This window comes from Diabrotica virgifera, chromosome 4, assembly GCF_917563875.1.
Source record: "Diabrotica virgifera virgifera chromosome 4, PGI_DIABVI_V3a".
NCBI lineage: Eukaryota > Metazoa > Arthropoda > Insecta > Coleoptera > Chrysomelidae > Diabrotica > Diabrotica virgifera.
In genome coordinates, this window is record NC_065446.1 from 219,401,181 (window position 1) to 219,977,896 (window position 576,716).

A 576,716-nucleotide genomic window follows, 5' to 3' on the forward strand; every position below is an offset into this window, starting at 1 on the left:
TCATCTGGCAATTAAACTGGTCTTTACTCCTTCGAGTAACTAGGTCCATTTTCTGTTGGAATTTACCAGCTGAACAGACGGGGTCGTGAATTGTAAGTTTTTTGAATTCCCTCTTGTCTTCTTCGCTTCAGCATCCATTTGGCTTGCAAATTTTAGAAGCCTTGGAGGTGTTACCAAGGAAATGGACCAATAAGTTTTAGATTTAAAAATCTTTTAGTAATATTTTCTAAATATTATTAATAATGCTATTAGGATCGAAAACTTCATCTTAAAATACATGGTATTTAGCCGTTTGGCCCATCAAGATTCACGGTTATATGTTGATGGTAATATAATTCAAAGAGTACCCAGTTTTAAATATCTTGGTTGCCATATTACTGAACAACTAGATCCAGATAAAGAGATCAAATGTAGAATCGAGATAGCCCGCACGACATTTTTAAAAATGAGGTCATTCTTTCGTAATGATAACTTGCAACTTCAACTTCGAAAGAGCATGATTAAATTTTACATTTGGTCAGTCCTCTTGTATGGTGTCGAAGCATGGACATTAAAAATATCCACCATTAATCGTTTAGAGGCCTTTAAAATGTGGCTGCACAGACGTATACTGAAAATACCATGGACGGCTATGCTGGCAAATATGGCAGTCCTTAAGAGATCAAATGCTGCCCGCGAGCTGCTTGATAACAGCAAATATAGAAAAATGGCCTATTTTAAACACGTAGTAAGGGGAGACCGGTATAATATTCTTCAACTTATTATGATGGTAAAATCAAAGGACGCAGAAGAATTGGTAGAAAGCAGGCCCCTTGGTTGAAGAATACCCGAGAGTGGACAGGAATAAAGAAAGCAGAACACCTATTTAGAATAGCTCGAGACAGAGACAGTTTCGCCATGTTAATCGCCAACGTCAAGGAGACTGATAGGGCACGTTAAGAAGAAGAAGAAGGATGATATTTTGCAAGGATAAACTGACGTAATGTTGGAATAATGAGAAAATAATAGAATGTTTGATATTACGTACTAATTCATCTTGTAGAATTGTAAATTTTTGCATACACTGTGCGTTGTAGACAATGAAAAGACAAATTTTAAAAAATGACAACATTGCACTACGATATTTCTGTCACGACGCCATAGGATATTTTTACTTGACCTTCGATTCAATAGGCCTTTGTACTATGTGACAAGAGCAAGCGCAGCCGCCATGCTGAAACTTCTTTAGTATTTTTATCTTAATTACATTTACGTACACAGGTACTTTAAGGTCTCATGGCGCAACTTTTTTAAAACTAGTATCAGAAACTGATTGCACTCGCAACCATTTTGCCATCTCAGCAGAGTAAAAGCGAGGGGATTCACACATGAGACGATCCACCTGAAACTGGTTTTCAACCGTTATTTTAAAACAGTTGCGTCGAGGACGCTGGACCTAACATGCTTGTTTACAAAGAACAGTACCAAAACATGGCTGATACTGGCGCATGCGCACAAAAACAAATTGGCCTATTGGTACAGTTTACAGTGAATATAGTGTCCTAATTCCCAAATTTTATATTGTTCATTTTTAGACCAGGACGGATCTGTTTTAAGGTGGATGTGTGAGGTGGCATTCGGATTTTTGCAGATAAAGTTAGGTGACAACTTCAATAATTATAATTGACTTATGCTCCTTCTCAGATATGCCCGGAACATTAATAAAAAAATTTAAATATTTAAAAATTTCGAAAAATATCGATTGTTTTCTACTTTCATTGCATACAACTTTAAAACGATTCATTTTGGGACAAAGTTGTAGGGAAAGAAAATAAAGATAATTGAATTTTGTATAACATACGACTGGTTTAAAATGTCTTAAATTATTACCCTTTCTGCAAAATAGCAATAAATGGAAAATAAGGGGGCAAAAAAGACTGTTTTTATTCAGTGTTTTTCAATCACTTTGGTTGCACTTAGAACCTTCCTAATTGACTTATATTGGCTGTAAGAAAATTCTTACAGAATACTTAAACCGTCCACCAAAGTTCATTAAATTCGACCTAATAGATTTTGCATAATAATTTTGCAATCTAAATTTTTTTAAAAAAGTTCAAATTTTTTAAAAACTTTCTGAACAAAAAATAGACCATTTAGAAGTTTGCTATTTTTTTACATATAAAGAGGTTCTCTACCTATCTAATACACTTTACAGAATTAAAATCGGATTATTTAAGAGGCCTCAGCACTGTTTTAAAGTTATAAACAATATTTTGGCTTATAAACAAATACATTGAGGACGTCTGAGTTGGAATAAATTCATTTTCTTGAGATTGGGAGACTCTGGAGATAAATCCCGAAACAGATCGATTTTTATTTTTAAATTACAATTTTTTGGCATAAATATCATACTAGTGACGTCATCCATCTGGGTGTGATGACGTAATCTAAATATTGGAACTAATTTAATTCAAAACTTTTTTTTAATTCAAACCCTGTATAAATAGTTATGTTAATGTTTATATTAGTGAATACAAAATTAAATAGCCTTTCGATTGAGCTATCACACGGTACCTATTCTCATTTATAAAAATCATCGATTACGTCATCACGCTCAGATGGATGACGTCACTAGTATGATATATATTATACCAAAAATTAAAATTTAAAAATAAAAATCGACCTGTTTCGGGATTTATCTCCAGAGACGCCTATTCTCGAGAAAATGAATTTATGCCAATTCAAACGTTCTTACTGTATTTGTTTATAAGCCAAAAAATTGTTTATAACTTTAAAACAGTGCTGAGGCCGCTTAAATAATCCGATTTCATTTCTGTAAAGTGTATTAGATAGGTAGAGAACTTCTTTATATGTAAAAAAATAACAAACTTCTAAATGGTCTACTTTTTCTTCAGAAAGCTTTTAAAAAATTTGAACTTAAAAAAATTAGATTGCAAAATTATTCTGCAAAATCTATCAGGTCGATTTTAATGAAATTTGGTGAACGATTTAAGTATGTTGTAAGAATTTTCTAAGCAAATGACGAAAGTTCTAAGTGCAACCAAAGTGGTTGAAAAACATTGAATTGAACAGGCTTATTTTGCCCCCTTATTTTGTATTTATTGCTATTTTGAAGAAAGGATAATAATTTAAGACATTTTTAACCAGTCGTTTATCATACAAAATTCAATTATCTTTATTTTATTTCCCTACGACTTTGTTCCAAAATGAATCGTTTTAAAGTTATAAGCAAAGAAAGTAGAAAAGAATCGATAAATACTTTAATTTTTTTAATGTCCGTCCCGGGCATATTTGAGAAGGAGAATAAGTCAATTATTATTGTTGAAGTTGTTATCTAACTTTATCTGCAAAAATTCGAATGCCACCTCGCACATCCAAAAATAGAACTTTTTTCACAGATCCGCCCTGGTCTATATATCATAGAACTAATTCAACAATTAACTTACCTATTAATTATGAACATATCTGTTAGAATTAATATCATTTCTTATTTACGATAGTCTAAGACCTCTTGTAAGTGACACCGGCGCGGTTTTTGCCTGGTGCAAAACAGTGTATGTGTCCATGCCTATTATGCATATTCATACATGAATATGCCAAATCATTGTATTATTTCTATTAGAACATCAATGATTGTATATTGGATACAAGATTAAATTGAATACATATATATTTTGAAGGTAGATTGCTCAACTTTTCAGGGATAGTTCAAATTTTTCGGAAAAAGCATTAAAGGTAATTTTTAACTATAAAAAATATGGAAGCGCTCAGGTCATTCTACCATTTCTGCCTTTTCTTAGGTAACAATTACTTAAATAAGTAGTCAATTTTTTTATTTACTTAATTACTCTATGTATAAATGCTACCATGCAGACATCACACATATTGTTTCGAGAAAGTGCACGAAAGCAGCATTTTCAAATGGAAAGGTTTAAAATAATTTCATACTAAAAATATTAGAGAGTTGAAGTACATATTTGACGTTACAATACTGTAATTTTTTATTTAGCTTAAATGCCTCGACAGCTAATGGCCAGTAGCATGGTACTGTTGATTTCGCAATCAGATAGTGTAATGTGTAGTGCGTGTTGACTAAATGTCTTGTTATTTAGTAAAGTCGACTTCATTGTCTTTACAAAGAGACGCTAATTGTAACCCAACATCTGCGGTGAGTACCGTTCCCACAAGGATAGAAACTATTTTCATTTATTAATTCTTAATAGTCAGATCTATAAAGCTAAGATAGATCTGACTAAGGCCTTCGATTGTGTAAAATTGGAAGATGCCCAACAAGATGATAAGGATAATTAACGACATTAAAACGAAGAACAAAACCAGAATAAAAGTCGAGAATGAACTAACATCGGAAGTAGAAATCAACTCGGGAATCAGAAAAGGGGATAGCTCGAGCCCATTGCTTTTTAATTTAGTCATGGACAAAATCATAGAAAACATTAAAGGTACTGGAAAAGGATATAAGATGGCGGAAAAGCAAATAAAAATCCTCTCTTATGCTGACGACGCAATCTTAATCTCCGATAACGAAGATAACCTACAGCGAATGGCACAAACTTTCAATACAATGGCGAAGAACTACAACATGAAAATATCAACAGCTAAGACAAAATCCCTGGTAGTGTCAAGGGAACCCGTAAGATGCAAATTAGTCATTAACAACGAACTAATTGAACAAGTTTTGAGATTCCAATATCTGGGAGTCGAAATATGTAGTCATGGAGATGTTAAAGAGAGCGTCCGAAAGCAAGCAAATAAAGCCAATTACGTGTCAGGATGTCTGAGGGATGTCATCTGGAGAAACAAAGATATGAGGCTGGAAGCGAAAGTACGCATATACAAATCATGTGTAAGACCGATCATGACGCACGCGATAGAAACGAGATGTGACACAGCAGAAACCAAGAGGATACTGAGAACATTGAGGTCAATAACTGGGAAAACACTGAGAGATAGAATACCAAACGACAGAATAAGAGATATCTGTAACATACAAGATATAGTACGGTGGGGAAGACAGAGACGACGAGAGTGGAATCAGCATGTGCCGAGAATGGACAGCGAGAGAATAGTCCGTATAGCCAGTGATTCGAAGCCAACAGGCAAGAGACCAATAGGAAGGCCCTTTAAAAGGTGGCGAGATAGCTGGCAGTCAACATCACAGCTACGAATACAAGCTCAAAATAGGTTAAGGACAGGCCAAGATAAATCTGAAAATTCTCGTGGAACCACTTTCTAGTAACATCCTTAATTTCTGCCTTTTACAATTATTTATAAGGCAAGGAGACGACGAATAAAAGAGATGAAAAGGACTCTACAATATGCAGTCACATTCCGTCTACTCGTCAACGAAAGTTAATTCCGTGTACTCAAAATATGAGTAAATTGAAATATTAAAAACGGCTTGTTTCATTTCGGTTCAGGTATTTTCAGATTTATTGTTTAGATCTGGGACTTCCCATTTCTCTCTAATAGATGTCGCTACCGCTATAGCGTCTGATGCACAGAATGGACAGCCTAAGTCTGACGTCACAAATGTCACAAAATTGGGAGGAGCTTATATTGACTCCCAAACAATTTTGTTTGTAGCGTTAAATGGTCATAAGGAATTTTTCATTTATGTGCTTTGTGTGGCAAAATAAGACTTCATTTAGGTATTTCGTTAAAGAAACGTGTTAATTAAGAGATTTTTATTCGTTTTTGCTCAGGTGGTTTTTATTCCTTAGTGGTTGAAAATAAACATAACCTCAAAACTGTTTACGTTCTAATCATTGCATTAAATTAACTCACCTGGGCAAAAACGAATAAAAGTCTCTTAATTGACACGTTTCTTTAACTAAATACCTAAATGAAAAGTCTTATTTTGTCACACAAACCACGTAAACAATAAATTAAAAATTCCTTATGAGTGTTTAACATTATAAACAAAATTGTTTGGAGTCAAATATAAGCTCCTCCCAATTTTGTGACGTCAAGACTTAGAATGTCCATTGTTTTCGGTGTAAATAACGGATAACGGTCTATTTCAACACAGGCATCAAGAGAGTTATCGCAAATGTCCTGGGGGCGGGGCTTAACGTTATTACAGTTATTATGACAACCGATTTTTGGGATTAAAATGTAACCTAGAAATTAATGTTGAGGAATACTGTAATTGTTTTTTATTGAAAAATGAATTTGGATAATGAGCAGGTTGACATGCATTTTAATTTTAATGATTTAACCAACAATAAATATAAATAATCAGTATAAAAATAATATAAAATATCTGAATAACTAATAACCTAACCACAAAAAGTAGTCTATTGTAGACAAAATAAGAACGCAACGTGTTTCTCAACATAGGAAACAAGATGATTCACAGTTTTTAGTTTATAAAATTTGTATTCTGTAAATTATTTTTATGTTTTATCCCAAATGTCATTTTAGCGTTAACGTTATTACCGTCCGTTATCCGGTATTAGCGTAACATTCCCTCTGCGCTTGCGTACATGTCAAAATAGTGTATTCCGCTATTAACGTGCCATAAAAATGCCTTTGCGATATCTCTCTCTATTGTCTTAATCGTAACAACGTTATTAAAAAGTAATAAATATCAGTGATTTTTATTAAGTAATTAACTTGGAAAAAATACATAATAGGTATTGGAAAAAGTAATCAAGATTAATCTTTCAAAACAATACGGTGGATTTGTGTGCACAAAGTAAAATTTTATGTAGATTCGACACTGCTGCCACTTTTAGCTTTTAAAATATTTAAAAATTTGATTTGAAAAATTTAATCTAATCTAACTTAAACCTAACCAATTATAATCTAAAACTGCTAAAAAACCAGTAATTTTTTTGTTGAAAGTAAATAAGAATAAAATGTTTTAACCTAACAACTTAACCAAACCCAACATAACCTAAACCTGCTAATGACGTAGTAATTTTTTGTTAAAATTATTTTAGAATAAAATGTTATAATATTTAATTAATAATTTGTTTTCATAAGAAAACATTTTGTATAACTAACTTTGTTAATCGATGATTGTAAAAAATCGTAAAATAAAAAAAAATATATAAATAATAAAATTACTTTATTCAATTTTAAAAATATTATTTAAAAGTACAGAAAACACGGTATGAAGCTTTGCACTAGTCTCAGTATCGTCTACTGTATCACTTTGCGTACAGTGATAAATAAACATAGATTTAAACATTTTTGATGGGTAGCTCTGTTAGAGAGCAGACTCAGTAAAACACATGTTTAATTTAAATAAAAATATATTCTTATAACCCAACAAAATAAAATAAAAATAACATTTAATCCTCAGCAAAGGTTTGTATAAGGCCCACGGGCGGCTATCTGAAAATAAAAATAAATATAATTAATAGATGTGACAAATACGACTCTTTGTCAATACATTCACACACATCAACATAGGACAGGTAATTGGTACGAGGATGAAGATGCGAGCGGCCGTTCAATACATGGTTGGAGAATAACGGGAGAGCGATTTATCAATTCTAAATCGCTACACGGTGTGGCTTTTAACACAATACGTTAAAAGCCGGTTGGCCTCCAGGCAATATCTGTTGGCCAGTTGAGTCTTCAGATTAGTTCTCCATAGACTATTCTTGTGTGTCCAAAATACGAAAAAAGGTCCAGAGGCCTCCATTTCTTTTTTCCAATTCAAGATTTCTTACACAAGTGTACAACACTAAGTTTATTTGAGCTAAAACTAGTGGAAGGTAGGAATTTTTGTGTTGTACGTTTTCGACCATGAATCTGTTAAAATATTCTCAAGCTGAGCGAATGGACTGCAGTATAGAATAATAGAGAAAACGATGTTACTTACGAAACTTGTTTTGTATTGCGAATAGTTTCAATACGAATATAGGCAATATATTTTTCGGATTTTTTTTTTAATTTCGGGAATAATCTCGTGTTACTGCAAGAAACTTCGATTCGTTGCTTTCGCACGATTACTTGTTTAGTTTGGTCTAACTTTAACTCTCTATTTCCTGTTGAATAATTGCTACTATTTAATTTTATTTCTGAATAATTTTAATTATTAGTTGAAGCAGTATGTAATGCTTATTAACGTCTTTACTCAAATGGATGCTTCAATTTAATTTTTTTGGTTTGAAATTGTTTTGAATGTTTTGTATAGCGAATTATAAATGTTATAACGATTATCAAGGAAGCTAAACTAACGGGAATCCACCAGATAATATAACTTCGATAAATTTACTGCAAATCATTTTTCAATATTTTAAATCGTCAAGATATGGGATTTTTCCCCATAAACGAAATATTTCTGCAGATGTATAGATGTTTGTCCAATACCATGGAACTTATATCGAAAAATAAAATATTGGTTAATATGTTTATTGCATTATTCGTATTGGTTTGGATTTATGTATATTTAAAAATATCAAACAAAATGTCTTCCCTTGAGATCTGTTCCAACAAAAATAAATTACCTTGGTCGGATTACGATTAGTTTAGCTTCTGATATGGAAAGTAAAAGTATTATAAAGACAGTTAAGCAAATAGAATAGAAATACATTACTGTTTTTGCTACAGACTCAAGTAAAATTTGCATAATCGTTTATTTTTGTGTAGTTGATAAGCAAAAACTTAGATCGTAAGTGTTTTTATAAATGTGTTGAACGAATGAATGTTTTTTTCTGCAATTTTTGACTTTTACATACATGTGACTTAATGTTATCATTATAATGTCCATAATTGTTCGCTGTACAATGGACTGCTTCAGCTAAAAAATGGACCTTGTAACATATGATTTTTATATCATGCCAGTTGTTGCTCAGTTTCTTTAAGTTAAAAAAATAGATTTACCAACTGTTTTGATATCTTCGATACACCAGTTCCAAACAAGTCTGAGTTTTAGTGATTTGGAGTTAAGTATCAGAAAGTGCTTCAATAACCAATAATTACGAGTTCCAACGGGTAACAACTCTACAATAACGTTCTGTGAAGATGTCGCACATATATTTTGTCATAAAACGGTAATTATTGCAGTTCCAAAGTGTAACAATTCGAGTTATTATTATGTTTTCTCGTAGTTAATGTTTTTTGGCTTGTTATCCTCTGGTACTGGTGTATTGAATTCTTGATATTCCTCCATCGTCGTACTTTTGTTTAAGGTAAATTCGAGTCACAAAACTCTTAGATCAAACAAGCTTAGAGGTAATTCTAAGTGGAACCCAATTATAGCACCACAAACTCAATCAAGCAGCATATCATTATTGCCCACTATTAACATTCCGCTGCTCGGGCCTTTGTTTCACACGAAGGTGCTCGCGTAGTATCTTTCATATACGTAATATAATCTCTAAAAATCGTAACTACTTTTGCAATTTTTACAAAACATAGCAAAATAAAAACACTTTTGTTAAAATTATCGCCTAAGGCTCATTTCGCACCAAGCGAGTCCAATCGAATCAAGTCCAGTCAAATCTTGTCAGTCATTAACTTTCACACTGAATGCGTCTTGTGGAGTCAACAGTGTAGAGACACATGTGGTTAAAATGGATGTAGTTGTTCAAACAGTAATATTACGTCGCCTTCGAAGAAAGAGAATGAGACAACGAGTAAAGCTGTTTTGGGTTCATTCCATAAATACTAGATCTGTTTTTGATTCATTCAGTCATATGTTTCCCGATTTACTACGCAGATAGCAATATAAACTTGTTTCAAACTTGCAACAAGTTTGATACATCAAACATGAAAGCTTGCTGCAGGTTTGCCATGGGAACTTTGCAAAGTTGCAGCAAGTTTAAATCAAACTTGCTAGTTACAGTGTGACAAACTTGCATGAAGTTTGTTTTTTCAAACTTGATACAAACTTGATACAGTACGTAAATCGTTCAGCTGGACATAGGGAGCATACATTGTATATATTTAGATACATAAATACATACATTGTATTATATTGAGATACTTGTGGCAACTGAGCTCTCTCGATGACAATATGGTTATTAACATTCAGGGGCGTTAACCTCAAAATTCACAACTCATTTCGACTGACACAAATAAACGTCAAAGTATGACAATGTAGTAGCTGAATATTTTTGGCCTAAGAGAATGAGAAAACTGTTTAGTTTTGAAATTACCTTTTAAAAAAATATTTTAAACATTATTAACTCATTAATCATAAACTTTGTTTTTGATTTATTTATGGATGAAAGCCTTGCTTCAAAAGGCACTCATTCTATTCGTTCTAACAGCTCTATTGCACCAAAAGCTCATACTCGAACAGAAGCTTCAACTAACACAGGTTAGCGCAGTTGCCACAATTCGCTCCATGTATATTCTCTATGTCCAGCTGAACGATTTACGTACTGTATAATAAACTTGCTGAAGGTTTGTTTTTGTTTTCTTGCATGCAGTTTGTTTTTTTAAACTTGATACAAACTTGCTTAAGGTTTGTTTTGACATACTAGCCACAATTTGAATAAAACAATGTGAATAAAAAATACAATACCATTTTATATAACTAATTATTCAGTAATTACTCAACTAAAATACAATCTATTGTCTAAAATTATTTTGGAACTTACATTAAACCCGCTAGCTTGAGATTCCGATGCTCAGTTTTGTCTATCAGCTCTGAAATAAATAAAAGAAATAATTGTTATAAACTCTTGCCGTGTGAACAGAATTAATATTTGCTATTAAAAGAGATAAAAAGATATTAAAGTAACAATTTTACAATAAAACCTAAAACTTATTTATATATAATATATTATAAATATAATTTATTTTAGATAGTATGTATGTAAATACAGCCAGAAGCTACGAAAAACATAAAAAAACTTACCTCAATTTCACCAAAGCAAAAAGAATACCGATCTATACCTAATCACCACAAGCAGGTGGGTCTATGAAAAACTGAAGAAAAGAAGCTTCAGCTTAGTAATTAAAGTAATAGTCTCGGAGAATTGTACGGTAAATGTTGTAAAAAACTCAAAGAAAAATATCAACATAGGATATTACTAGGACATAACCACAAATTATCACCGCTTGACAGGGCAGGTTACTTTTCCCGTGTTTCCAGCTGTCGAGTAAGCTTTTTCCCTCAACGTACCTTAAAAATTCCCACTTTTATGATGATAAAATTCCCTCCTATGCTCCTATTTAAAAAATCTGTGAAAATATGTTGAATTATTTTCAAATATTTTGATTTATTTTAAATATTTTACAATTTGGACTGGATCAAAGATTCCCTTATAAGTTTACTTTTCCCCTTTTATGTTGAAAATTCTCGCAAAAAGGGAAATTTACCTCCGGTGGCAACACTTTCGTTTTCGTGGGCGTGACAACGAACCCGAACCGACCGTAACGTGTAAGTCAACCAAATAGATGGCACGCGTGACGTGGCTTTGCAACTGTAAGCTTGCAGCAAAGTTGCTACAAACTTGAATCATCATCTTTGTCATAACAATATTGCAGCAAAATTGCCTCGTCATATTTGACGCAGCAATTTAAAATCAAAGAAGAATCAAACTTGCCACAAGTTTACATGCTATCTGGGTAGATGATCCTAAAAAGTTTCACAACTATTTTCATTTAAGAAATGCTATATTTGAAAGAATTAAATTAATATAATCTTGATTTCGATGTTTCGGGTTTTTGGGATTATAAATTTCATCATTCTCCCGAACTAACAATATCAGTTTTACAATATCGATTTTTAAACGTGAACACCGTGCAGTGACTGAACAAGACTGATGTAAAAATTCGACCTGTCAAATCATGAAGAATCTTGACTCGACTCGACTGGATGTGATTGGTTCAGTGTGAAACCAAACAAACTCATTTTCTTTAATTTCGTATTAACCCAGCTGGATGAATCTTCCAGCGTGTAACTGGATTGGACGTGACTGGACTGGACTCGCTTGATGCGAAATGAGCCTAATGTTTATATTAATCCAGATTCTAGTTATTCTTATTTTACAATAATTCATCGTCGCAACCTGGCAAAGGCTGTTCTCATTTTTAGGGACAGTTATGAGTGTTTACTTTATTGCTTTTTAAAACATGTCCCACCAAGATCGATACACTTTTGCATACGTTCAAACCAATTGGTAAAGCAGTTATAGTCCAAGAGGCAGCGCTGAAAAATCTCTTTGAATTTACTAAAGGTAGATTTTTCAGTTGATTACTGTGATTGTGTAGAGAAACATACTGCGGTCGGTCAAGCGAAACGTAGAACAGGGGTTACTGAGAGGGTATCAAAGTTGCTTTCCTACGAAGGTAATTAAATCCATTTACTAAGACTGAAAATCAGTACACACATTCTAAATTGAATATAAATAAAAGTTATTATAGTCGGTCAGCTGTATGACGAGACAGAGCCGGTCGGTCGGCCCCAGTGAATGTACAGGGTTATTCACTATATTTTGACCCCCTTGTAAACTGCTTTATTTGCAGAATTAGAAAAAATGTAAAATACAAAAGTTATTCGATTTTTAAATTATGATTTTTTGACATATATATCGTACTAGTGACGTCATCCATTTGGGCGTGATGACGTAATCGACTATTTTTTTAAATGGGAATAGGGGTCGAGTGCTAGCTCATTTAAAAGATTATTCAATTCCCTATTCAGAAATATAAACAGTAACATGGTTAATTATACAGGGTATCCAAAAAAATGTTTTAATTAAATTAATTGTTTAATTAATGATTCAAAAAATTTTTGGACATCCTGTATAAATAATGATCTTAATGTTTATAGTACTGTATAGATAATTGAATAACCTTTCAAATGAGCTAGCACACGACCCCTATTATCATTAAAAAAAAATAGTCGATTACGCCATCACGCCCAGATGGATGACGTCACTAGTACGATATATATATGTCAAAAAATCATAATTAAAAAATCGAATAACTTTTGTATTTTACATTTTTTTCTAATTCTGTAAATAAAGCAGTTTACAAGGGGGTCAAAATATAGTGAATAACCCTGTACATTCATTGGGGCCGACCGACCGGCTCTGTCCCGTCATACAGCTGACCGACTATAATAACTTTTATTTATATTCAATTTAGAATGTGTGACTGATTTTCAGCCTTAGTAAATGGATTTAATTACCTTCGTAGGAAAGCAACTTTGATACCCTCTCAGTAACCCCCCTTCTACGTTTCGCTTGACCGACCGCAATATGTTTCTCTACACAATCACAGTAATCCACTGTGAAAAATTTAGCTTTAGTAAATTCAAAGAGATTTTTCAGCGCTGGCTCTCCGTCTATTATTCCAATCTTCATTTGACACCTTCAAAATCGCTGTTTTAAAGGCATCGATGGCTTCTTCTGACGACTGGAATCGCTGCCCACGCATTGAATTCTTGTTCTTTGGCAACGTGAAAAAGTAGTTGGGACTTAGGTCGGGGCTATACGGTGGATGGTTTAACAATTCGATGTTTTGAAGCTTCAAAAAATATTGTCTTTTGGGCAGTGTGAGCACTTTCATTCTCCTGATATAGGATGATTCGCCGTTGTGTGTTGCTTTGTCGAAGTTTCGCGATAACTTCTGGTAAACAAACAGTTATATGCACATTTTTTATATACAAATGTATTGTTTTTTATAGTTTCTTTGATTGCTTCGTTGCACATTAAACGTGGAATCAATCTCACAAGTTTGCTCAATGTTCCATAAATAAAGTTCAATAAAAATTAAACATATCAATGTAATCAACCTAATCAATTTACCAAACCACTCTATTTGTTATTTATTTTTAGTTGAATCAGTCCTATCATAGACTCAAATTACAAATAAGGCCCATTATTAGAGTTTTTGATCTCATTTTTTCAATGAATGTGTACATACGTTTTTTAAATAATAGTATCCTTCAAAATTTCGCGTCGTATTGGTTTTAAATGTAACAACCCATAGTCCATTCACTCACGGTAAAATATTGCAAAATCCTCCTAATTTTAAAGAACCTCTTAGATTGACATGAAATGTGGTATACACATAGCTAACATATCTAAGAAAAAAAGTGATATTGTGCCGATTTTTGTGCTTTTGCTCTGGGGTAAGTACCACTCTCTCTCGGGGGTGAAATTGGATAAACTTTTGTTCTATCGTTTTTTTCACTAAGTCAATACTTTTCGAGTTATTTGCGAGTGAATATGTTCATTAATTCATAAATAAATAACTCAAAAAGTAAATATTTTATCGAAAACAATATTCTTAGCAAAAATCTAGTTTATAAAAAAATGAAAAAAAAAAAAAAATTGTGTATGGATGAAATCTGTAGACCCAGTAAAAGCAGAGTTGTAGCTAATGAAAAGTAGGTTCTTATTCGTCAAATTCTAAATCGAATATTTCAACGTGAAATAACCAAAAAATGAAGCACTTTTTAGGGATAACTTTTCACAACTTTTTTAAAGTGTTTAAATAAGTATTAATTAGTCAGTGTATTCACTTCAGAACTTATGTTGAACTTATGTTTTTTCGGCCCCACCCCCAGAGCAAAAGCATACATCGGCACAATATCACTTATTTTCTTTAACATGTTAGCTTTGTGTATGCCAAATGTCATGTCAATGCAAGCGTTCTTTAAAATCCGGAGCAAAAACCTTGAGTAAATGGACTACTATCCTAAGAGTTCCAAAAGAGGTTTTTGAGATATATAGAAATATCAGAAATCTATTTTATTAAATATTTCTCAGAGACTTAGTTCCATTATTTTTATAGATAATTGTAAAAACCAATTTGATACGAATAATTACAGAAATTCTTGCATCGTTACTTTTTTTACATTATTCAAGATATTTTTTGCAAAATATCAGGAAATCATTGTGCCTTGGAACTTCTAGATGTCGTATGATTTTTGTCAAAATTTCTGACTAGGATCTATTAAAACACATTTTAAAATAACTATGCAAGAATTTCGAAAAATGAATATTTATTATAACGTTTGCGAAAATACAGGAATTTTAATAAGATATTTCCAGCTGGAGCTATATTTCGTGCTCCGCTGTAAGCATCAAAATTACTGGTATGTTGATTCAGAATGATGTTAATAATAAACTATTTAAAATACAAGACAGCTTATGTTTCATTTCGAATTAGAGATGATCAATCATCCCCTTATGTACGTTTCACTCTTTCCAGAGATCTTCAGATGGGCTATATAATCTGCTCTGGAGCAGATCATCATACGTTGTCTTTTATTTTCTCAGTTTACTCATATTGTGAGTACATGGAACCATGTTTCGTTGGAATTTTTACTAAACGAATGGAAGGAAGGGGACTGCATATTGTAGAGTCCCTTTCATATTCTTTATTCGTCGATTGCTTGCCTTATAAAAAGTAGAAGGCAGAGATTAAGGTTGTACCCAGAAATTGGTTCCACGGTAGAGGTCTTCAGATTTGACACTTCTTACTTACTTACTTAGTCCTAAGCCTTTCTACCTTTAGGTGTAAGGCTGGTGGAGTTAAGTTTGGCATTGTAGTCTCCATGCTTTCCGATCTTGCGTTAGGTTTCTTGCACTTTCCAATGTCAATCCCTTCTTCTCGACTTCTTTCCTGATTTCATCTACCCACATAACTCTTGGTCTTCCTCTTTTGTTTTTCCCCTGCACTCTCGTTTCGAACACTCGTTTTGTAAGCCTTTCGTTCGACATTCTACACACATGCCCGAACCATCTAAGTTGTCCCTCCACTATTTTTTCATTGATTGGTTCTAGTTTTAGGTTTTGTCTAATTGTTTCATTTCGTATTTTGTCTGTTCTCTTTCTGTTTGCTATTTTCCTCAGGAACCTCATTTCCATAGCATTGACTCTGGAATTTTGTCTCCCCGTCAATGTCCATGTCTCGCTGCTATACATGATTGTTGGTCTAACTATTGATTTAACGACTGCCGTTTTTACTTTCTCCGGTATCTCTTTTTTCCCCAAAAATGTTGTTTTCATAGCGTTAAATAAGCTTCCTCTTCGTCCCATTCTCTCGTTTATTTCCATGTCTTGTTTACCATTTGATTCGATTATTACTCCTAGGTATTTAAAATATTCCACTTGCTCTAGTTGTTTCCCGTCTAATTCTAGTGCGTGTGTCTTCCTCGTATTTGAAATTATCATTGTTTTTGTTTTTTCTGTATTAATTTTCTTATTTATGTTTGATAGTTCTTCTTCTAGGATTTCAAGATTGTTCTGTAAGTCTTCTCCGTTTTCTGCTACAAATACCGTGTCGTCTGCAAATAGTAGCTCCGATAGTTAAGTCCGTTTCTTTTGACAGTATCCTAATGTTAGTTTTCTCATTCTTGTCTTGGCTTTCTTTATCGCTTCATCCAGTACCACTGAGAATAGCAGTGGACTCAGCACGCATCTCTGTTTGACGCCTTGACTTGTAGTAAATTCTCTGGATTCCTCGTTATTGGTTCTTACTGTATTTGTATTATTCTTGTACATATCCTTTATTACTTTTATTATGTGTCTGTCGACTCCCCTTTCTTTTAGTGTCTTCCATACGTCCTTTCTTCGGATTCTGTCAAACGCCTTTTCCGGGTCAATGAAGCACATATGTATCTCTCTGTTCTTCTTGATTACCTTCTCACTTGACTTAATGTGAATATTAGGTCTTGCGTGCTTCTGTCCTTCCTGAATCCACACTGTGTCTCTTCCATAGTTGTTTCTATTTGGGTTTTTATTCTTGTCTCTATTATTCTTGCGAATACCTTCCCAGGGATACTTGATATGGTGATACCTCGGTAATTATTACAGTTTCTCTTGTCTCCCTTTTTGTGTATTGGTAATATAATGTCTTTCTTCCAGTCCTTTGGTAATTCTGCTCTATTTATGATATCATTCATTAGTTCTTTCTTGCTATCCATTCCCTCTGTCCCCATGAATTTTATCATTTCCGGGGTGATATGATCCTTGCCTGGTGCTTTGCCCAATTTTACTCTTTCTATTGCTTTCTCTAATTCCTCTCTTGTTATGGATTCCACTTGTTGTTCTTCATTCCTTTCTTGTATCTCCCCTATGTTGTCCGTGTCTGCATGAGTTAGCTCTTTGAAATGTTCTCTCCATCTTTCCATTTTTTTTTCGTTTAGTACGTTTCCATTCTTGTCTTTTATATTCAGCATCGTGTGGTCTTTCTTTTGTCTGAGTTGTTTTAATGCGCCGTAGAAGAGTTTTTGGTTCTCCCTATAATTTTTTGTCATGTTTTGAGACTTCTTATTTCGTAATAAACTGTTTCTTTGATAGCATATAATACAAAAAATCAATCTGAGAATATTTTTTACAAAATTGGTATATAATATGTTACCACCTTCACATCGTTTAATGCTGTAGCAGTCGTCAAACTGTATAGACTTGTTTCACATAATATTTGTGTTTTATAACTGTTACAAGTATAGACAAGGGCGTGGATGTGAGAGGTGGCGTTCGGATTTTTGCAGAAAAATTTATTAATAACTTAAGTAAAAACAATTGACTTCTCTTCCCCAACTTATCTTCCTCAACATAACAAAAAAAATTAACATTAATAAACAAAATTAAAAATTACAAAAAACAGTTTTTTTTTCTACTTTTCTTGTTTATAACTTTAAAACGAGTCATTTTGGAGCAAAATCGAAACAAAATAAAATAAATATAATTGAATTTTCTATGAGATACGACTGGTTAAAAACGTTTTAATTTAAAACTCTTTTTGCAAAATAGCTGCAAATACGAAAAAGGGGGAGGATACAATTATTTTCTTATGCAATGTTTTTCAACCACTTAGGACCTTCATTATTCGCCTAGAAAATCTTTATAACATAGTAAAACAGTTCACGAAACATTAAAATCGATTTAATATATTTCGATTTTTTTTAATTGAAATTTTTTTAAATCTTTTGCAACAAAAGCTAGACCAAATAGACGTTTACAATTTTTTTGCGTGTAAAAAAACACTCTACCTATCTAAATTACTTTATAAAATTGAAATCGGACTATTTGGGCGGCCTCAGGAATGTTTTAAAGTTATAAACAATTTTTTGGCTTATAAACAAATAGAATATCTCAGACTTTGAAAAAAAAAGATTAGATTAAATTAAGTTCAGAAGACGGCGTTGGCAAAACTCGACGAAAAATTTCTTTTAAAATAAAAATACAGTAGGAGAGCGTTCAAGTATTACGTAACGGTATTTCGCGTAACGAAGCATATTGGTTATAACCAGGAAAAATTAAATCGTAGAATATGTATGTACCTTTACCTGTTTTTAGCGCTGTAATGGCTATAAATAAATACCCCAACTGACTGTGTCGACACATCTGTGTTGTTATCGAGGATAGTGCTGTAATAAAATCCACCGCCTAATAAACCCCTTCCTGTTCTGTTTATCTATCGACCGATATTGGATATTGTAATAAAATTTACAATTTATGATGGCGAAACCTTATTGTTGAGGAAACAATATTTAGCATCTTATATTGCTCCGAATGGCTTCACTATAGGAAGTTAATGTTTTAGAAAACTATATATTCATATGTATGCACAATATTATTGTTGTCTGATATAACGAGATCCGCTTATAACGAGGTAATTAGTCCGCCATTTCAGTTCTCGTTATAGAGGGAGTCTACTGTAGTTGAATTGCGAGGATTGACTCCAGAGATACAACAACCATTTGCGACGAAGTTATAAACAATAGAATGGTAATATTTGAACGATTATCTTTTTCTTTTCGTCCTCTTTCTTCATCTAAATTTTCATATCTTCATGATAAAATAAAATAAAAACGATCGGTATTGTGCGTGAAAAATAGCAAAAAAAACTATGTCGAAGAAAATTGAATTTAAAAGTTCAAAATCGGTATACCTACGTAAAAAAAATCCATTAGAGCAATATTCTTATAAATTTTTTAATTGTTAAATAATTACAACAGAATAAAACCCCATTTTATATTTTCCCATGTTGCAGACTTAAAAAAACTGACCACAAGTGTATCTTTTAACGCTCTAAATACAAATATTGTCGTTAAAAAGCTGTATAGTTATTTAAACAATCTTTGGTTAAACAAATTAAAATTCTTTGTTAATAATTTTTCTACCGGACGCGACGGCGCGGACTGCACGGTTTCAGCGGCTTTGATTTCGCTCCAGAACAATATGTCATCTTTGTTTAATTTCCTTGATGAAGTAATGACTATTTAATTAAACAAAGATTGTTTAAATAATTATACAGCTTTCAAATTAAAATATTTGCATTTAGAGCGTTAGAAGGTACAGTTGGTACGATTTTCTAAAACACAGTCTGCAACATGGGAAAAATATGTAGTTTTATTTTGTTATAAATATAGCTATTTGTATAACAAGGGAGTAAAGTGCTACTTTTCTCCCGAGAATGAAGTTTACTGCCCGACGCGTAGCGGAGCACTTTACTCCCATGTTATACATATGGTTTTTCCACCTTTCTCAAATTAATAACAAGTCATTTTTCATTTTTACTTAATTTGTTTATGTAACTAACCAACAAAATTTATTAAAACTAAAACTAACAAGTAGGTACGATATAACTGTCAACTGTCAAATATAAGTCAAATTATTAATGTAAACATTGTTAAATCAAAATAACAATTTACTGTTTTTTACCATTCTGCAAAATACAAGGTGTTTTATAAATAAACGTTAAAATGTATAGATACTTACGTAATAGAAAATAGATATTGTACAGGGCGTCAATAAGTTATATTTCATGAACGAAATACCATGACGTCACTTTTACTTTTCCTCCCTAGGGAGGAAAAGTACAACTTTGCTCCCTACAATCAGGTCCGGAAAAGTATACTGTCGGTAGAGGTAGGTGGAAAAATAATTTACTCGTCTTGCTGTACTATATAAGAGACAGAAGATAAATTACTCAATCGTGTTGAGACTTGGTCTTAAGAATGCGATATTTGCACGATTAGTTTATTATTTTTTAAACAGTCTGCATAGGCAACAGTAACAACAGGTCGTCAGTGCCTTTAGTTGCGGAATATGTATATTTTAGACAGTATTTTTGTTTTGATTATCATCATTTTGAATCATCTACTAAACTATATTTTAGTCGTAATATTTTTTGTAAATTTGATTCTACTCAACATTCTTGGATTTCGCACACATTATACCATATCGGAGTAATTTGATAGCTAGCAGCATTTTTAATCCACATCAATTTTTATCTTAGATAATATTGATAATATGATTCTTGACTATTTAATTTTTTAAAATTTTCATATACACTTATAATCGTAGTTAATTTTAAGTAGTTAGGTACGTATAACGTAAATTAATCGGTGTTTGTCAAGGGACAATGCACACACTTCAACAAGATTCCGAGATAAAACCACATAAGGCTTCTTGGTTTTATGTGGTCATGGGTTGTGAAAGCAATAGGCTAGAATATCTGTACAAAATGGTATTGTTAAACTCTACTTATACAAATTAAATTAATAATCTAAATATTGTTAAAACTTTTCTTGATCATGCGTTGTTAAAGATTCTTAATTTTAGTAGATTACCTTGTGACGGGTCATTCTATCAAAGAAAACAGTCCACCTCATATTTGGCAGTATATATTAGATTTCAAGGAAATAACGAAATGGGTCGATTTTTGATCCAAGGTGGACACATTTTTACAGTACATACATCTGTCACTTGTCAACCCCCTCTCTTCCACTTTCATTACTCCTTATTTTTAAATAGGGAATAGGGGCGTATGCTAGCTCATTTAAAAGGTTATTTAATTATCTATTCAGTAATATAATTATTATTATTTATTAAGTTCAACATTCCGTGAAGGCCTAGGGCTGAAAGATTTAATTTTTCCTTACAATTACTATTACATAATATTATATATAATGCTATATCCTATACTACTATAATATATACAATATTACATTTGTTTATATACATAAAACACTTAATACTACACTTAACATTCCTTATAGTCTTTCCATACATTTCTTCACCACTTCCTTCCATTCTTTTCTGTCCAAAGCTTTTTCTTTCCAGTTTACAATATTACTTTTTTTTAAGTCTTCATATACGCTGTCCTTCCATCTCCTTCTTGGTCTTCCTATTTAACATAATTATTTATACAGGGTGTGCAAGAAAAAAATATTTTAATTAAATTAATTGACACAAAAAGAAGAATCTATGTAATTTATTTAATTCAAAATACATTCTACTGCTGTCACGAAACAGAAAAAAATGTTTTTTTGCTTTTCGCTTAATTTCAATGTTCAAGCTACCACTCATCTGCCTCTTGGTAGGTTAAATATTGAATTTAATCGAAAACAATATTTATTTGTCAAATAAACATTTCTCTGTTTTCTGATAGTAGTAGAATGTATTTTGAGTTAAATAAATTGCACACATTCTTCCTTTTTTGTCAATTAATTTAATTCAAAATAATTTTTCTTGGACACCCTGTATAAATAATTATGTCAATGTTAATATTACTGAATAGCGAATTGAATAATCTTTCAAATGAAGTAGCACACTACCCCTATTCTCTATTTAAAAATAGGGGGTGGGGGAAATGGAAGGGTGGGGGTTGACAAATGACAGATGTATGTACCGTAAAAGTGTGTCCCCCTTATATCAAAAATCGACCTGTTTCTTCATTTCCTTAAAATCTAATACATACTGCCAAATATCGAGGTGGACTGTTTTCTTTGGCCCACTCTGTATATTCAAATAAAGAACAAACAAAATAAAATGTACTTCTATATAATACGTAAAATAAAAAGACGAATCCTCTTAAGTAAAAAACTGACTGAGGTCCTGGACGCTGATGCTGATGAACGTAAATGTTGACAGCGTTAAGATGGGTAGGATGAAGGATGATGGATGATCTTTAGTCAATACCCAAAGACCGGGGAACGGAGGATCAATACTTAGCCAAGATGTGGTGCGATACTAATGCACTTTGATTCCAGTAAAGATTGCTAATAATTCTTAGGTCATAGGTGTTTATTCCAACATTTGTTAATATCTTTATTGGCTTTATGGTAATCAATGACTTAAAATAATTACAAGTTATTTTAAAATTTCACCCTGTATTATTCGTTGAGAGCATAAATATTACAGTTTGTTGGTTTCAGCTTATTAAAACGAGCCTTCAACAATATAAAATAAAATAAATATAAAAATTAGCCTTTAATTATATATACAATCGTGCTAAGTGTCACGTTAAAAACAGTTTTATCAAAAGTGCTAGACTTACACGCGTCATATTCACAATAGGTTACAAATTAGTTTTTGTAAAAATTATTTCACAGTTTATTATAAAAACTCCGTCATATACAACGAAACCCTTGCCCAAAATGCTTTTCTGTAGTTAAGACTAAGACTAATTAACTTGAATTAGTGTTCTAAATATTCAATACAAAGAGATTTTCTTGTTGTTGAGTGTGTTGTGTCCTTTAGTGGAATATGATTTACATTTTACACTTTACTGTTTCTATATACTTATATGAATATGTATCGTAACTTCTTCGGATATAATCGTAACCGTTTATTTTTCTTTAATTGTTAAGGTTGTATGTATTAGTTAATCATAAATCCGAACAAGAAGATATTAAATAAATGGTATATATTAGTTTATTCAGCGTACTGGTATAGTAGTCCACGCATTTTTATTTATTACGATATTTATTTAAAGGGATTGACAGGCAGTTGAAGTCAGGACCAAACATTGCTAAAACAATTTAAATCAACTTTTAATAAATAGTAGTCAATGTTTTTGAAGATAGAAACGCAATATGTGCAACAATATTTGGATGTACATAACACTACGCTAAAATAAAGTTCCCATGATTTGTAAAAGCTGCAATCTTTTGTACCACACAATAGTTTGATTTTATCCGTGAAAAGTGAGTGTATGTAAAAATGATATAGATGGCTTAATTATACAGTGATGAGTGCGCTAATAACCGGCAAACTAACGGAAAACATAATACGTTGTGAAAGAAACAGAAATCAAACTAGTAGAGGTGGGAAATTATTAAGAGACCTATAAATTTACATTATAGTGATGGTTTTCACCTTTAGACGTACCGGAGAAGTTTGGCAACTGCCACTGTGACAGGAGAATTTTATAAAATTCTCCTGTGACAGTTTGAATCCGATACGTCTAAAGGTGAGAAACTATCAATATAATGTAAATTTATAGGTTTCTATTGATAATTTTCCACCTCTAATTTCGTTCGTTGCAATCTGTGACTGTACGCCAGGGTTTGTCCTGGTTGGGTCAGAGAGAGCAGCATATGTGCCTCCTGATGAGAGACTAAAAAATTTCGAAACCGGTAGAGGTGCTTGCTGCACTCTTTGATTGAACTGGAATAATGATGCAGCTGTAGTTTCGTGTTGCAACGAAATTGAAAATGGTTATTAATTTTTAATTACTAAAAAGTCATGCAAAGTGCAAGTATAGAGAAATGTCTCTAATATGTAAGAAGACAGCATAGAAATTAAACATATCTCGTTTATTGAGATTCTTTAAATTGTCCGAGGGTTTGTTTTTAATATTCTTGATTATTTTCTTAGTCTGGATCTACCTTAAAAGCTCTAAAGTCATTTACTTGTGAGTCAAAGTTGGTTTAGGACTGTAAACAAACCCTCAAGAAGTTGGCGGAACGCAACTAAGTAACTTTGATGTGGGTGCCAGGTCACAAGGGAATTGTAGGAAATGAGGAAGCTGATCGCCTCGCAAAAGATGGGGCTAATACCCCATTCCAAAGTCCAGAATCCTTCTGTGGACCTGGTGCTCTGGACCTGGGAACTCGATCAACAACAATTATGTTGGTCTAACAGACCAGGACAAAGGCAAGCAAAAAGGTTCATACAAGTATCGTCTACTGCAACAAACGGCCTTCTCTAAATGAGTAAAAAAGATATAAAAATGGTCACTGGCCTTCTCACTGGCCACTGTCCTATCATCTCAAGAAAATGGGTAAATCAGATAGTCACAACTGTCGTTTCTGTGACAACGAAAAAGAAACGGCAGAACATATACTATGCAACTGCGTAGCACTGTTCTGCAAATTACTAAAATTCTTAGAAGAGCTCAGTCTAGTGCCCGCTGATTAAAAAAAAGTGCCAGCTTTTGTATTGGTATTGATTGATTAATTTATATTTACTGGCCTCTTTTTACCGACTATTGGAGCTTTATTTTCCGCCGTACAACTTCTTGGCTTAAAAACCTACGCCAATGGTTTGGGAAAACTAGCACTGAACTATTTCATGCGGCTGTAAATAAGCCAGTGATTGTTAATATGCTGGGTAACATGAGAGCCAACGATCGGCAAGCGGTCTCGGCACCTTAAGAAGAAGAAGGAGCTTTATTTGGGTACTTTCAGGGAAATTTATATAACTTAACTAGTATATCAAAATGTCATTGAAACAGTTTACACACCGTAGAAAGATCTACATTAATTTTAAAATTTGGTCTGTACGATAGAGTTCATAAATTAAACTATGCAAATTGACTAATTTTCAAGTGGTTCTGGCTATTATCTAACTTCTTACTAAATAAACCGATATACGGAATACACTAATATATACTAAAATTTTATATCCGTTTTCTGGAGTTTTTTAGCAGTTTTTGTTTTACTGTTATTAAGGTGTACATCATATTTCTTTGATTCAATTCACAAGAGAGAAATAAGGGCTGATTATAAAAATGTGTATAAAATAGAACATGCCGTAAAAGACTTGATGTTAAAAACAAATTGTGTTATTATTTTAACAGTGTAATGTTACTAACAAACAACCTTTACCTTTTTGGCTTTTGTAACTTTTAGCAATGTATAATTTTTTAAGGATTATTATTTCACTAATATATTTTGTCATAGTGTCTCCCACCATGTCTTTTTCAATTTTTATGAAGTACTGCTTTGTCCAGAACTCGATTTTCGTTTAACCTTGGTCATTCTTGTTAACAAATTGAACGTGATCTGGAATATCTTAACGTCTGACTCTCATTTTGACACCAAAAAGAGCCACAATGATATATAAGACAGTGAGCACGCTAATAATCGGTAAAATAACGCAAAAGACGGAAACCATATTAAGTTGTAAGATTAAAAGTAGATGAAACTAGTAGAGGTGGAAAATTTAGCGATAGAAACCTATAACTTTACATTATATTGATTGTTCCCCACCTTTAGACGTATTGGACGAGTTTGGCAACTAACTACCACTGTGATAGTGACAATTTTAGTTGACATACTCCTCTGATACATCTAAAGATGAGAAACAGTCAATATAATGTAAATTTATGGGTTTCTATCGCTAAATTTTCCACCTCTACTAGTTTCATCTCTTTTTATCTTACCTGCGCTATTTTGCCAGTTATTAGCACGCTCATCACAGTATATTCATGTTTATTTAATCTATTGCTGTGGCTCATCTCATATATGGAAGCAGAGAATCTTACCAGTGGCGTGCTGGAACTTTTCAAACGGCCCGGTGATTTTATAGAAAAGCGGCCCGGTGATTTTATAGAAAAGCGTCCTCTCATCCTTATTTTACCTTCTATTGTGAGGATGTTTTCTTCATTACTTATAAAATCAAAAAAACAAAAATATAAAGTATTTTTAAATCAAACACAAAACTTTGAATTCAATGATTTTTTAATATGCTATATTTTTTTATTTTAAGAATAGGCAATCTTACAAATAATAAATGACATGTAGGTCCACCGCTAGAGGGCGTGATTGAATAAAAAAAATTAAAAAATCAAAATTTTACAAAAATTTACCTAATGAAAGGGAACTGGAAATCCAATCATCGTATTTTTCATAAAATTCTGCACATATTTGATTTCGGCAGTTTAAGTCTACCTTTGCAAATAAGAGGTGGGGGTGAGTGGGAAACTTTTTATGAAAAAATGGTTGTAAGTCAGGTTCTGCTAAATCGAATTTTGCATACTCGGTCTTGTTGAAAACAGCTCTTTTTCGTCAATGTAAGCGTCTTATTTTCGAAATAGCCTAATATGTATTATGCCAGCAAGGAGGAGTTTATTAATTATTTTCAGAGATCTAGTTTTCTTTGGAAAATATTAAATACAAGTATGCATTTTTAATCTCGTATTACAAAATCAGACCAAATTAGCAACATAATACCGAAAACCGCATGTTGATACCTTTTTTCTATCTCGAGATATCTTAAGAAATGTGTAAATTTTAAACAGTTGATGGGTAATAATTTGAACATTTAGGCAGTCACTAAGACTAAGTAAGTAGTTGCTTTTATTTCTTTGTTATATTTTATAGTGTTTGTCTTATTGTTGTTCTAATTAATTATATACATTTACATCTGGAAAATGTTTATTTGTTTTTTCCATAGCACACTACTTTTCCTTAACCTCGTTTACCTGTGACAGTAACAGTTATGTTTAAAATTTACACATTTCTTAAGATATCTCGAGATAGAAAAAAGGTATCAACATGCGGTTTTCGGTATTATGTTACTAATTTGGTCTGATTTTGTAATACGAGATTAAAAATGCATACTTTTATTTAATATTTTCCAAAGAAAACTAGATTTCAGAAAATAATTAAATAACACCTCCTTGCTGGCATAATACTTATTAGACTATTTCGAAAATAAGACGCTTACATTGACGAAAAAGAGCTGTTTTCAACAAGACCAAGTATGCAAAATTCGATTTAGCAGAACCGGACTTACAGCCATTTTTTCATAAGAAGTTTCCCACTCACCCCCACCTCTTATTTGCCAAGGTAGACTTAAACTTGCGAAATCAAATATGTGCAGAATTTTATGAAAAATACGATGCTTGGATTTCCAGTGCCCTTTCATTAGGTAAATTTTGTAAAATTTTATTTTTTAATTTTTGATATTCAATTACGCCCTCTAGCGGTGGACCGACAATTATGAAAATCATTTCCAGGCTTTTCCCGAGGCAACTTTTGTTATAAATATTTTTTTCTCAAAGCTGTACTATAAACGGTTCCTGAGATATGGCCGAGAGCCATTCTTATTGGGACACCCGGTACATCACATGAACTTTTCAGAGCAGTCGTCTCTAAAGTTCGAATAGCTATGATGATTGTCGACCTCCGTCGCGGAGATGGATCATGAAGAAGAAGATAAGCTAAAGGATTTCGTATCGTTTTCCTCTAAAAATATGCCCTAGATATGGTGTGTCTTATCGAAATAGTTTCAAATAATTCACTAACGGCATTTGCTCTATTTGACACTGCTTCGGTGGTCTGTGTCGCTGTTCAGCATATTCAGATCACCCTCCGTTACGGAAGAATGATTTCTTCTTCTTTCTCATAATTCTTAGTGCCCTTCAGGGCGTCGGATTGTCGGATGGAAGAATGATTTCATGATTAGAAATCGGTTATTTAAATTTAGATTGGCTATTCATGACTATTACAAATTTAATAATTGTCTTTCTTGTTTTGACTTCGTCTTTTTTGACTGAATTGCGAGTACTACTCAGTTACTAAAAACGCATCAATATTTCCAAAGAAAATAAAAAGGGAGTTCAAAGGAAACTCTATACTCATATTTTACTAGTTACTCTACATGTTTGGAAGAAAAGTGAACCCATTTATGTATTTTTGTTACATAAACACCTTTCATAGCTATTTCCGTTCATTACTTTAGCGAAATAGCTTTGGCCCTAAACAGTTAATTTAAACAGGACACTGTAGAATGGTCACTTTTCTAAAAAATAAGAAGACAATTTTTTCAAACTGTTTAAGGATTGAGTATATATGACAAAGTATCAAACTTAAGCTTTTTGCTTAATAATTCATATATTTTCAGATCAGTTATTCTCCAATTAAGTAGGTTAATATTAGTGTTAGAAAAGCCAAAAAGTTTAAACATGCTTTATTCATGTACTTTTTTGTCAACAGTCACTGGAATCCCAGTTTTATTGTGTACTATATTCCATTTCTGAAGAAAAATCTATTTAATGGTTAGGTACTAAAAAGCTTCATGAATGTACTGATGAAATTTAAAACAATTTGGGGTTTTTTGTATCTTATCCACATTCTTGCTAAGGTACTTCGTCAAATTTTTCATTGGGCTTTTGGTAAATGGTTTGAGGGAAGAAGTCACTATTCGATTTGCGTTATGTATACTTACATGCTTTATCTTGATATAAAATTTTTACAACAAATGATGAACCGATGAGTTAGCCATTACGAGAAAAAATTATCGTATCAACCAAACTTTTGTTCTCCTCCAACCTCATCTGCTCTTTCTACCTTCTAGATGTAGCATTGAGTTTTATTTCACTAATTATTTTATACTAATTTTTGGTTTCAAATATAAAGCTTGTCAATGGAAACATGTTAAAAAATCCAAAACCAATGTTTAATATAAAATTATAAGGTAGGTGTTATATACAACACAAAAGAGGAAGGCCGAAAATAAGCTGGAGGGAGGGAATTGAAAAAGAACTAGAAGAAAGAGAAATCCCTCCAGGTCTATGGTTAAACAGAGAATAATGGCGGTTAGAAGTCGAAAGGTGTTGGAAGACGCTGAAAACCGATAGTAGTACCTAGTAGTAATACAGCAGACATCAGTTAAAAATACAATTATCATACATTTTTGGCGAAGTGTCAAATTTATACAGTCAAGGAGTCTGGATTTTCCCACTCAGTATTTTCAAGTTTGATATTTGTCTTACTTTAGTTATGAGAATTTGATAGACAAAAAGAATAGCAAGAAAAATCTTTATTAAAGAAGGTTATGCAATCTCTACGGTAATCAAACCAACAATTTTACATTTAGGAGTAGAAAGACTAAACGGTACACTCCTTTACTCTATGGCAGCTTTCTAACCTATTAACTGCCTCCAAGAAGATCGATCTTTACCAACTGTTCGTCTTCTTCAGACTTTCAGTCCCCTCAGATATTGTTCAACCCCATCTAACCAGCCCATACCGGGTCTTACTGGATGTGTTCTGCCTCTTGAAATTTTTTATCGCATGCTCTTGTCATTACTATATAACCTGCCCATGTAAGTCAAGCTTTCTTTGTTACTTAAAGAGGTAACCTCATTCTTCATGCGGTACTCTACTTACTGTTCTGCCTGTTATATAACAAACATAGCTGTGATGATCGAGCATCAGCGAAATATCTGTAAGGACTGGAATTAACGAAATGTAATTCCATTAAGGGAAGCATCTTCCAACAGAGAAGTACTGATCCTCCAGGCCAGTGGATGATATGAACATAAACCCATAAAACATGCTTGTTACGAAAGACAAATAATTTGTTTTTAGAATTATTCTAAAGTGTAAATAAGTAAATAGTGACTGATAAAAATTAACCTATGGAGTGTTTAGATGTTTATATCGCAGAAACAAGAAGATATTTTTTTGTTATTATTTGAAAATAAGAAATGTACGCCTGGGCATTTGTTTTTAATGTGGTAGCTAAAAGATGCTGCATGGATATGAATGAATATGTGCATGTTTGTTACGTTGATTTTGAAAAAGTATTTGACAAAGTAAAACATGAAAAATTTGTCCAAATTCTAAAGGCAAAAAACATAGACAGAACGGGGCTTATGGATGTATTATTAGAGAATTCCTTTTTGAAAAAGCTTTACTATCTGAAAGTGAAGCAATAATAATTAACGGAAGAACTATTAACAACATAAGATATGCAAAAGACACCGTGATTATGGCAAGCTCCGCTGAAAAACTCCAACTATACTAGACAAGCCAAGCAGTTTCTGTGAAAAATATGGACTAAAAATGAATATAAAAAACTAAAAATATGATAATAACAAAGAAAACAAATAATATACAAACAAACATACATTTAGATGAAGGTGTACCGATAGAAAGAGTTGATGAAAACAATTTTCTGTAATAAATACCTTAGATTAGAACTGAGAGTAAGAGCTCTGAGAATTTACGTGTTTTCGATATTACAATATGGACTTGAAGCAAGAATACATAAATAAAATACAGTCATTTGGAATGTGGTGTTACCGAAGGATGCTTAGAATAGCATGGACACAAAAGAAAACGAACAATAGGCAAAGATACGAAATAATAAACACAATACAAATAAGAAAGTTACAATATCTGGGACACGTAATAAAGGGCCAGCGATATGAAATTCTAAGATTAATAAGACAGGAAAAGATAAGAGGAGATGTGGAATGAAGGAGAATGTCATGGTTCAAACATTTGAAGAACTGGTTTAAAAGTTTCAGAGCAACGGTAGATAGAGCAAATATAGTGAGGATAATATTTATCCTGCGGTTGGGAAGCTGAACTTAAGGAAGAAGATTATGCATTTCAAATTCTTGAAAACAAAACATACATTAAATGGTTTTTATGCGCTTTTAATAGATTCTTTTCAAAAAATGTTTCAACAAAGCGAAAACATAAATCTTTCATTTGAGTCTTTCATGAAGCCTTTACGTTTAAAACTGTATATAATCATATATCGTCTTGTAAAAATATAAATATATATTAATTTGAGCAGCACTAGATTATAAATGTATAAATTACATCTTCATAGTAGTAGTTTAAAAGAGTCCAAGTGAATAAATATACTAAAATAATATGTAATATTTTCAGTGAGAATGGGAATATAGAATCTATAATAGCTGTAATTTTAATGATCGTAACATATTTTTACACAACTGTTTCTGTATAAAATATTGTAGTAATCGCTATATTATAGATTCATTTAATATTTACGGTAGCAGCTCTGGTTAATTCTATTCCCTTCTTCAATTATCATTTTCTATATCAATTGGTTTTTGTACAGATTTTCAACACACTATAAATATTACCTTGCTGTTAAATTTGTCTTTATACTTAAAAGTGCAAGTGAGTTGTAATAAAAACTAAACAGTAATTTCAAATTGTTTTTTTATGCCCTGCAATATCACAACTGAAAGATGTGAAAGATGGCAAAGCTCCTGAAACTGACGATGCATATGCTGAAGTCATAAAACTATTTAACACCGACGGTACTCGACGCCCAACAAAAATATTTAATTATATTTAACCGGAGTAATACCAAGAACATGGCTGAAGTCGACCTTTATTGCTTTACCAAAGAAAACCAAATCCGTATCTTGCAGTGATTTCCGGACTATTAGTCCTGTCGCCAGGGGGGGTACAACGGCCTCCTGTATTCAGATGGACTTACCCAAGTTTTTTTTATGTATTTTGACCTGTAGAGCACGAATTTTTTGGGTAACAGTTGATCCGGATGTCGATAAGATTGTTATAAACCAAGAAGTTGAAGAATCACATAACAGCGATTTCTCGCAAAACCAAACATTTTTTTGTATTTTTTGGGCCATTCTAACCAAAAAATGTTCCTACAAATTTTTTCGTAGGATACATAGTTTTCGAGATAAACGCGGTTGAACTTTCAAAAAATCGAAAAATTGCAATTTTTGAACGCGAATAACTTTTGATTAAAAAATAAAATAGCAATTCTGCTTACCGCATTTGAAAGTTCAAGTCAAATTATATCGGTTTTAATTATTTGTATTGCTAAAAATTTATTATTTTATTGTTAAAAAAAGCTATAAACACCTAGTGCTTGAGTGATGTTTTCAATGATTTCTCATTTAAAATCGAACGAGTAGGTAGAAGAGGTAAAAGTGCAAGCGGGGCTATTTCTACGTAGCATGCATTAAAACGCATGTATTAGGCACGGGAAACACTATGTGTTTATAGCTTTTTTTAACAATCAAAAAATAAATTTTTAGCAATGCAAATATTCAAAACAGATATAATTTGACTCAAACTTTTAAAGGCGGTAAGCAGAATTGCTATTTTATTTTTTATTCAAAGGTTATTCGGGTTCAAAAATTGCAATTTTTCGATTTTTTGAAAGTTCAACCGCGTTTATCTCGAAAACTATGTATCCTACGAAAAAACTTGTAGGAACATTTCTTGGTTAGAATGACCCAAAAAATACAAAAAAATGTTTTGTTTTGCGAGAAATCGCTGTTATGTAATTCCTCAACTTCTTTGTTTATAACAATCTTATCGACATCCGGATCAACTGTTACCCAAAAAATTCGTGTTCTACGGGCCAAAATACATAAAAAAACTTGGGTAAGTCCATCTGAATTAAGAAGGCCGTTGTACCCGCCCTGACGACAGGACTATTCGCGGTGTGCAAGTACTTGGAAGGGGAAACGAGAAACGACCCTGCGCGAGTCGCGGAGAAATATTGCAACTATCTTAAATAATTCATATTGTCAATTGAAATTGTCAAATTGACGTATATTTCATACCTTCTGTCAATGAAGCAGAAAAATTATATATTGCTCCACAATATTGATATGATATGCAATTATTATATAAAGGTAAATTTAATTAATTGTATTTTGCTTGCAGTACTGCATTTTAATAACTAATTTTATTTACTACATACAATTGTTGATGTTTTCATAACATAACCTGAATTTTATTTTTTCTTCTTATTATTTTTTTGGACTATGGCCTTGACAATTATCCAGTAACCAGGACTAATATAATTGGCCAATATAATTAAAAGTGCGAATAATAGTACAGAGCGTAGAAATAGGGGTCGCTTTGCCGAACTTGCACGGTCCCAATATCAGCTCATAGTCCGGAAAGGATATACTGACATATATATATATAGACGATATATATAGACTGCGAAGAAAAAATCATTCGCACACAGTTTGGTTTTCGGAATGCAGTGGGTATTAGAGAGTCTCTCTTTGGTATATAAGTGCAATTTCAACTATGTAGAGACGTAAATTGTGTTATTTATAGCTGATGGAGATATTAAATGAAAATGAAAAAGTTAAAAGAAGAGAACGAGGAACTCAGAAAAGAAAATGAAGATATAAAAGTAGAATTAACACAAATAAAACAGAATATGGAATGAATCGATAAAGAAAAAAGAATCAGAAATGTAATAAAAATAGGAGAATCCCACTATCTCATCCAACTATATAATGGTGAAGACAAGCAAACAGTCATGGAATACAAATATAAACTAAAAAACATAAGAAATCAAAAAATCTTCCTAAACAATGACATGACGAAACAAGAGAGGAAAATACAAAAACAGCTCCGAGAACTAGCTAAAGACGCAAAAGAAAAGGGAAAAGAAGTAAAAATGGGTTACAATAAAGTTACAATAAATGGGGAGGAGTGGAGATGGAATAGAGTAAACGAAAAAAAGAAAAATCTGTTCCAAAAAACTAAGGAAACAACAAACGAGGGATAGTAAAGACGATGACAACAACGCAAAGACAACGGAATGGAATTTGGATAAAGAAAAACATATAGAAGGAAAGGATAATCAACAAGAAAATGAACAAAAGAAAAAAGACATTGAAAAAACAGCTTGCACGAATGACGTGGAAATGAAACAAGGACAAGACGTAAAAACTAGAATAAACGAAAATAACAACTTGAAAATTGGTACATGGAATTTAACATCACTTAGAGGAAAGGAATGCGAATTAGAGCAAGAAATGGAAGAATTTAAAATGCAAATTCTAGGTATTAGCGAAACAAAGAAATGTGGAAGGGGAAAAGAAAAAATATCAGAAAATTACACGATGTATTACTCCGGGGTAGACAAAGAAATTAGAGCGAAAGAAGGAGTAGGCATAGTAGTCACAGAGACAATAGAAAAAAGAGTATCAGATTTCAAACCTATATTGTCGATAATAATATATATAAAAATAGAAATGGAAGAGGAATGGTACATAGTGCAAATATATGCACCAACAGAAGGAACGGAAGAAGAAAAAATGGAAGATTTCTACAATGAACTACAGAATACCCTAGATGAGATAAGAGAAAAATGTGAAAGAGTAGTGTTAATGGGAGATCGGAACGCAAGGATAGGGAAAGATGAAAACAAAGGACTTGGGTGCATGGGAAGACATGGTGAAGAGATACTAAACAGAAATGGAATTAAAATGATCAGATTCTGACAGACAAATGACCTATTAATAGGAAACTCGTTTACACAGCAAATACTACAAGATAAATATACATTTGCAGCAGAAAGCAGAGATGCAAAAAGCATAATAGATTACGTAGTCTACACGCAAGAAATGAAACAAAATATAAAACAAGTCTGGACAGAACAGAGAGCAGAGATCGGAACTGATCACAGACTGATAATGGCAGATATGACATGGAGAAAACCGGTACAACAAGAATACAGCGGAATAGCCATAAAAAAGCTAAAATATGAGCATAAGAAAAGGAGATATCAAGAAGAAACTGATAAGGAGTTCAAAATGGAGGAGAGAAAGAAAATAGAAATGGATATGGAGGAAAAATGGGAAAAATTTAAAGAGATAATAATGAAGAAAGCAGAAGAGATATATGCGGAAATCTAACAGTCAGAAAATTAAACAAAAAGACGGAATGGTGGAATGCAGATATACATGCAGGAAGAAGTGAGGAAAAAGAAAAAGGCATGAAGGCCCTTCATGGAAAAAATACAATAGTACAAGAGAGGAACAAGATAAAAAAGAATACCAAAAACACAGAAACACAGTGAAAGAACTAGTTAGAAAAGGAAAGAAAGAGAGTTGGAAGAAGTTCGGTGAATCACTAAGCCAAAATTACAGAGACAACAACAGATGCTTCTGGAATAAAGTAAGGAGCCTAAGAGGAAAAAAAAAGAAAAAAACTCAGAGGAGTAAAAGACAAACACAACAAACTTAAGACAAATACAACAGAGATACTAGAGGTATGGAGAGAATATTACGAAGAGAAATATATGGGCGAAGAAAGTGAAGAAATAGAGACAGAGGAGACCATAGATCAGACAGCAGCAGACGAATACCAAATGGAAGAAATAAGTACAGAAGAATTGGAAGAAGCGATAAGTAGAATAAAAATAGGAAAAGCGAGCGGAGTAGATAAAATTGATCCCGAAATGATAAAATGGATAGGGAAAGAAGGAAAGAAGTGGTTGCTGGAAATAATGAGAGAAACATGGAGAACAAACAAAATGCCGAGAGAATGGGAAGAAAACTTACTGATAACAATTCACAAGAAAAGAGAAGAATCTACCTGTGGAAACTATAGAAATATATGCCTCTCATCAGTAGTGTTCAAGCTCTATACGAGAATAATAGAAAGAATATTAAGAACAGAGTTAGAAGAAAAACTTGAAGACGAACAAACAGCATTCAGAGCCAAAAAGCAAACAGTAGACAACATAAGCATACTACGAAATATAATAGAAAAAAATAATGATCGGGGAACAAACATATATATGACCTTCATAGACCTTAAAGCAGCGTTCGACTCAGTAGACCGGAAAGTATTGTGGAATACTATAGAGGAGCTGGGAATAACGAGGCAACTATTAAAGATAATTAAAAGTACATCAAATGTACTGCATGTCAAAAATGGCTAAGCTATTCAAATGTCATGATTTATGAATACCCGTAAAAATCAGGTTACTTACTACAATGTTATATCTTTCCTATTGGGACCGTGAAAGTTCGGAAAAGCGACATCTCTGGTTTCATAGCTCGGCAATATTTTTCGCACTTTTAATTATATTGGCCAATCACATTGGTCCTGGTTACCCAGCTAACAGTGTTCGTATATGTGACGTCAAACAAACGTCAACATTTTGGGAGAAGTTACGTCAAATTTTACCTAAAATATACGTATAAAAGTCACAGCGATGTTACGTAACAGTTTAACGTTATTTCTACGTACCCTTTTCAACGTCACAAAAACGTCACTTTCTAGTTGAATTTTCGGTACAGTGGAACCTCGATAAATCGGATTCATCGGGACCGCGGCCGATCCGGGTTAGCCGGAAAATATGGTAAAAATTAGTAAAATGCATATACATAAATAATAAACAAATACACATTATAATTGCAAAAACATGAAATACATATGCAGAGTTCAGCTTAATTACGTACAGTTGTATATAGTATTATTTATTTCTTGGTAAAAAACTCAGTCAAAGTGAAAAAATGTTTGTTTTGTCTGCTGAAAATCGGTCCGGGTTATCGGGGTTCCACTGTATAAATAATTTATAAAAAGGACTTAAAATTATTGTGTAAATAAAACCACATACTTACATCCCACATAACAATTTCATGTTCTTAGTAGATTCATAGAACATACTTTTTAGAAAAAGTATATACTTAGAATATGCGTAATTACCATTGCGAATGTGCAGAGCATATGCTGAGTATATGCTACATTACAGTACTTAAACGTTCTATGTATATGCTTAGAATGTACTACCGCACTTCTTTTCAGTATGTACCAAGAATATACTTTTTAGAAGGTTCTAAGGAGGTGCTATAAACCTTCTATTTATATACTTAGAATGTACTGTCGCACAAATTTTTAGTATATGGGAAGAATATTCCAAGGAAGTGCTATATACCTTCTAGTTATATTCTTAGAATGTACTATCGCACATATTTTTAGTATATGGGAAGAATATTCCAAGGAAGTGCTATATACCTTCTAGTTATATACTTAGAATGTACTATCGCACATATTTTAGTATATGGGAAGAATATTCCAAGGAAGTGCTATATACCTTCTATGTATATACTTAGAATGTACTATCGCACATATTTTTAGTATATGGGAAGGATATTCCAAGGATGTGCTATATTTTTTAGAAGTATGTTTTCAACATCACCCAATATCATCCTAGGTTCTACTAATATATTAAATTTACATATTCTAATTGCATATGAGAATGCGTAGTTATTACATTCTACAATATTACGTAAAAAGTAAGTATAAAATATATAAACTTTAGTTAGTTATATAGGTACCTATGTATAATAAATATTATATGGGTAAGTAGCCTATATATAAAATATAAGTAATATATTTAGTTATTATGTTTACAGTAAAAGTGTTTGCAGTAAAAGTGTTTATAACGAAGTTTAAAACTGGTGACAGCGGTGAAATAAAAAATATTTAGTGATTGTTAAAAGTGAATACAAGATCTATTGAATTTATATAACAAATAATTTTGGACCTATTATACCGGGTGTCCACTTATATTTTCCTCCATTTTAACTGCCTATAACTTCTAAACGGCTCAAGATAAAAATATGCGGTTTTCGCTGAAATGTTTTATTTTAGTAAAAGTTTTGTCTGAATGGATTGAATTTTTTATATCGCTTTAAAATACGAAAAAAATGGCGGATTTTTGAAAGAAACGTTGTTGACTTTTTTTAATGAAACACCCAGTATATTTTTTTGTAAATTGAAAGAAAGGTTATTCACCTATCCAGCGATATAAAGTTTTTCAAAATCGGTTGTCAAATCACTGAGTAATTAATTTTTAAAATGAGAGGTGCAACGTGGATATCACATAACTAAGCAAAATGATATTATGTTATGTGATTTCCACATTGCATCTCTTATTTTAAAAATTAACTGCTCAGTCATTTGACAACCGATTTTTAAAAATTTTATATCGCTGGATAGATAAATTACCGTTTTTTCAAGTTTTTAGGTAAATGACCATTTTTATGTCGCTTTTAAATAAAAATGGCGGATTTTTGAACAACAAAAACGTTGTTGACTTTTTTATTAAAACACCCAGTATATTTTTTTGTAACTTGAAAAAACGGTCATTTACCTATCCAGCGATATAAGTTTTTTAAAATCGGTTGTCAAATCACAGAGCAATTAATTTTTAAAATGAGAGATGCAGTGTGGAAATCACAACATAATATCATTTTTACTTAGTTATGCTTCGTCTAATTTACTTACCGTTGCACGTCATCCGCGTCATAGCCTGTGACGTCACATAATACCAACACGAAATATTTAGGCGGTAGGTGTGTTCTTTTTTAGAATCATTTTGCCGAGTCACTGGAATAACAGCCACTAGACATTTTATTATATACGCGTAGAAATAATATTTGAAGATTTCTATTAATGTTAACCTAAAGAAATACACAATAATATGTTTCATTTAATTTGTATAAATGGATTATAAAGCGTTTTTATGAATCACATTTGTTCGGAACACACTGAAACTGTAATCGAACGAAGGTGACATTTTACAATAAATTGGTAACATTTATTTGACAGTTGCGGTGATGACACTTCATATTTGTTTATATTCTTTACTATAAGTATTTGTTTTATTAAGATTATAACTTTATTACTTTAATGTAAGATTATAACTTAATTCTTGTTCTCTGCTTCTTAAGTTTTTATTTATTTACATTGAATATTAATTTGTTTTGTTGTATGATCAACGTTTACAATAATTATGTGATCTATTTGATTTAAAATGGATTCAGGATTTTTTTATACTTTGGCAACTGTGTCAACTTAGATCTCTGGCGTAGATCATAGAGTTATATATTAGCATAGAGAGAGTGTCATTAAGAGCGAAGTGACGACTCCATCTTTTTTATTTGGATTAGTGCTGTTTCACTCTTACGCATAGTAAAGCTGCGACAGTTGTCCTCCCCTTCCGTACCTAACTCACGCTTAATGTCATCTTAGTTTCTCGATACAATGTGTTAGAAAGAGATGCCGCAAACCAGTCCATGAGATCTTGTCGCCAGGAAGCGCGGAAGGTAGGCTCACTCTATGTTAATATATACCTCTATGGCGTAGATAATGACGTGCAACGTTAAGTAAATTAGACGGACTGTATGTGATATCCACTTTGCACCTCTCATTTTAAAAATTAATTACTCAGCGATTTGACAACCGATTTTGAAAAACTTTTTATCGCTAGATAGGTGAATGACCTTTCTTTTAATTTTCAAAGAAATATACTGGGTGTTCCATTCAAAAAAGTCAACAACGTTTTTTTCAAAAATCCGCCATCTTTTTTTCGTATTTGAAAGCGATATAAAAAATTCAATTCATTCAGACAAAACTTTTAGCGAAACTTTAAAACATTTCAGCGAAAACCACATATTTCTATCTTGAGCCGTTTAGAATTTATAGGCAGTTAAAATGTTAAAAAATGTTGTTTTATTAGTTTTACACGTAAAATAATCAAATACAGTCTTCATAATATGTCATTGATAATCAACCACTTAAATATGTTACTACTGTCAAAGACTTGGGAATCATATTTGATAAGAAATTAACTTTTATAAATCATATTAATTCAATAGCTGTAAAGAGTAGAAAAATGCTTGGTTTTGTGCTAAGAAATTGCCAATACTTTTCAGTTCATACTGTCAGGGTTGTTTATTGTTGTTTGGTCAGATCAATTTGGAATACTGTTCAATAATTTGGTCTCCTTATTTTCAAAATCACATGATTTATTTGGAAAGAGTACAACATAGATTCTTAAGAGTGTGTGCTTTTAAATGTGGAATTACTATAGCTAATCATAATTACATGGAGATTGAGCAACACATTTCATTGACTCCACTAAGCATCCGTAGAGATAGATTTTCACTAATATTCTTATTTAAGTTGGTTAATGGTCTGTTAGATTGTCCTAATTTCTTAGAATATGTTACTTTCCACATACCACGTCGTGATTTAAGGCAACAACCAACTTTTCGAATTCCCTTTTATAGAAAAACTTATGGTGTGAATAATCCTCTTGACAGATGCATGTCTTTGGCCAATAATCTGCATATTGACTTATTTAAATACAGTTTGAACCAACTAAAGAGGTACCTATCTTGTATTACATAGTATTAGGTTTGTTTTAAATGTTTTTGTTTTAATAGTTTAAAATTATTATTTTTATAATAACCTATGTACTAGTTATCTCAATGATCTAGATTCATTAAGTCTGATACAATTATAATTACTTTGAATTTTTTTAACTTGGATATACCTAGTTATAAGACCTAACCTGTCTTAAAAATTTAACTTATGTTTTTGTACTGTTAATGGGGGTTTCCCGTAAATAAATAAAAAATGGGGGAAAATATAAGTGGACACCCGGTATAATAATTATGGAGTTTAGAATTTTAGGAAAAATATAGACAAAATTAATTTTGTTTTATAATCCTATTTGGACGCGCGTATGTGTCACCGGAGTTCTTCTTCTTCTTCTCTTCATTTGAATGGCCTTAGCTGCCAGGGCTATCCGGCCAGGATCCGTGAATATAGACTTGAATATTCAAGAGCCGTACCTGAGGTACATCTGGGCTTAAGCTCATAGCTCCTGAATCTGAAATATTAAGAGATAAAAAAAAACTTTGTAATTGTTTATAAGTTCCATAACTAAAGTTCTACTATTAATGGTCTAGTTCTAGTACTACCACGCAAAACCGCACTAAGCACAAAGCACATGCATTGCAAGCAAGCATAAAGTCATAAAGTTTTTAAGCAAGCTACACACGGAGTCATTGTTGATGTTAAAAACTTTTGCACTGCGATTAATGTCTTTGAGTTTAAATTTTTAAACAACACATCAGTTAATGTCGGATCACCTTCTAGTTCCCTTCTAAGCAACTGGGACTCTCTTTGGAACCTAGTACATTCCAATAAAACATGTTGTAAAGTTCCTACACTGCCACATAACACTGGTTTGAATTCACTACCTTCAATCTAAATAAATGTACAGGAACACTACAATGTCCACTTCTCATACGACACATTTGTGTGATTATACCTCTCCCCAGGTTGGGAAATTTTGTAAACCATGCCTTTTTATATGGAACTGTAACTTGTGAGCAATAAGTAATTCCTTTTGCCTGTCCTATTTGTTGGAATCGATTTTCCCAACCGATCCATAGGTTTTCTTTATATTTAATTTGAAAATCTTTAAAGGAGGCCTTTGGTTCTTCACTAATGGGCAGCTTTCTTCCAAGATTCGCAAGATGGTCAGCTCTATCATTCCCAATAATTCCAGTGTGACTTGGAATCCATGCAAATTTAATTTCTCTATGTTGTTCATCAAATTCACATAGTTTTTGTTTTAGTTGGAGAGTTTGTGAGTCTATTGCCGCCTTGTAGCTTGATCTTGTCATTTTTTCTAGAGCACTCTTAGAATCACTACAGATGAGACACTTTGTAAAATTATTCTGTTGGATTAACTCTAATGCTTTTTTAATGGCAAATACTTCTGCTGAGCAAACTGAATTAGCGGAGGGTAATCTTGCTGTTAACTGTGTTCTCTCGTTAAGGTATATCCCAATACCTACATTACCTTGTTTATCTTTGGATCCATCTGTGAAAATAAGTTTATATTCCGACCAGTTATTGAGGTACCATTCCATAAACTTGGTTTGGTTATTTGCTTCTTTGCCCATATTGACAGTTTCATAAGCCATAGGAGAAATCTGAATATTAAGTGGAAAGGAGTGACAAGGAAATAAGGAGCTATGTGCTACCTCATGAATTTCATGTAAAGTATTCTGGAAAGCAGCCAGTATTGGTGGGAAATATTTTCTTCTCCAAAAACTAAAGTAACCCAGAAAGACATTGTGAAATTGCTCAATTGAGGCATATATTGGGTTGTCATAGGCTACTACTTTTAAAATGAATTTAGATGCTAGCCATATTCTTCTGAGATCTAACGGTGTTTCTCCACACTCTGACAAAATTATATGAACTGGAGAAGACCTCATAAATCCCCCCACCACTCTAAGAGCTCTATACTGAACCTTATCCAATTTTGCAAGTAGAGAACGTGCACAACCTCCCAGAAAAATGGATCCATAGTCAAGATGTGATCTAATGTATGCCTTATATAGAGTGAGTAAAGTTGCAGGATGTGCTCCCCACCAAGTTCGACACAAACAACGAATAATATTGACTCCACTGGAAGCCCTCAATGCCATCTTTTCAATTTGACTTCTCCAAGAAAGGGAACTATCTAGAATAACTCCCAAATGAGAAACTTCTTGTTTCCAATCTAAACGTGTAGTCCTGTCGCCAGGGGGGGTACAACGGCCTCGTTAATTCAGATGGACTTACTCAAGTTTTTTTTATGTATTTTGACCCGTAGAACACGAATTTTTTGGGTAACAGTTGATCCGGATGTCGATAAGATTGTTATAGACCAAGAACTTGAGGAATCAAATAACAGCGATTTTTGGCAAAACAAAACACTATTTTGTATTTTTTGGGCCATTTTAAGTAAAAAATATTTCTACAAGTTTTTTCGTAGGATGCACAGTTTTCGAGATAAACGCGGTTGAACTTTAAAAAAATCGAAAAATTGCAATTTTTGAACCCGAATAACTTTTGATTAAAAAATAAAATAGCAAGTCTGCTTACCGCATTTAAAAGTTTAAGTCAAATTATATCGGTTTTGATTATTTCCATTGGTAAAAATTTATTTTTTTATTGTTTAACAAAGCTATAAACACGTAGGGTTTCCCGTGCTTTTACATGTGTTTTAACGCATGTAACGTAGAAATAGTCTTGATTGCACTAGTACCTATTCTACCTACTCGTTCGATTTTAAATGAGAAATCATAGAAACATCACTCACGCACTAGTTGTTTGTAGCTTTGTTTAACAATAACACAATAAATTTTTAGCAATGCAAATAATCAAAACCGACATAATTTGACTTGAACTTTCAAAGGCGCTAAGCAGAATTGCTATTTTATTTTTTAATCAAAAGTTATTCGGGTTTAAAAATTGCAGTTTTTCGATTTTTTGAAAGTTCAACCGCGTTTATCTCGAAAACTGCGCATCCTACTAAAAAACTTGTAGAAATATTTTTTGCTTAAAATGACCCAAAAAAGACAAAATATTGTTTTGTTTTGCCAAAAATCGCTGTTATTTGATTCCTCAAGTTCTTGGTCTATAACAATCTTATCGACATCCGGATCAACTGTTACCCAAAAAATTCGTGTTCTACGGGTCAAAATACATAAAAAAACTTGGGTAAGTCCATCTGAATTAACGAGGCCGTTGTACCCCCCCTGGCGACAGGACTAGTGTGTTATTCACTGATATTAGTAAATTCGGAATATTATTCCTATTTCTATCAAAAAAAATTGCTTGACTCTTGCTAGATGACAGACACATTCCCATATCATGAAGTTTATTAGAAATATTTTCTACTGTACCATTCAATTTTTCCACAACATCCAACCAGCTGTTGCCGGAGCAATAGAGGGCAACATCGTCTGCATACTGAGTAATTAGAACATCCTCTGGCACACAAAATGAAATTATATTGATGACAATATTAAATAGTACTGGACTCAAAGGGGAACCCTGAGGAAGGCCCACATTGGTAGTTCTTGGTCCTAGCAGATTTAAGGAAATAGGATCACGAACAGACACCAAACGATTAGTCAATAAATGTTTAACCAATTCAATAAGTAACCATGGCAAATTGAGATCTCCCAAAGCGTCCAATAATTGGATGATTGACACTTTATCATATGCAGAAGAAATGTCTAACATAACAGCAGCTGCTGGTTTCCTTTTTGAGATATTCATTGAGATTTCATTAACCAGATGAATTATGTTTTCAGACACCCCTCTACCTTTACGAAAGCCAGTCTGGAAAGGCGATAGGATCATAAAATGTTCTACATACCAATCTAACCTTATTTTTATCATGTTCTCTAAAAGTTTACTAACACACGATGATAAAACGATTGGTCTCCAGCCCGAAAGACAATTTATATTTTTATTGGGTTTGGGAATTAAACACACTGTTTGTGATTTCCATTGAGTGGGAATATGCATTCCCTCCTTTAAACATAAATTGAAAAATTTTAACAGGAACTTGATTGCTGACTCTGGAAGATGTTGCAACATAGAAAATGTTATACCATCCTGGCCCGGCACAGTATCCTTTCGTTCAACCAAAACCAATGAAAGTTCGTTTAAAGTGAAGAGTTCACACTCGATAGTATTAGATTTCACTGGGTGAGACGCAATGTCCTCAAATACAGGTGGAGTCAATGAACAAAGCATTTCCTCACCTAACGATGAATTACTAGGAGTTCTAACTGAGGCTTTAGTGAAAGCCTTATGGAAACTTCTCACTTTTCTCCACATTACTGATATTGGAGTATCAGGTGAAATTGTGGAACAAAACACAACAAATGATTTTTTCTTTTTGGATTTAAGTTCTTTTTTACAATGTGTCCTAATTTTTTTAAAATTAATGAAGTTTTCTAAAGAAGGTACCTGTTTGAACTTCTTGACTGCCTCCCTCTTTGATTTAATTAAAACTGAACACTCTTCATCCCACCAAGGTAATTGTGGTTTATGGAATCTAACACGCTTTTTCTTAGGGATGAACCTGTTTGCTGCGTCTAATATTAGGTTTTGAAAATCTGTGTAAGACTCATTAGGGATGTTGTTAATGTTAGACTCAATATATTGGTTGAATTGTTCCCAATTGGCTTTTTTCACATTAAAGATACTGCGATCTTGAAGAGGGTCATTTCCTTGGGGACTATTTCTATCCTGCCCGTAACACACTACAAAAGGAAAGTGATCACTTGCTCCTATCTCTGGAAAAACTTCCCAGAGGCAGTCCACAGCCAAACCTGGAGATGCTATAGCTACGTCAGGGACACTGTTTGAGTCAGGCGGTGAGATTCTTGTCGCCTCACCCGTATTGAGAAAACACAAGTTATCCTCCTCCAAAAGATCTGCAAGACGATTGCCGTTCGGATTGTTAGATGATGAACCCCATAAAGAATGTTGGCAATTCAAGTCACCTATGAAGAAAAACGGTTTATCACACATTTGAACCAATTCTCTAAAGATCTCCTTACGAAAACGAACATCTGGTGTCTTATACGATCCTATAATAAAAATTTTTTCAAATTTGATAATGATAGCCTGCCATTTTTCAGGCAAGTGAATATGTGAAATGTCTATCCTATCAGCTGCCAGAGACTGATGAATAAGTACAGCTATTCCACCCCATCCATCAATCCTATCATCCCTATAGCAGTAAAAATTGGGAATATGCAAGTGCTGTGAAAATTTCAGATGTGTTTCATTTAGAAGAATGATATTAACATCATATTCGTTAAGAAACACCATTAGATCTTGCTTATTGTTAAAGAAACCATTAATATTCCAATGCAAAATATTAAATATCATAACTATATATATAATTTGTTACTATTATTATTTTTTTTTATTTTTAATATAAAAAATAATATATTATATTATCTGTAAGAAATAAATGAAAATTCAGTCAACACTACTTTTACTAAAATTAGATGTATTATGTGACTCATCAAAACCTGCAAAATCCATATTATTATCAGAGGTTAAATCAACGTTTTTTAAAAATACACTATCCTGAGAATGTACACGATTGCTTGTTAATGAGAGTGCAAAACTTGGGCCTTGTGATCCCGTATACTTTTGTGAATCATTTAATTTGTTTAAAATCGGTAATCTAGGTAAATTTCTGCTTAGATCCTCATTTAATAGAGCTTTATGCGCCTCTTTGTCATAACTAATGTCTTTAAGAATTACTTTATTTTTCCTTTTAACTGGGACCACATGACTTTGACTCTGGAAATGGGGAGTGGAGGATGGGGATTTTTGAAGTGCTTGAGTAAATGCTCTGGGTGAGCTGGATAGTAAAGAAGGAAAATCCCTACTTCTCCTCTGAAACATTCTCGAATTCTCTGGCTTTTCCTTAATTGGGGGAAACAGCTTGGCAGCTTCAAAAAAGGTGAGATCTTGGAAGACCATTACTTCATTTATCTTTTTCTGTCTTTCGAATTCTTTGCAAATTTTATTTGTGGCAAGGTGATCAAGATCGCAGTATAGGCATTTTGGTACAGAAACTGTGCAGCTTTGTACTGTATGTTCATCGGAACATTTCGGGCATCTTGCTTTTCCCCTGCACTGTCTTTGTGAGTGCCCAAATCTTAGGCATTTGAAGCATTGCTGTACAGGAGGGATGTATGGATCTACTGTTACCAAGTTTGAATATATGATTATTTCTTTAGGGGGAGTTCTTACGTCAAAGAGTAGTTGTACAGTTCCTGTTGGAATGTATGTAACGGTCCCACTGCTATCTAAAACTCTTCTGTTAAGTCTTCTGGCCGATATAATTTTCACGTTTTTTTGTAATTTACTGTCGTTAACTATGTTTTCCATTGAAATATTTATACTTACATCTCTAATAATACCCCTTGATGTTAGCATTTTTTGAGGTATATAAGCAAGAAATCCTTTCTCAAGGATTTCTGTACTATTTAGTACCATATTTGCCTGTTTGGAGGTGTTAAAAATTACTCCAATTCTATTCATGCCTTTTCTACTAATTTCTTTAATTCCAGTCGTACCCATTGTATGAAATACTTTCCCAATATCCATAGGATGGATATTTCCTGCTTTTCCCTTGTCACTCTCTATCATAATAAGGAATGGGCCGAAGTCAGTGTCCTTGTATTCAACTTTTCTTCTACTAATATTTTCAATCCTAGATGATAAGTTATTAACTTCTGTTAACATGATCTGATCGTTTTGGAATTTATTTTTTAAAGCACAGAGTTCTTTTTCTATTAAATTAATGTTATTTTTATGTCTCGGGGCTAGCATGTGTATGGAATTTAAAAAATTTTGCGAGTTCAATGAAAGCAAAGCATAGATCCCGCCCCCTTTGTCAGGGGGGCCGGGAGAGTTAGTGTCCATCTCCTAAGCCAGCCTCTACTCTACTATACTACTGCTACTATGATTATATAAAGGCAAAACTTACAGAAAAGTCCTTAGTATTTCTAATTCACTACTAACGTATTATCCCGTTTTAACTTTTAAATTAACTACTAAATTAATGTTCAAACACTAACTAACTATATCTACAGTATAATTACTTAATTTATAACAATTTTAACGCGATGATTTAAGATTTTTCCACCTCAAATCGGTTTTCAAACTAAAACCACCAAAAAAAAAAAATCAACCTAAATGTTAAATTGCTGGTTGTCCGTCACCGGAGTTGAAAGGGTTAATAATTAATTCACAAGTGACAGTTATAATTTTGGTGGGAGCGTTTTTGGCAGTTTAAAGTTTGGCGAGAGCGCGAGTTTAATTTTTAAAAATTTGACTAATACTATCTAGATGCCGCCACTAACGTCTGTGTATTACTAATTGCATAGCTGCCAGGAACTTCTAAATGTCATTTATTAGTGTTCTGACATGGTTCTGTCACTGTCACATTATTAGATAAATGATAAATAAAAATACCAACATTCTTCAGAATTTAACCAGTTTTATTTTAATATATTTTAAGGCGATTTAGATTTTATTGAGTATACAAATATAATGGCATCATTGAAACCAAGAAATTCTAACGGCAAAATATTACTGGATCAGCTAACCAAAGAGTATTTTATTAAAAATATTCTTTGGGCTAGAGAAGCCCAAGGAGAAAGTGTTGAAAACTTCGAATTTAATAAAGATCGCTGCCGAGTTTTATCGCCTAACGAAAATATTAAGGATAAATCAAAAGGAATTCTATACTGGATGTATCGAGATTGCCGCGTCCAGGATAATTGGGCTTTGATTTTTGCTCAAAGATTAGCTATAAAGAAGAAGTTACCACTACATGTTTGTTATAGCCTTAAAGACGCACATGAACAATATCCAACACAAAGACATTTCAATTTTTTTATTGAAGGTAAGTGTTACATTAATTTAATTTTGTAAATAAATCAATGGTTGCATTCAGGAGACGAAAAAATGAGGGAACAGTTCCCGATGGAGCGGTAACAGTTGTGTTTCGTCTTGTGAGCGCTCCGCTCCCTAAATTCGTGACAGCTTCAGGGCCGGATTTAAGAGGGGCAGCTGCCCGGGGCCCCCATAAAGTGCCAAACGTAAAAAATCAGCACATTATTTACATAGAATAATTTTTGTCAACCAATGAGCTGTCATATTTTGTTACATGGAAGGTTTCACTCCTGTTAAAAGGCTTTTCATATATTTGCCAAATCATGGTCATACAGCAGAAGATATATTTAATTCTCTAATGACATTCTTGCAAAAACATGATATTGATTTGAAAAACTGCAGAGGTCAGTCCTACTACAACGCATCAGTTATTAGTGAAAAATACAATGGTGTTCAGGTTAAAATTAGAGAACATAATATTTTGGCGTTATGGATTCCATGTGCCACCCACTCTCTAAATTTAGTTGCAAAAGCGGCAGCTAAGCTTTGTCCTGCTGCCATAGCATTTTTTGATGTCTTAGAACAGCGGTTTCCAACGTTTTTTTAGCTTGAGGCACACTAACTTAAAAACTGGTTCAGCCACGGCACACTTGGGTAAATAATCTCTATAATGATAGTGAGTATAATCCAATTTTGTGGCACATATATAATAACTAATGTGGCACAAATAACTACAGTGTATAATGAACTATAAAGTTGGGTCTTTAAGCAAAAGCAACACCGACCGTGGCAGAAATATTATTGTTGCTAAAAGAGTAACTAATACTACGATATGGTCATCTAGAAGTGATCCCGCAAAAGCGCTATTTAAAGATTATAATCAGAAGGGGCATTATCCAAAATTTCAGAAGACGATGAGCAACAATTTAAAACTCGTAGCGATGCAAATGGTTTGTGTAATCGAATGTGTTTACCAGAAAGAGGAATATTTGCAATATTTTGGAATGAAATCTTAGGAGGACAAACAACACGAGTCATATTCTCCAAGATCCAAATATTGGTCTTAACCCTCGTAAGGCGGTGCTTAGATTCTTACGTAAAAAAAGGTGCGGGGTGCATTTGCACCCGGTCTGTATATCCATTTTTTTATATGTGAACGTCGGGAAAATTGATTTGAAAGATAATTAGGACTTGCTTATTATTATTTTTATTTATTAAATAGACAGGATCACCTCATTACAGCATTATATTTTTAACATTATATTTTTAATCTAATTCATCTTATAACTACTTACTTTAAAATACATTACTTACAAAGAATTCTAGAGTTTACTATAAATCATGGTTTTAAATTGATTTAAACTTAAATTAAAAGGATATATATCACAGTGACCATTTAAAAACCTTAAGGCCCTATCAAATGGATTATTGCAGGCATAATTGGTAGCATGAAAGTTTATATGAAAAAGTTCAAAAGATCTTAGTCTATGCTGTGGAATATTGAAGCTTATTTTACTTAAAAGTTCTGGACATTGAATTAAATTATTTAATTTATAAATAAATATTTGATTGGTACTCACCGGAGGGACCGCAGACGTTCGGATACAATTAGCGTCTCTTTGCAAATACAATGACGTCGACTTTGCAAAGTAACAAGACACTTACTCAACACACACACTACACATTACACCTGAGTTAGTGATAAGTTATACAATTACGTGGCTAAAGGTTCTAGTTCTAAAGTGTTGTTAGATTTAATCTATCTAAAATTACTTTTTTGTCTATATTTGCAACTGGAATTCCCATTTTGTAACCGCAATACCTAAGAAACTTATTCTGAACTTTCTCAATAGAATTGATATACTGGTCATACATAGGAGACCAGACTAGCATGCTATATTCTAGTTGAGAGCGTACAAGAGAACAATATACAACTTTCATTACATCAATTGGGAACTCACTACAGTTTCTTAATGTAAATCCAAGAAGTTTAAGCTCTTGTTCACAATGGATGTAACCATAAGATGAACGTAAACCGTTATCATTTCATAAACTGTGACTTGTACATAATCTTATGCAGCGTTGACAATAGACTTAAATTTTACGTAACAAGACAAGAACAAGACAGGTATTTTGATTGTCAAATGTCAAAACGTTATTTATGGGTTATGGGTTGATGTAAATAAATGAATACCTACATGTTTTTTTTTTAATTTGTGTGCATTTAACAAAAATATGGATACATTTGGTTTGACTTGCTTACCATTTTATTGTTAAGGAAGATTTAAAAAACAAATAAACCAAAAAGAAAAAAAAGGAGAGTTTATTAGGCTTATGAATGAAATGAGGTTGTATGATGCAGAGTGGTTTTTTACTTATACAAGGATTTTTATATAGGTACATTTTTAAAATGTTTATCACCTTTACTATATTATAAGAAGGGCTTTGAATGCACAAGCTGAATTAAAAGTTCAATATCCACGTTCTCCATTTCATTTAATTTGGCAATTTAATTTATTACCAAAACGCGAGATAAACATATCTATGGGGTAAACAAAACAAACCATAAGTAAACTGACTGACAGAATCCACCTGTTTGAATTGTCAAACTCAATTGATCACCAACATTAAAATACAAAAAATACTACAGTTGTCCTTAAAATTCACGTAATTCGAACATAAAGTTGAAACAATCTCAACTTTATGTAATCCTTATGTTTAAACGTAAGACAACCATAACCATAAATTTTATGTTTACCCATTGTGAATACTTACATTTGATTTCTACATGTTCAACTTTATGAATTAAATTATGTTTTACATCCATTGTGAACAAGCGCTAAGACCTTTCAATGTAATCTGTGAAATATGGTCATTGAAATTAATGCTTTCATTAAAAGTGATGCCCAGGTCTCTAACTTGATTTTTATAACTTAAGTTAACATTATTCATAAGATAGTTTGAGTCATATGGTGTATTCCCCCTAAAAAAACTGATATAATAGCATTTATCGATATTTAATGTAAGATTATTCTGTATACTCCAGTCCCATAACCTGTCAATATCCTTTTGCAATATATGTATGTCAGCTACAGATTTTATACATCTATATAACTTTAAGTCATCTGCAAAAAGTAAAACTGACGATTCAAGGTTATCAGAAATATCATTTATAAAGAGATTAAATAGTAATCGTGAACAGTGGCCTCCTTGGGGGACACCTGATAAAACCTCAAATGATTCAGATAGGAAATTAAATAGTTTCACCCTTTGTTTTCGATCCTTTAAAAAACTTGATATCCATTCTATGACCTCCTTAGTAAATCCTAAATTTAGGAGTTTTGCAAGCAAAATGTCGAAATTGACTCTGTCGAAGGCCTTGGAGAAGTCAGTGTAGACTGAGTCTACTTGTTCCTTCCTCTCCAACGCCTCCAACAGATCCATTTCATACACTGCCAAGTTAGTAATAGTGGATTTCCCAGCTGCAAACCCATGTTGAATGATAAATAATAATAATTCTTTACATTGCCAATATAGTTGATTGTATACTATTTTATCGAATAACTTTGGTATTGATGATTGCTTAGAGATACTCCGATAATTTTTTACATTATTTTTGTCACCAGCTTTAAAAATAGGTGATACATAGCTTTCTTTCCATCTAGCAGGGAAGGAACATGTGAGCAAAAATAAGTTAAACAATAGATATATTGGTTTGAATATTGTAAATGAACAACGTTTCAAGAAATAATTTGGAATACTATCTGGTCCCGTTGAAAAAGAGTTTCTGAGTTGACATATACCATCATAAATATCAGAGATTTTAATAGTATACAAAGAAATATCTGCACTTGAACATGAGTCCGCTTTGGGCAATCGGCATGTGGATGAATCATATACACTAGCAAAATATTCGGCAAACAAGTTAGCTATGTTTTGGGCATTATCTGCCGTTTGGTTATCAAGGTACATGTGATTTGGAATATTGTTTGATTTTTTTTATCATTAATATATCTCCAGAAATGTGCTGGATTATATTTTAGGTTGTTACCAACAGTTTTGATATAATTAGAGTGACATTTTTAAGTTTCTACTTTACATTTACATCCAAATCAGAAAATATCAAGTAATCTGTTTCAGACTTTGTTTGTAAATATTTTTTGTGACTAGTTTTCTTTGAAATTATTAAATTTTTTAAATATGGGGAAAACCATTTTGGAAAGTTAGAGCTTTTAATGAGTTTTCTTGGAATAAATTGATTAAAGACAACATGTAGAGTTTCATAAAACTTTTGTACAGCAGACTCAATATCTAATTCATAAAATAAGTTGTCCCAATTAATACTGCCAAATAATCATTTATCGCTATATAATTTCCATCTCTGAAGTCAAAATAGTATTCTTCATATGTTAGGTTAATTTTAGTAGTACATAAATAGCCCAGTAAATGAACGGGAAATTCGGCGATACCGTGTAATTTTCAGGGTCAACTCCGAATTGCATGAAAATTTGGATTTAGGTTATACTTACCCTCCACTTCAAAGTTGAAATTGTGCCGTTGGTTGCTTTTACTTGGGGGGTGACAGTCACCCCTTGTAGGGGGTGAAAAAACATACGTTCAAGATAAGACAGGAAATGGATAAATTGACTAATTTTCAGCAACTTTTGTTCTATAGAGTTTTTTACGTAAGTCAATACTTTTCGAGTTATTTGCCATTGAAAATGTTGATTTTTCGACAAAAAAACTACGTTTTCAGACTGTTTTTCGAAAATAACTCAAAAAGTAAATATTTTATCGAAAAAAATATCCTTAGCAAAAGTGTAGCTTATAAAAAACCCAAAAAATGGTGTATCAGTAAAGTCTATCAATCAAATAAAAACAAAGAGCTTATGTAAAATACGTTCCTATTCGTCTAATTCCAAATCGAATATTTCAAGGTGAAATCACCGAAAAATTAAGCACTTTTCGGGAAAAACCCATTTAAACTTTTTTAAAGTGTTTATAAAAAGCTTTGTTTTAATTGTTAACAAAAGTTTTAGCATTAAAAATAAGTGAGTTACGCTCAAAATAAAGTTGGCCCTCTTTTTTTTTGTAAAAAAATCATGAAAATCTCGCCGTGTTTAGCTCCCCAAATGAAATTAATCGCTACCGCTTTACAAACAATTTACTTACCTATCTATTTTTTATATGGTCTGTCAGTCTCACCGGTTTAAAGTGTTTATTTTTGAAAGGGTTATAATTGAGAAAGCTTGAATGGGCCACTAATCACGAGTGTATGCAAATTTTGAACAGCCATATCTTAACCAATTTTTTTCTTACGGAAAAACAAAATGAAACTAGCATATTTATAATAGCAAAACCTACATTTTTTTACTCTTTAAGATTTTTCTTATCACTAATACTTTTTAAGTTATTTTGAAAAAATGAAATTTTTCAAAAATTTTTAGAATTTTTTTTTTACTATAAAACCAAATGTTTTCAAAAATAAGCACTTTAAACCAATCAAACTTACAGATCATATGAACAATACACATACAGTTAAAATAGATGGTAAAGCCAAACGATTAATTTCATTTAGGGTGCTAAATAGAGGGAGGTTTTCACGATTTTTTTTACCAAAAAAAGGGGCCAGCTTTTTTTTCAGTGTAACTCGTTTATTTTTGATGCTGTAAACTTTTGTAAAAAACAAATAATAAGCTTTTTTTCGATACTTTAAAAATGTTAATAAGGTTTTCCCGAAAAACGCTTCTTTCTTCGGTGATTTCGCGTTGAATTATTCGATTTGGAATTAGACGAATAAGAACGTATTTTTCATGAGCTACAACTTTGCTTCTACTCAATTTGTAGACTTTACTGGTACACCATTTTTTTCCTTTTTTTATAGGCTACACTTTTGCCAAAAATATTTTTTTCGATAAAATATTTACTTTTATGAGTTATTTGGGAAAAACGGTCTGAAAACGTAGTTTTTTTGTAGAAAAATCAACATTTTAAATCGCGAATAACTCGAAAAGTATTGACTAACGTAAAAAACTTTATAGAACAAAAGGTGCTTAAAATAAGTCAATTTATCCATTTCCGGTCTTATTTTAAACACGCTTTTTTCACCCCCGAGAAGGGGTAAATGTCACCCCCAAGTAAAAGCAACCAACGGCACAAATTCAACTTTGAAGTGGAGGGTAAGTAGAACCTAAATCCAAATTTTCATGCAATTCGGAGTTGCCCCTGGAAATTACACTCCAAAACGGTCATTTATTGGGTTTTTTTTTTTGAAAAATGGCTTTGGCAGAGCCAATTTATTGGGCTAAAAAGATCAAATGTGTAAGCTATATGATTATTATGAAAAGGCATTAGAAGGTCTGCAGCTGGTTCTCCTTTCACTTCAGATATGTTTGTAAACATTAAATCTAAATATGTACCCCTATCATTTGCATGTATGTATTACTTTTTGAAAAAAATTATAAAAAGAAAATTATACCATGAAAGATAATTTTACAAAGTACTCATTTCTTCTTAAAAAAAAATTATTATCGTTGCAAGACAAACACATGAAATTTTTCACAGAGTGAGCAACACAAAGTTTTTACACTTCTTCTTCTTCTTTCTCATAATCCTTAGTGCCCTTCAGGTCATCGGATGTCGGGTTCCGCCTTTCATCCATTTCTTCCAATCACTTCTATTGGTGGCCAGGTTCTTCATATCCCTCATCTTTCACCTATATCCTGGATCTGGTCCATTCATGTCTTCCTCGGCCTTCCCTTTTTTCTTTTGTTTCCCATTTTGGCTTCATGTACCTTCTTTGTAAGTCTTTTTTGCTCCATTTGTTGTTTGTGTCCAAACCAGCTTAATTGTTTGTTTTCGATCTTCCTCATTATCGGTTCTTGTTCCAGCTCTCTTCTTATATCTTCATTCTGAATCTATCAAATTTCGTAACTACGGCTATTCTTCTCATGTATTTCATCTCGATCGTGTTTATCATTGATTCATGTTTCTTTTGCACAATCCATGTTTCCGCCCCATATATCATTATTGGATTTACTATGCAAATACGGATACCGTCATCTCCGAAATAGTTCAAATGTCCTGATATTTTTATGCTATCGGGTTTAGTTGACTTGATATGGATATTTCTGTTTCCACAACTTCGATTTGCTGGGAGAATGTTACCATTAAAATCGAATTGTTCAGGGGATCTACACTGTTCAAATGATTCAGCCATTTTAAGAAAGTAAATTCTACAACTATCTATAATCTATAGTATAAAATCAATAACAAAAAGTTACATTTAAAAAGTTCACTACGTACTAAAAACATACAAAATATACCAAAATTCAACAATACCAATATACAGGGTGTAACAAAAATACAGGTCATAAATCAAATCACATATTCTGGGACCAAAAATAGTTCGATTGAACCTAACTTACCTTAGTACAAATATGCACACAAACAAAGTTGCAGCCCTTTGAAGTTTCAAGATAAAAATCGATTTTTTCCGATATATCGAAAACTATTAGAGATTTTTTAATGAAAATGGACACGTGGGATTCTTATGGCAGGAGCATTATAAAAATAAATTATAGTTAAATTTGTGCACCCCATAAAAATTTTACGGGGGTTTTGTTCCCTTAAACCCCCCAAACTTTTTTGTACGTTCCAATTAAATTATTATTGTGGTACCATTAGTTAAACACATTGTTTTTAAAACTTTTTTGGCTCTTAGTATTTTTTCGATAAACCAGTTTTAATCGAGATGCGGCTTCTTTTTTAATATGTTTACATAAAATTTTTATGGGGGTTCTGTGCCTTTAAACCCCCCAATTGTTTGTGTACGTTCCAAAGAAACTATTATTGCGGTACCATTAGTTAAACAGAATGTTTCTAAAACTTTTTTGCCTCTAGTATTTTTCCGATGAGGCACGTTTTATCGAGATGTGGCTTCTTTTCTAATATGGTTCAAAATATACCTCAAACTGTAATTTATAAAAAAAATTTCATATTATTAGCGGGTCTCTACAATCGTACGTAACAGTATACAAATATGTGGTGGATTTGAAAAATATTCAAAATATCTCGATAAAAACTAGCTTTTCCAAAAAGTACTAAGAGACAAAAAAGTTTTAAAAACATTGTGTTTACCTAATGGCACCACAATAATGATTTAATTAGAACGTACAAAAAAGTTTGGGAGGTTTAAGGGAACAAAACCCACATAAAATTTTTATGGGGTGCACAAATTTAACTAAAATTTCTTTTTAAAATAATCCTTCCATAAGAATGCCACGTGTCCATTTTCATTAAAAAATCTCTAATAGTTTGCGATATATAGGAAAAATCGATTTTTATCTTGTAACTCCAAAAGACCGTAACTTTTTTTGTGTGCATATATTGTTGTGATCTGCTTTCTATTACTTTTATTTTAATTGAGTATTTATTTACTTAATTATTAAATTGACACAAATCATACATAAACAATTAATAAAAATTCTCAGGGTGCCTTTTTGTCATAAAAATTAACTAAAATTATCTTAGGTTATACTTATCCTTTCTCGTGGCTTCAGTATCTCTTAGTTGATCCTTATCGGATAAAATAGGAAAAGGAAATAAATAGAAAAATCATAAATAAGCACATACAAATACCTTTATTATCAAAAGCAATGCTCTGAAAATCTATCAATTAAATCCTGTGGGCATAATTGTCCAAATGAAACTTTTACCATATAATTAATCTAATTTAAACAAATATTTATCGCTTTGTTCCTGATACCATTTATAAAATAAACTAAACAAAACAAATTTAGGTATTTGCAAAACTACTTATACTTCCTATTAAATTATTGAAATGTTGGAACCTTAATTCATATGCTTTTACGCAAATATTTTAACTTCTGATTATAAGGAACATCTATCACATAAGTTATTGACTGACCTTTTTGATTCACACACAATGATGCCTCCTCTTGACCCAAACAGCTCTTCGTTGTTGATTATGTTAGGCTACCAATCAAAGCCCTCTCCGTTCTCAGCATCAATCCAGCAGCATACCAGCAACTATTTCTCCAAAACACAAGCCAGGTCTGCTGGCTTTTGACCAGTACTCGTTCAATAAACTCCAAAACTCTCTTCTCTCTTTCAATAATAATCTCCTGAGACCCAAGTATCTTTTTTTACTTGGTGTCACAAATCATTTTAATAACGATAATTCTTGTAACTTACTCTCTTGGACTTTACAGAATCAAAGAGGTATTTTTTCTCGATTTGATTTGTCTCTCGTTCCACTTTTCAGCTACTCTCCACTAACAAACAAAACCACTAGTACTTGCTTCTGAAACTCTACGCGAAAACTTTCGACTGCCCTTCTCGGATGCCCGCAACACAATAATCTTTCCTTTCCAAACTGTCATTCAAAACCTCTCTTTCCCCCTTCCAAATTGCCAAGACAATCAGAAACATTTCTCTTTTCCATTCGAAAAACCCAACCATTCTTTCAAACAATACTTCTACTCAAACTAATCACTTTTCGGAAATTATACAAAGATTCTTGTGTTTAAACAAACAGACTTAAAATTCCAAATCGCTCTACCTTTATTTTTCTAAAAACTAATAATTACAACTACCTGTGGATTTTACCTTCTCGTAACAAACAATCCTTTTAAATTATAATCCGAAATAAATTGTCATTTCACTTCACTGTATTTACAAATGTCTTTAAGTCTTCAGGGAAAAACTCATTAAAGAAACCCACTGCGTAAAAGCTACCTTCTACTAAATAGTTACAAATCAATATACAGGGTGTATCAAATTTATGTGCCCGCGTTATAATTAAAAATTTAAATTTTTACTCTATCTTTGATTGATAAAGTGATACATAATAATATGTACTAAGGTAAGTTAGGTTCAATCGAACTATTTTTGGTCCCAGAATATGTCATTTAATTTATGACCTGTATTTTTGTTACACCCTGTATATATCACAAAACAAGAGATCTGTTTAACCGAGTTAAAGTTATATTGATAAATAAATGAAGTTGAAATCATTATTAAGAATCTAAAAAACTACAACTGTCCTGGAAGTGATTCTATAACAGCGGAAATGTTAAAATATGGAGGAGCACAGCTGACAAACAAAATACACAAATTACTAAAAAAACATATGGGAAACGGAAGAACTACCAATGGAATGGAAGCAAGCAGTGATATGTCCTCTTTATAAAAAGGGGGATAAAGCAGAATGTCAAAATTAAGGGATGTGGCACTATTAATACTAGTAGCAACTTAAGTTGTAGTTACAGTCCGTAAATGCTCAAGCATGTTAAAAACCTGTTAACAGCACTGATGGTAAAACTTTTTAGTTAAAAAACATTCTGTGATGTAGCACTTTAAGAGGATGGGTACGTATTTTCGGCTGCAATGCTATTCAAATGGGGATTCATTTTTTTCGAATCCTGAGAAAACTAATAAGTATTTTTGAAAAATTTAAACGCAGAATGAAAGATTACGTTATTGCCGAGGGCCGAAAGTCCCTCAATACTTCTATAATGTTTATTTCAATAAGTTACAGGGGTGAAAAACTAAGAGAAAATGTAGTGTGATTTTTAATTTCAAATATCTCATTCAAAAGAAACTTTATTTATTCTAAGGGACTTTCGGCCTTCGATAATAATTAATTTAGTCTTTCATTCTGCTTTTAAATTTTTTAAAAACATTTATTAGTTTCTTCAGGATTCGAAAAAAATGGACACCATGTCCGTGGTGATATTTTCCAAATCGAACATTCGCTATCTTTGTCCTACAACGCACTGAGTCAAATAGAATATGATGACAGTGTATATATACAGTGTATATATATCAAATATTTTAAATATTTGACATGGCACCGGGAATATTTTGAGTTGTTGGTTAAATAATATTGATTATTTCATTCATAGGAGATTCTGACCAATAGAAAGCTACAGAAATCTAAATTAAATTGATAATTTTTGATAATTTCCCGTCGTCAAGTATATTACGTCAGATGCCCTTCGTTGCTACGAAAAAATACATTCAGTGACATTAATGACAATTAATGTTTTAAAAATTATAAAAGTGATGACTTTTAACCGTAAAATATTTATAACAACTGTGTGTTTAATTGTACTAATTTGTACTTATATAAATAAATTACAATAAAATTTTGGTTTTGAACAGTTTTATTCATGAAATAATCACAACAAATTGCACTCGATCTCTAAAATTAATATAGAATTTTTGCCCTCGTGACACTTTTGACAAAATTAAAACTGTCAAAGTGTCACTCGGGAAAAATTCAATAATTTTAGAGCTCTTGTGCAATTACTACTGATAATGTATTTGATAAATAATTGATTTAAGACGTGAACTTAACATAAAGTAATTTATTGTTTGTTATTTATGGAAGATCCAAGCAGACATCAGGATTATATTCTGTGATCCAAGTATTTTGTTGTTAAAGATTTTCAAAATAATTGTAAGCGTTCCATAGTAACAATATATTATTAAAAAATCACTTTAACACTTTTCCTGTTTTCTCGATTGAGTATTAGTTTTTGTTGTACATATAAATTATTACAATCACTGAATACATAGTTAGTGAAAAAATTATCACATTTATTAACTGAATTAATCATTTGCAATTATACAAATAACAGTTATCCAAGAACATTCAAAAGCCATTCTAATTAGTAATGTTTACATATCCATCACTGTGTGAATTTTACTACACATAATTTGCCGTGTAAAGACAGGAAAAGTAGGGATAGCCGTAAAATATTTGCGAATTATGTACCCATGGCCTTAAGGGATTTTAAATAAAATATACCTTTTATAAAGGATTTTACTAATTTTTTCCATATATTTATGTGATTCGATGGCTCTATATTAATTGATTTTTTTAGGTTTAAAGTTTGTTCAAAAAGAATTTCAACAACTGAATATTGGATTTCATCTATTGAATGTGTCACCAAAGGAATTAGCAAAATTAATTGCTAGCAATGACATAGGGGGAGTTGTGTGTGATTTTAGTCCTCTTAGACACCCAAAAAAGCTCCAAACTGAATTGTTAAAGAGTCTACATAATGAAATACCAGTAGTACAAGTAAGGTTTTATGTATAGAAATTAGACACAATTTGATTTATATTTGTACAATGAAATACATACTCCAAAAGATTAGTGCCATTCACCATTGGCGTGCATACGGGTAATATGACCCGTATGCATGCCAATGGTGAAAATAAAATTCTTAATTGTATGTCAAAAAATGCGCAATAACTACCTCTTACCTATGTGTAATAAACCTTTGCGTGTGGAAGCGCTAGAACCTCCCTTAGAACTCAGAAGGCAATTTTTATCTGAAAAGTTTATTCTAAAATCCTATATAAAAGATCCAATATTAAGTAAGAAAATTTCTGCATCAAACTACTTCGATTTAACAATACAATATTGGTCTAAAAAAACCTCTCCCTCCTTATGTTCAGCATTTCGTAATACTTGCAATATTAGCCATATTATTAAAAAGCCACCTCAACCGGATTTCTTTCAGGCTTTAGAAACATCAATAATTCTAATTCCCTCATATTCTGAACTTCACACACTTAGCAAAACTACCCTTAATGATTATACTGCAAAATACCCTAATCACCTACAAATATATACCGATGCTTCAAAACAAAGTGATGGTGTGGGCTGTGCTTTTTATATACCATCACTAGATGTCAAAGAAAAATTTAAAATGAATTCCAATACATCAATATTTTCAGCAGAAACCATAGCTATCATAAAAGCTTGCCAATACGCCGAAAATAAAAATCTAAAACAAATAAACATATCCGACTCATTATCAGTTTTAAATTTTTTTTTTTTTTTGCTTGGACTTTAGTCATTCAGCCAGTCTCAATCAAAAGTAAATGTTTTAAAGATATTGCCAATTAGTGAAACATGGTTATCATAATAATGTTACACTTTTTTACTTCTTATTTACCTACTTATTACAGCTAATGTACATACTATGTTAATAAATATTATGAATATATTATACTACTTAATGTTTATCAAGAACACCATAGTGTATACATTTTACAAATAAAAATATTAATGTTAATATTAAAATAAATGCATTATTTTTTGTATTTTTTTACTTTTCTTTTTGTTTTGTTTTTTGTTTTTTTTTCTTTTGTCACTACGATAAGATGTCAACCCGGTTCAACCCCTCGGAAGTTTAAATCCTCTTAGTGATTTTTTTTCTTTAAATTTTTTTTTATTTTTTTTTGTATTTTTTTTTGTTTTTAGATTATTTTAGATAGTAGTTTTTTTTAATTAATTTAATCATTTTTTAAATTTTTTTTGTTTCATTTTTTTTATTTTTTTTTTAATATTTTTTTTAAACATATTTTACAAATACTTAGAACTAATTACAATATTTTACTATCCGACAAGAAAGATACCAAACAGTCAAAAATTTTCTTTTTATTCAGTGACAGAATAAAGAGAATATTTACAGGGAGTGGGATGTTCTGGTCTATAATTCTTTTAATTAGGTGATTGGTTAGGTGTTTATGCTTCTTGCATTCAAAAAATATGTGGTTCAAGTCACTTTTAACCTCACATTCTTGGCAAATATTTGAATCTAATATGTTTATTTTAAATAAATGTGCAGGATAACATGCATGTCCAAATCTAATTCTACTGATGGTGGATATGTATTTGCGAGGGAGGGTGAAATTCTTATACCAAGGTTTTTCCGGAATAATCGGTTGTATCAAACTGTATTGTGTTGTTGATATGTTACAGTACCTTTCCCAGTGTGTTTTCTAGTTATTCATCTGTTCAGTTCTTAAACAAGCAAAAGCATCTAGAATGCAGGGCTGATATTTGGTTACTGTTCTATGGATGAGGGAATTTTTAGCTAATTGGTCTACATGTTCATTATGTGTAAGTCCTGAATGTGCTTTGATCCACATAAGTTGTATTTTTTGGGTGTGTTTATTAATTTCAAATAAGATTTTTTTTATTAAGAAAATGTATGGATTAGAAGTACTACAAGGTAGTTGAGGTGTTTGAATAGCAGTGAGCACAGATAATGAATCAGATAAAATTACTGCAGAATTATAGCATACTAACTTGAAATAAATTAAAGCCTTATATACCGCCGCAGCCTCGGCAGTAAAAATGGAGAAATTTGAGGGCAGTTTAAACATTTTTTCTATAAATTTATCTGGAATATAAAAGGCACAACCAGTACCATTTGAACTTTTGGATGCATCTGTATAAATACAAACAGATTTTGACCAGTTTGTAAGGTAGTTGTTTAAAACAATACTGTTTAATAAAGAGTGCTCATGATAACTATTAAAAATTCTGTTAACGTAAATCCCTACATGAAATAATTGAAGATACTATTATCTAATCTAACAACTATGCAGTGTAATATAGTATTCACGGGGATTAAAGCTCATATTGGACTCGAAAATAATGAAAAAGTAGATCAGTAGGCAAAAGACAGCATTTTCAGTGGCGAGGAAACATTGAATGATATTGGACTTCAAGAATGTATAACCATAAGTAAAACCAGATTACATGATAACTGGAAACTTCAATGGAATCAATACTGTATAAATTGTCCGACCATGTATACTCTTTTACATCCGAAAATCCCGACAGATTATTGGCATTAAAATTTAGATTTTTCAAGACACGATATGGTTATTATCTCTCGACTAAAATTTGGCCATGCCTGTTATCCCGCACATCTATATAAAATCAATATAAAACAGTCGGATTTGTGCGAAAATTGCAATACAATAAGTGACTTGGATCATATATTTTTTGCATGTGACAAATATGTGACAAAAAGAAATTTGTTGAATATGCAGCTATTGCAAGAAAACGTTTATCCCCCATATAATCTAATGAACTTAATAGCTTTGAACAAACCGTCAATCTTTAGGATTCTTCTAAATTATGTTAAGTCGTTTAAATTGAAACTTTAGATTATAAAATTAGTCGTGTAAATTAATAATACCCCGTATCCCTACTTAGTATGTGGTTAGTCACCCTGAACGATCTGGATGCGAAAAGTTTTTTTCTCTTACCTACCCTGGATTGTTTTTGTAATGGATTCGTTGCTGGCTAAATGGGCGCAGTTCCCAAAGGCCATAAAAGAAAATAAAAAAAAACTACCTCTTAAAACACACCAAATTTCATTTGCTTATCTCAGCCAGCTTTATAACCGGACATATGTTTATAAAGCAAACTGTCATTTCTTTTTCATGCAGAATTACCCCTAAAGTTTGTCGCGTTTATTTAGAAACACCCTGTACTGATGAAGAACATGGCTAGTTGTTAAAGTACCTAACTTTTTTATTATCCAACAAAAGTGAATGAATTTTTATACAGAATGTTAAGAAAACCTGAGGCTATAGTTGGGTTTTAATTTCAGTATTTTGTAAGTGCTAGAGTATTCCACAGGGTGTGGTGAACTTCAAGAAAAAACACAATTTGATTGACATCCGGTATACAGTGACAATCTAGCAACAATTTTACTACAGCGATATTGTTAACACGTTAAGCGACAGACACAATATTGAAAAATTGCCCTTCCCCAATGCCAATGCATGTCGTCATAGCAATTTCGTCAATACACAGCGGTCCCAAGGGACCTCCATTGTGTATGAGGAACTTCCTACATCGGTCCCTAGGGCTGCCATGGCGCTTAACGTGTTAAAGAATAAGGCTATAACATAGTGTTGCCCAAAATTGGTCTTGGTCTTGCAGTCTTGGTCTTGTTCTTGCGTTTTAGCAAAACCAAGACCAAGACCGCCTTATTTTAGCAAGACCAAGACCAAGACTGACCGTGCAAGACTTGAGCAAGAACAAGACTAAGCCTGCGAGACTCTTGCGTCTTGCAGTTTGAGTGTCGTTTTATGGAATAATACAGGGTGTAACAAAAATACAGGTCATAAATTTAATCACATATTCTGGGACCAAAAATAGTTCGATTGAACCTAACTTACCTTAGTACAAATGTGTACATAAAAAAAGTTACAGCCCTTTGAAGTTACAAGATGAAAATCGATTTTTTCCAATATATCGAAAACTATTGGAGATTTTTTATTGAAAATGAACATGTGGCATTCTTAGGGCAGTATTATTTTAAGAAAAAATTATAGTGAAATTTAGACAACCCATAAAAATTTTATAGGGGTTTGGTTCCTTTAAACCCCCCCAAACTTTTGTGTACGTTTCAATTTGATTATAATTGTAGTACCATTAGTTAAACACAATGCTTTAAAAACTTCTTTGTCTCTTGGTACTTTTTCGAAAAGTCAGTATTTGTCGAGACATTTTGCATATTATTTGTCAAATCCACCACATATTTGTATATGGCCACATATATGTTATGTTCATCTTTGATATAGTCCTGTCGCCAGGGGGGGTACAACGGCCTCGTTAATTCAGATGGACTTACTCAAGTTTTTTTTATGTATTTTGACCCGTAGAACACGAATTTTTTGGGTAACAGTTGATCCGGATGTCGATAAGATTGTTATAGACCAAGAACTTGAGGAATCAAATAACAGCGATTTTTGGCAAAACAAAACAATATTTTGTATTTTTTGGGCCATTTTAAGTAAAAAATATTTCTACAAGTTTTTTCGTAGGATGCACAGTTTTCGAGATAAACGCGGTTGAACTTTAAAAAAATCGAAAAATTTCAATTTTTGAACCCGAATAACTTTTGATTAAAAAATAAAATAGCAAGTCTGCTTACCGCATTTGAAAGTTTAAGTCAAATTATATCGGTTTTGATTATTTGCATTGGTAAAAATTTATTTTTTTATTGTTTAACAAAGCTATAAACACGTAGGGTTTCCCGTGCTTTTACATGCGTTTTAACGCATGTAACGTAGAAATAGTCTTGATTGCACTAGTACCTATTCTACCTACTCGTTCGATTTTAAATGAGAAATCATAGAAACATCACTCACGCACTAGTTGTTTGTAGCTTTGTTTAGCAATAACACAATAAATTTTTAGCAATGCAAATAATCAAAACCGACATAATTTGACTTGAACTTTCAAAGGCGCTAAGCAGAATTGCTATTTTATTTTTTAATCAAAAGTTATTCGGGTTTAAAAATTGCAGTTTTTCGATTTTTTGAAAGTTCAACCGCGTTTATCTCGAAAACTGTGCATCCTACTAAAAAACTTGTAGAAATATTGTTTGCTTAAAATGACCCAAAAAATACAAAATATTGTTTTGTTTTGCCAAAAATCGCTGTTATTTGATTCCTCAAGTTCTTGGTCTATAACAATCTTATCGACATCCGGATCAACTGTTACCCAAAAAATTCGTGTTCTACGGGTCAAAATACATAAAAAAAATTTGGGTAAGTCCATCTGAATTAACGAGGCCGTTGTACCCCCCCTGGCGACAGGACTAATATGGCTAAGTACGATTATGGAGACTTGATAATAATAGGAACATTTATTTATGATTTACATTCTTAGGTATATTTTGAACCATATTAAAAAAGAAGTCACATCTCGATAAAATATGCCTTATCGAAAAAATACAAAGAAGCAAAAAAGTTTTAAAAACACTGTGTTTAACTAATGGTATCGCAGTAATAGTTTAATTGGAACGTACACAACCATTTGGGAGGTTTAAAGGAACAAAACCCCCATAAAATCTCTACGTAAACATATTAGAAAAGAAGCCGCAACTCGATAAAAACTGTCTTGTCGAAAAAATACTAAGAATCAAAAAAGTTTTAAAAATATTGAATTTAACTAATAGTATCACAATAATAATTTAATTGGAACGTACACAAAAGTTTGGATGGGTTTAAGGGAATAAAATCCCCATAACATTTTTATGGGGTGCACAGATTTCACTATAATTTTTCTTTAAGATATTCCTGCCATAAAAATGCCACATGCCCATTTTCAATAAAAAATCTCTAATAGTTTTCGATATATTGGAAAAAATCGATTTTCATTTTGTAACTTCAAAGGGCTGTAACTTTTTTTATATGCATATTTGTACTAAGGTAAGTTAGGTTCATTAGAACTATTTTTGGTCCTAGAATAGGTGATTTAATTTATAACCTGTATTTTTGTTACACCCTGTATATTAGTTCGGGTATATGCTTAGAGACTATGAGATACAAAAAAATATGTAACAAAAATTTGAAAAATTGAATTTATCCGCATTATGAACAATACGATGAACATACATACCGAATTAAAAATATGAACACTTATTTGTTGGATACGTACTCAGAGGTCATAATAAATTATTATACAATGTAAAAATAAAATATTTCATTCTTTCCTAATATCAGACGACGCCTTCGCTCCGAAATTAATTACAATTGAGCAATTGTCTAGATTTTGAGAATAGCAACCTTTCATAAAATAATCTTCTTGTGTTGTGTGTATAATAATATCGCATTGAAACTTTTAAAGAAGTATGTCGCCTATAAGGTGATAAAAATATAATACGAATACCATATCCACTGTTACGGACAACCACTCAATTGTTTTTCCTTATTCATATCGTAAAGACTAAACATCCTACTGATAAACTGTTTGCAGGGTGTGCAATTAAATATTAGATCAATCGGCCAAACAAAATTTTTTGCTGAAAAAGCACTAGATAAGATAATGCCTGGCTTCCCTGTATAGTCCATTCGCGCACGGTAAAATGTTACAAAACCTTCAAATTTCAAAAAAGAGATATTTATTATTATATAAAAAGAGATATTGGCCGATGTGTGATTTTGCCATTGTTTTTTTATTGTTAATGAAGAACTTATGCGAGGATGGGCGATCGGGCTGCATTAAAAACCAAAAAACAATGTTTTTTAAAATGAAATAAACAAATTACTTATCGACAACTGATAAATAAAGTTTAAACTTCAGTTTAAGCACATCGAGATTTCTAAAATAATATTTTTTACTTATGTTTTTGAGCCTTGAAAATCTTCATTTTTCAATTTTTTTCAGTTTTAAATTGTTTATAACTCGGAAACGAATAACTTTAGACAAAAACTACAAAAGACCTTTTTTGTTCCATATGATTCAAAGAACCTAAAATAAGTCTGCCAGGGCTGAAACAATTGATTTTTATAATTTGTTTAATTTTTTTTTAAATTAAAATAGAAATAGCTCAGAAATTACGGCATTTCGGTATAGGAAATATTACATGAAAATTAATTAGTAGTTATTATGGTTCAAAATGCAAAAATATACAGGGTGTTCTATTCGAAATACGAAAGTTCATTATATTTTCAAAAAAACGCAAGATCTGGCAACAATCTGTAATTACCACTATAATATCGTCCGCATTAGAAGACCTTTACCCACCAAATTCTATAAAAAACGTTCAAGTCGTTTCCGAGATATTTGAGGCGTTCCATTCATAAAACTCACTCTGTATAAATGTTATATAATTAAACTGCGTGTATTACTTTGTATTAATTCTTGTTAAAAAAAAGTCAATCTTAAAATTTTCAACTAATAGCAAACAAAAATTATCAACTAATAATAGTGTCAAAGCTATTGCGTACTGTGCTGTAATTTAATTTGTATTTTTTTTTATTTTTTATTTGAATAAATGGCAAATTGTAGAACTCTTTTATTCCATTTCATTTCATATACCTAATGTGAGAGTCCATCAATCCCTTTCTAGACAGATAATGTTCTTTAAAATACAGTCAAGTTTATGTCATTTGCTTGTTTTTTTTTGTGTTTTCACCATGTTTTAGCACATGTCAGGTTATTAAATGCAAACGTTTATTAAGAAACAGACTGACTCCTGTGGGACATGGTAGATAGCCCAGTTAGTTAGAGTATAGGCAGGGATAGTTTAGATCGTGGGTTCAAACCCACCTAATGTGAGTTGTTTATTAATAAATAGCAATGTGCTAGTGGGTAACTGCGAGACTTGCAAGACTCTTGCTGCAAGACCAAGACCAAGACTGGGAGTGCAATACCAAGACCAAGACCAGGTGTAGTGGTGCAAGACCAAGACCAAGACTGTCCAAGTCTCGTCTTGGTCTTGCATTTGGGCAACACTACATAACATATTAAAAAAAAAAACACTAAAATCGGACAACAGGTTTAGGAAATTCGAGACATCAAAAATTACCCATTTTTAAGGTGGTGCGTTAATTTCTTGGAGTAGTGTATAATCCATTCCTTTCTTTTCAATCTGTAAGTTTTATATGCAATTTTACTATATGATGTTTCTGGAAGTATCAATATATTTTTTTATATTTCTAGGTAGATGCCCATAATATTGTACCTGTATGGATCGCATCAGACAAACAGGAGGGCATGGCTAAATTTCTGCGTCCTAAAATATCAAAAAATCTAGATGAATATCTCACGGGATTCCCAAATATATCTAAACACAAATATTCAGGAAAACTAAATTTACAAAATGAAATTGAACTTGACCAGGCTGTAAACTACTACACTCCAAAGTACGATGTACCTGAAATAAAATGGGGCGATGGTCCAGGTCCTGAAGCAGGGCTTACTATGTTACGTAAATTTATCGTAGAGAATTTAAGAGAATATGGAAATACAAGCAATGATCCGTCCAAAGATAATACTTCAAAGCTATCTCCATGGATCAATTTTGGTAAATATTAAAAATGAATAAACATTTGCAATTTCGTTGCAACCCGAAACTGCAGTCGTATTGTATTTCTAGTTCAATCAGAGAGAGTACAGCAAGCATCTGTACCGGTTTCAGGGCTTCTTAGCCCCTTATCAGGAGGTACATATGCTCTTCTCTCTGACTAAAACAGGATAATACTCCGCGTGCAGTCGCGGATTGCAACGAACGAAATGGTAGGGATGCCATAGCGACATCTGCAAGAACACTTTAAAATTTTCAATCTAATAGCCCATAAAATGACATTTAAAATACCATTTTATATCCTACCAGATTAAAAACAATGGAAAACCTTGTCTGGTTACACCATCCGAGGCTTCTAAAAATGCAAGGCATACGGATTCTGAGACTCTAGGAAGATGAGGGAATTTTACAATTTATAATTGAATGGGTTAAAACCAAAGTGGTGTAAGTCATATTTTTGAAATGATGTAAGCCTTGCTTTATAATCTTAATATACAGGGTGAGTCGCCTCTAACGGGACGGAAGATTACAGCGAAATGGTAAAAGATTTGAAAAAATTTTTAAATTAGTAGTTTGTAAGTTGATAAAATCTACATTTTAAAATTATTTTGAAATATACAGGGTGTCCCAATAAATGGCGGCGTATCAAAGTTATATTTTTTCTTATGGAATACCCTGTATTTTATTGCATTTTTTAATTGTCCGCAAAAAATAAGGTATAGTTTCATAAGGCTTCCCTATACCTATGTACAGAGTGTTCTGAGTTATGGTGACTTTTCTAAAAATGTAAGGTTTTAAAAGAAGGCTTATTCTCAAGTTATTTAAGAAACTATGAAAAAAATACTTTTACATCTAAATAATTGGATATTGATTGAATGTATTCCATGATTAATTATTACAGAATTATTTACAGGGTGTTCAACATTTACAGTTTCATTATTGGATTATTCAATGTGCCATATGATGCTTATTTTAATTAGAACACCTTGTATATTAAAACACCATTATACTAAACGGAGTCACCTCTTTCGAATGGTATATGGATGTCCTATACCTAAGTCTAATAGTGTTTGCGTAATTTACAATTATTTAAATTCTTAATCTGTAAATCGAGTTTAAAACAAAAGATGTATCTCATTGTATGACATCGTCATTTTATGACAGTACGGTCTGGTAATTATCAAAAATATAAACATTCGTGTATGATATTCAAATTTAATTGTTTCTAAAAATGAATAATCACGTTATCTACGAAAGAGTAGACATGGTACTTTGCATTGGGGAGTGTTTGCAAAATTGTATCTTACCTTCTTAAGTTTACGCTCAAAAGTATCCTGATAGAAGACACCCCAAAAAGGACGATTTTGAGAGATTTCAATAGATTCCGTGCTACTGGTAATGTTATATACGGAAATTAATGTATACGGAAAGTTAAATAAAAATAAACCAGTTATTTGTGATGACGTCAAGGAACTTGATGTCCTGCTTTCTGTTACGGAAAACCCAAATACTAGTAAAGAAAAAATTTCGGGTGAATTGTAAATCAGTCAAACGACTGTTAGAATACTTAAGAGAAACCACTATTATCCGTATAAAACTCAACTACACCAGTATTAGACCAAACAGGACTATGATAAATATTTAACTTATCGTTTATGGACTTTAGACTTTAGATCCTGATTTTTTTAATGTATTGTATACAGACCAATATACCTACTTTTCATAACAATGGTCTAGTAAATAGACATAATTTTCATTTCATTATGATACAGTAAACAAACATTTATTTCGTACAGTTTAAAATCGAGAGTGACTATAAATATTATTTTTAAAATCAATTTACCGTTTCAGAAAATTGTAAATTACGCAAAAACTATGACTTCTAGTTATAGAACATCCCTATACCATTCGAAAGAGGAACATGTGCTTAGTACAATAATTTATTAATATACATGGTGTTTTATTTAAAATGAGCATCATATTATGACACATTAAATAATCCAATAATGAAACTGTAAATTTTGAAGACCCTGTTAATAAATGTGTAATAATCAATCATGGAATACATTAATTATAAAATAATTACCAGACCGTACTGTCATAAGGTGACAATGTAATACAATGCCATTAATTAACTACATCTTTTGTTTTAAAATCGATTTACACATTAAGAATTTAAATAATTGTAAATTACGCAAAAACTATGAGACCTAGGTATAGGATATCCATATACCATTCGAAAGAGGTAAAATTGTTTAGTATAATAATTTATTAATATACATGGTGTTCCGTTTAAAATAAGAATCATATAACACATTAAATAATCCAATAATGAAACTGTAAATTTTGAACACCCTGTAAATAAATGTGTAATAATTAATCATGAAATACATTCAACCAATATCCAAATATTTAAATCTAAAAGTAATTTTTTTATAATTTCTTAAATAACTTGAGAATAAGTCTTCTTTTAAAACCTTACATTTTAAGAAAAGTCACCATAACTCAGAACACTCTGTACATAGGTATAGGGAAGCCTTATGAAACTCTACCTTATTTTTTGCGGACAATTAAAAAATGCAATAAAATATAGGGTCTTCCATAAGAAAAAATATAACTTTGATACGCCGCCATTTATTGGGACACCCTGTATATTTAAAAATAATTTTAAAATGTAGATTTTATCAACTTACAAACTACTAATTTAAATTTTTTTTCAAATCTTTTACCATTTCGCTGTAATCTTCCGTCCCGTTAGTGGTGACTCACCCTGTATAGAACTCTTCAAAGAAAAAGTGGTGTAAGTTTTTACTGTAATATTTACTATATTACTGTAAATACTTACACCAATTTTCCTGATGAAAAGAGGTCTATTTATCAAGGTTATAAAGCAATACTTATATCATTTCACAAAAATGACTTACACCACTTTGGCTTTAATACCATCAATTCACATCCCATCTGCTCAGGCGATAAATTTTCAGCGAGAATGGTTCCCTTCGTACTCCAAATACATTGGGTTGTTTAAAAATGCTTTTTTAAACAACCTAAAAAAGTTATAATGAGTTTTCCCCAAAAAGTGCTTAATTTTTGGTTATTTCACGTTAAAATATTTGATTTGGAATTTGACGAATATGAACCTATTTTTCATTAGCTATAACTCTACTTCTACTAGGTCCAAATATCTAATACATATACCATATACCATATTTTTCACTTTTTTACAGGCTATATTATTGCAAAGAATAATTTTTTGGACAAAATACTTACTTTTTGAGTTATTTTTGAAAACCGTCTAAAAACGTGGTTACAGTGGAACCTCGATAACTCGGATTAATCGGGACCGCGACCGATCCGGGTTATCGAAATTCCGAGATAGCCGGAGAATATGGTAAAAATTAATAAAATACGGTATACTTACAGATAAACTCCGTTAGAATTGAAATAACATGAAATATATTTATAAATATGCACAGTACCTACTCATTAAAATTACTAAAAAAAACACCAAACCCAAACGTAAGCAAATGGAAGCGAACAATACAAGACATACAATACTAAAGACCATTGTTTATAAAAGAATTTTTTAAATAGTCTTTCCTAAACAATGCTAACAGTTTGAAATAAAAAGGAATAGATACTACAGACAGGTGGCTGTTGTTTCTGCGGCGTGTGCTATGAGTCATTTTTTATATCGTATAGTTCAAATTACACACATAAGTACACATTATCACTCAAATATTATATTACATACATTTTTATTGTTGAAAGGTTTGTCTGATAATTAACTATTTTGATTGGAAATAAGCCACAATTAAATTGAAAAATACAAAATATTGAAAATCAAAATGTTTATCTGATGAAAATCGGTCCGGGTTAGCCGGACTTCCGGGTTATCGGGGGCCGACTTATCGGGGTTCCACTGTATTTTGTTGAAAAATGAACATATTCACTCGCAAATAACTCGAAAAGTATTGACTTGGTGAAAAAACTCTATAAAACGAAAGTTGCTTAGAATTAGTCAGTTTATCGAATTCCGGACTTATTTTGGACGTATATTTTTTCACTCCCGAAAAGGGGTGAAATTACCTCCAGGGAAAAAGGACACATCGGCACACTATCACTTTTTTTTTGGCTTGTTAGCTATGTGTATGCTAACAATCCAAGCGATTTTTTAAAATTTAGAGGTGTTCCAAAATTTTACCAATAAAGAACGTACTAAAACTAGAGATCGTCAAAACGAGATCATTTGACTGGAAAGGATTAGTACCGGCAGCAATAGTAGAATAGTTTAGAAAAATATATGAAAAACACGTGGTGGTGAACAATGAACAATACTTTCTGACGCTGGCGCTGGTACGCGAATACTATTGATTTTACAGGAAAAAATTTTTTCTAGTTTAATTTTGTACATAAATGTTTTTTTTCGTAAAATGCGTCGGAAAGCAAATATTTCCAAAAATCTGTTATTAGACGCCATTTTTTGAAATTCAAAAAGGAGCATACCTAAATCCACAAAATAACCAATTTTCAAAACTACCGGAAAATTTTCCAGGTAACCCCCTTTTTTTCGACCAAATGGCTGAATTATTTGTAGTGGTAATAAGAGGTGTATTCTGGATATTTTCTGTAATTTTGACTCTTCATCTTATTCATAATCAAACTTCTGAGAATTTGCGGTAAAAATTTAAATCATGACATGAGAATTATTCCACAAAGTATAAAGGTCGGCCCTCACTTATCCGGAACAACACGGAATGGAACGGACCATCGGCATTTTAATATGTATCTTCGTGTATTCAGATCAAAATCATCAATCAAAAATCATTCAGATCAAATCAAAGTCGAAGGACCACATACGGAATCCACGGAATACTTATACAGGAAAAGAATATCAGAGAAGATTGCTGAGAATGGAATATTAGAAAACGATAACATCGATGGAAGCTGGCAAAATCTCAAAGATAACATAATTAACGCTGCAACAGAATCACTTGGAGAGAGAAAAGTAACGAATACTCACATATTAAAGAAGAAAACCCCGTGGTTTAGAGATGAAGTTAAGATAAAATGCGAAGAAAAGAAGAAAGCCTTTTTACAATACAGAACGAAACAAACACAACAGGCATACAACCACTACAAACGAATCAGAAACGAAACGAATACTTTAGTGAGATAAATAAAAAGGGAGCACTGGCAGAGTTTCTCAAAACAGATGGAACACGACTTCTACGGAACACAAAAAGAAGTATGGAGAATGATCAGAGGGCAAAGAAAGGAGATGAACGAATTAATAAAAGCGAAACACATTCAGAAGGAAACATGGACAGACTACTTCCGATCTCTATTTGCTAAAGGCGACGATAATGAACAACCAACACCTGAAATTACAACAAACGAAGAAATAAATATCGAGGAGGGAGAGGTAAAGGAAGCATTAAGAAAATTAAAAAATAGAAAATCTCCAGGAGAGTACAGAATATCGAACGAACTCCTAAAATACGGAGGACAAGATCTAACTAAACAACTATTAAAACTAATACAAAAAATAATAGAACAAAACAGAATACCACAAGAATGGAGATCGAGCATCCTAATACCTCTCTTCAAAAAAGGAGACAAATGGGATCCGGAGAATTACAGAGGAATTAACTTATTAAACACAACATTAAAATTAACAACCAAAGTGATAACAAACAAATTGAATGAAATTATAACATTAGCAGAAGAACAACAAGGTTTTAGGTCGGGAAGGTCATGCACTGACGCTATATTTATAACGAGGCAAGTTCAAGAGAAATCGTTGGAATACAACAAACCGGCATATTTATGTTTCGTGGACCTTAAGAAAGCATTTGACAGGGTTATATTAAAAGACGTTATCCATTTGTTATACTCGAGAGAGGTACCTCTAGGAATAATTAAAACGATCGAAAACATCTACCAGAACAACACAATAAAAGTAAAAGTGGACGATGAATTAACTGACCCAATTGAAGCCGGCAATGGGATAAGACAGGGGGATTCCTTGAGTCCTTTATTGTGTTCAACCTAGGAAATAATAAAAAAAGTAAGAACTAAAAAAGGATACCAAATGGGAGAAAAACAACTTAAAATAATCTGCTATGCGGACGATGCAATACTAATCTCGCAAAGTGAAGATGATTTACAACGTATCCTGCACCAATTCAACATAATCGCCAGAAAATTACATGTTAATTTCCTCACAAAAGACGAAATGCATGGTTATAACAGCAGATCCAATAAGATGTAAATTGGAGTTGGAAGGTCAGATAATAGAACAAGTGATGAAGTTTAAATACCTAGGTATCACACTATCTAGCTACGGAAGGCTCGAAACAGAAGTGGAAGATCAAGTGAATAGAGCAAACAGAGCGCAGGTTGCCTGAATGACACAATATGGAGAAATAAAAATATAGGAAAAGAAATGAAAGGCAGAATTTACAAAACAGTCATCAGATCAATAATGACACGCGGCAGAAACACGACCCGACACAGAGAGGACAAAACGATTGCTCGAAACAGCGGAGATGAAAACCCTTCGAAAAATCGATGGTAAGACTCTATGGGACAGAGCTAGAAGTACAGATATACGACGGAGATGCAAGGTGGATAACATTAATAACTAGGTAAGAAACAGAAGAATCGAATGGAATGACCACATAAGCCGAATGACAAGAAAGAGAGTAGTAAGGACAGCGAGAGACGGTTCCCTAATAGGAAGACGATCAATGGGAAGACCACGAAAACGATGGAACGATAGCTTACTAGAGACGCATTACAAAAACAGACAGAGTCATGGCTATACAAAAAGGAGTAGAAGAAGAAGAAGTGTATTCAGATGACAGCGCCTACTTAACTGAAGGGCCTACTTAATTCCTACAGAATCGTAGCACACCGATTCACATCGAAATGCGCCGTTATCTCGGAAGGGAATATTTTCGCCGTTGGAGTGTGGTGTAGTCTAGCGATCCGGTACGTAGTGAATAGTGTGCGCTTCCACAACGGAACGAATCGAAAATATTGACGAGGGTAGTCCTCAAGGGCTGTATAATATATATATTAATGTAACCAGTAATATATTTTTAGGACAAATAAGTGCCCAAAGATGTGCCTTAGAAGTAAAGAGTGTTAGTTCACTTTTCAAGGAACAATGTGATAAGTATTTAGAAGAGCTTATAGTACGAAGGGAGCTGACGGATAACTTTTGTTATTATAACAGCAACTACGACAATCTAAATGGAGCCGCTAAATGGGCCCAAGAAACGTTGAAAGTACATAGGTAAGAATTTTAATTATTAAATTATTAATATTAGGATGATGCTTGATTTATCCCCGATTTATGCAAAAATATTAAGAGGAAACAGTAGCGATCAACAGGTAGCAGTAAACGCGGTCCAAGATTGCGGCTGTAATTTTGAATATTTTGTCGAGATATTTGGCACACATATTCGTAATATAATAAACAATGGCGGTACAGAGCCCAATTTGAGAAATATATTATAATGTGGAAATTATTCTGTAATTAAATACAATATTAAAAAAAGGAGCCTGTACCGCCATTAAGGAGAACAAAAAAATACACTTTCTTCAAATAAACTTTTTTATCCCATGCCTAGATTTTGTGTCATTTTGGACCTACTAAAATTTTTTATTTCTAACAAGAAATCGAACATATTATAACTAATAACTAATTTGGCAACATAGAGAAATTGTCACTGTCATTTTGACAAACCGGCGTCAGATTTTCTCTTATCTGTTCTGTTATCTTTATCAATATCTGTTCAGTGCAGTAGTGAATTTTAAGAATTCGGCATTGTTGTTGCATAGGAAAGTAGTGTTTTATAGTTAAGTTATTATATTTTTGTGTAATAGAACTAAGTTGTTGGCCTATTTGAAAAAATAGATTATTGTTAATTGCGAGTTTTAGTTATATGTAGATAGGTAAGTATATTTTACGTAAAAATATTTCGAATTCTAATGCGAGTATATAAAGATTTAGGAGGATTTTTTATTCTAAAAATATTATCAATAGTTTAACAAAATGGGAAAAGTAAATCAAACGAAAAATAAAGTGAAACCGTCCAAGAAAAAGTACATTAAAAACCGTGCCAAAATTATGCGAAAATCGAAATTTGTTTCGCTTCACAACGAAAAATGATTATTTATTATTGTTTTATTATTAGATATTTCATGCAAATATCTATCTTAACATAAAATTTTCACCCATTTTGGTTTATTTTTATAAATATTTATTTACTAATATAAAATCGTTTTCTATTACTTCCATTTAGCTCGACTATGATATTGTCAAAATATTAATCTTAGATAATGTCAAAGATTACCATGTTTGATAATGTTGCCAAGGTTTATGATACTATGTCCCGAAGTTATATTTTGTTGCTACCTGTTGATCGCTACTGTTGGCTCTTAATTAGTTTTATCACCATGCGTAAAATGCTTTGAAACCCAAAACCTTCCATCCGTCTAAGATTGAGAATGTTAAAATTTGTATGTTTTTATTTACTTATTGCTTTATTTTTATTTAATTTATTTTAGTTAATGTTTTTAAACTGATGATTAAGTAGTAAGCCGTTATGGTGTACTACACCAAATACTATAGACTATAATACATCCAATTCCCACAGAAAACTGGCAGCACGTTGCCACTAGCGCCTCTTCCGACTCGAGTTGATAACTACGTTTTCTCAACGTAAACATACAAATTTCATTTTTGAATAAATAGCTAATCTTGGTAAAGCATGTTTGTATTTTAAAAGTACTTAAATTTATGGCTTTAAACACTAAACTTAAAATTATGCAATGGAACGCTAGATCAGCTGTTGCAAATAAAAACAGCCTACTCAATTTTCTCTCTAAAGAAGATGTTGATATTGTTCTTTTAAGTGAAACCTGGTTAAAAAATAATGTTGTATATAATTTTAAAGGTTATAATATTGTTCGTCAAGATAGTACAGACGATTTTGCTGGTGTCGCTGTTTTGGTAAAAACAGGTATCCCTTTTGAAATCTTAAAATTAAATAAAAACTTCAATAAAGAGCTGCTTGCCTGTGGTATTAAAATTAATTACGATCATACTCACTTGAGTTTTCTCTCTGTATATAGATGTCCAAAAACCAAAACCAGAATAGAAGATTGCATTATTGGGGGTGATATGAATGCCCACTATGCGCTCTGGGGATCATCAAAAAATGATAATATTGGTGATCAAATTGTAGAGACCCTACAGGATCTTGATGTCTTATAAAATAGGTTCGGTAAAATGGATTCTCTGCAAATACCTAGGAAGGCAACAAAATTAACTAAAAAGTGTATTACTTTGCCCCATTCACTCCGATGAGAGGGTGTTTAGCTGCAATTTATTTTTACAAGAAGGCTAACCCAAGACTGTATTGAAAATTTATTTTGTATTTTTGGAGCTAAGGGTTTTAATAATAATACACCTGATAGTAAGAAATTTAGGTGTAACTTAACGTTGTGTCTAGGTACACGCTAACGTGTACGCAAATAAAAAAGTTTGGTACACGCGAAACGTCATTAAGTCAGTGACGTCACTATTTTTTTGCATACACGCTAACTTGAGAATACCGCGAGTGTCAGAGTGAGGCTTAGAATTTGTCTAATCGCGTTGTGTTTACATTTTAATATTGATTAGTAAAGAGATTTCTTTATTTTTATTTGTTTAGTGTTTGTTTTTAAATTAATTATGGAGTGAGGACAATAATTATCTTTTAATGATTTTAACAAAATTTTAAAACATTATGAAAAAGATAAGAGACAAAAAATCGTGATTAAGGGTAGCAGAAGTATTAAGATAAAATATGCAGGGCGATTGATTAGTGTGATCAGTAGATCCGCTATAGTAATAGATAGCAATAAAAGTTAGTAATAAAAATTGTAGCAAACTTTGAGCTTCATATTACAAAATTAGTTAGAATGTTACAGGGCGTTCGATAACATAGTGGCAGACCAAAGTTATGTTTTTTTTAAATGGAACACCCTAAATTTTAGTTTATGTTCGAAATCTTCTTAACGTTCCCATCACAAAAATATAAAGGATTATTATGTTATACACGGTATTTACAAAGTTATAACCAATTTTCTATGAAAATCGTAACAAGTGTAACTCCCTGTATAAATAGAAATAAACATAACATTATATACTGGTATCATTAACTTACGTATAAAAATTATTTTAACAGTATTTTGTACATGTCATGTCAACTAAATATTTATTTTGCTAACCTGAATATATCTTTTATATTATACACATTGATTTATTACAATTAAGTTTGAAACATCTGAATAGTTCTGCTTCCCTCCCCCTTCCTTTAATAACAAATATTTTTCTATCAAACAAATAAACTAAACATATCAAAATAGCGTGTACCAAAATATACAGTCACTGCGCACGCTAAATAATGACGTCACTGGCTTGATGAAGTTTAATTCGCGTGTACCTAAATAACTTTTTTATTTGCGTACACGTTAGCGTTTACCTAGACACAGCGGTAACTTAAAGGGAGCTTCAGATAAAATTAATGATATATTTAAAAGGTATTTTCATAATTATATACAAGGGAGTGTTGAAAATGTTAATATTCATTCATTCATTAAGCATCACAATCCCTAGGGATTATAGCTAACGCCATGGCGTTTAAGATCCTATTCTTTGGTGAGGTGGATTAGTCCTCTGTCTTTTTATAGCTTGCTGTGTGTCTTTGCTGTTCTCATGACTTTTTTCCATTTCTTCATGTCCTTGCACTGAACTTTCCAGTCTTTCACATTCATTGCTCTTATGTCTTCTTCTACATCATCCAGCCATCTTCTTCTGGGCCTTCCTCTACGCCTGGGCCATAGTGGTGTCCAGTTAGTTATCCTTCTCAACATATCTGATTGTGGGCGTCTCTGTATATGTCCTATCCATTCTAAGCGAAGCGATTTTATGTATCTGACTATGTTTTCTCTCTTTAATTCTTCTTCAATTTCGGCATTTGTTTTCATTCGTATTTCTCCCTCTCTTGTTACATTGTGGCCCAGTATTGTTCTTTCTTTCAAATTTCAGAAGACTATCTTCTTCTTTCTTGTTAATCGTTGTTGTTTCCATCCCATATGTAACAACAGGTCTTATTAAGGTCTTATATAGGTTCATCTTGGTTCTCTTGCTCAGGGTCTTGCTTCTCAGCAGATTTCTATTCATTCCATATGCTTTTTTGCCTTTCAGAATTCTTTCCTCTGTTCTCTCTTTTCCAGTTTTCCCTATTGTTGCTCCCAGGTAGCTAAAGGTGGATACAGTTTTAAATTTATGGTTTTGTGTTATTAGATATTTCTGATTTGTTGTGTCGTTCTTCCCTAGCGTCATGTATTTTGTTTTGTGCTGGTTTATCTGTAGCCCTATTCTCCTCGCTTCCTTATCTAATTTTTCAACGGCTTTTATAAGTGTCATCTTCGTCTTCGCTATTATGACTAGATAGTCTGCATATGCTACTAGTTGAAGTTGATCTGTAATAATGTTTTTGTTTGCAAAGTTTGTCCTCCTTATTATTACTTCCAACATCAGGTTAAATAGTGTCGGTGAGATAGAGTCATCTTGTTTGACGCCTTAGTTTATATTGATTTCGTTAGAAGTTGTGGTGGTGTTCTTTAGACTCTCTGTTAGCAGATGTCTTAATTTTTCTGGGATTCCAAGATTCTCTAGCTCCTCACATTATTTTCAGTCGATTAATAGTGTCAAAAGCGCTTTTAAAATCTATGAATATTAGGTGTATTTCTCTGTTGTATTCTCTCGATTTTTGGATTATTTGCTCCACTGTATGTATGGAGTTAATTGTCGATCTTCCCGGTCTGAACCCGTTTTGGTATTCTCGTAATATTCGTTCAGCGCATACTTTAAGTCTCATGTTTATGATGTTTGCTAGAATTTTATATGCGGTGTTCAATAAAGTTATTGCTCTGTAATTCTCGCACTCCTCCCTATCTCCTTTTTTTATATATAGGTAATATTATACCTCTGTTCCACTCATCTGGTATTCTGTTTTGTGTTTCTGTTTTGTTTCTGGTTAATGTTAATGTTAAATATAAATTAAAATTAAAATGTTTCTTACAAAAAACTTTCCAAAATGTATGTACAAATTGTCACAAAACTTTTATAGATAAATATTTTAATCTTTTAATAAAAGCGTATGTAAATAAAATTAACGATAGTAAAATGGAAAAATTATGTAAATTAAAAAGTAACAGCATTAAAAGCATCCGTTATGGTTTGCAACTTTTAGAAGCCTCGGAGGTGTAACCAGAGAAGGTTCCAATTGTTTTCAATCTGGTGGGATGTAGAGTAATATTTTTGGTGTTATTTTATGTGCTATTAGATTGAAAACTTAGTCTTTTGCTAGCAGTTGACGCTAGGGCATCCCTGCCATTTCGTTCGTTGCAATCCGTAACTGCACGCCGAGGTTTGTCCTGGTTGGGTCAGAGAGAGCAGCATATGTGCCTCCTGATGAGAGATTAATAAGTTTCGAAACCGGTAGAGGTGCTTGCTGCACTCTCTGATTGAACTAGAATATGATGCGGCTGTAGTTTCGTGTTGCAACGAGATTGAAAATGGTTATTCATTTTTGATAAAAAGTAACAATATAAAATTAAAGAAAATAGCTCACAACTAAATTTGTATTTTGATTTAATCGTATAATAATACCTTTATTTTAAATGCATAGTTTGTGGTTACCAACTCATACCACTAGATGGCGCTATTTTGTTTGCTGCCACAAAATTAATGGGAAATGTCAAGAGTTGTACGTATTATAGTCTATAGTATTTGACTACACTGTCATGTAGAAACCACTTTTGTTGACGTATATTAAGTGAAACCTCTTCTACTCATACCGGTTACTGATTCGCAATAAAATCTAACTACATATCACTATTTCAGTTATCTTTTTTACACGGTCACCATCAACACCACTCCACATATTTAGTGATTATTTTGTTTGGCGTGTTACTAGTGATATATGTAGATTACTTTTGTTAAATAGCAGTGAAAGGTCTGCCTATTAATAAAACCGTTTGCATTTGCTAAAGGTGACGATAATAAACCCAACACCCGAAGTGATGACAAACGAAGAGGTAAACATCGAAGAGGGAGAGGTAAAGGAAACATCAAGTAAATTAAAAAATAAAAAATCACTAGGAGAAGAGAGAATATCGAATGATCTAAAGTACGGATGTCAAAATCTGGCTAAACAACTATTAAAACTAATAAAAAAAAAATAATAAAACAAAACAGAATACACAAGAATAGAGATCAAGCATCCTAATACCTCTCTTCAAAAAGGGAGGCAAATCGGACTCGGAGAATTACAGAGGAATTAGTTTAATACTCATAACACTAAAGTTAATAACCTAAGTGGTAACAAACAAGCCGAATGAAATTATAACATTAGCAGAAGAACAAGGTTATAGGTCGGAAAGATCATGCAACGAAACTATATATTTATAATGAGGTAAGTTTAAGAGAAATCATTAGAATACAACAAACCTGCATATTTATTTGGTGGACTTTAAGAGGGCATTTGATAAGTTCAAATTAAAGGACTTTACCCATTTATTGCAGCAAGAGGAATAATTAAAACTATCGAAAATATCTATCGAAGGAACACTGGGAGAGCTTCTCAAAACAGATGGAACACGACTTCTACGGAACACACAAGGAAATATGGAGAATGATCAGAGGACAAACAAAAGAGATGAACGAACTAATAAAAACAAAACACATTCAGAATGAAACTTGGGCAGACTATTTTCAATCTCTGTTCGCTAAAGATAACGATAACGAACCACCAACACCTGAAGTGACAACAAACGAAGGAAATTAAAAAATAGAAAATCACTAGGCGAGGACAGAATATCGAATGAACTCCTAAAGTACGGAGGACAAGATCTGACCAAACAACTATTAAAACTAATCCAAAAAATAATAGAACAAAACAGAATACCACAAATAGAGATCAAGCATTCTAATACCTCTCTTCAAAAAGGGAGAAACATCGGACCCGGAGAATTACAGAGGAATTAATTTATTAACACAACACTAAAATTAACGACCAAAGTGATAACAAACAAACTGAATAAAATTATAACATTAGCAGAAGAACAACAAGGTTTTAGGTCGGGAAGATCATGCACCGACGCTATACAGGGTGTTTGGTAAAGAATGGGCCATAGCTTAACCTTAGATTCCTGAGGTTAAAATAGGTAGATTTAAGCTAACTTACCTTAGTACAAAAGTTGATAATAACCGTAATACAGGGTGTCAAAGTTAAACTTTTATTTTATTTATTTTTGAATATTTCCTGACAGGCATTTGACAACAACACGAAATTTGGTAAGTGGTGCTAGTACTGTATACCCTACTAAATTATGTTAAACAAACGTTTCTGGCTACTACCAGAGGCGTACGACGGGGGAACGTGAATGGTTGACCCTTCCCAAATTCTACGCCACTGGCGGAATTGCTATTTTAGTGCAATTTTTTGATTCTCCAATACTTTCTATGTAAATAATATACTCTTCATTCGTAACGATAAAGCCATTAGTTTTCGAGATATTTGAAGCTAAAAACGAAGGAGGATAATACATTAATCAATAGAAGTGTGCCTTTTCATTTTTAACTTCAAATATCTCGAAAACTAATGACTTTATAGTTACGAATGAAGAGTATATTATTTACATAGAAACTATTTCAGAATCTAAAAATTATGATAAAATAGCCGTTTTATCAGTGGCGTAGAATTTGGGAAGGGTCAACCATTCACTTTCCCCTGTCGTACGCCTCTGGTAGTAGCCAGAAACGATAATTTAACATAATTTAGTAGGGTGTACAGTGTCTATACTTTCTGCCAAGTATGACATGGATATGTCAAATTATTTTAAAGTATTCTTTTTTTTAATAATTTATTCTTTATTTAAAACTTTAAGAACTATGTGTGCCCGGTACTATAAAACTATTTGACATATCCTTATGATACTTGACAGAAAATGTAGGTACTGTACATCCCTCTAAATTATGTTAAATAATCGTTTCTGGCTACTACCAGAGGCGTACGACAGGGGAAAGTGAATGGTTGACCCTTCCCAAATTCTACTCCACTGATGAAACTGCTATTTTAGCATAACTTTTAGATTCTCCAATACTTTCTATGCAAATAATATACTCTTCATTCGTAATGATAAAGTCATTAGGTTTCGAGATATTTGAAGTTAAAAATGAAAAGGCACACTTATTTTGATTAATGTATTATGCTTTTTAGCTTCAAATATCTCGAAAACTAATGGCTCTATCGTTACGAATGAAGAGTATGTTATTTACATAAAAAGTATTGGAAAATCAAAAAAATTCACTAAAATAGCAATTCTACCAGTGGCGTAGAATTTGGGAAGGGTCAACCATTCACGCTCCCCCCTTGTACGCCTCTGGTAGTAGCCAGAAACTTTTGTTTAACATAATTTAGTAGGGTGAACAGTACCAGCACCACTTACCAAATTTCGTGTTGTTGTCCCATGCCTGTCAGAAAATATTCAAAAATAAATAAAATACAAGTTTAACTTTGACGCCCTGTATTTCGGTTATTATCAACTTTTGTACTAAGGTAAGTTAGCTTAAATCGACCTATTTTAACCTCAGGAATCTAAGGTTAAGCTATGGCCCATTCTTTACCAAACACCCTGTATTTATAATGAGGCAGATTCAAGAAAAATCGTTAGAATACAACAAACCGGCATACTTATGTTTCGTGGACCTTAAGAGGGCATTTGACAGGTTCAAATTAAAGGACGTTATCCATTTATTGTACGCAAGAGAGGTACCTCTAGAAATAATTAAAACGATCGAAAATATCTACCAGAACAACACAATAAAAGTAAAAGTAGATAAAGAACTAACGGACCCAATTGAAGCTGGCAATGGGATAATACAGGTAGATTCCTTGAGTCTTGAGTCCTCTATTGTTCAACCTGATCATGGACGAAATAATAAAAAAAGTAAGAACAAAAAAAGGATACCAAATGGGAGAAAAACAACTTAAAAGAATCTGCTATGCAGACTACGCAATACTAATCCTCAAAGTGAAGATGATTTACAACGTATGTTGCACGAATTTAATATAACCGCTAGAAAATTTAACATGTTAATTTCCCCAAAAAAGACTAAATGCACGGTTATAACAGCAGATCTAATAAGGTGTAAATTAGAGCTGGAGGATCAAATAATAGAACAAGTCATGGAGTTTAAATATTTAGGTATCACACTCTCTAGCTACGGAAAGCTCGACACAGAAGTGGAAGATCAGGTGAATAAAGCAAATAGAGCCGCAGGTTACCTGAATGAAACAATATGGAGAAATAAAAACATAGGAAAAGAAGTGAAAGGCAAAATTTACAAAAGTCATCAGACCAATAATGACATACGCAGCAGAAACACGATCTGATACAGAAAGGACAAAAAGAATGCTAGAAACAGCAGAGATGAAAACACTGCGAAAAATCGATGGTAAGACACTGTGGGATAGAGCTAGAAGTGCAGATATACGGAGATGCAAGGTGGGCAACATTAATAATTGGGCGAAAAACAGAAGAGTAGAATGGAATGACCACGTAAGCAGAATGACAACAAATAGAGTAAGTAGTAAGGACGGCGAGAGACGGTTCCCCAATAGGAAGACGATTAGTGGGAAGACCACGAAAAAGATAGAACGACAACTTACTGGAAGCACATTGAAAAACAGACAGAGTCATGTCTACATAAAAAGAAGAAGAAGAAGAAAATATCTAGCAGAACAACACAACAAAAGTAAAAGTAGAAGAACTAACTGAGGCAATGGTATAAAACGAAGGATTCCCTTCGTTATATACCATCGAAAAGTAAAAACTATAAAAGGATACCAAATAGGAGAAAAAACAACTTAAAATAATCTGCTACGCGGACAATGCAATACTAACCTCTCAAAGTGAAGATAATTTACAACGTATTCTGCACCAATTTAATTTAATTGTCAGAAAGTTTAATATGTTCTCACTATTTGCTTATACGTCCTTGTATTGAAATTAATGTCTTTCATATGCTGCGTTTACTCACGCAATATGAGTACTAGAAATCAGTTCGTTATGGGTTTTTGCCTTGAAAGTTGATACTTTATGAAATGCAATTTTTCAATTCCCTATGTCAATTCATTTATCGTTTGTTTACTTTGCAAATTATAGAAAGCACAGATTTGTCATTTTTCTGAATTGATTTCAAACGTAAGAAATATTTGGGTCTCTAATGTTTAAAAAAAAATTAATTAAATCCAACTTTTTATTTACCCCCTCTGTGGCTCAGTGGTAAGAGCGCCTAACCTTTGGATCGAAAGTTCCGAATGGTAGTGAGTTCGAATCCCACCAGGGTCAGGAATTTTTTCATTTATTATAAATTAATAAATGAAAATAGTTTCTGTCCTTGTGGGATCGTTACTCACCAGAGGGACCGCAGACGTTCGGATACAATTAGCGTCTCTTTGCAAAGGCAATGACGTCGACTTTGCAAAGTAACAAGACACTTACTCAACACACACACTACACATTACACCTGAGTTAGTGATAAGTTATACAATTACGTGGCTAAAGGTTCTAGTTCTAAACCAAGGCCAGAATCAGAGAAAAAAAAAACTTTTTCTTTCTCAACCTCTATACAGTGATGAGCGCGATAATATCCGGCAAAATAACGCAAAAGATGGAAAACATAATACATTGTGAAGTAAACAGAGATGAAACTAGTAGAGGTGGAAATTATCGATATAAACGTATATATTAACGTTACATTACATAATTTCCCACCTTTAACGTATCGGAGGAGTACGACAACTGTCACTGTGACAGGAGAATGTTATAAAATAATCCTGTGACAGACGTCTAAAGGTGGGAAACTATGTAAAGTAATGATAATTTATACGTTTATATCGATAATTTTTACCTCTACTAGTTTCATCTCTTTTTATTTCACAACTTAATATGTTTTCCATCTTTTGCGTTATTTTGCCGGTTATTAGCGCGCTCATCACTGTATACAGTTTTTTTATACTTTAGTAAGGACAAAAGAACTTGGACATATACAAGAAAACAGCTCGAAAACGCTGAGACACACGATGAAATGTGGAACGCTGCACAGTTACAAGCCCACCAAGAGGGTAAAATTCATGGATATATGCGCATGTATTGGTGCAAGAAAATTTTAGAATGGACCGAATCCCCTGAACAAGCCATCGAATATGGATTATGGCTTAATGACACATTTTGTCTAGATGGGACTGACCCTAACGGATATGTAGGTGAGAATATTTGTTATTATGCAACTAAACGTTAAGAAACCATCATTATTAAATGGAACTTCTTCTTCAAGTGCCATATCCGCGACGGAGATCGGCAATCGTCATAGCTATTCGGACTTTGGAAACGGCTGCTCTGAAAAGTTCATTTGATGTACATCCGTACCATTCTCTCAGGTTGCGCAGCCACGAGATTCTGCATCTCCCTCTGCTTCTTTTTCCTTAAATCTTTCCCTGCATAATCAATTGGGGCAAGTTGTATCTCTCTTCATAGTAATTTTCTTCATTTGATGGTATTTAAGATTTCCATTTCGTTATTCATCTTTCTCAGGACCTCTGTTTGTGACGTGTTCTGTCCACGATATTTTCAGAATTTTTCTTTACACCCACATAAGCTTATAACGAAAGGTTGTATCTCGCTCCACCTGAAATACGTCCGAGATATTTAAATTTTCTGGTTTTGATTGTAATTAAGACTTCCATTTCTTTATTCATCTTTCTCAGAACCTCTTTGTTTGTGACGGTTTCTGTCCATGATATTTTCAGAATTCTTCTATACACCCACAATTCGAATGATTCCAGTTTTTTCATTGATGCCGCATTCAAGGTTTCGTTTACGCTTCCATTCCGTAAAACATAGTCGAGAAAACGTAGCACCTAGCAAACCTTACTCTTAACTCTAACTTCAGATCTCTTGTGAAGTGGATTTTTCTAATTTTGTTAAAATTCGCTCTAGCCTTTTCTATTCTAATTTTAATTTCCTGGAATAAATTTTCTAAAGTAAATTTTTTAATAAAGTTTTTTTTAAATTATTTTAATTGTAATTCAACTATTACTTTGTTGCTATCGTTGTCCAATACCAAATATTCAGAATTAATATCCGATATTGAACAGTATATTTTTATTACCCCGTACATCACATGAACCAATTTTTTATTGTATATTTACATGTGCGGGTCTCTAATTTAGTATATTCAAATGGGAAATAAGCCACAATTTTACCTAAAAATGTTTTTATTAACGTTTCGACGCCCAAGTCGGGTGTCTTTGTCAAAATACAAAATAATACTAAATAAACGAAAATGTTGTTGCTTAGTAAAAAATTCTTCTAATAATTTATTTAATCTGACTCATTTATATCGGCAATGCAGGCATGTATTATACATTTTAAAGTAGACGACTTTAAAATGATATTGCCAATATTGATGAGTTGCGTTCCTGGGACGACTTTACTAAAAGATAGTTCATTCGATTACATGAAATTCTCAACTCAAGAATATCCGTCTTAATAAAAGTCGTCCCAGGAACGCAACTCATCAATATTGGCAATATCATTTTAAAGTCGTCTACTTTAAAATGTATAATACATGCCTGCATTGCCGATATAAATGAGTCAGATTAAATAAATTATTAGAAGAATTTTTTACTAAGCAACAACATTTTCGTTTATTTAGTATTATTTTGTATTTTGACAACGACACCCAACTTGGGCGTCGAAACGTTAATAAAATCATTTTTAGGTAAAATTGTGGCTTATTTCCCATTTGAATATACTTGATTATAAAAATGCCACAAGAAAATAGCTTCAGAACAACATCTCTAATTTAGTTCACGAATTGTAAATTGTAAACAATAATTCGGGCAATTGCATATTTAATTTGATGATCTAATATATTTCTTTGTTCTCAATATTTTGTAAACATACTCAGCGCGTGGCCTGACACCAATACTGGTGCCACCGCTGAGAAAGAATATACATTTTAGAATCATTCTCAAGAATCACTTCAACCAGGCCAGAGGTGCCTTTAACTTAATTCATACATTCAATATGCAGAGCCGTAAGTACGATGTTGGGGGCCCCGGCGCAAAAGTGATCTGGGGGCCCCTACCGGGGGGTGTGGTGGGTTTATCCCCCAGCGGAAGGGGGGATAACTAACCTCTTGATAACGTATTTTAATGCATTCCATGACTGAAGTTTCTTGTACTTATTTACATATTGCTATTTTATTTGACAAACACAAAACAATTTAGAAATCACCTTATTTTAAGCTAAATAATTTTGCGAGTACCATCATTATATCATCTTTTCTGTTTTAATTGTTATACCCCGATGACAGACGCGTTATATTGCCTACAAGTAGTATACAGCGATCACAAACCTACAGTGTAGCCGAACAATGTAAAAGGCAATTTGCCTTTTTACAAATATGTTATTATCAAAAAATTTCTATGATTAATTTTAAAATTAAATTACCATTTTAATTTTATTAGTTTGAAATCTTTTGAGACACAGAGTGAAACATAGTTTAACATACACTCTATTAATTATATACCACGTATTACACTTTAAAGCTTTATTCAGTATGTTTAGAAGTGCTATAAATAAAGATGGGAACTAGAAGAAAACAAAAATCAGCAAGGTTTGAACAATCGATTCAAATGATGAAATCACGACAAGAAGAGAATAAATTATAAACAGAAAGACAAGAAAATGCTTTATAGAGACAAACAAGTCAAATACAAGCAATGAAAGAAGAAAATAAACGGTTTTATTACGCCGAAATAACTAATTTCCTAAGTAATAATTTAAATTTTTATGTTGGGTCTCGGGACCCCAGCTTAGCTCAGGTCTCAGGGGCCCATGTTCTGTTCCAATTGCATTTTAGTCGAAAAGACTAACTTCCCTAGTTAAAAATTAAAACTTTATATTGAGATCTATTGTGCCCCTGTAAGTTCTTTTTAAAATTGTGTCATTTGAAAATATTTCGTTGGGATCGGCTTTTAAAATACATATTTTTATTTTCCTCGTTAAAGTATATGCACGGCCAACCAAAAGGAGGCCCATGCGGGTCCCCTTTGGCCGGGGGCCCCGTGGCACTGCCCCGGTTGCTCCAATGGTAGTTACGGCCCTGTCAATATGTAGCATCAAATAGAGTCTTCAACTAAATCGCGTACAAGCCATATCAGTACTCAACGTTCTCCCGGGGTAACTTCCCTAGTGTCGGTATTTATAAATAAATTATCTAAGTGCTATTGGTGTTTCAATCAACTGAAGAGCATCCTCCACTGAGCTCCGAAGATTAGACAATCGTTGTTTTTTTTTAATTGTATTGGATTTAATGTTAAAAAAAGTTAAAGTCCTTTGTATATATGTTTTAATAAACTATTGTCGAAATTACAGGTGTGATGTGGTCAATATGTGGAATACACGATCAAGGCTGGAAGGAACGAGAAATTTTCGGAAAAATTCGCTACATGGTTGATTACAGTTTAAGAAGAAAATTTAACATGGATGCGTATTGCGCTAGATATGGACGGAAAATACTGACAGATTCAAAAAGGAAAAGGGATGCAAGTAGTGGCAGTGATGACAAAAAAGGAAAAAACAAGAAAAAAGCGCGTTAATAGGAAATATTAGTTAAACTTAAATTACTGTGTTGATTTCATGGCTTTAAGATACTTAATTTTAACAAAATCAATGGGAAAATCCCAGTAGCTGGCTGTATACCATAATTAAAAATCATACAGAACAAGTAAAATCTTCGTTTGTACAATGGTATAAAAAGTTTATTGAAAAACTATTAAAAAGTCATCAAAAAGGATTCATCTTCAGTTCGTTCTGCTTAGTAGATGAAACTAGCAACCTTATAAAATAGGTGACAATAGGTTGAAAATCTGATGTTAGTAGCGACTCTTAAGTCGATGTTAAAAGATAAATTTAGTGCTCAAAGGGCAACATGATTCACTGCTCGATAAGAACGTGTGGTTCTTGCCAGTTCAATGGACACAGACCAACCATTGAACTGTCATTTAAGTCCATTGAACTGGCAAGAACCCCACGTTCTTATCGAGCAGTGAATCATGTTGCCCTTTGAGCACTAAATTTATCTTTTAACATCGGCTTAGAGTCGCTACTAACATCAGATTTTCAACATGTAAATCATATTTCTCGATGTCACCTATTTTATAAGGTTGTTAGTTTCATCTACTAAGCAGAACGCACTGAAGATGATCTGATCTAGATCGAAAACGTTTTGCGAATCCTTTTGGATGACTTTTTAATAGTTTTTCAATAAACTTTTTATACCATTGTACAAACGAAGTTTTTACTTGTTCCGTATGATACTTAATTTTAAGTTGTAAAGATGTGATATTTTAAATTATGTACAAATTGGCTTTTATAGACGAACTATTTTAAATTACCCTCGTTATTTTCGACTGAATTCTTTATTTGTTAAAATTACTTAAAGGTGATTCGCATTTTACGAAACGTAAACGTCCCGTCACGGACCGGCAACGTCCCGTCAAAATATTGTTTCAAAGAAACGTGAGAGCGGGACGTCCCGTAACGCTGCCGACATATGAGAACATCGTGGCTTAAAATACACTATAGAATATTTTGACGGGACGTTGCCGGTCCGTGACGGGACGTTGACGTTCAGTAAAATGCGAATCGACCTTTACTTTAAATTTTTATGTATTACGTTCATAGACATAATAAGAATAGACTAGGTATAGTAGGCTAAATAGTGTAACGTGGAGCAGTCGGTAGGTGGTCTATTTATCTCTCTTTTTTGCGCGATCCCACGCATGTGACAGATAAAGATGGAAATCCACGAGGAAGAATTTCCTGTTGCTGGCTGTATACCATTAATTACAAGTAAAATTTAATAAAAAAATTTTTGTCTTGGTAAAAAGCCCCTATAGGGCTACAAACATAGAAACAAAACGTTTTCGCTCTGTAACAAGAGTATCATCAGTGTTACAAGAACATGGTGAGCCAACCAAAAAATACAAAAGTCAAAGCCTTTCAAAAACAGACTAAAAGGCTCATATAGATGCAAACATGTCAAAATCCAAATGATGGATATAGTTCCTATGGCTTCGGCCCTAAGGCAACATATGACTCCCACACGTGGTAAGTGGGTCAATAGGTAACAATTAGGTCATTATGTTACAAGCGGGTCAGTTGCCTGTCACCTCTTGTAACATAATGACCTAATTGTTACCTATTGACCCACTTACCACGTGTGGGAGTCATATGTTGCCCTAGGGCCGTAGCCATAGGAATTACATCCATCCTTTGGATTTTGACATGTTTTTGAAAGGCTTTGTATTTTTTGGTTGGCTCACCATGTTCTTGTAACACTGATGATGCTCTTGTTACAGAGCGAAAACGTTTTGTCTCTATGTTTGTAGCCCTATAATAGGGGCTTTTTAAACTAAGACAAAATTTTTTTTATTAAATTTTACAGATAAAGATGGCTAGACCAGTCAAAGTGAATATTAACCAATGGCGTCCTTGATATTGGCGTTACAACTCGATGCACAGGGCGGCCCATACCTTACCTTGTCTATTCTTATTATGTCTATGATTACGTTTTTTGTTACAGTAGGTTACAGCTGTTGATGTTACAAAACAATTTATCAATTTTTTTTTGCCACACTCTAGCCAGATTATTCAACACTTTAATGCACTCTATTTTGATGTCACCCAGTTTTCACACGAACTGTTTATCTCAGCTATAATCAGAAAATATTGTACACTCAAGTTGGACTTTTATTAAATAAATTTCACAGAAACTGAATTGTAACATTTTAGTTAAATTAGTTTTATTAGTAGACTTATAAATCATATTATACAGTGTGACCCATTTAGATTGGAAACACCTGTATAAAATTTAAAGTTGTTAACCGATTTTAACCAAATTTTTTTTAATGTCATGTAATAAAAGGTCTATTGCGGGACAAAATATGAAATATTTAGTTAAATTTTCAGGGCATTCTACGGTACTTTTTCTTCGTCGAAAATGAAGAATTTGTATTAGCGATTTTTTTATTAAAAAAATTTCTACGCCACTGGATTTAGAGTGGCTTCAAATAGCTATGACAAAAATTGCATTAAAATATATTTATTAATAACGAAGTTATGACAACTTAAAATTTTAAAACTCACTAAGCTACGAGTCAAAAAAGAACACCCTGTATCAACAGATAACCATAAAACTAATTATTTTTCAAATAATTTTAATAATAAACCACTACTAGACAAAAAAATGTTTAAAATAAATTTAAAATGAAATTTTTGTCATAGCTATTTGAAGCCACTCTAAATCCAGTGGCGTAGAAATTTTTTTAATAAAAAAATCGCTAATACAAACTCTCCATTTTCGACGAAGAAAAAGTATCTTGTTAATTATTAATATTAAAATTATTTGAAAAATAATTAGTTTTATGGTTATCTGTTGATACAGGGTGTTCTTTTTTGACTCGTAGCTTAGTGAGTTTTAAAATTTTAAGTTGTCATAACTTCGTTATTAATAAATATATTTTAATGAAATTTTTGTCATAGCTATTTGAAGCCACTCTAAATCCAGTGGCGTAGAAATTTTTTTAATAAAAAAATCGCTAATACAGATTCTCCATTTTCGACGAAGAAAAAGTATCGTAGAATGCCCTGAAAATTTAACTAAATATTTCATATTTTGTCCCCGCAATAGACCTTTTATTACATGACATTAAAAAAAATTTGGTTAAAATCGGTTAACAACTTCCAATTTTATAGAGGTGTTTCCAATCTAAATGGGTCACACTGTATAATATTAAGGTTTTATTTTTAATTTATTTGCAGTATTTTAACACTAACAGTAAAAACACAATAATTTATAACATTTTATTTACTTCACGCAGCAAATGTATTTATTAGACTAATCACTACAATTATGTCTCCCTTTTTTATATTTTGTTAACAACTCTTAGCCTAGATTCCAATAGAAATTTATTGATAATGTTTTTAAACACAATTGAACGTATGTATACTTATTATTTTATTAAAAATGTTTGTAACACTTTTTAAAACAGTTTTTTTATTTTTTTATTTGTTACAATCTATACAGGGTAGCGAGAAAGTATGGAAGCACGATCATTTCTCGGAAACCGCTAGAAAGATTTTGATACATTTTGGTGGGTAAGGATCTTCTAATACGGCCGATATTTTAGTGGTAATTAGATTATTGCCAAATCTTCCGTTTTTCTGAAAATATAATGAACTTTCTTATTTCAAATAGAACACCCTGTATATTTTTTGGGTTTTGACGTCCTTAAGAGATAGTGATTATTTTTCATGTGATATTTCCTACACCTAAATGTCATAATTTCGGAGTTTGGCTACATTTATTAAAAAAAAATTTAAACAAATTAAAAAAATAAATTTTTTTGGCCCGGGCAGACATTATTTTAGGTTCTTTGGATCATTGGGAACAAAAAAGATCTTTTGTAATTTTTCTCTAAAGTTAATCGTTTCCGAGTTATAAACAATTTAAACTGAAAAAAAAAAACGCAAAATATGACGATTTCTAGGTTCAAAAACACAAGTAAAAAATATTATTTTTGAAATCACGAAGTACCTAAATTCAAATTCAAGCCTTATTTTATCAGATACCCATAAGTAATTTGAACTTATTTCAGTTTAAAACACTGTTTTTTAGTTGTTAAATCACTCCGATCGCCCGTCCTCTCATATGTGCTTCATTAACAATTAAAAAATCAATGTTTTAGAATAAAACGTGTCAAAAATTCTTATAGGTAGCTAATAGAAGAAGGTTTGAGCTTGAATTTAAGTACTTTGTAATTTCAAAAATTATTTTTTTACTTGTGTTTTTAAACCTTGAAAATAGTCATTTTTGATTTTTTTTCAGTTTCAAATTGTTTATAACTGGGAAAACATTAACATTAGAGAAAAATTACAAAAGACCTTTTTTGTTACCAATGATCCAAAGAACCTAAAATTATTTGAAAGGTCTTCCGGGCCGAAAAAATTGATTTTTATATTTTGTTAAATAAAATTTTTTTTTTAGTAAATTAGTAACAATAACTCCGAAATTATGGCATTTAGGTATAGGGAATGTCACATGAAAAATAATTAGTATTTCTGACTTCAAAACGCAAAAAATAGGACCTCAAAACGCAAAAAATATATAGGATGTTTCATTAGAAATAAGAAAGTTCATTAGATTTCCAGAACAACGGAAGATTTGACAATAATGTAATTACCACTATGATATCGGCCGCATTAGAAGACCCTTATCCACCAAAACCTATAAAAATCGTTTTAGCGGTTTCCGATAAATTACCGTGTTTCCATACTTTCTCGCTACCCTGTATAATCTTTACACCGACGCAGATGTATACAGTATGGTCCAAATGAAAGGAATAAATTCGTTATTTCGTAAGCCAGCGACTTTAAGGAAAAATCCTGAACCAGGTCGATTTTTATTTTTAAATTATGATTTTCTGACATATATATCATACTAGTGACGTAATCCATCTGGGCTTGATGACGTAATCGATTATGTTTTTTTAAATGAGAATAGGGCTTCGTTTAATAGCTCATTTGAAAGGTTGTTCAATTCCCTATTCAGTAATATAAATATTAATACAATTATTTATGCAGTGTTTCAAAAACAAACTTTAAGGGGGGGGTATAGTATTTTTGATTATTTTTTTCGATTTTTTTTATTGGCTCATTTGATTGTAAATATTTTGAAGAGTATACCATTAAAATTTCAAATTAATCCGAGCAAAATTGACGGAGATATGGATATATACAAAAATTTTCTTAGTATTATAATGACAAAACTACATTTTTTTAAACGCGTTTTCTGAAAAACATGTTTTTTTGAGGCGGTGTACATCATAACTCAAAAAGTAATGCACCGATCTTTCTGAAATTTGGCACACTTATTTTTTAGATATTTTACTAGGTAGTGACGTCGAGTTTTTGCTTATTTTAATATTTTTTTTGTTTATATTACCATTTTTCTCTTTACCGAACACACTTTTTTTTGTTTTTTTTCTTTTTTCACTTTAAAGTTATACCATGAATTTAAAAATCAATATAATCATAAAAACTCGACGTCACTACCTCAAAAAACTCTTAAACTAAAATAATCTTTTTGGTTTGTATGTTTCAAATGATTCTGTCCGAAGATATGGTGTACACCGCAAATCACCTTCTTTTTTGGATCATCTACTTAAAAATGACGCCACTGCTTCATTTTTTAATATTTTTCAATAAAAATTTAACTGAATAATCTTCAAGTGTTGTTCTTTAAGATATCCTTTTACCCATTTAATTTAACCCTACCACTTTCAAGGGAAAACGTTTTAAAATTATGCAAAAAAACGTAGAATTAACTATACCCCCCCTTAAATTAAATTAATTGTTTAGAAACAAGAACCAGAAAAAATGTTTATCTGACAAATAAACATTGCTTTTCACTTAAATTAAATGTTCAAACTGCCAAGAGGCAAGTGTGTGGCAGCTTGAACATTGAATTTAAGGGAAAAACAACGTCTATTTGTAAAATAAACATGTTTTTTCTGTTTTCTGGCAGCAGTAAAATGTATTTTGATTTAAATAAATTATGTACATTCATTCTTCTTTTTGTGTCAATTAATTATTTTTTAAAAAAACTTTTTGGACATCCTGTATAAATAGTTATGTTAACGTTTATATTGCTGAATACATAATTGAATAATCTTTAAAACAAGCTTCACACGACCCCTATTCTCAAAAAAAATCATCGATTACGTCATCATGTTCAGATGGATGACGTCACTAGTATGATATATATGCCAAAAAATCATAATTTAAAAATAAAAATCGACCTGTTTCAGGATTTTTCGTCAAAGTCGCCGGCTTACGAAATAACGAATTTCGAACCACCATTGCTCTTCTTCGATTTATATCAAATCTCCTCAGGAACGCATGTGGTTATTCAGACTGAATATAAAAATAAAAATAAAAATAAAAATAAAAACATTTATTGCCATTTAATAATAACAGATTTTAATTTAATATATTTTAGTCTTCTTTCTTCTTAGATGTTCCGCGTAGCACCATCTCCTCTTGGTTGTCTCCTTGGTCGGTTCTTGATCCTGGTTGTGGGTGGCGTCCTCGTCTTCTTCTGTAGGCACTTTTTTCCGGCTAAGTGCCTACTTCCCTGGTTCGTCCTATTCTAATGGTTGATCGCCCAGTCGATTAGTCGGTGCTTTTCTCGAAACATCCTCTGGGCCTGGTTGTCTGCGAGGATGTTTCTGGTTTTCCTGAGCCTTCTTGTAGCCGTGTTGAAGAAGTGCCTGGTCCTGTTCACGGCAACTTCTCTCAATGGGGTGTACTGTAGTCGGTCCTTGATTGTTTCGTTGCTGATCCGGTCCTGCCATGTTGATCCCTCGATGAGTCGGTAGCATGATGTCTCTGTCCTTTCCAGTCTTCTCCAGTTGGTTTCGGCTGTGGAACTCCAGATTGGTGCGGCGTACAGCATCACTGGTCGTACGTACGCCTGGTATAGTTGTATTTTCTTCTTCCTGGTGAGTGGAGATGTCCTGTAAATGAAAGGTTGTATCAGTCTTTTTACCTGAGCTGCCCTGGATTTAATTTGCTTTGTATGCGCATGAAATGTCAGCCCTTTATCCAGGTGGACGCCTAGATATTTGATGGATGGGCTGGCCTGGATGATGTTGTCTCTCATTGTTAGTGGTGGAGCTGGTATGTTGTTCTTCGTGAAGATGGTGTATTGCGTCTTTTCCCTGTTGATCCTTATTTTCCATTTGTCCGTGAACTGGTGGATCCTTTCTAGGTGGTCTTCTAATCTTTCGATTATTCTCCCTTCGTCCTTTCCTGATGTATAAATGGCTGTATCATCCGCATACAAAGCAGTATTAGTTCTGGCGTCCGTTGGCATATCTGAAACGAAAATATTATATAAAGCTGGGGATAAAATGCTGCCTTGTGGCATCCCCTCCTGGACTTCTTGCATCCTAGACATCTTTCTGTCGGCTGAGACCTGAAATGTTCTATTACTAAGGTAATTGTTACAGATATTAGTAATATAATGAGGTAAACCAGCCCTGTTCATCTTGAAGATTAGTGCTTTTTTCCAGACTGTGTCGTAGGCTTTCTCGATGTCCAAGATGGCCATTGCTGTTTTGTTGTTCCTGTTGAACTGGATTTTGGTGTCGCTGACTACTCTGGCTAGTTGTAGTTCGCAGTTCCTTCCTTTTCGGAATCCAAATTGGTCGTCTTGGATTACTCTTCTTCTTTCTGCGTGCTTCATCAGTCGCTTGAAAATGATCTTCTCCAGTATCTTCCCCATTGGTTCCAGGAGGGATATTGGCCTGTAGCTTTCTGGTCGTCTTCCATCCTTCTTTGGCTTTAGGAGAGGTATCGTCTTTGCATGCTTCCAGTTGTTTGGGAAGTGGGCTTTTTGTAGGCAGAACCGGAAAATGTAGAACAGTTGGACCATCATCTTCCTTGGTAGTTCCTTGAGGACTATGTTGTGGATTCCTTCTTGGCCTGGAGCTCTGGAACCTTTGAGCTTCTTAATGATCTTGATGACTTCTTGTGGGTGTAGTTGGTCCTCATCTTCAAGTTGGAACTCGTCTCTTGCAACGATTCTTTCGTATTCTCTGTTGACTTGGCGGATGGTCCTTGGGTCCGACATGTCCCTGTTCTGTCCATGGATGGCTGCTAGCCTTCTAGCTATGGCGTCTACCTTTCCTTGGGCTTCGAAGTGGATTCCCTCTTCGTCTATGATCTGTGGCATCCTCTGTTTGCCTCTCTTCTTGGATTTGATCATCTTCCAAACGTTGCCGTGGTTTTCTTCTGCTTTTCGGATGAGGCTGTGCCATTTCGCTTCGTTGAGGGTGCTGAGTCGCTGTCTTATCTCCGTTGAGAGTTCGTCAGCATATGTCTTGTATTCTTCCCTCCTGGTTCTTTGGTAGGTTCGTCTGGCTCTGTTTCTGTCTTTGATGATGTCCTGAACTTCTGCTGGTACGACTATCCCTTTGTAGTTGGTCCTTTCCTTTGGGATGTGGTCTTCCATGGCTTGTTTGATCCTTCTGGTGATGTCTTCTACCGTTCCTTCTATGTCTTCCGTGGTTTCGAAGTCTCTCTTCATCTGGAATTGGTTGAGCTGTTGTCTGTAGTTGGTCCAGTTTGCTTCTTTCCATTTCCATCTTTCTTCTGGTTCTACTGTTGGGAGGTCCGCTGCTGTCGTCAGGGTTCCAGTGACTGGTTTGTGGTCCGAGCTGCATTCGTAGTGGGTCCTGGTGTCTTCTATAATGGCTTCCTTGGTGATGAAGAGGTCCAGGGTATTGTCTCGTTGTCCTCTGATTGGGTTTATTCTGGTTGGTTCATCTGGTGCGAAGATCATCCATTCTCTGTCTTCGCAATGTCTTAGTAGCGCCTCCCCTTGGCGGTTGGATTCTGGGCATCCCCATGCTGTGTGGTGGCAGTTGAAATCTCCGGCTAACACTACACTCTCTGCGGTATTCATTAAAGCAACTAATTCTCCAAGATCTGGTAACTCAATCTGACGTTTCCTATAGCAAGAGAAAATATTAGTATCACCTATTCTAACACCAACATTTTCTAAATTGTGAGATACAACCTCTACCTGATACCATACCAGGCTATTTCTGACGTAAATAGCTACTCCTCTGTCGGTGTGAGCGTCCCTCTTTCCAAATCCCTCGTAGTTGGTAATCCTAGGGAGCTGAGTTGTCGTCATGTAGTTCGTTTCTGACAGGCAGATGACATCTGGTTGGAGTCGGATGACCAATTCCCTCAATTCGTTGATCCTTAGCCTCAGGGATGCTATGTTGAACTGCAGTATCTTCAACTTCTTATGGGGCATTGTAGAGGGCTTCGTATTTGGCGAAGATGGTTCCTCGTGTCCTTAGGTCCGCGTGGCATCGTAGCTCATCCCTCATGGCGGTCAGCAACTGAATCATCCTGTCGTAGTCGACCATGTTGTCGATTTCGGCCCATAGATCGTTGATTTGGTCCATCTTGGATGGCTGGCTTCCTGGAGTCCTCGGTTGGTTCGTCCTTGGTAGGTTGAATGGCATCCTGGTCTGCTGTGGTTCACTTCTTGATGCCTGGGCATATGACATCCCTCCTGTGTATGTTCTGTGGACTGAGGGGTGGACTTGTCTTGGGGCCTGTGGCACTGGGATGCTCCTTTGGTTCCGCTTCACCTGAGAATCAAGAAATTCGATGTGCTTTGGGCACATCGAAAAATTACTGGTGTGGTTACCTCCACAATTGCAGCATACCACCGTGTTGACTACACCTTTGGGCATCGGGCAGTCTCTTGTTGCATGTCCTAGGGCGCACTTCATGCATCTAGGTGTCCTGAAGCAATTTCGGGCGCTATGTCCGAAATTTTGGCAGTTGTAGCACTGCGTGGCTCTGGCTGGTCTGCTGTATGAGTCCCATCTGACTCTCACGTTCTGCAGTCCTGTTATCTTCTTCACCTCTCTTATGTCCTGGTCCTTGGGCATCTGCAGTAGGTAGGATACTCCCGTACCTCCGTTCTTGGGCTTCATTGCTGTGACTGTGGCTTCTATTCCTTCAGCTTTCAGTTCTGCTTCCATCTCTCTGATGTTCATGTTGGGGGCTGCCCTCATGACCACTTTTTTCTTGATCTCTTCCCTCCTGGCGAAGGTGTGGTACGGTTCTTGTTTTTCCTTCAGTCCTTCCTGGAGCTTCTTAAAGTCATCTAGGTTGTATGTGTAGATCCTCGTAGTACGTCTGGCAGGTGCTATTTGGAAATTCTTGTGTCCTAGAATAGAAGAAACATTTGAAACAACGTTTTTAAACTCCCCTATGTTACCTTCTAGGATAACGGGCGGTATCCTTTCTTTTTTCTCCTCCTTTTTTGGGTCTTCGTTTCCGCTGTTCCGTTGGTCTGGTTTGGCCAACCTCTCGAATCTGTTGCTGGTCGTCACCGTCGATGTTCCTGCTAGTTGTTCATCAGGTTTCTGGGTCGTCCTGAGCTTCTTGGTTGGAACCTCGATCATCGGTGGTTCGTTGGTTGTGGTATCCATCTCGTTTCTATCCTCGCTGGCGTCCCTCTGTGCTCTCATTCTGTACGTATCTAGGCTGATTTTCCTTCTGTCCTGATTTGGTCTGCTGTTTTTCCTAAATGGCTGTTTGTGGACCTTGTTTGCTAACGTAGTCAACTTCGTGATGATTTTTTCTTTCACAATGGGATCTGAAACATTCCTTGTTTTTGGTTTAAATAATGAATTTTCGACGTTAGTCTTGAAAAAGACTAAAGAAGAAATATCTGAAACGGTTTTCACCGCTTCCACTGAATCTACACTCGTTTTTTCGTTATCTGACAGTGCAACTATCCGTCCGCCAAAAGACTTAGGAAAATTCCACTGCAAAATTCAAAAGTATACACGTCAAACGTGGAGGTTGCCCACCAAATTCTCAGAGTATACTCTCAAACTGAAATGAATTGCAATCTAATTTTGGTCGCTTTATTAATAAAACAGACCTGCGTACGCTAGTAGCGACCTCTATACGAAGCAACGAGAAGTCAAAGAAAAGGAGACTTCTCTTTGAGAGCGAAGGTGAACCACAAATTCAAAGCTTACTGGAAAAAGCGCAGAGAAGCCAAAAAGCAATTTATGGCGAGAGATGGTATTAAATTGAACAACTACAACAAAAACACGAGTTACACAATGTAATTAAAAAAAATTGCGGAATTAATAGGCAGAAATTACAAAAAAAAAACAGTGGAATATTGAAAAATAATAACAATCAGATCCTTATAGGAACTGAAGAAAAACTTAAGTCCAGGCAAGAGTATGTTATGAACCGGTGCCGCCCAAAATCCCGACACGCCAGAATCCCGACAGGCCAAAATCCCGACACGCCAGAATCCCGACATGCAACAATCCTCGCATAAGTAAAAATTCCTACTTTTGTTTAATACTTTTAATACAAAATACTTTTGTTTAGTAACAAAAAATAAAAAACAGATGACCATAAACAAAAAACAAGAAATAAATGTAATTATATGTTAAAAAGAAACTTATCAAACCTGTCTGGATTCTGGCCTGTCGGGATTCCGGCGTGTCGGGATTTTGGGGTAGACCCGTTATGAACATGTTTATCGACGAACGACCACAACTTTAACAAAGAAAAAAATACAGCATGCTGTCCTCTTACAGAATGATGACAAAGCCGTAGGACTTGATGAGGTACATGACGAAACTGTAAAGCTCCTGGTATATTAGGACAGTTTGAGGTCACGGTTCTTAGACGTTTACTACGGTTGCCTACTCCGACTGTGGTGGGGAGACTTGACTTGCGTGACAAGAGTACACAAGCCTATTTTTGAATTAAAAAAAAATGTTAAAATTTCATTACAGGCTGTAGTGTGGCCAAATTTATTACCTATTATTTAAATTCTTACAAGAAATTATACAAGTAGGTAATTCTAATTCACAAAATCCTAGCTGACTTCTAAGGATGGTATGTATTCAATAATTAATCCAGTATTGATGGAAATTCAGTATAAGCGACAAATTTTTAGTGTAGAATGGAGATTGAAGTCCAAGATTTCCATACATCTTCATGGCCGGTCCTGATTATTTTAAGTACCAAACTACCCAAATATCAACAGTTTTTCATAATTAGGTATTATAATCCACTAAACATCTTTATTTCACAACTATCTTTACTATTTTCCATACATAAAAGACATAAAAATACCGATTAATCATATTACGATTCTATTTACTGTACTCTCGTGACATAATTGCGGTCTTAATGTTCATTGGTTAGTCGAAATAGGCAACCGTAGTAAATGCTCTGAGTAAGAACCGTGGTTTTACTTGGGTTTGAGGTTAGGCCTGTTGACAGATTTGTTCAACATTTGTCGATATCAACTTGACGGAACTGTTGAACAGCAGGACTGTGAAACAGCTGTCATTCATTAAATACCTGGGACTGTGACCTGGACACCGAACACTGGCTCACCTGGGTGTTCGGTAACCTGGGTGCACTAATAAATAGTGGTACCGATTCAACGGAAGAGGTCCATCAAGACATTTGTCGGAACAAAAAACATCTTCATCAATCGGGACTCAGATATGAGACTTCGAATCCGAATGCTGCGCAGTTATGTATTCTCAATTCTTCTCTACGAATGTGACAGCTTATAGACTAACTTACTTTAACCTTTCACTAGAAAAACGCATCAACACATGAACACAACCAAAACACACGGCATGTTGGAAACAACAGAAGTGAGAAGAATTGCCGGAAATACTCTAGCTGAGTGATCCAATAAAGAGTAAAAAGATCAGAACAAAATGTAATGTACAGGGTATAAACGAGTGGACACTAAAGAGAAAAAAAGAAAAGTGGAACAATCACATCAGTAAAATGGGGGATACAAGAGTTGTTAAAATAGCAAGGGACAAAAAACTAGTTGCAATCGACCGTTCAAGATGTGAGGTAGCTGAACTTCAGGGCGTGTCCAACGGTCCAACTCATGTGAGGAGTCAAATAGTGCCCGGTGCTATATCTAGGAGTGTTTAAAACATCTATGTTATTTAAAACAACTGATGTCAATGTTTCCATTACTGTAACATTTTAAAGATTCTTTACCCATACAGGGTGTTTGGTAAAGAATGGGCCATAGCTTAACCTCAGGTTCCTGAGGTTAAAATATGCCGATTTAAGCTAACTTACCTTAGTACAAAGTTTATAATAACCGAGATACAGGGTGTCAAAGTTAAACTTTTTTTTTTATTTATTATTGAATATTTCCTGACAGGTATGAGATAACAACATGAAATTTGGTATGTGGGGTTTTTTTGGGTCGAGAAAACTAAATTCCCTAAAAATGATGTATTGCACAGAGGGCGCCACATACGCCTTTCAGCACTCATTTATTACGTTCAATTTTTTTTATCCCTCACTCTGTATAATTTTGACATTAAAATTTTTATTCTCCTATTAGTTTTACTTAAAAAAGGTATACTTTTTCATCTCCCTAAACTCAACCGTTTTCGAGATATAAACGCATTTTAAATCTGCGATACACCATCATTTTTAGCATAGTATCATTGCAGTTACACCCGAAAAATAACTTAAAACCATAATAATTGTGCCAGTTCTCAAATTTATGTCATTGCATCGCAAATTCCATTTGAAGAAATTTGCGATACATTTTTGGATAATTTTATGGTTTTAAGTTATTTTTCGGGTGTAACTACAATGATATTATGCTAAAAATGATGCTGTATCGCAGATTTAAAATGCGTTTATCTCGAAAACGGTTGAGTTTAGGGAGATAAAAGAAGTATACCTTTTTTAAGTAAAACTAATAGGATAATAAAAATTTTACTGTCAAAATTATACAGAGTGAGGGATAAAAAAAATTGAACGTAATAAATGAGTGCTGAAAGGCGTATGTGGCGCCCTCTGGGTAGTACATAATTTTTGGTAGGGAATTTAGTTTTCTCGACCCAAAAAACTCCCACATACCAAATTTCATGTTGTTATCTCATACCTGTCAGGAAATATTCAATAATAAATAAAAAAAAGTTTAACTTGGACACCCTGTATCTCGGTTATTATGAACTTTATACTAAGGTAAGTTAGCTTAAATCGGCCTATTTTAACCTCAGGAACCTGAGGTTAAGCTATGGCCCATTCTTTACCAAACACCCTGTATATTTTCAATTTTGGTGGCTTAGCATGTGAACATTCTGTTCAGCACTGATGATGATCTGTATTAGATCGAAAACGTTCTGCATAAGTGACGTGGCCCTTTAAGGAAATTTTTAATAAATTATATACCTTTTATAAAGGATTTTAATTAACAAAATTTTTTGGTAGAAGAAGTATCGGCCGACCGCGCAAGCGATGAAGTGACAATATCCGCCAATGATGAAGCAAAATTACTTGGCGTTTATTAACTAAGTACTTTGATCTTTGATAGACCATGGTAACACCTATTTGCAACTGATCCGTTTTCTATTTCCTTTTCTTCACTAAAGGAATTAATAACACGCCAGTCAATGACAAAATACAGGCTACATGCCTTTTGTAGAATACTAAAAAGCGTTTGACTTCTTTAAACACTAGACAACTATTGAAGAATTAGACAATTCGTGCATATTATGTATACTTTCACTCCTCGGTCACTTCACGATTAAAAAAAATCCTGCTGGATTTATTAAGTTGTGGCTGAAAGCTCACTATGTCAAGATATTCAACAAACGTCAATAAAAAAGAGAAGATTAAGTCAACGTATATAATCTTGGCGCCAAATTTTGACACTTGCATAATTGTTTATTGGTCTTTCTTCCACATTGTGAAATTTGTTTAGTGTTTTTTAATGTTTTTATAAACAGGCTTTTATTAAACAATAAATTTTGAAACGTATTACAGAATGAGTACTCTCCCTTCTTCGCCTAGCTTCAAGCAGTACAGGTGAGCAAAGCTGTATAAAATATACAAACTATTTTGTCTTTTCTTTGATGAATTACTTTTCAGATCTATTAATTTTATTAATTTGTTTATTTATTTCATATTTATGCTACTAAAGAAATGATAATTTCCTATTTATGGTTACGGTACATCGAAATTTCCTATTTGTTTTATAATAAATTCCAAGGGTGTCCATCCCTTCGAAAATTAATTATTTTTATACCTATTGCCTTTACCTCTAAGTTATTACTTTCCGAATTTCTGTAAATTAGTGTATTAACTGATATATTATTAATTATATTGCTAATAGTACATAGTTCGAAGAATTTATTTATTGTAAGCAATTTTTTATTTAGTATTCTAACATTTCTTGATTGATTTACATTATAAATATTATGTCACCCCCATGCAGTAGCCATACCAATATGGATTTGGAATTTTGTTAACAGCAAACGCAAAAATAATGGTCTACCAAACACTATGTTTCTTGGAAACACAGTGCTTAATAATGGTGCGGATATCGTTAATAATTTTGCGCAATGCTTTCAAAATATTTACAGAGCAAATGATGATGATTTAATACAGCCCACCTTAGAATATGAAAAAACAGTGAGTCTAAATTCTTGTAATGTATCTATTGAAATCATATTTGAAAAATTTGCCAATTTAGACATTTTTAAAGGCTCTGGACCAGATGGAATTCCACCCATACTATTAAAAAAATGTAGATGTACTTTAACCCGTCCCTTATATTTTCTGTTTTCTCATTCACTTGATTCAGGTATTTGTCCAAGTTTGTGGAAATCTAGTTTTATTGTTCCTATTCATAAATCAGGTGACAGGAGTAATATAGCTAACTACAGACCAATAAGCATTCTTTCTTCTATTCCTAAGATTCTAGAGACGATAATATGCGACTCTATTAAAACACCTTTATGCAGTGTACTAATTGCAATGGTTTTCTTTCAGATAGATCAACTTCTACAAATCTTTTACTTTTCATGCAATACATATCTGATGCTTTCGAAAGGAGACTACAGGTGGATGCTATTTATACAGATTTCTCCAAAGCATTTGACACTGTGAATCATAAATTGTTGTGTAACAAGCTTAAAGCTATTGGATTTACAGGCAATCTGTATAACTGGTTATGTAGTTACCTAACTAGCAGAACACAACTTGTTAAAATTAAACACTTTCAATCTAGTGAAATTTCCGTAACATCTGGTGTTCCACAAGGAATCCACTTAGGGCCTTTCCTTTTTAATATATTTGTTAATGACATTAAATCTCAAATTAACTCTAAATTTCTGCTATTTGCTGATGATTTAAAAATCTATAGAATTATCGAATCTGTCTCAGATTGTGAAAAACTTCAAAATGATATTAACAAAATTATGGCATGGTGCAATTGGAATGAAATGAGCATTAATGTTGGAAAATGTCACTTTATTAGTTTCTGTAGAAGAATTAACAACCTCTTGTATAATTACAAATTAGCTGAAGAACCACTGAAGGCTGTATCAACTGTAAGAGATCTAGGTGTTCAATTAGATTCCAAACTAAATTTTTGCGCTCATTTTGATTATGTGAATAACCAGGCATTTAAAATGTTAGGCTTCATTATTAGAACTTCTAGATGTTTGCATAACATTAATTCCATCAGACTGATTTATTTTTCCCTAGTTAGATCTGTTCTTGAGTATTGCTCAGTTGTTTGGTCACCCACTTATGAAGTCCATATAGCCAAGCTTGAAAAAGTCCAAAATAAATTCATTAGGTACTTAAGTTTTAAATTACACAAACCTTTAAGTGACCATTCCTACTCAGAAATTAGAAATAAATTAAACCTTCCTAGGCTATCTTCCAGACTGATGTATGCTGATGTTTTGTTTCTTCATAAACTACTGAATTCAAAAATTAATTGCAGTGATCTATTGTCTCTAATTGACTTTAATGTTCCCTCTAGAGTTACTAGAACATCCCAAAATTTTTCAATTAAATTTCATCGCTGCAACTTTGGTAGGCATTCTCCGCTGAGTAGAATCATTCTAAATGGAAATAGAATAGACCTTGATTTGTTGCTGTGCGCTTCGGAAAATGTTTGTAGACAGTGTTTTAAAAAAATGTTTTAATCTTACGTGATTTATATTTGTTATTTACTTTGTATTATTTTAATATTTGTTTTTTCTATATAGCTGCATCACCAATTTTTGTCATACATATTTACTATATCTCTATATTTATTGTATCACTAGATAATTATAATATTTTGTGTATATTTTAAATTTTGTGGTATCCCGTTAATAAATAAATAAAAAAAGATTAACACCCTGGCTCCTTTGACTCTATCTTAACACACTGGCAAAGGTTCTCGACGGGACATATAATGCCACATAACACACTCAACATAGGTATATAAACATCTCTAAAGGCAGCCAAGGTGTTAAAGGAGAAAGGAGCAAAATGCAAAATTTTGATGCTTGTCAAAATTTTCAGTGTACATATTTTAAATGTATTCATTTTTTTCGAATCCTGAGAAAACTAATAAGTACATATTTTTGAAAAATTTAAACGCAGAATGAAAGATCACTTTATTAGCGAGGGCCGAAAGTCCCTTAGAATAAATAAAAGGTTTCTTCTGAATGAGATATTTGAAATTAAAAATCACACTAAATTTTCTCTTAGTTTTTCACCCCTGTAACTTATTAAAATAAACATAGAAGTTTTCAGAGACTTTCGGCTCTCAGTAATAACATAATCTTTCATATTGCGTTTAAATTTTTCAAACATACTTATTAGTTTTCTCAGGATTCGAAAAAAAATGATTCCCATTTAAATAGCATTGAAGCCGACAATGTGTACCGATCCCCTTAAGAGTAAATTTTGATTTTCAGATAAACGCCTTTAAAATTATAATTATCGATAGTTAGATTTTTTCATTGCTTATGTGGGAAGTGATTGTTGGGTTTAATCCACACTTCATTCTTCTTATACTGGTGTTAAGTTTGGAAATGTTTACTTTATTGTGTATTCCAGTAATATTGTGTATTTTAAAAATACATGCTACAACTCAAAAGGTTTTAATTTATGAATCCATTAACGGTCAAATTATTTTTTTTTATTTATTTTTTTATTATTCATTTACGGACCGAAGTCCATTAGTACATGATACAATTAAAATGTCACACAAATTAGAAAAAATAAGATCTAGTAGGTACAAAATTGGTAAATACATAACAAACAACAATAAAAAAATAAAATTACTTATAAAAATTACTTAAAAGACAATAACAGTAATTGACAAATCATTTTGAAATTAGAACATTAAGTTAAATATAAATTTAATTGTGTGGAAAACGCAGTAAAGTCGTTCACAAAGAAATCAATATGCAGAGATAATGTGTTTGCTAATTTAATAGTTTTACAAAGATAGGAACTTGAACCATAGTTTGTGCGGTTAATGACTTCGTGGAAGGTGGTCACAGAACAGGTGGTTCTTGAAGGCAGCGGTTCTCAAACTTTTTTAGTCGCAGCACCCTTGTAGGGCTAAAAATATTTTGAGGCACACCAACCCTTGAAACGATTTGGGAAACGACAAAAAATGAAAAAAAAAATTCTGAGGCTCATCTGATTTCAATATATACTTTATTTCAGATTAATAAAATACAGTACATTTGATATTCAAATATCCTTACTTAATGTGATGAATGAAACTGTTTCGATGATGTTTTCATTATATCCTTTATAATTATGGGAATCTTTGTAAGTTTGATCCTCAAATCACTTGAAGTTTGCTTCTGTATTTGTTTTTAATGTAAGCATATGCGGAGAAAGAAGACTCACAGAGTTTTTTCACTGCAACCTTGCCAACAACATTATTTTTTGAATATACCTGCATCCAGAACTCTTCTTGGCTTCCTTCACGGTATTTGAGTTTTAATATGCTATCTTCGCTGATCTCAAGTAGATTTTGAAAAACTTCATTTGTCATTCCGACAGGTTTATTTTTTGGGTCGCACGAAAACAGGTCCATCATTCAGCTATATAAGTCATCTGAGTCAATGTCAGGAAAATAGTTTACAATACATACTTTCTTCGAAACCTTGCAAATGAGCAATAACAATTTCAAAGAATTTCGTTTGAGGATTCATTTCATTTGTTATAACAAATTCCTGTAATTGAGAGAAATTTGTGAGGTTCCTCTTTTTAACACATGCTTTGAAAAATGTTACTTTTTTACGCAAGGCTTTGATTTATCTAATTGTGCTCCTCCTTTGCATGGAAGCGAAGTGGTGGTTTTATTTATTAGTTCGAAGAGGTCTGGAAGGTATCCCAATTTTAGCAGCCAACATCTTTTAATTCTTGGATGAAATACTCCTCTGTAAATGTGATAATCAGTGGATCTTTTAGTTCAAATAGTCTTCCTAAAATTGTTCCACTCGATAGCCACCGGACCTCTGCGTGGAGCAAAAGATTGAAATGATTCATACCCATATCTTCAGCGGTGAGCTTTAAAAGGCGTGCTTGAAGCGGACGGCTCTTCACATGCAGCAAAATCAATGAGAATACACAAGTACAAAAATAGTCAACATATTTCGATTGGACAGTGGCGCAGCGGCCGGTTGTTCGACTTTTCGTAAATGTTCCATGTCACCCTTGGCAAATGCTTGAGGCACCCCAGGGTGCCGCGACACCCACTTTGAGAACCTCTGCTTGAAGGTACATGTAGACCAATCTTATTTAAGAGTGAGATACAGAATTTATGACTATGAATTAAGTTATATAAGAAGCAAAGATCTTTATGTTGACGACGACTCTGTAATGAGTAAGTCGAATAATTTGCAGTAAAGACTCATAACTTTGACCAGTGAGATGCATCTTATAAGCATAATAACTTAAGAATTTACGCTGAACTTGTTCGATTTTATTAATGTGACAGTTATATTGAGGTGACCAAACACATGATGCATAATCTAAATGTGGTCTAACCAAAGAACAATGAAGAAATTTTAAAGAACGACCAGTCGTAAAGTCATAACTGCATCTTTTAACAGAAGAGCATTTAAAGCTGCATTTTTTTCAATTTCAAAATTTACTCGTACCTCAGTAATCTTGTTCTTATTATTTATGTTAAATTAATTGGGCTATCAGAGCAACAGTGGCCTAAGCCCAAAAATGAAGTTTTGAGATAAATGCAATCTTTGCATTCGTATTTCCAGTAGGGGAAAGGCGGGCAAAACGGGGTAGCTGTCTAAAACAGGGTACCCCCTTTTTTTCAGTATCACTCGCTCCATCTATATGACGTTAATGAAATTATATTATAGACGCCTGTTTACGCCTTCTGTCATAAAGCAGTCATAATTAACTGCTAGTCGATTGTTGTGAAGACTACATGTGAGTTTTTAGTTAACCAAGTTATAATATCCGCCGAAAAATAATCCATCATTAGTATTACTAAAACAATTTATTATTTAATATCATTACTTCCGACTAACAGTGAATGTGTTCTAGAGTATTCCGTCGGCTTAGGGACACACAAACCTGAATGATATTATCATAGGAAGTTCGCCCTTACCTGAAATGTAGTTAGGTTTGTGTGTCCCTAAGCCGACGATTCGTTTGTCATTATGTTAAAAAATAAAAACTTGTAATAATTTAAACAGGTCATAATCTCAAAATCTGCTCTTTGGACAAAATGGGGTACCAACAGGTAGGGTAAAATGGGATACCTACCCTTTTTACCATACCTATTGATAGTCTTTACCCTTTTACCATACCAAGTAAGATAGCCGATGATCAAACCAAATCACAGACGAGTAAGAAATCGCAATTGAATAAAACTAAAAAAGTAGAGTCAGATTCAGAAGGTGAAGGTAGTGACACTGACTGGTTCTGCGGAAACTTTTATTCAAGTTCCACAGAAGGATGGATTAGCTGATCCAGTTGCCTTAAATGGGCTAAAAATTCATGTGCATGTGTAGAATATGAGGATGATGAAGTAGTACTTGTATGCGAATTTTGTCAATAGGCTTTTCTTGGTTTCAATTTGGTACCCCATTTTACCCTATACGACGGGCATAATGGGGCAATTTACATAAGTTTCTGTTTTTTCATATAATAAAAAAAACTGTGTTTTTTTTTTAAATTCAAATTATATTAATAAATAGTTACTACTATAACAATGATATTTGTCTTATTTTAAGACCTTAAAAGTTTTAGATTTTTTTAAATCCCAATTTAAACCTTAAGTACCCCATTTTGCCCGCCTTTCCCTATGTTTATGGGATGGCGCTATGGATTATGTAATTGTATCTAGCCAAATATAGAGGTAAGTGGTGTAGGTCCCTGTTATTCCAAAGATTTAATATTCTTCTTCTTTATTGATATATTAGTCTAAAAATGCTCAATTTGTTGCTCTGAGGGCCTCAATTTACATCTTTGCATTTTTGAATTATGAGGGTTATCATAATTGTAAGGACAATTGAGTTCAGGGTTCTTTACCCGTGCGTCATCATTTAAAGCATACAAAATAAGTTGGAAATTGACAGTAAGTAGCTACTGCTAATGCATGTCAAATTTAAGTTTTGCTTTAAAATTTTGGTGCAGAATTTGAAGTAGCTTAATAAATTCTTTTAACATCATTAGTGATTAATAACAATTTTATAAAAAAATTCAATATCATATTTTCCTTTTTGTCATTTCATTCACTTTGGCGGAAACTTAACACAACCATTACTTAAGTGTCACTTAACAAAACTTCCTTCACAAAATAAAAATACTCTTACCATAAAATTTCAAACTCCAATATAAAATTAATTGTGAAAAAAACTGTTTGTGTAGGGGAGAGTTGGACAAAACCGAGTACCAGTCCAAGAACTGTCGATATCTTGTGCTATGTTAGAGTAGCAAATGTTTGCTGCAGATAGAAATATTCTCAAATGACTTAAGTTTGATATACCAATGTCAATTTTTATAAATATTCTTAACTTTTTAATTTTTTTTATTTTTATGAAAATATTGCAAAATACCCGGTTTTGTCCAACCATTATGATAAAACCGTGTAGTAACTTAATTACCATGTAAATAGACTAATGGGCAGAAAATAAAATATTTATTGAAAGTATGTGAACAAAAATCGAAGATCTATGAACAGAAGTCACAAATAAAAACTTCATCTACATCATCATAGGTACTACAGACTTCATGAACCCATTTGGTGCGAGACACACATTTTATCAGTGGCGGTTACTCATAAGTGCACATGTGCACGTGAACCCCCAAAATTATTTTCACACCAACATTCATATATGTAATATTTATCATTCTATAAATAACATTTTAATCTAACTATACAGTAATTGAAATTCGAAATAACAGATCCAAGGAGTTTATAAGTATCTAATAGGTAACATTTACTTATTTTTATTCTATTTCAAAGGAGAAACTTCACGGATGCGAGGCCTTAGACAGAACCCCGCGTTCACCGCTCTCACAGTGGTTCCTATCCCGATGACTTTTCATACAACTCACCACCCACCCCGCTACCCGCTATAGCCCACAAGTTTAGATGGCCATTGGATCACAAGTTGGATGTGATCTTATGGCATGATCTTTGGTGTTTTCAACGTGCACGGCAGACGTATGTTTAAATTTTGCTTTCGTGAAGTTCGAATTTCGGAACTATATGAAGAATGGAAGGATTTGTCGACGTAAATGTTAGCGTGGAATATTTAAAATCAATTAAATTTTCTTCATTATATTTAGAAGAAAAATTAAAAATGCCGAAACCAAATTTGTTAATTAAGAATGTACCAAAGTGCAAACGTCGAGATTTGTGTAAAAACTTACAAATTGTGTAGGTGTGAAGCACATATTTGGAGAAGAGGAAGCATAATGAATTAAATAGAAGATACGATTTTAACTATTCAGTTGGAATTACAGATTGGAATTCTCCAATTATGTACTTGTTACGATGCCCGCGACAACTGCAGAAACAGAACGATGTCTCTCTGCATTGAAACGTATCAAAACTTTTCTTAGAATAGCTTTGGGCCAGGATTGATTAACTGCACTCGCAATGTTTTCAATAAAAAAAAAATGATTCAAGAAATTCCAAATTTTACTGAATTTGTTTGTGAATAACTTATCTAAAAAATAACAGGCGACTGGCTTTCGTTACAAAACTTGTTTGTAACATTTAAACACTAAATTATAATTTTAAGTCAATAAAATACATTATTTATTGTAATTTTTAATAAGGTCCTTTGATTTTTACAATTTGAAGACACTCAAACACCTTTACCTACGGAAATAGGGTCTCAAGGTCTTTTTATATGTTAACATTATGTGTGCACCCCCAATATTTTACACCAGGCGCCGCCACTGCATTTTATCCAGCCTTCCTTCATCATTTGCCTTAGAATTTGAAAATAGTTCATTGTAATGTAGACACGTATCGCCATTATTATCTTCTTTCTCCAAACTCTCAGAATCTGCAATCGGTAATTTCGGAACCAATTTTGTTTTTGGTGCGGCCCTTTTTACCACGTTTTTTCTTTTTTTGTCCAGTAAATTTAGTTTTAATTTTTTTACGACTGGAGTTTGTTTTTAATTTTTCCTACTAGCTTCTTCAACAGAAGAAGCGACATGTTATATTTAACTAAAAGGAAAAAAACCACTGCCGAAAGTGGAAGTAACAACACGTCTGATAAAATCGGGTACCCAGTTTTGTCGATTTTCGGACTACCCGATTTTGTCAAACTCGTAAACAAGACATTAAATTTTATTTAAATTTTTTAGTTATGAAATATTATTCAAATTTTTTGGCCAAATTAAAGGTGATATACTCAGGGCCGGACTGGCTCAAATAATAGGCGCCAACCCATATTATAAAAAAGGCGTCAGCCCAAATTCTAAAAAAGGCGCCAACCTAATATCTAAACAATGGCGTCAGACCTTCCTCTTTAGCTTTGATATCAAACTTTTTTGAAATCCTAATACGTGTAAAGTAAATCAATATCAATAATTTTAATTTAAATCCATAAAATAATTTACTATTTTTATTGAGAACAGTAAATTATATTAAGATTCCACAAAAATATAGCTTCAGTTTCCCAGTATCCGTTTTACTCTGCTACACTCTTTGATACTCTCTGAAGACTCCAAAACAATTTTCTAAAAGTGTGAGTAATTTTCACTTGCTACTACAAAAGAATCTATTGGTTCAAAAACATTTAACAAAAATCATGATGATTTGTGTTCAACAGAAGTCACCTTTTGAATTTTTTCAAATTTTTTACTAAATTCCATATAGCATAAGAGTAAACCTCGATAAAAAAATCCGCAACCACACACGGTGTCAGGCGATCCGTGCCTAAGTGGTGAATGGCCTAACGTCAGACGGTCGCAAACGGAGATCTCGGAGAACTGGTGAAACTCTTTTGTAATTCAAGTCTTTGCGTTGGCAAGGGCACACTGCCTCGCCAGACAGTATAATTCGCCCCTACTCGTGGGAACTATATGGATAAGTATTTCATCATGCAGGAAAAAGGAAAACAACAAAATGAAGGGATAATGGAGCGAGTCACCAGTGATGGTGCAGCTGGAACAAGCTATGAATGAGAATGAGATGATAAGGTGTTCATTGTAGTAAAGGGAACAAAGGGAAAGTACTCAGCGAAGAGGAAGGAGGAGACTATGATCTTCGGAAGAAAATCTGTTGGAGATCTCCAGTCAGGGGTAGTGACCTGAGCAAGACGGATCTTCCAGAGGAGACAACCTTGCAAAGGAGCTCCTCACTTGGGGAGAAAACACCTAGAGACTTAGAGAGAAGGAGGAGAGCTCGGACATAACGGCCATGGTAAGAGCAATGGAGAAACTTACCAGCGTTACAAATAATTTAGTGAAACTAATGTCTGACCAAACAAACATTAAGGTCGAGATCAAGAATGAGGTACAAAACCTTAAGAAGTCACCGAAGACATGGAGGCTACTTTCAGACAAGTTGCCCTCGGCAGCATTAAGAAACGAAATAGAATTGTGTAAAAAACCGGTGAGGAAAAAAACGAGTAGGGAGACTGTACGAGTGTCCACACAAATGGATTTCGACGAGTTCTTCCCCGAAAATCTTAGTGAAGGAGAGATAAAAATGATCGCAACGGTCCTGAACTCGGGGGAAAGGGTATTTGAAAAAATAAAGGACATAATAAAGTCGAATTGGAAGAGGATCACTATAAGGTCGCTAAACCGGGAAGAGGAAATAAACTTGCAGGCGACTTAGTAGTGGTAATGGAACATGGACTTTTCGGTGAGGAAGAAAGGTTCCACGAACTGATAAGGGAAAAACATGAACTGGAAATATGTTTTTGTCCAACTCTCCCTAATATAAAATACTTCAAAATCCAAAAATTTTACAAAAAAACAGCAAAAAATTCAACAGACCAACAGTCACAAAAGTAAACAAACCAGAAATGTCACAATATGTTAAAAATCTGAAAACATTCCTAAGCGTATTGTTTTGTACCTATCTCTTTTCAATATACTGAGTCTAAGTCTAGAGCGTCCATAAAATTAACATGTGTGTTTACTTAATAACAGGCGGTAGCTAGTTTGTCTTTAGTTTCATGCATGGAAGAGAATGGTGCTAGATAAAAAGTATGTGTTTTATCTCGCCAGGTATTAATGACGCACAGGTAAAGAACCCTGGACTCAAGTGTATGTACGAATGAGTTCAAAATAGTTATGATAATTCAAATTTTTGTTGGTAGTCTGGCTTTACAATTTTCTCCTTGATATTGTCTCTGCTTTTCACATTTTTCTATGAAGTGTCCTTTCCCATCTAATCTTACATCCATACAAACTTTAGATGATGATGTTCTAGTACTGTCTTCCTACTATACTTCATGTAGGTACTAAGAGTTACCTTTAGGTAGGGAACGGGGACAGATCAACGAAAGTCTAATAAAGTAATATTTGACTTATTGACTCATTTGTAAAGAAGGCACAGCACAATGTAAATGACATTGCCATGATCTAAATCACCTTGAAGTTTAAACATCCTATAATATTATCTGCAACAATGTAATATGTTAACAATTTTATAATATTTAAAGGGTTTTTACCCATATTCGCGGTGTGCAAGTACATACTTGGAAGGGAAACGAGAAACGACCGTGCGCGAGTCGTGGAGAAATATTGCAACTATCTTAAATAATCATATTGTCAATTGAAATTGTCAAATTGACGTATAGACTAAGAGCCGCTATAGGTGAAATTTCTTAATCATTTTAGGCACGATGGGACCCTATAACTTAAATAGTAGAACCTAAAAGAAAACATTTGAACACTGTGCCGTCACCTTTCAGTGGCACATGCATCGACAGTGGCGCATCAAACTTTCCACTTATGGACGGGATAAATAAATTAAAAGTTAACAGAACTTACTAACAGAATTAAATTTTTTTTATTTTTTTAAGTTCTATGTGATTAACACATAGGATTCATCGTGATTTTAACCCACCACCCCCTTCCCCCTGCCCCCACCATCAAAAACTTCATTTTTCGTTTTTATTTTTTTTTGGTGGGATGCAATCAATTTTAAAATTTCAAAAAATTCACACGCATAGTTGAGGCTTTTATAAAACATGCGTATTTTTTATAGACCCATAGGTTGTGTGTACATAACCTCAAAAAATTAAAAGAAATTTTTTTTTAAAAAAAGCGTGAACTTTTTTTGAGGAATAGCTGCAGGTCTAATTTTTTCTTAATCTTGTGTGTTTTATAAAACACTATATTTTTAATTTTTTTCAGATTTTTCCTTAAGTCTCTCCACCTTCAAAAATCCGAAAAACTGTTTTTTGGGGGGTTTTGGGGGATTTTCCCTATTTTATAGACTTCATAATATATCAAATCAATTTTGTTTTTATAGGTTATATGTAACTTGAAGTAACTGAGTTCTTTAGAATATTTAAAAATCAGAAAAACACGTTCAAACCCCCCAAAACCCCCTTAAAAAACAGTTTTTTGGATTTTTGAAGGTGACCAACGTTACAGAAAAATCTGAAAAAAATTAGGAATATAGTGTTTGATAAAATACACAAGACTAAGAAAAAATTAGATCTGCAGCTATCCCCAAAAAAAAGTTATATACTTTTTTTCAAAAAAAAAAAATTTTAAAATTTTTTTGAGGTTATGTACACTCAACCTACATGTCTATAAAAAATAGACGTGTTTTATAAAAGCCTTAACTATGCGTGTACATTTTTTGAAATTTTAAAATTGATTGCATCCCACCAAAAAAAAAAATAAAATCGAAAAATAAAGTTTTTGATGGTGGGGGCAGGGAGAAGGGGGTGGTGGGTTAAAATTACGATGAATCTTATGTCTTAATCACATAAAACTTAAAAAAAAAATGAAAAAAATTAAATTCTGGTAATTAGGGAGGGTATTTTTTAATTTATGTATCCCGTCCATAAGTGGAAAGTTTGATGCGCCACTGTAGACGCATGTGCCACTGAAAAGTGACGGCACAGTGCTCAAACGTTTTCTTTTAGATTCTACTATTTAAGTTATAGGGTCCCGTCGTGCCTAAAATGATTAAGAATTTTCACCTATAGCGGCTCTTAGTCTAGTAGTCTAGTATATTTCATACCTTCTGTCATTGAAGCAGAAAAATTATATATTGCTCCACAATATTGATATGATATGCAATTATTATATAAAGGTAAATTTAATTAATTGTATTTTGCTTGCAGTACTGCATTTTAATAACTAATTTTATTTACTACATACAATTGTTTACGTTTTGATAACATAACCTGAATTTTATTTTTTCTTACTTATTATTTTTTTGGGCTATGGCCTTGACAATTATCCAGTAACCAGTACTAATATAATTGGACAATAGAACTAAAAGTGCGAGTAAAGTTGCAGAGAGTAGAAATAGGGGTCGCTTTGCCGAACTTGCACGGTCCCAATACACTAAGCATCAAAATTAACGCACCACCTTAAAATTGGGACATTTTTAATGTCTCGTATTTCCTAAACCTATTGTCCGATTTGAGTAATTTTTTTAGTATAAATATTATAGCTATAGTCTTCAAGAATATCGATGTAATAATATTATTGCTAAACAGGTAAGTGTCATTGTATACCAGGTGTAACAATGATAGTGTGTTTTTTCCTCAAAGTTTGGAACACCCTGTGGAATATTCTAGCTACATAAAATATTGAAATTAAAACTCAACTGTAGCCTTAGGCTTTTTTAACATTTTGCTTTTCGATTCATTCGCTTATGTGGAAAAATAACAAAGTTTGGTACTTTAACAAATAACTATGTTATTCATCATTACAGGGTGATTCTAAGTAAGTGCGACAAACTTTAAGGGGTAATTCTGCATGAAAAAATAATGACCATTTGCTTCATAAACATATGTCCGCAAATGCTTCGTTTCCGAGATACGGGATGTTGAATTTTTTCTTACAAACTGACGATTTATTTATTGCTCTAAAGCCGGTTGAGATATGCAAATAAAATTTAATGGGTTTTAAAAGGTAGTTATTGCGCATTTTTTGACATACAATCAAGAATTTTTATTCACCATTGGCGTGCATATGGGTCATATTACCCGTATGCACGCCAATGGTAATAAAATTCTTAATTATATGCCAAAAAATGCGCAATAACTATATCTTAAAACCTACCAAATTTAATTTGCATATCTCCACCGGTTTTAGAGCAATAAATAAATCGTCAGTTTGTAAGAAAAATTCAACATCCCGTATCTCGGAAACGAATCATTTGCGGACATATGTTTATGAAGCAAACGGTCATTATTTTTCCATGCAGAATTACTCCTTTAAGTTTGTTACACTTATTTAGAAACACCCTGTATTGATGAAGAACGTTGCTAGTTGTTCAAGTACCTAACTTTTTTATTATCCAACACAAGCGAATGAAACAAAAAGCATAATGTTAAGAAAGCCTAAGGCTACAGTTGAATTTTAATTTCAATATTTTATATACGCCAGAATATTCCACAGGGTGTTCCAAACTTTGAAAAAAACCCACTATCATTGTTACACCCGGTATACAATGACATTTATCTGTTTAGCAACAATATTATTACATCGATATTCTTGAAGAATAAAGCTATAACATATTAAAAAAAAAAAAGAATGTGTGTGTACTTTGTACGCACGTAAGAAGTTATACTTCTATTATATGATTTAAACGAAATTAATATACTTTTTATTTATATTTTGTTTAAATATTAAACTAATTTATACTTACTACTTCTCAAACATTTTTATTAGAACAGTGCCAAAAATTAAAATAATAAAAGAATAAAACACACACAAACACATTAAACAAGCCACAAATGATGTCTGAACATTAATTGTCGAAAATTTTTTTAACTAAATACGTATTTTCTGAAAATACAATTATATAATAAATATACTTACAATCATAAAATGTATTAAAATAAAAACAAAAAATAAAGTTTCTATTGGGACTCGAACCAGCGCTGATAAGAGCGGTTGGTATTGGAATTCATTTGCCTTCTCCGCTTAGCCACGGACACTATGTGTCATTATTTACGAAGATCGACTAACTAAACGGATTAAACTTGTGATATACCCTATTCCACGAACATACGCCTGTTTTGGAATACTTCGACAACGAATATTTTACTGTGCAAAATAAGAAGAACAAAAGTAAATTGCAAATTACATTGTTGTTTATGGGAATAATTATTAGCTCCATTTACTTTCGTACTTCTTATGTTGCACAGTAAAATATTCGTTGTCGAAGTAATCCAAAAAAGGCGTATGTTCGTGGAATGGCCCATATTTTGTTTGAAAATTGATCAAATTATTTTAATTTTGAATTGAAATGATTTAGAATTGAAAAAATACAACAAAACATAGAGTAAAAAACAATATATTAGGTGAATATTGATAGAAATTTTGATGGTAATCAAATTATATAAATAAAAGTATTACATACTATTTATTTTGGCAGATCAAATAGGTAGGTTTATACCCATGATACATTAACAATTATTACGTACCTGTTGCTTTTAAAAACTATTTAAAAGTCACTACAATATTATAAACTTTTTTGTTTCTGTCCTCACAACAATAAAACTAATATATTATACATTTGTTTACCTTTACCTTTACCTCCAAACCACAGCTGCCATATCGGATAATTTTTGACATGTCATTTGAACATCCAATCAGAACAAAGTTATAATGCGCATGCGCCGGGCTGATAGGTTTTAACATATAAAAAAATCACCCTCTATCGCCGGTAAAGAAGTATAACTTCAAAAATAATACGTCACGTAATAATACGTCGCGTCACGTAAGGGTCGATTCTCACTATACCTCCCGTTTACTTTCAATACGCATGGCATTCCGTTTCCATAAAATATTATTAAATACAAATCATATAGTATATGCCCACTTTCCGTTACGTTTACCTACCATTCCCGAATCGTTGCGTTCAATATCGGCCACGTATTTTTCGGCGACGTCTCGGATACCCTATGGATAATGTGAATATTGCTATTACCTCGCGGTTCAGTCACGTATTTTTTTCTACGACAAGGTGTGACTTGTCGGGTAGAGTATGGATTGGGGAATACATAGCGGTTATGGATAGGGGGAATACATGGTGAGAAAAATTTGGACAATAAAAAATTTATAGAACTTGTCTGACATGACTTTTTAATTTTGAAAATAAAAAATACAGTGATAATACATTTAAAGACGGCAATATTTTGGGCGGCTGTTGCCAAGGAATTAAAATATTTTCTTCATCCAATATCTTCTTAAGCAATTCCGCTGGTTCATCGGCTGATTGATAACCTCTACGGAATATTGTCACTCCATTTTTTGCTTGTTCGGCCGATACTTCTATCGATTGGTGATTTATTTCTTGCTATTTTGACCACACGTGTCTCTCTATTCTGCTATGTCCATTCTGTTGTTCCATTCTTTTTTCTTCTATTTAGTGTCCATTCGTTTATACATCCTGGGATATATAGTCCTGAACATTTCAGGGACTACCTTCTTCGCTTTCCGGTGACACAATTATAATATGTCTGCTTGTTCCAACTGCGTCGCTTCACTAGAAACAAAGTTAGAGAACTATAGGTTCTTCCAAGTTGTGCGTTACCTTTTTCGCTTTCTGGTGACACAATAATTATAATATATCTGCTTGTTCCAACTCCATTGCTTCACCAGAAACGAAGTTAGCAAACTATAGGTTCTTCCAAGTTGTGCGTTACCTTTTTCTCTTTCCGGTGACACAATTATAATATATCTGCTTGTTCAAACTCCGTTGCTTCACCACAAGCGAAGTTAGAAAACTATAGGCTCCTCCAAGTTGTGCGTTACCTTTTTCGCTTTCTGGTGACCCAATTATAATATATCTGCTTGTTCCAACTCCGTTGCTTCACCACAAGCGAAGTTAGAAAACTATAGGCTCCTCCAAGTTGTGCGTTACCTTTTTCGCTTTCTGGTGACCCAATTATAATATAATATCTGCTTGTTTCAACTCCGTTGCTTCACCACAAGCGAAGTTAGAAAACTATAGGCTCCTCCAAGTTGTGCGTTACCTCTTTCGCTTTCTGGTGACTCAATTATAATATATCTGCTTGTTACAACTGCGTTGCTTCACCAGAAACGAAGATAGAAATCTATAGGTTCTTCCAAGTTGTGCGTTACCTTCTTCGCTTTCCGGTGACACAATTATAATATATTATTATCTGCTCGTTCCAACTGCGTTGCTTCACCAGAAACAAAGTTAAATTTTTAATTTATGCATGTTTTTTATATTGATAACGATTTCCGAAGTGAAAGTCGAAACGTCAAGTAAACTTGATTTCAAACTCGAATTGTGGCTTATGCCCAAATAAAATAGTAAATCTTATTTTGTATTTCTCACGCCGCGGAGCGCCGGTAAGAAAACAAATGTGAAATAACCTTTTTTTACATTGGTCCGCATGTATATTTTACATTTCTATTATTAAATTTTCTTCAGACCACATATTTCATCAAGCCGGAAAAAACACGTGTATTCGAATCAAAAATTTAGGGTAAAATGTTACCAAACCGGTACAAAATGTGTGGAATATTAAATGGAGAAAGTAAACGCGACGTCTAGTGAGAATGGTGGTTAAATTAATGGAAGGTGTATGGAACGTGTATGGGAAGTAAACGGAACGTATAGTGAGAATAGAATTTTAATGGGAGGTGTATGGAATGGTTATGGAAAGTAAACGGGAGGTATAGTGGGAATCGACCCTAATATTCATATCAGATCTTTTGTAGCTGGAATATTGTATGCACCACTCATTTTACGGCGTTTAGCGGTATTTTATTCTTGTTAAGATATACACAAAAAAATCTTCCAGGTCGTAGTATGCAAAAGTATTCATACAAGTCCAAACGATCATGTCAGAGATGAGAACTTCTCTTGGAGTCCTGCAGTCTCTCCAACTTTGAGTCATACATACTTAGTATCTATAGAGCTCTTTCCTTGCAGTCTCAGCGTGGGACTCACATACTTTGCCTATTCTGCTATAAGTCGTATTAAATTATGGTATGCTAAGTTTATATTCTAAAGTTTTATAATTTTTTATTCAATATAATAGTCCCGGTATGATGGTATATGCAATAGCCATTGACTTTGGCAGCCTAATCTTGCTTAGTCATTCTTACACCCCCTGTTGGATACCTAATTCAGTTGCTAGAAAATAAACTGAGGTTTCTATATTACTGGAGACTGAAGTCCTTACTTCTCTGTGTTGAAAACTCATGTAGAGGAAATGTAACGAAGGAGTTGAGCTTCTGAATAACATTAGTTCATGGATTTATACCTGCTTTCCTCGTGATATTATGGAGTAAAAGAAAAAATATAGAAGCTCTTGTACACATGGCCGATAAATTCCAGAAGTAGATCTATCCTTTATTGAAACCACAATACGCAATATAAGAAAATATGTTGCAAAAATCTATAATTTTTTTTATTAGTTTAATTTGATTTTTAATTTTTTACAGAAAAATTCGTTTTGGCAACGTCATATATTACGAGAATGATGTCATACTTTTTACTGATGTGGATGGTTCAGAAGTAGGAATTATTAATTATATATACGACTCAAATGACGAAAATTTACTCAATATAAGAAAATATGTATTTGCTAGAAAATTAAACAAGGTCTTTAAGAAACAGGGATTAGAATACGACAAACAGAATGAGGTGAGTTTTAAAAATAATTATATTAACCCTCCGTTAGTCGCGCGGTCTACGATCGTAGACCACTCTCCTTTAAGTGCTCAGTGGTCGCCAATTCCAGAAAACTGCACATACATACGCCCCCATCCCGCTTAGTAGCTGTTATTAATACTTCCAACTTACTCTTCAGTTTACTAAACGTCGCCGATCTGTTTGCATTATTTTTTTACCATTATTCAAAGAGCACTGGTCTACAACCGTAGACCGCGCGACTAAGCGCGTTCCAGTTTTTAGTTGTATACAGGGTGTTTCAAAAAAAGGTAACCCCGTCTCTAGGGTAGGTAAAAAACTGAAAAATAATTGGGGTTTGCTTAGTAAAAATTTTTGTTACGCCATCCGTTTTCAAGATACAGGGCGTTGAAGAAAAAAAATTTTACGCATTTTTGAAAATTGAAAAATTGAAACAAGGTTTAAAAACTCTAATTATTGTTGATTTATCGTCATAACAATCAATAAATGTCAGATTTCCATGGCACACTTGGAGAAAATAGAGGTATACCTATTAGAACTTTATCGTTACTACCAGCATCAATTATTACTTCATAATTTTCAAATCAAAATATTCCGAAAACGGTATACAGTATCGAGTTTTATCAAGAGTACCTTTTCCGTGTAAAATTGAAGGATGTTTAAGTTTACTTGAAATTTTGATTAATAATTATACTCTTAAAAAAGTTATATTGACTAATACTTAGTACAATCCGTGTAACTAGCGCCCTCTATGAGAATCAGATATAAAAACAAATTCATGGGATGAATCAGCTTCCAAAACATATTCATATAAAATTTCATTACAATGTTGCCAGTAGTTTCGGCAAAATCGTAAAAAATGCGTAAAATTTTTTTTTCTTCAACGCCCTGTATCTTGAAAACGGATGGCGTTACAAAAATTTTTTACTAAGCAAACCCCAATTATTTTTCAGTTTTTTACCTACCCTAGAGACGGGGTTACCTTTTTTCGAAACACCCTGTATATAAAGCTAATATGTAGCCTGCTGTGTATATAAAGCTAATAACATAAATGAAAATGTTTCAACTTAGTATGGGAATTAATCAAATCGCAAATTGTATTGACGATGTTGTATTTGTGCACGAATTTGCAATATGTCAACAAGAAGGGCATGCCAAAGATGTGATAAATTTGCATTCAAGGATCATTTTGGGGAGATTTGCACTGAATGTTTGACGGACTAAAATTGTGCCACTTTGACCATTTAATAGTTTTGTTCTTTTTGTACTTTTTAGTTGTGTTCTTTATTATTCATCCCTATTAGTCATTCTATAAGTTCAAAGATAAAAAATAATTGTTTTTTACTAAATTGAGCTTATTTTTGTGACCATTTTCATTTACTTGCGAATAAAGACCCAAAAAATCATGACCTCGTTTTTAATTTTACGAAAATTAATTTTTAAGGAAATAATGAAGCGGGTGCAATTTGAATTTCAAGCGAATTGACGCAACTGTTACTGTTTTCGGGTGCAATTTAGCGTTTCGTACTTTCGTGGACATGTTGGTAGATTAGATAAAAGTGAATCCCAAAAAGGTAATTTTTGTCGGTGGTTCTTTTACTAGCTAAATATGATCCTGTTTTGGCTAAATTAATCGATAAAAACAATAACTAAAAAAACAAATTACTTGGGCCCCCAAATACAAAACGAAGTTATAAATTTGCTGGCTTAAGAAACTGAAAACAAATTGATTAATTTAAAAAAAATTGTTTCTATTGAATAATTCTTGATACCACTCGAAACACGATCAGCTTAATTTTATTTTCCGGTATGTAACTTGCGATGAAAATAATTTATCTTCTAAAGCAGAAGTTGTTTAAAGTTTTTTGGGATTTATTCGCATGTTAGACCAAAGTGCAGAAGGTCTTGTAAATGAAATTTTAAAATTTATACAATCAAAGTACCTTTTCGTACACAACCTGAACCTAGTGTTGAATGATGCCGTTTCTGGTGTACAGGAGTTGGTTTTTTTAGGATATAATTAAAAGATTATGTTTTTTTTAGTGCAAGTATTAAAAGATAGTACTATTACTATGTACAGTTATATTAAAAAAAAAGGGTACAAGTATTAGAAAGGGAAGTTAACGTCATCCTATTTGTGTACAACCGGCTGGGATTTTTGGAGGTTATCAAATGTCATAAGTGATCAAAAATGCAACTCATAGACGTCAAAGACGTTTAATTTGATAGAAGGTTTAACGTTACGTACAATAAAAAATTAATATGCCTCGTCATTTAAGTGAGATTGAAAAGGCTCAAATAATTACGAAAATGGAAGAAGGATGGTCAATTCGTGCGCTAGCAAATTTCTATAATAGAAATTTGAAAACAATCTTCAGAATTAAGCAACGATGGGTCCAACAACAATCATTAAAAAGAAAAGTTGGTTCAGGGCGTTTCAAAGTATCCACTCCTCAACAAGATGCTGTTTTAGTTCAATTCTTAAGAGATAATCCATTTGCGACGTCGAAGGATTCAAGGATTCATACGGGATTTCCTGGTGCCCAACCTACTGTAAGCAGAAGGATAAATGAATCTGAATTAAAAAACCGACCAGCTGCTAAAAAACCATTAGTAACTGTTGAACATCGGCAAGCAAGAGTAATATTTGCACTAAACTATATTTACCGCAACCCACAATTTTGGAACAACGTCATTTTTACTGATGAAAAGACTTTTCAGTCGACCTATAACGGTCAAATCCGTGTTTATCGTCCAGCCAATACTAGGTTTGAAGAACGATATATTCACTCTCATAATAAATCAGGACGTTTTTCTGTAAATGTATGGGGTTGGATTAGTAAACATGGACCTGGTGTTTGTTGGCGATTAGAGGGAAGATTTACTGCCGACAATTACATTAACGTTTTGGAACACGTAATGCTCCCTTCTATTGAGCAATTGTATCCTAATAATACTTTTATATATCAACAAGATAATTGTTCAGTCCACACTGCCCATGCCGTAAGGAATTGGTTTCAAACGCAAAACCTGGAAATATTGCCATGGCCTGCGCACAGTCCAGATATAAATCCAATTGAAAACATTTGGGGCATAATTGTTAAAAAAATATATAAAAGAAATTTTATGCCACAAAATTCAGATCAATTGTGGGATACAATCTTAGAGTGCTGGGAAGATCTTGATCCAAATATGATATCTAATATAATTCAAAGTATGCCAAATAGACTAAATAAAGTTATAGAAGCAGACGGTTCTATCACCAAATACTAAATTCTATTTGTAACAGTCATTAAAATTATTCTTTAGATAATTGTTGAATAAATGGTTTCGTCTAATTAATGCTCAACTCCAATGATTTATATTTTTAATAACCTGTGACATTTGATAACCTCCAAAAATCCCAGCCGGTTTTACACAAATAGGATGACGTTAACTTCTCTTTCTAATACTTGTACCCTTTTTTTTTTGAATATAACTGTACTATTATGACTTTGGATCCATCGCGTTTGCCAACACTTAAAAGGTTATGTGAAACCCGGTGGTCATCCAGACATGATGCTGTCATCGCTTTGCGTCGAGCTTTCGGACAAGTAATGAAATCTTTAACGAAAATTTCATTGCTATCTAAAAAACGATGAAAAATTATAAGTTAATGCATTATTAGAGCATATGAATAATTTTGAATTTGTCGTTAACATTACTATTTAATCTAAAATACTTAACATTATTAATCTAACATCAACACTTTTGCAATCTTAAACGGCAGAGTTAACGGTCGCCCTCAACTTTTTGAAAAAACTCTTGATAATCTTCTAGAAATGAGAAATTCGTTTTCCGAAACTTTAGCAAAAGCAGTAGTAATAGCAGAATAGTGGGGTATTATACCGAAATTTAAAAATAAACGGATAAAACGTATAAAATAATTTTATCTACTCTATGCCATATTATGTATAAGTTTTTAGTTTGTAAAAACTGTCATTATAGATAGCAGTGCGTGAAGGGTTTAAAGTGTGCGTGAAGTAACAATGTATTTTAAATGGGATTTACTATTTCGCACACTTTCAAAGGGTTTTTTGGCACACTTTCATCAAATATCCTTAACTTACGCGTTGTCATGGTGATGACAATATGAGCAATAACTTACAACAAAATTTTTGACAGTTTTGTGGTTTGAAAGTAGTTAGGATTTTTAAATGTCGAAGTTCTAAAAATTGTAGAATAGAAATGAGTTCCAGTGACGAAGAGTTACAGTTTTTTTATTTGTTTATCGTAGATAAAATATTGTATGAAACTGTGCGTGAAGTACTTTCCTCCGTCGCTCCGTTGTCGCTCGTGCTCTAAAAATCGCGTGCGTTCGCAAAAAGCATACTTCACGAACTGTTTCATAAATAACTATTACGATGAGCTCAGCTGCGACGAAAAAATAACTTTTAGCAAAAAAAGTTTTGTAGTTAATGTTTTCAATGTAAATTTAGATATAATATTGCAACAACTTACTAATAGGTTTGTCGGATTAAGATACATGTATAATAGGTTTTCATGTCTATTCCCAAAAAATCTATTAACACTAACTAATGAAGACTTTTTAAAGAAAGGCCAAATATTGTCATTTACACATATTTTAGTAATTATACTGTTATTAGTTGTCGTTATATTTATAATGCGGGGCCCACAAAAATTGTCGCGGGGGGCCCCGCAATCTTCAGCTACGCCACTGATTTTACCACTGTCAAAATGAGAAAAGCCAAGGAACAAAACATATCTAATATCAAAGTACGGATATAAATAAACATGTTAATAACCATTAATTTGTTAATTTTGTCAAAATCCGGTATTATACGACAAAAAACTATTGGTCTACAATCGTAGACCGCGCGACTAAGCTCGTCAGCAATAACCGCGCGCCTAACGTAGGGTTAAATTAAATTGTTAATAGTTTGAAAAGTACACCTAGCCCTCTGCAGGAAACAGAGGTTTTAGTAATTGAGGTGTTCATATCGTTCAAAAATCTTATCAGTCACTTGGCCAGGTCAGAGTCACAAGAATATCTTATCTCTAAAAAGCAGAAAGATAAGTTAGCCACAATGTAAGTAGACATACATTGATGTGTACATCACGAGAGGGTTAAACAGCCAAGCTATGTTTTATTATATACCTACTATTTTATTCTGGAACAGTTAGTTTAAAGGATTAATTGCTCTTTTGTCATAATTTATTTAGTTTTTACTGTTGATTCAACACAACTCATTACAAATATTACAATATATCAGGAGCTTGGAGGAGTAAGGGCGAACCCGAAAAATGGTCATTTCAAAAACAGTCTCATCTTCCTCACATACTTTTAAAGAATGCGCCTGTATATTATAACAGCACGTTTCGCCCTTCATACTCCTAAGATTTCGTAAGCAATAATATACCAATCCATTTATGTCAGAAACTGAACTGCATAATTGTCTAGAAGAGTAAGGCTACGGCTCCACGGGCGAGAAATTGACGCTAGCAGTAGCCGTAAAACGAACTTAAGGTTCCGCGGAACGGAATAGGAATAGCCGAACTGTACCGAGTACAGGACTTGTGCGTAGTCGGTTCAGTTCGGCTATCCCTATTCCGTTCCGCGGAACCTTAAGTTCGTTTTACGGCTACTGCTAGCGTCAATTTCTCGCCCGTGGAGCCGTAGCCTTAGCCTAAAGGCGATCCCACAGGCTTTCGTTGCGTTTCCGTTCAAGATTTGCTCCTTCTCCTCTGTTAATGCGCCGGTGTTTCTGTTATTATGTAGCTTAGTAGCTTTAATTGGTGAAATACAGTGAGACACAGAAGACGAAGAAACCGTAGACGATGAAAATCAAATTGAATTCAATTGAAGCTTTCTTTGTGAATTTTATTAAAAACACTAGGGATGTTTATCTTTATAGACTAAAATGTATTAAACCTCTTTTTTAATTTCATAAAAATCTTGCAAAATCCTCTTAAATTTTTAAGATCTACCTGAAGGATTTCCATGCCCTAAGAAAAGATTTTCATAATAGTAGAGAAACTAAATTTGCATAAAGTTTATTGTATATTGTAATTTTTATTAGTACTTGGCCATAAACTTTCCGATTACAAAGGCACCTTTCAGTATTCTGTTCACTTCTGAGAAAATATTGTAGTGATGAGCCGATGTACCGATAGACGTGACACCAAAAATCATCTTTACAAAGTGAATATAAGGCGTCAATTAGAAGGATCAATGGAGGAAAACAGTTGCTGGGATGGGAATAATGATTGAAGAAAACTGCTTAACAACTTTGTTTTTTGCTGATTACCAAGTAATTCTTGCCAACGATGAACATGATATGGATTATATGCTAAGAAAGTTACAGATCGAATATGAAAAATGGGGCCTATGTACGAACATGGAGAAAACGGAATATTTGAGAATAGGAGAGGAAACAGAAGATCCGGAATTAGAGTTAAGAAATATAAGGAAATGTAAGGAATATAGATATTTAGGAAGCATAATATCAGAAGAAGGAACTACAAAAAGAGACATACAGCATAGGATACAGCAAGGAAAGAAAGCAACTCGTATTTTAGATGGTCTACTATGGTCTAACAAGGTGAAGCTGAACACAAAGTTAACAATCTACAGCACAATTGTGGAACCTATTATAAGTTATGGAGCAGAGTGTTGGCAACTCACAGGAAAGGAAAGAAAAAATATAGAAGTAGCGGAAATGGATTACTTACGTAGAGCATGCAGAGTATCTAGATTAGAACATGTACCAAATGAGGAAATAAGACGACGGACAAAGAGTTTATATTCCACGGTCGACCATATAGAAACAAAGAAATTGCTATGGTATGGTCATGTTATGAGGATGTCAGAGGAAAGATGGCCAAAAAGAGCATTAAATTACACACCCATAAATAGAAGAAGAAGAGGAAGGCCTACAGAAACATGGAAGAAAGGCATAGAACAGTCTATGGCAGATAGAGCTATTGACGAAAACGAATGGGTGGATAGAAAACGATGGCGAGCGAAATGTGGGATGCGGAGGAGACCGTAGGAACCCCACTACTTATATATAATTAGAAGGATTATTATAGTAATTTTACAAGTTAATACTTTATTATATCAATTTACTATTTCAGTTGGGAACAAGCCGTAAAATTAAAATACATAATAATTCCTAGGATTTACACGTTTTATTCGATTTTTTGTCGGCATTGTAATAATACAGATTATACGCCGTATCCCTCGGTAGACCGCACGCTATAGTAGAAATGCGACGTTAAACCGCATAATCTAGTAGCATCACTTGTTCGCCCTTACTATTCTAATTAACCTCGGTTTTCCCGAAACATCGTTTTTGCAGTTCGCTCTTACTCCTCCGAGCTCCTGATATAATATAATATACACTAATACACTGCGCGCCATGAAAAAGAGGCCACCTAGAATTTTATAAGAATTTTTCAATAACTTTAAGGTTATTCCATTTTATTTTTACAATTTAAACAATGCAGAAACACTTTTAGCGTCTCTTAGGCACCGACAAATGGTGCCGATAGGTCAATTAAGGGTAATAAGTTTGCAGAATTGATATCAGTTTTATGACTTCGGATAATGCACGAACGTGTTGTTTGTACCTTATTTTTCTTGGAATATGGCTATTTTGTTTTTCAAAAATCTTTCACTAGTGTACAGTTGTTCAAAGAGTAAACTTGTGCAATTAGTAAATTTAAAACTATGGCTGAGACATTGTTCAAATTGTTACTTTGATTGTTAATGGAATGAGTCAAATAGAAGTGGCCAGGCAGCTTGGAATCAGTCGTTGTATGGTCCAAAAAACTTACCAATGATTCGTTGAGACCGGATCTTACAAACAACGACCAGAATCAGGCCTGAGAAGAATTACGACGGCCAGAGAAGACCATTCTTTACAACGCACTTCTTTGCAAAATCGGTTCTTTACGGCGAAAGCAATCCAAAACCGTTTTCAAAATCTCACGAGAGGACATTAAGCACTTCTACCGTGAGAAGAAGGTTGAGGGAATTTGGTCTAAGGGCTCGCTGTCCAGCAACAGGACCTTTGTTAACAGCAGCACATCGACAACGCCGACTACAGTTTGGTAGAGACCACGAGCATTGGACGATAGAAGATTGGAAACATGTTTTGTTTAGTGATGAGTCCAGGATGGTTCTTTAAGGCTCAGATGGTCGCTACAAAACATTCAGAAGCCCTGGGGTATGAAAAACGATATGCTGTTTGTGTTTGACGACCATGTGTTGCTTTTGGATGAGGTTCGGTAATGTTTTGGGCAGGCATTTCATTCGAAGGCCGTACTGATCTCATATTTATTGATAGAGGAGCGTTGAAAGCTCCCCGATACATTACCGAAATTCTAGACGAACAAAAAAAGCTTTTGCTGGGTTTGTGGGCGAAAACTTTATTTTCATGCAAGACAACGCGCGGCCACACGTAGCCAGGATGGTAATGCAATACCTGGAAACCGTAGGTGTGCCTAAAATGAAATGGCCGGTTCAAAGTCCAGATTTGAACTCGATTGAACATGTTTGGGACCAACTCAAACGAAGGGTAAGAAACAGAATACCTGCTCCAATAAATCGTGAGCAACTTCGGTTGGCGCTCATGGAAGAACGGGAATCTTTTCTTCAAGACGACATCCAGAATTTGATCAGTTCAATGCCAAATCGAATGAGGAGTGTAATTCACAATAGAGGTGGTAATATACAGATAGTCACGACTTACTTACAAGAACTTACAAGAAAACAGAAAAAATGAACAATGTTAATTTCTTTTAATTTTCCAATAAAATCGTCATTTTGGAAGAAGTTATTTTTTTGACATTTGTTATTTAAGAAATAATTTGAATACTGCTTAGAATATATTTTTAATCATTACACAAACATCTTGTCCAGTCGGGTTAGACGAATAAGTCCTAACCTTGCTTTAGGAGCTGCCCCAAATTTTATTTTTCTAATCTTTACGTGGGGTCAATAGTAGTGTAAATTTAAAATCTCGACTGAATTCCGCCGTTGCGTTAGCCACCATCTTGATTTTAACCGAGAATCGTTTTTGCTCAATATCTCCGCCATTTTCAACTTTTCGACAAAAGTGAAAACTGAAATTGTCGAAAATGTGATTTTCTATCATTTTTATTTTTACAATTTTTTCGTGGCGTCGATATTTTCCGAGTTATGGCGGAAAATAGTGACAGTTTTACGACAAAAATGTTTCTTTACAAAAATAGAGAGAATTAAATTCTACACAATTTTAGCCTCTTTCATTTTTTTGCTAAAGTTAATATTCAAGGTAGTACATTTGCAGTAATGTCGCGAGCGTAAGACCTGATTGATTTTGTAGCAATTGTTTTTGTTCAATATCTACGCCATTTTAACTAAAATTGTTCCAAATATGATTTCCTACAATTTCTTTTTAACAATTTTTTTCATGCGGTTGATATTTTCCGAGTTAAGTGGGAAAATAGTAAAAACTGGTGGGGGGAGCATAATTACCGAGTTGAATCTTGTTTCCGAGCTGCCCCAAATTTTATAATTCTATCCTTTAGGGAAGATCAATAGTAGTGTAAATTTAAAATCTCGACTGAATTCCGCGGTTGCGTTAGCCGCCATATTGATTTTAAAGGAGAACCGTTGTTGCTTAATATCTCCGCCATTTTCAACTTTTTGACACAAACGGTACGAACTAAAATTGTTGGAAACGCAATTTCCTACAATTTCTTTTCCACAATTTTTTTATGCAATCAATATTCTAAGAGTTAAGGGGGAAAATAGTAGAAGCGGAGGGAAAGCATAATTATAGAATTGTCTCATTATTAACTTTACGACATAATTGTACATAAAAAAATAAAGAGAAGTATATTTTATACAATTTTTGAAACTTCCAATGAAACGCCAACCAGTGGCGTAGCGTGAGTGTCGGCCACCCGGGGCGGAATACAATTTTGCCGCCCTCTAATTTAGGTATATTAATTTATTGTATATTATACATTACATACATTAATTATAGAGAACTTTTCGGCGAGAACAGTCATCATTATTTTGCATTATACAGGTTGTATTTTAAATAAAACAGTTTATCTAAGTTTTACAATCCCGTTTATTAATACAAAAATTCTTTAACTTTAACCAATTAGATACAATGATATAACTTAGGTACCTATCACTTAAGATTAGGTACACCTTGACGATCGACAAAATTAAATAAAATCAATTTTTAATTAGAACTAGAACGATGCTCTAATGATATATTTTTATCTTTATTGAAAAGTAATATGAGTATTTGTTAGGATTAAAAACAAAACATCCGTCTTCAATTAAAAATTTATACGTCTACTTTTTTTTAAGAGCATTCTTTTATTGCACCATCAATGTCTATCCCATCACACACCTCTTGCTCAATAGACAATATAGTCAAATAAGTTAGTCTTAGAGTACTCATTGTCGATGTTAAATATTTTTTAATCAATTTAAATTTTGAAAAACTCTCACAGATGACATTGGCTGCGTTCACCAGAAATAATCGGTTTAAGTTTCAACTAAACAGCTGTGTTGCAGCGCTTTAAAACTACGTTTAGTCTCGTGAATGGTATTTTTCCGTTTGACACTTTCATAGTTGGTTTTTTTTGTGTTCCCACTTCTCACCTGTTCTATGAACCTAACCTAAAACGAGATTCGTTGTTTTTGTTGATTTATTATACTTATCGTTCAACGATAAATTGGACGTATCTTAAACAAATTTAATTCAAAAATGGATAATATACTACCTTTATTGATGTTTGATAATGGAACAAGAAATAATTTTTAGTGCTGCTGACTGTGCTGGACTTGGCAGAGCGGAACCATTCGATGACCCACCATAAATAAATAATAATTATCACGTAAATATGAATTATGTTGAAAATATTGTTCCTTAATACACAGATTTACAATTTCGTGAGCATATACAATTATGTATCTCCTAAGTTTCAATTACTTTATTATTAAAACCATTGTAAAATAAATATTTTCAAATAATCGCGCCATTACAATATATTTCTTAAACACGTTCAATATTGAAGCGATACAAATACTACGTTCAATAAAATGGCGACCGCTTCGTCAACACGTTGAAGTTTAGCCTAAATTGACATGACGTTCACCCGAAAAATCTTAAACAGTTTCAAAGCGCTGACGTAGCGCTGGTCTGGTGAACGCACCCATTGCTTATAGCAACTGTGAAAAATATTCGGAATATTATTAAAATATTGGGTAGATCTTCCAGCTTGGATTTAATTTAAATAATTCAAGTGAGTCTGCATTAATCAATTTCGTTGCCTGTAGCAGCAACGAAAGTCCGCAGCAACGAAAGTCCGCAGCAACGAAAGTCCGCAGTCGAAGTTTTTATAGCTTAAAACCCTGCTCGTCAATTTCGTCAGATGCGTAGTCTACATTTCTACATTCAGTGTTGTCTGGATCTAATAATATAGCCGACGTTAGATAAACATCCGTTAAATTCTGTAGCTGTTGAAAACGCTCACGAATTTTTACAATCTCTATCTAACGAAGGAAACAGCTTTCGTCTCAACTCATTTTCACAAGAAAAGTTAGCATCTCTAGTTCCGCCATCAAAAATATGCTTTTTTGTTATGCGCTTCCGAGGTGTTATGGAAATTCCAAGTTCTTCACACATATTTTTACATAACCTATAGCGCCAGTTGCCCATTCCTCTCTTTTCTCTGTCAATATCTTATGAGCGCACAATCTTATGTCAAGTCCGTTTGTTTGTAAATATTTTTGTGCATCATTCACTTCATGTAGCACCGGTTGCCACAGGCCCAAAAAACAAAGAAAGGAAAATGACTGCATCGAAACTAGTAAAGCACCTGCCTGCAACTGTCCTAGTGTTTAAGCTTTCACCTGCCTCTGTCAGTTTTTCCAAAATGACGAGAATGTCTTTGTAATGATGCCATTTCACATTTACGGTATCGCCTCTTGTACTCCACCGCATGTCTTGAATCCTTCTTTTGCCTGTAGCTGCTATCAGAACTTCCCAACGATGTGTCGATGAGGAAAAAAGAATAGCAACGTTCTAAAGTGTCGAAAAAAGTTGTGCTGATTGTTAGTCATAAACGGGAAATTCCCACAAGTCATATTGGGACCGTGCAAGTTCGGCAAAGCGACCTCTATTTCTACACTCTGTACTTTTAATTATATTGGCCAATTATATTAGTCCTGGTTGCTGGATAATTGTCAAGCTTATAGTCCAAAAAAATAATAAGAAGAAAAAATAAGATGCAGGTTATGTTATGCAAACGTAAACAATTGTATGTAGTAAATAAAATTAGTTATTAAAATGCAGTACTGCAAGCAAAATACAGTTAATTAAATTTACCTTTATATAATAATTGCATATCATATCAATATTGTGGAGCAATATATAATTTTTCTGCTTCAATGACAGAAGGTATGAAATATACGTCAATTTGACAATTTCAATTGACAATATGAATTATTTAAGATAGTTGCAATATTTCTCCGCGACTCGCGCACGGTCGTTTCTCGTTTCCCTTCCAAGTACTTGCACACCGCGAATAGACGTTGTTGCCAGTCGCTACAAAATATCATTCAAAGAAAAGGAATTCCCCGAATTCGTCACAAAATAAGTAATGAAAAATTCCGTGCTCCTTTCAATCGGTTCGAATTTGTAGTTGCGGTAAAAATATAAAATGGTTCAAATATTTACAAAATATTTTTATTATTTATTGTTAAATTTTGCCGCCCCCTAAAACGTGCCGCCCGGGGCGCACCGCCCCTGCCGCCCCCACTACGCTACGCCACTGACGCCAACCAAACTAAGTACATAAAATACATAAATAATAACTAACATGCATTAAGTTCACTTAATTTTATTATCTACCTGGTTTTATTGGTTGAATTAGTCTGTCGATAATTAAGTTTCATGTCAGCTAACATATTTTAATATTTCAACCTTTTTTTTTTTAATTTTGGACGAAAAATTGTAGTAAATCGTAATTGCAACAATTTCAGTCCTTATACTTTTTGTCGAAAAGTTGAAAATGGCGGAGATATTGAACAAAAATAATTGCTAAAAAATCAAACAGGTCTTACACTCACACCTTTACCGCATACGTCCTACCTTAAATATTGATTTTATCAAAAAAATTAAACAGATCAAAATTGTACCAAATTTAATTATTCTCTTCATTTTTGTATAGGTTCAAATTTGTTGTAAAACTTATAATAAACGAGATAATTCAATAAATCAATAATTATGCTCTAACTGTCACTATTTACCCCCCATAACTCGGAAAATATCGACCGCACAAAAAAATTATAATAAACGAAATTATAGAAAATCGAATTTTCAACAATTTCAGTTTCTACACTTTTTGCCGAAAAGTTGAAAATGGCGGCGGTGATATTGAGCGAAAACTGTTCGCGTTTAAAATCAAGATGGCGGCTAACGCAACAGTCAAATACAGTCGAGATTTTAAATTTATACTACTATTGAGCCCCCCTAAAGATTAGAAAAATAAAATTTGGGGCAGCTCGTAATGCAACGTCAAATGCTATCCCGACTGGGCTATCTATTGTTTGTTTTTTAACCAAGAGGAGTGATTCAAATTTACCGCGCCGTAATGCTTGTTTCTAATTGGTCCAACCACAGGTAAGTTTACTCTGTTATTAAATTTTGACACTAATGACATTTATCAAATTTTGTCACTTCTGTCATTTTATAGGTTAATTAAGTATATCGGCGATTTTTTGTGTTTTCTGGATTATTCCTTTAATTTTTAGATTTTTAGTCTACTTTTATATAAAAACAGTTGTTTTTAGAACTCTTTAGCGATGTGTTAGTATAATATAATATGTATGTATTATCATCGAAAGGTGATATGATCAACGAAAAAAGATGAATTTGGTAACTTTTCTAGTAACTTTCTTGGGTGTGAATCTGTCTTTTTAGTTTACTCCTCTTGGTTAAAAAATCAACATAATGACAATCAATTTCTAGTATGATTTAGTCCAGAAAGCCACTGCGCATCCGCTAGGAAAAATATTCTAATTCGGATTTTTTGCACAATCTTACTGAAAAAGGACTCCTTTTAACAAATTTGCATGTTGCCAGGACCAAAAGGTGGTCAAAAGTTTTTTTTGTGTTTTTTTTCTAAAATTATTTTTTTTGCATGGAAAAAAGTTTTTTTAGGGTTTTTTGGATCATTCCAAACAGAAAAGCTCTTTAGTGACTTTTCTCTAAAAATGATAGTTTTTGACATATAAGCGATTAAAAATTGAAAAATTGCAAAATCGGCCATTTTTAACCCTCAAAAACTAGGTGAAAAACTGAAAATTTGAATGTTGTTAAGGTAGGTAGATATTCTTTAAACATCGATTGATGAAATCCCGAAGAGTTTTTTGCAATACAGTGTTCAAAACTCCTTTGTTTTTTAATTGCTAATCAAGCGTGCGCGACACTATTTTCCACCAACAGTATGGTGCAAATGAAAGGAATAAATTCGTTATTTCGTAAACCGGCGACTTTAATGAAAAATCCCGAAACAGGTCGATTTTTATTTTTAAGTTATGATATTGTGGCATACATGGTATACTAGTGACGTCATCTGTCTGGGCGTGATGACGTAATCGATGATTTTTTTAGATGAAAATAGGGATCGTGTGGTAGCTCATTTGAAAGTTTCTTCAATTCTCTATTCAATAATGTAAATATTTACCTAATTATTTATACATTGTGTCCTTCTACTTCTTTTTTTGTCAAATAATTTAATTTAATAAAAATTTTTTGGACACCCTGTATAAATAATTATGTAAGTGTTTATATTACTTAATAGAGAATTGAAGAACCTTTCAAATGAGCTAGCACACGACCCCTATTCTCATTTAAAAAAATCATCGATTACGTCATCACGTCCAGATGGATGACGTCACTAGTATACCATATATGCCACAATATCATAACTTAAAAATAAAAATCGACCGGTTTCGGAATTTTTCCTTAAAGTCGCCGGTTTACGAAATAACGAATGTATTCTTTTCATTTGCACCATACTGTCGGTGGAAAATAGTGTCGCGCACGCTTGATTAGCAAATAAAAAACAAAGGAGTTCTGAATATTGTATTGCAAAAAACTCTTCTGGATTTCATCAATCGATGTTTAAAGAATATCTACCTACCTTGGCAACATTCAAATTTTCAGTTTTTCACCTAGTTTTTGAGGGTTAAAAATGGCCAATTTCGCAATTTTTCAATTTTTAATCGCTTATATGTCAAAAACTATCATTTTTAGAGAAAAGTCACTAAAGAGCTTTTCTGTTTGGAATGATCCATAAAACCTAAAAAAAACTTTTTTCCATGCAAAAAAAATAATTTTATGAAAAAAAACAAAAAAAAAAACGTTTAAAAATTTTTTGACCACCTTTTGGTCCTGGCAACATGCAAATTTGTTAAAAGGAGTCCTTTTTGAGTAAGATTGTGCAGAAAATCCGAATTAAAATATTTTTCCTAGCGGATGCGCAGTGGCTTTCTGGACTAATTCGTAAAAATTAAAAAATGCCAAAAATTTTATGTGGTCTCTTTTTAATGACGCGCAGTGTATAATATATACAAATAAGTAAATTTTTGTAATTAATTCTCTTTAATTATTTTTAGGTTGTTCAAGATTTAAGCCAGTGTTATGACATATCACTAAAACAAATTATAAGAAAGTGCACAATAGCTTTTCTTTGTCCGGAGGATAATGTATTTTATATCGACAAAAATCGGTTTGATACAACAGAATGTTATTCTTGTCGTTTTTCGATAAAAGGAAACCAACTTTTTCCTCTTTTTAGTGAATCAAATACTTCTTTATCCGATAATACATTATTCACTCCAACAACAAAGATATTAAGTGAGAACAATAACACACCTAACCAAACAATGACATTAAATAATAGTATCGAAGTCTGTTTTGACAACGAATACTATTCTCCTACACAACGCAACCTAGTGAAGAGAAATTTAAACAAATCTTTTGGAAATTCGCCATCGACAAAAAATGATTCAATACTAAATTATTCCATAGAATCATTATCAGACGACGATAATGACAGGTTGGTTCTCAAACTAAAAGTTTCCAAGAATACTCGAAGTCCAACAAAAAGAAATGCTATTCCAACTGAAAATACAGTTTCCAGTCCACCGAAAATTCGAAAATCTGGAAGAAGTACTACTAGGAAATCCTACGCTGATTATTTATCGCCAACCAAAATTAACAAGCGTTTTGGGTATCAAGACAAATCTTCAGATGATGAAGATTTTAAAACTACGAGAACCACTCCGAAACGCACACCAATTGTGAACAAAGAGAAACTCACGGTAATTTTTTTAATTAAACTTTTCAGTATATACAGGGTATGGCAGATAAACGGCCAATTAGAAATATCTCGAAAACTAAATGTAACTGAATCATAAAAAAGGGGTTTTGACTAGGGAGCTGTTTAATGAAAATATTTTCATCTATTTGCTACTCCCAGTTACACCGCAAGTAGCAAATAGATGAACATATTTTCATTAAACTTCATTCTCCAAAACCCCTTATCTACTGCACCCTGTATAAGCAGATGTGGTGACTCAAAAAAGGGGTATTTACTAAAGAATTTAAGCATTCTAATTTTTCTTTTCATATTAACGCAGTGCGGACCACAGTTATGGAATAAATTTTCGAGAATGGGTGATTTTGGAGACAAATCCTGAATCATGTCGATTTTTCTTTTTAAATTATGATTTTTTTGGTATAACTTTTGAAAGGTTATTCAATTTAGACCGGAAAGTATCGTCGCCCCCGCTAGCGAAATTATTCCGATTTGATTTTTTTGCACAAACTTACTCAAAAAGAGTAAGTAATCAACAGGTTCTATGGTCGTCTAGAAGAAACTGTTCGCGCTATTCCGAATCGTGAACTCGTCATAATTTTAGGAGATTTTAACGCCAAAGTGGGGTCATCTAATGAAAATATTGAAGGAGTGCTGGGCAAAAATGAACTGGGACAGAGAAATGAGAATGGCGACCGTCTAGTGATGTTCTGTGGAAACATCATCCACGGAGAATATACACATGGCGCAGCCCAGATGGACGAACAAGGAATCAAATAGACTACATCCTAATAAGATCAAGATGGAAGTCGTCGTCCATCAACTGTAAAACATATCCTGGCGCAGACTGTGGAAGCAATCATCAACTCCTGGTATTGAACGTTCGACTTCGTTTCAAAGTCCCCAAAAGAACACTTCAGAGAAAAGTCATGTCTCTAAGTCCATCAAAAATCAATGACTTCCAACAAAACCTAGAAGATGCTCTTTCTTTAGACCAAGTAGATAGTGACCCTGAGAGCATTTGGATCTATCTCAAAGATAAGGTAATCGAGGCTGCAAAAGACTGTGAGGCAGCGGTTTCCACTGGCCGTAAGCCATGGATATCCGATAATACGTGGACTGTGATTCAACGCAGAAAAGAACATAAAACTAGATACGGAACAAACGATGAATACAGAGCGTTATCGAGAGAAATCAGAAAACAGTGCCGCAAAGATAAAGCTGATTACATCTCTCAAATATGCAGAGAGATAGAGGAACATGGCTGTCGAAATGAACCGAGGGACTTATTCCAGAAGATCAAACTCCTTACCAGAGAATTTAAACCTCAAACGTGGTCTGTAATAGATAAGGAAGGTAATTTAAAGACCGATACTGATGAAATATTGGAAACATGGCGAAACTACTGTGGCGAGCTATATAAAAATAACGAGGTAACAGCAGAAAATCAGTGGCCTTCTGACTACCCTAGAGAACCTACTGTCTTACTCGCTAAAGTCAAAGATGCAATTAAATCACTAAAGAGAAATAAATCCCCAGGCATTGATTCAATACCATGTGAAATACTACAGTTACTTGGTGACAAAGGATTATATATCATCCATTCTATCTGTGTCGCTGTTTGGAATTCAGGAAAATGGCCATCTGATTGGTGTACCTCAATTTATATCCCACTACACAAAAAAGGAACTACTACCAGATGTGAAAACTACCGCACACTATCACTAATAACACATGCTAGTAAAATCTTGTTGCATATCATCAAAAACAGATTAAAAACCTATCTACATTACCAAATACCTCAGGAACAAGCGGGGTTTGTAAAGGGTAAAGGTACAAGGGAACAAATCCTGAACCTGAGACAACTCATTGAAAAGTCTAGAGAATTTCAAGTACCTATGATTATATGCTTCGTTGACTACCAAAAGGCATTTGATTGTGTAAGCTGGATAAATCTGTGGTCAATTTTAATAGCAATGGGCGCACCAATGCACCTGGTGACACTTATTAAAAATCTGTACCAGTCTAATATAGCGACAGTACGACTAGATCAGAAGTTCTCAAACCAATTCAAGACCGAGAGAGGTGTTAGACAAAGATGCGTGTTGTCACCTGACTTATTTAACATTTATGGTGAACATGTCATGAGGATGGTTTTAGAAGGATGGGCCGGTGGAGTAACAGTAGCTGGTAGAAAAATCTCCAATTTAAGATTTGCTGATGACACTACACTTATAGCAGCAAATGAGCAAGAAATGTTTGATCTGCGAACAGTTGAGTACGAAAGCAATAAAGTTGGTCTGAAAATCAATAAAGCTAAGACAAAAATAATGGTGGTCGACAGATTTGATACTATTCAACTGACTAACATATTACAGGAATACCAGATAGTAGTAAACACCTTTGTCTATCTCGGGTCTAGTATAACTAACGATGGTAACTGTGAAGCAGAAGTTCGGAGACGTATTGGTATGGCAAAAAATGCGATGAGTCGCCTAACTAAACTTTGGAAAGACAGATCTCTCTCTCAAAATATCAAGATGAGACTGGTGAATGCCCTTGTATTCTCAATATTTCTATACGGAGCAGAGGCTTGGACTCTTCGCGCATGCGAGCGCCAAAAAATTGATGCTTTTGAGATGTGGCGCTGGAGAAGAATGCTGCGCACACCTTGGACAGCTCATAGGACAAAATTTTCGACCACGCCATAGCGGCGTGGTCGAAAAATTGTGCAAATAATTTTTTTTAACAAATTCACAAAAATAATTTTTTCATTTCAAACAATTTTTTTTAGATAAATTGGGCCAGTCTGAACAAAAAAGATCTCTTGTCATTATTTTCTAAAATTAATTGTTGTCGAGTTATATGCGATTAAAAATTTGAAAAATGCGAAAATGGCCATTTTCAAGGTTTACTAACTCGATTAAAAATTATTATTATGATATTCAAAAAGTGACCAAATCAAGTTTCAAACCCCTTCTTCAAGGTCCTGAAGAGCTTTTTGTCAATATTTTATTATAAAGCTGTTATTTTTAATTATTAACAATTAGCGTATAGTCCACGATGTATCGTCGTCCCCGTTAGTGAAATTATTCCGATTCGATTTTTTTACACAAATTTACTCAAAAAGAGGTCCTTATAACATATCAACAGGGTGCCGGGCGGTGCCGTGGTCGAAAAATTGTTTAAACAATTTTTTTAAAACAAATTTACAAAAATAATTTTGTCACTTCGAACAAATTGTTTTTACATAATTTGGGACATTCTGAGCAAAAAAGGTCTCTTGTGATTTTTCTCTAAAATTGATTATTGTCGAGTTTATACGCGATTTAAAATTTGAAAAACGCGAAAATGGCCATATAACTTGACAACAATCAATATTAGAGAAAAATCACGAGACCTTTTTTGCTCAGAATAACCCAAATTATCTAAAAAAATCGTCCGCTATAAAAAAAATGTTTTTTTAAAATTTTTTTAAAAAAAATGTTTAAACAATTTTTCGACCGCGGCACCGCCCGGCACCCTGTGGATATGTTATAAGGACCTCTTTTTGAGTAAGTTTGTGCAAAAACATCGAATCGGAATAATTTCACTAACGGGGGCGACGATACATCATGGACTATAGCGCTAATTGTTAATAATTAAAAATAACAGCTTTGTAATAAAATAATGACAAAAATCTCTTCAGGACCTTGAAGAAGGGGTTTAAAACTTGATTTGGTCACTTTTTGAATTTCATAATAATAATTTTTAATCGAGTCTTGAAAATAGCCATTTTCTCATTTTTCAAATTTTTAATCGCATATAATTCGACAACAATCAATTTTAGAGAAAAATGACAAGAGACCTTTTTTGCTCACAATGACCCAACTTATCTAAAAAAATATCGTTCGAAATGAAAAAATTATTTTTGTGAATTTGTTAAAAAAAATTATTTACACAATTTTTCGACCACGGCACCGCCCGGCACCCTGTGGATATCTTATAAGGACCTCTTTTTGAGTAAGTTTGTGCAAAAAAATCGAATCGGAATAATTTCGCTATCGGGTGCGACGATACTGCCCGGTCTAATGTTCTATTCAGTAAAATAAATATTAAGATATTTATTTATACAGGGTGGCCAAAAAATATTTAATTTTTGAATTATATAAGTAATTTGTTTAATACAAAATACATTTTAATATTTTATAGAAAACAAAAAAATATGTGCATTTGACTACTTAAAATTTGTTTTTGGCTTTAATATTATATGTTCAAATTGCCTCGCACCTGCTTCTTAGTAGTAATTGAGTCGAGGATGACAATCTCCTCCAACGATATAGATAATTTTTGTGAGTTACATTATGAATTTCTAATCTTCACTAAGCATCAAAATTAACGCACCACCTTAAAAATGGGACATTTTTTATGTCTCGTATTTTCTAAACCTGTTGTCCGATTTTAGTGATTTTTTTAATATGTTATAGCTTTATTCTTCAAGAATATTGATGTAATAATACTGTTGCTAAACAGATAAGTGTCATTGTATACCGGGTGTAAGAATCAAACTGTGTTTTTTTCTCAATCACCCTGTGGACTATTCTAGAGTTTATAAAATACTGAAATTAAAAACCAACTATAGCCTCAGGTTTTCTTAACATTTTGCTTTGTGACTCATTCACTTTTGTTGGATAATAAAAAAGTTAGGTACTTTTACAACCAGCAACGTTCTTCATCAATACGGGGTGTTTCTAAATAAGTGCGACAAACTTTAAGGGGTAATCTGCATGAAAAAATAATGACCGTTTGCTTTATGCCGTAACATATGTCCGCAAATGCTTCGTTTCCGAGATACGGGATGTTGAATTTTCTCTTACAAACTGACGATTTAGTTATTGCTCTAAAACCGGTTGAGATATGCAAATGAAATTTGGTACGTTTTAAAAGGTAGTTATTGCGCATTATTTGACATACAATAAGAATTTTATATTCACCATTGGCATGCATCAGTGGCATGCATCAGGGACATCAAAAGTGTCCCATTTTTTTAAGGTGGTGCGTTAATTTTGATGCTTAGTGTAGTTTCGGTGTGTTTAGGGATTTTTCCTTATAGTCGTCGGATTACGAAATAACGAATTTATTCCTTACATTTGCACTATACGGTATGTACATAGGTATATATGAAATTAATAACTCTTTACTATTTTTAAGAGTATATCTTCTTCCAAAAGGAAAGTCAAACCTCCACAACATTATGCAGAGGAAAGTAAGTCTATGTATCAAAGAACACCTAGAGGTACACCGGCTAGAAAGAGTTTGAAGTTGTCAGTAGCAGAATCAAACAATTCTCCAACTAGAAGTTCACGAAGAAAGGCATTGCACTCTTCAAGCGAAGATGACAACTTAGGAGTAATTGGTACTTTAGAAAAGTAAGTACAATTTATGTATGTAATTTATATGTATGGTATGCTTGTTGCATTAAAAATAAATGAATATAGGTCAAGATCTATATTGCTGTTGATTTGTGTCAACAGGATACCCCGATCAAAAGATATCAAATTTTCACTGTTGAGTTGATACAAATCGTTCGCTCGCGTAACTGACATTCAACGCGTTTCTACACAAACAGTGCTAACAAATATTTTGGTCAAAATTATCTTTTTTTTATGTAATTATTATGTATTAAGTAAATTTGTTACATGTTTTTGGGCATGAAGAAGAGACTTCCAATGATGTCCAATGATGAATACTTCCCTTACTAACTCATTGTCATGGTGAATGGTACGCTCATTTTGTGACTCCGTGGCTCGATGGATTTCTTCTCTGATGAAAGGTATTAAGTCTTCGTGAAGTGTTTGATTAGTTACGTACGTCCACTATTGATCTTAGAACTTTAGACTGAAATCTTTGGATGATATTCAGTGATGTTGACTTTGCACAGCCCCAGAGGTGTAGTCCGTAGTACCAAATAGATTTGAGTATTGCTTTGTACAGAAGAATTTTGTTTTGGATGTTGAGTTTTGATCTGCGTCCAAGGACCCAATACATTTGCCGGAATTTCAAGTCTAGTTGTCTTCTTTTGGTCTGGATATGTTTCTTCCAAGTAAGACGTTGGTCAAGGTGGAGGCCAAGGTATTTAGCATCTGTTACTGTTGGTATTCGTTCATTTTCCATTCTTACAGGTGGGCATGTGTTGTGGCGGTTGGTAAACGTTATTTGAGATGATTTTGTTTTGTTTACTTTTGTTCGCCATTTTGTGTACCATTCACTGAGTATGTCCAGATTGTGTTGCAGGTCTTGTGGGGCTTGTATGTGATCTTCGTTTACAGCTAGTATAGCTACGTCATCAGCAAAGGAAGCGATCGTAGTATTATGAGACTCTGGTATATCGGCTGTGTAGTGTGAGAACAGCAGCGGCCCGAGAACACTACCTTGCGGAACTCCGGAGTTAATAGGACAGAGGCTGGATTGTTGGTCTTTGAATTTTACTGAGAAATATCTATTTGATAAGTAGGATTTGATTAGGAGGAAATAGTTACTAGATAGTGCTAGTTTTACTTTGTAAAGCAGACCTCTGTGCCAGACTTTGTCAAACGCTTGTGAGATATCTAGGAATACAGCGTTGCAGTATTTCTTTTCTTCGAGAGTTTTTGATATTTCATTTACTATTCGATGAACTTGTGTAGTAGAGTGATTTTCCCGAAAACCAAACTGATGTTCTGGTAGTAATGTTAGGAATTCATGATCTGCGTATATTCTTTGTAGCAGCAATCTTTCAAAAACTTTGCTAACGATTGGGAGTAGGATGATGGGTCGATAAGATGTTACTTCATTGGGCGCTTTGCCTGGCTTAAGGATCATTATGATTTCTGCAAATTTCCATATTTTTGGAAAGTATGATAAACTTAGCATGCGATTAAATATTACTGTTAGCATAATAATGGCATTACGAGGAAGTTGTTTTAGTACTTGTGCCTAGATTAAGTCATAACCTGGAGCCTTTCGTGAGTTAAGTTTAGTTATTTCTTGCTTGACTTCTATAGGAGTAAAACTTTTGATTGGAAGGGACATTTGACATGCCGCGCTAATTAGTTCATCCACTTCTACATCAGGGTCTGGTGGCTCGGTTTGAAATACACTAGTAAGATGTTCAGCAAAGACGTCCGCTTTTTCTTTGTTGGAACGAACCCATTCACCATATGGTATATGGAGGGGAGGAATAGTTGTGTATGGTTCTTTGAGCTTCTTAGTCGCCTTCCATAGCGTCTGATCATTTGCTGTAAGGTTTGTAATGTAATGTTCGAAGGTTTCGTTGTTTGCAGCTTTGATGGCTACTCCAAGTTGTCTACGTAGTCTATTGTATATATGTTGATCTATGTTGTTTCTAGATCTTTGCCAGTTTCTTCTCGCACGACGTTTTTCAGCAATGAGTTACCGAATGTTTAGGGGAACATTTATTGTATGTGTTGGTCTGCGTTCAATTCGTGGTGTAGATTGCCATGCCGCTTCTTGCACAAGGGTGGTGAAATATTGAGCTGCTGTATCTATATCGTGTGGAGATTTGATTCGTTAAAATTATCGCAGCTACATTTCTCGTTTGAAACATTTGAATCTGTACGGGGTACAGATAGTAAACGGATGTTTCCCTCCTCCTTCGATGGCGATTTTAGGGGAAGCCTGGGGGTAGGAGTGGCATTTTTGGAGTCCCAAAATTGACATTCTTAGCAAAATTCAGCTTGTTCGTGTGATTTTTAGAGGTAAAATGAAAAATAATCAGTATTTCTTAAGGACTTCAAGAGGCAAAGTAGAAGGATGTTCCTTTTGAAATAAGAGAAAGTTTATTAGATATTCAGAAAAACGGTAGATCTGACAACAATGTAAATACCACCATAATATCGGCCGCATTACAAGACCCGTACACTAGGGTGCATCGAAAAAATAAAAGTTGGAAATGTTATATCAAATAGCGTGAAAAAGTTGCTAGTGTTATTTTTCAGCATATTAGTATTTTTAATTTTTTTTCTAAGCGAATTTTCGCCCCCCCCCTAACGACCTTGAATTTTATTAAATATCTGATTTTATGAAAATTTCAATTTATATTATTTGGAATAAAATATGTGCTAACTCGATCTAATATCAATTAAAGAAAACTTAAAATGTCAATTACAAATTTAAACGATATTTAAAGTTTTATTTGTTTTTTCAGTCTCTCCATCCCTTTGAAATGCCCCGCTTCGTGAGTCCGTGCGTGTAATTTTCACTTATGTTTGGTGCGATGCCTTACTTTGTTATTATTGTTGTTTGTAAATTAAAATTTTTTAAAGTAGATAAACCAGGACCATGGGGAATAAAATCAAGATGTGGTGTGGGCCGCCCCACTTTTGGGCAACCACCAAATATACCTGAAAATGTTTTACCAAAATACAAACAAGCGATGAAGTTTTGTGGTTGCAAGAGGATAAAAAACTCAGCAAGAAAGAGCCAGAATTTTCTGGTATTGCCGAACAGGTTGCAATTAAATTGGAGGAAATATGGAAAAAGGCTTAATTCCAATAATTTAACATACATGAATTATTCAGCTTTTAAAATCCTATCATGACAAATATTATGAAACTTATGAAACCATTTAAAAACAGACAAAACAGTGAATTTTACAAAAATAAAATTCAATTCTTTAAGAACAAAAGTAAAACTACACGTTTCGATCTTGCAGCATGCAAATGTGACACTCTGATTAATTGTCTTTGTAGATCTCAAAAAGTGCCTCTGGATGAGCGCGAATTTCTATTAAATCAAAGAGGTCCAAGAAAAATGGTGATAAGCTCGATTGATAGGGAAAACAAAAACAAATATAATCAGAGAGAACAGCGGTAAAAGAAGAAAGTTACCGACGCAAAGAAACTTTAGCTCAAGTAAAAAACAGTACCAAGTTTTATGGTCAATCGATCGTGGAAGAACACATAACACTTGTGCATGAGCCAGGGTGCAAATATTTCGGATATGGGTATTCGCTGTTTGGTATATCAGAAAGTAGCAAATACGGCTATTACATGCGACGGAACAGTCGTAAATATTGGCGTTAAGGGTGATATAATACGGCTGTTAGAAGAAATGGTTTGTATGTCTGAGTTTGTGGAGCGCATTCGAGGGATGGATTTATAAAACTCGAATTGATTCCAGAAAAACTATGACTCACGTGAATGCTAAATCGGAAGACATCTTCGAATAGAATGCTTTTACCATATTTTTTTGTAATATTTATATACCTAATTTTGTACTTTGCTTTATATTTATTTTAGTATTAAGTTATAAAAAGAGTGTTTTAGTATACTTTTCTTTGGGGGGGGGGGGCAGAAAATATTTTTTTATTTCAACGCAATTTTACAAAAATACTAAATAGTGTGTTAGGCAACTTTTGTGAGCTATTACATTTTCGTTTCTAAATAAAAATTTTTTTCGTCTGTTAACATTTTCTCAAAATTTTTAATTGTCTTGGGGGGCAGAAGATATTTTCCAATTTAGAAAAAATTTTACCAAAATACTTAACAGTTGATTGGGCAACTTTTGTGAGGTATTACTTTTCCATCGCAAAAAAAATTGTTTTTTCGCCTTTTTCGATGCACCCTACCGTACACACCAAAATCTATAAAAATCGTGCCAGCCGTTTCCGAGATAATTGAGGCGTTCCATACTTAAAACTCACTCTGTATAGTTTAATATTATGTAGTAATTGATATTGTTATTTTTAATAATTTTCAGTGAGAATTTGAACGACTCCCTAAGGACAAACCTATTTAAAAGTGCATTGGTGAAGGCACCAAGAGACGAAAATAATAGAAATTTAATAAATGTTGCAGAATCAAGTGATTCAGAAACCGACGACAATGAGAATAATACGTAAGTACAAAATATGAAATATCAAAATTTCGTTATTCAAAATACTGTAGCTACAGTGCCAATACAGAGCTAACTACGAAAATCAATAACTAAACTTACGTGCATAGAAATCGGCCCACTTAAAAATTTGGTCATTTTTGATGTCTCGTATTTCCTAAACCTCTTGGCCGATTTAAGTGATTTTTTTAATATGTTATAGCTTGATTCTTTAACAAAATCGTTGTAATAATATTGTTGCTAAACAGGTAAATTTTTATTGTATACCGGGTGTACCAATCAAACCCTGGAAGATCACACCTATTTTTTTTAAATAAACCGCACACATGGGTATCAGATACCCAATGATTTTTTGTGAAGAAATAAGAAAAAAAGTAAATATTTTATGGTTTCCAGTGACTCTCTAATCACTATTGAATACATAAGAATAATTAAATCAAACATTTTATTTTCTGTCTCTTAATTGTAGTAACACAAAAGAAAAAATATTAAAAATACCTAAAAATAATTAACAAACATTTTCTAAAAAACTGGAAACATAATTCAAACTATTTTAATTTAATTTAACAACAAAATGGTCTTTCTAACTAAAATATAACACCTTTTGATTATAGAACTCATATTCTTTCTTAGCCAGGTATTTCAGTTTCACTCATTTTAGTGACTACATTCATAAGACAGTGTGGCCCTATGCTCCATGCATTATGCTTTATAGCAAGCTGAGTATGCACACTTTGTTTTTCCATCTTTGCCTTTGCAGAAATAACCTAGTTTGCTTTATTTTTGTGGGATGTTGTGTTGTTAGGTCATCAACTTGAACGCCCACTTGATCGCAAACCTCACACATGGGTGTTACATACCCTAGCCTGTATTCAATAAATTTTCGGGATTGGAAATATTGCTCAAATGAGACCGTAACTACACACCCGTCCTTGGCAGACTAGAGACTGAATTTACATAAAGCAGCATTACCATTGAAATGCAGCTGCGGAAGCTACATGCAGTTAAGTGTCGCGATGGGTATCTCACACCCAAGTATGAGCTTCCAGGGTTAAATTCTTAGTTGTGTGTCAAAAAATGTGCAATAATTACTTCTTAAAACCCATCAAATTTCATTTGCATATCTCAACCGGTTTTAGAGCAATAAATAAATCGTCAGTTTGTAAGAAAAAATTCAACATCCCGTTTCTCGGAAACGAAACATTTGCAAACATACGTTTATAAAGCAAACTGTCATTATTTTTTCATGCAGAATTACCCCTTAAAGTTTGTCGCACTTATTTAGAAACACCGTATATTGAAGAAGAACATGTCTAGTTGTTAAAGTACCCAACTTTTTTATTATCCAACATAAACGAATGAATCAAAAAGCAGAATGTTAAGAAAACCTGAGACTATAATTGGGTTTTAATTTCAGTATTTTATAAATGCTAGAATATTCCACAGGGTGATGCGAACTTTGAGAAAAAAACAAAGTTTGATTCGTACACCCGGTATACAATAAAAATTTACCTGTTTAGCAACAATATTATTACAGCGATATTGTTAAAGAATCAGGCTATAACATATTAAAAAATCACTTAAATCGGCTAAGAGGTTTAGGAAATACGAGACATCAAAAATGACCAAATTTTTAAGTGGGCCGATTTCTATGCACGTAAGTTTATGTTCTTATTTCACGAAATTTTCGGCCATTGTTCCACATCAAAATTTATATATTATCCATCGATACCTTTCAATTAATCAGAGGTGATTCTACTTATGACCATCATTAGCTTGACAGTGGGTTTTAGCTTGTTCTATGACTTTTCGCCATTCTAATCTGTTCCTTGGTTTGTTTTTCCTTTTTATAATCTTACCGTACCGTTTTCAGATCTTGTTCCACTTGTTCCATATACCTAAGATGAGCTTTCAATTTTTTTTACATTTGATCCGATTTTTCGTCCGTTATATCTGAAGTCCGTTAAATAGAGGTCCGTACTATTGAGGTTTTACTGTACTGTGTGATAGGCGTATTAGGATATTTTATATTAAATAAATTACATAATTCTTGTTGTGTTCTGGTTTTATTCCCAGATCCAACTACATACTACAGTTGAGCACGTAAAGGTTGGAATAAATTCATTTTTCATGAATGGGCGATTTTGGAAATAAATCCCGAAACAGGTCAATTTTTATTTTTAAATTACGACTTTTTGGCATATATATCATACTAGTGACGTCACACACCTGGACGTGATGACTTCATCGATGATTTTTTTAAATGAGATTAGGGGTCGTGTGATAGATCCTTTGAAAGGTAATTCAATTCTCTATTCAGTAATATAAACATTAACATAATTATTTATACAGGGTGTCATAAAAATTTTTTGAATTAAATTTATTGACAAAAAGAAGTATGTATGTAATTTATTTAATTCAAAATACATTTTTGAAAAATATTCACTGCTTTTCGCTTAAATTAAATGTTCAAACTGTCAAGAGGCAGGTGGGTGGCTGCTTTAATATTGAATTTAAGCAAAAAGCAATATTTATTTGTCAAATAAACATTTTTTCCTGTTTTCTGATAGCAGTAAAATGTATTTTGAATTAAACAAATTACACACATTCTTCTTTTTATGTCAATAAATTAAATTAAATTTTTTTTTTGGGCTTCCTATATAAATAATTATGTTATGTTTATATTACTGAATAGAGAATTGAATTACCTTTCAAAGGATCTATCACACGACCCCTATTCTTATTTAAAAGAATCATCGATGACGTCATCACATCTAGGTGGGTAACGTCACTAGTATGATATATATGCCAAAAAGTCGTAATTTAAAAATAAAAATTGATCTGTTTCGGGATTTATTTCCAAAATTGCCCATTCATGAAAAAATGAATTTATTCCAACCTTTACGTGCTCAATAATACCATTCATTTAAATCATTTAAAATTATAATGTATGGAAACCACTTATGGAATAAAATTATAAAAACGCTAGGATACGTCAACTTTTAAATTCAACTATGGATTATTTAAACATAAATTTGAATATACAGGGTGATTCACTCAAGTCTAGCATATTCCATTATCTCCTGTATATTTTTGTTTTTAGAAGCTGCTTGACAACCTCATCTCTCGTCTATTCTGAATAATGCAAGGTGAAATTTTGAAATTATGTATAATTTTCGTTAAGATATTAATCACATAAAACTTTGAAATTAATAATTCAGGAATCACACTTTAAATAACGGTATTATAATTTTTTTAAATATCTATCAATTTTTTAAACTAAGTAGGTATCAATATAGTGGGTTTTGTATTTAATGCTTTTTATTTAAAGACATTTTTAAATAATTTGAAAATTTGCGTATTTAAAACATTAATAAATACCTACTGCAGAAAACATACATGATTTATGAACATGTAGTTCCCTCTGCAACCTCTTAAATCCCATCTGTATCTTTTTATCTTTTGTTGTGGAGAAAGGTCCAGCTAATTATTGCAAACACATGTTTGCAAAAAACATGAGCGGAGCGTGAGGGTGCAACATATACAGTTCAGGGGTCTATGTAAAACATAAAAGAAATTCCGTAGTTTTTTTTTTCATTTAAGTTAAAAAAGAATGTTACGTAACGCGCTGTTCGAACCCCCCTCCCCCATGTAACGCGCTGTAACGTTTTACAAGACCCCCCCAAGCTGCGTTACGTAATACTTGAACGCCCCCTTGTGCTGGTATTTACACAGTGTGGTTTCTGGGATTTTTTCACTGTGCACTGTGCATTGGTGAATGCACTGGTTGAAACTGATTTGAAATTCAGGAAAATGTATTTGAATTTATAGGTCTCTCGCTATCGTCTTCTAAATTTATAACTTCATGCGTTTACTACCTACTATACTAGTAGTAAATAATTGAAGTTTCAATTTAGTATCTTTGGATTAAACATTAGACATCGTTTTCTAGTCCCTATTTCGTTTAGCATATGGAACTCTCGGCTGGACAAGCTGTTTTTACGAAGCACTGTAAATAAAAGTTAATAATGTTAATTTTATTTAGTCAAATATATAATCATTTTTTTCTTTTATTTTGTTTAGGAAAGACTTAAATAAATCGTTTACAAATACTTTGCGAGTAAACTTAAAAAAGTTAAATCTAAGCAACGAAGAAAATGTTAGCGGAAGCCAAGATGCCAGCGATGAGCTCAGGTAATTAGCTTACAGTAGATCCCAAACCCTTTTTTCAGTGCGTCACTAATTTTGACGTCTTATAGGATTTTAAGAATGTCGCAAGTCATTACATGACATTTTTGTTAAATCTGGCAGTTGTCAGAATATTTATATTTATATAAACATCAATGTTTATACAAATATTTGCCAGAATATTAATATTTAAAATATTTTACTGTAAAAATAAATAAATATAAAATCAAATTTTACTATACAATGTCCGAATATAGTAATGACATAAAATATTTTGATATTTATATCGCTGAAAAATACTAGCCTAGAATTATTTATATGGGAAATAAGCCACAATTAAAATGAAAAAAATAATTTTATTAACGTTTCGACGCCCAAATCGGGTGCCGTTGTCAAAATACTTTTTTTTTTAAAATTTAAATTTTTTTTTTTTTTTTTTTTTTTCATTTTAATTGTGGCTTATTTCCCATATAAATAATTAATCATAAAAATGCCACAAGGAAATAGCTTCAGAACAACTAGCCTAGAAATTACAATTGTCATTTTACTATATGATATTGTAAAAATACGTTCACGATCGATTACTTTTGTGTCAAATTATCTTTATTCGCTTCATTGATTGGTTATCTATTTAGAGTATTGAAATCGCCAATCAATTATACATCTATAAGTATAAGTCCGTTTTAATATGCAAATACCCGCCAAGGAATACATAATTTTCTAAGTTCAATGTATGATAATCACAGAGGTACGTTTTTTTTCAGTCACTTCCAACTGTAATGCGTTTAGTCCAGAAAGCAACTGCGCATCCGCTAGGAAAAATATTCTAATTCGGATTTTTTGCACAATCTTACTCAAAAAGGACTCCTTTTAACAAATTTGCATGTTGCCAGGACCAAAAGGTGGTCAAAATTTTTTTAAACGTTTTTCTTTGTTTTTTCCTAAAATTATTTTTTTTGCATGGATAAAAGTTTTTTTAGGTTTTTTGGATCATTCCAAACAGAAAAGGCCTGTAGTGACTTTTCTCTAAAAATGATAGTTTTTGACAAATAAGCGATTAAAAATTGAAAAATTGCGAAATCGGCCATTTTTTACCCTCAAAAACTATGTAAAAAACTGAAAATTTGAATGTTGCCAAGGTAGATAGATATTCTTTAAACATTGATTGATGAAATCCCGAAGGGTTTTTTGCAATATAATATTCAAAACTCCTTTGTTTTTTAATTGCTAATCAAGCGTGCGCGACACTATTTTCCACCGACAGTATGGTGCAAATGAAAGGAATAAATTCGTTATTTCGTAAACCGGCAACTTTAAGGAAAAATCCCGAAACAGGTCGATTTTTATTTTTAAGTTATGATATTGTGGTATATATGGTATACTAGTGACGTCATCCATCTGGACGTGATGACGTAATCGATGATTTTTTTAAATAAGAATAGGGGTCGTGTGCTAGCTCATTTCAAAGGTTCTTCAATTATCTATTCAGTAATATAAACATTTACATAATTATTTATACAGGGTGTCCAAAATTTTTTTATTAAATTAAATTATTTGACAAAAAAAGAAGTAGAAGGACACCCTGTATAAATAATTATGTAAATGTTTACATTACTGAATAGAGAATTGAAGAACCTTTCAAATGAGCTACCACACGACCCCTATTCTCATTTAAAAAAATCATCGATTACGTCATCACGCCCCGACGGATGACGTAACTATTATACCATATATGCCACAATATCATAACTTAAAAATAAAAATCGACCTGTTTCGAAATTTATCCTTAAAGTCGCCGGTTTACGAAATAACGAATTTATTCCTTTCATTTGCACCATACTGTCGGTGGAAAATAGTGTCGCGCACGCTTGATTAGCAATTAAAAAACAAAGGAGTTTTGAATATTGTATTGCAAAAAACTCTTCGGGATTTCATCAATCAATGTTTAAAGAATATCAACCTGCCTTGGCAACATTCAAATTTTCAGTTTTTCACATAGTTTTTGAGGGTTAAAAATGGCCGATTTCGCAATTTTTCAATTTTTAATCGCTTATTTGTCAAAAACTATCAACTTTAGAGAAAAGTCACTAAAGACCTTTTCTGTTTGGAATGATCCAAAAAATCTAAAAAAAACTTTTTTTCATGCAAAAAAAATAATTTTAGGAAAATAAAAAAAAAAACGTTTAAAAATTTTTGACCACCTTTTGGTTCTGGCAACATGCAAATTTGTTAAAAGGAGTCTTTTTTGAGTAAGATTGTGCAAAAAATCCGAATTAGAATATTTTTCCTAGCGGATGCGCAGTGGCTTTCTGGACTAGTTAGAAAGAATTCGATAATCTGTGACGCATTGAAAAAAGGGTTTGGGATGATCTGTTGTACTTCTTATTTGATGTGTCATTGGTCAATGTGTGAAAACGTTACATTTGACATTAGCTTATACGAGGTTTGATCATTAAGTTCCAGTACGTTTTAAATTACTCAATAATGGATTCATTATTTAGAGTTACTCAGCTTAAACTTTCCTATTTTCCGATGCTCAATTGCTTTAGTGTTGGCGAAGTTACAGCTCTTTTTGTAAAAGTTCTTTGCTTGTTTGACGTTTTTGATATATTATAATAGTTCTAACTAGATCGCTCGTCTATTATTAACCCCAAATTTTATTATTAACCTTTAAGCCCTTTAGGCTTAAATAATAAATCAATAATAGTGTAAATTTAAAATCGCGACTGAGTTCCTTCACCGCGTTAGGCGCCATCTTGAATTTAAAGAAGAGCAGTTTTTGCTCAATATCTAAAAAAAATTCAACTTTTCTACAAAAATGGTAAGGACTGAAATTATTGTAAATGTACATAAATAAAAATAGAAAGAATTCTATTTTATACAATTTTGGTCTCTTTCATTTTTTTTGCTCAAATCCCCTGGGCACTATGGTCTTACATTACAGTTTGTCTAACCTAGGAACAAGTTTGACAAAATGTACTTATATCTCAGGATTGAGGAGCGCTGTAGCCACAGCACAAATCTCACCGTATGATGAGTCAGTATTTTTAGTCTGGGCAGATTATCGCAGAATAGGTCATTGTTGGGAAAAGTTATTTACCAGCAATGTTATTGCTGGAATCGAATCTTATGATTGTATATATTAATAATAGAGGTATTCAAAGTCCGCAGATAGTGTGCTACTTTTTTTATAAACAAAATGGCGCCCGAAAATCGTGTTTTTTTTTTAATTTTTGCTCTATAACTCCAAAGATTTTAACTTTACACCAAAAACACCCAAATAAAAATTCACCGTAATTCAATTCTGCATAGAGACGTGTTTTCCCGATTTATTTCGACGAAAATTTTCCCCGGAAAATGAGGGTTTTTCCAACAAAATCTGTAATTTTCAACTAAATGTTTAGATAAGTAATTGTATATCAATAATTAAATAACATGGTAATATAAAAGCTCTTTTCGTATAGATTATAATTCCAGAAGCCGATGGAAATTGAATGAACAGTTTAGCAACAATTGAATTGTTAATTAAAAATTTACGGTCGCTATAATAACCACAATAATTATAAATTATAAATTATTATAATAATTATAAAGATGGCTCTACCCGAGTTACTTGGGAACAAAAAAAGAATGAAGAAAATTGCTCCATGGGAAGCCGAGAAAATGCATTTTTTTAACGTATACCGATTTTAAACTTTGAGATTACATTTTCTCCAACCTAATTTTTGATTGGAATTTTGCTATTTTTGTCAATTTTCACTCGTAATATCAATAGCTTTTATTATAATAATATATGAGTATTTTAAAGATATGAAAATTGGTGTGGAGAAACAGGACAAAAATAAGAAGGCGATGGTTCGAAAATTATGATCCTGTTGTTTATATCTTTGCCGTAAATGCCGGTCAACTTTGACCGGTTGTATCTTAGGAACCACTCAACACAATTAAACCTTTTTTTCTTTTAAAAGAAGCGTCCTGCGCCGTTTTTTTTCCCAATACCTTTTCATGATTTCATTTAATTTAATATTTCCCGAGATTTCTATTTGTTTATAAGCCACAAAATTGTTTATAATTTTAAAATATTCCTGAGGCCGCTTAAATAGTCCAATTTCAATTCTGTAAAGTACATTAGATAGGTACAGTGTCTTTTTATAAAAAAATCATAGTTATTCTTATGTATCAATTATTGTGGTTATTATAGCGACCGTAAATTTTTAATTAACAATTCAATTGTTGCTAAACTGTTCATTCAATTTCCATCGGCTTCTGGAATTATAATCTATACGAAAAGAGCTTTTATATTACCATGTTATTTAATTATTGATATACAATTACTTATCTAAAATTTTAGTTGAAAATTATATATTTTGTTGGAAAAACCCGAATTTTCCGGGGAAAATTTTCGTCGAAGTAAATCGGAAAAAACACGTCTCTATGCAGAATTTAATTACGGTGAATTTTTATTTGGGTGTTTTTGGTGTAAAGTTAAAATCTTTGGAGTTATAGAGCAAAAATTGAAAAAAACACGATTTTCGGGCGCCATTTTGTTTATAAAAAAAGTAGCACACTATCTGCGGACTTTGCATTCCTATATTATTAATATATACAATCATAAGATTCGATTCCAGCAATAAAATTGCTGGTAAATAATCCTTGTATTTTGCTAATTAGCCCAGAGTATTTATGTTTGTCCAAATGCGCATGCGCGTATGCGTTTATGTTTGTGAGCGTGTCATGTTCTATCAAATTTACAGTTAGTGACATAGTTCTCACTTTATTTACGGATTTTTTTGGTTGTACCTTATCCACACCTGTCCTTTGGTCCTATAGACCCGCCTGTAAAATTTTGAAATTGCAAAATAAAACCAACCATTGTAAAAGGTAGAATTAATTTTTTTATTTTACCAAATTTTAACGAAATATTCTTTGTTTTCTTTAGGAAAGACTTAAATAACAAGTCTGTTACCAATGTTTTGCGAGTGCATTTAATGAAGTTAAATGTCAGCAATGAAGACAATAGTTGTGGCCAAATTGACAGTGATGAGGCCAGGTAATGCACAAAACTTGTCGTATCACACTGCCTTAAAAATGCATGTTATCATAGCACAACATTAATCTTCTGCCATTGGCGTCTCTCAATGGAGACTAAATATCATCCCGGGTATTTTTATTTTATCCACTGCTGCTCTAAACGGTTATTCTTCCAATACTTATTTTAATTTTTCATTGTATTATATTTAATAATTCATATTTATTCTCAATCATCATATGGCCCAAGTTTCCTTGTTTTAATTATTTTTTATGTTCCTCTTCTATCAGAGACGAGATTTCTTTAATGCTATTCTAATTTTATTTACAACTATTTCTAAACAGTTCGTTTGTGGTGTAAACTCAAATCCAAACCGCCAAACCCAAATCTGCAATTTACACTTAATGTCATTCCGTTTTTATTAATGTGCCCATTGAGGCGATAGTGTCCTGTTAGGAGACCTACTGGACCAACGTCGGAAAAAAAGTATTTTAAGACAACTGGTTCTTTAATATATTATTCCCTATGCTTCCTCGAACACCGTACTGGCCATCTGGCTACTGATACAGGTTGCGTTCATTACTGCGCAGCACACTAATACAGGTAAATATATCGAATTTAAAATTATTGTAAGACGAAAAATTTTTTTGTCTATTAATTTTTAAACATTATTAGAAATATGAACTAAACTTACGTGCATAGAAATCGGCCCACTTAAAAATTTGGTCATTTTTGATGTCTCATATTTCCTAAACCTGTCGGCCGATTTAAGTGATTTTTTGAACGTGTTATAGCCTGATTCTTTAGAAATACCACTGGAATAATATTGTTGCTTAACAGGTAAATTTTCATTGTATACCGGGTGTACCAATCAAACTGTGTTTTTTTTATCAAAGTTCGCATCACCCTGTGGAATATTCTATCATTTATAAAATACTGAAATTAAAACCCAACTATAGCCTCAGGTTTTCTTAACATTATGTTTTTTGGTTCATTCGTTTATGTTGGGTAATAAAAAAGTTATGTACTTTTTTATTATTCATATAATTTTATATTCACCATTAGCGTGCATATGGGTAATAAGATTGGTCATATTACACGTATGCGCGCTAATAGTGAATATTAAATTCTTAATTGTATGTCAAAAAATGTGCAATAACTACGTCTTAAAAACCACCAAATTTTATTGGCATATCTCAACCGGTTTTAAAGCAATAAAATAAATCGTCAGTTTGTAAGAAAAAATTCAACATCCCGTATCTCGGAAACGAAACATTTGCGGACATACGTTTATAAAGCCAACTGTCATTATGTTTTCATGCAGAATTATCCCTTAAAGTTTCTCGCACTTATTTAGAAACACCGTGTATTCGCGGTGTGCAAGTACTTGGAAGGGATACGCGAAACGATCATGCGCGAATAGCGGAGAAATATTGCAACTTTCTTAAATAATTCATATTGTCAATTGAAATTGTCAAATTGACGTATATTTCATACCTTCTGTCATTCAAGCAGAAAAATTATATATTGCTCCACAATATTGATATGATATGCAATTATTATATAAAGGTAAATTTAATTAATTGTATTTTGCTTGCAATACTGCATTTTAATAACTAAATTTATTTACTACATACAATTGTTTACGTTTGACAAACACAACCTAAATCTTATTTTTTCTTCTTATTATTTTTTTGGACTATGGCCTTGACAATTATCCAGTAACCAGGACCATATGATTGGCCAATATAATTAAAAGTGCGAATAAAAGTTCAGAGCGTAGAAATAGGTGTCGCTTTTCCGAACTTGCACGGTCCCAATTGATGAAGAACATGTGTAGTTGTTAAAAGTACCTATTTTTTTTATTATCCAACATAAACGAATGAATAAAAAAACATCATGTTAAGAAAACCTGAGACTATAGTTGGGTTTTAATTTCAGTATTTTATAAATGCTAGAATATTCCACAGGGTGATGCGAACTTTGAGAAAAAAACACAGTTTGATTGGTACACCCGGTATACAATGAAAATTTACCTGTTTAGCAACAATATTATTCCAGTGGCATTTTTAAAGAATCTATAACATGTTCAAAAAAGAATGTGTGTGTACTTTGTACGCACGTAAGAAGTTATACTTCTATTATATGATTATATGATTATATGATTATAAACGAAATTAATATACTTTTTATTTATATTTTATTTAAATATTAAATTAATTTATACTTAATACTTCTCAAACATTTTTATTAAAACAGTGCCAAAAATTAAAATAATAAAAAAATAAAACACACACAAACACATTAAAAATGCCACAAATGATTTCTGAACATTAATTGTCGGAAAAATTTTTAACTAAATACGTATTTTCTGAAAATAAAATTATATAATAAATATACTTACAATCATAAAATGTATAAAAAAAATAAAAAAATAAAAGTTTCTATTGGGATTCGAACCAACTTACCACGCGGCTGGTATTTGCGTTGTATTGGGATTCACCCGCATTAAAACTGCACCACAGAGGCAGCTTGTCATTATGTGCGAAGATCGTCTAACTAATCAGATTAACCTTTTGACATTTTTAACTTATGTAAATCAAATTATTTTGATTTTGAATTGAAATGATTTAGAATTGAAAAAATACAACAAAACATAGGGTAAGAAGACAATATATTAGGTGAATATTGATATAAATTTTGATGGTAATCAAATTATGTAAAAAAAAGTATTACATACTACTTATGTATTTTGGTAGGTTCAAGGTAGGTATCGGAGCCCGTATAACGACTAATACATTTCGCAATCACTTGCGTCGTGCAAAGTGGCTATGTTCAAATATCATAACAAAATTTGATCAACTATTTATAAAACACTTACCAGTGAAAGATTCTTTAGCTTTGAATAAGCGAGATCTGCGGCACTCATACTAGGCACAGTTTGATGAGCTTTCACATTGGCATGCAACAATCATCTCTTCTATGTAAATAAGTCCAAAAATATAATATGAAAACTATTTAAAAAGGCAGTATAACCATTAACTAACTTTTTGTTTGTTGTTTCTCTTCCTACAAATTTTAAAACGCAACAAGCATACATTATAACCAAACACAGTCCCACAGCTGTGCCACAGCTGCCATATTGGATAATTTTTGTCATGTCATTTGAACATCCAATCAGAACAAAGTTATAATGCGCATGCGCCCGGTCGCTAGGTTTTCCCATATAAAATTTCACCGTCATTACGCCCGTAAAGAAGTATAACTTCAAAAATCACTTAAATCGACCAACAGGTTTAGGAAATATGAGACTTCAAAATTGACCAAATTTTTAAGTGGGCCGATTTCTATGCACGTAAGTTTATAATTGCCAGACATTTCTGCGGTTTAAAAAGTAATGACAAAAAAATTTTTCGTCCTAAAATAATTTAAATTCAATATACAGGGTGATTGATGATTGTGAAAGCTCAATAGATCTGCTATAGTAATAGATAGCAATAAAAGTTAATAACAAAAATTGTAGCCAACTTTCAGCTTCACATTACAAAATTAGTTAGAATGTTACAGGGTGTTCGATAACAGTGGCAGACCAAACTTATGTTTTTTTAAATGGAACACCCTATATTTTATTTTATATTCGAAATCCTCTTAACTTCCCTATCACAAAAATATAAAGGTTTGTTATGTTATATAGGGCTTTCACAAAGTTATAACCATTTTTTTTATGAAAATCGTAACAAGTTCAGCCCCCTGTATAAATAAAAATAAGCACAACAGTAATGGTTTATTGGTGCCATATTTTTTTGTTAGTTGTGAAAATTTTTAAGAATTGTTGATATTGCTAATTTTCCTTATATCGAATACAGGGTGAGTCAAAACGCAAGTACATTCTTTTCTTAGAAATTTTAAATGAAACACCCTGTATTTTATATCACCATCGAAAATTATCATTACCGCACTTTAATTTTTGTATAATATTCCCTATGACTAAATTTGTTAATTTTCGAGATATTTTCATTTTTCAGAGCAAGTTATTAAATTAGGGTGTTCTATTTAAAATTACTGAAAAAATAATGTACTTGCGTTTTGACTCACCCTGTATTCGATATAAGGAAAATTAGCAATATCAACAATTCTTAAAAATTTTCACAACTAACAAAAAAATATGGCAATATCAACCATTTTTATAAATTTTGACAATGAACAAAAAAATATGGCACCAATAAACCATTGCTGTTGTGCTTATTTTTATTTATACAGGGAGCTGAATTTATTACGATTTTCAAAGAACATTGGTTATAACTTTGTAAATACTCTGTATAACATAACATAGCTTTATATTTTTGTAATGGGGAGGTTAAGAAGATTTCGAATATAAAATAAAATATGGGGTGTTCCATTTAAAAAAAAAACAAGTTTATTCTGCCACTATGTTATCGAACACCCTGTAACATTCTAACTAATTTTGTAATGTGAAGCTCAAAGTTGGCTACAATTTTTGTTATTAACTTTTATTGCTATCTATTACTATAGCGGATCTACTAAGCTTTATCACACTAATCAAACACCCTGATTTTGTATTTACCTGTACAGGTACAGGTGTGCTGCACAGTAATGAACGCAACCTGTATCAGCAGCCAGATGGCCGGTACGGTGTTCGAGGAAGCATAGGGAACAATATATGAAAGAATCAGCTGTCTTAAAATACTCGAAAACGTTGCTAGCTCTTTGACCATACGATAATTCACAGATCATTCTTGTTCGTATCTAGTAAATCTTTGGATCTCATCTTTGAAGGTTCATTGATAAAATCCTTCGAATTTTTGCGATCCGTTTGTTCGTACCATTGGTTACGTTTCATCCATTCCACCCAGTCTATTGTTCTGAGCTTCTGAATGTTTCTTTTGCGCCTTTCCTGGCAAATAGGTACGCTTTTTCGTTCCCTTCAATGTACTCTGTATCTAGATGTATTTCAGACTAATTCACGCTGTTTTCAATTTTTAATTAAAACGGTTAAACCTTAGGTTTTGTTACGTATTTTGTCAATAACATAAAATATTAACCAAGTTACTAACAAATCAAACTTTAACACATCCATTTTTTATATATTCTGTTGAATGATTTTAAAGCTTAAACATAAGTATAACTTTTTCATATATAACTTTTTATAGCACCCCTAAAAAAGTGTCTAGAAGAAAAGTATCCACTCCAAAATCCACGAAGACTGCTGTAAGAACTCCTCGATCTGTAAAAACGTCAAAAACGGTTAGTAAGAGTCCAGAAAAAACTCCTAGAGGCACTCCAAGGACTCCTAAAAATACAGCCAAACTTATCAGGGAAGGGATTGTCACTCCATCTATGCAAGAGAGAAGTAAAAAAATAAAAGGCGATACTACACCGTTGATGAAGGCGAGGAGTCAGCTACATGTTTCTTATATACCTGAATCATTGCCATGTCGAGAAAAGGAGTATTGTGATATTTACAATTTTGTAGAAGGAAAATTGCTGGATGGTTGTGGAGGGTAAGTTTTGTTTAATATTTAATATTTGTTTAATTTTGTTTAATGTTTAATTTTATTTGAAAATTAAAATTTATCAGGAAGAACTACTGGAATTGAAATGTCACATATCATTTAGCAGCTTTTTTTAGATAAAGTCATGTCATAAAAATAGAAGATTGCGTTGTATACAGGTTTCGAACTTATGCAATCAAAATCCAATTAATTTTAAGTTAATCTGTTTAACACCGTAGACGTCTCAGTTAAGGAGGGGGGATAGGGTTTGAACATTTTTGAAATTTTCGATTTCTTCTACGCCAACAGCGCAGTGAGAAACATTCAACAATTGTTCCCCTTCCCTTTTCTAAATTACTCCGCGATTCAAAAACATTCCGGTGTGCATCACTTTACGATTTGATAGACAAAAGTGAGATTTGAAAATAAAAGTTGTCAACTGCGTTTTTCAAAGACGGTGGACATTGTAACTCAAAAACTACTTGACTGATCCACCTGAAATTTTGCATAAGTTTTCCTTAGACATTTAGCGAAGTAACGTTCTCGAGATATTTTTTGTTTTATGTTTATTTTTTGTTTAAAAATAATAAATATGTTGATTTTCACCATTTTTTTACCAAAAATTTTGTTATTTTGACTTGACAGCGTTACCTCGAGAAAACCATAAACTAATAAAGTCTTTTTAAATTTTTTGTTTCGCATGATCCATGACAAGTTTTGACGTCCCCGCAAAATCCCCCTTTTTTAGGTGTCTGTAAAAATTTGCCACCGTTGCGTTGGCTTGTTTTTCAATATTTGAATATTCTTTGAATTGTACTGAATATGTTTATTTAATTTAAAAATAAAATAATTGAACCATAGTTTCAAAAAAAAGTTCTCAAAAATGTGCTTGAAATGTTGATTTCAAACCACCACCACCCCCTCCCCCTCTTAAGATCTTAAATCATCATATTTTATGACTACAGGTGTCTTTCTATTTATGTCGGAATATGAAATCAAAATAAAATTTCATAGTTTATTAGTTTGTTTTTGTTTTAAAATTATTTTTATTGGAAAGTAAGGTCATTTCATATAAAAAATATTACGGTGTAGATAGTTTCTGTAGTATCAACGCTGTAGTGTCAACAATTTTTGAATTTTTTAGTATAATAATCCTGTATGTCACATGTATTCTCCCTATTTCGAAATTTTATTGTACTGCCCTTTTATCTTTATATTGAACCATACTTATCTTCCTTAACAAAAGTGTTTTCATTGTTTGATTATGCACAAATGTATGTGTTCTAGTAATACCTGTTGTACCCATGTATACACTCGGGTACAAAAAATCGATCCACTGAAAATTTGGTCATTTTTGATGTCTCGAATTTCCTAAACCTGTTGTCCAATTTAAGTGATTTTTTTACCATGTAAAATTCATGCCTTATTCATTAACAATATCGCTGTAATAATATTGTTGCTAGACAGGTAAACTGTCATTGTATACCGGGTGTACGAATCAAACTGTGTTTTTTTTTCAAAGTTCGCATTACTCTGTGGACTATCCTAGCATTTATAAAATACTGAAATTAAAAACCAACTATAGCCTCAGGTTTTCTTAACATTCTGTTTTTAAATTCATTCGCTTATGTTGGATAATAAAAAAGTTAGGTACTTTAACAACTGGCCAAGTTCGTCATCGGTACAGGGTGTTTCTAAATAAGTGTGACAAACTTTAAGGGGTAATTTTACATGAGAAAATACTGACAGTTTGCTTTATAATAATATGTCCGCAAACGCTTCGTTTCCGAGATACGTGTTCAATTTTTTTTACAAACTGACGATTTATTTATTGCTTTAAAACCAATTAAGATATGCAAATCAAATTTGGTGGGTTTTAAGACGTAGTTATTGCACATTTTTTGACATCCAATTAAGAATTTTATATTCACTATTCGGGTAAAGTACCCGAAAAGTTAGGGGGGACCGTTATTTACCGCTAGAGGAGTTAAAACACGTAGGCGCCTTATATATCGTACAAATATTTTAAACACGAGTTAACTCGGTTAAGCGAAAATAGAAACGTAGTTTAAAACCGAGTTAACTCGGGTAAGCACGTTAAGCGGTTAAGGGGTAATTTTACACATAAAAATAATGACAGTTTGCTTTAAAATCATATGTCCGCAAACGCTTCGATTCCGAGATACGAAATGTTCAATTTTTTTTACAAACTGACGATTTATTTATTGCTTTAAAACCAGTTGAGATATGCAAATCAAATTTGGTGGGTTTTAAGACGTAGTTATTGCACATTTTTTGACATCCAATTAAGAATTTTATATTCACTATTGGCGTGCATGCGGGTAATATGATCGGTCATAAAACCCGCTTGCGCGCTAATGGTGAATATCCCACCACCACCAAGGGAATTGGAGGAGCTGATGAGAGACTGCAGAGGCAAAGGATCACAGATAATCATCGGTTGTGACTCCAACTCACATCACATCAGCTGGGGGAGCACCGGAAACAACGAAAGAGGTGAGCACTTACTACAATTTATTATGGAATATAATTTAGACATACTAAATGTAGGCAACAAACCTACCTTTGTGACTGCTAATAGGAAGGAGGTTATCGATATAACGATGGCGACTGCATTTGCAAGCAGCATCGTTAGGAACTGGCATGTGTCTGATGAGGCGAGTTTCTCAGACCACAGACACATATACTTTGAAATAACGGGCTATGAGCACGAAACAGAGACTTATCGAAACCCCAGGAAAACTGATTGGGAAGCGTATCAAGAAGACCTGACATATAGTTTTCGTGGGGCTATAAAGAGGATAAGGAACACAATAGAGCTAGATATGGCTACTGAACAATTTCAGGATATAGTCATAGAAGCATATAAAGATAACTATCCCGTAACAGTGAGGAGCTCCAACAGGAAAGTGCCCTGGTGGAACAATGAACTTGCTAAAAGAAGGAGAGATGCGAGAAAAGAATTCAATTCTGCCAAGAGATCAGGCGAGTGGAGCGAATATCGCAAAGCTCTGACTGAATATAACAAGGCTCTACGGAAAGCCAAAAGAGAATCATGGAGGAAGCACTGCGAGGAGATAGAACAGACTGCAGTAGTGGCTAGACTCCAAAAGGTTCTCTCGAAAGAACCTAAGAGCAATATCGCCACGCTCCAAATGGAGTCAGGCGATTACACACAGACCAGTGAAGAGACGCTGAGGGAACTGTTCAATGTTCACTTCCCTGGGTCGGTCACCAGAATGATGACACCAGAAGTTCTACAGCAAGAAGGACCAGTTACCATGAAATATGGAAATAGGGGAAGCTGGAGAGCTGCAAAAGAGATGGTGACACCAGACAAAATAAAATGGGCAGTAAGTTCATTTAAACCATATAAATCACCGGGAACGGACGGGATTTATCCTGTACTTTTGCAAAAAGGTACAGAAGCAATGTACAAGCAAATGTGTACAATACTTCGTGCAAGTATTGCGCTGGGGTATGTACCAGTTGCTTGGAGGTCGACAAGGGTAGCATTCATACCTAAGCCTGGTAAGGGTGGACGTATGACTGCGAAGTCCCTTAGACCAATAAGTCTGATGTCCTTTGTACTAAAGACATTGGAAAAACTGGTAGATAGACATATTAGGGATGGAATATTGGTTGAAAGACCAATAGAACAAGACCAATATGCATATAGGCCAGGTGTATCAACAGAAACAGCACTGCACCATCTAGTACGGAGGGTGGAGTATGTTCTGGAAAACAAAGAGGTGATGTTGGGAGCCTTTCTCGACATAGAGGGAGCCTTCAACAACACCTCATTCGATGCAATCACAAAGGCTATCCGGCTGAAAGGAGTGGATGAAATAAGCTGCAGGTGGATAGAATGCATGCTTAAAAGCCGCGTGGTATATTCGACACTGATGGGCGAGACCATGTCAGCACGGGTTGCCAGAGGATGCCCACAGGGAGGTGTATTATCTCCGTTAGTGTGGAATCTGGTTATGGACGGACTGATTGGAACGCTCAACAGGAAAAAATATAATGTCCTGGGCTATGCAGATGATTTTGTCATTCTGGCTCAGGGCAAGTTCAATACAACTGTCAGGGATAACATGCAACAGGCCCTGAATGTAGTATCAAAATGGACAAGTGAGGTAGGATTGTCCGTAAGCCCTCACAAATCCAAAATAGTAGCCTTCACCAGAAGGACAAAATTAGAGGGAATAGGACCTGTGAATCTCATGGGGATCTCCCTAAAGGTGGAGAGGGAGGTAAAATATCTCGGAGTCATAATAGACTCAAGGCTTACCTGGAATCAACACCTGGAACGAATAACCAAAAGAGCGATGGCCACTTTAATGGTGACCAGACGCACACATGGCAGAACATGGGGACTTAAACCGGACATGATGTATTGGATATACAACATGATGGTAAAGCCCACAATAACGTATGCAGCATTGGTCTGGTGGCCAAAGGTGCAACAGAGAAATGCTATAGAGAAGTTAGGCAAGATACAAAGGCTTGTCTGTCTCAGCATAACAGGAGCAATGAGAGGCACACCAACTGCAGCAATGGAAGCCTTACTAGACCTTCCTCCCTTACACATCACAGTGAAGGGCGAGGCAAGGATGGGGTTACATAGACTGCAGGGTAATCAAAGCAAAATTGCAGTGGGCAAAGGACACTGCAGCATCAATGATATATGCGGGGATCCAATATGGGAGATGATAACAGACCATTGTATCCCCAAATATAAAATGGAAATACCTTTTCAGGTGGAAATACACTCCAGAGAGGTATGGGAAGATCCTGGCAGACATCTGAAGTATGAGGGCCACACCTGGTATACAGATGGGTCCAAGACAGAAGATGGTTCGGGATCAGGAGTATATAGTGAGGATAGGAACTATAACGGTTCCATCCCACTAGGAGAATATACCTCTGTATTTCAGGCGGAGGTATATGCAATCCTGCACTGTGCACGGATAAACAGATTGAGGACTTATACTAATAAGAGAATCAATATCTGTTCAGACAGCCAAGCGGCCTTGAGGGCTTTAAAGAACCCAAGGATAACCTCAAGGCTTGTATGGGAATGCCGCGAAGAACTTGACACCCTGGCGGAACATAATGAGGTAAAACTCATTTGGGTGCCTGGACATCAAGGGATCGCTGGTAATGAAAAAGCTGACGAACTTGCTAGACGAGGATCAGCAACAGGATACTTCGGTCCAGAACCGGCACTGGGAGTGCCCAAAAGCACAATCAGAGACCGATTAAGAGGCTGGATACGAAGACAGCACAAAGAATACTGGGAAGAAATTTTCACGCAAAAGCATGCGAAGAGATTTATACCTCAGACATGCGCAAAAAGAGCTGAAGAACTGTTCAAAATGAACAGGAATCAGCTCAAAATTATTACAGGTTTCTTAACTGGACACTTTCCAGTAAAAGGACACCTACACACGATAGGACTATATAACGGAGATCTCAGCTGCAGACTATGCAATAGAGAGACCGAGACAGTCAGACATTTATTGTGCGATTGCGAGGCGCTGGATCGTAAGAGACAAGCAATATATGGAGACTGCAAACCAAGTCCGACAGTGTATGGCACTAACCCAATGGACCTTTACAGGCTAGTAAAGGGCACTGCATTATTGGATTGGGTGTCATGAGAACAAATGGAAGGAAGCACAATAAGCTGAAAAGCTGCAGTGCCACCGGGGTGCATGCACGGACGGCTTCCGGAAGAAAAAAAAAAAATGGTGAATATGAAATTCTTAATTATTGTATGTCAAAAAATGTGCAATAACTACGTCTTAAGACCCACCCAATTTGATTTGCATATCTCAACTGGTTTTAAAGCAATAAATAAATCGTCAGTTTGTAAAAAAAATTGAACATTTCGTATCTCGGAATTGAAGCGTTTGCGGACATATGATTTTACAGCAAACTGTCATTATTTTATGTGTAAAATTACCCCTTAACCGCTTAACGTGCTTACCCGAGTTAACTCGGTTTTAAACTACGTTTCTATTTTCGCTTAACCGAGTTAACTCGTGTTTAAAATATTTGTACGATATATAAGGCGCCTACGCGTTTTAACTCCTCTAGCGCTAAATAACGGTCCCCCCTAACTTTTCGGGTGCTTTAAACTATATTATATGGTTATCCAAAGTGTACGAAATGTAATCTGCAACATCTTCACGTCTGGCCCCCCTAAAAATTTAAATTTTTATATGGGCGCCCGTGCCCACTTGTTTTCTCGTTTCTAATTTTAAACTTTCTACGATCCACTGCCGACTGGGGTGGGATCACGATGAGTAGAATTCTATTTTGCTGACGTCACGTTCTGCCCTGACTGTGACGTACCTCTGTGTGTAACCCCTTGTTTTAGAGTGTATCACACTGTTAGCAATATTTAACATTATTATACTTGAATAATTACGATTTTCTTCTCTTACTTGTAGTATTTTGTATGTAAAAAGTTACGACCGAGTTAACTCGGGTGAGCGCATGAGGGTATTTGTTAGTTTATATTTTTCTAATAAAATATGCGTTTTTTTACTTAAGATTATATCTAGTGACAATAGTCTTGTTCGTAGTTTATTTTACTGTAATAAAATAAATAGGTAATTTTTTGACGTATTTTTGCAAATAAATGTGTGCGTTAAGCGGTTAAAGTTTGCGCACTTATTTCGAAACACCCTGTACTGATGACGAACTTGGCCAGTTATTAAAGTACCTAACTGTTTTACAACATAAGTGAATGAATCTAAAAACAAAATGTTAAGAAAACCTGAGGCTATAGTTGGTTTTTAATTTCAGTATTTTATAAACTCTAGAATAGTCCACAGGGTGATGCGAACTTTGAGAAAAAAGCACAGTTTGAGATTCTTACACCCGGTATACAATGACAGTTTACCTGTCTAGCAACAATATTATTACAGAGATATTGATATCGGTATTGGTAAAAAAATCACTTAAATCGGACAACAGGTTTAGGAAATTCGAGACATCAAAAATGACCAAATTTTCAGTGGATCGATTTTTTTGCATCCGAGTGTATCTGTTGAATTATGTTGTATGTATTATATTGTACTAATTTGTGCTTGTTAATATGTACGACGACTCTTCACCCTCAATTTTCAAGTCACCCCCAATGTCAAGTAAACATGGCCGTGAAAATATCGCAAGATGATTCACATAAAGAGCATTCAAAAGTTATAACCATACCGGAAATCGTCACACTTTTTGACATGGAATCATCAATGCACAATCGAAACCAAATGGCAATCTAAGCAACAGATATGAGGCGGTTTTGCAGTTCCAAAGAATATGAGGACGTTTTCTTTCTCTAACGAAACTCTGAAAGTGCTACAGCATCCACTCTATTCTCCAGGTTTGGATCCTTTTGACTTCCGCTTATTCTCAAAACTGAAAATATTCTTCGCTTCTCAGCGTTTTTTATTCACTACGGAAAAGGGGTAATTTTTAAAGCATTAATTGTCGTTTTCACTATTAGACCAAAAACTTTTCAGACCAGTTTCTTATATTTAAATTGTATAATATAGTCTAGGCGCCAAATAGAGGTCACCGTGTCCTTTTCAATTCTGATGGACAAACTCAACGGTTTCTTATGGTTTTTTTGGATAAACAATTTAATTGTTTGTAAGGCTCTGGCTCATAAACTAAAAGAGATAAAGAAAATGTTTCAAATAAAATTTGTTCCTTAATAAAAAACGAAGAAAAAACGGTTACTAAATTTAAATCCAATAATTAGAACTCAAAATATTGTAAAATTAGTGCACAATGCAAATTGCAAAATAAGTATTTTTACAACTTTTATCGATCGTAACTTGGCTTATGCGCATGCAAATGAGCCTTAGAAGGTCTCATTTTAAAGATTAATTAATAGGCTTCCAAACAAAGTTTGCTAAATTACTTTATCTTCATTTGTTTTAAAGTTAGAAGTGTTTGAAGTTATAATTTTCTTAAAAAAATTGTACATTAATTTGTTTATAAGGGGTTCAAGCAAATTTGAGCTATAAACATTTATACTTTAATTTACAATAATGATAGAAGAACTCAAAAGGAACATTTTGAGCTTACGAAAATGTTCGTAAATTAATTTTTGGCCAAGATATCGATATTTTGGCTACGAATTTCGTCACTTACTTGCCTGTGAGCCGATCTTGCGCCTCATAGCGCGCCATTAAAATATCGATATCTTGGCCAAAAAATAAACATACAAACATTTTCATAAGCTCAAATTGTTCCTTTTGAGTTCTTCTATCATTATTGTTAATTAAAGTATAAATGTTTATAGCTCAAATTTGCTGAAACCCTTATAAACAAATTAATGTACATTTTTTTAAAGAAAATTATTACTTCAAATGGGTATAACTTTAAAACAAATGAAGACAAAGTAATTTAACACACTTCTATTTGGAAGCCTATTAATTAAGCTTTAAAATGAGACCTTTTAAGACTCATTTGCATGCGTGGAAGCCGAGCTACGATCGATAAAACTTCGAAAAATACTTATTTTGCAATTTGCACTGTGCACTAACTTTACCATATCTTGAGTTATAATTGTTGGATTTAAATTTAGTAAACGTTTTTTTTCTTCGTTTTTTATTAATGAACAAATTTTATTTGAAACATTTTTTTATCTCTTAGTTTATGAGCCAGAGCCTTATAAACAATTAAATTGTTTATAACAATTTTTTGACCAATCGGATCGAAATCCACCCTCGAAATTCGTAATCAGCAGCCAAAAATCCATAAGAAACCATTGAGTTTGTCCATCAGAATTGAAAAGGACACGGTGACCCCTCTGACGCCTAGACTAATATGTTAACTGTATTTTGTATTCAATCTATATTTGTTGCAGGTGTATGTATATCTCTGGAGTACCTGGTACTGGTAAAACGGCGACTGTAACTTCGGTAATGCGACAATTAGAGTCTAGTAAAGGTGTTCCCAAATTCAAATTTGTCAACGTTAATGGAATGCGTCTAACAGAACCTAGGCAAGCTTATGTTGAGGTATGACTGATTTACTAATAAAATGCTGTGACAAATCTTACCATCAAAATCTTTTAGACCACCCAACCGATATATTAGTATAATTAGCTTCAATCTTTCCTAATAGTTCTCGGTTGTTAATGACTTTAGTTTTATCAGAATTTTCAGAGTTTTCATCTAGAAACTTAATCCTTTATAAACAAAAGAAAAAAGTTTTTTCTCTGATTCTGGCCTTGGTTTCTAGAACCTATAGACACGTAATTGTATAACTTATCACTAACTCAGGGGAGTAATGTGTAGTGTGTGTGTTGAGTAAGTGTCTTGTTACTTTGCAAAGTCGACGTCATTGTCTTCGCAAAGAGACGCTAATTGTATCCGAACGTCTGCGGTCCCTCCGGTGAGTACCGATCCCACAAGGACAGAAACTATTTTCATTTACTAACTTATAATAAATGAAAAATTTCTGACCCTGGTGAGATTCGAACTCACTAAGAAAAAAGTGATTGATAAATTGATTTAGCTATACAGTTATGAGCACACTAATAACCGGCAAAATAAAGCAAAATATGGAAAACATAATATATTAAGTTGTGAGATAAAAAGAGATGAACCTACTAGAGGTGTTATTTTAGCGATGGTAACTTATAAGTTAACATTATATTGAATGTTTCCCACCTTTAGACGTATCGGACGAGTTTGAGAAATGCCACTGTCACAGTGACAGTTTTAGTTGAAATATTCGTCTGATACGTCTAAAGGTGGGAAACAATCAATATAATGTCAGTTTATATGTTATTATTGCAGTTAACATCTCTACTAGTTTTATTTCTTTTTATCTCACAATGGCAGCTATGTACGCCGTTGCTCCCGCTTGGCGGCGCTAGTGTAGTTGGGGGTCAACGTTTTGACAATTCGTGAAGTTTGTGTATGGTGTTTTTGTTTACGATTTAATAAATAATAAATTATGGCAGAAAAATACGAATCTTGGACTCTTTGTACGTTGAAAAACGAATTGAGGAGAAGGAATGCGAGAGTTACTGGAAAAAAGGAAGCTCTTTAGCAGCCTCCACTGTTTATATAGCCATCTATTTCCTAACTGCCCTGTCCCGGTTGCTTAGTCTCTTGTTGCCACAAGATCAAATTTATATTTTTTGGTTTCGTTTACTTGATTCTTCAGTTTTCCTTCCTTGGATGATTCTCTTATATTCCACGTCGCCATTTTAACTAGTTATTCTTTATTACCATTATCTCTTTTATTATTTTTCGATTCTCGTTTCCGTTTTCTTTGCCGGGTCATCTTTGTTGGGTTTCCTAATACTGCATTTAATTTTAGTTTTTTGCAATGTCTTCCTCTATTCTTTCCAGCTGCTCCTTTTCTTTCTTCCATTTCCATAATTCACTGTTTATTGTCAGTTTTTGGTACCCTCTTTTTGTGCTATTTCCTTTGATTTTCTCTCCCTTAGCAATCCTTCTAATCTTGGCCATTATTTCCCTTTCCGTCCTTCGTCAGATCATCATTTATGTATATTCTTTCTCTCATTTGTTTGAGTTTCATCTTATTTTGCATTACTTTGGTCTTTTCTGTCTTGCTATCCATCTCTACCAAATATATTTTGTCTCCCAGCTTTCTTTCTTCATTAACGTTTACTTCTATTCGCATTTCCTTTTCTATGAATTTTTCTACCTCATTCCCTAGCCAGAGTGGTTGATCGGTGTCAATGTGCAGTCCTTGAATCGCAATATTTTTCCTTCTTCCCTCTCTTTCTAATTTTTGTATTCTTTATCTTGATTGTAATTGATAATTGTAATTGATTAATATCTTAAAGTGCCTTTTCATTAATAAGTTTCAGTTCTTTCATTTTCTTTCGATATGCTGGAATGCGAAAGTTACTGGAAAAAAGGAAGCCCTTATCGAAGGGTAAGCTATATTAATCATCGTCTTAATATTTTATTTCTGTAGCTCAGACCAAAATAAAAATATTGATGTTGATCCGAGTTTTATAGTGAAGTATTCGATTTTTTACAGTCGAATCCAAGTGCAATACGTAATATGTCTCAACAAAATGTTTATTACAGATACGTGCATTTATTGTCGGCAGATATTTATCATTTTCTTATTGCTACACTCTACTTTTTTCTCATCAGAATACCTTTTGGAAACCTGTATCCTGATGTTCTCGATAAGCACAAAGGCACAGCACAACATTGACGCATTTTATTTTCTCAAATTAAATTCACACAGCGAAACAAATATGCAATATTTACTTACAAATAGATTGATTTGAATAGTTGACGTAAGTTGACGTGACCTCCAACTACACAAGCGCCACCTACGTTGAGCTTTCCAGATTAGCTGCCATTTAATACGTTTCCCATCTTTTGCGCTATTTTGTCGGCTTTGTACTCTTTAAATTATTTTGTAAATTATATTTTTTGTAATCAATTTAACATTTTGTAATCAATTATTTTCAGATTTTGAAACAACTTACAGGAAAAACAGTTTCATGGGAACAAGCTCAAAATAGTTTGGAAGAAATATTTGTTAAGTCTAAAAAGAAAGAATCTATAGTTATGTTAATAGATGAGGTAAGAACTGTTTTATAATCGTCGTAAGATATATTATTTTTACAGTATTAGGGTTTTATGTCTATGAAAGGAACATTCTACCGTCCTAAATTAAAACGCGGTATCTGCAAAAAATTGAAAATCGAGTTTTTGCTGTACCTATGTGGTTTCCTTGTGACCTTATTTATGCTTCTGCAATGTCTGAAAGTCGTATCATTTTATTTACTACCAAAATAAACAAATTGGAATATGCCGTATGTGCCAAATTTCAATAGTTGCTTAATTAAAATGGGATATCTAGAAAGTACTCAACTAAAAAGCGGTATGTGCTAGCGAGTATCATGTACTTGCCGCGTTTTAATGAAGCACAGCGCACTTACCGAGTTTTTATCGAGACTCGTGTTGCGACCTCGTATTTTGAACATTTAAGACATGTAGATATATTGGGTATATAATAAACAATTATAAGCAATTTATTTTTCTTCTTTGGTAACTATTTTTCCTTGTAAAAAATCCTATTTGTAAATAAAATGCAGATACGGCACTATTTCTGATCCAGTAATAATATGTCCGTTGCTCAATTAAAACACGGTATATGACTTTTTATTTACAGCTTTGATAAAAACATGACTTTTTTTAAGAATATATTTTTAAATAATATTCAATTATCATTAGAATATGGTTTGCGTTAAAAAGTTGTCAAAACATATAGAGTCCTGAGAAAAAACTTTAAGATCCGATTTCTCGGTTTTAAGTTGGCTGCACATACCGCGTTTTATTTGAGGACGGCAGCATTAATCAAATAAAAAGAAAATTCTGCGGTACGATCGGCAGTACTGCGGCATTCGTAAGATAAATTACTCAAATGTGAAATTTCCGAAAGTATTTTTAGAATAGTTTAAATATTATTACCTGATACGGCGTTAGTAAGGTCTTTAGTTGATATATAGAGTGTCCCAAAAGTAGTGGAACGGTCGAATATTTCGCGAACTAAACATCGAATCGAAAACTGAAAAATACGTGTTCAATCATTTTCAAAAATCTATCCAATGACACCAAACACCAATCCCCACTACACCCCCTGGAGGTGGGTTGGGGGGTAACTTTAAAATTTTAAATGGAAACCCCTAGTTTTTCTTGCAAATTTGGATTCGTTACGTAAAAGTTGGCAACTTTTATTCAAGACGTTTTTTCGAACTGTGGATAGTTGGCGCTATAATTGGGAAAAACGATTTATCCTGATACCATAGGTAAATTAAAGAAACGGTCTAATATCTCACGAAATACACTTCCAAATGAGAAACCAAAAAACAGATTTTTAATCTTTTTTGAAAACCGAATAACACCAAACATGACCCTCCAACCCACCCTCTGGATGTGGGGTGGGGGTAACTTTAAAATCTTAAATAGCAACCCCCACTTTTTATTGCAGATTCGGATTCGCCATAAAAAATTAAGCAACATTTATTCAAAACATTTTTTAAAATTTTTGATAGATGGTGCTAATAAATCGAATTTTTCCAATTAAGGCGCCATCTATTGACAATTCTAAAAAATGTTTCGAATAAATGTTACTTAATTTTTCATGACGGATCCGAAACTGTAATAAAAAGTGGGGGTTGCTATTTAAGATTTCAAAGTTACCCCCCACCCCACATTCAGGGGGTGGGTTGGAGGGTCATGTTTGGTGTTATTCGATAGGTTTTCGAAAAAGATTAAAAATCTGTTTTTTAGTTTTTCATTTGGAAGTGTATTTCGTGAGATATTAGACCGTTTCTATAATTTACCTATGGTATCAGGATAAATCGTTTTTCCCAATTATAGCGCCATCTATCCACAGTTCGAAAAAATGTCTTGAATAAAAGTTGCTTACTTTTATGTAACAAATTAAAATCTGCAAGAAAAATTGGGGGTTTCCATTTGAGATTTTAAAGTTACCCCCCACCCTACCTCCAGGAGGTGTAGTGGGGGTTGGTGTTTGGTGTCATTGGATAGATTTTTGAAAATGATTGAATACGTATTTTTCAGTTTTTCGATCCGATGTTTAGTTCGCGAAATATTCGACTGTTCCACTACTTTTGGGACATCCTGTATAAATATAAATAGTATTTTATTTTTATTTAGTATCATCGAACACGTGAATGTCAATTGAAATACAACGAGGTGTCGGACAGGGTTGTATTCTATCACCCATACTGTTGAACGTCTATTCTGAGGTAATATTTGCGAACGCTTTATCGCACTCTTCAGAGGGAATCAGGATAAACGGTCAGAGAGTAAATAACATGCGCTATGTAGGTGACACTGTTTTAATGACTGACTCAACAATATTACAATATGTTATAACTTCTACAACTATAATCACATAACAACTATAAACTACAAATAAACTGTTCTATAAACTGATAACTTTTTATGTTTATATTCGGTTTCTATACATTATCAAATCTGAAGTTCTAGAGAAAAATTCACACCGAGAGTGCAGTACAGCTAAGATAGGGCAATACATTTCTAATGGGGAATAAACACACAGGGTTGTCGGTCTTCACCAGTTGTTGATTGCTCTCTCAAGAGCGTCGCACAGGAACTGTGGCAACACTGAATGCGCATTCCTATCTTTTAACCGTACTGCACTCCCAGTGTGAATTTCACAATAGACGTCACTAGAAATAAAAGTAAACAGTGCAACAAGTGAAGAGCCCAGGACTGTATTAGCTCATTGTAGCCGTTTATCTAGTATCGTGGCGGTTATTGTAGAAACAAATTATAGCTTTGGAGCTGTACCGGCATATTCGCTGAGTGCAAGTACTTGGAGGGGATACGAGAGTCTTGCAACTTTCTTAACATATAGTTCTTAAATTCATATGGTTAATTAAAATTGTCAAATTGACGTATATTTTATACCTACTGTCATTGAAGAACATGGGATTTCGCAAATGATGTGTTATAAATTGTAAAAATTATATGTTGCTCAACAATATTGATATGATATGCAATTATTAAAGTGAATTTAATCAATGGTAATTTGCTTGTAGTACAATGTTTACTTTTTAATAACAACCTCAATCTTACTTTTTCTTCTTATTCTCTTTTGGGCTATGGCCTTGACAATTATCCAGTATATATAATCAGGAGCCACTTATACCATCTAATGGTGTGTGGCAGTCAGTTTACCCTTACTGGTATACAGATTTTCGCCATTCTTCTTGCTTCATTCCAAGTGGTTCCTCTTCTTACCAGCAGTTCCCCAACTGTTTTGTCCGAGGTCTTTTAGGTCTTCCTCTCTTTGCCTTCTTCCATGTTTTGGCTTCCCGTACTCTTCTAACCTGTCGTTGGTCTTCCATACGTTGCAGATGTCCCCACCAACTTAGCTGTTTCTCTTCGATAAATGAGATCAAGGGTTGGATGTTTAGCTCTTCCCTTATTACATTATTTCTAATTTTGTCTCTTCTCGTGACTCCTCTCACTCTTATGAAGTATTTCATTTCGGTGGCCTGTAATTTACTTTTCTGCCTATTTGTTAATACCCACGATTCGCAACCGAAAGTGAGGATTGGTCTGAATATCGTCTTGTATACATTCATCTTGGTTTTTCGTGAAATTTCTCTTTTTCCCATTAAACCCCTGTTCATTAGATAGTACGTTTCCATAGCTTTTTCTATTCTTGAATTACTTCCATTTCTTCATCTCCTGTATCCTCTATCTTAGTGCCCAAATACTCAAACATGTTGACTTGTTCTAATTTTCTTCCCTCAATTGAAATGCTCATTTTTTTATTGTCTCCTATCTTCATTACTGTGGCCTTCTCTTTATTCAAAATCATTCCATATCTTTTTAGTGCTTCATTCCAGATTTCCATATTACTTTGGAGGTCTTGTTCACTTTCTGCAACTACCATCACATCGTCCGCGAATGCTCCTTCCGAAATCCTCACCATTTGTAAATTTTTAATGTTGTTCTAAAGCTATTTTCTTGTGGCATTTTTATAATCAACTATTTTCAATGGGAAATAAGCCACAATTTTACCAAAAACATGATTTTATTAACGTTTCGACGCCCAAGTCGGGTGTCGTTTTCAAAATACAAAATAATACTAGATTAAACAAAAATGTTGTTGCTTAGCAAAAAATTTTTCTAATAATTTATTTAATCTGACTCATTTATATCGGAAATTCAGGCATGTATTATACATTTTAAAGTAGAAGACTTTAAAATGATATTGCGAATATTGATGAGTTTCGTTCCTGGGACGACTTTACTAAAAGATAGTTCATTCGATTACATGAAATCAACCTCAACTCAAGAATATCGGCCACAAAAAATCGTAGCATGAGATCTGTCTTTAAAAAGACAACCAAATGCAACGGTGGCAGTAAAATTCTCGCGCTAGAGATTCCATAGTAAATCATAAATTATGGCTTATTTCCCATTGAAAATAGTTGATTGTAAATTTTTGTACCCTACTTTTAATTTCTTCGCTGTGTTTGAACAGGCTCTGATGATTTCGTCCATAAATATAATGAATAATAGTGGGCTTAGCCCTCCTCCTTGCTTCAGCCCTTCACTGGTTACAAAGATATCAGTAACCATACAGTAACCAGGACTAATATAATTGGTCAATGTACTTTAAAGTGCTATAAATGTTGCTGAGCTATGAAACCAGGTGTCGCTCTTCCGAATTTGCACGGTCCCAATAGGGTGTAATCGCGAAATATCAGGTGTATCAGATAGATAAATTTAATTAGTGTGTCTAATATTTATGTACTCATTGTTTTATATAATTTTCTTAACATTAAAGTTCTTGAACAATTTCAGTTGGACATTTTATGCACCAAACGACAAGACGTAGTATACAATCTTCTAGACTGGCCTACCAAAGCTAAAAATCAGTTAGTTGTGATTTCAATAGCCAACACCATGGACTTGCCAGAAAGGTTATTGATGAATAGAGTGACTAGTCGTCTAGGACTGACCAGGCTAACATTTCAAGCATATACTTTTAAACAACTGCAAGAAATAGTCATGAAAAGGTTATTCGGAACTGATAGTTTTAATCCAGACGCTGTACAATTTGTTGCAAGGTAAGGTGTTTGTAGTTGTTCAGAACTCCTGTGCTTTTTAACGATTTTTGAGATTTTGGTATCATTCAGAAGTCAAAATAAAGATATTTTTCGACAAAAGGGTGAAAACCAACATATTTATTATTGTTAAATAAAAAATAAGCATAAAATAAAAAATATCTCGACAGAGTTATCTCAAGAAATGTCTAAAGCAAATCTATACGGAATTTCAGGTGGATCGGTCAAGTAGTTTTTGAGTTACAATGTACCGGGTGTCCCAATAAGAATGGCTCTCGGCCATATCTCAGGAACCGTTTATAGTACAACTTTGGGGAAAAAAAATTATAACAAAAGTTGCCTCGAGAAAAGCCTGGAAATTATTTTCAAAATTGTAAGTCCACCGCTAGAGGGCGTAATTGAATATCAAAAATTAAAAAATCGAAATTTTACAAAATTGGCCTAATGAAAGGGCACTGGAAATCCGATCATCGTTTTCTTCATAAAATTCTGCGCATATTTTATTTCACAAGTTTAAAGTCTACTTGTGCAAATAAGAAGTGAAGGTGAGTGGGAACATTGTTATGAAAAAATCACTGTAAGTTCGGTTCTGCTTAATCGATTTTTGCAAACTTGGTCTTGTTGAAAACAGCTGTTTTTCGTCAATGTATTAGTTATAATTTGGAAACGGCCTATTACGTAATATGCCGGCTAGGAGGCGCTATTTATTTTATTTTATAAATCTAGTTTTATTTGGAAAATATTAAGTACGAGTATGTATTTTTTTCCTGTAATACAAAATTAGATTAAATTAGCAACAGAATACCGAAAACCGCATCTCGATACCTTTTTTTCTATCTCCAGATATCTTAAGAAACGTGTAAATTTTAAACATAACTGTTGCTGTCATATAAGTGGAAATATATAGGAGCAAATAGTGTGGCTATGGAAAAAACAAATAAACATTTTCCAGATGTCACCGTATATAATAAATCAAAACAAAATAAGACAAATAACACTATAAAATATAACAAAAAAAGAGTGTGTACTTTATGCAAAAAAATTATACATCTATTATTATGATTTTAACGAAATAAATATATTTTAAACAGTTTAATTGTATTTTTATTTAAATATTAAACTAATTTTAATACTTAAAATAATACCAAAAATTAAAAATAACGTTAATACGCAAAATCGTAGAAAATCTAAAAAACGTCAGATTTTCTACCCAATTTTAATAGAAGTGTAACTTCTAACGTGCGTACAAAGTACAAATTCTATTTTTCTATATTACCAAGTCCAAAAATATATAAAAACTATTTAAAAAGTCAGTACAACTGTAAACCCACTTTTGTCTCTGTTAACAATAAAGACAACTACTTAGTGACGACCTAAATGTCTAAATTGCTGCCCATCATTTTCGATGCAAGCATTTACTCTTTCAAGAGTAAATTGAATAGCTGTCTCAATTTCTGCTCTCGAAATACTTTGAATGGCGTTACGTATTCTCTTGATCATGTTTTCTCGAGTAGTGGGCCTAGTTGCAAAAACAATGTCCGTCCCCATAAATAAAAGTCTATAACAGTTAAATCTGGTGATCTGGCTGGCCAAAAAAATAGAAGAAATGCGCCGGACAACCATCGTGCTGAAACAACATGGACCTACGAACTTCTAGCGGTACATCTTCCAGAAGAAGAGGCAATTCATTCCTTAAGGAATTTAGATAGCCTTCACCAGTAACAGCATTATCGAAAATAAAGGGTCCAATTATCTGACCATCTAATATACCACACCATACATTTATCGACCACCGACCTTGATATTGTACCTCTTCCATTCAACGTGGATTATTCTGTGACCAGTAATGCGCATTATGACGGTTTACCGTACCATCACTTCTAAATGTAGCTTCATCTGACCACAAAATACGCGACAGCAACTGAGGATCCTCAGATACCATACCTAGCAACCAGTTGCAATAATCCAACCTTCTATCGTGATCATTCTCATTCAAACTTTGATGCAGTATTATATGATATGGATGAAATCTAAAAAAAATATGACATAGTATAATAGATAGGTACGACTATCTATACCTTTGTACCTGGCTTCTCTCAAAATACGTTGAACAGTGGTTCTGCATATTCCTAAGTTTCTAGCTATTGCTCTAATACTTAAATGGGGATTAAATTGCACATATGCTAAAACATTTATGGCATTTTCCTCCGAGCGACCTCTGCCACGTCTTCTATAAACAGGAAGATTTACATTTCCCGTCGTTCTTAAACGGTGAATGAGCCGATGAAAAACTCTACTACTGGGGTGACGTCTTTGGGGATATTTCATTACATATATTCTAGCCGCAACAGTTACATTTCTCATGCATTCAAAGAATGTGGCTATCATGTCAAATGCTTCTTCGTTTGTAAAAATCATCTTGAATTTCACTCCGTATAAATTTTATATAAAATTTAATAGAAACAAACCGCACCAAACCATCAATGAACAAATTTTTATGTTTTACTGATTTGACACATAATTTGACACATGATGGCTTTTTGAAGTTAATACCATAGAGTTATATATTAGCATAGAGAGAGTGTCATTCAGAGCGAAGTGACGACACCATCTTTTTTATTTGGATTAGTGCTGTTTCACTCTTACGCATAGTAAAGCTGCTACAGTTGTCCTCCTCTTCCGTGCCTATATTCACACTGAATGTCATCATAGATTTTCGATACACTGTGTTAGAAAGAGATGCAGCAAACCAGTCATAAGATCTTGTCGTCAGGAAGCGCGGAAGATAGGCTTCCTCTATGTTAATATGTACCTCTATGGTTAATGCTTCTAATCATTCTCCTTTTTTCCATAGCACACTACTTGTTTCCACTTTGACTTCCTTAACTTAGTTTACCGGTGACAATAACAGTACTGTATATATCTTAGTTGGGAATAGGATAATAGGTCTGGATCCCGCGTATGAAAAAAAAGTTGATTAATAGCAAGCTGAAAATTTGTTAATAGCTTAAGGGTGTCTAGTCGGATAAACTTTGATATATGGGAACACTGGAACAGGGGCAATTTTAACTGTGGAAAAGGTTAAAAATTTGGAACGGTCACACCACGAAAACGGCACATTTATTTTGTCCGACAGAACAGACTTAAACTCTTCTAACAGAGATTAAACTCTCATGCAAAAATCAGACTGCTATTTATCACCTGTCATAATTCCTGTCATTTGACATATTCTACATGTTCCACTCATTAAAACACCCATTTGGTGATAAATAGCAGTCTGATTTTTGCATGAGAGTTTAATCTCTGTTCGAAGAGTTTAAGTCTGTTCTGTCGGACAAAACACATGTGCCGTTTTCGTGGTCTGACCGTTCCAAATTTTTAACCTGTTCCACAATTAAAACTTCCCCTGTTCCAGTGTTCCCATATATCAAAGTTTGTCCGACTAGACATCCTTAAGCTATTAACAAATTTTCAGCTTGCTATTAATCAACTTTTTTTTCATACGCGGGATCCAGACCTATAATTAGTATTAAAATATAATGAAATAAAAATTAAAAATTTGTGTAGAAAATCTGACGTTTTTACATTTTCTACGATTCATCGAGAGAAAAGCAAATGCGGGGAGGCAACAATTCATAAAAAATTTCATATTAACGCTATTTTTAAGTATTGGTATTATGTTCAGTATTAAAATTAGTGTAATATTTAAATAAAAATAATATTAAACTGTTTAAAATATATTTATTTCGTTAAAATCATAATAATATAAGTATAACTTCTTACGCGCGTACAAAGTACACACCCTCTTTTTTGTTATATTTTATAGTGTTATTTGTCTTATTGTTGTTTTGATTCATTATATACGGTGACATCTGGATAATGTCCCTTTGTTTTTTTTTCCATAGCAGACTACTTGCTTCTATATATTTCCACTTATATGACAGCAACAGTTATGTTTAAAATTTACACGTTTCTTAAGATATCTCGAGATAGAAAAAAGGTATCGACATGCGGTTTTCGGTATTCTGTTGCTAATTTAATCTAATTTTGTATTACAGAAAAAAAATACATACTTGTATTTAATATTTTCCAAATAAAACTAGATTTCAAAAAAAAAAAGATAAAGAGCGCCTCCTAGCCGGCATATTACGTAATAGGCTGTTTCCAAATTATAACTAATACATTGACGAAAAAGAGCTGTTTTCAACAAGACCAAGTTTGCAAAAATCGATTAAGCAGAACCGGACTTAAGCGATTTTTTCATAACAATGTTCCCACTCACCCCCACCTCTTATTTGCACAGGTAGGCTTAAACTTGTGAAATAAAATATGCGTAGAATTTTGTGAAGAAAACGATGATCGAATTTCCAGTGCCCTTTCATTAGGCAAATTTTGTAAAATTTCGTTTTTTTAATTTTTGATATTCAATTACGCCCTCTAGCGTTGGACTTACAATTAAGAAAATAATCTCCAGGCTTTTATCGAGGTAACTTTTGTTATAAAAATATTTTTGCCCAAAGCCCTAGTATAAACGGTTCCTGAGATATGGCCGAGAGCCATTTTTGTTGGGACACCCGGTACACTGCCTTTGAAAAAAGCTGTTTTGCGATAAACGCGTTTAAAGTCATGACGACTTTTATTTTCAACCTTTTTTTGTCTGTCAAATCGTTAAGTGTTGCACACCGGAATATGTTTTTGAATCGAGTAATTTACAAAAGAGAAGGGGAACAGTTGTTAAACGTTTCTCAATACACTCAAGCGCGCTTGCGCGAAGCTGCTGTAAAGTGAGTCGAAGGTAGGGATATGTAACTTGTATTTCCGGTAATTTTGCTCCGATCAATCTGAAATTTTCAGAGAGTATTCTTGAAGTTACGTACTTTCATTTAAAATATCCCCTTTAATCTCTCCATTTAATTATTATTACCATCTTTTCATAGTACACAACTAAATAGTTTTACTATTTTTACAGAAAAGTAGCATCAGTGTCCGGTGACGCACGAAGAGCTTTAGATATTTGTAGAAGAGCTGCCGAGATTGCCGAATCTGAAGGGAAATCGCAGCTAGTAACAATGACACATGTAAACGAAGCATTAAATGCCATGATTACGCAACCGAAAGTATTAGCCATAAAACATTGTTCAAAATTGGAGCAGATTATTATGCAGTCTATAGTAGCCGAGGTAAATATTTTGTCTATAGTTTTTTCATTATGATTATGAATTTTTGACATACATATTGGGAAAGAATCTAACGTTAGCATGCGCCTTTTAATGAGAGCAACAGAGAGACGTATTTAAAACGGTATAGAATATAGAAGATATAGGAAAGCCGGGCGACCAAACATCCGTGTTGTAGGTATGTCTATGTCAGAACAGCGTTGCCAAAGTAGAAAATTAACAAAATAGAAAAAATAGTGTATTTAATTTGTTGAATTAAAAAAATTGAAAGATTTTTTGTATCGTTATAAGTTAAAGATATTATTAATAGGATCGAGGTAACTTCTAACAAACATGTCCAAAAGATTACAATGTAACCAAAAAATAATTTTACGACTCGGTTAATTGGTAATTTTTTTATTTTTCTAGGTGGAGAGGACTGGGGTTGAAGAAACAACCTTCTGTGATGTATATAAAATGTTAGTGACTTGCTCAGCTATAGAAGGATTCAAAATGGTGTCATCTACAATCGCCCAAAGAGCCGTTTGCAGATTAAGCGCCTCTAGGTTAATTCTAGCCGATCAAAAATGTAATAATATTCACCAAAAAATTATTCTTAACGTTAGTATCGACGACGTGTATTACGCACTACAGAAAAATAACGGATAAACATTTAGTTTTTATCTTAGGTTTTAAATATATTAATATACTCAGGATTTTAAATATTTAGATAATAGTCCAAGATCCGATATAAGAACGACCTTCACAGATCAGCTTAATGGATAAAAATTACTTGATATAAATATAATTTAATATGCTAATAATTATAAAAAACAAGGGGTATTTTGTCCTCACTATAATTAATTAATAAATACCTAATTAAAAAATTACTTTTTTTGTATAAATTCTACTAAAATTTTTTCGGCGTGGCCAGATATTTTTTTAGATTTTTTGGATCATTCGAAACCAAAAATGCCTTTTGCAATTTTTCTCTTAAGTTGGCCGTTTTCGAGCTATAAACAATTAAAAACAAAAAAAAAAAACGAATTGTGACGATTTTATAAGGCTTAAAAACATAATTTTTTTTTTTGAAATTACGAAGGACATAAATTCAAGTTCTAACCGTATTCTATCAGTTCTTGAAGTATTTTGGGTTTATTTTATTTTAAAACATTGTTTTTAGTTGTTAATGCAGCCCAATCGCCTGTCTTCTCATAAGAAACCTTCTTCATTATCAATTAAAAAATATAATATTTTGGAATAAAACATTTTTATAGAGACCTGATAGAAGATTTGAACTTGAATGTAGGTACTTGATGATCACAAAAATAATATTTTTTACTTGTATTTTTGAGCCTTGAAAATCGTAATTTTTCGTTCTTTTTTCAGTTTTAAATTGATTGAAATCGAAAACGATCAACAAGAGAAAAATTACAAAAAACCTTTCTTGTTTCGAATGATCCAAAAAGTCTAAAGCCGGATCTATGCCCGGACCGAAAACCTTTTTAATAGAATTTCTAAAAAAAGGAATTTTTAATTATTTATAGTCTGGACAAAATTATATCGGGCACTTCTAGTTTTTTATAATTTTTGACATACTAAATTACATATCAAATAATTTTTATCCATTAGACAGATCGTTGGGAGGTCGTTCTTATATCGGATCCTCTACTGACAGTAAGTTTTATTGAATCCGAAATGTTTCTTGAAGTGTTATGGAACTTTTGTTACTTCCATGTTTTGAAAATATGCGAACTATTTTAAAGTGAATTTGTTGTGAAGCAATCGAATTATTGTTAAAAAATTGATATATTTATTGTATAACAGTTGATAGATTTGACTGCTACTGACAAAAATTGATTGCTGTATATTTAAATTAAAGTTTAATTAAATTAGTTTTCTAAATTTTCACATAAATATATATTATTAACTGTGGCTTGGTTTAAGAAGTGCCAATCTCAGAAAAACAATTTTTTGGTAATCTGAGTTCAAAAAAATTCCTTTTTGTCACTGTCCTAAAATTTATTTTATGTGGTTGATATTTTGGGAATAGCGTAATTAAATCATTATTATTATTATTTCTGACATATTTTTAAAATATCTTTAAAAATACTAAGGAAATTGTTTTAATTTTACTGTGGTTTTTAGCACTATCACAATAATCACTACACATTTTTAAATACTGAATACATTTATTTAACCATTCGATTAAATATAAATTTGCAAGTATAAAAATATTAAAAAAATAATGAAAGTTTCTTATTGATGAAAACTTTTAAGCAAAACAATTAAAAATTAAATTTAACAAAAAAGTATTGCCCATTATGTCTCTTTGTTAGTCACTTTCATTTTTCCTTTCTTTATCTGGTACGTATTCATCTTCGTTTGTAGCATTAGCAGCTAAATTGAAATAGCCCAGAGAAATAAGGTATTCCCATGACTTTAATCCGGCGAGGTATCTGACAATTTTTTTGAGTTTATAGTACTCGATATCCAAACCTCCATGTTTTCTGCAATGTAAAATTCGCTCTATAAACTATATCTTTGGTTCTTGTTGATGGATTTTGACGTTTTATTTTTAGTTTGTGTGTACTCTGATCGTACATTATGAATGTATCTTTTTTGCCATCAAGTTTTTTAATGTTGAAAATGGTTTTTCTAACTTTTTTCTTTAATTTCAACTTTCACTTGTTTATGCTACATGTGAAATTATGTGAAATTATTTTAGTTAATTTTTTGACTTATGTTATTACAAAAAAGGTTGTTTGGGATAAACAAATTAAATACATAACTACTTTTAAACTTCTTGTTCTTCTACGGCACTACAGCCCAAATTGAGCCAAACTACTTTTAAACTTAATCACTCTGAAATTTTAACCATATTTTTAATAGGTACTACAGTCCCTGGCCAAATTATTAGACGCACTAGATTAGACAGTAGATTTTATAAAAAATGTTAATTATGAGGCGATACTACGTAGGTTTTTTGTATGTACCAGACACAATGTATGCTGTCTGGTTGTCCATTTAATTGTCTATATTTTATCACAAATAAAACAACATTATTATTGAAAATATGTATTTATTGACTCTTGAAGGAAAACAAAAATAACGACAATTAAATGTTATTTTGTTGAGCCGCCTTTAGCCACTATTAGAGCTTTAATTTTACAGGTATCGTAGTACAGGTTTGCAGTGATAATATGCCGCGCATAATTAAAGCTCTAATAGTGGCTAAAGGTGGCTCAACAAAATATTTAACATTTAATTGTCGTTATTTTTGTTTTTTTCAAGAGTCAATAAATACATATTTGTTCAATAATAATGATGATTAGTTTGTGATAAAAACTAGACAATTAAATGGACAACAAAATAATAGATATACATTGTGTCTGGTACATACAAGAAACCTATTTAGTATCACCTCATAATTACTTTTTTTATAACATCTTATAGTGCGTCTAATAATATGGCCAGGGACTGTATATGTAATCAGTTTTCACAAAATATTAAAGCTATAGGTCCATTTTGACAATGATTTATTGAAAATTAACAATTCGGTTTTTGTACAGTTTTCTAAGCAACAGTTGAGTAAATACATTCATAAATCGCCACTTTGAAGTTTTAAACGTGCTTTATCAAATAATTACCTTCAAATTCGTTCAAAATTCTTTACTTTTTACTGGTAAAAAAGTTCTTAAAATTGTGCATTTTGGCCTTAAGTTGTTAATAATTTAAAAAGTCCACCTGATCTACTGCATGAGTCATTGAGGTTTTGGATATCAAGGTTTATAGAAGTCAAAAAACTTGTTATATGCCTGACCGGTCAAAGTCCCAATAGGGTACTTTCATATCTTCACTACTCTGGACTAACATAGAACTGACGACTAGTAGTAGGTTGAATATAGTCCAGTAAATATTTATTTTTTTAACGCTTTCGTTCACCATGTCATCAATTGATGACAACCTATTCTATAACTTTTTTTATGTAGCATTTGTTTTTACCCTCGTAACATATTGTCCCCGATTATGGACATCCCATTCCGTCCAATGAGTACTTGTGCTGCCATCTAACGGCTTTTGAACAAAATATTTAATTTGTTGAAATACCTATAGGTATTTATTTTTACTTATGACTGGTGTATACAGCGCCAATTCATTTGAAAGTTTTTTCGTTAATGTGAACAATTGTTATTGAACGTGTCGTATGGTATTCATAAATAGTAGTTGTTAAAAAGCTATTGTTAATAGCGGTTTTGCTTAAAAATAGCTACCACGGATTTTCTGAAAAGCAGGTACTCGTTTGTGGACGTTGTGAGTCAACAGAAAAATTAATTTTTAGGTAAATTGCCTTGGCTGTAAGGGCCAATCACGAATGACATGCGACAAATACAATGTTCATTTCTGTATAAGTGAAGAAAAACATTGTTTTATTAGATGCCATACATTACTTATTGCATAAAATACTTTAGTTTTTGCTTTTTGTCAGTATTTAAAATTTTTACTCTATTGGCTCACGATGTCCTGAAATGAGGACATCTTGTAGTGACCAAACTGGGCATTTTAAAAATGTAAAACTAATATCAAAAATCTCGCGGTTGCAAATTTCAGATTCTAGCTTAAAGAAATTTAATTCGTGAACGAAAGGGTTATTTGTAACTTCTGGGAGTGATATCACTTTCTGATAGATCAGTGATAAATATTTTAACGAGTTATAGTTACTTCTACCACATCGAGTCAAATCGAGGACTTTGATCTCTTCTTGTTTAAATGGATATTTGTAAAACGTTTTAAATAGAGAGTATGCGGAGTACTGGATCCATTTTGTTTAATCATCGCATTGTGTCGCTCTGTGTGACGGTTTATCAATTTTTTTTAAAGAAACAAACATTTTGAAAATTTGTGATTTTTCTTTTAGGTTTTATTTATTTTTGTATTGTATATATTAGTTACTACAGGATTTTAGTTTTGCCATATTCTATGTTTAGTAGCTAACGATAGTTTTCACTTGATCAGGTTAAGGGTGTAGGCGCAAAATTTCGCGCCAATGTGTTTTAAATGCATTCATTTTTTTCGAATCATAAGAAAAATAAGTATTTTTGAAAAATTTAAACGCAGAATGAACGATTGCATTATTACCGAGGGCTGAAAGTCCCTGAAAACTTCTGTAATGTTTATTTTAGTAAGTTACAGGGCTGAAAAAAGGGAAAATTAATTGTGATTTTAATTCCAAATATCTCATTCAAAAGAAACATTTTGGTTATTCAAGAGACTTTCGGCTTTCGGTAATAATATAATCTTTCACTCTGGGTTGAAATTTTTCAAAAATACTTATTAGTTTTTTCAGGATTCAAAAAAAACTGAATGCATTTAAAACACATTGGCGCGAAATTTTGAGTCTACGCTAAGTGGAGGTTGTTTCATTATTACGTGTTTTTTGAAGTATTTCCTTTTATTATGGCCTAAGTTTATCCTGATTCTTCTTGTTTTAAAACATTATATTAAATGCTATTTAAAAAATAGGTTTTAATTGCTTAGACGCCACTGTTTTTATAAACAAAAAACACATAGAAAATTTGTATTTTACAATTTTGTAATATATTTTTGACTGATTATTATTAATGCTTTTATTGCCTTCAAACATTTCGTGTTCACTATAAACTTAATCAAACTATAGTAAACACACAAAAAGAATAGCTGTTAAGTGGAAAATGAGAAAACTGAAGGACCTGCATTTAGAGAGAAATACCAGGCCTATTTCAAACTCGACCATTGTTTGTGTGGTCACATATCTGGTAGATGAGAAAAATAAAAAAACATAATTCTTAAATATTTATTTACAGCAATTTAGTATTTTAATACTGATTTTATAAAACATCTTCAATATAAGTTTCAGTGGCTTCGATTAACAGGCCAAAGTCTATATCGGTCAAGCTTGCCTTAGCTGTCAGTAAATCAAGGAACGTGTCCAACGGTGACATGTTATTACTCGAAGAAAATGAACCCAAACCTAAAAAAATAGTTTTAAAATTATACAAAAAAGGGGTATGTTAATCATCCACAAGGAAAAAGTTTTCCTGTAGTTTGCTTTATACCTAGTGTGACTAACTAGCCCGAAAAATCCGGGACATGGCCCGAATTACGAAGTCGTGTCCCGGCGTCCCGCACAAGGCTTCCGGGCCATCTGAATTTTCAACGTTTTGGTAAAATTCTATTTTGAAATTTCGAATGTTACTCTTCTAAGAAATCATATCAAATTGAATTGATGGGACGAAAAAAAGTCGACAATTTCTAGAGTGTAATACTAATACCACATTCAAAACCCATGCATTTTATATCGTGGTATTATCTTCTTCTTCTTCAAGTGCCATCTCCGCGACGGAGGTCGGCAATCATCATAGCTATTCGAACTTTAGAGACGGTTGCTCTGAAAAGTTCATTTTATGTACATCTGTACCATTCTCTCAGGTTGCACAGCAACGATATTCTGCGTCTCTCTACGCTTCTTTTTCCTTGAATCTTTCCCTGCATAATGAGTTGGAGCAAGTTGTATCTCTCTCCACGTGTAATATGTACGAGATATTCAAATTCTGGTTTTGATTGTATTTAAAACTTCCAGTTCTTTATTCATCTTTCTCAGAACTCTTCGTTTGTGACGTGTTCTGTCCATGATATTTTCAGACTTCTTCTATACACCCACAACTCAAATGATTCCAGTTTTCTCATTGATGCCGCATTCAAGGTCCAAGCTTCCATTCCGTAAAACAAAGTCGAGAAAACGTAGCACCTAGCCAATTTGCTCTAGCCTTTTATATTCTAATTTTAATTTCCTGGAAGTAATCATTTGTGGAGTTGATCGTTGTTCCAAGATATGCATATTGGTCTATTCGTTCAACATTGGTTCCGTTCATGAGGAGATTCTCGTCATTTCTTTGCATTTTAGATATTCTCATAAATTTTGTCGTCTTGATGTTCATTGTTAGACCGTATTCTTGGAAAAAACCTGTGGTATTATAGTACATACTACCAAAACTAAAATTGTGGACAAACAAATTGTAACATAATCTCATTAAAAATATTGTCAACATAAAAATGTTAAATAATCAATAAAAAGATGGTATTAAAGTTCTATATTTAAAAAAATGGCCCAATTTTCATGGCAAAGTCCCGGATTTCAGGTATTTTGTTCTACCCTGTCCCGAATTCGACTGAATTGAAGTTGGTCACACTATGTATACCATATATTTCAAAAACGATAAAATCCCTTATAAAAGGTATACATATTTGTTAAAATCTACTACATTACAGAATTAATTTTTGGATCGGATGACCGATCATCATCAGTGCTTACGTGAATCTAACATGCTAACCACCAAAACACAAAAATATGTGAGTAAAAACTTTTTACAATTGATCCGTCATGGGAACATAGATGAATAATGTGAACTTAAACATGGATGTCAAAAATATCCAATGTATTATGCTCTAGGTACCATTGAGCTCGAAATTGACTTGATCACATGTTGACTATATGGTAGCAACCCGAGAGGTACTGACTACCATCAAATCTCGAAAGTTGCAGTATGACCTATTATGCGAAATGAATCCAGATATGCCCTTCTACAAGCCATCCTGCAAGGAAAAATATTTGGAAAGCAAGGTCCAGAAAGAAAAACCTCAGAATCTGGTTCAACACAAAGATATGAGAGATGTAAAAGAAAGAAGTAAAGAAACATAGACTTACTCACAATCATTTGATTGTGAGTAAGTCTGTGTTTCTTTACTTCATTTAAAATGAACTCACATATGCAACCCATTCAACATTTGTAAAAGAAAGATCTGCGAGGTACAAGAAAACAAGGGAAGAGCATGATCATAAAAAAGTTGCTTGCAAGAACTACATGGTTTGTGATCTACATAAAGCTAAACATGAGATTGTGGAGTTGTGTTGTTATAGATACTGCTATGTGTTGTGGTTCTTACGTTCTGTTTTGCAAGTGATTTGATAATAGAATGCAGTGGTTTCACAAAGTATTATATTAACTCGTTAAAGGTATGTAAATTATGTAATGAGAAACGAACAGACTAGGTTAAAATTACTACGTTAACAATTGTCTTGACCCAAATAAACTTCATGTTGACTCGTAAGAAATAAATTCATTACATCATCTTTTTGCACTTCCTATTTATATATAATTATTTATCAAAATAACTGTGTCTTTTGCAATGCTATTTCGGGTCGATCTATCATTAGCCTTGCGACATCCAATATGGGACATGGGCCTCCCCTTCGCTCCTCCATCTTTCTCTATCCTGAGCCATGTGCATCCAGTTTGAGCCTGCTTGGTGTTTTAGGTCACCTACCCATCTCATCTGTGGTACCCAACTCATTTCGTTATATGTCCATGGTCTCCACTCTAATAATTTTATTCCATCTTTCGTCTTTTTGTCTAATCGTATGACCGACGAATTTCCATTTTAGTGTAGCTCTTTGACAAGTAGCATCTTTAATTTTTGTGATATTTCTTACCCAGGAATTCCTTCTTCTATCTGACAGCCTTACGTTGATCATTTGTCTTTCCATTGCTCTTTGTGTTTTCGCAATTCTGTCCATACTCGCTTTTGTGAACGTCCATGTTTGACATCCATATGTAAGGACCGGAAGAATACATTGGTCGTAGATTTTCGTTTTTAGATATTGAGGGTATTTTTTATTCTTCAATATGAAGCTGAGCTTACCAAACGAGGCCCACGCTAACTTCGTTCGTCTCTTTATTTCTGCTGTTTGGTTGTCTCTATTCAATTTTATTATTTGTCCCAAGTATATGTACTCATGCACTTCCTCTATTTGGTTTTGTTTAACTACGATTTTTAACTCATCCTCTTGATTTGTTATCACTTTTGTTTTGCTGTAGTTCATATTTAATCCAACTAAAATCGCTAAAATTATTAAGTCGCTAAAATTATTTTAAAAAAACAAAAGGAAACTACTGAACACGCAATACAAAAACATAAAGATTGATGACGATAAAACTCCAATGCAAGAACAATACTTAAAAGACCTGCGTCTTAAATTAAATCAACGCATCGAGAATGGAGAAAAAAACGTCACAATCAAGTATCAGAAAGGTATTCCCTGTATAATTGATCTTTCACCAAAAAACTGAGTTCGAGCTTTCATCAATGGCGTATTATGTATACTAATCTTTGTTCTCTGCAAGCGAAATTTTTAGATACCATTACTTTTATGCAATGCGAAAAACCTTCACTGTTCTTAGTATCCGAATCTTGGTTGCACAAAAATATTTTGGACTCTATGGTAAATATACCTGGGTATAAAATTTTTAGAGCAGACCGCATAGGGAGAATAGGAGGCGGATGTTGCATATATGCAAAGGAATCTGACTTCTGCCAATTTAACATTGTTTGTGAAAACTTCTCTGATCACCATTATGAAGGGTTGACGCTTAATTTTTCTTCTAAAAAGTTAAAAATAAATTTTGCTATAGCTTGTATATATAGACCTGCTTACAGTTCCGTTCAAAGTGATCAAGAATTATACAGTCAATTGGAAACGCTCATAGCCAAACATAAAACGTTACTTGTTTTTGGTGATTTCAATCTAAGCAACATTTCTTGGCCGCTGATCAATCACCCTCATGATACTCAATCTCAGCTTTTTATTAATTTCTTAGAAAATTCTGGATTAGAACAAATAATCAATGAACCGACTCGTTTTCGTCTGAATCAACAACCTTCTCAGCCAGATCTTACTTTAACCTCTGATGTTAATCTTTTAACTAATATTTCGGTTACATCTCCAATTGGAAAGTCGGACCACGCAGTTATTTCAACTTCCATACAGATCCTCAAGTCGGAAATATTACAAAATAATATGCTAATGACATATAAAAGAATAAACTATCATCATGTAAACTTAGATGTATCTACTGCAGATTGGGCAGATATGTTGAATGGTAAGGATGTTAACAAACAGTGGGAAATTTTTGAAAATTTTCTGAATGAATCCATGCGCACGAACTCTCATTATGTGCAACGTAGATGTAATCCTAATAAGCCATGGATAAGTGCAGAAATATTTGAAATGATAAAATTTAAAAAGTCATTATGGAAAAAGTATTTACGAAGTAAAACGAATGCTGACTACCTCAATCATCGAACTTTTTCTAATAACTTAACATCAACTATTTTTAAATCTAAACAAAATTTTGAAAACCAACTGTCCTCAAATAAGAACAAAAAACCTTTTTATAAATATGTCAGAAATTCTATTTTATCTAAAGTTTCGTTACCTATTTTAAAAACCGAAACAGGCGAACCAACCTCAGTGAAAATGGAAGTTGCTACTATTTTTGCCAAAAAATTTCAAGAAGTGTTTACAATCGAGGAGGCTCTTCCGAATACTTTACGTGTTGTTTCTATAAGAAGTAACTACGATATTAGTGACATAGTCTTTGATCCAGAGATTCTTAAACAAAAAATTTTGTGTTTAAAATCCTTTTCCGCTCCCGGATTAGACGGTTTCGCCGCAATTTTATTTAAGAAGTGTGCAAACTCGATTATCCATCCGTTAAGTTTTATAATGAAAACCTCATTTTTGTCACACACTTTACCTGATGGCTGGAAAATCTCTAGTGTTACTCCAATTTATAAAAAAGGTGACAAGTTAGATCCTGACAATTATAGACCAATTAGTCTAACATCCATTGCGGCTAAATTGATGGAATCAGTTATTCGCGAATCGGTTATGAACTTTCTCTTAAACAATAATAGAATTCCTATTTCCCAGCACGGTTTTGTACCTGGAAGATCGGTAGTTACTAATATGTTAACATGTGTTAATGACTGGTCTCTTTGTTTGGACAGTAATCAACCTGTTGATATTATATATTTAGACTTTGCTAAGGCTTTTGATCGAGTTCCTCACAAGAGACTACTATTTAAGCTTGAACATAACGGTATTAGAGGAAACTTACTTGAGTGGATTAAAGGATTTTTAATAAACCGTAAATTTTGTGTACGCGTTGGTGACTGTTATTCCTCAATGTTTAGTGTATACAGTGGCGTTCCGCAGGGTTCAGTGTTGGGGCCCATTTTGTTCCTAGTGTACGTTGCTGATCTGCCAATTCACCTTAAAAGTAACATGTCGCTTTTCGCTGATGATACAAAGTTATATGCAAATCCATTTTCTGGTTACAATCAATTACAGACCGACCTTCAAGAGGTTGCTAAGTGGGTAGATGATTGGTGCTTGCAATTAAACAGATCCAAGTGTGCAGTTCTACATTTAGGTAAAAACAATCCAAGGAATCGGTATGTACTTTCAAATGTTTCTCTAAAAACTGTTTCGCAGCAAAAAGACTTGGGTGTACTTGTGACGGAAACATTATCTTGGTCTGAACATATCCAGTCGGTATGCAATAAAGCTAGAACATCAGTTTACTTATTATCTAAGACTTTCTCTAAGATATCGCCAAAAAATTTTGTTGCTCTCTTTAGTGTATATGTAAGACCTATTTTAGAGTTTGCCGGACCCGTGTGGAATGTCGACTGGCAAAGGGATTCTGATCGACTTGAATCTGTGCAAAGATGGGCAACAAGAATTCCTTATGGCCGTCGTCGTCCTTCCTACGAAGAACGGTTAACCTACTTAAATTATCCTGCATTTATGGACCGACGACTTCGTGGGGATTTAATAATTGCTTATAGAGCGTTACAGGGAAAGTTTGGGATAGATCTATCACATCTTTTCCCTTTGAGTAACGACCTTAGATTGCGGGGTCATCCATACAAATTAGCCAGACAACAGTTTCACAGTAAATGTCGTGAGAACTCTATATCCAATAGAATATTTTATACCTGGAACTCACTTCCACATGACGTCGTCGGGGCTGTATCTGTAAATTGCTTCAAAAATAAATATGACTCTTTTAGTTCTGTATCACGGGAACAATAATTTTTCGTTTCTTAAATTAAATTAATTTATAAGTCGTATGTAGTCTTAAGTTTAGGTTTCTTTTTGCATAGTTCTTTTTAGTCAAATGGAGCTATATAGGTCTTAGACCTCGGCTCCTTTTTCTTCTTTAATAATAATAATTAATAATAAACTTTACTGGCTTCGTGGTCTAGTTGTTGTATCATTATTTGTAGTTGTTCCTTGTCTGTAGCGATAATGACGATATCGTCAGCGTATCTTAGGTGATTTAAGTATTGGCCGTTAATGATGATTCCATATTCTTCCCATTGTAATCTCTTGAAAATGTCTTCTAGAGCTTGGTTGAAGAGCTTCGGCGAAATCGTATCTCCCTGTCTAACGCCCCTTTTGATAGGTATGGGGTGTGTATTCTGTTCAAGTTGGATCGTAGTTGTGGCCTTACTGTATATATTAGAGATTAGTTCTGTATACCTGTAATCTACTCTGCTATTGTGTAGTGATTGTTTCACTGCCCAGTGTTCTATGGAGTCGAATGCCTTTTCAAAATCTATAAATGCCATATATATGGGTATTTGGTATTCATTTATTTTCTCAATAAGTAACTTCATTGTCAGTAGGTGATCACATGTACTGTAGCCTTTTCTGAATCCTGCCTGTTCTTTGGTCTGATAATTGTCGAATTTAGGGGTTAGTCTGTTGGTTAATATTTTAGTTAACAATTTATACATAACATTAAGCAAGGTAATCGGTCTATTTTTCAGATTTTGTTTGTCTCCTTTTTTAAACAATAATAGGGTGATTGCTTCATTCCAATTACTGGATATGTTTCGTGTACTTAGTATTTTGTTCAATAATATATACAGGGTGTCCCAAAAGTAGTGGAACGGTCGAATATTTGGCGAACTAAACATCGGATCGAAAACCTGAAAAATACGTGTTCAATCATTTTCAAAAATCTATCCAATGACACCAAACACCAACCCCCACTTCACCCCCTGGAGGTGGGGTGGGGGTAACTTTAAAATCTCAAATGGAAACCCCCAGTTTTTCTTGCAGATTTTAATTTGTTACATAAAAGTAATCAACTTTTATTCAAGACATTTTTTCGAACTGTGGATAGATGGCGCTATAATTGGGAAAAACGATTTATCCTGATACCATAGGTAAATTATAGAAACGGTCTAATATCTCACGAAATACACTTCTAAATGAGAAACTAAAAAACAGATTTTTAATCTTTTTCGAAAACCTTTTGAATAACACCAAACATGACCCTCCAACCCACCCCCTGAATGTGGGGTGGGGGGTAACTTTAAAATCTTAAATAGCAACCTCCACTTTTTATTACAGATTCGGATCCGTCATGAAAAATTAAGAAACATTTATTCGAAACATTTTTTAGAATTGTTAATAGATGGCGCCTTAATTGGAAAAATTCGATTTATTAGCGCCATCTATCAGAAATTTAAAAAATGTTTCGAATAAATGTTGCTTAATTTTTTATGACGAATCCGAATCTGCAATAAAAAGTGGGGGATCTATTTAAGATTTTAAAGTTACCCCCACCCCACATCCAGGGGGTGGGTTGGAGGGTCATGTTTGGTGTTATTCGATAGGTTTTCAAAAAAGATTGAAAATCTGTTTTTTGGTTTCTCATTTGGAAGTGTATTTCGTGAGATATTAGACCGTTTCTATAATTTACCTATGGTATCAGGATAAATCGTTTTTCCCAATTACAGCGCCATCTACCCACAGTTCGAAAAAACGTCTTGAATAAAAGTTGCCTACTTTTACGTAACGAATCCAAATTTGCAAGAAAAACTAGGGGTTTTCATTTAAGATTTTAAAGTTACCTCCCACCCCACCTCCAGGGGTTGTAGTGGGGATTGGTTGGTGTCATTGGATAGATTTTTGAAAATGATTGAAAACGTATTTTTTAGTTTTTCGATCCGATGTTTATTTCGCGAAATATTCGACCGTTCCACTACTTTTGGGACACTCTATATAAGACTTCCCTTGTAATTTTTCCGCCATTTTTAATCATCTCCACTGTAATGCCGTCTCTTCCTGGTGATTTATCATTTTTCATTTCTCTCAGGACTTTCTTTATTTCTGATTTGCTAATCTCTGGTTGTAGGTCAGAGTTAGAATTTTTTATTTTAGTTTTCAATTTTTGAAGAGTTTCTTGTGCCGGTGGTTGCTTTTCTTGATATAAGTCTAAGTAATACTGTTGTGTTATTGCTCGGGTCGATCACCGAGTGTATTTATTTAACGTTGCTCGACGTGTGATAATTTCCTTGTGAAGATCAATTCCAGATGAATATTAACCTCTCGCGGTTCAAGCGAATTCAATGTAATTCCAGAATAATTAATATCAACACAGAGTGGCCAATATTCAACAATTAGAAAGCCAATTTCAGAAACATGCTACTCTACGATCTTGTAGAGAAAATTCCAATCTAGCTAGAGGAGAGAAATGGAGGTAAAAATTCATATCTACCTTTAATACTGGGTAAATTTTGATTTCTACTTCTGGTAGGCAATCCTGTAACTCCTGAAAGTATATTATAAGCATGTTCTCTGGCCCGTAGAACAACGCCTATAGGATGGTTCCATTGATTAAGTAGTCTTTTTGCTCTTTGTCTAGGTAATAGTGAAAGTAACTTTAGTTTCTTAGCAGTATTTTCTTTACTTTCATCCTCTTCTGAAAAACAAAAATAATTTCATTAGGTTTTAACAAATATTAAGCTACGTGTCCATTTGAGACAAAATAATCTCGAGACTTCACTCACAAGTGTATTTATATGGGTCTAAGAGAACTCTCCGAGCCCACTTGTGACTTATGGCCGAGACTGCGCTTGTCACAAGTGGACAGTCTTATTTATGATGTCGAGATCTAATTTCCAGTCTTCTGACAATGAGAGAATAGACCTGGATCCCGAGTACCAAAAAAAGTTGATTAATAGCAAACTGAAAATTTGTTAATAGCTTAACGGTGTGTAGTCGGACAAACTTTGATGTACGAGAACACTGGAACAGGGGAAGTTTTAATTGTGGAACAGGTTAAAAATTTGGAACGTCAGACTACGAAAACGTTCCATGTATTTTGTCGGACAGAACTTCCAATTGATTTGTTACCATTTTATTCAACTCTCATGCAAAAACTAGACTGGTGTTTATCACAAATTATGCATTTTAATGAGTGGAACACGAAGAATATGTCAAATGACAGGAATTCTGTTGGTTAGTAATAGCAGTCTGATTTTTGTATGAGAGTTTAATGAATGGGTACCAAATCAATTGGATGTTCTGTCCGACAAAATACATGGAACGTTTTCGTAATCTGACGTTCCAAATTTTTAAACTGATCCATTAATAAAACTTCTCCTGTTCCAGCGTTCCCGTACATCAAAGTTTGTCCGACTAGACACCGTTAAGCTATTAACAAATTTTCAGCTTGCTATTAATTAACTTTTTTTGGTACGCGGGATCCAGGCCTAGAAAAGCTGAGACTAGTCTCAGGTTGGTTTTTAGTGAAAAAGTAAATATTGACTTGATAAAAAATGAGTGCCCGACATTGGACCGATGATGAAATTTTGCAATTAGCTTCTCACTACGAATAAAAAGAATTGTTATGAAATATTAACCACAAGTTATACAGGAACAGCGAAAAAAATTAAGTTTATATGTTGAGTTTTCAATAAAATTTAATCATTATAATGCAAACGAAATACGATAGACCAGGGTAGAAAAATAAATATGAGCGATTTCAGGGTAAAAATCAATACAGGTATTTGAAGGTGCTAAATGGTAGGATGGATATAGTTAATTAAAAATACATACAGAGGTACTCGTAAATCGACCTCATTTTTTTTATAAAAAAGGCCAAAGTCAAAAAATATGGTTTTTTGCCTATCGCATTTTTAGTATCATATTTACAGCAAAAGTTGTGTATCATGAAAAAACGATTAATTTGAATTTTTGTAAGTTAAAATCCATAAAAAATTAACCGAGATAATTGCAAAAAACCACGTTTTTTGCACTATTTTGTAACTGTTAATAACTTTTACCAAAAAGGCCGTAAGGAACTTATTGTACCTTGATCACGAGGCAATTAGCAAGTGCCTTTATTAGTGTACAAAATTTTAAGAAGATCTATTTGTTAGTTTACGAGTTATGTTAAATGTTTATCCCAGACATCGAATGTTTAAACAATCATTGTTGCCCTAGGAGTATTCTCAGAGCTTTTTGGCAAAGTGCAATGAGTTCTAGACTCAAGTGCATGAGTGCAAGACTCAACGTACTAAGAAAGTTAAAAAAAGGATATATTTGTTTTTTAAATGTTGTTAAACAAGTCGCTAAAAAATGGTGAGTTTTTTCCTTATAAACAATTAGAATATCTTTGTTATTTTTTCTGATAAATAATTATAATTGACTATATCAAAAAGCTGGTAAAAACACACATTAAAAAAGAAAAACCAACTTTCTAGGACCAATGATAGTCAAGTTATACTTTTTTTTTTGAAAAATCACATCTCTATTGTTTACAAATATTAAGAGTTGAAATTTTTACAGAATGATAATAAATATCTATATTTTATATTTCAATTAATAAGTACGGAATATCTTCTATTTAAAACGAGTAATAACCGTTTAAAGTGAAGTTACTCACGCTGACTGAGCTGGGACCGTGTGATGGGGAAGATTGTCTGAGTCCAGTTTCGCGCGTCGAAATTTTGCTATAGAAAGTTCAATTTGGAGCGCTTGAAAAATTTTACAATATCTCAGCTTCCAGAGAATGTAGAGCCTTCATTTTTTTTTAAATTGGAGTAACTCGACGAAAGAATAGCAACTAGCTAATTTTCATTTACCGGAAAAATCGGAAAATTCTGGAAAATGCACTTTTTTATTCAACATGCATTTACAACGTTAATACATATAATGTCATAAATATTGTCATGAAATATTATAAATTTGTGAATAAATATTAAAATAAAATTATAGTATATACCTATTTATATTGTAGTTTTGAATATCGGCAATTCGGTCTTCGGGAAATGAAACTCTATTTGTTATATCTCAATATTTCCCGAAGACCGAATTGCCGATATTCAGGCTGGCTTAGAGCAAGACTTACTTAGAGCTGGAGAGCGAAACTGGCTCCCAAGTCAATTCGATGATCCACCCGTTTCTCATCCAACACATCTTTTTTTTTCGTTTTTTTCACAATTTTTTTATAATCGCAATTATAAAAGCTAGTGCCTGACGCGAATCCATTTTGAAGAATGAAAATATGTATACTGCCCTACTAAGCAAAAAGGGGGTATCTACATTTTATTAGAAAAATGAGGTAATACTGTTTAGTCATTAAATACACCTTCATACATACTCCAAACCCACATAGAAACTGTGGAACTATACCTCATAATAAATTGGACCATACAGTAATAGAAAAATATATAGAATCTTTGAACTCATTCATATAATATGTATTCAATTATGAATGAGTATCCGAAAAAATATAAATTACAGATACCCCTTTTCGCTTTTTATTAGATACGCGCGAGTGGGCTGTGAGTTGACTCTTTAGTCGACACGAAATTGTCTTGGTCTCGAGACTAAAGTCACCAGCGAGTCTCACATGCCGATTTCGAGACGGCAAGTGATCTCAAATGGAAAACACCTTGAGATTAATCTCGAGATTTTATCTCAAGTGGACACTTAGCCCTAGGTTTTGGCATCTCTCTTCTTGTATTTTATTACTTTTTCCATTTGCTACTATTATCGGATCTTGAAAAAATTACAATTTAAATAATATAAATACCTGCCAGTATTATTTTCATTACATCTACTTGCAGTTCGCAAACGTGATTAACTACATACTGTTCGAACATCTCGAACTCCATTGTCCTGTATCCTAAATAAGTGAAAAAAGAAGTAAATCCTTGAGGAAGAGGAAACGCTAGGGATTCCACAGCCATGTAATACTTCTCGAGTAATTTGAAAAATATATAGCGTCTGTCTTCTTCTAAATTGTTTCTGAAATAAGAAAATTAGATTGTTACAAAGAAACTCATTATTTACGTCTACTTTATATAGGGCTTTTCATTCACAGTCATTTGTTTCGAGCTTCTGTCATATGCCATCAATATATGACAGCATATGACAGCTGCTGTCAATAAAGTTACGATAGCGAATATGGTAGCCAAAATGATATCCAACGAACAAAAACGGTCATGGAACTAGAAGAAGTTATAATATATCTTCATCAAAGCAGTAAATATTTATAATTATTAAATAATATTAAATATTTATAATTATTAAATAATATTATTAAATATTTATAATTATTTACATTTTCTATATTATTTGTGTTCGTATCAAGTATAAGTGAAATATAAAAAAAACACGGGATGTGGCATTCCAGGAGTAAGCAAAGGAGGAGATAAAGTATATCGTCGGCTTAATTCGCAAAATGCGTAACTCCACATATTGGTGAAAATTTTATATTGGTGTTATTTATTCACATAAATGGAGCGCATCCGATAAAATAGCCGGTAAGTCCAAAATTAAATTGCTTTATTTATTATCTGCACAACAGAAAACACCGTAAGTCCGTCCCTGCCAATTTCGCGATGGCAGAATACGGAACTCCAGTAGTTCCCATGTTGTTGTAAATACTGCACATGTGCTCCTAAAATTTAAGTAAATCGTGCAGTAATTTAAGCGATTACATCCGTGAAAACACTCTTACTAGGTAAGTAACATTGTAAGTTGTAATATAGATTAATTTCAATGTTATATTTATTGCCAAATATTGTGTAAATTTCTCGTATTTAGAGTAATTGGAGATAGGGAGTTTTCGTTAAATATAGTTTAGTGATAAACATTCAGCATACAGGAGATACGCATTTTTCCCCGAATTTTTAGCGGGGCGTTAGTTTGAATTACCTAAATTTAAAAGTATAAGTGGTAAAATCTTTTATTTAAAAACTGCTTTTTGTTTGCAGAAGATGTCCCGTCGAATTGGCAAAATATTTAATGCACTAAACAACGCCAATGAGAGTGCCATCATGCAAGAAAATGTGGATAATAATCCAACATCGACCGTTACTATATTTCAGCAATTAAGCAATATTATTGATGATGTAGATGCTACGATTATACAAGACGCACAAATAATATTTGTAGACAATAATGGTAGGTTTTATAATATTACAGTAAACCTTACTTAATGTGTGGGCCTAAAAGATAATCAGCGAATCAAGAAGAAAAACGAAAATATTTCAAATGGTTTTTTACTTGTAAATAAAGTCTAAAAGTAAATAACTATTAGGTATCAGTGTATTTTAATTTAATTCATACAAAAAGTAACTTGGGACTATTTTTTAGACAAGCTCGTCAATAGTGCAGTTGACTATATTAGTTGTTATGATATGAAATTGAAAATTTTGTATAATCTATCATACTTTTTTCTTTTCAAGGGCGAATAGATGATGACCTGATAGGACCAATATCTCAAACCTTACCCAGGCAACCAAGTGACGTCAATAACGTCGAGGAAACGTCAGCTTTTGGTTGAATATATACACGTTCTTGAACATTACGTCGTATAAACGTCTTTTGTAGGTGATTTTAAATACGTAAGATTAATGACGTTAAAATACGTTTTCATTTTAGACAGCCCAAATCTGACGTCACAAAAATGGGAGGAGCTTAACGGGTTAATGCTTATTGTTGTATATTATTGACGTTTATTTATAAGCTTAATCTTAAATTGTCATAAGAAATCTTTCATTTATTGTTTACGTGCTTTGTGTGGTAAAAAAAGGACTTTTCATTTAGATATTTAGTTGAAGAAACGTGTTAATTAAGGGATTTTTATTCGTTTTTCTCAAGTGAGTAGTGAGTTAGTTTAATGCAATAGTTCTTCTTGAAAACTGTTTGAGGTTATGTGTTTTGTTTTGGTGAATATTTTCTGTTAAAGAACTAATTATGTGTTATCGAGTTTAATTAAATTAATTTGTTAATAAATTATTTATTAGTTTATATGTTGTTTCAGTTTTGACACGGTAAGTATACCTTAGCCTATAGGCTAAATTTAAAACAGTTAAATGAAAAATTGCAGTACCAACAATACCCATACGAATAATTATTGTGTATTTTTAAATCCATAAAATGAAAAAGAATCTAAAAAACGACATAAAAACTACGTTTATTATATCACCTATTTAAAACGTGATAAAAATGACGTCAGTTATGGTGGGACATATTCACGTGACTTTCGACGTCGATAAAACGTGACAAACTGACGTGGTTTGGTGATAATTATGACGTCTTTTCAACGTTTTGTAAACGTTATTTGGTTGCCTGGGTAGTGAATCCTACTTTTACTATAATTAATGATACTAATGAACATCCTTCGGAACTTATTGACAGCTATGCAGAAACAAATAATGAAGCCGTAGAGATAGGTCATGGCCAGAATGACATTTTTCATGACAACAATGCAGAAATACCCAATGAAAATATGGAGACAATCGAAGATATCAACCAAATACTGGCCGGTAGCCCTGCAAAAAATGTGGAAGTTAGTGATGGCGATGAGAACAACGATCCTGATTTTGTAGCGAATTCAGAAGAGTCTAACAGTTCTGAATCGTCCGGAAATATTTCAGATTTGCAGCATGGTGAAATAAATGAAAATGATCCTCGAGACGAAAGCCCGAGAAGAAAACGGTCTACAAAGTATGAAATAAACAAAAATAGTTGGAAAAGAACCAAAACAGTTTAAATAGAGAAAACAGGAAAGTCTTACCAAGGAAAAAAAAAAGAAAATGGAAAATGGAGGTATGACTTATTAAAAGAACCAAAATCCATAAGAGAAAGTTGCATTGTAAGTTAAGTAAAAATAACAATTCCGTCCTAATGTGCACTAAAATAAGTGAACCTGAGAGAAGAAGAATTTTCAAAGAGTTCTGGCAATACACTTGGGCCGAAAAGGAGATGTTCGTAAGAAACCATGTATGTGTAAAAAGTACCTCTAGAAAACGAGGCCTGAATGAAGTTTCGAGAAGAACATATTCAAACGAATTTTTCTTAGGTTCCTCTAGGCTCAGAATTTGTAAAACAATGTTTTTAAACACCCTTGGTGTGAAGAATTGGGTCATTAAGAAATGGGCCAAGATCGGACTAGAGGAAAATGTGACTGCAAACTCATCAAAATTCTGGTAATAATAATCATGGTGTGAAACAGCTTCAAATATTCTTTGATTCCCTACCAAAACTGGAATCGCACTATTGTAGAGCTACCTCGTCAAAACTTTACCTAGAACCTATTTGGACTAGCAAAAGCCAACTGTACAAGTTCTACAAATCTGATTTCTGCATAAATCAAAATGAGAAAGCGGTATCAATAGCTACTTTTCACAAATTATTTGAAAAAAAAACTTTCTTTGTATAGGCCAAAAAAAGATCTGTGCGATACCTGTGTGTCCTTTCAAACAGGGAATATTTCAGAAGATATCTACAATGAGCATAGCAAATATAAAAAAGAAGCAAGGGTTGAAAAAGATAATGATAAAGAGTCCCATAATGAAGTGTTTACTATGGATCTTCAATCAGTTTTGCTTTGTCCTAAATCAAATGTATCCAGCCTCTATTACAAAACCAAACTAATTGTCCATAACTTTACAATTTATGATATTAAACGCCAAAAAGGCTTCTGCTACCTGTGGAACTAATCGGAAGGTGGGCTCACAAGCAGTACCGGCGCTAGGGTACAAGGCGCCAGCCTGCAAAAGGAGCATAGGCACCCTTCGGGTTCATTTAAATTAGTATTTTGTATAGCACCGGCAGAAAAAAGCTCATTTTGGCGCCCCCAAACAGGGGCGACCGCCTGCAGTGCATCCCTTGCAGGCCCGTTGTCACCGACCCTGCTCACAAGTAATGAGTTTACTAGTATTATTGTTCATTTCCTAAACCAGCAGGTACAGTTGTATAACTTGAAAGAAAAAAGCACCGAGGACACTGAAATCATATTATGGAGTGATGGTTGCGGGTACCAAACCGTAACTCAACGTTATCAAATGGTTTATTAAACTTTGCATTGGATACTGGGTTAACGGTAACTCAAAAGTATTTGCAAAAAGGTCACACCCAGATGGAGGTAGACAGTGTCCACTCCGTCATTGAGAGGCAAATTCGAAATAAAAAAATTAATATTCCAGCAGATTATGTATCCATCTGTAAAACTGCTTGCCATAAAAGTCCTTATGACGTCGAATATCTAACGCACGATTTCTTCAAAAAATATGATCACCTCCAGTTCGTTAAATCAATAAGACCAGGCAAAGCTGTTGTCGGTGCACACACTGTAAACGATATCAAAACTTTAAAATACTCAAAGGATGGTATTTTTTTAAGCTTCGTCACACCGAAGATTGGCAAACCTTACCAGTACGGCTAAATATAAGTAATGTTCTGCCTATTAGTTCTATCGCCCTTCTCCAACTACATAAAAATATACTTAGAATTAAAAAAGAAAAGTTTCAGCACCTCCAGCAATTAAAATTATCGATGGAACGTGATTATCACGATTTTTATGATAAGCTACCCCACGAAACATAGAAAAAAATGTTAATTTACTACTTTTGCTGAATTTTCTATTCACTACTATATTAAAATAAACCTGTTTTTTAAGAGGTATTATTAGTTTTATTGCTTTAAATAAAGACGTATCTCCAAATTATAGACAAATTTTACTAACAAAAATACCTAACTCCTTTATTTTGTTTTTAATGACTTAATATAATTAAAATTCAATGTGAATTCTTCCACTCTACATTATTTTTGGTAAAAATTTTATACTTAATTCATTTATTCTTTAATATTTCTCGTGTAATTAACAGAAAACATTTTTTAGCGTTTCCTGAAAAGTTTTACCGATAGGAGTTAGGCAGTTTGCGAATTAAGCCGACGATATGTAGCTTTCTTATCGTTTACGCACGGAGCGATGGTTTTTAATTTATTTTATTTGATTTTATTTTAATTTATTTACATTATTTTATTAAGAAACACGCATGGGACTGCATTTACTACTCCACGTAGTGTGTGTAATATGTCGTTACAGTCATTTCATTTTGTTTCAGTCATTTTTATTTTATCATACCTTTGCGTGATCCACTGCTGCGTCCATATCCCGCGATAAGAAAGCTATGCTTGCAAAAATGTTTACTTTTGAATTTTTCTTACATTAAAATGAATCCCTTATCGACATCTTCCGCTGGATCATAGGTTGCTGCTTTGCATACTATTTGACAAAGTTGTCTAGATTGTTCTAATTGAGCTCCGACGTATCTTGTGGCAACTGCGTGAACGTGCATGGCAGATTGATCCGCCATTTGAAATTTCCTTGTAGTGTCCGACGTCTGTTTTAACAAATGCATGCTTAACTCCCTCAAATTCTAAAAATGATTAAAAACGTATTAGGTATATTACATATTAAATTATATTATACACTATACAGGGTGTTTGGTAAAGAATGGGCCATAGCTTAACCTCAGATTCCTGAGGTTAAAATAGGTCGATTTAAGCTAACTTACCTTAGTACAACAGTTGATAATAACCGAAATACAGGGTGTCAAAGTTAAATTTTTATTTTATTTATTTTTGAATATTTCCTGACAAGCATGGGACAACAACACGAAATTTGGTAAGTGGTGCTGGTACTATACACCCTACTAAATTATGTTAAACAAACGTTTCTGGCTACTATCAGAGGCGTACGACGGGGGAACGTGAATGGTTGACCCTTCCCAAATTATACGCCACTGGAGAAATTGCTATTTTAGTGCAATTTTTTGATTCTCCAATACTTTCTATATAAATAATATACTCTTCATTAGTAACGATAAAGCCATTAGTTTTCGAGATATTTGAAGCTAAAAACGGAGGAGCATACATTAATCAAAATAAGTGTGCTTTTTCATTTTTAACTTCAAATATCTCGAAAACTAATGACTTTATCCTTACGAATAAAGAGTATATTAAGGTAAGTTAGCTTAAATCGACCTATTTTAACATCATTAATGTGAGGTTAAGCTATGGCCCATTCTTTACCAAACACCCTGCATTTTTCAATAAAACATGAAATCTACAAAAATTGTAGATTGTGAAAATAAGAATAATTTAAAAACAGCAAAATTATGTCGATTTTAAGTATTTCTTATTCAACTACTAAATTAAAAATTCTACTATAATTGATTAATGACCGGAAAAAGTATTTTAAAAGTCATCTTCAGATCCATGGTCAAAATTTAAAACCACAACTACTAAAGAGGGATCCCATTGGTGAAAAAATACAAAATTTGTGCTTCAAAAGTTAAAACAACTTAATACTCCAATAGTTTTCTAAATATTTCTAGTTGGAAACGGCGAAACCCAAGCGACTCCATTTTCAAACAAATAAATATTTAAAAATAAAATCTTTGGATTTCTTAATTCGGAAACAGATTCCCCATCCTTTTAAACTTTGCAAGGAATAAAGGGTGATGAATGCAGAGACATGAGGAATCTAAATAGTTGCACTCCACAACACATCAATTCAACGAGGTAAAGATCAACAAATCTGCTTCCTAGTACTCAATACGTGAGTAAAAACGCAGGTAGATAAAGGCATTTAATACTTAATTTCGATTCAGAGATCATTACCATCTCTCTATGGACCATTTCGAACTTTTGTTCTCTTCAGGAGAGCTGAATCTAGTTGGATACAATTACATAATTAATTAGTTAAAATTTGTGTGCACCATTCACCGGCGAATTACCAAAGTAATTGAAAGAAAACTTAGATGTTTTGATGGAAAAAACTTCAGAAGAATCCTTGGTCCTTATCACGACCCTAATAGCAACCATTACCTACCGAATGAGAACAAATGCTGAGGTCAAGCAGATGTATAACGACGTAGTCCAAGAAATTAAATCTCGGTGTCTAAGATGGACTGGCCATGTCCATAGACTCCCTTATAACCACCGCCTTGTCAAGTTATTCTGGGAGGAAGCTCCCACCAGAACCAGAGCCTTAGGACACCCACGAATGCGATGGAGAGACAATATATGGTCAGATTTAAGAACAATGGAGCTACCCACTGACCTAACTATGATGGACGACCGTCCGAGATGGAAGCGATTTGTGCAGTCAGCAAAGACCCACCCAGGGTTGTAGTGCTACGAGAAGAAGAACATGAAGAGGATTCACCGCATACGGTGAATAATCGTATGCATAATCAGTTTTTATCTCATTTTACTCCTACGCTCAGAATATATTATGTTGTAATATTTTATCGCTTTAGGAAAGATCCTAGTCAATAGAGAATATCTGTGCCCAATTTTAGAGCTGTATATACTATATTAAAAAAGATTAAGATTTTTCTTAAGTGCGCACAATTCACCGACTTTCTCCTAACAAGTTGTTTGACTACAAATAATTTCAGAACAATATCAACAAGAATAAAAAACCGCTAAACGCCGTAAAAATGAGTGGCGCATACAATATTCCAGCTACAAAAGATCTGATATGAATATTACGTGGCGCGAAAATGTATTTTCATTTTGATGCAAAACAAAATTCTAGTTTTGTTTTAAAAGATTTTTCCATAATGTTTGCTAAATTTGAAGTAAACGCGCCACAAAAGAGTTTCAAAATTCAAACTGTATTAAAGTTACTCTTTTGTGGCGCGTTTTACTTCAAATTTAGCGAATATTATGGAAAAATCTTTTAAAATAAAACTAGAATTTTGTTTTGCATCAAAATGAAAATACATTTTCGCGCCACGTAATATTCATATCAGATCTTTTGTAGCTGGAATATTGTATGCGCCACTCATTTTTACGGCGTTTAGCGGTTTTTTATTCTTGTATCAGGAGTTTTTCAAAGTTATTTATAAATTAAATGTATGAAGGTAAATGGAATGTTTCTCGATTACACGTTAAGCTTTATAAATAGTCGCCTTTGTCGCATTATCTCGATTTTTTTTCTATTCGAAATAGATTGAAAAAAAATATTGGGATGGCCGGTAAATGAACTCGAATTGCCCGTTGCCAGATCAAATTTAGCGTCGTAACCACTACAACTAGATAAACCATTTAGGGAATAATCGTTAATTGGATTATACTTTTGTAGCTTAATAACTTCTAAACGGCTTAACCGATTTTGATCACTAAACATGAGTTTGAAACGTATTGACAAGTAGTATCTGATGAATCTAAGGTCAAGTATAATAACTGAAGCTATTACAGGAATTATTGAGCTTGAAAAACCGTTTTTCCCATAAGAAATAGATTTGATCATACTTATGAAGCCTATAACTTAAAAATTCGAATTTTCCCGGATATGAGGTATATACCGTTAGATTCGCCTAGAATCCTTCTACAAACGCTCAGTTATTGGCGCAATTCGTAGGTTAAAATTTTGAGTAATTGTCGAAAAACCAAAATTTTCAAAGTTTAGTTTTTCAGTTTTTAGGCTATACTGAGCCGTGTGTATGTCTAATCCTGGCGGCTTAGACACCATTTGAAATCTTAAGTCAATACTATTGGTTTGGTGTATTTGCGGTTCTCCTGTGTCTTCTTAAACCGAAGATATATACCCCCAAAAAATATGCCGTTTTGTACCTACCAAGTCCTATAGCTTACTTATGGGTGGTCAAAAGTCACAAACTACATCGGTTCTGAATCGGCCCTGACCCCCTCTTCAAACACAGAAAAAAAATTCAGATCGGTTTAACTTTTCCACATACATACTATTGTCATTGATTATAAACTTACTCATAGATAGCTCACCTCCTGGTAACCGAAAGACGTATCGGCAACTAGATGGCGCTACTCGAAAACCGTATCGAGATTTCTCAGTCGCTGTCTGACTTGCGAGTAGTTAACAGTGGCGTCAGAGCCGAACTTACCCTATAGGTGTATTACCTTCTATTAGCTGCGTATTGTGCTGTGATAAGTTAAAGCGGAATTTAAGACAACAACCACAAATTTAGAAACGTGTGCTGTTACATGTGCATGTTACTGGTTTTATTTACTATAAGATTATAAAGAATTTGAATTGGATTAAATGCCATGAAGATTTGCAAGACACTAAAACTCTATTACAGAAATACGAATTAATGTTACTTCTTAGAGAATATGGTGCACATGAATAAAGATTCTTCAGAGATAATCAGATTTGTTTGTTACTATTACTACAATAATGTTAGAAAAAGTTTCACGGAGCCTTTAATTCATTTAAAGTAGGTAATGCAGTTTTTGACAATATTGAAACTTATTTGGCTAAGCATATTTTATTAACTAAAAATTGGCTTGAAAACTGTAAAGACCACAACAGAAAAGCAAACAAAAAACAGAAAATTACTTATTTTCGATAAAAGTAAAGTTAAACAAACATGAATATAATACAATAAATAGTCAATTTAACAAGATCTGGAATTATGCATTTTTTGAGTTTTGTTACTTTTCTTCCGGGTGAGCGATTATTGAAAACTTTTTCATAAAGTTTAGGGAAAAAATGCATTCTTGATAAAAACCTGCATATTTTAAAACTCAAAATGAAAGAATTAGATGTCCTCGGCTATTTATATTTTGGAAATTCCCTGTCATTTTATCAATATTGTTCATTTAAACGTTGACAACTTGTGGTGTTTTGTCAAAGAAAAATATAATCCATTGTATTTGGTACACATCACTATCTGCTTTTAATAACCTCTTTGAAGTAATTCCATCAGAAAGGTCCTCAAAAATTGTTAAATGAAATAATAATAATATCGTAGGGCATTTTTGCCGGAGAGATCCTTTCGGATTGTTCCGGCGCCATTTACATCTTTAACCTGTTTCAAGTAACTATTGTCGATGTACACTAGCCCAGGGGGACCGACGGCTTAACGTGCTCTCCGAGGTACGGTGAAACGGCTCTTATCATTTTTAGAAATGAAAAATTGATTGTCGTTTGCAGGGCTTGAACCCGCGTGCTCTGGCGTATGATGCCAGTGATCATGCCGTTCATCGGCCGTATAGGTCTGGATCCCACGTATGAAAAAAAAGTTGAATAATAGCAAACTGAAAATTTGTTAATAGCTTAAGGGTGTCTAGTCGGACAAACTTTGATATATGGGAACACTGGAACAAGGGAAATTTTAATTGTGGAACAGGTTAAAAATTTGGAACGGCTTGTGCTGGCAAATAATGCCTATTTCGCGATGGGCCACATATTCAAATCGCGAGACGTACACCGGAAAACAAAACTCCGGGTATATAAAACAATAATCAGGCCCATAGTAAGTTATGGCTGCGAAACGTGGGTGGTGACACAGAAATCTGCCAATGCATTAGATGTGTTTGAAAGAAAAGTATTACGTAGGATACTGGGCCCAATAAGTGAAAATAACAACTGGCGAATTAGGTATAATAGAGAAATATACGAGCAATATAGCGAACCAACTCTAGCACAACACACTAAACTCCAGAGATTACGGTGGGCAGGGCACGTGGTCCGCATGCATGAGAATATAATCCCTAGAAAATTGCTGAATGCAAGAATGCAGGGAAGAAGACCTGTTGGAAGACCTAAAAAGAGATGGGAAGACGAAGTCGATGAGGATGCCAGGAACTTCCTGGGAACGCGTTCATGGAAAAGAACAGCGGTAAATCGAAATGATTGGAGAAGCTTATTGAAGGAGGCCAAGGCTCGATTTGGGCTGTAGTGCCATTGGATGGATGGATGGATATTCACTTTTCAACAAAAAAAACACCTTTTTACACGGTTTTTCGCAAATAACTCAAAATGTAGGTAAGTATTTGATCGAAAAAATAAATATTCTTAACAAAAATATACCTATCTTATAAAAAAAGTGCAGAATGGTATGAAGTTATATATAATAAATGTATGAAGTTTGTAGACCCAGTAGAAACAGAGTTTTAGTTCAGGAAGAGTGGGTTCTAATTCGTCAAATTCCAAATCGAATATTTAAACGTGGAATAATTAAAACATTAAGCACTTTTGGAGCAAACTCAGTATCTTTTTTAAAATGTTTAAAATTTTTATTTTTGTTTCTTTTTTAAGTTACTAGCATCAAAAGTAAGTAAGTTACGCTCAGAATAAAATGGTTCCTTTTTTTTGTAAAAAAGATCGTAAAAATCACCCCCTAATTAGCGTCTAAAATTAAATTAATCGTCAACGCTTGATAAATTACTTTACGTATGTAGTGTTTATATGGTCTGTAAGTTTTGGAAAATTTTTAACAGCCATGTTTTAACCTATTTTTGTCTAAAAAAAAAACAAAAAATATAAAATATTCAGGAAAGCAAAACCCCCTTTATAGTCTAAAAAATGCTTTCTCAGAATTTCAAAAAATTGTTTTTTTACTTTAAATCCAATTTTTTCAAAAATAGGCGCTTTGAATAGATGGAACTTACAGATAATATAAAAAATAAACAAGTTAAGTAAATTGTAAGGCCGTTTCGATTCATTTAATTTCGGATGCTAATTAGGGGGTGATTTTCACGACTTTTGTACCAAAAATAAAAATAGGGGCCAAATTTATTTTGACCATATCTTGCTTACTTCGATGCTAGAAACTTAAACAAAAATAAAGATAAACTTTTTTTTAAACACTAAAAAAGTTGTAGTTTTTCCCGAAAAGTTCGTCATTTTTTGGTTATTTCACGTTGAAATATTCGATTTGGAATTTGACGAATAAGGATCCACTTTTCATTACCTACTACTCTGTTTCTGCTGGATCTACAGACTTCATACGTATACCACTTTTTTACTTTTTTAAAAACTATAGGAATTTCTGCTACATATACCTTTTTTTTTCGATTAAATACTTACTTATTGAGTAATTTGCCAAAATCATATTTACCCGAAAATAACTCGAAAAGTATTGACTTATTGAAAAAACTCTATGGGCCAAAAGTTGTTAGTATTAATCAGTTTATCCAATTCTGGACTTATCTTGAACGTATATTTTTTCACTCCCGAGAAGGAGTGATACTTAACCCCAGTACAAAAGCACACAGTGGCACAATATCACTTTTTCTTTGATATTTTAGCTATGTGTGTACCAAATTTCATGCCAATAAAATGGATTCTTTAAAATTCGGAGGTTTTGCAATATTTTACCTTGAGTGAATGGGTTAGATCTGGAAAGAAATTCTGTATATCAACTTCAAATATTTTATTTCGCATTAGTTCTGAAAATTAATTTCTTTTACAAATTGCAAAAAATAATTTACATGTGAATTATCACTGCTAATTTTATTATGCATTTTCTATTTTGTTGTTTTTTTTGTAGTGTATTAATAATTAAATAATTTTTAGGAAACCTCTTCACTATTTTTAATAATCAATTTTTAGCGTTTTATCTGAAGTAAAATCGGAATTCCAAAATAGAGATTACAAGCGCGTTAAAATTATTTGTGAAAATCCTGAATACTACCCTTATATCGTTGTCTATTACGCCAGCCAAGCCGCTCAAATTTATTTTTCGATCTTGGCAGAAATTTCAATAAATGTCGCCACCGTCCAGTCAGGTAGTACTTAGACTTGAGGGGCAAAGAGGTATAAGTGGGCGGAGTTTAACACCGAATTCGGTTTTACCTTCAGGTGAGGTATCTATGTGTTTATTAATCAATGCTATTGTGTATCAATTTATCAATCAAAGATAGAATAAAAACTTTATTTAAGTGATATGAATAGACAATAATTGTTCAGGGTATTTGGAGATTATAACGGTGTTTTGTTATGCACGAGGCCAAAAGCCACAGGTAATGATATCTTTAGAAAATAATGTAAAAGAAAGTTTGGAATTTTAATCTCTTTTTGTTTAACCCCGAATAAATTTTGTAGAATTTCCCGAAAGTAATTATTATGACCGTAGGAATATTTTTGAAAGAATGCGTGGGTTTTTTCGAATGAAAAAAAGAATGGGGAAGAAGAAATGTCTCTGATTGGTTTGACAATTTGGAATGGGAAGGAGAGAAGGTTGAATTTTCAGATAGTTTTGGAAAGAGGAATTATTATGTAATCGGCATCGCGGAAGAGCAGTCAATGTTTTCGTGGATAGTTAAAAAGCAAGTACCAGTGGTTGTTTGATAGTGGAGAGTGGAGCTGAAAAGTGGAACGAGAGACAGATCAAATTGAGAAGAAATACCTCTTTGATTCTGTATTATTGTGAGAAGGAGAGGAGAGAATTTTTGAGTTGTTTGAATCGAGTACTGGTTAATAGAGGCCTGGCTCGTTGTTTTTTGGAGAATTAGTGCTGGTATGCTGCTGGATTGAGGCTTGAGAACGGAGAGGGCTTTGATGGGTAGCCTAACATAGTCAACAAGGGAGAGCTGTTTGGGTCAAGAGGAGACATCATTGTGAGTGAAGCAAAAGGTCAGTCAATTTATGTGAACGATATTTTTATGTTCGGAAACTAAAATTTTGAGTAAAAGCATATGAATTAAGATTCCAATATTTCAAAAATTAAATAGGAAGTATAAATAATTTTGCGAATACCTAAATTTGTTTGTTTAGTTTGTTTTATCAAAGTCATCGGAAACAAACCGATAAATTTTTATTTAAGTGGTAAAAATTTCATTCGGACAGCTATGTCCACAGGTTTTAATTGATCGATTTTTAGAGTATTGATTTGATAATAAAAGATATTTCTGTATGCTTATTTTATATTTCTATTTATTTCCCTTTCCTATTTTTCTTCCGATAAGAACCAATTAAGAGATACTGAAACCACGAGAGAAGATAAGTGTAACATAAGATAATTTAGATATTTTTTGTATTATAAAAAGACACCCTGAGATTTTTTCTAAATTTTTTGTGTGATTTGCGAAAATTGGATAATTGATTAAATAATTAATTGGAGTAATCAAATAAAGACTAATTGATATAAAAGTAATAAAAAGTAGATCATAACAATACATATCGACAAACATTTTCCCGTTTTTAAATAAAAATTGAGTCATATTTCTGAGCTCGGTAACTTTTGAATGGAATAACCGATTTTTAAAATTATACATGCATTAGAAAGGTAATGATCAGTACTATCAGAAGCCGCAAAGGTCGGAGTTAAATTTTCGAAGTTTTTGGGAGTTTTGGGGACGAGAACGAAAAACAGACCCAAAATAGGAAGGGCCGTAAAATCCACACCCGTGGACCAAAATGGATGATTGACATATGAATGGGTGAGTCTTTTCCTGAACATTAAGATGGGAGTTGTCCCAATTTTCAATTCAGTCAGATTTAGAAAATCGAAAATTTCGTGTAAGTATATATAGTGTCGCGTGTAGGGGAGTGTGGATGTGCGCCATTGGCGAGAACTGCCGTTCTCTGGTAAACAAGTATATTGATATCAACAAGTATTTTTACGTCTTACCACAGAGATAATGTGCTCCTGTCTACTGGCAGTACAACTATCCATTTCATAGAAAGGTAGAAAATCTGTTTGATTTCTTGTACCACTTAAAAAATCCGCAAACGTAGAAGCTGCTCCTCCGCTCGGTGACAATGGCGTAGAACATCTAGAGAGTGCCTCAGGCTAGTAAAATAAAAATTATAATAATATACAAAAGTTATATACAGTGGACTCTCTCTATAACGAACACGGATATTACGAGGTTTCGCTTATAACGAGGTAATTGGTATGCAATAGGTATGAAATTCCTATTGAACTATTACACCTCTATAACGAGGCATATTTGGTTACAACGAGGAAAAATGAAATCAAAGAATATTTTTCTTTACCTGTTTTATGCGCAGTTAATAAATAACCCAACTGCGTGTATCTAAAAAGGCCCAACAGTTATTATCGAGGCCAGTGCTGTAATAAACTTCACTGCCTGTAATAAACTTCTTCCTTTATCGACCGATATTAAATATTGTAGGAAATTTACAATTTATGATGGCGAAATTTACGTCTCATTGTTCAGGTCCTCCATCGACACCTAATAAACTACGTAAGAGGCATCAAAACACTTCAATATTATTGTTGTCGGATATAACGAGATCCGCTTATAACGAGGTAATTAGTCCGCCAATTCAGTTCTCGTTATAGAGGGAGTCTATTGTAATAATATTAATTTAAATTAAAAATATTTTTAAAGCATAACTACAGTGTAATAATGTCAATAACAAACAAAATACTAAGCAAACTTTCTACTCACTTGATAACAGTCTAATGAAATTCTCAGCTTATCTAATACTTGACTAGACCTAAATCTTAACCCAGGTTTGGATAACTTAGCTAGATGGTCCCATAACTTAACCCACAGGTCGCTTTTATATGGAGTAATCCGTAGTTGGGGCGATATTACCATCATAGAGGCATTCCAAAGTACTTCTTGTCGTAGATTTATTAAGTAATCGTTATTCTTAAGTTCCATATCGAATCCAAGACGCAGAGTTGTAATTGGAAGCAAAGTCGCTAGTTTTGCGGCGTTTAAGGGAAGGTTTTTCTGTACGGATGCGTAAGATGTAGCCAGAAGAAATTCTTTGAGGAGCTCAGGGTAATCTATAGTAAACGGTGTAGCTGAATGCCAACATATTAACTAAAAATAAAAAAAAACATTAAAAAGATTTTAAAATTTATCATAGGCAAAATAGTATCCAATAAAATTATTTTTAAAGTTATGATGCCTAAAAATATAATCAATATATCAATATTTAATATAATAACTTGTCAAAAGTTAATCATCAGATTTTCCTCATTTTGCTTCATTATTTACGAATGGTTTGCCACAAGGCTCTGTACTCGCACCATTGCTTTTTAGCCTTTACATCGCAGACATGCCGACAACATCAACAAAGTTTGGGTATGCTGATGACTGGGCTTTATTAACACAAACAAAATCACTAGAAGCTGAAGAGATTCTGACAAAAGACCTAGAGGTTATGTTACTTTTAATAATGGAGACTTCATCCCAATGTCTCTAAAACCGAAGTAATCTGCTTCCATCTAAACAACATCTCAGCCACAATAAACATCCAAAATACCTAGGCGTGGCTTTGTACAGAACGTTAAACTTTAGAGAACAGTTAAGTGCAGTTACCGAGAAATTAAAAACCAGAAATAACATTATTTAAAAACTCTGCGGCACAAAATGGCATCCACACTCAGGTCTTCAGGCTTAGCTCTTGTTAACCATATACACACACCGGCAAAATTGGCCGAACACCTTAAAAATGGGACATGTTTGATGTCTCGAATTTCATAAACCAGTGGTCCGATTTGAGTGATTCTTTTAGTATGTTATCAGTGGCGACGCGTGACTTTTTCTAAAGTGTTACCAAAACCAGATGCAAAAAATCTTATTTAAAAAAATGAAGATATGGCTAAATGTATATACATATAGCTTCAATAATATCATTTTGTATATCACTTGAAACTCTCGAAAAAACAGTTGATGTTTCTAGATGTTGGCAAAATTTTTGATCTTTTTTGGCAATTAATGTTAACAATTTCCTGTAATTGCCTCGAATGTCAGAGCCGTCGCCCTTAAAATGACCACGAAACGCTAATTCTTGTTCGGCCAAAAAACATACGGTACATATCTATTATAAGTGAGCTAAGGATATACGAGTACCTATCTATTTTTTTAACAAACTCATTTTATGTTTAGCAATATTTGCTTTAAATGCTTGGATAAGAGAACTTTTGATTCTTGTTTTGCCAAACTGAATCAAATTGGGTATACATCTTACATGTAGGTAACGGAGAAATTTCATGTCTCTTTTTTAAAACTCTAAAACTATTTAAATCGTGAACCTGGTCCACCCATTTTTCTGTAAAAACCAGAAGACATGGCCAACAATACAGTCTATTTTTCTTGCAACCACATAACCAAGGATTTTCACTGTACCAACTAAATTTAAAATATCGAACTAATTTTTTAAATTCCTTTTTTAAATTGTTTAAAATAGGCCTTTCATTTTCAATAATCTCATTTTATTTTTCAATCAGAATTACTTTTCAAGTAGTTGATCGATTACGCAGCGACACTCATCCATGGTGAACTGCACGCACACTTTTTATTATAGGTACTGTTAGCAAATTTAAATCTTGTTGTAATACCGCGGAAAACTTGCGAATTATAATTAGAAACAAAATAAAAAAAAATTTCAAAATCGGTTAATATCTTCCGGTCCCGCATTAGCCTTAAAGTTTGACTATTTTTTAAAAAAACTTCATTTTTCTTATTTTGTGAATTTTTTTTTATATTTATTTTTTAACGTAACAGTTATTTATGCGTTAAGATAGACCCTAAGAACATTGTGTTTTAATTTGATTGTGATTACTGGATATCTTCCGGTCCCGCATAAGCTTTAAAATATGCCGAAATATTGAAATTTCAACATTTTTTCGTATTTTTGGAATTTGATAATTAATTGTTTTTTAAAAGTAATAGTAATCGTTTATATTCACACAAACCTGTAGGGTTTGTGTGAATTTGTAGGGAATTTAGGAGTTGAAAACTGGGATAATTCGAAGAATTGAATTATATTTAAGGAGGCCCGTCCAATGGGCAATTTGCCTGCTCCACTTTAATGAGCTGCCGTTCCGGCACCTCTTTGAACATCTAGATGGCAAAACAACCGGGCCTAGTACTTCAAGAGGACCAATCGGTGAAAAACTTGTTGCCTGTCAAAAACTGCCGGTAATTGGTTCTCAGCAAGGATCAACAGTACCTACTTGATATCTCCACTGCAATAAAATCTGGGACATGTAAAGGGGATTTGTCTGTACGAGATCCCGGACACTTATCACACTCGAGGTGGTTGACCAAAGCAAATAGAACTTTGCGACTTTACATAAGTGAAGAAAACCCCTCACCTGAACTTCAAGAGCTGGTTTTGTTTATCTTGAAATCGTATATGCCAATGTGGTTTGCTATCAAAAAAAGCAAAAACTTTACAGATGGTCCAAAGCTTGTTTACCAAGCAATTGAATCAACGATATATTTGCCCGAGCCTTTGCTTGCTGTTATAAACCGAGTGATTGAGCGAAATGGTTATTTTTCCCACCCCGAAAATTTGATGTTGGCAATGATTGAGGACGACAATAAACTGATAAGACAGCTCGGACTTCGTCGAATTCTAAAGGCAAGGCAAATAGATTCAAAAAGGAAGAAAGTAAGGACGTTCACACCGCCGAAAATCAACTTTGATGCTCAAGAGTACTCAGATATTGTCAACTGGATGAACTGCGACTTATCTTCTCCCCCACTGTTGGCCAGGGTCAGTGATGAATAGATAAAATCGTACATCAACAGTGACTCCATCCTTAACTGGAACATTAATTACAAGAAATTCCCAGTTCACACACAGGCAGTTGAGCGTTGTGTGAAACTAGTGACGGAAGCTTCGGGCAGAGTTTGTGGCGCTGAAGCTAGAGACGGATTTATCAGAAGTACTCTACTGTCGCAATCAGCCATGCCAGACTTCGCCAGTAAATCAGATTTCAAAGTACCTTCTTCAGCTACAAAATAGAGGGAATAATGCAGACAATTAACTAATACTTGTATATTGTACTTTTTTTATAATAATACAGATATAAGTTGAAAGGTTCTATGCTCGTTGTTATTTATAATCCCTATTATGTCACTCAGTCATAACTAAAAAAATTCTGCTTGTATAATTAGGCTTATTTAGCAACCAGAAGTGTTTTTAAAAAAAATATCGTAACTGGAACGATTTAAAACTAATTAAACATAAGAAAAAAAAATCGTAAAAACTGTAAATTTCCAATATTTTGGCATATTTTGGAGCTTATGCGGGACCGGAAGATATCCAGTAATCACAATAAAATTAAAACACAATGTTCTTAGGGGCTATCTCAACGCATAAATAACTATTACGTTAAAAAATAAATATAAAAAAAATTTTTTTTCACAAAATTAGAAAAATGAAGTTTTTTTAAAAAATAGTCAAACTTTAAGGTTAATGCGGGACCGGAAGATATTAACCGATTTTGAAAATTTTTGTTTTGTTTTGTTTCAAATTAAAATTGGCAAGTTTTCCGCGGTATTACAACTTAAAAAAAAAATAAAAATTTTTTTCGGCCTACCCTAATACACAGCGCGCTTACGCCCATCGCTCCTTCAAAATTTTCAGTACTAGCCGGTCCCGAGCCGCCCGAGCGATAGCGAGATAACCATTCATTGTCACCACAAATGAGACTGGTAACAGAATATAATAAAGTGCAACTGAGTCACATAAACTCGCCAATATTTTCGTGTGTCTGGCTATTTACTGAATTAGGTACTATTAACACATGATATAATAATATATTTCTATTGGTATATATTGGTATATATTTTCTATTGGTAAAAATAAAATAAAATAATAAATGGAATTATTCATCGTCATAAAATACATATTTATTTGCAAGATTTTTAACTGTTACCAATGGTAACAGTGGTTACATGGACGCTTCGCCAGTGTATGTTATAGCCTTATTATTTAAGAATATCGTTGTAATAATATTGTTGCTAGACAGGTAAATATCATTTTATACCGGGTGTACCAATCATACTGTGTTTTTTCCTTAAAGTTTGGAACACCCTGTGGAATATTCTAGCATATGTAAAATATTAAAATTAATACTCGATTGTAGACTTAGGCTTGCTTAACATTTTCTTTTTTGATTGATTTACTTATGTGAGATAATTCCATGTTTTTCATCAAGAAATCCTCATAGTAGGGGAGGAAAGTACACTAAATTTGCAGTTACTCGAGCGTTATGGGGACCTATTGGATTGTGAACAGTATGTGCTAAAATCATAAAAAGGTTAAGTTAAGTTTTCCATAAAGTGGGGGACTTTTCATTTTTTAATTTAATTTTCCATTTGAAACAATCATTTTTCTCCGATTATAGCGCTATCTATCCATAATTCGAAAAAATGTGTCGAATAAAAGTTGCTTATTTTTACGTAAAGAATCCAAATCTGCAATAAAAATTGGGGGCTCCTATTTAAGATTTTAAATTAAATCCCCCACCCCACCTTCGTGGCGGCTCGTGAAACCCCACGGAGAGGGATGGGGGGTAAATTAAAAATTATAAATACGAACCCTGCGATATTTTGCGAAATGAACATCAGATCGTAAAACTGCAAAATACACCTATTCAATATTTTTCAAAAATCTACCGAATGGCACCAAACACGACCCCCCACGGATGTACTTTAAAATATTAAATAGGAGCCCCCAATTTTTATTGCAGATTTGGATCCTTGACGTAAAAATAAGCAACTTTAATTCGCAACATTTTTCCTATTATGGATAGATGGCGCTATAATCGGAAAAAACGATTGGTGGGAATTGTAAATTAAATTAAAAAATGGAGAGCCACACACTTTATGGAAAATTTAACTTAACATTTTTTGGTTTTAGCACCCACTCGTCACAATCCAATAGGTCCCAATAACGCTCGAGTAACTGCAAATTTAGCATACTTTCCTCACCTACTATGAGGATTTATTGACAAAAAACATGGCTAGGTGTTAAAGCACATAACTTTTTTATTTTCCAACATAAGCAAATGAATCAAAAAAGAAAATGTTAAGAAATCATAAGTCTACAATCAAGTTTTAATTCTAATATTTTATATACGCTAGAATATTCCACAGGGTGTTTCGAACTTTAAGAAAAAACACAGTATGATTGTTACATTCGGTATAAAATGACATTTACCTGTCTAGCAACAATATTATTATACCGATATTCTTAAATAATAAGGCTATAACATACTAAAAGAATCACTCAAATCGGACAACAGGTTTAGGAAATTCGAGACATCAAACATGTCCCATTTTTAAGGTGTTCGGCTAATTTTGCCGGTGTGTGTAGTATATGCAACCAAAAGTCGACTGCGCTCCAGAAAATCTCCAATACAAACCGCAGAATGAGCTGTAGTCACCGGGTTGAACATGATCACCAAATGGATCCATGAATGGTCGGAAGCTCAACCAAATATAGTAATACCTTGCATCACAGAGACATCTCCTGGATTTGACCTACCACGTAAGACCTGGTGCACACTTCTATCGCATCAGAACTGAATAAGGTTGATGTGTTTACAACATTACAATATTTATTTTACATTACGATTAAAATTTACCTCAGATGCAGTTTCAACGTCTTCCATATGAACCAAAAGATAATGTAAAATCGCTATCTTGTTCTCTAAAATTGTGTCTGATTTGAAAGTTTCTATCATTAAATTTTCCAAAAGGCTCACGTCTATTATATCTAAATTCGACAAATTGATAATATAGTCATCGGCAGATATAAGTGGAGCCAAGTAAAGTAGATGTGGTTCTTTGTCCGATATTAAGGGGTTTGTTGTAACATGGCACACTGGTTCGTGTAGTAGTCCTACGTCTAGTACATGAGTACATATTTCTGGAATGAAGACAATGAGAGAGTCACCTAAAACAAAATAAACTTAGGTAGTTGTTAATAACACTTTACGAACAAAAAATTAAATAATTCGTTGCAAAACGAAATCAAGAGACGTTTTATATTTCAGTTCGATCAGAGAGCGTCATAAACGCCGTTACGTACGTTTCAATCTCGGAAATTAAATCTCACAAATGGAAGTTTTTTCTTCTCATAATGTTAATGGTTTTTATTAGTGAATTAGTAGTCTCAAAAGTTCTCAACCCAATCAAGACAACACAACAATTCTGGAAAAAATGTATTTATTTTTCAACATAATCTCCTTTCAGTTGTATACACTTTTCCCAGCGATGTTTATTAGCCCTTTCCAGACGATTTTTTTAAACGGGTTTTAAAAACATATTTTTGTGGTTTGTATTTTTATATAAAACCCCGTTTTATTAAAAAATGTTAATGAAAACGTTAGGGGTTGGTGGTACATATACGTACCATTAGTCTTGTGTAATGGTACGTATGTGTACCTACAGTCCTAAATAGGTTCATACATATCATCACTGCTTCCTAACTTGAAAAAGACAATTCTGCATAATATTTAAGTTCTTCCTGGGTAATGGTCTAAGAGCTAGCATCGTTTTCGAGAAACTACACTGGGGTGCAAAATTAACCGGACACCTTAAAAATGGGTTAAAATTTTTGATGTCTCGAATTTTCTAAACCTGTTGTCTGATTTAAGTGATTTTTTAATATGTTATAACCTTATTCTTGAACAATATCGCTGTAATCATATTGTTGCTAAACAGGTAAATTTTCATTGTATACCGGATGTACCAATGAAACTGTGTTTTTTTCTCAAACTTCGCATCAACCTGTGGAATATCCTAGCATTTATAAAATATTCAAATTAAAACCCAACTATAGCCTCATGTTTTCTCAACATTCTGTTTTTTGATTCATTCGCTTATGTTGGACCGTAAAAAAGTTAGGTACTTTATCAATTAGCTATGTTTTTTATCAATACAGAGTGTTTTTAAATAAGTATGGCAAACTTCAAGGAGTAATTCTACATGAAAAAATAATGACAGTTTGCTTTATAAACCTATGCCCGCAAATGCTTCGTTTCTGAGATAGAGGGTGTTAAAATTTTTCTTACAAACTGACGATTTATTTATTGCTTTAAAACCAGTTGAGATATGCAAATGAAATTTGGTGAGTTTTAAGACGTAGTTATTGTACATTTCTTCACATACAAGTAAGAATTTAATATTCACCATTGGCGCGCATACGGGTAATATTATCCGTCATATATAGTTAATAACAAAACTTGTAGCCAACTTTGAGCTTCACATTACAAAATTAGTTAAAATGTTACAGTTCGATATCATAGTGGCAGACCAAACTTATGTTTTTTTAAATGGAACACCCTATATTTTATTTTATATTCGAAATCCTGTTAACTTCTCCATCACAAAAATATAAAGATTTGTTATGTTATACAGGGTATTTACAAAGTTATAACCAATGTTCTACGAAAATCGCAATAAGTTCAGCTCCCTGTATAAATAAAAATAAGCACAACAGCACTGGTTTATTGATGCCATATTTTTTTGTTGATTGTCAAAATTTATAAAAATGGTTGATATTCCTAATTTTCTTTATATCGAATACAGGTTGAGTCAAAACGCAAGTACATTATTTTCTCAGGAATTTTAAATAGAACACCTTAATTAATAACTTGCTCTGAAAAATGAAAATATCTCGAAAACTAGGTAACAAATTTAGGTATAGGGAATATTATACAGAAATTAAAGTACCGTAATGATACTTTTCGATGGTGATATAAAATGCAGGGTGTTCCATTTAAAATTTCTGAGAAATGAATGTACTTGCGTTTTGACTCACCCTGTATTCGATATAAGGAAAATTAGCAATATTTATAAATTTATTAACAATTATAAATTTTGACAATCAACAAAAAAATATTGCACCAATAAACCATTGCTGTTGTGCTTATTTTTATTTATACAGGGAGCTGAATTTGTTACATTTTTCATAAAAAATTGGTTATAACTTTGTCAAAGCTCTATATAACATAACAAACCTTTATATTTTTGTGATGGGAAAGTTAAGAGAATTTCGAATATAAAATAAAATATGGGTGTTCCATTTAAAAAACATAAGTTTGGTTTGCCACTATGATATCGAACACCCTGTAACATTCTAACTAATTTCGTAAGGTAAAACTGATAGTTGACTACAATTTTTATTATCAACTTTTATTGCTATCTATTACTATAGCGGATCTACTGAGCTTTATCACACTCATCAATCACCCTGTATATTGAATTTTAATTATTTTAGGACGAAACATTTTTTTGTCATTACTTTTTAAACCACAAAATGTATGGCAATATATTTCTAATAATGTTTAAAAAGTAATGACAAAATAATTTTTCGTCTTACAATAATTTTAAATTCGATATGTTTACCTGTACAAATGTGCTGCGCAGTAATGAACGCAAACTGTATCAGTAGCCAGATGGCCGGTACGGTATTCGAGGAAGCATAGGGAATAATATATTAAAGAACCAGTTGTCTTAAAATAATTTTTTTTCTGAAGTTGCTAGCTCTTGGTCCATAAGAGGCCTTTTCTTATCCATATCTGCTTCTTCTTCTTGTAGTTCCTTCTCTTATCGGAGGTTGGCTATCATCACAGCTATCCGTACCTTATTGGAGGCTGCTCAGAAAAGATCTACTGAGATGCAACTATACCACTCTCTTAAGTTTCTCAGCCAGGAAATTCTTCTTCTACCTATAGATCTTTTACCCTTTATTTTACCTTGCATTATGAGCCTTAATATCTCATATTTTACACCTCTGGTAATGTGGCCTAAATATTCTAGCTTTCTTGTTTTGATGTTCTTTATCACCTCTCAATCAAAAAATTGGAGGCATTTGAACTGTGGATGTATCGCAGAATCTTGAGAATATCATGGACGGAGAGAATCACAAACGTCGAGGTCTTGAGAAGAATGAATAAAGAAAAGGAAGTCATATTTACGATCAAAAAACGAAAACTGCAATACTTGGGATACATTACAAGAGGCGAAAGATATGAACTGCTTCGAATAATTATGCAGGGGAAGATAGCAGGAAAAAGATCCATAGGGAGAAGACGAAACTCCTGGCTAAAGAATCTACGGGAATGGTATAGCTGTAGCAACAACGAATTGTTTCGGTCAGCAGTTTCGAAAATACGTATAGCCCTGATGATCACCAACCTTCGGAACGAAGATGGCACTTGAAGAAGAAGAATCCTTTTGCAGCCTTCTTAACACTTCTGCATTTGTAACTCGTTGGATCCATATCTGCAAATGACACTAATAAGACTAATGGTGCACTTACATACTGTACTGTAAGACTAATGGTACACTTATATACCGTACTGTAAGACTAATGGTACACTTACATACCATACCATAAGACTAATGGTTCCTACTTATTAATACCATAGACTTTAAAAACAGTCAACTATTTGTTTTACTATAAATAAATGGCAATCTAAATATACTTACTATAAAAGACACAAAAACAAATAGTTTGCAAACTGAAATAACATAAAAGACTAAGTTTTTCAACCTAATAAAAATATTTGTAAATTAAATATTTTTATCTACGACTGATACATAATATATGTATTATACTTGTGGTGTTTGCAATATAATGCCATATAATAATCCCTTAGGGATTAATAATGCGGGATTAATAGCTATTAATCCCTCTGGCACAACAATCACAAAATTCACCACGGAAACAAAATAATCAACCTCAAAAAGTGTCACTGTCAAACGAATAGTATATTTGACAGTTTGTGGATACATTGATCAGTCTATGAGAAACAAGGCAACTACAGCAGATACTATCGCTAAAGAGATAAACAGTAATGTACCATCTTCTTGTTCTACAGCAATCGAGATCCCAAATATTTGTATTAAAAACTCTACTAAAGTTAATGATGATTCTCAACCAATTCAGTTTATTAATTGTACTATTACTAATTTTAATGTTTTTAACAAATAAAGTTGTTCATTCAAAATCTTAAATTAATTAATTTGTCGTAGATAAAGTAGAGTATACTACTCGCAATAATGGCTCTCATTCCCTCGGAATGTTACTCCCTCGCTGCTAACACGGCTCGGTTCGTAAATATTCCTCGGGAATAATAGCCATCATTATTGACTCGTGGTATAATCTACTATTAAAAGATTTTTAATTGAAAAACTTATTGGCCCATTTTCCTAGTGACACCTCCAAGGCTTCTACAATATGCAAGCCAAATGGATGCTGCAGTGAAGACAAAAGGGAAGGAATTCTACACTATGCAATTCACAACCTCCGTCTGCTGCGTGGTAAAGTTCCAACGGAAAATGGACCTAGTTACCCTATAGGAGTAATACTAATATAAAAATAAAAATGTATACCATTTTTATTCAGTTGCAATGCGAAGCCAAAACTGTCTTAACCTTTACTCAGATCAGAGAGTGCAGCCAGCACTCTTATCGACGATTTCACCTCTTGTTAGAGGTTCATCAGAGACTGCATAGGCTGCTTTCTCTAGTCTAGGTAAAAATTTTCGACATATTAATCCCCCATTGCAACTGACGAGAAGGTAGTAGGTGCGTAGCGGCATCTGCTAAATAAAAGACTAAGTTTTTCAACCTAATAAAAATATTTGTAAATTAAATATTTTTAAAATATTTTTAATTGACAAACTTATTGGCCCATTTTCCTGGTGACACCTCCAAGGCTTCTACAATATGCAAGCCAAATGGATGCTGCAGTGAAGACAAAAGAGAAGGAATTCTACACTATGCAATTCACAACCTCCGTCTGCAGCGTGGTAAAGTTCCAACGGAAAATGGATCTAGTTACCCTAAAGGAGTAATACTAATATAAAAATAAAAATGTATACCATTTTTATTCAGTTGCAATGCGAAGCCAAAACTGTCTTAACCTTTACTCAGATCAGAGAGTGCAGCCAGCACTCTTATCGACGATTTCACCTCTTGTTAGAGGTTCATCAGAGACTGCATAGGCTGCTTTCTCTAGTCTAGGTAAAAATTTTCGACATATTAATCCCCCATTGCAACTGACGAGAAGGTAGTAGGTGCGTAGCGGCATCTGCTAAATAAAAGACTAAGTTTTTCAACCTAATAAAAATATTTGTAAATTAAATATTTTTAAAATATTTTTAATTGACAAACTTATTGGCCCATTTTCCTGGTGACACCTCCAAGGCTTCTACAATATGCAAGCCAAATGGATGCTGCAGTGAAGACAAAAGAGAAGGAATTCTACACTATGCAATTCACAACCTCCGTCTGCAGCGTGGTAAAGTTCCAACGGAAAATGGACCTAGTTACTCTATAGGAGTAATACTAATATAAATATAAAAATGTATACCATTTTTATTCAGTTGCAATGCGAAGCCAAAACTGTCTTAACCTTTACTCAGATCAGAGAGTGCAGCCAGCACTCTTATCGACGATTTCACCTCTTGTTAGAGGTTCATCAGAGACTGCATAGGCTGCTTTCTCTGGTCTAGGTAAAAATTTTCGACATATTAATCCCCCATTGCAACTGACGAGAAGGTAGTAGGTGCGTAGCGGCATCTGCTAAATAAAAGACTAAGTTTTTCAACCTAATAAAAATATTTGTAAATTAAATATTTTTAAAAGATTTTTAATTGAAAAACTTATTGGCACATTTTCCTGGTGACACCTCCAAGGCTTCTACAATATGCAAGCCAAATGGATGCTGCAGTGAAGACAAAAGGGAAGGAATTCTACACTATGCAATTCACAACCCCCGTCTGCAGCGTGGTAAAGTTCCAACGGAAAATGGACCTAGTTACTCTATAGGAGTAATACTAATATAAATATAAAAATAAAAATCTATACCATTTTTATTCAGTTGCAATGCGAAGCCAAAACTGTCTTAACCTTTACTCAGATCAGAGAGTGCAGCCAGTACTCTTATCGACGATTTCACCTCTTGTTAGAGGTTCATCAGAGACTGCATGAATGACTGCATGTGAATTGCATAGTGTAGAATTCCTTCTCTTTTGTCTTCACTGCAGCATCCATTTGGCTTGCATATTGTAGAAGCCTTGGAGGTGTTACCAGGAAAATGGGCCAATAAGTTTTTCAATTAAAAATCTTTTAAAAATATTTAATTTACAAATATTTTTATTAGGTTGAAAAACTTAGTCTTTTATTTAGCAGATGCCGCTACGCACCTACTACCTTCTCGTCAGTTGCAATGGGGGATTAATATGTCGAAAATTTTTACCTAGACCAGAGAAAGCAGCCTATGCAATCTCTGATGAACCTCTAACAAGAGGTGAAATCGTCGATAAGAGTGCTGGCTGCACTCTCTGATCTGAGTAAAGGTTAAGACAGTTTTGGCTTCGCATTGCAACTGAATAAAAATGGTATACATTTTTATTGAAATAACATAATTTAACAATTATTGTTATCAAAAAACAATGCATTATGCTGGTTGTACCAACCATCACATCCAACTCAGCAAATTTAAGTTTTACTAAATAATTTTAGGATGCTACATGTGAACGTGACCCAAAACGATGCAATAGAGAACTGACTGGTATATTTTTAAATATTATTTAACGGCAAAAAATCATTTTAGGCTCGTTTGTAAACATAGTGGTACACATATGTACCTGGAATCTCGAAAGGGTTAAGTTCGATACCTGTTTATAATGAGAAATATCTTGTTTTTCAAAATAGTCATCAATTACCAAGATCACTTCTTTACGGTTGGAAAATCTATGACCACTGAACCATTAAGTTTTCGGACAGAAAATATTCCTAGGAGTCTAAATCTGGCGAATAGTGTGCGTGAGATTGCAATTCAAACTTTAATTTATAAATTTTTTTCCACTGCAATCTGTGAGCTGGTGTAGTTTTGATGAAAGTTTTTTAACCAAATGTGACCTTTTTTGCTTGAACATTATGAAATTATACATTAAAGGAAATAGATGTCAGTAATTTAACTCTGTATCAATGAATGCCAATCATTCAGGTCATACATACGATATACCTCCATATTTACGATATTATTTTCTTCCTCTTTATAAGCAATTCTGTCACTCCATCTTTTGCGCGGTCTGCCGATACTTCTACCGATTGGTGATTTATCTCTTGCTATTTTGATCACACGTGTCTCCCTATTCTGTTTATGTGTTATTCCATTCTTTTTCTATTTAGTGCCCAATCGTTTATACACTGTACGTTACATTTTCTTCTAATGTCTTCACTCCTCTTTCGATATCCCAGCCTACTTCCTGTAATAATTCTTCTCAGTACTCTCATCTCTGCCGTTATCATTAGTTTTTGTCTTGTGGCTCTATCGGGTCGTGTTTCTGATGCATATGTCATTATTAGTCTTATACTGGCTTTATAAATTCTTAACTTCATCTCAGTGTCAATATGTCGGTTTCGCCATTGCTTTTTGTACTAGATTTCTCACTTCTTTGTCCAGGTTTCCCTAGCTTGACAAAGTAATTCCAAGGTATTTTATTTCTATTACTTGTTCAATACTGATACCATCAATTTCTATTTTACATCTGATTGGTTCTTTACCATGGGCGCACATGTAAAAAATTTTAGGAGGGGGGCAGACGTGTGAAGATGTTGCACATTACATTTTGTATACTTTGGATGACAATATATAGTTTATGGCATCCGAAAAGCTAGGGAAGGGGGTACGCCCCCCACCCGCCCATGGGTATGGGAGCCGATGTTCTTTACTGATTACTATTGTTTTAGTTTTCTCTGAGATGAAATTAATTGTCAAATTGAATTCTTTTGCTCTTATGTTAAATCTATGGACTAATTTTTGCAGACTATCTTCATCTTGGGCTATCCATACTGCGTCGTCTGCGTAACAGAATAACATAATATTATCATATCGCAAATTATCTATTGGAATTCCATTTATTGCATCCTGCTGTGGAAGTTAAACGATCGTTTCTACATAAATGTTAAACAGTAAAGTAAAAGGATGTAGCCCTGTCTCACACTGTTACTTATTCTATCTGTTCTATATATAGACCGTTGGAGATCCTTAATTCTGCCTTTTGATTCCAGTAAAGCTGTTGTATCATCCTCATATCTTTTCCGTCAAGACCAATCTCCCTTAATGCCCGTATTAAAATTTAATTTATAAAATATATTTCTTACTGCGATTGTTAATTTGATTCACAGCTTCATCTTACTTCAGTAAGAATTACATCGCATTAGCTAAATTTGTATAAATATACCTCATTTAAATAAAAAAAATCACAACAGATGCATTTTGTTTAACGAAAAGTTGTGTAAATATCGCTTTTTCCATTTTAAAGACATACATACGCTTTTTCCATACACTTGGTGCCATACTCTATCCTAAGGAAAATAAATACCACTTACCTCGTAATTTGAATAGCGGTCTAATAGTTTTTGCTTTATTCCATGGTATATCGTTAATTACACAGTGAATGACACAACTTTGATGTAATGCTGTTACAGAATAGGCGAAGTTTATTGGAGTAGTATGGTCGTCATCTTCTAAGCTTACCGTTGGTTGAATGGGCTAAAATTATTCTTTTTTTAAGAATTGATCAACCACTTTCTTGTGGTGAACGTATATTAAGGTGCGTACTGACTAGAGCATTTTTTTTCCGAACGAAACAAACGAACCGAACAAGCCGGGCGCGCACAAACAAGTAAAAGCTCAGGTTATTCGAAGTGTTCGTTATATTCGCCGCGTTGCCATGTTCTGCTCATTTATTTCAGTGTTCGTCCGACCATAGTAGCAGAGAATGTGGTTATAGTTGCTGAAGCCTTTTTTATTATTCAATTTATTACAAATAAAAAGAAATAAAAAAAGACATCAAAAAGACATTGGATAAGAAGCTTGTTTTTAAGTCGTAAAAAACAACTCTATAGTTATCGGTTCATCTCTATCTAAAAGAAATGGTGGTGTGTTAAAATTACATTGAGACTTATTTGTTAATCACATATAACTTAAAAAAATGAAAAAAGGAGTGAGGAAGGGTAGCTTCTAATTTATTTTCCCGTCCTTAAGTGGAAAGTTTGATGCGCCACTGTCGACGCATGTGCCACTAAAAAGTGACAACACAGTGTTCATACACTTCCTTTTGTGTTGTACTATTTAAGTTATAGACCCTTGTCGTGCCTAAAATGATTAGCAAATTTCATCTATACCGGCACCTAGTCTATCTCTTGTTACCCGTGTTAAGCTGCCCCCCACTTGCAAAAATTAAAAAACAAATAGCCCTGATTTATGAGCTTTCATATTCCGCAAATTAAAATTTTTGAGCTCGTTACACTGAGCAGGAATTTAATATTTTAGTGGCTGAGTCAGCCCCCCCCCCCCACTACTTAAAAATAGGGATATTGAATCGAATTTTTGCGGCAAAATTACGAGCTATTTATGAGCTCTTAAAATGATATAGTTTCGATTTTTGAGCTCATCCCCTTCACCCCCCAAACAACCCTTTAATTGATTTAACTTAAGAGAAACATGCTGAGAAAAAATTAAAATATATCGAATCGCGGATATAATTTGTATAGGTTTTATATTCTAAGAATAAACTCTTAAATCACGCGCATTTCGATTATTGAGCTGCAACCCCTTCGCAAGAAGACCACCCCTTCTTCCCGGCTTAAGAGAGAGTTGTACTTAAAATGCATTCAATTAATTAGCGACTACATATCATTTAATAATTTATGAGCTTCCAAAATACGCGCCTTTAGATCATTTAATTGCAATTCCTTTTATATAGTGCAGTCACTGAAGGTAAAAATAAACTATTACCTTCAATTTCGGTGAACCTTCATCGATTTTCACGAAAATTGGTGAGTGGTTAAAGGAAACCTTAAGAAACAAAGGTGACATGGTACCACCTTGCGCCTTTACCCTGAAGGTGGATGCCACCCCTTCTCGGGGGTGAAAATTATTTTATCAAAAATAACTCCACAAATCGACAAATTATAAGCAAAATTTTTTATATAAAGTTATTAAAATAAGTCAATACTTTTTGAGTTATGAAAGATTAAAGATTTTAATTTATTCGTGAAAAAAATGCATGTTTTAAAGAAGTATTTCACAAATGACTGAAAAACTAAGTTTTTACAAAAAGTTGATAGAAGTTTAATTCGTATAGCTTATATTCTAAGAATAAACTCTTAAACCACGCGCATTTCGATTATGGAGCTAGAACCCTTTCGCAAGACAACCACCCCATCTCCCCGGATTAAGAAATAATTTTACTTAAAATGAATTAGATTAATTATTTGGCGACTACATGTACATATCGTTTAATAATTTATAAGCTCGCAAAATACACGCATTTCAATTATTGAATTGCGATTTTCTTTCTATAGTGCAGTCACTGAAGGTAAAAATCATCTATGATCTTCGATTTCGGTGAACCTCCATTCATTTTCACAAAAATTGGTGAGTGAATAGAGGATATCTCAAGAAACAAAAGTAACATGGTACCAACTTGCGGTTTTAGCCTGGGGTAGATGTCACCCCTTCTCGGGGGTGAAAATTGCTTTATTAAAAATAACCCCACAAATCGATAGAGGGACAAATTCTAAGCAAAATTTGTTATATAACGTTATTAAAATAAATCAATATTTTTGAGTTATTAAATATCAAATATTTTAATTTTTGTGAAAAAAAAAATGCATGCTTAAAGCGATTTTTCATAAATAACTCTAAAACTGTAAGTTTTTACAAAAAAGTTTTCATCACTAAAATTGAAGCTAATAAAAATGTAATAAATTCCTTACTTGAAAAACCATTTAATGTTAATTTAAAGTAAGTTATAGGTAATTGAATGTATATTTTTTTCTGCGAGTATTCAAATACAAGGATCTAATCTTAAATAACGGGAAAGCGATGCAATTTATAATACTTACTAAATACTTGTCAAAGTACTTAGAAATACCTATCAAATGAGCTCCAGAAGAAGTTGATAGCATCAAAATTTATACTCCAAAATTTACAAAAATTTGAAAAATTTTGATTTTTTTAAATCAGATATATATTTTTTAAAAATATTCATTTTAAATCGGTCAAAATGTTTAAGGTCTTTACTTATGCACGCTAAAGTAAAGAAAGTCTTACAGAGATTACTAAAGATTTTAATTTTTGTGGAAATAGCGTAGGTTTTATTTTTCACTTTTTTCTAAAAATTTGAAAGGGTCCTATTATTTTCATGTTCACTTGCTTAATTTTGATGATATCAACTTCTTTCGGTGCTCATTTAATAAGTATTTCTGAGTACTTTGACAAATATATATTAAGTATATTTTATAAAATGCATCGTTTTGCTGTTAATTAGGCTTGAATAATTAGATTTGACTTCTCGCCAAAAAAAATACATTTAATTAACTATTATAACTCACTTTGAATTAATAATAAAAGGTTTTTCAAAGCTTTAATTTTGGTAATGATAACTTTTTTATAAAAACTTAAACTTTTTAAGTGATTTACGAAAAGCCGCTTTAAAGCATGCATTTTTTCACAAAAAATTCAAATCTTTGATCTTTAATAACTCAAAAAGTATTGATTTATTTTAATAACTTTATATAACAAATTTTGCTTATAATTTGTCCTTCTATCGATTTCTCGAGTTATTTTTAATAAAATAATTTTCACCCCCGAGAAAGGGTGGTATCCACCCTCAGGGTAAAGGCTCAAGGTGGAACCATGTCACCTTTGTTTCTTGGGGTATCCTCTAATTTTTCCTCTAATGATTTTTACCTTCAGTGACTGCACTATACAAAAGGAATTGCAGCTGAATGATCTAAATGCGCGTATTTTGGAAGCTCATAAATTATATTAAATGATATGTAGTCGCCAGATAATTAATTGAATGCATTTTAAGTACAACTCTCTCTTAAGCCGGGAAGAAGGGGTGGTTTTCTCGCGAAGGGGTTGCAGCTCAATAATCGAACTGCGCGTGATTTAAGAGTTTATTCTTAGAATATATAAGCTATACAAATTATATCCGCGATTCGATATATTTTAATTTTTTTCAGCATGTTTTTCTTAAGTTAAATTAATTTCCGGAATATGAAAGCTCATAAATAGCTCATAAATCAGGGCTATTTGTTTTTTAATTTTTGCAAGTGGGGGGGGGGGCAGCTCAACACGGGTCAATTTGTTACAGCGCGCTGTGTAGTCTAGGCGCCAGAGGGGTCACCGTGTCCTTTTAAATTCTGATGGACAAACTTAACGGTGTCTTATGGATTTTTGGCTGCTGATTACGAATTTCGAGGGTGGATTTTGATCCGAGTGGTCAAAAAATTGTTATAAACAATTTAATTGTTTATAAATTGTTTATAAGGCTCTGGCTCATAAACTAAAAGAGATAAAACAGAATGTTTCAATTAAAATTTGTTCTTTAATAAAGAACGAAGAAAAAAACGTTTACTAAACTTAAATCCAACAGTCAGAACTCAAGATATTGTAAAATTAGTGCACAATGCAAATTGCAAATTGCAAAATAAGTGTTTTTCGAAGCTTTATCGATCGTAACTCAGCTTTTGCGCATGCAAATAAGCCTTAGAAGGTCTCATTTTAAAGCTTCAATAATAGGCTTTCAAACAAAGTTTGTTAAATTACTTTATCTTCATTTTTTTTAAAGTTATACATGTTTGAAGCTATAATTTTCTTAAAAAAATTGTACAATAATTTGTTTATAAGGCTTTCAACTAAATTTGAGCTGTAAACATTTATATTTTAATTGCCAATAATGATAGAAGAACTCGAAAGGAACATTTTGAGCTTTTTAAAATATTAGTAAGTTTATTTTTGGTCAAGATATCGATATTTTAATGGCGCGCTATGAGGCGCAAAATCGGCTCACAGTTAAGTATGTAAGTATTTTTTGACGCTTTATCGATCGTAACTCGGCTTCTACGCATGCAAATGAGCCAATATGTGATATCCATATTATAAAAATTGATCGAGTTCTTTTACAGCATCATCATTGCATATAAAACGAGCATTTATGTTGTGGCGGCATACACACAATTGACGTGCCTTGATGATGTTACAAAAGAACTAGATCCACTTTATATGGATATCATATAGATAATTAGACTCTGAAGCCCCAGAAAGTTTTAGTTTTACTGCCTACAAGAACAGACTTAGTACCACCATGTAACTGTAAAAATTGCTCTAAGAACTTATGCAGATGTAAAAAAGCTGAGATTCTCTGTGTATATTTCGATGCAGATGCATGGAAGATAATGTTTGTAAAATAGTATTAATAAATAATATCAACTTACTTTCTAGTTATATTTCTGAAATATTAGTTTCTAATGCTTTTTTTCTCATTTAGTACAAAAAATAAAAGACAATAAAATTAAATAAAATGAAAGGTGATACGAGGTAAAATATGATGATTTAATTATAAGAATTATATGATAAAATTTTATTAGGATCTTCAAAAACGAAAAATGAAGATAACACATATTATATAATAGAAATTATAATTTTCATCGAGAAGTTAGCGCGTGAACCTTTACGCGTTGAGCCAATCTCGCGCCTCAGAGGGCGCTATTAAAATATTGATATCTTGGCCAAAACTAAACATACGAACATTTTCTTAAGCTCAAAATGTTCCTATTGAGTTATTCTATCATTATTGTTAATTAAAGTATACATGTTTATAGCTCAAATTTGCTTGAGACCCTTATAAACAAATGAATGTACAATTTTTTTAAGAAAATTTTAACTTCAAACGGATATAACTTTAAAACAAATGAAGACAAGGTAATTTAACAAACTTTGTTTGGAAGCATATTCATTAAAATTTAAAATGAGACCTTCTAAGGCTCATTTTCATGCGTAGAAGCCGAGTTACGATCGATAAAGCTTCGAAAAATTACTTATTTTGCAATTTGCAATTTGCATTGTGCACTAATTTTACAATATCTTGAGTTCTAATTGTGGGATTTAAGTTTAGTAAACGTTCTTTTCTTTGTTTTTCATTAACGAACAAATTTTATTTTAAACATTCTTTTTTATCTCGTTTAGTTTATGAGCCAGAGTCTTATAAACAATTTATAAACAATTAAATTGTTTATAACAATTTTTTGACCACTCAGATCGAAATCCACCCTCGAAATTCGTAATCAGCAGCCAAAAATCCATAAGAAACCGTTGAGTTTGTGCATCAGAATTGAAAAGGACACGGTGACCTCTATTTGGCACCTAGACTAGTGCCCGTTCGGAGAAAAATACTCAAATCAGTACGCACCTTTAGATATACGCGTTATAACATATTAATTTATTTGGTTACATACCTGATATAAATAATTATGGCATATACAGACACATCCTGTAGGATTAGTCAATACAATTAAATCTAATGAAGAATCATGGATCCTTAATGGAACTACGTCATCTTCGTACGTTGCAGATGAATTAAAAGTTGATAAATGAGGTAGATTAAGTGGGATGTTCAGCTAAAAGTTTAAAAAGTTTAATGAAAAAGAAAGGAAGCGATACAATAAAAAGGAACTCTTAGGAATTGGTACATCTTGGAGGTGTACCCATTATTCCTATGCAGATGGGAACATCTTGAAGATGTTTGTCTATCTATCTAATTTATTTGTCATTTATATTATTTCTTCGTCTTTCTTATGAGTTTATCGATGAACAGGTTATCATGATTAATAATGGTAATGACCAATGACCTATATTATATGACTACAAAACTGAAGAAAGAGTATAAATGGCGAAGAAATTATAAAACATATAATAACAGTGGAAATATCTTCCCGTAGAAACCTAGACATCGAACATTCAACAGAAAAATAATGAAATAATAATGTGAGATGTATCGCATTACAGATATATTCCCAAATTGTTACGCACTTAGGAATTTTTAAATTTAAATTTTAGCCAAATTTTTCCTATATTTCATATTACCGATATACATAATATTTAATTTTAAACTTCGCCAACCATTTTGAAATATTGAATGACGAAGGAATACGGGCCACAGAAGAATATCGATGGTGAAAGTTCCCAACCTACTATGTCAATTTTTGGATATTTTGTTTTGTTGCCCTAAAATTAAAGTGAAATACGTATTTTGACTGCTTACCTTCCTATGCCGTTTTTTCATGTATGGCCATCTATAAGCCAATTAATGAAATAACGACATAGGAGCTGTAAATAGCAAAAATACATATTTTTCTTTAATTTAGGGTAACAAAACAAAATAGCCAAAAATTGACATAGGAGTAAGATGGACCTGGATGAGGAATCTAAGAGGTGAATTTAAATGAAAGCGAACACAAACGAACAAGCGAATTCGTTCTTTAAAATTATTGTATTTGTACAGCGAGTGTTTGATTCGCTGTACAAATACAATAATTTTATAGAACGAATTCGCTTGTGTTCGCTTTGATTTAAATGCACTCTTAGATTTCTCATCCAGGATATTCTTCTGTGGCCCGGATTCCTTTTACCCTTTAATGGTCCTATTTTGTAGAGAACAAATAACCAAGCTAACACCTACGAATTCGTTCCTTCGTTTGTGTTCGCTTTGATTTAAATGAACCTTTAAAGATGAGTGATAAATGAACTGTTTAGAACAGCTGTAAACAAAGTTCGAATAGCCTTGATTAGATGATATCCAATCTCTAATAGGAGAGGAATGGAAAGAAGAAAAATAAACAAATATATCTGAGTCAATATCTTCTTTGAATTCAGTTTTTCATAATTCATAATTGAACAGTTAGTAATAAGAGATAAGATATCATTACCACGGATTCATGAGGTTGATCATCATGAAATTGTAAACCAGTAAGTGTTGGTATAACTTTAGTATTATCATCCACAGTTATTTCTTCTCCTGCAACAAGTCCTCGGTTCCGATGCTTGTTGTGGATATAATATAGCGTTTGCTCACACGCATCCCATTGAGCCCAAAAAAAATTCTTTACTAGCAGTTCGCTAGTGAGCGATTCCTTTTTTATTGTGTCATCAGAAGGTTTTATTTGGTATTGGTAAATACCTAAAACGAAAAAAATAAAAACCAGTAGCATTATAGGCAAAGTAATAAAGCACTAAAATCGGCCTTACCTCCGAAAAAAAAAACGACAAGACGGATCTTAATAATTCTTTTTGCATTCGATTCGTGAATGCACCAGGAACCTTTGTGACCTCTAGCCATGAGATAATTTTGAAAAACTGCATCTCAAACAGACAATAAAAAAAATTCAGAACTCGTCAATTATCGGTAGAAATGAGTTCAATTTTGTTACTCGGAGTTTTTGGGGTCGCTGAAAATGAATATGACGTCGTAAGTAATCTCCGGCGTACCTGGTGCCCAGGGTGCCTACTGTTTATCTCGTCTTCTGGAGTTCTCGGCAAATTCATTAAAAAATTAGTGAAAAATCATTAGTCACGACATAAGCAGTAGGTACCCTGGACACCAGGTACTTCGGAGACCACTTCCAATGTGATATTCGTCGTCAGCGACCCCAAAAACCCCAAGTAATAATTTTTGACTAATTGTTTAATGAATTTGCAGAAACTTACAGAAGACGAGGTAAACCTTAGGTACCCTGGGCACTAGGTACTCCGGAGATCACTTCCGATATCATATTCGTCGTCAGAGACGCCAAAAACCCCCCAAGTAATAAATTTTGACTAATTTTTTAATGAATTTGCCAAAAACTCCACAAGACGAGGTAAACAGTAGGTACCCTGGGTACCAAGTACTCCGAAAATCACTTTCGATGTCATATTCATTGTCAGCGACCCCAAAAACGCATTAAGTAATGATTTTTGACTAATTTTTTAATGAATTTGCCGAGAAAACTCCACAAGACGAGGTAAACAGTAGGTACCCTGGGCACCAGATACTCCGAAAATCACTTTCGATGTCATATTCGTCGTCAGCGACCCCAAAAAACCCCCCGGAATAATGATTTTTGACTAGTTTTTTAATGAATTTGACGAGAAAACTCCACAAGATGAGGTAAACAGTAGGTACCCTGGGCACCAGGTACTCCGGAGATTACGTCCGATATCATATTCGTCGTTACAGACCCCAAAAACTCCCCGAGTAATGATTTTTGACTAATTTTTTAATGAATCTGTCGAAAATTCCACAAGACGAGGTAAACAGTTGGTACCCTGGGCACCAGGTACTCCAGAGTTCACTTACGACGTCATATTCGTTTTCAGCGATCCCAAAAACCCCGAGTAACAAAAAGAACTCATTTCCGCCGATAATAATTGACGAGTTCTGAATTTTTTTTTGTCTGTTTGGGATGCACTTTAAGAATGTATTTTTTGTATGCAGTTTTTCAATATTATCTCACGGCTAGGGGTCATAAAGTTTAATGGCGAATCGAATGCAAAAAGAATTATTAAGATCCATCTTGTCGTTTTGTTTCGGAGGGTCAGTGATTTATTGCTTCAACTATTACATAAGTTAAGGTGTGTAGTAAAACTAAAAGAACAGAACAGCTGCAAGTAAAGACGGGATAACAAATGAGTTCTTGAAATATGGGGGAACGAAAATGACTTTTTCAATAACAAGATTAATTAACATTAACAAGATTATAAGACACTATAAAATAGTATTATTCAAAAAGGGTGACAAGAAAAAACAAAAACTACAGATTTTATCAATCGAGATATTAATTTTCTAAATACTACTCTGAAACTTACAACTAAAACTTGACAACAACGAATAAGCCAATTAATAAAATTAGCAGATGAGCAACAATGTTTCCGTACGGTAAGGTTATTTACAAATGCAATATCCGGCATAAAACAGATTGCAGAGAAAGCATTAGAAATTAGAATACAATACATCCCTATGTTTGATTGATTTCAGGAATGCATTTGACAGAATACAGACAGAATACATTTGACATTTTAAGATGTAATACATCTCTTGTATAATGACCGAGAGATCAATATTTATCTATACTACATTCGCTCTCGCGAGATTTTTTTTTGAGACATTCGGAATAGGAAACGTACAACACAAAAATTCCTACCTCACACTATTAACTGCTAAAATCAACTCAAATTAACTTAATCTTTCATTAAAAAAAGAAGAATTATTAGAAATAGTGGGAGTGTCTACTAATCTCATAAAATTTTGTGAAGTTTATTTCTACAAAATATTTTTATTTTGTACAATAAATAATTTTCTCATTTGCTATCAATACAATATAATCGTTTAAATAAATAAATATTGATTGGCGTAAGGTTTATGTTATTTTTATGTCTGTTTACTATTAATAATATTGGATATGAGCAGGTGCGTTGGTTTTGTAGTAATTTCCAGTCACTTCTGACAACTGAATTTTTCAAAAAAGAAATTACTAACGTCAGTGTCAAAAAAAATCTCGCGAGAGCGAATGTAGTATAACATTAACCATCACATTTAAATAAACACATTCGTCGAGAGACGTTAAATAAACACATATACTTCATCTAATTTACTTACCGTTGCACGTCATCCGCGTCATAGCCCGTGACGTCACATGATACCAACACGAAATATTTAGGCGGTAGGTGTGTTCTTTTTATAATCACTTTGTCGAGTACACTGGCATTACAGCCACTAGACATATTTTATTATATACGCGTAGAAATAATATTTAAAAATTTCTATTAATGTTAACGTAAAGAAATACACAAAAATATGTTTCATTTAATTTGTACAAATGGATTATAAAGCGTTTTTATGAAGCACATTTGTTCGGAATACACTGTAACTATAATCGAACGAAGGTGGCATTTTGACATAAATTGGTAACATTTATTTGACAGTTGCGATGATGACAGTTCATATTTGTTTATATTATTTACTACAAGTATTTATTTCAATATATTTACTGTTTTTATTATGTACTTTAACGTAAGATTATAACTTAATTCTTGTTTTCTATTTTTAAAGATTTTATTTATTTACATTGAATATTAATTTGTTTTGCTGTAAAATCCACTTCCGCAAAAATTGTGTGACGTATTTGATTTAAAATGAATTCAAGAATTTTTTGTAATTGGGCAACAATGTCAACTTAGATCTCTAACGTAGATAATGACGTGCAACAGTAAGTAAATTAGATGAACTGTATATTCTCCTTTTCATGAACATTTTTCAGTGCGTCACAAATTATAGAAAAAAAGGTAAGTCCGTGATAATACACATTTATGACATTTATTCTAACGTGACATTTTAGTTAAATCTGACAGTTGTCAAATTTGATTTTCAATTTGGAATAAAACCAAATCAATCGTGTCTATTGCATTTATAAAATGGTATTTTCTTCCATTTGTATAGTCTTATAAATTGTACAGATTATATTGATAATATTATTATTTTATTTAAGCAAGCAAGCAAGCATAGTGATTTAACCCAGCCTGAGAGACTTGCTCACCCCTAGAGAATGACATTCGGGTGATACAATTCATTGGGGCGAGGAGGATTAACTCCCGTAAGCAGGAATCACTCCACCCCGCTTCAATGCTCCAGACCATCCACTTACCCCCCGATAGCACTCTGATGCGCTATAGGGGCTCTCAATCAGCAAAGTGCTTATCATATGGGAGTCTTGGGTACACGGACTCCCATATGAAATCCTACCCCGATCAATGCAGGCCAGCGTGAGGCGCTCTATTCCCGCTATCTCTAGTGACTTATCTTCGATCTGTTTTGCTTGCTCGGGCGCCGAGTCCCCGCTCTGGGCTATGTCCAGTTCGGCGACTCGGCGCTCGAGGATGTGGGCCCCTCATGCCCTTTTTTGGGTTTTGTTACTAATATTTTTTTTTTTTTTTTGTGGCTTTCGCCTATTGTTAATATTTTATTGATTTGTTTAGTGGCTGAAGCCGTTTTGAAGTTTTTTGTATATTTTTTTTGAGGGATGTCTGAAAATTATAAAAATCAACATTAATAAATATAATGAGATGCCAAAGGTGAGCAAGTTGTCTTCTTTTGATAGAGCTACGATTATCTAGCCTTTATTATATATTTAATAATATTTGTTGTTTGGGTCTCCTATGTTTCCATCTATGGTACACATCATACCTTAATATCTCTTGCAAGATCCGGTTTGGGTGGTCTTCTAGCTCAGCAAATTTTGTTCTGGCTTTTTCCTCCATAATATCCAGTACTCTTATTTGTTTTAGGTCTCTAAATAAGAACCGTTCGGCGACGTATCTGGGCACGTTTGCAGCTTCTCTGAGGCAGTTGTTGTGTGCCGCTTGTATCTTCTTTTTGTTACTTTGACTTATGTGACCCCATGCAAGAGATGCGTATGTAATTATTGGCAGTATAATGCTATTTATCAGTCTTAATTTTGTTTTCATAGCTAATTTGCTTCTTCTTCCTGTGAGTCCTCTTATTGCCGATCTGGCCGCTGCTGTTTTCTGGACTGTTGCGTTGACATGTGATGTGAATGTAAGACCTTGGTCCATTGTGACTCCTAAATATTTAACTTCGTTTTGCCATTCGATGGGTCTGTCTTGCAATGTTAGCTGTTCTTCTGGGTTATCTCTTCTCTTTTTGAAGATAACCGCTTGGGTCTTATCTGGATTTATTGCTATTTTCCATTGGATACTCCATTCTTCTATTGTATCCAATGCCGTCTGTAGATTTCTTACAGCTATATCTAGGTTCATGTGTTTTGCAGCAATTGCAGTGTCGTCTGCATAAAGGCTTATCAATGTTCCGGGTGTTCTTGGAACATCTGCTGTATATATGGTATACAGAAGGGGTGATAAAACTGCCCCCTGTGGTACTCCAGCTTCCGGCATCCCGTGTTCTGATAGAACTGGTCCTATCCGGACCCTGAACTTCCGGTCGCTTAGGTACGAGGAGATGAGTTTCGTCATGGCCCCGCTGTATCCATAATCTCTCATTTTGTATGTCAGTCCTTCATGCCACACTCTATCAAAGGCTTTGCTTACATCCAGAAAGGCTGCTCCCGTATATTGTTGGTCATTGAATCCAGCTACTATATATTCGGTAAGTCTTAATATTTGAAGTTCGCTGGTTATTTTATTTAATAAATAATTCTTTTTTGATTATGGCGCCATCTATCGACAACTAGAATAATCACCGAACTAGAATAATTACCAAAGTATTCACAGACGTGCCTTTTTTTCTGTCACATACAATTTAATGCGTTAGAGAGAAATCGAAAAACTGTGACGCACTGAAAGATGATCATGAGAAAAAGAATAGTATTTTTACTACAAAAGCAAGATTACGTAGGTCAAAATTTCTGACGTAAGAGCACTGTCAAAACATTAGAATGTGACTTTTCATCATGGCCACGTTTATGTCATTACTTGTCAGAGATATTTTTCTTTTTCTTTTTTTTTACTATAAAAATAATATCTATAATTATTTATTCTAATTAATGAATCCCATTATTTCGTTCTTGTTCAAAATAATCTATTAAAGAAGCATTTTGATTTGGCATATGTTTCTCAATACAAACATAAACATAATATGTAATTACCTACAATAGTTTTTAAATTAAGTTATATTTAATACATGTAGGTATTTATAAAAACAGTACAGTGTTTTAAAGCTATATGTGAATAAAATTGTGTTGAAGTAAAAATGTAGCAACACAGAACTGTCACATCATTAGCGTATGATTGTCTAATACACTAATACCTATATTCAAAAAAAAATATTATTTTCTGGAGTATTTAACTTAAAGGATTGTTTTATAAAATTTATATTATTAATAATAAAAAATGTTTTTGGTTATTTAGTTAATGTAATTCTAAAATTCTCAATGTAATCGCGATTACGTTTTTCTTATTATAATACCATGTTGACACTTATGCAAGATCGGGCAGTTCCGTGTGGGTGTCGTATAGCTGTGCTAGAGAAATGTCAATTTTAAAGTTGATGTTTATTTACGTTAATTAACATTACAAATATTTCGGCGTATTATTAATATATTTCGGCAAAAAATGAAAACAGATTGACATAATTAATTAGAATAAAGAATTAGAGATATTATTTGTACAGTAAACAAAAACAAAGAAAATATCTGACAAATAATGACATTAACGTGGCCATGATGAAAAGTCACATTCTAATGATTTGGCAGTGCTCTGACGTCAGAAATGATGACCTACGTAATCTTGCTTTTGTAGTAAAAAGACTATACATTGAGCGACCCGATAACATTGCAAAAGACACTATTTTGATAGTTACATAAATATGAAGTACCAGAAAGACGATCACACTTAAGATCACAAGGCACCCTGACTTCACGACCCATTTTCAAACAAGCTTCACCAGTAGTTTCATTAACAGCCTATCGGTGGACCATCAGATACAAATGAATGCACGATACTGGGCCCAACCTCTTTGATGTTCGGATATAACTTTGGAAACATGTTCATCTATCGTTCGATTCATTCTCTGGATCATTCAATCTGCAGTAGGTGTCGTTTCCACATCATTGGTACTAATCAACCAGAACATGTTTTGGAAGATTGCTGACTGATTTCTAAGCGAATATGTGAAACAGGCCTCCTCGTTTGGGATTGCATAGACCTCAGTCCATTTCGTAAAATAATCCATTGCTATAAGAATATACTAATTTCCAGTATCCGTTTCTGGAAATGATCCTACAATTTCAATGGCCACTCTCTCCATAAGACTATCAACATTGAACTATTTTATGGGGGCCTTCTTTTTATCAACTGGACCATTGTCCACATTGTCAAATTTGCATTTTCGGCACCATTGCGTTAAATATTATTTGTAGTTCACCAAATATAACCATTCTCGAACCTTTTATAAAGTCTTCGTAACGCTAAAGTGTCTTTCTTCATGTACTGTCATGTAACTGGTGAAATATTGCTGACATTTTTCTTTTATGTACGATCAAATGTTTAGCTTAGATTCCACATCATCCTCATTTTCAAAGATTCCATACAGAAGATTATCTTTCAGTAGCAGGCAATCCTGTTAGCTCCAATAGGCTCTAACCTCGAGACTACATGCACTTATATTTTATCAAGTTGGTTTTTCTTCTTTATTCTTCCAATGAAAGATTCAGACATAGATCAATGTCTTACGCATCTTGTGGCTGTTAAAATTGCCATTGTTAATTTATGACGATGGTTCATTATACGTAGTGAAGTCGTTCCTCTAATTTTGAACAGTGGCTAGAATACACACTGTAAGGCTCCAAGAGGCACGCCATGGACAAGATATATAGGCACAACTTGAGATAATCTAATGGATAAAATATTGGAATTGATCAAGAAAACCAAAACGCGTTAAAAAGATTAAAGAAAAAATGGGACGTTGGCCAGTAAGAAGACAAAGGTTAGGTGGATAGACGAAGTGAGAACCGATATTAAAGACATGGCGGATAGCTGGAGGAGAGCAGCAAAAAATGAGAGATATACTTAGAGGCGGATGCTGGGGGAGGCCAGGACCCGACTTAGGATGTAGCACCATCAGTGGCGTAGCTGAAGATTGGGGGCCCCCCGCGACAATTTTTGTGGGCCCCCGTATTATAAACATAACGACACCAACTATCAGCATAATTACTAAAATATGTGTAAAGGGAAGATAAATGGTAAAAGAGGACCGGGAAGAAGACGCATTTCTTGGCTTCAAAAGGACCCCGCACAAACCTTATGGAAAACAGGTCGAGTGGATTTCGTTCATACTTTGGGAAAATACTCTTTGAAGCATCCTGATAAAAAGTTCTCATGGGCACAACTCAATCGTATGAAGGATTTTCAAGATATAGAGGCCCAAACTCGGAAAATTATAAGATTTACGGGGTATTCCAATTCCGTGAGTTACTGGTTATTTGGCAACATGTAGAAGTTTGGATCAAGGAAAAGTACTAGTAGTCTATGATTTTTTCCTGGCTATCCAATGGCGACCTTTACTTTGACCTTCAACGGACGTCATCTTCTAGAGTTTCGAGGGTTTTCGGCATTCAATTGATATAAACAGATTACTCATGGGTTTTTGGGATCGGTAAACACGAATATGCCATCAGAATTGCCCTCCGGATGACGTGGTGGCCAGGGCCTCTGCAAGGGACGTCATCTTCTAGAGTTTCGATGGTTTTCGGCATTTAATTGATGCAAATGAATTACTGGGGGTTTTTTTGAGGTCGCTATACACGAATATGCCACCAGAACCGACTCCCGGAGCACCTGATTTCCAAGGTCAATGAAAGGGGCTCCTGGAGTTTCGAGGGTCTTTGGTACTACATTAATGCAAACGGATTAGTTATAGGTTTTTGGGGTTGCTGAACACGAATACGTGATCAGCACAGACAGAGGAGCACCTGGTGCCTAAGACAGGTTATCTTCTGGTGTTTCAGAGGAATCAAATGGATTACTCTTAGGTTTTTGGGGTTGCTGAACATGCATACATTATCAGATCCGACCCACGAATCACATTGTGCCTACGGCAAAATGTGATCACGTATTCGTGTTCAGCAACCCCAAAAACCTATAATTAATCCGTTTGCATCAATGTAGTACCAAAGACCCTCGAAACTCCAGGAGCCCCTTTCATTGACCTTGGAAACCAGGTGCTCCGGGAGTCGGTTCTGGTGGCATATTCGTGTTTAGCGACCTCAAAAACCCTCCAGTAATTCATTTGCATCAATTAAATGCCGAAAACCATCGAAACTCTAGAAGATGACGTCCCTTGCAGTGGCCCTGGCCACCACGTCATCCGGAGGGCAATTCTGATGGCATATTCGTGTTTTGCGATCCCGAAAACCCATGAGTAATCTGTTTATATCAATTTAATGCCTAAAACCCTCGAAACTCTAGAAGATGACGTCCTTTTAAGGTCAAGGTCAAAGTAAAAGTCGCCATTGGATAGCCAGGAAAAAATCCTAGATTACTAGTACTTTTTCTTGATCCAAACTTCTACATGTTGCCAAATAACCAGTAACTCACGGAATTATAATACCCCGTAAATCTTATAATTTTCCGAGTTTGGACGTATGAATCCTTCATACGATTGAGTTGTGCCCATGAGAACTTTTTATCAGGATGCTTCAAAGAGTATTTTCCCAAAGTATGAACGAAATCCACTGCGACCTATTTTCCATAAGGTTTGTGCAGGGTCCTTTACGAAAGTGGTATAACACTACTACTACTGAACTGTTCCGCGCTGCGGTAAACAAAGTCAAGATAGCCATGATGATCGCCAACATCCGGAACGGATAGGCACTTTAAGAAGAAGATGTGTAAAGGACAATATTTGGCCTTTCATTAATAATTTAGTTCATTGCCTTTATTTATCCGTTAGTGTTAATAGATTTTTTTGGGAATACACATACATGTCTCTTAATTCGAAAAACCTATTAGCAAGTTGTTGCAAATATTATATCTAAATTTACATTGAAAACATTAACTTCAAAACTTTTTTTGCTATGTTATTTTTTCGTCGCAGCTGAGCTCATCGTAAATTTTTTTTATGCGTTTTATCCGTTTATCTTTAAATTCTGGTATAATGCCCCACTATTCTGCTATTCCTGCTGCTTCTGCTACAGTTCCGGAAAACGAATTTCTCATTTCTTGAAGATTATCACGAGTTTTTTCAAAAAGTTAAAGGGCGACCGGTAACTCTGCCTTTTCAGATTGCAAAAGTTTTGATGTTAGATTAATAAAGTTGAGTATTTTAGATTGAATAGTAATGTTAACGGCAAATTCAAAATTATTCATATGCTCTAATAATGCATTAGCTTCTAATTTTTCATCGTTTTTTTTTAGATAGCAATGAAATTTTCGTTAAAGATTTCATTAATTGTCGGAAAGCTCGAGCAAAGCCGTAACATTATGTCTGGATGACCACGGGGTTTCACATAACCTTTTAAGTGTTGGCAAACGCGATGAGCCCAAAGTCATAATAGTACATAGTAACATAGTACATCCCACATCCCATCTTTTACTACTTGCGCTAAAAAAACATATAATCTCTTAATCATATTGTAAAAAAACCAACTCCTGTTAGGGATGATGGTCACAAGCTCGAGCTTAACTCGGCTCGGCTCGTTTGGCAAGCCGAGCTTCGACCTCAAGCCGGTTTGTTTCTTGCGAGCCGAGCCGAGCTGAATTCGAAACGAGCCGAGCTGAATTCGAAACGAGCCGAGCTTTGCTCAACGAGCTTGTCAATATTTTAGCTAATGCTTCATACTTTTTCTAATTAATTTATTTCTGCTACGACTGATAATTTTGTTTGAGAGTAAGTAATGCAGACTACAAATAATATGTATTTTTATTATACCTACATATATGCCCGTAAATATGGAATAAATTCCAGCCGGCTCAAAATATTCGAGTCGAGCCGACAGGACCCACGAGCTTATCTGTCAGCTCGAAGTTCAAGCCGAGCTTCTATCTCGAGCTCTGCTCGACATTCTGAGCCGAGTTCAAGCTTGTCAAAAGCTCGGCTCGGCTCGAGTTCATCCCTAACTCCTGTACACCAGCAACGGAATTATTCAATACTAGTTTCAGATTATGGGATGCACACTGAACAAAGGAAGCTGTTTTTTCAATGCCAGATGTGCGCCTTTGTTTGTATGCCTGAATATACACCACTCGCTTGTCCCAGCATATCCCTTTGCTCTGCAGTTGTGTATGGAAAGGTTCTTTGATTGTATAAATTTTAAAATTTTATTTACAAGACTTTGGTCCAAAATGCGAATAAATCCCAAAAAACTTTCAACAACTTCTGCTTAGGAAGGTAAATTATTTTGATCACAAGGTAGTTTTATATAACAGAAAACAAAACTAAACTGATCGTGTTTTGAAATATCTTGAGTGGTACCAAGAATTATTGAATAAAAACAACTTTTTTAATTAAATTGATCAATTTGTTTTCAGTTTCTTGAGCCAGCAAATTTATAACTTCGTTTTGTATTTGGGGGATCAAGTAATTTGTTTTTAAGTTATTGCTTTTATCGAATAATTTAGCCGGAAGAGGATCATATTGAGCTAGTAAAAAAACCACCGACAAAAAATTACCTTTTTGGGATTCACTGTCATCTAAACTACCAACATATCCACGAAACGCCAAATTGCACCCGGAAGGGTAAGAGTTACGTCAATTATCCGCTTCATTATTTCCTTCCAAATTCCCTATTTTGATGCTTACTAGGAAAATTTGTTTTGGTCCCTAATTTAAAGAAAGTAGAAGTATGAAGTTTGAAGGCTTTAAGGGGCCCTCCTGACGTCGGGCCTCCCGCCTTGCGGGCCTGTCAGCTACGCCACTGAGCACCATAGGAGAGAGAAAAAAATAAAAATACTAATACATTAAATTGTATCTTAGTATCTGTACATAAAAAATAAGTCCTTATAAAATTTACAAGCAAAAAAAGTTAATACAAAGGTACAAAATACATACCTTCTTGATGTATAAGAAGTAGAAACTTCAGAGATTGAGTCTCCACAGGTGAATTGAAATTCAAAAACTGAACAAACGTTTGGTTTTTTGACCCATTTTTGATCACAAAAGCATTTTCCAGCAAATCATCTATCTTATACAAGTAACTTCTATATATCAGTTCTTCAGTTTCTTCGCATTTTTCTTTCAAAACAAATAGTAAGACCGTCCGTGCTGCATTCATGGAGGCTTGAACACAATCCACCTTCTTTTCAAAGGAGTAAAGTGGGGTTAAGGTATTTTCTTCATAATTGTATTCTCCTATGCAAGTTTGGGATTTGTTTTCATCGGGGTTGGTTTGAACCCAGCTAAAAAGAAATGATTCATCTCGTTCTTGACCAAGCAGCCGCCATTCGTTGTAGCTATCTAAAAAATATTAAATTCAAATTTAAGTTCTGGAAAATATATGAAAAACCTATATACATAGGCGTAACCAGGATGATCCTAAGGGGGGGGGTTACAACTACCTGAAAGGGGGGGGGTTACAACTACTGGAAGGTCTCTGAGGGCTATGGTGTTAAGCGTATAGAGCTCAAAGTACATCCCAATGGGGGGGGGTTACAACCCCCAAAACCCCCCTGGTTACGCCTATGCCTATATAGATCGAAGAAAATCAAAACGGAGAATAATTTTGCCAAACAAGTGCTATTTTGGGCTGCGTAAACAAATAAAAAGAAAAACTTAGACCAGAAAACAAAAATAACAGATTAACAATTCTTATACTGCCAATGCTGATATATGGATCGGGGATCGGCAGCACGGACCATCACCTAGACATATGAAAACCTCTTGCTCAGGCCTACATATTGTTAACTCGGGAAAATGCAACATATTTGAATGCCAACCAAAACTGTATAACAAACGAACACTAGATCCAAGTTAGTGGAAACGTAAGAAAGCTGCAATATTAAGGAACCAAGGACACGACAAGAATATATATCACACACTGGAAAAAATGTGAAAAATAATCTACCTAATAAAGACTGGAGTGCTGCAAGAATAATTGTCTGAGAAAGTACAGATATATTTGATAACGATGGACAAACAATCATAAAGAAATTTTATGCATTAGATGTAAATACTAAAAATACTTTGATTTTTAAAAGTATTGAAATTCTTCCAGTTTGTTGGCAAAAACATTGAAATTCTTCCATATATGTTTGTTCACATATATTTAATAGGAGATCGTCAAAAAAATACTTTAAATATGCAATCACATTTGATAAACAAGAGATATCAGTATGTAGAGATGCTTTTTACTCTCTAGGTATAAGGAATTGGCTGACTGAAAGTTGAAATAACCAGAAAATGATTAAGTTTATTAGTCAGTCCCATCACCTAATACGCAAGGACGTCACAAGAATCGTCCATATAAGATAAGTGATAACATGACGTTATTGACTGCATTGTGAGACACATTAAACAATTTCCTGCAGAAACATCGCACTATTCAAGAAACAAAAATCGAAAAATCATAATAAAAGTATGTTTCCATTACTTAATGTCAATATAATGTCCGTAATATTAATATAAGATCATGCCCGGACAACTACAGATGAATAACTCTCTTACGACAATGAAGTTTTCACAGGCATACTCAATAGGGTGGGCTGAAAAACACTTTTTGTTTTTTTTTATTCGCAATACCTCACAAAAGTTGTTAATTACCTGTCTGAGTAAAACTCTGAAAAAAATTTCCAAATAAAATAATGTTTTCCGTTCGCGCATTGCATTCAAACTTTTAAAAATTTGTGAAAATTTGCTGTTTTCTTTAATTTTTTTAAAAATACAAAATGTATTATTATGAAAACGCAATAGGTCCTAATGATGAGTTTAAGGCATGAAGAAAACAAAAAAACGACGAATTTAATAAATTTTTATTGTTAAACGTTCGCGCAAAGCAGTTAAATATTACAATTTCTCACAAAAATGACCGATTTTCCAATTTTTTTTACATCACATTTACTTACTCAAATAACTATAATTAGAACAAAATAAAATAATTAAACAAAAAACAAACAATTTTATTAAACAGTTTGCACTTAAAAGTCAGATTTTGTTGAAAATTCAGGCATAATGGACCGTGACAGGAGGGTGGTTCTTATCAAGCCATCTCTTGCGTCTACTCCATACACTTTTTTTGAAGCTTCAGAAACGAGCTTTACACACCGTTCTACTGCTTGTGTGTGACAAGGAAAATCATCAAAATTAGGTGCCAGAGTGTATCAGTTGTTTAATTTCTTCATCCGTGATCCTCCTTAAAAGGGGAGGAGGAGAAAGTTTACACGTGTCCCAAAAAATCATGTTGGTGTAGTCTGTAGCATCGAAATTTATCCTCGGAGTGTTGAAATTTCGTATTAGCTTTCCCTTCATAAGCGATCGTGCTTTCCAAATTCGGCGCAACCCTAGTTCTCTGATGAATCTACTTTCATCAACTATCATTGTAAGAAGCAAATTTTCGGGATGAGCGAAAAATGCGTTCCGCTCAATCACAGGGTCAATGACTTGCAGCAAGTTTTGAGATAGATAGCGTGATGTTCTGATGGTTTCAAAAACAATTTTCGGACCATCTGTAAACTTTTTGCTTGTTTTAATTTTGAACCACAGAGGCATATCTCTCTCTCTCGTTCCATCCCTCCTTGTGGAGTATTGGGCGCTTATGCGTTTCTTGGCCAAAAGTGTAAGATTGCTGTCTGGCCGGGACAGCGCATCTTCTTTTGTTTTTATTCTCTGGATAAATTGTGAACTAATTCCCTCCACTCTCTTCTATCTTTTGCTCTCTTTTTGACTTCGCCCCATCTTAGTCCAATTTTTTCGTGTTCTCTCGTTGTTGTTCTTTTCCAGCTGTTGTCTGGTCTGCCCCTCTTTCTTTTTCCCTCTGGTTGGTATTCAAGTGCTTGTCTTGCTATGCTGCTTTGGTCTTTCCTTAAAGTGTGGCCGATCCATTTCCATTTTTTTTCCTTGACTGTAGTAGATACGTTAGTTTGCTTTGTCCTTTCCCATAGTTCTGTATTAGTTATTTTATTTGGCCAGTATATTTTTAGGATTTTTCTTAGAGATTTGTTTACAAATGTTTGTAGTTTTTTAGTTGTATTTTCGTCCTGTTTCCATGTTTCTGCTCCATAGAGCAGTATACTTTTAATGCAACTGTTAAAGATTTTAATTTTTGTTATTTCCGATATTTCGTTTGTTTGCCAAATTTTATTTAAAGCGTTGAATGCGTGTTGCGCCTTTGTTATTCTCGTCTGTATATCCTTTTTACACCCCCCGCTCCTTTCCATGACAGATCCCAGATATGTGAACTTGTCTACCTCTTCTACTTCTTTACCGTTTATCATTATTTTATTATTTGGATGGTTATTATTTTTTAGAAGTTTAGTTTTTTCTGTGTTTATTCGAAGTCCGATCGTGTCGGAGTACTGTGCCAATTTGTCAATTTTTGCTTGCATATGATTTCGGTGTTCAGTTATAAGGCAGATGTCATCTGCAAATTCGAGATCTTCTAGCTGTTTGAAAAGGTTTCACCTGATGCCTGTTCGATCGTCGATTACTTTCCTCATTACCCAATCTATCATAATAAGAAATAGGGTAGGCGATAGTACACAACCCTGTTTGACTCCACTTTCTATGGATATCTCTTCTGTTACTTCACCTGAATGTTCTAGTTTGGCTTTGTATCCTTTGTTTGCCTACAGAGGCATATAGCATTTTAAAATAAAATTTATTAACTGCTTAACCTCTTTAGGGGGTATTTCCATGCTTACATAAAGTCGGAGTACTCGATTAGCCGCAGTCAACCACCTTAAATGTGAAAGGGGGCCAGGATCACGGGCCGCCAAATCTTCTGAAATAGTACCTGTATTGATGGCAACAGAAATGTCAAGTAGGTACATTTGATCCTTGCTCAGGACTTTTCTGTCTATAATAGGTATGGGGCAATCCACAGGCTCAAATTGGACCGGCGGTAGTTTTTCACAGCCAACAAGTTTTTTTCCAATTGGTCCACTGAAAGATTTTGGCCCTGTGGTAACTCCATCCAAGTGGTGAAAAAGGTGGCGGAACGGTAGCTCATTGAAGTGCAGCAGACAAATAGCCCACTGCACTGGTCTTCCAACATGCAACTCAATCTGATGAATGACACCTTTTTTCCAACCTGTATTAATCACCGTTCCATCACTCCCAATCACATCAAGTTCTTCAAGGGAAATCCCTTGTTTAGCCAAATAGGCAACTATAGAAGAAGCTATGTCTTTGGATAGTCCTGAAGAGGGAGAAACATTGCCAATATATTTTGATCCAGGTTCCTGAATGAGGGAATAGTGGTCTTCTTTCTCAGTTTTTCGAAAGCGCTTTGAATTAATTTCTTTTATTACTATGGTTTCATCTTTTCTCCCATCAAAGTACAATCCATGTAATGCTTCCTTAATCGATTGACACTGCAAAAAATTTCTGTTTTGAGTTTTTCCTCTGCGTATTTTATTTTTGTCAATAACTTGGGAAGTGTCTGTGTCATTAATGATACCAAAATCTTGAAGGACAGATGACGCGATCGCGGCCGTGGCTCGATCAGAGACTCCGAAACGATCACTAGCTAGAGATGTTGTTTTGAGATTGATCCTCATCTGCCATGGGTTTTTATTTTTGACAACTCGGTGCCGCACTGGAGGGTCGTATACGTCAAGGTCATCATCACTATCAGAATCTTTTTTCACCTTTATAAACTGTACGTTTTCGTCAGATTCCTTAATTATTCCGTACTTGGCTGGGGCTCGACGTACTTGGCTGGGGCTCTATGTTTTTGGCTTTTCTGTCAAGCCGTTTCGCTAATTTGCGTGTTTCCTGCAAGTCCAACGATCCAATCTTTCCCAAACCATACCTTCTTTGTAGATAAATAAATCGTAATTCAATAGCTGGAATTTTGTTGGCTTTCTCACAATGACAGTTTATTGAAATCGTGCACTTGCACTCACTCAACTTAGTTTTTTTACAAGTGCAGTTCACGACAATTGGACATTTACACGCAGCCATATCAAAAAGCAAGGCAGAATCACGTTTGAACTCGTCAATCTTTTTTTTGAAATCGGGTTTGTTGGGTATGTCACGATGGTAAGATTTTCTGATTTTGTAGTAGGTACTTATCATGGTACTTATTAATAAGTTGCACTATTCTTTCTTTGGTCACCGAAGGAATAGAAGCTTTTGAATACAAATTCATTATCTTTGTAGCAACCGTATTAGCTACTTCACTAAAGCTCACTTTTTTGTTGTTAGTGTAGAGTGACATCTCATACCTTACTTGGAAGCAGCACAATAAGACACCTTCGTAATTGGGGAGTTTATTATTTGGAAAATCTCGAGGATTACCAAGAATCGGGCATTCAAAATCCTTTCTTGTAGTGACTTTTTTACACGACATTTTTTACCAAAATTCACTAACACGATGAACAAAACAAAATGTTGAAAACGAACTTGAAACAGTTTACAAATATGACTTCGGTAATCGATAGGTAGTAGGTAACTGAGGAAGGAAGGTTAGACGAGATAGAGAAACACTCGGGTGAAGAGTGGGGAGAGTTGGGAAGAACCGGTTTCCCCCAACATATCATATGATCTAGAGCAGCGGTTCTCAACCTTTTTTACTCAGCGACGCACTTACGTACTCCTTACAGATTCGCGACACCCTTATATGTACAAATTTTTGCTAGTGGTAGGTAAGTACAGATGAATATATTAAGCATATTATTTTTTATTTCGTAAGAACATAACAAGCAAAAAACAAAACAGAAATTTGACCCTGATGACTTTTGCAAAGTATTTCTATCCGAGGACGAATTGTAGACAGACACACCCTCAGCTCGCTGTCCACATCAAATAATCGAGACCGGTAGCTAGATTTTATATTTTTCATCGCAGAAAATGCAGATTCACATAAGTACGAGGTCGAAAACGGCAGTAAAAGGGATACTGCTTTCTTTGCTAATTCTGGGTAGTCATTCTTAACTGAAATAAAAAAACATCCGGAGCTACTTCTCTAAATTTTGATTTTAAAAACTGTGCCAGAATACACTTCAATAAGTTGTTCCTTGAAAACAGGTTAATTCTGCCTTGCTTAAGTTGTTCTCGTCAAATGCAATCAACCATTCACAGTTAGCACTCAAGACAGGGGGAAAGTATTTAGTTACCCCTTCTTGCAACTTACATAAGTGCTCGTTCATGATCTCCTTTAGTAGAGTCTGTTCTTCAGATTTCAAATTAATTAAAGTTATAGAGGTTTCGGGAAAAGCAGTCAAATCGTTTTTTTTTCTATAACCGAGTTCTAGAATGTAAGTTTTTTGGAGAACGCACTTATTTTATCAATTGATGATATTATGGTTTCCTTTCGTCTTTGCATAGTTGCATTCAAAGAATTTAGCTTATTAAAAATGTCAAAATGTAAAAATGTTAAAAATTTTAAAAACAGTTAGAGAGGAAACAATTGCGGATAGGCACTTTATTCATTGGTATAACGTGGTATACCTATACCTAATAGTTAAAAAAAAAATGGTTGAGTCCATGATTGGTATATTATAACAAGTAAAAAAATATAAATAAAAATTTCTTATTCGTAAATCTCGCGACACACCTGATAGGTTCTTCCGGCACACCAGTGTGTCGCGACACGGTGGTTGAGAACCGCTGATCTAGAGTAACCTCCGTAACAACCGCGTAAAGTAAATTCGCCCGGGCGGAAACCGGTTTTACATGATTTTTTACATTCGATGATTACTTTAGAATACGACCATATGAACTGTTCAAACCGCAGCTTCGGTGGGAGATTGAAATAAGCGGTACTTATTATTACAAGTTTTGTTCAAAATTAAGCAAAAAGTTGTAAAAATACCATGTTTTACACGATTTGCGCGGTCAGTTAATGTTGAAAAACTACTGATTTCAATTTTTTTTTAGGTTTCTCCTACGCTAAATTCAACATTAGGACCTATTGAGTTTTGATAATAGTGAATTTAGTTATTAAAAAAAAAGTCAAAGACGAGCAAATTTTCGCAACTTTTCAAAAGTTTGAATGGAATGCGCGAACGGAAGATATTTTTTTATTTAGAAATTTTTTTCAGAAATTTACTCAGATAGGTAATTAACAACTTTTGTGAGGTATTGCGAATCAAATAAAAAAAATTGTTTTTTCAGCCCACCCTAATACTCAAGGATAAATTGGAATCACAGATAAAGAACAGAGAAAAACAGCAAGGATTCAGAAAAGACAGGTCGACGACGAACGAAATATTTGTCATGAAACAAGTGAAAAAGAAGTCGATAGAATATAACAAACCTGCATATATTTGCTTCTTAGACCTAACGAAAGCATTTGACAGGGTCAGACTTAGCGATATAATAAAGAAAATTAAGCAAAAAAGGATACCGGCAAACATTGTTGAAGTCATAAACAACACGACAAAAATTAAAACAAATGACACCACTACGGCCAACATACCAACACCAGGAGGAATCAGGCAGGGAGACAGCCCCAGCCCATTTCTATTCAATATACTAATGGATGAAATAATAGAAGATGTGGAATCGCTACAACTAGGATACAGACTCGGTCACAGTAGAATCAGTATAGTGTGCTATGCGGATGATGCAGACGTGACTGCAGAGGACGGGGATGACCTACAAAGACAAATTTATCCATTCTATCAAGCATGTCGACGACTCAACATGAACATATCCACGCAGAAAACAAAATGCATTACCATTGCGAAAGACCCAATTAGATACAAGCTCGTGGTAGAGGGGAAACCCATAGAACAGCTAAAACAGTACAAATATCTAGTTGTAGAGTTATCAAGTTATCATGACCCAGCCAGAGACCTAAGAGGACAAATTAACAAGGCCGCTGTCTTGTCCGGATGTTTGAGAGATGTGGTCTGGAATAACCCATATATGAGAATGGACAGCAAAGTTAGAATTTATAAAACTTGCATCAGACCTGTTATGACCTATGGCATTGAATGAAGAGAAGACACCAATAAAACCAAAAACATGCTACGAACAGCCGAAATGAAGACACTAAGAGCAATAGCAGGGAAGACAAGAAGAGATAGAATACGAAAAAACATTATCAGGGAACAATGTGGCGTGCAAGATGTAGTCAGATGGGGCATGCAAAGACGAAGAGAATGGTTCAGTCATGTAAAAAGAATGGAGGAGCACAGACTACCAAGAATTGCGCTAGAAGGAAAACCAGCAGGCAAGCGTCCACAGGGGAGACCACCAGTGCAAAGAGAAAAACTGGAAGACAAATACATGGTTGAGGCGTCCTTCTACAGACACGATTTAGAAACAAAGTTCAATTTGTTTATTGGTAACCCGAAAAGTGATACATGCACTGTTTGCGATGCTAGAGATATTTCGGAAGAGCATAAAGAAAACTGGAAGTTAGCTTTTCATTCTCAGATAGTAGATACAGAAATATCCTCCATTTATAGGAAAACATACTATGGGACAATGGATCTACAACACACCATACCATTGCCAAAGTTATCCACATCTGGCGCCTTTTATTTAAGGTAGATGTGGTTTTACAACTTTCGTATCCACTCTGCCAAACATTCAGGTGACATGTCATATTTTTTATCGCCAACCGTCACTAAAGTCATTCAATATTGTACTCATTTGACGCCATTTGCGGCAGTAAAGTAACACTTTATTGTACTGAAGGAAGAATTTTACTTTACCTGCCGCGATTAATCAAATTAACTGAGATTGAATGTAAGCGGTCGATGGCAGTAATCGATTATTTATTTGTGAACTTAAAATTTATTTACTTTAATTATTAAAAATATTGTACAAAATTTACGTTATTATTAATAAAATTTATGCAAGAAAGTGAAATTCTGTAGTATTTTGCAATTATATTCATAAAACATAAATCGAAACTTTACAGATTTAGTAATTAGGTATATACTTATTTAATATTGATTACTTGAACAACTATCGATTAAACATCGAAATCGGCCATCATGCAAAAGCATTCTGTCATCGTCATTACTGTCACACAAAATTTTTATTTCGTCTAAAATTAATAAAATTCTTAAATGGTTTAAGTTTTGTATAAATGCAAATGAATTATGAAATGGTGTTTTTGTTAATTCGATTATATAGGACGGTGACAGATATTAATGATAATTTGTTAGCAAATATAGGTATTCATTTAGATTTTCTACTATTCATCAAGGGAAAAGCAACTGCGCTGCGGAAGGCTACACTTCATAAACAATAACGTAACTATTAACCGTATTTTTAATTTTTGGTATTTTATTTTAAGTGTTAAAATTGGTTTAATGTTTAAATAAAAATACGATTAAACTGTTTAAAATATATTTATTTCGTTGAAATTATAAAAATAGAAGTATAACGTCTTACGTGCGTACCAAGTACACACACTCTTTTTTCATTAGAATGTAATTAAATAAGTGTTAATGTTTTTTATGATTGGCGATAAAATTTTGTATGCACCACGTCAGTAAAGACTCTTTATCGAACTCGTCTGTTATTCGCCTCGCTCGCTAACGCTCGCTCTGCTCATAATATCAGACTCGTTCGATAAAAAGTAACTTTACTGACTTGGTACATAAATAACTATTAACTGGACAAAAGATATTGCTAATAGAGGCAGTAATGAAAGCTCTACCTATTGTACACCGCTTTCTTGATTCCAACAGAGACTTCAGGCGTATCAAAAAAGTACTCAGAAAACATCAAAACATTTATGTTCCAGAATAATACAGAGAAATCGTTAAATGCGCAAGTGCTAAAAATAGTGTACCTATGTTTGAATATGGTATAACTTAGAAGAGCTTCCAACTAAACTTAATTTATACAAAAAGATGAAGAGAGAAAAATTCTCAGAAGAATCTTTGGACCTTATCACGACCCTAATAGCAACCAATAGCGAATGAGAACAATGCTCAGGTCAAGCAGGGGTATATAGGGCGAGCGACGTAGTCCAAGAAATTAAATCTCAATGTCTAAGCTGGGCAGGCCATGTCCATAGACTCCCTAATAACCGCCTTGCCAAGTTAATCTGAGGGGAAGCCCACACAGGACGAAGGTCCTTAGGATGTCCACAAATGCGACGGAGAGACAATAATATGGTCAGATTTAAGAACCATGGGGCTACCCACTGACCTAACTATCATGGACGACCGTTCGAGATGGAAGAGAATTATGCAGTTAGACCAGGGCGCACCTGTAAAAATATTAGTACATTTGGACGTTAAGAGGTGACTCAAATTTTTTTGCAGAAATTGCTTGAAAATAACTCAAATAATAATATTTGAGTTATCCTCCCTCTCAAAAAGGTCCGGAACATTGTTTAAATAATCAAAATATCAAAAAATGAAGGAAAAATTCGATGTTTTTCTTCGTTTTTTGATTATAACTTTAAAAGTATTCATTTCCGAGAAAAGTTGTACTGACATAAAAGTTGCGTTATTAAATTTCCTACAATATCGAATTGGTTAAAAATTTAAAAAATAGTCACCCTTGTTGCAAAATAGCAATAATTGCGAAAAAACCATACAAAAACAAGTATTCGCATTTTACGTTTTTCAACCATTTATGCTACACTTAGGACCTTCATATTTTACCCAGAAAAACTTTATGATACAGTAAAACAATACTGTAAATTTCATTAAGATCGGTGTAACAGATTTTGCAAAATAAATTTTGCAATCCAGTTTTAGCAAAAAAAATAATTTTTTTCAAAATGTTACAGTACTGAAAATAAAGCAGACAGCAAGTTGAATTTTTTTGCTTATAGAAGTGTACTGTACCTTTTATTTGCAATTTGCAAAACTAAAATAGATTAACTACCACGGCGTCAAGAATTTTTTTAAATAAACATTAATTATTGGTGCCACGCGCAGGACAGCGGATAGTTTGCTCTGATTGGGCATTCCAATGACCTTTGCTAATGATTGATACATTTTAATTTTTATTAAATTTCGATATAAATAAATCAATTTGTTTATTGCAAAATAAAAACACATACTCTATCCTTTGAAATAACACTTTTTTAGCAAAAACTTTCTTTGTTCATATATTTTAACTTTTTAGTTGAGAATAAAAGTTGATTATTTTTAAACATATGCAATTGTTTAAACAATATTCCACAAACAATAATAAAATTGGTTTGATTTTTGTGGAATTAAAATATTAAAATACAACAAAATATAGAGTAAGAAAATAATATATTAGATAAAGATTGGAAGAAATTTTGGTGGAAAACAACTTGTGTGAATCGAACACCGCTGTCCTGCACGTAGCACCAAAAATTAATGTTTATTAAAAAATTTCCAGACGCCGTAGTAATTAATCGATTTTAATTTTGCAAATTGCAAATGAAAGGTACAGTACACTTCTATAAGAAAAAAATAATTCAACTTTCTACCTGCTTTATTTTCAGTCCTGCAACATTTTAAAAAAATGATTTTTTTTTGCGAAAGCTGGATTCCAAAATTTATTTTGCAAAATCTATTAAATCGATCTTAATGAAATTCACAGTGTTGTTTTACTATATCATAAAGTTTTTCTGAGTAAAATATGAAGGTCCTAAGTGTGGCATAAATGGTTAAAAAACGTAAAATGCGAATACTTGTTTTTGTATGGTATTTTTCGCAATTATTGCTATTTTGCAACAAGTGTGACTATTTTTTAAATTTTTAACTAATTCTATATTATAGGAAATTTAATTACGCAACTTTTATGTCAGTGCAACTTTTCTCAGAAATGAATAGTTTTAAAGTTATAATCAAAAAACCAATAAAAAAATCGAATTTTTCCTTCATATTTTGACATTTTGATTATTTAAACAATGTTCCGGACCATTTTGAGTGAGAGGATAACTTAAATATTATTATTTGAGTTATTTTCAAGCAATTTCTGCAAAAAAATTTGAGTCACCTCTCAACGTCCATCTCAAAACAGATGCGCCCTGGACTAAGTCAGCCAAGACCCACGACCCACCCCGGGTTGTAGTGCTACCAGAAGAAGATTAATGAAAAAATTTAATCTACGAGATAATGTCTGATGGATTAAAGTAGACAACTTTGGATTTTATTTTTATAAAACAAACTTGGATCCTTTTACTTACTCCGTTTTTACAAGTCGATTTACACAAAAAAGGTAGATACCTACTAGAGAGGGGAAATTTGCCCCAATTGTACTACTCAAATGTGGTGGTTTCACGGTTGAAAAAATTAATGTCCCACTTAATTTGTCCCAATGTCCAATTTTTAACTAACCCTTACTAAAAAATATCTAGAACTATTCCGTTACTGGAAAAATTTTTGTGTTCAAAGTTATTACAGTACAATTCATTAACAAATTTTACTATTGCCACCTATTGTAGTCCACTGAAATGTTACATTTAGGGTTGCATTTCTTAGAGGCGTCAATTTTATTTTTTTAATGTGTAGGGGGTTCAGTAAAAGCTTAAGTTCAAGTTTTTGGGGTCGTTGCCCTTGTCACCCGGCCGCCATTTAAAAAAAAGGGGTGCAAAGGGATTTCGCGCTGTATCTCCTAAACTAGCAACCATACAGAAAATTTAATGACACATAAAATATAGCAAATTAAATTTTCTATAATTTTATATCTATTACTTTTTATCCTCAAATGACCAACAAAAAAGTTATAAACAAAAATAAGAGAAAATTTTGTAAGAAGTTTCCTTTTGGAGGTTATAACTTTTTTTTCCGTTCATTTTACAATAAAATAACATCATAGCGATTTTGTAGAGGATTTTTCAACGAACAATTTCCACCATAAAGTTGTTCAATTTTATTTATCTATCTAGGTTTTACAGCGCTCCAAACTTGACTAGATTGTCGAATTCTCGTAGGAATACAATAAAAACAAAACCTTGTGCTTACTTTTTATCTAAATATTTATTTATTGTGATTTTAACATTCCTATGCTATTATTAAGCTATTTTTGACCCTTTTCCCGGCCACCTAATCCACGGACAATTTCTAGACAAAAAAATATTATTTATTATTATAGGTATGTTGAAAAAGATCTATCATAGTTATTATTTTTTCATTTTTTTCGATGGTCCAGGCTGCGAGTCAAGATCTGAATCAGTATCCGAGGTGAATTTTTGTGGTATAATGAGAGTTAGAGTTGGCGTCATTGTCGGTAATTCATCTACCAATTCATTTTCTTCAATAATTAATGTTGACATGTCTACGATGTTGCTGCAACTTTCACCACCACAATAGAGGCACACTGCTGAACATTTTTGAGGTCTGCTTTTCGGCAACCACATGCACTTTCAGTTTCCGTTGCATCTGCTAAAGATGAATTTCATAAGCTCGGGAGTACTGGAGGCTTGGAAGTTTGGATTGGTATCCAAAATTTTCCATGCTTTTTTCAGCCCCATTTTTCTGGATCACAACGTTTACCGAGCCATGACTGAATCTGGTGATACACTCGGAGTCTGTGGAAACGGGCTGCATCTTGTGTTGGAGGAACTGAGAAGAGATTAAATGCATTTTTGTCACTGTTTTAGCGAATTGTTTGTATCTCAGGGTTTCCAGAGAATCGTCTTTATTTCCGCCATATAAAGAGAGGAAAAACGTTCGCCGACAACAGTGAGTAAAGATGGCTCGACTTTCCCACTGACAAATAATTTTCCCTAGAGGTTTCTTACAAATAAAATAACCACCACTCATGATGCGCTCTTACAAAAAACACAAAATGCTTATCTAATCACAAAAATATAAATTTTACCCACAAGACTCTCAATAGTATTATCTATAAAACTCCAAATACTTTTCACAATTTTTAATACCAAATAGGTAGCACAAAACTAAGAATAAGTTAAGTAGAGGGGACCGACTGCTGTGCCACCTAGGATAAATTATAATAATAAAAGTAATAGCAGGCAGATATTCAGTTCGGTACGGAAGAAAAATAACGTAACTGCAAATTTTGTCAATTCCTGTTTATTGCGCATTTAACTTTTAAAATACTATGTAAAGATGATACAAAAAGACCGAACTGTAAAAATGTGCTAAGCACTATAAGGTAGTTGCTGAAATACGCGCTATGTTAGACCTTGTTTCAGATGCATAATGACGCAACTGTAGAGAGGGTTGAAAATGGGGCGATTAAATTAAGATAATGAAATTCGAATTAATATCGATGAAAATAAAAGCCATCGTTGTCAAAAAACAAACGCCATACCGATGCTCCTGGACGATTACTCTTCATTTAATCCCTCTTTTAAATATTTAAAAAGCGTTTTTTTTTGCTCTTCTGAAGAATTTTGCATTTTGCGGTTCCGTCATTCTGCTTCTGGACTGGCGAATTTGTCCTCAAACAACTTCTTGGGCCTTTTCTATACTTATATGCTTAGCGTTCTAAGTTTTATAGTGGGGAGAAAGGTCAAAAATAAATTAATAATAGCATAGGAATGTTAAAATCATAATAAATTGTATGAATAAAAAATATTAAGATAGAAAAGTAAGGGTTTGTTTTTACTGTATCCCTATGAGCATTCGATAATCTGGTCAAGTTTGGAGCGCTGTAAAACCTAGATAAATAAATAGAATTAAACACCTTTATAGGCGAAATTGTTCGCTGAAAAACCCTCTACAAAATTGCTATATTGATATTTTATTGTATAATGAACTGCAAAAAAGTTATAACCTCCAAAAGGAAACTTGTTAAAAATGTTTACTTATTTTTGTTTGTATCTTTTTGGTTGGTCACTTGACAATAAAAAAATAATAGAAACAAAATTGTAGAAAATTTAATTTGCTACATTTTATATTTTATTAGATTTTTCACCCCTTTTCCAAGATGGCGGCCGGGGGACAAGGGTGGCGACCCCAAAAACTTAAACTTAAGCTTCAACTGATCCCCCTTACATATTAAAAAAATAAAATTGACTCCTCTAACAAATGCAAGGTATGGCCTAAAAATGTAACATTTTAATGGACTATTGCTACAATATTATTACTAATCAATAGATAACTATTATCTCCCTTTTTTCAATAAGAGTTTGTAAAAAAATTCAAGATCGTAAAATTTTAATAACCTACTTTTAAAAATAAAATTTGGCAACGTTGGTCCCGTTACATGTGTACAAAAACAAAAATCGATAACATTTCTCTCTCGGCATTGCGTTGCCGAGATTTAATAAGAATTGAAGAAAGTGCATTCATGATATAAACATGTATCTGATAACCCTTAATATAAACATTAATTAAATATATGTTTGAATCACTTACCGACATTATTTTCTGTGGAAATTATCGATACCAGTTTGGAAGCGAGGTTATCTACGGACACCATCGTCAACCTCTCGATTCGCTTCAGTCAAAAACCTCGCAGTGGAGTAGTTAAGGGAATGTTGTAAACATGATAAAAACAATTAATAATTCGAAAATACAGATATCAATAATCAATATTAAAATAAATTCGTGCATTTGGTGCGATATCTTTTTCTAATATTTACTTAGGTAAAATTATATTTAAAAATATGTTGAATTTTTCGGTAGTTTTGATATGTAGGAGAGTTGAACATTATTAAAATAAAGTTCTGATTTTTCGGAAATTATTCGCTTAAATAATATAAGTAGGTATGTCGAATATATGCATTGTTTTACTTTCATCATCAGGCTTTTATTAATAAATCGAACAATCTGTAGACTATTGGTTTTCTTTAACTCAAGTTAATTCAAAACATTCCATCTGATTCCAGTCTTATAGGGCTTTTCATTCACAGTTCTTTGTTTCGAGATTCTGTCAAATGTCGTATAATCCGTGTATATTAATATTATACACAGATTATACAACATATGACAGAAGCTCGAAACAAATGACAACTGATGAAAAGCCCTATTGCAAGTACCTAGCCTTAGACGTGATAAAGTCGATTACTATCAGGAATAAGGTCGGAGAGAGCACTCAGCCTTGCCTTACTCCTGTACAAATATCTATTTGTTCTGTTAACTTCGTGGACTAAGCGTGCTGTGGACCCTTCGTAGAATAGTTTTATAATAATTCTGATATACTTGTCTAATTTCCATAAGACTTTGCGATCAACACGATCAAACGCTTTCTCGAAGTCTATAAACTTCACATATAGCTATTCTGCCACTCTAATGATTGCTCTATAATCTTTCTCATGCAGGATCCAATGCAAGATCTTCGTGCCCGGAATCCAGCTGGGTTTTCTTTATCAAATTCCTTCTTCATTCTTTCAAGCATGATACGGGTTGTGTATAGCAGGGTGATCGGTCTCCAATTTTCACATTTTGATGTATCGCCCTTCTTAGTAATTTTTACAATTAAGACTAGCGTCCCTTCTCTGGGTAGCTCTTCGGTTCTCCAAATTTTATTTAAAAGTGTGTACAGTATAGAGGTGGACGTTTCGATGTCTGCTTTGATTAAATCAGCAGAGATATTCTCTGTTCCGGCAGCGTTTCCTCTTTTTAATTGTTTAATTGCATTTTTATCTCTTTATGGGTAAATTCTTCGGTGTTCATGTTCATGGGGTGTCTGTTAGGTTCCTCTTCTATTTCGGTTGTTACATTCTGTTCTTCATACATTTCTTTGAAATACTCCATCCATCTAGTAAAAATTTGTTGTTCTGTTGTCAGTACGGCACCATCTTTATCTTTTATTTTAGTGGTAACCAGTTCGGCTTGTTCGTGTCAAGGTTCTTGTGATGTCATACAATTTTTTTTTAGGTCGTTTTCTCTTACCCCTTTTCAGCTTTATTAATGAGTCCGCTGTGGTATGATCTTTTGTCATTTCTTGCACTTCTTTTGACTTCTTTGTTTTTTTCTCAGTATTTCTGTTCTAATCGTTTCTTCTCATCGTTATCTTTCATTCCTAGTAGCTTGACTTTAATTTGTTTACGTTCTTGTATCTTGTCCCGTGTTGTTTTTGTCATCCAGGATTTGTTACTGTTTTTCTTATAGCCAATTGTTTCCACTGCCGTTTTCTTTAACGTCTCTTTATACTTGTTCCACAGTTCCTCAACAGTGGCTTCCTCCATGTCACCGGCCGTTTCCAATTATTCTGCATTCGCTCTCTGAATTAATTCTGTATGTCATTTCCATCTCTGATCCAGTGGACATTGTATTTCTCTTTATTCGGTGTTCTATTTGCTGCTGCTCTCAGTTTAACTGTAAATTTCGCTCTCACTAATACATGGTCGGACCCTACATCCGCCCCTCTCATAGATCTTATATCTAGTAGTGATTTTCTTCATCGTATGTTTATTGTAATGTGGTCTATTTTGTTTTGAACTTCACCCCCTGGAGAAATCCACGTTATCTTGTGTATGCGCTTGTGTGGAAAGATACTTCCGCCTATCATTAAGTTGTTTTGGGCACAGAAGTCAGTAAAGACTTCACCGTTTCCATTTATTTCTCCAGAATTTATATTAGTCTTTCTTTATATTGAATTACATCTATAACTAATACATACACAGTTCTTTCTTAAAGTGCCTTGGTGAGGTACGTTTTGATGGCAAATTGTTTCTAAAAACTCTTCAAATTTAGGATTTTATATTTCATTAAGTGGAGTATTTACACGTATCAATGCTTCACAGCAGCCAATTTAAATCATTTTGTCCCTGTTATGTGCCAATCCGTGACGAATGTTGGCGATCATCATGGCAATCTTTATGTTATCTGTAGTAGCGCGGAAAAGTTGCAAATATGTTGCGTTGAATCAGTTTCTGAGGTTCCTCAACCAGGATGTTCTTCTTCCTCATGGACTTCGCTTTCCAAATATTTCTCCTGGCTGGATGGCTTGTAGGAGGGCATATCTGGATTCATTTCGCATAATGTGTCCGAAGCATTATAACTTTCGAGATTTGAAAGCAGGTCAGTGTTAGGCGCTCTATTCCCGCTAGGTCTAGTAACTTGTCATAGATCTGTAGCATATTTTGAGCTAAAGTTATAAAGTGGAAAGATTTTTTCAATAGAAATAAAATAGTTGTAGTTGTTTTGGAATCTTTTATTCTAAAAATGTATAATAACAGTAGGTATATATAAATCGTGTATATACATTGTATGTATTAAGCAGTTCCTGACAAGTGTTTCTTCATGTAATAAACAAATTAAAATGATTGTCTTTCAGAATATTGAGAATATTTATCTAAAACATATGATTGGTTATTAGATACCTATTAGCGTTTTTAACCCCTTTTAATATCTTTGACAAAAAAAAATTAATCGTACTTAATTGTCATCGTTCATCCCTTTTTATACAATGTATTCCATTAAGTCGTCTCGATATAAGAAACATTTTTATTGTTAGTTTTATGAAAAAAAGGGTATTTTTAAAAAAATTTACATGTTATAAAACCTAAAATACAACCATCAAAAAGATTAAATCCTTTAGTTATGTATCTACGCGGTTTGTCAAAAAAATATGAATTTCACATTCAGTTTAATACGTCTGGCGGCGAATAGGCGTGACATGGACAGCATTGGGCAAACTAAGCCATATTCTAAAAAGTTTTATTCCCAAATGTCTCAGGCGAAAAGTTTATAACCAATGTGCTTTGTCCGTACAAACTTATGGAGCAGAAACTTTGACATGCACGCAAAAATCCTCGAATAAACTCAGAGTTACACAACGAGGCATGGAACTTGCAATGCTGAACGTGAGCCTTTTAGTATGGTATAACAAGACCCAAACCCAGACATCCAAAGTGAAAGTTATCCTCCAACACCAAATTGTTCTATATGGTCCACATAATGTTCAGAAACAAGTCACACCATTTTGAGCGTCGGATTTGGGGGGGGGGGGAGAGGGGGGGGGGGAGAAATCGGTAAATTCGTAGGTTTTTACGTTTTTCGTGAATATTTCTAAAACTATGCGGTTTAGCACGTACAACCGTCTATACAAAAATGTTCTACATTAAATTTGAAATAAAAAAGGCCCTATGCATAATCCTTATAAAATGAACGGTTCCAAAGTTACGGAGGTAGTATTTTATAATTGGTTAAAAAAAGGCCTAACCCAGACATCCAAAGTAAAAGTTTTCCTCCAACACCAAATTATTCTATATGGTCCACATATTGTTCAGTAAAAAGTTACACCATTTTGAGCGTCCGATTTGGGGGGGGGGAGATGGGGGAGAAGTCGGTAAATTAGTAGTTTTTTTACGTTTTTCGTCAATATTTCTAAAGCTATGCTTTAGCCTAAACAATGTTCTATACAAAAATATTCTACATAAAATTTAAAACAAAAAAAGTCCTATACATAATTGTTATAAAATCAACGATTCCAGAGTTACGGAGGGTGAAAAGTGAAGGTTTTCGATACTTTTTATATTTTTGGGATAATACAGGGTGTAACGAAAATACAGGTCATAAATTTAATCAAATATTCTGGGACCAAAAATAGTTCGATTGAACCTAACTTACCTTAGTACAAATGTGCACAAAAAAAAGTTACAGCCCTTTGAAGTTACACAAAGAAAATCGATTTTTTCCAATATATCGAAAACTATTAGAGATTTTTTATTGAAAATAGACATGTGGCATTCTTATGGCAGCAGTATCTTAAGAAAAAATTATAGTGAAATTTACACACCTCATAAAAAATTTATGGGGGTTTTGTTCCTTTAAACCCCCCCAAACTTTTGTCTACGTTCCAATTTAATTTTTATTGTAGTATCATTAGTTAAACACAATGTTTTAAAAACTTTTTTGCCTCATAGTACTTTTTCGAAAAGTCAGTTTTTATCAAGATATTTTGAATATTTTTCAAATCCACCACATATTTGTATATGGTTAAGTACGATTATGGATACTTGGTAATAATATGAAAATTTATTTATGATTTACATTTTTAGGTATATTTTGAACCATATTAAAAAAGAAGCCACACCTCTATAAAAGGTGCCTTCTCGAAAAAGTACAAAGAATCAAAAAAGTTTTAAAAACAACGTGTTTAACTAATGGTATCGCAGTAATAGTTTAATTGGAACGTACACAACCATTTGGGGGGTTTAAAGGAAGAAAACCCCCATAAACTCTTTATGTAAACATATTAAAAAAGAAGCCGCAACTCGATAAAAACTGCTTTATCGAAAAAATACTAAGAGCCAAAAAAGTTTTAAAAATATTTAATTCAACTAATGGTACCACAAAAATAATTTAATTGAAATGTACACAAAAGTTAGGGGGGGTTTAAGGGAACAAAACCCCCATAAAATTTTTATGGGGTGCACAAATTTCACTATAATTTTTCTTTAAGATATTCCTGCCATAAGAATGCCACATGTCCATTTTCAATAAAAAATCTCCAATAGTTTTCGATATATTCGAAAAAACCGATTTTCATTTTGTAACTTCAAAGGGCTGTAACTTTTTTGATGAGCATACTTGTACCAAAGTAAGTTAGGTTCAATCGAACTATTTTTGGTCCCAGAATATGTGATTTCATTTATGACCTGTATTTTTGTTACACCCTGTATTACTACTGATGAAAAAAATTTTCTTTAGCAGGATTGTGTCTTGTAAATAAAATTTGCTATTTCAGTGGCCGATGGTACGTTGGCCGTGGCCCTTGAAGAAACTTCAACCTCACCACCCAAAATCATCATCAATTGCCCAAATAATATAAAGAGTATCGAAAACCTCCACTTTTCACCCTCCGTAACTCTGGAACCGTTGATTTTATAACAATTTTGTATAGGACCTTTTTTGTTTTACATTTTATGTATAACATTTTTGTATAGAACATTGTTTAAGCTAAAACATAGTTTTAGAAATATTGACGAAAAACTTAAAAAAACTACTGATTTACCGACTTCTCCCCCATCTCCCCCTCAAACTGGACGCTCAAAATGGTGTAACTTTTTACTGAACAATATGTGGACCATATAGAACAATTTGGTGTTGGAGGAAAACTTTTACTTTGGATGTCTGGGTTAGGCCTTTTTTTGGACCAATTATACTATACTGCCTCCGTAACTTTGGAACCGTTCATTTTATAAGGATTAGGTATGCATAGTGCCTTTTTTATTTCAAATTTAATGCAGAACACTTTCGTATATAAGGTTGTTCATGCTAAACCGCATAGTTTTAGAAATATTGACGGAAAACGTAAAAAACTACGAATTTACCGATTTCTCCCCCCTCTCACCCCAAACCCGACGCTCAAAATGGCGTGACTTTTTTCTGAACATTATGTGGACCATATAGAAAAATTGGGTGTTGGAGGATAACTTTCACTTTGGATGTCTGGGTTATGCCATTATTTGGATCAATTGTATCATACTATTTGAGACAACATAACAAACCAACAAATCAGGCAAATATCAGGAGTTTAAGACGTCATCGAGAACATCAACTGGGCAGGGCACTTAGCTAGAACACAAGATGGACGGTGGCCAGGACGAATCATGGAATGGAGGCCCAGAAACTATAAAAGCAGCTGAGAGCCACCACCGACTAGATGAACCAACGACATAAAAAGAGTAGCAGGAAACTCACTACAAGCGGCCCAGTGTGTGATGGTACAATTGCCAATATTCCAGGGATTGATAGCTTCTCGTTTTTGCCGGTTTCAGCTGCCACACCTCCGCTGTTGCCTGCTTGGTTTATGAAGATCTGTTCCTCTTTTTCTTTGTTCTGGTTGTTTCCCATCTTAAGTGTAGTGTTGCTACCTCAATCTATATGCGAACCAGAAAACTCCATTCTTTAACTTAAGGCCGGATCGTCATGTGAAGTTGGGGGTTGCTAGACGAAGTCACTACCCCGAACAAACAAACTTAAACCTTTTTTTCACAAACTTTATTCTTATATAATTAAATATAGGTTGACCTTGAGATAGGTCGGGGATAACCCATTTACCGGTAACTAGATCCCCTGACTACGCGCGAGAGAGTGCAACGACAACAACGATGTCTCAGGTACTCCACCATCCTATTTATATCTGTTATAGTTAAAAACAGTGCCAATATGTATGACCATATATAAATATATTATGGTGAGGTACTATACGTATATTAAGGATGACGTGTGCTTTCTTTGTAGCCTTTCAAATGAGTTCAATACTTTGAACTTTGCTACTATCGTAATAGATTATACAAATTGCAATTATAATATTATGACCTTATTTTTATAACAAATAAATTAGGAAAATTCCGTGAGGGTTGTCGTGTACCATCACAAGTGTAGAGAACACATGTCCAGCCACAGGCGTAGCCAGGTTTTAGTTTCGGAGGGGGTCCAAAAACGTAAAACGACTAAAACTACATAAAATAACATTAATATTCATAATAAAAATTTGAAATATATTAATATCTTAACTTTTCGGGGAGGGTTTGAACCCCCAAAACCCCCCTCGCTACGCCCGTGTGTCCAGCAGTATACGCGATAAATCTTTGCCTATAAAAGCGCCTTTTTTTTTCAATCGTCTATACATCCGAGCTCCGATTATAACTATAAAAAGTAATGAAATTATTGGAAATTTATCTTGCAAAAAACATTTACCTGAATCACTAGAATCGGTCGAGTGTTTTGGACTTTTTAAATATACCTCACTTGTGCTATTCTCAGAATTGTAATGCAAGGATTGAAATTGAGTCTTAGAGTTTTTTAAAATCGGTTTTAAATCATCAGTGGATCTATTGGAATAACTCTTGGACTTGGACATTCTTGACTTATAGACTTCAAGTGATGGGACAGAGGCTAAAATTGACCTAGGGTATTTACAATAATTTTTTGGCATTTCCCAGTCTGTATCTTCCACGATTTCCCTTTCTAATACCTCTACTTTTCCAGATGGCAACTTATAAGACAATTTTCCCGTTGTTCTAAAAACATTCAACAGTAAAAATGAAGTATGGTGAAATATAAACACAGCTGAAAAATACCTAATTAATCTCTTGAGTAATGTTTATGTATGGTATTTAATGTGGGCTCCGAATGTTTTTATTATTTACAAAGTTTAATATAAGTTATAAATTGTGAATCTCAGTGATATATTGAAATAAACTGTAAGTGTACAAACTCTTCACATAATATCCAGTTAAATTAACATTAACGTCAGCTAATTGCAATTATTTGTTATTGTTGTCAATAAACAAATCCAATTTTATTAGCAAAACATCCACTTTTAGTAAAGACCCAGATACCTGTTTTAGCAGGTGTACTAATAGGGTCGGACTTACTTTTCACTTAACATTTATCGAAACAAATTCAAACATGGAATCACACAACAGTTCTACAATTCAAGAGCCAATTCTGTCAAATAAACTCATCACAATCATATTCTTTGGCAGCGTCGAAAATGCAATTCCCTTGCAAAGAACAGGGAATTATTTTTAGTGCCTTAGAAAACACCAAACTTCAAGACTACCTTCTCCCACTTGGAACTAAAATTCAACCGAAAAATATAATCTTCTCTTCTAGATTATCTAATAATCGCATATGTATGTATTTATCCAATAAACAAATGGTGGATGATTTTATGAATAATCATGGTCAAATAGAAATACAAGGTGAAATTGTCAGAGCAAGACGGTTAGTTACACCAGCGGAACGACTTGTGCTCTCCAACGTATGTCCTACAATACCACACGACTTGCTAATCAATGAGTTACAAAAAATCGGCATAGTTCCTGTCTCCCCCATGACATTCCTCAAAATTAGTGCTTCTATGCCTGTATACAGTCACATTCTTAGTTTTAGAAGACAAATCTATATCACTCCTCACAGACCCACAGTCTAACACTTCCAGAATCATTTACTCTTGTTTTTTGACAACACGCCATATAGAATATTCATATCTCAAGACAGTTTAGTTTGCTTTAGCTGCAAGAAGTCAGGTCACATTGCATTACATTGCTCCGAATCACTAGCTCAATTAATCCCCAACCAAAACAATGAAATATCGGTATCCAGCGCAATAAATATATCTTTGCAAGAACTCAATGATACAAACCCTTCTCAATGTGAACAAATGTCTATTTCCAATGTCCCGGAGATACCGAACAAAGTATATGCATCAAATAATGACAGTCACATAATTAATCAACCAAAACGTAGCTTTGATGAAATTATTTCACCTGAAGCAGATCCATCTTAAAGAATGTAACATTTTTCCACCACCTAAAGTCCAAGCAAAACCTAAAAAGGCTAAAATTAGCAAGCAAGCTCTCCTGAATGCTCATTTTCTCTCTTACTTGACCCTGCTAAAAACTTCATAGAAAATCACCCTCTACCTTTCCCTCTAAACTTTGATCAACTTAACATGCTCCTAATGAATATCACGGGATCAACAGATCCTATAAGCACGATTCAAGAATATACCACAGACATATCAGCTTTGTCCCATATGCTCAGTCAAGTTTACCCCCATTTAAAGGAAAGATCCATAAAACGTAAATTCACGTTCATAAGGAAAAAATCTATAATTATCTTGGCAGTGAGGAATCGGACGCGGAAAGTGACACATCTCAATTAAGCCAACATTAAAATTCAAGTCTCTACTTCAGTGGAATACTCATCAGAAACAGAGTGTCGGAGTGTCGCAGGCGATCTAAAAGTTTATTTCAAAAATAAGTGCGTGGAATCGGGAGTGGAATGTTTCTAGTTCTAAACTCAGAACCATGTAATTGTTACAAAAAATGTATAATTTTTCACAAATTGATATTAATTGTTACAATGATTGATTGCTACAAATGTTAAATTTAATATTGTTACACATGTTACAGAAATGTCGCTAATAACCTTCGGGTGGATGCGACTTTGTCTTTTTAAATAAAAAAAGGTAATCTCTTATACATTCATTCATCATGGCATCTACACTCCTAGCGGAATGATTGCCCTCTTTCGGCTCTTCCGATTCATTTGTCGCGTAGAATCAGTCCGCACTAACATTTTGATTTTACAGTTGGTTGTGTGACTTGGCGACTTCTACAATATTTCTCCATTCCTTCCTATTTTTGCTTATGGTTATCCATTCTCTAACTCCCATCTTCTCAGAGCCGTGCGGTACATCTTTTCAATATGATGCAAGTCTTCGAAATGCCGCTCCCAAAAATATTATTGAAACTTAACTTTTATTTTTATTAAAAGAAACTACACAAAATTAACGAAAACCTTTATTTTAAAAACAAAACATACTTTAAATTAAATGAAATATGTATTGACACTACATTATATGTAGTGGACACTACACCACATTATTAGATGTATTAACACTACATTATACTATGTATTAACACTACAGGGCTGGATGGATGAAGTTGAAGGAAGCGAGTGGTGTGCTGTGTGACAGGAAAATTCCAATGAAGTTGAAGGGAAATTGTATAAAACAGCCATAAGACCAGCTATCATGTACGGAACTGAATGTTGGGCAGTGAAAAAAAAAGGAACAACGAATGCATGTGGCGGAAATGAGAATGTTAGATGGATGAGTGGAGTGACAAAAAAGGATAAAATTAAAAATGAGTATATTAGGGGAAGTCTAGGTGTGGCACCAATTGATGCCAAAATGAGAGAGCATAGTTTGAGATGGTTTGGTCATGTTCAACGTCGAGACGCTAATCACCCAATACGAAGAATAGCTGAAGTGCAGATTCCTGGAAGGAGTAGGAGAGGAAGACCAAAGAAGACGTGGGGGGGAGACGATTAGGCAAGACATGTTGGTAAAGGGGATTAATATTGATATGATCCAAGATAGAATTGTATGCAGAAATGAAATTAGGGAACCGATCCCGCATAGGGTTAAGGCAAAGAGAATGATGATGTATTAACACTACATTAAGTAGGCGCAAAATTTGCTTGCAATGCTTTTTAAATGCATTCATTTTTTTTTCGAATCCTAAGAAAACTAATTAGTATTTTTGAAAAATTTAAATGCAGAATAAAATATTACATTATTACCGAGGGCCGAAAGTCCCTGAAAATCTCTATAATGTGTAAGTATTTGAATAAGTTTCAGGCTGAAAAAAATAGAGAAAATTGAGTGTAATTTTTAATTTCAAATATCCTATTCGAAAGAAACCTTTCGTTTAATCTAAGGAACTTTCGGCCCTCGTTAATAATGCAACCTTTCAATCTGCGTTTAAAATTTTCAAAAATATTTATTAGTTTTTTCAGAATTCGAAAAAAAGTGAATGCATTTAAAAAGCATTGCAAGCAAATTTTGCGCTTATGTTCTTAAGTAACATTTACAAAAATGATAATTTTACCCTTCTGACTTAAATTTTGGCAAACTCGTCAATCAGATTGGTGTAGTCTAGTGGGGATAGATAGGTGTAGCAGCTAGTGAGAACTCTATTGAAATAAGTGCTAAATTTTTTAGTTTTGTTTGTCTTATGGACCTTCGTAAATAGATTTTAATTTTGAAAAACTTCTTTTCCCACTAGCTACCCAGACAGGGAGTGTTAATACATTTCTTAGTTTACAACTATATTTGAGTATAAAGAAATTAGGTCATTTTCGCACCAATAGTTCAAAACCTCTAATGGTTTCATGGACTATGGTATCATTTGAAATATATCACGCAATTCTTCTAGATTCTAGACTAGAAGATCATTATATAACAGATTTTTTTTCTTTTTCCATTGAAAGTATTGAATGAAGATTCATACAATATTTTTCTACTGTTTCATCATCTATTTCCCTCAATTTAAAATTATCATATAACAATTTAAATTTTTTATTATGAGTTTCTAGAAGCGAAAATCGATCAATCATAGAATAATTAACAGCAATGTCTAAAATATAGATGAACAAATTTATTTTAAATGTAGCTTCATCTGTTAAGAGCTCGTCCACAGATTTTTCGTAGTCAAATAAACGCTTTTTTTTCCTGGCTCGAATTTCATTTTCAGCTGGAAATTAGGAAGTTATATCAATATTTTCTGCAATTTCATTAAATTTTAATTTGGTCGTTAGCCATATTGTCTGTAACTTTTCATTTTTTTTCTATAGTTTCTGACAACATTTTTACACAATCTACCAATTTTTTTTATTTTACTGATTATGCCACCTCCCTTGTGATGCCGCCTGATGCGATTGCCTCGCCGCATCATAGCACGGCACGGCCCTGCATCTTCTTAAGGTCCTCAATTATCTGGTTCTTCCATCTCGTTTTCAGTCTTCCCGTGGTCTGTCTGATTTCTCCGTTCTTTATGTCCCATCTGAGTCTCTGTGCCTTGATAAATCCGACGATATCATCTCCTTTTAAAAATTCGCTTACTTCGTAGTTTATCAGTTTTCTAAATTCATTATTACCTAAGTTTAGAGGGCCTGCTATTCTCCGAATGACTAATCTCTCTAGGGTCCTTAATATTTCTTTATATTTCTGTGTCAAGCCCATTACTTCAGCACCATATGTGTTTTGAATACTGGTCTAATTGTTGCTATGTGAATTTTCAATTTAGTATTCTTGGTAAGCTCCTTATCTTTGAGGAAGTTCTCCCGCCGCCGGGATTGTTTCATCGATTATTGTGCTTTTGTCATTAGTTCCATTAATTGAGACCCCAAGATATTTAAAGTGTTCTACCTTTTAAAACTAAAACTCATATTCGCCAAACCTTGTCGCATTAACTGTATGTTGTCTTGAGCATATTAGATATTTCGTTTTATTTTGATTTATTGCCAAATCCCTCTTGGATACTTCCTTGCACAACTTCTCAAATTCTTCTTTTAAACTGTTTCGGCTTCTGCTAATCAATGCTATGTCATCAGCGTACGTAATAAGCTGCGACGTCGATAATATAATCGTACTTTTTATTTCGGTAGCTGGTAGCTCTTATTGTTTCTTCTATAGCAACAATAAATAGTGACGTTGCTATAGAGTCGCCCTGTCGCGTCGTACTCCAGTTTCTATTTCTACATTTTTGGAGATGCCGTTATCTGTTTTTATTAGGTATTGCCGTCGATCCTTCCATTGTCATATTCGTAAGCTCTATGAGTTTCATTGGGATATCTAGGTTTTTCATATTTTCTATTAGGCCGGGTCCTATTAAGCTGTCAACTACTTGCTTGAAATCTATTAAGAGGATATACAGTATGTCCCTGTAAGTTGTATTCATATGGAAAACTTTTTTATTATCAATTTTACGAAAAAATTATTCTTTATAAAAAGTTCTGTATGGTCCAAAACCCAAGATTCAACCATCAGATATCAAATTTTATGAATGTTATACGACGTATGTCAAAAAGTTTGAATTTCACTCAAGAGTAAAGTAGCTTTATTTTTCACAATATTGAAAATTGCTGTTATGAACAGTTGTTTGGAATTAAAAACTATATTCTAATATGCAATTACATCCTGCTAATTCATAAATTTTTTTTTGAAAAATTATGGATAACAACTTATTTTCAGATATTTCAATTCTGATAACTTTTATTATTAATTTTACGAAAAAAAGTGATTCTTACTAAAAAGTTCTGGATGGTCTAATACCTAAAATACAACCATCTTATATCAAATTTTATCAATTTTATACGAGGTATGAAAAAAAAGATAAATTTAGACCAAAAGTAAAGTACCTTTATAGTTCAAAATATTTAAATTAGAAGGATGTAATTATATACTGAAACATAGTTTTTAATTCTAAATAACTTTTCATAATAACAATTTTCGATATTGTGAAAAATAAACGTATTTTAGTCTTAAGCCAATTTCATATTTTTGACATACCTCGTAAAAAATTGATAAAATTTGACATAAGATATTTAGGTATTTTAGGTTTTAGACCATCCAGAACTTTTTATTAAGAATCACTTTTTTTCGTAAAATTAATAATAAAAGAGTTATCTGAAATGAAATAACTGAAAATAATGTTACGTTATCCATAATTTTTCAAAAAAAAATTTTAATTAGGATGTAATTGCATACTAGAATATGGTTTTTAATTCCAAACAACTTTTGATAAAAGCTACTTTACTCTTGAGTGAAATTCAAACTTTTTGACATACCTCGTATAATATTCAAAAAATTTGAGATGGTTATATCTTAGGTTTTGGACCATGCAAAGCTTTTTATGAAGAATAACCTTTTTCGTAAAATTAATAATAAACAAGCTGAAAATGCGAGCATTGTCATAACGAAAAATTTACGTATATTTACTGTATATTTACGTATTTTAATTCATAATATCGAAAATTTCTATTATGAAAAGTAGTTTAGAATTAATAATTATGTTTTAATGTGCAATTATATCATTCTAATTTAAATGTTATGAACTATAAAAGTAGTTTACTCTTGATCGAAATTTATATTTTTTATATACCTCGTATAAAATTAATAAAATTTTATACAAGGTGTCCCAAAAGTAGTGGAACGGTCGAATATTTCGCGAACTGAACATCGGATCGAAAAACTGAAAAATACGTGTTCAATCATTTTCAAAAATCTATCCAATGACACCAAACACCAACCTCCACTACACCCCCTGGAGGTGGGGTGGGGGGTAACTTTAAAATCTCAAATGGAAACCCCTAGATTTTCTTGCAGATTTGGATTCGTTACGTGAAAGTAAGCAACTTTTATTCAAGACATTTTTTCGAACTGTGGATAGATGGCGCTATAATTGGGAAAAACAATTTATCCTGATACCATGGGTAAATTATAGAAACGGTCTAATATCTCGAGAAATACACTTCCAAATGAGAAACCAAACAATTTTTTAAATACTTTTCGAAAACCTATCGAATAACACTAAACATGACCCTCCAACCCACCCCCCTGGAGGTGGGGTGGGGGGTAACTTTAAAATATTAAATAACAACCCCCACTTTTTATTAGATTCCGATTTGTCATGAAAAACTAAGCAACATTTATTCGAAACATTTTTTAGAATTGTTGATAGATGGCGCTTTAATTGGAAAAATACGATTTATTAGCGCCATCTATCAGCATTTTTAAAAAATGTTTCGAATAAATGTTGCTTAATTTTTCATGACGAATTCGAATCTGCAATAAAAAGTGAAGGTTGCTAAGTGTATTTTTAGAGATATTAGACCGTTTCTATAATTTACCTATGGTATCAGGATAAATCGTTTTTCCCAATTATAGCGCCATCTATCCACAGTTCGAAAAAATGTCTTGCATAAAAGTTGCTTACTTTTACGTAACGAATGCAAATCTGCAAGAAAAACTAGGGGTTTCCATTTAAGATTTTAAAGTTACCCCCCACCCCACCTCCAGGGGGTGTAGTGGGAGTTGGTGTTTGGTGTCATTGGATAGATTTTTGAAAATGATTGAACACGTATTTTTCAGTTTTTCGATCCGATGTTTAGTACGCGAAATATTCGACCGTTCCCCTACTTTTGGGACACGGTTGCATCATAAATCTTAGAACAAGATCTTTTTATGAAGAATAACTTTTATTTGTCAAATTAAAAATAAAAGAGTTATAAATGAAAATGTTCTTGGTATCCATAATTTGAGAAAAATCTTCAAATATTTTTTTCCATTAGAAGGATGTACACAGACACAATACTGGCTAGTGAATTTAGTCAATAATTTTGCCAATTCGACAAAAAAATAATTTCTAAATAGTTAATAATTATTACTAAATAATTAGTAATTTTGCCAATTTCGGCAAAATTCTCAAAAAACAAAAAAATTACCTTCTACAATCACTATCCAGTTGTGTCGAGTTTAGGGAACGACTAGGTATACATAATATTTTAATTTTATAGCAAATGGAACAGTACATTTATCATAAAGGGGAGGCCATATTTATACTGGTATAAACCTTTTTAAAACTGTTAATAAATTATTGCTTTTAAAATATTTATACTCAAATTGTATTTTTGAACATCTTATTTATTTTATATAATAATTAAATTCACTATCAAATGTCATTGATGTTTTATTAATACTTAATTTAAAATTTAGTTTGACATTCACGAAGTGTCAAACTCAAATGTAAATAATCTATGCTTGGCAAATCGAGATTTAAAAAAAAGTAGCCTACTTCCTAATCAACCATTTGAGCTGACGTTTAGTGTGTCTGTAGGAGATAACCGGATTGTGACGTCACATTCTAGACTTTGAGGTCGATTATCTCGAAGACGGTTAGATATATCGGAATGCCGTTTTCAGATTTGGATTCAGAAGGCAAAACTACATAAGAATCCGTCGATACACCTGCTCTAAGTATTGCAGGAGCGGCAACGCAATAACACACAGACTTTTGCAAATTTATAAACGAAAAGTTTTCGCTGAAAAGTTTTCCATATGGATACAATACAGGGACATACTATATAAGTCAATATAATTTTCGTAACACTTCTCAATTAACTACGCCACTATGTGTAGGGGAACACGGGGCGGAATGGCACGTCTAATTTTGATGCCTTGATTAGTCAACCAGTTTTTATTGAAAATGAAAACAAACTGCAGAAATTAATGAATCAATTATTCTAAAAAACAATAAATAGAATAAAACTTTAGAAAAAATCAAGATAGTTGACAATTTTACTTGATACAAAAAGTAGTTCACTTTTCCCATTCCGCCCCGTATGCGGGGCAAAACGGGATTTAATTTTTTAATAGGTTTTAATGAATACAGTCATAAGAAAAGCATGGAAAAAAAGTATAATTAGTGGGAAATAACTTTATTAATATTACGCCTAACATAATTTTTAATTTGCACATTGGAGTCAGAGACTTCTGCCCAACCTCCAGGTGGCAAACCCAACTCAAACTCTTGCTGCGTTCGTTTCCTGGGGAAAATTAACATCGGGGCCATGTAAGATCCACTAGCGGAAAAACACAACTCCACAGTCACAGTTTCACCTCTCTCAGATGATGTTAGCGTGCCTACCTGCCGTTTGCCCTTCCTTGCTAAGATTTTAGAATGTCCTTTTGGATTCACGCTAATGCCGGTCTCATCACAATTGAAAATACGATCAGAAGTCAGTTTATATTTATCAATGCATTCTTTTAGAAGAGATTGGAATTGTGCTACAGCTACCTGCCCGATTAAAGCCCATCGCACGAGCTCCAGAGGTTGCCTCAGGTTTTCTTAAACTTAAATCGGGATGTCTCTTCAAAAAGCCATTAATCCAGTCTTGCCCTGCTGTTTGATTAATTTGGTTAAAACTATGAACGATTCCATTGCGGTGTGCTAACTGATACGCTAGCCTACGTAAATCTTTCATGCATAATCCAAACAATATTTTTTCCATGTCTTAAACGTAATTAACAAGTTCTAACTCCTGCTGTTCATTGAAAATAAACGTAAATTTTCTTGACTGTTTGTTAATGCGAAATTCCGGACTATTCCGCTTTTTCTTCACATATCTAGCCAATGTTGATTTTGGTACACCAAATTGAGACGAGGCTTTGTCTAAACTTATATTACCGTCAATTACTGCGGATATTGCCTGTTCCATAGAATCCACAGGCCAACTTTGTTTCTCTGTTTTTCTAGCAGTTTTGCACCATCTGTAACAAGAAAACTTGAAGGTAGTTTTTTTTGCTTAAGCAACAAAAGATAAAGCGGGGCGGAATGAGACACGTCTCATTCTGCCCCGTACCGTTCTGCCCCGCAGTTCGTTATTTTGAATTTCAAAGTTTTGTGAGGTTATACAGCAATATTTTAAAGAACTATGGGGGTTTACAGCAAGCTAAAATGTCTATTTCAATAGTAAGTAATGCTGAATAAGCAATAAGAAAAATTTAGTCACTTACCTTCAAATCTAAAATGGACAGAAAGTGCAACAAAACAACTGAAATTCACAAATACGTTATAAATACCACCACCGCTTCGCAGTGAACAATGGCGACTACCAGTTACAGAACTACTCATCGAAGCGTAGCTTACTACCAAACATCGTAGGTGGCAGCATAATACACAGGTCAGAAAATACAAATCTCATTCTGCCCCGCCGGTCCATTCCGCCCCGTATTCCCCTATTGCATCTATTGTTGACCTTCCCTCTCTAAATCCCTGATGGTAGTCTCCTATTTTTATTTTAATTTCAATGTATTTTGAGAGATATTTAACAATGTTACTCTTTGACTATCTATTGGAATAACTCTTTGACTTGGACATTCTTGTCTTACAGATTTGAAGTGATGGAACAGATGCCAAAACTAACCTATAGAGATAGAGGTTTTACGTTAAGAACGGAACATTACGTAGATAGGGCTACGTATTTCTTATGGAGACAGCAGCGCGATGATGCCGCTTCTATCGTATCGTAAAATGAATCGTATATCGGCAAACTAGTAGCAATAGTAGCAACACGTGTCTGAGAGTTTTGGCAACACTGGTTGGCTTAAGCCAAACATGCCGTTTTTAACGTTAAATAAAGTAAAGGGTATTTACAATAATTTTTTGGTATTTCCCAGTCTGTATCTTCCACGAATTCTCTTTCTGATACCTCTATTTTTCCAGATGGCAACTTATAAGACAATTTTGCATTTGTTCTAAAAACATTGAACAATAAAAATAAAATGTGATATATTAAAAAAAAAAAACAATAAATTGAAATATAAGTACGAACACAACTGAAAAATATGAATCAATTATTTATCTCTTATACATTAACGGTCTAAATACGGTTTAAAAAGTGATGTCAATCTGAAAAAACCAGAATGCTCCCAAACCTTGCACAGTAAACGTGGTGTTGGATCGATAGCAGCCTAAATACTGATCTAGAAATAAGATCGAAAATAGAAAAGGCCAGAAAATCTTTCGAAAAAAATCAATGAACTGCTTTGTGATTCTCGAATAAAACTCTAAATTCGACAAAGTTTATCGAAATGCTACGTCTAGTCAGCTATTCTCTATGCAGTTGAAACGTGGACCCTTAAAACATCAACCGTAAATAAATTATCTTTGAAATGTGGATCTACCTGAGAATCCTCAAAATTTCATGGACATCGCATACCTCAAACCATTGCTCAAACGAAGAAGTGCTACAGAGTATAGGCAAGGACTGAGAACTTTTCAATATAGTAAGAGATAGAAAAACATCATACCTAGACCACATACTGAGAAATAGTAAGTACTAAAGTACTAATATGCTCAACTAATAGTGAAAAAAAAATCGAGGGAAATAGGGGTTCCGATAATGGACAGGGTTAAATTTTGAACAGCTATAATAAAGTTGCTCTCTGCTTTTTTCTTTTTGAAATGTAAAAAATTAAACCCTGGTCGTTACAATCCTAATAGAAATGAATAGCTTCGTACTTGAAATTAACTTTATTTAGGTATAATTGATAAAATACATGTGATTCGACCGGTTAGGAATACTTAGTTTAGAAAAAATAGTTGATTAAATCGAAAATGACATTATTATAATTAAAAAAAAGTGCATTTTTCTTAAGTAAACCTAAAAGTATTCATGATACAAAAGCAAAAAAATCAAAATTTTTCAGCAAAAGAAATCCTACAATTAATATTTAAAACATTTTTTCATATTATGAATACTTTTAGGTTTATTTAAGAAAAATGCACTTTTTTTAAATATTTTAAAAAAGTCATTTTCGATTTAATCAACTATTTTTTCTAAACTAAGCATTACAAACCGGTCAAATTACATGGATCCTATCAATTATAGCTAAATAAAGTTAATTTCAAGTGGGAAGCTCCTCAGTTCTATTAGGCAAGCCGCACACCAACGAAACATGAAACATGAAACGTAAAACACGTTTCATGAAAATTAAACACGGCTAAACAAATCTTGAAGTCCCCCTACCAATAAAACGAGTGTGATTCATGCTCATAACACATTTTTATTTTCGGAAAGTTTCATAAATGGCCGGACGTCCATTTGTTTAGCAGTGTTTTATTTCCATGAAACGTGATTTACGTTTCATGTTTCTTTGACGTGTTTCTTTGATTGTAACGACGACGGTTTAATTTTTACATTTCAAAAAGTAAAAAAGCAGAGAGCGTCATAAGTCAGTCAGTTCTTACGCAAAAAACTTTTGTCAGAGCTTATTTGAAAAGTTTTTTAATGATCTTAAAATGATGTCTCTTACGTGTTCCCAAAAAATTGCACCATATTTGAGTTTTTTGAGAATAAATGTTCTCCATTTCGATGTTCATCGAAAATAACCATTAACCAACCTTTAAAGAGCAATAACTCAGTCATTATTTTGTTTACGTAGGTTTTTCAGACGCTAATCTCTTTGTTTTTTTATTAGCTACAATTTTATTTTTAATGCTTTTTTCTATAAAATTAATTTTTTTTATGTTATTCATGAAAAACGGTTAGAAAACAATGAAAAATGCATAGTTTCAATCGCAAATATCTTGTAAAGTGTCAATTTTGCAAAAAAAAAAATATTTAGCAAAATTTACTCAGAATTGGTCACTCTTTCAATTTCCATAGCTATTTTGATTAAAAAAATTTCATCCGCTAGATGGGGTTGTTTTCACCCCCAGGCTAAAAGCGCAGTTCGGCATAGGGTAGATTTTGGCAAAGGTTATAATTACTACCTAAATCCAAATTTTCAAGGAAATCGACCGTGGTTCTCAAAATTCCACGAGAAAATGGCTGTTGATTGGACTAATGAACTGCTGCAACTAATTTCACTGGAAAAAGTAGAAGGAAAACGTGGACCAGGAAGGCGAATGATTTCCTGGCTTATAAAGTCTACGTACGTGGTTCAACACGACAACGACAAATCTTTTCAGAGCAGAAGTATGCAAAGTAGAGATTGCCATGATGGTCGCCAACATTCGAAACGGATAGCCACTACAAGAAGAAGAGGAAAAAAATATTTTTCTTTTACTTACGTTGCACTACCGTATTTAAAATAATTGGGATGTAAGACTTTGCTACCTTCTTTTAATAGATGTTGGTGTTGCATTAACATAAATGAATCTTTAGGTGTTGCCAGACCTTTACGTTTTATTATCGGTTTTTCCCACATCAAATTGTCGACCTGTTGTCTTTCAATAACTTTTACTTCTCCAGTGGTAGGCAGAATCATTGATACTTTTCTCACATCGCTACTGTCAAGTTGAGATCTAAAAGTTTTAATACTCTCTAAGCGAAATGTTTAATAAAGAGTTCATTTTTTGAGGCATACATAATGAGAAAAATAATTATGAAAGGATTAGAAAATAAATTGGAATTTTATCAGCCCATAGGACAGGCGGCTTTTAGAAAAGACTGCGGAACAAACGATCACCTATTGGTAATAAAAAGATCCAATAGTTCTAAAACAAGAAATGACAAATATGCTAGAAAACCATCTACAAATTAAGACCGATATTAAGAGAGCTCCAAAAATTAACATAGAAACCTGCCTAATTGAATTAGGAAATGAAGAAGCAAAAGTAGCCATACTACGAAATAAAAGCAAACTAAAAGAAGTAAAGCATGAGAAAATATGGATTACAGAAGACCTCACAAAAAGAGAGCAACAGAAAGCGAACGCCTTAAGAGATATAATATGCAGAGAGATAAGAGAAAAAGGGAAAAAAGTAAAAATGGGATATAACAAAATTACAGTAGACGGAAGGGAATGGAGATGGAGCCATAAAGAAGAAAAGGTAATGGAAATAGCGACTCCAAAAAACTAACACAGTCACACGGAAGAAACGATGTAGGGAGCATGCGAGAAACAGGGAGAGAAGATATTGTAAGTGAACAGGACACTAACAAAAAATGTATAGATTTAAGTAGTGATAAGATTAGAAATAGGAACATAAATAATATTAATTATTGTAATAGTCATATGATTGGTGGTGGGAATAATAATGTTAGGAATAGTATTAAAAATCAAATGAAAAAGAAACAAAAAAGAAAACAAAAAATAATGAAAATATGCACCTAGAATATAAGAACAATGATAACTGCAGGAAACATGGAAGATATAGCAGGAGAACTGAAAAGATACGGAATAAACGTAGCTGCCATACAAGAGACCAGATGGAAAGGAAGCGGCGAATTAGGAAACAAAAATCTTAGCCTCAGATATTTAGGGAGAGAAAGACAAGGGCAATGTGGAGTAGCATTTATGATACTCGGAGATGCAAGGCAAAAAATACTGCAATTTCGACCGATAAGTAACAGACTTGCATACTTGTGCCTAGTAGCAAAACTAAGCAATATGTCACTACTAAAAGTATATACGCCTACAGAAAATGCGAACAGAGAAGAAAAAGAAAAATGGTATGACGATACAGAGGAAGAAATAGAAAAGATACCCAAAGAGAACACGATCATGGTACTGTGGGACTTCAATGCCCAAATAGGGAAAGAACAATACACAGAAATTATAGCAGAAAGATACACAATACATGAAAGGACAAATGACAATGGGCAATGATTATGCAACCTACCAACAAGAAGAGATATGGTCATAAGTAGTACAAAGTTCCCACATTCTGACAAACACAAAATAACATGGATATCACCACATCCAGGGCCTATTTTACCACTAGGCCAGTGAGGCACCTGGACATTAGGCATGGTAAATTAAAGGACGTAAAAGAGGTGCCTCTAGGAAGGGTCTAGGACGTTTCATCGCCGCCAGTTCATACCCGCCAATTCATCGCTGGCTGATTCATCGCCGGTCGATTCATCGCCAGTCAGTTTATCGCTAACTGATTTATTTCCGAATTTCCGACCAATTTTCGACAGTTACATTTATTATTTATTTTTAATATTAATTAGGAATTCTAGAAAATGACCTAACCTAACCTAACCCAACATAACAATACATAAATTTGAACATAATATATATTATTTCTACAAAGGCCATTTAACACTACAAATTTAGTACTATTTAGTATAACATTTAGGGGAAGTAGAAATAGAACAGTAAGTATAATAATATTTTTATCTGTTTAATTGACATAAGTTTTGAACTGAATTTAACGTCGTGTCGAGTTATCTCCCATAATACAAAATCAACTGACTAACTGGCGATTAAACGGACGGCGATGAAACGGACGGCGATGAAATGGACTGGCGATGAATCTGCGGCATCGAAAAGGTAGCGATGAACCGGCGGCGATGAAACGTCCCATTCCACCCTAGGAACAATTAAAACGGTCGAAAATATCTACCATAACAACATAATAAAAGTAAAAATAGGAGAAGAACAAACTTACCAAATTGAAGCTGGCAATGGAATAATATATAGGCTATTGATTATATTCAAAATAAGATAGCTAAAAGGAACTACAACGTTAACGGGATTTTATTATTTAATATGGTCAATGGACATCTATATATGAAAAAACCGCGGAGTGCTACCATTTAAAGGGGTGCGTTTTTGAGAAATGGGTGAATTAGTCCCTGGGCACAGGTTACATTAGGGTGAGTTCTATGCACTGTTGGTACAAACATATTTACATAAAAATTGTTCCTGGTTAAATTTCCTATCTAAATATCACTTTCTAAAGTCAATTAAACTTTTTTTTACAAAAATATATTGAAAAGAAAAAGCACAAAGAAACCCAAAAGAAAGAAATTTTGTTTTTTGTCCCATAACTTTTGTGAACGAGGATATAGGTATAGGCATTGCTTTACAGAAAAGAAACCTACATATTTCTTCTTTAAAAATGTTGTTTAGTAGAGGTAAATAGGATTTATAGTTTTCGAAATATGATTTTTAAAAGTTCGCCACTCATAGCAATTTTGGGCAATTTTCCTTGTTATTTCGCAAATATTGTTCTGTAACTTTTTTCTACGTAACTTTAGGTATATGCAATGGTACACGTAATATGAATAGAAATTAATTACCTTTAAAATGGTCTAATATATAACGTTGTACGACTTTTTTTAAAGAGATTATGGTTTTTCAAGGTTTTATACTTTTAACGATTTTTTATAATATGATATAAAAATTAAATAATATTATTATATAATATATTATGTATTATATAATACCTAATATAAAAAAAATATTATTTTTTACATTTTTTACGATTGTTTTAGAAATTCCTCATTATACCTTTTTATTTCTTGTATATGAATATTCATATATTTTTTCTGTTCTTTAAAATGGTGTATCATCTATATTTAAATATATGTAATGGAAACCGAGTGATTCTTTCATATATTTTTACCTGTATTATTTAAAATTATTTCTTTTACAAAAATTACACAAACGTTAGTCTTAGAAAACATCACTTTAGTTAAAATTGTTTAAACGTTGACATTTAAAATTTTTTTAAAATCAAAGTCCATCTCTTAGTTAACATTAGTTTCAATATCTTTCGCTGACTCACTTATCTTATCTCACAATAATTAGTACCCATGCACATGCACCATTTGCAGAATATTGAACAACTAATTCCTATCTTCCTACAACCGCAGTTTTTTGTACATCCTTTATCTTATCTCACAATAATTAGTACCCATGCACATGAACCCTTTGCAGAATATTGAACAACTATTTCCTATCTTCCTACAACCGCAGTTTTTTGTACATCCTTTATCTTATCTCACAATAATTAGTACCCATGCACATGAACCCTTTGCAGAATATTGAACAACTATTTCCTATCTTCCTACAACCGCAGTTTTTTGTACATCCTTTGGTACATTTACATGCTATTTTTTCAAGCAAATCTTGTGGTGCAGGAGCTTTGAAAGTAAATATTGGAATTAAACCATATTTTGAAGTTGGCCCGGCCGAGTCAAGTGGATTCAAAGTATTACCCATAAAAAAAGATTCAATCATAACATACCATCACATAAAAAAGTTATAATGAGGAATTTAAAAAATAATCCTAAAATCAAAAACCGTTGCAAGTACTTATTACATTTTGAAAAAGCATATCTTATTCAAAAATAATCCTAGAATTTTTTATAATACACCATTTTAAAGTAAACAGAATAAGATTTCTTTTTTATTATACAATATATACCTAAATGTAGAAAAAAAGTTATAATGGGAAATTTAAAAAATAATCGCAAAAAATATAAAAACTCGTTAAAAGAATAAATTCTTGAAAAAGATAACCTCTTTAAAAGAAGTCGTACAACATTATACAGTAGAACATTTTAAATGTAATTGATTTTTAACCTCTTACATGTACCATTGCATATGCCTAAAGTTACGTAGAAAAAAGTTACAGAACAATATTTGCGAAATAACGAGGAAAAATGCCCAAAATTGCTGTGAGTGGCGAACTTTGAAAAATTATATTTCGAAAACTGTAAATCCTAATGACCTCTACCAGACATCATTTTAAAGAGAACATGTGTAAGTTTTTGAAGTTATACTTCTTTACGGGCGTAATGACGGTGAAATTTTATATGGGAAAACCTAGCGACCGGGCGCATGCGCATTATAACTTTGTTCTGATTGGATGTTCAAATGACATGACAAAAATTATCCAATATGGCAGCTGTGGCACAGCTGTGGGACTGTGTTTGGTTATAATGTATGCTTGTTGCGTTTTAAAATTTGTAGGAAGAGAAACAACAAACAAAATGTTAGTTAATGGTTATACTGCCTTTTTAAATAGTTTTCATATTATATTTTTGGACTTATTTACATAGAAGAGATGATTGTTGCATGCCAATGTGAAAGCTCATCAAACTGTGCCTAGTATGAGTGCCGCAGATCTCGCTTATTCAAAGCTAAAGAATCTTTCACTGGTAAGTGTTTTATAAATAGTTGATCAAATTTTGTTATGATATTTGAACATAGCCACTTTGCACGACGCAAGTGATTGCGAAATTTATTAGTCGTTATACGGGCTCCGATACCTACCTTGAACCTACCAAAATACATAAGTAGTATGTAATACTTTTATTTAGATAATTTGATTCTTCTTACTCTATGTTTTGTTGTATTTTTTCAATTCTAAATCATTTCAATTCAAAATCAAAATAATTTGATTTACATAAGTTAAAAATGTCAAAAGATTAATTTGTTTAGTTAGACGATCTTCGCACGTAATGACAAGCTGTCTCTGTGGCGAAGTTTTAATGCGAGTGAAAACGCAAATACCAGCCGCGTGGTAAGTTGGTTCGAATCCCAATAGAAACTTTTATTTTTTTATTTTTTTTATACATTTTATGATTGTAAGTATATTTATTATATAATTTTATTTTCAGAAAATACGTATTTAGTTAAACATTTTTCCGACAATTAATGTTCAGAAATCATTTGTGGCATTTTTAATGTGTTTGTGTGTGTTTTATTTTTTTATTATTTTAATTTTTGGCACTGTTTTAATAAAAATGTTTGAGTAGTAGTAAGTATAAATTAATTTAATATTTAAATAAAATATAAATAAAAAGTATATTAATTTCGTTTATAATCATATAATAGAAGTATAACTTCTTACGTGCGTACAAAGTACACACACATTCTTTTATTTTTCTGTGAAGCAATGTCTATACCTATATCCCTGTGGACAAAAGTCATGGGGCAAAAAACAAAATTTCTTTCTTTTGGGTTTCTTTGTGCTTTTTCTTTTGAATATATTTTTGTAAAAAAAAGTATCTTTGACTTTAAAAAGTTATATTTAGATAGGAAATTTAACCAGGAACAATTTTTATGTAGACGTGTTTGTACCAAAAGTGCTTAGAACTCACCCTAATGTAACCTGTGCCCAGGGACTAATTCACCCATTTCTCAAAAACGCACCCCATTAAATGGTAGCACTCCGCGGTTTTTTCATATATAGAGATTCATTGATCATATGAAATAATAAAACCCCGTTAACGTTGTAGTTCCTTTCTATAGTACATAATCAATAGCCTAATAGGATAATTCCATGAGTCATCTATTGTTCAACCTTAGAATATTCAGAATATTAAACATGTTAATTTCCCCACAAAAGACAAAATGCATGGTTATAGCAGCAAGTCTGCTAAGAAGTAAATTAGAGCTGGATGGTCAGATAAAGGAATAAGTGATGGAGTTTAAATGTCTAGGCATAACATTATATAGCTATAATAGTGCAGTCACTGAAGGTTTTCACCTCCGATTTCGTTGAACCTCCATAGATTTTCATTAAATTTGGTGAGCAGTTAGAGAATACCTCAAGGAGCAAAGGTGACATGATGCTAACTTGCGCTTTTACCCTGGGGGTGGATGCCACCCTTTTTCGGCGGTGAAAATTATTTTATCAGAAATAATACCATAAATCGATAGAAGGAGAAATTCTAAGCAAAATTTGTTTTATAAAGTTATTAAAATAAATCAATAATTTTTGAGTTATTAATGATCAAAGATTTTATTTTTTCGTAAAAAAATGCATGTTTTAAAGCTGTTTTTCACATATAACTCAAAAACTATGAGCTTTTACAAAAAAATCATAATTACCAAAATTGAAGACAGTAAAAAACTGAATATACTCTTTACTTAAAGAACTAAACTAATGTTAATTCAAAGTGAGTTATGGGTAATTGAATGTATATTTTTTTCGAGAGTACTCAAATCTAAGTATTCAAGCTTAAATAACGGGAAAGCAATACAATCTACGTACGTGGTTCAACACAACCACTACAAATCTTTTCAGAGCAGCATTGTGCAAAGTACAGATTGCCATGATGGTCGCCAACATCCGAAACGGATAGGCACTACAAGAAGAAGAAGAATACATTTCATAAAATATACCTACTAAACACTTGTCAAAGTACTTCGGAATACCTATCAAATGAGCTTAAGAAGAAGTTAATAGCATCAGAATTAAGCAAGTTATAATGAAAATAGGAGAACCCTTTCGATTTTTTTATGAAAAAGTGAAAAATAAAACATACGCCATTTCCACAAAATTAAAATTTACAGTAATACTTAAAAGAATTTCTTTGTGTTAGCATAAGTAATGATTTCAACAATTTTCACCGGTTTAGAATGCATATTTTTGAAAAAAATGTATAATTTAAAAAAATCTGAATTTTTAAAATTATCGTCATTTTCATTGTCTTTTGACAATAACTCCAAAAATACTCAATATACGTAAAAAATGATCTATAATCAAATTTTAGTTTTTTCTATATCAAATATTTTTTTTACTATTTCTGTAAGGTAAAAAATAACCGAGATAGAAACGTTTAAAGCTTAAATTTTGCTACGAAAACCATGTAACCGTGGCCATTTAACCTTTGATTTTTAAAAAAGTAAGTGGTTTACAAGATTAAATTTAACACGTTTTAATAGACTTTAGAATTATCTTTCAACTCATTTTTAGTTCAACCTGATATCTTAAAAATTAACGGAGTTATTTATAAAAAAAGATAAAATTTTTTGGAAAAATTTTTAAAAGATAAAGTTTAAAAAATTTTTGGATAATAAATTTAAATGCTATCAACTTGTTCGGGATCTCATTTGATAGATATGTCTAAGTACTTTCACAAATATTTAATAAGTTTATCTTATAAAATGCAACATTTTCCCGTAATTTAAGCTTGAATACTTAGACTTGGGTACTCGCCGAAAAAAATATACATTCAATTACCTTTAACTCACTTTTAGTTAACATTAAAAAGTATTTTTGGTAAAGAGTTTATTTCACTTTTTATTAGCTTCAATTTTGGTAATAATAACCTTTTTATAAAAACTTATCGTTTTTAAATTATTTATGAAAAATCGGTTAAAAACATGCATTTTTCTCACGAAACATGAAAATCTTTGATCTTTAATAACTCAAAAAGGTGATTTATTTTAATAACTTTATATAACAAATTTTCCTTAGAATTTGCCCCCTATCTAAATATGGGGTTATTTTAATACAATAATTTTCACCCCCTAGAAGGAGTGGCATCCACCCCCAGGTAAAAGCGCAAGTTGGCACCATGTCACCTTTGTTCCTTGAGATATCTTCTAACTACTCACCAATTTTCATGCAAATCGATGAAGGTTGAACGAAATCGGAGGTAATAGCTCATATCCACCTTCAGTGACTGCACTACTACGGAAATCTCGAAACAGAAGTGGAAGATCAAGTGAATAGAGCAAACAGAGCCGCAGTTTGCCCGAATGAAACAATATATGGAGAAGTAGAAATATCGAAAAAGAAATGAAGGCAGAATTTACAAAACAGTCATCAGACCAATAATGCCATACGGCAGAAACACGACCTGATACAGAAAGAACAAAAAAAAGGGCTAGAAACAGCAGAGATGAAAACCCTTCGAAAAATTGATGCCAAGACACTATGGGACAGAGCTAGATGTGCAGATATACGACCGATATGTACTTAAGGGGGTGTAGGGTTGTGTTGCAGAGGTAGTACCTTTTATCGGAACGACCATATCGAGTGTCATAGACAGGAGATGGTTCTTGATAACTGGTCCTCACAAGACACCTAACTCTCACTTATGGCTACACGTACCACACCCCGGGCAACTGCATTGGTCTGCAGGCTAAACTAAGTGAGGGTAACCAGATATGGTGAAACTGTAACGTCTGTACCCAGAGTGGGCGGTTACAAACGGCGTCTGACCCAGAGTGGGTGGCCGAAACTCAAGCCAAGAAATTGCGTGAAGGAAGGCAACGGCCACCTTCATTACTTATTATCCCAAGAGAATCACAATGACGTCATTTAATTATAAATTTTCCGGAGTTATAAACAGTTCCCCAATCGGATCTCCGGGGAACACTGTTAAATGATAAAAGCCTAACCCAATTGAACTTACGAAGTAAAATGAAGATCGCAACAAGGAACGTGCAAAGTTTGTATGAAGCTGGGAAGCTGACTAACGTAATCCAAGAAGTAAAGAGATTGAAGATAGATGTCTTGGGGATAGCAGAAACATGGTGGCCAGATGTAGGAAGGTGTGCTGTCGAAGGGGCAGTTATGTACTATTCTGGAAACCAGGATAAAAACCACAGAAAGGGAGTAGGTATAATAATCACGAGCAAGTTATCTGCATCGGTAATATAGTTCTTCCCACTCTGAGACCGTATGGCCTTACTCAAACTGAAAGCCAGTCCAGTCAATATCAACATAAGTCAGGTTTATGCCCCAATATCGGACTCAACAGAAGAAGATATAGAAATAAATGTGCTACGCAGAACTTAAACAACTGCTCAGTAACGTTAAGAGACAAGAAGTAAACCTCATAATGGGCGACTTTAACGCCAAGATAGGGAGAGGTAGAGACGACGATTTAATAGGCCCGTACGGCCTGGGAGAGAGAAATGACCGAGGCGAACGGCTATATCAATTTTGCCAAGAGGAAGAAATGAAAATATCTAATACCTGGTTCAAGCTACCACCTAGACGCTTATATACATGGAAAGCCCCAGCGGACCGCCCCGAGAGTATAGTTCGAAACCAGATCGATTACATAATGGTTAACAAAAGATTTGGATCATCAATAACTAGAACTTGTACATACCCTGGCGCCGATGTCCCATCAGACCATGTCCTTCTCTTAGCAGAAATAAAAGTAAAAATCACTAATATGAGGAGACGCAAACCAGAACCAACAATAGACTATGCTAAACTTAAAGATGAGAATAACAGAAGAGAATTAAGTATGAAATTAAACAAAGAACTAACAAAGAATACAAAAGTAGAACTAGAAAGAGAAGTTAATTTGGATAACACATCGAGAGCCATAGAGGAAATAATGACGGATACAGTTAAAAAAGACTTAGGTTCTAAACAAAAAATACAAAAGAAAAGTTGGATGACTGACGAAATCCTGGCAATGTTCAAAGAAAGAAGAAAAGATAAAAACCAAGGGAACCGAGATAAATATCGAGAACAACAACAACGCATAAGAAGAGAGATAAGAACGCCAAAAAAATAAGTGGCTAAAGAAACAGTGTGAGGAAATGGAACTGTTACAAAAACAACATGATGACCACAATCTACATAAGAAACTAAAGGTGGTAGGTGGAATATACAGAAAAAAACAAGATTTCTAACTTAGAAAATGAACAAGGAAAAACGACACAAGATGATAGAGAGAGGAAACTCATATGGGAAAAATACATCAAAAATCTCTTTGCAGACGAGAGGCCTGAGATAGAAGTCGTTCAGGAACAAGTGATAGATATTAACAACCTATCTGGTCCCGAGATCACAATTGAAGAAATTACTAGAGCAATAGATACCTCGAAAGACGGGAACGCAGTTGGACCTGATCAAATTCCTGTTGAGTTACTCAGATTGTTAGATGAAGAGGGAATTACGAAATTCAAAAGATTTTTCAACCAAATCTATAAAAAAGGAAAATTTTCTGTCCAATGGCTTGTATCTACCTTTATCCCTTTGCCAAAAAAGAACAACGCAACAAAGTGTCCAGACCACCGACTGATAAGTCTGATGAGCCATTCTTTAAAAATATTCCTCAAAGTTCTTCACTACAGAATCTCCACAAAATGCGATAAGGTTATTGGTTGCTCACAATTTGGATTTCGAAAAGGCCTGGGTACCAGGGAAGCACTAGTTGCAACCCAAGTGCTAGCTCAGAACTGCTACGATCAAAGGAAAGATGTAATGATGTGCTTTATAGATTATGAAAAAGCCTTCGATCGAGTACAACATCATAAATTCGTACATATACTAAAACAACTCGACATAGATCAAAAAGACATTCGCTGCATAGAAGCTCTTTACTGGAATCAAACAGCTGTCGTCAAGGTGGATAATGAAACAACGCAAGCTCAAAAAATTCTCAGAGGTGTAAGACAGGGATGCATTCTCTCCCCACTACTGTTCAATTTATATTCAGAAAGTATCTTCCAGGAAGCTCTTGACGAATGCGAAAGCGGCATCAAAGTAAATGGTACCTGGGTCAATAATATACGATATGTGGATGACTCGGTCTTAATAGCAGACAATATAGAAGACCTCCAAAACCTTCTTAATAAAATTGGAGAGCATAGCGAGAACATGGGACAGCATCAACATAAAAAAGACGAAGTTCCTTATAATCAGCCGTCAATTATGTCAACATCAAAATGCAAGACTAGCATATAACAACCAAGATGTAGAGCGCGTAAGAAAGTTTAAGTACCTGGGAACCTGGCTATGTGAAGACTGGATGTCGGATATGGAAATTAAATGTCGGATAGAAAGGGCCAGAAGTGCATTCATGAAATTCAGAAACGTCTTTACGAACTCTGACTTTGACCTAAACCTAAGATTAAGATTCACAAAATGCTATATATGGTCGGTGCTCCTATATGGCATGGAGGGATGGACTTTAAAAATAAACACAATGAATAAGCTAGAGGAATTTGAGATGTGGATCTATCGACGAATCCTTAAAGCTCCCTGGACCGCAAGAATAACAAATGAAGAAATCCTGAGAAGAATTGGTACAGAACGACAACTGCTATGCACAATTAAACAGAGAAAAACAGCATACCTGAGGCACCTAATTAGAAATGAAAGATACCAGCTTCTGCAAACCTTAATTGAAGGAAAGATCAAGGATGAAGGATGGACTTTAAAAATAAACACAATGAATAAGCTAGAGGCATTTGAGATGTGGATCTATCGACGAATCCTTAAAGCTCCCTGGACCGCAAGAATAACAAATGAAGAAATCCTGAGAAGAATTGGTACAGAACGACAACTGCTATGCACAATTAAACAGAGAAAAACAGCATACCTGAGGCACCTAATTAGAAATGAAAGATACCAGCTTCTGCAAACCTTAATTGAAGGAAAGATCAAGGGAAGAAGGGGAGTGGGCAGGAAGAAAATGTCATGGCTCCGTAATGTCAGACAATGGACAGGACTAAAAAACATAGGAGACCTAATACATACTGCAAGGAATAGAGAAAAATGGTCAAACGTGATCGCGAACATCCATTAGTGGATTGCATAAGAAGAAGAAGAAGATGTACTTAAGGTGGACAATATTAATAACTGGGTGAAAAACAGAAGAGTAGAATGGAATGACCACATCAGCCGAATGAAAACAAATATCAAGACGGTTCCCCAATAGGAAGACGATCAGTGGAAAGACCATGAAAATGATGGAACGATAACTTACAGATGGATAGAATCATGTCTACACAAAAAGAAGAAGAAGAAGAAGTTTCTGAACGCTATTGTTCTCTTGGATTATTGTAACTTTCAGTTTTACAAACAAAAACAAAACGATTCGCATAGGCCTGGATTCCGCGTACCAAAAAAAGTTGATTAATATCAAGCTGAAAATTTGTTAATATTTTAACGGTGTCTAGTCGGACAAACTTTGATGTACGGAAATACTGAAACAGGGAAAGTTTTAATTGTGGAACAGGTTAAAAATTTGAAACGGCAGACTACGAAAATGTCTCATGTATTTTGTGGGACAGAACTTCCAATTGATTTGTTACCCTTTTATTAAACTCTCATACAAAAATCAGACTGGTATTATCACCAACTGGGCATTTTAATAAGTCCGACACGTGGAACATATCAAATCGCAGGAAATATGTTGGTGATACGTGGCAGTCTGATTTTTGCATGAGAGTTTAATGGAAGGGTAACAAATCAATTGGAAATTCTGTCCGACAAAATAAATGGGACGTTTTTAGTCTGACGTTCCAAATTTTTGACCTGTTCCACAATTAAAACTTCCCCTGTTCCAGTGTTTCCGTACATCAAAGTTTGTCCGACTAGACACCGTTAAGCTATTAACAAATTGCTATCAATCAACTTTTTTTCGTACGCGGGATCCAGGCCTATCATTTTATAATAAAAAAATACCTACAAATCAACTGTGGACTTCACTGAGGACTCCACCGACTCATTCGAAGGTAACGATTCTGCATGGATCATTACAATATTGCCATTTATATCATTTATGTCTGTGCCGTTATCTTCTATTTCTCCATACATTTCTTCTTCGTATACTTTAGTACTTAAATCTTGCTTCTCAGTTAATTCTTCATCTAATGGCAATTTTTCTTTTACATCGTTATTTAAATTTATTGCCATAACTTCTACTTCTTCCTCTGAGTCAGATAAATCAGCTTGGCAGCAGTGACATGGCACGTCTTTTATTTTATCTGTCTCTTTAAATGTCAACGTTAGTTTTTCAATATAAAAAATATATTAATATGGTTAATTAAACAAAAAAAAAAAACTTAACAAATTGAAGAGTCTCACATGCAGAATTCACCATTATAATAAAATTAAAATGGTAAATAGTTATTTAAATCTGAGACTTTTTGTGTTAAAAGTTCTTTCTGGTACATCCTTAATCTGCGACTTTAACAATTTATAAGACCGCAGACGACGAATATAGAAAACATCCTTGCTATCACATTCCGTTTTCATTCGTCTAGGAAAAGGACAGAAGAGGAACTTTCTACTACTCAAATCTAAGTAAAGATAGAAAAGTAAAAGATGATTTTGCTTGTTTTTGATTCAGAGGGATGCACAATCGCTGGACAGCTGTTTCCACCATTTCAGGCTTTATCAACAGCGCTAGCATGCACTCCTCTGATCGAAAAACAGCTCAACCATCAATTATGGGAATTTGAGTGATATTTCATTTTCCCCTTAAATAATAATAATAATAATAATAATAATAATATCGTCTTTATTATTTCTTCAATATAGAAATGTACATTTTTATATAAAACATAATATATTATTTTCGCCCTTTATTTCTGAAAATAATATATTATGTTTTATATAAAAATGTACATTTCTATATTGAAGAAATAATAAAGACGATATTATTATTATTATTATTATTATTATTTAAGGGGAAAATGAAATATCACTCAAATTCCCATTGGGACACGATCCAGCGACATCTCTTAACAAAATGAAAAGTCTCAGATGCAGAATTCACCATTATAATTATACAGCGTGTCTACTTAAGTTGGAAACATATGGGAAACTTTTTTGTTATTGATTTTATGAAAAAAAGTTATTCTTTATAAAAAGTTCTGCATGCTCTTAAACCTAAGATTCAATCACCAGATATCAAATTTTGTCAATATTATACGAGGTATGTCAAAAAATATAAACTTCGTTCAAGAGTAAAGTGCCTTTATTTCTCTCAATATCGAAAATTATTATTATGAAAAGTTGTTTGGAAATAAAAACTAAGATCAAATATGCAATCACATGCTTCTAATTGGAAAAAAATATTTTCCAAATTTTTCTCAAATTTATTGATACTAACTTCGTTTTTATTTATTACACATACGATAACTCTTTTATTATTACTTTTACGAAAAAAAGGTATTCTTTATAAAAAGCTCTGTATGTCCTAAGACCGAAGATGTAACCATCAGATATCACATTTTATTAATTTTATACGAGGTATGTCAAAAAATATGAATTTCACTCAAGAGTAAAGTACCTTTATTTTTTACAATATTGAAAAGCGTTATTAAAAAAGTTGTTTCGAATTAAAAACTATGTTTCAATATGCAATTACATCCTTCTAATTGAAATATTGTGAAATATAAAGGTACTATAATTTTGAGAGAATTTCATATTTTTTGACACACCTCGTATAAAATTAATAAAAGTTGATATATCATGGTTGTGTCTTAGGTTTTAGACCATGCAAAGCTTTTTATGAAGAATAACTTTTTTTCGTAAAATGAATAATAAACGAGTTATCATATTTGTAATATTTAACAACGATGTTGGGTATCCATAAATTTGAGAAAACATTTTTATTTCAATTAGAAGCATGTAATTGCATATTTGATCTTAGTTTTTAATTCCAAACAACTTCTTATCATAAGAAATTTCGATATTGAGAGAAATAAAGGTACTTTACCCTTGACCGAAATTCATATTTTTTGACATACCTCGTATAATATTGAGAAAACTTGATATCTGATTATTGAATATTAGGTTTTGGGACATGCAGAACTTTTTATAACGAATAACTTTTTTTCGTAAAATTAATAATAAAAAAGTTTCCCATATGTTTCCAACTTAAGTAGACACGCTGTATATAATTATATAATTCTCCAAAATTAAAATGTGAGAGTTTTCGTGTTGAAAGTTCTTTTTGGTACATCCTTAATCTGCGACTTTAATAATTTATAAGACCGCAGACGACGAATATAGAAAACAAAAAGGACTCCTTGCAATCACATTCCGCTTTCATTCGTCTAGGAAAAGGACAGAAGAGGAACTTCCTAGTACTCAAATCTGAGTAAAGATAGAAAAATAAAAGATGGTTTTGCTTGTTTTTGATTCAGAGGGATGCACAATTCAGTTTGTTAAGGTGATACAGTAGCGATCAACAGGTAGCCAAAACGCGTTTCAAGATTGCGGCTGTAATTTTGAATATTTGTTCGAGATATTTGGCACACGTGTTCGTAATATAATAAAGAATGGCGGTACAGCGCCCAATTTGAAAAATATATTAATATGTGGAAATTACTCTGTAATTAAATACAATATTAAAAAAACGAGCCTGTACCGCCATTAAGAAGAACAAAAAAATACACTTTCTTCAAATAAACTTTTTTATCCGATGCCTAGATTTTGTGTCATTTTGGAACTACTAATGAAATAAAAAGATTTTAGTAGTTCCAAAATGACACAAAACCTAGGCATCGGAAAAAAAGTTTATTTGAAGAAAGTGTATTTTTTTGTTCTTCTTAATGGCGGTACAGGCTCGTTTTTTTAATATTGTATTTAATTACAGAGTAATTTTCACAAATTAATATATTTTTCAAATTGGGCTCTGTACCGCCATTCTTTATTATTTTACGAATACGTGTGCCAAATATCTCGAAAAAATATTCAAAATTACAGCCGCTATCTTGGAACGAGTTTTCGCTACCTGTTGATCGCTACTGTTTCCTCTTAAGAGATGTCGCTGGATCGCGTCCCAATGGGAATTTGAATGATCTTTCAGATTCCCTATTGATTTTTCGATTCAGGGGAGTGCATGCTAGCGCTGTTGATAAATCCTGAAATTGTAGAAACAGCTGTCCAGCGATTGTGCATCCCTCTAAATCAAAAACAAGCAAAACCATCTTTTACTTTTCTATCTTTACTCTGATTTGAGTACTAGGAAGTTCCTCGATTGTCCTTTTCCTAGACGAATGAAAACGGAATGAGATTGCAAGGATGTTTTCTATATTCGTCGTCTGCGGTCTTATAAATGGTTAAAGTCGCAGATTAAGGATGTACCAGAAAGAACTTTCAACACGAAAAGTCTCAGATTTAAATAACTGGTTCGTATACAACCAGTATAGTTAATATATATTACAACTATTTACAGATCATGTAGAAGAGGAATCTGAGTCTCGAGGGGAGTCTGATGAAGAAGAACAGCATGAACATTTAAGCTCAGATGAGGAGTTTGAAGAAGAAGTACAAGATTCGGACACCGAATGAATTTAGTTTATAGTTTTATATTTTCTACCTATATATTTATAATAATAAATTTGTCTTTTTCTATCATATTTGCAAAATCTATTGTATAGTACGTATTATTTGCCTTTAATTAAGAAAAATTACTTAAAAAACTATAATACATTTAATAATTACTCTAACGTTTCGAGGCACAAAAACATGGATATCGCCAGGTCACGTGATTTTCTCGAGCGAACGGACTCACTCAACTACAATAGAGCACGCAAATAGCTATCGGTATACGCTCTTTCTCACACTGCTGCTTACTTATAGCGGTTTTCATTTATATGCACGCGTAATTTGTTTGATCACATGGCAATTGGAAAATTTCACCAAAAAAAACCTGTCTTCTGTAGAATATTTATTTTTAAAATTAAAAAATACCCTGTCAAAATAACAATTGCACCTCCCTGTCCGAAAGGAATTGTACATAGCTATGCATGGATAGTTGTATATTTTATACTCGTTAATAGTATGTACAGATTCAGATGAAATCTTCTGAAGTTCGGATGCACCCCCTGAAAATAATCCTGCGGCGCCCATGCAAGTATCTTGCAGAGTTAAAATCGCCCTCAAATCGCCTGGCCTGTTTATTTTATTTATATTTGAATATTTAAATTTACTTTCAAGTCATATCAATGATATTTTTTGTAATAACAATTTTTACCCTTTTTTAACTTTGGGAGGATTTTGGAGAAAATAACCGCTACCCTCCAGCCAGACCGGCATTTTTGTATTAGGCTATCATGGAAGAGTCACCTGAAAAATTTTCAGGTTGCCTAAAATACCTACTCAAAAATGTCTCACAGCTCTTATACTATAAGTACGATTATGGAAACTTGATAATAATAGGAAAATTTATTTTTGATTTAAATTTTTAGGTATATTTTGAACCATATTAAAAAAGAAGCCACATCTCGATAAAAGGTGCCTTATCGAAAAATACAAAGAAGCAAAAAAAAAAATAAAAACACTGTGTTTAACTAATGATATCGCAGTAATAGTTTAATTGGAACGTACACAACCATTTGGGGGGTTTAAAGGAACAAAACCCCCACAAAATCTTTATGTACATATATTAGAAAAGAAGCTGCAACTCGATAAAATCTGCCTTGTCGAAAAAATATTAAGAGCCAAAAAAGTTTTAAAAATATTGAATTTATCTAATGGCATCACAATAATAATTTAATTGGAACGTACACAAAAGTTTGGGGGGGTTTAAGGGAACAAAACTGCCATACAAATTTTCTGGGGTGCACAAATTTCACTATAATTTTTCATTAAGATATTCCTGCCATAAAAATGCCACTTGTCCAGTCATGCTCAAGAAGTTAAAGCTTTTATACTAATACACAACATCGACATAATGTTAATATCTGAAACACACTTTACAAATAGAAGCTATTTGAGAATTCCCAACTATGCAATATATAACACCAAACATCCAGATGGCACTGCACATGGAGGAACTGCAATCATAATTAAGTCATCTATAAAACACCACGAGTTAAATAAGTTTAAAAGAGACTATATACAAGCAACAAGTATTAGCATAGAAGACTGGAACGGTCCTTTAACAGTAACTGCAATATATAGTCCACCACGACATACTATAGCCAAAAATCAATACCAAGAATTCTTCAACACACTTGGAAACAGGTTTCTAGCAGGCGGCGATTATAACGCAAAACACACTCACTGGGGATCCAGGCTAATAACTCCGAAAGGTAGGCAATTATACATGGCAATGGAAACCAACAACCTTAAATACATATCTACTGGCGAACCCACATACTGGCCCACAGACACAAACAAAATTCCAGATTTGGTTGATTTCTGTGTGACTAAAGGAATACCACTTGAATCCCAGACAGCACAATCTTGTTTCGATCTTTCATCCGACCACTCTCCTGTCTTGGTCATGATATCTACGAATATCCTCGAAACACAACCTCCACCATATCTAAGTAGTAAATATACCAATTGGATTAAATTCCGGGCTATCCTTGATGAGAGACTGGACCTAAACATCCCACTAAAATCGGATGGCGAAATTGACGAAGCAGTAAATCAATTAAATAGGATAATTCAGGAAGCTGGCTGGCAGTCAACACCTAAACAACCAAGAACAATCATAGACAAAGATTTACCCAACGAAATAAAAGAAAAAATCGCAGAAAAAAGAAGACTAAGGAAAGTATACAAAGAACCCGTGCACCCCAGGATAAAAATAGATTAAACCAAGCTACAGCGCGACTAAAAACTTTATTAAACAACAATAAAAACAACGACATAAAACGATATCTACAAAATCTATCTGCTACGGAAACCTCCGAATACTCGCTATGGAAGGCAACACGAAAGATTAACAGACCACAACTCTCTAATCCGCCTATCCGGGCCAGTAACGGACGATGGGCTAAAAGTAACAACGAAAAAGCTACAGTCTTTGCCAAATACCTGGAGGAAGTGTTCCAACCACATGCCCAAAACAACAACTCTGATGCAGAAGATAATATTCAATTGTATTTAGAATATCCATACCAACTAGAAGCACCGTTGGAGAAATTCACAGCCAAACAAGTTTTCAACAAAATCCAAACAGATATGAATCCGAAAAAGTCCCCAGGGTTCGACTTAATCACTGCAAGAATTTTAAAAGAACTTCCCAAGAAAGGCGTGCAATATTTGACACAGATTTTAACGCAATCTTAAGAACTGGTTACTATCCCCTTTTGTGGAAAGTGGCACAAATCATCTTAATACCCATACCAGGCAAGCCTGTAGAAGAAGTTAAGTCCTATAGACCTATCAGTCTACTTTCAGTGATGTCAAAGGTTTTTGAAAAACTCTTACTAGACAGATTACAGCCAATCCTCGTGGAAAAGCAGCTAATACCCAACCACCAGTTTGGATTTAGACAACAACATGCTACCACCGAGCAAATTCATCGAGTCTGCAATTCGATAAACAAAGCCTTAGAAGAGAAGCAATACTGCTCTGCAGCCTTTTTGGATGTCTCGTAGGCTTTTGATAAAGTCTGGCACACTGGCTTGCTATACAAAATAAGAAAAGTCCTTCCTCTCAACTACTTTCTAATCCTCAAGTCCTATCTCTCCGACCGCCATTTCCTTGTAAAAGTTAAAGATCAGTGCACTAACTTATATCCAATCAACGCTGGAGTACCTCAGGGTAGTGTCCTTGGACCAGTTCTCTACCTACTCTACACAGCAGATCTTCCTACAAGCCAAAACATCATCACAGCCACATATGCAGATGACACAGCAATCATTGCAGCTCACTCAAACCCGTACATCGCCTCGCAACTGCTCCAGACAAATCTCGACAGTATAAATATCTGGTTAAAAACATGGCGAATTAAAGTAAACGAAAGCAAGTCAGTACATATAACGTTCACTAATCGAAAAGATACGTGCCCAACCGTCTCAATAAATAATCAAGTACTACAACAAAAGGATGACGTAAAATACCTAGGTATGCACTTGGACCGCAGATTAACGTGGAAGAAACACATATTCACGAAAAGAAAACAGTTGGGTCTGAAACTCAATAAAATGTACTGGCTGATAGGAAAAAGGTCACAACTGAGTTTGTACAATAAAATTTTAGTATACAAGGCAGTGATTAAGCCAATATGGAGCTATGGTATCCAACTGTGGGGATCTGCGTCGAGATCCAATATCGACATCCTGGAGAGATTCCAATCGAAAACCTTGCGCATTATCACAAATGCACCGTGGTACATGCCCAATGAACACATCAATCGTGATCTACAAATGAAGACTGTCAAAGAAGAAATTGCCAGTTACGCCCAAAAATACGACATCCGACTACAAAACCACCCCAACAGGCTAGCGAAGAACCTAATGAGACCCCAGGCAAACAGAAGGCTAAAGCGCCACACTCCAAGCGATCTACGAACAAGATTTTAAATTTTAAATTTTAAATTTTTAAAAATATTTTATTTATTATAGAGTTTTATTTATAGGGTTTTATTTATTAGTCACCAATAATTTTGTTAAGTACTAAAATTATGATTTTATAGGTTATTGTCACTGGACAGTCTCCTTCAAGTCTCTTTTAATTGTTAAAGAATTTACTTATTGTAATCATTATTACAGATTGTAAATAAATGGGATGTTAAAAAAAATATGCACGCGTAATTTGTTTGATCACATGGCAATTGGAAAATTTCACCAAAAAAACCTGTCTTCTGTAGAATATTTATTTTTAAAATTAAAAAATACCCTGTCAAAATAACAATTGCACCTCCCTGTCCGAAAGGAATTGTACATAGCTATGCATGGATAGTTGTATATTTTATACTCGTTAATAGTATGTACAGATTCAGATGAAATCTTCTGAAGTTCGGATGCACCCCCTGAAAATAATCCTGCGGCGCCCATGCAAGTATCTTGCAGAGTTAAAATCGCCCTCAAATCGCCTGGCCTGTTTATTTTCTTTATATTTGAATATTTAAATTTACTTTCAAGTCATATCAATGATATTTTTTGTAATAACAATTTTTACCCTTTTTTAACTTTGGGAGGATTTTTGGAGAAAATAACCGCTACCCTCCAGCCAGACCGGCATTTTTGTATTAGGCTATCATGGAAGAGTCACCTGAAAAATTTTCAGGTTGCCTAAAATACCTACTCAAAAATGTCTCACAGCTCTTATACTATAAGTACGATTATGGAGACTTGATAATAATAGGAAAATTTATTTTTGATTTAAATTTTTAGGTATATTTTGAACCATATTAAAAAAGAAGCCACATCTCGATAAAAGGTGCCTTATCGAAAAATACAAAGAAGCAAAAAAAAAATAAAAACACTGTGTTTAACTAATGGTATCGCAGTAATAGTTTAATTGGAACGTACACAACCATTTGGGGGGTTTAAAAGAACAAAACCCCCATAAAATCTTTATGTACAGATATTAGAAAAGAAGCTGCAACTCGATAAAATCTGCCTTGTCGAAAAAATATTAAGAGCCAAAAAAGTTTTAAAAATATTGAATTTATCTAATGGCATCACAATAATAATTTAATTGGAACGTACACAAAAGTTTGGGGGGGGTTTAAGGGAACAAAACTGCCATAAAAATTTTCTGGGGTGCACAAATTTCACTATAATTTTTCATTAAGATATTCCTGCCATAAAAATGCCACTTGTCCATTTTCAATAAAAAATCTCTAATAGTTTTCGATAATATAAATATATTCGAAAGAGTCGATTTTCATTTTGTAACTTCAAAGAGCTGTAACTTTTTTTATGAGCATATTTGTACTAAGGTAAGTTAGGTTCATTCGAACTATTTTTGGTCCCAAAATAGGTGATTTAATTTATGACCTGTATTTTTGTTACACCCTGTATATTGGAGACCATAGAGAGGAAGAACAAAAATGGTTTTAAATTTTTGAGAACAGGAAGGAAAGAAAAACGATACATAGCACTAAATATATTTTTTACTTTAGTAAATTAAAAAATATAAAATATAAAACATAAATATTAAAAATACAATATACCTTTGTCAGCATCTGCTTTATGTTTTAATACGTATGGAAAGGGACATTTACATCCCTTTTTAAGACAATCACAATCACCATCTTTTCTTAGGCAGGATTTTTTTGACTTCTTTCTTCCCTTTACATCAGTTACTTTTTTCTGTTTGGATCGAGGTATAGCTACAATCAGTTTACAAAAATAAATTTAATATCCACAAGGACAAAAGTTTTCCTGTAGTTGGCTGTATACCATGTGATACAAAAAATGGTAAATCCTGTATAAAAGGTATATTTAAAAAATCCTCAAAAGGGCCACATCAAATTCACATAACTAGTTTTCGACTGGTTTACCAGTCATCATCAGTGCTTACCTAAAATGAATATAACCTGATAAGAAAGGCATAGATGTTGAAATTTTGACTAGGGTAAAAAAATATTAGGTTATACTCACGTGCAATGTACATGCTAACCACCAAGATAGTATCATACAAAAATATGTGGGTCAAAGCCCAGTAAAAGTAGTCCGTCAAGGAAACATAGGTATAAAATGCTACCTTAAGCCTGGATGTTTAAAATATTATCTAATTTGCCCTAGGTAACATCTGAGATCTAGATATGACTTGTTCACATGTTGGAAGTGAGACGGCAAGTGAAAATGAAATGGTTGGGAACCTCGGAACGATGACAAGACAAACGACAGTTCCACAGGTAGTTTAAAATAACCTGTCATATTTAAGAGTAAGGTATGCAGATTGTTAAAAATTGCAGATTGTTAAAAAATTTTCACATTGGGTGTGTTGTTACATCATTTCTAATTTTAACAATCTGCATACCTTACTCTTAAATATGACAGGTTATGTTAAACTACCTGTGGAACTGTCGTTTGTCTTGTCATCGTTCCGAGGTTCCCAACCATTTCATTTTCACTTGCTGTCTCACTTCCAACATGTGAACAAGTCATATCTAGATCTCAGATGTTACCTAGGGCAAATTAGATAATATTTTAAACATCCAGGCTTAAGGTATCATTTTATACCTATGTTTCCTTGATGGACTACTTTTACTGGGCTTTGGCCCACATATTTTTGTATAATACTATCTTGGTGGTTAGCATGTACATTGCACGTGAGTATAACCTAATATTTTTTACCCTAGTCAAAATTTCAACATCTTTGCCTTTTTTAACAGGTTATATTCATTTTAGGTAAGCACTGATGATGACTGGTAAACCAGTCGAAAACTAGTTATGTGAATTTGATGTGGCCCTTTTGAGGGTTTTTTAAATATACCTTTTATACAGGATTTACTGTTTTTTAAATTTAATATGTATAGAGCAATGAAACATTTTGGTATTCCCTAAGCCTCTAAGATGATTGGTCGTAGGCCGACCACGGAAAAAATGGAATGGCAGTGCGACATGAAGGCACAATCAGAAAACAGACAGAAATTGTATTTTAATTGTTAAATATGTTAAAAATTTATCTACTGGTTCCTAACAGTGTGTAATTAAAATCACTTTATTAATTTTTCTCTTTTCTCTATTATTAGTTTTTATTGCATAATATATAAATTATTGTAATCACTGAATACATAATTAGTGAAAAAATAATGCTATTAATTAAATTAATGAATAATTTAAGCGATTAAATAAGTAACGATTGTCCAAGAATGTTCAAAAACTAAACGAAATAACCATCTCTATTTTTCTGGTGAATTGATACTTCTTCTTCTGTTGGTGCCTATTCGTTTCGAATATTGGCGATCATTCTGGTTATAATTATTTTATTAACTGATGCTTTAAATAGATTAGTTGTTGTTGTGGAGAACCATTTCCTCAAGTTTTTTAACCATGATATTCTTCTCCCAATTCCTCGCTTTCCTAATACTTTCCTTGCAGGATAACCTTCAGTAATCTGTATTTAGTCCCGTTTCTCATTATGTGTCCGGAATATACTAACTTTCTCCTTTTAAAGGTATACATCACCTCTCTTTCTTTCCCCATTTTTCGTAATACGGTCTCGTTGGTTATCTTGTCCGTCCATGATATCCTTAGGATTAGCCTGTATAGCCAAATCTCGAAGGCTTAAAGTTTTTTCTCCACCGCTTCAGTGAGTGTCCAGGATTCAACTCCGTAATATAATATTAAGAAGATATAACATCGTAGGAGCCATACTTTTATCTCCAGATTAAGGTTGTGAATTTTAAAGAGTTTGACCATGTTATTGAATGCACTCCTAGCCTTCTCTATTCTACATTTTATTTCTTGTGAGTGATCCCATCGTTCGTTTACTATTATTCTAAGATAGGTATACTGTTTTACTCGGTCCACTGGTGTATTCTTGATAAGCAGTTGGGCGTCTCAAATTTCATTTTTGCTGATGACCATAAATTTGGTTTTTGATATATTTACTTGTAGTCCAAATCTTTCACTTACTTTATTTACTTAGTTGTTGTAAACTGTTCAAACTGTCTGCAAAAATAACGGCATCGTCTGCATAGCGGATGTTGTTTAGGCGTTCTCCATTTAGGAGTATTCCATGTTCGCTATTTTCCAAGGCTTCACTAAATATTTCCTCTGAATATAGGTTAAATAATATAGGTGAAAGTATACATACTTGTCTTACACCCCGTAGAATCTGGATCGCTTCCGTTGGTTCATCTCCAAGATTTGTTCTTATTGTGGCTGATTGGTTCCAGTATAAATTTTGTATTATACGCCGGTCTTTCAAGGGCGGATCCAGGGAGGGGGCCATGGCCCCCTCCGAGAATTAAAAAAATAGAAGGTTTTAGTTTCAAACACATATAGGTACAGGGTGAGTCATGAGGAACTGTACATACTCCTACCTCGTATAGAGGCTCCTATGGGGAATAACAAATGACCATTAAAAAGTGTCTGCTCCCATTGTTTAATAATATACAGGGCGAGTTTCGCATTTTGACAGAAATTTGTATTCGTCATAATTTTTGAACGGTCAGATCGATGTGTCTCTTATTTTTGTCAATCGTTACACTATTACCACCTAATCAACTGATTTATTCAAACTAGAAAAAAATCAGGTTCTGCTTTAAAAAATTAGTTCGTTTGGGTCTTAGGAAAAATTTCACCCTGTATACGCTTTTTGAAAACTCCAATATAAATTTTACAAATTAGACAAATAGGCAATTAAAATGCCATATTTATATTTTTCCCCACACGATTACTTAATTTTTTATAAAAAAATCAAATTTGACTATGAATTAAAAGTTTGGTAAAGTAAACCATAGATTTAAAAAAATTAACTTTTATTACAAAAATTATTTTTTTTTAACAAATATTTGATTTATGTTACCACCCAATCAACTGATTTATTCAAACTAGAAAAAAATTAGGTCCGGCTTTAAAAAATTAGTTCGTTTGGGTCTTAGAAAAAATTTCACCCTGTATACGCTTTTTAAGAACTCTAATATGAATTTTACAAATTAGACAAATAGGCAATTTAAATGGCATATTTTTTCCCCACTTGATTACCTAATTTTTTTTATAAAAAAAATCAAATTTGACTATGAATAATAATTAAAAGTTTGGCAAAGTGAACCATAGATTTAAAAAAATTTACTTTTATTACAAAAATTAATTTTTTTTTAACAAATATTTAATTTATGTTACCACCCAATCAACTGATTTATTCAAACTAGAAAAAAATCAGGCCCGGATTTAAAAAAATTTTTCGTTTTGGTCTTAGAAAAAATTTCACCCTGTATACGCTTTTTGAAAACTCTAATATGAATTTTACAAATAAGACAAATAGACAATTAAAATTGCATATTTATTTTTCCCCACACGATTACTTAATTTTTTATTAAAAAATAAAATTTGTCAAAATCGGAATTTTAACCTAAAAATGAAAAAAAAAAGATGAAATCACGGTTTAACTCGCTACAACGTTCCATTTAAAATTTTTTTTTCTGAAATTTTTACAGCACATATCTCTTACCATTGTGAAGACTATGACAATTGTTGTAGACTTTCAGTCTTCTTCTCGTAAAAGTTATGAATTTTTAAAAATAAAAGGTGCAGCTTCGTGAATTGCAAAGTTAAATCGCAAAAATTAAGTGAAAAAATTTAAAAATCTATTTGATCACGTCTATGTTAAACTATCGAGTCCAAAGAGAAGTGTTATGGGGAGTTTTAGATCTAGACGTGTTATAGAAAAAAAAAAAAAAAAATGGTGAAACTTTTAATTTTAAGAAAACGTTTAATTTTTTTTATTTTTATGGTAAAATTGCGATTTTGACAAATTTGATTTTTTTATAAAAAATTAAGTAATCGTGTGGGGAAAAAATAAATATGTCATTTTAATTGCCACTTTGTCTAATTTGTAAAATTAATATTAGAGTTTTCAAAAAGCGCATACAGGGTGAAATTTTTTCTAATACCCAAACGAACTAATTTTTTAAAGCCGGACCTGATTTTTTCTAGTTTGAATAAATCAGTTGATTAGGTGGTAATAGTGTAACGATTGACCAAAATAAGAGACACATCGATCTGGCCGTTCAAAAATTATGACGAATATAAATTTCTGTCAAAATGCGAAACTCGCCCTGTATATTATTAAACAATGGGAGCAGACACTTTTTAATGGTCATTTGTTATTCCCCATAGGGGCCTCTATACGAGGTAGGAGTATGTACAGTTCCTCATGACTCACCCTGTATATTATGTACAAAACAGGGGATAAATATGTCTTCTGGACTAGAATTGAACAAAACCAGTAACAGAAGCTTCAAGAATGACATATGATGTTTTGTAAATCAAAATGTTGATAATTTTACAAAGTACCAATTGTTAGAACGACCTTTACAACCATAAAAATCGTATCAATTTCCATATTCTGTACACACAAAGAATAAAAACGAAATGAAGCGTTACTTGGGGCATCAGCACTTAGAACAAAGGAGTTGGTTAGTACTTTTGCACATTCAAAAGGGATTGTTTTGCAAATATTGCATTTTATTTTTCTAATAAAAAATATGGTCACAATAAAGGGATGACAATGACAGCCCAAACCTTGTCACGAAACCTTTAACAATTTTCGCCAAACTCATGGGCAAAGACGGAGCCATACAAACCCATGAAAAAACATCATACCACAAGGAGTGCTTTCATGTGGGCCTGGATTTTCTATAAAGTAATCGTACTCGCAAAAGTCAGTAATTAAACAGATAGACTCTCAGAGGAGTAAACAGATACAAGAAAATAGAGAAAGACTGCGACCAATAGTAGAGTCTATATAGTTTTCTTAGGTCGACAAAATATTTGTCTAAGAGGCCATCGTGATGATGGCCTTCTGCTTCTGGACGAAGATGCTGGACCATCAATGAGGGGAATTGTTAAAGGTTTAAAATCGCATCAGGAGATAAGGCTCTTAAATAATACTTATCCACAGCATCTTCCCGAGTAACATAAAGTGTGATCCAAAATTATTGTCACCGTAGGTGGCTCTGAACGACAGAGATAGCTATACAGTGCATGTCTATTATTAATTCAGATATACTTTCCAGTTTACGTCAACTTTGACAGATACTTGTCAGTGTACATATGTCGACTTAAAAAACACTATAACTGAACATAAAAAGTAGCAGAGGAACCAAAATTGTAACTTTATACGAAATAAAAGGTCTTGAGATTGGGTAACTTTTCAACGTGTTTTCAATCTGTACCTATTCTTTGTTTGGAAAAGTGATCATAACAACACTGAAGATAGCCGCAGTTGACCGTGACGTCACACTCTGGCGGCCTTTCAGATTAAAAACAAGACATACGTAATTTTTTGCACAGATAGCTTTGATCCCAATAATTGTGGATCGCTCGTTACATTAGCGGCTTAGTCAAAATCAATTGATAACATGTTGTGGTGAAGAAATAATTGAACAAATAATGAATCAGGTTCAAAGTGCAAATTATTACTTTGTCCTATTTGACGAAACGACCGACGTATCCCACGTGGAATAGCTTTCTCTAAATTTGAGGTACATACACAATAACAACATTCGTGAAAACTTTGTTCCTTGAACTTGAAAACAAGTTCATTGACGCTTATGGGAACATAAAAATAAATGAAAATCAAGAAAGAAGGAAAGAACAAGGTCTGACAGGAGAAGCATTGAGAAAAGTAGTATTAAACTTGTTGAAAGAACTGCACTTGGATCCGAAGAAATGTGTAGAAATTGGTACTGGCTTTAATAATACTTTAATAAGAATAAGTTTTTAATGTCTTTATGGAACTCAAAAGTGTATGAAAAGTGCCTGAAAACTCACCATTGTAACCGTAATTTTTAAAAGTTACCCACAGACCCCCTGATACCCCTCCCCAAAAAAGTTCATGGCCCCTCCCGAAAATCGGTCCTGGACCCGCCCTTGCGGTCTTTATCATTCATTTGGGCTTTTGTTAGAACATCCATCATTTTTCGGTGTTGAACTGTATCAAATGCTTTTTGGTAGTCCACAAAGCAGGTGCAAATATCGCAAGTCATATTTCTGCATCTTTGAAATAATACCTGTAAACTAAACAGTCCATCTCTTGTACCTACGACTCTTATGGCGCGTCCGCATTGGTAAATTTTTCATGCGTACCAGCTGTTCATCGCAAATATTTGCACACAATGCACACGCTCCATCGGTTATCGTTTTCTAGCGAAGATCAAATGATCTGAGCACCGCGTCCTCACTGATAAAAATTTGCGAAGCACCATTAGTTCAATACGTACGAAAAATTTACCAATGCGGACGCGCCATTATGAATCCAAACTGTGTGTCTTGTATTCTCTCTTCGCACAGCTTGTATATTCTACGATGTATAATTTTAAGAAAAAGTTTTAATGTATGGCTCATTCGACTTATTAGCCTATATTCTCCGCACTTTTCTGCTTCCTGTTTCTTTGGTAACGTAATAAATTCTGAAACTAGCCAATCTTTTGGGATATTGCCTGTGTCATAGATATTATTAAAAAATTCACATAGTATTTTTAAAGATTCACCATCAAGAAGTTTAAGAAATACAGATTGTACTTCGTCTGGTCCTGGAGCTCTCCCTTCTTTTAGTGATATTATGGCTGCTCTATTTCTGCCACTAGTATAGATGGTCCTGATTCCGCAGGTATTGGCGACTGGTTCTCCCTCTCATCAAAAAATAAATTTCGTATGTAATTTTTCCAGGTATTATCGATACTCTCTTTGTCCATGATTATCTCTTAATTGTCATTAACAAGTTTACTTATTCTTCTATTTTTACATTTGCCTATAATTTCTCTTACCTTCTCATGTACGTTGAAGTCGTCGTATCTACTTAGTAGAATTTAGATTTCTTGGCATTTTTTCTCCAGTTCTTTCTGTTTGGCTTCTCTGATCTTTCTATGTATCTTTCGTTGTAATGTTTTATACATGGAGTTATCGTTCTTGTTTTCCCTTCTTTTTCCATTAGTTGCAGAATCTCTGTCATCATCCATGTCTTATTCTTACATTTTTCGTTCTTCATAAAATTGTTTTTAATATCGTCTATCGTTTTATTAAGGGATTCTATCTTATCTTCTGTACTTTCCGTTGTATTATAAATTTATTTGAATTTTCTATTTAATGTTTTGCTGAATGTTTCTTTTACTTTGCTACATTTTAGTTTTCTTATGTCATGATTTTTTATAGTTATTCCGCATATTTTCTTTAACTTCGTCCTATACACGCCCACTAAAGGATTGTGGTCAGCTTGAACATCAGTGCCTGGGTAGGTTTTAACACTGTTGAAACCGTTGAAACTATTTCGATATCTTCTGTTATCAAGCATATAGTCTATTTGATTTCTTATAATAACGTCTTCTCTGTTGTCCCAGGTGATTTCCACGTATACAGGCGTCTAGGTGGTAGTTTGTAAAATGTGTTTGGCACGATTAAGTCATGCTCAGCTGCAAAGATAGTCATTGTTTCTCCGCTTTGAATTCTCTATCCTAATCCATGTGGACCAACATGTTGCCCTTCTTTTGCGTTACCTATTTTCGCATTGAAATCACCCATGACTATAAGGGCAAATGGGCAAATATACTTTATACAGTCGGCAAATAATACAACTAATACACTTGTTAATGTTTACGTCTCCTGCATAGCTTATGGGCAGTATTGCCATTTATAGGATGTATATCTAATTTAAACCTAAACAATCTGTATGTGCAAATACTTACCACAGTACTTTTCCTTTTCTTCTACTGGTGTCAACTTAGTTATTACTTCTGTTTTATTAGTTGGTTTCTTTTTAACATCACAATTTCGTACATCTAATTGAACATTTGAAGTGGCACATACTTGACATCGTACTTTAACACTTTTCTAAAAGGGACATAGTACCTAATAAATAATGTAGATAACTCGGCAAAATCTCCATTGGAATTGGCTGATGCCAAAATTTGATCTGCACCCTCTTAGTATAGGGATAAAGACAGAGAGTATGGAAAGAAGAAGGAAATATACACATATTTATATTAATAAACAAATTTACAATAATTTTTCAAATTATTTTGACTTACTTTTAATTGCTCTAATTTATTGGCTTTAATTTCTTGGATAAGAGATGTCCAAAGTGCTCTGTATTCAGCGTGTATATTATCAGTTGCCCTTTTCACCGCTTGTTCTATTTCTCGATTCTTTTTTTCATCTGTTATGTCTGAATCTGCGCGTTGTAAGTCCACTGTTTCTCGTATTATATTTGCTTTTATAGGTTGTAGGTTTCGTTCCATGACAGCTTTCCAAAATTCTATGCATTTTTCTGTTTCTGAGCTGTTTTGATGTTCATCAAAAGTGAACGTCTAAAGCATAAAAAGTCAAGAATTTTACTACTTCACATAAATCATAGCAGGTCCATCAGTACAACAAAACAACGCCACACCACGCATCTGCCACCTTATTTTTGTTATTACTGTACTTCCGGTTTTACCGGAAGCACCCTCAACATGTTTAATTTAAATGGGACACCGAGTATATTTTCAGGTTTTAAAAGAGAGATTTTACAATTATTAAAGATTATTCTCCGTCAATAATTCTTTGTTTCAAATCCTGCAAACATGTTGATCGCCTAATGAAAACACGTGATTTTAGATAACCCCAAAGAAAAAAAACTCTAACGGATAATGGCCCGGAAAACAAGCAGGCCAATCTATGAATCCTCTACGTAGGTATAAGCAATCGATTTGTAATATTCATAATCAAAAAATTTATAACCCATCGGTAATAGTAGGGAAGCGTTCCATCTTGTTGAAACCAAACATTTTGTGGCAACTGGCCATTCTGTTGAAGTGCAGGAATAATTTTGATATTGAGTAGATCTAAATACCCATAAAAGTCCTTATTAGGTACCAGGTACCAGTCAAGTATTATTGTCAAACTGGGTATTATCTGAATTAAGAATAACAAGAAATCAGAAGTCCCAGATGTAAACAATAAATCTGAAACCTCTCGTGGAACCACTTTTTGGTAGCATCCTTAATCTCTTCTTCTTCTTCTTCTTCTTCTCCTTCTTCTTATAATAGGCCTCTTGGCCTGTTCCTTACCGATATTGAGCTTGTATTCGTAGCTGTGATGTTGACTGCCAGCTATCTCGCCACCTTTTAAAGGGCCTTCCTATTGGTCTCTTGCCTGTTGACTTCGAATCTCTGGCTATACGGGCTATTCTCTCGCTGTCCATTCTCGTCACATACTGATTCCACTCTCGTCGTCTCTGTCTTCCCCACCGTACTATATCTTGTATGTTACAGAGATCTCTTATTCTGTCGTTCGGTATTCTGGCTCTCAGTGTTTTCCCAGTTATTGACCTCAACGTTCTCATTTCTGATGTTCTTAGTATCCTCTTGGTTTCCGCTGTGTCACATCTTGTTTCTATCGCGTACGTCATGATCGGTCTTACACATGATTTGTATATGCGTAAGTACTTTCCCTTCCAGCCTCATATCTTTGTTTCTCCAGATGACATCCCTCAGACATCCTGACACGTAATTGGCTTTATTTGCTTGCTTTCGGACGCTCTCTTTAACATCTCCATAACTACATATTTCGACTCCCAAATATTGGAATCTCGAGACTTGTTCAATTAGTTCGTTGTTAATTACTAATTTGCATCTTATGGGTTCCCTTGACACTACCAGGGATTTTGTCTTGGCTGTTGATATTTTCATGTTATAGTTCTTCGCCACTGTATTGAAAGTTTGTACCATTCGCTGTAGGTTATCCTCGTTATCGGAGATTAAGATTGAATCGTCAGCATAACGAGTACTGTGTGTACTAAAGTATTTAGACATACTTGTGTTAACATTAGTGCAAATGAGCTTGAACTGATTAATGATGAAGAGAAGGGATGTGACTGGTCTTGCATAAATTGTAGACAAATTGGTAATCAGATTAAGGACTTAAAATTATTAATTCTCTCACTTCAGGCTGAAATACAAGCCCTTAAAAATGATAACCAGATTTTGAAATCTTCTTCGAACCCACTAGAAATGGAAGAAATAATACAAGAAATCAACGAACGAAATGAAAGGAAACGAAATGTTATTTTCTTTGGTGTGCCGGAACAGGATCAACAACTATCTGAGGATGATCGTAAGAATCGCGATAAGTCTGAAGTTCAAAAAATAATCTCAAGCGTAAGTCCTAATGTGAATACTGCCAACATTAAGCTCTTCAGACTTGGGCAAGTTAACCAAGGGCGAATTCGACCAATTAAGGTCATATTAGATGATGAAAATGATGTATTTGCTTTAATACGGCAAGCTAAATTTCTAAGAAATGGGAACTACAAAAATGTGTCAATGTCATTTGATCGAACTAGAAATCAAATTAATTATTACAACAATGTAAAGGTTGAACTAAACAACATGAATGCGAGTGGAAATGGATCTTTCAAAATCAAGTATATGAATGGTATACCCAAGGTAGTGCCTTTAAACCAATAGAGCCCGACAGTGTTGTAGGATGTGAACTTATATGTTATTACCAAAATGTACGTGGTCTTAACTCTAAAGTTTCAGAGTTTTATACTAGTGTAAGTGAGGGTGAATATGACATTATTGCTTTAAGTGAGACCTGGTTGAACAAGAATGTGTCCAGTCTAGAGTTGTTTCCTGATCAATACGATGTGTATAGAAAGGATCGAAAATTTGATGTTGTAGATAAAACCACTGGGGGAGGCGTCTTATTAGCGCTGAAGACGGAGATTAAATCGTCTGTTATCGATGTATCCACATACGATCTACAGTTTCCCCTAATCGATATGTTAGCTGTAAAATGTTGTGTTGGTTATAGAAAATTTTATGTTTTAGTTCTTTATATTATTGATAAGTTAAGTTCTGAAGACTTCGAATACTTTTTTGAATGTTTAGAACAACTGGATATATTTAATGAAACCATTGTTATATTAGGTGACTTCAATGTACCCAAGTTTGTAGATCAAAGCAGATTAGATATAAAAACATCAACTGTATTAGATTTTTTAAGTTTATTTAATTTAGTTCAATACAATGATGTGCCTAATAACTTAGGTCGTTTGTTGGATTTAGTAATGTCATCAGAGAAATGTGATATTATTCATGATGATTCTTCACTGGTTAAAGAAGATGGTCATCATCCTGCACTTATGATAAGGATTAATAATTTGGGAAAAAAGGAAATTAGGTTTTTACCAAATTCTAATTCGAAAATGTATAATTTTCGGAAAGCAAATTTCACTTCTCTGTATTCTGAACTATTACAAACTAATTGGGACTTTTTAGATAATTACGATGATGTAAATATAGCATTAAAGCAATTTTATAATATATTGTATACAATAGTTGATAGATATGTTCCGGTATACAAAAATTATAAACATGAATATCCAAATTGGTATCACTCAGATATTATTAAAAATATTAAACACAAAGCCAAAAACCGTCAAAAGTATAGAAAAACAGGAAACGAAATATATCACATAGAATTTAAAAGATTGCGCAAAGTTATTAAACAGCAAATTAAAACTGCATATAACAATTACATTGAAAACATTCAAGACAGTATTACCATTGAAACAAAATCATTTTGGTCTTATGTACATACTAAAAATAAGTCATCGCGAATTCCAGGTGAAATGTGCTATGAGGGAAATACTTTTGATAATCCCCAGGATATTGTCAACGCTTTTAAAACATTTTTTGAAAAAGTATATATATCTACTGACAATAATGAACCAGAGGACATCAGCGTTCAGGGTTTTAATTTACCAATCATTAATTTTTTGAAATTTGAAGAAAATGAAATTCTGGAAGCTTTTAAAAGATTAAAAAATAAAATGACGACTGATCCAGATAATATTCCAGCATTTCTAGTTAAAGATTGTACACGAATATTTGTCAAACCGCTTCAAAAACTGTTTAACTTGTCTTTGGAAACTGGAAAATATCCTGAAATATGGAAAGAGTCAAAAGTATGTCCTATATTTAAAAATGGAGTTAAATCTGATATATCTAATTACAGACCTGTCTCTCTGTTGTGTAACTTCTCAAGGATTTTCGAGATTGTTCTGTATAATCGTATATATCAGTGTGTTCGCGGCTATATTGCACCTTTTCAACACGGATTCATAGATAAACGATCTACCGTCACAAACCTGGTAGTGATGACACAATTTATTTCTGAAGTATTAGATGAACAAGGACAAATTGATGTCGTATATACAGATTTCTCGAAGGCATTTGATAAGGTGGTTCATCCGTATTTATTATCCAAGTTATCAAATTTAGGATTTTCTGTTAATTTAATTAAATTCTTTGGTAGTTATTTAATAGGAAGGAGACAGTATGTATTCCATAATGGCTTTGAGTCAGATTTAATTCTGTCTAAGTCTGGTGTTCCGCAAGGCTCCAATCTAGGACCGTTATTACTTTTACTTTATATTAATGATTTGTTTCAAGAAATTAACTGTAAAAAATTGTGTTTTGCGGACGACTTGAAAATTTTCTGTAAGATCGACACTATTGGCGATTGTTTAGAACTTCAGCGTAACTTAACTGCTATTGATACATGGTGTACTAATAACAAACTACTATTAAATTCTGCAAAATGTAAAGTAGTGAGTTTTTGCAGGAAATTGACGAGAGTTAACTTTAACTATATAATTCAGAACTCTGTTTTGGAAAAATGTAATAGCCTCAAAGACTTAGGTGTCATTTTTGACTGCAAGTTAACTTTCAATTTGCATATTGAACAAAAAGTTTCTGAAGCTATGAGAATGTACGGTTTCATTATTAGGAATTGCAGAAACTTCACCAACATAACACCAATAAAATTATTATACTATTCTCTAGTACGTCCAAAATTAGAATATTGCAGTTTAGTTTGGTATCCAATATATAATTGTTATACAAAAGATATTGAAAAAGTACAGAGAAAACTTATAAAATATCTGATATTTAAAATTGATGGAATCTATCCTAACCGTGGATGTGATAATAATACATTATGTTGTAGAGTTGTCATGGTTAGTTTAGAATTAAGGAGAGAAATTAGTTCATTAACATTTTTGTATAAATTATTACATAACAGTATTGACTGTAGTGATTTATTAGCACAAATTAATTTCAACGTTCCTCGAGTTAGATCTAGATCAAACGCTTTATTTAAGTGTCCAAGAGCAAGAACAAATATATTAGTTAAATCGCCTCTTTTTGTCATGTGTAAAGCCGGACTCAAACGACTCGTGTACTTCGCAAGTACAGAATTATTCGCATACTTGGAAAGTATACGAGTGTGCGATTGCAATGACAAACAGGGCACTCACACGACGTGTACAATGTACAAGTACGCGAGCGTACTCTTATGTACATACTAAAAATAAGTAATCGCGAATTCCAGGTGAAATGTGCTATGAGGGAAATACTTTTGATAATCCCCAGGATATTGTCAACGCTTTTAAAACATTTTTTGAAAAAGTATATATATCTACTGACAATAATGAACCAGAGGACATCAGCGTTCAGGGTTTTAATTTACCAATCATTAATTTTTTGAAATTTGAAGAAAATGAAATTCTGGAAGCTTTTAAAAGATTAAAAAATAAAATGACGACTGATCCAGATAATATTCCAGCATTTCTAGTTAAAGATTGTACACGAATATTTGTCAAACCGCTTCAAAAACTGTTTAACTTGTCTTTGGAAACTGGAAAATATCCTGAAATATGGAAAGAGTCAAAAGTATGTCCTATATTTAAAAATGGAGTTAAATCTGATATATCTAATTACAGACCTGTCTCTCTGTTGTGTAACTTCTCAAGGATTTTCGAGATTGTTCTGTATAATCGTATATATCAGTGTGTTCGCGGCTATATTGCACCTTTTCAACACGGATTCATAGATAAACGATCTACCGTCACAAACCTGGTAGTGATGACACAATTTATTTCTGAAGTATTAGATGAACAAGGACAAATTGATGTCGTATATACAGATTTCTCGAAGGCATTTGATAAGGTGGTTCATCCGTATTTATTATCCAAGTTATCAAATTTAGGATTTTCTGTTAATTTAATTAAATTCTTTGGTAGTTATTTAATAGGAAGGAGACAGTATGTATTCCATAATGGCTTTGAGTCAGATTTAATTCTGTCTAAGTCTGGTGTTCCGCAAGGCTCCAATCTAGGACCGTTATTACTTTTACTTTATATTAATGATTTGTTTCAAGAAATTAACTGTAAAAAATTGTGTTTTGCGGACGACTTGAAAATTTTCTGTAAGATCGACACTATTGGCGATTGTTTAGAACTTCAGCGTAACTTAACTGCTATTGATACATGGTGTACTAATAACAAACTACTATTAAATTCTGCAAAATGTAAAGTAGTGAGTTTTTGCAGGAAATTGACGAGAGTTAACTTTAACTATATAATTCAGAACTCTGTTTTGGAAAAATGTAATAGCCTCAAAGACTTAGGTGTCATTTTTGACTGCAAGTTAACTTTCAATTTGCATATTGAACAAAAAGTTTCTGAAGCTGTGAGAATGTACGGTTTCATTATTAGGAATTGCAGAAACTTCACCAACATAACACCAATAAAATTATTATACTATTCTCTAGTACGTCCAAAATTAGAATATTGCAGTTTAGTTTGGTATCCAATATATAATTGTTATACAAAAGATATTGAAAAAGTACAGAGAAAACTTATAAAATATCTGATATTTAAAATTGATGGAATCTATCCTAACCGTGGATGTGATAATAATACATTATGTTGTAGAGTTGACATGGTTAGTTTAGAATTAAGGAGAGAAATTAGTTCATTAACATTTTTGTATAAATTATTACATAACAGTATTGACTGTAGTGATTTATTAGCACAAATTAATTTCAACGTTCCTCGAGTTAGATCTAGATCAAACGCTTTATTTAAGTGTCCAAGAGCAAGAACAAATATATTAGTTAAATCGCCTCTTTTTGTCATGTGTAAAGCCGGACTCAAACGACTCGTGTACTTCGCAAGTACAGAATTATTCGCATACTTGGAAAGTATACGAGTGTGCGATTGCAATGACAAACAGGGCACTCACACGACGTGTACAATGTACAAGTACGCGAGCGTAAACATTTGGCTTAACGACCTTGACAAATGAATCAGTGGTATTGATTACTAATAAATAGACCAGGACATTTATGAAAAAATAAATCGATATTTAATATAGCACGTAGAAAGTTACAACTTTCTTCATTGTGTTCAGGATGACACCAGTAAAAAGTCAACAATAGAAACATGGCTCGAAATGCATAGTTGCATTTTAAAGTGCATGATATACATCCAAAAAGTGCACAAACATGTCAAAATAAGTGTACTTGAGGACGAATACGCCATCAGAACTGACCATCGGGGCACCTGGTGTCCAGGTTCACTGCTAAGGTACGTCATCTAAAGTTTAGAGGGTTTTCGTCACTAAATTTATGCAAACATATTACTCGGGAGTTTTTGGGGTAGCTGAGCAAAAATACGCCATCAAAACCGACCCCCCGTTGCACCTGATGTCCAAAAACCCTCCAAACTCCTGAAAATAACATGCCTTAGCATTGTGTACCAGGTGGTCGGTTCTGATGGCGTATTCGTATTCAGCGACCCCAAAAACCGCAAAAAATGTTATAAAAGATAGAAAGTTATAGAAATATAGTAAATAAATGTAAATGTGAAGAATAAAGGAAAGGTCGGTACAATATTTTATTTGTTAAAGATCATTTAAATTATCTAAATAATTGAGTATCATGTACAGGCAAGCTAATGTTCATTTGCATTGCATATTTACAGAACAGAAGGAAAAAAAGGATAAAAAGAGAAAAAGCAGAATATAAAAAAATAAAATTATTGGATTTAAAAATAAAACTAATAGGCCTGGATCCCGCGCACCAAAAAAAGTTTATTAATAGCAAACTGAAAATTTGGTAATAGCTTAATGGTGTCTAGTCGGACAAACTTTGATGTACTGGAACAGGGGAACTTTTAATTATTGTGGAACAGTTTAAAAATTTGGAAAGTCAGATTACGAAAACATCTATGTATTTTGTCAGACAGAACATCCAATTGATTTGTTACCCTTTCATTAAACTCTCATGCAAAATCAGACTGCTATTACTAACCAACATGATTCCTGTCATTTGACATGTTCTTCATGTTCCACTCATTAAAATGCCCAGTTGGTGATAAACACCAAACACCAGTCTGATATTTGCATGAAATGGTAACAAATCAATTGAAAGTTCTGTCTGACAAAATATGTGGAACGTTTTCATAGTCTCGACGTTCCAAATTTTTAACCTGTTGCACAATTAGAACTTCCAGTGTTCCCATACATCAAAGTTTGTCCAACTAGACTCCGTTAAGCTATTAACAAATTTTCAGCTTGCTATTAATCAACTTTTTTTTGGTACGTGGGATCCAGGTATATAAAAAATGGGATAAACTACAATAAATAAAAAGTTTAACACATTCATTTTGCTTTTATTAATAAATATATTTACAATCTACCACTGTTCATTTATTAACACTTATTATTTAGTTTTTTCTGAAATATTTTTATTATTTTTTATCGGTTGTAATTATTCATCGTTTGCTTCATCTTCAGTTTTATTCACAGGAAAATTGTCATCCATATCAATGTCAGTATTATGAAGCACTCTAGTTGCAACAATCACAGTCATGTTGTCTAACAGGCCCGTTTTTAGGGTCTTTGGCGCTATGGGCACCATTTTGACAAGCGCCCCCCCCCTCCCAACCACCAAATATACGCCAACACAACCCGGCCACTAGCGCCATATTTCGAAATAGATTTCCGCTTTTTCTTGTACTTTTTTTCTTATTTGCCAGTTTTGGTTCGGGGGGGATCTAACCCCTATTCTCTTTACAAATAGAGAATATTCCATTATCCACCACCTATGGACCCGCCGTGTCCCGGACTGGCAACCGGCAACCGTAAAACAAAACAAAACCGTTATTGACGCTTAAACAATAACAGATTAGCATAATAATCAATAGGTTTTGTTACTACGGTATCACGGACCACCCTCCCACCCTTATTATTATAATTGTAATTATTATTCTACTATATACACTGTACTCTGCCTTTATAACATTACATCTTGATATACTAGTTCAATATTAATAATAACATCACACTTTCATGTTATATTATCTTTGTTGTAAGTTCATCAGTTCATCGGTTTCTATTTACATTGGTTTCTTCCGCATTTTCAAGTTTGAAAATGTGGAAATCAGTTTATCACAGTCAAGTTTCAAGGTTATGTCACTTTGAGTGCACAGTAACATCAAGCTGTTTAGCTTTTCATCTGCAATTGTACTTCTATTTTCTGACTTGATTTTCTTCAAGGCCGAAAAACTCCTCTCTGCCGAACAGTTTGTAACTGGCAGAGTCAAATACACCCTAATGGCTACTTCCAAATTCGGAAATGTGCTTGTTAAACTATTTTCTTTGATGTATGAGTAGCAGTCTCTTATTCTCTTCAGTTTCTCAGCCTTCATGTACATTTGAAAGTGATGACACTCTTGTACGAAGTCATTTTCGCAAATGTCATTGGAGTAGTACTGAGCAACCTTTTTAGCTTGTTCCACTAGATCTTCATACTTCTTCTCGTGAAGTTGACTGAATATTTCAAATCTTTTACTTAGATTTTCGTAACTATTTTTCCGGCTACTGAGCTGCACTACTAGATGGTCGAAAATGGGTTTGAAAACTCCAGTTCTATATCTTGTTCTAGGATCCATTTTCTCAAACTGTTCATCCCTTTGTTCATCAAAAAACATGGTACGTTTTCTTGCTCTGTCATAAGAAGGGGTACTTAAATTAGCCATTTTCAAAGCTTCAGCTTCAAAGTCATCAAATTTTTCACTTTTCTCGTTTAAGAACAACGATAAAGACTCAAGCTCTTTTGTAGCACCAAGTAGGTCTAATTCTTCTGTTTGCAACGTTTTGCTAACTTTGTCCACTCTTTGCAAGATATCATTCCAAATTACAATTAAAAGAACTGTTTGGAAATTCTCCAAGGTTTTAACAAACCCTTCTGCTGTCAGCCGTGTGTCTGGTGTTTGTGTTTTATCCTTAATCAAATCTTCAAGGGCAGCTTTGATTTCTTTATGGCTGGTAACCAAAGCAAGTAGTGCGTCGGACCTGGCTGACCACCTAGTGTCACTCATGGATTTTAACATCAGAGTTTTCTTTTCTTTTTGTGGTTTTCCATCATTGCTCTTCCCTATTAATGCTTTTAGGACATTCCATCTATGCGTAGATGCTGAAAAAAAATTGAAGAGGTTTTGAACAAAGTTGAAAAAGATTACAACCTCCACACAAGCCTTTTCGGCCGCATAGCTGCCTACAAGATTAAGGGAATGTGCGACGCACGGAACATAATCTGCAAGGTGGTTTATTCGTTTAATCCTTGACTGTAATCCACTGTAAGGGCCCGACATGTTTGATGCATTGTCATAACTTTGGCCACGACAATTTCGAATGTCCAGTTTCAGATCTTGAAGAGACAAAAGGATTGCCTCTTCAAGACCTTCAGACTTGTGCGATATACGTGGCAAGAGTTTTACAAGCCGCTCTGTGGCACAAGCATCTTTTAGGGACACATACCGTAAAACTACCGCCAGCTGGTCACTATGTGACGCATCAGGTGTCGAATCAACAACCAGGGCAAAATATCGTGCTTGATTAATCTCATCAATTATTGTACGAAGCACCTCGTTGCTCATGACGGTAATAAATTCATTGCATACGTCTGATGACAAGTATGATACATTTCCTTTACCCTTATTGCCGTATTTAGTGAAATGTTGTGCTAAGAATGGATCAAACTCACTAATTAGCTCAAGGCATCCTAAATAAAGGCCATTGGAAGTTGAACCTAATTCTTGATTGTCACCTCGAAACGGAAGTCCTCTAGATGCCAAAAATTTTACAACTGTCACTATTCTAGTTAGAACGTCTCTCCAATACTTCACCTCTTGTTGATGCTGTGAAGAGACCAAGGACTCTACGGAAAGAGACTTTTTTCTTGAAATTAATTTAAGGACATTAATCCTGTGGTCATTTGATTGTTCGTGTGACTTGGCTAAAGTTAATGAATGTTTCCAGTCACAGAAACCTTCACAAAAAGAAGTTCTTTTATTTTCTGGTTGAAAGAGAAGACATGGAATGCAAAATACACAACCAGTGGATTTTGAATACAAAAGCCAATCTCTTCTAAAACGTTCTCCGTTCGGGATTTCGCCTGAAAACAAATTTACTGAAAGCTTACGGTTTTTTTTAACATCATTTTTATAGTACCGTTCTGACTTTGAAAAATCTGCTTGCAAATCTTGCTTGACATTTGAATTGATTATTTGAAGAACTTGTTCATCGTTTTTTGTGTCCCAAGTGGCCGGATCATCTAGTGTAAAATCAAAACTATTTCTAGAATATGGGTTTAGTGGTTCTACGGTAACCTGCTTAGGCCTACTAGGCGAATGATGTGTACGAGATGTGGTGGATGGTAAGGATAGTTCAGAAGCTGAACAAAAATTCTGATCATTTGAAGCTGGATTTATGTTATCTGAACATGATGAGGCAGAAGCTTCATTTTGAGGCAAGCTTTTTTGAGTGTCAACATTTTTGTCATTAGAATTATGTTGACTCGTATGAACATCAGATACAACGTTAAAGAAATTACTTATTCTAGGAACCTTTTTTAGGAAGATCGCCTCTTGCGCTATTCTCTGATTTGCACGTTTACGGAATTCAGCGCCACTAGGTTTCTTTTTCTCACTCATAGTAGCCTACTACACTCACTAGTCACCAATCACATCAAAAAAGAAGCAGCGAAGCGCTCGACTGAAAGAACTGATGCACGATGCACGTAAACAAACAGCGCAACCGTGGAAAGACCACGCCACAATAGACTGTCCAGAGTGTCCAGTGTCTAATACCTGACTGTGGAGTCAAGAGACAAAAGGGATGTTGTGGTGAGGATGGTGGGGGGAGGCGGGCGGGCTAAAAATAGACACATGTAGAGCGGCGCGCTTCCGCTTTGTTCCGTCGTCTAGGACCGGCGCGGGCGCGGCGTTGAGGTCGGGTTGTGGTGGTGTATTTTACGCTGATACCCTCCCAATGATTAAATCGCTATTCGTAGTTTTTGTTTACAATTTGCCGCGATCTCCAGAAAATATTTGTTTATTTTAAACTATTATTAAAATTTTTATTTTTTTTATTATTTTTTTTCTTGCGCCCTCTTGGCGCCCCCAGGCTCGTGCGCCCCTGGGCACGTGCCCAGCGTGCCCATTTATAGAATCGGGCCTGTTGTCTAATTGTAGTCTCATTTCTAAGCCGAGTATAGGAAATCTTCATTTCCACAATCCAAATTGCTGTTCGACTACATTCCTTGTTCGTCATTGTCACCAACCAATACGTAATGGCCAAAGATACCACTTTCAAAATTCAGGGGCTAGGGTCACACAATCATAACTACATTCAACTTCTTATTTAAGATTCACACGAACGTATGTCCACCTGCTTTAGTTCTGATTTGCACATGCATATACTTAGGTACATATAACGTTCAGTTACCGTAACCCTAATATTTCTGTAGACGAAAATAAAACAAAATGTTTGTGTGATTCTAAGCCCCTGAATTATGCTTCAGCCTACTATTATTAAAATTGTCTTATTTGATGGCCACAGTACAACAATATCTCTAATTTTAAATTTTGCATTACTGACTGGACATTCACATTCAATGCAAAAAATGATTTTCTGGACCTGAAAATTTCTGCATCCTGAACACCTGCAGAATCTATTTTAATTAAAGTATAACCTATTGCACTCATTATTCTAGGGAATACAGCAATCTTGTAAGAATCTTCAACAGCTTTCCAGCTCTTGATGATTCTTGCAATTGTAAAGGATACTATTTTTATAATTCTACTTGCTGAACCTCTGGACACACTGTGGACACAAATTTTTAGTCACTTACCTAATAGTGAAAGTTATTTGGTTTTCTATTTAAGAAGGCACAAAACTGTTTGTTTATCATCATAATAATATTATTATTGTTCAAAACAGTCTGTTCTTAATCTTTTCTGGTTCATTTTTGGTCTTCTGAATACAATAAATTTCTTGAACTAGACATTTAAAAATTATACATAATTGTGCTTTTAAAGTACAATTAATTAATCCTAGTAATAATATAATATATTACTATTGACTGTTAAGTTAACCTTAAAAGTTAAATACAAAAACAACAAAACATGAAAACAAATACATACTATGAAAACAACTGTTTTCTTTTCAGTAGTAATAACCCAAGGACATTGATAATTGTTCGAAAAAATTTTATAACAGATTTCGAAAGCTTGTTGCTTGGAAACAGACCGACGCCGTAGGCGGAGGTCTGTTGCCTGTAAGCAACAAGCTTGAGAAAGTTGTTAAAAAATTTTTGAGCATTTATCAATGTTCGAGGGTTATTCGGATAGAAAATTTTTTGCTGGTTATGAAAAAAAAAATACAGAGCAGAAACAATTTATTTAAATGTGTAATTAACAAAGGAACAATTAGAAAAATTTAATGAAGATAATTAATAATTTCATTAATATTCTCATCAGTATTACAACCAAATCGTGACATTTTGAAATATTGAATATTTGAAATGTCAAAATCGAAATGAAACGAAATGTAGGTATCCATAGCTACATGATTGAGTGAAAACAGCCCATGGGATCTGTTTTCAGTATAATGTTGGTTTTATTGGTTGTATTCAATCAGATGACCACAAATTAATTGATTTCATTGGATTTCTAATTGAGCAAAAAATTTTCAACTCAACAAAATAGGTTATGTACCCTTTAAAGGAGAGCAAGTCTCTAGGTGGTGTATTTAAAAATCGATTTATTCCGGTGTTTTTAGTGCTAAATGCACTGGTCTAAATGAATAGTCGCAGTAAATGCCAATTATTTATACATTTCGTTTGACCGCCTCTGCAAGTATAGACAAGTATGTACTTCGCAAGTGTGCGAATAATCGTGATCCCTTTGACTCGGGTCTTTTTTACCGACAACAGTTGGAAGACGAACGAGTGGCAACGAGTGACAAATAATTGTACGAGTAACCCACTCAGACGACATGGCAAGTATACGCAAGTGACGATTATTCGCCAAGTACACGAGTCGTTTGAGTCCGGCTTAAGAATTATAATAGTATTTGCAATCATTGTGATATTTTTTCGTGCTCACTTAATGATTTGTTAAAAATGGCTTCTCTTTACTTAGATTAGGTCTCTACTATTACTTTGTAGATGTTATACTAATGAATTATGTGATTATTTTTTTTTGTATTTGTCCTATAAATGGGAAACTGTTGGGCAATAAAGCTATTATTATTATTAGTATTATTATTATAACAGAGGATTTTTATTTGTGTTTTTCCTCCATCTTATATCCTTTTCCAGTACCTTTATATTAATGTTTTCTATGATTTTGTCCATTACTAAATTAAAAAGCAATGGGCTCAAGCTATCCCCTTGTCTGATTCCCGAGTTGATTTCTACTTCCGATGTTAGTTCATTCTCGACTTTTATTATGATTCTGTTCTTCGTATTAATGAAGAACAAAACCAGAATAAAAGTCGAGAATGAACTAACATCGGAAGTCTTCTTCTTCTTCATGTGCCATCTCCGCGACGGAGGTTGGCAATCATCATGGCTATTCTTATATTAGATGCTGCTGCTCTGAATAGTTCGGTTGATGTGCATCCGTACCATTCCCTCAAGTTACGCAACCACGAGATTCGTCTCCTTCCTACACTTCTCTTGCCCTGGATTTTCCCCTGTATAATCAACTGAAGTATGTTGTATCTTTCATTACGCATAACATGCCCCAGGTACTGCAGTTTTCGTGTCTTGATGGTTTCCAATATTTCCAGTCTTTTGTTGACTCTTCTCATGACTTCGTTGTTTGTTATATGCTCGGTCCATGATATCTTCGGAAGTAGAAATCTTTAATATCTGCCTTTTACAATTTAGAAGAAGACGATGATACGCGAATTATTTTTATAATTCCGCTTAAATAGACAGTTTGGTTTCTTTTCAATTCCAAGATATTCATGTAGCCCCACTGAGGAGGTTTGAAGAGACCGAATTTCTTTTGTCGAATTTTTACATTTTGAAGTTTTTATATTAGACAAACAGTTGTTTTCACAACTTATTTTATATTGGAGTTTGAAATTTTATGTAAGTGTATTTATTATTAATTTTTACAACATACAAAGCTAACCTCATTCACACAGTTAAGGAATGGCTGTGTTTACGTTTCCGCCAAAGTGAAAAAATTATAAAAAGAAAATATTATGTTGTTGAATTTTTTTATAAATTATTTATTTATTTATTAATCACTAATGATATTAAAAGAATTTATTAAGCTACTTCAAATGTAGCTGTAATTCTACACCAAAATTTAAAAGCAAAACTTACATTTTTTGACATTCTATTTACATATTTCATAACGTCAAGTTTTATAATAGAATATTTATTTTATAATACTATCTCGATCATGAGCGTCACAAAAAAAATAATAAAAACCGCGACTTTGACCCCTTATAACTACGCTTGTTCACTGCTCTGGTTTCCGCCCCTTTAGATTTTACTTAGTTACGTCATGACCTACTTATTCCCAAATTTTGGTGCACTATCTCGATCATGAGCGTCACAAAAAAAATAATAAAAACCGCGACTTTAACCCCTTATAACTACCCTCGTCCCCCATTCGGGGTACTCGTTGGGTAAAGTCATGTATTACACAACTAATTCAACATATCCCCGTATAGTTTGTCCATATTACTTATCACGAGCAAAATCCGCTCCTAACTCTTGGACTATAAGCTGTCTTTCATAGGAATAAGTTTTTTGATTTGCAAATATATACAGGGTGTACCAATTAAATTAAATAGTTAAGGATATATAAGTTGATAACCCTGTATATATTGAACATTGTGTACCTTAACGGAAGATTCTGAATTTATTATATCATTTTCCGTTTCTTTCGTCGCGGATGGATTACTAGCTTTTTGGACACTCGGTTTACTTTGACGGACTTCATTATCATTCATCCAAATATTTTCATCTTTGACATAATAAATTTTATCTCCTTTACGTCTAACTACCATCAAAGGATTTGACGTTGAAGATTTATCATCGGACTTTTCAATGGTTGTAGTAGTTTCTCCAGTCAAAATTAGAGATGCTTCTGATTCCATTTATTTTTATATCTCTGAAATATGTCTGAAAATAAAAAAATAATATTAATCAACTAACATCCTGTGGTGAAATAATAGTCCCCAGTACACCGTCTGTTTTTGAAAATGATTACAAAAGTCTTAAAAATGGTTTTAACTGCTTCGTTTGAGCGAGTCTACCACTTTCTGAAAAATTTTAGAGTGCAGGTTGGACGCGTCTCCGCACTCACAATACCTAAATTTGTAGCTCGGGCGCCGCTAACATGTTTTGTATGCAAAACTATAACATATATATGATATGTACTTATATATACTAATACTCCAGGCTGTGGGTGAAAAATAGGTCGATTTCAGGATATAATTCAGGAATTTTTGAAACCTATCAGGTGTTGTAAAGGACGATGCCAGGAATAACTTCTACTAAAATGTGACCAAAAATATTGTGAGCTTTTTTTATTGCGATTTTTATTTGTCAAATTTGCAATTTTTAAAGATTTTTCATTTTGCAGCTTAGGATACTGATTCTAGAGAAAAACTTTTTAATAGAAAGTTGTAGTAAATTAAAAAACCTACAATTTGAGCTATGGTGAGCTTAATTTCGTTTATTGGTTATTGCAAAACAGCCTGCGAAAGGTCCAAAATGGCCGTTTTTTAAAATTGCGTTATTTATTGTACAAACATTTTTTTTTTATTTTTTAAAGCTTTAAAATGAAGATCTTTCAAGCCCAAACATAAAAAAATTGTAAGGCCGGATTAACGAATTTGTTGCTTAGATATTATAAATTGTTTATCCCAAGAGGTCAAATGTCGAAGGCTATAACTTTTTGAAAAAAAAAAAAAAATCGTAGAGAGTTGGTAAAACATCCAATCTCCTTCTAAAGAGTTATATTTTCATATTCTTATGTAAATAAATGCGTAAAACATTTTTAAACCTCTAATTTTTGGATTTGAAAATAAGGGGGCAAATTTCGTTATACACATTTAGAGCTGAAGCGGCCCTGTACATCCTATGAGTTTTTAACTTACAGATTATTGTTGCTGAAGACGAAACGAAGATTTGTAAAAAAATAAAAAAATTCTACGACCAACCGAAGCCGAGCTAAATGTTGGGTTTGAAAATAAGGGGGCAAATTTCGTTATAAACATTTAGAGCTGAAGCGGCCCTGTACATCCTGTGAGTTTCTCACTTATAGATTATTGTTGCTGAAGACGAAACGAAGATTTATAAAAAAATAAAAATTTTCTTCAACCAACTGAAGCCGAGATAATTGTTTCTTTTTTCTTAAATCGTAGTGCCTTTATTTATAACAATTAAGAAATTATTTTAGTCATTGACTAAAGAAAGACTTATATTATCTTAAAATAAAAATTATTATAAAATATAGGTATATTTAATTATTAAAAATTATTTTTAAAATCGGTGCTTTTGCGAGCGGCCGAATTTTGCAAATCGCCCGGCTCGCTTCAAATCCGCGCGCTCGGAAAATTTTTACGTAAATTATATTAAATTTTGACCTAAAACAATTTAATAATATTACCATTATAATATACAGTCTATTTACCACTGTATTTGTTTTTCTTGATAAACTTTTATTTATATGTGAAATCTCATTTCTGAAGAAATAATATTACAAAAATGATACATACCTATATATGAAATATATTTTTAATATATGAAAATAATATTTTTAATTTTTTCATTGTTATATACATATAATAATAATAATGTTACTTTTTATTATACAATATAAAACTTTTTCTTCTTGTAGTGACTATCCGTTTTGGATGTTGGCAACCATCATGGCAATCTGTACTTGCACACTAAATCGGTACAGCTGCTCTAAAAAGATTTGTAGTTGTTGTGTTGAACGACGTACGTAAATTTTCTAGCAAGGTAATTCTTCGCCTTCCTGGTTCTCAGTTCCCAAATGGGGTTTGCCAAATTGCCATGATGGTCGCCAACATCCAAAACGGATATTCACTACAAGAAGAAAAAGTTTTATATTGTATAATAAGAAGTAACATTATCAGTATTATATTTATATAACAATGAAAACATTAAAAATATAGTTAGAGGGAAGTCGCCAATTATGGAATACCATTTTGTTTTGGGGATATAAAATATTACGTTTATAGAAATGAAAACAATTTAATGTTATGACACATCATTCATACATTTTTATGTAGTAATTAAAAGCCTTCTATTAAATTTCTTAATTAACAAAAAAAAATTGAACAAAAAAACAAAATCCCAAATGAGTAACCAAATATGGAATAGGTACCCATATATGGAATATAGGCATAAACCAACATATCAATAACAAAAATATACATACCTAAACATCTGAGATCAAATAAATTTAAATAAGAAAATTGTGAAAAATCCATGTACGAAAAACGCACAGACATCACAGATCCATGTACGAAACTCTGGACCAACACAATCATAATGAGTTACACTTAATCCACTATTCCATAATTAGGCACCAACGACTGTCCATATTTGGATTTGTACATTAGTTCAAACTAGTATCAACATTTTTTCAAGTCGTAATGTTTTAATTGCAGAAGGTCATAAAATATCAAAATAAAGGTACTATTGATATATGCAATAGCATAACAAGTCTGTATTCATGCATAATAACCAATAATACTCGTTGAATATATTTACCTTTGAAATTTTCTGCGAGACGATAAAACAAAACGCGCCTGTCAGACACGTATCGTTCGCGCATCCGACACAGAGGTGTGAATACGATAATAAAGAGCGCGACTGAAATAGAGGATGGTCTTGTAGTGCGCTTTCCACTTATATTTTCGGAGAAATCAAGGAATTCCATATTAGGGCACTATTCCATATTTGGTTACTTTCCTCTATATATTTCATATATAGGTATGTATTATTTCTGTAATATTATTTCTTCAGAAATGAGATTTCACATATAAAAGTTTATCAAGAAAAACAAATACAGTGGTAAATAGACTGTATATTATAATGGTAATATTATTAAATTGTTTTCGGTCAAAATTTAATACAACTTACGTAAAAATTTTCCGAGCGCGCGGATTTGAAGCGAGCCGGGCGATTTGCAAAATTCGGCCGCTCGCAAAATCACCGATTTTAAAAATAATTTTTAATAATTAAATGTAACTATATTTTATAATAATTTTTATTTTAAGATAAAATAAGTCTTTCTTTAGTTAATGACTGTAAAATAATTTCTTAATTGTTATAAATAAAGGCACTACGATTTAAGAAAAAAGAAACAATTATCTCGGCTTCAGTTGGTTGTAGAAAATTTTTATTTTTTTATAAATCTTAGTTTCGTCTTCATCAACAATAATCTGTAAGTTAGAAACTCATAGGATATACAGGGCCGCTTCAGCTCTAAATGTTTTTAACGAAATTTGCCCCCTTATTTTCAAACCCAAAAATTAGAGGTTTAAAAATGTTTTACGCATTTATTTACATCAGAGTATGAAAATATAACTCTTTACAAGGAGATTAAATGTTTCACCAACTCCCTACGATTTTTTTTTCAAAAAGTTATAGCCTTCGACATTTGACCTCTTAGGATAAACAATTTATAATATCTAAGCAACCAATTCGTTAATCCGGCCTTACAATTTTTTTTATATTTGGAATTGATAGATCTTTATTTTAAAGCTTAAAAAAAATATTTGTACAATAAATAACGCAATTGTAAAAAACAGCCATTTTGGACCTTTCGCAAGCTGTTTTGCAATAACCAATAAACGAAATTAAACTTACCATAGCTCAAACTGTAGGTTTTTTAATTTACTACAACTTTCTATTAAAAAGTTTTTCTCTAAAATCAATATCCTAAGCTGTAAAATTAAAAACCTTTAAAAATTGCAAATTTAACAAATGAAAATCGCAATAAAAAAAAGCTCACAATATTTTTGGTCACATTTTAGTAGAAGTTATTCCAGGCATCGTCCTTTACAACACCTGATAGGTTTCAAAAATTCCTGAATTATATCACGTTTTTTCACCCACAGCCTGGAGTATAAGGATTTCCACAGTTTTCACTGTATTCCTTCACTCAATCGTTCTCTCTACCCAGAGGCGTCTCTAGCCCATGTAGTGCCCGTGTACAGTCGATGACCTGGCGCCCTTTGGTAGATGCGCAGTCAAAATGGAATAGTCGAATAGGTACCTACCTAGTATTAATCCAGTACATAGGGTATTAGAGGGTATTAGGTACGCTTATAATGTAAACAAAAATCCAGATGCAAATAGTGCAATATTAAATGATGTCGGGAGCCAATAGGTATTCACGGCGCGTCAGAACAACCTACCCAAATCTGTTAAAAATATTTAATTAAAAATGAACTTTCTTATCTATGAGGTAAGGTTGAAAATTGGTTGAGGAAATTTGACAGGTTTGAGTACACAAGTAAATAGTACTTTTAAGAAGGAATTGGTTAGATGAATAACAGTGGCGGCTCGTGATTTTTACAATAAGGGAGGCTATACCTAACTGTAAAATATCTAGACAAATTTTCACTAGCAAAAAAATGCGCCAAAAAATGTAATTTAAGGCCCCATTTTTTGATCATTTTTTATTTACATTTCATAATATCATCCTAATTCATAATTTCATGATATAATATCATTTTAAAAATAGTTAGTCTAATTGTAAAAGTTTAATACCAAAGTTTGTGTCGTTTATTTGTTAACAATTCCATCTATTTGTAAATAGATACCTCGCATATCAAAATAAATACAGATTTGAAGTTTTGCAGTCCATACATAATGAAGCTTCAAATTTTTTAAGATACTCAACTGAATTTTTTTAATTCTAAACGCGGCCTACTGCGAATTCAAAAACACCATAAATTACCGATATTTTGCTTTGAGTTAGAGATATCGCAAAAAGTTATTTGAGCAAGTTGTTCCAAATATTATTATAACCCCACATACTAAATTTCATAACAAAATTCGCACTTTTAGATTTTTAATTATTTTTAGTCAGGACCCTAAAATTCGTTGTCCCGAGACGCACGCAACGGAGCCGAGAAGCTATTCTGCCTCCCTTGGTATATCCCCGGGCAGCGTGTGATGGCACCGTAGATGCCACTGTTAGGAGACCGGGTCTCCTTAAACGCCTGCTGCGCTGCACGGAGCATTAGCAACGGAGACTGTTGGGCTTCTCGGCTCCGTGCTCCGTTCATGCATCTCGGGATAACCCAGGGTCCTGCCTACAATAATATGTATATAAAACTGAGACGCGATCATGCGTTCTAATGCTAATGCTCCCTACGTATGGATAATTAGTGATAATATGGAATTTACACGTTGTATAATAGTGAGAGTTGTACTTGTTGTTTTCGCGATTCATGATAAACAAAACAGTGTAGAGTGTGTAAAAAATTTATGGGGAGGCTGAGCCTCCCTTGCCTCCTCTGACGAGCCGCCACTGATGAATAAAGAATAACAATTTTGTGATTATTTTAAAAAATAATAATTTATTAACGAATTATTACAGGACTCACATAGGCACATACTACAACACATAATTATAAAAAAGAAACTTTTCGTGCTTTTGCATTAGCAAAATCTTGAATAATATCACTTACTTCAATTTTATTTCATGTTCAATACTTACTAGTGACAAATTTGTCAATCGACTTTGCGACAATAATGTTGACCTTAGATAATTTTTAATTATTTTTAATTTAGAAAATGATCTTTCACTGTGCGCTACTGTCACTGGCAATGTGAGGTAAATTCTAAGAGCAGTGAACCAATTTGTAAACACTGAAAGTAATTTATTTAAAATGAAGCACTAAATTAGAATCATTCGAGCTGTGGGTGTACAGAAGAATTCTGAAAATATCGTGTGGACAGAATACGTCACAAACAAACAGGTTCTGAGAAAAATGATTAATATTCCAGGGTAATAAGCTGAAAATAGACCATGTTCGGGACACTAAAAGATCCAGGTAGCTGACTACTTTTTTAGTTATTGTAGACCTATAGGAAGAAAACCTACCTAAACTTCGCGTCCGTTTTTTAATTAATAACAATTTAGTGCAAAAATCGCGATTTTTTTCGATTTTTTGCACTCCATTCAAAAGCTAAACAGTTGACATAAAAGTACAAAATTTAATTAGGTATTTAGAACATTGAAAAACCTTCAAAATGCCGATTTTTGAAAGTTAAAAAGTTAAGTTGTTACTACGCAAACTACAAAATAAGTGAAAATCGTTATTTGTTAATAACTTTTACTAAAACTACTTTAAAACTTTAGTGTTTCACCCAAAATTGTGTATTGGGGTACTTAACAAACCCTCAAAAATTGAGACCGATCCATTAATTAGTTTAAAAGTTATTCTATTTGTTTATCCCAGAGACCTTTATTTTGCAATAACATAAGACAGAAAATAATGAAGATAAGGCAATTCTGCGCATGTCAAACGAAAGTAGAAAAGTGATACTATCAAAATGTACTAAAAAAAGATAAAAAATTATCTAATATAGTCAAAAATAATAATGCTAAATTTTTGAAATTGTGTAGTTTATAAACATTTAGAACAACTTTAAAAATATTTTCCGTAGAAAAAAATCATTTTACATATTCGAAAAGTTGGTATTTTTCACGAATTTTTAAAAATGTTGTTCAGTTGGTGACTAGTCGTGGTAAGTGAAGGGGGAGCTGGGAGCTGGCAAATTCACGAGTTCAGAAACTTAAAAAGGCAACTTAAAACTACTATCATTTTCTATATCTCGGGATCTACTCAATATATTTTGATCTTTCTTTTTTTAATTTGTATGTAATTTTTCTGTACAATACAAATATTTAATTTGTCTATTTGCAATTTTACATTTATTAATTAATAAACAATCTAATTTGTTTAAACCATAATTATTTTTTTCCCAAAATAATTTTTTCCCAAATTTACCAAAAATAATTTTTTTCAAAAAATCCATGTTTTTAATCAGACTATCATTATTAATCATAGAAAAAGTTAAGGTATACTTTTATAAATAAATTATCTTCAATAAATAATTAACTAATAAAAACAATTTATTTATTAAAGTGAACTTTAACTTTTTGTATGATCATTAATGATACTATAATTAAAAAAATAGATTTTTGCAAAAAAATATTTTTTCAAGAATTGTTTAAACAAATTAGACTGTTGATAAAGTTGATTATTAATTAATAAATTTATAAACAAATTGGATATTTGTAATGTACGCAGAAATTACATACGAATTAAAAAAGAAAGATGAAAATCCATAGAGTTAATCCGGAGATACACAAAATTATATTAGTTTGAAATTGCTTTTTCGGTATTTTAACTCGGTGGATTTGTAGGTTCCCCCTAGTAACCGTTTGAACTACAATTTTGAAAAATCGTATAGGGTGCTGTGAAGATACAATGTTTATGCAAATTTTTTAACAAATGGCATCAATGAAATTCCTTAATCATTATAAACAAATTAGCTGTGAATTAAAAAAAAAAACAAATGGCTAACTGTGTCCCTAATGAACCCAGGCTAAATTTTTTTATTTAAAAATTCGTGTTAAAATACTAGCTTTTCGAATATATAAAAAGATTGTTCCTACGGACAATATTTGTCAAGTTATTCTAAATGTTTATAAACTACAAAATTTCAAAAATTTGACTTTAGGATTGTTGATTATATTGATTAATTTCTTTATCTTTTTTTAATAAATTTTGATACTATCAGTCTTCTACTTTCGTTTGGCATACTCAGAATTGCCCAATGTTTATTATTTTCTGTCTTATGTTATTGCAAATAAATGTCTCTGGGATAAACAAATAGAATAACTTTTAAACTAATTAATGGATCGGTCTTAAATTTTGAGGGTTTGTTAAGTACCAAAATAGCCAACTTTGGGTGAAACCCTAAAATTCTAAGTTAAATTTAGTAAAAGTTATTAACAAATATCGATTTTCATTTATTTTGCAATTTTCGAAGCAACAAATTAACTTTTTTAACTTTCAAAAATCGGTGTTTTAAAGGTTTTTCAATGTTCTAAAAAATTAAATTTTGTAGTTTTATGTCAATTGTTTAGCTTTTAAATAGGGTGCAAAAAATCGAAAAAATCGAGATTTTTGCAATAAATTGTCAATAATTAAAAAACGGACGCGAACTCTAGGCAGGAGACAGGTAGGTTTTCTTCCTATAGGTTTACAATAATTTAAAAATTAGTCAACCTGGATTTTTGAGTGTCCTGAGAAAATCCTTATTACCCTGGACTATAAAGAAATGTAAATCTTAAATACCATCAAAACAAGAAAATTGGAATATCTCGGACATGTTACACGTGGAGAGAGATACAATTTGCTCCAATTGATTATGAAGGAAAAGATTCAAGGAAAAAGAAACGTAGGGAGACGCAGGATATCGTGCCTGTGCCACCTGAGATGGTACGGATGTACATCAAATGAACTTTTCAGAGCAGCCGTCTCTAAAATACGAATAGCTATGATGATTGCCTACCTCCATCGCGGAGATGGCACTTAAAGAAGAATAATTTAAAATATCCAAAGGTGTAGTAGAATTATCGATAAACATTGGGAATAATTCTATTTCATTAAAGAGCTCAAACCTACCAACGTCTGAAGAGCCAACATGACACAATTTATTTTTTAAATTAAAACAATATGCTCTTTTTGTATCTAACTCTAAATCCTTCCAGTGAACGAAAATTAAATGAACGAAAACTTCTATTTTGAAAACAAAACATACTTTAAATTAAATGAAATATGTATTAACATTACATTAAGTGGGTAGGTGCAAAATTTGCTTGCAATGCTTTTTAAATGCATTCATTTTTTTTTCGAATCGTGAGAAAACTATTTAGTATTTTTGAAAAATTTAAATGCAGACTAAAAGATTACATTATTACAGAGGGCCGAACACGGCCCTCAAAATCTCTATAATTATTTGAATAGGTTACAGGGTGAATAAAAGAGAACATTGAATGTAAATAAACAAAAGAAACCTTTTGTTTACTCTAAGGGTCTTTCGGCCCTCGGTAATAATGTAATCTTTCAATCTGCGTTTAAATTTTTCAAAAATATTTGTTAGTTTTTTCAGGATTCGAAAAAAGTGAATGCATTTAAAAAGCATTGCAAGCAAATTTTTTCGCCTATGCTCTTAAGTAACATTTACAAAAATTATAATGTTACCCTTCTGACTTTAGCACAAGTGTAGCAGCTAGTGAGAGCTCTATTGAAATAATTGCTAAATTTTTTAGTTTTGTTTGTGTTATGGAGGTTCGTAAATAGTTTTGAATTTTGAAAAACTTCTTTCCCCACTAGTTACCAAGACAGGGAGTGTTAATAAAATTCTTAGTTTACAACTACATTTGGGTATAAAGAAATTAGGTCATTTTTGCACAAATAGTTCAAAACCTCTATAAAGGTTTCATGGAGTATGGTTTCATTTGAAATATATCACGCAATTCTTCTATTAGAAGATCATTATATCAACAGATTTTTTCCTTTTTCTATTGAAAGTATTCAATGAAGATTCATACAATATTGTTCTAGTGTTTCATCATCTATTTCCCTCAATTTAAAAATATCATATAAAAATTTAAAATTTTATTATGAGTTTCTAGAAGCGAAAATCGATCAATCAAAGAATTAACGGCAATGTTTAAAGTATAGATGAACAAATTTATTTTAAATTTAGCTTCATCTGTTTAATCACTTAATCACTTAAACTAAACTTCATCTGGCTCTAATTTCATTTTCAGCTGGAAATTCGGAACTTGAAAATTTTCTGCATTTTCATTAAATTTTTATTTGGTCATTAGCCATATTGTCTCTAACTTTTAATTTTTTCTATAGTTTCTGAAAACATTTTTAGACAATCTGACAATTTTTTTAATTTACTGATTATGCCGCCCCACTTGTGATGCCGCCTGATGCGACTGCCTCGACGCATCATAGCACGGCACGGCCCTGTTAGTAGTTCATATCGTTGTCCCCTCATTACGTGTCCTAGATAAAATTGTTTTATTGTAACTTTCTTATTGTTATTGTGTTTATAATTTCGTATTGTTTGTCCATTTCTCGCAATACTTCCGTGTTATTATTTTTCTGTGTCCATGCTATTCTAAGCAGTAATAGTAAAAGTTTACTTTAAAATGTATTTTCGCGTCAGTCACTGATTCATTTCAGTGTGAGTTCTTATAATTTCGTATTTTGATAGGTATATTTTTGGTCCTCTTCTCCAAGAGCTTCTAGGGCTCCTGTCTTCTTGCAGGATTTTATGTGTTCGTAGGTACCTACGTTTTTTCTAGTGATTCATACCCAAACTCTTCTAGCTTAACACTGTATCATGTAAATATTATGATACATATTAATAGCAGTAACAATCTACGGTTGATAATTTCATTGCAAATCAGAAGGAAAACCAAAAATAAACTCAATATTGTTCCTATAATAAAAATGGTTGGTTAATAATTATTTGAATTAAATATGTCAAACTTTATTCCGATGTATCAACATGTCAAATCTATGTGAAACTGTCATAGTGACTTAAGCCAAACATATTTTTTACTTAAAATATATTTTTTTAAATTCATTTTGTACTTACCAAGTATAGTTAATCTATCTATAATAGTATCCTCACATAAAAGATATAGGATCAATACAAAAATCCTAATTCATATTAAAAACAATGTAAAGTAAAATAAATATTAATGCCCAAGATAGTGACAATTCTTCTATTTTTGATATGAAACGTCACGTTAAAAAGACATTTAACATTATTAGTCGATTCACTGAGCTGGGAAATATTTTGACAGTCATAACATGACACAAAAATTCTTACGATACTTTAGTTGCATATATTACTTTAATTGAAAAAAAAAAGAATATGTAATCATAAATAACCGAATTTCAAATTCATTAATTTTTATTAAAAACTGTCAAATTGGAGAAATTGGCAAGCAAGCAAATTAATCTGTAAAAAACTCTACAATTTGAAAAATAATCAAAGGTAATACCACGAGTCCTCTAAATTTTATCGATTATTTTTTTCACCTGTCAAATTCTGACGTTTTTGCTTTTTCAGCCAATCACCACGCGTCGTTCTAGCCAATCATTGAGTGTAATACTGATAAAACAGCCTCTTCCTTGATAAAACAGTCTCTTCCCTGATAAAACTTAAGGTACCCTAAATTTCACATAATACGTACAACGAACGACATTGGAAAATCTTATATTAATTATAAAAATTGTGTTTTTAATAATTGTTCATTTTCGATTTAAAGAGTTTTTTATGTATTAACAATATAATAAATAAATTGGTTCATTTTTAAATCATAAAATAATTTATCTATAACCTACTTAAGACATTGATCCTAGTTGTCTTAAAAATATTTCACAGATGCCCGTATTTACTAATAATACATATTGGTTCACAAAATAATCTTTTCAAATACCACTCGTCCTCTAAATTTTGCTTGATAAATTTTTTCGTTTTCATACTTAAACTTCTTTATTTAGGGTAAAATCACTCAAACAAACCGAAATGGATAAAATCACTCGTCCTTCGGACTCGTGATTTTATCATTCGGTTTGTTTTCGTAATTTTACCAAATAAAGAAGTTTTCGTGAAATCAAAAAAATTTATCGATAAAATTTAGAGGACTCGTGGTATTACCTTTGATAAATTTTTTTGTTTTCACGAAAACTTCTTTATTTGGTAAAATTACGAAAACAAACCGAATGATAAAATCACGAGTCCGAAGGACGAGTGATTTTATCCATTTCGGTTTGTTTGAGTGATTTTACCCTAAATAAAGAAGTTTAAGTATGAAAACGAAAAAATTTATCAAGTAAAATTTAGAGGACGAGTGATATTTGAAAAGATTATTTTGTGAACCAATATGTATTATTAGTAAATACGGGCATCTGTGAAATATTTTTAAGAAAACTAGGATCAATGTCTTAAGTAGGTTATAGATAAATTATTTTATATTTTTAAATTTAGGGTACCTTAAGTTTTATCAGGGAAGAGACTATTTTATCAAGGAAGACGCTGTTTTATCAGTATTACACTCAATGATTGGCTAGAACGACGCGTGGTGATTGGCTGAAAAAGCAAAAACGTCAGAATTTGAACAGGTGAAAAAAATAATCATTTAAAACTTTTTAAGTGATGCAGTTGAAATTTGTTGATAAACTGCATGTGAATATTCTTTAGTTTAATATTTAATATTTTTCTTCTTCGCGCTTCGTTTTTGGCTTGCATACATACCAGCGCATTTGCCAGCACATTTGCTATTAAGTCGCGTTTACACGATAGCAATTGGCGAGACAATTGTCAGAAGACAACTGACTGGCATGAAATTATTGTCTTCGTGTAAACACTTCAGGCCAATTGCCTTGCCAACTGCCCTCACAATTGGCCCAAAATTCAGTTGTCTCAGGGAGTAGACTGAGGACAATGAGCTGCGCCCAGTGAGCCCCCCACCACTCGAAATCTCAATTGTCGCGACAATGGCAGCTAATCTGGAAAGCTCAACGTAGGTGGCGCTCGTGTAGTTGGAGGTCACGTCAACTTACGTCAACACTTCAAATCAATCTATTTCCAAGTAAATATTGCATATTTGTTTCGCTGTGTGAATTAAACTCGAGAAAATAAAATCCCTCAATGTTGTGCTATGCATTTGTGCTTATCGAGAACATCAGGACACAGGTTTCTCAAAGATATTCTGAAGAGAAAAAATGGATTGTAGCAATAAGAAGGGATAAATATGTGCCGACAAGAAATGCACGTATCTGCAATAAACATTTTGTTGAAACAGATTACGTATTTCCCCTAGATTCGACTGTAAAAAATAGAATACTTCACTATAAAATTCAGATCAAAATTTATTATAAACGCACGGATTAAGATATGCAATTTTATATACATTCACACTGTTGCCACATCTACAATCGCCTTTTATGGAGTGAATATATAAAAAAAATTATATTTGAAGCAATAATAAAAATATAGAAAAATGTGAAATACTAATTTTAAATAATTCTCAAGTTCTCAATATTTTTTAGAGACTAAAACATAACCTGACCAAACCGAACCTAGCGTCATCGAAAATAATATAAAAAAGTTAATAACTGAATTTTAGTGACATATTATCTTTAAAATATGCTTTAAAATGACTAAAACATATCCTGATCAAACCTAACCTAATCGAAAATAATATAAACAAGTTAATGACTGAAAATTAAAGCGACCTAGTAGGTACCATTCAAATATTCTTTAGTGACTAAAACATAACCTGATCAAACCTAACCCTAAATTTTTCTAATTTCATCTTAAATTTAAGGTCGCTTTTCACGTAGACAAACACCCAAATAATTGTACTTAATTAAATTAACACATTCTATATTTCCATAAGGAATTATAATTTTTTAAATAAGACAACATTGCACAATCGACTGCGCTCAACCCATACTTAAACCAAATTTACACCAAATGCTCAACTGTCATGGCGGCCATATTTTGAAAATATCGCATTTTTAAATGAGATAAAAACAAAAATTAATACTGAGCGCACTTAATTGTGAATTTTAAATTGATAAAAAAGTAAGGCAGATCGCACATATCATATTATTCACAGTTGTCAGACTTGTGTGGGGAGCGAGTCAATACTAAATAAATACCCTCTTCTGAGCTATAGAAATAAAATATTGAGACGATGATTAATATAGTTTATGATTCGATAAGGGCTTCCTTTTTCCAGTAACTCTCGCATTCCTTCTCAATTCGTTTTTCAACGCAGAAACAGTCTCCAAGATATATATATTTCGACCATAATTTATTATTTATTAAATCGTAATCAAAAACACCATATACAATCTTCACGAATAGTGAAAACGTTGACCTCCAACTACACTAGCGCCGCCAAGCGGGAGAAACAGCGTACATAGGTGCCATTGGCGCCGTGTGAACGGTGTAGGCCAGTAGTGCTGTCTTGTTTTTTGCCAGTTCCCTCTAGATGACGAGCAGTCGGCCATGTTTTAGCTGTCTACTGCCATGGCAATAGTTGGCCCCGTGTAAACATCTTCTCTTTCAACTGATAATTGTAAAAGGGTTTGTGTAATTGCGACTAAAATTTTACGAGTTCTCACAAATGAAAATGTCTTTGAAATAATCGCGTTTATCTACTTATAACTTATGACCGGCTTGTCAATATATAAGTACGACTTAAAGCGTCTCTTTAAGCGTCTTTTTGATTAGCCCAAAACACGTCTGTCGTGGTTCTGATGTTAAAATCGACTGCCTCTCGCATCCCTACGCTAAAACAAATTCTCTTACATCTAATCTCCCTTTTCCATTTTAACCTATTAAAATTGGATCAAAGGATGTACCGACTTTTTCCAATAAAAGAAAACTATAAAATTAGTCAAGGCGGCTACTGTTTATCTTAAAGTCCGATTCCAAACGATTGAAAATAAACACAATCTTCTCACTAAACTACCCGTCGATTAGATACGCCCCCACATCTGTCCCTAAGAGCGTCGCCGACGCCCGCTCGTTTGGTGTTTGTACTAATAATTAAAGAAAAAATATATACAGGAGTCTTAAAAATTAAAAATCCACAAGGAAAAAGTTTTCCTGTAGTTTGCTGTATACCATGTGATACAAAAAACAGTAAAATCCTGTATAAAAGGTACATTTAAAAAACCCTCAAAAGGGCCACATCAAATTCACATAACTAGTTTTCGACTGGTTTACCAGTCATCATCAGTGCTTACGTGCAATGTACATGCTAACCACCAAGATAGTATTATACAAAAATATGTGGGTCAAAGCCCAGTAAAAGTAGTCCGTCAAGGAAACATAGGTATAAAATGCTACCTTAAGCTTGGATGTTTAAAATATTATCTAATTTGCCCTAGGTAAAATCTGAGATCTAGATATGACTTGTTCACATGTTGGAAGTGAGACGGCAAGTGTGTTTTTTTATATACAGGATTTTACTGTTTTTTTCTTAAAAATTAGGGTAAAATATTTACAATTCTACACATAAAATGTAGCAAATTAAATTTTCTATAATTTTGTTTCTATTACTTTTTATCGTCAAGTGACCAACAAAAAAGATATTAACAAAAATAAGTAAAATTTTTTTAAAAAGTTTCCTTTTGGAGGTTATAATTTTTTTCAGTTCATTTTACAATAAAATAACATGTTTCTCAGCGAACAATTTCTACTATAAAGTTGTTTAATTCTATTTAGCTATCTAGGTTTTACAGCGCTCCAAACTTGACCAGATTCTCGAATGCTCATAGGGATACAATAAAAACAAAACATTAAGCTTACTTTTCTATCTTAATATTATTTTATTCATACAATTTATTATGATTTTAACATTCCTATGCTATTATTAATCTATTATTGACCTTTCTCCCCACTATACAACTTAGAACCCTAAGCATATATAGAAAAGCCCCAAGAAGTTGTTTGACGACAAATTCGCCTATCCAAAAAAAGAACGACGCAACCGCAAAATGTAAAATTCTTCAGAAAAGAAAAAAAATATTTTTAAATATTTAAAATAGGGATTAAATGAAGAGTCATCGTCCAGGAGCATCGGTATGGCGTTTGTTTTTTGCCAACGATGGCCTTTATTTTCATCGATATTGGTTCGAATTTCATTACCTTAATTTAATCGCCCCATTTTCAACCCTATCTACAATTGCGTCATTATGCATCTGAAACAAGGTCTATAGCGCGTATTTCAGTAACGACGAAACTACCTTATAGTGGCTCAGCACATTTTTACAGTTCGGTCTTTTTGTATCATCTTTACATAGTATTCTAGAAGTTAATTGCACAATAAACAGGAATTGACAAAATTGGCAGTTACGTCATTTTTCTTCCATACCGGACTGAATATCTGCTTGCTATTACTTTTATTATTATAATTTATCCTAGATGGCACAGCACTCGGTCCCCCTCTACTTAACTTATTCTTGAAGTTGTGCCACCTATTTGGCCACGTGCAGTCGTATTAAAAATTGTGAAAAGTATTTTGAGTTTTATAGATAATACTATTGAGAGTCTTGTGGGTAAAATTTATATTTTTGTGATTAGATAAGCATTTTGTGTTTTTTGTAAGAGAGCTTCATGAGTGGTGGTTATTATATTTGTAAGAAACCTCTGGGGAAAATTATTTGTCAGTGGGAAAGTCGAACCATCTTTACTCACTGTTGTCTGGAAACCCTGAGATACAAAGGATTCGCTAAAACAGTGACAAAATGCATTTAATCTTTTCTCACTTCCTCCAACACAAGATGCAGCCCGTTTCCACAGACTCCGAGTGTATCACCAGATTCAGTAGTGACTCGGTAAACATGGTGATCCAGAAAATTGGGGCTATGGAAAATTTTGGATACCAATCCAAACTTCCAAGCCTCCAGTACTCCCGAGCTTATGAAATTCATCTTTAGCAGATGCAATGGAAACTGGAAATGCATGTGGTTGCCGAAAAGCAGACCTCAAATTTTCAGCAGTGTGCCTCTATTGTGGTGGTGAAAGTTGCAGCAAAATCGTAGACATATCAACATTAATTATTGAAGAAAATGAATTGGTAGATGAATTACCGACAATGACGCCAACTCTAACTCTCATTATACCACAAAAATTCACCTCGGATACTGATTCAGATTTTGACTCGCAGCCTCGACCATCGAAAAAGAATAATAACTATGATAGATCTTTTTCAACATTAAATAATAAATAATATTATTTTGTCTAGAAATTGTCCATGGATTAGGCCTATTGGGGATACCACACAAAAAACGCGCCTCCAGACTCTACCTCATAGGTGGAAGGGAAAAGGGACAAAATAGCTTAATAATAGCATAGGAATGTTAAAATCATAATAAATATATAGATAAAAAAGTACGCCCAAGGTTTTGTTTTTATTGTATTCCTATGAGAATTCGAGAATCTGGTCAAGTTTGGAGCGCTGTAAAACCTAGAAAAATAAATAAAATTAAACAACTTTATAGTGGAAATTGTTCGTTGAAAATCCTCTATAAAATCGATATGATGTTATTTTATTGTAAAATGAACGTAAAAAAAACCTCCAAAAGGAAACTTCTTTCAAAATTTTCTCTTATTTTTGTTTATAACTTTTTTGTTGGTCAAAGAAAATTGAATTTGCTACATTTTATGTATAATTAAATTTTCTGTATGGTTGCTAGTTTAGGAGATACAGCGCGAAAGCCCTTTGCACCCCTTTTTCCAAGATGGCGACCGGGAAACAAGGGCGGCTACCCCAAAAACTTGATCTTAAGCTTCTATTGAACCCCCTTCACATTAAAAAAATAAAATTGACTCCTCTAAGAAATGCAACCCTAAATGTAACATTTGAATGGACTAGTAGTACTTTTATTAATTAGATTTACTATTTTAAATAGGTACATTACAATAATTCTGATTGATAATATAATTGGTATATCCGTAAAACCTTTATCTTAAAGTGTCAAGTTCTAAGTTCAATATAACTTGCCACTTTTTAAAAATACCAGCTAATCATCTAGTATCTAGGTGACATTGTTTCTCTACCTTTTTTTTTATCACAAATTAATAAAAACATGATAATTCGTCTTAGGTACCACATTTGTGTTTTTTTCAAAAACATTTTAATTCAAATACTATTCAAATTCAAATTCAAATTCAAATTTAAATAAATATATTATCTAACTAAATTTTTAAATGTTAATAATATAAAAATAAATTAGCAAAGTTAATAAGTTAATAAGTTAGCTGGGGCAGCTAGTCCATTTTACAGGACACATCGCACCCTCAGTAATATAAGGGCTCAACTCAAAATTTGTGATAACTGTGATTTTAAATGATATGGGCACAAAATGAAATTTCCTACCGGTTCGCGTTGACATAGGGAGAAAAAAACATGAATGGTTCGGTAAATATATTTATGCCTCTCTCTCACTCTCCCCGACCACCTCTGGTTTTTACTGCTACAAGGGAGCAATCAGTAACATGTCTTTCTATGACGAAAATCCTGGTTAATGTTTTAACATTTTGTATTATATAGAATAGTTTTTAGTTGAGCCGTTATATTATGCAAAATATAATAAATAAATGGGTCTAATTCATAATAGATCGTTATTTTGCATAAACAGTGACAGGACATTAATAATATAAGGGATCAAACTTAAACAGTTCCTTATTTCTGTTATGTTTTTTTGTACTATATGGGACTAACTTGAAAGTACTTTCTTCAATTACATGTAATTAATGGAATTTATTTATATTAATTTTTTTCTCATCGCTATTTATAGTGCAATTAGCAAATAACACATCTGCCAAATTTCACATTTATAACTTAACTAATAAGCATGTTATTTGAAAAAAATAGCTGTAATTTTGGAAACCAGAATCTTTAAACGCGATTTCCCAAAAATCTACTTTTTTGAATTGTGCCTCTATATTACTGAGGGTGCGTCATGCACTAACGTAATATTTTGTACTACCCTTATTAATTAAATTTACTATTTTAAATAGGTACATTACAGTAGAGGATCCGATATAAGGTCGATTTGCACTGGTCTGTTTGATGGATAAAAATTATTGGATATGTAATTTAGCATGTTAATAATTACAAAAAACAAGGGTTGCCACATCAAATCTTGTTCTAACTATATATGTACTATACTATATATGACATTTTTTTTATAAATAAAAAAAAATTTGACCCGGGCAGATAATATTTCTGATTTTTAGATCATTCTAACTAAAAAAGGTCTTTTGTAATTTTTCTCTAAAGTTGATCGTTTTCGAGTTATAAACAATTTAAAACTGAAAAAAGAACGAAAGATGACAATTTTCAAGGCTCAAAATCACAAGTAAAAAATATCATTTTTGTAATCATCAAGTACATAAATTCAAGTTCAAACCTTTTTTTATCAGGTCTCGATAAGATTTTTTTTAAATTTTTAATGAGGAAGGTTTCTTATGGGGATGGGGAGACGGGCATTAACAACTAAAAAACAATGTTTCATAATGAAATAGGTCAAAAGACTTATCAAGAACTGATAGAATAAGGTTTGAACTTAAATTTAGGTACTTCGTAAGTTCAAAAATGATACTTTATACTTATGTTTTTGAGCCTTGAAAATCGTCATCTTTCGTTCTTTTTTCAGTTTTAAATTGTTTTTATAACTAGAAAATGAGAAAAATTACAAAGGCCTTTTGTGTTTAGAATGGCCTAAAAAATCTGAAATAATATCCGCCTGGGTCAATTTTTTTTAAATTTAGAAAAAAATTTCAATTTTTAATTATTAATTACCAACTATAGTTAGAACAAGATTAGATTGGGCAACCCTTGATTTTTGTAATTGTTAACATGTTAAATTACATATTATATCCAATAATTTTTATCCATTAAACAGATCGGTGCAAATCGACCTTATATCGTATCTTACACTATTACAATAATTCTGGTTGATAATATAATTTGTATATCCGTAAAACATCTTTAAGTGTCTAAGTTCCAAGTTCAATTTAACTTGTTAGGTACTTTTAAAAAATACCAACTGAATTAATCATGTAGTATCTAGGTGGCATTGTTATTCTACTTTTTTTATGGCAAATTAATAAAAACCTTTTAATTCAAATTGATACAAATTCTAACTATATTTTTGTATGTAGGTATGTACATAAATAAAAATGAAGTGTACCTACTTGATAAGATTGTATCAATTTATTACGGAATATTTCCAAATTTTTTTTATTATATTGTCATAAGTGTTTATCATATTTCTTTATTTTAGAGTGTGGAAAGTTTTATGGAATACAATTATTTTTGCTGTCATTTTAGAAAATTATAATAAACGCAGGAACAAGTGAACGTAATTCTACATTAAAATATTGTGTTTATAGCGGATTTATCCACAGTTGATTGTAATGAAAATTATCATACCTAAATGTACATTTTTACCTAAAAATGACGTTTCGATTTTCATTCCTAAAATCGTTTTATTTACTAAGCTACCTAAGGTATCCTGGTACCAAGGGTGGGTAGGTTTACTTTAGGCCACCAAGGCAAAAACTTCAGCCTGGTACACAATTGTATATTGAACTAGGCTATAAGATTTATTGTAATAATTACATGTCTGTCCAAAGACTACTAATCCAGTATCGTGGGCAGTGTTAATCGTCTCAGCGCAGATTAGTTCCAGTGTCATTATATCTGAGTTTATCAAAAATATGGATTCCTCAAATATAGTCCCATTAGGGTTTGTGTCGTTATTGGTTATTCGATACATAATTTGGCTCCTAAGTATTGTTTGCTTTAAATATCAGGATGGTCATAGAGGCTGCTGCCGAAATATGTAATTCTAGCGAAGGGAGACGGCTCCTTTAATATTTAGAAGCGCTTGCCTTCGTAGGCTGGTGGGAGAAGTCGCACAAGATTTCAAAGCCGTCTTTTTCCACCAAAGTATGTACTAAACTGTAAGTTACTGTTCGGTATATCACCATCACTTATATGTAACCGACAGATTACTTTTGATTTCAACCACCAGGTATCACTACAACTCGCCTGCAGTTCCAGAAGAGTTGCGTAGCCCTGTTGGGTATATTGTTAATATGAGCGCTCTAGTTGAGTTTGGAATCCACTAATAGTTACCACTACCATACCTACAATCCACTGGTTAGCACTAGATAATTGACCTCATTGGTCCTTTCTAGTTCCTCCCCAAATAATTTCAGCTCTCTCACTCCAATAAGCTACCTTTCATTAGTCTTCTTCTCCTTCTTCTTTTGTATGGACATGACTCTGTCTGTTCCTTCAATGTGCCTCTAGTAAGTTGTTCCATCGTTTCCGTGGTCTTTCCACTGATCGTCATCCTATTGGGGAACCGTTTCTCACCGTCCTTATTACTCTATTAAATAGAGTTGTTGGCATTCGGCTTATATGGTCATTCCATTCTATTCTTCTGTTTCTTACCCAGTTATTAATGTTGTCCACCTTGCATCTCCGTCGTATATCTGTACTTCTAGGTCTGTCCCATAGAGTCTTACCATCAATTTTTCAGAGGGTTTTCATCTCCGCTGTTTCGAGCAATCTTTTTGTCCTCTCTGTGCCGAGTCGTGTTTCTGCCGCATATGTCATTATTAGTCTGATGACTGTTTTGTGAATTCTGCCTTTCACTTCTTTTTCGATATTTTTATTTCTCCATATTGTGTCATTCAGGCTGTAATATCCTGGTAAACCTGCTAGGGTATAAAGATGAATAAATAGAATATGTTTGATTCAAGACCTTTTATTATGATCATTTTCATGACACATTCACATGTTGACTGCCGCCTATGATGACAGGTTATGTCAGCGTTATGTCCTCCCTCTTATAGATCTAAGCGTTCAGGGGGTTCTACAGAGCGACTTGACCTAGTAGCTTTAAGCGATGGTTCATATACTGGCTCCACAAGAGGCAATCCATGAACACTATCTCTCTGGTTTCTACAAGACTCTCTTTGCTCAGTGGGCAAGTTATTCAATTCACACTGGGGCGGGTCACTTGAATCAGGATTGAACAGACTACATTGTTTAGTATCATGTTAAGAAGCTGTTTTGAACACATTTAGTGATTTTCTTAAATCTACTCTGTTGCGTCTGACTGTGTCTCCATTTTCATTTAAAACCATATAGGACCTTGGTGTCCCATGTTGGCTAACTATTTGACCTGGTTCCCACTTCTTCTGAACATGATTGTAAACTGTAACATCAGTATTATTTGTTAACGGTGGTAAATCTTTGGCACTCCTATTATAATACTTATTATATGTATTGCGCCTATGTTGCAGCTTCTCAAGCACATTTTCACATAACTTAGTTTTCAATAACTCTGAACTGATAGGTATTTTAGTTTTACAAATCCGGCTCATTAACAATTGAGACGGGGAGAAACCAATATGCTTGGGAGGTGTGTTACGGTATTGAAGTAATGAGATTTCAATATCACCTTCTTTTACTGATTTCTTAATTATATTTTTTGCTATTCCTACTCCTTTCTCAGCGAGACCATTGGAGCGTGGATAATTCGGGCTTCTAGAGATGATTTTGAAATTCCACTCTCTGGTAAAATTTTTACAATACAAACTATCAAATGGTATATTATCACATGTTATACAATCTGGTGAAACAAATACAGAGAACACTCTTCCTAATACCCCAATAACAGCTTTGGAAGATTTATTTTTTATCAAATGCAGATCTCACCAATTTGAAAATATGAAAATAAATCAAATATAACTAGGTAGCTATTTCCAGCATATGTAAAAATATCTAGGCCTAGGCGTTCCCAAGGGCGCTCAGCAATTGGGTACAGTTGCAGAGTTTCTTTCTGTTGCTTGTATGCATTCGACTCACATGTTCTGCATGCATTGATGTGATGTTCAATGTCAGAATTAATACCTGGCCAATATAATATCTGTCTCGCACGAGCTTTGCTTTTTTCAATGCTAATATGACCCTCATGCAGCAATTTCAACATTTCTAAACGCAGTTACTGGGGCACTATGACTTTATCAGACATCAATAATAGCTTTGGAAGATTTATTTTTTATCAAATGCTGGAAATAGCTACCTAGTTGTATTTGATTCATTTTCAAATTGGTTAGATCTGCATTTGATAAAAAATAAATCTTCCATTTGTTAGGCTACCGTTTGGAATCTGCTCAGCACCAGAAGTTTTTCAGAGAAAAAACTTTGAAATATTTAGAGATTTAGATGGAGTGGGACTTTACTTTGATGATCTTATTGTGACAGGCTCAAATGAACAAGAGCATGATCAGAACCTAAAATTGGTCCTAGAACGAGCACTAGAATACAATATTAAATTTAATAGCTCCAAAGTTCAATTTAAACTAAAATCAGTAAAGTTTTTGGGACAAATTTATTCAAAAAGTGGAGTTAAATCCAACAAAACCTATGTAAGAGCAATTTCAGAATTGCCTAGGCCTAGTGATAAAAAAGGCTTATTGAGAATTTTAGGGATGGCGAAGTACTTGGGTAAGTTTGTGCCCAACATGTCAAAGGTAACAGCCCCATTACGTGATCTCACAAGGCTTAATGTTACATGGAAATGGGATAACACCCATGAACAGTCTCTGTTCCAGCTTAAACACTTATTGACAACATCACCAGTACTGAGATATTTTAACTCTAAAAAAGAAATTGAAATTGAAACTGATGTGTCAAAGAATGGACTGGGTGCATGCTTGTTGCAAGATGGGCATCCAGTGCCATTTGCACCTACAAGTTTACCTAAAACAGAGCAAAAATATGCTCAAATTGAAAAAGAAATGCTAGCGATTGTCTTTGCCATTCAAAAATTTCATTATTTTGTATACGGACTGAAGGTCAGAGTTCACTCTGATCACAAACCACTAGAAGCCATATTTAAAAAGGATTTAGCACGGATATCTCCAAGATTACAAAGAATGCGTTTAAGATTACTTGACTATGATTTAATGGTCTCATACAGACCTGGAAAATATTTGTATATTGCGGACACACTTTCTCGTGCATTCCTCTCAGAAATAGGATTTAAAAGTGACAATTGATTTGAATATGTGGTGCATGCAGTAGTAAAAAATATCCCCATGTTTCATGTTTGAGAAAGGAGTAGAAATAGCAAAAAATATAATTAAGAAATCAGTAAAAGAAGGTGATATTGAAATCTCATTACTTCAATACCGTAACACACCTCTCAAGCATATTGGTTACTCCCCGTCTCAATTGTTAATGTTAATTTTGGTTCTCTTAGTACTTTTTCTTGGGTATTTTTGTCCCATATACTCATTACTATTCTATCTCTTACCATTTCATCTTGGTATTGGTAACTAGTAGTTTTTACTGACTTTCTCTCTCTGTGAAAAGTTGTCAAATGTTTGGCCTTCGGCTTGCATTACACTATTGAACTTAAATCGTTCAAATATTAAATTAGCAGTCGGCGACCAGTAATCTTCGAATTTATTTATGATTGATTCTAGTTTTTTCTCTTCCTCTTCTATGTATGTAAAGCTATTGTGAAGGTCCAGTCCTTCATCGCCCACAAGGTTCAAGAATACGGCTATCATCTGTGCTTCTGGCTTATCCAGCAATCCTGTGGCTGTCAAGAATAACTCAAACTTTTGTGAAAATCTTTTCCAGTTTGCCGCTATATTTCCATCTAGGGTCAACGGTTCAGGAGGTAGACAAAAATCATCCATATTAGTCACAAAATATAATCACACAATGTATAAAACTAGTAGACTATTTAGCCCGAATAAACATCTGACACCATTTAATATCCTGGTAAACCTACCAGGGTATAAAGATGAATAAATAGAATATGTTTGATTCAAGACCTTTTATTGTGATCATTTTCATGACACATTCACATGTTGACTGCCGCCTATGATGACAGGTTATGACACATATATTACACAGGCAACCTGCGGCTCTGTTTGCTCTATTCACTTGATCGTCCACTTCTGTTTCGAGCCTTCCTTAGCTAGATAGTGTGATAGTGTGATGCCTAGATATTTAAACTCCATCACTTGTACTATTATCTGACCCTCCATCTCCAATTTAAAACTTATTGGATTTGCTGTTATAACCATACATTTGGTCTTTTTTGGTGAAAATTACATGTTAAATTTTCTGGCGGTTATGATAAATTGGTGTCTCCATATCAGATTATTTTAAGTTGTTTTTCTCCCATTTGGTATCCTTTTTTAGTTCTTACTTTGTTTATTATTTCATCCATGATGATCTATGATCCTACCATTAGTGAAGGCTACTAATTTAGTTTTGGAAGGATTCACAGAGAGGTCCTCTTTCAGACACCAATCTTCTAGGAAATGAAAAACATATCGCACCTAATCTTCAACTGTACCCAGGAAATTTAGTTGCCCTCAGCTTTATGTCACTTTCACAGATACCAGATACGTATCTGTGTATTGAATCGTCTCCATAGCAGATTATTTTAAGTTGTTTTTCTCCCATTTGGTATCCTTTTTTAGTTCTTACTTTTTTTATTATTTCATCCATGATCATCCACGATCCTATCATTAGTGAAGGCTACTAATTTAGTTTTGGAAAGGTTCACAGAGATGTCCTCTTTCAGACACAAATCTTCTAGGAAATGAAAACCATATCGCACCTAATCCGCAACTGTACCAAGAAAATTTAGTTGCCCTCAGGTCACCTTCACAGATACGTATCTGTGCATATTATTCTGCTTTGAAGGATCTGGATAATTCACTTGCATGTTTTTTTTTAATGTGCTTTTTAACAGTGCACTGTTAGGCCTGGATCCCGCGTACCAAAAAAAAATTGATTAATAGCAAGCTGAAAATTTGTTTATAGCTTAACGGTGTCTAGTCGGACAAACTTTGATGTACGGGAACACTGGAACAGGGGAAGTTTTAATTGTGGAGCAGGTTAAAAAATTTGAACGTCAGACTACGAAAACGTCCCATGTATTTTGTCGGACAGAACTTTGAGATTTCACAAAAAACAGATAAACTAGGGAGAAAGGTGCATAACGCCACACCTAAGCAGCGTCACCGTATCGAAAATAAAAGTGCAGTCTCCTCAGCTTTATTTTGGTGACAGGTGAGTAGAGGAGTTATACCCCAGGCTGTGGGTGAAAAATAGGTCGATTTCAGGATATAATTCAGGAATTTTTGAAACCTATCAGGTGTTGTAAAGGACGAAGCCAGGAATAACTTCTACTAAAATGTAACCAAAAATATTGTGCGCTTTTTTTTTTAATTGCGATTTTCATTTGTTAAATTTGCAATTTTTATTGATTTTTAATTTTGTAGCTTAGGATATTGATTTTAGAGAAAAACTTTTTAATAGAAAGTTGTAGTAAATTAAAAAACCTACAATTTGAGCTAGGGTAAGTTTAATTTCGTTAATTGGTTATTGCAAAACAGCCTGTGAAAGGTCCAAAATGGCCGTTTTTTACAATTGCATTATTTATTGTACAAATAATTTTTTTTTATTTTTTGAAGCTTTAAAATGAAGATCTTTCAATTCCAAACATAAAAAAAAATTGTAAAGCCAGATTAACGAATTTGTTGCTTAGATATTATAAATTGTTTATCACAAGAGGTCAAATGTCGAAGGCTATAACTTTTTGAAGAAAAATCGTAGAGAGTTGTTGTCACATTCAATCTCCTTCTAAAGAGTTATATTTTCATATTCTGATGTAAATAAATGCGTAAAACATTTTTAAACCTCTAATTTTTGGGTTTGAATGTAAGGGGGCAAATTTCGTTATAAACGTTTAGAGCTGAAGCGGCCCTGTACATCCTATGAGTTTTTAACTTACAGATTATTGTTGCTAAAGATGAAACAAAGATTTATAAAAAAATAAAAAATTTCTACGACCAACTGAAGCTGAGATAATTTTTGGGTTTGCAAATAAGGGGGCAAATTTCGTTATAAACATTTAGAGCTGTAGCGGCCCTGTACATCCTAGGAGTTTCTAACTTACAGATTATTGTTGCTGAAGACAAAACAAAGATTTATAAAGAAATAAAAATTTTCTACAACCAACTGAAGCCGAGATAATTGTTTTTTTTTTCTTAAGTCGTACTGCCTTTATTTATAACAATTAAGAAATTATTTTACAGTCATTGACTAAAGAAAGACTTATATTATCTTAAAATAAAAATTATTATAAAATATAATTACATTTAATTATTAAAAATTATTTTTAAAATCGGTGCTTTTGCGAGCGGCCGAATTTTGCAAATCGCCGGCTCGCTTCAAATCCGCGTGGTCGGAAAATTTTCACGTAACTTGTATTAAATTTTGACAGAAAACAATTTAATAATATTACCGTTATAATATACAATCTATTTACCACTCTATTATTTGTTTTTCTTAAAAAACTTTTATATGTGAAATTTCATTTCTGAAGAAATAATATTACAAAAATGATACATATATATGAAATATATAACTATATTTTTAATTTTTTCATTGTTATATAAATATAATAATAATAATGTTACTTCTTACTATAATATACATAAAACTTTTTCTTCTTGTAGTGACTATTCTTTTTGGATTTCACATCTAAAAGTTTATAAAGAAAAACAAATACAGTGGTAAATAGACTGTATATTATAATGGTAATATTATTAAATTGTTTTCTGTCATTTAATACAAGTTACGTAAAAATTTTCCGAGCGCGCGGATTTGAAGCGAGCCGGGCGATTTGCAAAATTCGGCCGCTTGCAAAAGCACCGATTTAAAAAATAATTTATAATAATTAAATATAATCATATTTTATAATAATTTTTATTTTAAGATAATATAAGTCTTTCTTTAGTCAATGACTGTAAAATAATTTCTTAATTGTTATAAATAAAGGCACTATGATTTAAGAAAAAAAAAAACAATTATCTCGGCTTCAGTTGGTTGTAGAAAATTTTAATTTTTTTATAAATCTTCGTTTCGTCTTTAGCAACAATAATCTGTAAGTTAGAAACTCATAGGATATACAGGGCCGCTTCAGCTCTAAATGTTTATAACGAAATTTGCCCCCTTATTTGCAAACCCAAAAATTATCTCGGCTTCAGTTGGTCGTAGAATTTTTTTATTTTTTTATAAACCTTCGTTTTCTCTTTAGCAACAATAATATGTAAGTTAAAAACTCTTAGGATGTACAGGGCCGCTTCAGCTCTAAATGTTTATAACGAAATTTGCCCCCTTATTTTCAAATCCAAAAATTAGAGGTTTAAAAATGTTTTACGCATTTATTTACATCAGAATATGAAAACATAACTCTTTCGAAGGAGATTGGATGTTTCACCAACTTTCTACGATTTTTTTTCAAAAAGTTATAGCCTTCGACATTTTACCTCTTGGGATAAACAATTTATAATATCTAAGCAACAAACTCGTTAATCTGGCTTTACAATTTTTTTTATGTTTGGAATTGAAAGATCTTCATTTTAAAGCTTTAAAAATTAAAAAAAAATATTTGTACAATAAATAATGCAATTGAAAAAAACGGCCATTTTGGACTTTTCGCAGGCTGTTTTGCAATAACCAATTAACGAAATTAAACTTACCATAGCTCAAATTGTAGGTTTTTTAATTTACTACAACTTTATATTTAAAAGTTTTTCTCTAAAATCAATATCCTAAGCTACAAAATTAAAAATCAATAAAAATTGCAAATTTAACAAATGAAAATCGCAATTAAAAAAAAGCGCACAATATTTTTGGTTACATTTTAGTAGAAGTTATTCCTGGCATCGTCCTTTATAACTCCTGATAGGTTTCAAAAATTCCTGAATTATATCACGTTTTTTCACCCACAGCCTGGGGTATTAGCTTGGGGGATCAGGGAGGTACCGTCTCTTTGATCTTCGAACCTGAGAACACATTACTCCGAGAATGGTATGTTCCCATGGAGCTGGGATATGTGTAAATCCTTTTTTGCAGAGATACTTTGGTATTAATTACAAAACACTATAACTCTTTAATATAATAATTTATTTATTAAAAACTATCAATTATCTACACAAGAGTCTACCAAACATTTAGTTTTAATCACATTAGCGTAGTATTTCGAAGAATCCTTAGCAATTCTTGGCAATGAAGGGTCAGATTGGTTTACATAGTAGATGCCCAGTTTGCCACTAAAAATAAATGAATTAGTGATAAGTAAATAATAATTATAAAATAGTTAAATATATTAACTAGTGAAATTTTTAATTCACAAGTAATAAACGAAATGATTATTTTCTAGCTTTTTAAGTACGGAATAAGTTTCATGCTTCATGCAGAGTCAACCTCATCATTATTAATACAACTCTTCGTGAGCCTGTGCCGCGTTTACTATTGCCTTCTATGTTTCTCGGTTCTTTGAAACTCTTGCCCATTGTCTCACTCCCATGTTGTCCAGATCTTTTCTGACTGCATCTCTCCACCTTTTTCTAGGCCGTCCTACACACGTCCCATCTGGTCTCTACCAAAACACGTTGTTTGTAAGGTGCGTATCATATGTCCGGAATATCTTAATCTATTAGATTATATCTGACTGCAAGGACTTCTGGTCAACTTGGATATTTTTTAAAATAGTTTACCTACATATATCTCTCGACCTACAAACCAACTTACTGGCCAACCGATCGAAATAGACTGCCTGATCTACTTGACTTCTTTTTATATATAAAAGAATACCTTCACATAGAACCTAATGAAGACCTATCGTCATTTCATTCACCAATTATTGCAGCAATAATGACAAATCCATCAGAAAAATGTCCACCTCCAAAACTAACGAATAAAACAACAGACTGGAATATTTTCAAAGAAATTCTAGAACGACAAATAGACCTAAAAATCCCACTAAAACAATCACAAGATATAGAAAAAGCAATAGAAACACTAACAAAGCAGATACACGAAGCTGCATGCGAATCTACAAAACAAAATTTTGATTGAAAACAGTTCCAGAAGGATTGCCCAACAATAATAAGAACAAAAATATTAGAAAAACGAAAACTTCGTAAAAAATGGCAGTAAACTCGTTCACCTCAAGACAAAACAGAATTAAACAGAATGTGTTAAGAAATAAAAGAACTACTAAAACAACATAGTAACGCCAATTTCCAATATTACCTAGAAAATCTGACACCTAATTCAGACAGCGATTACTCATTATGGAAGGCCACAAATAAGCTAAAGCGGCCACAAAACCAAATTCCACCTATCAGAACAGAAGATTTAAAATGGTTAAAGACAGATCAGGAAAAAGCAGACGCTTTCACAAAACACACAAAAAAGGTATTTCAGCCACTAACAAACAGCCAATGAAGATGACGGCGTCTATGAATATTTAGATAGTCCTAATCAAATGAATCTACCACCCAAATGGGCAACTCCTAATGAAGTAAAAGGTCTAATAGAAAACCTCAATAAAATGAAGTCGCCTGGACATAATCTGATAACGGCCAACATATTAAATAACCTCCCTAGAAAAGGAATAGTAAGTTTAACACAGATCATTAACACGATACTAAGAACAGGCTACTTTTCTGCACAATGGAAGTTAGCAGAAATCATAACGATTCCAAAACCAGGAAAACCTCAAAAATCATAACGATTCCAAAATCATTGCAAGTAAACTAATTATTGATATACAGACAAACAATATTATACCAAATCATCAGTTCGGTTTTCGCCAAAACCACGGCGCAACTGAACAAGTGCATAGGGTGGTAGAAAAGATACAATCAGCCTTCCAGGAAAAGAGCTATTGCAATGCCATTTTCCTGGATGTAAGTCAAGCATTTGACAAGGTCTGGCATCCAGGATTGTTATTCAAACTGAAGAAAGAAATCTCACAGCCGCTATATACAATACTAAAATCATATCTCGAAGAAAGGCTATTTTACACAAGATACGAAGAAAGTGTGTCTGAAATTCACAACATACATGCTGGGGTCCCGCAAGGCAGCGTCTTGGGACCAATTCTCTACACAATCTTTACAGCTGATTTCCCAACTGGAGAAGAATCTACAATCGCAACATTCGCAGGTGACACTGCAGTTCTGGTAAAAAACCCAGATCCCATACAGGCAGCTGAAATATTGCAACAAAACATACATCTAATTGAAATATGGGCTAAGAAATGGAAGATAAAGATCAACGAAGCAAAATCAATTAACGTAGTATTCACTAAATGTCACAAAGAAACACCGAATATCCTAATAAATAACAAGAATATTCCTAAAAATGATACTGTAAAATATCTCGGATTACACCTTGACAAGGGGCTAACATGGAGAACACACATCTAGATGAAGAGGAAGCAATTAGGAATAAAATACAAAAAACACTACTGGTTACTCGGCCAAAAATCTATCTTATCTCTATCTAACAAAATATTAGTGTATAAAGCAATCATCCGGCCCATCTGGACATACGGGATTGAACTGTGGGGAACTGCAGCAGACAGCAATCTATCAATACTGGAGCGGTTTCAATCCAAGGTTCTTCGTGCTATCACAAATGCACCGTGGTTCATTTCAAATGCAGACATTTATAGAGACTTGAAGATCGAGATAGTGCAGCAGCTGATCATCACATGCAGTGATAAATATTTCAAACGACTGGAAAAGCACCCCAACGAATTAACAGTGAATTTATTGGACAATTCTACACAACTAAATATACTGAAAATTAGAACTCCTTTTGACTTGCCATTTAGAACATAAGTGTATTAAAGTGTTTTAAGGTTTTTAAGTGAAAATAAGTGACTTAGTATAGTTATTAGTAACAAACCTACTAGTAGTTGATAGTCATTGGACTAAAACTCCTCTCACATTTGTTAGTTTAACAAAAATTCTTAGTGTTACTTTTTTTTGTGATGTAACAGATTGTATTTAAAAACAAATAAAAAAAACTTAACCTACATCCGCATCTTGCTACTCGTCAAAAAACACGGTGGTCACACTGCACAGTTGGTTCGCCAGGAGCCTTGGTTATATAGGAAGAGGACTGCTATCTCTTGCCATAGTTTATTTTAAGATAACTGTATGGAGTTCTCTCTCAAAAACTGATGTAATTAATATCTCATCATTTTTATCTAAAGACCTCGGGCCTAGTGACAAAAAACCAACATGTTTCCTCACTTCGATAGTAGATGACTAGCAAAGGTGCCAATCATGCAGTGTGACCAGTTAAGACTATTCTAAAACGTTCGTTTCACTTCACTAATCGCTAAGTTCTAGGCGCTAAGTAAGCCAATTTTCAGTGCGGACTTGGCCTTAGACATTTTCGCAGGTGTGCAAAGAATCGAACCTGGTCCTTCGACGCGACAATAAACACATTCTATAATTTGAAAAATTAAACTCTCTCTTAAATTAAATATACGCTGTTACAATAAAAAGAAAACGATTTAAAAAACCAAAAATTGCTGTTACTTACTTAAATCCTTGGGTCCATTCGAAGTTATCTATGATACTCCATAGAGTATATGCCGTAACGTTTACTCCGTCATGAATTGCATCTAACATGTGACTCATGTATGCCTAAAAAATAAAGGAAATGCATGATTTTATTCTTTATTCAAATTAAGAATTTAACAAGCCTTCTATATACAGAGGGCCTATTCAGGAAACCAAATTAAAACAGTGGCCTACGCAGAAGGCCTGGAAATAATAGAGTTTAAATTTATTGAATTTATTTGTCTATTTGAGCTGTGAGACAATAGATTAATGATCAATTCCCAAATCGTAAAATAGACCCTGGCAATCCATTGATAGATTTGCCACCCAGATATTACAATTTTAGACTTATTTCTTTAAATTAAAGGATTAGAATAAGCAAATTACAGAAAGTCTAGGGGTGGCAATAATTGTGCCAAAGAGAGAGGGCGTAGTTTAATATTGTTAGTAGGTTATATACCTATTCAATGCCGAAATAACATCACCCAATATGAATAATTAATCGATTGCAAATTCCTGAAAGCAGTAGCAAGGAAAAACAGAAAGTACTGTAGGAGTTAGTGTAAAAAAAATATTATAATTTTACTTACCTGAATAAACTTAATTCTATGCTCATCTTGTAATGTTCCACTTCTATCAGACACACCGTTTTCACTAATAACAATTTCAATATCTCCGTAAGTCTTTTTTATCCATCTAAGTAATTTTCCAAAACCCCATGGTACTTTCTATAAGAAAACAATACTGTGACTATTTTTTTTACAATTAAACAAAATGAAAGTTAATAATTTATGTAGCTACTTTTTTATACTCTTTATTCAGTAATCTGTTTGTTATTAGTACCATAATGATATTATGGTTGAGGTAGGTATAAATTACAAATTGACGTTGGAAAGTTCAGTCCAATGACAAGACCTCTGGTAAGATTTGTTGAGCAGCTTTTTGTGTCTCAGAAAGTTGCTTAAAATTCCCTGAGTCAACCATATTTCAAACGAAGATAAGTTAAGAAGGGCTAATATGCAAATAGAGCTTCCCAATATTGTTAAACAACGAAAAATGTCATATTAAACCCATATTTTAAGAGGCGACAAATATAATCTTTTAAATGCCATTTTAATAATGGAAAAAATTGTTGATCGACCAGGTCGCAAACGACACTCATACTTCAGAAATATTAGAACCTCGTGCTACATATCTGATATAAGTACAATAATACGAAGATCAGAACAAGGATTAAGAATATGAACGCCTACAAACTGCATAGCGTACGATACAAGACGAAGTGGAAGAAGAAGTTGTCCAGCAATGTTGGACCAAAAATTAAACCAAGGTTAAACCAAAAATTAATGACCTTTTAGACATTTTAATTTCTGAATATGATTCTCAACTATCTACAGTTAGAGGAGGGACGGAAAAGTGGTATTTATACCAAAGACGGGGAAACGTCCGTAGGACGTTTCCCTGTAGAACCAAAGTCTTATCGCCCTATATGCCTCACCTCTTTTCTCCTAAAAACAATGGAGAAACTAGTAGATTGCTACATAAGAAGCGAAATTATAATTAGGAAACCGCTTCACAAACATCAATTTGCATATTAGACAGGCAAATCCACTATAAATGCTCTAATAGTCCATTCTTTTACGGTTTTTGCTCTAAATTTTAAAGAACCGCTTGGATTGACATGAAATTTGGCATGCGTATAGCTTACATGTCAAAGAAAAAAGTGATATTGTGCCGATGTGTGCTTTTGCCCTGGCGGTGACTTTCACCCCCTCTTGGGGGTGAAAAAATATATGTCCAAAATAAGTCCGAAAATGGGTAAACTAATTAATTTTTAGTAACTTTTGTTCTATAGAGCTTTTTCGCCAAGTTAACACTTTTCGAGTTATTTGCGAGTGAATATTTTTATTTTTCAACAAAATAACCACATTTTTAGACGGTTTTTCGCAAATAACTCAAAAAGTAAGTATTTTGTCGAAAAAAACGTTCTTAGCAAAAATATAGCCTATAAGAAAGTTAAAAAAATGGTGTACACGTTAGGTCTTTGGATCTCCTAGAACTAGAGTTATAGCCAATGAAAAATAGATTCATATTCACCAAATTTCAAATAGAATATTTCGACGTGAAATATCGAAAAAATTAAGCACCTTTTGGGGAAAACCCATTATAACTTTTTTAAAGTGTTTAAAAAAGCTTTATTACTGTTTTTACAAAAAGTTTCTAGCATTAAATTTAAGCAAGTTACGCTCAAAATAAAGTTGGTCCCTTTTGTTTTTGCAAAAAAAAATCGGGAAGACCAACCGTAATTAGCAACTTAAATGAAATTAATCGTTACCACACACAAATTATTTTATTTATGTTGTGTTTATATGATCTGTAAGTTTCATCGATTCAAAGTGCTTATTTTTGAAAAAATTTGATTTCAAAATAAAATTTTTAAAAATTTAAATTTTGAAAAATATGCTTTTTTTCAAAATAACTTAAAAATTGTTAGAGATACCAAAAATCTCGAAAAACGAAAAAAGTCAGATTTGCTTTTCTGAATATCATTTGGTGTTTCTAAATTTGCATACATTCGTGATCAGTGACTCGTTCAACCCCTTTTGACTAGAGACCTTTCAATAGTAAGGACTTTGAACCGATGAAACTTACAGATCATATAAACAATATATACACGAGTCAAGAAACTTGTGAAGTCGTAACGATTAAGTTCATTTAAGATACTAATTAGGGGGTGGTTTTCTCGATTTTTTTACCAAAGCCAAAAGGGACTAACTTTATTTTGAGCGTAACTTGTTTAATTTTGATGTTAGAAATTTTTTTTTATAAAACAAAAATGAAGCTTTTTTTAAACACTTTAAATAAGTTGTAATGAGTTTTTCCCGAAATGTGCTTCATTTTTGGTTATTTCACGTTAAAGTATTCCATTTGGAATTTGACGAATATGAACCTATTTTTCATTAGCTATAACTATGTTTCTACTAGGTGTAGAGACGTAATGTATACACCATTTTTCTAAATTTTTTACAGGCTATATTTTTGCTAAGAATGTTTTTTCCACAAATACTTACTATCTGAGTTATTTGCGAAAAACCGTCTAAAAGCGTGGTTATTTTGTTGAAAAATTGAACATATTCACTGCCAAATAACTCGAAAAGTATTGACTTAGTGAAAAAACTCTATAGATCAAAAGTTACTTAAAATTAGCCAGTTTATCCATTTCCTGACTTTCTTTGGACGAATATTTTTTCACCCCCAAGAGGGGGTGAAAACCACCCCCAGGGCAAAATCACATATCGGCACAATATCACTTTTTTTCTTTGACTTGTTAGCTATGTGTATGCCAAATTTCATGTCAATCCAAGCGGTTCTTTAAAATTTACAGGTTTTGCAATATTTTACCGTTAAAGAACGGACTATAAATTCCCTTGTTGGAAACATTGAAAAGACAATAGTAGCAAAAGAAATAGCTCTTTGCGGTTTCATTGACATAGAGGGAGCATTCGATAACACCTCAAATGAATCCATAAAAAGAGCACTAGTAAAGAGGAGCATTGAAGCCTCACTAATACAATGGATTCAGTCCATGCTAAAAACCAGAATCATCACAGCTAGTATTGGGGGAGAGTCTGTAACTGTGGCAGCAGTAAAGGGGTACCCTCAAGGGGGAAGTACTATCGCCCTTACTGTGGTCTCTAGTCGTGGATGACCTCCTTACTAAGTTGCATGATTCTGGTTTTACAACTCAAGGTTACGCAGATGACCTAGTTGTTACAATTAGGGGCAAGCATGACCAGACTATATCTAGTCTCATGCAAACTGCTCTAAACGAAATCAAAAACTGGTGTTCGAAGGAGGGCTTAAATGTCAATCCTAGCAAAACGACTCTGATACCGTTCACAAGGAGACGTAAATACAATTTACAGGCTCCAATTATGAATGGCATCACATTAGACTATTCCAGAGAAGTAAAACATCTGGGGGTAACCCTAGATCAAACACTCACCTGGAATAGTCATATTGAAAAAATCTTATCCAGAGCCTTGGTGGCAAGTTGGACCTGCCGTAAGACATTTGGAAAGACTTGGGGCCTAAAACCGAAAATGACTCTCTGGACATATAAAACGATTATTAGGCCAATGGTCACATACGCATCACTCGTATGGTGGCCAAAAACACAAAAAACAACAGCTAACGCCAAGCTGAAAAAAGTGCAGCATCTAGCTTGTCTGGGAATCACAGGGGCAATGTCAACATGCCCCACGGCAGCCTTAGAGGCGATGCTGAACCCTCCTCTGCAGCTCTGCATAAGGAGGGAGGCAGTAACCACCGCCTTAAAGCTACGACAGAAACAAATAATGAAACCTGGCGATCTAGTGGGCCATCTTAAAATCTTGAAAGAAATTCCTTTGAATTCTAAGGATAAGCCGACAGACGTTCTGCCAGTCAAATTCGACTTCGAAACACCATTTGAAGTGGTCATAAAAAACCACCAAATGGATAAAACAGTTGAACCGAAACTGGAGGAAGGTTCGCTCGCATGGTATACGAATGGATCTAAGGTAGATGAAAGGGCAGGAGTGGGAGTTACTGGGCCGAACTTCAGGCTATCCAAATCTTTTGTAAACGTCCCAACTATCTTTCAGGCAGAAATACATGCCATACAGATTAGTGCCTAAGAATGTCTCAACCGAGACACTCATAGGGCAAAAGTTTTCATTTTATCAGACAGCCAAGCTGTCTTAAAGGCTCTAAAGTCATTTACTTGTGAGTCAAAGTTGGTTTGGGAATGTAGACAATTCTTTAAGAAGCTGTCGGAACGCAACAAAGTAACTTTGATGTGGGTGCCAGGTCACAAGGGAATTGCAGGAAATGAGGAAGCTGATAGCCTCACAAAAGAGGGGGAAAATACCCCATTCCAAGGTCCAGAACCCTTCTGCGGACTACCAAAAAGCCACATCTGAGAGGAACTCCGGACCTGGGAACTTAATTAACTACAACTATACTGGTCCAACACACCAGGACAAAGGCAAGGAAAAATGCTCATAAAGGTGTCGCCTAGTGCAACAAACCGCCTTGTAAAAATGAGTAAAAAAGATATAAAAATGATCACTGGCCTTCTCACGTCACTGCCCTATGAGATATGTCAAATCAAATAATGAGAACTGTCGTCTCTGTGACAACGAAAAAGAAACGGCAGAACACATTCTATGCAATTACGTAGCGCTGTTCTGCAAACGACTAAAATTCCTAGAAGAGTCACCCTAACTCTCTGACATAGGAAACAAGTCACTTAGGATGCTAATCAGTTTCATCAGAAGTATTGGCATCCTAGAGTTTAACTAGATTAAGGTATGCACAAAAGATCTTTATAGGTCGAAACGCTGAGAGGCTCCATAGTCTTAACGACCTCACACAATATAATCTAATCTACAGTTAGACTACTGGACAGTTTGAAAATGACACTGCAAATGAAAAATGGATCTGTAAATGGACGTAAATGGAAAATAGACTAATTGCAATGAAATAATGCTTTGGAGAAGAAGCTGCAGATTAACACTATTATATTATGATTAGCAGGGATAATCAGACCCATGAACTGGGAAGAAGGCTCGGTCTTGGGTGAGCAGCATATGGAAAACAGAGAAACTTTTAAAAGTAAGCTGCCCACGTGCCTGAAAAGAAGAGTATTTGATCAATGCGTTCTCTAAGTGTTAACATACGAGGCAGAAAACTTATCTTAACAAAAGCCTCGGCTACCAATTTGAAAGTCACACAAAGACGAATGCTAGGAATAACTCTGCGAGACAAAATAGAAACATGAAGTGAACAGGAGAAGAATCAAGGTGACTGACGTCATAGAAAGGATAGCCAGACTAAAATGGAGATGGGCAGGACACATAGCTACAATGACAGATGGGCGATAGACAAAGAGGTTATTGGAATAAAGACCAAGGGAAGACAAAATAAGATGGTCAACCACCTACACGATGGACTGATGATTTGAGAAGACTAAATAAAACTGTATGAGGGTGGAGCAGAATAAGCCGGGTTGGAAACACGAAGAAGAGGCCTATGTTCAGCAGTGGACATTTGAGGCTGGATGATGAAGTGTTATATAATTAAAATACATACTTTAAACCAACCAATTGCTGCAGTTTCCCATGTAGATTTTTGATACGCATCAACTCCAGCGTCATCATCCCAACTAACAATTAAAGTTGGTTCAGCTCGAGCTTTGACCATCAATGATGTATAGTGGTTAACAGCTAAATAATCATATGTTCCTTTAATTAGCTCAATTTCCTCTTCAGAGAAAGCTGGCAAACGAGATTCCTTAAATCCTTGTTTTTTACTAAAATCTGCAACGTTGTCGATCATAATTTGTGGCCAGTTTCCGTATACAATTGGATTAGCATACATGCCGTACACAAATTGACGTTTATGTTCAGCTGCAGTTTCATCAGCTTCACTCTCGGTTTCTGGTTCGTACCAATCGGAATCAATAACAATTGTAATTCTGGATTTTAATTGTTGTCTGTATGAACGGTCATACAATCTCCAGGTTTTAGCGTGAGCCAACAAGACGTGTCTAGCACAAACGTACTCTCCAATTCCTGGAGAAACTACTCCCGGAGCGTATCCCCCTACTCCGTATCCGGCGTGACAGATCTGTTTAGGTTCGTTAATTGTTACCCAACTATCGACGTATTCTCCAAAAGTTTTGAAACAAAACTCTGCGTAATCTTGGAACCAGTCAACAACTTTTGGATTTCTCCAACCTGTAAAAATATAACCAGAAATTAATATAAACTTATTAAGTATAAAAATGTAATTATCATCATCAACCGTACTCGTCCACTGCTGGACATAGGTCTCCCTCAGCTCTTTCCATCTTTTTCTGTTTTGTGCGGCTTGCATCCAGTTGCCGACAATATGCTTCAAATCGTCAACCCATCTGGTTGCTGGTCATCCTCTGCTCCGTAGTGCTTCTTATCGTGGCCTCTACTCGATAATACGTTTTGTCTATCGGTTTCCTGACAATCTGGCGACGTGTCCTGCCCAATTCCACTTGAGCGACGCAATTCTTTCGACGGCCTCCGTTGTTTTTGTTCTACGACGTATTTCTTCGTTTGGGATTCGGTCCCTCAGGGAGACACCCAACATCTGGTGCTCCATAGCCCTCTGAGTTATGCGAATCTTCTTCACTACCTTTTTTGTGAGTGTTAATGTTTCCGCCTCATAAGTGAGAACAGGCAACACACACTGGTCAAAGATTTTTCTTTTCAGGCACATGGGTAAGTCCGATTTAAATACATAGCTCAGTTTACCAAACGCTGACCAGGCTAATCCTATGCGACGTGGGAGCTCACACGTCTGGTTATCTTTTCCCAACCGAATTTCATGTCCCAAGTACTTATAAGATGTAGTCTGCTCAATATCCATTCCATCAACAACAATATTACGATTTAGCACCAGATTAGTCATTATTTGCGTCTTGTTGATATTAATCTTTAGTCCGACCTCTAAGGAAGCGTGATATAACTTGTTCAACATTATTATTGCATCATCCATACGATCGTCTATAAGGACGATGTCATCTGCGAATCTCAAATGACTGAGCTTCTCTCCATTTATGTGATACCGTGTCGAAATTAAAACAAGAATAAATATAATTTTCATCAAGTTAGAAAATATATCTTACCTCCTTGTTTCTCAAGAGCTGTTGGTATATCCCAATGGTACAAGGTAACAAAAGATTTTATTCCCTTGGCACGCAGTTCCTTAAATAAATTTACATAATACTTAACACCCTCTTGGCTAATATTGTCAAGGGTTCCGTCAGGTAAGATTCTGGACCAAGCTATTGAAAATCTGTAAGTAAAATTAATTGAGTTAAAATATACAACAATTTGGGTATAGAAAATAATTCGCCAAAAGAAGTCTTTGTAAGCGGATGACGTAGTCCTCGGCAAAATTAATGGTACACTCAGAGATATAATGCAACAGGCTCTGACTGTAGTTGCAGAATAGACTTTAAATGTAGGACTTAACATAAGTTCAAAATCAGGAAATTTAACAAAAGGAGGAATTTAGAGACATTGAGTCCTCTAAGCCTATATGGTAAAGATTTAAATCTGCTGAGTGAAGTAAAGTGTCTTGGGTAAAATTAGACTCAAGGCGTACTTGGAATCAGCAGATAGAACATAATCAAGTGAGTAGTAAGTACGTTAACGGTAGCCCGACTCACATCTGAAAAAATTATATCTATCTATCTATCAGCCTTGAGACATCCAATATTGGACATAGGCCTCCCCTTCGCTCCTCCATCTTTCTCTATCATGAGCCATGTGCATCCATTTTGATCCAGCTTGGTGTTCCAGGTCATCTACCCATCTCATCTGTGGTCTTCCTCTCTTTCGTTTGTATGTCCGTGGTCTCCACTCTGTAATAATTTTATTCCATCTTTCGTCTTTTTGTCTAATAGTATGGCCGGCGAATTTCCATTTTAGTTTAGCTGTTTGACGAGTAGCATCCTTAACTTTTGTGACATTTCTTACCCAGGAATTCCTTTGTCCATCTGGCAGTCTTATGTTGATCATTTGTCTTTCCATTGCTCTTTGTGTTTTTGCATTTTCGCTTTTGTGAACGTCCATGTCTGACATCCATATATAAGGACCGGAAGAATACATTGGTCGTAGAGTTTCGTTTTCAGATATTGAGGGTATTTTTTATTCTTCAATATGAAGCTGAGCTTACCAAACGAGACCCAGGCTAACTTAGTTCGTCTCTTTATTTCTGCTGTTTGGTTGTCTCTATTCAATTTTATTATTTGTCCCAAGTAGGTATATGTGGAAAAATTAGTGGTTTAAAACCGGACATGTCATAGTGGATTTATAAAATGGTGATAAAAACCACAATTACATATGCATATGTATGGCCGTCAAATGTGCAGCAAAAAAGTACCATCCTCAAACTAAGCGAGGTTTAAAGACACGCTTAGCTCGGAATCACAGGGGCCCTGAGGGGCACACCAACGGCAGCTATGGAGGCCCTACTAGATCTCTCTGGATCATTATTTGATGGCGAGCATGGGTTAGTATACACTACAAGAAAACCTGATACGTATATCCTGGACCGAGCAGGTGACCAACGAGTAGGTACTACGCCGGATAGCGGAGAAACAAGGAGAAAGATAAAGAAAAGAAAGTTGAATACTTGGGTCACGTTATGAGACACAGTAAATATAGACTACTTCAGCTAGATAATTATCTAAGAGGAGTCCAGGGAGGATGAGCCACTTGTGACTCCAATACATGCGGCAATGTTTCAGATTGTTGAACTATTCAGATCTGCGTAAACAAAGTCAGAATAGCCATGTTAATTGCCAGCGTTCGGAACGGACATGGTAAGTGAAGAAGAAGAAGTTAGTTCTAGGATAGTACTAATTAGCTTAATTCCTCCGCACCTTTAGTTTTTTTTTCTAGAATTTGACGCTAAGACGTTAAAAATGCCTCCAGTTTATATGAATATTAATTTTTTTAATATTAGTATATTTTTTTGGCTTATTATAAATCTTAAAAAGACAAGCTCGTTACTACTAATATAATATTATCATTTTGTATTTAAAGCAATATCATTTAACTTACCTATAGTAGTCCACACCAACTTCTTCCATACAACGAACATCTTCTTTATAAAGATGGTAAGAATCAGTAGCGACATCACCGTTAGTTCCATCATCTACGCGGTCAGGATGTTCGTGGAAGAAAGTATCCCAGACCTGTTCTCCTTTTCCATCCAAATTCCAAACTCCTTCAATCTGGTAAGCAGCCGTGGCAACACCAAAAGTAAAACCTTTTGGAAATTTGCGGTTGGTTATTGTGTAGTTAGCAAATTCATCGTCTCCATCTGCAGCTCTAAATAAAAATTATATTATTTCAAATTTAATAAATATAATCAACGAAAATTTTGTTTTCTTTCATTATCAAGCTTTAAAAAAGCTGCATTAAACATCGCTTTAAAAATAAATGGAGACAAAACAAAATACAGGGTCGTTTCAACACTAGAACGACGACAAATAAGGCAAAATATGACTATACACGATCATAACTTCGAAGTGGTTAAAGAGTTTAAATATCTGGGAGCAACAATCACCAATGCAACAACATAGAACGAAAAGTAGAAACACGAATAATGGCGGAAAACAGACCTTTCTTTGCAATGCAACATCAATAATGAAGTCAAAACTTCTCTCATGAGGTGCAAAAAATCCAGATATTTAAGACCATAATTAGTGTTGCCCAAAATCGGTCTTGGTCTTGCAGTCTTGGTCTTGTTCTTGCGTTTTAGCAAGACCAAGACCAAGACCAAGACCGCCTTATTTTAGCAAGACCAAGACCAAGACTGACCGTGCAAGACTTGAGCAAGAACAAGACCAAGCCTGCGAGACTCTTGCGTCTTGCAGTTTGAGTGTCGTTTTATGGAATAATACAGGGTGTAACAAAAATACAGGTCATAAATTTAATCACATATTTTGGGATAAAAAATAGTTCGATTGAACCTAACTTACCTTAGTACAAATGTGCACATAAAAAAAGTTACAGCCCTTTGAAGTCACAAAATGAAAATCGATTTTTTCCAATATATCGAAAACTATTGGAGATTTTTTATTGAAAATGAACATGTGGCATTCTTAAGGCAGTAGTATCTTAAGAAAAAATTATAGTGAAATTTAGACTCCCGATAAAAATTTTATGGGGGTTTGGTTCCTTTAAACCCCCCCAAACTTTTGTGTACGTTTCAATTTGATTATAATTGTAGTACCATTAGTTAAACACAATGCTTTAAAAACTTCTTTGCCTCTTGGTACTTTTTCTAAAAGTCAGTATTTGTCGAAATATTTTGCATATTATTTGTCAAATCCACCACACATTTGTATATGGCACATATACAGGGTGAGTTTTTAGTGCGGGTTCGGTCGATAATTCCATTATGGTATAGAATATCGAAAAAAGTTATTTAGAAAAAATGTAGGCAATGATATTCTCTAGGCTTGGAAAATATGTCCATTTCTACAGGGTGATCAGTAACTACGTGGTATATCAAACATATAATTTTTTAAATGGAACACCTATATATTTTTTGATATTTATATTCCTCTCATAATTCCTGTTCATAAAATATAGGGTTTTGCATTACTATACAGAGTATTTAACAAGTTATGACCATTTTTATTTCGAAATCCCTATGAGATTAACACCATGTATATAAAGAACTAATTCATGAACAATAATTTGTTTTCTATAATAAGATAATCAAATCATTGACGAATATTTGTATACAGGATGAACTACAAAACCAAATTACGATTTTCTAATTTTTTTTTAAATGGATCACCCTATATTTTATTTTTTAGACATATTGTATTTATGAGATTATTTCATTTTTATATAGCATTCCCTATATCTAAACTCATCACTTTCCGAGATATTTTCAGTTATTTTCAAATTTCGGGAACACATTCAATTTTTCTTCTAGAAATAAGTTAGTATTAAGTGAAACATAACAAAATTATTTTTATTCAATAAATAACTAACAAAAAATATAAACCATAACAATATGCAACGAATGTATCAATAAATGGGATATTAAGAAATTATCATATTTCCCTAATGTACAAGAATCGTAAAATTCCAACAACAAAAAAGTTGTCTTGTATAAAATAATATAGCAAGATTATTTTTATTTAATAAATAACTCACATAAAACGTAATTCAAAACAGTATACAACTGATGTAACAGTTTTTAGATTGTTATATAAACAGTATTCTGAGCCAAGAAATTTTTAGTAAAACATTCAATTTTATAAGCACTTAAACTACAAAACAAAATTACGATTTTCTCATTTTTTTAAATAGATATTATTATTTATTTTTTGGGAATGTTGTATTTATGATACTCTCTCATTTTTATAGAGCATCTTCTATAACTAAACTTCTTAGATTCTGAGATATTTTTAGTTTTCTTCATTTGTCGGAAATACATTAAATTTTTATAAGTAAAAATAACAACAAATAAGTATTGTGTAATAATAGGTATAACAAATATTTGCATTCAATAAATAGCTAACAAAATATATAAACCATAACAATATTTAGTGAATGTACCAGTTAATGTGATGTTAAGGATATAAGTCTAAAGTAAATGTAGAAATGTTCACCTTCAACGTCTATGCAATTTTGTAACCGATTTTCAAACGACCGAGCCACATTTCTTAACATTTTTGTTAGTTCATATTATTAAAACCTTCTCTTATTCTATCAGCTTCTATTTTTCATATCATCGGGCGTTGTTGCATGCTTCTGATATACAAATTTTTTTCACATGAAAAAATCAATTTTGGAAGAACTGGAGCACCGTCGGTCGTGTAAAAACCTCAATCGTAAAAAAAATGTGCGCCAATCAAATAATCGCCAAAATAGCACCTTAAACATTTATAGATCACCTAGTTTGACTATGAGTGTTAACAAAGTAGAGATTTCTTGATGCATATTAATGAAAATTAGTATATGAACATTATAGTACTAATAACTGCGCGTCACAATCTGCAATTAGGGACGTATTACTAAAACTTTTTTGGCTTAGAATACTGTTGATATAACAATCTAAAAACTGTTACATTAGTTGTATATTGTCTTGATTTATGTTTTGTGTGAGTTGTTTATTAAATAAAAATAATCTTGTTATATTATTATACACAAGACAAATTTTTTTGTCGGAATTTTACGATTATTGTATATTAGGGAAATTATGATAATTCCTTAATATCACATTTATTGATACATTCGTTGCATATTGTTATCGTTTATATTTTTTGTTAGTTACTTATTGAATAAAAATAATTTTGTTACGTTTCACTCAATACTAACTTATTTCTAGAAGAAAAATTGAATGTGTTCCCGAAATTTGAAGAAAACTGAAAATATCTCGGAAAGTGATGAGTTTAGATATAGGGAATGCTATACAAAAATGAAAGAATATCATAAGTACAATATGTCTAAAAAATTAAATATAGGGTGATCCATTTAAAAAAATTGAGAAAATCGTAATTTGGTTTTGTAGTTCACCCTGTATACAAATATTCGTCAATGATTTCAATAAAACTTAATTTACAAACTACAGTACATTGTTTATCTTATTATAGAAAACAAATTATTGTTCATGAATTAGTTCTTTATATACATGGTGTTAATCTCATAGGGATTTCGAAATTAAAATGGTCATAACTTGTTAAATACTCTGTATAGTAATGCAAAACCCTATATTTTGTGAACATGAATTATGAGAGGAATATAAATATCAAAAAATATATAGGGTGTTCCGTTTAAAAAATTATATGTTTGATATACCACGCAGTTACTGATCACCCTGTAGAAATGAACATATTTTCCAAGCCTGGAGAATATAATTGTCTAAATTTTTTCTAAATAACTTTTTTCGATATTCTATACTATAATGGAATTATCGACCGATCGCGCACTAAAAACTCACCCTGTATGTTATGTTCATCTGTGATATGGCTAAGTACGATTATGGAGACTTGATAATAATAGGAAAATTTATTTATAATTTACATGTTTAGGTATATTTTAAACTATATTAAAAAAGAAGTCACATCTCGATAAAATGTGCCTCATCGAAAAAATACACAGAAGCAAAAATTTTTAAAAACACTGTGTTTAACTAATGGTATCGCAGTAATAGTTTAATTGGAACGTACACAACCATTTGGGAGGTTTAAAGGAACAAAACCCCATAAAATCTCTACGTAAACATATTAGAAAAGAAGCCGCAACTCGATAAAAACTGCCTTGTCGAAAAAATACTAAGAACCAAAAAAGTTTTAAAAATATTGAATTTAACTAATAGTATCACAATAATAATTTAATTGGAACGTACACAAAAGTTTGGGTGGGTTTAAGGGAATAAAACCCCCATAACATTTTTATGGGGTGCACAAATTTCACTATAATTTTTCTTTAAGATATTCCTGCCATAAAAATGCCACATGTCCATTTTCAATAAAAAATCTCTAATAGTTTTCGATATATTGGAAAAAATCGATTTTCATTAAGTATGTCGCCTATAAGGTGATAAAAATATAATACGAATACCATATTCACTGTTACGGACAACCACTCAATTGTTTTTCCTTATCCATATCGTAAAACTAAACGTCCTACTTTTTGCAGGGTGTGCAATTAGATATTAGATCAATCGGCCAAACAAAATTTTTTGCTGAAAAAGCACTAGATAAGATAATGCCTGGCTACCATTAAAAACTAAAAAACAATGTTTTCTAAAATGAAATAAACAAATTACTTATCGACAACTGATAAATAAAGTTTAAACTTCAGTTTAGGCACTTCGAGATTTCGAAAATAATATTTTTTTCCACCTACCTCTACCGAAAGTATACTTTTCCGGGCCTGATTGTAGGGAGCAAAGTTGTACTTTTCCTCCCTAGGGAGGAAAAGTAAAAGTAACGTCATATGTCATTCATGAAATATAATTTATTGACGCCCTGTATAATATCTATTTTCTATTACGTAAGTATCTATACATTTTAACATTTATTTATAAAACACTGTATTTTGCAGAATGGTAAAAACAATAAATTGTTATTTTGATTTAACAATGTTTACATTAATAATTTGACCTATATTTGACAGTTGACAGTTATATTGTACCTACTTGTTCGATTTAGTTCTAATAAATTTTGTTGGTTAGTTACATAAAATAAATTAAGGTGATTCAGTAGCGATCAACAGGTAGCCAAAACGCGTTCCAAGATTGCGGCTGTAATTTTGAATATTTTTTCGAGATATTTGGCACACGTATTCGTAATATAACAAAGAATGGCGGTACAGAGCCCAATTTGAAAAATATATTAATATGTGGAAATTACTCTGTAATTAAATACAATATTAAAAAAACGAGCCTGTACCGCCATCAAGAAGAACAAAAAAATACACTTTCTTCAAATAAACTTTTTTATCCGATGCCTAGATTTTGTGTCATTTTGGAACTACTAATGAAATAAAAAATTTTAGTAGTTCCAAAATGACACAAAATCTAGGCATCGGATAAGAAAGTTGATTTGAAGAAAGTGTATTTTTTGTTCTTCTTAATGGCGGTACAGGCTCGTTTTTTTAATATTGTATTTAATTACAGAGTAATTTCCACATATTAATATATTTTTCAAATTGGGCTCTGTACCGCCATTCTTTATTATATTACGAATACGTGTGCCAAATATCTTGAAAAAATATTCAAAATTACAGCGGCAATCTTGGAACGCGTTTTCGCTACCTGTTGATCGCTACTGTTTCCTCTTAAGTAAAAATGAAAAAATTACTTGTTATTTGAGGAAGGTGGAAAAACCATATGTATAACATGGGAGTAAAGTGCCTTTTCCTCCCTTGGATGATTACTGCCCTCCGCTACGCGTCGGGCAGTAAACTTCATTCTCGGGAGGAAAAGTAGCACTTTCCTCCCTTGTTATACAAATAGCTATTACTTGTGTTTTTGAGCCTTCAACATCGTCATTTTTCGATTTTTTTCAGTTTTAAATTGTTTATAACTCGGAAACGAATAACTTTAGACAAAAACTACAAAAGACCTTTTTTGTTCCATAAGATTCAAAGAACCTAAAATAAGTCTGCCAGGGCTGAAACAATTGATTATTATAATTTGTTTAATTTTTTTTAAATAAATATAGAAATAACTCAGAAATTACGGCATTTCGGTATAGGAAATATTACATGAAAATTTATTAGTAGTTATTATGGTTCAAAATGCAAAAATATATTGGGTGTTCTATTCGAAATACTAAAGTTCATTATATTTTCAAAAAATCGCAAGATCTGGTAACAATCTGTAATTACCACTATAATATCGGCCGCATTAGAAGACCTTTACTCACCAAATTCTATAAAAATCGTTCAAGTCGTTTCCGAGATATTTGAGGCGTTCCATACATGAAACTCACTCTGTATAAATGTTATATAATTAAACTGCGTGTATTACTTTGTATTAATTCTTGTTAAAAAAAGTCAATCTTAAAATTTTCAACTAATAGCAAACAAAAATTTTCAACTAATAATAGTGTCAAAACTATTGCGTACTGTGCTGTAATTTAATTTGTATTTTTTTTATTTTTTATTTGAATAAATGGAAAATTGTAGAACTCTTTTATTCCATTTCATTTCATATACCTAATGTGAGAGTCCATCAATCGTTTTCTAGACAGATAATGTTCTTTAAAATACAGTCTAGATAAGTTTATGTCATTTGTTTGATTTTTTGTGTTTTCACCATGTTTTAGCACATGTCAGGTCATTAAATGCAAACGTTTATTAAAAAACAGACTGACTCCCGTGGGACATGGTAGATAGCCCAGTTAGTTAGAGTATAGGCAGGGATAGTTTAGATCGTGGGTTCAAACCCACCTAATGTGAGTTGTTTATTAATAAATAGCAATATGTTAGTGGGTAACTGCGAGACTTGCAAGACTCTTGCTGCAAGACCAAGACCAAGACCAAGACTGGGAGTGCAATACCAAGACCAAGACCAAGACCAGGTGTACTGGTGCAAGACCAAGACCAAGACTGTCCAAGTCTCGTCTTGGTCTTGTATTTGGGCAACACTAACCATAATACAACCAGCAGTCGCGTATGGAAGCGAAACATAGACGCTAACAAAAGGAGAAGTAAATAAATTGCTGGTGTAGGAACGTAAAACAATGAAGAACGGAAAAACCCCTGGGCCTGACATGCTTCCAATCGAATTAATAAAAATTATAGATGAAGAGCGCATTGATGTTCTAGTTATACTTTTGAACCAAATTTATAGCTCAGGCGTATTATCCAAAGAATGGTTAACGTCGATCTTTGTTTGTTTCCCCAAAAAGAAAAACGCACGAGAATGCGCCGATTACCGCACCATCAGCTTGATGTCCCATGTGCTGAAGTTGCTACTGAAAGTCATCCATAACCGAATATATCATAAACTGGACATAAATATTAATGATACCCAATTTGGGTTTCGCAAAGGCCATGAACGCGTGAAGCTCTCTTCTCACTTAATATCCTAATACAAAGGTGCCTAGACGTTAATCAAGATGTATATGTCTGTTTTATTGACTATAATAAAGCTTTCGATAAAGTACGACATGAACAATTAATGAATGTCCTGAAATTAAAGAAGATAGACGACAATGACCTCAGGATCATATCTAATTTATACTATAAACAGCCAGCAAAAGTACGTGTTAACGAACAGTTGTCAGAGGAAATTGAAATTAGACGTGGGGTGAGACAGCGATGCGTATTGTCGTCAGTTCTCTTTAATGCCTACTCGGAGGAGATCCTAAAACAAGCTCTTGATGGTGAAAGCTGGAATAAAGGTGAACGGAGTTCCCATTAACAACATTAGATATGCGGATGACACTGTCGTCTTAGGCGAAAATATTGTTATGACAGTTCCGTAGATTGTTCCTACATAGAAAGAGTCCCTCGACGTGAAAGAAGAAGTAGTCACGTACGAGAATATTCTGGATGTCATGGAATAACCCAGAAATGTCTGGTGACATCTAGAACGTCAGAAAACTATATAAACATTATGTGTTTGACATTCTATAGTTCAGTTGTAATTCAGATTTAGTAGTCGACAGTTGTCAGTTTGTTAAAGTTTATATTGTATTTAAGTTTGAATAAAGTTACTTTCAAGAAGTTGTAACATTGGTGACAGCGGTGGGATTTAAGAGATATTGAAGAAGATATTGAGAATTGTTTATGGTAAATACCAGATCATCTAAAGTTGAGAAGGAAATGGATACATCCGGACCACCAGCATGGTTTTTAAAAATGAAAGAAAATGAAGAGAAACGTAGGCAAGAAGAGAAAGAAAATGAAGAGAAACGTAGGCAAGAAGAGAAAGAAAATGAAGAGAAGCGTAGGCAAGAAGAGAAAGAAAATGAAGAGAAACGTAGGCAAGAAGAGAAAGAGGAAGATAAAAAACTTAGAAAAGAAGAGGAGGAGAGGCGTAGACAAGCAGAGGTAGAAATTATGAATAGTTTGTCCCAAATCCACGAGCATTTTCAGTTAGAGGTAAGTCGAATTACTAATAAAATAGATATATTAGAAGAAAAACAAAACTGTTTAGATAATAAAATAGAACAACAACAAAATTATTTAGAAAACAAAATAGACCAACAACAAAATCATTTAGAAAATAAAATAGAACAGCAACAAAACGATTTAAAGCAGCAACAAAACGATTTGAAATATAGTTTAGAAAAACAAATAGTAGAGTTAGCAAACAAAATTAATACCCAAGCTTCTTTATCTCATATTGTTTCAGTTACTAATATCGAATCCGAACAAACAGCCCTTTCCTCTTCCATCGTTGATCCAGGCATAATTAGAAGTAGCAAAATTTTAAAACCACCCACGTTTGATGGCCAAACAGCGTGGGAAACTTATCGTTTCCAATTTGAAGCTGCAGCTAAAGCAAATGGCTGGACTGAAAGAGAAATGGCAGCTTCCTTGGTGGTGTCGCTTCTAGGTCAGGCAGCAACCGTCCTTCAATTTCTTCCTCAGGATTCACCTAGTTATGACTCACTTGTTCAAGCTTTAGAAACAAGATATGGCCAACAACATCTGAAGCAGGTTTTTCAAAGTCAGCTTAAAGTTCGGTATCAAAAACATAACGAGAGCCTACAAGAATTTGAAGCTGATATTAAAAGATTACTACATTTGGCATACCCTCAGGCACCTAAAGATTTTCTTGAACAAATCGGTATACAGGCATTCATAGACGGACTACATGATATCGAAATGCAACAGGCTCTCCGATTACAACACCACAAAACGCTAAATGGAGCACTAGTTTCAGCCCAGGAGTTTGAAGCGGCTAAAAGTATTTCAAGATCTCGCCCAAGATTAAAAGAAATAAGATTTCGAGAAGATGAACAAGTACCTACCACAGATAATCAACAACCTATTTTGTCCCAGATGTTGAACATACTCCAAAATCTTCAACAAAATCAACAAAAAGCTCAAAATCAAAACAGAAGATGTTTTAACTGCGGAAGAATTGGACATTTGCAGGTCAATTGTAGAAGTGGATCCCAAGCGAGAAAAGAAGAATACAATAATGATGTCAGAAGGTCGCCTAGATCGACATCCAGAAGCCCATCATATAGTCCTACTAGAAATATTAGTAGAGATAGGTATGTAAGAAGTCGATCTCCTACAACTGACCACAGATATTCAAACAATAGCCAGGGAAACGAATAAAAGTCGACACTAAGGGGCGGGCGTCGGCTGAATCTAATAAAAGCCCCCAAATTCGCAGTTATACTTTCAACAAAAATGAACAGAACTTATTACTTAAGGGCTACGTTGACAATCAAAAATGCACTTTTCTTATTGATACCGGTGCAACAAGATCTTTTGTTCGCAAAGAACTTCTGAACAGAAAACTACAGCCATGTAAAACAAACTTAGTTCTTGAAACAGCTTCAGGTCAAACTATTCCAATTCATGGAGAAGTAACGGCGACCATAAAGATTGGCAACACCTTGATAAAACACATATTTCTTGTAGCCGATATTAAAGATGAATGCATTCTTGGAATGGACATTATGCAAAACAAATTTATCATAGATCTTCAAAATAAAATTTTGTTTATTGAAAATGAAGAAATAGTCCTAAATTTTGAAGAGTCTACACCTCAAGTAAGAGTTATAGTTAGTGAAGATACAGAAATTCCTCAAAATTCTGAAAGTATAGTCCTGGCGAGACTGAGTCAAAAACCTGAAGGTTTACATTTCGGCGTTGTTGAAAGCGAGGAACTTGTTAATGACGGAATCTTGATAGCCAGATGCCTCGTGAATGTAGATGAGATAATTCCAGTAAGGGTTGCTAATTTGTCCAAAAAGCCTTTTAAGTTGAAGAAAGAACAACAAATAGCACTCTGTACGCCAATAGAAAAAATAATCAAGTGCGAAAAGTATTTGAAAAATAATACAGCTTTAAGTTACCAAGTTGACGCTAACCTGGCGAAAGAACTGATCAAAAATGTTGATCACTTAACAACTAAAGAAGTAGAAAAAGCTAATGAATTTATTAATGAAAACTACGACATTTTTGAATCCGAGAAATCTACAGGGCGTACTAGTCTAGTTCAACATAGAATCGATACTGGAGATGCAAGACCAATTCGTCAAGCCCCACGCAGATTACCGTTTGCTAGACAAAAAGAAGTTGAAAACATAATACAAGACATGATAAATTCCGATATCATCGAAGAAGCTTCGGGCTCCTGGTGTTCACCAGTAGTCTTAGTAACTAAGAAAGACGGATCTACTCGTTTTTGTGTAGACTACAGAAGATTAAACCATGTTACACAAAAGGACAGTTATCCATTGCCACGAATAGATGATACACTAAACACTTTATCAGGTGCTAAATGGTTTTCGACTCTAGATTTAAAAAGTGGCTACTGGCAAGTAGAAGTACATCCTGATGATCGAGACAAAACAGCTTTTTCAACTGGCCGTGGTCTCTACAGGTTTCAGGTTCTACCATTTGGTCTTTGTAATGCTCCAGCTACGTTTGAACGCCTGATGGAAATGGTTTTAAGAGGACTTACTTGGAAAACATGTCTAGTATATCTTGATGATATAATGATTATGTCCAAAACCTTTGATGAACATCTGAAAAACTTAAGCGAGGTATTTGAAAGACTGCGAAATGCCAACTTAAAGCTTAATTATAAGAAATGTTCACTATTTCAAAGAGAAGCGTACTATCTAGGACATATCGTTTCAGCAGATGGAATTAAAACTGATCCAGAGAAGATTTCAATTATTAAAGATTGGCCTAAACCAGGAAATAAAAAAGAAATTAGAAGTTTTCTTGGACTCTGTTCATATTACCGAAAATTCATAAAAGATTTTGGCCGCATCGCTAAGCCTCTTTATCGACTAACCGAAAACAACATTGAATTTGACTGGACACCGGATTGTCAAAATGCCTTCGTAGATTTAAAAAAACTACTTACACACACGCACCTATCCTAGCCTATCCACGAGAAGATGGAAAATTTCTGTTGGATTGTGACGCATCTCAGCATGGTATTGGCGGTGTCGCGAAAAAAGGTCGCCAACAATTGGTCGAGCGAAAAAATGTCGCGCACATTTGAGCGCGTATCAAAAGGTCGCCGGCGAAAAAACAGCGCCGACGAAATAAGGTCGCGTGCAATTGATCGCGCGAAAAAAGATCGCGTCATGTTTTACATTATTAAAACCATTCAATTGGTTTTCAAAAAGGTTCTAAAGAAATTCTATTTGCATACTTTAACTTTATGCATTATGAGCCGATTAGTCTTGGAATTCCATCTAATTACTTTTTAATGTATTTTGGATGTATAAGAAGATGGGAAAAATAACGTATATCTAAATACTTTTTAATGTATTTTGGATGTGTAGGAAGATGGGAAATATAGGAGAATGGGAAATTATTTCATATGGTATTTTCAGGTTATTCAAGTGAATATACTTGAAAATTGAACAATTTTTAACATGAAGAAAGTATTTTTTTTGTTCTACGTGAATAATTTTAATATATGGATCTAAATTCAGAAAGGTACTTTCCTTCACACTTTTTACAGGCTTAGGACTGTCAGCAAAAAACTGGCGTGTTTAAAAGTGTTTGCTCTTCCTAATCGGATATCGTTAAAAATGTACAGTAATAATAGTTCTATTTACAGTATATATTACATACAAACGAATACCAGGTACCAGTTTACCTATTTTTGGTATTTTCAGAGACCGGTAATTAGCATAATTGGTTCTTAGTAGAAAGTCGTTATGCAGATTAGTGAAGAATAAGTAGTTTAGATAAGGGCACCTTATTGTGTAGGTATTTATTAGGAATTCCATGAAGTCATTACGATAAGACATTATTGGAAATGCTAAAATAAATATTGTACAAAAGTTCTTTGTCTAATTGTGCGTTATTCACTAATGTGGTAATTATTATTCCATATTCGTGAAACGTACTTTTATTACTTTTTAATGTATTTTGGATGTATAAGAAGATGGGAAAAATATCGTATATCTCATTATTCATTAGCTTGTCGATTTGTCAAGATGGTCTTAACTTACGTAAAGAGTCAAAAAGGTGCCAATATGTTGGTGTATAATGGATATATCCATAGAAAGGAAAAAACGATTGATCAAAAGACAATTTGGAAGTGCGCTCAGTACAATAAGCATAAATGTACCGGGAGAGTTCACACAGTGGGATATGAAGTAGTGAAAAGTACAAGTCACAACCACGTTGCCGATGCGTCAATATTAGAAGCAAAAAAGGCTTGTAACAGAATGAAAGAACTGGCTCATCAAGTTGAACTAATAACACAAGGAATCATAGCTACCGTTTCACAAGAAGTGTCTGTGGGTGCAACTGGGCAGCTACCTTCTATTTCATCCCTAAAGCGAACTATTCAGAACACACGCCAAAGAGTGGAAGCTATTCCGGCAAATCCAAGAAGCTTAACAGAGCTTATTATTCCGGAAGAATACACCAGAAACAATAACGGCGAACCGTTTCTTTTATTTGACAGTGGTCCAAACGAACAGAGAATTTTAATATTTTCCACTGAAAGAAATTTAACTTTGATGGCGAGCTGTGAACACTGGTATGCCGATGGAACATTCACATGTACTCCTCTATTGTTTGGTCAGCTGTATACAATACATGGCGTACAGTATAGCAACGTTATTCCAACTGTTTTTGCTCTACTTCCTAATAAAACTCAGGCAACATACACTCGACTCTTCCATGAATTAAAAACGTTACGACCAGGTTTACGTCCTACAACAATAATGGTGGATTATGAAAAAGCAGCAATTAATGCTTTACAACAAGAGTTTCCTGAAGTCAGAATCCGTGGATGTTTCTTTCATTTCACACAATGTTTGTGGAGAAACATGCAAGGTACAGGACTGCAACAAGTTTATACAGAAGACGCGAATTTTGCTCTACATCTGCGACAATTGGCAGCCCTAGCCTTCGTACCTGAAGTAGATGTTGTTGCAACATTCGGAGAGCTACTGGACAGCGAGTTTTACACTCAAAATGAAAATTTACTAACACCTTTAATAAACTACTTTGAGGATGTATGGATAGGCAGATTGGATCGACGACAACAAAGAAGACCGCCAATGTTTCCAAGGAATCTTTGGAATTGCTTCGAATTTATAGAGGAAGATCTACCGCGTACTAATAATGCTGTCGAAGGTTGGCACAACAGCTTCTCCTCGATATTAAATGCAGCACACCCAAATCTATGGAAGTTTATTACGGGGCTAAAGAAAGAAGAGAGTTTAAATCGATTAAAAGTGGAGCAATACATAGCTGGAAACCAACAACCTCAAAAAAAAATTTATAAAGATACAGCGCGGCGAATAAAAACGATTTGTTTGCAATACGGGAACCGGCCAAATCTAGAATATTTAAGAGGAATTGCCCAAAATTTTCAACTGCAAGTATAAAAAACTAAAAAACAATTAAAAAAAAAAATTAAAAAAAAAAACAAAAAAAAATAAAAATTAAAAAAACACAAAAAAATAAAAATAAAAAAAAAATAATAAAAATTAGAAAAAAATTAAAATTAAAAAAACTTTTAAACACGCCAGTTACTAACTGCCAGTCCTAAGCCTGGATAAAGTGTGAAGGAAAGTTAAAGTATGCAAATCTGTTATTAATATAAATGTATTCTTTAACTATGATATCTTCAATAAGTACTCACCAGTGACAATGTATTAATGAAATTGTGCCTGTTATATAATTTTTAACCACAATATCATTATTTTATTTGGGAAATTTTATTTTAATAAAGATGGTAGCCCTTAACCTACCCTATCTATATGTAGTATATACCCTGTAAAATATATTAAGCTTATATTAAAACTTACTCTTAAATAACCAAGGGTAAATTTTGCGACACTGCCAAGTCGTGAAATAATACCTCTAGGTACTTTCCCTACAACATTTACAGTTAAAATTACCTTAATTCGACCATTAAATTGGTCGAACATTTTACATGATCAATTTCTAATAGGATTATTTACTTCCAATTATTTTCCTATTATTTAAAGTGGAAAATAAAACTAAAGTCATTTAGAAGTCAATATTGGGTTGACGAAATATTTTTTAGCAATAGGTTAAAATGACTAATGAGAAAATATTTAACTGTTTGGGTCATTATTTAACAGCAATCCTTTAGTTCTATTGCATCATCTAAATCTGACCTAAGCCTGGATTAAGTGTGAAGGAAAGTTAAAGTATGCAAATGAAAACATATTTTCTGACGCGATCTTTTTTCGCGCGATCAATTGCACGCGACCTTATTTCGTCGGCGCTGTTTTTTCGCCGGCGACCTTTTGATACGCGCTCAAATGTGCGCGACATTTTTTCACTCGACCAATTGTTGGCGACCTTTTTTCGTAGATCCGGTATTGGCGCTGTTTTATCACAAGAACAGGAAGGTGAAGAAAAAGTTATTGCATATTTTAGTAAAACCATAGGAAAGGCAGAAAAGAATTATTGCGTTACCAGAAAAGAGCTCCTAGCTATTATAAAAGCCCTAGAACACTTTCATACCTTCCTTTATAACAGAAATTTTACAATCAGAACTGACCATAGCGCTTTGCAGTGGCTAATGAATTTTAAAAAGCCAGAAGGACAAGTGGCTCGATGGATAGAGAGACTCCAACAGTATAACTTCGACATAGTACATCGAAAAGGGCGTCTCCATAACACTGCCGATATTCTTTCTAGGCGACCCTGTTTAGAACGACAATGCCAGTACTGTAAAAGACTTGAAGAAAAAGAGAGCGTAACTGAAGAAGTAAGTCTCTGCATGACCACGGTTGAACAGGAAGAAGATAATGATCAAACTTCCCTGGAAAACATTAAGAAGAGTCAAAAGAAAGATAATGACTTAAGAGTCATACGAGAATGGCTTAGAAATGGAGTAAGACCTCTTTGGCAGGAAATATCTAAATATAGTCGAATTATAAAGGCGTACTGGGCTCAATGGGAATCTTTGCATCTTTCGAATGGTCTATTATATCGGAAGTGGGAAAGTCCCGATGGAGTACGTATAGTTCAACAAGTGGTACTGCCAAAATCACACATTAAAAGTGTGTTGCAAGAACTTCATAGCAGCCTGTCTGGAGGACATTTTGGGGTAAAAAGAACACTGGCCAGGGTTCGAGACAGATTTTATTGGATCAATTGTCGCCGAGATGTAGAAGAATGGTGTAAGAAATGCGACTTATGTAACGGTAGGAAAGGCCCTAGAACAAGAAGTCGTGGTAAAATGGCACAATATCTTTCCGGAGAGCCTTTTGAACGACTTGCAGTTGATATTCTCGGTCCACTTCCAACGACAGAGAGAGGTAACAAGTACTTAATGGTTGCAATGGATTATTTTTCAAAATGGCCTGAAATTGCACCTCTTCCTAATCAAGAAGCGACGACTGTAGCAGAAGCATTCATAACACACGTCGTATCAAGACATGGAGTTCCTTTAGAGTTGCATTCTGATCAGGGACGAAATTTTGAATCCGAATTATGGCAAGAATTAATGAAAATCTTGGGTATTAAGAGAACTCGAACTACGCCTCTCCACCCACAATCAGACGGAATGATCGAAAGACATAATAGAACTATTTGTCAATACCTCTCAATGTTTGTTGCTGATAATCAAAAAGATTGGGACACCCTAATACCTCTATTCCTGTTAGCCTACAGAAGTTCTGAACATGAAGCAACCGGTTATTCTCCATCAATGATGATCACCGGAAGAGAAATGAAGCTTCCTCAAGATCTTATTTTCGGAAAATTGCCTACCTGTGAAGAAGAACCTTCATCCCTGACGTACCTAGAAAGCTTAAGAGAAAAACTGGAAAAAGTCCACGAATTTGCTCGTAAAAGTTTGAAGCTTCAAAGTGATAAAGCCAAGTCCAGGTTCGATGTGCAAGCTACAGGGACAACTTTCGAAAGAGGTGATCCAGTATGGCTAGACAATCCCACACGCAAGAAAGACTTTGGCCGAAACTTCAACGAAACTGGGAAGGCCCGTACACCGTCTTAAAGAAAATAAATGATCTGGTCTACCGCATCCAGTTTTCAGCGAGAAGTAAACCCAAGGTAGTTCACATTGAGAGATTAGCCCCATATCATGGAACTGATCCACCCTGTTGGCTTCAACCAGACCCTGATAGACCAGTTATTCGAGGCGAATAACTATAAAGGAGGGAGCAGTGTTATGACAGTTCCGTAGATTGTTCCTACATAGAAAGAGTCCCTCGACGTGAAAGAAGAAGTAGTCACGTACGAGAATATTCTGGATGTCATGGAATAACCCAGAAATGTCTGGTGACATCTAGAACGTCAGAAAACTATATAAACATTATGTGTTTGACATTCTATAGTTCAGTTGTAATTCAGATTTAGTAGTCGACAGTTGTCAGTTTGTTAAAGTTTATATTGTATTTAAGTTTGAATAAAGTTACTTTCAAGAAGTTGTAACAATATTGAAGATCTTCAGAGACTAGTTAACAGAATAGCGACATATTATAGCCAAGAATACGGTCTAACAATGAACATCAAGAAGACAAAATTTATGAGAATATCTAAAACTCAAAGAAATAACGAGAATCTCCTCATAATCGGAACCAACGTCGAACGAGTAGACCAATCTGCATATATTGGAACAATGATCAACTCCACAAATAATTACTTCTAGGAGATTTAAATTAGAATAGAAAAGGCTAGAGCGAATTTTAACAAAATGAGAAAAGTGCTCTGCACCAGAGATCTAAGGTGAGAGCTAAGAGTAAGGTTGGCTAGGCTAGGTGCTACGTTTTCTCAACTCTGTTTTACGAAATGGAAGCTTGGACCTTGAATGCGACATCAAGAAAAAACTGGAATCATTTGAGATGTGGGTATATACTCGTAGAAGAATTCTAAAAATATCATGGACAGATCACGTCACAAACAAAGAGGTTCTTAGAAGGATGAATAAAGAAATGGGAGTCTTAAATACAATCAAAACCAGAAAATTGGAATATCTCGGACATATTACACGTGGAGAGAGATACAACTTACTCCAACTCATTATGCAGGGAGAGATTCAAGGAAAAAGAAGCATAGGGAGACTCAGAATATCGTGGCTGCGCAACCTGAGAGAATGGTACTGATGTAGGTACATCAAACAAACTTTTCAGAGCAGCCGTCTCCAAAGTACGAATAGCTATGATGATTGCCGACCTCCGTCGCGGAGATGGCACTTGAAGAAGAAGTAGGAACGTAAAATCCTTTGAGTGATATATGGCCCTTGCGGAGACAGCGCGATAGACGAATGGAGGCGCAGACACAATAATGAGTCAGAATATCTCTTTGGAAAGGAAAATCTAGTCAGATATAGAAAAACTAATAGAATAAGATGGACAGGTCATGTGATACGCAGTACGCAGTAATGACAATCGCCTTATAAACAATATATTTTGGGAAAGACCAGATGGGAGAAGGTATATAGGACTACCTAGAAAAAAGTGGAAAAGTGCAGTCAGAGAAGATCTGGAAAACTAGTAGTGAGACAATGGGAAATAGTAGCTCAGGATCGACAAACAAAGAAGGCAATAGTAAAACGCGGCAAAGACTCACAATGAGTTATAAGTCATTGATGAAAATGTATAAAGATATAATACGTACCCAAGAGCCAACACGCTCAAAAACACTAAAAAGCAGCCAACTAACTTCATTTTTCTCAGAAGCTTGATGCCGACTGAGACAAATTTGAAACCAGTGTATTTAATATAAATAAATTAAAATTTCTTAATCTTGCCTTGAGAGAAATCTCAAGTGAATTGTTTTATTCACTGCTTTTGTCAAAGTTCGAGAAACAAAGTACTTGTGAATGGTGTTACCTAATGCGAATATCTAAACCTTTAACATATTCTAAAAGTATTTAAATAAAAGTGGATAAATTGTAAAATGATTCATATCTACGAGATATTAACGTCATAATTTGATAACAATCAATAAAATTTTTAATACTGCCTTAGTCAGTTCGCCTTTTTGCCTTGTCTTTCACCCGTCAATTTACTGTCATAAATGATAAACAGTATGTGATAATGAAGAGAATAAGGTACTTAAAGAAGGGAAATCAGGTGAAGCCGTCCTGCATAACCTGGTGTAGGAACTCGAAAGAAGTTTACACCAGAAAGAAGTTCCAGTTGCTGCATTTTAGACTATCCACTGAAACAGATGAAGTTTTAAAAACTGAAGAAAAATTAGACTGATATTCTGCCGTGCTTAGCGAAAACGCCGTATCTGCAAAAATCTGAAAAAATTAGATTTTTACATTTTTCTAAACCAAATGTGCATATCTATCTTATTTGATTACTAAAAATGACGTAACTTAAGCCAAAATATATTAAACATAACGCCAAAATATATTAAAATAAGCAGATAAACGTTTATCCTAAGCAGGCACTAGATGCGGCGTTCTGCCTAAGCATTTGACAGATTTTTACAGCATGTGTAAAATTTTTAATAATGTTAGTTTGTTGCCATTTTTCAACGAGAACGGTTTTTTGATATAATTTTTTAAATATCTCAAATAGAACAAAGTTAATACTGCAGAAGGCTATTTTTTTATCAACAGAAAATCTAAACACATATGTTTAAGTTGTTGGTGATCAAGAAATAATGTGAGGATCTAAAAACAATGCGGTACTACTAAGTGAGACAAATACTTCCATTAAATGTGGAGTTTCCTGAGGTATAGCGGAGTTTCCTAGGTGTATGTATATTGTTGTTGATGCGAGATTCTATTATTACGTTTTTTTTCCTCGTTATATCGAAATATGCCTCGTTATAGAGGTGTTTATTTCAATAGGAATTTCATGGAAATCTAGTGTACCTCTTTATAAGCGAAACCTCGTAATAACCGTGTTCGTTATAGAGAGAGTATACTGTATAAGAAAATGCTTAGCGAAAACGCAGTACTGTATTCTTCCTAAATAGGAAGAAGTTAATTGATGTAGTATACTTAGAAAGAACGCAGTAACATGAGTTTTTAGAGTAGGATAAGATATATATTTTGCCAATCTTATGAATAAATATGAATTCTATGATATTTATTACGTATATAAAGTAGAAAATAAAAAAAATTCTGAATAGTTTTCAACGGCTAGACATTTAAACAAAAACCGATTTTACTCAAATGTGATCTTTCTGCAGATACGGCGTTTTGGCTAAGCACGGCAGTATTTTTCACCAACTTTTATAGTTCGACAGTATAGTTTCACAATATTTTGATAAGTCCGACACGTAGAACATGTCAAATGACAAGAATTATGTTGGTGATAAATAGCAGTCTGATTTTTGCATGAGGGTTTAATGAAAGGGTAACAAATCAATTGGAAGTACTGTCCGACAAAATATATGGGACGTTTTCGTAGTCTGGCATTCAAAATTTTTAACCTGTTCCCCAATTAAAACTTCACCTGTTCACGTGTTCCCGTACATCAAAGTTTGTCCGACTAGACACCGTCAAGCTATTAACAAATATTCAGCTTGCTATTAGTCAACTTTTTTTTGGTACGCGGGATCCAGGCCTAGGGGAGAGTCGGCTAATGGTGCGCGTCGGGTAATTGTGCGCATCAATGTTTCTAATCTCCTACTTAATAAAATTGCAAAAACTGTATTGTCGGGCCATCCTGTAGCAACTGCCATATCTATCCGACACAAACGAACGTCTGGAGATACTTTACCGGTTGGCAGTTATCGTTTACATGTTTTCGCGTGGTATGATATTGTTTGTGTGTCTGAGAAAATAAGCGATAACTTTTTTTCTTGGCAAAAATATGGTTTAAAAAGTACTTATATCCTTTATTTATTTACTATTTTAAACACTGATATAGTTAGTTTTGCTCGATTCTTTTTTGTTTTTATCAATTTTTGTGTTATGTGTAGGGATTCATCAAGCCAAGTAGCTTGAATTTTTTGTTAAATACTTGACTTGACTTGAAAATTCAAGCTTTTGATAATTTGATATTTGACTTGACTTGATTTACGGACTGAATTACTTGACTTGATATCAAGTAAAAATCAAACTACTTGATATTACTTGATAGCGATCCGTGAAATGCACACCGAAGGAGACCGAAACGTTAAAGGATCCCCCAAACCAACGCGAAACTTTCGCAACCGCAACCTACACGGAATCGCGGCGAATCGATAGACACGGCGGATTATGAACGTGTTCACACCACTTAGCGCGGAATCCGCAACGGTCGCGGCAGAACAGCGTTCCTTTCATGAAACGCTGCATGCACGGTTTTTTCCGCTACCGTTGTAGTTTCGCGTGTTTTAAAATGGTTGTTACAGAAAAACTCATTGAAATTGTTAAACAATATCCTATAATATATGATTTAACGGACGAAGATTATAAAAATATAAGAAAAAAAGGTAAAGTCTGGAATAGTATAGGGTCAGAATTAGGAGAAAATGATAAGTTTTCATTATACATATATTATAATATTATTATTAATTTGCTTGCATAGAGATTACGCCCACTTAAAAATTTGGTCATTTTTGATGTCTTGTATTTCCTAAACCTGTTGGCCGCTTTAAAAATATAATTTGTTCACATTTGTATGGCGAATAGTCGCGTCGGCTTTCGCGTCAATATGGGGAACCCTTGTCCGCTACCGCTCCGCCTGCGAATGTTCCGCTACGGAAAATTCGCGTCGCAAAACTTTCGCGTCGGTTTGGGGGATCCTTAAATAGGGGATTCGGATTTATCGAGGTTCTAGCAAGCAGGCACCCCGATTGCTCGATGACGACGACAACGTGCTGTTAGTACAGTAGAAGTGATCAAGGACAACAGTGGCCGTTAAATAATTGTTATGTCTGATTTAAGTAATGTGTCCGTTATGGAATCGGAACCCTTTCAAAGCAGGGCTCAGAATATATCGTAGATGAAAAAGTGTTAGAATTTGATGACAGTGATAACACCGAAACAGAAGTAGAAAGTGCAGGGTCGGCGCCATCAAAGGCGAAACGAGTTAAAGTTAATAAAAGTCTATCTATATCTAATAAAACAAAAAAAAATTACGGACTATTTCATAGTCGAGCAAAATCCTAAGAGTAATAAAAATACTGACAAACTAGGCAAATGTACCCTATGTACGGCAAAAAACACAGTTTTGCAAATGAAAAACTGCGGAACATCTTCACTAAGGCGGCATTTGCAAGCTAGACACCCTAGAGTCTACAAAGAATATTTTGGTAGATCTAGCCCAACTAATCTCGAGGCCAATACCTCTACAGGTTCGACTAGCACACTTTCAGTTTCGGATTGGCTTGAGAAGGTAAAACATTAATTAGATTTTAACTCTGAGGGTTTTAACTATAATTATGTAGTCGTTTGTCGTTTGTATCACAATTAAATAATCTACACGGTGTGCCAAAAATGTCCACATCTTCTTTTTCTTTAATGTTTTTTTTTATTTGAAACTTTTTTTATCAAATTTTGAGTACACCTATAAAAGTCTATAGGCTTTAAGCAATCTAGTAAAAATTGTGGTGTAGCATGTGCCATATGCCATATACTTTTTTACAGGGCATTTCAAAAATATAACTTACCTTGCCATTTAAGAGCGGCACTATGGAGGGCTGAGGTAAGGAGAACCATCTCTGTATTAAAAAGTGTCCGTGGAATAGAGGCAAATTAAGATGGCGCCATTGTAGGAATGGTATCAGTTTTTATTCAAGTAGGTAACAGGGAAACAAAAATACTTTGGTTGAATTTCTCCACAATCACAAAGGATATGGTTGCTACCCCCATTTGTGTAAGGAGTGTGAGCATCTGCCGTGTTGGGTTCTAATTCTGTTAAACGTGGACCGTGTAATTATATTTTCTCATCACAAAAATTGTTGCAAAACTTTATTCGCGATTTCAACGACCGTTGAGGGCGCTGCGAAACGTACAAAGATGGAGGATTGTGAGTAATGCTTACTTCTGTCATTTAGTGTATGTACCTTTTTGTTTTGTTGGCGAGCTTCGACAAGCACTGTTGGGTGTTATCTTAAAAGTGTTTTGCCTTATTTATAGTGTTTTGAACTAGTACGATCAGTTTATTACTTACGAGATTACTTATTAAGTAGGTTCAGAATTCAGCCACCAGAGAGCGTTTTGACTTTTGCAAAGGCGAATACAATTAAATTTTATAAAATAACTCAACTTGTCACTCTGACATTCTGATGATTCTGTAAGTTATATTTTCATTCTGCATACTTCACTACGTCTACAACTGCTAAGTTCACATCTTCGTAGTTCACATTAAACTATTGCTAAGCTAGCGCCACTGTGGTCACATTTTGAACTGTTATTTGCCACTTTTTGACGCACATTTTTTTCAGTTTTTCTCCCATCCATAAGAGATGGTTCTCCTTACCTCTACCCTCCATAAGTGAGACATTATACAAATTATACGTGAGCTTTATTGTAACTTTACTACATTTACTACTATTACAGCATTTTACTAACTCCAGTTTTGTTTATTTAGCAGACCATTAGGAGATCAGAAAATTTCCAACAAGATAAATTTCAAAAACTACTAGTGGAGTATATAGCACAGAAGTATCTACCTTTCAACTTTTTTGAAGATGCTATAAGTGAAAAAATGTACAAATACTTAAATCCAAAGGCAACTCTACCTGGTCGTAATCAAATGAAATCTTTGACATTAAAAACATTTGAATCAGCGCAGCAAACAATTAAGACATTTTTGAGGACATGCAATTCAAAAATCTCGTTTACAATCGATGGATGGTCTTCATTTAATATGAAAGGATACTATGGTATTACCGCCCACTTTATCGATAAAAATTGGAAACTTCATTGTATCCTGTTAGATTTTGTGTCAGCATATGGGCAACATACTGGTAACGCTATAGCAAAACTATTTTTCGAAGTATTACAATTTTACGATGTTACAAAATGCATACAAGGTATTACTACCGACAATACAAATAGTAATTTCACGTTCATCAGAGAACTAAAAAAATTTATTTATGACATCGATACAAAAAATATCCACTTTGTATGTTTTGCACACATCGTAAACTTGGGAGCCAGAGACTTTATGAAAATCCTTGATTCTGAGCTTGAAGAGGCGGCCAACACTTTGACAGATATATCAGAGGATGATGACGATGACAGAATTGACAGCCAAGTTTCGCCCTCCTCTGTAAGAAAAATCCATTCCCTTGCTAAAAAATTAAAAAACTGAACACTTACGTAAGGATTTTGAAAAATTTTGCACCACCTTAAACCTAAAATTTACTATGCCAAAACTTGATGTCATAACAAGGTGGAATTCCACGTTCGACATGTTGAGATGGAGTCTAAATATGCGAAAAGCACTTAATGTCCTTTGTGATAATGTAGAAAATCTAAAAACTTTGAAGCCAACCGACACAGAATGGTCGTTAATTGATCGAATTTGCCAGTATCTTAATGTTTTTAAAAGCATTTCCTTAATTTTAGAAGGTGAATCATATGTTAATCTGCCTATGGTAATAATTGGCATCAATATGATGTTGGATAGACTAGAATCGTGGGCTATGGAACTTGACAATAAACCTGATCGAGACAAAACCGATGAAAAGATCATAAATATCATTCAAGCGGCAAGGGACAAAATCATTAAACATTATAAGAGAACCAACTGGATGTACTGTGTTGTCTTAATTTTAGACCCCCGACATAAAGTGGAAACATTCTCCAAAACAAATTGGGGAAAAGAGTTGCAGCTAGAAGCAGTTAAATATTTTGAAGATATTTTTAGAGCACAGTATTTTAAGGCTGACTCTCTGCCAATGTCTGAACACTCTGCTGAACCATCTGTTCCAGTAGCACCATCTTCATCTTCAAACCCTAGTTTAGTCGAAAAGTTTGAAATCGATCTACTAAGTTTGTTTAGTAGAAAATCTCTCCATAATGCAGACGCAGACGACGATATGGCCTGGCGTTACGAAATCGACAAATATATTCCTGACGCACGAGCTGACAGTACTGAAAATATTTTAGAATGGTGGAAGAGGCATGAATCCATTTTTCCAAATCTCGCCACAATGGCCAAAGATTTTTTATCAACGCAAGCGTCTTTAGCTCCAGTCGAAAGGCAGTTTTCTAGAGCTGCCCTAACCCTTACCAAACAAAGAAACCGATTAGGCGATAACTCCGTGAGAAGCCTTATGTGTCTGAAATCGTGGATGGCAAATGAAGATATTAAAGATTTATTTTAGATAGTTACACTCCATTTTTGGTGATTTTTTTATTGTTTATTTTATTTTTTGTTGTTTTATTACCAGAATTCAGAATATTTCGTTTTGTTATTTTATTTATCATTTTAATTATGCAACTTACATTTTTTAAGTTTTTAATTTTTATAGATGTTTTTTTAAATAAAAGGTTACATCCGTATATTTTTATTGTTATTGCGTTTTGGCAGTTTTTTTCAAGAAAAATCAAGTAGTCTTGATGGACGTCTTGAGTTTGTCAATTAATTGATGTGTAACTACTTGCCTTGACTTGCATTTCAAAAAATAATACTTGCCTTGAGCTTGTCTTGATTTCAAGTCAAGTCAAGTAGTTTGAAAATCAAGTCAAGTCGTGAATCTCTAGTTATGTGGTGAAGTGTAATGTCGTCTAATGGTGCGCATTGCTCACCATTAGCCGCCAAGGTATATCAAGGCATTTTTACGTTTTGTGACTGCGTCATTTTTACGTTTCAACAAGCGTTAAACAACCGTCAAAGTAGAGAAAGGGGCAAAGAGAAAACCACGAAATTGAAAAATGGTACACAAAGAAAAATTTTTGAACACAACAGCTCCGAAGTTATGTCAGAAAGTGAACTGTGCCATGATGATGTATTGGACGATCTCGTGTCAGATCAAAATGACTTCTGTGTATTGTGGTGATGGTAGCCAAATTCGATATATTGTCAATGATCTCATGTCATGTGTATACGACAGGATAGTCCAGAAGGATATATTTGTGACTTCTGCAATACTTAGGATTTTTTTAAAATATCTGCAACTTGGTTTCTTATCTTTTTCCGTATATTTGTTTGTTCCTTTAATATTTATGTTCAATAAGCTACATTTTCGAAGCTCATTTTTAAGTTCTATTAATGCACAGTTATCCGACATATGAGCACCATTAGCCGAATAGGTCGGGCAATGGTGCGCATTACATTAATTGGAAATTTTGCCTCTCACTCTTCTACTGTTCAACAATTCATTAAATGCGGTCCCTACCAATATACCTTTGCCTTTGAAGTATATCTTCAAAAAATTTGGACACTGAAATGTTTCAAGTGTGTGAAATATCCTGAATTTACCTTAGGTGCGCACCAATAGCCGACTCTCCCCTATATACATTGTCTCAATTGTCAAATTGTCAAATGTACCTTCTATGTCTAAAAATACTTCCTTTCGGTGTAAACCTCTTCCGAGTTCCTACACTAGATTATGCAGGGCAGCTTCACCTGATTTCCCTTCTTGAAGGACCCCATTCTCTTCATTGTCACATAGTGTTTATCATTTATGACAGTGAATGAAGGGTAAGGTAAAAGGCAAAAAGACGGACTGACTAAGGCAGTGTTAAAATTTTTATGGGTTGTTATCAAATGACATTAATATTTCATAGATATGAATCATTTTACAATTTATCCACTTTTAGATACTTTTGAAGTACGTTAAAGGATTAGACAAATACCATTCACTTTGTTTCTCGAACTTTGGCAAAATAGTGAATAAAACAATTCACTTGAGATTGCTATCAAGATAAGATTTATAGTTTTTAATTTATTTATATTAAATACACTAGTTTCAAATTTGTCTCAGTCGGCATCAAGCTTCCGAGAAAATGAAGTTAGTTGGCTGCTTTTTAGTGTTTCTAGGCGTGTTGGCTCTTGGGTACGTATTACATCTTGATACATCATCCATGGCGTTACAGCTTTTCGTGAATATTTGCAGCGTTTATTATTGCCTTCCATGTTTGTTTAGGTCTAGGTTTTTCTAGGTCGTCCTGCAGACCTTTTCCCATCTGGTCTTTCCCAAAATACATTGTTTATAAGGCGATTGTCGTTACTGCGTATTACATGCCCTGCCCATCTTAGTCTATTAGCCTTTATACACTCGGGTGTAAAAAAATCGATCCACTGAAAATTTGGTCATTTTTAATATCTTGAATTTCCTAAACCTGTTGTCCGATTTAAGTGTTTTCTTACCATGTTATAGCCTTATTTATTAACAATATCGCTGTAATAATATTGTTGCTAGACAAGTAAACTGTCATTGTATACCGGGTGTACCAATCAAACTGTATTTTTTTCTCAAAGATCGCATCACCCTGTGGACTATTCTAGCGTTTATAAAATAGTGAAATTAAAAACCAACTATAGCCTCAGCTTTTCTTAACATTCTGTTTTTAGATTCAATCGCTTATGTTTGATAATAAAAAAGTTAGGTACTTCAACAACTAGCTATGTTCGTCATCAGTACAGAGTGTTTCGAAATAAGTGCGGCAAACTTTAGGGGGTAATTTTACACATGAAAATAATGTAAATTTGCTTTATAATAATATGTCCGCAAATGCTTCGTTTCCAAGATACGGGATGTTCAATTCTTTTTTTTTTTTTACAAACTGACGATTTGTTTATTGCTTTAAAACCAGATGAGATGCAAATCAAATTTGGTGGCTTTTAAGACGTAGTTACTGCACATTTTTTGACATACAATTAAGAATTTAATATTCACCATTAGCGCGAAAATGGGTATTATGAGCGATCATATTACCCGTATGCACCCCAATGGTGAACATAAAATTAATAATTGTATGTCAAAAATTGTATGTAGTTTACCTGTCTAGCAACAATATTATTACAGCGATATTGTTAATGAATAAGGCTATAATATGGTAAAAAAGTCACTTAAATCTGACAACAGGTTTAGGAAATTCGAGACATCAAAAATGACCAAATTTTCAGTGGATCGATTTTTTTGCACCCGAAATATCTGACTAGATTTGCCTTTCCGAAGAGAGATTTTTACAAACTGACGATTTGTTTATTGCTTTAAAACCAGATGAGATGCAAATCAAATTTGGTAGGTTTTAAGACGTAGTTATTGCACATTTTTTGACATACAATTAAGAATTTAATATTCACCATTAGCGCGCAAATGGGTATTATGAGCGATCATATTACCCGTATGCACCCCAATGGTGAACATAAAATTATTAATTGTATGTCAAAAATTGTATGTAGTTTACCTGTCTAGCAACAATATTATTACAGCGATATTGTTAATGAATAAGGCTATAATATGGTAAAAAAGTCACTTAAATCTGACAACAGGTTTAGGAAATTCGAGACATCAAAAATGACCAAATTTTCAGTGGATCGATTTTTTTGCACCCGAAATATCTGACTAGATTTTCCTTTCCGAAGAGAGATTTTAACCCATTATTGTCTCTGCGCCTCCATTCGTTTGTCACGCTGCCTAAGGCCTATTTCATACTTTACGACTTTGGTCGTACGACCGTTTGTCGTACTCATCGGACTTTCACACTTTACGACAGTATTCATCGTATTGTCGTAGAGAGCACAGGGCGTAGAATGAATCGGGCAAAAATTTTGGCTTTATGGTTATTTTATCGCCGTAAAAAAGACAGAGACGTAATCGCCTACATTGGGTGCATCCAATCAACGGAAAAAGAGAAGAAGTAGGTTTATATCATACACTTTTTGGAGATTTAAGAAATGACCAAAATAAATATTTTAATTGTTTCCGCATGTCAGTGACAAAGAGTTTCCTTGCCCTTGTTTTGTATTGGTAGTGTTAAATTGTTTTCCCAATCTTTTGGGATCCTCTTGTCCTTCCATGCATCTTTGCATATTGTCCACAGCCAGTCTTTCCCTTTCTCTCCTAAGTATTTGATCATTTCTGGTGCAATTTCATTCTCCCCTGGAGCTTTACCTATCTGTAATTTTCGTATCGCTTCTACCAGTTCTTCTCTTAAAATCTCTCTTAATTGCTCTCCCATGTCATGTGTACTTTCAAATTTTTCTTCATACAAGTTATCAAAATACAAACATTAAATTACATAAATTTTTTTTGTTCGCCCTGATCATTTTTGGTGATCCCAGCTTATTAAATTAAATGCTTGCTTTAAGCATTGTTGTCCCATTTTTGTTATCCCAGTTCAGTACGAATAGTTGTATAAAAAAATATATACCTATTTTGTTAATAAATACAATTTAATTAGTGAACAATCATTATTGTTATAGGGCTCAATTTTCGTCTTTCAATATTTAAAAGATCCATCTAAAAAACTGATTTTAGATTATTATATTATTTAGATATGATATAATGCCCTAGGGCGTTATTTTGAAAAATAACACCCTAGGGTATTAAATTTAAATAACTAGTTAAATACTGTCAAGTTGACAAATAACAACCTACGTAAAACTATGGTTACCACAATTACATTACGAATATTGCTGGTAAATGTACTTATTTGAAAACTAATTCAAAATTCATTCAAATTTTTTGCATATAAAGACTAACTTAATCGGACATTAAACGTTGAAGGCACCACGGGTATTATAGATAATATCGCTGTCGGTCAACGTATATCCCTCGGGCCAAAAGCCCTTGGTATATACACCATTAACCTCAAGCGTTATTATCCTTATAATACCCTTGGTGCCTTAATAACTATAATATACCGATTATCTATATCTATACATATTTAATACATACCAATATCTATACATATATTTAAATAATCTTTAATAAAACACGAATATCAATATATCTACGTTTATGTCAATGTCTAAACTGTGCTATAAAAGAATCTTTAAATTATTAACAAGAAATTTTAGATATTCCCGGTTACACATTTATGATTCAATTTTTATAATAGGGTAGATACATTGATAATAATGCATTTTATAATAGGGTCTATTCCTCGGCACTTTGCCAAAGTCGTAAACATTGTTAAACCTTAAAAATTTTTGTCATCACAATAAAATAATTCCAACCAGATGATTATCTATGTATTGTATCTATATAGGTAAAAATTCCATCTATACTGTCTGATATTATGTACGTGCCACTGGATACACTGGTACTACACGACTAACTGTCGTTAAGTATGGAAGCACTGATTTATGCCCGTGGTTAACTGATAGCACGGCACGAAACGACCGTCGCGCGTCGTCCATTTCAGTGACATTGGACGACAGCCGAAGAGCAACGGCACGACAGTTGGTCGTGGTTGTCCTGTGTGAAAGGCTCCGTACATTGCTGTATTGGACTAATGGAATGTACGACAAACTGTCGTTACAACCGTTTGTCGTGACGACCGAAGTCGTAAAGTATAAAAATGGCGTCATATTCTCGAAGAATTTTACGTTCCCACATCAGCAATTTATTTACTTCTCTTTTTGTTAGCGTCCATGTTTCGCTACATAGGCCACTGCTGGTCGGTCGTATTATAGTCTTATATATCTGGAATTTTGAACCTTGTTGAAGAAGTTTTCACTTCTTCAAAGCCCGAGAAAGAAGCTGCATTAATCGATCTAAAAATAAATGAAGACAAAACAATATACACGGTCATTTTAAAAACTAGAACGACGGCAAATACGATAAAATATGCCCATAAACAATCATATCTTTTAAGTATGTAGTTAGAAAGTTTAAATATCTGGGAGTAACAATCAGCAATGACAACAAAATAGAACGAGAAGTTGAAATGCGAATAACGGTGGGAAATAGATCTTTCTTTGCAATGCAACATCTAATAATGACGTATCTTTATACGGACTGAACCATTTTAATAAGATAAACCAGTATTCATATTAATCTAAAGTTTTTAAGATCTCCACTTTATCTTATTTAAGGTTTTCCTCTCTTGTATTCCCATGGTTGTCAAAATATTATGCTTAGAAAAAGACTGTATGACTTGTACATACTTCTATATAAATCAAACCGGCAACTGGTGTATGTTGTCAAAAAAACTGATAGTGTGACTTTATTAAAATTCAGCTAAGTGCTTTCAGCATATCAAAATACCATCATCAGAGCTATCGTATCATAGGTATAAATACCTCAAATGAAGAGTAATCGTTGAACAACACATTATAAAAAATTTAAAATTGACCCAGGGATCAACCACTGGTCATGGGTAAAAAACCCTTAAAATATACATTACTATATATAAACCCTTAAAATATACATTACCACATTTAATGCGAGTTCTAAATAATGTCTACCATTTTATATTTAACAGTTAGTAACATTTAGTAACAGCTGTTAAATGTAAAATGGTAGTCATTATTTAGAACTCACATTAAATGTGATAATTATATAATTTAAGGGTTTTTACCCATGACCAGTGGTTGATCCCTGGGTCAATTTTAAATTTTGTAATGTGTTGTTCAACGATTAGTCTTCATTTGAGGTATTTATACCTATGAGACGATAGCTCTGATGATGGCATTTTGATATGCTGAAAGTACTTAGGTGAATTTTAATAAAGTTTTTAAACACTATCAGTTTTTTTGAAAACAGACACCAGTTGCCGGTTTGATTTAAAATATTATCTGCCATTCCAATTCTCATTATTATTTTTATACATTTCTTCAAAAATTTTCTGTCACATATTTATAGATTATTTGTTTCTTGTTGATTTATTGTCCATATTTCAAAATAGACCATTGCTGCATTAGAATTTGGTCTAATTTTGTGATGCAGGATTAAAAATGCATATATACAATACAATACAAGTAGGTGTATTTAATTTTTCCAAAGAAAATTAGATTTCTGAAAAAAAAATAAATAACGCCTCCTAGCTGGCATTACTTATTAAGCTGTTTCGAAATTATAACTCTTACATTGACCAAAAAGAGCTGTTTTCAACAAGACCACGTTTGCAAAATTGGATTTAGCAGAACCGGACTTCAGCCATTTTTTTATAACAAGGTTCCCACTCACCCCACCTCTTATTTGCAAAGGTAGACTTAAACTTGTGAAATAAAATATGCGCAGAATTTTATGAAGAATATGATGATTGGATTTTTAGTGCCATTTCATTAGGCAAATTTTGTAAAATTTTGATTTTTTAATTTTTGATATTCAATTACGCCCTCTAGCGGCGGAGCTACAATTATGAAAATAATTTCCAGGCTTTTCCCGAGGCAACTTTTGTTATAAAATGTTTTTCCCAAAGTTGTACTATAAACAGTTCCTGAGATATGGCCGAGAGCCATTCTTATTGGGACACCCGGTACATAAGAGGATAGTGGTTGCCTCCGACACAGAATGAAATATTAACTGTTTTTCATTTTCATTTTTTTTTAATATAGTTACTATGTATAAAACTTATTTTCATACATTTTAAAACAAAATTATGAATATTTAAAAAATTTGAAATAATTAATATTTCTTATTTAGAGCTGCAGATGGAGACGATGAATTTGCTAACTACACAATAACCAACCGCAAATTTCCAAAAGGTTTTACTTTTGGTGTTGCCACGGCCGCTTACCAGATAGAAGGAGCTTGGAATTTGGATGGAAAAGGTGAACAGGTCTGGGATACTTTCTTCCACGAACATCCCGAACGCGTAGATGATGGAACTAACGGTGATGTCGCTACTGATTCTTACCATCTTTATAAAGAAGATATTCGTTGTATGGAAGAAGTTGGTGTGGACTACTATAGGTAAGTTAAATTTTATTACTTTATAATATATAGAATGATAATATATTAGTAGCAACGAGCTTGTCTATTTAAAATTTAGAATAAGTCAACAAAAGTGTATTAATATATAAAAAATTAACATTCATATAAATTGGAGACATTTTTAACGTCTTAGAGCCAAATTCTAGAAAAAAAAAAAAAAAACTGAAGACTGCAGAGCAATTAAGCTATTTAGTACTATCCTAGAATTAACTTCTTCTTCTTCACGTACCCTGTCCGTTCCGAATGTTGGCAATTAACATGGCTATTTTGACTTTGTTTACAGCAGATCTGAATAGTTCAGCAGATGACAATCCGAACCATTGCCGCATGTTTTGGAGCTACGAGTGTTTCATCCTCCCTGGACCCCTCTTAGATAATTAGCTGAAGTAGTCTATATTTACTGTGCCTCATAAAGTGACCCAAGTATTCAAACTTTCTTTTCTTTATCTTTCTCCTTACCTATCCGGCGTAGTACCTACTCGTTGGTCACCTGCTCGATCCAGGATATACGTATCAGGTTTTCTTGCAGTGTATAATATTCCATGCCCGCTTCCCCTCAAACAATTATCAGGGAGATCCAGTAGGGCCTCCGTAGCTGCCGTTGGTGTGCCCCTCATGGGCCCTATAATTCCGAGATAAGCGTGTCTTTACACCTCGCTTGGTTTGAGGATGGTACTAGTTGTGGTTTTTATCTCTCTCTCTTGTCGTTTCCCCATTACTGAGGATCGTGATTTCTTCCAATATTCCTAACAATGTTTCTCCATTGGTCTCTATCTTCAGGTGCTCTAAGAGCTTCGCAGGATGAGTTTCCAGCTGAATGCTTTATTTGATCAGACCATCTAGTTGGTGATCGTCCTCTTGATCTTCTCCCTGGAACGTTTCCAGAAACAATTAATCTCTCCAAACTGTCGTCACCTCTGCGAACCACGTGGCCAAAGAATTGCAGAATTCGTTGCAGACATATTGTGAACAGCCTTTTTTTAATATTGAGTTGGTTTAGAATGGAAACGTTTGTCCTATGAGCTGTCCAAGTTATGCGCAGCATTCTTCTCCAGCACCACATCTCAAAGACATCAATTTTTTGGCGCTCGCATGCGCGAAGAGTCCAAGTCTCTGATCCGTATAGAAATATTGAGAATACAAGGGCATTCACCAGTTTCATCTTGATATTTTGAGAGATAGATCTGTCTTTCCAAACTTTAGTTAGGCGACTCATCGCATTTTTTGCCATACCAATACGTCTCCGAACTTTTGCTTCACAGTTACCATCGTTAGTTATACTAGACCCCTAGATAGATAAAGGTGTTTACTATCTGGTATTCCTGTAACATGTTAGTCAGTTGAATAGTGTCGAATCTGTCGACCACCATTATTTTTGTCTTAGCTTTATTGATTTTCAGACCAACTCTATTGCTTTCGTACTCAACTCTTCGCAGAAGAGTTTCTTGCTCATTTCTTGCTCATTTCTTGCTCATTTGCTGCTATAAGTGTAGTGTCATCAGCAAATCTTAAATTGGAGATTTTCCTACCAGCTACTGTTACTCCACCGGCCCATCCTTCTAAAACCATCCTCATGTCGTGTTCACCATAAATGTTAAATAAGTCAGGTGACAACACGCATCCTTGTCTAACACCTCTCTCGGTCTTGAATTGGTTTGAGAACTTATGATCTAGTCGTACTGTCGCTTTAATGGACTGGTACAGATTTTTAATAAGTGTCACCAGGTGCGTTGGTGCGCCCATTTCTATTAAAATTGACCATAGATTTATCCAGCTTAAACAATCAAATGCCTTTTGGTAGTCAACGAAGCATATAATCATAGGTACTTGAAATTCTCTAGACTTTTCAATGAGTTGTCCCAGGTTCAGGATTTGTTCCCTTGTACCTTTAACCTTTACTAACCACGCTTGTTCCTGAGGTCTTTGGTAATGTAAATAGGTTTTTAATCTGTTTTTGATGATATGCAACAAGATTTTACTAGCATGTGTTATTAGTGACAGTGTGCGGTAGTTTTCACATCTGGTAGTAGTTCCTTTTTTATGTAGTGGGATATAACTTGAGGTACCTACACCAATCAGATGGCAATTTTCCTGAATTTCAAACAGCGACACAGATAAAATGGATGATATGTATTCCTTTGTCACCTAGTAACTGTAGTATTTCACATGGTATTAAATCATTGCCTGAGGATTTATTTCTCTTTAGTGATTTACAGCGAGTAAGACAATAGGTTCTCTAGGGTAGTCAGAAGGCCACTGGTTTTGTGGTTTTATCACCATTTTATAAATCCACTATAACATGTCTATTTTAAACCACTAATTTTTACAGGTTTGTGTCTGGCTACCGTTAACGTAGTTACCACTCTGTTGGTTATGTTCTATTTGCTAGTTCCAAGTAAGCCTTGAGTCTAATATTACCACTTTACTTCACTCAGAAGATTTAAATCTTTACCATTTAGGCTTAGAAGACTCAATTCCTTCTTTCATGATTTTGGACTTATATTAAGTCGTACACTTGAAGTCTATTCTGTAACTACCTTCAGAGACTGTTGCATTCAATCTCTGATTGTACCATTATTTTGCCGTGGGCTACGGTGACTAGGTCATTTCGTTACAGAGACTTGCTTTTGGCTAATTATTTTCTATACCCAAATTGTTTTATATTTTAACATATCTCAATTAATTTTAATTACAGATTTTCTATAGCTTGGTCCAGAATCTTACCTGACGGAACCCTTGACAATGTTAGTCAAGAAGGTGTTAACTATTATGTAAATCTATTTAAAGAACTGCGTGCCAAAGGAATAAAATCATTTGTTACCTTGTACCATTGGGATATACCAACAGCTCTTGAGAAACAAGGAGGTAATTATTATTAAAATTTATAATTTTATTTATAACTTTGACGAAAGGGACTCCACAAAATTCTCGTGAAACCACTTTCTGGTAAAAACCTTAGTCTCTGCCTTTTACCATTTATAAGGCAAGGAGACGACGAATATAGGAGACGAAAGGGACTCCCCAGGCAACCAAGTGACGTCAATAACGTCGAGGAAACGTCAGTTTTTGGTTGAATATATTCACGTGTTTGAACATTACGTCGTATAAACGTCTTTTGTAGGTGGTTTTAAATACGTAAGATTAATGACGTTAAAATACGTGTAAAAACACGTTTTAATGACGTCACAAAAATGGGAGGAGCTTAAAGAGTTAATGCTTATAATGTTCATGGTTACCAGGTCTACTGACTTTTCAGTAGACCTACTGATTTTAACTCCAATTACTGACCTACTGAAAAACTACTAAATTCTATCAACATATATTGGCCGTTATTAACAGGTAAATTTCTATGAAATTGGCTTTAAAAATACGAAATTATTTGGCCGCGTCCGTATTATAAAGATGGCCGTAAATACCAGGTCATAATTATGACCTGTTATTGGATTATTTAAATAAGGAAATCTTCATAATATGAAGATTTGTTAAAGTGGCCGTTAGTACAGGTGGCCGATTTTTACAGGTGACCGATAACATAAGTTTTACTGTATTTACATGGCCTAAAAGAATACTGATTTTTGAAAGCAAAACTACTGAAAAAGTAAAAACTGACTTGGCAACCCTGATAATGTTTTACTTATATTGATATGACATTGACTCCAAACTTCATTTATTATACTACGTTTTTGATATCACGTATTTAAAACGTGATAAAAATGACGTCAGTTGTGGTGGGACATATTCACGTGACTTTCGACGTCGAAAAAACGTGATAAACTTACGTGGTTTGGTGATAATTATGACGTCTTTTCAACGTTTTGTAAACGTTATTTGGTTGCCTGGTTCTTCACTATGCAGTCACATTTAATCTATTGGTCTAGGAAAAACTCCAACGAAAATTGATTCCGTGTACTCAAAAAATGAGTAAAATGAAAAATTAGCGGCAGCTTATGTTTCATTTAGGTTCAGAGATGATCCACCATTCCCATAAGTCCGTTTCCATCTATCCAGACCTCTTCAGTGGGGCTACATGGACACCTCTGAATCGAAACGAAACCAAGCTGTCTACTTAAGCAGAAATATGAAAATAATTCGCGTACCGGACGCTGTAGCGACATCTATTAAAGAAATGAGACAGTGGCGTAACAAACTCCGTCGGGCCCCCCGCAGAATTGTAAATGGGGCCCCTTTAAAAAACTACTAAATGCGACATGTGTAACAAATACCTATATGTGTTACAACCCAGTAAATAAACGTAAAATATCGCGATACCGTGTAACTTTCAGTGTCACCACCAAATTGGTCAACTCAAGACTTTTCGAGTTATTTATGAGTAAAAATGTTTATTGTTCAACAAAAAAAACACGTTTTTAGGCGATTCTTCGCAAATAGTTGAAAGAGTAAGTATTCGATCGAAAAGAATATTGTTAGCAAAAATGTATCTAGCTTATAAAAAAAAAATGAAACAAAAATGAAGTTTATCGACTCAGTAAAAGAAAAGTTGTAGCTCATGAAAAGTTTTTCTTATTCGTCAAATTCCAAATCAAATATTTCAACGTGAAACAACCAAAAAATGAAATACTTTTCGGGGAAACTCATTAGAACTTTTTAAAGTGTTAAAAAGAAGCTTTATTTTTTACAAAAGTTTCTAGCATCAAAACTAAGCCAGTTACGCTCAAAATACCATAAATCCAATCCAAAATACCAATAATCCCATTTTTTCGTAAATAAATTTGTGAAAATCTCCCCCTATTTAGCACCCCAAATGAAACTAATCATTATCGCCTTACAAATTACTTAACTTTTTTATATGACCTGTAAGTTTTACCGGATAAATCCAAAATATTTATAAAAGAAAGACCTACATTTCTTTATTCTATGAGATTTTTCGTATCACTAATAATTTTTAAGGTATTTTGAAAAAAGGCATTTTTCCAAAATAAAAAAAATTTTTTTACTTAAAACCACATTTTATCAAAAATAAGATTTTCGAACCGGTCAGATCATAAAAACAATAAATATTTAAAGTCAATGGTAAAGTACTAATGATAAATTTTATTTGAGGTGCCAAATAGGGGCCGATTTTCACGATTTTTTTTTTACCAAAAAAGTTTTGGTGCTAGAAACTTTTATAAAAAATAAAAATAAAGCTTTTTTTAAACATTTAAAAAAGTTTTAATCAGTTTTTTTCGAAAATTACTTAATTTTTTGGTTATTTCAGGTTGAAATATTCGATTTGGAATTGGACGAATAAGAATAATTTTTCATGAGCTTCAATTGTGCTTTTACTGTGTCGATAGACTTCATGAATAAGTACACCATTTTTGTGTATCTTATAAGCTACGTTTTTGCTACAAATATTTTTTCGATATCTAATACAGTCGAACCCGCTTATTCGAATACCTGTTAATGGAATATCCCGGTTTAAGGAATAGAAATTTGAGGACCCGCAACGTTTCTAATAGCCACCAATGATCGGTTATTAGAATATTCCGGTTATATGAATACTTTTGCTTGGCACGAAGGCTATGCCAATAAGCGGGTTCGACTGTATTTATTTCGATAAATACTTATTTTTGAGTTATTTGCGAGAAACCCGTCTGAAAACGTTGTTTTTTTTGTTGAAAAATAAACATTTTTACTCGCAAATGACTTTAAAAGTATTAACATAGATAAAAAACTCTATAGAACAAAAATTGCTTAATTAGTCAATTTATACATTTGCGGACTTATTTTAAACGTATGATTTTCACCCCAAAGTGTGGTGTCACCTCCCGAAGTAAAAGCAACCAACGGCATAAATCCAACTTTGAAGTGGAGTGTAACTAGAACCTAAATCCAAATTGTCAAGCAAATACGTCCGTCGTGACGCTGATAATTTTACTCCAAAACTGTTATGTAATTTACTGAGCTATTGGTGTATTCATGCATTGTTTATGACGACCTACATTTTTCATCTTTATTGGTATAGAATAAAATAGAACAAAAATTACTAAATGATTACATTAGTATTATTCTATGAGATGAACAACTTTCTTCGTGCACTCTCTACTATCAGCGAATATATCTACAATTTTATTAATTCGGATGGACAACTTCATTTTGAATACTGCACTACTTAAAAAACGTATGTATGTATGCAAATAATATAACAACACATTTTTACATATATTAGACAACAAGATGGGGCCCTTGTTACAAGATGGGGCCCTTCGGGGGCCTCTGTTACGCCTCTGGATAATTGTATCAAAATACTAAACGTAGGTAAAGATTAAAGAGAAAGCCCATTTCTAGATTTAGAAATATTGTTCTAAAATTCGGCAAATTGCAATTCTCAAATCTTTCAATAGTCACGTACAAAGCATTATAATTTATTGTCGTCACCCAGGAGGGTTGTTCGTGAGACCGGAAAGGACTAAATTTCTAGATATGAGATGATTCACTTGCCGAATACGCCTATTTAGAAATTTACGTTTTTAAATTTAAACACACAAAGTAAAATCATATACCTATAACAGATTTTTACATAATATTAGACGACAAGATGAGGCCCCTGCTCGATTGGGCCCCCCCCCGCAAGCTTCACGCTGCGGGGGCCTCTTGTTACGCCCCTGAATGAGGAGTCCCAGATGTAAACAATACATCTGAAAACTCTCATAGAACCACTATCTGGGGCCTGGGCCCTGATTCTAATTCATTTCGACAGTCGCAATTTCATTTCGACACCGCCATGGCAGCCGCAGAGTATAGCGATTCTTATTCATTTCGATATTAGTTACAACTGGGGATATTAACCTTATCATGTTGAGACTGCTCAGAATTTGGGTTGGCGCTTCGGTTTATTGGAATTTGTTGATAGTCTGGGAAAATTATCGAAAAAATGCCATTTTTGGGAAAAATTATTTACCAGCTATTTTATTGCTAAAATCGAATCTTAAGATTGCATATATTAGTAATATGGGGTATGACAAGTCCGCAGAAAGTGTGTTATTTTATTTATAAACAAATTAGCACTCCTAAATCTTCTTTTTTTTTCAACTAGTGGTCTGTAACTCCTAAAATTTTTCCTTTGAGCCAAAAACACTCAAATAAAAATTCACCGTAATTTAGTTCTGCACAAAGTTATTTTTTTCCGATTTCCTTCAACAAAAATTTTACTCAGAAAATCCGAGTTTTCCGAAAAAATCTGCAATTTTCAATTAAAATTTTAGGGAAGTACCTAATTATTTATCAATATTTAAATAATTGATGACATGAAAGATTTATTATAGTAGATTATACAGAGGGGCTAAATTATGGAATAAATTCATTTCCTTAAAACGGACGATTTTGGAGCAAAATCCCGAAAGAAGTCGATTTTTATTTTTAAATTACAATTTTTTGGCATATATTTTATACTAGTGACGTCATATATCTGAGCGTGATGACGTAATCGATAATTTTGTTAATGGGAATAGGGGTCGTGTGGTAGGTCATTTGAAAGGGCGTTCAATTCTCTATTCAGTAATATAAGCATTAATATCATTAGGTATTTATACAGGGTTGCCAAAAAAAAATTTTGAATTAAATTAATTGGCGCAAAAAGAAGAATGTATGTAATTCATATGTATGAACTCAAAATACATTGTACTGCTGTCAGAAAATAGAAAAAAAGGTTTATTTCACAAATAAACATTTCTTTTCGCTTAAATTAAATCACAAACAGCCTCCCTCCTACCTATTGGCAGTTTGAACATTTAATTTAAGCTAAAAGCAATGTTTATTTGCAAAATAAACCTTTTTTCCATTTTCTGACAGCAATAGAATGTATTTTGAGTTAAATAAATTACATGCATTCTTCTTTCTTGCGTCAATTAATTTAATTCAAAAATTTTTTGGCCTGCCTGGATAAATAATTATATTAATGTTTATAATACTGAATAGAGAATTGAACGCCTTTGTAAATGAGCTACAACACGAACCCCTATTCCTATTTAAAAAATAATCGATTACGTCATCACGCTCGGATGGATGACGTCACTAGTTTGAAATATATGCCAAAAAAATTTAATTTAAAAATAAAAATCGACCTGGGCCCAGAGCACGCCAAATAGAATCCTATTTTGCTGACGTCACAAAATAGAATTTCATAATGGGAGAATCGACGGTTGCTAGGCAACGTGACGTCACTAAAATAGAATTCTATTTGGCGTGCTCCCGCACCTGTTTCGGGATTTTTCTCTAAAATCGTCCATTTTAGAGAAAATGAATTTATTCCATAATTTAGCCCCTCTCTGTATATCAGGAGACCGGCGACAATCTAACCAATAGTTTAGCAATAATTAAAATGTTAATTAAAAAATTTCGGTCGAAATAATAACCAGAAAGATTATGATACACCAGAATAACTATGATTTTCGTATAAAAAAGCACTATACCTATTCAACGTACCTTACAGGATTGAAATTGGACCATTTGAGCGGTCTCAGGAATGTTATAAGGAAACATTTTTTGGCTTATAAACAAATAGATCCCCACAGAAAATATTAGATTAAATTAAATTAAGTTAACGCTGTTGAAAAGGGCACGGCTTCTGTGCCCTTTTCGAAGAAAAAAAATTGAATTGCGAGTAGTGATTCCAGGTATAACCGGTCAAATTTGACCGGCATTTGCGACAGAGTTATAAACAACAGGATTTTAATCTTTGAACCATTAGATACCTTTTAATTCCGGTAATCTTTGTACATACAAATTTTCATATCTTCAAGACACTCATAACAAAAAAGATTTATGTCACTGTCACCAAATTATTTAATTATTGATAAATAATTACTTCTCTCAAATTTTAGTTGAAAATTAAAGATTTTGTTTGGAAAACCCGAATTTTCCGAGGAAAATTTCCGTCGAAGGAAATTGGAATAAATTATCAATGTGCAGAATTAAATTACTGTCAATTTTTATGCGAGTGTTTTGGTTTAAAATTAAAATTTTCGGAGTTATAGAGCAATAATTAAAAAAAAGATTTCGGAGCGCTAATTTGTTTATAAACAAAATAGCACACTTTCTGTGAACTTTGCACAGCTATATTACTAATATAGGAAATCTTAAGATTTGATTTCAGCATGTCCAGCAATAAAATAGCTGGTAATTAATTTTCCTTGTTTTTTACTAATTTTCCCAGATTATTACCTTACATCTTTCATTGAGTTGATGATTCATGTTGTGGACATTCTCAATTATTATATTTCTAATTTAATACTATTCTATCTAATTCCTCAAAACAAGCAAATTTCAATTAAACCCAGCCATATTAATACCTTTTGCTTTAGTTTTCCTTGCAAGAAATAAACAAAACACATCTAAACTAAACCTAACCTCGCTTTTGGCCATTCATTCATCTCCGTGTCAAATAATTTCGACATCGAAATTATAATATTCTCCTTTTCATGAACATTTTTCAGTGCGTCACAAATTATAGAAAAAAAGGTAAGTCCGTGATAATACACATTTATGACATTTATTCTAACGTGACATTTTAGTTAAATCTGACATTGTCAAATTTTATTTTCAATTTGGAATAAAACCAAATCAATTGTGTCTATTGCATTTATAAAATGGTATTTTCTTTCATTTGTATAGTCTTATAAATTGTACAGATTATATTGATAATATTATTATTTTATTTAATAAATAATTCTTTTTTGATTATGGCGCCATCTATCGACAACTAGAATAATCACCGAACTAGAATAATTACCGAAGTATTCCCAGACGTGCCTTTTTTTCTGTCACATACAATTTAATGCGTTAGAGAGAAATCGAAAAACTGTGACGCACTGAAAGATGATCATGAGAAAAAGAATATCAACCACTTTTTTGGAGTCGCTATTAATTTCGATAGTCGCTATTTCGTGACGTCATTTCGTTAGTTCAACTAAAATCCACAAGGCTAGCACAGTCGCATTTCGACGTCGCCATATTGAAAGCGACTTGTTGAGTGTCGAAATTTGATTTAGAATCAGGGCCCTGGTAACATTTAAATAGACAACTTGGTTTGGTTTGGTTTCGTTTCGATTTAGGTGTTCATGTAGCCCCACTGAAGAGGTCTGGTCAGAGGTCAGTTTATATTGATTAATGTTGTTCTGAAGCTATTTCCTTGTGGCATTTTTATAATTAAGTATTTTCTATGGGAAATAAGCCACAATTTTACTAAAAAATGAATTTATTAACGTTTCGAAGCCCGTTATTATTAAGTTTTTTTAATTTATATTAATTAAACATTAATTAATATAAATTTATTAAAAATAAATTTATATTAATTAATGTTTACTTTTTGCAGGTTGGCGAAATCCAAAAGTTGTTGACTGGTTCCAAGACTACGCAGAGCTTTGTTTTAAAACTTTTGGAGAATACGTCGATAGTTGGGTAACAATTAACGAACCTAAACAGATCTGTCACTCTGGATACGGAAATGGAGGATACGCTCCGGGAGTAGTTTCTCCAGGAGTTGGAGAATACGTTTGTGCTAGACACGTCTTATTGGCTCACGCTAAAGCCTGGAGATTATACGATGTTTCATACAGACAACAATTAAAATCCAGAATTACAATTGTTATTGATTCCGATTGGTACGAACCAGAAACTGAGAGCGAAGCTGATGAAACTGCAGCTGAGCATAAACGTCAATTTGTGTACGGCATGTATGCTAATCCAATTGTATACGGAAACTGGCCACAAATTATGATCGACAACGTTGCCGAGTTTAGTAAAAAACAAGGATTTAAGGAATCTCGTTTGCCAGCTTTCTCTGATGAGGAAATTGAGCTAATTAAAGGAACATATGATTATTTGGCTGTTAACCACTATACATCATTCATGGTCAAAGCTCGAGCTGAACCAACTTTAATTGTTAGTTGGGATGATGATGCTGGAGTTGATGTGTATCAAAAATCGACGTGGGAAACTGCAGCAATTGATTGGTTTAAGGTATGTATTTTAATTATATAATACTTCATATTTCAGCCTCAAAAGTCCGCTGCTGAACATGGGCCTCTTCATCGTATTTCCAATCCCATCTACCTTGCGCCGCTCTCATCCAGTTTTTATTTAGCTTTCTCAAATCATCAGTCCATCGGGTAAGTGGTCGACCGTCTTCTTTTGTCTTACCTTGGTTTTTATTACAGTGACCTCTTTATCTATCGCCCATCTGTAATTCTAGATATGTGTCCTGCCCATCTCCATTTTAGTCTGGCTATCCTTTCGATGACGTCAGTCACCTTGGTTCCTCTCCTGATCACTTCGTTTTTCTATTTTGTCTCGCAGAGTTATTCCTAACATGGATCCCTCCATTCGTCTCTGTGTGAGTTTCAAATTGGTAGCTGAGGCTTTTGTTAAGGTAAGTTTTCTGCCTCGTATGTCAACACTGGAAGGACGCATTGATCAAATCCTCTTCTTTTCAGGCATGTGGGCAGCTCACTTTTAAAGTTTTCTCTCAGTTTTCCATAAGCAGCTCACCCAAGACCACGGGCGCCCATATAAAAATTTTCAGGGGGGAGGCAGACGTGAAGATGTTGCACATTATATTTTGTATACTTAGGATAACCGTATATAGTTTACAGCACAAGAAAAGCTAGGAGGGGGCCACGGCCGCCCCCGCCCATGGGTATGGGCGCCCATGCCCAAGACCAAGCCCTCTTCCCAGTTCATGGATCTGATTATCCCTGCTAATCATAATATAATAATGTTAATCTGCAGCTTCTTCTCCAAAGCATCATTTCATTACAATTAGTCTATTTTCCATTTACATCCACCAGATCCATTTTTCATTTGCAGTGTCATTTTCAAACTCTCCCGTAGGGTGGCCCTTAAAGTATGTGAGAAAATTTAAATTTTGAAATTTTAACCTCTTACCCCTCAAAAGTATTCCATTCTACATCAAACTTAAACGTGCGGAATCTCATGAAAATCAGTAAATATTTAGAAGTGGCCACGGGTCTGGAAATTTCGTATATTCATTTTTTAAGTTATTATATTGTCATTATAAGATATTGGGATATATGTATAATAGTTATTTATGAAACAGTTCGTGAAGTATGCTTTTTGCGAACGCACGCGATTTTTAGAGCACGAGCGACAACGGAGTGAGTGCTATACATCGCGTAAGTTCGCAAAAAGTACTTCACGCACAGTTTCATACAATATTTTATCTACTCTTCGATAAACAAATAAAAAAACTATAACTCTTCGTCACTGGAATTCATTTCTATTCTACAATTTTTAGAACTTTGACATTTAAAAATTTTATCTACTTTCAAACCACGAAACTGTCAAAACTTTTTTTGTAATTTATTGCTCATATTGTCATCACCATGACAACGCCGAAAGTTAAGGATATTTAATTATATGAAAGTGTGCCAAAAAACAATGCGAAAAAGTAAATCCCATTTAAAATACATTGTTACTTCACGTACACTTTAAATCCTTCACGCACTGCTATCTATAATGAGAGTTTTCACAAACTAAAAACTTATACGACATAATATGACATAGAGTAGATAATAGTTATTTATGAAACACTTCGTGAGGTATGCTTTTTGCAAACGCACGCGATGTTTAGAGCACGAGCGACAGCGGCGAGTGCTATACATCGCGTAAGTTGCTATACATCAATGACATGATTTCGGAGTCAGTTAAGTATGATAATATCATTATATTGTAATGCCCTAGGGCGTTATTTTGAAAAATAACACCCTAGGGCATTAAATTTAATTAACTAGTTAAATACTGTCAAGTTGACAAATAACAACCTAAGTAAAACTATGGTTACCACAATTACGTTACGACTATAGGGCTTTTCATCGATTGTCATTTGTTTCGAGCTTCTGTCATATGTTGTGTAATCTGTGTATAATATTAATATACACGGATTATACGACATATGACAGAAGCTCGAAACAAATGACTGTGAATGAAAAGTCCTATTGGTGGTAAATATACTTATTTATTAACTAATTAATTCAAAATTCATTCAAATTTTTTGCATATAAAGAATAATTAATCGGACCTTAAACGTTGAAGGCACCACGGGTATTATAGATAATAACGCTTTCGGTCAACGTATATCTCTCGGGCCATAAGTCCTCGGTATATACACCATTCACCTCAAGCGTTATTATCCTTATAATACCCTTGGTACCTTAATAACTATAATAATTTATTATTAAAAATAAAATATCTTTCATACGTATGAAAAGTTAACTATAGTTCTTACTTCTTATGTTGTTTTGTTTTCAATATTTTACTTTTTGTAGAACCCTAAAACATTTTTAAGATGATCCGCAACTACTTGCAAGAGGTATTGTAGCTGTTCCTCTTTATTAGTGAGTTTTTTTTATTGAGGTCTTCAATTAGTGCAACTGGTCTTTCTGCCCTATCATTTGTCGTTACTAAATTCTTCACCATCTTTTTGGCTGCCTTGAAACTTTCATCATATTTCCATTGAACTGGATCTCTTTTCAAAATGTCATCCGGAAGTGAAAGCATGTTGAAGAATTGTTTCGAGCTTACATTAAAAAACTGCTCCAGACCTCTACTCTTCAAAAATGCAGAAGATTTCATATCGGTTGCACGTTTTGGACTTACTTTACTTTTTCGTGTCTGGATCTGACTACAGTTTTTCTGCCCAGTATCGGGCTACGTCTACACCCTTTGTATTTGCTAGCCATAAATCATCCAGGGTGCACTGTGATGGGCAAAGTCTGCATACTCACAGATGTTCCACGTTCTGTATTTCCCCACATTCACAAAGTGCGTCGTTATCTGTCTTGATGTCCCATTTAATGAGGTTCTGTTTTAAAGGGGCAACACCTGTGCGTCTGCGGTTGAGTGTCCGCCAGGTTCTCTAGTCCAGGTTCATACCATTAGGTTGTTATGGATGTAAGGGGAACAGTTCGGGTGGTTCGAAGCTGACATTTCTTATAAATCTTTTCCTTGATTTAAGTCAGCTGGTTCCTGGCGGTTCGTCAAACCCGTATAATTGGTGCCTTTCATCGAAAGTTTGCCTGAACTTCTCCACATATTGTAAGGTGCATCTACGGTCGTCTGGTGATGCGAATCCAGCTGCTCGGTACAGTAGGGGTAGAGGGGTAGGCTTCATACAACCAGCAATTATTCTACATGTTTCATTTAACGCCGTGGTGATTTGTTGGGCGTGTCTAGATCTACCCCAGACGGGACAAACATATTCTCCTGTTGAGAAACATGCCTCAGCTGTTGACTTTAAGACCTGGGGGTTTGCACCCCACTTGCTCCCTACAAGATTCCGGAGAACTTTTCCACTGGATCCGAACAAGCACGTTGAGGAGTGTGTTCAGGAGCTTCTTTTTTCATAGCTGCAACCATTATTCTTTTTGATTCTGGAAGTATTCTGGAATCAAAAAGACTCATCGGGATGGGGTGTTACCATAAGTGTTTTTAAAGTTTTTGGCTCGGTTCAGCGGCAATTATTTGGTTCGGGTAGTTAAGGTGCGGTTACATAAGCCGAAAATCATTGAATAGCGCTTCAATAGCTAATGGTGCTTGTATCCAGGCCTACAAGTATACGCTGACTGCCAAGACCGCTAAATTACAAATTCCTTTCAGCTCCGAAGCTGTTAACTAAAATTGGATGGACAGTGAATAATTTCTTAGATTTTGTAACATACTTTTTTAAAGGAAGAGGTAGTTGGCCTCTAGTCTAACTGTAGATAGTTCAGTGTTATATTCTGCAATTAAAATGTGTAAAAGGCCATCAACTTTTGGTAACAACCTTGCTGGACAACTTCTTCTTCCTCTTCGTCTTGTGTCATACGATATGCAGTTTGTAGGCGTTTATATTCTTAATCCTTGTTCTGATCTTCGTATTATTGTACCGATATCAGGTATGTAGCAAGAGGTTCTAATATTTCTGAAGTATGAGTGTCTGCGTATGAGTATAAAAAAGTATCTACATAAATTATTAACTTTTACTTTGTTTAATTGTAAAACAAATAGTCACAGTATTGTTTTCTTATAGAAAGTACCATGGGGTTTTGGAAGACTACTTAGATGGATGAAAAAGACTTACGGAGATATTGAAATTGTTATTAGTGAAAACGGTGTGTCTGATAGAAGTGGAACATTACAAGACGAGCACAGAATTAAGTATATTCAGGTAAGTAAAATTATAACATTCCTTTTTATACTAACTCCTACAGTATTTTTTTTCCTTGCTGATGCGTCCAGAAACTTTCAATCGAGTAATTCTTTATATTGGCTGATTTTATTTCGGCATTGAATATAATACTAACAATCTTCAACTATTCTCTCTCTTTTTGGCACAATTATTGCCACCCCTACACTTTCTTTAATATGCTTATTCTCATCCTTTAATTTAAAGAAATAAGTCTAAAATTGTAATATCTGGGTGGCAAATCTATCAATGCATTGTCAGGGTCTATTTTACGATGTGGGAATACTGATCATTTAAGAGTAAACTGTAGCGCGTTATCAATATTTTTGTTTTTCGAAAGTTCTGCGAACTATCAACAGTGAGGCAACAGTGCGTCGGTAATTCGACACTGACAGTGACATTTTTATACTAAGAAGAAAAAATAATTTTTATACTCATAGGCGCGAAATGTTGCCGAGTCAGCCACGTTCGATTTCTTGTTATAGAAAATCGATTTTTAGTAGATCCAATATGACACAAAATCTAGGCATGGGATAAAAAAGTTTATTTGAAGAAAGTGTATTTTTTTGTCTTTATTAATGGCGCTACAGGCTCCTTTTTGCAATATTTTATTTAGTTATAGAGTTATCTTCACATACTAACATATTTCTGAAATTGGACTCTGTACCGCCATTCTTTATTATATTACGAATATGTGTTCCAAATATTTCGACAAAATATTCAAAATTACAGCCACAATCTTGGACCGCGTTTGTAGCTACCTGTTGATCGCTACTGTATGCTCTTAAGCTATTGCCTCACAGCTCAAAGAGACAAATACATTCAAACGTCATTATTTCCAGGTCTTCTGCGTAGGCGACTCGACTGTTTGAATTTGGTTTCCTGAATAGGCCCTCTATATAAAGAAGGCTTGTTAAATTCTTAATTTGAATAACGAATGAAATCATGCATTTCTTTTATGTTTTAGGCATACATGAGTCACATGTTAGATGCAATTCATGATGGAGTAAACGTTACGGCTTATACTCTATGGAGTATCATAGATAACTTCGAATGGACTCAAGGATTCAAGTAAGTAACAGCATTTTGTTTTTAGAGCGTTTTTTATTATAGGTTTGTTCTAGCATCAGTTTCAAACGGTTTGAAACCATCAGCGAATGGCGGACCAGCGTGAGTAGAGGGGATAACATTGGTGACTGTATTATATTCTCTCATTGACCAACTGTTTTCTAACGGTTTCTGACTAGTTTGACTGTTTGCTAGAACAAACCTAATAACTACGTATATTTAATTTAATAGAGTTTAATAGCTCAAATGATAGGATGTTTCATTATCGCTTGCACGTCCTTAGCATCTATTTTTTAGTGAGTCATCTAGTGAGCAGCGAAGTGAAACAAATGTTCTAGAATTCTAGAATATTCGCAACAGGCGACATTGCATAGTTGGTGCCTTTTTAGCCGTCTAGTGAGAAAACATGTTGGTTTTTTGACGAAGAAATATTAATTATTCCATCAGTTTTTAAAAGAGCATCTCTGTGGGATCCAACTAATGAACTCCATAAAAATGCAGTTGAATTAAAAAAATAAAGCAAGAGGTAGCAGCTCTTCTCATATTTTATGATCAAGCGAACCTAGCGAACTAACTTTGTTACTTAACAGAACTTAATGAATTGCTGTAAATGTATTTTGGGAAAAACCCGATGGGAGACGGTCTCTAGGATGGCACAGGAAAAGGTGAAAAGATACAGCCAGATAGGATCTAGAGGAAATGGGAGTGAGACAATGGAAAGTAGTGGCACAAGACCGAAATCATGGAAGGCAATAATAAACGTGGCAAAGACTCACAAATAATTATAACGCCATTGATTATAATGAAGTTAACTGTGTAGCATGAAATTTATTCAGTACTTAAAAGCTAGACTATCATATTTTTATGATTGTGAATTAAAAATTTCACTAGCTGCTATATTTCATAGCTTTTTTTAATTATTACCTACTTATTACTAATTCATTTATTTTTAGTGGCAAACTGGGCATCTACTATGTAAACCAATCTGACCCTTCACTGCCAAGAATTGCTAAGGATTCTTCGAAATACTACGCTAATGTGATTAAAACTAAATGTTTGGTAGATTCTTGTGTAGATAACTGATAGTAATAATAAATAAATTATTATATTAAACAGTTATAGTTTTTTGTAATTAATACCAAAGTATCTCGGCAAAAAAGCATTCACACATACACAAAACAAAGCCAATCCCAGCTCCATGGGACATGAGCTTCTTGGAGTAATGTGTTCTCAGGTCCGAAGATCAAAGAGGCGGTACTTCCCTGGTCCTCCAATCCAAGCTAACTCCTTTACTCACCTGTCACCAAAATAAAGCTGAGGACACTGGATATTTATTTTCGAAGCGGTGACGCTGCTTAAATGTGGCGTTATGCACCTTTCTCCCTAGTTTATCGTTCTTTTTGTGAAATTTCTAGAATTGCCTCTTCACCAAATGTGTGCTCATCCAGCGAGCAAATGATCTTAATTTATTTATTATGAGCCTAAATAACCTCAAATGATTCATTATGTACAAGTTATCTTCAAATGCAAACTGCAGCTGTAGAGTGCCCGTCTTGTTCTGTGAATCTATTCCAGAAAATGCATTGGTAATTCTTTTTGTCTTCTCTTACTCCCATAACATTGAGCGGGTAAAAAACTTTACATACTTGGGATCCCTAGTCACGTCTGATAATAACGTTGCGGAGGAAGTGAAAAGGCGAATATTTATTGCCAATAAAAGTTACCATGGCTTATTTCGGCAACTAAGATCAGATAAGGTCGCAAGAAAAATAAAATGCCAAATATATAAAACCTTAATAACACCGGTACTCACATACGGCTCAGAAACCTAGACACTCACTAAAAGAGAGGAAACATGGCTAGCCACTTTTGAAAGAAAAATCTTGCGACACATATATAAGGGCACAAAAGAAAACGGAATTTGTCGAAGAAGGTACAACTTTGAACTATACAAAATATACCAGGATTCGGATATCATAACATTCATTAAAATAGGACGGCTGCGTTGGAATAGGATGTCCCACATGTAGAAAGAATGGAAGAAGGCGAAATACCAAACAACATATTCAAACAGATGCCAGTAGGAAAAAGAACAAGAGGAAAACCGAAGCTGAGATATTTAGAACAAATAGAAAATGATATAATAACCTTAAAAATAAAAAAACTGGAGAAAAAAAGCACGAAGCAGATCAGAATTGAGAAGAATCCTGGAACAGGCCAAGACCCAGAAAGGGTTGTCGAGCCAGTGATGATGATGTATCATACTTATCATCATCATCAACAGCTATTCCATCCATCTAAGGATGTAAGTATCCCTTAGTTGTGTCCATTAATATCTCTTTGCTGTTTTTTGCATCCATTCGTGGCCAGCCATTCGCTTGATGTCATCAGTCCATCTTGTTTGAGGTCTGCCTCTACTTCTTTGCTTGCCTTTGGTCGCCATTCGAGAATTCTCTTCGTCCAACGGTTGTCTTCCATTCTTCCTATGTACTTCTTCTCTTCTTCATGTACCATGTCCTTTCAGAACGTTGGTTACCATCATAGCTATCCTAATTTTATTCACTGCCGCCCTAAATAGCATGCTTGTATCAAAACCATACCAATCTCGCGAGTTCTTCAACCATGAGGTTCTTCTTCGTCCTGGACCGCGTTTGCCTGCTATTTTTCCTTGCATAATATTTTGTAGCAACCTATATTTGGGACCTCTCATTACATGTCCGAAGTACTCCAGCTTTCTCTGCTTGATGCTTTTTATGATCTCAGTAGTCTTGCTGAGACGTTCTAGTAATGTGGAGTTTCGAATCTACTTCACCCAGGAAACTCTTAAAATTCTTTTATAGCACCACATTTCGAAAGCCGATTTAGATCAATTTTATTCACAGTCCAGGACTCGACACCATAAAGTAAGACCGAGAACACGTAGCAGCGAAGTAGGCGGATCCTCATTGCCAATTTTAGGTCTCTGTTACATAACACCTTGGACATCCTTCTAAAAGCGGCTCTAGCCTGCTCTATCCTAGATCTAATTTCGCCGTGACTTTCTGCGTTACAATTTAGTTGCTGTCCAAGGTAAACGATTTTATCAACTTGCTCAAGTTTGGTATTATTTACATATTATAGACGGTTTTATATGCTGCTGTTTACTTATTACGAGTATTTTGGTTTTCCGTATGTTCAGATCCAGACCTGCCTCCCTACAACTCTCAACGACACTATCAAGTAGTGTTTGCAGATCTTCTTGACTAGAAGCTAGGAGTACTGTATCGTCCGCATATCGCAAATTATTGATGACTTCACCGTTCAGAAGTATTCCTTCTTGTTTTTCAGAAAGAGCTTTTCTGAAAATACTTTCGGAGTAAACGTTGAAAAGCAGTGGTGACAAGAGGCATCCCTGCCGTACTCCTCTTTTACCCTATGTACCCAGTTCCATTTTAACATGGCAATCTTCTGGATCATATCTGTTACTTTTGATCGTCTTATCTCTTCATTGGATTTGCAATCACTGAGCTTAATGTTCATTCATTAATGTAGCATTCTCCAGGTCCATGTCACCAGCCCCCCCTTTTTCAATTTGAGGGTCAAGAAAAAGCTCATTCGTTTGTATTGCGTTAGTACTGGATTGTATCACCCTTCATTCGTTTGTACTGCCCCCACCCTTTTAAATCTGCCTGGAGGGGCTGGTGACATGCCATCCCCCCCTTTTTCGATTTAAGGGTCAAAAAAAAGCTCATTCGTTTGTATTGCGTTAGTACTGGATTGTATCACCCTTCATTCGTTTGTACTGCCCCCACCCTTTTAAATCTGCCTGGAGGGGCTGGTGACATGCCATCCCCCCCTTTTTCGATCTGGGGGTGCAGGATGGGTATGTTCGTTTGTACTGCGTTAGTATCGGATTGTATCGCCCTTATTTTGTTTGTACTGCCCCCACCCGTCTAGATTGGCCTGGGGGGGCCAGTGACATGCTACCCTCTACTCTGCACTGTTTGCCTTCTGAATGTCGAAAATAGGCTATTTCGTTTGTACTGCGTTAGTACTGGATTGTATCACCCTTCATTCGTTTGTACTGCCTCCACCCTTTTAAATCTGCCTGGAGGGGCTGGTGACATGCCATCCCCCCTTTTTCGATATGGGGGTCCGAAATGGGTATGTTCGTTTGTACTACGTTAGTATCGGATTGTATCGCCCTTATTTTGTTTGTACCGCCCCCACCCGTCTAGATTGGCCTGGGGGGCCAGTGACATGCTACCCCTCTACTATGCATTCTTTGCCATCTGAATGTCAAAAATAGGCTATTTCGTTTGTACTGCGTTAGTACTGGATTGTACCGCCCTTATTTTGTTTGTACTACCCCTACCGTTCTACATTTAAAACAGAGAAGGATTAGTGCTAGGAGTAAGGACACAAAATCAGCCAAACCTTGCGCATAGTAACACCACGGGTGTAAAATTTGGTAAATTCGTCAAAAATGAAACGAATTAAATTTTGAAACTAAAAAACAGGCTTGCAAGCCACTCTCCACTCTCCATGGGGAATGGAAATTTACCCTCTCAGATGGATCTCGGAGTAGTAGCGATTTGAAAAATGGTACATGTATTTGTTGGAGATATTTTGAACACCATTTTCAATCAGAAATCAGAGCAGCGACCTTGCCTTTTCCTACTAGGAAGAAATTTATCCATCCCCTCAATAAATTTTACAGTTTTACACGCTATCGATATTAAAATCAAAGATCACATGCGGCGCATTCCGAAATGCACTCTTCGATGTACAATTTCAACCTCTCTGGATAACTGATTAACTGAAACATACATACGGCAGAATTCATTGGAATCGAAAATTATTAAAAGTATTTGGAACATTAAATGAAAAATTCCCACAATCAATATCTTTCCTACCATCTAATGCGAGAGACCAGATAACAATAATTGCCGTTGCTATGTTATGATAATTTGTTTTCTAGAAAGGTTTGTATTGTTCATTTATGACTGCAATGAGATTCAGAATTTCCGTATTCCATTTGCAAAATAAATATAGTGTCAAAAACTTGCTTATACATTTGACGCACTGTCGGTCAACGTGTTAATTGACTCTACAGATTCAGTGCCAAAACGAGACATTTTTATAGAAAAATATTTGCAAATATATGAAATGCCAAACTGACCTATTAAAGAAACAATGACGGTGCAATTTTCGATTTTTTTACTATGGAATTATCGCTGTATAGACCAGGCCGGATCTGTTTTGAAGTGGATGTGAGAGGTGGCATTTTGATTTTTGCAGATAAAATTAGGTGACAACTTCAGTAATTATAATTGGCTTATGGTCCTTCTCAAATATGTCCGGAACATTATTAAAAACATTCAAATATTTAAAAATTTCGAAAAACATCGATTTTTTTCAACTTTTCAATCGTTTTTAAAACGATTCATTTTGGAACAAAATCGTAGGGAAATAAAATAAAGATAATTGAATTTTTTATGATATAAGACTATAAAATACACTTAATAGATTTTGCATAAAAATTTTGCAATCTAAATTTTTTTAAAAAAGTTAAAATTTTTTATAAACTTTCTGAACAAAAAGTAGACCACTATTTAGAAGTTTGCTAATTTTTTTTACATATAAAGACACGCCCTACCTATCTAATACAGTTTACAGAACTTAAGTTGGTTTATTTAATCGGCCTCAGCAATGTTTTTCAGTTATACACAATTTTTTGGCTTATAAACAAATACAATGAGGACGTTTGAGGTAATAAATACGAATAAATTCATTTTTCTGTTATTTATCACATAAACATTTTTTTCTGTTTTAGGACAACAGTTAAATGTATCTCGAATTAACTAAAGTAAATTCTTTCTTCTGTTTGTCTCAATTAATTAAAAAAAATTTGGGCACCCTGTATAAATAAGTATGTAATAAATAGAGAATTGAATAATCTTTCAAATAAGCTAGCACACGACCCACATTTTCATTTAAAAAAATCATCGATTACGTCATCACACCCAGATGGATTACGTTAGTAGTATGATAGATATCCCAGAAAAATTATAATTTAAATATAAAAATCGACCTGTTTAGGAATTTATCTCCAGAGTTGCCCATTCTCGAGAAAATGAATTTATTCCTCCAACTCAAACGTCCTCACTATATTTGTTTATAAGCAAAAAATTGTTTATATCCTTAAAACAGTGCTGAAACCGCTTAAATAATCCGATTTTAATTTTGTAAAGTGTATTGGATTGGTAAAGTACCTCTCGATACGTAAAAAAATTAGCAAACTTCTAACAGGTCTACTTTTTGTTCAGAAATTTTTAAAAAATTTGAACTTTTTCTAAAAAAATTTAGATTGCAAAATTATTATGAAAAATCTATTATGTCGATTTTAATGAAATTTGGTGGACGGATTGAGTATGTTGTAAGAATTTTCTAAGTAAAATACGAAGGTTCTAAGTGCAACCAAAGTGGTTGAAAAACATTGAATAAAAAGAGGCTTATTTTGCCCTCTTATTTTGTATTTATTGCTATTTGTCAGAAAGGATAATCATTTAAGATATTTTATACCAGTCGTGTCGTATATCATACAAAATTCAATTATCTTTATTTTATTTCCCTATGACTTTGTTCCAAAATGAGTCGTTTTTAAGTTACAAGCAATGAAATTTGAAAAAAATCGATGTTTTTCGAAATTTTTAAAAACTTAAATTTTTTTAATAATGTTCCAAACATATTTGAGAAGGAGCATAAGTCCATTATAATTACTGAAGTTTTCACCTAATTTTATCTGCAAAAATCGGAATGCCACCTCTCACATCCACCTCAAAACAGATCCGCCCTCGTCTATACAGCGATAATTCCATAGTAGAAATCGAAAATTGCAATGTCATTGTTTATTTAATAGGTCAGTTTGGAATTTAATATACTTGCAAATATTTTTCTATAAAAATGTCTCGTTTTGGCACTGAATCTGTAGAGTCAATTAACACGTTGACGGATAGTGCGCCAAATGTATAAGCAGGTTTTTGACACTATATTTATTTTGCAAATGGAATACGGAAATTCTGAATCTCATTGCAGTCATAAATGAACAATACAAACCTTTCTAGAAAACAAATTATCATAACATAGCAACGGCAATTATTGTTATCTGGTCTCTCGCATTAGATGGTAGGAAAGATATTGATTGTGGGAATTTTTCATTTAATGTTCCAAATACTTTTAATAATTTTCGATTCCAATGAATTCTGCCGTACGTATGTTTCAGTTAATCAGTTATCCAGAGAGGTTGAAATTGTACATCGAAGAGTGCATTTCGGAATGCGCCGCATGAGATCTTTGATTTTCATATCGATAGCGTGTAAAACTGTAAAATTTATTGAGGGGATGGATAAATTTCTTCCTAGTAGGAAAAGGCAAGGTCGCTGCTCTGATTTCTGATTGAAAATGGTGTTCAAAATATCGCCAACAAATACATGTACCATTTTTCAAATCGCTACTACTCCGAGATCCATCTGAGGGGGTAAATTTCCATTCCCCATGGAGAGTGGAGAGTGGCTTGCAAGCCTGTTTTTTAGTTTCAAAATTTAATTCGTTTCATTTTTGACGAATTTACCAAATTTTACACCCGCGGTGTTACTATGCGCAAGGTTTGGCTGAGTTTGTGTCCTTACTCCTAGCACTAATCCTTCTCTGTTTTAAATGTAGAACGGTAGGGGTAGTACAAACAAAATAAGGGCGGTACAATCCAGTACTAACGCAGTACAAACGAAATAGCCTATTTTTGACATTCAGATGGCAAAGAATGCATAGTAGAGGGGTAGCATGTCACTGGCCCCCCAGGCCAATCTAGACGGGTGGGGGCGGTACAAACAAAATAAGGGCGATACAATCCGATACTAACGTAGTACAAACGAACATACCCATTTCGGACCCCCATAGCGAAAAAGGGGGGGATGGCATGTCACCAGCCCCTCCAGGCAGATTTAAAAGGGTGGAGGCAGTACAAACGAATGAAGGGTGATACAATCCAGTACTAACGCAGTACAAACGAAATAGCCTATTTTCGACATTCAGAAGGCAAACAGTGCAGAGTAGAGGGTAGCATGTCACTGGCCCCCCCAGGCCAATCTAGACGGGTGGGGGCAGTACAAACAAAATAAGGGCGATACAATCCGATACTAACGCAGTACAAACGAACATACCCATCCCGCACCCCCAGATCGAAAAAGGGGGGGATGGCATGTCACCAGCCCCTCCAGGCAGATTTAAAAGGGTGAGGGCAGTACAAACGAATGAAGGGTGATACAATCCAGTACTAACGCAATACAAACGAATGAGCTTTTTTTTGACCCTCAAATCGAAAAAGGGGGGGATGGCATGTCACCAGCCCCTCCAGGCAGATTTAAAAGGGTAGGGGCAGTACAAACGAATGAAGGGTGATACAATCCAGTACTAACGCAATACAAACGAATGAGCTTTTTTTTTACCCTCAAATCGAAAAAGGGGGGGCTGGTGACGTGGACGTGCATTCTCCGTTCCATAGCTCTCTGAGTCACTTGAAGTTTGTCGACTATGTACACTGTTGTTAAAAGCCCAAAGTTTAAGTTCCATATACCAGAAATCGCAATGCGTACTGATAGGTTTTTGCTTTAAAGTATGTGGTAATGGTAAGTTTGATATAAATACTGTTTGTAATCTACCAAATGCTGCCCATGCTAAGGAACACCTTCTATTTAAACAGGGCCATACTACTGGATCGTAAGTAATACACACTATTAAAATTAAGCAGTTTATTAAATGCTTAAATTTAACAATTTTGTGAAACTGATATAAAAGTTTCTGGACTGGTGGAGACAAGGACAATACAAACCCCGAATGGGTATCAGATTAGACCACTATAAAAGTACGGAATGGTACCAGTTACTAACATCCTCAACAGTTGTGGATAGGCTGAAAAAATAACTTTCATTAGTTTACGATTTTATGTATATTATACAGAAAGCTGGTAAATATTTTTGTTAATTTTATTCCTTCTAAAGGCTCCCAGGCTCTAAAATAAATCGCTCCCAAGGCGAAGAACTCTATGAGTTTGTACAGAAGTGAAGGAAAATGTAAAGAAAACAAAAAAGCTTAATTACAATACATATCAACCAAGACACAAGAGGTATATGATAATTATTATGACATTAAGAAACGAAACACATTTACTCGTAAGAAGAGTAAAAAATGATCATTGGGAACGTTTTTCGAAAGAAATAAAACATGATTTTTATGGTCTGCAAAAGAAAAAATATGGCGCTTTATAAGAGGCCAAAGAATGGAAATAAAGGAACTAATAGAACCAAAACACATAGAAAAGGATATATTTGACATTACAAGTTAAAACATTTGACAGAGTAAAACAAATATGTAATCCGTCTTCTGTGTAATAGAGAAATCTCCCTAGATATCATATCATAACTATTAGTCTAGTCGCAACATAGGGGGTCCCGTGGGAAATTTTAGCTCACCGTGATTTGATGGTGGTATTATAGGTTTTTTGGGTAGCTGAATCCAATGGAAGTGGCCTGGAAGCCCAAATATGGCGCGTTTAATTGTTATTAACAAATTATGGTAAAATTAGGTATTTTTTAGGAATTATTAGAAGCTCTGTAAATAAATTGATAGTGTTGATGAAGGTCTTCTCTGGTGTATTTTTGGTCGGTGAATCGAATGCTACTAGTCACAATTACTCAAAATATGTTCTTATTTTGTTAATAACAAAATAATTGTTTATTCGCCGAAAAGATCGAAATAATGCGCTATCTACAGCAAGTTTGTAGTCTTTTTCATAGTATCTTTATACGCTAAATCGATTGCCACTAGTCGTGATAGCTTAAAGTACGTTCCGACTTTGTTATTAAGAGCAAACAGCGATCAACAGGTAGCAACAAACGCGGTTCAAGACTGCGAAAGTTCTGCGAACTTTCAAAAGTGAGGCAACAGTGCGTCGGTAATGCGACACTGACAGTGACGGTTATACTATCAAAAACAATAATTTTTATACACATAGGCGCGAAATGTTGCAAAGTCAGTGACGTTCGATTTATTGTTATAAAAAAATCGATTTTTAGTAGTTCCAATGTGACAAATAATCTAGGCACGGGATAAAAAAGTTTATTTGAAGAAAGTTTATTTTTTTGTCTTTCTCAATGGCGGTACAGGCTCCATTTTGCAATATTTTATTTAGTTATAGAGTAATTTCCACCTACTAACATATTTATGAAATTTGGCTCTGTATCGCCATTCTTTATTATATTATAGGTCTGGATCCCGCGTATGAAAAAAAAGTTGATTAATAGCAAGCTGAAAATTTGTTAATAGCTTAAGGCTGTCTAGTCTGATAAACTTGGATATATGGGAACACTGGAACAGGGGCATTTTTAATTGTGGAACAGATTAAAAATTTGGAACGGTCAGACCACGAAAACGGCACATTTATTTTGTCCGACAGAATAGACTTAAACTCTCCGAACAGAGATTAAACTCTCATGCAAAAATCAGACTGCTATGTATCACCTGTCATAATTAATGTCATTTGACATATTCTACATGTTTCACTCATTAAAACGCCCATTTGGTAATAAATAGCAGTCTGATTTTTGCATGAGAGTTTAATCTCTGTTCGGAGAGTTTAAGTCTGTTCTGTCGGACAAAATCCATGTAACGTTTTCGTCGTCTGACCGTTCCAAATTTTTAACCTGTTCCACAATTAAAACTTCCCCTGTTCCAGTGTTCCCATATATCAAAGTTTGTCCGACTAGACACCCTTAAGCTATTAACAAATTTTAAGCTTGCTATTAATCAACTTTTTTTTCATACGCGGGATCCAGACCTATTACGAATATGTGTGCCAAATATCTTGAACGCGTTTGCAGGGCCGTGCGGTGCTATGATGCGGTGAGGCGGTCGCATCAGGCGGCATCACAAGTGGGCGGCATAATTAGTAAAATGAAAATACATCAAAATAATCATATGGATAACAAAGGGTGTGCAAAATAGAATATTTGAAAAATATCCGATGGTGTGTCGTGTCACTCGAGTTTAAAGAGTAACCATGCGACTTTGCAACTTAGTTTTAAAAGTGAAAGCGTCTTCGTCTACAGAAACAACAACCTTTTTTGTATTATACAAGAACTTTACACTATTTTTCTGGTTCCACAAAGTGTTGTTAAGTTCTGAAAAACCATGTTTTTCAACTAACTCTAAAACCGTTAAGCGATACTAGATGGTCAAGTCGAATAAATGCATTGAAACCTTCAAGATTTCAATTTTGTGAAATATATGATTCGAAATAATAGAAGAAGCCAACAAAGATACAGAAACTAAGGTCAAAGCACGAGGATTAGCAAAAAATATTAAAAATTATAAATTTATATGCGGTAAAGTTCTTGTGCATATTTTATTTCATATAAATTCAGTCTCGAAGATGTTGCAACATGTAACTATAAATTTGTCAGATTGTGTAAAAAGGTTTTCAGAAACAATAAAAAAAATTAAAAGTTACAGACAATCTGGATATGACCAAATGAAAATTACTGCTAATGAAATTGCAGAAAATCTTGATATAAGCTCCGAATTTCCAGCGGAAAATGAAATTCGAGCAAGGAGAAAAAAGCGTCAATTTGATTACGAAAAATCTATGGATGAGCTTTTTTAACAGAAGATAAATTTAAAATAAATTTTTTCATCTATATTTTAGACATTGCCATTAATTATTTGATTGGTCGATTTTCGCTTCTAGAAATTCATAAATAAATAAATTTTTAATGATATTTTTAAATTGAAGGAAACAAATGATAAAACACTAAAAAAATATTGTAGTATGAATCTTCATTCAATACTTTCAATAGAAAAAGAAAAATAATCGAATACACAGGCAAATGATCTTCTATTAGAAGAATTGCGTGATATATCCCAAATGATAACATACTCCATGAAACCTTAAGAAGTTTTGAACTATTTCTGTATACCCAAACGTACAGTATTTCTCATGATCACTTTTCAGGGCGTCACAGTTTTTCGATTCCTTTCTAACGCATTAAATTGTATGTGACAGAAAAAAAGGCACGTCAGTGATTACATTTCGTCGGTGACATTTTTATAACATTTATTCTAGTTATTCTAGTTGTCGATAGATGGCGCCATAATAAAAAAATATTTTTTTTTAATTAGATAATAATATTACAAATATAATCTGTATAATTTATAAGACTATACAAATCAAAGAAAATATCATTTTATAAATACAAGAAACACTTTTGATTTGTTTTTATTCCAAATTGAAAATAAAATGTGACAACTGTCAGATTTAACTAAAATGTCATGTTAGAATAAATGTCATAAATGTGTATTATCACGGACTTACCCTTTTTCCTATCATTTGTTACGCACTGAAAAATGATCATGAGAAATACTGTAGTTGTATCGCTAAGAATTTTATTAACACTCCCTATCTCGGTAGCTAGTGGGGAAAGAAGTTTTTCAAAATTAAAAATTATTAAAAACTAATACGAAGCTTCAAAAGACAAACAAAACTAAAAAAAATTAGCACTCATTTCAGTAGAGTTCTCACTAGCTGCTACTTTAGACTACACCAATCTGATTGACGAATTTGCCAAAATTAAAGTCAGAAGGATAAAACTGTAATTTTTGTAAATATTATTTAATGTTAATACGTATTCCATTTAATTTAAATTATGCTTTGTTTTAAAAATAAAAGTGTTCATTTTGTGCAGTTGTGCATTTAATAAAAATAAAAGTTAAATTTTAATTATATTTAAGGGGCGACATTTTGAAGACTTGCATCATATTGAAAAGATGTACCGTACGGCTCTGCGCGTTTGTTGCTACCTGTTGATCGCTACTGTGTGCTCTTAATAAATTATTGCAAAAATAACGGTTTATAGTACATTTCCTCACGGTTTTTGCTCTTAATTTTAAAAAACCACTTGGATTGACATGAAATTTGGCATACACGTAGCTAACATGTCAAACAAAACAAGTGATATTGTGCAGATGTGTGATTTTACCCTGGGGATGACTTTCACCCCTTTTCGGGGGTGATAAAAGATACCTTTAAAATAAGTCCGGAAGTAGATAAACTGATTAATTCTAAGCAACTTTGTTCTATAATTCTATAGAGTTCTTTCACTAAGTCAAGATTTCAAGTTACTTGATCATGTTCATTTTCAACAAAAAACCCATGTTTTTAGACAGGTTTTCGTAAATAACTCAAAAAGTAAGTATTTTTTCGAAAAAAATTTTCCTAGCAAAAATATAGACTATAAAAAGTGAGTTGTAGCTAATGAACAACAGGTTCATATTAGTCAAATTTCAAATGAATATTTCAACATAAAATAACCAAAAAATAAAACACTTTTTAAGCAAAACTCATTACAACTTTTTAAAGCTTTAAAAAAACTTTATTATTGTTTTTTTTTTAATTATCTAGTATCAAAAATAAGCAAGTTACGCTCAAAATAAAGTTGTTCCCTTTTTTTTGGTAAAAAAAATCGATTAAATCATCCCCTAATTAGCATCTGAAATGAAATTAATCGTTACCGCTTCACAAGTTGCTTTACTTATATGTTGTATTTATATGATCTGTAAGTTTCATTGGTTCGAAACTGCTGATAAAACCACTAAAAAAATTATTTTTTTTTGTTGAAAAACATATTCATTATTCACTCGCAAATAACTCGAAAAGTATTGACCTAGTGAAAAAATTCTATAGAACAAAAGTTGCTTAGAATGAAGCAGTTTATCCACTTCAGGACTTATTTTAAAGGTATCTTTCTTCACCCAAGAGAAGGGATAAAAGTCACCTTGAGGGTAAAATCACACATGGGCACAATATCACTTATTTTGTTTGACATGTTAGCTACGTGCATGCCAAATTTCATGTCATTGCAAGTGGTTATTTAAAATTTAGAGCAAAAAACGTGAGTAAACGTACTATAAACCGTTATTTTTTCAATAATTTATTAATAACAAAGTCAGAACGTGGTTTAAGCTATCACGACTAGTGGCAATCGATTTAGCGTATGAAAATACTATGAAAATGACTACAAACTTGCTGTAGATCGCTCATTATTTCGATCTTTTCGGCAAATAAACAATTATTTTGTTATTAACAAAATAAGAACATATTTTGAGTAATCGTGACTAGTCGCATTCGATTCAGCGACCAAAAATACACCAGAAAAGATCTTAACACTATCAATTTATTTACAGGGCTTCTAATAATTCCTGAAAAATACCTAATTTTACCATAATGTGTTAATAACGATTAAACGCACCACATTTGGGCTACCAGACCACCTCCATTGGATTCGACCCAAAAAACCTATAATACCACCATAAATCACGGCGAGCTAGAATTTCCCACGGGACCCCCTATGTTGCGACTGGACTATATTAACATCTACCAAAACATTGAAATGGAAGTCAGAATAGATGGACACCTTGCAGAACATATAAAAATAGGCAGCGAAATTCATTGAGCCGTCAATTTAATCATACAAAACCGTCAACAAAGGAAGAAAATACAGAGTGAGAAACAAAGAAGTAAAAATACTCTGTTAAGTAGATGACGCAATATAGCCCGATCAAAGAACAATCTGACCCCAAAAAAGGAAGCATGAAAATTTGGGCCTAGGTAGATGAAATTGTCTATTATTATATAAGAGAAAGTTTAAAATTCTACATCCTCTTCATTTTACAAAAATGGAGGGGAATACCCCCTCTCGAAGATGAAAAATATACATTCAAAATAAGACCGGAATTGGATAAAATGACTAATTCTAAACAACCTTTGTTCTCTAGAGTTTTTTCGCTAAGTCAATAATATTCGGGTTATTTGCGAGTGAATATGTTCCTTTTTAACAAATAAAAAACATGTTTTTGGGCGGTTTTTCGGAGATAACTCAAAAAGTAAGTATTTTATTGAAAAAAATATTCTTAGCCAAAATATAGCTTATAAAAAATTGAAAAAATGGTGTATGCATGAAGTCTGGTGACCCAGTAAAAGCAGAGTTGTAGCTAGTGAGAAATAGGTTCTTCTTCGTCAAATTCCAAATCGAATATTTCAATGTAAAATAACCCAAAAACCGAGCACTTTTCGTGGAAAATTCATTTCATCTTTTTTGAAGGGTAAAAAAGGTTTATTTTTGTTTAAAAAAAACTTCTAACATTAAAAGTAAGTGAGTTACGCTCAAAATATTGTTGGTCCCTTTTATTTTTTGGTAAAAAAATCGCGAAAATCACCCCCTAATTAACATTACAAATAAATTTTATCATTACCACTTGACAAGATAATTTGCTTATGTATTATTTATATGATTTGTAAGTTTCATCGGTTCAAAGTGCCTTTTTTTGAAAAAGCTGTAGTTAAAATGGCTTGAACGAGTAACTAATCACGAGGTTAGGCAAATTTTGAACAGCCATAGCATAACCAGTTTTTGTCTAACAAGAAAACAAAAAATCGAAAATATTCATAAAAAGCAAAACGAACATTTTATTACTCTTTAAGATTTTTGGTATTACTAATAATTTTTAAATTAATTCCATAAAAAATTCCATTTTTTTTAAAATAAAAAAAAAATGTTTTATTTTAAACCCATTTTTTTTTCAAAAATATGCACTTTAAACCAATGAATATTATAGATAATTTAAGCAATACATACGTAAAGTAACTTGTGAAGCGGTAACGATTAATTTTATTTGGGAAGCTAATTAGGGGGTGATTTTCGCGATTTTTTAGCAAAAAATAAAAAAGACCAGCAATATTTTGAGCGTAACTCGCTTACTTTTAATCTTAGAAGTTTTTTAAAAACAAAAATAAACCTTTTTTAAAAAAGTTGTAATGAATTTTCCCCGAAAAGAGTTCCGTTTTTGGGTTATTTCAAATTGAAATTTGGAATTTGACGAAGAAGAACCTACTTTTCATTAGCTACAACTCTGCTTCTACTGGGTCTATAGACCTCGGGGTACACCATTTTTTTTTCAGTTTTTTATAAGCTATATTTTTGTTAAGGATATTTTTTTCAATAAAATACTTACTTTTTGAGTTATTTGCGAAAAACCGACCAAAAACATGTTTTTTTTTGTTTAAAAGTGAACATATTCACTCGCAAATAACTCGAAAAGTATTAATCTAGTGAAAAAACTCTATAGAACAAAAGTTACTTAGAATTAGTAATTTTATTCAATTCCGGACTCATTTTGAATGTATATTTTTTCACCCCCGAGAAAAAATTTTTCACCCCGTATTTTCCAATTTTTGTAAAATGGAGGGGATGTAGAATTGTAAACTTTTTCTTATATAATAATAGACAATTTCATCTACCTATTCCTAAAGTTTCATCCTTCCTTTATTTTTTTGGAGGTTTTCGTAAAATTTTGTGTTCCCTGATCGGGCTTATGCTCAAGATGAAGGTAGTGTGCAAATATTAGTCCACAGTTTTAACATAAAAGTAAAATAATTTAATATGACAATTTAATCTTAGAAAACTAAAACAATAGTAATCAGTAAAGAATCAATCAGATATAAAAATAGAAGTTAATGGCATCAGTATTGAAAAGCTAATCGAAACATAGGCGTAACCAGGGGGGTTTGGGGTTATAACACCCTCCATTGGGATGTAATTTGAGCTCTATACGTTTAACACCATTACTATTCCATACCTCCCACAGACCATCCGTAGTTGTAACCCCCCGCCACCCCTTAGGATCATCCTGGTTACGCCGTTGAATGGAAATAAAATATCTTGGAATTACACTGTCCAGCTACAGAGACCTGGACAAAGAAGTGAGAAATCAAGTACAAAAAGCAAATAGACTGGTAAGATGTCTTAATAACAATATATGGCGAAACCGACATATTATCACTGAGATGATGTCAAGAATTTATAAAGCCAGTGTAAGACCAATATTGAGATATGCCTCAGAAACAAGACCCGATACAATCACAACACAAAGACTGCAGACGTAGAAACGGCAGAAATAAGGATACTGAGAAGAATTACAGGAAATACACTGAGAGATAGAAAGATAAGTGAAGACATCAGAAGAGAGCGTAACGTACAGTGTATAAACGAATGGACACTAAATAGAAAAAGGGAATGGAACAACCCCATAACCAGAATGGGAGAGACATGTGTGGTCAAAATAGCAAGAGATAAATCACCAATCGGTAGAAGAAATATCGGCCGACCGCGCAGAAGATGAAGGTGACAACCTTCCATAGAGGTATTAAGACGCCAATGAACAAACAGAATCTACTTATAAAGAGGAAAAAGAAGATATTCCTTCTAATTTCCCTTCCTTCCTAAATGTCATGTTGTTAAATGAGCTATGCACAAGTTATGTTTTAATTAAATATAAAAAAATATACCATAAAAGGTCTGCAACAAGGTCCTTTAGCGCATGCTGATGCGACTGGATACATACAAGGTATGTGCACTAATGGACAACAATCCGGTAAGAACCTGTTTTGCTCGAACACTGTTGGTATAAAACATGGAGGTGAGGAAGGACAACAAGGAGCATAAGTACCTGAAAACAAGATTAAATTGGTATAATTCTTAACTACTGTATTGGTGTTTCCATAGTGATCAAATATTCTTCTTCTTCTACGACACTACAGCCCAAATTGAGCCTTGGCCTTCTTTATTTTTTGCCTTCGCCCTTGTTTGCCTGTGGCTGCTTTTCTTCATACAAGGAGTCCTAAATGTGCATGTGGGTCGCTGCTTAATGTATCTTCCCAGCGTTTTCTTGGCTTTCCAACCGGTCTCTTTCTCTGCATTTTAGTGTTCAGTGCTCTTTTTGGTAGCCTATCCTCTCCCATTATTATCACATGTCTCATTAGAATACAAGCGAAATTAAACATCAGATTGTATGTTATTAATAATAATCTGAAAATGATCTTTGATTCAATAAAATTGTGTTTTGACTAGGAAAATTTTGGGGTAGTTCTGATTTCTTTCATTATATATGGATTTTGGGCTGCTGAATCCGAATATGAGGTTTGAGGACAAAATTTCTTGCCGGAACATTGAAAAAATTGCGAAAAGCGAAAAATTTCAGCTTTTTTCCGCTTTTTTACTCAAATCTCGAAAACTATTAACTTTTAGTAAATGGTCTCTTAACAGAAATTAAAGTATTTAAAGTTATCTACAAATATCACTATTTCCTCTTTTTTTTCGGACGAACCGTTCGGTCTAAATTACAAGTTGAAAATTGCCAATTTTTATCGGTCTCGGCAAAACCCACCTTTCACATTCCAAAACTTTATTTTTTATTAGAATGCTGTCATTTGATAAATTTCTCCTAGTTTTCTGTACAAATAATAAATGTTAGTTCATATGTATGGTATGTCTCTTGTGACAGCTTCCATGAGTCCATTCCGTCCTAAGAGGCCGGGAATGTCTCTGCTTTTCCCTTAGAGCCACAGAAGATCAGGCACAGATGGAGTCACAGTTTCAGTTGGTGTGAACATTTCCTTCGGATCTGTTATCTTGATTTCTGATAAACCTTGAGGTTTTGTCCTTTTAACATGAATTAGTTGAACAGCTCTCTGACTTCCATAAACCTCAGGCACGGGTCTTTTTTTATCCGAGGAATGAATTGCTTAGGAGCTACTGCATGTTTTGGTGCAATACAAGAAATGCCATATATGACGTGAAAAGTGTGGTATTCGTCGATTGTATGTACGTTATAATCAGCGTTATCGTACACCTGCTGTGTAAAGCACGGCAGGTCAATTTTATGCGGATCGCCTGCGAATGCTGACACTTCCAGGCGAACAGCTTCTGTATAGGATGAACAAAACCCCAAAGAGGAAACTACATCAACCTATTTTCTTGAGCCGTACTTTTTGTAGAGAAATCGGCCAACCCTGCAAGGAATGGTGAGACCAACTATCTGGGCCTTACTGCCGCTACAAGACTTTGAGCAAGCGCGTTGCTTATCTGTAAGTGTCACCAATCGCAGACAATCCGCAGAAAATTGACCAGCCTTGCTTTAGACAACAAGTGTACGAAAACGCTGATTTTAACCCTTTTTATGCCGGGCCTTAATTTGCATGTTGGTCACTCAATCCCAAAGTTTTTTTCATGCTTAGAGTCCCATTGCCTTAGATATAGGTCGCATATAAATAAACAAATAAATGACCAAAAGATGTTTTTTAGTGAGTTTTTTTAACCAACTTAAACGTTTTCTTTTCAAAAGTACTCATCAGAGAGCAAAACCAACTTGAAAAAATGTAACTAACTTAGAAAAAATAATGTAATGTAAATTAACATTAAAAGTTTTCTTTTGTGTGGTACTCCTCAAAACATGACACTACGCAAAGGCCGACTCCGCATCTTGCACACATGTATCTCGATTCGCTTCTTTTTTTTCTGGTCTTTTCTGTGGCTACAAACGCTTCACCTTCTAGCAGATACCTATAAGCGTTGCCACCAGTGCTACAATATAGCATATAAATATCTAAAATATGTGAACAAATATATACGGCAATGGGTCCGCATGACCTGTTTTAGGTGCCAACATTTTGAGGCGTTGGGAACAATAATCTAACATTTTCGGACATATTTCTACGGCATTGGGACACCAATGAGTCTAAAATTTTATAAGCAGCGCATATTTTCGGCTTTGGTAAATTGAGACCATAACACCTTGAATGTATGTATACGGCGGCTGGGAATACAGACCCACTTTTTCAAAAACATATACAGTATGTCGCTCTAAGTTGTATCCATATGGAAAACTTTTTTATTATTAATTTTAATTTATTTAATTTTAATTATTTAAAGAAAAGTTATTCTTTATAAAAAGCTCTGCATGGTCCAAAACCTAAGCTTTAATCATCAAATATTAAATTTTTTTGAATATTATACGAGGTATGTCAAAAAGTTTGAATTTCACTCAAGAGTAAATTAGCTTTATTTTTCGTAATATTGGAAATTGCTATTATGAAAAGTTATTTGGAATTAAGAACTATATTCTAATATGCAATTACATCCTTCTAATTGAAAAAAATTTTTTTTTGAGAAATTATGGATAACTATCATTATTTTGTCAGTTATTTCAATTCTGATAACTCTTTTATTATTAATTTTACGAAAAAAAGTGATTCTTAATAAAAAGTTCTGGATAGTCTAAAACTTAAAATACCACCATCTCATATCACATTTTATCAATTTTATGCGAGGTATGGCAAAAAAGATAAATTTAGATCAAAAGTAAAGTACCTTTATAGTTCAGAATATTTCAATTAGAAGGATGTAATTAGATACTGAAACATAGTTTTTAATTCTAAATAACTTTTTATAATAACAATTTTCGATATTGTGAAAAATAAACGTATTTTGCTCTTGAGTCATATTTTTTGACATACCTCGTAAACAATTGATAAAATTTGACAAAAGATGGTTGTATTTTAGATTTTAGACCATGCAGAACTTTCTATTAAGAATCACTTTTTTTCGTAAAATTAATAATAAAAGAGTTATCTGAATTAAAATAACTGAAAATAATGTTACGTTATCCATAATTTTTCAAAAAAATTTTTTTTCAATTAGAAAGATGTAATTGCATACTCGAATAAAGTTTTTAATTCCAAACAACTTTTCATAATAGCAATTTTCAATATTGTGAAAAATAAAGCTACTTTACTCTTGAGTGAAATTCAAACTTTTTGACATACCTCGTATAATATTCAAAAAATTTGATATTTGATGGTTAAATCTTAGGTTTTGGACCATGCAGAGCTTTTATAAAGAATAACTTTTTTTCGTAAAATTAATAATAACAAAGTTTTCCATATGGATACAACTTACAGGGACATACTCTATATGCAGGTTGGGACAGAAATGGACAGATACCACACTTTTTACGTCATGGGTGGCATTTCTTGTATTGCACCAAAACATGCAATAGCTCCTAACCAATCCATTCTTCGGCTAAAAACTAAACCCATACCTAAGGTTTGTGGAAGTCAGAGAGCTGTTCAACTAATAGATTTTGAAAGGACAAAACCTCAAGGTTTATCAAAAATCAAGATCCGAAGGGAATGTTTACACCAACTAAAACTGTGACTCCATCTGTGCCTGATCTTCTGTGGCTCTAAGTGAAAAGCAGAGACATTCTCGGTATTTTAGGATGGAATGGATTCATGGAAGCTGTGAGAAGAGACAAGATTTTGAGCAATCGCTTTGCTTATCTGGAAGTGTCAGCAATCGCAGGCATATTATGAACTAACATTTATTATTTGTACAGAAAACTAGGAGAAATTTATCAAATGACAGCATTCTATTAAAAACTAAAGTTTTGGAATGTCAAAAGTGGGTTTTGCCGAGACCGTTAAAAATTGGCAATTTTTAACTTGCACTTTAGACCGAATGGTTCGTCTGAAAAAAAGTAAATAGTGATATTTGTAGATAATTTTACGTACTTTAATTCCTGTTAACAGACCATTTACGAAAGTTAATAGTTTTCGAGATTTGAGCAAAAAAGCGGAAAAAGCTGAAATTTTTCGATTTTCTCGCGATTTTTTCAATGTTCCGGCAAGAAATTTTGTCCGCAAACCTCATATTCAGATTCAGCAGCCCAAAATCCATTTAATGAAAGAAATCAGAACTACCCCAAAACTTTCCCACTAGGAAGCTCGTAGAGTACAAATTGACTGAATCACTTCTTTTGGTGACAATTTGTTTCGAATAATGGCGGTCATTCTGTCTAAAATTACTTTATTGACTGATATTTACTTAGGTTTGGCCTTAGGCTTTAACCATAATATTCTTCTTCTCTCAATTCTTCGTTTTCCAAATACTTTGCCTTGGTGGATTATTTTTAGTAATCTATAAATATTTAGTGCCTTGTTTCATTATGTGTTCGAGAGATTCTAACTTTTTCCTTTTCATAGTCTACATAACTTTCTTTCTCCATTTTTTGTAGTACCTACGGTTTCGTTGGATATCTTGTCCATTCATGATATCTTTAGGATTCGCATTTATAGCCAATCAAGTACATCTCGAAAACTTCAAGTTTCTTTTTAATCAGTTCAGTTAGTGTCCAGGATTTAACTCTGTTGTATAGTATTGAGAAGACATAAAATCGTAGGAGCCTTACTTTGATACCCAGATTAAGGTTGTGGCTTTTAAAGGATTTGGCCATATTGTTGAATGCACTCCTTAGCCATCTGTATTCTACTTTTTATATCCTGTGAGTGATCCCATTGTTCGTTTACTATTATCCCCAGTGGCGGATCTACGGGAAAATTTCCCCCTAACAAGGTCCAAAATTAAAGAAAAAAATTGTTGAAACATAAAAATATATTAACTGACATGAAACTTAAACCACAGACAGACAAATTCAACCCAATAAACAGGCTAGTTAGTAAAACTAAGGGAACTGAATGCATATAAGTTATTATTTATATCTCTTATGTAGTTTGGGTTCATGTTTTGTCTTTTGGTTGGTGTTTCATTGGAAGTTCCCCCTAATAGTATGGTATAGTTAGACCCAAACCCAGACATCCAAAGTGAAAGTTATCCTCCAACACCAAATTGTTCTATATGGTCCACATAATGTTCAGAAAAAAGTCACACCATTTTGAGCGTCGGGTTTATGGGGGAAAGGGGAGAGAATTCTGCAAACTCGTAGTTTTTTACGTTTTTCGTCAATATTTCTAAAACTAAGCGGTTTATCATGAAGAACCTTCTACACAAAATTGTTCTACATTAAATTTGAAATAAAAAAGGCCCTATGCATAACCCTTTTAAAATGAACGGTTCCAAAGTTACGGAGGTAGTATAGTATAATTGGTCCAAAAAAAGGCCTAACCCAGACATCCAAAGTAAAAGTTTTCCTTCAACAACAAATTGTTCTATATGGTCCACATATTGTTCAGTAAAAAGTTACACCATTTTGAGCGTCCGGTTTGGGGGGGAGATGGGGGAGAATTCGGTAAATTAGTAGTTTTTTTAGGTTTTTCGTCAATATTTCTAAAACTATGCTTTAGCATAAGGAATGTTCTATAGAAAAATGTTCTACATAATATTTAAAACAAAAAAGGTTCTATACATAATTGTCATAAAATCAACGGTTCCAGAGTTACGGAGGGTTAAAAGTGGAGGTTTTCGATACTTTTTATATTTACCGATTTCTTCCTCCTCTCCCTCCCCAAACCCGACGCTCAAAATGGTGTGACTTTTTTCTGAACATTATATGGACCATATAGAACAATTTGCTGTTGGAGGATAACTTTCACTTTGGATGTCTGGGTTTTTGGTATAGTTATATCATAAATATTGCCCAAAAAATATAAAAAGTATCGAAAACCTCGACTTTTCACCCTCCGTAACTCTGGAACCGTTGATTTTATAACAATTATGTATAGAACATTTTTTGTTTTAAATTGCATGTAGGAGATTTTTGTACGTAACATTGTTTACGATAAAGCATAGTTTTAGAAATATTGACGAAAAACGTAAAAAAACTACCAATTTACCGGCTTCTCTCCCATCTCCCTCCCAAACCGGACGTTCAAAATGGTGTAACTTTTTACTGAACAATATGTGGACCATATAGAACATTTTGGTGTTGGAGGAAAACTTTTACTTTGGATGTTTGGGTTAGGCCTTTTTTGGACCACTTATACTATACTACCTCCGTAACTTTGGCACCATTCATTTTAGAAAGATTATGCATAGGGCCTTTTTTATTTAAAATTTAATGTAGAACAATTTTGTATAGAGGGTTGTTCATGCTAAACCGCATAGTTTTAGAAATATTGGCGAAAACCCTAAAAAACTACGAATTTACCGATTTCACCCCCCTCTCTCCCCCAAACCCGACGCTCAAAATGGTGTGACTTTTTCTGGACATTGTGTGGACCATATAGAACAATTTGGTGTTGAAGGATAACTTTCACTTTGGATGTCTGGGTTATGCCATCTTTTGGATCAACTATACTATACTATAAGGCAAATTTCCCCTTCCAAAGCAAATGTTTAGCGCCGCCACTGGTTATCCCAAAATAAATCTTTTGAACATAAGTCTCTAACATTAAAAAAATAAAAAATATTGATAATACTGAAATAATAATACATTTTTTACCTGAACTACAACTCATGTTTTACACACACGATAAAAACTTTTGGGATTTGTAAGTGGGAAAATTGAATTGAATTTTGAACTACTTGGGATTTTAAAAGATTTCCAAAATGTCTACTTTTGTAAATGTATTGATTTTTTTCTGACAGTTACCATAATAAAAATTATAAACCTTATTTGTTTTGGCAATAACGTCAAAAATACAAAATAGGTAGCGTTGTCCGGTTACTACGCATTTTTTAAGTTTTCTAATATTTGTAGTGCTTCCAATAGTAGGGGAGGCAAGTATGTATGCTAAATTTCACTCGAATTTCACTAATGGCCGGTTTCACCAACTAGTCCTGTCGCCAGGGGGGGTACAACGTCCTCCTTAATTCAGATGGACTTACCCAAGGCTTTTTATGTATTTTGGCCCGTAGAACACGAATTTTTTGGGTAACAGTTGATCCGGATGTCGATAAGATTGTTATAAACAAAGAACTTGAGGAATTACATAACAGCAATTTTTCGCAAAACAAAACATTTTTTTTTGTATTTTTTGGATCATTTTAAGCAAAAAATGTTCTGACAAGTTTTTTCGTAGGATGCATAGTTTTTGAGATAAACGCGGTTAAACTTTCAAAAAATCGAAAAAGTGCTATTTTTGAACCCGAATAACTTTTAATTAAAAAATAAAGTAGAAATTCTGCTTACTGCATTTGAAAGCTCAAGTTAAATTCTATCGGTTTTGATTATTTGCATTGCTAAAAATTAAGTTTTTATTTGTTAAACAAAGCCATAAACCTATAGTGTTTCCCGTGCCCAATGCATGCGTAGAAATTGTCTAGTCCCAAGTTTTGTAATGAAGCTTAAAATAGGACAAAACCTTGCAATTTTTACAGAATGGATCGATCTGCTTAAAAATTTGAGAATAAGTAGTGGATAGTCCAAGGATCAAAATCTATATGATGCCAAAAGGCTCTTTTACCATGGGGGTGGTTGCCACCCCATCTCGGGGGTGGACATTTTTTATTACCTATATTTTGACCGCAAAAGTTAGTAAAAACATTAATTCTAAGCAAAAACGTTCCATACATTTTTTTGATAAAATTAATATTTTTCGATTTATTCGCTATCGAAAGTGTTAGTTTTATATCGAAAAAATCAATGTTGCTAATAAGTTTTCGGCTAATAACTCCAAAAGTTTTCGTTTTATCAAAACAACTTTACTTAACAAAAATGTGCCTTTTGAAAGAATAAACAAAACCGTTCCTTTTAATTTTTTTTTAAGACCAATAGTAATCGAGCTAGATATTATTAAATGTTAGCTCTTCGTCAAATGCTAAATACTGTAGTTTCAAAGTCAAAAGACGGGAAAACTATGCATTTTTCGAGGATAACTTGTTCAAACTAATTTAAAGCATTTTTAAAATATCTATCTCCAGAAATAAAAACAAAGTCTCTAGCTCAAAAATTAAGTGACGTATATTGAAAAGAATGTTAGTCCCTACTTTTTTCAGCGAAAAAGTGATCCGAAGCAACCTCCTAATCACCACCCTAATTAAAATTAATCATTAACCTTATTTAGTATTCTTTACTTGTATATTATTAATAGGTTCTAGAAGTTTGACCGGCTTAGAATGATTAGTTTTTAGAAAAATGGAGTTAGAAGCGAAAAACGAATTTTTGTAGTTTGGAAAAAATGGCCATTTCTTCAAAATAGAAAGATTATCATCAGAGATACGAAAAAAAAATTTAAATATGAAATTGTAGCCTATTTAATTCCTAAGAAACTGGTTTGCAAAAATTTTTACTAAAGCAAAAATTGAGTGACTATTGATGATTAAAACTTGTAATAACATGCAAAAACCACCTTTACCAACCCTTTCAAAGTCACCTCTTTTTGCGACTGAGGATTTTAAAAAGATTTAATATTAATAGGCTTATAGACCTTATAAAAACCTACAAAATTCTGTTTAAAAAATCAATATATTTTTTTGAAAAGAAAAAAGGAAAAATCCAGTTGGAAGCATAATAATGTAAGTTAGCGATGTTTTTAATCATTTGCCTTATTCATTCTTCTTTATTTATGTATTAGATTCTAGAAGCTTGGCTTAGAAGTATTAGTTTTTAAAAAACTATAGTTAAAAGCGAATAACGAATTTTTGTAGTTTGGTAGAAATGTCGATTTCTTCAGAATAGACAGATTAGCATCAGAGATACGAAAAAATGTTTAAATATGAAATTGTAGGTTATTTATTTCCCAAGAAATTGGTTTGAAAAAATTTTTTTTTCGGCAAAAATTGAGTGAATGGTAAATTAGTATATTATTTAAAAACACTTATTTTATCGATATAAAACAAACACTTTCGATAGCGAATAAATCGAAAACTATTCATTTTATCAAAAAAATGTATAGAACATTTTTTGCTTAGAATGAATGTTTTTATCAACTTTTGTGGTCAAAATATAATAAAAAATTTCCACCCCGGCATGGGGTGGCAACCACCCCCATGGTAAAAGCGCCTTTAGGCATCATATAGATTTTAATCCTTGGACTATCCACTACTTATTCTCAAATTTTCAAGAAAATTGATCCATTCTGTAAAAATTGCGAGGTGAAAAGCTTCGGTTCCTGGACTAGTATGCGCGTCTACTCGTTCGATTTCAAATGAGAACTGCATTGAAAACATCATTCAATCACTATGTGTTCATAGCTTTGTTTAACAATAAAAACATTAATTTTTAGCAATGAAAATAATTAAAACCGATAGAATTTGACTTGAACTTTCAAATGCGGTAAGCAGAATTGCTATTTTATTTTTCAATCAAAAGTTATTCGGGTTCAAAAATTTTTCGATTTTTTGAAAGTTCAAACGAAAGTTCAATGTTATGTCGAAAACTATGCATCCTACGAAAAAACTTGTAAAAACATTTTTTGCTTAGAATGACCCAAAAAAATACAAAAAAATGTTTTGTTTTGCACAAAATCGCTGTTATGTGATTCCTCAAGTTCTTTGTTTATAACAATCTTATCGACATGCGGATCAACTGTACCCAAAAAATTCGTGTTCTAGAGGTCAAAATACATAAAAAAAAACTTGGGTGAGTCCATCTGAATTAAGGAGGCCGTTGTACCCCCACTGGCGACAGGACTAAACGACAAATAGTAATTTATTCTATGATTAAAGTTATTCGACCAATAAACTGACATTTTTCCATTTTACTAATGTCAAATAAGACTTATTTTATTGATTTATCAAATAAATATTTACTATTTGGATTAATTGGCAAGTTAATATCGCTGTAAATATCTAGAAGAAAGTGAATTCGTCAGTTTAACTTTAAATTTTGCTAAGTGCTAAAGCCACAAATAAAAAAAACTTTAAATTATCAAAATTATATTGAAACAAAATAAAAATATAAACGTCTAATAAATTTTATTTGATGAATAAAACTATTCATTGATTTATTTGTTGTTGGTGAAACCGGACCTAAGTCACTCTAACGTTATGGGGACCTTTTCGGTTGTGAAGATTAGGTCCTAAAACCAAAAAAAGTTAAGTTAAGTTTTCCATTTCAGTTTCAGTTTCCATTTCATTTTTTAATTTGATTTTCCATTTTTAACAATCGTTTTTTTCGATTATAGCGCCATCTTACCATTATTCGAAAAAATGTCTCAAATAAAAGTTACTTATTTTTACGTAAGGAATCCAAATCTGCACTAAAAATGGAGCTCCTATTTAAGATTTTAAAATAATCCCCCAACCCATCTCGGTGGGTGGTCGTGTTTGGTGCCATTCGATTGATTTTTCAAAAATATTGAATAAGTATATTTTTCAGTTTTTTGATCTGATGTTCAATTCGCGAAATATCACGGGATTCGTATTTAAAATTTACTCCCCACCCCTCTCCGTGGAAAGTCGTGTTTGGTATCATTCGATAGATTTTTGAAAAATATTGAGGACGTATTTTTCAGTTTTTTTATCTGTCGTTCATTTCGCAAAATATTCGCATTTTTGTAAAACTTTGTGACTCGCTCATTTCAATTTCAGCCGTGCTCAAATCGTCAGATTTTTGAAATATACACTACTCTGCATTTATTTAACTTCTATCTATCTATCTTCAAGCCTTAATCTCTTCATCTTTACACATAGGCCTCCCCTTCTCTTTTTCACTGGTTTCTATCCAGCTACTGCTTTTCACAGTCATTTCACCATCCAAAGAAACCATTTTATTTGTAGTAACTCCATCTAAATGAAAATTCCGAAATATGTTTTTGTCCTACTAAGTTTTAAACGAGGAAAGGGCTTTTCGTTTTCCTCGTAATACGAGAGATGTCGCTGTATTGCGTCTCAAAAGGCGGGTTCATCGCATCGCGATGGTTTGCTTTAAAAGAGGCAGAATGTTTGTATTCCCTTCAGAGTTGTGACTGCATAATCTTCACTGATGATGCATAAGGATGCTGAAATAGTTACTATATGGAGATGGTAGTCCAACTCTGAATCGAATATAAACAAAACCTGCCTTGAACCCTTTTTTATCTTTTTCATTTTTACTCAATTCGTGAGTATTTAGAAACTGTCTTTCGGTCCTTTTCCTAGACGAAGAGAAGGTAAATGCGTGGCCTAAGTGTCCTCTATTTGCTTTCTCCTATTTCGTCGTCTCTATGTGATTATATATTGTAAAATCCGGAGATATGGGATGCAGCCAGAAAGCAGTTTATTAACGAAAAGTCTTGGATTTAAAATATTGTTTATTATATTTTTATTTCAATTATTCTAATTGTTTAAAAAGTAGTAAACTTTGTATCTAGGGCTTTTCGTTTTCCTCGTAATACGAGAGATGTCGCTGTATTGCGTCTCAAAAGGCGGGTTCATCGCATCGCGATGGTTTGCTTTAAAAGAGGCAGAATGTTTGTATTCCCTTCAGAGTTGTGACTGCATAATCTTCACTGATGATGCATAAGGATGCTGAAATAGTTACTATATGGAGATGGTATAGGGGAGTGCATTTAGATTTTCACTTCGGAAAAAATCAAACAAGATAAAACTTTTTGTAATTTCATTAAGAAATGTTTAATAAACAACATATCAAAAAGTTCTACTCGAGAAGTGGGTGCTTCATTTTTTATTAAACAAATGAACAGCGAAGTTAGATGTTTTTTAAATAACTCCGAAAATATAACCTTTAGAAAAAAACTGACTTGACCATTGAAAAATTCAGAAAATTTTACAAAAAAAACTTATATATAGATTTTTCTAAAATTAAATCTCTAGCTTCTGTAATTTTTTATTTATAACGCTAAAGTCACCCTTCTCACACACATTGGCGCACTGTAAACTAGCGTTGGAAGAATTGCACGGTTGAGTTTTTTTAATGTAATTCTTTAACTAATGGATCAAAAGAAATTTTACAAATTGGACATGAAAGAAGATAAAACAAGCTATCTTATGGTTGTAATATAGAGAAATAAAATATATGGACATAAGTACGGTGTGGGCGGAAACTGAGCCTTACATGAATTTTGTTTAAAAATGATTTAAAAATGTGTAACTAATACAATTTTACTTATAAAACTCTCAAATTTGCACAACTTACCTCTTGATCATCTTACTAAACGATGCTTTACTCAAAAAAAATCTCAAAAATTTAATTCAAATAATACGATGTCTCAAAAATGTAATTTTTGAAAACTTCGTAGTTTTACAGAATTCCCACCAATTTAAGACGGTATTACTCAAGTTTGAATAAATCTAATACAATTTTTTTGGTATTTTTTTTAAAGCTTGGGATGTAATATTTAAAAATCACTGAATTGTTTTAGCTTCAAAATGAAATAAACAGTTTCTTTTTGAGAAAACTAAGAAAGATAACAAAAATGGAATACAAAAAACCGAAAATTACCAGATGAAAAAATGTATATACAGAGTGATCAACATTTTTTCTGTAAAACTTACCTGAAACACATTTAATAATAAGCTTTAACAATAATAAATGTTCAACAAAAGAAATTTTTTTTAGCTCTTATACAGGATGTCTGCGTAACTTGGAACCTATTGATAACTTTTTTAATATCAGTTTTACAAAAAAAAGTTATTCTTTATAAAATACTCTGCATCGTATATAACATAAGATGCAATCATCAAATATCAAATTTTGTTAATTTTGTACGAGGTATATCAAAAAATATGAATTTCACTTAAGAGTAAAGTACCTCTATATTTCACAATATCGAAAATGTTTATAAAGAAAAGTTGTTTGGAATTAAAAACTATGTTCCAATATGTAATTATATCTTTCTAATCGAAAATTTGTTTTTTTTTTAAATATTCTTTCTAATACATTTTAATTTTTAATATCATTGTGTAAATTATTTGTTTATCTTTTTTTTTTAAGAATAAAATTCCATATTTGTTTGATTGGATTCTACTTGTTTTTCATTTAAATATCCGCCATTTTGGATCCGCCATTTTGAAATTTCAATTTTTAATCTTTAATTCAGATTCAACAACCTGTTAAAACTAAAGACAATAAATATTTTAGAAAAATGTTCCTTTATGTTCTTTTTAGAAAATCCGCATTTTGGATCCGCCATTTTATAGTTTATAATGTTAACATTTAAGTTAGGTTTATCAAAGCTCTCAAAAATAAATATATTATGTAGAAATAAATACATTTTGTAAAGAAATTATGATTTTACAACTATTTTTTAAGTTATCCGCCATTTTGGATCTGCCATTTTATAATTTAAATTATCAAAATTTGATTCAGGTTCAGCAACCTCTCAAAAATATCCACATATATGTAGACCAACACGTTTTATAAAAAAAATTCGGATTTTACAACTACTTTTTAAGGATTTTTAGGAAAAAATCCGCCATTTTGAATCCGTCATTTTGAATTTGCAAATTGTAATGTCAGATTCGGGTTCAGCATAATCAAAACTAAAATAAAAACATTTTTTATCAAAATAAAATGTTGAATTCACTCATATTCTTAACATTATTTATACAAAACAAATGTTATTGTTTAAACAATTAATAAACAATTAGCGGCGAAATCTGTGAGTAGAACTTTTTACTTTAACATATTTATAAACTAACAAAAAAAGTTTTAGAAAAATATAACCTTGTTTGATTTTTTCCGAAACATTGTATCTTTTCGTTCTAATTGCACTCCCCTAGTAGTCCAACTCTGAATCGAATATAAACAAAACCTGCCTTGAACCCTTTTTTATCTTTTTCATTTTTACTCAATTTGTGAGTATTTAGAAACTGTCTTTCGGTCCTTTTCCTAGACGAAGAGAAGGTAAATGCGTGGCCTAAGTGTCCTCTATTTGCTTTCTCCTATTTCGTCGTCTCTATGTGATTATATATTGTAAAATCCGGAGATATGGGATGCAGCCAGAAAGCAGTTTATTAACGAAAAGTCTTGGATTTAAAATATTGTTTATTATATTTTTATTTCAATTATTCTAATTGTTTAAAAAGTAGTAAACTTTGTATCTAGGGCTTTTCGTTTTCCTCGTAATACGAGAGATGTCGCTGTATTGCGTCTTAAAAGGCGGGTTCATCGCATCGCGATGGTTTGCTTTAAAAGAGGCAGAATGTTTGTATTCCCTTCAGAGTTGTGACTGCATAATCTTCACTGATGATGCATAAGGATGCTGAAATAGTTACTATATGGAGATGGTAGTCCAACTCTGAATCGAATATAAACAAAACCTGCCTTGAACCCTTTTTTATCTTTTTCATTTTTACTCAATTTGTGAGTATTTAGAAACTGTCTTTCGGTCCTTTTCCTAGACGAAGAGAAGGTAAATGCGTGGCCTAAGTGTCCTCTATTTGCTTTCTCCTATTTCGTCGTCTCTATGTGATTATATATTGTAAAATCCAGAGATATGGGATGCAGCCAGAAAGCAGTTTATTAACGAAAAGTCTTGGATTTAAAATATTGTTTATTATATTTTTATTTCAATTATTCTAATTGTTTAAAAAGTAGTAAACTTTGTATCTAGGGCTTTTCGTTTTCCTCGTAATACGAGAGATGTCGCTGTATTGCGTCTCAAAAGGCGGGTTCATCGCATCGCGATGGTTTGCTTTAAAAGAGGAAGAATGTTTGTATTCCCTTCAGAGTTGTGACTGCATAATCTTCACTGATGATGCATAAGGATGCTGAAATAGTTACTATATGGAGATGGTAGTCCAACTCTGAATCGAATATAAACAAAACCTGCCTTGAACCCTTTTTTATCTTTTTAAGTTTTAAACCTTTTTCCTCTAGAGCTTATCTCCACTGTTCCAGTTTTTGTTCTAAGTCTCTTTCACTATTTCCTACTAACACTACATCATCAGCATACATTAGGCACCATGGAATGCTACCCTGTAGTTTCGCTGTTATCTGGTCCAACACTAATGAGAATAAATAAGGACTAAGCACCGAGCCTTGGTGCAATCCTACTTTTACCTGAAATTTATCGGTCTCTCCCACACCTGTCCTAGCACTAGTCGTTACTCCCTTAAACATATCTCTCACAATCTTTACATATTCGCCAGGGACTCCTTTCTTATTGAGTGCCCACCACAGAATCTCTCGAGGAACTCTATCATATGCTTTCTCAAGATCAATGAATACCATTTGAGCGTTGGTCTCTTTATTCCTGTATTTTTCCATCAGTTGCCTTACAATGAAAATTGCATCTGTTGTTGATCTGCCCTATATAAAGCCAAATTGATTATCGGATATTTCGGTTTCTTCACGTATCCGTCTATCAATTACTCTCTCCCATATTTTCATGGTGTGGCTAAGTAGTTTTATAGCCCTGTAGTTTGTACATTGTTGTATGTCTCCCTTGTTTTTGTAGATAGGTACTAATATACTGCTTCTCCATTCGTCTGGCATTTTTTCAACTTCCATAATTATATTAAATATACCTGTTGCCAACTTATTCCTGTCTCTCCCAATGCTCTCCATACTTCCCCAGGAATATCATCTGGTCCGACTGCTTTTCCTTTCTTTATTTTTTGAAGCGCTTGAGCCACTTCCTCGTTTGTTATTCTGGTAACCATTGCTGTTACTGTCTCCGTTAACTCCACAGGCTGTCTGTCAAATTCTTCATTTAATAAACTGTCAAAATACTTTCTTCATCTCTTTTTGACATCCTTTTCGTGAATTAATATTTTATTATTTTCATCTCGGATACATCTAATCTGATTAAAATCTCTTGCTTTCTTTGCTCTCTGTTTGGCTATTTTATATATCTTTGCTTCGCCTTCCCTGGTATCAAGTGGAACGTATAGGTTTGAATACGTTTCTGCTTTAGCTTTTGCTACTGCTATTTTCGCTTCCATTTTGGCGACCATGTAGTTTTGAAGATCTATGCTCGATCTGGTTCCTTGCCACTTTTTATATAATTTTCCCTTCTCTTTTATTTTTCCTTGTACTTCATTTAACCACCACCAAGTCTCTTTATCCTCAAACTTCTTTCCTGACGTTTTCCCAAGTATTTCAATAGCGGTCTCTCTAATAATATTGGCCATTTTTCTCCAAATGGTGTTAGGGCTTCCTTTCATGTTCCAACATATTTTTTCTACTATTCTTTCCCTTAATAGACATTCTTTCTCATCTTTTAGCATCCACCACTTGATTTTTTGTGGTCCTCTCCGATCTTTTTGCTTAGTTTCGCTTTTTACTTCGATGTCCAGAACAAGCAGCTTATGTTGTTGGCTTACTGTCTCACTAACTATTGACCTTGCAGTCCTTTCATTCACGTATGTCTTATTTCCTTATCATGAAGTAGTCTACTTGGGATTGATGTTGTCCACTTTTGTAGATAATAAGTTGAGTTTCTCTCTTTTTAAAGAATGTAGTAACAATCGCCATATCCAATGCTGTTGATAATTCAAGTATGTCATCTCCAGCTTCATTTCTAGTTCCAAAGCCTAATCCCCCATGTATTGTTTCATATCCTGTCTTGGCTTGGCCCACATGTGCATTGAAATCACCTCCTATTATAACTTTCTCCTCTGCTGGAATATCACTCAGTATCTGCTGGAATATCACTGAGCACGTCTCCTAATTGGTCATAGAAAGCTCTTCTTTCATTCTCACCCAGACCTATTTGAAGAGCATACACACACAACATTCAATACCTCTTTATCAATTACTAATTTCACTGACATCATTATTCTATCACTCGTTCTTACAACTTCTACTACGTTATCTTTCATTTCACTATCAGCAATTATACCAACTCCATTTCTAGTGTTACTACTTCCTACATACCACAATTTGTATCCTTCACCTAGTTCTTTCGCCCTTTGTCCTTTCCACCTAGTTTCTTGAATACAAGCAATTTGAACTCTTCTTCGTTTGAACGCATCCACTAACTCCAGACTCTTACCTGTAAGACTACCAAGATTCCAAGACCCTATCCTGATTTTTCTAACCTGTAATGGTGTTCCCCCTGAGATAGTCCTCACCTGGAGATCCGAACGGAGGCTCATTTTACTTCCGGAATATTTTACCTCAGGAGATGCCATCATTTCAGTATAAGTTTTTATTGCGTTCGAGAAGGTCTTTTCATTATTGTGGCCTCTGTGCTGTATAAGTGTGATTTTTGTAAATAATAAATAGAATATAGGTAAAGTGTTTTTATTTAAAATAAAGCGTTAAAATTTAACAATAAAAATATAAATAAAGTCAATCTCGTAACAAGAAATATTATTTGATTAACTATATCCAAAATTAATTGCAAAAGATTATTAAAAATACTAATAAAATATTTTAGTATTATGACACATATTCCGCCGTTTACTTTTACCTAATTAAGAATCGTTAAAAATAAAGATTTATGACTTGTTCTACAAACAACCGTTACTTCGGCGCTTAACTAATAGACCTTAACTTTAACCGTTACTTATAGCACTTCCTCAGCTACATAGCTGTTAAAGTTAATGGTTAATTAGCTAAGTACAGTTAACTGACTTTGTACAACCGACCACTGCAGTACTTTTTAAATTTTTGCACTTTTATTCTATTAACTGGGTCCCTGTACGGTTTTTGATGTATTTAAAATTTAAAATATAGGTATTGAATTTTTGCGGAAAAATGCGTTATATGACTTAACGAATAAAATAATTGTTTTTATTTGAATTTTCAAGGTTTTACAACCATAAAATTGATGAGTAAAAGCAATTCATGGTTCGTACAAATTCCCATCCATAGATTTTGCTTTTAGAGTTCTTTTAGTATAATTAAACTAATAGTCTAAGAGCTAGAGCCGAAAAATCATCGTCATAAGTAATATGGAGTTTGGCATGTGAAATATATCTTTTGTGTAATATTGATAATTATGACCCCTTTCAGGCTGACACCTCAGTGGATACAGGAATAAGCAATAAGGGATGAAAGGGGAACGTTAGTGCAGTCATTAAAGGTTTTCACATCCTATTTTGTTAAACTTCCATCGATTTGCATGAAAATTGGTGACTAGTTAGAACATACCTAAGGAAATAAAAATGATTTGGTGCCAACTTGCACTTTTACCCTGGGGGTGGGTACCACTCCTTCTCGGGGTTGAAAACGATTTTATTAAAAATAACCCTACAAATCGATAGAGCGACAAATAATAAGTAAAATTTTTTATATCATGTTATTAAAATAAATTAATACTTTTTGAGTTATTAAAGATCAAAGATTTGTCTGTTTAAGAGCACATGCGTGAAGTTCGAATTTGTCAATTATTGTCATTATTGGACACCCCCAATTTCTGGACATATTCAGTTTATAATGAAAAAAAAATCAATTAAATATCGAACTAATATAAAAATAATATGTTACTAACATACAATTAATATTAACATGTTCTTTTTATCATCCGCAACTTCACGCATTTGCTCTTAAATAGTCAAATCTTTGATCTTTAATAACTCAAAAAGTATTGATTTATTTTAATAACATGATATAACAAATTTTACTTAAAATTTGTCCCTCTATCGATTTGTTGGGTTATTTTTAATAAAATAGTTTTCACCCGCGGGAAGAGGGGTATTCACCACCAGGGTAAAAGTGCAAGTGGCACCAAATCAGTTTTGTTTCTTGAGGTATGCTCTAACTAGTCACCAATTTTCATGCAAATCGATGGAGGTTTAACAAAATAGGAGGTGAAACCTTTAATGACTGCACTAACTTTCCCCTTCCATCCCTTATTGCTACTTCCTGTATCCACTGAGGTGTCAGCCTGAAAGGGGTCATAATTGTCAATATACAATGGACACATTTCACAGAAAAATCTCCATATTACTTATGACGATGATTTTTCGGCTATGGCTCTCCGTCTATAAGTACCTACAGATAAAATTGAAGATTTGTCATAAACACTTTGGAAGTTTAAAAAAAATTAATTTTAAAAATTGGTCTTAAAAATAAATGGATTTTAGGCCTGGTTGCACCAACAGATCTCAGTTAAGACGTGCTTCGATAGATACGAATAGAATATTATGGTGCAATGTAAGTGAGACTAATAGCAGCCCTATCTATATCTGGAGCTTAATTTGTTGGTGCAACCAGGTATTGGAGACCGTTCAAGTCGCTTTACAGATAGCAACAACGTCAACGTAAACTAAAATCAAATGTCCAATGGCTATTGGAAAATTTGGAAGGAAGTTCGTATTTGGAAGAGGAATCAATTTTATTTTTCCAATTTTTCCGTATGGTCAGCATCTCGAAGTGTTAGCCGGTCAGTTCAAACATATGCTTCATCAGAACCCTAAAAAATGTTTGTTGTTAAATATACATTGAAATGTTACATTTAGGGTTGTATTTCTTAGAGGAGTCAATTTTATTTTTTTAATGTGTAGGGGGTTCAGTAGAAGTTTAAGTTCAAGTTTTTGGGGTCGCAGCCCTTGTCCCCGGCCGCCCTCTTGGAAAAAGGGGTGCAAAGGGCTTTCGCGCTGTATCCCCTAAACTAGGAACCATACAGAAAATTTAATGACACATAAACTGTAGCAAATTAAGTTTTCTACAATTTTATATCTATTACTTTTTATCGTCAAGTGACCAACAAAAAAGTTATAAACAAAAATAAGAGAAAATTTTGTAAGAAGTTTCCTTTTGGAGGTTATAATTTTTTTTCCGTTCATTTTATAATAAAATAACATCATAGCGATTTTATAGAGGATTTTTCAACGAACAATTTTCACTATAACATTGTTTAATTTTATTTATTTATCTAGGTTTTACAGCGCTCCAAACTTGACCAGATTCTTGAATTCTCATAGGAATACAATAAAAACAAAACCGTGGGCTTAGTTTTCTATCTATATTATATTTATTTATAATGATTTTAACATTACTATGCTATTATTAAGCTATATAAAGCAGACCTGGAATATAGTTTAAAACAGACTAAGGATACGATAAGAAATACAACAGACCTCGAAATGGTTGTGGAGCAGCTGCAAGACACAATCATCTCGGCGTATAATGACAACTGCCCTTCAATCAATAAGGAATCCAACAGGAAAGTGCCCTGGTGGAATGAGGGACTTAAAGAATTAAGAAGGAAAGTTCGTAAAAAATTCAACAACGCAATGAACAAGAATATCAGTTGGGATGAATACAGAAAGGCCCTAACTGAGTACAATAAAACTCTGAGGAAGCAGAAAAGAGAATCATGGAGAAGGTACTGTGAGGATATAGAAAGAACTCCAGAATACGCCAGACTCCATAAGATTCTCTCAAAAGGACCTCAGAGCCCGATATATACTCTCCAAACAGAAAACGGAGAGTACACAGAAACAGGGGAAGGAACTATTAGAGAACTGCTGAAAGTCCACTTCCCCGGTTCCCAAGTTACAGACTTAACTTTGGAGAACTGCCAGAAATCAGAACTAGATACCCCTCTGTGGGCATCCAAGGAGAAATGGCAGGCAGCAAAGAAAGTAGTAACTGGGGAAAAAGTAAAATGGGCACTACACTCATTCGAACCTTATAAATCGCCAGGATTAGATGGGATTTATCCAGTACTGTTGCAGAAGGGATCCGACCTTCTGGCAAATAGAATATGTACAGTGCTTCGGAGCAGTTTGGCTCTAGGATATATTCCAAAGGCATGGAGAATGATCAGAGTAACTTTTATACCAAAACCTGGAAAAACTGGACAGGATGGGGCAAAGTCTCTGAGACCAATAAGTCTTATGTCTTTTCTGCTTAAGACGCTAGAAAAACTGCTAGATAGGCATATACGGGATGGCGTATTGGAAAACAGACCGATACATAAGAACCAGTATGCATATAGAGCAGGAATGTCAACAGAGACAGCATTACATCAGCTTGTAGAAAAAGCTGAATATGCTCTCAAGCACAAAGAGGTACTATTAGCGACCTTTTTGGACATAGAAGGAGCGTTCAATAACATATCCTTAGAAACAATCTCAAGAGCATCGAGGAGAAAAGGGATCGATGAAATTTGTTGCAAGTGGATAGACCACATGCTACAACAGAGACTCGTATATACGTCCATTCTAGGGGAGAGCATTATCGCCCAGGTCCGACGAGGGTGTCCGCAGGGAGGTGTTCTGTCCCCGCTAATATGGAACCTTGTCATGGACGATTTGCTTGAGTCCCTTGAATTGTTCGGCCATGAAACCCTGGGCTATGCAGACGACTTGGTAGTCCTTGTTCAGGGAAAATTCCAAAACATAGTAAGGGAACGCATGCAACAGGCCCTTAATATTGTCACCAAATGGACTGAGGAAGAAGGGCTGAGAGTCAGTCCTTCCAAAACAGTCACAATTGCGTTCACCAGAAGAAGGAAGCTGGAGGACTTAGGGCCTCTGATCCTTAATGGTGAACAATTGGAGCTGTCTAAAGAGGTAAAGTATCTAGGGGTTATACTGGACCCAGAACTTACCTGGAACCGACAGCTTGAAAGAGTAATTAAAAGAGCGGAGGCGACATTAATGCTGACCAGACGCACACATGGAAAAACATGGGGACTCTGTCCGAAAATGGCGTACTGGACATATACAACGATAGTGAGACCCATGATAACATATGCATCCTTGGTATGGTGGACAAAGATGCAGCAAAGAACCGCTATAAACAAGATAAGCAGGATACAAAGACTTGCATGCTTGGGAATAACGGGAGCAATAAAAACAACACCGACGGCGGCACTGGAAACCCTGTTAGACCTACCCCCTCTTGATATATTTATCAAAGGGGAAGCGAGGATGGGAGCATACAGGCTGCAAGGAAAACCAAGGGATAAATACGAGAACCTTGGCCATAATCAGATTTGGAACTATGGTGGGGTAAGTATATCTGATACATACACTGACCACATGGTACCAAAATACACATTTAATAGGAACTTCGGAATAGAAATCAATGACCGAAGGGAATGGAACAGCATCAGTAGCAAAATCAGAGGATCGATCTGGTATACAGACGGATCAAAAACCGATGAAGGCACTGGAGCCGGTATTTTTAGTGAAACAGAGAATGTAGGACTCAGTTTCTCACTAGGAACATACACAACTGTGTTTCAAGCGGAAATGTACGCAATTCTGCAGTGTGTCGCAATGAACAACTTGAGGGCCTATGAAAATAGACGGATCAATATACTCACAGACAGCCAAGCATCACTGAAGGCACTAATGAGCCCGAAAGTGACGTCAAGGCTGGTATGGGAATGCCGGCAAGAACTGGAAGAACTGGCCGAAAGAAATAGTGTAACTCTATTCTGGGTGCCAGGACACACCGGGATAGACGGTAATGAGAAAGCAGATGAGCTGGCAAGGAACGGTTCATCAACTTTATATTTTGGCCCAGAACCTGCTCTAGGAGTACCTAAAACAATAATTAGGGGACAAGTCAGGGAATGGGTCAAAAACAAACACAAAGAATACTGGGGGAACGTACCTGGTCAGCGACACGGGAGGCCCTTAATAAGGGAACCCTCAAAACGGAGAGCTGAGGAACTAATAAAATTACATAGGAGTCAGCTCCGCATAATTACAGGTCTTCTCACGGGTCACTGTGCCCTAAAAGGACACCTGAATAGAATTGGGCTGTACGAAGGGAACCTTAACTGCAGACTGTGCAATAGGGGAACTGAAACAGCACATCATGTACTGTACGAGTGTGAGGCTTTGGATCACAAAAGGCAGGCTATTTATGGACAACCAAAATTAAGTCCAGCAGAATATGCCACCCAACCCATGCTAGGGATGTACAATTTGGTACGTGGAACCAAGCTTGTGGATTGGGTGACATAAAAGGTAGGATGGTTGGCACAATAAGCCCATGAGGCTGCAGTGCCATCGGAGACATATGTCAGACGACCTCCAAAAAAAAAAAAAAAAAAAAAGCTATATTTGACCCTTTTCCCGGCCACCTATGAGGTAGAGTCTGGAGGCGCGTTTTTTGTGTGGTATCCCCAATCCACGGACAATTTCTAGACAAAATAATATTATTTATTATTATATGTTAAAAAAGGTCTATCATAGTTATTATTTTTTTTTATTTTTTTCGATGGTCCAGGCTGTGAGTCAAGATATGAATCAGTATCCGAGATGAATTTTTGTGGTATAATGAGAGTTAGAGTTGGCGTCATTGTCGGTAATTCATCTACCAATTCATTTTCTTCAATAATTAATGTTGATATGTCCACGATGTTGCTGCAACTTTCACCACCACAATAGAGGCACACTGCTGAACATTTTAGGTCTGCTTTTCGGCAACCACATGTACTTCCAATTTCCATTGCATCTGCTAAAGATGAATCTAGCTCAAAGCTAGTTCTGGTCTGCAATAAAACTCTGTCATTGCGTTAATCAACATGGTCAATTTAACCTTAAGGGGAAGTCTACTGTGACAAGGGAAAAAACAGGCCGATTTTCCGGATTTTTTTTTAACAAAATATGACTCATACATTAAATTAAATTAAACCGTCATACTTTATTATATATTCAGTATTTGTAAAAAAAATTTCAAGTCGAAATATTCAAAATTGCCGTCGTGGCACTCCTTCAAGCGCAGGTCCGTCTTTTTTGGTGCCCAAACGGTGTACATGAAATCTCACGTCTGGGTGATCTGAAACAAAAAACAAAATATGGTTATCATCTACATAGTATTGACTCTCGTCTGACGGAGAATTTTTTTGATATCGTTTTTTGTTTAATTGTTATAAACAATAATAACATCAAATTTGGGCAAAAAAATAGAAAATAATTTCAAGAATTTTTTTTCGTCGCCAAAATTTTTTATCGACAAAATCCTCCGTCAGACGAGAGTCAATACTATGTAGATGATAACCATATTTTGTTTTTTGTTTCGGATCACCCAGAAGTGAGATTTCATGTACACCGTTTGGACACCTAAAAAAACGGACTTGCGCTTGAAGGAGTGCCACGACGGCAGTTTTGAATATTTCAACTTGAAATTTTTTTTTACAAATACTGAATATATAATAAAGATGTCGGTTTAATTTAATTTAATGTATGAGTCATATTTTGTGAGAAAAAAAATCCGGAAAATCGGGCTGTTTTTTCCCTACTCACAGTAGACTTCCCCCTTAAGTGCCAAGTTACTCAGTCAGTAGTAGTGCCAAGACATTCGAATGTAGAGGGAAATATCTGTGCTTATTTTCATGGTTTCTCCAGTCTATCTCTGGGACGCTAGCCAATCATTGGAAAAATACTGGACAAAAAACAAACTACTTTACCTGTTGCTCTCGTCCATTACTATATGGACTTTAGGAATTGGAAAACCATTAAAAGAACTGGCAACAGGAAGGGTGTATGCTCCCATGTCTTCAAACACCAACCAATCACCAACTTTCATTTCTGGCAACATTACATGTTCAATTACTTGGTCGAGTCCATCGCAGGTCGGTCCCCATACGCTGCTGTCGTAGTATTTTGCCCCAACGCGTTCTTCAAGAGGTTGTGGTACTAAGACCTATAAATATATCGATATAATTATTAAGTATGCGACTAGTGTGAGGTAAATCAAGAAACAACTGAACGAAATTGCGAATCAATTAAAAAGTTATAATTACTGATCAAAGAGAGAAGAATAATGCATTAAAAGGCAATCATCAGCTTTCATCCTTTCCGGGTAATTATCGAAATAATTTTAGACTTTTGATTCATAGATGGTGCTAGTATTCTTTTTCTCATGATCATCTTTCAGTGCGTCACAGTTTTTCGATTTATTTCTAACGCATTAAATTGTATGTGACAGAAAAAAAGGCAAGTCGGTGATTACATTTCGTCGGTGACATTTATAACATTTATTCTAGTTGTCGATAGATGGCGCCATAATAAAAAAATATTTTTTTTAATTAGATAATAATATTACAAATATAATCTGTATAATTTATAAGACTATACAAATCAAAGGAAATACCATTTTATAAATGCAAGAAACACATTTGATTTGTTTTTATTCCAAATTGAAAATAAAATGTGACAACTGTCAGATTTAACTAAAATGTCATGTTAGAATAAATGTCATAAATGTGTATTATCACGGACTTACCCTTTTTTCTATCATTTGTTACGCACTGAAAAATGCTCATGAAAAGGACAATAGCATCTTTGGTAATTATTTTGATAATTACCCGGAAAGGATGAATGTATTTGATTTCAGTTCAGTGCCTCTAGCCAGGTGCTCCGATGAGGAAACCGTTATTCCGAAATACGTATAAGCACATAGTAGAAGCTCTGTCCTGTAATCAAATCTAAACCATCTTTTCTTTTCTTTTCTTTTAGTTGATACTTTATTCACCTTTAATTGGTGGGTATTAAAGGAAATAGTTCGCTAAAATTATTATCACGGTGAATGACAGGACGTGAAATGCAATTTAGATTTCCCTTGTCGAGTATTTCGTCACTCTGTTATGCTTTATTTTTCCAACTTAAAAAGCTCAGAGGATAAATAATTTCGAATTTTATTTCCTGACTTATTAGAACTTTAAATGTTGTTAAACTGATATTTGATTACATGAAGGTTTGATAATTTTATAGGATGTTAAAACTTCAGATTCACTGCATGGTAAAGTAAACTCCCACGTGGGTTACTGGTCTGGAGACGTGTGTTCTCCAATCGGACCTCAGTTGCTACCTGAGGACCGATTGGACAATCCTCAGATACATAGGCACAAGGAAAAATACAGAATAATTAATAATAAAAGGAAAGGTAGAGGAAAATGCTCAGTTGTTCTACAGAAATAAGGAATTTTTAAGTAATATTTTACCTGACGATGGTTCAAAATGCAATTGAAACTGCCGTAGATTCCATCGTTGATGTAGTACATGCGGTGCATATTATTTTCACTGTCATCGTTGATTTGATTGACGTTTTTAATTGAATGGATATTGCACACCAAGGTGTAGGCAGAGCTTACATAGAAACGACCAGGTTCAGCTATTACATCAATTGATGGATCGGGGAAGTAATTATCCAGTGCGAGATTGACAATTTCAGCGATCTTAAAATAAAAATATACAAAGTTCAATTAAAAATGTATAATAAAAAAGATCTTACATAAAAAAGCTGTTTCGAATAACAAATTATGGTCCATCCAAGAATCGTTAGAACTGTTATTGTATTTAAAGTTAAATAAATTTGACAAACCTGATGGATAGAAGTTCCTTTTGCACCAAGATATCCTCCTCCGATGTCAAGTAAAGAAAAGTTATAGCCCAAGGTTTCGGCAAAATCAAATACGTCCCTTGCTGCTGAAATAGCCCTACGGAAAACTGGCGGTTCACGGCATCCGGAGCCTACGTGAAAACTCACACCAACGACGTCCAAGTCAAGGGATCTAGCGATTCGAAGAAGTTCTGGAGCCTCAATGATAGGATCACAACCAAATTTGTTTCCCAGTGGAGATTGGACATCAGTGGCATCGCAACGAATGCGAATTACTAACCTAAAAAAAAAGGGAACATAAAACATAATAAAAACATAAATATCAGTTAAGTACTCTTATACTTTCTGCTCAAATTTTGTTTTTTTTTTCGATAAACGTTAAGATTGATTTGTTTTTGGTGCTATTGCTATTGTTATTGATATATTAACTCACACAAAACCTAAAAAACAAAAGTGAAACTTACTTGGCTTCAGGAAAGAGATTCTTAACTTTGTGCAATTCAGTATCGCTGTCGAATGTCATAGTGTTAACTCCAGTGGCTGCAGCATGTTTGATATGGCTGAGAGGTTTGGCAGGGTTAGCAAAGATGATTCTTTCGGGTTCTACACCCATGCTGAGTACTTTATTAATCTCGCCCTTTGAAGCGCAGTCGAAGTTAGTTCCCAAGGCGTTGAGAGTTACAAGAACTGTAACACTGTCGTTGCATTTGACAGCTGAACATTAAATTTTCGCATTAGAAAAATTTGATCAATGGGATAGAAAGAAAACAAAAATTGAAGAAAAAGATCTTCTGTGTAAAAGGTACAAGAATAAAAAACCGCTAAACGCCGTAAAAATGAGTGGCGCATAAAATATTCCAGCTACAAAAGATCTGATATGAATATTACGTGGCGCGAAAATGGATTTTCATTTGATGCAAAACAAAATTATAGTTTTATTTTAAAAGATTTTTCCATAATATTTGCTAAATTTGAAGTAAACGCGCCACAAAAGAGTAACTTTGATACAGTTTGAATTTTGAAACTCTTTTGTGGCGCGTTTACTTCAAATTTAGCAAATATTATGGAAAAATCTTTTAAAATAAAACTAGAATTTTGTTTTGCATCAAATGAAAATCCATTTTCGCGCCACGTAATATTCATATCAGATCTTTTGTAGCTGGAATATTTTATGCGCCACTCATTTTTACGGCGTTTAGCGGTTTTTTATTCTTGTATCAGGAGTTTTTCAAAGTTATTTATAAATTAAATGTATGAAGTTGAATGCAATGTTCCTCTATTACACGTCAAGCTTTATAAATGGTCACCTTTGTTGCATTATCTCCCAAATGATCTAGTGTCCATCGAATGTACACTAGATTTTTTTTTATTCGAAATAGATTGAAAAAAAATTGAGATGGCCGGTAAATGAAGTCGGATTGCCCGTTGCCAGATCAAATTTAGCGTCGTAACCACTACAACTACATAAACCATTTCGGGAATAATCGTAAATTGGATTATACTTTTGTAGCTTAAAAACTTCTAAACGGCTTAACCAATTTTGATCAGTAAACATGAGTTTGAAACGTATTGACCAGTAGTATCTGATGGATCTAAGGTCAAGTATGAAAATTGAAGCTACTACAGGAATTATTGAGCTTGAGAAACCGTTTTTCCCACAGGAAATAGATTTTATCATACTTATGAAGCCTATAACCTAAAAAATTCAAATTTTCCGGGATATGAGGTATACACCGTTAAATTCGTCTGGTGTACTTCTATAAACGCTAAGTTATTGGCGCAATTTGTAGGTTGAAATGTTGAGTAATTGTCGAAAAACCAAAATTTTCAAAGTTTAGTTTTTCAGTTTTTCGGCTATACTGAGCCGTGTGTATGTCTGATTCTGACGGCTTATACACCATTTGAAAACTTAAGTCAACACTATTAATTGGCTTATGGGTGGTCAAAAGTCACAAACTACACCGGTTCTAAATCGGCCCTGACCCCCTCTTCAAAAACAGAGGAAAAATATCAAATCGGTTTAACTTTCAAACACACATACATATATATCCACAAACATTTTCCCTTTTTTAAATAAAAATTAAGTCACATTTCTAAGCTCTATAACTTTTGAATAGTATAACCGATTTTCAAAATTAGACATGCGTTGGAAAGGTAATGATCAGTACTGTTAGAAGCCGCAAAGGTCGGACTTAAATTTTTGAAGTTTTTGGGAGTTTTGGGGGGCCAGAACGAAAAACAGACCTAAATAGGAAGGGCCGTAAAATCGACACCCTTGGACCAAAATGGATGGTTGACATATGAATGGGTGAGTCTTTTTCTGAACTTGAAGATGGGAGTTGGCACAATTTTCAATTCAGTCAGATTTAGAAAATTGAAAATTTCGTGTATATAATAGTGTCGCGTGTAGGGGGCGTATTTCTGCGCCACTGGCGAGAACTGCCGTTCTCTGGTAATTTTTTCGATATAAAACTAACAGCTTCGATAACCAATAAATCGAAAACTATTAATTTTATCAAAAAAATGTATAATGAACATTTTTTGCTTATAATTAATATTTTTACCAGCATTTGCGGTCAAAATATAATAAAAAATTTCCACCCTCGAGATGAGGTGGCAACAACCCCATGGTAAAAGCGTCTTTCGGCATCATATAGATTTTGATCCTTGGACTATCCACTACTTATTGTCAAATTTTCAAGCAAATCTATCCATTCTGTAAAAATTGCGAAGTGAAAAATTTCAGTTCCTGGACTAATTATACTTTTGGAACTCTATAACTTCTGAACGGTTTCATAGGCGCTCATACACACGGGCAGGGGGGGGGGGCGTGGCCCCCCCTAGCTTTTCGGGAAAGAAAAAAATTAAATTTATATTACATAAACGCATTTTTGTCAAAACATTATTGGATAATTTTGAGAGATAAATTGGAAACAACATATTTATTAACAACCGCAAATACACCAAATCAATAGGGTTGAGTTAAGCTTTCAAGTGGCGCCTAAGCGATCAAGCTGAGACATACACACTGCTCGCCATAGCCAAAAAAATGAAAAATTAAACTTTGAAAATTTTGGTTTTTCGACAATTACTCAAAATTTCAACCTACGAATTGCACCAATAACTGAGCGTTTGTAGAAGGACTCAGGACGCGTCTAACGGTGTATACCTCATATCTGGGAAAATTCGAATTTTTAAGTTATAGGCTTCATAAGTATAATCAAATCTATTTCTTACGGGAAAAAACGGTTTTTCAAGCTCAATAATTCCTGTAATACGTTCAGTTATCATACTCGATCTTGGATGCTGGTCAGATACTACTTGTCAATACGTTTCAAATTCATGTTTAGTGATCAACATCAGGTAAACCGTTCAGAAGTTATAGAGTTCCAAAAGTATAATTAGTCCAGGAACTGAAATTTTTCACTTCGCAATTTTTACAGAATGGATAGATTTGCTTGAAAATTTGACAATAAGTAGTGGATAGTCCAAGGATCAAAATCTATATGATGCCGAAAGACGCTTTTACCATGGGGTTGTTGCCACCTCATCTCGAGGGTGGAATTTTTTTATTATATTTTGACCGAAAATGCTGGCAAAAATATTAATTATAAGCAAAAAATGTTCATTATACATTTTTTTGATAAAATTAATAGTTTTCGATTTATTGGTTATCGAAGCTGTTAGTTTTATATCGAAAAAATTACCAGAGAACGGCAGTTCTCGCCAGTGGCGCAGAAATACGCCCCCCTACACGCGACACTATTATATACACGAAATTTTCAATTTTCTAAATCTGACTGAATTGAAAATTGTGCCAACTCCCATCTTCAAGTTCAGAAAAAGACTCACCCATTCATATGTCAACCATCCATTTTGGTCCAAGGGTGTCGATTTTACGGCCCTTCCTATTTAGGTCTGTTTTTCGTTCTGGCCCCCAAAACTCCCAAAAACTTCAAAAATTTAAGTCCGACCTTTGCGGCTTCTAACAGTACTGATCATTACCTTTCCAACGCATGTCTAATTTTGAAAATCGGTTATACTATTCAAAAGTTATAGAGCTTAGAAATGTGACTTAATTTTTATTTAAAAAAGGGAAAATGTTTGTGGATATATATGTATGTGTGTTTGAAAGTTAAACCGATTTGATATTTTTCCTCTGTGTTTGAAGAGGGGGTCAGGGCCGATTTAGAACCGGTGTAGTTTGTGACTTTTGACCACCCATAAGCCAGCTATAGGACTTGGTAGGTACAAAACGGCATATGTTTTGGGGGTATATATATTCGGATCAAGAAGAGCCAGGAGAACCGCAAATAGATCAAATTAATAGTGTTGACTTAAGTTTTCAAATGGTGTATAAGCCGTCAGAATCAGACATACACACGGCTCAGTATAGCCGAAAAACTGAAAAACTAAACTTTGAAAATTTTGGTTTTTCGACAATTACTCAACATTTCAACCTACAAATTGCGCCAATAACTTAGCGTTTATAGAAGTACACCAGACGAATTTAACGGTGTATACCTCATATCCCGGAAAATTTGAATTTTTTAGGTTATAGGCTTCATAAGTATGATAAAATCTATTTCCTGTGGGAAAAAACGGTTTCTCAAGCTCAATAATTCCTGTAGTAGCTTCAATTTTCATACTTGACCTTAGATCCATCAGATACTACTGGTCAATACGTTTCAAACTCATGTTTACTGATCAAAATTGGTTAAGCCGTTTAGAAGTTTTTAAGCTACAAAAGTATAATCCAATTTACGATTATTCCCGAAATGGTTTATGTAGTTGTAGTGGTTACGACGCTAAATTTGATCTGGCAACGGGCAATCCGACTTCATTTACCGGCCATCTCAATTTTTTTTCAATCTATTTCGAATAAAAAAAAATCTAGTGTACATTCGATGGACACTAGATCATTTGGGAGATAATGCAACAAAGGTGACCATTTATAAAGCTTGACGTGTAATAGAGGAACATTGCATTCAACTTCATACATTTAATTTATAAATAACTTTGAAAAACTCCTGATACAAGAATAAAAAACCGCTAAACGCCGTAAAAATGAGTGGCGCATAAAATATTCCAGCTACAAAAGATCTGATATGAATATTACGTGGCGCGAAAATGGATTTTCATTTGATGCAAAACAAAATTCTAGTTTTATTTTAAAAGATTTTTCCATAATATTTGCTAAATTTGAAGTAAACGCGCCACAAAAGAGTTTCAAAATTCAAACTGTATCAAAGTTACTCTTTTGTGGCGCGTTTACTTCAAATTTAGCAAATATTATGGAAAAATCTTTTAAAATAAAACTAGAATTTTGTTTTGCATCAAATGAAAATCCATTTTCGCGCCACGTAATATTCATATCAGATCTTTTGTAGCTGGAATATTTTATGCGCCACTCATTTTTACGGCGTTTAGCGGTTTTTTATTCTTGTACATACATACATACATATCCACAAACATTTTCCATTTTTTAAATAAAAATTGAGTCATATTTCTGAGCTCGATAACTTTTGAATGGTATAACCGATTTTCAAAATTAAACATGCGTTGGAAAGGTAATGATCTGTGCTATCAGAAGCCGCAAAGGTCGGGCTTAAATTTTTGAAATTTTTGGGAGTTTTGGGGACGAGAACGAAAAACAGGCTTTAAATGGGAAGGGCCGTAAAATCCACACCCTTGGACCAAAATGGAGAGGTAACATATGGATGGACGAGTCTTTTCCTAAACTTTAAGATGGGATTTGGCCCAATTTTCAATTCAGTCAGGTTTAGAAAATCGAAAATTTCGTGTATATATAGTGTCGCTTGTAGGGGTGTTGTGCGCCACTGGTGAGAACTGTCGTTCTCTGTGGATATTAGTTTGAAAACCCCAATAAAGGGCTACATTGCATACATGATGCTATCTTTAGAGCGAAAACGTTCTGTATTTTAATGTAGCCCTTTATTGGGGTTTTCAAACTAATATACATTTTACACAGAAGATCTTTTTCTTCAATTTTTGTAATTCATGGTATACAGCCAGCTACAGGAAAATTTTTCCTTATGGAGAAAGAAAACAGTATGTTAATATATATATATGTTATGGCGAGCACGCCACTGTGTGCGTTTTTATCTCAATATCTAGTCTACACCGAGATGAGAAACACCAAAGCTGTTAATTTCGAGGTGTCAATGATATGTGCCAGGACTATGAAAGATTTTAAGAAATAATAGTAGTGTTCGCGCAGTACAAATCGAGCATACCCAGAGTAAGTTCGGGATTAGTTTCCAATGCGCAGGCGTCAACGTAAACTTATCCTGGACATGCTCAGGATTTTTCGCTCCGCGAACAATTTTCGGATTCGCAATGTAATGACGGGTTGCATACATTAAGGTTAGAGAAGGAAGCTTTTTGTTGTCTCTTTCTTATTTCGAAATAAATGTCAAAAAAATGCAAATGCAACAAATTTGTATGTCAACAAAGAGAAAAAGAAAAGAGAATAAAGGCAACAGGCAAAGGATTAACTTTCTATTCAATAATTCAATGCCTTTCTTAGAAGGTAGAAATTTGATTAGAGTCTTTCTTTATTATTTCCACAATATAATGTGGTTATTTCCACTCTGAAATCCAGCTTACATTTTTGTAGAGAGTAAGATTGTTGATATGTAGATATAAAAATTACCTTTAACTTCATGAGGGTTGAACATTATCTGAAGGAAGGAATAATTTAGTAAAACAATCATTTCCAATTTTGATATCAATGTATTGAATTTAATGGGTTGTGGCATTGTGTTGTGGTTTATTACACCACAAAAATAATGAAATATAACAAGACACAAGAAATAGTTTCAGAATAAGTTTGATGTATTGTTTATGTTTCATTATATTCAATAAGAGACTAATTTAACTCATAAATTAAACTGAAAAATAAACCACAAGAATATGTAGGTACTTGTAAGCTCATTTAGATAGAAGAAATTAAGTAAAAACAGAGTACAATTTATTGTAATACATACTACCGTAATAGATAATTATCGAATATCGAATGAAAATAATATTTGAAAAGGTACCTACTTATTTATAAACATACGAAATGGAAAACATTGACAAAAACAACTAAAAAAGCTTTAATATAAAAAATATTAAAATTTGTTTGAAGAATATTTAAATGACACAACACGTTACATAATTTCAAAACTTTAAAAACCAGTATCTACATCTACAAGTTGTTTAACAAAACAATATTTTAGGTTAAGAATTGGAAGGAGTAAGAACAGAATGTCAAGAAATTCTTCCCAAATATTTTGTGCGCCTGTGCGAACTTAAAATCCGAAACAAAATCCTCGAACGTCGAGAGCGTACCCCGGGCATGTTCAGGATCTTTTTTCTGTACTGCGCGAACACCGAATTAAAAATCCGGAGGGTGTTCAGAGGGAAAGATTTGGACTCCGCGAACGCCCAATTTTGTAATGCGCAGGCGTTCTCCCTCTGGGTATACCCAGGACGTACTGCGCGATCAAAGCTATAATAACGATCCCAATAACTGAGCGGGACAAGCCGAAGTGAACCGACTACAAGCACAACCAGATTGTCGATCTGTCAATGTATGGATAAGTACATATTTTAGAACTTTAAAACTTCTAAAAATTTTATAAGTTTTAAAAGTATTTAAAACATTGTTTATTTTAAATCATTGTTCATTATCACCTAATATATGTATTATTCTGAATTTTTCTTTTCATAACTTGATCAGGAGAACATAATAATGACTGAGATTCTAAAAGGAATATCATTAATGTCATGATACAGAGGGGAGCAAAAGCTGATTCAGACTACATATTAGTAATAGCTAAATTAAAAATTAAAATAATAAGAACGCAAACTCAACCAAATAAGATAAAAATTGGAATTTTTATAAGTTAAAAACAGAAGAGGTAAAAAAAATAAGCGGAAGACATAGCAAAAAGTAGGTAGGTACAAACGGTCGAAACTGAAGAGAGAGAAATTGATTGGGAGAGCTTCAAAACAAGCGTAATAGAAGCAGCTAAGAAAACAATAGGACAAAAGCAAAAGAGTCAATCAAAAGAGTGGTTTGATGTCGAATGCAAAGCTAACAACATGTCGAAGAAACAAATATGACTGACATGGATAAAATCGGAACAGATGAAAAACTAAATACAAAATTACAAAACTAAATACAAAAAAACTAAATAAAGAATACAAAAAGTAAAAACAGGAAGCGATAGAACTATATAAAAAGAAAAAATCGGAATGAATTAAAGAGCAAGTCAAGAGCAAAAAAAAAACAAAAAACTGTACGGATATGTTAAAAAATGATGTAACGAAAATAAAACAACAGTAAGATATAAAATTAGTAAGAAAACCGAGAAAAGCGTTTCTATAACTTGTTCAAAATCAAACAATGGAGGAATATTTGAAAAGAAGAGATAAGGGATGAATTACGAAGTAGAAAACGCTCCCACATACAAGGACATTATGAGAGGGTTGAAATCAGGAAAAGCAGCAGGAACGAATTAATTAATAAAAAATTGGAGGAGAAGAACTGATGCATCGGATTCAAAAAGTAATCAAAATATATGGAACTCGGAAAACATGGCACTGGAGTAAAAAAAGGGTCATATAATAACGATATACAGTGAGGACGTTTGAGTTGGAATAAATTCATTACCTCGAAAATGGGCGAATTTGGAGAGAAATTCTGAGACAAGTCGATTTTTTTAAAGTATGACTTTTTGGCATATACATATATATATATATATATATATATATATATATATATATATATATATATATATATTATATATATATATATCATACTAGTGACGTCATCCATCTGGGCGTGATGACGTAATCGATAATTTTTTAAAACAGAGTAGGGGCTGTGTGATAGCTCATTTGAAAGGTTATTTAATTCTCTATTCAGTAATATAAACATAATTGTTTATACAGGGTGTACACATTTTTTTATTTATTTACACAAAAACAAGAATATAAGCAATTTACTTAATTCAAAATACATTTTACTGCTGTTAGAAAAACAGGTAATAATGTTTATTTCAGAAATAAACATTGCTTTTCACTTAAGGGGATGGGTACGTATTTTCGGCTGCAATGCTATTCAAATGGGGATTCATTTTTTCCGAATTCTGAGAAAACTAATAATATAAGTAGTTTTGAAAAAGTTAAACGCAGAATGAAAGATTACGTTCTTACCAAAGGCCCTGAAAACTTCTATAATGTTTATTTTAATAAATTACAGGGGTGAAAAACTAAGAGAAAATGTAGTGTGATTTTTAATTTCAAATATCTCATTCAAAAGAAACTTTTTATTTATTCTAAGGGACTTTCGGCCCTCGATAATAATTTAATAATTCATTCTGCGTTTAAATTTTTTAAAAATATTTATTAGTTTTTTCAGGATTCGAAAAAAATGGACACCATGTCCGAGGTGATATTTTCCAAATCGAACATTCGCTATCTTTGTTATACAACGCACTGAGTCAAATAGAATATGATGAGAAGACAGTGACAGTTTTAAATATTTGACATGGCATCGGGAATATTTTGAGTTGTTGATTATATAATATTGATACCTAGTGTATTTGATAAATAATTGATTTAAGACGTGAACTTAATAAAAAGTTATTTATTGTTTATTATTTATTGAAGATTCAAGCAGAGAATACATCAGGATATATTCTGCGATCCAAATATTCTTTTGTTAAATATGTTCAAAATTGTAAGCGTTCCATAGTAACAATATATTATTAAAAAATCACTTTTTCTCTTTTCTAGATTGAGTATTAGTTTTTGTTGTACATATAAATTATTACAATCACTGAATACATAGTTAGTGGAAAAATTATCACATCTATTAACTGAATTAATAATTTGCAAATATACAAATAACAGTTATCCAAGAACATACAAAAGCCATCTCTTTAAAGTTAATGATGACATTGTCAAGTAGAATGGCATTCTAGTAATGCTTACATATCCATACCAGTGTGAATTTTACTACACGTAATTTGCCGTGTGAAGACAGAAAAAGTAGGGATAGCCGTAAAATATTTGCGAATTATGTACCGATGGCCTTAAATGCAATGTTCAAACTGTTGATGCCAAAGAGACACGTGGGTGGCAGTTTTAACATTGAATTTAAGCGAAAAACAATGGTAGGGGAGCCCAAGCGGGGATTTTTGCAGTAACTCGAGCGCGTCAGATTATCATATGGGGAGAAACCTGGTACCCTGTAGATGTACCTCTACCACCCACATAACAATGATGTTCGCATCATGTTCTAAGCATATCCTGCCAACATTCGTCGAAGTATATCCTTTTTAGTATATGCGTAGTACAAGCATAGCATGTACCATAAAAAACATTCTAAATTTCATGTTCTTTGCATGTGCTTCGAAGAATATTCTTGCACCGAATATACTGAGCACATTCGTGTACGTAGTATCTCGGAATGTTCGTAAAAGTTTATTCTTAGAATATACCTTAATCGAATATTCTTAGTATATGCGTAAGTATATGCAAAAGTATATGCTTAACACATACTTGTATATACTTTTAAAATATCTTAAAAAGAATATACTGTATGTACCTATAGGAAGAAGAATAATGTTAGCCTATAGATTATCAACTTCGCGTTAAGAATAATTAATAAAATTTAGGTATTTTGGTAGGTACTACTGAACCTTCTAATTCATCATTTTTTTAAACCGTTTTAATTGTATGGTAAAAAAGTTTAAAACTTAATTCTATTGAAGAAAAATGAGAAATTCTCGTTTCGTTTTCAATTGAAATGAATACACCATTTTGATTTGAGTTTATACCATAAAAATATTTTTACCTATAATTTTCGGGAATCCGGAAACGGCCATTCATTGTTATACTGACCCTTGCATTGCATATTTTATACCTGCACAAGGGAAGGGGGTAGGTAACAAAAAGGCAAAATATGAAAATAGTTTCCAGTACAGTTAAGGCATTTATGTCTACGCTGCCTGTGCGGACGAAGCCATTGTAGTTCTAGCTACAAGGACTAAAACATTTTAAGAACATAAAAAGCAGCTTGAAAATAATAAATTCATATTGGTACTTAATATTTCCTAAATACCTAGTAAGTAAAAGTATGTATAATGTATATAGATACCTATAAATTTTAGTAATTTACATACATATTATATTATATATTTGGCTATTATATAATTATATAAGCAGCAGTTTTATTTTGATGTGCACATAATAACTAAATATATTACTTATATTTTATATATAGGCTACTTACCCATATAATATTTATTATACATAGGTACCTATATAACTAACTAAAGTTTATATATTTTATACTTACTTTTTACGTAATATTGTAGAATGTAATAACTATACATTCTCATATGCAATTATAGAATATGTAAATATAATATATTAGTAGAACCTAGGATGAGATTGGGTGATGTTGAAAACATACTTCTGAGAAATATAGCACATCCTTGGAGTATTCTTCCCATATACTAAAAATATGTGCGATAGTACATTCTAAGTATATACATAGAAGGTATATAGCACTTCCTTGGAATATTCTTCCCATATACTAAAAATATGTGCCCTAGTACATTCTAAGTATGCAACTAGAAGGTATATAGCACTTCCTTGGAATATTCTTCCCATATACTAAAAATATGTGCGATAGTACATTCTAAGTATATAAATAGAAGGTTTATAGCACCTCCTTAGAATCTTCTAAAAAGTATGTTCTTGGTATATACTGAAAAGAAGTGCGGTAGTACATTCTAAGTATATACATAGAACGTTTAAGTACTGTAATGTAGTATATACTCAGTATATGCTCTGCACATTCGCAATGGTAATTACGCATATTCTAAGTATATACTTTTTCTGAAAAGTATGTTCTATGAATCTACTAAGAACATGAAATTGTTATGTGGGCATATATTGGTTCTAAACACAGGGGAGTTCGTTAAGGGGGGGCGGAAAAAATCTATCCTTAGAAAAACTCGAAATCGTCAGATTAAGATAAGTTAAGTACATGCAAAACAGTGTATATTTAAAAAATCTGATGATTTGGGCGGGGCGTAAGGAAATGGATGTCACAAAGTTTCACAAGAAAAAAGCGAATATTTCGCGAAATGAACGATAGATCTGAAAACTAAAAAATACTTGCTCAATATTTGTCAAAAATCTATCGAATGATACCAAATACGACTCCCCACGGATATTGGTGGGGGGTAAATTTTAAATACGAATCCCGCGATATTTCGCGAAATGAACATCAGATCAAAAAACTGCAAAATACACTTATTCAATATGTTTGAAAAATCTATCGAATGGCACCAAACACGATCCCCACGGAGATGGGGTGGGGGGTTACTTTAAAAGTTTACATAGGATCCACCATTTTTTATTGCAGATTCGGATTCCTTACATAAAAATAAGTAACTTTTATTTGAAACATTTCTTCGAATCATGGATAAATGGCGCAATAATCGGAAAAAACGATTATTGGAAATGGAAAATTAAATTAAAAATGGAAAGTCTAAAGCCTAAAATGGAAAACTTTACTTAACTTTTTTTGGTTTTAGAACCTACTCTTCACAACCCAATAGGTCCCCAAAGCGCTCGAGTGACTGCACATTTAGCATCCCCTACTACAATGTTTATTTGTCAAATAACATTACTTTGTGTTTTCTGACAGCACTCAAATATATTTTGAAATAAATGAATTACATACATTCTCCTTTTTGTCCTAATTAATTTAATTAAAAACATTTTTTGGATATTCTGTATAAATAATTCGCACACCTAGTTCAATAATGCTACAATTGCAAAACATAATAATTTCGAGAAATGAGCAAAACATTCTGGAGCAAACGAGTTATGCCTTGTATGATTTATTTGGGATTGACTGGCTTCAAAATTACAATTTACATAGTTAGCAAATTAGAAAGTTATTCGCTGGATACTATTACAATTTATTAAAAATAAAACGTTAATTGTATTTTGATAGTTATGACGATATTGCATTGTGAAGAAAGTCATTTATAAAACGATACCTCGGAGATACGGCGGCAATATAATAAAAAAATCAATTGATTTTTGCAGTTGTGGCCGTATTGAACGTATTGAATTACATCGGTTGTATTGTGGCAGTGTGTATTCTCGCCACATCTTACAGTTATTGCATTTCGAAACCCATGTTATTACCCTATAGTGTAATACCGAAGTAGCTTACTTTGTACTTATTCAAGACAATATTTCAGTTGGCTGTATTGTATTGCATTAGAAGAGGTATTATATAGGCAACGTATAGGTATTATATATTAACTCAATATTAAAAAAAGGCTGTCCACATTATGTCTGCAACGAATTCTGCAATTCTTTGGTCACGTGGTTCGAAGAGGTGACGACAGTTTGGAAAGATTAATTGTTTCTGGAAACGTTCCGGGGAGAAGATCAAGAGGACCATCACCAACTAGATGGTCTGACCAAATAAAGCATTCAGCTGGAAACTCATTCTGCGAAGCTCTTAGAGCAGCTTAAGATAGAGACCAATGGAGAGACATTGTTAGGAATATTGGAAGAAATCACGAATGCACGAAGCACTCAGTAATGGGGAAACGACAGAAGAGAGAGAGAATCAAAGTCCGCAAAACAGAATGCCTTGGACATATATTAAGGAATAAAAAAAATTCCTTCCCTAGCTAGTAATAACAAGTAAAAATGAGAGAAAACACCATGTCGGTAGTAAAAAAACGGGAGGATAAACTATCTTGGGTCCGAATTATAGAACACTGGAGCGATTCAAATTATAAATAACTAATGGGGACAGCAGACATTAGAGAAATATTTGCAGTAGTAACGGCCAACATTCATTAATTGAATAAGACCTCTCAAGAAGAAGAATTAATATCAGATTATTTTAGAAAATAAAGATCTACTGTATATTGCCACAATATAAAGAGGGACAGTAAAACCTCTTCTATGTCTGCACTTTGATCTCAAGAAGTAATACCGGCATTACCGGCAGTACGCAATTGGTAATTCACCAGTGGTGGATGCGAGTTTTCCCTGTTAAAACCCGTACGTTTCTACGCGACTAGCAATGCAAAAGTGGTGGTCTGGCGACTGATTTTACTTCCAATTTTTCGGAGAGTAGTTCTACTGTCCCTCTTTAGACTGTGATATTGCAATAAAATAATCTAAAAAAGATATTCTTGTAGATGATGGTATAGATGAGGATGGTAGAAAAATAGGCACAGCAAACTGGCAACAGTTACTGGAACTGGAACAGTTGGTAATGGATAGAACTGACTGGCGTAATAGACCAGCTGGTGCACGAATAGGACCATTGATGATAAAAGATATTCTAAGCATGCAAACTTTTCAAATTTCATTACATTTTTAATTTAAATAAGATAGTTATGTACATATATTGTATATACCTTGAAAAATTACTATCTTATCACAAAAAAAAGAGAAAAAAATGAAGCTGAAATGGACAAAACACCCTAATATTTTATTCTAAGATGACAGGCTCTTCGGAACCAGGAAAATCGTAAATCAAAAACGTTAAAAATCGCGTTTTCCAGTATTACAGCACGACCAAATTCAATTTGTATTCGAGATTTGGTTGCGAACTGGTGTTGACGTTCGTTTTTTCCAAATTTTTTAATTTTATTTTGGTAACGTCCAAACGTCTCTCCAAATAAAATACCTGCATGGTAACAAAATAAACAATGTGCATCCAAATTTTAAAAACAAACTGAATTTGGTCGTAGGTACTGTAAAGTTATAACGTATGGACGAACACTGAAAGAAAATCATAAAGCGATATAGTCCAGGGCGCATCTGTTTTGAGATGGACGTTGAGAGGTGACTCAAATTTTTTTGCAGAAATTGCTTGAAAATAAATCAAATAATAATATTTGAGTTATCCTCCCTCTCAAAAAGGTCCGGAGCATTGTTTAAATAATCAAAATGTCAAAAATTTAAGGAAAAATTCGATTTTTTTCTTCGTTTTTTGATTATAACTTTAAAAGTATTCATTTCCGAGAAAAGTTGTACTGACATAAAAGTTGCGTAATTAAACTTCCTATAATACAGAATTGGTTAAAAATTTAAAAAATAGTCACCCTAGTTACAAAATAGCAATAATTGCGAAAAAACCATACAAAAACAAGTATTCGCATTTTACGTTTTTCAACCATTTATGCTACACTTAGGACCTTCATATTTCACCCAGACAAACTTTATGATACAGTAAAACAATTCTGTTAATTTTATTAAGATTGGTTCAATAGATTTTGCAAAATAAATTTTGCAATCCAGCTTTCGCAAAAAAATTCATTTTTTCAAAATGTTACAGGACTGAAAATAAAGCAGATAGCAAGTTGAATTTTTTTTGTTTATAGAAGTGTACTGTACTTTTAATTGGCAATTTTCAAAATTAAAATCGATTAATTACCACGGCGTCAGAAAATTTTTGAAATAAACAATAATTTTTGGTGCTACGCGCAAGACAGCGGTGTTCGATTCACACAAGTTGATTTCCACCAAAATTTCTTCCAATCTATATCTAATATATTATTTCCTTACTCAATATTTTGCTGTATTTTAATATTTTAATTCCACAAAAATCAAACTAATTTTATTATTGTTTGTGAAATATTGTTTAAACAATTGCATATGTTTAAAAATAATAAAGTTTTATTATTTAAGTTAAAATATATGAACAAAGAAAGTTTTTGCTAATAAAAGTGTTATTTCAAAGGATAGACTATGTGTATTTATGTTGCAATAAACAAATTTATTTATTTATATCGAAATGGTCATTTCGATAGGTCGATGGATTTCAAAGGTCATTGGAATGCCCAATCAGAGCAAACTATCCGCTGTCCTGCGCGTAGCACCAATAATTGATGTTTATTTAAAAGAATTCCTGACGCCGTGGTGTTAATCGATTTTAATTTTGCAAATTGCAAATGAAAGGTACAGTACACTTCTATGTGCAAAAAAATTTTCAACTTGCTATCTGCTTTATTTTCAGTCCTGTAACATTTTGAAAAAATGAATTTTTTTTACGAAAGCTGGATTGCAAAATTTATTTTGGAAAATCTATTGAATCGATCTTAACTAAATTTACAGTATTATTTTACTGTATCATAAAGTTTTTCATGGTGAAATATGAAGGTCGTTAGTGTAGCGTAAATGGTTGAAAAACGTAAAATGCGAATACTTGTTTTTGTATGTTTTTTTCACAATTATTGCTATTTTGCAACAATGGCGACTATTTTTTAAATTTTAAACCAATTCTATATAGTAGGAAATTTAATTATGCAACTTTTATATCAATACAGCTTTTCTCGGACATGAATACTTTGAAAGTTATAATCAAAAAACCAAGAAAAAAATCGAATTTTTCCTTAATTTTTTGACATTTTGATTATTTAAACAATGTTCCGGACCTTTTTGAGAGGGAGGATAACTCAAATATTATTATTTGATTTATTTTCAAGCAATTTCTGCAAAAAAATTTGAGTCACCTCTCAAAGTCCAAATGTACTAATATTTTTACAGATGCGCCCTAGTCTAATAACCAAAAATGTTTACCGTAGTGCGGCGTGACGCGAGGTAGTTTTTCGCGCCATTCCTGATGTTTTCTGACGATATCTCCGACATCCAAGACGTAAAAGGCATCTTCCTGATTCTTGTTACTTACGATTTCCCGGATCACCGTCCATACGTTCGATTGGTCATCCAAAACGTGAATGCGTTCATCAACACCTGTAATTTTCATTTTGTTTTTGGTTGGTTATAATGTGCCTTTGTCAAATACTGGTGAATATTATTGATGAAATAAGCAAGCTGAAGCAAAGAAACGTAAGTGAGAGTCTTATCAAAGCAGTCAACCAGTAAGCACGTTAAATTGTAATTACTCGCTTTCTGTTTTTTGCCAAAGTTAAAAACGCGTTTTGTGACTATTGTATTTTAAGGATAAACATTTAGACCAGGCTGTATCGTCGCCACCGTTAGGTAAATTATTCCGATTCGTTTTTATTTGCACAAACTTACTCAAAAAGAGGTCTTTATAACAAATTCAAAAAATCAATTTGTTCACTTCTTACATTCTTTTAATTCTTTGGTTCATTATGAGCAAAAAAGGTCTTGTGATTTTTCTCTAAAATTGATTTTTGTCGAGTTATACGCGATTTAAAATTTGAAAAACGCGAAAATGGCCATTTTTAAGGCTTAATAAATTATTATTATGAAAGTCACAAAGTGACTAAATAAAAGTTTAAAGCCCCCCCTACACGATGCCGAAGAAATTTGTGTCATTAATTTATTACTAAGCTCAATAAAGATTCACCATTACGGGCAGTCCAATCGTCTCGCACTCACATGACGGCCGCGACAATACGATCTCACCGCTCATTGTTAATAATTAAAAATAACAGCTTAGTAATAAATTAATGACACAAATTGTTTCAGGATCATCTAGGGGGTGCTTTAAACTTTGATTTAGTGACTTTCTGACTTTCGTAATAATAATTTTTAACCGAATTACGGGTTTTTCAAATTTTAAATCACGTATAACTCGAAAAAAATCAATTTTAGAGAAAAATCACAAGACCCCTTTTTTGCTCATAATGGCCCAGAGAATTAAAAAAAATGTACAAGTGAGAAAATTGATTTTTTGAATTTGTTTAAATAATTTTCCGACCGCGGCACCTCCTGGCAGCCATGTGGATTTGTTATAAGGACCTCTTGTTGAGTAAGTTTGTGCAAAAAAACTAATCGGAATAATTTACCTAACGGGAGCGACGATAAAGCCTGGTCTAATTGGTAAGATGACTAGGTACGTATAGACATGCGTATACGCTCTGAGCTTCGCTGGTGTCGCTCCTAGCGGATTAGTAATGCAACTTTCACCGGTAATTTTTAAATTTATTATTTAATTGTTATCGCTTAATATTTACAACGCAAAAAAGTAATTAAATTGTAATCGATTTTTTTTAAGATTTTGCTAATCATTTTGACGTTCTATTGATGAAATATTAATTTCTTACTTCGGATACTTTCACAATTATCGTGTAGATGGCGCTAAGATTAATAGATTAATTTATAATTACATATTACGGAACATTAAAAAAACTTAAATTCAGTATTTAAAACGTAAGTATATTTAAGGTAAAAATATATATTTACCACAGCTTTGACCAACTAATATTTTTTATAATTGTTTTTATTTTTAAATTTAAATTAATCACTTTGACATTTATGTCAAATTTCCAGTAAACGTTTACAGACTTGTCACTACTGGCGCTCGAGAATTTTTAAATATCCCCTCTACGTACGAGCTCACATCGTATACGCTATTTAATATTTAAAAATTCGCGAGCGCCAGTAGTGACAAGTCTGTAAACGTTTACTGGAAATTTGACATAAATGACAAAGTGATTAATTTAAAATTAAAATTAAAAACATTAATTATAAAAAATATTAGTTGGTCAAAGCTGTGGTATATATTTTTACCTTAAATATACTTACGTTTTAAATCCTGAATTTAAGTTTTTTAATGTTCCGTAATATGTAATTATAAATTAATCTATTAATCTTAGCGCCATCTACACGATAATTGTGAAACTATCCGAAGTAAGAAATTAATATTTCATCAATAGAACGTTAAAATGATTAACAAAATCTTAAAAAAATCGATTACAATTTAATTACTTTTTGCGTTGTAAATATTAAGCGACAACAATTAAATAATAAATTTAAAAATTACCGGTGAAAGTTGCATTAGTAATCCGCTAGGAGCGACACCAGCGAAGCTCAGAGCGTATAGACAACTTAATAAATAGGCCAGTATGCTCAGGACATAATTAATTAATATTTTGGCATACAAAATATTAATTACCACATCATGACAACCTCATCTACGTCAACTCAACCTAGTTCTACATCAGGCCATTAATCTCTACAACCTCAAAAAGTCTTCCGTAACCAGACAACCAACCGCTAATGTTCTTCCATCAAGAACTCAAACAAATTGTATTCGACGCAATTTATTGCCAACACCAAAATTGAAGATTAGGTACCTTCATAGTTTAAGCCTAATGATTCGACTAATCAGTAATATTTTCTGTTCAAAGCTATCCAACAAGAGTATATGCATTTACTCAGCAAATGAAAAATTAGTGGATGATTTTATTACCAACCACGGAAAAATTAACAACTCATACATGCACGTCGACTAATCATCCCCAGCCAACGACTAATACTTTCTAACGTATGTCCATCTATTCCACACTTAATATTAGAATCTGAATTGCAAGCACTTGGTGTCAACCTTTTGTCATCCTTATCGTTTTTATGGATATATTAAGTCTTATATATATCGTCTTGAATTCCAGGATATATTAAGCTTCAGGCGACAAACCTACATAATTATCTACTTTAGCCAATCGTACCTTACCCGATTCTTTCATTATCACTCATGAGGAGACGTCATATAGAATTTACTTATTATTAGATAACCAGTCTTATACAATATATATGCAAAATATAGTTGACGACTGGTGTCAACAAGAGAGATGACCGTATATTGAACTATGTATTGAAAAAAAAAAGAAAAATAATTTAATTCATTGTACTTACCTATGTTAGAAATTTTAATTAGAAAATTATATAGTTAATATTAAGTGGTAAATATTTTGTTTAGTAACAAAAAATAAAAAACAGATGTCCATAAACAAAAAACAGAAACAAATGTAATTATATGTTAAAAAAGAAATTATCAAACCTTGCAAAACACAGTATTTTTTATTGGATTAAAACTTACAATGAACTGCCAAACAATTTAAGAGAATTAAATCTGAATATGTTAAATATAAAATAAAATTAAGTTGTATTAAGAGCACCCAACACTCCATAAGAAGGGAAGGAATTAGAGAGAGAGACATATTAGATAAATAATATAAATATGTCGGTTCGCTAAACTCAGACACAATTGGCTAATGATTTTAGTAAGTAATTTTGGAAATTTGGTAAAATTGCCAAAAAAATAATTACTAAATAGTTAATAATTACTAAATAGTTAGTAATTTTGCCAATTTTGGCAAAATTGGCCAAAAACAAAAAATTACCTACTAAAATCACTAGCCAGTTGTGTCTGAGTTTTTAAAATAAATTTCATGTTTGAAATAATACTGTAACGTAACAAAATAGATAGATATTACTATGTACAGTGGAACCCCGATAACTCGGATTAATCGGGACCGCAGCCGATCCGGGTTATCGAAAATCCGGGTTAGCCGGAGAATATGGTAAAAATTAATACAATACGGTACACTTACAGATAAACTCCGTTAGAATTGAAATATCATGAAATATATGTATATAAATATGCACAGTAAAAATACCTACACATCTAAATTACTAAAAACACGCAAACACAAACGTAAGCAAACGGAAGCGAACAATACTAGACTTGTACTACACACAATACAGTCACCACAATCTAAACGATGTTATGTTATTTAAAAGCAGTAAAACTAAAGACCATTGTTTAAGAATTTTTTAAATAGTCTTCTGTTTGAAATAAATAAAGGAATACTACAGACAGATACTTGTTGTTTCTGCCGGCGTGTGCCATGAGTCATTTTTACTATCGTATAGTTCAAACTACACAAATGCACATTATCTCTCAAATATTATATTACGTACATTTTTATTGTTGAAATGTTTATCTGATAATGAACTACATATTTTGATGGGAAATAAGCCACAATTAAATTGAAAAATAATGTTATTAACGTTTCGACGCCCAAATCGGGTGTTGTTGTCAAAATACTGAAAATCAAAACGTTTATCTGATGAAAATCGGTCCGGGTTAGCCGGACTTCCGGGTTATCGGGGGCCGACTTATCGAGGTTCCACTGTATTATAGTTTTGAAAATCTGGCGAGATTTTTGATTTGTCGGGATTTTGTCGTGTCGGGATTCTGGCCGTCGGGATTTTGGCTGTCGGGATTTTGGCTATCGGTATTTTGGGGTAGACTCGGTGGACAAAGACGTAGCAAGTGGGATCAAAAAGGCTGCTGGTAATACATACTGCTAGCATGCCTGTGTATTACGGGGACCATGAAAACAACTCCTATAGCAGATTTGGAAATCCTATTGAATCTACCACCACTCCATATCTTTATACAGGGCGAAGCCAGATCAGTGATAGGGCAACCTATTGATGCAACAGCAACGAGATATAGCTTTGACAATATGTTCAAAATTAATATACCAGGCAGGAAAGACTGGAAGAAAGCTGTACTCAAACATGCTGCTGCTACCTGGTAAACTGGTGGCTCAAAAACATCGGAAGGTGTGGGAGCCGGTATAGTAGGGACAGATCAAGGGATACCTGGAAGAAGAAACAGCAGAGTATTTGTTAGATGACCTGCCTCATAAATGCAGAAAAATTCTATGCGGTGACTTTAACATTGATTATGCTGCTGCTTGTGCTACCCAAGTGTCCCTGGTCAACATATTTGACTCGTATGGTCTCTCAATGCACGTTAATTCTCCTACAAGGATTACAAAAACTACATCTACCATAATCGATTATATTGTCTCAGATTTCTCACCCCTTGATGTCTGCTCTACAGTTATTAATGCGGGACTATCTGATCATGAAGCAGTGTATACGAAGTTTAACATCTTCAGCAAACCCTCCTCAAAAACACGATTTAGGTAGGATTTTTCCGCCCAGAAATTTCGTAAATTCCAAAATTTATGCTTAACTTCTGAGTGGCAGTTTCCTTCTATAGACGTGGACTATAATTTCAGTGTTTTTCTAGATAAGCTTCTCCGCATCTTCAATAAGGCATTTCCTTTAGTTCCTATTAAGCCAAAACATCGGAAACCTTGGGTTACGAAAGGTATCCGCATATCAGCCAAGAATATGCGTTCACTTCTATACATCAAGAAATTTACTACCAATGTTTCTGTCACTGAATATATCACGAAGTACAGGACAACATATCTAAAACTTGTCAAATCAGCTAAAAAAGCAACAAAATCGTCTGGGAAGCTCTAAAAGTGTTGCAAAAGTAACCTGGTCTATAATAAATGATCTTCGAAATAAAACTCATACAGCTCAATCATTTTCCCTTCCAAATCCTGAAAGTCTAAACGATTACTTCGTTAATGTGAGTAAAAATATAACATCAACTATTTTGCCGCAACAAGATCCCATTTCTTATCTCCCTAATTCAAGAAAGGTCTCGAATTCATTCTTTTTAAAACCAGTCGATAACCCTGAACTCACCCAAACAATCAATAGTATCAAAAGCAGATCATCCTGTAGTACTGATGGACTATCTATAAAAATTTTCTCTAATCTCACAGAAAATGTGTTGGAAATCCTCGTCTCACTAATTAATGATTCCTTCGAAAAAGGTAAATTTCCAGAGAACCTAAAGACAGCCATTATTTTTCCTCTTCATAAGGGTGGTGAAAAATCTAATGCCTGCAACTATTGGTTCCAATCATACTTGAATAATAGGAAACAACTAGTTAGAGCAAATAATACTGACTCCAGTCTCAAAAACATTGTATGTGAAGTACCACAAGGTTCAGTATTGGGTCCTCTTCTGTTCCTTATCTTTATAAATGACATCACTAATTTAAAAATCGATGGGAAAATGTTTCTTTTTACTGATGATACCAGTATCACTTGGAGCAATTCAACTATTGCATCTCTTCAACCTTTGCCTCTTAATAACAGCCAGATCAGTACCGTTGATTGTGTAAAATTTCTTGGTATTTTTTTAGACAGCAACCTCAAATGGTCCCTTCATATCGATTCGTTAAGTAAGAAACTCGCCTCAGCTTGCTATGCAATAAGATCTGTCTCAAGGGAACTCAATTTAGCATCTTCTAAAATAACATATTTTTCGTTGTTCGAGTCTCATCTTCGATATGGTCTTCCTTTTTGGGGTTTTAGTACAGCTGCTCAATTTGATGTTATTTTTAAATTGCAAAAAAGAGCAATAAGATATCTGTTTGGACTCAGAAGATCTACACATTGCAGAAGTTACTTCAGAAATCACGAAATTTTAACACTTCCATCTTTATATATTCTAGAAACGGTTTGTTTAATTCGTAAACACCTTCATGTCTTTCCAGCAAGGCCCAATCATATTTACTCCATCAGAAATTCAATCTTTGATATTTATTTACCGATCCCATCCGCTGAGTTAGTAAAGAAGTCTATATTATATTCCGCAAAAAAACTTTACAACCATCTCCCTTTACAACTTAAATCTGCAACATATTTCCCAAAGTTCCGTAAAATGACCAAAGCCAATCTATCTAAAAGACCATATTATTCAATAGAAGAATTTCTTAATGAATAACTAAGAGAATTGGGTTCCATATAGTCCAGAAAGCCACTGCGCATCCGCTAGGAAAAATATTCTAATTCGGATTTTTTGCACAATCTTACTCAAAAAGGACTCCTTTTAACAAATTTGCATGTTGCCAGGACCAAAAGGTGGTCAAAAATTTTTTAAACGTTTTTTTTTTGTTTTTTTCCTAAAATTATTATTTTTGTATAGAAAAAAGTTTTTTTAGGTTTTTTGGATCATTCCAAAAAGAAAAGGTCTTTAGTGACTTTTCTCTTAAAATGATAGTTTTTGACATATAAGTGATTAAAAATTGAAAAATTGCGAAATCGGCCATTTTTAACCTTCAAAAACTATGTAAAAAACTGAAAATTTGAATGTTGCCAAGGCAGGTAGATATTCTTTAAACATCGATTGATGAAATCCCGAAGAGTTTTTTGCAATATAATATTCAAAACTCCTTTGTTTTTTAATTGCTAATCAAGCGTGCGCGACACTATTTTCCACCGACAGTATGGTGCAAATGAAAGGAATAAATTCGTTATTTCGTAAACTGGCGACTTTAAGGAAAAATCCCGAAACAGGTCGATTTTTATTTTTAAGTTATAATATTGTGGCATATATGGTATACTAGTGACGTCATCCGTCTAGGCGTGATGACGTAATCGATGATTTTTTTAAATAAGAATAGGGGTCGTGTGGTACCTCATTTGAAAGGTTCTTCAATTCTCTATTCAGTAATGTAAACATTTACATAATTATTTATACAGGGTGTCCTTCTACTTCTTTTTTGTCAAATAATTTAATTTAGTAAAAATTTTTTGGACACCCTGTATAAATAATTATGTAAATGTTTTTATTACTGAATAGAGAATTGAAGAACCTTTCAAATGAACTAGCACATGACCCCTATTCTCATTTAAAAAAATCATCGATTACGTCATCACGTCCAGATGGATGACGTCACTAGTATACCATATATGCCACAATATCATAACTTAAAAATAAAAATCGACCTATTTCGGGATTTTTTCTTAAAGTCGCCGGTTTACGAAATAACGAATTTATTCCTTTCATTTGCACCATACTGTCGGTGGAAAATAGTGTCGCGCACACTTCATTAGCAATTAAAAAACAAAGGAGTTTTGAATATTGTATTGCAAAAAACTCTGCGGGATTTCATCAATCGATGTTTAAAGAATATCTACCTACCTTGGCAACATTCAAATTTTCAGTTTTTCACATAGTTTTTGAGGGTTAAAAATGGCCGATTTCGCAATTTTTCAATTTTTAATCGCTTATATGTCAAAAACTATCATTTTTAGAGAAAAGTCACTAAAGACCTTTTCTATTTGGAATGATCCAAAAAACCTAAAAAAACTTTTATACATGTAAAAAAATAATTTTTGGATAAAAACAAAAAAAAAACGTTTAAAAAATTTTTGACCATCTTTTGGTCCTGGCAACATGCAAATTTGTTAAAAGGAGTCCTTTTTGAGTAAGATTGTGCAAAAAATCCGAATTAGAATATTTTTCCTAGCGGATGCGCAGTGGCTTTCTGGACTAATACGCAGTAGCTTAAACTGTCAATTCCTAATGTTGTATTTTATTTGTTGTAAGTATGTTCAATTTGCAATTTATATAAATTTTGCAATTAATTGTTTTGTCTTTGGTTTTATATCATATTTATTGTATATTGACGATTTATCTAATTTTAGTAAATTGTAGTTGTTATTTGTTGATATTATTTTTCTTTTGACTGTATGTAAGCTTTGTCCATAAAATTGTAAAAATTTTCAGTGACAATAAAGCATATTTCTATTCTATTCTATTCTATTCTATTCTATTCTATTCTAACACATTCTATGTCAGTGTGTCAGTCTGGCAAATGAGCGGTCCTTCGTATTAAGAGAAGAAAATCCATCGACAAAGAGCTACATGGAAGGTTCAGTCTCGAACCTATTAGACCTTTTAAAAAGGGTCAGGCTAGAGAGTGTAATCTAGGACTAGAGAACCACAATAGATCTGAAAATTTCGTGAAATTTTGAATTCAAAAAAATGAAAAAAAAATCTGGAATAGGCCGAAAGGCCATGTCTTTGAATCCATCTATCTCTGATTCGGAGAAAAGAGTATGACTCACAAAAGTATTAATTCTATTCTATTCAAAAACTATTATATATTGTGTTAATCTATAATCGCTAGTGTCGCTGTTTTTTCGCCAGCAGTACAAATGAAGATGCTAGCCAATCGCCAATTTATCAAGCTAGTTTTTTTTGTCTGGTTTATTGGCATTGAGAAGAACCCATTTTGCTACGAAAATTTGGAAGTCTATACATATACATATAACTGAACACAATTTGGTACAAATACTTACAATTTTTACAAATCTGTACATATAAATACAGTAACTGAATAAAATTATTTGGTCAAATACAATTTTTACAAATCTATACATATAAATTTAATACCTAACTGAATACAATTTGGATTGGTTGATACAGACCTAAAAGTTGAGGAAATTATAAGCGTCTCCTCGTAAGGCCCAAGAAGTTATAAAAAATAGCTCTTACTTCAGGATTATGGATGCACTCCAGCATAATATAAAGATAATTTTGGGGAAACGGGATTTTTAGTTTAGTTAGTTCCGTAATAAGATAAGAGGTGGCATTATAATTACAATTATAACTGCATTGAAAAATCCAGTGATTAAAGTCGTCAAAAGTGTCACTGCAGTCACAGAGGGGGAGGTGGCCAATTTCATCTCATAAAGCTTGGAGTTGACTGTTTTCTATTGGGGTGACTAATTTTTCTATTGGGATGACTTCTTTTAGCAAACTTTGTAGAAGGAAGTGTTGGAAAGAGCGTGCAGTACTGAAATGCATTGTTAGATCTAAGTATTGTCCATTTTTCTGCCCATTTAGTTCTTAAGTTTTGCTTACATATAGATAATGCGTCTTGTAGCGTTAAGGGCTTGTTTGCTATCAGTAATAGCTCTTTTTGCCCGTTTGTCAGCTGTTTAGTTTCCCGTTATGGAGGAATGCCTTTTGGCCCATATGAAGAATGTATTTATCTGTTTATAATCTAAGGCTCTTAAGGTTGTCAAAATTTCCACGATTATTGAATTATTGTATAGGGAGGTAACGGGGTCCACCAGAGCTGATAAAACCCAAATTGTTTGCCCAATCCAAATCCTTAAATATAGCAAGTGCCGCTGCTGTAAAGATTGTAGAGTTTGGGTTTAGTTTAAACAACAAACTCTCGTTTGTGTTTTCCCTGTACACTGCACATCCTGTTTCAGTAGGGGATTTGGATCCATCTGTAAAAAATTTATGTACATTACCTAGCTTCTCTAATTCTATTTGCATAGATATGTTATTAATTGTTGGGTTATCGTTATATTCTGGAAAAACAATATTTAAAACAATAATTTGGTTGTGTAAGACATAATATATCAAATTTAGCCGTGAAGAACGGCAAACCAGAATCATCATGTAGTTCGATGTTCGAGACTGTTGCAAATGCTTCAGCTAGAGGGGGACATTTTCTGTTATGCCAGTATTTATTAGTGTAGCTATATGCAATTAAGATGCCTAAATTTTTAATAAGATCGTTGTGTATTAGGGGAGTGCATATAGATTTTCACTTCGGAAAAAATAAAAAAAGATAGAACTTTTTGTAATTTCATTAAGAAATGTTTAATAAACAACATATCAAAAAGTTCTACTCGAGAAGTGGGTGCTTCATTTTTTATTAAACAAATGAACTACGAAATTTGATGTTTTTTTAAATAACACCGAAAATATAAATTTTAGAAGAAAACTGACTTGACCATTGAAAAATTCAGAAAATTTTACAAAAAAACCTCATGTAAACAATTTTCTAAAATTAAATCTGTATCTTCTATAATTTTTTATTTATAACGCTAAAGTCACCCTTCTCACAAACATTGGCTCACTGTAAACTAGCGTACGGCGAAGTGCCCGGTTAAGTTATTTTAATGTAATTCTTCAAATAATAAATCAAATGAAATTTTACAAATTGAACCTAAAATAAGAATAATTAAGCTATCTTATAGTTATAATAAAAAGAAATAAAATGTATCCGCATAAGTACGGTGGGGGCGGAAAGTGAGACTTACATGAATTTTGTTTAAAAATGATTTAAAAATGTGTAACTAATACAATTTCTCTTATAAAACCCTCAATTTTGCACAACTTACCTTTCAAGCATCGTACTAAGTGGTGTTTCATTCAAAAAAAATCTCAAAAATTTAATTCAAATGATATGACGTCTTAAAAAATGTAATTTTTGAAATATTCGTAGTTTTATAGAATTACCACCACTTTAAGACGGTATTACTCAAGTTTGAACAAATCTATTACAGTTTTATAAGTGCTTTTTTAAAGCTTAGGATGTAATCTTTAAAATGAACTGAATTATTTTACTTTAGAAATGAAATGGACTATTTCTTTTTGAGAAAATTAAGAAAGATAACAAAAATGTAATACAAAAACCGAAAATTACCAGCTAAAAAAATGTTTATATAAACTGATCAAATTTTTTTCTGGAAAACTTACCTAAAATACATTTAATAATAAACTTCAACAATAATAAATGTTCAGCAAAAATTTTTTTTTTAGCTCTTATACAGTATCTCTGCGTAACTTGGAACCTATTGATAACTTTTTTATTATCAGTTTTACGAAAAAAAGTTATTCTTTATAAAATACTCTTCATCGTATATAATCTAAGATGCAATCATCAAATATCAAATTTAATTAATTTTATACGAGGCATGTCAAAAAATATGAATTTCACTCAAGAGTAAAGTATCGTTAAATTTCACAATATCGAAAATTGCTATTAAGAAAAGTTGTTTGGAATTAAAAAATTTGTTTTAGTGTTCATTTACATCCTTCTAATTAAAATATTGTGAATAATAAAGGCACTTAACTCTTAAGAAAAATTAATATTTTTACATACCCCGTAAATAATTAAAAAAGTTTAATATCTGAGGGTTGTATCTTAGATTTTAGACCAAGGAGAGCATTTTATGAAGAAGAACTTTTTTTCGTAAAAGTGATAATAAAATAGTTATCATAATTGTAATAAAATGATGATGAGTATCCGTAATTTGAGGAAAAATTGAAAAACTTTTTTCGATTAGAATAATGTAATTGTATATTTAAACATAGTTTTTAATTTCAAACAACTTTTCATAATAGCAGTTTTTGATATTCTGAAATATAAAAATACTTTACTCTTTAACGAAATTCGTATTTTTGACATATCTCGTATAAAATTGATAAAATTTGATATCTGATGGTTGAGTTTTAGATTTTTGACTATCCAGAGCATTTTATGAAGAATAACTTTTTTTTCGTAAAATTGATAATAAAAAAGTTTTCCATGTAGTTCCTAGCTACGCAGACATACTGTATAAGAGCTTCCGCATAAGAATTTTTAAATTGCAATGCCATATTCGGATTCAGTATAATCAAAAACAAAATAGAAACATATTTGATCAAAGTAAAATGATGAATTTAACGATATTTTTAAAATTATTAATACAAAACAATTTTTATTGTTTAAACAATTAATAAACAATTAGCGGCCAAATCCGCTAGTAGAACTTTTTACTTTAACATGTACATAAACTAACAAAAAAAGTTTTAGAAAAATATAAGCTTGTTTGAATTTTTCCGAAACAATGCATATTTTCGTTCTAATTGCACTCCCCTATATAAATCGTTTTTGTTTAACGACGAATTTTTCAGCTAGGAACGGTCGTCGAAGTTGCATGGGGGGTTCGCCACACTCTGCAAGGTGGATTTAATTGCACCAAGAACCATGCGTAGGGCTTTGAACTCTCAAGCTAGTTTTATAGACTGCATTGAAGGGTTTAATAAGAATCTGAATGTCGTCCAATATTTTGAGGAGTTCAACAGGAATGTTATCTGAACTGGGTGTCTTTTTTGTATTTATCTCGTTTCTTATTTCTGACTGTATTATTTCTGCACCTTTTAATTGCCTTTATCATTTAGCCTAAGACCTTTAAACTACTCTCTAATGTACAAGTTTCAAGTGTTTAGGATTTCATGTTGGACAATTATAAGTTTGTCTCTGTCTGTGTCAAGCCATGTCGTCGGCATATACCTTCTAATTATTTAAGTGTTTTGTTATCTATTGTGTATTATGTCTAGAATTCAACAGTTTCATCTCTTCTTCGCTTTCATCAAGACATTTATAAGGCATAAAGACGACGAATATAGAAAGCGAAAAGGATTCTACAATGTTCAATCACTTTCCGCTTTCATTCGTCTAGGAAAAGGTACGAAAAAAGGTTCTTAGTACTCATTTAGTACTCAGTACTTAGTACTTAGTACTCATCCTCATTAGTACAACATTTTTGTCATTATCGCTTGTTATGAGAGAAATCAGATTGGTAAACTTATTTACGACCTCAAAATTATAGTTGTATTTTTTTGTTCGGCGTTTCTAACTCTATCGATCCTCAGGGTCGATCAACGCGTTTGTTTATTTAACGTTGCTCGACGTGTGTTTATTTACTTGTGAACGTCAATTCCAGATGAATATTGGAATCTAATTCCAGAGTAAATAATCCTAACACAAATTGGATTCTTATCGGTTTTCAAGATACTGTGACGTTTTTATGGGTGGTCTTCATATACATAAATATGTAGATAGGTAAGTTAATGAAATAAACAACTAAATTAGCCTTAAGTTATTTAATTCTATGCAGCAACAATCTAAATCTAAACGGCAAATAAATAATATATCCTAGTCTAGTCTATTTACTGAAATATAATTTGACGAAAATACATACTATATTGACGGGCGCATATGATATGCCTCCCGAAGAAGGGTTTCTTACCTGCCGCTAAAATGGTCACATACGAATTGCCTCCCAACCTCTAAATAAATTACATCCTTCTAATCTGTATGTGAAGGTGAGACGTTGCCACATTTTCGTCCCTTTGTAAATTTTTGGTAAAATTGGTATTTTGTTATTTAATTTATTTTATTTTCAAGCTTTATGTATTAAACATTATTGACACTAGGCAGTATTTATAAATTTCAACTAACTTATACATATATAATTAGTTTTATAACCATTATAATATAATAACCATTATTTTTTGTTATTAATAATTTGACAAAAAAATACAAAAAAATAAAAAGTATTTTATAGATTTATTAAAAATAACTTCACAAAGAACTTATTTGGAAAATATTTCAAAATGAGTATAGAAAGTTACCAAATTTTTTTCCTAAATTTATATGATGGGTACTACTTTGACAAATTCTAATCTATTTATTTTATATTCTCTTGGTCCTAAAATAGGTCTGGATCCCGCGTATGAAAAAAAAGTTGATTAATAGCAAGCTGAAAATTTGTTAATAGCGTAAGGGTGTCTAGTCGGACAAACTTTGATATATGGGAACACTGGAACAGGGGAAGTTTTAATTGTGGAACAGGTTAAAAATTTGAAACGGTCAGACCATGAAAACGGCACATGTGTTTTGTCCGACAGAACAGACTTAAACTTTTGGAACAGAGATTAAACTCTCATGCAAAAATCAGACTGCTATTTATCACCAAATGGGAGTTTTAATGAGTGGAACATGTAGAATATGTCAAATGACAGGAATTATGACAGGTGATAAATAGCAGTCTGATTTTTACATGAGAGTTTAATCTCTGTTCGGAGAGTTTAAGTCTGTTCTGTCGGACAAAATAAATGTGCCGTTTTCGTGAGTGTGACCGTTCCAAATTTTTAACCTGTTCCACAATTAAAACTGCCCCCGTTACAGTGTTCCCATATATCAAAGTTTATCCGACTAGACACCCTTAAGCTATTAACAAATTTTCAGCTTGCTATTAATCAACGTTTTTTTCATACGCGGGATCCAGACCTAAAATTTTTTCATTTAGAAAATTTATTTTTGCTGTGCTTACCGCAACAATTTTTTTTGGTGTCGAAACAGAATTCATTTTAACGAAGGTATTTATTTGAAATTGTAAAATTATATCAATAAAATTATTACTGTTAGGATGAGGGCAGTAGAAAGAAGAATTATACTTGAAATGAAAACTTTCGCATGTGTTTGTGGTTCTTTGTAAGGATGAAGAGTGCTCAGCCCAAAGATGTGGAGGAAATGTCGAATTTTCAGATATGTAATTATCAGTAGTAATAACCCAAGGACATTGATAATTGTTCGAAAAAATTTTATAACAGATTTCGAAAGCTTGTTGCTTGGAAACAGACCGACGCCGTAGGCGGAGGTCTGTTGCCTGTAAGCTTGAGCGGAGCAACAAGCTTGAGAAAGTTGTTAAAAAATTTTTGAGCATTTATCAATGTTCGAGGGTTATTCGGATAGAAAATTTTTTGCTGGTTATGAAAAAAAAATACAGAGCAGAAACAATTTATTTAAATGTGCAATTAACATACAAATTTTTTACTGTAAACAGTATTCTTTGGTATATTTGATTCGATAATTTCATTAATATTCTCATCAGTATTACAACCAAATCGTGACATTTTGAAATATTGAATATTTGAAATGTCAAAATCGAAATGAAACGAAATGTAGGTATCCATAGCTACATGATTGAGTGAAAACAGCCCATGGGATCTGTTTTCAGTATAATGTTGGTTTTATTAGTTGTATTCAATCAGATGACCACAAATTAATTGATTTCATTGGATTTCTAATTGAGCAAAAAATGTTCAACAAGATAATCACAAAACTTGGTGACTCTTTCATCGACTGGTTTAATTTCTGTCAAATCTATAGCAAAAAAATCGCTCACATCTTCAGGATGTAAGAATGAAAGACAAAAAATATAAATAAAAAAATTCGTAATTTCAGTTAAGTCAACACATTTTTTCTGGTATTCTGGAGGTAGGCCCAGTGTTGAACCTTTCTATACCATGCCTGACCCAAATGAAAACGACATCCATGAAGATCTGCTTCCATACGGATACTATATATTATCAATTGAAATTTCAAAGTGAAGATATTACTTTAGACTTTAGGGGATACAGGACAATTAATTTTAAAACATTCTTCTATGATATATTTAAAAGCGAGATAATATGAAGATGACTTTTTTTCTTGAAGTAAACAAAACACAAGAGGAATATAATGTCCATTTTTTATAAATCAAAATAGATAGATAGTCAGGAAAAGCTCACACAATTGGCGAAGAGTTGTTGTTACCTGCAGCAAAAAATATGGTTACCTGTATGTTGGGTGAGGCGTCAGCTAAAAATCTAGAACTGATATCACTGTCCAATAATACCGTTCAACGTAGGATCGACAGTATGGCATCAAATGTTAAAAATAAAGTCATCAATCATGTAAAAAGTAGCGATTTCTTTTCGATACAACTTGATGAGAGTACAGATGTAACGAACTATACTCAACTTATGGTTTACGTGCGGTATATACATGAAAATAAAACAATTAAGGAAGATTATTTATTCTGTGAGCCGTTATCAACACGAACTACCGCGGATGAAATTTTCAACAAACTGGATGAATTCTTTGCTGAAAATGGACTTGACTGGATGAATTGCGTTGGCTTCTGCTCTGATGGCGCTCGAGTTATGACAGGTAGATTCGGAGGTGTAGCCACAAAAGTAAAATCTGTTGCTAAGAATTGTACTTTTATGCATTGCAGTATACACAGACAAGCGTTAGCAGTAAAATGAATGCCCGAACAATTTAAAAATGTTCTCCAAGATGCAATCAAGGTGGTAAATTTTATTAAATCTCGGGCACTTAACTCTCGTTTATTTTCAAACTTGTGTTCCGAAATGGGCAGTAAGCATATTCAGTTGCTGCTACATACAGAGGTTAGATGGCTTTCGCGAGGCAAAATGCTGAACCGATTATTCCAGTTACGTTCTAAGGTGCAGCTGTTCCTGATGGGGACTGATTTTGAATTACGCAATCGACTGACAGACGAACACTGGCTTATATCATTGGCTTACTTATCAGACATTTTCAATCGCATCAACGACTTAAATCTAAGTTTGCAAGGTAGATCTACAAATAGATTTTCAGTAAATGACAAAATAAAAGCATTTATCAAGAAATTTCAAATGATTGAAAAGAGCGTGTCGAATGAGAAAATCTTTTCCTAATTTAGAAAATTTTATAACTGAAAATGAACTTACAGTGAGTGAAATTGTGATCAATAACATCAAAAATCACAGCCAAATGATCGTTGAAATATTTGAAGAATATTTTAAAGAAGATTATTCGAAGTTCAATTGGATAAGGAACCCATTCGTTTCGGATCTGGATAGTGTTCGTGAAAATTTAAGTGTAAATGAAAAGGAATCTCTGATAGAGTTATCTTGCGATGGAGCTTTGCAAGTGGAATTCAACAAAGAAGAGCTGTGTGAATTTTGGCTAAAAGTTAAAAATGAATATCCATCGCTGTCCAGAAAAGCATTACTGTTTCTACTTCCATTTACAACCACATATCTCTGTGAGAGCGGATTTTCTGCTATGTTGATAATAAAAAATAAATATCGTAACAAGCTTAACATAGACACTAATTTGCGCCTGAAATTAAGTACAACTGAGCCAGATATTTCCTCTCTTGTCTCGAACATGCAGCATCATTTTTCGCACTGAGTATATTGTACTTTTTCCTATAATTAATAAATAATAATGTTGTCATAAACAGTTGTTGCAGTTTTTATTACTTTACCATTTTCAAGGTTTTTTTAAAGATTACCACAGTTCAGTGGTATTAATACGCTACTAATTTATAATTTCGTGTGTGGTACGCGAGATTAAAAGTTTGGGAACCACTGCTTTATACAATAAGCGATTCAATTAAACTACAGTTAAAAGTAGAAAATTTGTCGACCATTTGTAAAATGGATTTTTAGCGACCATTCCAGTCGCTTTACAGATCGTAATCCAAACTTCTTGTACCGTTATTCCATAGCAACGACGTCAACGTAATCTAAAATCGAATTTCCAATAGCTATTGGGAAATCAGGAAGTTCGTATTTGGAAGAGAAATCATTTTTATTTTTCAAATTGTTCGGTAGGTCAGCATCTCGATCTCTGTCGGTCAGTTCAAACATATCCTTCATCAGAACCCTAAAAAGATGTTTTTGTTAAATAAAAATATTTTAAATTACAATAAGCGATAAATCATATGAAGGCATCTTAGGCGACACCTTGTATGCCAGGAAATGAAGCATTTAAAAACTGAAAAAATACTGGCCACCAGTGGCGTGCGGTGACATTTTCGGAAGGGGAAGCGATTCAGTAAGAGTATAAAATTATTTTCTTACGGGGGTCGAGATCAAAATATATACTATGTGATAAATATGTACCTACTTAATAGGTAAATAGTAGGTATATACCTAATATTATACTACTTGTTAACTTATATGGATTAAAAACTATAAAAAATTACCTGTAAAACGAAGCAAGCAAGCAAGCAATAGTGTTTAACCCAGACTGAGAGAATTGCACGCCCCTTGAGAAAGACATTCGGGTGATACAATTCATTGGGGAGAGGAGGATTTACTCCTAGAAGCGGCCGTCACTCCATCCCGTCCCAATGCTCCAGACTATCCGCTTCCCCCCGATAGCACTCTGATGCGCTATAGGGGCTCTCTATCAGCAAAGTGCTTATCATGTGGGAGTCCTGGGTACAAGGACTCACACACGAAATCATACCCCGATCAATGCAGGCCAGCGTGAGGCGCTCTATTCCCGCTGCTTCTAGTGACTTATCGATCTGTATTGCTTGCTCGGACCTCGACTCCGGGCTTGGTTTCTTTAAACTTAAAAAGAAGAGTTCCATTTAAAATTGTTATTATATTCCGAGGCATTTCCACAACACGCACCTTTTAACACTTATTTATATTTGAGGTCTATTCTCCTATCAACCAGTGCAAATTTGTCTATAACATCGTCGTAAAATTTTGGATTTTCTGACAATTGTTTAATGCATTCTTTTTCAATAGATAGTAGGGCTAACTTGGAAAGTCTGTCTTCGCTGGTTGAATTTCGTGTAAAACTTTTAATGCGTTTTAACACTGAAAAACTGCGTTCAACTCATGCACTTGTGGCTGGGATAGTTAGTACTAATTCACACAATTTGACCACTTCACACCGGGACTTATTTAAACCAGTAGTGTTTAAAAGATTTAACAGATTCCTGGGAATTTCTTTTTCACTAATGTCACTTGTTTCATTGTTTCATAAACGACAGTAAACTGAGAGTTCAAAGCTGGGACATCAAAAAAATTTCCATAATTTAATCGTAGGGAATTAAATGCCTCTGTGGGAAATTTTGATGAGTTATAATTGGATATATTAAAATTACATAATTCTACAAATTTTAATTCGTTAAAATTTTGAAATCGAGAATTCATTTGTTGTATGATATTGTCAAAAATTTCGATGTATAATCGTCGATAGGAGGTCTCTCTATCGCCGACATTAGCAATCTTTATTCTTTTACTTTCAGGTTCTAAGCCCATAGTTACAGTTTTCTCCCAAATATTTTTGAACTGCTCTCGTTTTTTAATTAGTGTATTTAGAAACTCATCTATTTGTCTTATACAAAATCCAATGTCATTTGACTTCGTCTGTAAAATGTCGAATAAAATATCAGTAAAAGGAAAAATCTCTACAAAAACATTTAGCAAAAAATTGAAACCGAAATTTTCTTTAAGCCAATGTAAGTACCCCTTAGCAGCAGTAACAGTCTCAGCATCCCATTTTTCTTTATTATTCCAAACGTCTTGAAAAAAGTCTATCAATGAATCACGGTATTGAAACACCGTTTGCACGAAGCGTCCATTGTAGTTCCATCTCGTCTGAGCAACTTTTGGAAACCTTTTCTGAACGTGCATATCCAAAGCATGCGTTCTTTTTGATGATTTTGAAAAATAGGATGCCAAGCCACTTAGCGTCGAAAAGAAAACTTTAACGTCTTTAATATTGTCCATGCCTCGAGATAAAACCGAATTAAGTCTGTGTGCTAAACAGTGAACAAAAATTGCATGTTTAAACTGTTCCTTTACTTTAGCTTGAAGACCTGCTAACTGACCAGCCATTACTGCAGCACCATCATAGCTCTGAGCGACAAGCTTGGAATTACATTCTAGCTTATAAATAGTATCACACACAATTTGAAACATAGCCTCTGCAGTCCGATCGCCAGTTATGTACACGAATTCTAAAAATCTCTCTTGAGGAATACCATCAACCACATATCGCACAACAATGGATAACTGACAAAAATTAGTTACATCTGTTGTTTCATCAAGTGCAATTGAAACAAATGGAGCTTTTTTTATCTCATTTTTAATATGATCCATTACAACGTCAGCAGTACATTTAATTAAGTCGTTTTGGATTCTGTTTGAGGTACCTCGGAAAACTGTGGAATTGATAAAATTATTTTTTAGGGTTTCATCATATTTTGCCAAAAAATTTACAAGGTCTATATAATTTCCTCGATTGGCCGATTCACTTGTTTCATTATGACCTCTGAAACTTAATTCATGTTCTCCCAAGAAACAAGTTACATCAATCAACCGTTTTAACACATCCCTATTTTTCTTAACGCTTTCATTGTGAAGTCTATGGCTTATTTTTAAATGATTGTCCAAACTATGTTCAATGCGATATGCCCCAAATGTTTTTTCTTTAATTGTAGCACTTAAATGGCACTTACTATTTACATGTCGCTTTACACTTTTATGAAAATTATTTAAATCTGTAAAGCCGACCGAGTTCCAATGTGTTTTTTCGCTTGTATTAAAAATAATACAGGGTCAACAAAATAATTTTGATACAATTTTGCAGCCAGTTAACCATTCATATTTTTCATAAAAACCCACATGGAAATGTCTGGTAAATTTATTTGCCGATTTTTCCACTTTTGTCTCCAAATTAATGGGCTCCTTTGACCTACCAGACTTAATAATGTCCACTTTCTCTTGATAACTTCGACTTGAAAATCCTTTTTTTAATAAACTACACACAATACAAATACAAACACAGTTTTCTATATTATTCATAAATCCACAGGACGGTCCACTCGCTCCTTCCATTGCAGAAAAAGATAACCGACAGCACAAAATTTACAATTTTAAAAAACGTCGCCCCGTATACCTACGAATTTCGACTGACTTATAAGTAAATGCTGGCGTAAGGCGAACAGCAAATCGCTTCCACTCTAAGAAAATTCGCGCGAACTCAAGATGACTTGTCAGTGCGGTCATTAAACCCTGACTACGCTGGCCAACATTTTCAATGGATCAACTGCGCTGATTTTGAAAAGAGCTTCCATACAGGCACGGCTCTTGGTATAGGATGCGTTAAATTGTATGTATATTATTATATGAGTTCGTTTATGCGATAAATTCTTAATATTTTCGATCCTATTGTCTACATAATACATTATTTAGATTAGGGAAAATTTGTTGATAATTAAATATTAATTAATAATAAAAATTTTCTTATATCAAAGTATAGGGAAGCGCCGCTTCCCCCGCTTCCATGGACCGCACGCCTCTGCTGGCCACTATTTTTTAACCAAAATATCTGGGGAAGTCAAGAAACACCCAACACCTGGTGCACCATAGCTCTCTGAGACACGCGAATATTATTCACTACCTTCTTTGTGATATTTCATAGTTCCACTCCATAAGTGAGTACCTATAGGTAAAAGGCAATGACACTGGTCAAAGATTTTCTTTTTATGGAATATGGGTAGGTCCGATTTAAATACATAGTTCAATTTATCATACGTTGCCAAGCTAACACATCGGGTTATCTCTGCCCAACCATTGTCACGCAAAACGTCAAACTGACAGTGCCCATTAAAATCTGCTCTTAATAAAATTAACCATTTAGCCAGTTAATTAGTAGGAAAAAGGACACTTGGTGTGATTTAAAAACTGATATTGATTGAGTGCGATAAACAGTGCTATAAGCGACCCCCCAATGGGGGAAGCTTTTTCCCCAGGGACACCATTAGGTGAAAACTTTTCAGGTGCTAGTGAGAATAGTGAAATGGATATTATTGAATCAAGTTTAATCGAAAATTTTGATGATTCTACTGCGAAACTTACAACTAAAACCAGAGACTTTATTAAAGTATCGACACAATAAATCCCACCTCCGCAAAAAGTTGTAGAGAAAAAATTGTTCAACGTTGCATCAGATAAGTAAAATTTTAATAACGTTTATGTATATATACAAAAATCAAACAATCAGGATATTGGCCGTTTACATCCACTTACTGTTGCAGACATCTTGCATAAAAAATTGAACATTCCTAATATTATTGAAATTAAAGCCATTGGAAAAAATAGAATTAAAGTTTTGTTAAGGTCAATTGTAGATGCAAATAATTTGGTTAAAAATATAAAATTGAAAAGACCAAAACTTAGTAGCGTATGTCCCTAACCATTTACTAGAAATTAGAGGCCTAATAAGAGATATTGATACTCAATACGATGAAAAGTATTTGTTAGATAATAGTAAATCTCCCTTCCCCATAGCAGCCTTTAAAAGAACTTACAGAAAAGTTGACACCGATGGAAAAACTAACTATGTACCCAAAAGGATAATGATAGTCACCTTCGAAGGAAATATTCTTCCTAGCTACATTTCAATAAATAGTGTGTTTTTTCCCGTTGAAACCTACATTGGCAAAGTAACACAGTGTTACAATTGCTTAAGATTTGGACACATTTACAAGCAGTGTCGCAGACAAGAAGCACATTGCATAAAATGTGGAAAAATTAAAAATGAAGATCATACATGTCAAGATAATGATGTTCAATGCATACATTGTAATAGTAAAGATCATGTTTCCATATCCAAGAAGTGTCCAAAATACGAACATCAAAAGAAGATAAAGAACGTAATGATTGAGCAAAAAATAACCTTTATCGAGGCAAAAAATCACTGTGAATCGTCCTTCTCGGGATTTTTCATTCAGAATAGATATTCCACACTAGACAATATCGAAGAGAGTTTTCCTCCCTCCCAACATCTTCAAAAAATCAACCCCTTCTACTGCCACACATAAAAATCAAAACATATCAAATAATACATCCCAATCCCAACCCTCCTCAAGCCACCATAATATAGCTAAAAAACGAAAAATATCACCAAACCAATCACAAAACAATTCACCCATGTTCCCTTTTAATTTTGGGCCTTCCAAACCCCTTCCTGCTAATTTAAAAACCCCAATTTGCCAAAACAAATCAGATCAGAGAGTATTGGAAACAATCATTTCCAATTATATTTTTAATTTGATCACAAATATTCAAACTGTAGCTGATATAAAAAATAAAAACTATGAGTCAAGATAGTATTTACCATAGTAAAACGATTTTAGAGGATATCACTAATAAATAACATGTACCCAGAACTTAAATCATTAAAAATTTTGCAATGGAACGGTAGATCCTTTGTTTCGAATAAAAATAGTTTAATTCATTTTTTAATAACTGAAAATATTGATATTGTATTATTAAGTGAAACCTGGTTCAAACCAAATCAAAATTATACATTTAAAGGTTATAATGTAATTCGCCAAGGTAGATATGACGGGTATGCAGGTGTTGCAATTTTAATTAAAACAACTATAACATTTCGTGAAATAAATATTAGAAACAATTTTAATGAGGGAATTTTAATTTGCGGTGCTATCGTTAAATGTAACACAATAGAATTCAGTTCTTATATATATATATATATATATATATATATATATATATATATATATATATATATATATATATATATATATATATATATAACAAAGGAGCACTCGTAAGTGTAGGGTTTTATCGGTCAAGTGGGTGAAAAAAGAGACAAAGAATTCAGCTACTTCATCTATTTATTGAAGACGTTTCGTCTACTGCTCAGTAGACATCATCAGTTCATCTACAAAAAGAGTGGTATAAGAAACAACATCCAAAAGAGAGGTAAAAAAGCACTAGCGTTACCTTAAAAAGACATGTAGCAAAAGATAAGATGTACATAGTAAAAAAAACCTTATCCATGAACCAACGTAATGTAAAAGTATATAACATTTAAGTGTATAGTTAATATTTAAAAAACTTTAGTACAGCCAAAGACAAGACCATGTGGTAACAGTCACATATAAAAAACAAGTGTAAAAAAAGCCGGCTTGCTTTTTTAAAGTCAAGAATGAACCAAGAAAAAACCAGATTCACACTTCCAAAAACTTAGTAGTATTTAAGCATACTTCATTTTAACTTTAGGTAACATCATGAAATAAGTAGAATGCTAATATGCAACTTTGAAAATTTAAAGTTAAATAGTTACCAGCAGGTCATCCGAGCCCAACTGACACACAAAAGAAAATGGAGTTTGAATTATCAGGTGTAAACTGACATCTCGCCAAGAGGCAGGCAACCTTTAAAAGATTTATAACAAAGAGTGACTGACAACTGCAGTGCAGCGCGGTAAAATTTAAATTGATGTAATTAAAACAGTTATATAAGTGTTTAAAAAGTGAAAGTAATATCAAGAAGTAATCAAGGGATGTACCTTATACCTCGTAGACAAGAATCACAGTTTAATTTAAACAAGTGAGGGCACTTCACACAATTATATGGAAAAGTGCCTACGTTAGTACTGGTAATCCAGTTAACTAACTAATATATTAGATAGTACAACAGTTTAACTCCCATATATCGCAGCTCAAAAAGCAAGAAAAAATATATGCAATAATTTAAGAAAATTTATAAATCAGTTTAGCAAAATGTAATTTATAATTAATATCAATAATGCAAAATTTTATCCTATGGAAAATTTTAAATTGTTCAATCTATTAAGTAAACTGTTATTATCAAAAAAAAAAGTGGGAAAAGCTTGAAAAAACCACCAAAAACTTTTTTACAATAAAATAATTTAAGTGTAATAACATCGACTGATTCCGCAAGATCAATATTAAAGAAGTGGGAAAAGCCTGAAAACCACAAAACTTTTTTACAATATAATAATTTGAGTGTAATAATACCAACTAATTCTGCAAAATCAATGCATGGTATATTTGACTCAAGTTACTGATGTCAGTTCTCTTGTTAAGTACATTAGAGGTTTTTAATATGAAACACATCTCTAAGAACTGTCTTTTCGACAGGTTGCGTTCATTGCAAAGGATCTTGGCTTCATCAAAGTCCACCTTATGTTTTGTATCTATTGCATGTTGGGCTAAGGCACAAGTTGGTTTTTTCAAATTGATATCACTACGGTGTGAAATTAAACGTGATTTTAAAGCTCGCTTTGTCTGCCCTACATAACATGCGTCACATTCAGCACAAGGTATGTGGTAGACCACATTAACTTGTTCCAAAGGGGACAAGGGTGTTTTAGTCTTAGAGAACAAATTTCTGACTGTTCTTGCGTTCTTAATTGCAATCTTAACAGGAATATTATTATTTTTATATAGTTTAATAAGTTTATCAGTAACCTGAGGAAAATAAGGAAGTGAAGAAAACTGGGAAACAGGAGTCCCAAGATTAGTAGTAGGCAGAATTGTGATGTTAACAGTATTATTCGATATTGATCTAAGTTGGTCACCATTGGGTATGTCGTTCAGAGAAGAACCGTAGCTTTGGGAAAAAAGAAATTTATTGATAAGGGAGGAAGGGTAGGAATTATCTACCAATATACTTCTGAGTAGCAGAAGGGATTCCCTTCGATTAACCGGATGTGTCAACCTATGCAGCCTACAGCTTAAAGCTTTAATAAGATTTATTTTATATTTAAAAGGATCACAAGAATGGTAGTTGAGAAACCTATTAGAGGCCATTGGTTTCCTATACCAACTTGTACAAAGTGTGTTATCTCCACTTCTAGTGACACGCATGTCCAAGAAGGAGATACTATGGTTGTTGGGGTCCTCGAGTTCACATGTGAACTGCAAATGAGGATCAAACCCATTAAAGATGGACAAGGTGGCCTGAGTCTTGTCTGGTGGTAAGGCTAGCAATAGGTCGTCCACATAACGTTTAACAAAAGGAACTTGAAAATCTAAATAACCCAGACGGTCAGAAACTAAATCATCCAAAACATAATTCACTAGGATGGGTGAAATCGAGGAACCCATTGGTGTCCCAAAAATTTGTAAATAAAATTTGTCGTTGAAGACCAAAAAATTAGTGTCAAACACTAATTGGAGCAATTCTGCAAACACTTCCCAGGAAACTGGAGAATTAGGTTGGATAATATTCCAATGATTTCTTAGTGAAGTAAGGACACTAGCCAAGGGAAGGTTAGTAAAAAGTGAAACTACATCAAAACTCACCAAAATATAACCATGTGGTAGCTTAAAGTCATTAATAAATTCACTAAATTGAAAAGAGTCAACAATGTTGTAATCATTATTGTAATTATAAGATTTTGACAAGATATCAGTCAAAAATTTTGCAATATGTATGTTAGGTGAATTAATTGAGGAAACAATAGGCCTCATGCTCAATGTGGGCTTGTGAATTTTGGGCAGACAATAAAATCTTGGAGCATAACCATCATAATTATGTAATGACTTAGCTAAAGTTTGATCTATGATCTTAATATTTTTTAAGTGAGTAATGAATTTATTAATTTTGTTAGAAAATTTTGAACAGGGGTTTGAAGTAAGAGGTTGGTAGTACCTAACGTCATCTAACAATGATTGACTGAGGCTGATATATTGATCTTTATCCATAAGAACAGTGGCATTGCCTTTGTCACTGGTGAGAACGAGAAGATTAGGGTGGGTTTTTAAAAACGATACCGTTTCCCTATAAATCTTATCAATTTCAGATATGGATTGCCTAGGGCGGTTGGTATAATTCAACAGAATGTTATTAGAAGATGACCTTAGGGAAAGAAGATCAGCATTGTCTGCATGAGACAATATATTTTCTACATCTGCAAGGGTCCTACTGATTGAATAATCTTTGAAGGTAGGTTCCAGACCAAATTTAGGGCCCAAAGATAATAGCTTTAGAATATTTTGAGGAACATCCACATTAGAAAGATTCTTTATCCAATTAGGATTAAACGGAATTTTGTGGAAGTCTGGTGCACCCAATTTATCAAGCTTACTCTGTAGATGTAAAATAGTTTTTTTATAAACGAAATTAAATTTCTTGTGTAAAGAGGTCTCAAACCTATCTAACAAAGATGCAGGTAAAGTGTGATCTAAGAAATCAGTGACATTATTTATTTGACCAAAAATGAATTTAATATCTGAATGAACCTTCGATATATGGAAATTAAGTAATCGTGCCCTCACCTGTCTATTAAGTGCCTGGCTCCTGCTTTTGGATGTTGTTTCTTATACCACTCTTTTTGTAGATGAACTGATGATGTCTACTGAGCAGTAGACGAAACGTCTTCAATAAATAAATGAAGTAGCTGAATTCTTTGTCTCTTTTTTCACCCACTTGACCGATAAAACCCTACACTTACGAGTGCTCCTTTGTTATATTGGAATTGACGGTCGTACTCCTTTATGATGTCTTCTGTTACAGAGGGTTTTTACGCTAATACCAGGCGCATCCATGGGGAACTACCAGTGAAAAAGCTTAAGAGATGGACCAATCTGACCGAAAAACTGGCTACAGCTGAAGCAAGAAGAACTTTCCTTCTAGAGTGCAGGAGAACCAAGAAAATTCCAAGATTTATCACAGACACCACTTCTAACATACTTACTACTACCACAGGAACCCACGATCACACACTCCAACGCAGGAGCCAGGCACTTAATAGACAGGTGAGGGCACGATTACTTAATTTCCATATATCGAAGGTTCATTCAGATATTAAATTCATTTTTGGTCAAATAAATAATGTCACTGATTTCTTAGATCACACTTTACCTGCATCTTTGTTAGATAGGTTTGAGACCTCTTTACACAAGAAATTTAATTTCGTTTATAAAAAAACTATTTTACATCTACAGAGTAAGCTTGATAAATTGGGTGCACCAGACTTCCACAAAATTCCGTTTAATCCTAATTGGATAAAGAATCTTTCTAATGTGGATGTTCCTCAAAATATTCTAAAGCTATTATCTTTGGGCCCTAAATTTGGTCTGGAACCTACCTTCAAAGATTATTCAATCAGTAGGACCCTTGCAGATGTAGAAAATATATTGTCTCATGCAGACAATGCTGATCTTTTTTCCCTAAGGTCATCTTCTAATAACATTCTGTTGAATTATACCAACCGCCCTAGGCAATCCATATCTGAAATTGATAAGATTTATAGGGAAACGGTATCGTTTTTAAAAACCCACCCTAATCTTCTCGTTCTCACCAGTGACAAAGGCAATGCCACTGTTCTTATGGATAAAGATCAATATATCAGCCTCAGTCAATCATTGTTAGATGACGTTAGGTACTACCAACCTCTTACTTCAAACCCCTGTTCAAAATTTTCTAACAAAATTAATAAATTCATTACTCACTTAAAAAATATTAAGATCATAGATCAAACTTTAGCTAAGTCATTACATAATTATGATGGTTATGCTCCAAGATTTTATTGTCTGCCCAAAATTCACAAGCCCACATTGAGCATGAGGCCTATTGTTTCCTCAATTAATTCACCTAACATACATATTGCAAAATTTTTGACTGATATCTTGTCAAAATCTTATAATTACAATAATGATTACAACATTGTTGACTCTTTTCAATTTAGTGAATTTATTAATGACTTTAAGCTACCACATGGTTATATTTTGGTGAGTTTTGATGTAGTTTCACTTTTTACTAACCTTCCCTTGGCTAGTGTCCTTACTTCACTAAGAAATCATTGGAATATTATCCAACCTAATTCTCCAGTTTCCTGGGAAGTGTTTGCAGAATTGCTCCAATTAGTGTTTGACACTAATTTTTTGGTCTTCAACGACAAATTTTATTTACAAATTTTTGGGACACCAATGGGTTCCTCGATTTCACCCATCCTAGTGAATTATGTTTTGGATGATTTAGTTTCTGACCGTCTGGGTTATTTAGATTTTCAAGTTCCTTTTGTTAAACGTTATGTGGACGACCTATTACTAGCCTTACCACCAGACAAGACTCAGGCCACCTTGTCCATCTTTAATGGGTTTGATCCTCATTTGCAGTTCACATGTGAACTCGAGGACCCCAACAACCATAGTATCTCCTTCTTGGACATGCGTGTCACTAGAAGTGGAGATAACACACTTTGTACAAGTTGGTATAGGAAACCAATGGCCTCTAATAGGTTTCTCAACTACCATTCTTGTCATCCTTTTAAATATAAAATAAATCTTATTAAAGCTTTAAGCTGTAGGCTGCATAGGTTGACACATCCGGTTAATCGAAGGGAATCCCTTCTGCTACTCAGAAGTATATTGGTAGATAATTCCTACCCTTCCTCCCTTATCAATAAATTTCTTTTTTCCCAAAGCTACGGTTCTTCTCTGAACGACATACCCAATGGTGACCAACTTAGATCAATATCGAATAATACTGTTAACATCACAATTCTGCCTACTACTAATCTTGGGACTCCTGTTTCCCAGTTTTCTTCACTTCCTTATTTTCCTCAGGTTACTGATAAACTTATTAAACTATATAAAAATAATAATATTCCTGTTAAGATTGCAATTAAGAACGCAAGAACAGTCAGAAATTTGTTCTCTAAGACTAAAACACCCTTGTCCCCTTTGGAACAAGTTAATGTGGTCTACCACATACCTTGTGCTGAATGTGACGCATGTTATGTAGGGCAGACAAAGCGAGCTTTAAAATCACGTTTAATTTCACACCGTAGTGATATCAATTTGAAAAAACCAACTTGTGCCTTAGCCCAACATGCAATAGATACAAAACATAAGGTGGACTTTGATGAAGCCAAGATCCTTTGCAATGAACGCAACCTGTCGAAAAGACAGTTCTTAGAGATGTGTTTCATATTAAAAACCTCTAATGTACTTAACAAGAGAACTGACATCAGTAACTTGAGTCAAATATACCATGCATTGATTTTGCAGAATTAGTTGGTATTATTACACTCAAATTATTATATTGTAAAAAAGTTTTGTGGTTTTCAGGCTTTTCCCACTTCTTTAATATTGATCTTGCGGAATCAGTCGATGTTATTACACTTAAATTATTTTATTGTAAAAAAGTTTTTGGTGGTTTTTTCAAGCTTTTCCCACTTTTTTTTTTTTTGATAATAACAGTTTACTTAATAGATTGAACAATTTAAAATTTTCCATAGGATAAAATTTTGCATTATTGATATTAATTATAAATTACATTTTGCTAAACTGATTTATAAATTTTCTTAAATTATTGCATATATTTTTTCTTGCTTTTTGAGCTGCGATATATGGGAGTTAAACTGTTGTACTATCTAATATATTAGTTAGTTAACTGGATTACCAGTACTAACGTAGGCACTTTTCCATATAATTGTGTGAAGTGCCCTCACTTGTTTAAATTAAACTGTGATTCTTGTCTACGAGGTATAAGGTACATCCCTTGATTACTTCTTGATATTACTTTCACTTTTTAAACACTTATATAACTGTTTTAATTACATCAATTTAAATTTTACCGCGCTGCACTGCAGTTGTCAGTCACTCTTTGTTATAAATCTTTTAAAGGTTGCCTGCCTCTTGGCGAGATGTCAGTTTACACCTGATAATTCAAACTCCATTTTCTTTTGTGTGTCAGTTGGGCTCGGATGACCTGCTGGTAACTATTTAACTTTAAATTTTCAAAGTTGCATATTAGCATTCTACTTATTTCATGATGTTACCTAAAGTTAAAATGAAGTATGCTTAAATACTACTAAGTTTTTGGAAGTGTGAATCTGGTTTTTTCTTGGTTCATTCTTGACTTTAAAAAAGCAAGCCGGCTTTTTTTACACTTGTTTTTTATATGTGACTGTTACCATATGGTCTTGTCTTTGGCTGTACTAAAGTTTTTTAAATATTAACTATACACTTAAATGTTATATACTTTTACATTACGTTGGTTCATGGATAAGGTTTTTTTTACTATGTACATCTTATCTTTTGCTACATGTCTTTTTAAGGTAACGCTAGTGCTTTTTTACCTCTCTTTTGGATGTTGTTTCTTATACCACTCTTTTTGTAGATGAACTGATGATGTCTACTGAGCAGTAGACGAAACGTCTTCAATAAATAGATGAAGTAGCTGAATTCTTTGTCTCTTTTTTCACCCACTTGACCGATAAAACCCTACACTTACGAGTGCTCCTTTGTTATATTGGAATTGACGGTCGTACTCCTTTATGATATATATATATATATATATATATATATATATATATATATATATATATAAAAATATATTTATATATATATATATATATATATATATATATATATATATATATATATATATATATATATATATATAGACCACCAAATATTAGTACATCCAAAAACGATTGGATAAATATCTTCTCACAAATCAAATCACCTTTTTTAATTGGAGGAGATATGAATGGTCATCACTCACTATGGGGCTCACTGCGTAATGATCCAGTTGGTAACCAAATTGTTAGCAGTATCGAAGACCTAGATCTTGTAATTTTGAATAATGGAGAACCTACATATCTTCCTAGATATGGTACGCAAAAATCTATGATTGACATTTTACTCTGCACAGCTAATATAGCCAGTAAATTCACTTGGTCAGTTTTATCTGACACCTTAGGCTCGAATCATTTTGCTATAACTATGAATTTTTCAATAACCAACACCTCACAAGAAATAATTTATCCAAAAAGCAAATGGAATATCAAGAAAGCCAATTGGTCCCTGAATACATCCTTAATTGAAAACATGTTTTCCAACTACAATAACTCTTTCAATACTTATCAAAATTATAGTTTTCTAATAGATTGCATTAATTATGCTGCAATTAGATCTATTCCTCAATACAAAATTTTTAAATCCAAAAATCAATCGCCTCCAACATGGTGGGGCCCAGAATGCGATCTGATAATCAATGATAGAAAAGAAGCATTAGCATTGTATAAACGTTCACCAAGCCTTGATAATTATCTAAACTGTCAGAAAGTTACTGCTCATACTAAAAAGCAGTTGAAACAAAAAGCCAAAGCTAGTTGGATTAAATGGTGTTCTAACTTAAGCAAAAATACCTCCTCTAAGGAGATTTGGTCACAGGCCAACAAAATGAATCGAAAAGCACCTATTAGTATAAAACCCTTCAATGATAATCTATTAGACGATTTTTTTAATAAAGTATGTCCTCTATTTGCTCAAAATTCACCTACACGACCTACACCATTATTCAAATAATCACTTCTTGTTAAAACCATTTTCTGAAACTGAATTAGATTTTGTCCTTAAAAACCGCATAAATACTTCTTCTGGTATCGATCACATAAAATACCCCATATTAACCAACCTACCAGATGTTGCTAAAAAACTTCTTTTAAATATCTTCAATGATATCATCCAAAAAAATATAGTTATCGATTCTTTCAAAACCATCTTAGTTGTTCCTATCCTTAAACCCGGAAAAGACCCAAACATCGTAAGTGCATATAGGCCAATATCCTTACTGTCTTGTATATTTAAAACTTTAGAAAAGCTTATAAAATTTAGATTAGATTGGTGGTTACAAAAAGAGAATTTACTTCCAGTAAACCAGTTTGGTTACAAAAGAGGTTTTGGAACTCTAGATGCTTTAACAACACTTGTTGTAGATGTACAGAATAACTTAACTAAAAATAACTACTTAGCAGCACTATTCTTAGACATTGAAGGAGCATATGACTCCGTTTGTTTATCAACCTTAAAACATAAAAATCAACCATAAAACACAAATATAATATCGAAGAAGAGGTAAAAGACCAAATAATTAAAGCCAGTAGAACGGCCGGGTGCCTAAACGACACAATTTGGAAAAACAAACACCTAAGATTGGAAACAAAGGCCCGAATATATGTCAGTTATTAGGCCAGTTATGACTTACACGGCCGAAACAAGACCAGATACAAGCAAAACACGAAGACATCTGGAAACCAACGAAATGAAGATCTTAAGAAGGATTGCTGGAAAAGGACTACAGGATAGGGTAAGAAGTGAGGAAATCAGACGCATATGTGGAGTAGACAATATAAATACCTGGATAAAGAACAGAAGAGTGGAATGAGCACATAAGCAGGATATCTGAATCAAGGATAGTAAGAATAGCCAGGGACAAGTCACCGTTAGGCAGGAGAAGTATAGGACGCCCAAGGAAAAGATGGAATGACAACTTAGGGGCAGAATGAAAGGCACCGTTGAAGAAAAACAGGCAGTACTGCCTATATAAAAGAAGAAGAAGAAGAAGAAGAAAACATAAAATGGTAAATTTTTTTCATATGCCAATTGCTTTCGTTAATACAATAATCAGTTTCTATACAGATAGGGTAATTTACATCAGAGCTCATAATAACAAACTAATTGGTCCTCGACATAATTATCACGGTATACCACAACGCTCAGTATTATCACCAATCCTTTTCAATCTGTACACCTCCGACATACATAAGATGCAAATAAACAACATCCCATTCAAAATCATACAATATGCAGACGACTTTTGTGTCTATGCGGAGAGCAAGAAATATGAAAACGGTATGCAAAACCTAAGTACAGTTTGTAGTTCCCTCTTTCCATGGTTCTTAGAGAACGGCTTAAATTTATCAATTAACAAATCAGCAGTATCTGTCTTTACAAGACACAATCTTCCTATAAACCAAGATGTATTACTTAGTGATCAATATTTTACATTTAAAAATAATGTCAAATATCTGGGCCTCATTCTGGACAAAAAACTAACTTGGAAACAACACATACAATATATGCTGGATAGATGTAGCAAAGGTATTAATTTCCTTAGAATGACAACTAGAGTGTGGTGGGGCTGCGATGTTGAAACATCTTTATTGTTTTATAGGGCTTATATACGATCCATTATAGATTATGGTGCTACTCTCTACGGTTCTGCTTCCAAAAACCTTTTAAGAAAAATTTACGTTTTCCAAAATTCTGCCTTGAGAATCTGTTTAGGTGCTATGAGATCTACTCCTATACAATCAATACATGTTGAAGCTTTTGAGCCTCCTTTGGAGATTAGAAGAAATTTACTAAGCGAAAAATGGGTACTTCAAGCACACTCTACAAATTTCGAATAATTTTCCTGTATATGTCATCTTAACGAATCAGATCTTACTCACAAGTATTGGATTAAAAAACCATCTCCGCCTTTATGTACTGCATTACAGAACAATCCTATTTTTTCAAAGAAATTAAACACAGTAGACAAAACCGTAGACTACTTTGCTCTCTTCCATGAAACTGATGTAATAATACCCACATACAACGAAAACAACATAATCAGCAACAATATCCTGAAATCTATTTTGAACTGCTACAGTGATGCAACAGTTATATACACAGATGCATCTAAATCAAGAGAAGGGACTGGCTGTGCTTATTTTTTACCCTCAGGACTACTCAGGAGGTTTCGAATTCAAGTACAAACTTCCCAATGAGTTTTCAATTTTCTCTGCAGAATCATTGGCCATACTCGAAGCGTTTAAATATATTAAAAACTCTTATACTAAAATACGTTAATTCTTTCAGATTGCCTATCAGTTTTACAGAATATAAAAAATACTTTTTTGTCCAAAACATTTAGTAATCCTTACATATTTTTAATAAAGGATATGTTAAAGCATTTAGAAGACTCTGGCTTCAATATAAAATTTATTTGGGTTAAGGCACATATTGGACTCAAAGATAATGAGTATGTAGACTACTTAGCTAAATCCAGTATAACATCAGGCACTTTATTGTCATATTCTTTATGTGTATCAGATGTTATTACTATTTTTAAAAGAAGACAACTATCGATATGGAAAGATCAATGGAATCTTTACTGCTTAACAAACCCCACAAGATACACCACTTTACAACCAGTGATTCCACAAAGTACCTGGTTTAAGAGTTTTAAAGCTCCAAATAAATAACGATATATATATAATAATAATATAAATATATAACGACTATAAATCGACTACGTTTTGGGCATGCTTGCTATCCAAGTCATTTATATAAAATAAATGTGATTCAAGACGATAATTGCAAACATTGCGGAAAGCAGGGTGATCTTGATCATATATTTTTTGAATGTACTAAGTTTCAACAGCATTCAAACTCCGTCTATAAAAATTTAATTAAACTTGATATGCATGCACCATTCAATATCCAGTCTCTGCTGGCTACAGGCTCACAACAAATATACAATATCATTATAAATTTCTTGTCAGATACACGCATAGTCTTATAAGATTTGTACTCGGGCATGATATTTTTTATGATTTAAGTTCAGATTTGCATCCTTTTTTATCATAAATGTTATATCACTTTATCAGAGATCCATTATTGTTTTTATTGTATTATTATTGTATTGTATTATTTATTGTATCGCTATATTGTTTCTGTTTAATTTTATATTAGGGATAGGATTGTATATCCTTTATTGCAACTGGCTGAATGACTAATGTATATGCCATTAAATAAAAAAAAATCTCTGCCCAACCGAATTTCATGTCCTAAGTACTTATGCGATGCAGTCTGCTCAATGTCCCTTCCATCAACAGCCATATTACAAATTAGCACCAGATCCGTCATTATTTGTGTCTTGTTAAGACTCCTCGGAGGTATCATTATAGGGGGACAGACCATAGAGCACTCGACTATGTTTTTCATGGAGCATTACAGGAACGTCCATCATTCTGCTATATACATATGCTGATAAGCCGACAGGCACTGCAATATAGTGGCATATTCTGCAGTCTAGATCATGTCAAATCAATCAGGAGACAATCTTTGTGATCTGGGTATGCGCTTTGGGGTTAAGCTGTGACACATGATATATTCTTTGATATAATCATCACTATCTGCTTAGGTAGTCAAACAGCGTTAAGGACCATGAAAACAGGTATAATTAGCTCAAGCTAGTTCTAGTCTGCAGTGTAAGATCTGGTCTGTCCTTACGATAATCAGCAAGGTCAATTTAACCTTAGTGCCAAGACACTTAAGTGTAGGGGGGAAGAAATGTGCTTATTTTTGCTAGACATTGGTCTCCAGTCTCCTTCTGGGCCACTAGCCAATCATTGGAATCATACTGGACAAAAAAGTCTCAGGAAGATTCTATTAAAGAGATTCTTGGACTCCTAGACCGGTAATCAGGATATGAGGAATGCTAGGAACCACATAATTTTTCAAGTCGAGTAGTTCTACTAGGTACTCCTATTCGCATGATATCTTCTATGACGATTGGCATCCATCATAAGGAATTTTTTTTTGAAGTGAAAACTTCTTTAGAGACGTTGTGCGATTTTTTGATAGGGGAAAAAGCATTTAATTCGCGGCCGTCATTGCGACCGTCATCGCTTATGATATATATTATTTGTATGTATATATAAATTGTATAGAAGTATTTAAATTTAAAATAAATGTAAAACCTACTTTAGGATGGGGAAAAAAAGATTTATTTCGCGACCGTCATCTCTTCGACGAAATAAATTTTGTACGTATCTATATTATGTGTATCTATACATAAATTGTATAGAAGTATTTAAATTTAAAATAAATGTAAAACCTATTTTTCGATAGGGAAAAAAGATTTATTTCGCGACCGTCATCGCGACCGTCATCTCTTCGGCGAAATAAATTATCTACGTATATGTATTGAAGTGAAAATTTCTTTAGGGACGTTGTGCACTTTTTGGATGGGAAAAAGCATTAAATTGGCGAAAGTCATTGCGACCGTCATCGCTTCGAAGAAAAAAAATTTTGAAATGAAAACTTCTTGAGGGTCGTTGTGCACTTTTTGGATGGGGAAAAAGTATTAAATTAGCGACCTTCATCGTTTCAACGAAATAAATTTTTGAAGTGAAAATTTGTTTAGGGAGTTGTGCACTTTTTAGATAGGGAAAAAGTATTGAATTAGCGAACGTCATTAAAGTGAAAACTTCTTTTGGGGACGTTGTGCACTTTTTAGATGGGGAGGAAGTATTGAATTAGCGACAGTCATCGCTTCGGCGAAATAAATTTTTGAAGTGAAAACTTCTTTAGAAACGTTGTGCACTTTTTTGATGGGGAAAAATTATTAAATTTGGATGGGGAGAAAGTAATAAATAAGCGACCGTCATCGTTCCGACGAAATAAACATTTGAAGTAAAAACTTCTTTAGGGATGTTGTGCTCTTTTTGGATGAAAAAAAGTATTAAATTATCGACAGTCATCGCGACCGTCATCGCTTCGATGAAATAAATTCGTGAATTGAAAACTTCTTGAGGGACGTTGTGCACTTTTTGGATGGGGGAAAAGTATTGAATTATGGACCGTCATCGCTTCGACGAAATAAATATTTGAAATGAAACTTCTTTAGGGACGTTGTGCACTTTTTCGATGTTGGATCGTTGGAAGTTTTGAAGTGGAAACTTCTTGAGGGACGTTGTGCACTTTTTGGATGGGGAAAAATATAGAATAAGCAACCTTTATCGCTTCGATGAAATAAATTTTTGAAGTGAAAACTTCTTTAGGGACGTTGTGCACTTTTTGGATGGGGAAATTTATTAAATTAGCGACCGTCATCGCTTCGATGAAATCAATTTTTGAAGTGGAAACTTCTTGAGGGACGTTGTGCACTTTTTGGATAAGGAAAAATTATTAAATTAGTGACCGTCATCGCTTCGACGAAATAAATTTTTGAAGTGAAAACTTCTTTAAGGACGTTGTGCACTTTTTGGATAGGGGAAAAAGCATTGAATTCGCGACCGTCATCGCGACCGTCATCGCGTATGCTATATATTATGTGTATGTATATAGGGTGAGGCAGATAACTGGCCTATTAGAAATATCTCGAGAACTAAAGGCAACAGAATCATGAAAATTGGAATAAAGGGGTTTTGAAGGATGATCTATTTAATGAAAATATTTTCATCTATTTTCTACTTCCGGTTATACCGGAAGTTGCTTATAACTTCGTTTTTTTAATGGGACACCCTGTATATTTTTACATTTTTGGATTCTCTTCGATGTCTTATTTTTTAAAATATGAGGTGTTGTAATATTATACAGGGTATTTTAAAAGATAATTACGTTTTTTTATTAATTTCGTAGCAATATTCACACCCTGTAGAATTGTAGTAGTTTGACATCTAAAACTCTACTTACGTTCAAATAATTTTTAATATACTCTACTATTGTTAAGAATCATTAGTATAGCTAAATTTTTAATTTTACTATACAGGGTTGGTCGAAACTCGCAATGAGTATTTTCTGAGTTTTCTTAAATGAAACACCCTGTATTTTTGTATTGTAGTGAAATGATATTTTATAGTACTTTTTTTATTTCTTAAGCATTCCCTATAACTAACTGCTGTAATTTGTGAGTTATTGGTGATTCAAGCTAAACATTAATTGTAACAAAAAAAAAACATAAAATTTTATTAGTTTGGCCGTGAAAACACTCAATCCCAAATAATTTTTCAGAAATAAATACATACTAATCCAGACTGGTCCTTAAAATTACCAATAATGGTTTAGCTATCAAAATACCTACGTAGATAAGATTGTTGGTGTGATTAACAATTAAGCACAAATTAAAGCAGTTAGGTATAGGGAATGCTTAAGAAATAAAAAAGTACCATAAAATATCATTTCATTACAATACTAAAATACAGGGTGTTCCATTTAAGAAAACTCAGAAAATACTCATTCCGAGTTTCGACCAACCCTGTATACTAAAATTAAAAATTTAGCTATACTAATGATTCTTAACAGTAGTAGAGTATATTAAAAATCATTTGAACGTAAGTAGAGTTTTAGATGTCAAACTACTACAATTCTACAGGGTGTGAATATTGCTACGAAATTAATAAAAAAACGTAATTATCTTTTAAAATACCCTGTATAATATTACAAAACCTCATATTTTAAGAAAGAAGACATCGTCGAGAATCCAAAAATGTAAAAATATACAGGGTGTCCCATTAAAAAAAACGAAGTTATAAGCAACTTCCGGTATAACCGGAAGTTGCAAAGAGATGAAAATATTTTCATTTAATAGATCATCCTTCAAAACCCCTTTATTCAAATTTTCATGATTCTGTTGCCTTTAGTTCTCGAGATATTTCTAATAGGCCCTTTATTTGCCTCACCCTGTATATAAATGGTGTAGAGGTATTTAAATTTAAAATAAATGTTAAAGCTATTTTTGGATGGGAAAACGGATTTATTTGGTGACCGTCATTGCGACCGTCATCTCTTCGACGAAATAAATTTTGCACGTATATATATTATGTGTATGTATATACATATAAATTGTATAGAAATATTTAAATTTACAATAAATGTAAAACCTATTTTAAGATGGGTAGAAAGAATTTATTTGGCGACCGTCATCTCGACCGTCATCTCTTCGGCGAAATAAATTTTGTACGTATGTATATTATGTGTATGTATATACAGGGTGTCCCGAAAAGATTGGTCATAAATTATACCGCACATTCTGGGGTCCAAAATAGTTCGATTAAACCTAACTTAGCTTAGTACAAATGTGCTCATAAAAAAAGTTACAGCCCTTTGAAGTTACAGAATTAAAATCGATTTTTTTCAATATATCGAAAACTATTAGAGATTTTTTATTGAAAATTGACATGTATCATTTTTATGGCACGAACATCTTAAAACAAAATTATAGTGAAATTTGTCCAACCCATAACAATTTTATGGGGGTTTTGTTCCCTTAAACTCCCCCAAACTTTTGTGTACGTTCCAATTAATTCATTATTGTGGTACCATTAGTTAATTTTAATGTTTTTAAAACTTTTTTGCCTCATAATATTTTTTCGATAAGTCAGTTTTTATCGAGATGCGGCTTATTTTTTAATATATTTACATAAAATTTTTATGGGGGTTTTGATCCTTTAAACCCCCCAAATGTTTGTGTACCTTCCAATTAAACTATTATTTTGGTACCATTAGTTAAACACAGGGTTTTTAAAACTTTTTTGCCTCTTAGTCTTTTTTTGATAAGTTACCTTTTATCGAGATGTGGCTTCTTTTTCAAAATATGCCTAAAAATGTAAATTATAAATAAATTTTCAGATTATTAACAGGTCTCTATAATCATACTTAACCATATACAAATATGTGGTGGATTCGACAAATATTCAAAATATCTCGATCAACAGTTACTTATCGAAAAAGTACTAGGAGGCAAAAAAGTTTTAAAAACATTATGTCTCACTAATGGTGCCATAATAATAATTTAATTGGAACGTACACAAAAGTTTGGGGGGGTTTAAGGGAACCAAACCCCCATAAAATTTTTATGGAGTGCACAAATATCACTTTAATTTTTATTTAAGATGTTGCTGCAATAACAATACCACATGTCTATTTTCAATAAAAAATCTCTAAGAGTTTTCGATATATGAAAAAAAATCGATTTTCATTTTGTAACTTCAAAGGGCTGTAACTTTTTTTGTATGCACTATTGTATATAGGTAAGTGAGGTTCATTCAACCTATTTTTGACCCCAGAATCTGTGGTATAATTTATGACCAATCTTTTCGGGACACCCTGTATAATCGCAGACGTTCGGAAACAATTAGCGTCTCTTTGCAAAGACAATGACGTCGACTTTGCAAAGTAACAAGACACTTACTCAACACACACACTACACATTACTCCCCTGACTTAGTGATAAGTTATACAATTACGTGGCTAAAGGTTCTAGTTCTAAACCAAAGCCAGAATCAGAGACAAAAAAAATATAAATAATTGTGTATAAGTATTTAAATTTAAAATTAATGTAAAATCTATTTCAGGATGGGGAAACAGGATTGATTTCGCGACTGCCGTCGCGACCGTCATCGCTTCGACGAAATAAATTTTGTACGTATATGATTATAATGTACGTGTAATAGTAGTAATATTATTGAAGTGAAAACTTCTTTAGGGACGTTGTGCACTTTTCAAATGGGGAAAAGCATTGAATTCGCGACCGTCACTGCGACCGTCATCGCTTTGACCGTCATCGCTTTGGCGAAATAAATTTTGTACGTATATATTTTGTGTATGTGTATATAAATAGTGTAGAAGGCACACAATGCGTATATAATATACGTATATCACCTATTTTTGGATGGGGATAGAGAATTGATTTCTCGACCTTCATCGGTTATTCGAAATAAATTTTATATGTATATATTATCTTTCTCTTCTTCTTCAGCCTGTTTGCATCCACTCCTGGACAAATGCCTCCCCATGACTTCTCCATTCTTCTCTGTTTTGTGCTGTTTGGTGCCAGTTTCTTCCCATTTTAGCTTATGTCATCTAGCCATGGTTTTTGTGGTCTTCCTCTATACTACGACTGTGCTCGCTTGGTCTCCAATGTTTTGTCGTGCCACGTGTCCTACCCAGGTCCGTTTCATTTGCGCAATTCTTCCAATTACATCTTCCACTTTCGTCCTGCTTCGCATGTCCTCATTTTTTATATGTTCCCTCAGAGATACCCCTAACATAGCTCGTTCGATCGCCCTCTGTGTCGTTCTCAATCTATTATCTGATAGCTTTGTAAGTGTCATCTTCTCCATTCTATAGTTCATAATTGGTTGAATACCACTGTTGAATAATACCCTTTTCTTTAGGTTTATTGGTATATTTTTGTTCTTCAACACATCACTGAGTCTTGCGACTGCTGCCAAGTCATTCGGACTCTTCTAGTTATTTCTGCCGTTTGATTCTGTTTGCCTAGTTTGATCGTGTGACTTAGGTATATATACTTTTCGACACTTTCGATATCACTTCCATCTAAGTCGATTGTGATATATTGATTTGTCATCACTTTTGTTTTATTTGTTTTTGTCCTTTATCTAACTTCTCTCTCCGTTCTTATTTTGCTTGTTGTTAGACCTTCTGATATATTTTATATTATTCTATATCTAGAATCAATCCTTGCGTTATTTATTCCTTCTAATACGACCCAGAGTTAAGTGCTGTTATTGTCTGTAGGTGTTCTATGGTACTATGCCAACAGGCTGGTAACAATCGAATTTATTTGATAGCCTGTTAGTAATTATTTTGTTAAGCAGTCTGTGCGGATATGGCAACAGGCTTATTGGTTTGAAATTTTCGCGTTTATGATACCTACATATTAGGTGTATGTATATATAAATAGTATAGGACGCACGGAACGCGTTTATAATAATATTATCGCCGTAGCGATGACGGTTGCAAATTCAATGCTTTTTCTCAATCCGAAAAGAAGTTCTATACTTATATTATAATATACTTATATTATACTTATACTTATATTATAAGTATAGAACTTCTTTTCGGATTGAGAAAAAGCATTGAATTTGCAACCGTCATCGCTACGGCGAGATATTAGTAATTTATATACTATAGGTTGAATTGCTTATGTATAAGTTCGAATGAAGTTATAATGATTGGAAGAGGGATAGAGTGTGTACCCGAAAGAGCTTGCGAAGCAAGCGCATAAGGGGCTACACTGTCCCTACTCAAATCATTATAAGTGATTAGTGTTTACAGTATTTTTGAAGTGAAAACTTCTGTAGCGATTTTGTGCACTTTCTGGATGGGGAAAAACATTGAATTCGTGACCGTCATCGCTTCGCCGAAATAAATTTTGTACGTTTATGTATTATGTGTATGTATATAAATAGTATAGGATGCACCCAATGCGTATATAATGTAGGTATATCGCTTCTCTTTCGATGGGGAAAAAGAAATGCACTCGAGATCGTTATCGACACGGCAGATATTAGCAATTTATATACTATGAAGTTATAATGGTTGGAGGGGGGATAGTGTGTGTACGCGAAGGGGCTTGCTTCGTAAGACGTTTTCACTTCTGTCGGCACTCCCACGAGTGCCCTAATTTTTTTAAGTGAAAACTTTTATAGGGACGTTGTGCACTTTTTGTATGGAGGAAAAGTATTGAATTAGGGGCGTAATCGCTTCGACGAAATAAATATTTGAAGTGAAACTTCTTGAGGGACGTTGTGCACTTTTTGGATGGGTAAAAAGTAGTAAATTAGCGACCGTTATCGCTTCGACGAAATAAATTTTTGAATTGAAAATTTCTTTAGGGACGTTGTGCACTTCTTGGATGGGGAAAAAGTATTGAATTTGCGACCGTCATCACTTCGATGAAATAAATTTTGTACATATATAAATTATGTGTATGTAAGTATACTTAAATAGCATAGGCCATACGCATCGCGTATATCGTATATGCTATAGGTATAGCACTTCTTTTAGGATGGGGTAAAAGCGTTGAGCTCGTAATTTATATAATATAAGAAGTTTTCACTTCTGTCGGCACTCCCACGAGTGCCTTTAATTTTTTTTCTCTGATTCTGGCCTTGGTTTAGAACTAGAACCTTTAGCCACGTAATTGTATAACTTATCACTAACTCAGGTGTAATGTGTAGTGTGTGTGTTGAGTAAGTGTCTTGTTACTTTGCAAAGTCGACGTCATTGTCTTTGCAAAGAGACGCTAATTGTATCCGAACATCTGCGGTCCCTCCGGTGAGTACCGATCCCACAAGGACAGAAACTATTTTCATCTATTAATTTATAATAAATGAAAAATCTCTGACTCTGGTGAGATTCGAACTCACTACCATTCGGAACTTTCGATCCAAAGGTTAGGCGCTCTTACCACTGAGCCACAGAGGGGGTCTAAGGAAATTAATCGCATTAATGAATGATTTTTAGAGATTAGAAGACGAATAACAATGTCGAGGTAGAACTCTAACTTAGTAGAACTCTAACTTGGTAACTCCCACAGAGGGAGTCTAAGGAAATTAATCGCATTAATTAATGATTTTTAGAGATTAGAAGACGAATAACAATGTCGAGGTAGAACTCTAACTTAGTAGAACTCTAACTTGGTAGAAGCCACAGAGGGAGTCTAAGGAAATTAATCGCATTAATTAATGATTTTTAGAGATTAGAAGACGAATAACAATGTCGAGGTAGAACTCTAACTTAGTAGAACTCTAACTTGGTAGAAGCCACAGAGGGAGTCTAAGGAAATTAATCGCATTAATTAATGATTTTTAGATATTAGAAGACGAATAACAATGTCGAGGTAGAACTCTAACTTAAAAGTCTTCGTGTAAAATGACAACAACTGCACCAGGATGAGGATGTAACAGCCAACTCCCCAGATATATCTACCACAATAGTGAAATACCTGTGAGATTGTCACAGTTGTGGAATAACTATACATTTGATTTAAGTGTTGTACCTACATACTTGAAGACAAAGAAGGAGATAGAATATATCAATCCGATATGAATAGACAATTAGGTATAGCACAAATTAAATTTAAATGTTATGTCCTATATTTTCATTTCTTCTGCAAGTTTTAGAATGTTATTAATGAATAGCGTATGTCCCTAATAGTCTAAGATCCGAATAGGAGGACGAAATTTACCCATGTGCTTGCCGGGTGAAAGATTTTTTTTATTAAATTTCATACATAGACAAAGACGAGCAGCTTGGATTGCGTATCAAAATCATGTCATAGCTATCCTTAAGGGCGTAGGGGTTGAAATCAACATTTCAAGTACATTTTTGTGAATTTTTTTTTGAAAGTATAATAAAATTATTTTATTTTTAATTTAAATAAGCGTATTCAGTATATTTCAAAGAATACTCAAAAAAAAATTCAAGGAAAACTATTGAAAAATAAGCCAACGGTGGCAAATTTTTAAAGACACCTCAAAAAAAATGGATTTTGCGGTGGACATCCGAACTTATCATTTATTGATCATGGTCACAGAAACTTATTTTATTTCAAAAATACTTATTAGTTTTCTCAGGATTAGAAAAAAATGAATGCATTTAAAAATAATTCGACCGAAATTTTGCGCCTACGCTCTCAAACAAGATTAAAGTATTATGCATTTTTGTAATCAGTATTTCAAAAGCTTTTAAATGAGGTATCACATAATGTAGTTTTCCGTTTAAAAAATCAAAGTTATGCCTGTCACCTGAAGAGGGATCGCGTAAAGTTCGAAACATTGATGCTATAATATACTATGGTTATTTTAAAAATCGACCTGTCCGAGCGTTTTGCTTATGTGTTAAAAATAAATAAGTTAATAAGGGGGGGGACACTTATTCCAGCGCACTGTATAAATGAGAGCGATATAATATGTCATATGTAAGTTCTACAACTGATGTTGGACTGGTATATCTAAAGGTACGTATAGATATGCGAGACGCGCACTTCGCGCCGTGTGTGCGCTGCGCGTTCGTTAGATTAGTACTTTTTTTTTTTTTATTTATTATTTATACATATATGACCTGGCCTCTAGTGACTAATCCAGGTCGTTTTTTCCTGATGGGATTACAGATATTTTTTTTTATATTTTTACATTTTTTACTCAACTATTAAATCTATTTTTACAATAACAATTTGCCATAATCTATTAATTACGTATAACAAACAAATTTAAATAAACAATTTAAAATATTTTTGGTACTATCAACTCCCTTCTAAGTTATAAAGACAGTCCCTCTATTTTCAGAAGAGAGTTGGTAGTTTTTTTTTTTTATTTTTATGAATTATGTATTGAATTATTATTTTTATTTATTTATTTTATATTGAATTATTATTATTATAATTGTAAATATCTATTTTTGAATTTATATTTTATTTTATTTATTTTAACTTTATCTTACTCAACTTCATCAGGGTTGGATTATTGGTTGTCTTCTTCTATTATTATAGATTTCTTGTTGTTTTTTAGATATTATTTGTGTGAGATTGTTTAATATTTCAAAATATTCTTCATTTTGTAATATATCTCTTATTTCAATTCTTTCTAATCTTCTTCTCATTTCTCTATGTTCTTCATTTTCTATAGTATTTTCACAATGTAACACTATATGTTCTGGTGTACCTAGTTCTCCACATTCACAATATGCATCATCTTTTAAGTTAAATCTTTCCAAATATGTTGGGTACGGTCCATGTCCTGTTAAAAAGTGTATTAAACCTTGTTTTGGATTAAAATAATTTGGAATGTTTTCTAATATTGGTATAAAATTGTATAAACGTCTAGATTTTGTTGAATTTTCCCATTCATTTTGTCTTTTTCTATTTATTATTTCTTTTAATTCTCTTTTATTTCTTATATCTAATCCTATTATTTGTATTATTTTTTCATATTTTTCTTTTTTTAGCCAATAATTACATGCTCTTTTTTGTGTTTCTAAATGCATTGGCATTACTCCAGTTAAAACTGTGAGTGCCTGTGTTGCAGTTGTTCCAAATGCTCCCGTCATTCTTACAAGAAATCCTCTCTGAGCTCTATTTAATTTTTCTGCGTTTTTTTTATTTATTAATCTATGTGCCCATACACTTGAACCGTACCCTACAATTGATGCAAGTATTGTACTTAGGTATATTCTCATCTGTCGGAACGAAATTCTATATTCCTTCTGTGCTAGACTAGCAATGCTATGCATGAATGATCTTTGTTGCCTTTTCACAGACACAATTCATGTGTTTTGTAAATAATTTTTGTTCGTCTATTATAATACCTAAATATCTTGTTTCCATTTTTCTTTTTACTGTTTTCCCTCTAATTTTTATAATTGGATCTCTTTCTAAATTTCCTTTTATTAAACTATATGTTGTTTTTGAATCTGATATTGTTAATTTTACTTTATTCATCCAATCATTTACTCTTATTAATACTTCATTTGATTTATTTTCTAATTCTCTTCTTGAGTTTGCATCTATGATCAACAACAAATCATCTGCATATGCTATGCTTCCAAGCACTTCAGGATCTATAGTCAATTGTTCCAACAGTTCCTCTAGCATTACATCCCAGAACATAGGTCCACAAACTGATCCTTGTGGACATCCTTTTGTGATATGTTTTGTCTTTTTTCCTGTTGGACAGCTTAGGCTTGCATATCGGTCTTGACAGTAGTTTCTGAGACTTCCGTACAGATTCTTTGGACATCTCATTCTTCGAAGTCTTTCAAAGAATGACGGCCACCAAAGACTGTCAAAAGCCCCAGACACGTCTATAAAGATCATTAAAACATACTTTTTTATGCTTTCGTTTACTATTTCAAATACTTTATTTATTGCATCTTCTGTTGATCTACCTTTCCTAAAACCATACTGACCAGGATGTAATCCAATTTCTGTTCTTATTTGATTTAATTTTTTACATAGTAATTTTTCTTGTAATTTTCCCATTGTATTCAATAAACATACCGGTCTATATGATTTCGGTAAGGCAGGATCTTTATCTTCCCCTTTATGTATTATTATAACTTCTGCTTGTTTAAAATTATTGGGAAACCTTCTTTGTCTAAGACATTCATTATATAATGATGTTAGTACTGGAATTATTTGTTCCGACAATGCTTGAAGTATTTCAACATGAATATTATCCGGTCCAGGTGCCTTCTTTCTTTTCATTTCTCTCATACTTTCATATACTTCTTCTTCTGTGAATTCCTCTATTTCTCTTTCTTCTTCTATTTGGTATTCTTGTATCATTTCTTCTCTTATATTTCTTTGTTCTACTGTTTCTCCTTCTAATTTATCTGGAGGTAATAATACATTAAGTAATGTTTCAGCCGATTCTTCCCAACTTTCTGTAAATGTTCCATCTTCTTTTTTTAAAGTAGAAAGCATTGTCGGACATCTAATTTTTTTAGAAACTATTTTATATGGTATTCCCCACATATCTAATTCTAAGTGTCTTGATACGAAGGTTTCCCAACTTTTAGCTTTTGTTATTTTTATTTCTTGTTTATATTCTTGTTTTAGTCTTCTATACTCACCTAGAAGGATTTGCCTCTCAAGATAGATACCACATCGTTGATATCGCTTTCGCGCATATCTAACTCTGCTTCTCATTCTTGTGAGGTTTTCCTTCCAGGCTGAGTTTTTTACTTTACTATTTTCTTTTATTTTTGGTATTGCTATATCCATTGCTTTTTTAATTTGTTTGGTTAATTCTTTTGTTGCAATATTTATATTAGATCCCCTTTGTACCAGACAAGGTGGTCGAAACTCAGACTTTAATAGTTCATAATTTGCTTTACCTATATTGTATCTTACCGAAGATATTTCCGTATTACGTGGATTTAGGTTATTAAGATTGAAAGTTATAAGGTTGTGATCACTTATTGTTAGATTAGTACTGTGTTTTCAAGTACATGGAACAAATGGCACAAACGGCGCGCACGCGGCAGACTTACATCGCCTGGCACATACGGCGCAAAGTGCGCGACGCACATACCTATACGTACTTTAACAGTTCTAACTCTCAATAATTAAACAAGCTACTTTACCTGATGCTCTCGTCCATCACTATATGGGCTTTAGGAATTGGAAAACCATTAAAAAGACTGGCAACGGAAGTGGTGTATGCTCCCATGTCTTCAAACACCAACCAATCACCAACTTTCATTTCTGGCAACATTGCATGTTCAATTACTAGGTCGACTACATCACAAGTCGGTCCCCATATGCTGCTGTCGTAGTGTTTTGCGCCAACGCGTTCTTCGAGCGGCTGTGGTACTAACTTAACCTATAAATATATTGATATAATGTATAAATATGCCACCAGCACAGTATAAATAGGGACAGTAGAACCACTCTCCGAAAAATTTTAATAGTCGAGGAAATGAAGCATTTTGGCTCGCAATTTTTTCGTCCAGCATGGATTTACTTGAAATTTTTACAGAAGGTAGGGAATAGTCCAAGGATCATTTTCTATATCATGCTGCTGTACGCTAAAACCTTGGGGGTAGTTGCCACCCCATCTCGGGGGTGGAAATTTTTTATTACATTTTAAACATGTAAATCGATGTAAAAAGTAATTCTAAGAAAAAAATGTTTCTTACATTTTCTTCATAAAACTAATATTTTTCGAGTTATTCGTGGTTGAAAGTAACAGTTTTTCGACGGAAAAATCGACTTTTTTAGGGGGTTTTTTGAGAATAACTCGAAAAATATGCATTTATTCAAAAAAACCGTAGATATCAAAATTGTATATTTTAGTAACACAAACGAAACTGTTCTTCTATAATATTTTTACGATCAATGCAAACCGAGATACGGCATGTTAAAAGTTAGCTTTTTTCGTCAAATGCATATTTTGAAATAATCAAAGCCAAATAACGGGAAAACTTTGCATTTTTCCAGGAAAACTTAGATGATGTTTTTTCAAGCATACAATAATATTTTCCAAAAAAAATAATAAAATGTTTCTAGCATAAAAATTAGGCAATTTATGATCAAATAAAAGTCGGTACCTGTTTTTCTCTACGAAAAAAACAGTGAAAATAACCCCCTAACTTCTCTTGTAATTAAAAATTGGTCTTTACCTTTCTGTATTTCCTTTTATATTTATATTATCAATACACCCAAGAAGTTTGACTTATTTAAAGGGCCTAATTTTAGAAAAATTGAAGTTTAAAGAAAAATTGATATTTTGCAATTTTGCATTTTTTTATTATTTTCTTCAGAATATCTTCGAAAATACTAGAGATAGGAAAAAAATGATAAACTACTAGATTGTAGCATTTTTAATAACTAAAATTTTCTTGTGCATAGATTTTCATTACAGTAAATAGTTAGTGAGATATAGCTGTTTAAAACATCTGTTTACAAGCAAACATCTCCTTATTCGAGCACTTTAAACCCACCTCAATTAAAAATTAAGAGATCTAACGGAATTTAATTTACACAGTCTTATAACACTTCAAAAATCCTATAAAACCATTACTGAAAAAACTTGTTATCGCCAAAATTGAAGGAGCTATGTTTATAAAACTAATTTTTTTTCGAAAAATTCGAATAGTCCCCTTATAGAGCATTTTCAGGGTATATAATACCACAGAGCCGGTTTGTATACTAAATAATGACTAAAAAACTATTTGTATGTGTATTTTTACATATTTGTAAATTCGCATTTTTGTGTAAATAAATGTTTTTGTAATTCTTTAACTCTACTTTTTTTTCTGTATAGATCTATTAAATTGTGTACTTATAAAAATTGCAATGTCATTAAGGGTGGTATTTAAGGGTTGAAATAATATATTAGATCCCAAAGCATAAAACGATCATTATTTAACCAGTTAAAACCAAATTTTACCTATATTAAAGATTACAATGCTTTTATATAATTTTTGACAATAAGGGGTAATTTACACCCCTAAAAATAATCAACGCCCTTAAGCATGATATAGAATATAAAGTACAGGGTAAGATGATCCTAACCCCAAATTTTTATGTAAATTGATACAAGCCAAAATTATTCTTTAGGATAAGTAAACTTTTTATATATAGCTCCAACAAGGGTGGTTTTAAGGGTTGAAATATTATGATATTATATCTTAAAGCATAAAACAATCATTATGTAACTAATAAGAAGCAAATTTTGACAATATTAAAATTTGAAATGCTATTTTATAATTTTTTACAATTAGGGGTGGTTTTTACCCTTAAAAAACCAAAAGCGTCCAACGGCTCAATATAGAAAATGAACTAGAGGGTGAAATGAGCCTAATCCCAAATTTTTGTACAAATCGATGCTGGACGAAAAAATTGCGAGGTTTTGCCATTTTTCCAGCTTCATTTCCTCGACTATAAGTAAAATCTTTAGTCGCACACAGCGACCGCGCATTGTTCGCAGTCGCTTTTGCCCCACTCTTGCATTGCTAGTCGCATAGAAACGTACGGGTTTTAACAGGGAAAACCCGCATCCACCACTGGTGAATTACCAATTGCGTACTGCCGGTATTACTTCTTGAGACCAAAGTGCCGACATGGAAGAGGTTTTACTGTCCCTCTTTATACTGTGCCACTAGTGTGAAGTAAATCAAGAAGCAACTTACGAAATTGCGAATCAAATCAAAAGTTGTATCATTAGACATCAAACTGCACTAAAAGACAAGGTAATGAAAAGCGGCGACAACCCAAAACGTTTAGAAAAGAATGGAACGGAGAAGATGAATAAATAAGTAAATAAGCTGAAAATTTTACAGATAATTACCTATAAAATTTTTAGCGTTCAAATCCACAAGAGAAAGTTAATTTCCTGTAGTCAGCTGTACCTACCTATATCATATATATCTCTCTATCTAATCAGCCCTAAACATCCATCCTTGGATATAGGCCTCCTCTTCCTTCTTCCATACCTCTCTATCTTGGGCAATTTGCATCCATTTTGACCCAGTGTGTTTTTTCAGGTCATCTGACCTTCGCATCTGTGGCCTTCCCCTTTTTTGTTTGTGGTTCCACGGTCTCCAATATATAATCGTCTTAATCCACCTTTCATCCTTCTGCCGCAGGGTGTGTCCGGCGAACTTCCATATAAGCTTTGCTACTTGAGTTGAGACATCTTTCACTTTTGTTTTGTTACGGATCCATTCGTTTCTTTTCCTGTCTGATAGTTTTAATGCTAAGCATTTGTCTTTCCATGGATTTTTCTGTCTTTGCCGTTTTTCCATATTTTCCTTTGTAATCGTCCATGTCTGAGAGCCATATATGAGGATAGGGAGTATACATTGATTGAAGACTCTTGTTTTTACGTATTGTGGGTATTTTCTGTCCTTTAGGATATAATATAGTTTTCCGAATGATGCCCAGGCCAATCTTCTTCTTCTTCTTCTTAAGATGCCTATCCGTTCCGGATGTTGGCGATTAGCATGGCTATCCTAACTTTGCTTGCTGCTATTCTGAATAGTCCGGTTGTCAATGTATTATTCTTCTTCTCCCTGGTCCTATCTTTCCAAATACCTTGCCTTGAAGAATGAGTTGCAACAAGCCATATCTCTGTTTATTAGAACCTCAACATTAGTCACACGATCCACCCACGAAATTCTCAAAATGCGCCTGTAACACCACATCTCGAATGCCTCGAGTTTTCTCAAAGAAGGCTCGGAAAGTGTCCAGCATCTGATGATAAAGATTTTGGTAGCAAGAGGTAAATCGTGGCTTCTGAAAAGAGACTTCATCATTATGAACGCTGATCTCGCTTTTCCTATGCATTGTTTTATTTCACTTGAGTGGTCCCACTGGCTGTTTATGTTGGTACCAAGGTATGTGTAGCTGTCGACCCTGTCAATTAGTTGTTGGTTAACCAAAAGCTGTGTATTTAATATTTCGCCCTTACTGACCACCATGTACTTTGTTTTTTTCGTATTGAGATCAAGTCCGTATTCTCTACTTCTATCTGATATGCGCAACATTATTCTTTGCAAACCATCTAGACTGTCTGCAAATATTACAGCGTCGTCGGCATATCTAATGTTGTTCAGACGCACTCCATTGACTAATACGCCTTCCTGTAGTTCTCCCAGCGCCTGCTCAAAGATACATTAAGAGTATATATTAAACAGCACCGGGGACAGGATGCATCCTTGCCACACTCCTCTATCTATGGAGACTGCCTCTGTCAATTTGTCATCCACTTTAATATTGGCAGTTTGGTTTGGTTGTAATACAAATTATATATGATTCTCAAGTCTCTATCATCTACTCCCGCTTCTTTCACGATGTTTATGAGTTTATCATGAGTCGAATCTTATTATTCTCTAAATATCTAATTTATCATATAGCAGGGATCACCAATAAGCGGATCGCGGTCCGCATCCGGACCGTAGGCTAGTTTTGTGCGGACCGCGATTAAATTCAGAATAAGTATATTGTTTTGCAATTTTTAAAATGTTTGGCCATGAAATTGTGTACTATGTTTGGCTCAACTTATATGTGCGAAGCTGCTTTTTGAAGTGCGCTTTATTAAAAATCGGTACAGATCTCAGCTAATAGACGAATCTCAACTCCCTAATGAAAATCAGTTGCACTAAACTCATTTCGGACTGCAGACAGGTTGTACATTTTTTTAAATATGAAACATATTTTTTCAAATAAATTCAAAATAATCGTTTTGCCCCAAAAAAATGTATGATTTAGGTATTTTGGGTGATTTTAAACAAAAAACGGTCTCTTGTAATTTTTCTCAAAAGTTAATAGTTTTCGAGTATCGAGTTATAGGCGATTTAAAATGTGAAAAATGCGAAAATACGCATACGCATTTGCGAGGCTTCAAAACTCATGTGTAAATGAGTAAATGAGTCATATGTGTAAATTCTAACGAGTAATCGCGGCTTATTTCAATATACACCGTTGTTTTTAATTGTTAATCGTCGGGCGTCGTGACTTTATGATGCGTCTTTGTCGCATGTATGCATATTATACGTACTTATAATTATAATGCTGCGAAAAATTCCCAAAAAATACTTGAGATTTATTAAAATTTTATATATTATGAACATAGTTTTTTTAAATAATTTATTTATTTATTCAATTAATTATTGCCAATGTGCTGATTAAATACGCCAATCACATAACGCGATACGCACCACATAGTGCAACGCGTCGCCGTGGCGGATTAAGGGTCGAGAGGACGTGCTTAATTAACCATTAGAAACAACGGTCTAAATTAAAATATGACCCGATTACTCATCAGAATCTTGAAATTGAATGTTTAAACTTCAATTTAGGCACTTGACAACCTCAAAAATAATAATTTACACATGAGTTTTCAAGCTTCGAAAATCCTTATTTTCACATTTTTCAGATTTTAAATCGCTTAAATCTCAAAAACTTTTGAGAAAATAGATCTTTTTTGTTTAAGATGGCCCAAAAATGCTAAAAACATATTTTCGGGAGCAAAAAACGTGATGTTTTCAATTTGTTAAAAAAAAGTGTTGAACAATTTCTGCCTAAAAGTTTCGTCCGGCACTTTTCTGATTTGTTATTATGATGGGATGATATTTTTTAAAAAGAATCCGCAAAGAAACCAATCAGAACAACCTGACATAGGTAGCATTAAGTCCGGACCCCAGAAGTGTCATAGGTTTTCGAAACGGACCCTCAGGGAACATAATTGGTGACCCCTGTCATATAGGTATCACAACAAATTTAGTAACAAATTATTTATTTAAAAGAAACCTTTCGGGCTAAATGACAGAATGTTTTTGGAATAAATATTCCATCTTCAGTGCTGCTGCAAAGGTGCCTATACATGTTTAAGGCCAATAAATATATGGGTGAAAATCCTTTAAATGTATTAAATTGATATTTGATTACATAATTCAATAATTGTATGGTAATTTTATAGGATGTTAAAATTTAAGCAGATTCACTTCATGGCAACGTTAAACTCCCACGTAAGTTACTGGTCTGGAGACGTGTTCTCCAATCGGACCTCAGTTGCTACTCGGGGTCCGATTGGACAATTATTCTCAGATACATAGGTACAGCGAGAACTACAGAATTGATATTAAAAGGAAAGGTAGAAGAGAAATGATCAGTTGCTCTACTGAATTAAGGAATTTTTAAGTAGTATCATTGTTTAAAAAAGAATAGTTGATCAAGGCAATGAATAAATTAAAAAAAATCAATGGGAAAGTCCCAGTAGCTGGCTGTATACCATAATTAAAAAAATCATACAGAAGTAAAAAACTTCGTTTGTACAATGGTACAAAAAAGTTTATTAAAAACCATTAAAAGTCATCCAAAAGGATTTGCAAAACGTTTTCAATCTGGATCAGATCATCCTCAGTGCCTAGAACGAAGTATTTCCACGTTAGAATGAATGCAAAAGGTTAAAATTGTGACTAGTTAAAGAAAAATGTGGTAATACTTACGTTCTGCTTAGTACATGAAACTAGCAACTTTTTGAAATAGGTTACATCGAGAATTATGGTTTACATAATAATAGTATGATATTTATAGCGACTCCAAATCGATGTTAAAAGATTAAATGTGTTAGGAGTGCTCAAAGGGTAACATGGTTCCCTGCTCGATAAGAACTTGTGGTTCTTGCCATAGATAAAAGTGTTGTGTGATTGGGTTCTTGCCAGTTCATTAGGGCTTTTCATTAACAGTCATTTGTTTCGAGCTTCTGTCAAATGTCGTATAATCCGTGTATATTAATATTATACACAGATTATACAACATATGACAAAAGCTCGAAACAAATGACAATCGATGAAAAGCCCTATGGACACAGACCAACAAAAGTGAAGGAGATGACAATGGGTGCGATCGGACGACCACAGCGGCTGGACAGCTGAGCCAGCAATAGCTGTCAGACGTTACCGCTGGAAGTCAGCCGCTGAGAGATTTACTAAGCTTTCCCTATCACGGCTGGATACAACCACTCAGCCGATTTCTGCTGACAGTCAGCCGCTATGGTCGTCCGAACGCACCCAATCTAATTATCAGACCGAAGTGACATGACAAGACAGGTAGTCAATTTTTGGTTATGAATTTCAAATTATTAGTGTTGTTTAAAATTTGGATTATATATTAGCAACTGTATAAAAGTGAAAATTTAAATTATAATAAATTAGATTTTATTGTAAAAGTCTAAAAGGCAACTCTCTACTCTCTGTTACAGAAAGAACTGTTGTTAGTGTTAGGTTGATAAAAATACTAGTCATAGTAGAGTCAATGACGTCATTGGTGACAATTTTGAGAAAGAAGACGAAAATTTGATTTAGTTTGAAATAAAAGAGAAGAAAATTAATTCTATGTGTACAACTTATATAGGTACCAAGATAAGATGTATATTAATGTTGTAAAAATAACAAGAGTAATGTTGGTTGCCTATTATTGTGGTTGTAATGGTTATTGACAAATTGAAAATATTTTAATTTAATTTATTGTCTGAATTAGTGAACTAACAATTTGAAATCTAAAGAAGGTAATGGAGTAAACAGACTGATGTGAAAGTAATGTATATTATTTTAAAGCTTTCCATATAGGAGAGAAGAGTGTTTAGCAGAATCAAGTTGAACACGAGTGATGGTGGTGTCCTGATATGATAGGTTGAAATTATAATTTTAATTAAAATTACTGAAAGAATATTAGTTATTTAATGATAATGAATGACCTAAAAGATGTTGTCAGAAAATTTAAAATTATGATTTAAAAGAATCCAGTCAAAGAGGAAATAACCTGAATGATAATATCAGAAATGTAAAGTAAATTATGTGTCAAACAATGGTTATTTTGAAACTGAATAGATGGAGATAATGAGTTGTAACATAAGAGGCAACCATAGGAATTAGTGTGTGAGTGTACATTGGAATGATAGTTATATAATACAGGTTGAAAGTTGGGGTTATTGTCAATATGAAGCAAAAATCTTGATGAACTAATTAATTGAATGGGTTAACTGAAAATTTGAAATTTTATAGTTGGTAATGGAATAAACAGGTTGATATATTGTCGAGGGAAATTAATGTTGAAAATTGTGAAAATGTGAAAATGTTCAAAATAGTGTTGAAAATTAGAAGAAGAACAACCAGATCAAGAAGTCCAATTGAGGCAGTCATCAGATGTCACCACCATTTCTGTCAGGGTCGCAACGTCACGCGTAACTACGATAAATCCAAAATGCATAGACACCAAGTTGGATACGATCCTATTCATATCACACCAACTCGCATTCATATTAAGAAAAATAAATATATGGAAGAATATATCTAGAACTTGAATTAATGGTGTCATGCTCTAATGTGTATATGGCATAGAAGCATGACACCTTTAATTCATTTTCTAATTATATTCTTCCATATATTTATTTTTCTTGTATGTGAGTTGGTGTGTTATGAATAGGATCGTATCCAACTTGGTGTGTATGCATTTTGGATTTATCTTAGTTACATGTGACGTTGCGACCCTGACAAAAATGGTGATGACATCTGGTGACTGTCTTAATTAGAATCAAACAAATTTATTCATTGCGTTGACAAACTATTCTTTTTTAAACAAAGGTAATATTTTACCTGATGATCGTTCAAGACGCAATTGAAACTGCCGTAAACTCCATCGTTGATGTAATACATGCGGTGTACATCATTTCCACCATCATCATTGATTTTATTGACGTTTCTAATTGAATGGATATTGCACACCAAAGTGAAGGCAGAGCTTACATAGAAGCGACCAGGTTCAGCTATTACATCAATTGATGGATCGGGGAAGTAATTGTCAAGTGCGAGATTGACAATTTCAGCGATCTGAAAATAAAAATAAACAATGTCAATTAAAAATGGATAATATAAAAAATCTTACACAAAAAACTTTTTCGAATAATATATTGTGGTCCATACCGCTTTTTTTATCATTTTTGCAATTTTAAGTAATACTTAATTTACTTTTTTGAAGAACTGCTTAGTTTGATTTGTTTGAGAACCCCAATTTATTTAGATATTAGATTATTGTTGTCAGGCACCTTCGATACAGAAGGTCGTCTGCGGATTCTGTTGGTTAAAAATTTGTATCACAATGAAAATCTGTATAGCTATCATAATGAAGCCAATTATGATACAGGTATTGAAATTTTAATTGGTATACTATTAAAGTATGTAATTTTTCACGTGTAAAAAATAATATTATATTTTTACTGTATGTATTAAGGACCGGTTGTTCGAACGCTAATCAAGAAGTTGATTATAATTAGGTCCCCGTTAACAACCATCAAATAACAAAATCCGTTGTTCCTACGCTAATCAATTGATTGTAATCAAATATGTTAATTATCATTATGATGATTAACATAATTTATTGATTAATTAATTATTAATTATTAATTAACAAAACAAATATTAACATAATTGATTAACTAATCAATTAATCTCATAATTGTAATCAATTATGTTTTCAACAACCCAATGAAAGTTGACATTGACAGTTGGTGACAGTAATTAAATATTTGATAATGATCAGTTGATTCCATTTTTGATTAGCGTTCGAACAACCGGCCCTGAGTCTATAATAATTACAACAATCATTTCAAAGCCAACCCTGTCCTGTCCTGTCCAGTAGTACCTAATTCGTCCATACTTAATTTCATCCCTTCCAATACAGACAATTATTACACTTGGACATTTGCGAGGGAGAAAATACTCTCTTCCGGTACTGCCTGTTGAAGCGTGAAATTGTATATCGAGTGCCACTCACCACGCGTTGAGGGTACATTCGCTCTCTTTGATGCTATTACCCTATTACACATAGCAGACGAACTGGTTGTGCTATCCCGTACGTCACACCAATATTATCGTTTTTGACCTTTCTATCTGGGTTCTAGTGACGTGAAACAAACGCTGTTTACTTTAAAAGTAGTCGTGAATCCGCGAATAAGAGTTAATCGTGCAAGAATCCCTGATTAGTCAAAGCGTAAGCGTACTTACTTACTTACTAGCCAACGCCTACCCTTGGCATGTTAGCCATTTGGTGGCACGCTGACCAATATAGACGAGTCGTTTCTCGTAAGAGATCTTCATCCTTCTCGGGTGGGTCTGTTATCAGGACTGGGCACACTGGGAGGTGAGCAGCATCCATCTGAGGCTGATTGCATAGTGGGCAGTTGTCATTTTCGCGGACGCCGATGCGATGTAGATGGGAGGCCAGGTAGTCATGTCCCGTAGTTGTTCTGAACACGGCTACACTAATGGGTCTCAGCAAGATGCGAGGGATTGGGGACTCTATTAGGTGGGCTCAAGATTTTCCAGCACCGGCTTGTATTTGCTGCTCTTTTATCTTCGCTTTGATTCCTCTTCTAATGGTGGACTTTGCTGATGTGTACTATTGGAAGCTAGGGGGCTGTGGAAGAGTAGTGCCTTCTTTTGCAAGTTCATCCGCCGTTTCATTCCCTTCAACACCGAATGACTAGGGATCTATTGTAAATCTTGTTCTGAAGCTATTTCCTTGTGGAATTTTTATAATTAACTATTTGGATGGGAAATAAGCCACAATTAAATTGAAAAAATAATTTTATTAACGTTTCGACGCCCAAATCGGATGTCGTTGTCAAAATACAATTTATCCATTGTAAAGTAATCAGCCATCCTTTTTCCAGCAAGTTTGATAGCTGGACGCGGCAAGATATTATTTTGGCACAGTCGGTATATCGATTTGTCGACAGGGCGAGGATTGCGGCTTGACAATCGATGAAGAAGGCAACTTTTTCGGGGTATTGGAAATTCTCAAGATTTCTAGCAGCTTCGTGTATAGCAGCAATTTCGCCGTCGTAGTTGGTGGGAGGGGCACCCACAGCTATGGAGCATTTGAAGAACGTTAAGGCATATCCTGCTCCTGTTTTTCCCGAGTCCGGCATCGAGGATCCATCGCAGTAGATGTGGAGCCACTCATCCGCTGGGTACTTGGTGTGTATCGTCTCTAGGGCGGCTTTCCTTAGGACAATGTCTGACGATAAGTGCTTCGGGTCGTTATGGTTTTCAAGACGTAATTCTGTGTTTAGTAGACAGCGGGCCAGTGCAGTTACAAAGCGTTAATAACCGCTATGAATTCCAAGATTTTATTGGTTAGAACTACCCACGTGATATCTGTGTTCGTATTGGTCAAATGATTAAGAATGACAGAGCGGGATATTTAAATACCAATATTGTATGCAAAGTGTTGTTTCAAGAAAACTGCTGACCGAGGATAACGGATAAATGATAAATATTTCTTGTTTATCTTACAATTGACAATTTTTGTGATAGAAATAAAAGTGTGGTAGAAAATCAATATTGAAAAACAGTATTGATTAAAAAAGCACTATTTATTCGTTTCTACTAGTCTTCTTTCTAGACTGTACCTTTAAAATATTTCTTTTATCTCATAAAAAATATAAACAATTATTTATAGTAATAATATTATTTTAATTTATTTCAGCTGTTCAATACAAACACAGCAGCACTAGAATAGATCTTATAAATTAAATTATAAATGCATGAAAATTAAAAACAGATAATTTACATAAAAGTAAATATACTGGATATGGGGAAAAGTAATTTAGGGGAAATTATATGTTATATTATATAATTATGATTTTCTTAGGCATTTTGTGAAATATAGGGCATGTTGTGTCTTGTGTCCTTTTAAAATGTCTGAAATTTCATATTTCATTTACATTTGGATTTTTAAACGTATCACTTATTAATATGTTGCTACGATTTTTGTTTCTTTGTGGAGAAAAACCGTTTCTGTGGTTCAATGTTTTTACATATTGAAACTTTTAAAACACTTCAAATTTTTTTTTGCAAATTTTGATTACATTTTTTGTTGCATGTAGGTATATTTGACAAGACAATCTAAACATTGCTGTCACTTAAATTATCTAAATCGGGTGTATGTATTTACAAGCATCGTCAAATCTTCATGATCTTTTTTATTGCAAATTAAATTGATGTTACTTAAATCCTTAAAGTCGTGGTTTCACTATCAAATAATTTGATCAAACAGTTTGAGCAAACTCAGGAAGTGACGTCACAACTGCAGTTTGTTCAAATTATAAAAATCTAGTGGTCACACTATCAGTTTAGTTTGATCAAATTTTGTATTGAGAGTTGTGGTAGTATGTACATATATCAAAACCCACAAGCATTCCAACACTTTAACGAATAATAAGCCCCAAACTCTCTCTCTATTGTAGAAGGGAGACAGTAACTAACCAAAAAGAAATCAAGTCCTGATTAGGAAAAATCTAGAAAACAAACAAGAGTAACTATTGGCTACAAAAGCTGCAGTACAAAAATCAGTGTGCATGCTGAAGAAAGCAAAGCAGGGAATGATCAACGAAACAATTTTAATGTGTAGCTAGGCCACGACTAATAAACATGTACAGGGGCTCACAGCTTAAATGATCCAGTCGCTACTCAATAAAGCTAGCTTGTGTCAGTGGCTCAATATTTATTAGAAAAAACTCACATACTGAAAGTAGGTAAGTTAGTATGAGTCTTCTAAAATAGCATAAGCTATGTTTTGGGTTTCAAATATGCAATAATTAACACTCCCAGCGCCAGTGTATCCTTTTAGATACACACTGTCCTCAACACTGTGTACCGAAAAAGATACACATGGCTTGTTGTGTTCGATCTGTTGTGTCACCTAAAAGGACACACTTTCTTAAGTTTTTATATGTAGAGAATAATGCTATGGTCTGAGCCAATTTCCTGGTATAACTGGGTTTGGCCTTACAACATGAAAAGATAGGTTGTATGTAACTAGAAATTCGTATGAAAAATGTTGCCATGTATGGGCCAAAACAACTTGCTCCAACTCATTATGCAGGGAAAGATTCAAGGAAAATGAAGCATAGGGAGATGCTGTACGCTGTACGGATGTACATCAAACGAACTTTTCAGAGCAGCCGTCTCCAAAGTCCTAATAGCTATAGTTCGTCCGCTACAACTTTTCCCATGTGTCACGATTCACTTTCAAACAAATTAAGTCAAAACATAAAGTGAAACGTACGCCGATGTGTGTAGTATGTAGTATACAGTATACAAAATGTATATACACATCGACATTCGTTTCACTTAATGTTGTGACTTAATTTGCTTGAAAATGAATCGTGACGCATGGGAAAAGTTATAGCGGACGAACAATAAGATGTATTGTCAGAGAAATAGCAAATAATCCCAAAAAAGTGCACCAAAATTGAGAGATGAGGTGGAAAGACAGTTTGGAAAAAGATGTAACCCTGAAACAATTAGACGGATATTACAAAATAATAATCGACATAGCTGAACTGCAAGAAATAAATCTATCAGCCAAAGAAATAAGCAACAAGGAGTTTTGTTTTCTTTATTAATTTTAGCTGATATCAAAATCATACACAAAATAATTAAAGGATTATTGTTATTTAAGTATATGGTATATCTGAAACCCAAAACATAGCTTATGCTATTTTAGAGGACTTATAGTTAGTAACTCACTTTCAGTATGTAATAATTTTTCTAATATTGAGTCACTGACACAAGCTACAGTTTTATTGAGTAGCGACTGTATCATTTCAGAATTGAGGCTGTGAGTCACTGTAGGTGCAGTACAATAATTTTGCTTATACAAATTATCAGTAATAAATATTTATTTACATCAAAATAAAAATTCCATCACATAATGATGTCTGATTAACAGCTGATTGTCACTCTGACCAATAGATACGAACACAGATATCACGTGGGTAGTTCTAACCAATAAAATCGTGGAATTCATAGCGGTATTTAACGGCTCGTAGTGCAGTTTGCGCTGGGAAGGGGGCGGCTTCCGACAGGTCAATGTGGTATTTTTCCATGATTTGATTTGCTACTGTAAGCGGAGTGGTTTATGTTTTAAGAAGTGAGGCTGCTTGTCTATATTCGTCCCATTTTTGTGGAAGTATTCACAGTAATGTCCTTTACTGTGGAAGTATTCGTCTTTGCCTTTCCCAGAAGGTTAACCCTTTGCGGACCGAATTAAGTATTAAACAAAAAACTGCAAAGTTATTACAAGTTAGGGATACAGTGATACAAAAGATAACGTCAAGTGTCAATTAAATTTTTTTTATATAAGGGGTGGTTTAGTTTGGAGGTGGTTCCATGGTGGAACCACTGGTACTGATTAGTACTATCTCAATTTTTATAAAATGATAATAAATATTCATAAAGGAGGTAAGTTCACTATATTTTGTATGATATTCTAAAAAACAATTGATTTTTTCAGATAAACATAGTCCCACCTTACATACAGTGCAATGCCACCTCGTTCGATGAGGTTGGTTTCTTGTACTGCATCGAGCACATCTTACTTTGGTTCCATGTATTGGCATATGCTCCGACTTGTTGGTGCGTATTTCAATAGGAACGCAGATTTTAAATTTATTTACCTCAGAACCGGACGATTTTCTTCCTTTCTGAGTAAGCGAAGGAGTACCCATAAGTCCTGCAGAAACTGCTAACCGAAATTCTTTTAGAGAAAGTGTTGATGCACCACCAGATCGTTCTTTAAAAATAATGAAGGCATTAACAACCGTTAAGTCAACAAAATGCCAGAATATTCTAGGCCACCATTTCTTGGATTTGCGGTTAATTTCGTAACAAGATTTGAGCATATCTGACTTGTCCACATAACCCATATGCTCGTTGTAATCTTTGACCAAATTTTGGCAAGTAACATTTTCTTTGGAGCCATCCTTTTGTTTCCTTGAAATAAGTTTAACATCAGTAGGATCATGAAAATTACTCATAAAATAAACTGCTCTGTTATCCATCCATTTCACAGCAAGTACACCAACATCACTTATCTTCCATTGAGTGTCTCCCCTTTCCATGGTTTTGTCCTCTAGAAAATTACATTCTGACAAATATTTAGTATTAGCTTTTACTGTTCCACTTCCATATATATACTTGGATATAAGTTGTTCCAAAAGATCATACGAAGTAAAATAATTGTCCATAAATATTTTATGGCATTTTCCAGCAAGACTGCTTGTAAGGTCTTTTACAACCCGTGCACCTAAGCCTTTTTCAGGTAAGTTGTTAACTTTACCAGTGTAGATTTGAAATTCTAAAACAAAACCAGATTCATTAGCATGAATCCAAACTTTGTAGCCCCGTTTTACAGGCTTCTTGGGCATATACTGGCGTAAAATGCTTCTACCTTTGAATCTAATCATTGACTCATCTACTGACTGGCATTCACTTGGCTTATAATATCGAATGAAATTGTCAGATAACCTATCGAGCATTGGTCGCACTTTATACAATTTGTCGTAGCCAACTTCACCTTTTTTCGGTTCAAGACTGTTATCATTTAAATGAATATGTCCCAGTAACCAACTGAATCGATTGCGAGACATATAAGATGCAATAAAACCATCACGTAGATCTGTCCTCGAAGACCAGTAATCCTTGTAGCTTGGTAAATGCTTTATTCCCATCAGAATGTTTATCCCCAGGAAACACTTCATTTCTTCGCGATTAGTGGGAGTAAATTTGTTAGCATTTCCCTGATTCATTTGGGTTGCATAGAGATTTGTTTGAAACACTAATATATCTAACAGCTCCTCTGAAAATAACAACATGAACAACTCCAACGGATCTTCAAGTAAATCCGGTATGTCAGGACCCACTTCTTCAACAAAAGATGAAGGTGTCTTGTAATAAGTTTGAATATTTTCTGACCATTTGACAATCTCATTTTTCTTTGCATGTACATTATTATTGTTTTTCCTTGCAGTTTGTTTTTGTTTTGTAAGCTTTCTTTTCCTTTTCCCAAAAACAGATAGCGGCGTACAATCATCCGAATCACTGAAAACACTTTCGTTATTTTCTTTTTCATGTTCACCTTCGTCAACCATTTGATTCATTTCTTCCAATGAATGTTGAGTGCCCGGGATGCCGTTATCTGGTTCACTATTTCCAAGATCCTCAACATCAGAATCAATATCTGACGCTTCTGACTCTCCGTCAGATGGTATTTCCTCAATCAAAGCAAATACACCATCATTACCCATAGCTTCTAAATTATTTATTGTCCATTGTTTTCTTTCTGTAATAAAAATGAAAAAAATGTTCAGGAACTGTAAAGTCTTTCAAATCCCGTATCAATATATTACCCCTCCCCAACCTTTAGTCCTACAAGCCATCCTGCAAGGAAAAATATTTGGAAAGCGAGGTCCAGGAAGAAGAAGAATATCCTGATTAAAATAAATATTGCCATGATGATCGCCAACATTCGTCACGGATAGGCACATCAAAAAGAAGAAGAACCTTTAGTTCAATTTTTAGACAGCCACGGTACACAAAGTATTTAGACCTTCTGCCTTCGTTGTCTGTCCCAAAATAAAAAACAACAACAAAAAATAATAAAAAGTACTTGTGGGTCCATACGGAACCACACCTTTTAGACGACTTGAAAATATAAAATATACAAAAATATCAGAATAAATTGTATAGGATCTCTTTAAAACCATCAAAATTACCTAATTTAGCTGTTCTTACCTGCCATTATCAATTTGTTTACGTTCAGTAGAAATTTTAGTAGTTGGCGCGCAAAATAGCGAAAAACGTGTCACATCAATCACCTACTAGAACACACTAAAGCGCTCCAAAACCTGATCGTATGCAAGGCCGATAGTGTAAGAGAGGGGATTAAAGAATTTGTCTGTGGTTCCGGCCGACGCTTACCGGGACAGTAGGATAAAAATTCTTGAAATTGTGGTTCCACTATGGGACCACTGGCCCACAAAGGGTTAACGCGTGTTGCTCTCTGCGGCATTGTATTGGTTCAATACCGGTCTGGGCTTTCATTGATGTAATCGGTGTTGATTTTGGAGCACCGGTTATGAGGCGAAGCGCAGTGCCTACTTATATATACCTTATCTATGGCGCAATGTTCTGGGCGACTTCTAGCTTGGAGGTGGTGTTTGTACTCGCAGATATTGTAGCTTCACTCCCATATTCTAATATCGGCAGGACATAGGTTTTGTATGTTACTACCAAGATATCTTGCGTGGCGCCCCACTTTGTTGCTGTGTTGCTGTTTGAGCAGTCGATATCTCTTTGTGGCTTTCTCTGCAGTGTCGTCGATTTGAGGTTTCCACGTCATTGTCTTATCTATGTACACCTTCAGGTATTTTATTACATCCTGTCTTTCCAGATCGACTCCTTTGTATGTCAGCTTGACAGTAGTTTTTTTATTGAAAGGGTAAATACTTGATATACAGTTTTGGTTGCATTGACAGTTAGGCAGTTTTTATCCGCCCGTTTTTCTAGATTTTTCAGAGCCTGGATCATTTCTCCCTCGAGCGCTTTCAGACTGCTACTTGCCCATATTAGGAGGTCATCGGCATACAGGAGGGCTTCCACACCAGGTGTCTTTTTAATCATTGCTAATAATTTCTAATTTGATTAGTCAAAACGTGAGTGATCTCATACACCTGATTAACCAACGCGAGCGAACTGCCGAACTGATCCACGTGTGTAAAAACCGCGAGCAGTGGAAAGTTTGAAGAAGATGCCCTGGTAACAGTGTTATAAACTTATTTATAATATTGTCTGTTGATACAAACCCTTATAAATTCCCATTTAAACCACCAAAGGTACCCCTAAAACATACAGTCCACGGAAAATTCTGAAATTACCAGCAATTTCACATATGTACATGTTTCTTCGTAGTACAAGAATTGTTATTGCAATGTTAAACAAATTTGACAAACCTGATGGATGTTAGTTCCTTTTCCACCAAGATATCCTCCTCCGATGTCAAGTAAAGAAAAGTTGTAGCCCAAGGTTTCGGCAAAATCAAATATGTCCCTTGCGGCTGAAATAGCCCTACAGTAAGCCGGCGGTTCACGACATCCGGAGCCTACGTGGAAACACACACCGACGACGTCCAAGTCAAGGGATCTGGCGATTCGAAGAAGTTCCGGAGCCTCAGTGATAGGATCACAACCAAATTTGTTTCCCAGTGGAGAATGGACATCAGTGGCATCGCAACGAATGCGAATTACTAACCTAAAAAAGAAGGAAACATAAAACACCATAAAAACATAAACATCAGTAAACTACTCTTATTCTTTCTGCTCAATTTCTGTTTTTGTTTTCTATAAACGTTTAAGATTGGTTTGTTCTTGGTGCTATTGTTTTGTTACTGATATATTTACTCACAAAAAAACCTAAAAAACAAATGTGCAACTTACTTGGCTTCAGGAAAGAGACTCTTAACTTTGTGCAATTCAGTGTCACTGTCGAATGTCATAGTGTTAACACCAGTAGCTGCAGCATGTCTGATATGACTGGAAGGTTTGGCGGGATTGGCAAAGATGATTCTTTCGGGCTCCACACCCATGCTGAGTACTTTGTTAATCTCGCTCTTTGAAGCGCAGTCGAAGTTAGTTCCCAAGGCGTTGAGAGTTTCAAGAACTGTAAGGCTATCATTGCATTTGACAGCTGAAAATTAAATTTTTGCATAAGAAAAATTTGATCAATGGAATAGGAAGAAAATAATATGTTAAGGTATATGATATACTTTTTTATTTTGAAAATACTACAAATAGTATGGTATAACTAGACCCAAACCCAGACATCCAAAGTGAAAGTTATCCTCCAACACCAAATTGTTCTATATGCTCCACATAATGTTCATAAAAAAGTCACACCATTTTGAGCGTCGGGTTTGGGGGGGGGGGAGAGGAGGAGAAATCGGTAGATTCGTAGTTTTTTACGTTTTTCGTCAATATTTCTAAAATTTTACGGTTTAGCATGAACAACCCTCTATACAAAAATGTTCTACATTAAATTTGAAATAAAAAAGGTCTTAATAATCCTTCTAAAATGACCGGTTCCAAAGTTACGGAGGTAGTATAGTATAATTGGTCCAAAAAAAGGCCTAACCCAGACATCCAAAGTGAAAATTTTCCTCCAGCACCAAATTGTTCTATATGATCCACATATTGTTTGTTCAATAAAAAGTTAGGTACACCATTTTGAGCGTCCGGTTTGGGGTGGAGATGGGGGAAAAGTCGGTAAATTAGTAGTTATTTTACGTTTTTGGTTTTTCGTCAATATTTCTAAAACTATGCTTTAGCGTAAACAATGTTTTATACAAAAATGTTCTACATAAAATTTAAAACAATAAATATCCTGTACATAATTGTTATAAAATCAACGGTTCCGGAGTTACGGAAGGTGAAAAGTGGAGGTTTTCGATACTTTTTATATTTTTTGAGCAATTTATAATAGATATCATTACTGATGAAAGAAATTATCTTTAACAGGATTGTGTTTTGTAAATAAAATTTGCTATTTAAGTGGCCGATCCTATGTTAGTGATAAGCCCTTGAAGAAACGTCAACCTCACCACTCAAAATCATCATCAGTTGCCCAAAAAATATAAAAAGTATCGAAAACCTCCACATTTCACCTTCCGTAACTCTGGAACCGTTGACTTTATAACAATTATGTATAGGACCTTTTTTGTTTTAAATTTTATGCAGAACATTTTTGTATAGAACATTGTTTACGTTAAAGCATAGTTTTAAAAATATTGACGAAAAACATAAAAAAATTACTAATTTACCGACTTCTTCCCCATCACCCCCCCCCCCCCCCCCCAAACCGGACGCTCAAAATGGTGTAACTTTTCACTGAACAATATGTGGACCATATAGAACAATTTGGTGTTGGAGGAAAACTTTTACTTTGGATGTCTGGGTTAGGCCTTTTTTGGACTAATTATACTATACTACCTCCGTAACTTTGGAACCGTTCATTTTAGAAGGATTATGCATGTAACCTTTTTTATTTCAAATTTAATATAAAATATTTTTGTATAGAAGGTTGTTTATGCTAAACCGCATAGTTTTAGAAATATTGACGAAAAACCTAAAAAACTACGAATTTACCGATTTCTTCCCCCTCTCCCCCCAAGCCCGACGCTCTAAATGGTGTGACTTTTTTCTTAACATTATGTGGACCATATAGAACAATTTGGTCTTGGAGGACAACTTTCACTTTGGATGTCTGGGTTATGCCATTATTTGGATCAATTGTATCATACTAAAACAGCTTCAGACCTACTTCGAAAAAACTCTAATCTAAGCCAAAAATAGTCTCAGAAGTTTAAAATTCTGAAAGAAGCACCATTATCAATCATATATAAGGTGTAAATATAAAAAAATAATACAAAAAAGACTCTTAAAAATATTAACAGACAGAAATATGATACCCGACCACAAATTCGGCTTTAGGAGAGATCATGGTAACGTCGAACAAGCTGACAGAGTGGTCAAAGTTATAAATAAAACATTTGAAGAAAAAAGTTAATATTCAGCAGCATTCCTCAATGTTAGCCAGGCTTTTGATAAAGTTTGGTATCACGGACTGTTGTATAAACTGAAAAAGAATTTACCAGAGGAACTGTATACACCACTGAAATAGTATTTACCAGAAAGATATTTTTGAGTGAAGTTCGAGTCAACATATAAAAAACTATATCACATCAGACCAGGGGTACCGCAAGGAAGCGTTCTGGGAGCACAACTGTATCTGGTTTACACTGCCAACTTACCCACAAATCATAATACAACGACCACCCCCTTTGCGGACAACACTGCAATCCTAGCAGTACACAAAAATCCTGTCGAAGCTGTTGCAAAACTCCAGAGAGCCTTACATCAAATAAATACATGGGCACTTAATTGGATAATTAAAATAAATGAACAAAAGCAAACCATATTGTTTTTACAAAATGTCACAGTGAATCAGCAACAGTAACAATTAATAATAAGGTAATTCCCTCTGTTGCCTCTGTAAAATACGTGGGTATGCAACTGGACAGATGATTAACCTGGAGGACCCATATATGGAACAAACGAAAACAACTGGGCATGGAATCTGATAAGAACTATTGGCTTCTAGGGAGTAAGTCTAGCTCATGACAAGAAATAAACTACTATAAGTACTTATTCAAATTAGTCTGGGCATATGATCTGCAACTCTGGGGAACAGCATCCAAGTCGAATATATCCATAATTAAGAGACTCCAGTCTAAGTTGTTACGTTCAATAATCGATGCTCCGTGGTTTTTTACTAGCAGGAATATTTACAGTGATCTGCAGACGAAAACCGTCAGTGCAGTGAGAGTGGAGTTAAGTGAAAAATACATCGTACGTCTTGAAAGCCACGCGAACGTTCTTGAAATTAATTTGTCAGATTACAGTCAAGAAACAAAACGATAAAGAGACAAACACCATCAGATTTAACGCACAAAAATTAATATTGTTACAATTGTAGTACCTATAGCTAAGTTAATAATATGTGTACATAGGTACAGTCATTTAATGTTAATCATATAGCTGTACCTCAGAGCTAAACTGTATTAACTCACAAAATTGAAATTTTACAGGAGAGCAGTTTAAAAGAAATATAAAGAGTAAATCTTAAATACAATTTTTATTTCTTTTTCTTCAAATATGTGATAAACACTATTTGATAAGTAAGTATAAATGATACCATATATTACTGTATTTGTTATTTTTATACCTATTTAATTTTTTTAAAAACATGGAGTTAATACTGTTTGGCATGAAAACATTGTTTACCCATGTCTCACTGGCATATATTAAAGTTGGTACAGAGATTGCGTTGTATACCTTCAGTTTTATTTCTTTATCTATTTCTTCCTTTCCAAATATTGTTTTATTTGGTGCATAGTAGATCTTATTTGCTTTTTTCGCTATGTGTGAGATTTATAGAATAGAATAGAAATATGCTTTATTGTCACTGAAAATTATACAATTTTATGGACAAAGCTTAACATAGATTCACGAAAAAGATATACATAACAATAACAATAACAAATACAATTTTATAAAATTAGATAAATCGTCAATAAAAAAATATATAAACAAGTTAAAAAAAGTGAAGTAAAAAAAAAAAAACCAATATATTGCAAAATTACTATAAATTGCAAAATTGAACCTACAACATAATATAATAAAACACAAACAAAGGAACTAATAAGTTTAAGCTGCTGTATGTGACACCCAAATATAGATAAATACACTTTAGTTACTTGTACATTACTGTGATTTCTTAGTTAGTCATTAAGAAACTCTTCTACTGAATAATATGGTCTTTTAGATAAATGAGCTTTTGTCATTTTACGGAACTTGAGAAAGGATGTTGCAGATTTAAGTTGTAAAGGGAGATGGTTGTATAGTTTTTTTGCGGAATATAGTATAGATTTCTTTACTAACTCAGAAGACGGGATCGGTAAATAGACATCAAAAGTTGAATTTCTGGTGGAGTAGTCATGATGAGGCCTTGCTGGAAAGACATGCATGTGTTTACGAATTAAGCAAACAGTTTCTAAAATATACAAAGATGGAAGGGTTAAAATTTCGTGATCTTTAAAGTAACTTCTGCAATGGGTTGTTCTTCTGAGGCCAAACAGATATCTTATTGCTCTTTTTTGTAATTTGAAAATAACATCAAATTGGGCAGCTGTACTAGACCCCCAAAAAGGAAGACCATATCGAAGATGAGACTCGAATAAAGAAAAATATGTTATTTTAGAAGATGCTAAATTGAGTTCCTTCGAAACAGATCTTATGGCATAGCAGGCCGAGGCGAGTTTCTTACTTAACAAATCGATATGAAGGGACCATTTGAGGTTGCTGTCTAAAAGAATACCAAGAAATTTTACAGAATCAACGGTAGAGATCTGGCTGCTATTCACAAGCAGGGGTTGAAGAGCACCTTTATATGATAATGCTACCGTTTTATCCACGTTAAAGGAGAGTAAATTAGAGTCAGACCAGGTTTTTATCGTAAGAAGATCAGAAGTTATAGTTGCATGAAGAGTTGCAATAGTTGAGTTGCTCCAAGTGATACTGGTATCATCAGCAAAAAGAAAAATTTTTCCATCGATTTTTAAATTAGTGATGTCATTTATAAAGATCAGGAAAAGTAGAGGACCCAATACTGAACCTTGTGGTACTCCACATATAATGTTTTTGAGACTAGAGTCAGTATCATTTGCTCTAACCAATTGTTTCCTATTATCTAAGTAAGATTTAAACCAATTCAAAGAAATACCTCGAATTCCATAGTAATTCAGTTTTTTAATCAAAATGTTGTGATTTACACAATCAAAAGCTTTGGAATAGTCACAGAAAACAGTGGCAGTATAAAGATTATTGTTTAGTGCTTGGTAAACCTCGTGAAGTACAGAAAACATGGCATCAGTTGTACATTTATTAGTTAAGAAGCCGAACTGATTTTGTGATAAAATATTGTTATCAAAGAGAAAGGACATAAGTCGGGTTTTTATGAGCCTCTCAATAATTTTGGAGAGTACCGGTAGTAGGGCAATAGGTCTATAGTTGCAGGCATTAGATTTTTCGCCACCTTTATGAAGAGGAATAATAATGGCTGTCTTTAGGCACTCTGGAAATTTACCGTTTTCAAAGGAATCATTAATTAGTGACACGAGGAGTTCTAACACATTATCTGTGAGATTTGAGAAGATTTTTATGGATAGTCCATCAGTACTACAAGATGATTTGCTTTTGATACTATTGATCGTTTGGATCAATTCAGATTTATAGATTGGTCTTATAAAGAATGAATTCGAGACAATTACTGAATTAGGGAGATAGGAAATGGGATCTTGTTGAGACTGAATAGTGGATGTTATATTTTTACTCACGTTAATGAAGTATTCGTTTAGATTTTCAGGGTTTGGAAGGGCAAATGTTTGAGCTGCGTGGGTTTTGTTTCGAAGATCGTTTATTATGGACCAAGTTTCTTTTGCAACACTTTTGGAGCTTCCCAGACGATTTTGATAGTAGGCTTTTTTAGCTGATTTGATGAGTTTTAAGTATGTGACTCTGTAATTGGTGATATATTGAGTGACAGAGACGTTGATAGTAAATTTCTTGATATAAAGTAGTGAACGCATATTTTTTGCTGATATGCGGATACCTTTGGTAGTCCAGGGTTTGCGACGTTTTGGCTTAATCGTAATTAAAGGAAATGCCTTATTGAAGATACAGACAGGCTTCTCCAAAAAATCACTGAAATTATAGTCCACGTCCACATTTCTTGATCTATCTTTCCATCCTCTGATATTATTACTCCAAGGTATTCAAACGTCGAGACTGTTTCTATTATTTCGTTTTTGCACCTAAATATCGTCTGATTTATTTCTTCCCTTTTCTTTTGGGTTACTATCATGGTCTTCGTTTTCTCTACATTTACCTTCATTTTCAAATTTTCTATTTCCTCCACCCAGATATCGATTAATTTTTGCATTTTCTCTTTATTGTCTGCTTTATTACTAAGTCATCTGCATATAGTAATCCCTTCATTCTCACTGGTACTAAATTCCTGTACCCTATTGTTGACTGTAATTGCCTTGACCTTCTTTTAACGCTCTTCATTACTCTATCCATTACTAATATAAACAAAACTGGGCTGAGACTGTCCCCTTATTTTATTCCTCTCCTTAGATTTATTATTGGCGATCTGTTTCCGTTTATTTGTACTTTAGCAAGTACGTTTCTATATGTACTTTTTACCACGCTTACTACAGTCGGAAAAATTAAAGAATACCCATGAACGATCATATCAAGCACATATTTTGGATTTGCTGCCTTTTTCTATAAATAACAAATGAGAGAGATAGATTATTAAGTGTTGTCTACAAATCAAAAACGTTATCCAAGACATACGCACTACGCAGTTACATATTTATAATTGACCGAGTGAGACGGCGATACAATTGTTCAACGTAGTTATATTAATTTAGTAGAAAATTTAAACTCACACTTGACTATTTCTGTACTTCTAATGTCATACTTAGAAAAACATTCAACATGAGTAGAGATCAAGTAGAGATAATGATTGTATAAACTACTATTCGAGTAATCGTGCTGGTCAACTATAATCTGACTGATTAAATTTCTGTCACTTTGACAGTGAAACTGGGTTAGGTTCGGTAGAGTTTATAAATTTTAATACTCTGACTTTTCATAGTGTATAAAATTACAGATTAGTATATTTTTACGAATGTATATTTATTTGCAGATAATGTCTGGAAAATGATCTGGATACCTAATAATCTGAATTCATTAAGTTTACTTTCATTTTAATCACCTAATGCAGCTGACATAAATGACATTTAAATTCCTGTTACTATTTACGTCCACTGGCAACTTTAACATGGAGAAATTCATAATACTATATTTGCTTACTCATTATTTTTGTATTATTAATCTATACCAAATAATTAATTACGGTAGTAATAGTAACATTTATCACCAATAAATATATATTATCAGAAAAAGAATAATATCACAAAAATTTTTTGACACATTCTTACGTAGCGAAAAATTGTACGGTGACGGTGGGTGTCCAATATCAAACATTCATTATTCATATCCGATATTGAACAGTATATTTTTATCACCCCGTATATGACATGAACCAATTTGTTATTATATAATTACATGTACGGGTCTCTAATTTAATTCACGAATTATAAATTGTAAACAATAATTCGGGCAATTGCATTATTTAATTTGATGATCAAATATATTTCTTTGTTCTCAATATTTGTAAATATACTCAGCGCGTGGCTTGACACCAATACTAAGTGCCACCGCTGAGAAAGAATACACATTTAGAATCATTCTCAAGAATCACTTCGACCAGGCCAGAGGTGCCTCTAACTTCATTCCTTCATACATTCAATATGTAGCAAATAGAGTCTTCAACTGAAACGCGAATATGTCATAAGTCAGTACTCAAAGTTCTCCCGGGGTAACCACCCTTAGTGTAGGTCTCATTAATAAATTCTCGCATTACTATTTGGTGTTTCCATTCTCTCTGAAGAACAGCCTCCACTGAGCCCCACGAAATTTATACAGTGGGGTAGTAGTCACACCCGTTTATTTTCAGTAATAACTTAGTTTAGACTTTGTTTTGACTAGAAATTTTTGATTTGATTCGTATGCATATCATCGATGACGCATGGGTATTCTTTCATTTTTCCGACTGGCAGCTTTAATATCTATAAACGTAATATATAAGTCTTCTCCTATTTCGTTTTTCCTTTCAATTATATTTCTCAGTATCTATATATTATCTGTTGTTCCTCTTTCCTTCATAAAAGCCGCTTGTTCTTCTTCTAGTTTTCCTTTCAGTACTTTTCACTGATGATAAGCATATAGCCCTATAGTTATCACATTCCGCTTCATCTCCTTTCTTGTGTATTGGTATCAATAAATTTTCTTCCCAGTCTTTCGGTATATTTTCTGTTCTCCATGCTTCCCTGTAAGTTGACACAAGTGAATAAATAATATGGAGATAATATGATACATGAAACAAAATTTAGTCAAGAACACTTCTTTTTTTAAATTAAATAAAATAAACAATATCTATAAAACAAAATGAGTAAACAAAACTAACGAAAAACGAAACTCAAATGATCATGACTGTTGTTCACTTACAATTATTTTGGAAAATTTTTATAAATCCTCATCTACTTTATCGGAGTGGAATAAATTTTTATAAAAATTATGAAATTCCTTTGGCTTATCGTGAATCACAGGCAGAGCCGCGGGAAACTCAACACGCCTAGGATTTCTGTTAAGATCAACAGATTGGAATGTTTCCGAACTAAAATTAGTTTTGAAAAAAGTAATCCCAAATTAACGCTACATACATACTTCCAAGTGGATAACATCTGACACATACGAAAGTCTGTATTCTGCTTAGTTTTTTTTCTTATAATAAAAAGTGGACAGTTAAAACAGTTATTGTTTTAAAGAGTCTTAAAATCCTTGAAGTCATTTAGTTTTACTTCCACTTTTTATTAAACTGTTAATGCAATAAAACCGTTTTTAATTTTTTTTAGTTGTGACACTGTTTGAGCTGTGCGATATCATGACAAGAAGTAACCTCACTTATGGGTGTGAAACTTGAAAAATAAATAAGAAAACCATAAACAACATAAGAGCAACAGAGATGGAATTCATAAGGAGAAGCTGCAGAGTAACAAGAAGAGATAAAATAAATAACATAGAAATTAAAGGCGTAGACGCAAAATTTCACGCCAATGTGTTTAAATGTATTAGTTTTTTTTCAAATCCTGAGAAAATTAATAAGTATTTTTGAAAAATTTAAACGCAGAATGAAAGATTATTACCGAGGGCCAAAAGTCTTTGAAAACTTCTATAATGTTTATTTTAATAAGTTCCAGGGGTAATAAAAAATTTAGTGTGATGTTTAATTTCAAATATTTCATTCAAAAAAAAAACAGAATGTGTGTGTACTTTGTACGCACGTAAGAAGTTATACTTCTACTACATATTATGTGATTTTTAAAAGAATACCAAAAATTTAAAAAAAATAAAAGAATAAAACGCACACAAACACACTGAAAAATGCCACAAAGAAAAAATTATTTCTGAACGATAATAATTGTTGGCAAAAATTTTAAATACGCATTTTCTGAAAAAAAATTATATAACAAATATAGGTACTTACAATCATAAAATGCATAAAAAAATAAAAACTTGCATCGGGAATCGAACCCGTGAATTTCGAGGCGCTTTGATTCGTAATCGAAGCCCAGACTCACTCGTCCAATTCCACATTATTTGTCATGTGGAAAAATAGGGTAACTGAACGTTTTACTGTTTGACAGTTGTTTTGAATATAATTAAATTATGTAGTTTAAATTTTGTGGAAGAAAATATTAAAATATAACAAAACAGTAAGAAAACAATATATTAGATGAAGATTGGTAGAACTTTTGTTGGTAATCAAATTAAGTATGTAAATCAAAGCATTACATACCTACTAGATAAATAAATCTACGCCAAAAAATCATAATTTAAAAATAAAAATCGGACCTAATTTGGGATTTCTCTCTAAAATCCCCATTCTTGAGAAAATAAATGTATGTATTCCAACCTAATCCAAATGTATAATTACAATATGATTATAATAAAAACTACTTACCAAATTAGAATGAGTTTTCCTTGTCCAAAATAGTCCAAAAGTCCAAAAAATATAGGTATATGAAAACTATTTAAAAAGGCAGTATAACTATTAACTAACTTTGTTTCTTTTCCCACAAATTTCAAAACGCAACAACCATAAATAATCAAACTACGTACAGCTGTACCACAGCCGCCATATTGAATAATTTTTGACATGTCATTTGAACATCCAATCAGAACAAAGTTATAATGCGCATGCGCCGGGATCATAGGTTTTAACATATAAAAATTCACCCTCATATCGCCGGTAAAGGAGTATAACTTCAAAAACTTTTTGGTTATTCTAAGGGACTTTCGGCCCTCGGTAATAATGTAATCTTTCATTACGTGTTTAAATTTTTCAAAAACATTTATTAGTTTTCTCAGGATTCGAAAAAAATGAATGCATTTAAAACACATTGGCGCAACAGAGTGGAGCACGATAGATAGAACGAAGAGAGGCAGATCCCGAAGACCTTTCAGAGATGAAGTGGATGAAGCAATAGAAAGAAGAAGTCTACAGGAAGCGGACTGACAAAACAGAAACAACTGGAGAAAACGGTTGAGTGAAGGAATACAGTGAAAACTATGGAAAAGCTTAGTACATATATATAATTTGTTTATAAAGGTTTTAAGCAAATTTGAGCAATAAACGTTTATACTTTAATTAACAGTAATTATAGAAGAACTGAAAAGGTTCAAAACAGTTTGAGCTTAGGAAGATGTTCGTAGGTTTATTCATGGCCAAGATATAGATATATTAATAGCGCGCTCTGAGGCGCAAGATCGGTTCACAGCGAAAAGGTTCGCGCGAACCTCTAGATACAAATTAGAAATAATTGTAATATGTACGTTATCTTAATTTTTCATTTTTGAAGATCCTAATTGGGACCGTGCAAGTTCGGAAGAGCGACACCTGGTTTCATAGCTCAGTAATATTTTTAGTACTTTTAGTTATATTGGCCAATTATATTAGTTCTGGTTACTAGATAATTGTCAAGACCATAGCCCAAAAAAGAATAAGAAGAAAAAGTAAGATTGAGGTTATGTTATTAAAAGGTATACATTGTACTACAAGCAACATACCAATAATTAAATTCAATTTAATAATTGCATATCATATCAATATTGTGGAGCAACATATAATTTTTACAATGTACCTACCTATTCGGGGTGTGCAAGTACTTGGAGAGGATACGAGAAACGATCGTGCGCGAATAGCGGAGAAATCTTGCAACTTTCTTAATTAATTCATATTGTCAATTGAAATTGTCAAATTGACGTACATTTCATACCTACTGTCATTTAAGAAGAAAACTCATATGTTGCTCAAAATATTGATATGATATGCAATTATTATCTTCTTCTAAAAGTGCCTATCTTCTGGAGATGTTGGCGACACATTGACCCATCTTATTCTATTTACGGCAGCTCGAAATAGATCAGTTGACGTTAGACCAGTCCACTTCCTAAGATTGGCCAGCCAGGATATACGTCTACGTCCAGGGCCTCTCCTGCTCTCAATCTTGCCTTGTAGAATCAACCGTAGCAGTCGGTATTTTTCATTACGCATAATGTGGCCGAAGTAAGCCAGTTTTCTGTTCTTTACGGTGTTAATTATTTCTTTGTCTTTTCTTAGCCTCTGGAGAATAGTTATATTAGTTGTGTGTGTATATATGAGACACTCAACATACGTCGGCAGCACCACATTTCAAACGCCTCTAACCGTTTTATGGCATCTTCTATCAGGCTCCAGCTTTCAACTCCATATAGGAGGACACTAAAGACGTAACATCTAAGAATTCTTATGCGTATATTGATACTTAAAGACAAATTGCACAGAATCTTCCTAAGACTGTTAAAAGAGCTTCTGGCTTTTTCAATACGAGTTTTTATTTCGTAGCTATGATCCCAAGTATCCTTAATGTTGCAGCCCAGATAGCATATTTAGCAATTATTATATAAAAGTATATTTAATTAATTGTATTTTGTTTGCAGTACTGCATTTGAATAACTAATTTTATTTACTACATACAATTGTTTACCTTTTAATAACATAACCTTTATCTTACTTTTTCTTCTTATATTTTTTTTGGGCTACGGCCTTGACAATTATCCAGCAACCAGGACCAATATGATTGGCCAATATAATTAAAAGGGCGAAAAAAGTTGCCGAGCTATGAAACCAGGTGTCGCTTTTCCGAACTTGCACGGTCCCAATAACATATCATTTGCGAAATCTCATTTTCTTCAATAGCAGTAGGTATGAAATGTACGTCAATTTGACAATTTCAATTAACAATATGAATTATTTAAGAAATATATTTTAAGAAAGTTGCCAGATTTGTCCGCTAGACGCGCACGATCGTTTCTCGTATCCTCTCCATGTACTTGAACACAGCGAATACGATTTCAAACTAAGTTCAAACGGGTATAGCTTTAACACAAATAAAGATAAAATAACTTAACAAACTTTGTTTGAAAGTCTATGAATCAAGCTTTAAAATGAGACTTTCTAAACTCATTTGCATGGGTAGAAGCCGAGTTAGGCCGTCCGCACATGGAGCGACGCTCGGAGTAATCGACTCGATTCCAATCGCGTAGATCTCTCCCCGTCACTTAAGTTCCTTCGTTGTGGCATTGAGCTCCGTACACGGAGCGTTTAGGATTGCAAATCTCCTCGTCTTGTACGACTCTCGTTCCGTGCGATCTGAAGCGTCTGAAGCGTACGAGAAAGTTCGAGTGAGACGCACGTTTACAGTCATTATTTTATTTGTTGGCTTCGTTTTTGTTGACTTTTGCCCTAAATTAAATTTTAGTCTTTTTAAAGATCGGTGAATGTTATGTTCGTTGATTGTAGTACTATTAGCTTTGTAGAAATATTTGTTTGTAATGTAAAATTCTGAAAACATTGAACTTCTGTTTCTAGATGTTTATTATAAAATTCGTTGAGGAAGTAGAAAAATACCCTCAACTGTATAATGCAACTGTATAAAAATGTAATAAGGTAGGTTCGCCAAATAAAGCCCGGTTCCTAATAAAGCCCACTCGCCCTTATTCCTCAGGATGGACAAAAAATGGCAGTATGCTGCAATGTACAGACGCAGTAGAGCCATCTAGGTGCAAATTGTTACACTAAGTTGAGCAGCGACGCGAACTGTCGCTTTTATATGATCATTCATTTACAGTGGTCAATGGGTAAATATCCAATCTAATATTGAGGTTAGTATGCTTTTGTAATTTAATACGATTATGAGTGCGATTTTTTTTATTCTGCATGACATTTGTTTACTTATTAGTTGTACTTTCATAGTACCTGAATTACCTTATGTTTATTAAACGTAAATAATGGTAATGTCTAAAAAACATTGATCACCTACAGTATTCCTAATAAGGCCCGTGTGGGCCTTATTAAGACTACGGGTGGGCCTTGTTAAGACCACTACAATAACACGTTTTATAAGTTTTTAACTTTGTTTCAGAAAGAATACTAAAAAGCTTAAGATGCCTAGAGCTTTATGGACTGAAGAACAAATGGCTTTGGCCTTGCAAGCACTTAAAAATGGGATGTCAGTAAGAACAGCCGCCAAAGAATTTAATATTGCCCGTCGAACACTTAGGAATCATTTGCTTAGTGGAAAATCGGAAAGAAACTTGGGCGCCCTTCATGTTTAACCCCCCAACAAGAATCTGAGTTGTGTGGAAGAATTTTTAGGCTAGCTGACGTTGGAATGCCTCTGACATCAACAGTGATAAGACGTTCTGTCCATGAATATTGCCAAAGAAATGGCATATCTGCACCTTTTATCGATAAAAACTTAGCTGGTCGAAAATGGCTCAAACTTTTTTTAAATCGACATCCCGAAGTAGTTAAAAGAAAATCTCAATTCATGAATCCAGCTAGAGCCGCCAAATTAAACAGATTCATAGTCAATGACTATTTTGAAAAGCTACGCGAAGTTATGTTGAAGCTTGATATCCTGCAAAGCCCTCAACGCATTTTTAATATTGATGAGAAAGGTTGCCGCCTAAACCTTCATAAATCACAACAGGTATATGCTCGTAAAGGTGTCAAACAAGTTCATTTGATTTCGCAAGAGCACGCTGAGAATGTGTCAATCGTCGGTTGTGGAAATGCTATAGGACAAATAATTCCACCTATGATCTTGTTCAAAGGAAAAAGAAAGAAGAATGAATGGTATGACAATCTTCCTGCTGGAACAGTTATTGAAATGACCGAGAAAGGAAGTATGACTACTTTAGTCATACTGCCAGTTTTCATTAAGTGGGTACAACATTTTGCTAAGTACAAGCCAATAGGAAGAGTACTGCTTATTTTTGATGGAGCATCGTCCCATTTGGATGCAGGTATTGTTGATAAAGCCGAGTCGCATGAAATTACGCTTTTTTGCCTACCAAGTAATTGCACACATGAACTGCAACCTATGGACAAGGCGGTATTTAAAGCCTTCGAATCTTACTGGGACGACGAAGTTATCACCTACTGGACAAATAAACCAGATCCAACGATCAATAAATTTTCGTTTGGCACAATTTTCTCAAAAGTATGGCCAAAAGCAACTGCAGCATCAAATGTTATTTCAGGTTTTCGTGCTACGGGAATATACCCGTATGATCCAAGTGTCATTCCTGACATAGCTTTTTGCCCATCAGAAATAACAGAAAATAAATTAGACTCAGAAGATTCTGCTATTCCATCAGCTTCGACTTCCGCAACGAATAATCCTATTGGCAGCTCCACTATTGACCTTAAACTTAAGACGTGGAACGTCAATGCGACATAAGCTGAACTGGGCTAAACTGGAGCTGAAGGTCTGTTGGTGCAACCAGGCATAATTGTCACATTTAAAAAGTGGGCCTTATTAAGAACATGAAGTGGGCCTTATTAAGAACATGGTGTTCCTAATTAGGCCCAGAAGCAACCATTTTTTAAAGACTAAAAAGTAACATCTCATAAAACATTTGACAAAATTTAACAATTTCCTATTAAATTTAAATATGTGATTTATCTTCTCTGTGGTTTTCAGATTTATATCGTGATTTTATTTATCAAAAAACAACTAACAAACATTAAGTGGGCCTTATTTGGTCAACTTACCTTAATACCGTACTTTTCACAGATCGAAATAGTCGTTTTGGTTACTATAAAAAAAAATGCGTTAATTTATAAAAACAGAATCGACTAGTGTGCGGAGGGCAATCGCTTGTGTCGCAGGGTTCGTACAAGACGAGCAAGCCACGCGAACTTCGAGACGTGTCTTCGATCGACCCATGTGCGGACGGCCTTATGATTGGAAAAGCTTCGAAAAATACTTCTTTTACAATTTGTAATTTTCATTACGCACTAATTTTACAATATCTTGAGGTCTAGTATTTATATTGTATGTTTAGTAAACGCCATTTTTTGTTTTTTATTAAGGAAAAAATTTTATATGAATTTTTTTATCTCTTTTAGTTTACGAGCCATATAAACATTTTGTAAATAATTAAATTGTTAATAACAATTTTTGACCACTCGGATCAAAATCCACCCTCGAAATTCGTAATTAGCAGCCAAAAATGGGTACATAAGAAATACTTCGGTTTGCCAATCAGATTTGAAAAGGCCACGGTAACTTAGCTGGCGCCTAGACTATTAATTAAATAAGGCCCCATAAGAAAAATAATTAATATCAGAATATTTTATAAAATAGAGAAGTATTGTATATTACAATAAAAAGATCTAAAAGAGATATTCTACACATGCATATTTTTTCAACTGTAGGTACCTATACCAGTCTTTCAACTATATTTTTTAAATTTCATAAACATATATTTTAAATGCCTTTACAAACTATCTTATCAAATCAAATTTAAAAAAATGAAGCTTAAAAGGGCAAAACTCTCTAATATTTTATACTAAGATGGTAGGCTGTTCGCAGTCAGGAAAATCGTATATCAAAAAAATTCAAAATATTCATTCCAATATTATGGTCCATTCCGAGTCATAACGTATATACTCCAGGGTAATAAGATAGAAATAGACCATGTTCGGGACACTCAAAGATCCAGGTAGCTGACTACTTTTTTAGTTATTGTAGACATATAGGAAGAAAACCTACCTACCTGTTTCCTGCCTAGAGTTCGCGTCCGTTTTTTAATTATTAACAATTTAGTGCAAAAATCGCGATTTTTTCGATTTTTGCACCCAATTCAAAAGCTAAATAATTGACATAAAATTACAAAATGTAATTTTTTAGAACATTAAAAAACCTTCAAAATTCCGATTTTTTTAAGTTAAAAAGTTAATTTGTTGCTACGCAAACTGCAAAATAAGTGAAAATGGTTATTTGTTAATAACTTTTACTAAAACTGCCTTAGAACTTTAGTGCTTCACCCAAAGTTGGGTATTGGGATAATTAACAAACCCTCAAAATTTGAGACCGATCCATTAATTAGTTTAAGAGTTATTCTAATTGTTTATCCCAGAAATCTTTATTTTGCAATAACATAAGACAGAAAATAATGAACATAGGACAATTCTGCATATGCCAAATGAAAGTAGAAAAATGATGCTATCAAAATGTACCTACAAAAAAAAGATAAAAAAATTATCTAATATAGTCAAAAATCCTAATGCCAAATTTGTGAAATTTTGTAGTTTATAAACATTTTACATATTTGAAAAGCTGGTATTTTACACGAATTTTTAAATATGTAGTTCAATTGGTGACTAGTCATGGTAAGTGAAGGTGGAGCTGGGAGCCGACAAATGCACGAGTTCAAAAACTAAAAAAGGCAACTTAAAACTACTATCATTTTCTATATCTCGGGATCTACTGAATATATTTTGTTCGTTCTTTTTTTAATTTGTATGTAATTTTTCTGTACATTACAAATATGCAATTTGTCTAGACATTTATTATTTAATTAACTATCTAATTTGTTTAAACGATTTTTGAAAATATAATTTTTTCCCAAAAATCCATTATTTTAATCATACTATCGTTATTAATCGTAGAAAAAGTTAAGGTATACTTTAATAAATAAATTATCTTCAATAAATAAGTATCTAATAAAAATCATTTATTTATTAAAGTGTACTTTAACTTTTTCTATGATCATTAATGATACTATGATTAAAAAATAGATTTTTGTAAAAAAATATGTTTTCAAGAATTGTTTAAACAAATTAGATTGTTTATTAATTAATAAATTTATAAACAAATTGCATATATGTAATGTACGTAGAAATTACATGCAAATTAAAAAAAAAGAAAGATCAAAATCCATTGAGTTGATCCGGAGATACAGAAAATTATATTCGTTATTCGTTGTTCTTTAAGAGTTATTTTAATTGTTTATCCCAGAGACCTTTATTTTGCAATAACATAAGACAGAAAATAATGAAGATAGGACAATTCTGCATATGCCAAATGAAAGTAGAAAACTAATGCTATCAAAATGTACTAAAAAAAGATAAAAAATTATCTAGTATAGTCAAAAACCCTAATGCGAAATTTGTGAAATTTTGTAGTTTATAAACATTTAGAATAACTTTAAAAATATTGCCCGTAGAAAAAATCAGTTTACATATTAGAAAAGCTGGTATTTTATACGAATTTTTGAAATTTCAGTTCAATTGGTGGCTCGTCGTAGTACGTGAAGGGGGAGCTAGGAGCCGACAAATGCAGGAGTTCAAAAACTAAAAAAGGCAACTTAAAACTACTATAATTTTCTATATCTCGGGATCTACTGAATATATTTTGATCTTTCTTTTTTTAATATGTATGTAATTTTTCTGTACATTACAAATATGCAATTTGTCTAGACATTTATTAATTAATAAACAGTCTAATTTTCTTAAACAATTTTTAAAAAAATAATTTTTCCCAAAAATCCATGATTTTAATCATATATCGTTATTAATTATAGGGAAAGTTAAGGTATACTTTAATAAATAAATTATCTTCAATAAATAATTATCTAATAAAAATCATTTATTAAAGTGTACTTTAACTTTTTCTATGATCATTAATGATACTATGATTAAAAAATAGATTTTTGTAAAAAAAAATATTTTTTCAAGAATTGTTTAAACAAATTAGACTGATCAACTATTTTAAATGGGAAATAAGCCACAAATAAATTTCCCATTGAAAATAGTTGATTATAAAAATGCCACAAGGAAATAGACTCAGAACAAAATTAGACTGTTTATTAATAAATAAATTTATAAACAAATTGCATATTTGTAATGTACGTAGAAATTACATACAAATTAAAAAAAGAAAGATCAAAATCCATTGAGTTGTTCCGAAGATACAGAAAATTATATTCGTTTGAAATTGCTTTTTCGGTATTTTAACTCGGTGGATTTGTAGGTTTCCCCTAGTAATCGTTTGAACTACATTTTTGAAAAATCGTAGAGGGTGACGTGAAGGTAAAATGTTAGTGCAAATTTTTTAAGAAAAAATACAAATCCCATTCTTTAAAATGGCATTAATGAGATTCCTTAATTATTATAAACAAATTAGCTGTGAATTAAAAAAACATATGGCTAACTTTGTCCCAAATGAACCCAGGCTAAATTTTTTTATTTTAAAATTCGTCTTAAAATACTATCTTTTCGAATATATAAAAAGATTGTTTCTACGGACAACATTTTTAAAGTTATTCTAAATGTTTATAAACTACAAAATTTCAAAAATTTGGCATTGGGATTTTTGACTATATTAATTATTTTTTATCTTTTTTTAATACATTTTGATACTATCACTCTTCTACTTTCATTTGGCTACTCAGAATTGCCCTATCTTCATTATTTTTTGTCTTATCTTAATGCAAAATAAAGGTCTCTGGGATAACAAATAGAATAACTCTTAAACTAATTAATGGATCGGTCTCAAATTTTGAAGGTTTGTTAAGTACGCCAATACCCAACTTTTAGTGAAACACTAAAGTTTTAAGGTAGTTTTAGTAAAAGTTATTAACAAATGACAATGTTCACTTATTTTGAAAAATCGGCATTTTGAAGGTTTTTCAATGTTCTACAAAATTAAATTTTGTAATTTTATGTCAACTATGTAGCATTTGAATGGGGTGTAAAAAATCGAAAAAATCGCGATTTGTGCACTAAATTGTTAATAATAATTAAAAAACGGACGCGAACTCTAGGTGGGAAACAGGTAGGTTTTCTTCCTATAGGTCTACAATAACTAAAAAATAGTCCTACCTGGATCTTTGAGTGTTCCGAAAAAAACCTTATTACTCTGGACTAATATACGAACGCTGGAAGAAAATCATAAAATAATAATCAAAACTGTTTACCGTAGTGCGGCTTGACTCGAGGTAGTTTTTCGAGCCATTCCTGATGTTTCCTGACGATATCTCCGACATCCAAGACGTAAAAGGCATCATCCTGATTGTTGTTGCTTACGATTTTCCGGATCACCGTCCATACGTTCGATTGGTCATCCAAAACATGGATCCGATCATCAACACTTGGAATTTTCATTTTGTTTTTTGTTTGATTATAATAAAATTTGTTTTTGTCAAATTCAGTTGAATATTTTCAATGAAATAAGCAAGCTGAAACGAAACGAAGAAAGATTATGTGAGAGTCTTATCAGAACAGTCAACTGTTTTTTGCAAAAGTTAAAAACGTGCTTTGTGGAATGTGTTTATTTTAACGATAAAAATATGTAAGGTATGTAAGGTGACTTTATTTAAATACATAATAGTAATGGACACCTTAATAAATAGGCCAGTATTTTCTGACTCCAATTAATTAATAATTTGGCATACAAAATATTGATTACCACATCATGGCATCCTCATCTACGTCAACTCAACCTAGTTCTGCACTAGATTCGACCTAATAGAAGACATAAAAGACCTAGATATCCCAATGAAACTTATAAAGCTTACGAAAATGACAATGGAAGGATCGACTGCAGCAATAATAACAGATAACGGAATCACCAAAAATATAGCAACTGTAGTACGATAAGGCGACTCTCTATCAACGTCACTATTTAATGACGCTATAGACGGAACAACAAGAGCTACAGAAATAAAAGGTACAATTATAACATCGACGTCGCAACTTGTGGCGTATGCTAATGACATAGCATTAATTAGCAAAAACCTGATTAGTTTAAAGGAAGAATTTACGAAGTTATGTAAGGAGGTATCCAAAAGGGGTTTAGCAATAAATCAAAACAAAACAAAATACTTACTACGCTCAAGAAAATATCCAGTTAATATGACAAGTTTAAATATTGGTGAATATGAGTTTGAAAAGGTAGAACACTTTAAATATCTTGTGGTCTCAGTTAATGGAACTAATGATAGAAACATCGTAACCAACTTCCTCAAAGATAAGAAGCTTACTCAGAATACTAAACTGAAAATTTACGGAGCAACAATTAGACCAGTAATCACATATTATGCAGTAATGTGTCTGACACAGAAAGAGGAAAAATATTGAGGATCCTAGAGAGGAAAATAATTCGGCGGATGGCAAGCCCACTAAACAAGGGAAAAATAATGAATTTAGAAAACTCATGAACCATGAAGTAAGAGAACTTTTGAAAGAAGACATCGTCAGATTTATCAGGGTACAGCGACCCAAATAGATGGGACATATAGAAAGGAGAAGTCCAGAAGCCGTTATCAAGAAAATTGCCAAATGGAGACCTGTAACAGGCAGATCACTAGGAAGACCCAAAACCAGATGGGTGAACCAGATTGTCGAGGACCTTAAGAAGATGGGAGTTGGCGAACGGGTAACCATAAGCAAAAACAGAACCGAATGGAGAAAAATTATAGAAGATGCCAAGTCACACAACCAATTGTAAAACCAAAGTGATAATGCGGACCGATTCACCGAGACAATAGTGTAGATGCCATGATGATGATAAGGTGTATTTGTCAAATACAGTTGAATATTTTCGATGAAATAAGCAAGCTTAAACAAATAAACGTATGTGAGAGTCTTATCAGAACAGTTACTGTTTTTTGCAAAAGTTAAAAACGTTATAGTGGTCGAGTATGTTTATTTTAACGATAAACACGTGTAAGGTATGTGAGGTGACTTTGAAATACATAATATACAATTAATAAATAGGCCAGTATTTTCTGGTCCCAGTTAATTATTATTTTGTCATATCACATCATGGCATTCTCATCTACTTCAACTCAACCTAGTTCTGCACCAGACCAACTATCTTTACTTAAAGTTAGTCTTCCGTAACTTTTGATCATGTTCGAAATGAAAATATCAGAGAAAAAGTAGGTAAGCAGGAAACAATAGTGGAGGAAGTACAACGGAGCCAACTCACTTGGTATGGACACGTTCAACGAATGGGAGATGAAAGACTTCCAAAAATAACAATGAGATGGATACTGCCAGAAAAACGGAAAAGAGGAAGGCCACCTACCTCCTGGAAACAAGGAATTACAAAAGTCATGTCAGAAAGAAATCTACAAGAAAGAGACTGGCTAGATCGACGGGCTTGGCGATTGGGTACCGGAAGGCGTAGAACGCTATAGAACCGGTTATATATATATATATATATATATATATATATATATATATATATATATATATATATATATATATATATATATATATATATATATATATATATATATATATATATATATATATATATATATATATATATACAGGGTGCGCCAAACCTCTGGTCTTCTTTGATTACGGCTAAACTATGAGATATACAAAAAAATGTTTATAACAAAACTAATGTGTATCAAAGAGGTCTATAATTTAAAATTATTTTCAATTATACAGGGTGAGTCAGAATGACGGTATGAACCAAAGTTGTATTTTTTTAAATGGAACACCCTGTATATTAAATCATTTTTAAATATATTATTTAAAAATATGAAAAATTTGTATAAGGTCTTATAGGCTTAAAGTTAATAATTTTCGAAATATTTACATTTTTATTGAGAAAAATGGTAATATTTATAGGGTGGTGGATTATGTTTCCAAGGAAATAAAAATTTAGGTGATAGGTCAAAGTTTTTGAAATATAGTGTTATTTTTAAATAATTTAATATTTTTTACTTTTAGCCATAAAATATACAGTGTGATCACTATTTGCAAATACAAAATTTTCTCATTTTTTTTAAATGGGACACCCTGTATATTAGTTTTGCGTTTTGTAGTAAATATTACAACCTTTCTTTTGGTATAAGGTTGTATGTACCTAGCCTGTTTCGTTTTGTAGATATTTTAAAAAAACTATAGATTTTACGTTTTTGCGGATTTTTTATTTAAAAATTTTTTTGCAAAAAAAATAATTATAATCTGGTTTTAGAAACATACACTAAAATATAAAATATGAAAATAAAAACGTAATTAAAGATTAAAATAAATCGTATGCTAGTATAATTCAATTGAATTTAATAACTTTAAATTATTTTACAAAAAATATTTTACCATATTAATGAATACATAAATTAGTTACTAAATTAAATAAACAACCAAATTTTAAATCAATCGTAGTAATTCTTCTACCGCAGCAACTTTCCTGTACCAAATTAATTGTTAGTTATATTGTACTTACGAGTAAGATCAGTTAATAACTTTTTAATTTACCTACATCTTGAGAACGTATAAAGTATGCTTTGAAACAAATGAACGTTATGGAAGTATATTAAGAAGTAAATAGTATCTATGTACCTACTCGTTTCAAAAAAGCTGGTAATAATTTCTAATGGTTTCGCCCAAAACAAATGTCATATCCAAAAATTTTTTGGTTAAAAAATTAAAATTTAAAATATAAAAATATTGTTACAAAAATTTCAACTTCAAAAGTATTACCAGTTTTTGTGACACCAGTAAATACTATTTATATTAAGAAATAATTTGGCTGATACATTTAACATTCATTTGTTTCAAAGAATACTTTATAATAATTTTTATATTCTCAAGATGTATGTAAGTAAATTTAAAAGGTAAATTAAAAGTTTAACTAAATACAATTTAACTAACAATTAATTTGATACAGGAAAGTTGCTGTAGTAGAAAAATTACTACGGTTGATTTAAAATTTGGTTGTTTATTTAATTTAGTATCTAATTTATGCATTCATTAATATGGTAAAACATTTTTTGTAAAATAATTTAAAGTTATTAAATTCAATTGAATTGTACTAGCATACGATTTATTTTAATCTTTAATTACGTTTTTATTTTCATATTTTATATTTTAGTGTATGTTTCTAAAACAAGATTATAATTATTTTTTTTGCAAAAAAATTTTTAAATAAAAAATCCGCAAAAACGTAAAATCTATAGTTTTTTAAAATATCTACAAAATGAAACATGCTAGGTACATACAACCTTATACCAAAAGAAAGGTTGTAATATTTACTACAAAACGCAAAATTAATATACAGGGTGTCCCATTAAAAAAAATGAAAAAATTTTGTATTTGCAAATAGTGATCACAATGTATATTTTATGGCTAAAAGTAAAAATATTAAATTATTTAAAAATAACACTATATTTTAAAAACTTTGACCTATCACCTAAATTTTTATTTCCTTGGAAACATAATCCACAGCCCTATAAATATTACCATTTTTCCCAATAAAAATGTAAATATTTCGAAAATTATTAACTTCAGGCCTATAAGACCTTATACAAATTTTTCATATTTTTAAATAATATATTCAAAAATGATTTAATATACAAGGTGTTCCATTTAAAAAAATAAAACTTTGGTTCATACCGTCGTTCTGACTCACCCTGTATAATTAAAAATAATTTTAAATTATAGACCTCTTTGATACACATTAGTTTTTTTATAAACATTTTCTTGTATATCTCATAGTTTAGCCGTAATTAAAGAAGACCAGAGGTTTGGCGCACCCTGTATATATATATATATATATATATATATATATATATATATATATATATATATATATATATATATATATATGTCTTCATATCAAGGCGAGATCCGTTTGTATCATAAGCTATACAAGATGAGATCCGTTTTG

At 33.4% G+C, this 576,716-nt stretch overlaps 8 protein-coding genes across 10 annotated transcripts; 3 read left to right on the forward strand and 5 right to left on the reverse strand.

The window, feature by feature from the left end:
* Nucleotides 1–47,092: 47,092 nt before the first annotated feature.
* On the forward strand, nt 47,093–93,470 carry LOC114326803 (deoxyribodipyrimidine photo-lyase). Of its 2 annotated transcripts, XM_028275249.2 has the most exons (6): nt 47,096–47,561; nt 59,464–59,663; nt 67,854–68,217; nt 75,328–75,520; nt 86,374–86,615; nt 89,794–93,470. In XM_028275249.2, the coding sequence occupies exons 1-6, from the start codon at nt 47,207–47,209 to the stop codon at nt 90,015–90,017; spliced, it is 1,578 nt and encodes a 525-aa protein (XP_028131050.2). In that variant the 5' UTR covers nt 47,096–47,206; the 3' UTR covers nt 90,018–93,470. The 2 variants fall into 2 exon arrangements, with proteins under 2 accessions (XP_028131052.2, XP_028131050.2); XM_028275251.2 differs by lacking the exon at nt 86,374–86,615 and having other exon boundaries at nt 47,093–47,561.
* An 11,284-nt stretch (nt 93,471–104,754) lies between these two features.
* Nucleotides 104,755–191,655, forward strand: LOC114326804 (origin recognition complex subunit 1). 2 transcript variants are annotated; one of them, XM_028275252.2, is made up of 13 exons: nt 104,755–104,919; nt 122,989–123,190; nt 138,894–139,601; nt 144,788–145,005; nt 149,336–149,473; nt 153,554–153,664; nt 158,598–158,708; nt 163,859–164,209; nt 173,109–173,262; nt 175,714–175,827; nt 180,622–180,887; nt 185,854–186,064; nt 186,470–191,655. In XM_028275252.2, exons 1-13 carry the CDS (start codon nt 104,879–104,881, stop codon nt 186,707–186,709), a joined length of 2,865 nt encoding a protein of 954 aa, XP_028131053.2. In that variant the 5' UTR covers nt 104,755–104,878; the 3' UTR covers nt 186,710–191,655. The 2 variants fall into 2 exon arrangements, with proteins under 2 accessions (XP_028131053.2, XP_028131054.2); XM_028275253.2 differs by lacking the exon at nt 158,598–158,708.
* Nucleotides 191,656–191,859: 204 nt separating this feature from the next.
* On the reverse strand, nt 191,860–268,412 carry LOC114326805 (protein pigeon). The gene is made up of 12 exons (XM_050648676.1): nt 268,294–268,412; nt 252,962–253,366; nt 241,332–241,582; nt 239,862–240,023; nt 233,940–234,102; nt 225,170–225,480; nt 219,219–219,602; nt 218,432–218,593; nt 209,250–209,461; nt 203,821–204,035; nt 200,497–200,700; nt 191,860–192,050 (listed from the first exon to the last, which is right to left on the reverse strand). Exons 1-12 carry the CDS (start codon nt 268,355–268,357, stop codon nt 191,908–191,910), a joined length of 2,676 nt encoding a protein of 891 aa, XP_050504633.1. The 5' UTR covers nt 268,358–268,412; the 3' UTR covers nt 191,860–191,907.
* Nucleotides 268,413–271,009: 2,597 nt separating this feature from the next.
* Nucleotides 271,010–346,338, reverse strand: LOC126883308 (uncharacterized). The gene is made up of 9 exons (XM_050648677.1): nt 346,190–346,338; nt 335,341–335,623; nt 319,330–319,608; nt 318,988–319,132; nt 310,801–310,959; nt 301,615–301,918; nt 288,768–289,001; nt 275,533–275,855; nt 271,010–271,177 (listed from the first exon to the last, which is right to left on the reverse strand). Exons 2-9 carry the CDS (start codon nt 335,596–335,598, stop codon nt 271,140–271,142), a joined length of 1,740 nt encoding a protein of 579 aa, XP_050504634.1. The 5' UTR covers nt 335,599–335,623; nt 346,190–346,338; the 3' UTR covers nt 271,010–271,139.
* Nucleotides 346,339–364,134: 17,796 nt separating this feature from the next.
* LOC126883309 (cytosolic beta-glucosidase-like) lies at nt 364,135–395,639 on the reverse strand. The gene is made up of 7 exons (XM_050648678.1): nt 395,473–395,639; nt 377,263–377,532; nt 375,318–375,487; nt 373,748–374,394; nt 368,203–368,340; nt 367,593–367,696; nt 364,135–364,297 (listed from the first exon to the last, which is right to left on the reverse strand). The coding sequence occupies exons 1-7, from the start codon at nt 395,520–395,522 to the stop codon at nt 364,168–364,170; spliced, it is 1,509 nt and encodes a 502-aa protein (XP_050504635.1). The 5' UTR covers nt 395,523–395,639; the 3' UTR covers nt 364,135–364,167.
* A 7,948-nt stretch (nt 395,640–403,587) lies between these two features.
* On the forward strand, nt 403,588–426,955 carry LOC126883310 (cytosolic beta-glucosidase-like). The gene is made up of 7 exons (XM_050648680.1): nt 403,588–403,755; nt 409,300–409,569; nt 412,286–412,455; nt 419,906–420,552; nt 424,619–424,756; nt 425,742–425,845; nt 426,796–426,955. The coding sequence occupies exons 1-7, from the start codon at nt 403,706–403,708 to the stop codon at nt 426,923–426,925; spliced, it is 1,509 nt and encodes a 502-aa protein (XP_050504637.1). The 5' UTR covers nt 403,588–403,705; the 3' UTR covers nt 426,926–426,955.
* A 40,755-nt stretch (nt 426,956–467,710) lies between these two features.
* LOC126883806 (ornithine decarboxylase-like) lies at nt 467,711–486,488 on the reverse strand. Its single transcript, XM_050649476.1, has 5 exons — nt 486,302–486,488; nt 470,113–470,362; nt 469,631–469,928; nt 469,251–469,484; nt 467,711–467,950 (listed from the first exon to the last, which is right to left on the reverse strand). The coding sequence occupies exons 1-5, from the start codon at nt 486,486–486,488 to the stop codon at nt 467,711–467,713; spliced, it is 1,209 nt and encodes a 402-aa protein (XP_050505433.1).
* A 65,821-nt stretch (nt 486,489–552,309) lies between these two features.
* LOC126883807 (ornithine decarboxylase-like) lies at nt 552,310–572,191 on the reverse strand. The gene is made up of 3 exons (XM_050649477.1): nt 572,005–572,191; nt 552,823–553,072; nt 552,310–552,637 (listed from the first exon to the last, which is right to left on the reverse strand). Exons 1-3 carry the CDS (start codon nt 572,189–572,191, stop codon nt 552,310–552,312), a joined length of 765 nt encoding a protein of 254 aa, XP_050505434.1.
* Between the last annotated feature and the right edge of the window lie 4,525 nt (nt 572,192–576,716).

Coding starts and splice junctions, on each gene's coding strand:
- LOC114326803 (XM_028275249.2), top strand. CDS start 47,207: ATGGCATCATTGAAACCAAGAAATTCTAACGGCAAAATATTACTGGAT. Junction 59,664..67,853: donor ATGAAATACCAGTAGTACAA/GTAAGGTTTTAT, acceptor TTATATTTCTAG/GTAGATGCCCATAATATTGT. Junction 86,616..89,793: donor TGACCCTAACGGATATGTAG/GTGAGAATATTT, acceptor TCGAAATTACAG/GTGTGATGTGGTCAATATGT.
- LOC114326804 (XM_028275252.2), top strand. CDS start 104,879: ATGAGTACTCTCCCTTCTTCGCCTAGCTTCAAGCAGTACAG. Junction 104,920..122,988: donor CCTAGCTTCAAGCAGTACAG/GTGAGCAAAGCT, acceptor AATTTTTTACAG/AAAAATTCGTTTTGGCAACG. Junction 180,888..185,853: donor GCTGTACAATTTGTTGCAAG/GTAAGGTGTTTG, acceptor CTATTTTTACAG/AAAAGTAGCATCAGTGTCCG.
- LOC114326805 (XM_050648676.1), bottom strand. CDS start 268,357: ATGGTGTCCGTAGATAACCTCGCTTCCAAACTGGTATCGATAATTTCC. Junction 241,583..252,961: donor ACTTCTTATACATCAAGAAG/GTATGTATTTTG, acceptor TTTTCGTTTTAG/GTATTTACCAATACCAAATA. Junction 204,036..209,249: donor GATAAGGGATTCATTTTAAT/GTAAGAAAAATT, acceptor TTCTTATTTCAG/AAACAATTTAGAAGAAGACA.
- LOC126883308 (XM_050648677.1), bottom strand. CDS start 335,598: ATGGAATCAGAAGCATCTCTAATTTTGACTGGAGAAACTACTACAACC. Junction 275,856..288,767: donor TTTAAATACGGTAGTGCAAC/GTAAGTAAAAGA, acceptor GAATGTTTTTAG/AACAACGGGAAAATTGTCTT. Junction 271,178..275,532: donor GACCGATTCTAGTGATTCAG/GTAAATGTTTTT, acceptor CATATGTTTTAG/ATAAATATTCTCAATATTCT.
- LOC126883309 (XM_050648678.1), bottom strand. CDS start 395,522: ATGAAGTTAGTTGGCTGCTTTTTAGTGTTTTTGAGCGTGTTGGCTCTT. Junction 377,533..395,472: donor TTGAGCGTGTTGGCTCTTGG/GTACGTATTATA, acceptor ATTTTTATTTAG/AGCTGCAGATGGAGACGATG. Junction 374,395..375,317: donor AGCTCTTGAGAAACAAGGAG/GTAAGATATATT, acceptor ATATTTTTACAG/GTTGGAGAAATCCAAAAGTT.
- LOC126883310 (XM_050648680.1), top strand. CDS start 403,706: ATGAAGTTAGTTGGCTGCTTTTTAGTGTTTCTAGGCGTGTTGGCTCTT. Junction 403,756..409,299: donor CTAGGCGTGTTGGCTCTTGG/GTACGTATTACA, acceptor TTTCTTATTTAG/AGCTGCAGATGGAGACGATG. Junction 425,846..426,795: donor GAATGGACTCAAGGATTCAA/GTAAGTAACAGC, acceptor ATTTATTTTTAG/TGGCAAACTGGGCATCTACT.
- LOC126883806 (XM_050649476.1), bottom strand. CDS start 486,488: ATGAAAATTACAGGTGTTGATGAACGCATTCACGTTTTGGATGACCAA. Junction 470,363..486,301: donor TCGCGTCACGCCGCACTACG/GTAAACATTTTT, acceptor TTTAATGTTCAG/CTGTCAAATGCAACGACAGT. Junction 469,485..469,630: donor AAGGAACTTCTATCCATCAG/GTTTGTCAAATT, acceptor TTTTATTTTAAG/ATCGCTGAAATTGTCAATCT.
- LOC126883807 (XM_050649477.1), bottom strand. CDS start 572,191: ATGAAAATTCCAAGTGTTGATGATCGGATCCATGTTTTGGATGACCAA. Junction 553,073..572,004: donor TCGAGTCAAGCCGCACTACG/GTAAACAGTTTT, acceptor TTTAATTTTCAG/CTGTCAAATGCAATGATAGC. Junction 552,638..552,822: donor AGTCTCTTTCCTGAAGCCAA/GTAAGTTGCACA, acceptor CTTCTTTTTTAG/GTTAGTAATTCGCATTCGTT.